This window comes from Pezoporus occidentalis, unplaced genomic scaffold, assembly GCF_034315485.1.
Source record: "Pezoporus occidentalis ecotype Australia unplaced genomic scaffold, CSIRO_AGI_Poc_V1 ctg150, whole genome shotgun sequence".
Classification (NCBI taxonomy): Eukaryota; Metazoa; Chordata; class Aves; order Psittaciformes; family Psittacidae; genus Pezoporus; species Pezoporus occidentalis.
In genome coordinates, this window is record NW_026913317.1 from 701,726 (window position 1) to 1,278,441 (window position 576,716).

Below are 576,716 nucleotides of genomic sequence, written 5' to 3' on the forward strand. Positions count from 1 at the left end.
TCTTTTCCTTTTTCACTTTCAGGGGTTCTTTCTAGGAGTTAAAATGTTCACTAGAAGACCAGCAGGAGAGATCATATACAAAACACAGTCCTGGGATTAACCAGGTCTAAAGCAAGTGACACAAATGAGACATTCATACCAGAAAGCGCTGGATGACAGAAGCTGGATCTTAAGTTAGTTCATGAGAACTGATACGAATAAATTGTTCCCTTATGACTACTTAGTCTTTCAAATATGACTATTCCATTTTGAATTATTATGAGGCACATGCTTTGGTTATCACATGTCCACCCACCCATCTCCTTTGAACATTGGCTGGTGCACCCACCTTAACCGTCTGCAATAGAAACTGAACTAAGTTAGTCTATTGTTATTTTTCAGAATTCACCAAGAGCAGCACTGCAATTTTTTTGCAATTAAAACTATAGAAGGCAGACAGTGCTCAATTGTTCCAGGTAATAAGATCTGCCTAACACTTGCCATATGCACAGTGCTTCTACTACTCCCTATCAAATTACATTTCATATAATAAAATTAAAACAAAATTAAATCAAACTCCTTGTGTCTTTATCTCTATAATGGTTATTCAGATTACTCTGCTCACATGATTACTGGGAAGAAAAACATGTCAGTGCTGAGGACAGAGAGACCCAATAAACAGGGAAATCTGGTAACCAAGCTATGATACCACAAACTTCCACCTGTGAGAAAGATCAGCAAAGTTCCTGTGTTATGCTAGCACGAGGGAGCTAGGGGAAAGATAAAAGTCTTATCACTGAATGTAAGGAAAGAATTATAGACCTGGAAGTGCATTATGGCAGATTAATAAGTAACTCTTCAACTCTCATTAGTGAAAAGCAGTGCTGATACAAACTAGCTCTGAAAGCCAGGAGAAATGAGGCTTCTGTCTAGATTGTTAACAAAGAAAGGTACAAGCAAAGGCTGTGAGTTTATATTTAATGCTTAGTCTGAAAAGGTTTCAGATATCACAGACAAGTGTCCTGCTAGCATACATGTATATGACAGCCTTTTAAAATGTCAATCAATAATGTATCACTTATGGAACATCTCAAGCCTCAGGAATTACACTCATACCATTGATATCTTCAGTTAATGGTAGAAATGGATCCACGTGCTTCAGAAAGACATACAAGGCCAGCACATAGATATTATAGGCAGAAAGCACCAGCAGCAGAATTTATACCTCATCTGCATATTCTGGATAACCAGAAATACAGTCTCAGTATATCTGAAAATATCAAAGATACCATCATAGAACATCTGGTAATATAGTTGTGAGCGACCTTGGGAGGTATGTAGTGAAACTTCCTGTCGAGTGTCAGTGATGAGGTGTGATACCAGGTTGCTTAGGGCTTGATTCAGTTCAGCCTTGAGAATTTCCAGGGGAGGGGACTTCTCTGGGCAAAATCCCATGTCTATACGGGGTTAGCAGAAAAAGGACTATTGCAGCACAAAATGGGATCATATTTTTGTCCTGAACTGAAGGCGCATTTGTCAGCCCCTAGCTTCAAAGGATGTATATATCTTTTGATGTGGTCAAAGGTATACCTTTAACATGGTCTGAAAATTGCTGTCCACTTTCAAGTGAATCACAGCAGTCTTGAGTTTTTGGAGCAAATGCAAAGAAAACACTATTTGAGATGATTGCATCTTCTCCCTCAGAACAGCCCTCTGATTTCAAATGTCTGCTTCCCAAAATGTCAATATTGGGAAATATTTCCCATCAATATTCAATAGAGCTTCATGGTGTTATGTTTTTTTTTCATGATAAATTTGGATTGAAGATAAAAACAAAGCTTAGGTTTTAAGCAGTAGAGTTTTGCATCTGAATTTACCCCTGGATCTGTCAGGATGTGGAAGCTGTGGAAGGTTGGTTTGGATAGGCAGCCATCAGAGTTGCACATTACTGTCCTAAGTTGACACAAGAACACGGTGTTTTCTTTAAATCCCAGCTATGCTTTCTGTCAGCTATTGACCCATGACATGAGAAAATGGAGCAATGAATATTTATCTAGCTCAAATGGCATATAAATTAATTAGTATACATTTACACTGATCTTTTTTTTTCCAAGAGTTGTGACATTAGGCTTTCAAAAACACCTGTGAATAGACTGCGTAACAAGCTAAAGCATAGTTTCTGAGTGACTGCTTTGGGTGGTACAGAATGTACAGAAGACCTCATCTTTCTAAAAGAATACCAGAATAGTTTGGCTAGTACACTCTGAAAATAAGTAATATATAGATAGCAAAAATGATCATAATCACCAGCAGAATTAATATCTCTACTGTGACTTAATATGCACCTGTCTTAAATAACAAAGAATGATAAATAGGGAAGATGCAAAAAAATGAATGTGTAATGATGAGGAAATCTTGTTATTTCTGAATTATTTTTTTATATAGACATGTTTCTATTACTCTTTACAGGCATAAGAGATGACTTGCATCTGAAATTATTATTCATCCTGTCAAACAACGTGCACAGGATGGTAGACAAGTGCTAGAAAAACTAGACAGGGTGATTGACAGGTTATATCTTACTTGCATTGCAATGAAATAGACAAAGTGGCAGAGATAGGAAATTCAGGAGAGATTATTTAAATAAATTTCATCCAAGGCAGCAAAAGACCTCTTTACAAAACAACATATGTCATTTGAGTGTCTCTTTCTGTCATCACAGATTATGAGCAAAACTCTTATTTACCAAGTACCTGAAGTTCATATTGCCTTCAGTAGGGTTACTGAATACACTCCTTAGCACTGATGAAAAATCTATCCATGCATTTGAAGCTGCATCAATATAATTCTAAGGATGCTAGCTTCAGACAGGCACCTGGGTTTGAAAATGTGGCCTATATTGCATGGATTTTATCTGCAGAAACAGCAGATCAGACTCATACACTACCTTTGTGGCAGAAAATGCTTTTTCAGGATATGGGTATCTCTTCAAATGAATTGTACAAACACCAGTTTTTATGATATAATTATCCATGATCTCTGCTATGATATTATGAAAGAAAAGTAGGAATATTGAAAGAGAAATACGCGACCTGGATATTTGCAGATTATTGTTGACAGCAATGTGAACAGCAGCACTGATAATTACAGTGCCAAGAATAATTATTCTATACAATTCTGGACTCTCCAAAATTAAAGAAAAATATTATTGAGAATATTATCAGAGAATAATACTGAAAAATTTAATGCGGAAAAATACAGTTGTAGGGAGAAAATATACATGCCAGGTGGAGAAAGCTTCGCCTACAGAACTGAGTGTTAGAATGTGCTAATAATAAAATTGTTAATGACTAAGTGAGCACAGTGTAGAAACTGCAGTTACCTTATTTAGATGAAGTGGTTGTGTAAAGTATGTTAACAGAATGCAGAAAGAGCAAAGAAGGTATAGAACACCAAAAATGAAAAAGGGTACTCTGCTTGCTGGGGCTTTCTGATTAACATAGAAACACAATGTACTACTACCAAAGGTATATTTAGGACTAGAAAAGAAATATCACCTTCATCAAGCCAGTATGGAGCCATTGGCACTAAAGGTTCATACTATTTTGGTGGGTTTTCTTCTTCTGAGTTAAAAAAGGAATTTATTTGCTCTGCTGTGCTCTGGGACACCATATCCAAATTTATCAAGGTTACTGCTCTCTGATTGAGGTCTACAAGGTCTTTGGGGATATATAACAACCATTCTTAGGAATAGCAGAAACATTGTTCACAGGAAACACTTAAGATGGACTCAATACCTGAAGTTGTATTTAGAGTCAGTGGAAGTTATTCCCACCCCCAAACCATTTGAATTTATGTTTAATTTTGGCTACTAGCATTTACCAAAAGTTAAAATTTCTGGCCAGTTTCATTCTCTTCTCTCATACCCTTTGACCCCAGATTATGAAACTGTCTCTTTGCCTCTCTTCTTCACATTAGAGAGTTGATTTCTGGTCCATTTATATACTTCCATTTACCTGTTCTCTCTCTCCCTCTTTCTCTGAGGCTGAAAAACACAAATAATTATAATCAGTAAGTAAGAGTCAAGAGGGAAGACAGAAAGCTGACATCAATGGGATATGTAGCACAAAGGGTTCAAGGTAGAAGGGAATGAAATTTATCCAAGCTGTAACAGATCAGCCCAAGTAAAGGAAGCAAAACAAGCCTATATTTATCTGTTAAAATATAAAACAGTGCTAAGATAAATTTGTACTCCCTGGAGACTGGTGCCCAAAACAAACCACTTTAGATGCTTCAAAACTGTATTTTGTTGATCTTAAAGTAAACCTGTGGTAGGAAGAAATTTGTATATGATTACTGATTGGAAGGACATCCAATCTGATATTGTCCAAAGGAGAAAAAAGGTTTCACTGCCTCTTGGTCTCTTCTCAGGAAAAATGTCTAACATCAACCAAGCTCCTTCAGAGCAGCTGCTGTCCGTTTGCCCCTACAGCTGTTCAGCAATGTCTCACTGTCAGTTGCTGCAGGGCAGAGGAAAGGAAAAGAGGAGCTCTGGCTACCTACTGCTTGCTAAGCAGCATATGGGAATGCTATCAGAGCAGAAATTCGGCTCCTATGGCCTGATATGAGGAAAAAGGCTGAGGAACAGAAATAAATCCCTCCTTGTGACCTCTCTGAAGTTAACCCCACCAGTAGAAAGGTGTCATGTCTACAGAGCTGGTTGGGAACAGTGATTCCCTTTTGTGAAAGATTTTGATGTGGCACATTGTTATTTATTACCGCTTGAAAAGGAAACTGTTTGAAATTCTCTGTGAAAGGAAATTGTGCCAACAAAGAATGTGGTGGAGCTACACACCCTGAAGGTCCTAGTTCAGGCTAGCTCACCTCATGGCTGTCTCAGAGGATACACAGTCTGGGACCCTGCTTCAATTGAATTAGGTGGAACTTCAGCAAAACCAGAAACCTTACAACCTCAGGAAGCTCTACACCACTGCTCTTTCATTGGCATTAGGATGAGAGGCAGAAATTACCATAAACCTGATTCAAATACAGGATATACTTCATCATTATTGATAAAAACACATGCAGAATGTGAAGGCATAGAAGAAGAAATCCTAACTACACAGTTCACTGAAAGGAGAAGCTAGGAAAATGAGTAACTTCACCTGTCACTTAACGTTTGAATACACTGCGGAGAAGGCAGTGGGACCTCGGGTACAAAGAGAATGTTTTAGAAATACATGGATCTAGTTAAATTAATAACTTACAGACAATAGTTTACTCTTCATACCTTAGCAATGAATTTACTCCTCCCAGCTCACTCCATATTTGCTAGGCATATACTTCTGAAGAGACCAAATTTAAGATTACAGAGAATGCATGTATTTATCTTTAATTACATTTCCTGTCATACAGAATTACTCAGAAGTATATGAAGCAGGGTACTGCTTTTGTATAATATTAAAATTCCTCTGAACATAGTATGAGGAAAAGAATAAATTAATAGAAGTATGCTTCATGCCCTGCCAAATTATGATCAACATTCCTTCTGTGATGACGGCTGCCAGAATGAGAGACAGAGCATTATAATCTAGCTAGAAAAGCTTTAAGAGGCACAGCACATGCTAGGGTCACTTCTGTCACTCTTAATTGGCCAGAGGGGTCAGCACACAGTAGTCTGAGGCACCCATTACTGGCCAAGAACCCAGAGAAACAAGATGTGCATCTAAATAATGTAAATCCCCAAAGCAAGAGCCCAAACTGACACTGTGGCTTAATATGAGGGAATGAAACCCTGTGGTGAGACAGAGAGATACTGAAAGAGTTTCTCAGAGGAAGAAGTGGAAGCCTCATTGCTTGAATTATTTAAATCCTAAATGAATAATACAAATACAAATATCCTGAAGGGCACAATCGCCTGGCAGGTCATTGAGTAGATGGATATATTGATGCTTTTTGTAATTCTGTTTTCATGACCTGTACATACTACTTCCAAAATGATCCTAAGCCATGCAGTTTTGAATCCCTAGGCATTCTAACATAGCAAGCAATAACAACAATGTATACTGTAGGATAACAAACTTAACATTCTATAAACCCTTCCAGAAAAAGTTAACTTGCCTGCTGTCTTACACTTTTGCCATGTGATGTTACCTTGATCAGCCTAGGATATTTAGGTCACAGAAGTTCTGTTATTATAGATTTTTCATAATTCATATACTTGTCATAGAGTTACAGTCCCTCAGAGATAATTACAAGTAAAACATACATTGAATGAAATCCAAAATAAGTCAAATATATTTTTTGTGCTACTGAGGGATTAAACTAGCTGTAAAACTAACTAGAAATTTGTAATCACTTTTTAGAACTTAATTTGGTACAGACACTTCTTTTGTCTTTTTCTGATACTAAAATCTTTATATTCTTTCTCCTATTGAGATATCTGCAGTCCTGAATATTAGTAAGACACAATGAAGTTGTAAATCTTCAGGCCAAATGCCATCATCACCTCTGTGCAAGTTCATTCATGTCAGTGGTCTTGCCAGAAAGGAAATAGAAGCCTTTTTTTTTTTTTTTTTTAAAGAGCAAAACTAAACCACAAAATAACTATAATCAGACCTAATTCAAGGTGAATTTTATAACAACAGTAACGAAGCATTCCCATGTTACTATGTAGGCAGCTGTGTAAAGTGTGTCCCTATAGGATTAGGAAAAACTTATTGGTCCTGGAGCATCAGTGCAGTGCAGGCAAAGATAAGTTACTGCTGGAAGAAGCCAGCTCTGGCAACAGCAACTGCCACCACGGACACCCTATGACTGTCTCAGTAGCATCAGCTGAGATTTGCTGTTTGGCTGTTCATGATGTTGAAACAGCTGATTTCTATCTTCTCCAACAGAGGTAATTTGGCAGTCTGTTGTCCCAGGCAACCGCATACTTTGCCTGTGCCTAAAGCCCAGATAGTCATAATCTAATTGATGATCATCATTATTGTGAAGGATTAAAACAAAATCTAGAGCTATAACTTGAAATTTTGGAAAGATATTAAACACATAAAAGGCAAGGAAGCAACAGTGATAAAAACTAAAAGGTGATGATCAGAGACAGATCTTTCAAGGAACCACAAAGACCATCTTAACACAAAATGGGATTCAAAATAAAGTTTCAGTATTTCATTTGACATCTCTGAAGACACCCCCAGTCTTACTTAAAATTGGAAGGATGAATAAATGACAGGGCACACTGGAGACACATGGTAAAAGCAACACAGATGTCCCATGCTAGGTGGAACAATGGGGATGAGGGGAGAAGAAAAAACCCAAGAACTATCAAGACTTAGGAGTACATTGATTCAGCATATTCAATAAAGCATTTATTCAAGCAGAAATATACTAGAAAACTTCTGTCTGCAGGAAGGCAAACAATAGAATCATGACAATAATGAAATGGAACACATAGGACTTTGAAAAGTAACAACATATGGTTAAAGATTATTTAAGTTGGAAGAGGAAAGCCATTTTTCTTTGGGAGAGTCTCCTAGAGCATTAAAGAGTAAAAGGCACAGTCAAGTATTACAAGAATGCTGGACTAAAACTGGCTGTCTCCTTTATTTATTTATTTTCCACAAAAAATATAATGGGAAATATGATTAGAACTGTTTCTCCAGTTGTCTTTTCCTAACAAGTTTAACTGCTAAATGCTAAGATGAGGAAACAGGTCAAAAACTCATCTTCAGGCACACATTCCTCTAAATTTTCTCAGGGAACTTGAGAAGGAAATGGTCAGAATGTCTGCAAAAACCTTGAAACCACTATTGCAAAATTGAGTGCTATCCTTGAAGCCAGGCAATGCCACACACAATCTGGCTGTGGGAAAGCAATGCTCAGTGGGGAGCTATGACTGCGTTGTGATGAGAGGGTGGTACCATGAGGGAAAATGCCACAAGGGACAGAGAACACAGGATCACCCCTGCTGGATGGATTTTTAGCTCCGGAGACACCCTCCCTTGGTATTTAGGCTTCTCGCCAAGCTGGCAACTGTACAACTTCATAGATAAAACGTGTATCTCCATGGCATTTTCATTTCTTTCATCACACTAAAGAGGCACGCATGATGAATTCCAACTTTCTCACTTGCATGCATATTTTCCCAATCAAATGCAAATTCTTTCACATTATGCCATTTAACACCATCTCTGAGTTAGATGGTAAATTGTCCAGTTTAAATATATTTTCCTCTCGCACTTCTTTCACTGTTGGCTTGCTACAGAAAATTAGAAATCATTATACACAATAGTATTAAGCACTCCAGGAGCAACAGATCATCTACAAGACTGCAGAGGTGTAAATCACAGAGATGAAAGATTTTCTGATGCCACCTATCGCTCATGTAGTTATTACATCCCATCATTCTTGTGAATTTGTCTCCTGCTAAAAACCACATCTCAGATCTTGTCTTTCAGCAGCAGTTATCTTGTTTTCACTGGGGTTTTCTTGATCCAGAAACCTAAACCAGCCAAGATGGAAAAAAAAAAAAAGGAAAGAAAAGAAAAAAAGTGTACTCTAAGTGTACTCTATTTAATGTACATTCACACAGTCAACATTGAACTTCAAACTACCATGAGAATGCAAAACAGAAAAAGTCCTCTGGAGCCACAGAGTTCTGGTCCTTGCTATTTCAGTTTTCAGGCAAGCACAGTGTGCCTATCAAACTTGACAGAATGGAGCTTCAGTGAGATTTGAATACTTAAAATACCTTTTATCTTTCTTTTAATTATTTTTTTCCAGCCAGGCACCTAAAGCACTGAACTCTGGACTCTACTGGCAGATAGTTGATCTGGTTTGCTGATAACTGTTGAACACCGAAAACAAACACTGGTTGCTCAGCACAGGTCACAATTTTACTGGGATTATTTTCTATTGCTGTAATAGAAACATCAAAGAGCCATTTTTAACGTAAAAATGAGAATGAAGTCACTGCTGGCCATTATGACTTGGCTAGATGCTAGGTGTTATACGAAGTGTTAAAATAAATATACTCATCTCACTCTGTGTACACTAATTCTACTGTGGGAACTGAAATATATTTTCAGGGCAATATATGTTCTTGGTCAAGACAAAGAGCAGAAAGAGAAAAATTCAACCTGCAGCCCCATCCACTGTCCAAACTACATGAAAAGTATGTAAAAATATTGTGGTTTAGTGTTGATTAGAGTCACAAAAATGTTATACTTCTGCAAATTTTATGATTACAAAGAATATATGGCTGTTATTCCTTTGATCCATACCTCTGAGGACAGAGATTGAAACATTTGCTTCTCTAAATAAGCCACACTCCCTAAGACTGATTATGTACCTGATTATGTTACACATAACTTACTGTAGCTGAGGCTTTCTAATTAGTATACAGTCAATTGCTATGCAACGTTCTAAATACAATTTAAACATATATAGATGATATTTTCAGACATCTTTTACAGTTGTGTAAATCTGGAATTATTCCACTGAGATTAAATTAAACGTAGCCCAGAAATGTATCCGCATACTCAACAGACTGTGTCCCTCCTCTGATAAATAGAGGACGACACACGGTAGCAGTGAAACAAAAGCCACACCTGAGAAAAGCCCGGGGGAATAAGGAAACACCTGTTTGTGTTGCGGAAGAACAGGTGGGAGGCGGTGGTTTGCCAGCGCAATATCCTGCACTGGCGGTTACAAAGAACGGTGAGCAGGTGCCTCTCTTTTTTTCCCTGTGAGTTTACTAAGAAGCCTCCGCTGCTTTGCGCTACCCTGGAGATGCCTTTCCAGCACCGCATGGCTGCCCCCAGCTCCCTCCACGTATCACCTCACTGTGGTCCCCTGTGTTACCACAAGGCACTGTGGTAGCCCTCCCATGCTGAACGCGCATCGCTCTGCCTGCTAGATAGCGCAGGAAGCCTTAATTACAGCCTGAAAATAATACTTGCTTCCCCTGGGAGCTTCCCTAGTTATTCCTGTGGGATGGCAGAAGCTGAAGAAGCGAAATGGGGGACGACGCAGGCGCTCCCCGCAACCGGCCCCGGGAAGAGGCGCCTCCGCGCGCCCCGGCGGGGCGGCTTCAGCACCACGGCCAGCTCCGCGCGGGCGGTGAGCCCCGGCCCAGCCCCGCGGCGCCGACCCCGACCCCAGCCCCGGCGGGGAGGAGCTCGGCCCCGGGACGCAGCCCCAGCGGCGGGGCGGTCACAGCGCCCGCTCGGTCCCCGCCCTGGGCTGGGCGAGGGCTGCTGCAGGAGCTCTCCCCCTCCGCACCCGCGGGAGCCCGGCGAGCCGTCCGCACCGCCCTGTCGGCCCCTGAGAGGAGGCTCGCACCTGCTCGGCACGCGGGGAGCGGCGCTTGCCGCCGGGGAAAACCCTCTTCCTCGGCAGGAGGGGTGCGTGGAGCGAGGGGAAGTCCTCGTCTGGGTCACGCTGCCGGAGGAGGGGGCGATCCCTTCCATCGGGGCGGGGAAAGAAGCCGAGGGCTCCGGTGGTCCCTTCCCCCCCCCCCCCCAGCCATTGCTCAAAATCGACCCCCACTCGCGCCTCCCCCCCCCCCCCTCCCCGACGGGGCGTGTACAACGCTCTCTCTTGTCCCACATCCCTCCCTCCTTCGGCCCTGGCAGCGCCTGGGGCTCCCCGGCGGGCCACTCTCAGGGGCCACGAAGGCGCTGGTAGTCCCGGGACGACGACGGAGAAGCTGGAGCAGCCGAAGGTGGCGGGGCCCCCCGGCCACTAGCACCCTTGGTCCCCGCTGCACCCCCTGCAACCGCAGCCGTGGGGGATGTGGCATGTCGCGGTGCTGCCGGCGTGTAGCTCATTCCTGATGCCGCTGTTTGTCGCTGAGTTTTGAAGAGATTTATTGGCTGGCTCTTGCTAAGCCATGCTTGAGTAATCCGAGCTGCTGAGCGCCGTGGTGGAGCCCGGAGGGGGGGACGTCACTCCCTCTGGCAGCGGAGCAACATTAGTCTTCCAGCCCTCTAACCATCGCTACAGCGTCGGAAACTGCCGGGTCACGGCCATTTGCTTTGGAAAATTGGCGATGTTTGGTGCTAGAGATCGATTACTCTTGTAATCCAGCCCCCCACCTCCTCCTGCTTACCCCACCCCTACCCGCCCCAGACAATAGCGTCCGACTCCTCCAGGAAAAAATAGAAAAGAAAGCAAGGAAGGAAAAGAAAAAGAAAGAAAGAAAAAAAGAAACTGGGGGATGGATCTGACTCCAATAGGAAAAGCGTGTATCTAGAAGTGGTGCTAATGGGAAGAGATTTCCGAGCTTCAGAGGACGATGATTTGTCACAAAGGGTAGCCGGCTCGGTGCTCTGGGCTGGAGCCGTGTAGGAGATCCTTGGAGAAGTCATTGTGCACAGAAAACCGAAGACCTGTACAAACATGCCTGTTCGCAGAGGTCATGTGGCACCACAAAATACATTTTTGGGTACAATCATACGAAAATTTGAAGGGCAAAGTAAGTTCTCTCTTTCTATTTTGCTACAGTAGTTTGATTCTGCTTGTGACTAAATGGACAGCAGCTCCCGACTATTTTAAGTTTGTAGCTTGGAAAGAAAACCCCAGAGGTAAAGAGGGGATCTCTGGCAGGTGTAACATTGGGTTTGATCTAAAATACAGATTACCGACTTGAATTATTGGGTTTTTCCTTTTTTTTTAACCTCCCCCCACTCCCCCCAGTAATTCAAGGATCTTGACTGTATCCATATTGTATAGCTATAGAAGTTATATCTCTTTGCCTTCTTCTGAACCAGTGAGACGGCTATAAAAGTAGAGTGCTGCCTGTGCAATGTCTATAAAAAAAAAGCTAGATTTATTATCTTTATGATTGTTACCAATTATAATTGTCTTTTCAAAATAAAGCATAACAGACTTTGATTTAGAGGAAACAGATAATATGCAGAGGAGTTATTAAAGAGAAAATACTCTCTTACCTTGTTGTCATGACTGCATTTTAGTATTTTAATATAGCTGTCAAATATTTCCACTTTGTTTATGGAATCATAGAATATCTACCAGACCAGTGCAAATGCATCCTCAGAGCCTGTGAGATCTTTTCCAATGCAGCAGTTTGCTACCTGTCAAGGAGGCTGAAGCTGAAGTGTTTTTCCTGGCCAGAACTCTAGTTCACTGTTACCAATAAGAAGGAACACTTGATGCTTAACATGAATTTCATTTAGAAACAGTAGTTTTGATATATGTACATTTATTTAAATATTTAGCATAATTTTAGTATCAGTCTGGTGCAAACCGTTGCAGCTAATTCCAGTCTATATACTTCTTTATACTTAAGGCCATGATACTGATTTAATATTTATATTACTTGGGAAAAAAAAAAAAAAGAGCATGCTTGTAGTCCCAGTTTCTCTAAATGCTGTCAGTGTCGCTACTCAAAGTTTTCTTGCAGTGAAGTGTGTATATTTTGAAGTGTATAAAGCACTATCTATTAAATAGGCAAGTGATAGTGAAAGTTAAGCATGATGAAAAGACAGTAGAAAAAGTGTGAGTGAAATCTCTTTTTCCCTCCAAGTATTTCATTGTATTCAAAGACAGAATATCTTTAAAATATTGAAAACTCGTACTGCTAACTCGGCATCACATAAAAACACTTCTATGAAGCAAGGGACCTCCTAATGTCATTAAGTAAGCAGAAATTCATGCTATTAACAATAAATGTACCAAAGCTGCACATTTATAATTACAATGACAGCAGCGTGTTATAGTGGTAAACAGAAAGAAATGAAATAATGGTTGAAAACTTTTCAACCTTTCTGTCAGGTGAGGGTTTGGGAAGGGGTGATGTACAGAGGCACAGAACTTGAGCAGACTGTACAAAATGTTTCCAACATCACAATCTTTGGTTTTCATGCACTCTTCATGCTCCTTTTTTTTAACTAAGGAATATTTTCTTTTATAAATGTAACTTCTAAAGCAATCACAGAGGAAAAAAATACTATGATCTTTCTAGATAGTTTTGTTAAAATACTGACTACAAAGTTGCTGCCATTCACCTCAGTGAAAATCCCTGTGTAGTAGAGTGAGCTGGTTGGATTTTATCTGAGGAAGCCCTTCACCTGAATAAAGCCTCCTTCCTGAGGCCCCATGTCCCGTCCAGAAGAAGCTACTAACTTTTCAAGGACTTTCCTGGAGTTATGGCTGGCAGGATGGCACTCATCATCACCTGGGTTTCAGTGAAGCTAAAGAAGACAAAATTTTGTCCTTTTTAGACAAAAGAGTTTTGCAAAAGACTTGCATAAATTGGGTTTATTTCCTTAAAAGACAACTGTCTTAATCTTTGATGTATTTAAATTGGTTGAGGTTTATTTAAAAGCTATGTACCAAACTAGCTGCATTACTTGACTGAAAATCTCTGCATTTTAGGCATCCCAGTGAAAAGAAGGGTTGTTTAGCATCCATCCATGCAATTGACACTTTATGAAATGTTGAAAGAGCACTAAAAAATGCATCACTTTTATTGCAGATAAAAAATTCATCATTGCTAATGCTAGAGTGCAGAATTGTGCTATCATCTACTGCAATGATGCGTTCTGTGAGATGACCGGGTTCTCCAGGCCAGATGTCATGCAGAAACCTTGCACCTGTGATTTTCTTCATGGGCCAGAGACCAAAAGACATCATATTGCCCAAATTGCTCAAGCACTCCTGGGGTCAGAGGAGAGGAAAGTGGAAGTCACCTATTATCACAAAGACGGTAAACCCTGGTTTTATTTTCAAGACTTTTTGTGTGTTTGGTTACCAGTTGATTGGTAAAAGTGTGTTTGATTTGCTGCTCAGATCCTTTGTTGCAGTAGTGTTGTAAATTCCTTGAAAGTCCAGTGAAGCACACTTAGTATACCAGTAAGGGAATGTGCTCTGAAAGTAGTGGGTGTCTGAAGTACGCTGACTGTAGCACTGTGTTTGCAACTGCTGAACAGAAGTTATTCTCTCGGTTTATAGATCTCCTGAAGTAAAGAGCCCTACAATGACCAGATAAACACAAACATAGAGGGGACATACTGTGAATGTTAATTTTTATGAACTCTTTCATCTCACAGGGCATAGGAGTGGTGGATGAGTTTCACAGGGCTTAACTCTGCCCACCTCACACAGTTGGAAGCGAACCTTGATTTAAATTCAGTGTTCTGCTGGGAAAAGTACAACAAAGTTAAGTAGGAAAAATTGGCCTCTTAGGAAGAAAGCATTAGCTTATAAAGAAAGGATCAAGTCTCTGAAAAGAGAGATGAGATAATTGTGATGTTGGAGTACCTGCAACTGAACCACAGAAGTTGTCCTAAATAATGTCAGAGTAAAAATTTTGGAGTGGCTAAACTATGAAGAGTTTCCCTATTAATCAGTGAAGACTCAGTATGAGAAGAATGGCTAAATTTGCTGCACTGGTGCTTTTTCCTGTTAAGAGCCTAGGATGAATATATGACTGTACTTGCAGATTAAAGATGCATATGCATGAAAACTAATTATGAAACATAATAGTTATATGTAGAGGTTTGGGTTGGTTTTTTTCTTGTTTTTTTTTTTTCTTCTAGTTACACGGGGTTATTTACAGAAACATCCATCTTTCAAACAAATCCAAGTAATGGATAAGTGTGGTATACCTTATTATGTCTCTTGCTGTGTACACTCCTGGGAGAAGGAAAAGGAAATTCATATTCAAATGCTGAGCTTAAATTACTTCTGGAGAAATGCCAGCGTGCTGTTTGCATCAATTTTAGAATCACATGCAATGGATACTCTTGCATTTTGAAGTCACGGAGTTAAACCCTCTTCTCAAAAAGTCTGTTGTTATCTTGGAGAGACTTAAATAATATTATTTTTAGCTCAGGCTGGTATAATTCAGATAGGACTCGAGCCAACCATTCTACCCACGCTACCAGTATTTAAGCATATTCTTCTTAGCACATTCTCAGTAGAGTCCTTTATTCTTAGATCTAGTTTGTTGGTCTGGAGCAGATTTTGGTCAAGATTTGCTGTTGTAGCTGTGCTTTCAACACAGGTTTCTCAGGAGACCTGACACCATGTGTCTTTTGCACATCTAGCCTGTGTTTGTGTTAATTTGGCGTGTGTTAAAAATAATAGGAGAATGTCACTGCTAACTTTCACAGCCACCAGCCTGGAGCACTGTTCTGACATCTGGTTGTTTTAGAGTACTTCTGCCTCCCAAGACATGATGAGGGAGGGAAAGTGCTTAGCTAAAGTGCTGCTTATCTGTCAATTACCGTAAATATATATTTTCCTAAAATGCTGAATTCTGGCATTACACAACACACCATAATCTATTTGAGGCAAAACTGAAGTAAAAATATCTATAAAAACTGCCACGTCTTCCAAATAGTTTTGGATTTTGAAGTGTATTATGTACGGGAGTTGGGGATTATTCAGTGTAAACAAACATACATAAGGTTTCTCTGTAATTTCATTTCTGTGGATGGTTTCTTTAAATTACTAGACCATATGTTTAAAGGTTAAGGGATTTCAAAAGCACAGACAACAGTTCTAGACAAATTTGGGTTGAATCCCTCAAAATTTTACTGGTTGGAATGTGAACAGGACTTACCGTGTGCACTATATGAACTGCTAAATTTAAACAAATACAGTTGAATTATTTCAGATTGTAAATATAATTTAAAATACTAATTCACTGATTACAGGCAAAAAACAGCAAAATAGTCTGATACTCAAATGTGTAAATGTCTGACAGCTCAATTTATATATACAGGCTTTTTTGTTTCATTCCACATAATGTTTGATTTCTTTACAAAATGATTAAAAGATCTGAAGTTTTTGTAGTAACATATAATGGAAACTACCTATATGACAGATGTAATGAACATCAGTAAACATACCGTATGATTATTGTAAATCAGTGCATAGATATACCTCACTTTTCAACTTCTTCACATTTTTTAAATTTGCAAATTTGTTTTTGCAATTTAAAAATTATAACATACTCTCTATATTGTAACAATATACTGAATGGGGACAGCTAACAAGGACTTCCTCCAGGATTTAAAGCAAAATGAATTCAAAGAATTTGCTACAAATCTAAAGAGTTTAGTGCTGGGTTAGTGGCTTATTTTGTGCTGTGTGCATTGAGTGAATATAAGAATGTTTTAAGGGGTCCATCACAGCACAATTAGAAATGGAACTTTCTTTGTGTAACCCAAATTATTCCAATGAACTACCTACTGCTTGAAAGTTTGATTCTACATATTTCATAGCCACCCGTTGTATAATATTTAACGTAATACTAAGTATACGGAGGAGGAAGACAGCTCATGAAAGTGTGAATCGCTTGAGGTGCCACTGACTGGAGTTTCTGAATACCGTATTACACAGTCCTGAATAAATGCCCAGCCCGTTACTCCACATCACATTAAAATTTACTGTACATAAGCCACTGATTATATTAAAAAATATTTTAATATTTCAAAGTAAAACAAACATCAGTGGGGTCATATATCCCCTCACTTATAAAGCTGATTCGTCATCAGATGTCCAGCAATGCATATATCAGAATCACTCTACAACTGATGCTTTTTCTTTTTAATTCTAAATACCACCTCACATACTTTTAAAAAGTCACAACTTTAAAGTTCAACTTAAAAGGGTATTCTTGCAATATGTGTTGCATATGTATTGGGAATTGTGATTCTGACATTCTCTACTTGGCTATAACCCACTGTTCTAGATGACAGTGTAAGATTTAGAGTTTTAAACATCTTGATGCAAGACTGAATGCTGCTGTTCACTGTTTTAATCTTTAGGCCAGATCACACGCTTAAAGGGGGACAGAAGGGTGGGAAAACTTTCGTAGCAGACTTATTTTTCAGAAAAGGGCAGTTGCTTGAATTTACACTGCCTTAAACAAAGCTGACAGCAGATAGAGTGGTCAAGGGAGGACGCAAATTTGATGTATCACGGGTTTGTAAACGTGTTACCTAGACTGGCCATGTTTCCCTTTTCACTGTGCAGTGTGGAGTGGGTGCAGAGGAGAAGGAAAGAATACTTGCGGTAGCTTTGTCTAATTGTTTAGATGGCATAGAGGTGGCATGCCAGCATTACTTGCACACTCAGCAGGCACTGTCCTAAGCACTTGGGTGCCCTATCTTCACAGAAGTTTTTTAACGTATGCAGCTAAAAGCCTTACTAGCTCATCTTGCAGAATTTGTATCAGAGTGAGATTGTTACAATAGCCTACATTTGGTTTTAATTTCTCGTCACTCAGGTATTTTCACAATCCAGGCAAAGTTCTAGTCTTCTGTCCTGTTAAGAGTAGTGCCAAAGGAGGTGATTACATAGTTATCAAATGAATTAATTGCTACTGAGAAAATTGGGAACAGATGGATGCCAAAACTAAGGGTCCAAATTTATAAGTGCTCAACATGTAAGAAGCTCCACAAAAGTCACTGGATGTATTCATGGGATTAAAGACTCAGTAAATTTCTTTTTTAATGTAACTATCCCTTTTAAACAAGTACAATAGATAAATACAGACAAATCACAAGAACTATTATTTTGAAACATTTTTTTTTAAAGTCTTGCCCATTAGGTCTGTTTAATTAAAAATTATACTCTGATATAAAAGTAGCAGTATAGTGTATTCCTCAGTATCTCACAACTTCATTTTCACAAATCGTATAGCAACATGATCTGTATATAGTTGAAGGTAATATACTGCTGAATTCTTATTTTAATAAAGTTATTTGTGGGGAAAATGACAGCTCTTCCTTTGAGGATTCCATTTTGCAGTTTAAGTCATGGCATAAATCATACTCGACAGATGTAAAATATTGCTTGAAGTGGTAAAGCTGTAAAGCTTTTGACGTGAAAAGTATAATGGGGATTCAGAATGGATATATGATAATCAGACAGGATTGTAGCACGCTAAATACTTCTTACTCTACGCTTTGTGGACAACAGTGGTATGTCTGAGCTTACAGAGTTTACCTGTTAAAGGAGCTCATTTAAACTTACACTATACACATCAGATACGGGATAAGAAGCACTTCAGAAGAGGATAGGTTTAAGCAAAGATAAGATCAAGCAATTATCTGAAGAGTGTTTACAAACCTCACAAATTACTTGCCACTTAACCAGTTTGAGAAATTAAATTTGCTACAACTGACTGCAAATTAAACATATTTGTATTTTCAGAACACATTAAGATTCCAAAGTAATATTTTTAAGGCCTTTCAAATTCTTCTTTTAGGATAAGAAAAAAAAAAACAACACAACAAAACGTGTTTTGTGTTCTATAAATGCTGTGAACCTACCAGTCATTAAAAATGCAACTTAAAAGAAAGATCCTTGCATGTATGTCAAGTCCCCTAGATTACCTCTAACATGAAGGTCAGCAAGGGCAGTCTTGACTGGAGATTCAGTGCTTGGAGCAGAGCTGATGAGAAGGCTTATTGAATCAAGTAACTGTCGAATACCTTGCTGCTGTAGTTCTTGTTTAAGAAATACTGTTTGTATTTTGATAAAGAAACTGTTGCCCCCAACAAAAAGCTGCCCAATACCCCTGTCTTAATGCAAGTTTTTCTATACATCCTTAAAAAGCCCAGTCAAACATACAACCTTGGATCAAATCCAGAATGTTACTGAAGGTGTTGAACTAGTAGAAGTGGATGACCTTTTCTGATGTCTGTAATGTAATATTTCTACTTCAGGTTTTAATACTTGTCCCAAGAGACAAGTTATGTCCCTTGTCCTGTTCAATATTGGTTTTGCAACAGGGAACACTATCAGCAGAAAGCAAGTACCTCAATGATCAGAGTATCTCTTTTACCTATCCCTTTTCATTATGTGCCTGCTGAGAACTGTGGGTCACTTTTTCACATTTCACATGGGATACCTAATGATTATGATAAAGCAGCTCTCAGATACATGAAGGAGGTTTATTTGTGGGCCAGTTTCAACCTTATTTTTCAATTCCTTGGTGTTTACAATACATCTTTTTTTCTTTTCAGATTAGGATGAATTTATTTCCAGTAAGAAGGGGGATTTTATAGAAAGAATTTTTTTCCCATTCATGTATTCCTGCTAATGAGAGATAGTGTTTGAATAAAAAAAAGAACAATTAAATTGCCTTTCAATTATTATTGTCAGTGTTTAGGGTCATAAAGGTACGATTAGATATATTTAATTTTCTCAAATAATGAAGAATACAACTGCTATTATTATAATTACTGCATCTTTAACAGAAAAAGATATCTTGGGTTAGAAAAATACCTTTTGACAGTTTTAAGTCCCTCCATGGCACAAATAAAAAACCTGCAGGCTAGTGGATCAGAAGTCTTTCATTTCACTAGAGTCCAGAGGGAACTCTTCTGCCACTGGACTTCGGCAGTACAGTTTTACAGCCAGATTCAGAAAGTCACCGGGTCAATTTACACTAATGAAGGGACCCAAATTTCCCTTTCTTGAGCTGCAAAAAATCAATCATTGCTGACTTTCAAAAAGAGAGTCCCACAGTGGTAAGAAAGGTGTCACATTGCAGAGTGAATTGGCCCTAGAAGGTTACAATGTGATATACATACTCAGAGTTTTTCTAAGTTGTTTAGAATGATAATATCCTATGGAGGAGAGTTTAATCTTTTAAGTAGACTTTGCCTAACAAACTTTTTTATCTGCTTTGAATATACTCCTTTCAGTTTTAGTGAATGCTGTTTTGGGTTATAAGACAAAAAAAACAGGAGCTGTCAGTCTTATTTTTTTGTGTGTGGTTTCACATGATTTTATTGTGTCCTCTTTCCATCTTCAGTGTACATCCTTTCTAATGTTACCTTCTGCTGTGAGAGTTATTTCATACCTCTAATTTGCATTATCAATTGGTTCTTTCTTTTCTCCACCCAGTTGGCCCATATATCAGAGACGCAGAGAGCAAATCAGACATCATGCCTTGCAATAGAATGTGGGAAGAGCAATTGCTTGTCTAGTAGCAGCCTTACATATATTTGGTATTATACAAAACTTCAGAACATGGCACTTTGACTAGTACCAGTGTTGACACTGGTACTGTTCTCTCTGGTTTCAAGCATTGGAAAAAGAACAGTGGTGTGGATTAGATTTTATCTTAGTGTTTTCAAGGCCAGTTTTTAAGAGCTTCCTACATATTTGACTTAGTGTATGACTCCGTCTATGTTCTAAATAGACCGTATTCTTTCCAGGTTCTCAGCTAAGTATGGAAAAATACTCTGAATCAAGCAGTATAGGATTCAAAGTAGCAAGACCAAGCTGACTATGGAAATTGCTAACTGACTGGAAACTGCATATCTCAAAAGCAATCAGAACTGTAGCCGTGAAGCTAGATCTAGGCAGAGCCAGATGCATGACAATGACAGTGGGGTACTGTGGCTCTATAGTTACAGCTGGTTTCACACAGCCTGCATCTCTGAAAGTTCACACCTCTGAGGTGAGAAGTATTGGTGTAGCAATTTTGTATAGCTTGAACTTTTTTACTCTAGTATATTGGTTTTGTTTTAAAGGAAATAGACATATTTGAATTATTTCTTAGAAATTAAAATTTAATTTGGAAAGCAGAATTACAGCCATAACTAATCAAAAAATGCCTTTTGACCTCCAGCATTTCCATAGATACCCCATTTTAAGCTCCCTCACTGACTTTCTGGTACAATATAGCCTTTTTGTTTCTATTTTTCTTAATTCTTTAATTCTGTAATCACATTGAAATCTTATCAGTAGAGCTCACCACAAAGGATACCAAAATTCAATCTGGAAAAAAAAATCAAACCATATCTTTATATTGAGGTCCTGTTCTCTGTTTCATTAACCAGACTCTAGTTACAGATCTCATTATACCTAGTTTTGACCATGCCCTCGATGACAGCACTGAAGTGTTAGCCAACAAAGGATGTATTCCAGCTTCATTGTTCGCAGAGAGCCATCATGTCATCAAAACCTAAAGCTGGTGTTTAAATGTCAACATTATTAACTTTCTCATTGCAGCTAGTTGAGTGGGAAAGACCGTAAGAAAGCTTGGGTCAGAAATCACACCTGCCTTCAGTACTTCCCTGCTGCTGACGTTTCTTGCTTTCCTGCCCTTGTTTCTCTACAGTACGACACTCAATAAAAATCCTTTCTTTTATATTTTGCCATGACCTCATTTAAATCCCTGATTTGTCACACGAGACTGCAGTGGAAAGCAGAAAGTCCTGCCTAAATGGTCAGTTCAGAGAAACACAACAAGAATTTACTTCAAATACCAGGAAATTGGGATTTATAACGATACCCAAATACACTGATCCTTGACAGTTTCAACTTATGAAAAGTTGGCCTCTTTAGAGCAAATACATGGGACTCTATAGTAACTGTGCAACCATGCTTTTCACAGAACTAAACTGCAAAGTTTAATTTTTGCAAGACTAAAAAGCCTGATCTTGGTAGTAGAGGACAGTTGGTAGAGGCATTCCACTGCTAACTAGCACTAACTGGATCTGAGCTGCTGCATACAAAGGCAAGAAGTTAGGAAAGAAAAATCCAAAACAGACAAAACATTCCTCCGTTTTAATCCACAAGGCAGAGAGGCAGAGATGACTTCAGAACAAGGATAGATATGATAGATATATACAGGGATTTTTTTTATCTTATACCTAGGCTTCTTGAGAAGCAGTTAATCATCATTTACTAATCATTCATCACTAACACGCATGTTCTAAAGCACTTATTCCCAGCTGTTCTCAGACTTTGGAGTCTGTGCCCTTTTAAGAGTATTTCTTAGAGCGTTCTCTGCTGATTGTCATTCAAATCAATGCAAGTGTATCTCTGAAAATAGCTTGCAAATTTCCTCCTTTCAAAACTCATTTGTGCCAATCTGCTTTACTCCTTCCTCTCTGGAAAAAATGCCAGCTAATCTCATTAGTATTTTGCATGTTTGTGGCTGTTGTACAAGAAAGCATTTCTTTTTATATTTTCAAAAGAATATGAAACTTACTATTCCATAAATCCTTTTGTCATGGTATTCACGGTAAAAACTGTCGCTTGAAAAATGGCTTTCAACTCACAAATGGGAAACAAAGAAAAAAAAAACATAGTCCATGTCATTTTAAATAGTGATAAAAGAAAGGAAAATATGTTTCTCTTTTTTTTCTTTCTGTGCCCAGCATTTATTTTGCATAATAGAATATACCAGGAATTAATGTAAGACCAAAGTCCATCCAACAGAAAAGACACCACTTCCCCAAAAGACTATTTCTGGAGTCACAGACAACATACCTTGTTATATGAGAGAATAACAGCCTTGAAGTACAAAACCAGGTATCTATAGCCTTCTCTGTAAATTAATGGAGCTGCTCATGAACTGCTGTGGAAGACAGTCTATGTCAGTCTTGAGCCAGTGTCTGCTGGTCCACAGTACAGAGCATCCTTAATGCTTCAGTAAGTTACACTGATTGTTTATGGCAACAAGAATGAGTTGGCAAAGAATTGGCTTTAGTGTTTTACAAACAGAGTTCCAAAGAAAAGTTCTGTAAAGGGATAAAGCAGAGTTTGAGTACTGTTTGTGGGTCAACACCACACTGTATTAAGATGCTGTTTCTCTTCACCCTAAAACTTGAAAATTGATTTTCTTGTGTCAGGAATAGAACTGGGGTCTAAGGAGCTGTTCCTGAATGCTTAAAAAGTTAATTAAAAACTACTAACTGCTACTGCAGCTACAAGCAGAATTAGTATCTGATATCTGTAATGTTGGTAGATCACTAGGAAGGGTGGCACTAGGTACGAGTGGCATTCCCTTTCTCTGGTTACTGTTTATTTAAAGCAGGAAAAGAGGAAGGAATACATGATCTGCAGACAACTCTTCTTCTAGCCGACAGGTATACAATTCTATTTTATAAAAGCCACTACGTAAACCAAGAATATTATAGCCAAGGGACCTTTTCAACAGACCATGCAAGTCTTTAAATCCATTTCTGGTTGTCATTTAACCTCATTCATAAAAAAAAACAGATCCTGCAGAAGCAGAATTGCCAATAGCATGACTGTCTCTGAAGAACTCAACCCAGGCAAAATATATTTATTAGCCAGATAAATACATTCTGTGTATGTGCTTGTATTTCAAACATGATTTCTCTCACATTTCAGTGTGCAAGAGCATTTGTTTCTGCTTCATGGGAACTCAGTGAATCGTTTCCCTTTTAAGTAATATTTCAGTCTTTATCCCTTTTGTTTTCACCTTGGGATCATTTTCCTGTAAATAAAAAAGTGGTGAATAAAGCACTTTATTTCCACTTTCTGAGGAACTGAAAAAAATACATTAACTAGTTTTTGAAATGATGGAGAAAGAATTCTGTATGTTTAACCTTGATTGTTAACTGGAAAGTAAATTATCCAAACTTCTTTTTGCCCTTTAGAGGCCACAGGCACTGAAATATCAGACATAACTGAAATACCATAGTTATGAAGATCACACTGAGGTTCAGTTGCTCCAAGGGAAATTACTGACTTGAACTTTTACATGTAAAAACAAATTTATGATTAGATTTTCAATTATATATATTGTGTCATACATACATACATATATATATATATATTGTTAAAGGGCATTTCTCCTTTTCAAGAGGTTTAACAAGCACTTTGAAGAACTGCCAAAGTTACCTCCTACCCAATCGTAGAATACAAACTGATACTCTATAGTTTGCAAGTTTTACTAATAAAGCATTATTCTTATTAAACACATTCAATCACACAAGTCTGAACTGCGCAGCAATTTAAAGTGACTCCTAATGAGCTGATTGACTAATGCAGTCTCTTTGACAGGTTATTCTCAAAAAGCTCACTGTTCCAAACCATCATTCTCTAGTGTAGTTTTCACTATCCTTCTCTCTTTTTTTAAGACAGTACACCAAGGTTGTATCTTAACATTTCCCAGTATAGACAAGAGCATTGTGTGTAATAAATAAATGTCAAAAAAAAAACCAACCCCAAATATGATCAAGTCCAAGAAATGGATACAGACTGAGAATACAAAATTACATTCAACAGGGAATAGTTCTGTAAAACAATCTTTAACAAAAATTGCACTGAATGGGAATTACTCTTAAATGACTGTCTCAGACCTGGGATGATGCAGTTGTGTACATGTCTCTGGTAATAAAGGTTAACTTCTAGAGAAATTACACATTCTGATAGAGAGGATATATAATGTAATGGTCATTAAGTGCTGGAATGAGTTAGAAACAGCTTGTGTAATTCTGAACAGCAGAAGGGCCCAAACTGATTCCTCCTCTTGCCACAGGGTTAAAGAAAGCATAGGTGGAATCCAGTCCTGTTCATCTTTTTCCCATATAAGCCCAGTATCAACTTAAGTCCTTAGATTTTCCAAATTGGATACAGAAAATAGAACTGCCAAATAAACAACAAAGAAATAACATACTTTAAAGGAAAGTAAAACTATATGTTATCTGAGTATTATTTCTCTTCTAACTGGTGCTGAATGTCTCATATAACTAACAAGGCTTATTTCCTTCCCAAACCAAAAAAAACTTCCACTCTCCAAACATTCAAATAACTGACATTTCATCAGACTCTAGCTTAATTCAGCTTTTTAGGTGTGTGTCCTGGAGTCTATCCTCCATGATCCTGAATACTTGTGAGAGTTACATAAACTTACCAATGGGAAAATGGACATTTCTGCAGGATATAGTACATGTGTTCAGACTGAACTAGCTCATTTCTAAACTTGATATATTAACCAGGGTTATTCTCATAATGTAGTTTAGATCATAATTTTTTTCCCCTCTTGGATTTCACCCTTTGTTTGTATCTTGTTTTTTAGAAACTGGCACAATCTGTATAACAAGTAATGCTTTGTTTCACAGGGGAACCTTTAAATAGCAATCACTCAGCCGTGTTTGCTTGCAGAAAGCATTCTGTTAGGATGGCATGTATTCTAACTAATATATAACATTTTACCATTCCAGTAAAGCAAAGAAGTCCTTTTGTTAGACTGGTCTTTTATAGCCATCACCAAGAATAATTTAGGTCGGGAGGAGGCTCAGGAGGTCATCCAGTCCAGCTTCCTGCTGAAAGCAGGAGCAACACAGAATTCAGACTAGGTTGCTTAGGGCTTAGTCCAGTTGGGTGCCAGGATGGAGATAACACAGCCTCCCTGGGCAACATGTTTCAGTGCTCAGTTACCCTCATTTTGAAACTGGTTTGTCCTTATACCATGTCAGGACCTTCTCCATTTTAACTGAAAGCATTGCCTATTATTTTCTTGTTATGCCAGTAGACAATCTGCCTCCATCTCCCACTAATTTCCTCATAGCTACTGAAAGGCTGTTATTACATCCTTGAAAGCTATCCCGCCTGGCCAAGGCCAGTTTCCTCAACCTCTCCTCACAGGTTGCTCTAAGCCCATATCCATCTTGTATATATGCTCACTCAAGTTTATCAACAGCTATTTTGTTGTAGTAAGGGTACACAGCTGGTTACACTGTTCCAGGTGTGACATAATGAACAGTGAGGAAATGAGAAGTGTCACTTTCCTTAATCTACTGGCTACACTTGTGATGATAACCCAGCATGCTTTATCCTGGATGCAGTTGGAGTCAAATTTCTTAAGAGATCACTGACTCAATCCTCTTCCACTACTTTGAACCCTGTCTCAAGATTCAAAGGTCTCCCAGACTGAGGCAGGGAATCTATAGAGTACCTCAGCTTTATCTGCAACAGTTGGCACTAACTCACCCTCCCCACTCAGACACAGGCTCACATTATGCTTGTTTATTCTTTTACTGCTCACATCACTAGCAACAGCTATCTGTTGCCCTTGATATCCCGAGTTTCAAGTCTAGCTCAGCTTTTCCTTTCCAAAGACCATCCCAGCATGCCTGGGCAGTGTTTCTGTATTTCTCCACTGCAGTCTGCCCTTGCTAGCACCACCTTTATATATCTTACATGTCTTTTTCTTACTGGAGCTCAGTCATAAGCTCTCTGCTGAGGCAGCTGGTCTTCTGATACATCTACACGTTCTTTGAGTATCTGGATGAACTGCTGTTGTGCTTGAGGGAGGGTGTTTGTGCTATACCCTCTGGGAAGTCTGAAGACATTAGTTGTAATTTTTTTTTTCTTTTTTTTTTCCTTAATTCAGTAGCACATATGTAGGTGTTTTATACATCTTTTATTATACTAATTGGCGTTCCTCTTACTTCAATGTTCTGTATTAAGTCAAGTCTACTGCATGAAATTTTACATTATTTAGATACACTTTCACATGCATTAGGAAATCCTGTTTACATTGTACGTTAAAAATGGTTGAAGTTGTAACCTAGATATTGTTTGCCAGAAGATCTTTTCCAAATGTCATTTCTGATGTGCTACATGGTATAAATTCCAAGTTGCTACTCATTTTATTATGAGAAACTACATGCTCAGTGGTTTCCTGTATATCAGGTCAATCTGGCTGACCTGTTAGGCATCTGCCGGGTGTGCTTTGGCAGATTTTTTATATAAACATGTTTGAGTTAAGAAGAAAATAGACATTCTATTGCTTATTTTGCTGTGGATTACAGACATCCAAACAGCTTAATGCTAAAGATAATTGTAATGGAGGAGGCCTTGTAAGTTTTAGAGGCAATTAATCAATTACCTTATACTGGGAAGTAAATGCAACTGCCCCTGGCAAATAGCTGGGGCACCCCAGGCATGTGTTATTCAGCACTTCATTCCCATCATTAAAGATGCACAGCAAACAGATCTAGGAGAGGAATATTTCTCACAGCCTGTGGGATTCTTGTAGTGACTTCCAGAGGTGAGGTAACCTCATTGAAACACTCATCTCAGAAGAAAAAGATTTTTGCTAACATTTCCTTATATAGCTCATGGCAGAAAACAGCACTTCCATCTCCATTTTTCTTTTCCATTTACCACCTTTTATTTCATATTTTCTTCAAGAAATGATAGATACAGTGATTTGTCCTATGCTCTGTCTTCCAAGTTAGTGACGGGGAGATAGAAATCTGCTGATTTCTTCAAGAGTTAATACTGCCCTTTTCCTTTAAGCCAGTGCCAACTACTATTCCTCTAGCCTGTCAAATAATACAGTATCAGAGTGTGGTAACCACCTCCCCACAGGAGCTCAGCACATCTGGCTGCCAGCATTGTTGGCACATGACACCCTGCTGGAGCTTGCCCCCAACACACGGTACATAATGTGTCAGCAGCAAAGCATCAGGAATCCTGCAGCTTTTGTGGTACTGCAGTGGTGTTAGATCCATGGTTTTAAGCAGAGCCCCTTCAAATACCCATGATTTAGGGATGTACTTTCAACTGAGGATACTAAAAAAGATAACTGAGACATTATCTCATTGGTTTAAGTCACCCCAGATGGGTGGCCTAACATCCTAATCAGATCTTCAACCCATTCCATGTTTTCTTTCAGTTCTTTATACATAGACAAGGATTGTTAAGCAAACACAATGTGACAAAGCATATTTAATGAATATTATTAATGACGAGTTCAGCTGCTGTTGGAAGGTGTTGATAAGCTTCATTAAATATACTTCCACTGACTAGAACAGAACTGATGATAATTTTATTACAAAAATCATTTTTCTCCCTAGTGAATGCATATTTGACACTTGCAAATCTGCTTGTTTCATGATGGATATAATTTTTAATCATCCTAATGTAATCTTAAAAACTTCATCAATAAAACCTGCACTACTGACTTTCCTAAGGAAACTGTCTTCTCTTTTCCGATGTGACAGATAAAAGCATCTTGGGGGTGTACAGCAGCAATTCCTGGCAGTACACTACCAGTGCCTATTGCACCTACAATCAGTTAATTTGATGATGCAGAAGAGAACATGTCAAGCACATGCATTACAACCCAGTATTTTGTAAGGATTTCTGATTCGTTTGGGTTTTTTTTTTGTGTTTTTTATTTCAACTCAGCCGCAGAGCCATTTCTACTTCTGTACTAGTTGATAGGAGGTTCACACATTGACAGTATACTTGCAGTCATTTCTGCATGTAACATGTATAGTGTAGTATTCAGGGTAGCTACTTGTATGGGCTTCATTTCTGCACAGGGTTAATTCAATGTGCATAGCACTGTGACATCTTATTTTTAATTTACAGGAATGAGAATATACAAATAATTTCTCATTCTCAGACTGGACCAAATTGCCATTAATAGCCAATTGCCAATTAATAGCCAGTTGCAAATGTTGACCTTTTTTTGTCAGTGAGAAAGTTAAATATAATTGGTCCTACAAAGGTTAGGTAAAATCAGAGTGTGACCAAGAGCCAAAAGGAAGGCTTGTTTCTGATACTGTGCCTTGCAGAGGAATACAGTTATCTTTACAAACAGGTATTACAAAACAACTTACCCTTGTGACTAACGTAACTTCAGAAATGCTGTTTACTTCCCACGTATTTGTGGACTTTATCTAAAACAAAAGAAATGCAAACCCAACCTCTCAAACCAAATCAGTTTAATTTCTAAGAAGGCTTTTGAATAACTGAAAAGCTTGTGGTTTTTATTTGAATTTGAAAATATCTGATAGTTACATGTTTGATATTTAGATATTTAATAAAAGCTTTACAGGTAAATGCTTTATTGACATCTTGTTGAACAAATCACCTACTGATCAGTGAGTCATTCCTTTTTAGACACACAATATACTGTGTACATTTTGCAAGCAGTTATGAAACCAAAATAACTTAGAGATATTTTAAACCTGAAGTAATTTCATACTAACTACAGGTCTAACCTGTAGGGTTATGGCATTTTTATAATTCTTTTATATTTTTATAGTCTTCTTAAAATTACCATTTTCTCCCTGGAGCCCAAGATAATCAAAGTGAATATGATAGGAAATTTTAGAGATCAGGGCAGTGAGTTCAACCGTGAAACTGCCCAGGTGTGTTGGCTGGAATAAATAAGTGTATTATTTTAAAGTGAAAATGCTAAATATAAACCTTTTTTTGAGTACAGGATTGACAATTTCATTAAGCCTACCCAAACAGCCTTTCTGAAGTGCAGCAAAAAGGGTAATAAGCAAAGCATCTGGCTAAAGGCTACTGTGCATCATCCCAAACTGCTCTTCCCAAAGCCTGCAATGGTAAATTCAGCTATTCTTTCAATATTTTACTCAGTATAGAAGCCTTTATGCATACCTGTGTTGGAGGTTGATAGCGTCTGACATTTTATGGGAATAAAATACCAGAACTGTGATGCCGAACTCAGATCAGGATCAAAGTTAACCTGCTCCCTGAGATATTATCTGCAAAGGAAGCTTTCTAAAGGGGATTAAAGAATTATAAAGAAAGTTTTTTATTACCTGCCATAAACATATCATCCATATATTCTAGAAGAAAAACATTACTAAGGAAAAATTAACAGAATAAAGGGGTTTTGAGTCCGTCCTCTTCTGCTGTGCTATGAATACTGAGCAAACTGACAGTGTTGTTATGCAACAGCAGTGCATGAAGGAAAAAGTAGGATTGAATCAAGTTGAAATCCATTTTAGTTGTTCAAAGCGTATCAGTCAAATTAATTATACTGTGAGAAATTTTAGGGTCTCAGGGCTGCAGTCTTAGATTTATTGAGAAGTTTATGTGTTTAAGCAAGTGGGAGAAAAGCATGCAAAAAACTGCGGGAGAAGTTCCTACGTAGCTCCATGCATAAAGCTCATTTCACCTTTCATATTATTGCAGCTTTCAGTGGGGAAAGGAAGGGGAATGGGGATTCTCAAGCATACATAGAATTACTTTTTTTCTTCTGTTGAAATTCTTTCAACTTAACACAAGTAAAGCAGCTGGTATGGTCATATGCTGAACATAAATCAGCTGAGCACACCTGGCAAGTAGCTGTAGTTTGTTGGTTAACAGGAATCATACTGTCCTTCTTTACAAAGGTGCCCACAGTTTTAACCCTGTAATTCTTTTCAAATTATGAGGTATGTTCAATCTTTCCTTCAGTCAAGGCATTACAATGCATGGCCAGATTTTCAAGAAAAGCTTACTGAATTAGAATACTCAGCTCTTTGGTTCTGTGAGTATTTTGATTTTGGTTGTTTATGAGGTTTGAAAATGGCCTGCATTGTGTGCCTAAACGAGAGCTGATCTTTCCTGAAAATCTAGCCTGAGTTGCAAACTTAGGGAAGTTGTAAATATGATTTCATGAATGGTTCGCTGTTGGTTTTCTCTATTATATGATACAGGAACAATCTTGTGTAATTTTAAAACTCAGTAATAAAATGCTGCATCCAGTATAAAATACTGCAGTGATAAAATACTGCATCTACAAAGTACAATGTAGTATTAATGTCTTTTTCATTGCTGCTGCTTATTTGAGCATTTTTTTCATGTTATCTCTAAAATAAATATCATAGGTATGGTAGAACACAGAAGGGACAAATTACAAATTCGGTACTAATCTACAAATTATTTCTTCTGAGCAACTGGCACTCTCCAGCAGTGAACACTTACTGGTTTTGGTACCAATGTTGATTTTTAGCTTTAATACGGTTTATGGGAAATATAGTTAATAGTGTCAGATATATTTACTATGGTGGTTTTAATTACTCATGTAATTATAATTAAATTGGATGCCTAACACTGTTTATCAAACAAGCATACAGTCAGTATTACCATATGAAATTGGCTTGGCTCTGTATTAATTTAAAGTGCAAAAGTCAAACGGAGATCTTTATGTAGCTTATAAATTGGAGCCCCATTCAGACTCAGAAGAGTAAGGATCCTCTGGAGAAGCTGTATATTACAGACCATTCCAAAAGGAAAGAAAGCAAATATAAGCAGTGTAAGAAGTGTATAAGCACCATAAGAAAGCATGTGCATAAATGACTGTATGAGATTGCATGAAATATTTTAGTCCTTGGCAGAACTGTGGGATAGCAACAACAAAAATACTTCCTTTCAGGCTCCACCCTACTAACTTTTCATGTCATGTTTCAACTGAGTCATTTCTGCAAATGCTGGATTTCTCTGTACCCAGATTTAAAATAGCTGAATTCAGAAACAGGAAGACTGGCATGGACATTTTTACTCTACGATGAGAAATTTAAATCTGATGTCTGCTGGGAATTCAGATAACTAACATCTTCAAAATTAAACTTTCTGGATTAGCTTGGACTTGTGCCAGTAAACAGCATGTTCATTATAATGATTATTGCAAACATACAGGGTTTATAACCTACTTACAAAGCAGGCAGAAAGCTACAAAAAGGCCACACAAGCAAATCATGTATCCACCAGGTGGGAAGCGAGCATGAACAGTAAAATTATCACATTGATTCCATGGGAATTGCTGCAAATGCTGTAATTCAGGTTGGGGCTGTTTTAGTCTTTTATCTAGGCTTACAAGAAGAGTAGGAAGGTGAGCTAACACCCCTTTCTCTCTACAGTAACTGAAACAGAGCAGAGGACTGAAAGTCAAGGCTCCCTCTTGGAAGTGTTTTAAACTGTTTCTCTTGAACTTTGATAAAAGCACAGCTATTTATAGGATAGGAAAATGTCAGGTTAATGATTTTTTTCTGTGGCAAAGTAAAGATATAAGATGTAAAGCAGTATGGTAAGAAGATGCTGTATATAGATTATTTGAATGCTAGGTTTTCTTAATGTGTTTCTGCTTCATTATATTTAATCTGTTTCCTAAAGTAATCAATTGAGAAAAAAAAAGTGATTAAAATAACTGGAGAGAAAGTATCCAGGACTTTCTGATGCTGCCTAAGTAGATATTTCTGAAGACCTGACGTACAGTGCAGAGATACGGTAATTTGGGCAAAGGCTCTTATTTACTCAGTTTCTTACATTACACTATATTGACAGGTCTGTACAGTTTTTGTTGAATGCTCAGGTGTCTCTTTCTGCATGAAAAGATCACATAACAATAACAAAGACTTCTGTGGGAAGCCAGGAAGCTGTTCAGAAACATCTCTGAGGACAAGCATCTTCTCCAAGTCATGAGAAGCAATCACCAAACAAGGTCCCAGATTTTAAGGACCAAGAATGAAAGGCAGGGGAATGAGTAATGCCTGAAAATTCAGGTTAATTCAGAGGACAGTTCTTCATCTTCTTTCCTGCTTTTTCTTCATCATGAGCAGGACACCATTCATCATCTTTGGTGCGGGACAGGGACTTTCAGGAAAGGCTAAAAGCAAGGTGTGCTGGGGAGCATACTAACAGCTGGTTTGGGAATCAGCTGTAAATTTCACAGCTGGTTTTTGGGAACCAGCCTGAACTACTTTGAATGGTGCCTCCGGCTGTGCAGCTGTGTCCACAGGACACAGGTGCTAATACAACCCAGATCCCCAGCACAGGTTCATGCATGCAGATATGAATGTGAAGGACAATATCTGAATTAACATGGTTGTCAGTAAACTTAACTCCTAAGAGCTAACCTTACTATTTAGAAAATTAGAGTTCCAGTGTGCGGCAATGGAAAGAGAAACTTGCAGCAGCGTGAGCCCAAGAAAACTCAGAGATTTCAAGAGTCTCAAACTGAGTGTTAAGCCTCAGGTCTTGAAGACACTCACAGCCTGCTCTTAGGAGAAGAAGCAATCTTGCTTCACTACTTCTGTCAGCACAACCTGAGAATAAGTCCGTGGAAAAACTCCAAAAGAGTTTCTTACGCTTCTCACCAAACCCATCAGGGCTATTTTGTTAGGAAAGGTCTTTCACTGAAAGACAACTTTATTTCTTCATATTAAAAACAAACTATATTTTCCTATCATTCCTCTGATGCATCCAAATAATAAAATTGTCCATTTGATGTAAATTGAAAAGCATTGCTTCCTTTGGATTGCTCCCAAGTGCAAAGTAGCTACTCCTAAGAGCACCAACATAAGCAAATTATTTCCAGATACTTGTTAAAATGAAGTTTTGACTGTTGCCATTTAGAGGACTCATCTCTGCCTGTTTGTTAACAGTACAGCTTCACTAGCCATATTTTATTTACAAACTTCCTTCAAATACAGGTATTACCTAATTGAGGTGCATAATTCCATAGTGTACCTAAGGCAGGTTCTGCAAAGAGAACTATAGGGATGCACATGTCCTGCAGCGAGAATGCAGTAAAATCAGCAGGACTTCACCTGCCTAGGTATAAATTGAAGACCCACTCCCACTGAGCTGCTACAAAAGCACTGAAAGCAAAATATGGCCCTCAGTGAAAATACTTCTGAAGACAGCAAAAAGGCCTGAAAAAAAACCAAAAAACAGGAGCCAAAATGAAGGCTTGGAAAAGAGTAAGCATTATTTCTGTACACAGAGAAGGCAGCTGTATCTACCAAGCCAAAATGTTTGGCTTCAAACTGCCAAAACAAGAATTGAATATGACTAAAATATTAAAAAATTAGAATGAAAGTGACCTAGGATAAGTTTTTACTTAAAAATGTTTGATCTAGGGGAAAAAAAAACAACAGTGAAACAATGGAAAAATTGTTTGTGTGTATATATATATATATATATATATATATAAATAAAATACTACTTGAATTGTATTAATTCTTATGGAAAAAATGACTAGTCACATTGTAAAATTCTCATTAATGTCACTAATTAATAAGGCTTTATGAAATGTGCAAAGAGAAGCATAAATATACTTAACTCAAATACCAATCCGAAACATCCTGTAATCACGAAAAATATGGGCGTAGAGTTTCTTTAAGAAAACCCTCTTAAAAATTCTCAAGGGTTATGATAGTTTTGAAACCTGAAATGTTGTTAAAAGTGAGTTCACCCATAGAGCTGCATTACATTCTTACAATGTTCACTCTGAACCAGTTGGAGCATTTTTTAGTGCCAAACAGGTAAAAAAAGCTTTCGACCTTCTGATATGCCGAACCTCTGAAATTCTCTGCAGTTCAGTAATTGTAACAGCTCATATAAAATTAAAGGAGAGACAAAATTTGCAATTTCTGCCTTTATTTTATTATGCCTGATATATTCATATGATTTTTAATACATCTTATGAGGAATATTAGAAATACTTGTAAGATAAAAATAAGTCTATGATGTACTTACTATGTGCTCCCATACTATCCTTTGTATTAAATAAAAATCAAGAAAAAAAACCTACAGTGCTTTCATTTAATACATTTATTTATAAAACAGATGGCCAACTAAAAATTGAAGATTTGCCCATCATTATTTTATGGTTTAATTCTAAAATTTTTATAGTTATTTTTATGAAATTTTAGAAAACATAAATGGCTGCCTGGCTTCCCCAGAGACACCGTTCTGGTTTTTTAACTGCTCAGGGTCTAGGCTGCATTTTTTAATTTCTGTTTATCTAAGTGAAGATCCTGATACTTGCAGTTTCTAAAGGCATTGTTCGTGCTGCAAACAGGAGACCAATTTCTGACTTCTTCTAGTTTCCTCTGCTCTGTTTATCACTCCAGCCTTTTATTCTTGTTATTTGTTTAGTTGTGTTTGATTTTAATCCTGGCCTGAAACACCAGCATTTTTCTAACTGCAGAGCCACATAGGTTAAAGCAGGACAAATGTTGGACATTTGATAGTTTCGTGGAAAACTGGATCACAATTCCCATTGTAAAAGTATTTTTTTATTCCTTTAAGCACTGTTCTTCTGTCACTGCCCCTCAACTGTATGCTCCCAGGCATATATAAATTAGTCTATCACGGAAGGAGAAGCCCAGGACAAATCTCTGACTTTATATTTAATACTGAAGATATCAACTGGTCCTTGCACAGCTTTTGAGTATGAGCTGCGAGACCAACCATTGAGTCATGATCAGCTGTGGTATTCTTTTCAAGGTTATATACAGAAACCGAAGACTGAACACAAATTCTGATGGAGAAGCTTTTCATCAGAACTTAAAAGAACAGTCTTTTTTTAAAAAACAAAACAAAAAACAACAACAAAACCCCAATGTTTGCATTACAAAATTAGAAAATTTCAGATGCAATTTTTCACTAACAACTGAAAAGAGGTAAATTGTAGTTCCAAACACGGTTTCCTTAGAACCTGACGTACTCATGGAGAACTAAATTATTTCACTAAATAAAAATGTTTCATGTTGTACTTAAGCAAACAAGCAGGTGTTGGAAGTTGAACAGACAGCAGATTAAGAAACAAGGTCCCTAATGAAGTGTCCAGATACTGCAGGGGTCAGGGTGAAATCTAACTAGGTACCTATAGACACGTTAATTGCTTTTCCAGTCTTCCACTCCTGTAAAATGAGTAGATGGAAAATTCAAGAATCTTTATCCTTTGCAGCTTTATGCAAAGAGTTGCTGAACGGTAATACAAGCTTGCCTATTTATCAGCAGTGTTACATGTTGTACCCATTTTAAAGACGGCAGGACTTTAACTGCAGTGCCCCAGATCACTGGAACAGTCACTTCAGTGCACATTTTTTTTCGTAAAAACTCTACAGCCCAAAGAGAGTGTTAGAAGTGCAAAACTAGAATGTGACCCGATACATTCATGCTCATCTCTAAGTACTTCCCAAAATAGTGACATACCTATCAGATGTGTAAAAGAACAACTACTGTGTGCTCACTAACAGCTTGTAAGAGAATTTTTAAATATTGAGTAGGAGAAACGACAGCTGACCAGGAATCCGAGTTACTATACGTGCTTTTTAAAAAGCATCATTTTTGAACCACTTTGACAAAAGCACTACTCAAGGTTAATGAAGCAAATGCAAGCTTAACATTTTACCCTAAAGAATGAACACCAAATGCAGTATTATCTGTAATGCTGCATTGCGGTATCTCTTCTGGGTTTCTGTCCAAGTCTTGGTGTGGGACTTGAACTCGTGGCTTTCTGGCCAGCTTAGAAACTGACTATGGACTCAACCATAAAGACATTCACTGTGCTTTGAATTATGCAGCAAAATACACATTGTTATAACACAAATAATAGGAACGTTATACAAATAATCAAGGTCCTGAATAGTACAGAAAGCCAATTTAAAGACTAAGATATCCTGCATAAAGTATTCTTACTTATCTGAAAAATATTTGTGGTATTGCTGCACCAATACAAACAGATACTAAGTTACAGTGGACCAGATTCTCATTTATCCTGGTTTTACATCAAGATAACACTTAGTTTCTTCCAGCCTATTGCAGAAAAGGAACTAGATCCATTAAGCTTAAGAGTTACTAATCATGTTATTGAAATTTTATTACTAATATTAAATTTAATGCTTCTTTTAAACTGTAGCAGCCCTCCTTTGAGAACTAAATATTTGTGTGGATGCATAACTAATGTGTTACCCTAGGACTTCAATTGTAGCATGTGGCTAATAGTGTTTTATTTCTAGTAAAGGTGACTATTTTGAATTCTATAGAGATTGTTATGACTACTAACAGCCACTTAAATCTAAAGGTATAATTTGGCTCTGCATCCCAGCTTCCAAGTGAAAATTACAGATAAATCTAAGGAAAGCAATTTTTACAAAGGCTACAGAGATCATAGTAGTTTATTTGGCCATGGTCTCAGAACATATATACAGGCCCAGAGTAGCTGATAAAGAGCACACAAATTAATGCTGGTTTAGTGTGCCCTTTCTCACAACAGCTAGCATTGGCAGTTCTCATCTTTAGTCATTTTTAAAGGCTGCCCCAGAAGTGGAAGCCACAACCACACAGCGCTATTAAGAGAAAGACACCCTGCTTCCACTGGATACCAGTGAAGTGCCAACCACTCAAAAAAATTGAAGTATAGGAGCTAGGTAGGCATGGTAGCAGCAGCAGCAATGGGTTGATAATCAGTTGCTAAACTGGTAAAAAGAGAGCTTGGGCAGTTTTTCTCTTGAAACCTTCTTTGCTCTTCCTAAGTATTCTCAGGTAGAAGGAGATGGTGTCGTTTGCTTTCATTTGCATTCCTGCCTGCTTTTCAGAGGCATACAAGAATGGAAAGCGTTTGGGGAGCACTCAAGGGAGTCAAGCACTTGCTTTGTTCTTGGCTTTTATTACAAGTAAGTGTGAAGAATGGTGTGAACCACTGTTTGGTGGTTCTTCTGCTTGGGGGACTGAAAACGAGAGAAAAAAAAAGGTGCTCTGAGTCAAACCAAAACATGAATGTTGGGCCTCAGGGGAGAGGTTCAGTAAAGTGAATGAGCCAAAAAATAATCCAAAGGTACTGCTCCAAGGTGGGAAGGTTGAAAAGTTTTTTGGTTTTGTTTGGGGGGTGGGGGTTGTCTTGTTGTTGGAAATGTTAAATCTTTTCCGCAACAAAATACTTCATGGGTCATGCAGTTCACAGTTCCACACCATGAACCTTTCTAAATAAAATGTACTAACCTTTGAAAATTAACATCCACTGTCTTTGACTGACAATTTCCCAAAATCAGTCCAAAGATGTAAGTGGTTTCTGGTTTGCTTTTGCTTTTACTGCAAATATACAATATTTTAAAAAAAAAATTAATACATTTCTCAAATTTAATTTAAAAGCTTCTTACAGTGATCCTTAGAAATATCTTTGGCTTAAGTGCTACATATAATCACTGTTTGTAATTTTACACACACACACATATATATAAAAATATTATAATACAGCCTGATAGTCTTTCTGCTTTTGAAAGTGTAGATGTAACAAAAACGAATGCAGTAGCCCTATCCTCCAGTGTATCTGGCAAAAATTGAACTTACAAAGCCAGTTGCAGTGCTGTTAAAATTGACAGAAACCCTTAGAACAAGACAGTTGGCCAGATTCTTTGTAAGTACCTTCTATTGTGCATGGAGAAAGTGCTGGCCAAAAAAAGGGAGGTGGAAAGAATTTGTACAGCTGAATACCAGGTTTCTGGCAGCGCTGAGAGTCAGAGCAGTCCCTGCTATAACCCTGATTAAAGCAGCTCTGGAGAAATCTATAGGGATAATGCATTTGTACACATGCACAAATTCACATAGTTGAATTCCTGATTTAACTATCTTTGTTTTCTTGCTAATCCCAGCCAGTACTTTTCAAGGTCTTTAGCTATGAGGATTGTAAATGCAAAGTTTTTGCATTTAGGGATGTTATGCCAGCAGGCAGCCATGAAGATCAGAGGAGTAACAGTAAAACCACTTTCATGTAGAAGTTTGGTTCCTGACTTATTAACTACAGCTGTGATTAAAATTACTTCTCTTGAACAAATCTTTTAACGTTTCTTATTTCAGATTTCCTAGAAAATCTGTTTCATAACAGACTTTGTTGCATGAAGAGACACACACAACTAGAGTCTAATTGCTAAATTGACAAAAGCATTAGTCTTATCCAACAGAGATTTAAATGATTTAGGTGAGAAGCCTTTCACTAAGACAGGATAAAATCAGAATAAAATTTATAACACCTTTCAAGCTTTGCAGGAAGAACTCAAAAGTACTTTCTGTCAATTCCAATCGAGCATGTAAAGTTCTGATTTTTTTACTGCAAATGATGGAATGTATTTTAAAATAGTTTTCTCTGATCTAACCCTAAAGCTATCCCACTGTAGGCCTATTTCAGTCAGCATTTCTGATTTGAATGTACCTTTGCAGTAGCTCCACTAAAATTGTTCCAGATGTTTGCATCAGTTTAATTGGAATTAGAACTTCAGCTAAAACTGCATACAAGTGCATTTTAAATTAACCAAGATTGTTAATCATAAATAAGAAAGATGGGTCAGAAAAGGGCCACAACTGAGACTGACACCTTTCTTCTTTATTATATTAGAAAAATAAAGGAGATGCTTTTGTTTGGAATTGCCATATTTGCTTTCTCTTATTAATGAGGCAAAGTGTCACTGATTAATATGTAATTGAACTCTTACAATATCTAAGCTTCTTTGGTTTGCTGATGTTGCCAGTTAATTTTAAACTAGTTATTGTATCTTTCTGTAAGTTTATGGTATAATGCACTGCTGAGGTATTTTCCTTGTATTCTGATTTTCACAGTAATTCTGGTTTACTTTGCAGTGAAGGATTTGGGGGGCAATGAAAAGAAACTGTCATAGTAATCTTTAAGCATCGAAAAATATGAAACATGCTGGTGGAGCTATTCAAAACAGCTTCAATTCAAGGAAATTGTGGCAAGAAATTCACATCATGCCTTCTCTTTTAATGGTACTGGTTCCTAGTTGTATCATCTGTAATAGATTCTTGTGCTGTTATAATAAGCCTAGTTGGATGTTTTCATTTATTTATGTTGCTCGGTTACAGAAAAATTACCTTTTTTTTTAACTGCAGCATAATTGTATTGCCTAATGAATAAATTATATAACACATTTAATCCTGATTGATATTGCAGTAAAGCACAAATTATTCCTGCTACTAATTAATGAGCACTTCTGTATCTACAAAAGATGATTTAACTAATCCAATGTATAGATTTTCTTGAGGCTAATTGTTCAGTTTAATGAAGCAGATATCTCCCACTGAAGCAAGTGTCATGTGCCCTTACACCAAGCAGCTAAAAGAGTTGTAAATCCCCTTGCACAATAACTAGTTATGAGTAAAAGCCTGTTCTGAAGCGTCTTCTGCTTGTTCAGTCTCCTTGACTTTAATGGGAATGTGCATGCAGGATAGAGCAGTTTTCTACTACGGTTTTGACTTGACATTTGATTTTTCTTTATTTGCGTTTGTTCAACTTTATGTCACATTAAGTACCAAAAGTAAAATAAATAGAATGAGGAAGCTCAGCAATGAAATAGAGTCTATCTGGAAAAACAAAACCAAAACAAAACTACAACAAAAAACCCAACAGATAGGAAGGCACTTAGGAGGGTCTGTTACAGGGAACACATGCATTATCAGCTAGCAAAACTAATCACAATAAAATCCTGTTGTATACACAATATCCGTGGCTCTGTCACATTTACAGCTACCAACAAATTTAGGAGGAAAGAAATCCATTAGTAAAACAAAATATAGCAGAGCAATTGAATACAAACAACTAAGTCGCAGACAGACCTGATATCAGGTCTATTGATGTGTGGGATAGGATAAGTTAAAGACAGCTGATAATGAATTGTAAGGACATGGTAGATTGGGGTAGATGCATTCATCCATGAACAGCAGGGCAAACATGAGATGAAAAGAGCAGTTACATGCTTCGTCACTTTTTGCTTCTTGTCGCCTACTGGAGTGCCAGATCATCCCCATCCAAATGTTGCTTATGACATTCAGTTTTTTTTCTAGATCTTAGTCCAAATCCCAGATACTGGGAAAATAAAAAACAAACCCACAAAAATAAACTGCAACCCTTCTTGTCCCCCCCCCCCCAAAAAAATAAAACAAAACACCCAAAACAAGTAAGCAGACTAGCAGACTAATTTGAAATAGGGCATCATGCCTGGAAAAGTGGCAAGTTAGAAATTTGATGTTACCAAATTAGTGATAAATCATAACAGTTATGTTTGGAGGATTCCCTGTTGTATCTTTGCCTCTCATCTCATAAAGATATTGCCACATAACTTCTCATCTGTGGCACCATCATTAGCAACAGCATTAATAAGAAGGGAATATATTGAAACCCATGGATTTTTCCTCTTACATCAGATTCATGATTCAGGGCATTTATACTTTCTAAATCATAATTTTCTGTTGGATGCATTTTTATTTAGATTCATTACTCCTAATCTTTTTAAAGCATTCCCAGGTACGTTTGAAAGACATTTCTGTAACTATGAAATGTAACACTGGCTAAAAACTTGCCGTGTACTGCAGTATGAAACTCTCTATCAAAACCTGCCCCTCTAGGACTTTTTTTTTTATTATTATGTTTTATTATTTACCATGAACTCACTCAAACTGGACTGAGTAATGGGGGTGAACCTTTCCTGTTAGATTTTAATAGCAGCTTCTGTTTCTCCCTATCTTCACAAGTCCATTTAGAAGGGATTGAACTGAATTCAGGAATAAGAAGAGTATTCTTTAAATGAAAAACAAAAATTTTATTCCTCTAACTCTCAAGCAGTATTTCCTGAGTTAAACCAGAAAAGGTATTTATTTAGCCAACTTATATGTGAGACCTCATATTTGAAACTTATACTTGCCAACACAGAGACACAATCTCATTCTCAATCCCTTTTTGAGGTCTAGTGCACTGAAACATTATTATTATATACCTTAACCTTGTCCGTATCTCTGATCTTTTCTATTTTCCCTTTCACATTACGCAACATCAAGGTAAACAAACACCAAATATTCTGTGACAGCCAGAGGATTAATGTTTCCATGTCACATGAAAAATTACATAAAAAGCAAGCAGATTACCACCCAATTGTATGTTTCATAATATGGCAACATTGCCAATATTTTTGTGCCTGGGTTATGTATGAGGCGTCTGATTCTCACAAGTTATTTCTATGTCTATGCCAAGGAACACATCCACACTAGAGGAAAGTTTTTCTAAGTTTTTGCTTCAGTGTGTGGATGGGCATAGCCAAGCATGAGGAGCATGAAGGAACTAGAAATAAAGCACATGTGTATTTTCCTGATATTTTGGGAGGCTGGCTCATAATATCAAAGAATGAAGCACTAGTTTTGCAAGTGGGATACACTGGTATGTTATTTGGCTCATCAGCCCTCTATGCTATGGTGAAGTTCCGTATACAGAATTGGAGGGAGAACTCTGACAGCTTTCAGCGCATTTAAACTAACATGGAAAGGGCTTCAGGACCAACTCTTCATAAAAGCAACCAGAAGCATAAAGAGGAGGAACTGTAGCACATCCTCTACTATAGTTTGCTTGGTACCTCCTGCCACCCAAGAATCTCTGCCAATTTTTTGCATATTACGCTGGCTTATCTGACTCCTCTCAACCAGATGGAAAAAAATGGCAGAAATATTCTCCCCAGATGTTAATGATATTCCCTGGTTATCCAGCAGTAGCTTTCAAGACGTACAATCCTTGTCTTTCTCTCAAGTGTAAAGTCAAGATCTTTCTTAAATTTGTGTGCTTCCATTAATGGATTCTCTCTTTTTTCTTCTCTCTCCCCTTTTGATTATAGATCATTAATAAATGATTAAAACTAGATAAAGAGTTTGACATTAAACAACTAGAGCAGTTGAAGGCATTTTTAATAAACAGCCATGACAGATTTTCTCTTTCAACACCTTAGAAGACCTTGGAAAGTAAGCCACAAACGTGTGGCAACCTAAGCACAATTAAACTCAGAAATGCAAAATCTAACTTTATTTCCAAAAGCTTTTACTTAGTGGAAAGTTAACCTAATGCATTTTCTCAATAACAGCTGATGAATTTTGATAATCACATACTGCATCTGTAGTGCTTTCCCTCTCATCTGTGCATTGTTACATGAGATAGTTTGCTTTTGCTATAATATATAGCTTAGCCCTGACAAATCTGTGTACCTTCCTCATCCTGAGTAACAGCACTCTTGCATCATAGTTCAGCTTCCCCCAAAACTTGGCATATGATACAGTAAACTGAGATACCACAGTGTTAATGAAAGATTTGAGCTGTGCCAGCCCTGATGGTTACAACTGACTTAGTAGAACAACACAGGTCAGTAGGCTGGATCCTTTGCAGAGTTTAGACTATTTTCATTCAATTCAGAAAGCCATTTTCACCTACGAGAGCTAAAGAGCTGACCCTTTTCTATTTAGATGTACTATTAACAGATTTTCAATGCAACCTGGCAATGTCACTTTTCTGTAGAAAAATACACATTTCCCATGTCCTCTGTTACATTCAAATAACCATATTGCAGTGGGTGAATTGCTTGTAAATAGCACTTTAGGGTGGGCGTGAGAAAATGGGTTCCAGGCTGTTGTGCCATACTGTTTCCTTGAAAACAGCTTTTCAGTATCCATGGGTAGCAAACTTCACCTTTCAGATCCCAATGGCTTCACAGCCAGTGACTTTTCATAAAAGAAGTGGCAGGAGAGTTATTCCTATGGTTCACTCCCTGTCATTGCTTTCCTTACAATTATGCATACATTGCACTTTGGAACTGTGCTGCTTTTCCTACAACTTCTCCTATATGTTTGCTGCTCCCATATTACTTTCTTTTCTGTATATCACCCATTTTCCCTTAGCAGGACCACAGGTATTCCTCCTATGGCCTCAATATTATCTTCGCTAAATTATAAAATTTAAATTCTTGGCCAATCACATAATGCTTAAATTACCTAACAAGGGTCATCTGGGAGACATTCAGAAATGTTTTGAATATTTACTTATCCCCAAGTTCAGCATTAGTGGACATTACTTTCAGTCACAAAAGTTGTTTGCCCTTCCCTTCTCCCATCTATTCTTCCCTGAACCTGCAGTAATAGTGTCAGCAGTTTCCGTGCTTTAGCTCAGTTTTCATTATATTTGATTTTTGAGACAAGTGGAAAACAGGAGAGTAGAAAGAGTTTTATTTAAAATATGTAAGACATGATCTTTTCAGTGAGCCACTAGTTTCTTTTACAGCTACTGCCGTGAAGTATACTTCTATGCATAAAAATAAATTTAATACAGAGAATTACTGCAGCACTTATAAATGTTTAATGAAACTCTAGAAACCTCTTTCCTCTTTTATGTATTTGAGCTCATGTTTGATGAAGTACAAAACTAGAGTTCTTTCAGTGATCTTGTCACACTCTAACTAGGATTAGGTATAAAAACACAGCAAATTTTCAAGTAAAAAACCCATCTGTTTCTGGGAAATGTCAGGGGCAGGAAAGGAATGTTACAGTTTTGTTTTGAAGTATTCTCTTCTCTACAGCTTCAGTGCCTTAAAACATAGTGACACAAAAGATAAGATCAGTCTTGGTACCTCCCCCAGATTTTTTTCATGCATTTCCTTATTTACCCTGGGAACAGCTTTTCAGACAGAGGTTGTTCTGCGGGCAGAATTGGGGGGGGGGGGGGGGAGAAGAAAGAAAGTGTTTTGACAGGTTATCAAAGGGTGATATATTTGGCATTCTTAACTGAAGTCTTCACTTTGAAGAAAGGCAGCATGAGCAGGTGGGGTTTCCCGCACTGCTTCAAACACAAGGGATACAAATTAAAATAGGTCAAAATACGTATGCTACTCACATCTGCATATGCTAGAAGTTTGTTTTTTCAAGTGAACATCTAGTCTCCATCCTCCACTGCCCTTTCTTAAGGATTACTAGGACGACAACCTAGTTACAGCCAGCTGAGTAAAACAAGCTCTGTTCTGCCTATGCTAAGTGTTACCTAAGATATTGTTCTCTGTGGGTGGAAATAACAGCTGTATTTTCTGGGAACTGTACAGCAAATTACGTACAGATGAAAGTGTTTGGGTCCCTAGCTGTGTCAAGACCCAAATCAATTAGTGATTGTGTCATCCACATGCTTAAAATGAATGTTGGGCAGAAAATTGAGAAATCACCGATGCAACTTTTCTTTGCTATCTATGGTGACACACTAGCTGATTTTTCCATTCAGGCATTAATTAGCATTACCTTAGCACATAAAGTAAGGAGATAAAGGCAAGAGAAATAACAAGAGTCCCGATGTTCCTTCAGGATAAGAAATTCAACCTTTTAACCAATGAAATATGTATAAAAGTCTTTGAACATTGTAACCTTCCCCTTGTGACATGATCACAACTGCATTTGATCCTTTGCTGCTTTTTCCAGTCATCAAACCATTCAGAAAATTAGTCAGAACTAATCTCATTTAGCAGTGGGGAAGCTAAGTGGATTTCTAGAAGGTCACAGTACCCAGCACTGCCCCCTCGTCATCCTACATCAGAACTGCAAAACTCAAAACATCTTCACAACAGAGGCATAACCCAACATCCTATTTCAAGCATGTGCGCATTGTGCAGCGCACCAGGGAAATTCTATGCTTTACACGTCTTCATTATCTATTTTTGGATCTTTGTATGATTACTGCAAAGACCTCACTGTTTTTCCTTGTTAAATATTTGTTTATGCAACCTTCCCCCTGCAGGCAACTGGATTCACGTGATCCTTACTTTATAAGGAATTTCAGTCCCATATGTTGCCCCCGGCACTTTTTGCTGCTCTACTGGCACCTCTGCTGCTTGCTTATTAACTGAAGTGACAATTAAATCATAGAAAAACAAGTCTTAAACTGTAATAGAAATCTCTCTGAGCCTGAGGCTAAAGCAACCACGACCCCTTGTAGGCTGTATTTAAAAGTTAGACTGCATCTGACTACATATTGACAATGATAATATAAATTCCTAAATTTCATCAGAATTTCAAGACTGACTTCCCACAACTCAAGAGAAGCGGGTTTTGCATCAAAGAATTGCTTTGATGTTAACAGAAGTGCAAAACCTTCAAGATTAATTAGAGCTCAAAGTATAAATGCAACAACGGGAATTCCCTTCCCTTCTGTTCTTTCCCAGTGGAGAGGGGGAATTCCCTTCTCCGTCTGTCTTCTCTCTGTGCAGGGAGGGAATCCCTTTGCTATTCTTACTCATGATGACGGTTCTTTTCTCTTCCCTAAGAGCAAGGGGAAGCTCTTTTTTTCCACTTGTTTCCCCTTTTCCCATAAGAGGGTTGAGGACTCCCCTTTCTTCCCATCATCTCTCTCCCAGAGGTGAAGAGGGGTTCCTTTGCCTGCTAGTTTCTGCAGACACTCACTTTACCAGTTTTCTGCTTTAATATTCAGGATAGGAAATGCTTTTTTTACCTCCCACTTTTTTATTTTTTTTTAACCTCTCTGAGTACAGGATTTTATCCTACAAAAAATGAAACCAGACACCCACTGCCAATTTGGTTACTGGCAACTGTGATCTAAATATAACTGCATCCACTTAGTACTGCGCTCTCTACTTTTAAGTGCTAATTAATAATTAATACCGGGAATGGGACTTAAAAACAAAGCAGAAAAACAGAATCCATATTTCATTAAAGGGATTTCTCTTTAGTCTAAAGAAGACCCTCTATAGCTTTTAGGGCAAGAATTTAGCTTTATGCTCTAGAACTGACTGAGATACTCAGCCCCTCTCCAGAATTACTGAATACTGTGAACTAGCAAATTACTTCGAGCTCACTTGAACGGAGGGCGATGGCACAAAGAAACCACCACTAATGTACAGATCATATATTATTATATTTATTATATTATATCACAATTAATTGCATAAAATGGTATAAAATTATATAACAAATATCCATTTCAGTTGTGCGCCACTGAAGCAAGCTTTGTGTTTCCTTCACAGGGTGATGAGTTTCACCTGTGTGATTAAAAACAAAGAATAATGGACAGAGATGTGAACTTGGATCATTTACTATAGTACTTGTTGTTGGGTTTTAATAATTTAGAATATTGCAGATCATAGAGGTAACTGTTCTGTGATACCTTTAGTAAAAAATAATGAGGTATTATTAATGTGAAACCTGATTGTAATGTATGTCCTGGGCTAATCTCTCTTTGTTAGGCTGCATCCAGTAGATTCTCCCTGTTCTCCTTGCCAAAATTTAAGTGAGCTGCTAAAAAACTGGTAAACTTGCAATGTAGAGTGCATTTTCTCTGGTTTTAAATTAAAAGCTTTTGTGTGTGTGTGTGTATGTGTTCTTTTGGCTGATTTTTGATATCAAGGGCACAGTCAACAAATTTTAAAGGGGGATTTCTAAAAACTGTATTAATAATTAACAGTAAAAGAAGTAATTAAGGAAACTAATTTAAAACCCACAGAACACCAGCAGTAAAACCAAGCCTTTTCTCCTCAAAGCTTTCTTTCCCTGATTCACTGTTTCTGTAGCCATGGAAAAGACTGTGACACTAATGAAAATATCATTAGTATTTTACTCTAAATTTTATGGGAAAAGATAGTCTCTTAGGAGCAAATCCCTGTTTAAATAAAATTAGAAAGCTCTTGATTCCATCCACTTTCTGCCCAGATTAGTTGATTAGGGTTTCTGGTCTCACAGATGGAAGCACCACTAGTGTCACAAACCCCTGGCTATACAGTCCTTATCCTTTTAAGAACTTTTAACAGAAACAAACAAAAGTTTGTTTGTAACAATGCCATCTTCAGATATGATGACATCAGCAACTCATTGGTCTTATCTTTAGGACGGTGTACGAGATTTATCACAAATAAGGTAAGAGCAGGTTGATGAAACAGGTAGAGTGAGTGTAATCAGGCTATTTTTAGCATTCTCATACACCATGTTTTAATTATATTTTGTGAATGTAAATAGAAACAAATCTTGCACTGTCAAAACCCAGCATCCTCTATGCAAACAAAAGATCGGTCAGTCAGCCAGGTTCAGGGAAACCGGTAATCTTAATCTCAAACCTTGACAGCAAGCACCACCAAAGAACTGAGAATAAGAAAGGAGCCAGGTATGTCTGAGTGGTACCTTTTCCTCTGGCAGCTTACTAATTTTGACTTTCACAGCCTCAATTCCGCCACTTGAGACAGAATTTAATATGAGATCTCCAATATGTTTTTAGCAACTGTGTCAACTGCTCTCAGCTGAAGTTAAGGCTCAAATTATTTCATTTGAGTAGGGTAGCCATCTGAGTCAATGTGTTACAAGTTAGGATTTTGCAGTGAAAAAAATGGACAATTATCTTTCACTGTGCTGTTACCTTCACATTTGTGAGATCTCAAGCACTTTCGTAGTTGGAACAGTATCACTTAAGTGGTACGCTATCCTTCTCTACCATAAGTGATTATAATGAAATCATACTACTGAGCATTTAATGTAATAATTTTAATTTGGCTTAGTAGTTCTATTTTTGAAAATTAGAAGAATCCCAAAAGTTATTTGTTTGGGCATTCCATTTACTGCTAAGATGGCTTTGAAAGGCTTTTATTTAAAGGAACATTCATATTTCTTTTGGTGTTAAACCCTCTTTTCAACTGCTGCCTCCAGCTCTCAAAACTGAGCAAAATCAACAATCGTTCTTTTTTTTCTGGTGCTTCATACAGTGAAGGAAGGGTGAAAATAAGTGAAGGTCACATGGATGTTACGATACTAGGGAAACTCTGGTTATACTTGTGCAAATATTGTACATGCAAATATTGTACATGCAAATATGCCATAAATTTTCAGGTTGGTTGTTTAGCAAAGTCAGTATCGTCGCCAGCTCTCTAAGGGCTGCTGAACTACCCCTACTGCTTTGATTTATTAACAAATATTGTTAATGAAAAAGGCAGTCTCAGCTACAAACTAATTTGCTATGCATGAGTTTGCTCCTTAAAATCATAGAATCAACTAGATTGGAAAAGACCTTTAAGATCATGAAGTGCAACTGTTACCCTAGGTCTGCCAAGTCCAGCACCTAAAGGCCTCATCTGCATGAACACTTAAAGTGACAATGACTCCACCACTTCCCTGCGCAGCCTGTTCCAATGCCTGATCATCCTTTTGGCGAACAAATTTTTTCCCCAATATCCAGTGTAAACCTCCACTGGCACAGCTTAAGGCTGTTACCTCTTGTCCTATCACTTGTTACCTGGGAGAAGAGATTGGCCCCCACCTTGCTCTATCCACCTTTCAGGCAGTTGTAAAGAACAATAAGGTCCTCCTGAGCCTTCTCTTCTCCAGACTAAATAACCCCAGTGCCCTCAGCCATTCCTCATAAGACTTGTGCTCCAGACCCTTCAGCAGCTTTGTCACACCAGTATTCAAGGTGCGGCTTCACCAGTGTCAAGTACAGGGGGATGATCACTTCCCTGGCCCTGCTGGCCAGACTATTTCTGATAGAAGTCGGGACGCTACTGGCCTTATTGGCTACCTGTGCACACTGCTGGCCCATGCTCAGCTGGCTGTCAGTTAGCACCCCCAGGTCCTTTTCCACCAGGCAGCTAATCATATCCTTCTAATCATATGTTTATCTATTCAAATTTTCTTACAAAAAAACATTTTGGTAACTGATATAGGTACATACGACAGGGCATTTAACTCTCTGATGACCATCCTCAACTCTGCCTTAGAGAACAGCTCTACGAGGCCTGTATCAATGTAAATTAGCAGAATATTAATATTTTATAAAAAATATTATTTTTTTTTAATTACTAGTCAACTGTTCTTAAATTACTTGAATAATATGTTAAGAAGGGCTGAATTAAAGGTACAGTATCTTCAGAGATTGTAGAACCTTTGGGTTGGAAGGGACCTTAAGATCATTTAGTTCCAACCCCCCCCTGCCATGCACACCTTCCACTAGACCAGGTTGCTCAATGCTCCATCGAGCCTGGCCTTGAACACTGCCAGGGATGAGGCAGCCACAGCTTCTCAGGAAAACCTGTTCCGGTGCCTCACCACCTCCAAAATAAAGGATTTCTTCCTTATGCAATAGGTGTATCAGATGAATGTAAGATGTAAACATCTGAGATTACAGAATGAGGGAATTCCACATTATATTCTTGCTGTTAAGACCAGAAGGTAAGCTGCACCTGTATTAATACATGAGGAGTGAATGCTCCTCACTCATAAGTTCTAGTTACACTCTTCTGCCTTGAAGATCAGCTACTAACCCCAATTTTCTGGTACGCAAAAATACAAACCCAGAAGGAGAGCTACTTTTAGGCTGCATTCTGTTTCTACAGTTAGGACTTTGCTACCTCCAAAGTATCATGCATACCCTAAGGAACTAATCTCCTGGTCCAGAAATCACATGCTAACACAAAAACTGGCCAGGAGAAGGGAGCAAAGGGAAGAGAAACCACAGCAGGTGTGCAGACCACACTGGCTTCAGGCGAGGTTCCAGAGCTGCAGGAGCCGGCACTCTCACTACAGACTAACAGAAGCCCTGGTTTCCGTGGCAACACTGCCCTCCAGGACTCCTTGCACGCCTCATTCCCTTCTGGACAGTGTATCTCAAGATCTGTACCGATATAGGCAGCTGAGGTGCACAGCGGAGGACACGTTTCAGATAAATGTGTACAGCTCTGCAGGTGTGTAACTGGCTAAACTGAGCTTCTCATCTTACCTTGGAAGCTGTATAAAATAGGTAGCAATGGAGTTGAGAAGTATGGGTATAAACTTAGATGTATTTGTGTCCTGACTTCATGCTTAACCCTATTTATTGCTGAGTACTCTAAAAAGCTTGTGTTCTGAAACCTCTTTTTACATGTTCTCCATCAGGGACTGTAGCAATAAGACAAGTGTTAATGGGTTTAAACTTACACAGGCGAAGTTCAGGTTAGATATGAGGAAGAAGTTCTTTACTGTGAGGGTGGTGAGGCACTGGAACAGGTTGCTGTTGTGGTTTAAACCCTAGCCAGACAGCTTGTTCACTCACTCCCAGTGAGTGGTGCTGGGCTGAGAGCAATCGAGGCCCCCCTACCCCCCCGGGGCTCTCCCCTTCCCCGCTTCCATGAGGGATGGGGAGGAGGATCGAAAGAGTGCAACTCCCACAGGTTGAGACAAGAACAGTCCAGCAGCCAATGTACAACACAAATCACCACCGCTACCACCAACGACAACAATGGTAAGAGAAAATAACAAGGGAAGAGAACACAATACCACCGGCCAAGAAACCACCCAGAAGCCCGTGTCCTTCCGGGTAACTCCCAGTTACCCCCACCCTGGGCATGACGTGCTGTGGTATGGAATACCTCTTTGGCTAGCCTGGGTCAGGCGCCCTGTCTCTGCTTCCTCCTGGCTTCCCCTCCTCCCTGGCAGAGCATGAGGCTCACAAAGTCCTTGGTCAGGGTAAACATCACTTAGCAACAACCAAAAACATCGGTATCACCAGCACAGTTCCCAGGCTGGAAGTCAAAACACAGCACTGCACCAGCTACCACAAAGGAGAAAAATGACTGCTACTGCTGAACCCAGGACAGTTGCCCAAAGTGGTAAATGTTCCACCCTGTCAGTGTTCAAGGCCAGGTTGGACAGAGCCTTGGGCGATGTGGTTTAGAGTGAGGCATCCCTGCCCATGGCAGGGCGGTTGGAACTGAATGATCTTAAGGTCCTTTCAAACCCAAGCCATTCTGTGAATGTGCTTAAATATGTCTATCTGCATGTACATTAGCAAGGTAAATAGTAATTTACTTGGTGATACAGAATTTAAAAAAGAAAGCTAAATACCCTTTGAAAAGGGAGATGGACTGCAGGCAACAGCATGCTGTGAATTTTTATCTCCACACACACACACACTTTCTGTTTTTAAATCCAGTGTCTGCAAATTATGTTTTATGCACAGTCTTGTTTCTTTGCTTACTGAGTGCAGATACATGATAAATACAGCATTCCTGGATCCACAATAGCTAATATATGTGTAAGGTTTTACTGTCAAGAAGCCAGAGAAAAACATTTCATTTATTATCTTTGACAATATATAGGACCAATAAAAACACTCCTCTCGCACCCAATTGCCAATAATTTTTTTCATTAGAGTTGTTATAATCACATTACTCAGATTATAATTAGCATTACTTATTTCACATATAAAATGTATGTTTGAATGAGTTATGTTAAACAGAAGAATGTGCTTCATTTTGATGAACTTGGAAGATAGTGAGTGAGATGATCAAGACAGATTTCATGTGCTCAATTGGATTCTCACAGCTAAGTGAAAATCCCACATTATACTCTTGATTCATTGTGAACAGATAATCTTTCCATATCTCTGACAAGGAGTATTTTAATTCATTGCCTCCTTTCAATTGATGGTTCCTATCTGTGACAAACTCATGTAAAAATATTCAGAATGTTATGTATGTTACTACATTATACTACATTTACATGGGAGGAATTGTAGCTTTTACTGAACAATTTTTTTTCACAACATAGAGGCAGAAACATTACACTGGCTAAAAAAAGAGAAAGGTTGTAACACTTTTGCTGATATTTAAAAGTTTGTCCAGCCTATCATGAAAGATTTATTAATAGGAGGAGTGATAATACCATGTCAAAACTTTGCACATAGGAAAATTCTCTAGGCAATGTATGTATTTTTGTTATACTTCTTTGTACTGGTCTCTGATGGTTGGCTCTGCTTATCAAGAGGCACCAAAACAAAAACGGGTATTATCAGCACAGCATTAGTGAGCCCAGTGTACCAACATTATTCAAGAATTTCTCATGTACTCCATCATGGTATTTCTTTAGACATTCATTGTGTCTGATATCTTGAGCTAGAAATTAGATGCCTAATCTCTAATGAAAGGTAATAGTCTATGGATGCCGTAGATTTTAAGTACCAGCCTTTGCTGGTACTTACACATACTGGAATGTAGTTAATTGTAACTTGATTAAATAGTAATAAGTTCAAAAGCAAGAGCTTCCGCAGTTAGATTTTTAACCTGGCTTACCCATCCAAATTTCCTTCAACCCTTTGATATTTCTTAACACTCAGTAAGATAAAATTTAGATAATCAAGTATCCTTACCATCAGTATCAGTTTCAGCAATTTCAGCTGCTGTAACCAAAATGTTCTCAAATTGTGTAGCCAACAATATCCTAGCCTGTCTCCCTGTACCACTAGAAAGTATTCAGCTCTACTAATACCTGATGTCAAAGAGGAGTTTGTTCTTAAAAATCAAGATATAAAACACATAGCCTGACTGCCCAATAAAATAAGAAGCACCATAAAAGCTTCATTTTATTATGCATCATTTAATCTAAGGAGTCATGGGCCTATTTCCTTTAAAAATAAATAACAGTGCTTATGGATAATGACACTGAGTTCAAGCCACTGCGTTTGAAAATCTGGATGAAATGGATCTGCAGGAACAGAGAAATCTTTAACTTATGTTGCACAGGCCATCAAGTAATCACCAGATTGTAAGAAAAATGTGCTACTACGATCCTGACCAGATGTAAAGCAATGAGCTAGAAGCAAATGCTCCAATTTTCCATGACTATTCTCCTAAGCTAGATGACCACCCAGTTAGTCTATAAAACTATTAAGGATCTGACAAAATTAATTCTTATGCTTTCCAACAGTCCTGTCCCTAAGAAACCTTTGTAGGCTGAAAAACTCTTCTAAAATTTCACTTAGACTAGGGTTCAATGGCAGAGTAGAATTGGAGCTAGTGTTTCGCATTCAACTTTCAGCTGCCACTCTTAAAATTTTCTTGGATAGTTTTATCTCTGATACAGCCAAACACTACCAAGAACAGCTTCACCTAGAAATAAAGTGATAAATATTGTCTCTGTACGTAGGTATGCCTCATATGTAAATAACATATACACCTATATATAAAAAACAAAAGAGGCTGTGATTTTAATAACCTTATTAATTAGAGAATATTACCTTCTCTATCACAATCTTGAATTCAGAACAGATCTGGGTCATGGAAGTTAAAGAGAGAACACTAAGGTTAGGGAGAGTACTGAAGTTATGCAGCCTCCTGAGCCTCATACCTCAAAAACAGTTATGAGATTCATATGTGTGGCTTCAGCTTTGTGATCTGTGAATGCACATCCACCAGTCACCCCTTCTGACCATGAAATCAGTGATGGCATCTTTAGCTAGATATCAAAGCTTGCTTTTCAGTGAGATGCATTTCTCACTTTAGACTCTATATCAGCAAGTTCTGTAAAAATGACATATTTCAAACATAAGCAGAACAAATACAGAAATATAGTGCATTTAGAGAAACGGCATCAGCATAAAGGAAAAAACCTTGAACTTTGTGTCACTACTTTGTGTGCTGTAAACTGTACCCAATTTAGGGGTCTATAGCCCTTGAATTGCACTTCCCCCCAAACAGACCATTAAGTCATTTATTCTTATTTATTATTCTAATACCTTCTTGCCCAGACTTCCTACAATGAAGCCTACAGTGGATAGGGGACCACAGTCTCCCGCTCATGCTCTGTAACTGGCCAACCATACATGTCACAGATGCTTTGATGATGCTTTGGCTGGATCAGGAAGTTTGACCGCGGACAAGGATTTACTAAAAGTCAAGTATAAAAGAGTAATGTATGTTGACCCAGACCAGTAAGAGATGAGTATTATCCAAAACTGGAAAGCAGCAGACAGTCTCATAATCAGATAGATTAACTGAGCTTCAGTAGAGCTTCCTAACATTTGTGCTGTCATACTGTAGCTGACTACAGTACCAAGGAAACATTTATTTTTAAAATTAAATGATCTAGTACTTTTTACAGTTTACTTTCACATATTTTACATCTCTGATAAGTACCATGAAGTATCACCTCAGCTGAAAAGACAGAATGTCCCCTTGATACGCTGATAGACAGAACAGGTTACTTTGCATTCACTCCTATTGGCTCCTGGGAATATTACTCACAAGTGTGCCTCATTACATTAGGAAGAGCCTCATACATTTCTAGTTTTAAAGCATATTACTATGAAGAGATCAGGAGCCACATTCTGCTCTTATTTATACTCTGCAGTTCCTTTTGGTGCTAAGTTCCTATCAGAGTCAGAGTGAGCTCCATTTCTCTTGTTAAGGTAAATCAAACATTTTTAGCGAGTTTCATAATGACACATGCTAATCCCTCTGTGGAAGCTTTTCTCTCTGGAAAGATTTTAAGTGTGTTTATTAGAAAGACCATATTTATATCTTCAGGGAAGCCTGTATATAAAAGGGAAAAACCTTGTAGGGCAGATGTTGTAATCGGCTAAAAGATAGAAACTGTGCTTTGTTTTATGCAAACTAGAGCGTGAATATTTATCACATAACTAGGATTTAAAGGAGCAGGATGAAAGAATAAAAGGGTAAAATCTGTACACCTCTTTATGCCCCAGTACTACATTATGAAAGCATTGAGAATGTATGAACTCACTATTCCCCCAGTAAATTTTATTCCTGCTGGTCAATGATAGCTTTTAAGAGTTTATCCAGAAGCTGGTTCAGCAAGCAATATTTAAACTTATTATTCAATAGCACATACCAACATTTCACGTATGTTAAACGTCGTGAAACTGTACTTTGTCTGGTATAACTAATTAATCACATTCATTCAGGTAGCATGGCCTGCAGGAAAGCAGCAGCTCTGCTGTTGGAACATCAGGCATACATAGATAAAATGCAAAATTCTAGCATGTCACTAATGTGTTCTCCAAATAACCTAGTGTTGCATCTCTTGCTGTTGGAACCTTCACTCTTGGAAACAGTAATGACCTATCAAACCCCAAAGCCCTGGAAATTTAATTCCTTGTTATAATTTAACTTAATAGGACACCCAAGGTAACTTTCTGAATTTCATCTATCATTTTCCAGATATGCTAGACATGCCTATTTGTAATGGCTAGAAACAGACAGCTTTCCTACATTTGTGGTCTGGAGTCTCCAAATGGCCTGTCACAGCATGTTTAGGCTCAAGTTCTGAGATCTTATGTTATCTTCTAGAGGCTATTTTGGGATGGGGGAAGACTGGAGACAAAGCAAAGTGAAAAGTATTTGCCACAAAATCAGCCCATAGACATCAACACGGTTTTGCAGAATTGAAGCCACCTTTCACTTCAATGAAAAAAAAAGTGAAATATGGGGCTCTCAGAGTCTGCATGATCTGAGACACTAAGGCCCACACAGCCACCACTAGCACAAGGCGAATTTCATGTTTAGCCAGTTAAACTTTAACACCAATCAGCATAATATATTGATCACTGTAAACTATATACAGCTCTGTAGCTTCGTATCTAGGTCAGAAATGCCCCTCTCAAACTTCATATCGCTATTCCAGGTTTTTTCTTCATCAGTGAGACAGAGGGAAAGGAGATTGGGTTTATTATTGTCACCATTCATCATACCCTAGCTGTGTAGGCAGTTGATGCTTTTATTTCTCTAGTAATGTAAGCAAAGAAAAAAACTGTGTTTCTGCTTTTGATTTGCCCACAGGTAAAATACAAAGGGCCAAACTGACACTCAACATTTAAGTCATAGTTGTATTCAAAGAGAGCTTACAGTGGCAATGACAGCACTCAAAATCACAGCACTCATGATAACTGAATAAGCAGTTTTGGGAGCACTAGGTTATCCAAATGTCATTATTTGGTATATCAATGTATCTCATTATCTCTCATGTACTACTTCAGTTAGACACAAAACAACTGCAGAACATGTAGTTTTAATACATGAACAGTGCAAACAGTTCATGTAATGGGCACACTATTCCTTATTTCAGAAAGTTTAAACTCTTCTATCAAAATGTCTTACTGATTTTTCAGTATGGAAGTCTCTTCTGATATTGTTATGATATAGCATGCAACATAAGATTCCCTGCTGCCTCCCCTCACCCCAAATGTCAATGCTAAGGAAATTAAGTTTGCTATCAGTATGCTTTAGCATGATGCTGACTAATGGTTTGGTTTTGTTGGGTGGCATATAGCTAAAATTTTTCACAGAACTACTTGTTCAGGAGCCAAGTATGCGACACTGACAAAAACTGAAATGATAGCATTAAGTTTAGCAGTCAGGAATATCTCAGTAAATGAAAAGAATATTGATGATATATATTCACTATGTTATATTTTACAATGTGCTAAATAGAGATTAATGGGTGGAGACCAACATTCTCAGTATTTATATTTCAATAAAAACATCATAAAGTCATTTTGGTTTCTAATCAAAAATCATAAATAGTAGAGTAGTAACATAGATTACAGCAAAATAACATTTAGTGGCCTGCAAGGTTATGTTGACAGTGGGCATTCAAGTCAGCAATATACACATCAGCGCATGTATCATAGTAGCATGGTTGTTGACGATTTTTAATCATACACCAAGCAGTGAAATGGGTATTATGGATAAACAGAGCAGGACCAAGTTATACAACATTTGTATGCAAGTCTATACTGCAGCTATTTACATTAGAATTCTTCTACAGAGGGTCAAGGCTTCCAAGCTCCACCAGTTCAGCAGGTACCACTCAGAAGCAAATAAAAAGAAACAAAGATGCAATAAGAAAGAACTATATGAAACAGGACAAGTAATGCACTGATTTCCAAGTTTCTTGGTTTTTCAAAATGTCAAACAAAAGATCTTTCATTTAGTCCAATTTCTGTTCTGTGATTATCAGCTTTAGTCCCATCATTATGAATATCTTGCAGAAAATTTCAGAATACCTGATAAGCATCACAGAAATTAGATTATTCTGTCAGTGTACATTAGAAATAGGTCTTCAAGCAGACAAAGCCTTTGGGGAAAAAAAGGAATATATACCACTGATTGTAAACTACTTTGGCCTTTGACATATTTTAATTAACTGAGTTGGACAGATGAGGGAGCTGTATTCCATAATTTAAAGCTGGACAGTGCTTTCAACATAGAGTATATTTATAGAAGAAGTGCGAAGGACCATTACTCCATAGGAATTGGATACATTAGAGAGAAGTAGATTGTTCTTTCCAATTTCAGCAACATATGTTTATTTCTAACATCACCCTTCAGTTCTGTGAGCCTGGGCAAGAACAGAAAAGGGTAGATTTCTGCCAGTTGGCCACTATTCCTTGACTTGTTTCTGAAAGGACACTATGGCCTGTCACATTGGGAAGAAAATGCGCAGAACAGGAAGAAGACATACTCATACTCCATAGGACACTAATCTAGAACTTAAAGCCAAACTGTAGTTATCTATGGAATGACCACTACAAAGCGTGTTATGAGCTCACCTTTGCTTGAGGTAATGGATGCCCTCTAGATTATCTTCTCACAGGTATACATTTGCATTTTTTACTTGCCCCCAAACCCTATGGATACCTAAAATTATTCATTTGTAGGTTCTAAAATAAATAACTGAAGTTGCATTCATTAAAACAGATTATTATTTCTCACCTGCTCAAATACTAATTTCTCTTTGTAAACAACAAAATGGAAGTATTTGCTAGATTTCCAATGAAAGTTCCATAAAAGCTTACTTAATACTATAATAGAAAGGGGATTTTGGGCGATTATAGGTTCACACCACACACTCCATTTTGAACAGATAACCATGTGCCATATACCTCATATCAGATGCTATTTTCAGTCCAAGTCAGTCTGCTCTTACCCTTCTGTTTACTCAGGGAGTAGCAGCTAAGCTATTCCATCAATAAAAGCTGCAGCTACTTAGCCAAAATACTCATCTTGAACTGCCCATAGTAGATATATATATATACACACACACATATATATGACTCAATATTGCAGACTGCCTATTCTTTTCTGACATTGTTCCTCTTCTATTATGCCCTCAAGACCCACAGTCCTACACAGCTAAGAAGTTTGATCCTCTTTTCCTTACACTCAGTGAACCTACCAGTTTGGGATTTTGTTTTAAGACATCTGAAGAGAAAAAGGACAATCTCTTGAGCATGTATGAAACCCAGTTGGCATCCATAATACTCAGAACATGCATTGATTTTTTTTCCCCCCTCTCCAAGTAAAAAAAAAAAAAAAACACAGAAAAAAATTGTTAATAGTCTAGCTAGGTGACAAATGCAATTTTTTGTGTCTTTTTCCCTTTGTGTTTGCTACCTGAGTACTCAGGTCATATTGCAGACCATTACTGAGGGAAAAACTTCAAAGTGAAAATCAGGTGCTTACATCATTGTGAGTTAGCACAATCCATACATTTTTTTATCTCAAATATTTTTCTTCTTCAAACTGATTTTTTCCATTGTATTTAAAAATATCAGCTTTTGAAATGCTGTCTCAAGGGAGCCTTAACCCTTGAATCACAGCCTTTAAGCTTACCCAATTTAAAAAAAAAAAATCTCAGTGCACACAAGGGGAAAATTAAATAACTCAGAACATTTGATATAATACAAAAATTCTCATAATACAGAAGTCAAACAGCACCTAGGTGCCTTATACCGACACTCAAACATGTAGGAATGCTATTCTGCCTGTAACTATCTGGACCCATGCATAGTCAAAGTGTCCTAAAGGATTCCTTCAAAAATCATAGTCTTGGGTCACTGAAAGGTTTCTATTTCTTCTCATTCGCAGCCTATACACATCCCTGAGTTCAAGTAAAAATCTTAACAATTACAGCAGATGCCATCTGAACTCCCTTACCCTCTTGTTAATAGTCAGTCTTTATTCTAGCATTCAGTTCTGTATCTACATAGTACAGACAAACCTGAGAAGTTACACAGCAAACCACAAACCCGATTTTAAAGTGGCCTCAGGCTGCATTTTCCATCTTATTTACCTTTCTTTGAATCATTTCAATAATCCAATATGATTCCAAGTAGATGTTTTCTGCATTTATGCTTTATTTTCATTATTATTTCACTTGCCTTTTAAATGTGAATAAATACAACAGAATGCGATTCAGAGAAAAAATAGCGATCTCATGAGTTCCCTCTGCTGTCTTTCCCTCATATAGTTATGTTCATCTTTAAAAACTTTTCCCAAAACAAAGCTAAATCTTCCAAACTGCAGATTCTATCTATTAATTCTTGTCTTTTTGGACATAAGGACCAGTTTATTCCTTTTTGTTGTTTCATCATAGTTCACATATGTAAACAATTAATTAGTTCTCTACATTAACAAACTCCATTCGCTATTTCTTCAGAAGTCATACTTGTCCACGCTAATTATCTTTAACCTGTCTCAACTCAGCTATCTTCAGCTGATCCATATCTTTCTTGAAGTACCTGAATTTGAACACTGCTTCCCACAGCAGATGCACAACATTGCAAGAGACACCCTAAAAGCCCTTCACAGGGTAGTCAGATCTCCACGTTTTACAATGATGCTCCTGCTTACTGTGCAATGCTCAGTAGTCACTCTTTCAACAGCTGCTCAACCCTACTTGGGTATAGGTCTCTGCACTTGTCTCTGCTGAACTGCACCTTATTTTGTCAGACCATTTTACCTAATTTTGACAGGTTATTTTTCAGTTCTAATCCTGGCATTCTGCAACCCCTACCAGCCTGGTACCATCTGCAAATTGAAGTGGACCTTTCAAATCATTAATGACTAAAGTTGGATTATTCATGTATTATTAACCATAAGGCATTTTAACTTCTACTCTGACTAGTTAAGGGAACTTTATGCATATAATCAAACTTCTCCCCTGTAATTAATTTGAAAATTAGTGTCATTTTCAATGGCTTTGAGGTTGTGTGAATTCTAATGTTCTATTGCAGATAAAAAAGCTTCATGTGGACAGAATCTATCATAATGAGGTCTTATTTCCCCTTCTTCAGCCTTTGGATGCTAGGATCAAATGACAGCTTAGCCAAGTTTCCACTTAATTGGACATTAATCAGAATTTGTGAGATTTGGTAATTTTCCTATGTACTTATACATGCACCTCTTGAGTTTCCAAATGATTTGCATACATACTTCCCTCCCTAAGACAATAAATGTGTTTTCTAGAATAAACTCCCAATGACAAGTGATTTCACAAGTTTTAGGCATTTTTTTCTATGTGCATTTTATTTTATTTAAATGTTTCTTGTTTATATATGAATTTCAGTTGGTTTTCATTATTTATTATTCAGCCTTGATGTAAATGGTCAGTCTCTTAAATGGCATAGCTCTTAGCTGTGTGACTTAATGGCTGCAACTTTGAAAACAGGCAAGTAATGAATAACCAGTAGTGAATGTTGATGAATGGAAACCTGCTGAATCATTGCATAAATATTCCACATTTGAGACATATGTGGGAATTCCTAAGGGCTAGCTATTCTTGGAGCATTGCTACACACAAATGTATTTTAGTTAACAACTGAAAAAACTCAAACCCAGAGGTACAGTATGATGACTGAGCCGTCCAATTCAGGTTTTGAATTCATACTTGCAAATAGGAACCTTCTGTCAGCTTCTCCTAGCTCTAAAACATGTCACCTGTGCTATTAACATTAAAAAACTTAATATACAAGTATTGTACCTGCTTTAGTAAAGGAACAAGTAGTTAAGAAAAACTGAATAATTTAGAAAGATTCATCAATGTGTCATTTATCTGAAGCATACTACTTCCAGCCTTCATTTCTTATGGAAGTTAAAATACCTCTAGATAGCAGAATCAAAATCTGGTCCATTAAGTCAGACAATTCAAAGATTAACATGGTTATTTACTACTTAGTTATCCACATGGCACCTTATTAGGAACAAGTGGCCAGTGTGAAAAAAAGAAACCAATATAAAGTGCCCCAGTAAGAAGGCCTAAATTTTAAATGTACTTTTCCCATTACTCATAGGAGATAATTTTAAAATGAATATTCATAGAATCATAGAAACATATTTTCGCGTTCCAGATATAATAATGAATGTCACATCTTTTTTTTTCTCCTACACCTTAGCTTACAACTGCACACTTCAGTGAGAGCGACAAAACCCTTGTTAACTTTTACAGGTACAGGAACAGACCCACTTTTAGTTTTTTGCAAATGTCAGGCCAACTAGAGGAAAAAAAAAAAAAAATCCCACAAAACAGCTACCTCAGAGTATTCTTGGGCATGTATAAAATAAATACCAGAAGAAGTGATTTTTGAATGGGGATTAAGTTGTAATTTTTGTTGCATGATAAACTTATTTAATGTCCTGTACAATACAGCTGAGCTAAATATTTTGTATTTCAATCTTTTCTGATAGACAGATAAGTGACATCTAAGGACAGATGTTTACTGAGCAAAACATCAAAGCTGTTTTGAAAAATAGCGAGGCTTACCTCCTAGTTTCATACCCAGAAAAAAAAAATAGAACAGATATAACAGAAAAGTGAACTCTTCCTCTTTTCTACAACCCTGCTCCAGTGGCTCAGTCATTCAAAAATTAACCAAATAAAAAGTCACAGTTTGAAAGGATTTTCAAAGTTCTCAAGTCCAGACCTTGCTGATGTGGGTGTCACTCCACACACTTACTGGCTGTTTGCTTTATCTTGGTTTAGATTTCTTAAGTAATGGGAAATTCATTCCAAAAGCTGTTAATTCTGTGATCTAGCAGGTGTCAAAGAACACTTCTAGGTATGGGCCCTGCTGAAATAAAGTGGTGGGAAAGGAACATCCTAGAGCATGAGGGTTGTGAAAAGCAATTAGAATAAAAAGTGAAAAAATATACTGGATGTTGGAAACAGAAAGTTATACCAGAAAGAATTAAGACTAATGAAATATTCTCATAAACAAACATGATCTGTATAAACTGTAAAATCCCCTAAGGGAGCATCTACACATTGGAAATAAGAAAGCTGTTATCTATGAAATCTTTGTTAAATATGAAATTCAGCAGAAAGTTTCAGGTATTCAGGAATACTAAAGCATATAACCTATAGCCACATTTCTTGTCTATTGGAACAGAAACTTTATGGAGGGCTGCAGGCAGGATGGTGGAGGGGAGGAAGGGGTTAAATTCAGTTGGCCTGATTTCTCTTTGATCCAGGGATGAGCAGTTATCATTGTCCTGTTATGCAACTTCAGTCTTACAAATGAAGAGATGACCCAAAGCAAAGTAGGAATTGTTATTTTTCAGCAAATAGTACTTTGAGTTTCCTTATTATGAGGTTGATTAATTGAGAAAGTGTTCAAAGTTTTGCTCGATAAAAAAAAAACTACCTCCACAGTTGAGTACTTCTTGATATTCAATGCAAATTAGTATGTTTTTTTCTTAAAACTTAAAATTTCAGTGATGTGTGAAATCTTGTTTTAAATAAAAAACAGACTTTATGACTACATTTTCTCATCAAATACAACAGGAATGCAACTGTATGCCAGCATGTTATTTTTACAGTATATATGTTTGGCTCCATTGAAACCAGATCTAAATGTACAATATGGCTCTAAGAGGTAGCAGAGAGATATAAATGTTAATTGAAAAGCAACAAATACATGTATTAAGATTACATAATAAATTTGCATGGATAATATATTTCATTATTGTAGTAATATCTGCCAAAATACTGCTTTCACTGCACATTATATTAGTTATTCTAGAGATAAAGGCATCCTTAAGCAATTTTAAAAGGGCTTTGTTGGAAAATTCCAAGTAGGATTATGTGAGCATCATGGGGCAGAGGGAAGACTGGCTCAAAGATTAGTTGTTAGTTCAAGTGGCTTTTGGGAAGCTGGTGATGAAAAGGATGTGCTTGTCTAACAGTCTAGATCATTCAGCTTGTTAACGTGACAATTATCCAATGAACAGCAATCCCCAGGGAAAACAAAATAAACTGTATTGTGTCTGTAGTAAGTATTTGGAGCTTGTCTCAGAACAAGGACAAAAGATCAGTGAGGATTATGAACCCTCCCTGGCCCTTAAAATTGTATGACAGTTAAAGAAAGGTGATCTGCTACTCTTAGGTACATAGCACTAGTGCATTGCTTAATCTTCTTAACATAGAATGACTTTGTTCCTGCAGTACTGGACAGCTCTAATTCTACATCTGTACCAGCCCCTGGAGGGAAGATCACTATTGTTCTCAGAGGAAAGAAAGTAAAATCTAAAATATTACAAAATAACACTGACATTTTTACAAATTAAGGGATACTTTCCTTCTTTCTTTTGTTTATTTTCCTGTACTGGTTTCAGCTGTAAGTTAATTTTTCTCCTTCCTAGTAGCTGGTGCAGTGCTGTGTTTTCAACTTTAGTCTGAACAATGCTGATAACACACCAATGTTTTAGTTGTTGCTATGTAATGCTTACCCTGATCAAAGACTTTTCACTCTCATGCTCTGCCAGTGAGGAGGGGCACAAGAAGCCAGGAGGAAGCAGAGACAGGACACCTCACCCAAACTAGCCAAAGGGGTATTCCATACCACAGTACATCATGCCCAGTATATAAACTGGGGAGAGTTACCCAGAAGGGCAGATCACTGCTCGGATTGGACTGGGCATCAGTCAGCAGGTGGTGAGCTCAGAAATAGATTGCATTGTGCATCACTTATTGTGAGCTCAGAAATACGATTGTATTGTGCATCACTTATATTTTCTGAGCTTTCATTTTTTTCTCTTATTGTTTCCTATTATAATTATTGGTATTCTTTCTACTATCACTATATTTTACTCTGTTTTAGTTACTGGACTGTTCTTATCTCAACCAATGGGATTTACATTCTTTCAATTCTCTCCACCCAGAGGAGGGGAGGGAGGGTGTGAGCAAGCGGCTGCATGGTGCTGAGTTACCAGCTGGGTCTAAACCACATTTCCCTTCCCTTTTCTCTATTAGAGAAATAGAGAAACTTGGATTTTTTTATATTTTTTAAGAGGCTTTTTATCTATACTTTGAAATGGAGAGAGTGTTTTCACATTAAACACTTTGCTAGGAAAAAAAGGGGAACAAATGCTGATAACTTTAAACTGGTGTAATTTAGTTTAACTTGGAGGCTGAGGTAGAGCCAGTTCTCATCAGTTGCCTTCGTGATGTGTGCTTCAGAAAAATCTTGATTTCTGGCATGTACTCGAGCTATAGTTTGTCTAGAATTAGGATGTATCGCAACATCGAACATTGCAGAATAAGCTTCAGTAATTTATTATATCCTTAGCACAGTTTCCCATTGATCTTGGAGTGAGCAAAATACATTTAGTGAGACACAGAAGGCACTGAAAACAACTACTGCTAACTAAATGTACTGCAATTGCATGTGTAAGTTTATAGCACATGTTCAAACTCATTCTTAAGAGCCTAATTTCAGTACTGTAAAGGCCTGTGTTAACATTTCCATCCAATAATAGCACAGTATTTTGTATTTAAAGCACATGACACTACTTACCCACTGGTAGCATTTTTTAAAATAAAATTGAATAGGAACACAGACATGTTTCAAAGGCATAAAAATCACTATCTGCAAGACAGCTTGAAACAATGAAATGCTGTTCAGATGCTAGGACAAATGAGTACACAGTCAGGCTAGGAAAGGTCAGATGTAGTTAGAATACAGTCCACAAATCATAGTTTGTTTCTGCAAGGTCTGATGTGTTTGACTCAAATATTTGACTGGATTGTTAGCATTACTGCAAATGCAGGAACATACCATTGTTTAAATAACCAAGGAAGATGAACAGCCTATTTTCTCATATATTTTCCTGATTTATGTTATTATCCTAGACTTTCTGGTGCATTTTCTTAACAGCGCAATTTTTTCAGATCTCAAATCTAAAAACATATTCAAAGCACTTGAGCACATAATTTTTTTCCTTACATAAGGCAGCAATATTGTTCCAGTGAAAGCATATATTCTTGCATCCTTGTATGTTTAAAGAATGGAGTGACTTTCTACCCTGTTTGACCTACAGTTTTTTACCTAGTTTATACAGAAATGTGAAATAGCAAACTTTTAAATCAAGCAAAGAAACCCCCAAGAAAAAAGTATATAAGAAATGTCAAAGGCAAGTCTATTGACAGTTATATTACAGAAGGCTGAAGTTTTCCACTGGGGGCTTCAAGTACAAATACCAGTGACATGAACACAGTTTCTTACTCTATTTTTGAGAACTTATTTTCTATCATAAAAAGGAATAGTTTGACCATCTTTGCAGCAAGTCTGATACAGCGTAATTGTGAACTTGAGGTTGTCATATGTTACACTCCAGTTCTCCTATTGAAGGTGTAATCCTTTTAAGAGAATTACCATGATATTCCATAATTCAGTGAATTAAAAATCCATGGTATATTTTAGAAAACTTAACTCTTAAGGGTGATGGCTTCACAAGTACAGAAAGGAGTTCACTTTGTAACTCCTGTAAAGGTTAGGAAATATGTGACTTTTTTTACTGAACAGAAAGTTATTTGTGGTAAACTTTGAGTGAAATGCAGAAGGAAAAGTTTAACTTTAATAAAGATATATTCAATTTAAAACCACAAAACCAATTCACAAACAAGACAAGTATTCTACAGAAATTATCTCAAATCTGCTTGTAAAGTTACTACAACGGAAACAAACTCAATAACCCATTTATAACATCTAACTTGTTGCTCTTCCTGCAATTTCTATAAACCTACAAGACCACAGTTGGAAGCTCATATTCTCCTTGATTTGTATAATCCTACCGATTCCTCCACAATTAATTGCTATTTTACATGAGTAAAGCAAAAGAATTAATCAGAAGAATCAAGGTCTTCACTGTTCATATAACAAAGACCATTTTTGACCATTAGATCCTTTAGGGATCTGAAAGGGATTATTTTCAGCTTCCCCTTGCTCCCAGTACCTGTTCCCACATTAGTGAAAATACTCACTTTACAGACGGGAAACCAAGGTTCCCGATTTCTGCCTTGCCTAACCGAAAGAAAGCCCTGTATATGGTATTCAGTGCTCGTGAATATCTTAACTCCTGTTACTAGTTGTTCTGCAATGATTTTGTCTTGCTTCATTTTTCATCTTGCTCAAAACCTTCACCCACATTTTCTTTCAGAAGCACCAACAGCTTTCCATCTCTTACTCTACATAAAAGAGCCCTCCACAGGGATCTTCCTGATATAAGAACCTTGCAGGATACCTACGCTATTTTCTTCACTAACTGAACTACATTTTTCCCAAGAACACCTCCATTGGATTTTTGTTTTCCTCCTGATAATACAGTCTTACATTGTAGCAGCTTTACTGAGTCTAGATTTTTGGCAGCTTGACCTTTCCTGCTTACTGAGCCCAACTGTTTTTGTTATAAATCACTTGGCTTTTCAACAGCTTCCATACTTCCAAGGCCTTTTTGCTGGCTTTATTAAAAGTTGCAGAAGGTCAGCCTGAGCCATAGGTTCTCAATACTAAATCGCAATGTTAAAAAAAAGCCAAAACCAAACCAAAACAAAAACTAAACTCAAATGTTTTCCAGTCAGCATTTGTAAGAAAAAAGCTTACTACAAGTTTAGGTTTGTTTTTCAAAATTCCATTTAACTGCAAGGAAAAACAAAATTTAAGTTATAAAAGTTAGTGGTAGCATTGGTAAAAATCAAGTTTTGCCAGCCTCAATGAAGTAGTCTCTAAATCCTTTGTAATCTTATCACCATATACCTGCTGATATCAAGTCCTTTGGGTTCTTACCACCATATGTATGTAAACATATTACCAATGAACAAAGCTAGTGATAAGCAGATTATCTCAGTTTGAAGCTCTTGCACAGTTACTGAGTCACTGTGGATTTACTGACGTGACTTCATCTTTGATGTATTCACACTACTTCCAACAGTATTCCAGCTTGTGATGCACCTGCTTGTGCAGCACATCTTTTCTACTTTAGGTACTATACTAGAGAACCCTGCTCCACAGCAGAATATATTTGCAAGCATAGTTTAGATCCTGAAGTGCAGATACCCTTTCCCCTGGCATAAAGGGTTTCCCTCAAGTTGTTTTAACCAGTGCCACAAGTAAGTAAGTTATCACAGCAAAGCTCTTTTCAGCTCCTGTAGGTACAGCTATATCAGGCCTTCTGCCAGTACACAATTATGTAATCAAAAGCCTAGCCTGAAATTCTCCTGGCAAAAATTTAACACAGGTTTGACTTAAGAAAAGCATCAAGTTCCTGTTCTCAAGAACAGAAGGCACAATGCTTTAAAGTTTCTATGAAAAAGAAAATCAGATTCTAGTCAAGGGAGTCCCAGAATCTCAACCAAGAGAGCTGGCACAAAAGGCCAGATAAGGGAAAAACATTCTTCACCAAACTCATATATACATAACACAGTCATCAGAAGGGTATATTAAAGTATATTCTCCCAAACATGCATGAGATTAAGAGACCAATCAGCACAAGCTTGGACCACTTAGCTGTGTTCTAGAACGGTTAAAGCAAGCCTTGCACTGCCTTCCCACCACTGGTTTTGCCAGATCTTGGCATACAAGGGGAGAAATGACCAGATGATGCTTATTTCTAGCTGAGTCCTTAGGGGTACAATTAGTAAGGAAATTCCAGGACAAGCAAGACAGAACAGATTTGGCCATATAGGCTCAGAAACACACAAGACTGACAATTTTCACCTAGTCAATCTTCACTTAGCTGGGCACTTGACTTTGCTACTGGGTTAGGCTGCTTTATCAGCTCCTGTCTGCTGGTTTATGAGTGACAGTTTAATAAATATACATTGCCAACGTAAGATTAGTATCCACAAGCCTCAGATTTATTTCAAGTTATTTAGATTAACATCTATGTGTCCTAGATTTAGGATTTCAGGATGGCAATCTGATCTAAACCAGATTTCTCCCTGCCCCCTGAATGTAAAATGTAAATCTGTCAAAAGATGAAGATTAAAAAAAAATAATTTGCAGGTCAGTGCAGAGTGCTAGTATATTAAGAAGCCTGAAATAATGTAAAATGCATACATTTCCCTAAGGGAAGTACAGAATTAAGAAATAGAGAAAGCCAATAAAAGCCACTGAAGCTAAGAATAAAATTCAGATGTACTGAAGCTATATTGCACGCCCCCAAAAATAAATCAGTTGATTGAAAAGAAAGTCTGAAGACTTGTGTTTTCAGTGCTTACAATATAGCATATAAATACTAAAACCATCAGTGGGAGTTGAAACAGCAAAAATTCTTAGACCCAAATGCATGCTAGGTGTAGAAGGAAGACTTGTCAAAAAGAGACAAGTTAATTAACATGTTGTGAAATTCAGAATAACTGCTTCATAAGGGAGCTCTGCTGACCTAGGTACAGCTTAATTACAAAGTACAGGAAAACTAAGACAACAAGACACCACACACCCCCATGGAAATAGAGAAAGCAGAGTTGTTTCCTACAGCTCTAATGCGACAGCTGTTCTCTGTTGGATCTTTCGCCTAACCCATTTTAGAGGTACACTATTTATTTACTCTCCAAAGAATATTGTCTGCAAACAAAGGCAACATAAATCCCAAGCAGTTAGTGTTTTGAGACAATGCTTTATATACTGAAATGGATCCAAAATGTAATACAAATGTCAGTGTTAACACCCAGTCCATGTGTGTTCAAATCAATTTTGAGGACTTGCAGAACATGGGTATCTGGGGGTCCTGTCCTATTGTGTTGCCAGAGATGCAGGCTGCATGCATTTAAAATGGTTATTTACATCTTTTCAAAAACCAAAAACATTGCAACATGCCCTACAGTATTCTATTACTGTCAAAAACATGGTAGGATACATGAAATCAGATTTATACACAAAGAATGACAAATGTAGTATTTAAGATAGGTGCCACGTAATGGAGTCAGCAGCATTCCATTAACTTTCCAACTAGAAGTGTGTCTATAAAGCCAGTTGTAAAACTTTCACAAATCAGCTGTACTTAATATTTTTGGATCACAAGATCACTCTTGAACATTTAGCCCTAAGTTGTACCACCTCCTCCTCCTCCCCATCCTCATTTCAAGATTTAAGTTATATCTTGATAGAAAGACCATATCATCACAAAAAAAAACCAAACATTAAACAGTATACATTAGTAGAAGACATATAAAATCCGTCACAAATGTTAGAGTTCAAGAGAAGTAAATATTTAACTGAACAGGCAGACAGTTCCATGAGAACAACCACTCTGCAGATGGCTGGCCATCTGCAGGTCTATTTAATTCATGGCATACAGATGTTTAATTACACATTTGTTATGTAGGAGACCATTGTACAGCCAAGTGTTCACAAGGTCACGTAATCAAGCATTGTTTGATTATGAAGAATTCATAAAGTGCTATAATCACAGTGCTAAAGCAACTACCCTTATTCTTCCTTCTATTTCTCTAACTCCAATTTGAACTCGTTTTCCTCAAATTGCCATCATCACTATCAAAATTCTCTTGAAACATTGTGACACAGGCATATTTCTACCCTACATTCTTAACACACAGTATTTGTAGTCACTTTAGTGAAGACAGAAAATGAGAGTTTAGTAACATTACATAGGTTATTTTGCTCCTGATCAGTTGAGAACTGGAAGGTCACCTTGGTGGAGGTTTTTCCTTAAGTTATCTAATTCTGCAGGGACAACATATGTAATTGCATCTCACCTCACATCTCAGATTTCCCATGTAAAAGCCAATTGATGAATCAGGGAACAAGCTAAGGCCCTTGCAGTATTTATGGTTTGAGTTTTCCCCTCTCTTTCAACATTTAATCTTTCAGTCTTGATTGAAAGAGACAAGTATGAGCCCAGGGCACAAAGAAAGACATTTTCTGGAGATTTACAAAAGCATATGAAAACCTGCCACCCTAAGATTTCAGTATTGAGCTACAAATAAAGTATGCTTAGTGATAGGTAGCTATAGAAATCTCACACAGCAGACATAATGCTGCCTTATGACTAGGCATTGTACAACTACCGCAGTGACAACACTGGTCCAAAGATATATCAACATTTCAACTGACCTTGCTCTTCTTAGGATTTATCCTTCTGCAAGAGGTTTGTGGATGCTATCTCAAGCAACAGCATTCAGGGCTTCCTCCACAGCAAAACTGAAAACCAAACCAATCCATCCCATAAACATTGTTGAACCCTAACATTAATATTCTCATTTTTGCCCCTATTCAAGATTCTATATTCCCTTGAAATCTCTCACAATCCACTGAGGCCTAAAACCACCTGCCAAGGGATCTTCCAGTGTTAAGAAACCAAAGAAATTGCTATAAACTCACAGATTTTGAGCCTCCTGCTGATCTGATTTTTCATCGTGAGCCTGTTTCCCAGACTGGCTGATTCTCTCAGCAAGAGCACCAATGCTCAGTTGCTTGCCTTACATACCATCCTTTACAGGAAGGTGTCACTAACCATACCCAGCCCTAGAAAACAAAGGCTACCCTTTTCTGGCTTTTTAAACAAAAGCCTGATGTTTTTCCAGGTGGTCCTGATGACCAAATATACTGTCACAGTTCCAGGTGCACCTGTTGGGACTTACTAACCCTTTTGGTTCCTTGTAATCCCTCTTTTTAGGTGGAGATTTATTCATCTCACTACTGAACTCACTACTCACTATTGGCTCTCTAAGAATGAGAGACAGGAAAGAATTAGAAAATAATAAAGGAGCAAATAAAGATGTAAAAATTAGTGATCTATACTTAGCTAAACTTGTAGGCTTACACATAATGCATGGAATAATTTTTTATTATTTTTTTTTTAATTAGGCCATAATGTCAGGACAATTACTGTGTTTTCATAAAAATATTTATAAACCGTTAGACATCATGGAATACTATGTCCAGTTCCTGGCTCCTGAATACAGGAAAGACACAGGCATATTTGAGTGTGTCCAGAGAAGGGCCACAAAGATGGGTAAGGATTGAAGCATCTTACATATAAAGAGAGGCCGAGACCACTTAGCCTGAAGAAAAGGCTTATCAAATACCTAGCAGCTAAAGAAGAGTTAGCCAGGCTTTTCTCAGGGGTGTCCAGTGATAAGACAAGAGGCAGCAGGTGCAAATTCAAGCACGTTACATCCCATCTGAACAGAAGAAAAAGATTTTTACCAGGAGGGTGATCAAGCAGAGGAACAGGTAGCCCAGAGAAGCTGTGGAGTTTCCTTCATTTTTTGGAGTTAATAAAATCCAGCTGGGAAATATTCTGAGCAACCTGCTATTGTTGACCCTGCTCAATCAGAGGAGCTCAACTAGATGATATTGTGTGCTCCTTTCCAAACTTAACTATCCTGTGATTCTGTGGTTTTCTCTTTCTCTGATCATGCACCACCAAACGCTGAGAGGCTGTGAAGAGATTTCCGCAGAATCAGCACTTACTTAGTTATAGAATCATAGACATCTAGAATACCAGTTTGGCAGGGACCTCAAGAATCATCTGGTCCAACCTTTCTTGGCAAAGCTTAACCTAGACTAGATGTCCTAGCATCCTGTTCAGCTGAATCTTAAAAGTATCCAGTGCTGGGGAGCCCAGTGCTTCCATGGGGAGATTATTCCAATGGCCCATTGTTCTCACTGTGAAAACTTTTCCTCTTGTGTCTGGTCAGAATCTGCCCAGGAATTACCTGTGCCCATTATCCCCTGTCTTTTTCCCCATGACTCCTTGTAAAATGGGAGTCTCCATCTTCTTTCTAGCCACCCATTAAAGACTGGGACAAGTCCTTCCAAGCCCTTCATCTAAGTATACACATTTTTCACACAGTGACTGTCTAGTTTCCACAGTGACTATTTATGCTGACATTTCAAGTCATGCTACAGGTCCACTGTAACCAGAGACTCTGGTGTGTAAGATCAGCTTGAGTGTTGATGTGCTTATAACAATGAGAATAGTGAGCTACTGGAAATTCATGTTAATACATTTATTCCATTGTCTTTGCCTTTCTTCTTGTATCTATGAACATACGTGAAATCTAAGTTAAAGAACCATGTCCTACAAAATAAATAATGTTCATATCCATAGCATAACATTTACTAAACATAAACTTCTATCATGCGACTCAAATGAGATGCAATTTCAAGAACAAAGTACCTGTTGTCTTAAGGATTCAAAGGCTTTTTGGTAATCCAGTTTCAACCAAACTTTTTATTTCCCTGTTCTTACTGAAAAAAGTCACTGATCCAAAGGCTACAGAAATCTCTATCTTTTGATTTGACTCCTGCAAGTTTTGAAGAAATTAGAAAGATCTTTTAAACCAACTAGCATTAAAATAACTACTATAGATGGCCACAGTGTTAAGTACATATTAAAAATAAAAAATGAGAAACGAGAAATTCTGCAAACTCTTTGCAAGGCAGTATTCATAATCATGGCATTACTTCTGTTTCAAGGGTTGCTCTGCGACATGTGTAAGACACAATTATGAAAGTAATTAAAATGCTCTCAAGTAGGTACGAATTAGGTATGCGAGGTAGAAAAACCTAGTATAAAATAGTAATGAAAGTAATGAAAATGCTCTCAAGTAGGTACAAATTAGGTATGCGAGGTAGAAAAACCTAGTATAAAATAGAACCATCAAAAAGATCAGATTCTGTCACCCTAGAAGTCTCTGTCATTTCTTATGACATCTGAATACTTTAGTCATGCACTGACTTGCTGATCTTATAGCCTGTTGGTTCCCATCACCTCTGGAATCACGAAGGCGGGAGATAAGAGCTAAAAGAAGTTGCCTAACAGGAAGACATAAAGCCTATAGGTAGAGTGTGTGTTATCAGTTGTCTGATGTAGGGATGCTCAGTTCACATCCTAAACTTATTGAGTAAGTAACCTAACTAACTTAGTAACTAAAACTGAATACAACTCTCAAAGCCAATGAAGTGCTAAAGGTTGGATTAAGAATCTCATGAGATGGGGCATTCTAAGAAAATCCTGATTCTTCTGATTTCACTAAGAAAATGAACTTGAAAGACAATTTTTTCTTGACAGAACTGGTTTGCAGTATTTTGTCAGTGTACAGGTCAAAATTAGAAGTGGAAATGAATTTACCAGATAGAAGGAGCATCAAAAGGTTTGCTGTCCAGGTGTTCTAAGGAAATTTAAAAAGGTGATTCTTGGGACCCTCAAGGAGCAGTACGTCATAGTATTCTCTTTTCCAGTGTCTCTAGTTCTAGTTTTGTACTAGAATGCATTTTTGCCATGAAGATTAGAGGGCATGTGCTTTCAGATCTCTTTAACTTTGCATAATTTAGTCATGCTTAGCTAATGACAAGTAACTAGTTAACTGATCTGAAGTGAGATAATTGAAGCCAGGCATTTCACGTATTTTTTACATGAAAGCCTACTGCTTTCATGTAGTTTCCATACATTCTCAATGTGCAATAAAGCTTGTCTGAAAATATCAGCTTTAAGGTACTTACAAGAAGAGCTTTTGTCCGCATGTCAAGATTAGTGAAATGCCAGTAGGGAGTGAATGACTCAGTTTTGTGACCAAATTACTTGGTCATTTCTATCTAAGGTCTATCTAAGGTCTGTCGGTCTATTGGTCTGCCAAAGTAAAATTGGCACGACTTTGCTGAAATTTGAGCCATTCACAGTTTATCATTCCAAAAGAGCAATTCTGTCCATCACAGAGAATTACCAATATACAGCTCACTATTTCAATCACATCTTATGAACTAGAACAAGAAACAATTATTAAAATTTCCTTCCAATCTATAAGGTTGAAATTTAAGCTCTAGGTCTGTTTTGTTATGTTCTATTTGCCAGGATACAATCTGCCTCCTGTTACAATAAACTACTAATAGCCTTGAAATCAGCGAAATATCACCTGCACACCGCTCCTTTTAGGTTATATGCTGCCATGGACACTAGAGAAACTTTCTGCTTCTGAAGGAACTCTTAAGCAGAACTGGGCTCCATGGGGAAACACTGAAGACAGAATGGGATATTCTGTTATATCACTTCAAAAATGAGCAGCATATGCCTCTGGCAAGCTTGTGCTGCCAGTTGTGGGAGTGGATAAATCTCATGGCCGAGAAAGCTGCTGAGTGTTTGGTTTTATTTTTGAACACTGAAGAACGTCTTCCCTACAAGACAAAGAGACATATTCTATACAGGCATAGCTCTTGAGTAAGCAATATCTTCAATTTCTCTAGGCTAGATATGATTTTAATTTGAAGTTGGGATAAGCACAAAACTGGGCAGGATAATCTCTTCCAGTTTTCGGACCAGTGCCTATGAACACGCTTTTATTGATATCATTATTGATCCCCTTTTCTAATATCAGCAGTACTATTTCTAGAGAAGTTATCTGTCCACTGTTCTGCAGTTTTGTTATATTTGGATAAGTGTAAGGAAAAAATTCATATTCTGACTTATAAGTTTTTCTGAAAAGCCTAAATGTTATGATTAGTGCAAAAGTGCTTTGAATGATGGATCTCTGTTCTTTTGCCCTTTTTTATGCAAGTAATCTAAACTACATGACAACCCTCCTGGTAGTTGTCAAGAGTAGCAGTGAGGCCCTGTCAATCAGTGCATGACTTGTGACTGTTTCCTAAACAGCAACAGACAAAGCAAACCCCACAGTGACAGTATTTTCTGCTTACTTATCTTGGCAGTAGCCATCAGCTCTTAGTATTTAAAACATGACTAAAAATATCCACCAATTCAGAGAATGATATAAATCACCTTGCAATGTACCACATAAGCCAACATTACTTATCACCAAAAAGTACAGAGAGGGAGAAGCATTAAGAGCAAATTCTGGTAGAATTAGCTGCACACTAAGTTATCAATAAGCAAATAATTAAAATTAGTAGATTGCCTTAATGTTTTGTTATTGACTAACCTACAGCTTCCTATTTAAAAATAAACCCTGCAAACGTTTGGTTAATGGCTGTTCTCTGGACAACTCTGCTTGTATCTTTCAGGGGTATGCTGATTCTCAATATAATTGACATGAAAGATTTATTCTAAAACCCTTCCTTACACTTTTATGGTCGCTAAATTAGAGAGAATTTATTCTTTGGTATAAATCAGAAAGGAAGCATAATCATATTCACCTCATTTGAAGATTTTATAAGGAAACAGGAAAAAGTTCCACAGTACCCATGATGATTTTCATACCGCAGTTAACATTTTGCGTCCTGAAACAAGTCTTAGATTACAATATCTCATTCATAAGCAGATCCCCAGGAGCTTGCAATTAGGGCAAGGAATATACATGTTTAATTTATATTCCTGAAAATGTGCTGCTTAAGAAGACTAAAATAACAGTATACTGTTATTTATATACTATATATTATATACTGCAGTATATAATGCAATCACGAATAAACAGTGTAAGATTCATCCCTGGTATTGGAATTGTGAAGGTATGTGAGAATATGGGAGAAAAGGTCAATAAAAACCTCTTTTTGCTACAGAGTCTCAGAAAAGGCAAACAGTAAAGGCGGTTAACTCCGAAAATTTCTTGTGAAGCGAAAGTAGGAATAAAGAAAAAATATGAAGAAAAAGTGCTGTTTTTTTTATTATTATTAATTTATTCTCCACATGCATAGCTTTTTAACAGACCTTTACCCCCAGAACAGTTAAGTCAAATCACTTCGTGATCACACCTTTCATACTGTATGCAGACACATTCAATATCACCCCCATTTTAGAGGTGGAGAAATGAGACAAAAGAGTAAATATGGACGTCCTTTTTTTGAAGACCTGATTTTTAAAAAAAGACTAGCGCTGTGTCTCATTATCATCAGTTATTACATTGCTTCATACAAATCTCACTCTCTGACTCTTGAACTGCTCGGAAAATCTAGCTCTTGTCAGGTGATAAGAGAAGAATTCTTTAAAAAGCCTGGCTTCACTCTGAACACTGTTCAGGACACTGCAGAAGGCTTGATTTCAAACAACTGATCCAATCTCAGACAAGAAACCTACTGCAGTGATAGAAAGCTTCCATCACTGATCACCAAAATGTAATCGGTCAGCTGCTGAGGTGAGTAGCTCGAGGGAGGACGCCTTCAACACCGGAGCGGGGGGGAGCTCAGCGTCCAGGAGCCTCAACTCAGAGCGACGGGAGCCACCGAGGGAGCCTCGAGTCCTCGACAGGAGCTGCCCGGGAGCCGGCAGCTCAGCTGAGGAGAGCGAGCAGCTGACTCACACGGGGCGGAGCCTGAAGCAGCGGCGGTTAAAAACCTGCCCCAGGGAGTGCGAGGGACCGGGAGGGTAGCTGTCGCGGGCAGGCGGGCGGGATGGTGAGCACCCGTCGTGTGTGCAGGGCCCGGTCCGGGAGCTCTGCTCTGGCTGCCCGGCAGTGGCCAGCGTAGGCACCCAGACAGAGCCGGTGAGAGGGGAGGCTGCAGGGCAGAGCTCGGGGTGCAGAGAGTGCCTGCACTGGTCTGGTGAGGGGAGGGCCCACAATGGGCAGGGCTGCACTCGGTGCTCCCTGGTGGAGGTCCTCCTGCAGCAGGGGCTGAGCTGCGGGATGCTGTTAATAGACTGCGAGATGTCAGGGAAGCTGAGAGGAAGCAGGAATGCTTGCTCCCCGCCCAAACTGTGCAGGGGCCTCGAGCTTCACCTCTACCTCATGAAGGAAAGAAGGAGGCCGTTAACCCGGGAAGCTGGGAATTAGTGACAAAAAAAAAAAAACAACAAAAAAAAAGGAGGAAAAGGACAACCAAAAGCGAGGGGCTTCCCCCTAAATCCCCTGTCCCCACGCAGAACCGCTTTGCTGTCCTGCAGGGGGCTAATGAGGAAACGCACTCAAGCCAGAAACAGCCGGCTGGTGCCCTGCTAAAGAAGATCTCTACTGGTGCTGCCAGGAAAAAGTGTCAGGTCGTAGTAGTAGGGGACTCTACACTGAAAGGGACAGAAGCACTCGTCTGCCGGCCAGACCCCGTCCCAGGGGAGGTGTGTTGCCTACCGGGGGCACGGATCAGGGATGTGGCAGAGAGGCTGCCTGCTTTAGTAAGTCCCACGGACTATTACCCACTCCTGGTGATACATGTGGGTGCTACGGATATAGACAGTAGTAGCCTGGGGAACATAAGGACTACAGAGCCCTGGGGGAGGTGATTAGGGGCTCTGGAGCTCAGGTGGTCTTTTCATCAATTCTCCAGGGTACAGGGGAGGACCTAAAAAAAGCTAGGAGGATTGGCCAGGTTAATAACTGGTTAAAAGGGTGGTGTCATAGTCAGGGGTTTGGGTTCCTTGAACATGGGACCCAAGCTTGTAGGCCAGGTCTAGTGGGGGCTGGTGGAGCTGGTCTAAGGGAAAGAGCAGTTTTGGTAGGAGGCTTGCCAGGCTGGTCAAGGAGGCTTTAAACTAGATGTGTTGGGGGAGGGGGGCATCATTCCATCCCAACAAACCCAGTCAGTTGCCAGCACCTACAATAAATGCTCAGAGCAATGTAGAGATATCCCAGCTGCTCCAGCCAATGAGCCGGCTTCAGTTGGAGCTCGGCTCAGATGCCTCTCTACAAATGCCTGTAGCATGGGGAACAAACAAGAGGAATTAGAAATGGGTGCACATCTATGGGGGTATGATATAATAGGCATCACAGAAACATGGTGGGATGGCTCCTATGACTGGAGTGTTGGAATGGAAGGTTACAGGCTCTTTAGAAAAGACAGGCCTGGCAGGCAGGGAGGGGGAGTTGCCCTTTATGTTAGGGATAGGCTGGAGAGTATGGAACTCTGTCTGGGGACAGGTGAGCAGTCCACAGAGAGTTTGTGGGTCAGGGTTAAAGGGAATATAGCTATGGGAGACATTACTGTGGGGATCTGTTACAGACCGCCTGATCAAGGAGAACCTGCGGATGAAGCACTCCACAGACAGATAGGGAAAGCCTCACGCTCGCAGGCCCTTGTTCTCATGGGTGACTTCAACCACCCTGACATCTGTTGGAAGGACGGTACGTCCCGGCACAAGCAATCCAGGAGGTTCCTCGATTGTGTGGAAAACAACTTCCTTCTGCAAGTAATAGAGGAGCCGACAAGGAGAGGTCCCGTGCTTGACCTTGTGCTCACCAACAGGGAGGGTCTGGTGGGGAATGTGACTCTCCAGGGCAGCCTTGGATGCAGCAGTCATGAGATGCTCGAATTTGAGATCCTCAGGACAGTGAGAAGAGCGTGCAGCAAGCTCACTGCCCTGGACTTCAAAAGAGCAGACTTTGGCCTCTTCAGGAACCTGCTTAGGAAGGTTCCATGGCATACAGCCCTAGAGGGCAGAGGGGCCCAAGACTGTTGGTCGATATTCAAGGATCACCTGCTACAGGCTCAGGAGTGTCGCATCCCAACCAGAAGGAAGTGCAGCAGGAGGGCCAGGAGACCTCCTTGGATGGGTAAGGAGCTGCTGAGGAAAATTCAATTGAAAAAAGAGGCTTATAACAAGTGGAAGCAAGGACAGGTGGCCTGGGAAGAGTACGGGGATGTTCGGGAAGCTAGGGACCAGGTTAGGAAAGCTAAGGCCCAGTTAGAATTAAACTTAGCTAGAGGTATTAAAGATAACAGGAAGGGATTCTACAAGTACATAGCAAATAAAAAACAGACTAGGGAGAATGTAGGGCCTCTTAGGAAGCTCTCAGGAGAACTGGCTATGTAGGATTTGGAGAAGGCTGAGGTTCTGAATGACTTCTTTGCCTCGGTCTTCACTGGCAAAGGCTCTGACCAAACCACCCAAGTCTTGGAAGGCAGATGCAGGGACTGTGAGAATGAAGACCTTGCGCCCACTGTAGGAGAGGAACTGGTTCAAGACCATCTTAAAAATCTGAATGTGCACAAGTCCATGGGTCCTGATGAGATCCATCCGCGGGTCCTGAAGGAGCTGGTGAATGAAGTTGCTAAGCCGCTGGCCATCCTATTTGAGAAATCATGGCAGTCAGGTGAAGTTCCCGATGACTGGAAAAAGGGAAATATAACCCCCATTTTCAAGAAGGGGAAAATGGATGACCCCGGGAATTACAGACCAGTCAGCCTCACCTCTGTGCCTGGCAAAATCTTGGAGCAGATTCTCCTGGAAGGCATGCTAAGGCACACGAAAATCAACAAGGTGCTTGGTGACAGCCAGCATGACTTCACTAAGGGGAAATCCTGCCTGACCAATTTGGTGGCCTTCTATGTTGGGGCTACAGAAATGATGGACGGGGGTAGAGTAGTTGATGTCATCTACCTGGACTTGTGCAAAGTGTTCGACACTGTCCCACACGACATCCTTGTCTCTAAATTGGAGAGACATCAATTTGATGGATGGACCACTCGGTGGATAAAGAACTGGCTGGACGGCCGCACACAAAGAGTTGTGGTCAATGGCTCAATGTCCAGCTGGAGACCAGTAACGAGTGGTGTCCCTCAGGGATCGGTGTTGGGACCGGTCTTGTTTAACATCTTCGTTGCTGACATGGACAGTGGGATCGAGTGCGCCCTCAGCAAGTTTGCCGATGACACCAAGCTGTGTGATTCAGTTGATACCCTGGAGGGAGAGAATGCCATCCAGAGGGACCTCGACACACTTGTGAGGTGGGCTGATGCCAACCTCATGAAGTTTAACCATGCCAAGTGGAAGATCCTACACCCAGGCACAGCTACAGGTTGGGCAGAGAAGAGATTCAGAGCAGCCCTGCAGAGAAGGACTTGGGGGTGTTGGTTGATGAGAAAATGAACATGGGCAGGCTTCAGTGTGCACTCGCAGCCCAGAAAGCCAACTGTATCCTGGGCTGCATCAAAAGGAGCGTGACCAGCAGGTCAAAGGAGGTGATCCTGCCCCTCTGCTCTGCTCTTGTGAGACCTCACCTGGAGTATTGTGTGCAGTTCTGGTGTCCTCAACATAAAAAGGACACGGAACTGTTGGAACAAGTCCAGAGGAGGGCTACGAGGATGGTCAGGGGATGGAGCACTTCCCGTATGAAGACAGGCTGAGAAAGTTGGTGCTGTTCAGCCTGGAGAAGAGAAGGCTGCGTGAAGACCTCATAGCAGCCTTCCAGTATCTGAAGGGGGCCTATAGGGATGCTGGGGTGGGACTCTTCATTAGGGACTGAAGTGATAGGACAAGGGGTAACGGGTTAAAAACTTAAACAGGGGAAGTTTAGATTGGCTATAAGGAGGAAATTCTTTCCTGTTAGGGTGGTGAGGCACTGGAATGGGTTGCCCAGGGAGGTTGTGAATGCTCCATCCCTGGCAGTGTTCAAGACCAGGTTGGATGAGGCCTTGGGTGATATGATTTAGCATAAGGTGTTGTCCTGGGTTCAGCAGTAGCAGTCATTTTTCCCCTTCTTGGTAGCTGGTGCAGTGCAGTGTTTTGACCTTCAGCTCGGGAACAGAGCTGATAACAAGCGATGTTTTGGTTTGGCCAAGGACTTTGTGAGCCTCATGCTCTGCCAGGGAGGAGGGGAAGCCAGGAGGAAGCAGAGACAGGACACCTGACCCAAACTGACCAAAGAGGTATTCCATACCACAGCACGTCATGCCCAGGGGGTAACTGGGAGTTAGGCGGAAGGGCTGGGAGACGGCAGGGTTGGAGGAGGTATCAGTCGGAGCTTGGTCGGGCTTGGGGGGCGAGTTATCGGTCGGCTGGTGGTGAGATGATGTATTCTCTTCCCTTGTTATTTCCTTTATCATTATTATCACTGGTGGTAGCAGTAGTGATTTGTGTTATACCTTAGTTACTAAACTGTTCTTATCTCAACCCGTGGGAGTTGCATTCTTTTCGATTCTCCTCTCCGTCCCTCCGGGAGCAGGGGGAGGGCAAGAAAGGGGGGGGGAAGTGAGCGAACGAATTACCTGACTGGGTTTAAACCACGACAGTTCTTTTTGGCGCCCAACGTGGGGCACGAAGGGTTGAGATAACAACAGATCTGACCGGATTAATAGTCACTCGTCACAATGCTGATTTATTGGGTCTCAGAGTTGTTTTGCTTGATCTCACAGCTTCAGAATGTTGTAACTTACGTAGAGCCGGTATTTGCTGTGTTAGTGTTTATCAAGTATGGGGCCTGGGCTAAGGTTCTAGTCTCACTGTGCTTTATGGCAATGGCTTGTAATACGGGCGGGCTCCAGCAGCAGGGCGGGACGGACGTGGCCGTGGACTTGTACCTGGCCGTCCGGCTGCTCTTCACCGTCCTGGCCCTCACCCTACTCTCCATCCTCGTGAGGCTGCGGGGAGCTGAGGGGGAGCGGCCCCGGGAGCCGGCGGCAGCCGAACCGGTCCGGGAGAGCGGCCCCGGGGCCCAAGCGGCGGCGGGAGCGGGGCCGGAGGCCGCGAGGGGACGGCTGCCGGTGGAGGAGGTCGGGGCGGTCGAGGAGCAGGAGGAAGCGGCTGCCGAGCAGCGGGAGAAGGCGGCGGAGGAGCCGAGCCCCGCGGAAGAGCCGAGCCCCGCGGAGGAGCCGAGCCCCGCGGAAGAGCCGAGCCCCGCGGAGGAGCCGAGCCCCGCGGCCGAGCCCAGCCCCGCGGCCGAGCCGAGCCCCGCGACGGCCGAGAGCGTTTCCCGGAAGCCGCCTGCCGAGCCCCAGGAGGATGCAGGAGACCACGCAGCATTTCCCAGCAAGGCAGAGGAGGAAGAGCTGGACTCAGGAAAAGAGAAGCTGGCGGTGGGAGAGCCGGCAAGCACAGCAGCTACACCAGCCCCAGTGACAGGGACAGCAGCATCAACTGAGAGTTCTGAAGGTTTTGAATGGCCTTTGGGTGTCCTTGGGACCTGCCTGCTGATTGTGATGGGGATCAGCATGTTGGCACACACACAGACTGTGTTCTACCCACAACCATTTTGTCTGATCTCAAAAGTTAAGCAGAGTCAGGTTTGGGTCTTGTCTGGGGTTAGACAACGATGCAGGGTGACCAAGAGATTTTCCCCAAGGCTGGACAGTCATGAGTGGCAGGGTGTGTGGGACAGTATGGGCAACTATGTAGTCCACTGGGCCCCTCCAGTGCTTTGGAAGCGTCGGAGATGGAAGGCAGCTGTATGGAGTCCCCAGCAACAAGCTGCAGAAACTGCTGAAGGGGACAGTGAATTATTTTAAGCCTGGTGGGCCCATGGCACTTCAGGCCATCAGAGCAGAGATGCAACATAGAGATGAACTCATGATCGAGGGGTGGACTTAGCAATGGACACTATTGCCCAGGTTATTCACGAGTGTGAACACTGCACACAGTCTCTCCTGCTCTGGAAGACTGTTACAAGAGATGGAGCCTGACATGGACCAGATGGACGCAGCAGCTTTATAGGGACTGGTCCATGCACTAAGTTAAGAGTGCACCGAGATAAGAGTGATGGTATATTGAAAATGTGGGATCTGAGCATGACGTGAATGGTATGGAATAAGGGGTGGATAATGTCCTGGGTTCAGCAGTAGCAGTCATTTTTCCCCTTCTTGGTAGCTGGTGCAGTGCAGTGTTTTGACCTTCAGCTCGGGAACAGAGCTGATAACAAGCGATGTTTTGGTTTGGCCAAGGACTTTGTGAGCCTCATGCTCTGCCAGGGAGGAGGGGAAGCCAGGAGGAAGCAGAGACAGGACACCTGACCCAAACTGACCAAAGAGGTATTCCATACCACAGCACGTCATGCCCAGGGTGTAACTGGGAGTTAGGCGGAAGGGCTGGGAGACGGCAGGGTTGGAAGAGGTATCAGTCGGAGCTTGGTCGGGCTTGGGGGGCGAGTTATCGGTCGGCTGGTGGTGAGATGATGTATTCTCTTCCCTTGTTATTTCCTTTATCATTATTATCACTGGTGGTAGCAGTAGTGATTTGTGTTATACCTTAGTTACTAAACTGTTCTTATCTCAACCCGTGGGAGTTGCATTCTTTTCGATTCTCCTCTCCGTCCCTCCGGGAGCAGGGGGAGGGCAAGAAAGGGGGGGGGAAGTGAGCGAACGAATTACCTGACTGGGTTTAAACCACGACAGGTGTCCCTGCCCACGGCAGGGGGGGTGGAACTAGATGATCTTCAGGTCCTTTTCAACCCTAATTATTCTATGATTCTAATCTCATCTGCCTTTTTTTCTGTAATAATTTACCAGGGAGAAACCAAATTATTTTCCTGCTGTCAGTATGGCTTACACAATAAGATACTGGCTATTCTCAGCTTCACCTAAAAAACTTACTAGGAGCAAATCAGAGCTGTAACACACATAAATTTGTAATGCTATAAAATATCACTTTTGCAAAGCAAAATGAAGCATGGTAGAAAAGGTCTGTTTATTGATCATCATGCACATTCTTATTATTATTATGGCTGTTATTATCACTGTTCAGGGTAAGAGAGAACTCTATCCTCCATCATTTTACAATACTCCCATATTCAGGTTACTGCTTCGATTCAACCAGATTTTGATTCTGGCTAAGCAATTTCATGCCAGTCATCAATAAAATTATTTATCTTATATCAAGAAAGATTAAAATTACAGGAAAAGTATAAACCAGAAATATTTTAATGATACTGTACTGAATACAGGTTTACAGTCTAAGAAGTTATAAGAGGAACACAGCATTATTTTAATACTGGCAATATCACTACTTCATACAGTCAAGCTCACAATGAAAATGTTTGCTTTTCTTGTTGAATAAACTATATATCTGTCAGTATTGCTGTTGCTGTATTTTATGTCACCCTTTAGCCTTCAGAATTTGTTTTGAAGCAGCAAAAATTAGTATTTTTATTCCATACTTATTTAATTATTTTGCATCAATAGGTATCACTAATTTTAGTTCTTTTTCTTAATATGTATATTAGTTACATGCTTACTGTCTTCTTTCAAACTGAAAACTCAGAATTGATGTTTTAGGATAAAGAGCCAAGTCAGAATCTCACAGTAATCTGCCAGTTTTAATCTCCAGTCCCAGACCCAAATCAAAATCTTGCTAGAGACTTCGTTAGCTTTTTCTTCAAACTCATTTTCAGTTTGTATGCTCAGGAAATTAGGATAATGAGATGCATGTCTCCTGTGTATTTTCACTTTATGCAGACTCTGTTTTTATAACAATATAAGCTCACGGTTGTCTTCCCTGCCTAGGCTAACTGAAAAACACAAAACTCTTTAAACCCTTGAAAACTAAGGCTACCTTCAGTTTTTCTGGTACACTTTGCAAATAGAGTATGACAGGACTGTCTGAATCTCCTTCCATTGGTCTCCCATACTAGCGTTTAAATTTGATCTCCCATATTTAGAGTTTCATGGAATTTTTAGCTCTTCCATTCTTTCTTTCATGTTCTTCGCCCTGGTTTTATTCCTGGTACTATGTGCTATTCAGTTACCAGTTTGCACCGAAGAGTATGAAAGACTGAAGCAGCTCTAATTGCTTCACCTTTCTGTGGTCTCTCCAGTGTTCTCCCTGTGTCTGCCTGGATGTTAAACCACCTGCAGGTTCAGATCCAGCACCCTGGAATCACTCTCACCATGACACTTGCCTGATTATATCCCTACCTACTTCAGCATTGCTAAGCTCACTAGAAAAGTTAAACTTGTGGAGCTGCACTCCGTGACTTGAACGAGACTCAGTCAGACTGTAAGTGGATTCACAGGGCATGTTGTCTGTGTTTCCTTTGTAGGGCTACAGAAGGGGAAGTTCTTATTTGCAGGATACAGCAAAGCTGCTGACTAAGTCAGCAAAAATGGACTTAGGCAACAACCTGCTACTTTTAAGTAATATGAATGCTCAAAAGCATCCTGCTGAGTTTCCCTCAGGGAATCATATCCTGAGGAGTCAGTGTGCTATTAGATACATTGTGATTTGCAATATTAATTAGAAAAACTACAAATGAGAAAATCCCAGGCTCAGTATAAGGTTTGAGAAACTGAGCTGAGAACATGTCTTTCTTCAAGGCTGAAGGACAGCAAGAAAGGACAGCGTTAAGAACTCATTTTGCATTTGAGCACTGTCTCAGGGTGTGAAGTGAATCATGCACCCAACCTGTCTACCTATCACAAGCTAACAAATAGGGCATCACAGAATCAGGCTAGTGTTGTATGTTATTCTTGTTCTCAAATACAAAAGCTAAGTCAATAATTACTCTGCCTCTATGTGTGTTTTTTTTTCTTTCACAGCAGACTGAATCCATGTAGCTGCATTGATGTCAATCCCACTGCTAAACTCTTAATCTCTGTATACTCACTTTATTTCATGCAGTGCCAAAGAGATCAACCCTGGAACCAGTTCTGAGGTGTAGAGGTGGTACAAACTTCTGCTTAGGACCTGGCTGTGGCCTTGGCCCTTCCCTGTCTTTCTGACAGAGCTGTACTCATTTGACAGCTGTCACAGTCAGCAGCAGTCACAGCCAAAAAAGCTGGGTTGGCACTTTTCAAGATACTCAGGCTCTCTCTAAGGAATATTTGCAGGCCAGAAAGTAAAAGTTGCTTCTTTATTTCTTTTTTATTTCTTTTTTTTTTTCCTTCCCAGCAGGGACTGTCTTACAAGTGGAAGGTATTGTTATCTCAAAAATTCTCATTTTCTTTTTCTAAAAGCAGCTGTGTTATAAGTCAACATCAGTCTCTATTCGGCATGTACTCAGAGTCAGAGTCTTGCAGACACCAAGGAAATTTGCAAAGGGAGAATGAAGCGGCAAAAGAATAATCTCCTCCCCTTGTGTTTTTCAGAAGTTTGAACATGTACCAAAGTGGACAAAAGTGCCATGGTGCTTAGAGAATATTCCATTTGATCTGTAGGAAGGTTTTATTGAAAGACATTTTGTCTTTGTCAACTTTCTGTATATACTAGAAATGTTTTGGACAAAACCTTTGTCCAGTTCTATCAGGAATATGTGATCTGTTCCTGCCCTTAGAACAGTAAGCATGCCACAAAGCACCTGGGGAGATATAAACCTGTTAAACTTTTTCAAGTAGTCGTTTCAATTCCATTTTCTGATAGAGATTTAAAGAAATTATGTTTATATCCATGCATGTAATATGCATTCTGAAATAGGTAATGATGCAATTAAAGGAAGTCTTTAGAAATATAGATTCATGTAGAAATGAGACTAAATTAAGAGTGGTGAAGAACTCAATTTCACAACAGAAATGAAAGTCTTTATAATTGTTTTCTTTTCAATGTTTTGTTTAATCTATTTTTTTTAGAACTGCAGGATTGTTGCCTAAGAAACCTTCCTTGGCAGATTATTTTACTCTAATTGTTCTACATGTCTTTTCTCATATTCCTGCTTTACATGTATATGACTGTTTGTAGTTTAATGACCTTTGTTAATCTGGAATTATTCACCTCTCAATTCTATTATTGCCTCCTAGTGTTTAATTTCTGACCTGTCTTTAATATCTGTGAGTACCAAGATCATAATTTTCTAACCAAAGTCCATTACCACATCATTTGTCTGTTTTAAGGAAATTGCATTCATTTATTAGATACAGCAGCAAAACCTTACAGATTCACAGATTCATCTAGGTTCTGTAAGCAGTAACCTGGATCTTTATGCAAAATTTAAAATGATCATTGAAATTTGTATCTTGTTTCTATTTTTCTTATCATTTGGCCCCAAACCCATCTTTGGTACTTCAGAATGTGATTCTCTTCCTTCTATGAAAAGAATGACCTCTCCTTCCCTGACATTTGCCTTGCATTGGATATCTTTCAGCTACTGTTAGATGTGTAGACAAGATGTTTAAAGGAATGATAAATGAGAGCTTAGAGGCATTCTGGATGTAATGGCAAGTATAAGGAACCTCTGTCCAGAGTTACCATTCCTTGGCATGTGCTTAGAGATCACAGATGTGAAAGAAAGCAAGCCCTATCTATGCAACTGTACGACACAACTTCAGAGGAAGGTAGTGGCAGTACAGGTCACATATAAGTAGAAGAAAATGATACTGACTAGCAGAGTAGAAAATGTAGAGCACGGTTCTGCTTCTGTGTGGAAGGAGCTCCCCTAATGATGGTTCTAACTGCAGAGTATTCATATAGGCTTGATTAAGAACGTCAGAAATTGCAGTGTTTCTTCAACTGAAAGGTATTTTTCCCAACTGGCTTTAAAGTTAGATAAAACAGACTGTACACTAAAATATAAAACTGTTGGTAGCTTTAAACAGAGTTTTCATGTGATAGCTGGAAAGAGAACTGTGCTGATCTTTCTGAAGCTTTCAAGACAGGCCAGAGGTGGAAATGATTGCAACTAGTGTTCTCTGTTCAGCACCTTCTGTCTTTCAGTTCTCCCTCACTAAGCCATAAATAAGACCTCTTCCTGAGTATTATGAGAATTTGACAATACAGAATAAGGAGATAGGAATTAGAAATATGAAGGTTCTATTTTTCTTTTACTTTTCATATTAAAAATATTTTTCATAAAAGTCACAGAGTCTGATACTATGCAGGAGCAGCACAATATACTTTCTTGAACCGCATTTTTTTTTTACCATTTGTATCATTGTGAACAGGGATTTTTTTCATCTAGCTCTGGGGTTTTGTGGCTTTTTTAAGAGCTCCTTTAGTCCAGTTCCTCCAGAAGTGAGCCCCCATGTGTTTAAAGAACCACAACAATGTTGCATGAACAGATAAGGGAAAAGATAAAGTGAGGGAGAGTCTTCAAGATGGGTTCATATTTTTTCTTAACAGAAGTGGCAGAGGTTACAGCCATGGCAGCGGTATGCTAACAGGATACTTGTTCAGGAATGGTAAAACTTTCCTGTCAAGATAGTAGTGCTTGAAGCTACAAAACAAAGTGCAGACTAGAATGTTTCCAAGCTCAGAAACCATCTCAGACTTACAGTGGAGAAATTCTAGTAGTTACAAGAAAATAGTGAACCATTGCAAGTCAAGAATCAGCGCAGTGTCCTGAAGAATGAGGTACCATAGAAAAAAACATCTTTTCTTAATGAGCACAATGAATGGAAATATATTGTCATGAGCTTTAGCAAAACAGGTGAGAAATGCACAGGAAAAGTAGATACTTAATTAAGTTTGAAGACATATAATTAGTGGTCCAGAAAATGCCATTTGAGATCAACTTCAAAAGACGGGATTGCCTTAAAGTAAAATAGTAGAAACAGTGGTTCACTGTAGTCTAACTTCTCTGTATACACTGACCCTGTCAAGCATGCCACGGGAATTATTTTGTGTCAAGTTATTCTGGAGATACAAGTCCTCCACACTGCTATTGTGCTAGGGTTCTATTTTGAATATTCCCTCAAAGATTCTTATTAATGGTTACGTTAAGTCATTTAATTTGCAGATGCATTTTTTCTTATCTCAGCTGTCCGATATGTCAGTAAATTCAGATTCTCTGTTGGTGATGCATAGTCTGTAAACAGAGTAAATGTTCTTTTTAAAGTAGTCCTGGGCAAATAGTATGTAAATAATTCATTATTCCATAATCTCAGTGCAAGACCAGTGTATGATGCTTTGGGAGATTCTAAGACAAGCTTCAGAATCATCTTTTGATATGAAGATTTCTTACCAATGACAATTGCCTTTACTCAGAACCTCAGAGCCACCAGAGACTATATAATTTGAAAGTGTTTTAATATGACTTTTTTTTGTTTTTTAAATTGCAGTGTAGATCATGTAGCACAGGTGGACACTGCAGCAAATATTTGTGACAGAATATTTTTCCAGAATTGCTAGGAAACACCCTAATACAATCTCAAGATTCAGAACTATTTAAGCCTTAAAACTCTCCATAAATATTATCCTTAAAATTTTTATGAAAACCTTGGCTGAGCAGGACTACAGTTATTCTATTCTGAGTTTAAAAATAAAATTTCCTCAAGTCAACTGTCAGACGTTGGTTCCAGCTGGAGCATTCATGATGTGATAAAATTAGAATGCTAAGAAAACACACTCAACACAAAAATTGGATTTATGTAAAAGTCAGGCTTCACATTTCTGCATCTCTGGTGATACCAGCTGTGCTTCTCTATGTGACATCTGCATGTAGCAGAGTACGCTTCTAATAGTGAAACTGTGTACCAAGCAGAAAACCTTTCTGTGGAGCAGGACAGGCCCAGGGACATATGCCTGGATGTGAGTAGTCTGGTGTTTCCTTAAGCTCTTTCAGCATTCACCAAGTTCGCACTAGGCTACAGGACCTTGAACAAATGTCAGTGTTGAAGCTCCAATGAAGGAAACAATGAAAGCAGAAAGAAAAAAAACCACTGAAATTAAAACATTATAACAATTTGATGCCATCCTTTAGAAGGAGGTTAGATTTTTAAAAGAATCTAGTATATTTCTTCTAGTACTGCAGGAATAGGATACTGCAGATTTAGTCTCATGGGCAGCCCTAAAAAGTGTTTATCTGAGACTACATATTTGAATTTCCTCTGTCCTGGGCTTTTGCCCTAATCACTTGCTCATTATCATATAAAACTTTGAAATAATACTGAAGGAATAACCAAACCCCTTTATTAGAGTGTTTGTAAAAATATTTGTCACCTGGCTAGTACAATATTAAGAAAGAAATCCAGTCTTGAAGAGGTGTCTGGGGCAATGACACCCTGCTCCATGGCTAAGTTCCCTATTACACAGCTTCTTGAGTACAGCACTGTGAAAATGCTCAGTCACTTCAATATGTGGCTTCTTAAATCCTTCTTAAGTCCACTTCTCATTTAATATCAGTGTTCTTCGGAACAAGAAAACTCTGCTCCAGGTAACAGACACAGCAGGCAGTAAGAAGGAATGAGCTCATACACTATGGTCTTCACCCCTCCTAGACCCCATTTTTAGTTCTGTCTCAGGAAGAAATGGGAGAGAGGGTCATTCAGTCACCTGTCTGGAAGTTAAGGATTCTTGTATAATAACTTGTTCTGACTCCTGAAATGAGCATCCTTAGCTAAGTGAGACAATCCTCACCAAGCGTATTCTGAAATAACGTGTTTTAACCATCCAGTCTAGGTTTCCCTGGTTCATCACATACACACACACACACATAGGAGAGTCAAGTGCCCGATTCAAGACATTTTAAAATAGAATAGAAATTAGAAACAAAGCGGAAAAAAAGTAGTTGTCACTTGAAGTGTATGTGTTTGGCAACCAGTCTTTGACGTGGTTTTCATATGTATGTATTTGGTTTTGCCTTATATCCCAATTATCTTCAAGGGTCTTCTCCCAGTACAAGATTTTTTTGATAAATTCAGCTGGTAACTTTGCGCAACTTATTCTTTACAAAGAGAGGAATTTTGAGCCTGAAAAAATTACCATGGGCACTAGCCAGTAAAGTTAATATTTTTATAGATGCTTTAATATGAATACATGAAATAGATATTATTAAGAGGTTTCTGCTTACTAAAGAGAAGTCTATATACCTGTTAAACATCACTTTATGGCACTTAATAATCTAGCGCAGTAGGATTAATATAGAACGTGCTTTTATCGTACAAATGCACTGCATGATTTGTACTTTAAAAATTAATTTTGTTCAAACTCTGAATGTACATCTGTGATGATCAGAGATACACATATTTTATAAGATTTTTGTATGAATTGTCTTACAGTGATTTTGTCTGATGAAGGAAGCTGTAATGCTTAGAACCCAAAGTCATGTAGCTTAGAAAAAATATAGGTACTAATAGAGGATCACAGAGAGGTTTTAATCTTTAAAGCAGTTCTCTCAGTGAGCTTAAAGAGAGGAACAGATCTTTGAGCATTTTGACAAGAAAACCCACCATCCAGAGAGGAACAGATTTGTTTGAATATATACAACCCATAAAAAATGAAACCTGCTTAGATGAGCAAGAGTTTAATTTTGTTTTTTTTCCCCCCAAAGTCTTTGACAGAGTCAAAAATGAAACAGACTTTCAAATGCTAGGGAAAAAAAATGAGAGCAACAGTTTTCTTTTTTATGTTTAAATACTTCAGATACAACCACCAGGAAACAGATTTTGTTAGCTTAACAAGAGAAGCTGGAAAGGTTTGTTTTCTCTCTCACACAGACGCACAACTATACACCAACAATCAAAAGAGCCAGAGTTTGTGCTTAAGTTCTCCAACTTCTTTTATTTCTTAATCCTGCCACAACTAAATCCTCCCTGACCTTCTGAAGTAGAAAGTGACACTGGATCTGGACTAGACTGACATCATTCAGAGCCAGAGGCACAAGTGCATTCTCCATTTCATGCATCCTCTTTTTTATCTGCTCAGTACTCACAACCATGCTGCAAAACCAGGAATAGTTACTGTAATGTAAGAGTCCCATTGTGTCTCAACCATACAACCTTGACTAAAGATGTTCAGCAGCCAACTACCTCTTCAATTTCCCAGTGAAGTGACTCTATAACTTTCTTCTTAAAATATTCTGTGCTCCCCACTGTGTTTAGGCAACTCCAAAAGCTTCAGAGAGGAGCAAGGCTAGGGGTCTAGTTTCTTAAACAGTCATTTTAGAAAATGCCAAACTCAGTCCAAGAGGAAAAGTAAACTTCAATCTCTCTGGCTAATGGAGGAGAATTCTCTGGCTGTGAGTTTATTTTTATTCATATAATTTTCTGGTGCACTTACACAAGAACCAGTCATTTTAAGAACTTAAGGTAGGTTACCCTGATTTGACTGTTGGCAAAGCTCTCAGATATAGTAAGCTTGAAAGCGCAGCCCACTCAAACATGCTATTATTAGAACCAGGTGGGAAAAATTTCCCCAATTTAGGAACACTTTTGAAATTATGAAAAAAGAGAAACTCTTTCCACTATAAATTGGGACAAAAAGTCAAAATTTCCACAAAACCTGAAAATTGTAAAACTTGGGAAATCAGTGGAAATAGATACTTTTGATCTGCTTTGCTTATCCTCTGGGTTTTTATTTGCATATTCTTCATTACAATTCATTAAAATTTTCAGGTGAAAAGTCATTCTGAAATAATAGAAGTAACTCTCAATTTAGAAAATGTTGAAATGAGAAAATTTTTAGTGAATAGTTTAGCAAAATATACCTCATTGCAATTGAAAAAAAAATTCTATTCCAATTAAGAACTATTTCAATAGAAAAGTTTTGCATCTGTAAATTCCATACAGCTGTAGTTACTATTGTTATATTCTGTTGAGGATGCAATGCCAAAACAACAGGGCACACTGAAGTGATCAAGTTAGGAAAAAAGGATTCAGAAAATGGAGATGTGGTAGAAAACACACTGTAAAAGGCTTTGGTGAAACCATTCTCCTTATAATGATACAAATTAATAATAATTATTCCTAAGGATAAATAAATACATTGGTGAAAATCTGCTATATTTCTTAAAGCATCAGACTCATAGAGTTCTAATTTTCTTTTTCCTTTAACATTCATATACTTGCTCACAGAAATTGGCTGCAAGGATGATAATATTTCTAACATGGTGTAGATTCAATTTTAGAAATAACAAAAGCAGAATCTCCAGCCTTTCAGACTGAAATTGTTTCATAAAGCCCTGAATAAAAAGGTTGAAACAGTACAGGTTCATGTGCCTATTTTTCAGTTTCAAAAAGAAGTACAGTATACCACGAAGCATACGAGAGACTGTGGAAATAAATGTCACCTTTGAAATGTGTCTGTAGGTACATGAATGTGAAGGAGAATTTCAGTCCAGAATATCGGATAACTTGTTAGTTCCATACTCCTGGGGAATTTGGACAGGAGCTTTCCCTTTCACTTTCTGTGCTAGGCAACTTGACAAAATTGAGTAAAGAACGATACAAATAAAACAACTTCCATCAAAAGCAATTTTTGAAAGTTGTCTAGCAAAAAAACAATGTGGCTGTATGTATGATTATTTGTTTGGCTGCACAATGTCATATACTGAATACACGGTCAAATTCACCTGTGACATGGGAGGAAAAGTTTGACTGAGATTAATAGGTAATGATCATCTATGCTTGTGTTTAAACTATAATCCCAGCTCATGCATTTTCTTATTACAGAAAAAATACAGACATAGTAAAAATCAAGGTTTGTAACTTCTCCAGTTTTTATGTTGTTCTTCTTTAACACTCCACAGATATTTATGAAATGTAGATTTAAGAATAGTATATTTAAGTAAGCAATGAAATTCTGTTGCTGAGAAAGAATGGCCTTATGGCAGAAACTGTAAAGTTTTCAAGTCTGGTGGTGTGGTTTTTTTCACTTCCATGAAAAAAATCCAACATTTTTCTAGTTCTTAGTAACACCTCTACAAGAGCAGCAGAGCAGGATACCCTAAATATCTGCTCTGCTGCTCTTGTACTCAACTTTCAGTGATACTGGGATAGAATAGATACATACTCTAGTATTAAACTGACTTTTGCCCCAGGATATGGTTATGATGTCAAAAATAGAGCTAGAATAAACAAGTTGGAATCAATAGCATAATTACCCCCATGATTGCAAAGGTAGGTATCAGCTAAAGCAGCTGAAGTTAACCATGCTGTCTGATTTTTAGTGCTATTTCTTTTTTTCATGTTAAGGGAAAAAAAAACACAGAAAGGTTTAGTAGAATATCAGGTTAAGGAACCTGGCTTTTAAAAATAATTTTCTGAACATTTTGCCATCAGAGATTTCTAAGGTGACAAAAGGTTTCACAACAGCAGATGATAAATAACAGAGGAGATAGTCTTCAGCATACGTATTTGAAAAACTGACTGCTGTAAACATGTCTAAAAAAAGACAAATGAATCTGATATGCCATAAGAAATATCACCATTTCTTTACTTACATTTTAAAATATTTTGTAGTCAGCCACCTCAGTGTTTTGGAAAGTCTACATACTTTTAAGCAACAAAAGATACTGGTTTTATATGCAGTAACTCTAACATGCTTCTTTACTGTTATTCTGCTAACCTCCTGATTTTTATACGCTGCAATAATCAATCATTCCCTGCTAGAAAGAAACGTGCTATTCCTAACGTTTTATTTTTAACAGCATGTTTCATAATAGATCACATTCAATTCCATTTGTGAGCTCCCCAAAGCCCAAAATAGCTGTTAAAGATGGACAGCTTCTGGGTAGGAAAAATACTTTGCCTGAGCATGTTTACAACTTGGAAATATTTAATCCTTAATAAAATAAAGGCTAACTGCTGTGAAACTGATAATTACAGCTCAGAAATACTGAGGCTGCCTGCCTGAAATACAGGTCCAGAAGTTCTGTCTATTTTTTTATAAATCTTATTAAATTCTGCAAATGATGATTTGAACCAAGAGGCTAGGGCTGAAAGCATGAAAAGCTATTCTTAGCTCTCATTCCCTGGGAGAGGATCAGAGCAGGGGCTACAAGACCCCAGTAATGGCGCCTTATAAAAAATTAGGATGGGGATAGATGTGAAAGCCAGAAGTACATATATAGCATGGAAACCTCTGCTCAGTAGACCCATGGTTCTTAAATTGTCCTAAGTAGCTTGGATAACTACTGCAATATGCTAAATTACACTAAATGTATTGTGAGAATGAGCAAAGAGAATATACTACTATTTGAGATTTCTGAATGTTCAGCAACAGGACAGGCCATATTCCTATTTTACATGTGTTTAATAATACCATAGAGATGACTCAATATACCTTGGCTATCTAGGATTCAATGGCCCTTTGATTTGTACGGTCATCCTGTGTTTCAGTATATTTCATGAAAAAATACAGGCAAAGGAACAAGTTACTACTAGAACTTTAGAGTCATTTTCAAGTCTTTATACTTGGGCACATAAATCAGGTTTTCAAAAAGGCTCACTCTGTCTGGGAGCTCTATACTTCTGAATTCTGATCAGTTAATCTGATGGTAAAAGTGAGCTGAGCTGAATTTTATTGATAAATTATGACCTACTTATTAGGGATTGAATCAGAAAAAGAAAAATGAAAGCATATATGAAAAACTATACCCAAGTACTGGTAGTCTAAGGTCTGAAGTGTCCAAAGTAATGTGGCCTTACACTAGAACTTATTATAATTAAACAAAAGGTGGTTAATCATATAGAAATGATGAAATTAATATACTGACCCAAAATAGTAGTTATTGGGAATAATAAAAAAGAGGATGGCAACTTTAACCCTCTTAGAACTGTAGAATGCAATTTGAACCCTGTATGAACTTTTAAAAACTGAAATAAGCATGTGTCTGATAGAAGCAGGTAGAGTTTGTATCCCCATACTGTATCCCCATCACGTAACAAAAGAAAATTGTACTGCATCCAGGATTAAACAGGAGAAAAAGTCATTTTAAATATACTTGCAGTGGGTAATTAAATAATGATTTATTTTTCACCTTTTAGCAATGCTTTCTAAAGGATGCTTGATAGTGATTGGCTTTATTTTCATTGGCTAGTCCATAGGTATCTGTAACAAAGTCTGTGAAGTACATTTGAAAATCCCATCTGCTAGATTTATAGTCATGGAGGTAAATTTTCCGTAGATACTCAACATTCACAGTGTTAAAATGCTTTATTTCTATTTTTCAAATTTTTTTTTAGAAGTGATGAAAGAAATTCTTTCCTTCGTGCCTTACTACTCCACTCTCTTACCTCTTACTTGCAGCTGTTCTAAACATCTATTTGGGCATATGTTTTTGTGGAGTGTCAGGGTTTAAACCCAGACAGACAGCTCGTTCACTCACTCCCCCCATTCTTGCCTTCATAGAATAATAGGTTGGAAGGGACCTCAAGGATCATCTGGTCTAAACCAGTTATACTCACCGTGAAGAATTTTCCCCTTGTGTCCAATAGGAATCTCTCCAGAAGCACCTTTAGGTACACATTACCCCTTGCCTTTTCCACGCGATTCCTTGTAAAAAGGGAGTCTCCAGTTGCATTGTAGCCAACCTTTAAATACTAGAACATGGTGATAAGGTCTCCCCTGAGCCTTCTTTTCTCAAGGCTGAACAAACTCACTTCTCTCAGCCTTTCCTCATACAGCTTCCCAGTCCTTTGATCATTTTTGGAAGTTTTTTGGACTCTCTCCAGCCTGTCCTCATCTTCTTTTGTATGGTAGGGACCAAAACTGAATACAGTATTTCAGGTGTGGCCTGACAAGTGCTAAATAGGGTAGAGAATTATCTCTGCTGGTGATGCCTTTGATGTAACCCATCATCCTGTTGGCTTTTATGTGCCAAAGCAAAAAAATACTGCTTAACACCGCTGTGATGTCTTTTTGCTTGGTAGAGTGATCAGATATTTTATAAAAGTACTTAGCAGAGTAAAGCAAATTATCTTCCCTAGCACTGTCTGCTGGACTTGTCAATGGCAAAGTGTCATGTTGTTAGAGATTTCTTCCATGTGATTGGAACAGCTCTAAAACATTTAACAAGCCACTGTCTCCATTTACTAATGAAGCCCTTAACAGAATCTCTTAGATGTGTGCATGTGCTTGGTAAAGGTTTTGGACGTTTACAGCAGTCTTAAAAGTGCTTCTGTGTTTTTATGTGACTTTAAACATCTAGAGAATCCTCCTGGAAAAGTCAGATTTGAGCACTTAACAAAACAGAAAAACTGGACTTTATATTTTCCCCCGATATAAAGAAGAAAAATAAATACATGTCTCCCTGTTTTATTATGAAATGACATAATAAGTTGTATATCTCAAACCAGCAGAGGCTGACAGAGCAGAGAGTGGGTTTATGCATGCTATATGAGAGTTGTGGGATGTAATGAGAAGCCAAAAGCTTAGTGTATTCTGAAAACCAGAAAATTTCAGTTAGAGTTTAGAGAAATTAGTCTTGAATGCAGACTACTACCTATTTCTTTCTCCTGTGATAGTAAGTGATGTTAAAGCTTTTCTAGAAAGGACTTAGAATATGTCTGCTCTTTTTTGCCCCTCTGACCATTGTTGCAGATAGGTTTAGGCAGGAGTTTGTCTCATTTTACCAGTGATGCAAATGAAATTATACATTCAATATATGATCTGGTTGGAAGTCCCTACACTGTGTTTTACAGATGTCAAATATATCACTCCACTGCAGGATCACACATGTCCATTTGAAAGTCAATTTTTTTATACATTTGGTAGAGTTCAGGTGTGAATGGTATGAATTCTTGTGGCACATTTTCCTTGCAGCAAAACAAACTTGGCTCTTCTGAGAGGTACCTGACTCACAACTCCTAATTCCAATATTTTGACAATAGCGGCCATACAGTCTGTGTGGTCTCCTCATAATGATTCTATACATTTTCTTTACATTTTCATGCATCCCTAATGCCTATTTCATGATTTCTCTTAGGCTTGCTTCACTTAATCTAATGAACTTTTATTTTGATTTTTTGCCCATATTTTCTTTCCAGTGACCAAGCTCCTTCTAAGGCTGCAAAATAATATAAATCACTAGGGAACTTTTTTATCATTCCAAAATTTTGTTTTGTATTTACATGGGTGTAATGTAAAAGTTATGTATAAATAATATGTGTATATAATAGAAATTTAACACATGATATTTCATAGGTTCCATAAGCATTCTTAATATCGCAGCATTTCTGGAGGCAGGATATTATCATTTGATCTGTTTTACCTTTGAATTGATAACCTTGGCTATGGGAAGTTAATTGAATGGAGCTACTTCTGTAAGGAATACAGGACTCCACATAATGCCAGGATTGCAGACCTCTTTTCCAGTGAGTTCTCTCCAGCTTCCTGGTGTTAGTGTGTGATATCTGTTAACATATCAATAGTTTTAGATCTAAAAAAATCTTGGTACTGACTTCCTCATTCTGGACCATCTGTTGTCCTCAAATCACATATGCAATTTACTTTTCCCTCCAGCTCTACATTTGTTTCCGCAGTCAACTTGAGCACCAAATTCAGAAGCGATAGGATATAGGAACCAAAGTATTTGACTTCTGTTGAATTAATTATATGATTGTATTTTGCCAATGATACAGATTTCTGTTAGAATGGAAATTGTATTTTAATGCCCTTGACCAGTGCCAGTTTCAAATACAGCACACTGTTGCAATATTACTTTTCTTTTTTTTTAATGCTATTAACACAAACCTAAGGAAAATATTTTAAGCTCTTTAAAGATAAATTATGAAATCATGCATCAGAATTATGCTCATACTCCTACAACATTGCAATCTCTATACACACAACAGCAGTGCGTAGGTAAAAGCACAGTCATTATACGCTTTGCAACCTTTTCTCAGTTTAGAAAATACAGATTAGCAAGTAAGGAAAAGAGCAAGCACAGCAGTTTCCTCTTCTGTTGATTCACTGTCATTACCGTGTCAGGTTCTTTGTTTTTCAAGACTGGCCTTTTCCAGCAAAGTGAAATGCCAAATTGATCAAATCATGAGAAATAATCAGAAAGGACTACATTAATTTTAGAGCACTGAGTCAATTTGTAGTGGAAAGTGAGAAAAAAGGGCAGTGTCTCCCCTCTCCAACATAAATGATGTGACTGATTTTTGTCTCAATTATTTTGCTAAGAGAAAGGGTAAATTCTGCTGGAGTCTTCCACACCATCAGTATTGTGTTACTTTCTTGGAGCTGAGAGGACAAAATGCAAACACATTTTACTCTTGTGTTAATCAAAAAGTTGTCTTCATGATTTGGTATGTAGCAATAATCAAAAAATAAGACTATCTTTATTGCTACCAAAGTTTCTATAAAAGAAATGTCTTAATGTTCTTTTATATAGCAAGCAGTTAGGTACCCACAGTGGATGCAGATGACACATCATATACAGTATTACTAGTAAGAAGTTCTATTACTCAGCTTCACTTTGAAAATGACAAGAGAAGTTCAACACTCTACCAGTATTTTATTTTTTTTTCAGGTTAGTTCATCCATACTGTTAAAATAAACTGGCTAGAAGAAGGAGGTTATGGGGAACCTAGAATATCATTCTCCACCAAGTGAAGGGAAAAAATACTTGCATAAGAAATTCTTCCTCATTATATAAGCAACGATAGTGACCACACGGACATTATGTCTGACTTAAAGAATGTGAAACTAGTTCTAACCAAGATTTTAGGATAAAAACTTTCTTCTATCAGTTGTCCTATCTCCAGAAAAAGAAAACAAACAAACAAAAGTAAACAAAAAATAGAACCAAGCAAAAACCAAAACCAACCCAAAGCAAAATAACAAAACCAACAAAAACAACCAAAGACAAAAAAGCTCAAATCCCCAGTCCTTAATTTAAGACTCTTGTAGCAGAAAAACAGCACTGGTTTAAAAGGCAGGACAGAGAAATCCTCTTTCTGAGAAGACTGCATTAAAGCATTACACTAAAAACTCACCTACCACCCTTTCTCAAATTTTTTTTCACAACAACCTTAATTTTTTTGCTGGTAGGGTGCCTTTAAAGGCAAGCAGTATTTTTTCTTCTAACGCCTGCTTCATAAGACAAATCACTAAGTGAACTTCTGCTCTGCCTATAGCTCACAAATCAAAGGTTCCCAGCAGAGAAACTGAGCTTCTGCAAAGTAGAAATTGAACATGAATCTACAAAGTGGCAGAGCAGAGTGCTCAAAATTAAAGTTGCCTCTTTTTTTTTTAACTCCATTCTAGCAAATTTGCTAGTTTAAATCATTCTGATTAAATGCGAAATGTATCTATGACTCAGATGAACATAATCTATGGAACATTGTCCGGAATGCTCACATGGTTAATTTTGCAGCTAAAATATGAGCTGCAAAAATTTGACAAATTCAAACCTTTGCTAAATCTATATGGCTTTTAATGCCAATGAAGACTGTAGCTTTCTAATTTCTGTAAAGTGTCTCTGTGATCTCGTGAGTATACATCGATTAACCATAAGGATATAATTCAGAATAAAATCTGATTGAAATGAGTGTAATCCTGCCTAATATCAATTCTCTTAATTAAAGCTATTTCCCACTTGCCACTGTGCAAACATCTTAATCAATACCACAAAAAATCTTACACAGAGAGGTTAACGGGTCACAGAGAAAACACAGACTAATTAGTGCTGCAAACACTTTTCCTTTAAATGGTTTATTTCCATTCAACCTTGAAAAGAATCTTATCCAAAATTGAGGTTAATTTAGATAAACACCACCAAAATTTTACATCACCAAGTCATTATTACTGGTTTGGAAATTAGAAGAAAGAAATTAAAAGTTTAGATGCTTGTGGAAGTGAAATTTCCTCCCCTTTAGATCAAGATGAAATTCAAGAAGAGCTGTAAGTGAAATGCCATATCCCTGCTCTGTGATTCTCCTTCACTCACAATATTCAGGCTGCTGATTTCACCATACAACATAAAATGTTTATTTTTTAAAATGCTAATTAAATTAGGAGCTAAAATTTTAAAGCATTATAGATAGTATTCATGGTCTAATGTTTGTATTACATAGTGGTGAGATTAATTCTGAGGTTTTCAAACATATACTTTTTGGCTTGTATGTCCACAAAATTTCAAGGTATAGTGTGAATGATGAAGCACTGGAGCAGGCTGCCCGGAGAAGTAGTGAATGCTCCATCCCTGGCAGTGTTCAAAACCAGGTTAAACAGAGTCTTGGGTGACATGCTCTAGAATGAGGCTATGATTCCATAAGTGCTTCTTCCAACCTGCCTAGCAGTTTCTCAGGTGGCCTGTTTTGCTCTCTAGTAGTAAAGGGATGGAACATCAGTCTCAAGATATAGCAGATAGTCTGCTTAATGTATTCTATGTGCACTGTTGTAGTTGGTGAATAGGTGAGCAAATAGGTGCCTTCCTGAGTAATCAGGTTCAATAATGGTGTCGTGTTTGGTGTTAGATCCAAAAGACTAAGCCAAAACAGCAGAACTTTTTTTTTTTTTTTTTTTAAATCTAATTATATAACCATTACTTTCATCTTTCATAAAGGAAAAAAATCAATTCTTGAATTGCCCATAAATCTCCAGAGAATAAATATGCAAGTATTTCACGGCTATATTCTGCCCTCAGAGTACGTGGGCAGCTCTATTCAATTACAAAGGATACAGATGAAGGGTATGATGTGTCCTGAAGTGATGACAATTTGATGCTTATTGTGTTTGAGTTGTAACTCTACCCTTATCATTGAACTTATATTTCTTTTATAAAGCCTGTTTTAATGTGGTTACAGAAAACTTTGTCTCATTTCACCCAAGGCAGAAAATAGCATGTAAGCCTAAAAGCAATATTTTTCTTTCTTCTGACAAAATTAGAGACAGACCATAAGAAAAAAACAGACTTGTCTACAATCTGTCCTCCATTTTCTATTAAGTCCTTGTATACTGAGATGTTCAGATTGCAGTTTAGTAGATCAGGAATTAAATATCCTGATGTGATCCTTTTAAACCTGGAAAAATACTTCATGAAGGTAGATTGTTTTTCACATAAATGTATTGCTATGAGGGAATGATTTGTATCAATTTGCAAAACTCTGTTCATTTGAGGAAGGATAGAAACATCCTTCCCTTTCCCTCCAAATCGGAAAGTTGTTTTCAGCTTTGATGGCAAATATTTGGTTCCTCCAGTTCAAAAGGGCATTTTATTTCAAATTTTTAATTGAGTTAATACCTGAAATAGCAACAAAATATTTCCTGAGGATGAACCAAAAAAATTACTTCAGTATTAGACACAGTCTTTCTTTCTCTTTCTGACATTTTAGAATTGCTAGTGATTGGATGCCCCCCAGCCAGAGAACCACACAGCAAAAAATGTGACTTGTCAGTGAAATGTGACTGTCTCTGATCAGTGATGCTGATTTTCAATTTAATACATACTTTCTAAGCATAAAAAGAAGAACTTCATTGTTCTCATTATGCATGGAAAATCAGTGTTTTAACTGCAGCAACCATAAGTATCCATGTCATATGAAACAACGATTTCTTTCTGAATATTTTAATAGTTTTTAGCAAAATTTCTGCATCACACCAAACAAAAAGTTGACAATTCCCATCAAAATAAAATGTAATTTAAGCTAAATCAGGAATCAGAAAAAAATCTGATTTCCTGGCATGAACAGACTGGCATCAAAGTGTTATTTAAAAATAAATTAATTTTTTTTTTTTAAAAAGAACCGCAATAAATGCATAAAACAAAGTAGTTGTAAAATTCAGTCTTATCAGAACTGACTTATAAAATTAATTTCTTTCATTAAATTATGAGATAAATTTTGTAAAACTGACCTTTGGGAGCTTTATCCAGAAAAGCATTGCAGTAACAATAGAACAGCTAGACATTAAACAGGAAAATATTCATGTATTACATTTCATTCAGAAACTTAAATGAGATGTACATGACTGAAAAGAAAGTGCTGTTAGGCTATGTACAAGAAAAAATTCTAGTCTTGCTGCAAGTTTCTTTCCAGAACCCTATGATTCTATGATTCTATATACATCCTTGGTTTACAAAAACCCTCTAATTTCATTACCAACTTTGAGACTTTTCTTTGTATGATGCTTAGTCTCATTACAATATGCAAGACATATTTTTAGATGTACACAAACATAACAAATAAAATGAGCAGACTACAATTTAAGCAATGCTTGCTAAACTTTAATATAAATTTACTGATCCTATCAAACTCAGCAAATTTGACACAGATTTGAAGTCTAAAAAAATTCAGCTTTCTTTGGGTAACAAGTAGCTTTCAGAGGTAATTAAAGCTTTTTAATAGAATTCACCATTCAAGCAGTGGTTTACCAGGAGAAGTACATAAAATAGTAAACCTCTCTGGGCATATGTAGGAAGTGTTGAAGGGAAGACCCTCTCCTTCACATATTTACAAACTCGAGGCCAAGAACTTGCAGTTAGGAATATGTTTTTGAAAGGAACTTGCAGTTAGCAATATGTTTTCTAAAGGAACTTGCAGTTTGGGATTCTTCCATTTTTTCAATGTTCAATTTTAGAAACTTAAAGGCTCATTCAATCCCACAAAGTAGTAAATACTAGTCTGGTGAAAATCCTTCCCTGAGATAGATACTCAAAATTTCATGTGCTTGTGAGATTTAGTTCATCTATAAATTTTAAGTGATAAATTACAGGACATTCCTCAGTTAACATCAGATGTCTTGGATATGAATGCTCATTTTTTCTTCTCGAATCATACTCCTTGTTAAGCAGGCATATACAAATCATTATCCAGTGATGATTAAAATACATTAAGAACGTAAATAAAAAGGAATTATAAATTACAAATGACATAGTAATGGGGATGACTGGCCCTCTTTTATGTACCCACTTAACTTCAGAAGCAGGACAATTCTTTGTTTTTTTCAGGTCTTTCAGTTTCTCTAGTCTTTACTTCCTATATGTCTTCACATAATCATAGGAAAATTTCCAAACGTTTCACAGGATTACTTGCAGAGAAGAATTTTTTTTGCATTTTGTTTTGCTTTTATATTTCCTTGAGCATTCATTTGACATCATTTTATTTTCCCTGTAATCTATTCTGATTTTCTTTAACATAGATAATGTTTCTGTTGCTGGATGATTTGCTTTGTTCAGTAGCTTCTTTAATAGATAATGTTCATTTGCTTCAATTTTTTATTTTGGCAATTGGTCTCTTAATAGTCTTGAAGATTTTCCAAGTTGTGCAAATAATTTGTCACTTAACACTGGAAGTGCAGCATTTTACTTTTCTTCATTTTCCTAAAGAACAAAGGAATCCCTCTCTCTAGTCAAAACTGCCTTTCAGTTATTAGAAACTGAAGCTGTGATTTGCCCTCAGAAAGATTAGGGTAAAAAATTGTAGAATAAAATGAGAGTTAAATTCCAGTTTAATGAATCATTTAGAAACAATATATCTTTCCCAAATAATCAGCAATCTTCAATGTCAAAACATAACTTTGCCAGGCTTTTAATTTGACATGCTGTTTAAAAGAGACAAAAATGGTATCGTCTCATTTTCTGGTTCTTTTGAAAACTCTTCATTTTGAAGAGAAAAAATAAGTAATTCATACTTTTCTCATCCATAAATGAATGAGAAGTAAAAATGAAAGCAGAACTGGGTATGTTGCTTGGTTATCACCATCACCATGCTTTGCTCAGTGGCTATGTAGCCAGTCTCCTATTTTCACTTGGAATGTGCAGATTTTGGTATAACAGAGACCATTTCTGTGGTCATTTTCTTTATTAATTGAAGCAAATTGCATTAAAAGTATAATGAACAGTGTCCCTTACTTTCTCCAACAGGAATTGTAGCCTGTCAAGACAAGTTCAGAATTCAGCTTTTCTTCAGAAGCAGTTAACCAAGGGGCCACAGATCATAGAATCATAGAATAGTTAGGGTTGGAAAGGACCTTAAGATCATCAAGTTCCAACCCTGCTGCCATGAGCAGGGACACCTCACACTAGACCATGTTGCTCAAGGTTCAGTCCAACCTGCCCTTAAACCCTGCCAGGGATGGAGCATTCACTTCTTTGGGCAACTTGTTCCAGTGCCTCACCACCCTCACAGTAAAAAGCTTCTTCCTTTTATCTATCGTGAATTTCCCCTGTTGACGTTTAAACCCACTGCCCAGTACTAATGCTACAGTCCCTGATGAAGAGTCCCAGCATCCCTGTAGATAACAAAGGTTATTATTTTCTGTCAAAACTTTGTGAACTATATTCTACAGAGTATTAAAAAAAGTACAAATTACTTCAATGATAACTAATTTTCCTTGAGCAGGTTCTCTTACTCTGCTTTCCTTTATGTGAGTGCTCTGTTTATTTGAGAGTGCTGCTATCTTTCTCATACAGTAGCTAGAGAGCCCTGCTCTCCTCACTTCCCTTCAATGAAACCACAGACAAGAACCAATGCAGGTTTCTCCCAAGACAGATTCTACACAAAGAAGGCTGGATGGAGGATTAAATTTAGAAGAAGACAAAAGATTTAACAGATGACAATCACAGTTTGCCGAGGTGAGCAGCTCCATAGATGAGCCTTCAACCCTGGAGCAAGAGGAAACACCGTGTCCACCAGCCTCAGTTCTGAGCCACTGAGAGAGCCTCAAACTCTCGCCAGGCCTTGCCTAGCAGCCAGCAGCTCCGCTGAGGCAAGCAGGGACTCACAGGGGACGGTGCCAGGAGGGACAACACCACCCTGAGTGGGAAAAACACACCCCAGCCCAGGGAGCATGGGGAGAGGGTTAGTCAGGGTGCGGGTTAACACCCTCCTCTTTTTCCGTCTGCACTATGGTGGATGCTTGTGGGCCCTGCACAGTTTGGGCCTGGAGCAAGCAGCCCAGCTCCCTCTCAGCTTCCCTGACCCCTTTCAGCCACTGACAGCGTCCCGCAGCTCAACCTACTGCAGCAGGACCTCCACCAGCACACGCCAAGCGCAGCCCGGCCCATTGCGCACCCTCACCTTAAGAGAGGGTGCACAGGCACTTTCTGCACCCCAAGCTCTGTGCTGCAGCCTCCCCTCTCATCAGCTCTGTCTGGTGCCGATGCTGCCACTGATGGGGCAGCAGGAGCAGAGCGACCAGACTGGGCCTGGCCCTGAGGGAAGCTTTCACCACCCCGGCCGCTGCCCTCTCGCGCTGCGGCACTACCTGCCTCAACATGTGCTGTTTCAGCACTCCCTGGGGCAGGTTGTACCCACTGAGGTCAGTGCTGTCCCTCCTGGCAGAGCTGTCAGCACCTGGGCAAGGCCTTGCAAGGGCTCAAGGCTCCCTTGGTGGCTCTTGCTTCTTAGAACTGAGGCCTGGATGTGGGGTTTCCCCACACACTGCCATTGAAGGTTCCTCTCTCAAGTCAAACGCTTTGTACAAATCCAGGTACATGACGTCCACTGCTTTACCCCTGTCCCTCAGTTCCGTAGCCCCATCATAGAAGGCCACCAAATTGGTCAGACAGGATTTCCCCTTAGTGAAGCCATGCTGGCTGTCACCAAGCACCTTCTTGTTTTTCATGTGCGTTAGCATGCCTTCCAGGAGAATCTGCTCCAAGATTTTGCCAGGCACAGAGGTGAGACTGACTGGTCTGTAATTCCCCGGGTCATCCATTTTCCCCTTCTTGAAAATGGGGATTATATTTCCCTTGTTCCAGACGTCGGGAACTTCACCTGACTACCATGATTTTTCAAATATGATGGACGTTGGCTAAGCAACTTCATTCACCAGCTCCTTTAGGTCCCACAGGTGGATTTCATCAGGTCCCATGGACTTGGGCACGTTCAGTTTCTTAAGATGGTCTCAAACCTGATCCAGTGGGTCCAAGGTCTTTATTCTCACAGAGCCTGCATCTGCCTTCCAAGACTTGGGGGGTCTGACTGGAGCCTTTGCCAGTGAAGACTGAGACAAAGAAGTCATTGAGAACCTCAGCCTTCTCCAAATCCAGGGTAGCCAGTTCTCCTGAGAGCTTCTGGAGGGGGCCTACGTTGTCCCTAGTCTTATTCGCGTCGTACCTATATACCTGTTATCTTTCAAATCCCTAGGCGAGTTTAATTCTAACTGGGCCTTAGCTTTCCTAACCTGGTCCCTAGCTTCCCAGACAGAATCTCCGTACTCTTCCCAGGCAGGCTGTCCTTGCTTCCACCTTTTATAAGCTTCCTTTTAACCCCTCCAATTTTCCTCAGCAGTTCCCTACCCATCCATGGAGGCCTCTTGGCCCTCCTGCTGCATTTCCTCCTAGTTGGCATGTAACACTCCTGAGCTTGTAGCAGGACATCGAGCAACAGTTTTGGGGCCCCCTTCCCTCTAGGGCTATATCCCATGGAACCTTCCTAAGCAGGCTCCTGAAGAGGACAAAGTCTGCTCTTTTGAAGTCCAGGGCAGTGAGCTTGCTGCACACTCTTCTCACTGTCCTGAGGATCTCAAATTCGAGCATCTCATGACCGCTGCATCCAAGGCTGCCCTGGAGAGTCACATTCCCCACCAGAGCCTCCCTGTTGGTGAGCACAAGGTCAAGCACAGGACCTCTCCTTGTCGGCTCCTCTATTACTTGCAGAAGGAAGTTGTCTTCCACACAGTTGAGGAACCTCCTGGGTTGCTTGTGCCGGGCTGTACCGTCCTTCCAACAGATGTCAGGCTGGTTGAAGTCACCCATGAGAACAAGGGTCTGTGAGCGTGAGGCTTTCCCTATCTGTCTGTGGAGTGCTTCATCCGCAGGTTCTCCTTGATCAGGCGGTCTGTAACAGATCCCCACAGTAATGTCTCCCATAGCTATATTCCCTTTAACCCTGACCCACAAACTCTCTGTGGACTGCTCACCTGTCCCCAGACAGAGTTCCATACTCTCCAGCCTATCCCTAACATAAAGGGCAACTCCCCCTCCCTGCCTGCCAGGCCTGTCTTTTCTAAAGAGCCTGTAACCTTCCATTCCAACACTCCAGTCATAGGAGCCATCCCACCATGTTTCTGTGATGCCTATTATATCATACCCCCATAGATGTGCACCCATTTCTAATTCCTCTTGTTTGTTCCCCATGCTACGGGCATTTGTAGAGAAGCATCTGAGCCGAGCTCCAACTGAAGCCGGCTCATTGGCTGGAGCAGCTGGGATATCTCTACATTGCTCTGAGCATTTATTGTAGGTGCTGGCAACTGTGCCGGGCTGTACTGTCCCTCCAACGGATATCAGGGAGGTTGAAGTACCCCATGAGAACAAGGGCCTGCGAGCGTGAGGCTGCTCCTATCTGTCTACAGAGAGCTTCATCCACAGAGTCCTCCTGATCAGGTGATCTATAACAGATCCCCACAGTAATATTCCCCATTGCAGTTCTCGCTTTGTCGCTGACCCACAAGCTCTCTGTTGACTCATCACCTGTCCCCGTACAGAGCTCCATACTCCAGATTATCACTGACATAAATAGCAACTCCCCCCCACCCCCGTCTGCCAGGCCTGTCTTTTCTAAAGAGCCTGTAACCCTCCATTCCAATGCTCCAGTCATAGGAGCCATCCCACCATGTTTCTGTGCTGTCAATGATATATCGCTGTAGCCATGCACACATGTCTAATTCCTCTTGTTTATTCCCCATACTCCAGGCGTTTATAGAGGCGTTTGAGCCGAGCTCCAAATGAAGCCGACTCATTGGCTGGAGCAGCTGAAATACCTCTGCATTACTCCAAGTATTTATTACAGGTGCTGGCAACTGACTGGGAGTGTTGTGATGGATCAATGCCCCTCTCCCCCAGCACATCTAGTTCAAAGCTGGCAAGTCTCCTGCCAAAGCAGTTCTTCCCCTTCGTCAGACTAGCTTTCAGAGGTAACTATGGTCATGAAATGTCTGGTGCTTGTCATATTCCATTCAATGGAAGACAGGTGATATAAAGACATAAACTTCAGATGGTTTTAAATCCATTCCACCATAATCTGGCACCCCAATAATGGGTGCCAGGAAATTTAACTGTGTCTTTATAAAGAGACTGATGAAAGCTATCAGTAATGCTACTACTACTAAATGGAATGCTTTACCCCCTTAGAAAACAGGGATTTGAGTTTTGAGGCTGAAGATATGAAAACACAGATCTCTGCTACGTTAATTAATCACAACTCAAGGATCACTTGCAGCTATTCATTATAGTGCCCATACATCAGAAAATTTCAATGTGTTCCCAGATTTTTTCACATTAAAATTGAAAACTGTCTGTAGATTGCACTGGAATTCTTCAAAAATAGTGTCATGGTTTAATCCCAGCCAACAACTATCACCACACAGCCACTCGCTCATTCATGCCACAGCAGGATGAGGAGAAGAGAACTCAAAGGATTAATGAGAAAATTCATGGGTCAACATAAGAACAGCTTAATAATGAAAATAAAATATAATAATGACGATAATAATACTAATGTAATTAAAAGAAAAATAACAAAAAGGAATCAGTAAAACCCAAGAAAGACAAGTGATGCAAATGAAAACAATTGCTCACTACCAGCTAACAGATGCCCAGCCAGTCCCTGAGCAGTGGCCCACTGGCCACTTGTCTCAGAGTTGTGTTGCTGGTCATGATATGCTGCTCATGGTAGTGGGGTTGGAACTTGATGATCTTAAGGTCTTTTCCAACCCTAACTATTCTATGATTCTATGATTCTATAATATCATATGCTATGAGATATCCCTTTGCTCAGGTGGGGTTAGCTGTCCCTGTTGTGTCTCCATCCAACTTTTTGCGTGCCTCCAGCCTACTTGCTGGTGAGGCAGTATGAGGAGTAGACAAGGCCTGAACTCTGTGTAAGCACTGATTGGCAGTAACTAAAACATCCCTGCATTATCAACGCTGTTTCTAGCACAAATCCAAAACATAGCCCTATAATAGCTACTATGAAGAGATTGAACTCTACCCCAGTTAAAACCCAGCACACACAGGTACTGTAGTGCCTACATATCAGTCTAGACAGTTCAGATGGAAATACTTGATTAATGTTAAAATGGAGAGCAGTCCTCAAATGGAAGTCCCATCCATGTTGCTTTCAGCTGAAAAGATCCTCAGTGTGGCTGGTGAACTTTTGCAAATGTAGCTCTGTGTTTATTGCCGGAAGCTTTTTTTGTATCTGCACAGATAGCTCAAAATGTTCTGCAGTCGCAGGATTTCCCAGTACCTATTATGGGATCTTTTCATCCTTTAGTCCAGCGCGTCAGAACAAAGTGAAGTCCTGCAGGACAAGAGTAAAGGTTTGAGCGGAACAGTGTTCAGTTTGTCATCTCACATCAAGCTATGCCTAGCTCTGGTCACTGTAGTCAGCACCACTGGTTTATATCAGTGTCAGCCAATTTAAGAAAAGAAAGAGAGGAAAGAAAGACCACCAATGAAAAGTATGTATTGACATAAGCATGTGTACAGTATTGTCAGAGAAGGAGCAGGAAACTTGACAATTTCCCCATCTATAGCTATTTCTCTGGATTGTCTCTTAAAACTCCATTCCCAAATAGCAACAGTCTCAGTAGTATTAGTGACTTTTGGCAACAGCATTTCTGTCTTTTGGGACTACATCGATTTTCTCTGGCTTCCGTGTAGCAATTTGGCATCTTATTGACCCAGAGGCACAAAGCGGGCAGTATCACTGTCAGCAGGGGACCTTGAGAGACTTTTTTAGGACAACAAACTAGAACATGAGCTGTTGCAGGCTGCAGTGAAAAAAAACATTCATGCTACTCTCTCAATTCAGGAAGTTCTGGTGGACTGACAGCCATGTTTGGCAGATGGTAGCATTGGGTGGTTTGTCTCAAGATTATTTTGTTAGCCACAGACGGTACTTGGCTTGCTTGTCTTGAACTGTGTGTCCAGGCTCTAAGGGCTTTTGTTTCACTTTGCAAAAATCCAAATGAGTAAATGCTTGTAGAGTTTTTAGAACGTATTAACATAATAACACATAAGAGCACAGAAAGTATGAACACCCTCTCAACTTTGCTTGTTTTCTAGTAACTAGTGAAACATATCAGGCAGTTCCTAGGGATCTCTTCTATACCTGGACCATGTAATTCTGTACAATTTGTTGGGTTTTTTTTTAAATAAAAATAAATACATACTCCTTTTCCCTGTGCAATGCAATAATTCTGACACCTGTACATGTCTGGAATCCTTGCATGGATTTTCTCTCACAGTGAAATTCTCTTGTGTGCCTGTTTTAAACTGTATGATGCGCCACCTTGCTAAAGTCTTGAAATAGATTGCTTTGAATTACATCTTGTGGAAGAGAGTTTATAGCCATTTAGCCTGATGCCTCAGCCTGGATGATTTTAATCCTGCTGATCTCTATTACTCAGTAATTAAGCTGGTCTAAAACTAAACAGTTTTACAGCCTTTAGAAGACCTACCCCGATGCTTCCCAGGAGCATATTGTTCTCTAAGTACTCTCTGAAAGTTCACTTATTATTATATTAAAGGAAGCCAAAGCTGATTTGTAGTCTATTTGTGGGAAAACTGTTAACTGTTTACCTTTGTAGTGTTGCAAAGAACAGTATGAGTCATGAACAAATCACAGCCTTGAGATAACTCCCCTAGATTCTTACCATCACAGCAGGCAATGGGTTCAGTCCTAGCGTAACCTTTCTTTCTTTCACAGCTGTTTTTTAACAGTTATATTATCTATACAGCTGTATTAGCTGACAGCATTAAAAGTTTTAGCTCAGCATAATATTCAAACTGTACTAAAAAAAGGAAAAAAAGGACAAAAAAAAAAAAACAAAAAACCAAAATTAAGAAAGATAATTACGAGGCTCAGTGAGAAAATAACACAGAACGTGAGCTCTCTTTCAAAATAATTACTTATTCTGACCAAGAAATGTCTAGGTATGTATATTTCAGTTGAGGGTAAATATTTGTTGAGAACTTGACTTATTATGTAAGTCTTATTTCTGAAGTATTTGTGTATGGACCCAGCTAAAGGAACACAGAAAAGGATTACACAGAAAGCATCTAAAGTTTCATTTTGGTGTTAATATTCTTCTTTCAGTAAGGCAGCAAAATTGCTGGAACCCCACTATTAGAGACTGCTGTATTTTTAAATGCCCAATTTCATAATCTACTCAGTTGCACTTCTCTCAAATCTCTGCCTGAGGGTTTAAGAATTAGCTACTCCCTGCTACCCATTTTGCAGCTCTTCTTTAGATGTTTAATGCAGTTTTGCACTCCTTTGACATCAGTTTATTCCTGAAAAGCACAAACAAGCATCTGACACAGAATTCAAGTGAGGCACTCCAGGAAATCCTCAGAGCATGAAACGGATATAATGCCTCATATTTCCAAATCTGCTCATGTATAACAAGGGTTAGGTCACACTTCCTCAGAGTATATTTGTCTTCCATAAGGCAAGAAAGGAAAAGACTCCAGTGAATTTATTTAATAACTGATAGTGGAAATAGACTCTAATGAAATTTCCATCATCCAGAAACATGAACTCTACTTTCGTCTGCTAATAGCTGACTTGGCAGCTTCCTTGAATTCCCTACTTGGACACAAACAGCCAATCCACTCCTGTGATAAAGCTCTGCAAATCCCAAGGAAACCAGAAAGGCACTAGGGCTGTATGCATTGAGGCTCCACAGCAGCACAAAGAAGCAGGTGCTAGGGAAGCCCCATTAGAGATGAACCCTGCTGTGGAAAAAAACCCAGAATGTTTCAGAGTGTATTTATCATTTTCTGTGTAAATTCTTTATGGGCAGGAGTTAGCAGAGGGCTTGGAAAACCTCCATACAAGCTCAGAACCCAGGTCTTTCTTCTGTCCAAGCACTTTTACTACCTACCATTTACACCTAGAAGATTTGTGGGCTGGAAGGAATTCCCAAAATACAATGTCAAACTGATTTCTCCGTAGTACCTATTCTGTATTCTTTCTGTATCAAGTGGGAAGTCTCCTGCAGCTGTTGTGTTTTCCTAAGGCACTGACAGGCACTGTGTAACTACTAAGCACTATGTTTTCATATAGCTTGTATGTTTATATAATTTACCTTGAGTAAAAGTGCATAGATATTGTACATGCTGTGAGAAAGAGGAAGAACATGTTTCTGACTGCAAGCAATCAAATGTTTGGAGATAATGATAATAACTGCTTAATTAAATATATTTTACAAGAATCACTACCCTTTCATCTCCTATTTGACCATGTATAAAATTGTAAGAATTCCACTGCTTCTGTCACAGAATCAGAGAACTATACACAAGCAACACTTCATTAAAATAAAAATGTATTTTTATTGCCACTGTAATATTTTTATTTCTGAAGCAGATATTTCCTATCTCTACATTCCACTAGTGTCCCATCTTTCCAGAAGTAAGTTAAGTGAGAAGAACAAAGGAGAAAAAAAACTACTTGTTTCCTAAAAAAAACTACTTGTTTCCTAATAAAGTATTTGTCATCTAATTTGAGGTCTCAAATGTGACATCATCCTAATACCTTTACAGAATTTCTCGTTGATTTTAGGAGGATTAATATTATCCAGGTGTCTCCAGAGCTAGGATCTTTTAAAGCAGTCACATCAAATACTTTCAGAAGACTTTGTTTAATGATAACTTCTCTATCAGCTTTGTCATGCAAAAAGTAATTTTATGTGGTTTACAACAGTGCAGCTGTGTCTACAGATACCCAATTTATAGTGAATATTTTATTCTCTACCAGCAGGTGTTCAGTTCAAACTTTATACACCTCCTTAGCCAGAGAGATCTCAGGGCTCAATTTAATTTTCTGTGACAGCTCTGCTCTTCCATGGCTGACTGCACAAGGTTGCTATTGACATAATTCTTCACCTGCTACCCCCAGTAATCAATAGTCTACTGTAATATTTATACTAAGTGAAACACATCAGCTACTTACTGTAGCTTTTATATTACCTGCATGTCAACAACATGTATATATGCATGTATAAATGTCATAAAAATAATGCTTTTTATAGTCTCTGATCATTTGACCCATTTAAATAATTTCTATGTCAAAATAGGAGTTTGTTTCCCTCTCTCATACTGCTTTTGAAGCACTTGTAAGAGCTCCTAAGATCCGAAGACACTGGGGGATTATAAACATTTCTTAAACTAGAATTAGGAACTCTAGAGGAGCATTCTGTGTGGAAAAATACACCGTACAACACTTGCATCTATTGCAGTACTGTAATGCAACACGTTCCTATCTATCTGGTTGGTAGCAAGCATCTTCGAGATCAGAAGCAAAGTGAGCAAATTGAAAATGTGAGCATTATGAACACACAAGAAAAGTAAAAACTTTAGTAATGCTTCAAAGAAACAGAACCACAGCCAAAACCAAAGGAACTCAATAGCCTCCACTGGTTAGATTGTCTTCCCATTTTGTTTTTTTTTCCCTTAAAGTGAGTAAAAGCTACTAAGTCCAGTTCCTTTAGGTACAGGGCCACCAAAGTAAATTTAAAATACCATTTCATATACAATTGTAACATAAATAAAAGTATTTTTCCTCCTTGAACAATGTACTAAATAAAACGCAATAGCTAGTAAATGCTATAGAAGCAGTCACACTGCTATCCTTATCCAGCATCATACTCTGGCAAAGAAATAGGTGGTCTAAATTGTTAATTGAAATGATAAATCAAATATGGTAAGTACATCAGATACACTATTATCAGTAGGTGAAATTGCTAGTCAACTGCTGACTTTATAAACGGGGTGATAATGTCATTTTTGTTGAGAGACACTCAATGTAATCATATAGTTTAAATATTTTCATCAATATTAAAAAAAAACCCAAACACTTGACTGCAATTTATCATTTCAAGCCCTTAAGGAAAGCTTTAATTATTAAAAAATGTTACGGATGAAAGCAGAAATACTTTGGTAGCGATTCTTTTCTATTTCCTGCATTCCAAATCATTAATAAATATCATCAGTTTAGGGTAGATAAGAGACCTTACTTTTATGTATACTTGAGAATGATGTTTCTTTGTGCCTAAGGATGGGCTTTACATGACCTTGTTGAAGTCCTTATGATTTGAGGATTAGTTGAAGAAGTAGAATTTGAGGTAGCTAGTTTTGGCTAACTTTCTTAGTCAAAAAGGGTGAACGTTTAAAAGGACAATTTTGTGGGCAAATGATGAGATTACAAAATTGCAGAATAACCAAACATCAATTTTTTGATGCATAGGCAGAATTATTTTTTTTTTCCTTTGAGAAAGATAAGTAATCAATAGGGAAATATGGCGCAAACCAACAATTTGGAATTTGAAGAAAACCAAAAATCCTCTGAAGTAATGTTTTAACAGAACAAGAACATTATGATATGACCATAGCGCATATCAACACTGAATGAATTTATTTCAGAATAAACTTCTAATTTGCCATGTTTATTGACATGTTTATACACCGATAACCATTCTGGTTACAGCTGAATTTTTACATTGCCCTTTGCAATGTGATCTGATAAATATATATGGAGAACTGGTAGGATACCTCACAGCAAAAGCAAGCTCATGCCAAAAACAGGGGGAAACGACCTTTATTTGTTTAGGTTTCACGTACAGGGCCCATAGTACTGATTTTTCCTTGCACATACAAACCTTAAATAATTTGAAACAAAATGTGAACAAAAGTTCTAATCTACAAGAAAAAAATATTCTATTTTCATTTAATGCACAGAGTAAAGGTGGGAGAAGACACGAAAAAGCAAGCACTTGGCTAACAGTATTATGCTTTTCCTCTAGTGAAAAGAGAAATCCTGCCCTGCAGATATTTTTTCTCTTGTCATCAATGTGGTAGTATCCTAGATATCTAGATTGCTACAATCATTTATCATATATGCAACAGCTGTGAAACAGTTTAGCAATCATCAAAAGATTTAGCATTTAAATATGATACTGAAAGGTCAGGATGTGCACAAATCAAGCATGGAAGAGCTGTAAGCATGAAAGTGGAATGTAAGATTCGGCAAAGTCTGGTATCATGAAGATTAGGAAAAGTAACTGATGTCTGACAGAGAAGACATCAGCCTTTAACATATGAATGGTTTTGGAAGTGACAGACACTTAGCAACAGATGCAACAGATCCTACAAGCAGGCAGTATTATACAGGTCAAATTATCAGCACTGCAATGGAACAATTAATTCAGCCAATGCTCTCAGCAAAGCAGCAGGAGAAAATCAGAAGAGAAATAAAATATAGGAAACTAAGCACAAATAGAAGTGTTTACCAATTTATTTTCAGTGAATATTTCAGAATTATCCTGTAGCTAGTGGAAAGTAATCTTCGGAATGCACAGCATAAACATTTTATTTTGACACTAGATAAAGACATTTTGGAGTCACTGGATCTTTGCTGTGTAACTAAGAGGAAGGAGGATGCCAGCCACAGTCCCTTTCCAGCACTGCAAAATGGAAAACATTGTCTAATCTGGAACTCCTCTCATATAAACTAGACTATCTCCATTGATACTAATGGCATTATAATGATTCACTCATCAACAGATTGATGCATCGAATATTTGAAGATGCTAGACAAAGGATCTCTTTTCCTAAGAATAAGCATGACTGGGTAGTTTTTGTGCTTCCAGATCCCACAGATGAAACTTACCTACGTGTCTGCAGAAGCTGTAACAGGAGTAAGGAATTAAACACGGCGTAGAACATGGTGTCTGTGGTTGCATATCTCTGATTGGTGTATATCCATTTTCAGGACTGCATTTCTTTCTCTCTTCAAATCAACCCAATCAACTGACGAGCCAGCTATCTGTCAAGAGTACTACAGCAAATGGTGAACACTGTGACATGCTCTTATGGAAAGAAGATTAAGTTTCCAAATAGTCTGTAAAACACACTCATTGTGCCTGCTTCCTACTAGGAAAGCACCCTGGGGTTTGCCAGCCACGGCTTTTCCCTTGCCATTGACTGCCTCTGTGTAGCTGGCTTCTGTCTCATAGCACAACAGCTGAGCTCTGAATGTTACTGAGTGGAGGGGCACTGTTGCAGACCCTTTCCTTCTGATGGTAAATTCACAGAAGTCTCTAGACTTCCGAAATTCTTTAGAACAGAACGGGCTCTTCAGTTTGGGGACAAGGTAGAACATGCAATAAAACTGGAGCAGGCCAGATACATTTGTCAATATATATAGAGGTTAAAGGCCTGAGAGGATGAATAGGAAAGACTTCCCCCCAAAAAAGGAAAAGAGAAGTGGGTACGCTTTCCTCAAATGAAAAATGAATTTTATACACTTACAAGAGAAACAGAAGAGACCTAGGGATAATTCACAATTCTCTCTGAGGGTGTCATGACAAAGAAAACTGCAGAGCAAGGAACCCATTCAGGAGCTATTCAGTTTCATTTTGTTAGATCAGGAAAGGTGACGCTATAAGTAAATCCTCAGATGGATATATGTGTATCATGTTACCTAAAAAGTGTGACTCACATTCAGCTACTTGACGGGGCTGGTAGAAATTGGAAACTGTTTCTGAGCTACATGTTCAGGACTAACTGAAAGTCTAAATGTGACAGGAGAATCTACAGAGATTTGGGGTATCCAGGAAAGGAAATATAGTTCTATGCATAGCACAGAGTTTAATCCTGCCATTAAAACCAATGCGTTGTGTGACTTTGGAAATGGCTCAGACTAGAATTATTAAAGAAATAATTAGAATTTAGGAGATCAGTTTTTCACCTGATTTCAACATAATTGTATTGTCTAATTCCTTTAAACATCAGGAAAAAAATGCCTAAAAAAATCCTAAATTGAAAAGTTGGTATAATGATGTTAAAGCAGAGATGATTTTTTCAGTTATTAAATATTCCGACTGCTTTTGTTTGTTTGTTTGTGGTATTGTTCTGATGAATGGTGAAGAAGAAGACTGTCAATGCTTGGCATTATTATTATTATACAGCAAGAGAAGAAAAACAGCAACTGCCAGACTCATATTTGCTATTGTTCCAAATATAATTTGAAGTTATCACAGAAGTTATATTTGTCTTTAAATAGGAAGAGAATATGGCATTATTTCCATAGTATAGTCTAATGATCTGACAACCAAGCTAAAGGTGTTAGGGCTATAGATATTCTGACTTATATTTCTGTTTAAAAGTAGATTAATTCTATTGACATTTTCAGGTATGATAAGAGATGACACTAAAAAAATCTGAAGTATCAAGAGGGTTCAAAGAAAAGCAAGGCAGTATTTGGGCAGAAATTAAATTAGACCAACCTAGCTTTGATCTAACAGACTGTTGTGAGTGGTTAATGACTTAAGGGGAAAAAAACATAGTCTAGTTTGTGCATTCAAAACAGTGAGTTAACAAAATCAGACTTTCTAGATAGAAAACACAATTTACAATTGAACACAGCAAAAATAATTGTGTAAAGATATTTCCATACTCTTGAAACAAGGTACGTTCAGCTTAACTTTGGTTCAGCTGTTATGTTACTATAGAACGAAGCAAAAAATATTAATTTGTCATTCTATAAAGCCATGAACAAATTGAGATCACATCCCAGTCCTGGGATGATGGACTCTAAACAAAGCAAAACCACTTCTGTTGTGAATGTAACTGGAAGCAAGTCTGCGTCTCCTAGGGTGAATTTCATCAGAAAGAGTAAGATCCATTGGTTAGTGCACAGTAACATGGAGCAAGTTCAGTCTTAAAGGTTCTAATGTTGTTTATCGTTGTACCACAATTTCGGACCTAGGGCTTTTCATATTTTATTTTCAGCTAAGAATGCTATTAGAAACACTATGAAGATTAAACTTAAATAATGATCTACCATTTTATGTTATTATTATAAAAGATAATGGTAGATAAAAATCTACCATTTTATGTTATTATTATAGAAGATGCAACAGTGGAAAATCTTACTAAAAATAGTTAAAATCAAATTATTGAACCAACTTTTTGTATTTAGCCTTTTTTTCTAAAAAAAAAGAAAGAGTTAAATAGATAAAAACTACTAATAGCTTCAGTTACATGTGTTTATTTTTAATAAATCACATTCAGATCAATCATACATTCCTAAACCTAACCCTCTGTTCATATCCTGAAAAAGGATAATTTCCTTATCTGGGACTGTGTTGAACAAACACTAGTTTCACCACCAAAATGAAGCGTTTCCTAGCACTTCTTACAGAGAGGTGTATTAGAGCAAACATGGCCAGCCCTTTTTAAAAAGCTGGTCTTTCAACAATATGACCATTAACATAGGTTTACATTCAAAGCAATTCATTAGTTTAGCCTCTAACACTCTAACACTAACACATAGTCATGCATGACCATATTTACACTTAGAAATACCCAATTTTCATTAAAATAAGGTAACATGTAATTTGTACCAAAACAATTAATGTCATGTTCCTTTTTTACTTTTAATGCTGATTTTAATGTTTTTTTTTTGCATATTCTTGAAGACATTTTTAATAGTAGTAGTTCAACGGGGAAACACTAGCATAACATGTATCAATTTCTATAGTCCTGCATTCTTATTTTTATCTTATAAACCATATGGGCATATGTTATGCATAAGGTACAAATTTCTCCTACATAGCATTCAGTAATCTTTCAGTATTGTCCTCTATAAACTCAAGAGGAATGATGCAAATTTCAGCAGCCCTTGCACCTCAACAGTCTCCCCAGCCACACACAGTAAAGCAGATGGTTAAAACAGTTCCCTTATAATAATATTTTTCTCAGTGCTACGTAAACATCACGTTAGTAATACAGAATAATTTCAGACAGTAAGTATTTGACTTGCATTTTATAAACTTTTGGAAAATAATGCCTAGGCTTATTACCAAACAGCTGGTATAAAAATATCTTTACACAGTAATTTGAAATGTGCTCACAAAAAAATGCTGTCTATCTTTAAGATGTCCCATTTGAAGTCTACATGCCAAACCAGATTTTTAATAGCAAATCACACCAAATGCGTTGCCAATTTAGCTCTCATATCAAACTAAGGAAGCTGGAATTACTCATCTTCCAGAAACTGGTCAATAGTTAACCGTTTTATGCTTCCTATAAGGGTTGGCATTTCTGTTTTATAATTAAATCAAAAGACAGTGACATAGTATTGTTTACCTGTACTTAATAACTAAATAACTGACTCACCCCTGTCATTCATGGAACTTGACTTACTGCATTAAGCATGTGTCCACGGTGCAACATTTCATCAGAAGCAGGACAAGTGTTTGCAGTGAGTTGAAACAAGGCCCAGATTTGTAGGATTAGAAATGTCACTGAAAAAAAGAAGCATAATTATTGTGTGTTAATAGCTGCCTCTGAAAGAGCTGGGTAGTTTATCATGTAGATAGCTATTTCTGAAAGATCAAAGATCTAAAAGCTAACTTCCAACAAAAAGGAAGAGACTTTTGCTTTATATACTATCTCTGCATACAGCCTAATGGCAATAAAAGATTGATTTTAATTGTAAATTTTATTTAACTGCGAATTAGTTAATTGTAAATTTTATTTGACACTGATTATGGTTATAAATTGAAATTAAAATGTGAATTATGAATTCCTGTAGCAGGAAGGAATGGAGGCAAAATTAGAAAACATATGATGGAAATCTTTAAGTTCCTCAGTGGAAATAACATTATGAGAAATGTCTTTATTATTGCTCTAACCAAATTCTGTGTCATTTCAAAATATGACATTTTATATGGAAATTAAGTAAAAGCTTCTGTAGTTCAAAAAACTAAAATTAAAAATTCCAGACTGGCATGTAAAAGGTATTATAAAAGTATATTTAAAGTACTCATAATGGAAACTATGAGGGAATCAACCCAAAATTTACTTTTTTTGTCACTGAAAATCTTGAAAATTAGTTTGAAAGTAATTTGTCAGTTTATTTCCCTTACTCTTTTAAATAGTATGGCAGAGTGGGTATATTTATCATACTACATGATTCAGCAATGTTTATTATTATTTGCAAAGAAGTAATATCTGGCCAAGTAGTTAAGCACCTTAAATACTTCTGTGTTTATGATTTATTTATTTATTATAATAGTTGAAGGATGATCATGAATTTCAGATTTCATAATCAGCCTTCAAAGAGAGTGGTTAAGCATTCGAGCATACATGGAATCACAACAGTAGGTTTCTTATTTCCTAACAATAAGCAAACTGGCTTTATTCACAACTAAAGTTTGGAAAATTTATGTTCTTCCACAAATAATTTTATCCACATAATCCAGTATTGATATTTGGTATCAAATAAGAGTATTTATTATTCATTGTTCATGACTTCTTGTTTATAATTCATTATTCTGTAGAGCTATCTGAGCAGGAAGGGAAAAAAAGTGATACCATTCAACATTATTCACTCATAAGAAATAAGAATTACTCAAAAGATTAAACAAGCAGTCCATCATCTATTAATTTATAGGTAATCTACTTGTCAATAATGAAGCATCACAGATACATCTTCCAAAAAATAAAAATGAAATTAAAATCAGAAATTTGTGTACTGAAAAAAAAGGGGTGTTGATTTTTTTTGCCTAGAGCTGCAGTGGTATCAACTGAGATGGCAAGCTGAGAAATAGGTTTCTATTTCACTCCCAAAATCTAGGTAGTAGAAGTATAAAATGGAAGCATTAAAAAATCTCTTTTTTTGTGGCAGGAATAACATTGGGGGAGGAGCAGGAAGTTCCCCAACTTTTTTTAAATTTTGTTTTGAATAACTGGATCAGAATTTCTCTCAGTATTTTAAAAATCAGTTAGTTTAAACTCCATTTCAAATGGTATAAAAAAAAACCCAACCAACACACAAAAAAGCTTATTTAATTTTATGGCTTCTATTCTAGAAGCCATTTAACATTGAAATGTTAATTTGAAAGTATTTAAAATAGAATTATATTTATAAAGCCTGCTTTATCTGCCCAACAAGCCTTTTATAGTTGACACATACATTTGTGCATACCAAGTCATTTTCAGCAAATCAGAATGTAAGCCAATGCACTGGGAAGAAAGAAAGTCAAATAATAAATTGTCTACTGAAAACTTTTCTGACCCGTGCTAGTCCACTCCTACTAGATATTTTTATCTTAGTTTCCCTAATATTCATGTGCCACTCAGGCTGGCTTCTATGGGCATTTTGAATTTGAATTAACAGCAGAGACATCTTGTGTGGAGACATGACTGATTGTACATAATAACTCCATAAGCAGTGGTAAATTAGACAACTGCATCAGTTTGCTTTTGTGATGCTCCATCTGTTCAGTTCTGTTTATTTTGCAAAAAGCAAAAAGCAATTTCCACCAGCAAAAGTGCTGTAACATTGAAAAACAAATTAAAAGACCACAGTGGTAGGCAGAAGCAGTACATTTAACTGTCTCTGCAAGACACATGCCCAGACACCATATTAATCAGCTCGTAAGCTTCTGCTGTAGAAACACAATCTCTCATTGTTGGAATGTAAATATTTTTTTCCTGTGAGCTATAGATCCTTAGTAAAAAAATAGCTTTTCTTCAGCATTTCAACATGACTAAAGAGACTTTTGCACACCCTCCCTTTCACATATATTTCCCTCCTGGAGAAAAGGTCTTCCTGAATGCTAATGAGAATTACATTTCAGACTTTGTCCATGTCATTTTCCATTATTTAGGATAACTCTGGACAATGAAAAGTCTTCTTAGTGGTTCCCATGACAACAAGCTTTCAGTTACTAATCCTGAACATATGGTTGGAGTAAAAGGATGTTTCAGGGAGGTGCAGCACTAGTTACTAACCTTGGGGATGGCCTTATAAAACTCTGACCAGAGAAATGCCCCTCAGGCTGGGGGTGCTTCGGGACTATTAATTAGTGCAGAAAATTCACCCATTTTGTCTAGTTGACAGATTATTCCAAAACTACTTTCTACATGCAAGAAATTTATGTTACTTCAGTTGTCTTCCAGAATAAGTACAGCAACAAGTTCGGTGCTAGAAATTTTTGACAGGAGGTTGGCCGCAAAATGTTTCAGGAATGACCAGTACACTTGTTGTCACAGATAACTTCATCTAAAGATACAAGCAAATCATGGTTTTCATAGAAAGAAGATACCATGTATTAAACCAACTATTATAGCTGGAAAAAAGAGGGATGACTTTGGTGCACAAAATCTTTTAGAAGACAAAACTGAGTGCGTCCTAAGTATGCAACAGGTGTCTTGGCCCTGTGATTCACTGAACTATAAGCTTATGATGCTGCAGTTTGTCTGCCTTAAGAAAATGCTGCATAAAATTATACCTTTCTCATCGTAAGTGTGGCAACTGTCACCTGGACCGCAAGGCTGAACAAAGCATTTATTAAATTACAAAGTCTTAAGCTTGAAATAAGAAATCATAGTTCTTAGCAAAATTTGTAGCAGACCAGTATCCTCAGTGATTCAGACATCTAATGCTGATCAGCTAGTTACATAAGCTTATCTCTAGCTAGAGGATTTGATGATTTAATGTGTGGGTAAAAGGGAAGCTGAAGCTGAATTTTCCCCAGAATACAGTACTCTTAAGAAAATGTTGTATCCAATCCTTAAATGTGTATGAAAGTGAATATAATTGACCTCACCCCCATTACTGTCAGATTATCTTCTAATTGATGATCAGCACTTGTAAGTCACAGTGAGATCACTGTCAATAAAGATGTTTAGCATCTCAGAACTTGGCTCTGAAGTAGTGGAAGCTCTAAAATGTTACCGAATTACATGATTGTCCTGGATTTCTCATGATCATCTGAACTTCCATTGTGATGGTATACCTGAATACATAGCATATTCCTGCAATCAGCATTGCATTAAATCTTTCAATTAGCAGGCACAAAATAATTGCATATAGAAAACTTTTGCTGAGAATACAATCGTTTCAGTTACTTCATGATTTTATAGTTGGGTTTGTTTGGGGTTTTTTTTCAGTGTAAGGGGGAGCATACATAAAACACAATATTCTTGCTCTATATTTTTTGTTGCAGAAATAAAACTGCAAGGCAATTTTCTGAAAAAAGTTTGGAACCCCAGTTGCAAAGGTGAACATAAGCAATGAAAAGAATCATAGCACGACTGCCTGAAAAGCCAGAGTAGCCATGATGATGCAAGATGTCTTTCCAGATGTCTTTTAAATATATTTATCCTAACTGAAACATCTTAATTACATGAAAGTACCTCTATTTCACTAAAAATAGGAAATAATAAGTAGTTACCTACATTAGCGCATTTACTTCTTTGCACATATAAAATGTAAAATGCTTTATCCAGTTGCCTTAATTTTCACTTTACTTGAAGAAAATGGAAGCATCTTTTATCATCGTTGAATGTGGTATACTCAGTGTCCTGGGTTCAGCATTAGCAGTCATTCTTTTCCTTCTTAGTAGCTGGTGCAGTGCTGTGTTTTTGACTTTCCGCCTGGGAGCAACGCTGATAACACCAATGTTTTATTTGTTGATAAGTAATGATTACTCCGATCAAGGACTTTCTGAGACTCATGCTCTTCCAGGGAGGAGGGGAAGCCAGGAGGAAGCAGAGACAGAACATTTGACCCCAACTAGCCAAAAAGGTATTCCATACCACAGCACGTCATGCCCAGTATATAAAGTGGAGGCAGTTACCTGGAAGGGGTAGATCACTGCTCAGGTCAGGGTGGGTATCGGTCAGTGGGTGGTGAGTGATTGTATTCTCTTTCTTTGTTGTTTCCCTTATCATTATTATTACTGGTGGTAGCAGCAGTGGGTTTGTGTTATACCTTGGTTACTGGAGTGTTCTTATCTCAACCCATGGGAGTTACATTCTTTCTATTCTCCTCCCCATCCCTGCAGGAGCGGGAGGAGAAACAAAGGGGGGAGTGAGCGAGAGGCTGCATGGTTCTGAGTTGCCGGCTGGTCTTAAACCATGACACTGAGTCTCTAAGTATAAAGACCTAGAGTCAATATTACAGAACTAATAAAGGTCCCTGTTAATTTACATTGCTGACTGCAGATTGTTGTCATGTTGAATTTCTATGTAATCTATTCTGATGTTTTTATTTAACCATCTCCAGCTACAGACAGGTTAGGTTTATGGACGATCCTTACGTCTTAGGTAAAACAGAACCAAAGGTACAAGATCTCTGTTAGTATCCAAAGCTAGCATATGTATGTGCATTTCTCTATCGGTTGCGTACGCCTAACTTTTAACACAAACGTGTTTAGTTGAACTCTGACAATATATTTTATACAAATACAGTTGAATGGATCCCTTATTTACAAAGCACTCATAGGATGAGATAAACAGAAACATAACTAATTTCTATATGAGCCCTTTGAACTTAATTTGTCTACAAGAAAATTGGGAAAACTTCTTCCTGTCACTGTCAATTCCATTGCAATGTCAGTGTCAAAGTCTGAAGAACAGAGGACTATACAGCTCAGTTGGATTGAAAAGAATGGTCCTTCCTTTGCTTCCCAGACTCACAAAATTCTTTTTTGCCCAAAGAATAACTACTCTCATTTACTTCAACAGGTTACTGACATAGAGGTCAGTGAGGATAATTTAAATGTTGTTCATTCAAATACATACTGCAAAAAAGAAAATTCTTGCAGAGAACTGCAGTAGGCAACTACTCAAAAACTTAAGATCATCCTAGATTAAAACACAAAGAGCATGAGATTTGTCAGCCTGAATATTGATTAATCTTATTCATCACATTAAGCTAACTGAGAGAGCTATGACTGAAAAATACATCCAACTGTCAACAAAAGAATACAGACAAGTCAATTGTGAGCCTTAATTCTGAGTAGCTTTTTAATATCAGCTAACACATCACACAGGCAGGAAAAGAACATAATGGGTCTGTTTTCCTGAAGGAGAAAGCAAATGGCCAGATATGGAAAAAATACTGCTGAATAAAAATGAACTAATAAAATGTGGTATTTGTTACTTGTATTTGCCTTTCATAGAGTAGGTTTTTCACATTCCAGAGTAAAAATTTGAAGAATTTTCACCATGTTCCTTTGGGCAATAGTGCCAAAATGGGTTTGCATTCAAGTTATCACAAAGTGCATACAGAGACAAGATTTGTCAAAACATTTTGAAATGTGTGAATGATGTCTTTAATGCATGTCAAAGAGGTATTGAACTATGAAAAAGTTAAAAAACATGAGCTCTGTTTGATATGCAAAAATGTTGCATACATATCTAAATGGATCTTTCTGTTAAGCTAGTATTCGGCATGACTTCCAGAACCAAACATAATGTAAATAGCAGCTATTAAAAAAATCTTTCAAGATTTCTTAATAATAAGATCAGAATACTGGGATTTAAAAGCATCTTGTCCTTTTCACTGGTCACAAAAAATTGCCCATTTACAACATTTAAAGTGAATAAAAACTGTAGTTTGCAGAGTTAATTTAGAAACTGATGGCATCATCTTTGTCATTTATTTAACATTTCCCTACTCATAACGGTGTCTTTTTAAGGTGACAAGATACGGTAATAGTATCTGAATGCTTTGTCATTTATTTCTAGTCTTGAGATTACAAATAATATTTGTCTATTTTAAAAGTGTGGTTTTGTCATGTTTGACTAATCCTTTTCTTTCTCCTTTCTGGTCAGAAAGGTCACCACTGCGTAATTGTATCTTTTTTCTGCCATCAAGAAAGAAAGCAGTTGGAAGAGCTATAATTTTATATTTTTCTTCAGGGAATAAAAAAAAATACATCTAGCTGAAAATTAGTTCTTTCTATGGTGCAGAATTTAGACCATTTACTACATACAAACAGTAAACCAAGATTATTAACGTATGACCTATGAAAGAAAAGTTGATACTCTGTGTAATACTTGCAAGAAAATTAAAATCCTATAGAGAATCAGAGCTCTTGAGGATATAATTCTAATTTTTCAATGGAGAAAGCAGAAAAATAAAATTTGACTCAAGACAAACCTGTATGTGAATACTAATGGTCAGGGTAGGAATACATTTCTAAAAGAAATTTAGAAAAATAAATTTGAAATGAGTGTTGAATGCCTACCCTACAAGAACATACTGAGCTGACATTCCTAAAGGAACTTATTCCTTTACCTAAATTCCTAAACCGCCCAGCTGGCAACCCAGAACCACGCAGCCACTCACTCACTCCCCCCCACTTCCTCCCCCTGAAGGGATGGGGAGGAGAATCGAAAGAATGTAACTCCCACGGGTTGAGATAAGAGCAGCCCAGTAACTAAGGTATAACACAAATCACTGCTGCTACCACCAATAATAATGATAAGGGAAATAACAAGGAAAGAGAATACACCTGCTCACCACCTGCCAACCGATACTCAGTCCAACCCAAGCAGTGATCCCACCCTTCCGGGTAACTGCCTCCACTTTATATACTGGGCATGACGTGCTGTGGTATGGAATACCTCTTTGGCTACCTTGGGTCAGGTGTCCTGTCTCCACTTCCTCCTGGCTTCCCCTCCTCCCTGACAGAGCATGAGGCTTACAAAGTCCTTGGTCAGAGTAAGCATTACTGAGCAACAACTAAAAACATCGGTGTTATCAGCGTTGTTCTCTGGCTGAGAGTCGAAGCACTGCACTGCACAGCATTGCACCAGCTACTAAGAAGGAGAAAAATGACTGCTACTGCTGAACCCAGGACAGGCACCCTCTAGGACGAATGGTACCTATGAAATCTTAGTGTTGGTCTCAGGGAGAGAAGGGACCTTTTTGCTCTGTCCCAACATGATAAACACATGATATAAACTATTATTTTCCTGAAAATAATGACTTTTGCTGTGGATATACTGGTCTAGATTGAACTGTGGTCTGACATTTTCTGACTATTTCATACTACTTTCCTTATGTTCTCTATTTCTGCATCTCTCTTGCATGCACCCTGGCATAATGTTGCATCATGAATTCTTGGGGGCAGATCCTCAGCCACATAATGTCTTTTTTATGCTCTTGTAGCTAGCAAGAAGTAATTCACACTAGCAGAGAAGTTATAGCTTCCTCTTGTACAAGAAATTCTTGAAGTAGCAGAAAACCCAGGCAAGCACCCATCCTACATGAATTCAAAAAAAAATACATGAACATATCATTCCAAAAGCAAATTAAACTTATTGCACTTGCCAACGAAAGTGTATGTTTGAATTAGAACACAGCTCTTTTTCCATACTACTTTGTGCACGGAGGCTCAGTATAAAAATTAGGTCTGTATAACTTATTACAGACATGATCAACTGAACCCAGATTAGAAACTATGTTTTCAAGTCAAAAGTAAAAATTTGTTTCCAAATGTATGATTCTTTCTGGGATGTCATTGATACATATACACTGCACTGAATTTCTGGTATCAATAGTATGAAGTTGTAGTTCATTTTTAGTCACTTCCTTGAAGCAGGATTTCATATTATAATAGACACAAGTCTTTCTTCTGAACTGAAATACTTCACTTGAGCATGAAAATTTATCATTGAAGAAAACCTGAATTCAAATTTTCTTTTTTTTGACTTTTCATTCAACTTTATTCACATTTCATTTTACATCATAGGTGACATTTCATTGTCACCTACAATGTCCCTGAATTTTTCTTTCATATATACCCATCAGTTTTTCAAAGACTGCTAGTTAGAAGGCATTCGATACTAGATCATTTTTAATTCTGCTACTTCAGCTAAAACAGAAAAGGGTAATATCAGAGGCCAAGATGAAAGTGAATTTAAAAAAAAAAAACACAAAAATCCAACAGAACTGCAAAAGGAATGATGCCACTGAGAAAAGTATCAAAGTGTCTACTTACCTGAATGAAGCCAGAATTTCATATTGTCTATCTTGCATACTCTGTTTTTGATAACTGTTGGCTAAACACATAGAAAGCATATCTGGTTCTCTATTAATATCTTATCAAGACATGAATGGAAATGTGACAGAAAATAGAAATATATTTTAAATTCAGGAAAGATAAAGCAGCATATTCCTTAATGAACAAGGTTTACTGTACATTTTGAGGATAGGAATTCCATCAGTCATTTGGGTTGATTTTGAATTAAGTGAATCAGAGTTATGTATAAACTGGGCAGTTATTTCCTCAAGCTTTACTAAAGTATTGCTGGAGAACCTGTAATTAAAATAGGGAAGTCTCCTGTTAAGTCCCTGCTGTAACTTCTAAGAATACTGGAAATTTAAAGATGAAATTTGCATTCAAGTCAATGCAAATTTCATTTTAAAAATAAGATTCTTTAGGACAGGGTGTTAACTGAATATTCCTATTGCCAATTAGAAAAGTAGTCAGACTTATCTCTAAAGTTGGCATGGATCTTCAGGAAACAGGCATTTCTGATTAAGATATCACTGTCTCTTGGAGTAGCTGAAGCAAAAGATATTGCCCCATAGCACATTTCTATATTAGTCCAGTTGTTTATATAGTGCTTTCATTAATATTAAACTGCCATGAAATCTTCAAGATGATCAGACAGGAATTTCTCTGAACACAAAGCTGATTTGGTTAGATCATGAAAAAGTTTAATCTCCTTTAAGTGTTTTCATTTCAAATTGCACTAGAATCTGGCCATAACTGTTCTATGATTATCCTTAAGGTATGACTGCAACTTTGTACTGAAGCTGTCTGAAACCATTTGAGAACCACTGTAAATTATTAATGAAAGAGGGAGCTGCCAAAGAACATACAAGCCAGGTTGGCCAGAGAGGTAAATCCTCAGACTTTGAAGATGGCTATGCTTGTCAGCTGAGTCCAATGAGTTACATATTTTTAATGGGAATGCAAAATTCCTTTGTGTACAGGGTCAGGAAAGTGCAGTGTCTACCCATCTTATTTACAAGGAACATCTTCTGCAATAAAAGATTTTGCTTTGATGAGAGATTCTCTGAAGATAGAACAAATCTTTTTAGTAGGCAAGTGTATTTTCTGTTTCCTTATCTTTCCCACATGTAAACATGTGAGCAACTGTTCTGCACACTGTAAATACATTTTTATTCTTATAAAATATACAAGCACAGAATAATTCAGATTTGGAATTGGCTTTCAAACTTTTGAAGCTCTTTCTAATTTATAGTTAATTAAATAATTCTATCTTATAATTTATTTTGTCTAAATTTCTAAACTCTGGATCCAGAATCTGGCTCAGGACTATCCTCTGTTTCTTGCCTGTCACCAATTCCAGTCAAAATGCTACACTTGACACAGAGAATGATATGAGATGGGTGATTTTACTCAGAAAATAATTTCAATGTTTTTAAAACAAGTTTATTCTGTATTGACTCACCATTAAAAGTTTTAGATTGACACAAAATTATAACCATGTGATGAAGTTGCTGATAGACAAGGAGTATTCTTGAAAATTTGTACTCCACTCTAGCACTGAGCTTTGTTCCTATTTCCTCTAAAGTTTTAAACAGTTATGGAGATATGACGCATTTACAGCAAGCAAGCTTAGCACATAGGTCAAGTCAGCCCTGCAGGAAAGTACATGCTGCTGTTTATGATGCATTAAATCTAAGGAAAAGAACATGTTTGGAGCTCATTTAATGATTAATGATCCTTGGTCATTTGATGATCATTTTGATGATTAATGATCCTTTCTCAATTAGAACAATGCTATGTAGATGAAGGAAAGTGGTAAATTTTATTTTCTCACATCCATCCAGTAAGTACAAAGTATGTCCTTTTCAGAAGAGGAGGAGACAAGGAGCAGTGGCAGAAATACAGCCATGTGCAATCTGCAAATGTTTCATTTACTGTAGACAGAATATGCAAAATGTGTACACCCAAACAAGCATATGCCATTTTAAAAGAACAAGCAAAATAGGATGTCTTCTCCCTAAATACAGGAAATGTATGGAGTATGAGATGAGGAGTGAATGCCTTTTAGAATAACATTACCACATCTACTTGCAACCAAAGTATGCTTTCCCATGGTGGAAACCTTTACTTCAGTGAGCAGAATGGAGAAACCAAGGACCTGGAGTTCTTTTATGAAGGCCTGTCCAGTAAAACACTATATATAGGTCTCATTATTGAAGATTAAAGGTCAGGTTTTGAACTACCTTTTGGCTTTTCTTGCGAAGCTAAAGATACAACCTACCCCAAGTGACAGAAAACATTTTCCATCATGAGACTCATTTATTTCTTCTAAGAATGTGGTATTTTCTTCAGATCAATAAATCTATATTTAGTATCCTAAAAGGAGAGAATAGAAAGTGTATTTACTAGAAAATAGTTGCATTTGAATGCCTAACTAAAAGTGGCGATCAGATACATTCAAACAAGCATAAAGATACTATGTATACAGTGGCATGAGCCTATTTCTGTGCAGAATGACCTTCCTAGCTTCACTTATCATTAAAGGTATTCAGAATATGACACTATGACTCTAATGACACATAGGTACTCTTACAGTTCTTGACAAATTTCCAATATATGAGGTAACTAATAGTTAATGACTCTCAATCCCTTGCCCAGTACAACTGCTGCTAGCAAATATTCTTAGTGTACAACGTAAAATGCAAAGGAAACTTTATTTAGTTTAGCAGTACTGTTTCTGACAGATTTGTTAATAAATTAGACTGCATCAGCTCTCAAGCTCAACAAGTTCAGAGGAGGGCTATGATGATGATCAGGGGACTGGAGCACCTCCCGTATGAAGATAGGCTGAGAAAGTTGGGACTGTTGAGCCTGGAGAAGAGAAGGCTGTGTGGAGACCTCATAGCAGCCTTCCAGTATCTGAGGGGGGCTATAGGGATGCTAGGGAGGGACTCTTCACTAGGGACTGAAGTGATAGGACAAGGGGTAATGGGTTAAAACTTAAACAGGGGAAGTTTAGATTGGATATAAGGAAGAAATTCTTTACTGTAAGGGTGGTGAGGCACTGGAATGGGTTGCCCAGGGAGGCTGTGAATGCTCCATCCCTGGCAGTGTTCAAGTCCAGGTTGGACAGAGCCTTGGGTGACATGCTTTAGTGTGAGGTGTCCATGCCCCTGGCAGGAGGGTTGGAACTAGATGATCTTAAGGTCCTTTCCAACCCTAACTATTCTATGGTTCTAAGTACTGTAGTACCCACTTGTTCACAGAATACTTTTTAAAATATCTACATATTCCATAAGAATGGTTATCTGACTGAGAAATCATTTATGAACTGAAAAGAATAATTTAAAAAATCATAAATTCACACTAGCAGTTTAAAATACAGTGTTCTGAGGAAAAAGAAATCTAAAAAATCTACAATTTTCCATATTCCAAAATTCCTAAGCATACCCACTTTTGAGATCCTGCAGTTCAGGAGCTTCATACCATGGTATCTTACGTTTCCACAGATTGAGAGTTCACTCTAAGCTTCGAGAAGGAAATGTAAAACTCCTTGTTCTTTATCAGCTCATTTCTGTTAATTCCATTCTAAATGGTGCCATACCTTTGGCTGCTTTTATGCCTTGATATGTAGAAATGGAAGCTGTGGACTTAAGAGAGGCTGCCCTTCATATAAATACATATAACCTTTACCTTCTAAATAACATCAGATTTTCCATGACACTCCCAAAGGTGGTAGATGTGAAATCTTCTCAATTTTGCAATTCTTTTCATTTTTCTAGTCAAATTATTTGCAACAGAAAAGAATGGTCGTGTCTGAACAGCAGTGATACTGTGTAATGAAATGCAGATACACTTAATCATCATTGACACACTGATGAGGATAAAGATGGAAATAACCATTGACTTGCTATTAATACCATACCAAGGGATAAAAATAACCTATTGAGTTTATAAAGAGCATGGAAGGGATGGGAAAGGTGCCTGAAAAGCAGATTTTAGAAGGTAATTCAGTTGCAACAGGAATGTTAAAGTTGAAAGAACTTTGATGCCATCAAGTCCCATCTGCTTCTATTGCAGAGAATCACTCTAAATAATCTGTTTACTAAACTTACTAAGTTCCAATTTAAACACAATTAGCGGGGTTGGACCTACTGCTTGAAAGGCTGTTTCAGAACTTGATTATTTCCATGATCATGTACCTTTATCTAATTTCCAGCTAGGGTGTGTACCCGAGCCATTAGTAACCATTCTTCTGCTGTTGGTGTTGACTTTGGCTCAAATATTTCTTAGCTCATCACCTTGTGTTTCCACACAGGATTTATCTGCCTTTTTAACCTTCACTTTGTAAGGATACAAATCAGTTTTTCTTAGCAAGATAAGCTGTCATTCTCTTGGCTACCCTTCTTTGCACCTTGAACTTGAGTGCCCAGGTTAGTATGCAACATTTCAGATGAAGTGTCAACAAGGTCTTGTGACATTCATATGGTACCTTATGAAATGCATTTTAGGACCTCATATGCCTTTTACATAGTTTGTTTCCTAATTAGCCACTAGATTAGAGTATCACTGTTGTTGGTGTATGCTGAAAGATATTTGTTCAGAGGACCTGAGTAAAACTACTTTATATATCTGAAAGCTGTTCCAAGACCATAAAATCCACTTCCAAACACCATTCATTCCATAGGTTAGTAGTACACCAGTATACATTTGTGACTAGTTCTCCAGGTCCATTTAGATACCTATTTAACTCACACTTTAGTGATCATACCACTGCTCTTTCCACTCTCTTACCTACTTCATTGATCAATGAAGGAAGCTTCATAAATGTAGATAAGGTATTTTCCAGACATTTTGTAATTAGCATTGCAAGATGAGCTATCATGATTGCTTGCCTGCCAGTACTTTCTCATAATTTATAATGTCTTGATATATAATGCATATCCTGTAATGCATTTCAACCAATCTGTAACTATCGCAGTCAATCATCTTGGAACAGTGTCACAGTATGAGCTGCTTTTAAGTCTACAGTAAGTGTCCTGTTTCAAAATTTTGTTATATTACAATAGGTAGCATTGTTTTACAGCCAGGCCAGCATGAACCCTGCAAGATTTCACTGAATAACTTGTCTCTCCCTGCCAGGTTTCAGTCCTTAAGGGCTAAGCATCAATGAAAGCAATCAAAGAGTAATTCAAAATATACATTTTTCTCCTGTTAGTGGAACATGACTGATGTCAACAACTTTGTTATAAAATGAAAGTTTTATGCTTGCCTAGAAAGCAGTTGAGTTCAGGTTTTTAGCTGAAACTTTCTGACATCTGTTAATATCATCATTTAAGGAATAATCAGCACTGCCTTGGCCAACATATACATAATCATATTGTAGGCACAATACATACACACAGCTGAGGCAAAATTTAAGCTGGAGTATTTTGTTGCTTGATACTGCCAAAAAAATGCCTGGTGCTGGCAAAAGAACTGACCCTGTATAATCTATTTAATAAGGTAATTAGGACTAACTTTCTGAAAATGATTCTGTAATCATAAACAGCTTGTCATTGATACTGACATTGATAAGTCTTGTTCTCAGTCTGGTTCAAGTGCTTATTCTTGACCCCGTGTTATCCCCTTACACAATGGGATGTATGTCTCTCTAGTGATCTGGAATAGGGAGAACTGAGTTAATATTAGCCAGCCAACAAGCAATTTAAATTTAGTTCACTGTGGTTTCGCACAGTCACACAGTCATTTGTACTTGTGCAAAGGAAGGGGCTGCATTGAGTGTAAATTAGCTGTCCAAGACAGGCCAGGACTGCTTCTGTTTGCAGAAATACTGGCTTATGCTGATGTAAAGCTGCTGCAGAATTTAGCCTTTAGCTGCAGTACTTCAAACTGCTATTCATGTAGATAGTGACTGCTCTTTGAAATTGTTAACACTGTCAAGTAGATAAAAAAATATTTATGGAAAATCTTTCAGTAATGAAGATACTTCTGGAGGTGAGAAACTGTGCTGACTACTAGCAGTTCCTAAGCAAATACATAATTATAATGACCATAATTATAGTATTTAAAACTTTAGTAGCTTTTTACATATTATTTACAAAAAACTCACAAATGTGCAGAAGTTACACATCGCACCAAATGTAATTCCTGTCAGATATTGTTTAAATATGACATAAAAAATTCTCTTGCACAAACCACCAGAAAGAGCGTATGATACACATTTTTTCACAGCAAGAATAACTTATGTTCCTAAAAGCAGCAGCCTCAGTAGAAGACTCAGTTCTACCTACTCAGTAGAACTGAGTACCTACACTACTAGCCCAAAGAAAACACAGTCAAATACTCTCATGCTGCATCTCCCTGGAAGACATATACAACCTTTCTCTCATTACTAAAACTTCTGGGGACAGAAATTCCATTCCAGTTAGGACTGTGAAAGTTTGGAATGTAGCTTTATTCAGGAAACAAAAATGAAGCTGGAAAACTTAGACTTTCTGGGAAGAAACGTCTCCCTCAAAATTTTCAGCAGTCTATCCAAAAGTCTTTCCTTGCAGTTTAATTTTTATTTATTTATTTTTTAATAGTGCATTCTATTCTATATTGTCAATGCCTCTCTTCCTTCTGAGCAGAACTCTTATCATGGACTTATCCACCTTTCCCCAGAGAAGAAAACCAGCTTTATGACATGATCTAGAAGGGATCTAGAAAGGATAATTCCTTCACTGAAACTGATGGGCCCAGGGTGTTCTAGAGTTGTAACTCTAAACAGTTACAGTGAATCTTAGATGCCTAATTACCTAATACTCTTTGAATCTGAGCTTTGAGAAGAATAGCTACAACTGTTGTGACCTGTTTCTCTGAAATCGTATTCTTCTCTCTCTATCCTACACAATTCAACCTACTTTCATTTGTTAACACCTTTTCAAAGTGAAAACACACTTGGAAAATAATATAGGTTTGATCAAATTTTCAAATATTTGCTGCTATCTTTTAACATCTCTCAAACTTGCACTGAAACTAAATAAAACTGGACATCTTTTACATTAAGTCATAAATTATTTCATCCCAAGATGCCCCTGTTTCACATACAGGCTTATGCATTTGAAGAGCAAATTTGTTAACTGGGTATTCCTCTGCTTTGTCAGTATATATTAATAGCTTGTGCATACAGGCAGCCTGAAGTTTCTCTCCTTCTTCTTTCACAGTCACCAGCCTGCTCCTATGTGGCTGCAATTTGTACTGGCTGACCCTCGGTACTGGTTTCATCCGTCAGTATCTAGAATCCTTACTCTACTTTCAAATGTGATAAAAACAAACAGCATATGTAAGAGTGGCCCAGGAGTTTTGCACTACAAAATTGAAGCAAAAATATATTTTAAAGAAAGCAAAAATGACACTGGATGGAAAAAATGCAAATCTAGACTAAGGTGTGGTGGATATCTCATGAGTTAAAACTATTGGCTATGGGATAAATAATCTTTTCAGTTTCAATGACTTTCAGTGAGTATATTCTTTCTTGCAAAATATCCAATATGCAACATTCTTTCTTGCAAAATATCTAGTATCCAATATTCTTTCTTGCACAACAGCCTGTACTTATTTTGAAATAAAAATTAATATATTTTTGTTGGCTAGTTATTTTTCATTATTCTTCATTTGACAAGAAAATAAATGTTCTTACCCTGGTTTTGTACAACACTGAAATAAAGACCATTTACATTAATTTTCCTGTGGCAAACTACTGTTCATTTCTTCAGTGTTGTGCTTCATTTTGTAAGCCTCCTTCCCCCACGCATCTCTGTAATTGCTTGCTGTTTATTCTTAGGGGTTTTGAGGATGTTCTAGCCAATAGCCTGTATATTGAATTAAGTAACCTTATGGTTAATAAAACCTTATTATGATAGCCTTTTTAACATAAGTATGTAGGACAGGAAGTCTGGTTAAAATGTAGCATTTAATTTGTTATCATGATTGAGTTTGTGTTTTCACTGAAGCAGTATACTATCAGGCAGGAGCAGCTGTAAATACATAGTAGTTTGGTGTCTAATTTTCTTCAACTTCCATAGAAAAATAATTGAGAATCAAACACCTAATTGCTATTTCCGTCATTTAATTCCTCTTCCAGTATGACTTTGGGGTCATATTTAGATACCAGGGTACCAAGGTGGACAGAAACAGGCAGATGTTAAATGGGATTTTCTTCTGTCAGCACCAATGCTTTCTGAATAGTTATATGGATAGCCTAAAAGGATTATAAATTCAGTTTAATTTACTAACACTACTAGAGTGGAAATTTAAAATTCTTCCAGTGTTGTTCTCTTTCTGAACAGGCTTTTGCACTTAATATCCATGTAAACCAAGTCAGATATATTTTATAAAAAGTACAAGGTATTTCTAAAAGGCAACATCTAGCAAATACAAACAGCTAATCATGCTGGTATTAAAAATCTTTCCTGTTGAGAAAAAAAAAAAATTGCTATCTGGCTATACTTCATCCATGATCAGTACTTTAAGGGCTAAAGGTGATTACTTTGATAAAAGCTTTTTGTATATTTTAATCATATTACAAAACTAATATTTATTAATTACTTATTACTCAAATATTGTAAACAAAACCAGCTAATGCAAACATTAGTTACAGAAAAACATAGATTGGAAAGTATTTCCTGTATGTACAAACTGAACCGAAAAGATCACTGCATATGCCATAAAGTCATTGAGCAATGCATGTCTTCCATTGAGTTACCACAAGTCTGAGCCTTTGCATTTGTAGACAGGTTAACCGACAGTGAATCTTTTTCCACATAAAACTACATTTAGTCTCTATTCTTGCTACATTTAAATGCTATTTAAATTCAGGCCCTGCTCAGCTTCTTTCTTGGTCTGTGGAAGCCATAGAATTGGTAAGGAGGTAGGACAGGTTGCATGTATGGGTCTCTTCCCAAAGTACAGGAGTAGGCTGCAGTCAAGATAAGTATCTGCCTAGGAAGGCAGTGGTAATACCAAATACATTTCAGAAATGTTTTCAAGCCAAATTCTGATATGGCCTAAATGGCTAGAGTTCAAGGAAAGAAGCCAAATTGCACATTGTAGTTAGTTATTTGCATGAGAAGAGCTGCTGTAGAGCACCTCAACCACCAAAGCACCACAAGACTGGCAGTCAATTCCTCTTCCATGCCTGTATCTTTGGAGGAAATCTGGTCAGCTGCAAGCTTCCCGAGAGAGGCAGAAAACAGGTGCATATATACTCAGACTCCTGTTGCTAAGCACTCAGCAGAGCTCATATAAGTCCTGTCTGTTTCTGACATTTTGAATAATTACTTGAGACATGAAGCAATGTCAAAACCATCCAGCATAAGTATTTTCATACGAGTGTAGAGCACTTTCATAATTCTAAGTAAAATAACTTAGCATGAAAAGAATTCGCTAGTTTACCAAGAGCCAGAACAGTAGACTTTCTTGCTATTGCATAAAACAGAAAGAGAAAATAAGAACAGAGTAAAGTGGGACAGAATCCTGAAATTTAATAAAATTGTGGTTGGTAGCTGTGGCTGGAAGCGCTGTCTCACAAATGATGTGTTGTGACTGTCTGTCTGCTGTTAAACATGGAGGAGCTGCAAGCGGGTGGAAACAAACAGTTTGTCATATCCACTGACCAGCCAAGTAGATTATTCTTAGCTATCTAACTAATATAAAAAAAAAAAACAAACCAATCACTAGTGTAATCAGGAAAAAAATACGCATCACAGTCTGAATTCCTTACTATTTCCAAACAATACTGTTAAATGGCAAAGGCAAAGAGCTGCTGAAGGGTTAAACAGAACTAAAGGATGGCAACACACAGTCGCATATGCTTATGTATATTCAGCTCAAACCATCTGCTATTCATATGTGGAAGCTGCTAAATATGATATGGCCTCATAGCAGAAATTCTGGGGGGCAGGATATTGACTTCAAGACTAACCCAGTAGAAGAGGGTCAAGCTGTATAACAAATAAGGAAAAAAAATCCACAGCATATTTAAGAATTTAAGACACAGAAGGATAAAACCATTGAGATGATTTTACCAGTTAACTACCACTCACTGAACTGTCATTACTCAGTTTTCATGAGATGTTCAGACAAATTCTCCTTAGCTATCTACATACTGTAACAACATACTACGAACCCTTTCTACTGAGGTCATATTTTTAAAAATTATCTCTACAGATAGCAGGGATGTAATTTTAAAACTTTTGCTAGTACCTTGTACATTTTACAGGTATATAGAGGATTTTGAGAGGCTAAGTGCTGTTATTAGTTCTATTAATCTTTTATTTCCTAACACACCTCCACTTTTCTGGGAGAAGGACCAGTATATACTTTTGTTCTAAAATTCTTCCTCCAGTCAAGATTTAGGACTTAGTCTCACAGCTGGAAAACTACTGAGGAAGTTGTTTCTAACTCCATCTCATCTAGCAGGTGATAAAATTTATTAGTCTGACTTGCAAAATAATTTTTATTTCTTTGTTCAGCAGCAGGGAAAAGATTGGAGGGCAAGGTAGGTTGCTGGTGCTGCCATTGTTGCTTTTCAATAGCATGACCAGTTTTCTCACACTGGCAGAAAGCACAGGTGTTACGTGGTCTCTTAGGGGATATTCTGTCCATTTAAGAGGCAAAATTTCAATGTATCTTGACTGTGTAGAAGAGCCTGCTTGTGTTTCCTGAGGGTGTGAATAAAGCTGAACATTTCTGGCAGATGAGAGTTGCAAAGGAAAAAAATAAAGAATAATGATATACTAAATAGTGCTAGACAAAATGAAACAGCCCTGTGTGATTCAGAAAAGGAATGTAGACAGTTATTAATATTTTGTATTTTACTGAATGACAATTATAGATATGCAGTATTCAGCTGTAATGCAGGCACGAAATTATGAAGAGCTCAGGACTAGAAGTAATTATACATAACTGGATACTATGTATAATAGTATAAATTTATTTTCCCTGCTTTAAGTACCCTGCCAGATCTCAGAAAATCAGGTATCTGCCTAAGCCATTTAAAGGGTACATTTTAGTTTCACACCTACAGAGTTCTAATAAACTAGAAAGAGCTCTGCCACCGCCATGTGAAAAGAAATATGCATCAGATAATAGAAGTCCAAAGGAGACTGGAACGAGCCATACACTGGACTGGAGCTCTGACAGTAATACTTTATTTATAACCAAAAAACCAGTGATACTGGCTCTTCTTTTGGGTGGGAAATATAGGCAACAACAAAACAGAAAGAAGTAACTTACGAATTTTGCTCTAGGGAATAGGATAGGATTAGTGAGATGGATAGAGTGCCAAAGCCATTTAGTGAAGTGCTGCATTCCTATGTTCCTTTCTCCACATTCTAGAGTGTTGCATCAAGATATAACCCATGTGGTACTTCTGCAGAAACAGGTCTAGAAGATCACAGTCTAGCAAAAAATTAGTCCTCAAGTGTTGCATGCCATTCTCAGCGTTTCTGAACAGCAATAACACTGTATGTCAGAGTTATAGGGCTCCTATATCAGATGTGGATCTATATAAATGTTTTATCAAATAATACAATATTAATTGAATACACAATTATACTAATAAATTATTGCCAGAGATGCTAAAGAATGATGTGCATGTGACCTCCATTATGGAGTTTATTCCACTTCATGAATATTTAATTATAAAATAATCTGTAATGTACTAAAATAATCAATTATGTATATGAATATCACTGATAGTAACATAAATTATTAGGAAAAGAAATTTCTATTATATTTTATAAGTTATTTACAAATATTCCCTTTAGTTTTTTAATAGATTTGCAAAATTTGCATGTCATGTAGACAGGTAAAAAGAATGAAGCTTTCTTGTATTTGCAGGCTTATGCTACCCAAGAGCTTGCATCGTTCTGCTACTCAAGGCCTCCTGGCTTAGGAAGGCATTACATGCAGCATTCAACTGTAGTTCCACATCTGTAATATCAATTATAGGATTTTACACTTTCTCAAAGTTTGGCATAAACTAGCACTTCACATATCACTTGTGGTTGTAATAAATTAAAACAAGATGCATATTTTATATTGTAACAAAACTTAGAGAGTAACATGAACTGAGCTTTGAATGCTATCAATGTCACCAACTAAAATTTTTCATATGATGGCAAAATCTGGAAATTTAATTTTATCAAATAGTTGAATCACTGAAGACTCAGCCAATCAATACAGCTTCAAGTCCTTTAAACAAGCAAAATCTTGATGTTTCAGATCACTACCACAAAGATTAGTGGGAAGCAGAAAAATGGACATATCACTAGCATTAATGACAAGGAAAACATCTTTCTTTCTGCCAGGGCTTAAGTAGCAGTTTTCATCCCTTTTCTTGATGAGCAGTCTTTGTAAAGTGCTAGTTGCTCAACCTACCACACTGCACTTCCTGAAACAGGAAGGTGTGCTCTGCAAAGGATACTTTACTGAACATTATGACATGATTTAGTTAAAGACATTTTTCCCTGCAGAGTCTTACATTTTGTATATAATTCTTGAGTCCTACAAGACTTTATAAATGTCTCACAGAGAAATAAAAAAGGTTGGTTTCCATGACTTGAGTAAGACTTAGTTTTCACCTCGAAAATCTAAGCAGCTTATGGACACTTTGGTAAACATGGCCCTTACTAAGCCCGGTTGCTAAAGTGACCTTCATATTCTTCTGAAGTGCATCACTACCTGGTGTGGTAACACTGAAGTGGGAGAAGCAGACCCATTCAGATGGGACTTCACTAGGCTTGTGTAATAGTGTCTTAGGGCCCATCCACACAATCATTATAGTTTCAATGTTAGAAATTTACCTTCATTTTGCCTTCTGTGTGTATGAAATTCATCCTTTTCTAACTGTTCCAAGCACAGACCTCTCATGCTAGGTATCCGTACAGCTAGGAATTTCACTTACGATTTCTGCTGTTATGGTTCAGAGAAGAATTTCCCTCTATCTAATAGTGGCTCCTGACAGACAATTAAAGACCTGTACTATAAACCATTAGAACAGAACAACTATATAGCATAGTTCTAGTGTGCTGATGATTAATAACGTGACATTAAACAAGGAAAATATTATTCTAAAATACAAATTAACAAGTGAATGCCAGCAAGTGCCTAAGTAAGGATTTTACTACAGGCTTTCTAACATCTTAAAGGAAGACTCATGGGCAAGTAATATCCTTTCCAGATTCTTTAGGGAGGAATAACCATGAAGGCATTGCTATGGTCTATTTCACCACCCCTCAAATACTTCTCTAATTGAAAAGTATAAAGAAGAGAAAAAAAAAAAAAAAAGTTACAAAATGCTTCATTAAATAACATTAATTTGCAATAGCAAATTTCAGCAAAGCACAGTAATTGAGAGTTGGGCATGCTAACATGTCTCATGGATGTGTTAGAATATATTCCTAGCTGGATCTGAACTGACTTTTTTTTTCAGATATACTTTAATCCTAATTAATGCTTACCTTGTTTTAGGCAATAGGCTTGATCAGGGAAGAGAGAGGAATTTCTTTTCTTTGCCACTGACTCTTACAGACATCTCAATCTGGAATGCTTGCTAGACTTGTCTTTGAGCCTGAAAACTGCTGGCTTTCAGGACAGGTAGTATTCCTACTCTTTTTTTTTCATGTGAATAATTTCTGCTTCTGTCCATCTCTTAGTTCCCTTGCCAGTTATGGTTTAGTATGGTTAGCCTTTCTGGTTTTCTCAGATGTCAAATGGAACCACAGAGTTGGGAGAGAGTTTCAGAAGTCCACTGCAGTAATAGCAGAGGATTAGCCAGAACACACAACAAACCTAAACACAGGAACAGTAATATTGCACAACTTCAAAAGTATATGGACAAAGTACATTCTTTGAAGTGAAAATAATTTGTTCCTTCCAAGGGGTATATATATTCATTCCAGAGTCATACTGCAGTTGAGTCTTTCTGACTTCAGAGTTGCCTAAGCAAAGGGAACAGCCTGAGAGTAAAACAGCAGGGAGAGAATTTTCAACCCCCCCCCAAAAAAGGTTTCCTTAATTGAGGGATGTGAGTTTGGACATGTTATTTAAAACTCCACAGCACAGGTACAGTATATTAGAAACAGTATCTGCAGCTAGTCTCGGATATGCAAAGTTAAAAAACTTGATGGAAGCCCCAAAGCACAGTGCAACTCCAAAATGTATTAAATCTAAAATAATCTAATTTAGAGCTTTTTGGAGAGGAGAAGATTAATGATAAAATTTGTTAATAAAGAAATTACAAACCGATATTTTCCAAATGAGAAGAAATTAAGTCTTTAGATTTACATTGAATCAATGTAGATGGGATTATTTTAGTTTTCTATTCGAAGTTTTGTTGGTTTGGGTTTTCTTTGTAACATTTCTACAGCACTTTGCCTATTTTAAAAGTTACTCGTTCATAATATATCATGGGAGACATAGCATGGCCAAAGAAGCCAGCAAAACAAGGAGGGTATACTATAAATGAACTACAACTTACACCTGGCACTGTAGCAGTTTGGTACTTCCCATTTGGAAGATAAAACTTTCACAAAAAACTTTATACTTCTTACTTTCATTTGGTTCTTTTTCCAAGAAAAAGTCAAAATTTTTCCCCAGATAACTTAAAAAAAAAAATCTAAATTAGTCAAAACTCTCACAGGAAAGCATTTCTGTAACAGTTTTTCAACCAGTCGTTAGCGCAATTTGGAGTCTCAAAATTGAGATACAAAGCAATTGTGAAATTGATTGAAAATGCACAGCATGGTTAGGAAATCCTCTCTGACGTTTTCACAGATCAAGAGGAACTCATTCAAGATCTATGTTAGTGGAGAAAGATAAAGCTCATCCTTTGGATACTGAAATTAATTTCAAAAGACCTTGATCTTAATTAAATTTTCTGCCTCATGGATAGAAGTAGAGTTCATTTGATGTCTCTTTGCTCAGGGGCACAAAGCTTGATTTGCTTCTGAGCTAAAAGAGCACTGTGGTTTCCTTATGCCCAAATTTATAGGGATGTATGGAATGTCCTGTAAACATAAGCAAAACTGACCAGCGTAAGCACACAGAGCTGTAAGCTGGAATACAGATATTCTGCTGATCAACGAGACACAATGATGTTCAGGGTGAGATAGTCATGATGCTCACTCAGTAAGTGTGCTTCACAGGGCTGTGGTGCTGCAACAAAAAGTTAGAGATGTTTGCTTCCTCTCCCAGAATCAATACCTGATGTAAGCACAAGTGAAATATGAGGAGAAGAGTCCTAACAAGAAGATTTTTAAAAGTAGAAAAAAGCCAAGGCAGGAGTTCAGGATTTTTTTCCTAAATATATTTTTCAAGATTTAGTTAATTTCTCTTCCACACAAGTCTTACTAAATATGTGAGTTCTACTGTTATTTCAGATTTCCACAAAGAATAAGATTTTAACTGTAATGTCTAAGCAGTATAAAGTAATAAACAAATTACACATTACTGACAATATTCAGCGCGACAATTAAGTCAGTGGGACTTCTCACAAGCTAAAAATTATCATCTACTTAATTGTCTAGTTGAATCCCAGCCAATGGGCCTCATTATACTCTTTATAGGTTTTATCATTTTGACCTTTACTGCACATTAAATTTTGCCCTTCTTGTGGTATTTATAACATGTTCTATGCCGTACTTGCAAAGGAGATTACCACAGATTTATCCACTACAGTTACAAAAAGATGAGATTTCAGTGGACTGTAGTGATTGCACTCTACATAAAAGTGCATATTGTGTATGTTAAAAATTATTATCTTTAGACTTTTAAAAATTGTGATATTGTCAGAAATTACATAAGTAGAATTACATTTACACATTTTAATTTCCTGAAATAAAGGTGATTCAATCAGCACATAAAATCTGTAAGAATCATAAGTCTTTCACAAAAATAATATCATCTCGGACATTTAAGAAAATAAAAATGGAGGTTTAGGTCTGATCATTCATTTTCCCATGTAGCAAACTTTAACATTACGATGAAGTTACAGTTTTGAATATCATTTTCTCCATTCATGTTTCTCATTCTTATTTTACTATTCTTCATTTTTTTCAACTACTCAGTCCTGCATGTCATGAATGAATTATTCAAGAAACCATATAGGGCATTTAACTATTGCCTTTAGGACCAGTTTCCCTAAGATGAATCTGTAGCCTGTAAAAGAAGATAACTCATAAGACCTGAAGTTGCAAAATTCCTATAAAGTTACAGCTTTGGAGGAAAACAGCCAATATAAAAATTCAAACTGAACAATTCAGCTGTATACAGTAGTTTTACATTAAAAGGTGCCAAACTATTTTGACCATTGATGATCAGAGGGCTGGAGCACCTCTCCTATGAAGACAGGGTGAGAGAGTTGGGATTGTTCAGCCTGGAGGAGGCTCCAAGGAGACCTGATAGCAGCCTTCCATTACCTAAATGGGGATACAAGAAAGCTGGAGAGAGTTTTTTTACAAGGGCATATAGTGATATAACAAGGGGTAATGCCTTTAAACTTAAAGAGGCTAAATTTAGATTAGACATTAGAAAGAGAGGGTTTGAGACACTGAAACAGGTTGCCCAGAGAAGTCATGGATGCCTGCTCCCTCTCAGTGTTCAAGACCATGTTGGATGGGGCTTTGAGCAACCTGGTCTAGTGCAAGGTGTTCCTACCCATGGCAGGCGGGTTAAAACTAGATGATTTTTAAGATCTCTTACAACCCAACCCATTCTATGATTCTAAGATACTAGTAAGATATATTTTACTCAGTTGCTGAGGGTCATCAGTTTAGCAAGTAGAAAGATAATCAATGCCTCAAGTTATTAAACTTCAAAATCAAGAAGGACTGAATTCAGCAAATAGACTATATGAGCAAAATGGTTTTTGACTTATATTTGACAGAGTTCTGCTAAAGGATATTTTCAAGACTGGATACATGATGACTTAGCATCAGCCCATTTTATTCTTGACTATTAGCCAGAATTTTGTTGCAATTCAGCCCATACAAATGAGCAAAATTATAAGCAGACTTTATTTCCTATATAGATAATTAAATAAATTATGAAAGTTGTCTTAAGAATCAGCACATGGAAGACACCTTTTGACAGAGTGGACTGTGGATGTGAGCACTGTATTATTTTTTTATTATAAATTCTATTTTGTACCATGCCTGAAGCAGGTTATGGCTCAAACACGTTACTGTAATGCATTAGAAACAGATGTCCAAGGAAGGCTGATAGGCTATTACAGAAAATTGAAAGCCAGGATGTCAAATAAAAGGCCTTAAACACAGAGCCCCATTCACTAGTTTTTTTACAAAAATGTTCACAGCTGGGGTGAATGTGCCAGAGCCTCCCAGAGGAGCCTGTGAGCCAGAGCAGTCTTTCTTTAGACAGCAACCAAATTTTCATCTTCCAGAAAAAGTTAGAAAACAGATCTCAGGAACAACTTTATCCATTTGCGAAGCATTTGTTTTTGAAGTGATTTTGTGTTGAAAATTCCTCTACTCCATCTTTGTTTCTTACTTTCCTGTGTTGTCCCCAAGGAGCAAGTCAGAAGCCAAGAGTGTGTCTGTATACTGTACAGTAATGTTTGCCAAGAGATACTAAGGGATCTACAGCCTAATAGGAGCTCTGAGGAAGCATTCATAAGTGATAGGAAGGAGAAGCAGCCGGCAGAGCATCTCATGTGAGAGAGCCTGAGTCAGTAGCTGTAGGGTCTGTAGTGACAGGACTTTGGACTCACCCATTTTGATGAAGTGGGTTAAGCTTGGATGTGTGCTGTGAACTAGATGCCACACAGAAGCAGTTGATAAGCACAGTTTTATTTAGCTATTTAGTCAACAATTGTGTTCAACTTGAAGAAACAAGCTGGAAAAATGAAATCGTGGTAAGGCAGCTGTATCACTATGTGAAGACCACCAAAAATCCACCCCTCCAGGAAGGATACATTTCCAATCCTCTCAATCCTCTTCCATTTAGCACATGAAAATTTAATTCTGGGGTCTGTCAATGGTCTCTCTCATTAATATTATTCATCATTGACCTTTTTTTTTGTTTTTTGGTACATTTTTCACTTCATCCTAACAAAAAGCAATGTTTTGCTATTAAACTCTTTAGATGTAGATATTCACCTTAGAAAATCCAATTCACTCCATGGAATTACTGTTTTTCTAGGAAAAGAAAAAAAAAACAAACAACACCCTAAAGATGTTCTTGATTGCACTGACTATTTCGCCTGAAGGTAATTAGGCAAATATTTTCCATCCATTTTAAAAAGGGGAGTTACAGAACACACATGCATACATCCACAGAGACAAGAAGTCACATGAAGTATTAAGTAAGCATTCAGTCCTCAGCCATGTCCTAGGGCAAGAGTCCAATAACTTGTGGGAGGGCACCATGCCAGCCTGACAGATGGACATACATATGGGCAGTCAGGACATCATGTGAAGCCATCAAGTATGGGTACTAAGGGCATGATTCCAACCTAAGAACATGAGCTTTCTGTGAAGGTTAAGGGGATGTCAAGCTGGATTTACTTTAAAAAATAAAGAATAAATTCCACTGCCATGTCCATCAACAGTTACGCTCTTATTTAACCTAGTGAAGTTGCTGGTAGCTAAAAAGAGCAAAATTATTACGAGGTAAAGTTTTAACTCACAAGGGAGATTTCATGCTGACAAATAAATGTGTTATTTGGGGGGAGATGTAGCTAATGATTTTGCATTGGCAGTGCTTTCACCCTGCGTCACCATCTGGCCTGTGCCTTTCCCCTAATGGAGACAGGAAACAACTATTTGAACAGCAAATGCAGCCCAGACAGCCAAATGCATCCTCCAGCAATCATTACTGGGAGGGTCAGAGTTGGGAACTGCTGCCCTTTCCTGATGAGTAGAGAATGAGAAGAACAGAGGCACAACAACTCCACACACATTGCCCTGGAGAGTACTGAGCTAGCAGTTCTGATGCATCTGAGTGAAAAAACAGGCATGTGCATCCCACAGCCATCTGATGCTATGTCCATTAGAGAAAGACGTTAGGAGTCACACTTTGTGAATTTAATTCACTGCTTCAGCGCCATAACCCAAAGATTGGCCAAAGTGTACAGCCACATGTGATCCCACTTCTTACTACGGTCAGAACATCAAAATTTGACTAGATCATGAAAGAGCTGTTTGGAATTTTACCTACTGACTAAGCGTAGCGCATGAAATTTTATTCCCGAATACAGGAAGGAGGCAGCATCTCAGTTTATGGAGCACTGTGTATTCACAGCAAAGTTGGACCAGGAAGCACTGAATTCCTCTTTCAATTGAAATGAGGTACACAGAAGAAACATTAGAGCTTTATGAAGATGAATCATACATAGGTTTTGTTGATTAAAAGGACTTGTCTGTTTCTTCCAGTTTTGATCTAAAAACATAAAGAAAGGGAGAACTACTACTTCCTCTGATGGTTCATTCCAGAGGATACAGCTTGAATTATCTGCTTTCAGCTTCTAGACATTTAAGTTTTTTCTACTAGACTCAACAGCTAGACATTTAAGTTTTTTCTACTAGACTCAACAGCTCCTTACTATTCAGCACTTTCCATGAAGTTACTGATTGCTGTGCAAGTCACTTCTCAAACTACTTTTCACTAAATAACGAAGACTGACATCTTTCAGATTCACACCAAAGGAATTTTCTGAAGAATGCTATTCCTTTGCTCTTTTTTTGTGCCCTCTCCAATTTTTCAATGTCCTTTAAGAATTCAGATGCCAGAAAATACATGCAGTAATCCAGTTTTAGTCTCAGCAGTGCTATATATACATAGGGAAAGGCTGACTTCTTATTCTACCTATTTATGGAGGCTTTGCTTGCCATTCTTACATATTACCCTATTATTTCTTTTGTGGTAATGATTTTGTGAGACAGAGACAGTATTCCACGATATAACTACCATTTTTTTAGTTTCGGCCTGTGTGCCCTGGTTCTATAACTGTATGATAAAATTTACCATTTCAGAATGTGGGGGTTTTTTTTCATTTAATTTCCCACTTACAGAAGAATCCAAATTCTTCTATTTTGACTCATTACCATGTCATTAGCCATTCACAAGCTTTTGAAGCATCCGTACATAGAAGTTATTTTATATTTTCTCCAGACCTTTTCAAAACAAATTAATGCTATTCTGGTCATTTCTGTGGACTTACACTAGCAACTGGCATTGAATTGGGATCCTCCATTAATGACATTTTAGAAACTCTTGGTTTGTAAACTGTGTAATTAGCTTTTCATAAATACAGTGCTATTACTTTACTAGAATATTGTATAACAATCAGTAGAACACCTTGCAAAAGCATGTGTCTATAATGGCTACTTAGTTGGTTTTTATACAAAGTATATAATAAATCAGATTTCTTTTCCATTAATAATGTCTACTGAGTGACATTAATTATATTCCTGTCAGGTATTCTTTATTAAATTAATCTAACATTATAAGTTTCATTCTTTTGCTTAGAACTGATATCAGACTCACTGCCATACAGTCATTTCAACCACTATTATCCCTTTTATGAATGCTTGCACGATATTAGCTTTGTTCCAGCCTTCTGGGACTTTCCCCAGCAAGATTTGTTCAGAGGTTACATCAGAGCTGTAGACTGCTGAGTTGTAGGCTGAGACCTTTGGTTACAATTTTTCTAAGTTTACTGATATTTTAGATCTAGCAAAGACTTACCACATTTTAGAAATATTTCTTAAAGGATCTATCTGGTTGTTGCATAATCATTATCACATACTTATTAACAAAAAGAACTTTTGTTATTGGGATTTTTATGGACTTTTATTATCATTGGAATTATTTTTTGCTTAATGTAGTTACATACCTACTTACCCTCCTTGCTCTTGCCCTGGTGTTGTCACATTCTTCTGTTAACTTCTTGTATCTCACATCTCTCAGTTTCCACAAATGCGTATTTACATTCTCCTTTCTCCGTTCACTATAGGTCTGTTAATTCCTATTTGTTACCTTTACTTTTGCACTCAGTGCAGATGGACTTGCAGCTAAGATTTCCAGCATCTTTGAATCATTACTTTTTTTATTAGCCAACATTTCAAGAATTCAGATATTTCATTCATATATTTGTCAGATTTTTCCTCCCAATTATTTCCACTTCCATTTTTCTCAACCATAGAAAATTATCCATTTAGAAGAATCAACATTTTACTGCTGGGGAATGTGCTTTGCTTTTCTACACTGACTGCAATTAGGTCACAAAAATCACCCATAGGGCAGTCATGAAAATCGCTCCTAGGGCAGTGAAATCACTCCTAGTGATTCTATTCCAGGAAGTTATTCATATTTATCAATTCTAATGATATCTTAAATTAAAAATACATCATGTTGGGCATGGAAACTTTCCATTAGAAACCTTTTTTTTTACAAAAATTTTGTCTTTTACCAGTGAGTTTGACAAAACTCCAGCACATAGACCTCCCACCGCATTTGTTAATATGCATTCAAAATCCCACAATTTTGTGTTATCAAGAACTCCAGAATGCCATGTCTCTTTTAACTACTTTGTTTGTCCTGGGAGGTTTCATCCATTTGTTTTATGAGCCCAGTAGCTTGACTACTCCCATAAGCTTTCAGGATTGGCTTTCTGACTGATGAGGGTTTCGGATCACCATTTTTGTTAACAAGACCTCACAACAGCTATTGCATGCAACAAGAATCTCTCATTTTCTGTCTGTTCTCTCCCTTCACATACACTTTGCTAGATTACAATTAAGTACTATAATGCACACATTATGACTTTCTCACATTGTATGTGCTTACTTATTTTTTTTTTCTACAAGTTTGGGTTTTATGCATTTCTAACTGCTCATGATCAATTCTTTTATAAACCATCAGGAAGAACATGTTTCTATGAGTTTCAAGGGTGTGATTTCCATGAGAAAGGAATCGATATTTAGAAAATGGTACTCTTTCCACTTGGCCAGTGGAGTAGGATGAACATCGCACTTGTGAAAGTTTGCAGCAATGACAGCATTTCTCTTTTGCCTCAGGGGACTTGCTGTTGATCTGTTTTTCTATATCACCCTTCATACTGTATGGTCATTTAATGCCTTCTTCTTTTTGATATCTATTAAAAACTGTATCACCAAAAGAACTTACTGTCCTTAAAACTACACAGTTTGAGTGAGAACAGAATCTGGATCATTCTTTTCCTTCATAGTACATACTGGACAAATACCTTGGACAAATGAAACAAATTACTGAAATGGAGTTCTGGCTTTTTTTTTTCCTTTTTTTTTTTTCCCCTCCCATTCTGCTTTGTAAAGTTATTCAATTAGTTCTTACAATAGTTTATGTAGTTTAATATTGAGAAATAATTGAGGTTACTTCCACAAAACCATCTTAATCTGCATTTTTTCTGCAAGATGGACAATCTGCAACAAACCTGAGATGCCTCTTCTCATGAACATATTAAGACACTTCTCGGTTTAATGCTCAGAGGTGCATAGCTTCTAATGAGGGTTTAGAAAAGAATAGCTCGGGGGGGGGGGGGGCGGTTGGAAGGGAAAAAAAAAAGAGAGAAAAAAAGAGGAAAAAATAAAGAAAAAAGGCACCTTCAATTTTAGCACATACGGCATACGGTTAAATGCATGCTAACTCTTAGCCAGCTAGCTGAAATAGAAGTAAGTAGAACCATTATTTGTCAGCTAGTTGTTTTCTGTAAAGATTTATCTTTAAGGTATAATTAACCTTAACTAAAATCATCACATACTTTTTGTAAACAGACACCAAAGCTCTGTACTTTATTTTTCTGTTAAAAAAATGTTCAAGAATGTTTCTTACCATTGTTTCTCACCTTGAGCTACACGTTATTTGCTGATGCTACACTATAGATAAGTTTAATGAAAAAAGTCAAAGCATTTTCACAACGAAATCCAGTTGTTTTCAAAACTATTCAAATTACATGTAATTCCACTGAATTAATGTAAACTCTACTGCTATGACCTTTCCTAATTAAAAATCTTCTGTCTTGACACAGGCTGAAAAATAAATTAAAATTACTTAAACTAATATGTAAAGCTCTTTTGATAAAACTGAAAACATACTATAACAAACTCATTTTCACAGTGCTTCATTATTATTACTTGGACTAAGTTATTTCATTTGTTTTGACCTACCTCTTCAACTTAAGAGAAACATCTGATATTTCATAACTGATCTTTCTCAGGTGGTACTGATCGTTGTCCAATGACACTGGACAATGACATTGGACATGAGTAATTTTTTATTGTCTACTGTCGAATATTGAGATGTTCTGTGGTTTATGGCATTACATTCTGATTTCTCCTTTGTTAACGGACATAAACTAGTCAAATATATCTGCATTTTAGTACTTAACAAAAAGCTGTTATTTTAATATGTCCTCAGCTCAAGTATATCATGCAGCTGAACAATGAATTTTCTATTCACTGCTAATCATGAAAATTATTTTTATATATATATATATATACAGTGAAATAAACATTTCAAAATATTAATTTTGACACACAAGATCACAGGAATAACTTGTGCTTTGTAGAAAAATCACTTTTTCTAGAAACTCTTGATCCTAGTTTCACAATTGTATTAGTAGATAAGTCACACATTTTTAAAACGTGTCTAGTATCCACACAGAACATTGCACAATTCTTTTTATCTTTTTCCTATGTCTTCTGAGCCATGTCTGTATGTCACCATTTTCAAATTCCATCTGACTGAAAATGAGCTACTTTGTGTGGTAAGAATGGGGAATTCACAAGCTTCCCATTAAACAGACTGAACATATATCAGTATGACTGTCTCTTTTAAAAGATTCATTGCAGAGAACAACCAAAAATAGATGGCAGGTTGAAATGTATTATATCCCTTTTCAATTGAATAGCTATCTTTAAGGGGGAGGGGTAGAGACAAGAATATATTTGGCTGATATTTATTAGGGAGCTTACAGTGATTAATGGGACCTGTTCCCTTTGACATTTCACTCCACCCTTCATTTCAAATAGATATTCATTCTGTCACTAGAATTGTTGCTGATACTAAGATATGCTTATAAGACTGATGTACGTATTGTAAGGTATTAAATTACAATGTTTAGAGATGAGGAAAAGAACTCTAGTATGAAGTCAACCTGTTGTGTATGCAGCTACATAACAAACAGGGAACGGAGGAAAGCAACATCCAAGAATAATTCTTTCCTTTAGAGCCAAAGTTCTGACAAAATTTGAATAGAATCATAGAATCATAGAATAGTTAAGGTTGGAAAGGACCTTAAGATCATCCAGTTCCAACTCTCCTCCCATGGGCAGGGACACCTCACACTAAACCCTGTCACCCAAGGCTCTATCCAACCTGGACTTGCGCATCGCCAGGGATGGAGCATTCACAACTTCCTTGGGTAACCCATTCCAGTGCCTCACCACCCTCACAGTAAAGAACTTCTCCCTTATATCCAATCTAAACTTCCCCTGTTTAAGTTTTAACCCATTACCCCTTGTCCTATCACTTCAGTCCCTAATGAAAGGTCCCTCTCCGGCATCCATATAGGCCTCCTTCAGATACTGGAAGGCTGCTATGAGGTCTCCACATGGAGCTGCTGGAGCAAGTCCACAGGAGGGCCACGGGGATGATCGGGGGCTGGAGTATCTACCATATGAAGACCAACTGAGAAATTTGTCTTCAAATTGGGAGGGACTCTTCATTAGGGAAGCATCCTGTTGATATTGGAAGGCTATGAGGTCTCCACCCAGTCTTCTCTTCTCCAGGCTGAACAGCCCCAACTTTCTCAGCCTGTCCTCATATGGGAAGTTCTCCAGCCCTCTCATCATCCTCGTGGTGCTCCTCTGGACTTGTTCCAGCAGCTCCATGTCTTTTTTATGTTGAGGACACCAGAATTGTACACAATACTCCAAATGAGGTCTCACGAGAGAATAGGGTCTTTACAGGTCAGATATCTCCGCAGAGCTGAACGACATTGAGTGCAAAGATACAAACAGATGCAGATAAAACCAGACAAAAATATTTGTCTGATATTTCTTTCGTAGGGTTGTTACTGAATTGAGCAAGTAGCTAGGTGGTATCTGTCACCAGTGATCTGATTCTACATCACTAAGGCTGGGAAATTTTCTCAGGGTAGATTAAGTCACTCTTCCACTCATTTTTATTATATAAATAGGCAAGCTAAGTTGTGAAAATCTGTTAGTAAAGTTTTAATTGATACAGAAATGGTCTTGCAAAGGCATTTGGAGCCCTTCAACATCATATGAAATTCTTCAGGATTTTTGCATGACTATTCTCAACCTAACACTACAGGAATACAGTTCTTAGTATGATTTGAGAAAGAAAGCGAACGTTTCTAGTAAGTCCACTGTAAATAAGATTCCTTGTGACATGCTGCATTGTTCCTGGCTTGTTCTTGAATAGAAATATAAATGAATAGATTTTCAGCCCTTGATTACTCATGTTGAATCCCCACATCATGATACACATCATTCCTCAACATTTGACAAACTGGCTTTTGCTTGAATATTCAATACACATCCCCAGTGCAACTGTCCCTAAATGTCAACAAAAGCTCAAGCAAGTACCCTGTTTGCTTAGAGTGGACCTCAAACCAGAGGTAAATAGGCTTCTGCATTTTAAGCATAAAACGACTTTCTTCAGTGATAAGTCACAGAAATCCACAAGGCAGAGCAAATATTCACTGGTTACTGCTTTTCTTCTAATTTCATTTTCTTTGTTTATAACCCTTCAAGGGTACAAGATGCTTTGCTTTTACCGGTCTCATTAGTAAGTTACAACTAGTTGTTTTCTGGTGTCATTCTTCTGCACCATTCAGTTGATGAGAGCACTTGCTTGCTAAAACAATTTTTTAACACATTTGTTACCAGACCCTTGACAACATGTAGACAAAAAGTTTCAACTTGCTTCCATTTGTTTTCTTAAAGTTCGGCTGAAAGTAGATTTGGAGCAACGGGGAATAAGGTCACAATTTCAGAAGATCACACATGAAGCTGCTTCAAGTAAGAGTATTCTGCTTTTCTTTAGGGCATATCAAGAACCCAGAAGTCTTAGCAGTGTGCCAGACAGAGCATTATTTCACAAGATTTTGTATCCCACTTCCCATCTTGCTTTCTACTCAATTCATCTACCACACAGTCCCTGTGACACTAATACATAGGTCCATATGAGGAGCATGTCTATGTCCTTTATCTGCTGGCATTTGGTAACAAAATAGATTATAAACAGTAATTTGACCAGGAAACAAGATTTATCAGCATTTCATGTGCTTGTAAGGGGCTTGTTACTACTTGTATTTGCAACACTAAGCATGGTGGGCAAAACCCACAGCCTCACCTTTTCTGAATGTCTGACAAGCAGGACAGTCTTTCTTTTCCCAAGACCAGAGCATACCTTGAATTTCATTAAATTCCCTTTACTTTCTTCCTGGACAAGAATTGCCCTGTACCTGAATAAACAGAGTAACCTGCCCCAGTCTGGAAGTAGTATAGAGAGATGCCTTTTTTGTCCATTAGGGAGAAATACTGAATTTGGGGAGTTAAGGAGATAGTAGAAAGCCATGCCTTCGCTTTTCATCCCAAACACAAAGACTCCATGAAGAATGGGCAAAGTCAGAGAAGGTCTTCTGACCTTCTACATTAATTCTCCCTCAGATTATCTCTCTTTGCTTTTGCCAAAGAATTTCTTATTAACATTGGGAAATCCCCTTGAGCCGTGCTGTGATGTAAGGACAAATAAAGCTGTAAATATGAACACAAGATAGTAACAAAATTCCATTGGTTACATTTTATTACATGGTGTTCTTTGTATTTATGGAAGTCAGCTCTTTCTTAACGGAGAAATGTTAAGTTTCTACTTAGTATAACTGATCAGGCTGTAATAATGTCAGAGTAACTAAACAAAAATTAATCTATGAAAACAATGCATATTTCGCATTACTAAAAATATGTAAACTATGCAGACTTCTCTGTGCTCCTTTTCAGTAAAATACTGATAGAATACTAAGCTTAGTACACAATTTAATATGAAGTGCATTTAGTTGCATTTCTAATATAATTGGTAGTTTAAGATTTTAATTTAAAATGTAAGGTATAAACTCTGTGTTTGTGATTAATATCTTCTAAGTCTATGCCTCTGAGAGAGGGGATTTTGAGCATTCATTTTGATGGCAAAATGTGAATTATATTAGGGGAAGTGGAGGGTAATTATTTCCAGAATAAACATGCTGATTTTTTAATAAAAGTACAAAGAACACCCAGCTTCCTTCTCTTGTCCCTGTATTATCGTAAAGTTGTCATATTGCAAAAGTGTCTCATTCAGATCTGAATTTAGACAGAGAACAGTACTGCTTGGCTCTGGAAACAGGTACAGCACCTCTGTCTCTAATTTTTAACTGTCTTTGATCTTGTTGTAGTAGGCAAGCTGTTGTTGGCCCTTCTTTTTGTTCTGTTTTGGTTTATTCCTTCTCACCCTCAATCTTATACAAGCAAAAGTGCCTATGGATTGTAAAGATACCTACACTGTTCTATTTGTAGGCTGCAGCAGTAAAAAAGTATCATAATCCTAGAAACTCTAGCATAAAGTCAGCCTGTCCAGAAATTTATATATGCACACAGAGGACATACTCATCGTCTTTCTTTATATAGCCTTAGTCAGTTGTCCACAGCAGCTCTGGTAACAAAAAGTAGCTGAGAATTCATAAATGCTTTGGTGCAGGGAGCCAAGATTGGCTCCAAAATATGTTGGAACCAGTCTCAGTCCCAGTGAAGGCAGTCCTTAAATTTGGACTAAGGTAGGGAAGTCTGAATCTTTTAATTGTGAAATGCAGATAGCAACTGTCAGACTCATTCAGGGCAACAGGGCTGCAGAGCCATCCTGTAGAACCATGGTGGATTTTCAAGGATCTCTATTTGTGAAATGTGGGGCTTCTGCATAATTAGGACAATTGCCTAAATGCCACACTGTCTCATTTTCAGAGATCCTTTGAGCTTGGCATATGTAATGGCCTGCGAAAATTTTGTTCCCAGGAACGCTGAATCAAAATAGTTGCTTGGGATGTGTCATTTCTCAAAGTTTTCTTGTCAGAATTTTTTATACAGGAATGGAGGATCCTTAATTTGGAATGCCTCTACTGTTGTATTAATTGTATTGCCCTCTCCCAATTGCTTATAAAGGAAGCTATTGCAATTCAAATAAATTACTAAAGTTGTATCTAGAAGATACAGCCTGATAAAAATCTTTCCTAAAATCTTCTATAGAAAATCACTGGAAAGGTGAGTAGAATCAGAAAGAACCAGACTGATTGGGTTTGATGTGCCTACTTTGTACTGCTTTCATGAAGCAAGTCAACTTTAAATACTATGCAGCCAGATATTTAAATAGGCTTTCCTTCACCAGAATTGCCAAATGATGCAATATATCCTTATATAACACTAACATATCTTAAATCTTTATTTCTTAAATATTTATTGACACTTATGTATGCATTTTGGTGGTTATTTGTTAAACACCAGCCTGTCTGGTCTTGTGAAAATCACACTGTTGAATGCATAGCTATAGAATCATACATCATGACTGCACAGCGTTTAGGGAACCAGAATCTTTTCTTCACATATGGATGTTTTGCCACTTATTTAACTAGATGGAATAGTAGGCTTTAAAATGGCAGAGACAAAAGAAAACAATCCCTTATAACCATGGAATTCAAGCTGAGAAGAAAATATCCAGCTTTTCTCTTTATCTCCAATGATGATAACAAGAGAGCACAACAGGTATATTTCAATATTATTTCTCAATGGCAGTCTTTAGAAAATCCAGATATATTCCTGGATATTGAATCTTTTAATTATAAAGGTATACTTATTCTGTTTATATCATCCACTTGCCCTGTTCCATTACATGAGAAATGCAGATTCCAGAAACCTCATTACAATTTTCATTGCTCATCAGAAGCATTCCTTACTCTTGAAATGCTCAGTGTAGAGACAGAACAGGGAAAACCATGCTGTGTGCAATGAAGAGCAGTGGAATGCCAGAGTGTAAATACCAGATAAGATTATTTATAGACTACCTACTTGTTAATATTTCTTTACTGCCATCAACTACAACTCTGAGCATATCTTTTGAATTTGCTAGTATTCTTTCTTTGTATCCAAATCTTATTTTTCTGTCAACGTAAGATCTTCCTGGTTATTTTGTATTTTGTGTTTCTTTATTGCCATTTCTATAGAGATAGATACTGATAAATGGATAGCAGATAACAGTTTCTGCACTGAAGACAAACACCAACAGTGACTACAACAGGCATTGTATTTTGGTTAATTGTGGAATTCCAATTCCAGTAATTCGCACAACGGAAATATTCTGTGCCTCTTAGAAAGTCTAGATGTCTTGGAAAAATTTAAGGTTAATGAACTACTGGACTCATTCATTTGCATGCTGGTGTAATTGGTCTTCAAAGGAACTCTGCTGAATTATACCAGATATGAATCTTTCCCATTTTTTGTTCCCAAAATATTTCTATATCCAGCTCAAATTTTTAACCCTGTGCTATTTTTTGCCCTGTTCTTAAGCTATAGACTGACAAACAGCTTCTGCATCTCCCCAGAGATGTGAATCCGTAGCTCCAGTACAAAAGAGGTTTGTAAATACTTGAGGGCAGAATGTTCTACATAAATGGGAGATAGTGTCATTACTTAGCACTGTGGGAAGCATTTCAAAAGCTGCAAAAAGCAGGAAAGTTTTTAACAAAGCCCTTGTCATCCTCATTTGCAAAACAAATAAATATTTGATCTGCTTGAGTCCAGTGTTCTTCAAGGCAAGGTGTGCCTCAGCCTAGCTCCACTTCCAGTCCTTTGTGTTTGAGGGATATCTCCTCAACCTATAAATCTGCATTTCAAAACATAGCCTATATCGTAAAATAGTGTTTCCTTCCAAACAAATCAATAAATATAATTTTGACTGTTTAAACTCAAAATGTATTTTTATAAGTTAGCTAAAACCACAAAGATTATTTCTAAATTCTTTTCAGACCCTCAGTTTAAGCAGTCTATGTTGCAATGCTTGGCCTGCAGCACTTCTATTTTTAGCTCTAATGGAACAGTCTTAAATTGCTTATTTTCTGTTTACTAAAGTCATTGAGCTTGTAACCATGGCAACTGTGGCAAGTGCCACAGCTTAACTGTTTTATTAAATGGATTGAAGGTACAGCTGCAAAACTTGAAAGGCTAGCATGTCAATTTTATACATAGCTCAAAGTGGCATATATACTACATTATAGCAAGCACTGTATTAAATATGAGGAGCCAGAATCCGACCTTGGTTATAATGATATAAATCTTTACTATCTCTCTCCTCAACAGGAAAAAAAAAAGGGAAAAAAAAAAAGAAATTATTCTTGTGTAACCCAGATCAGTATCTGTTTTTGTCAGATTGCACAGCCTGTCAAGTTTCAGTGATTACTGCATTTGAATGCATAAATTGCAGATGATGCACATTAAACCAGTCCCTAGTTATCATGGAAATGCATTATCTCACAGTTGTGCTTGCATGAAGCTTTTAGCACATTATTTGTATTGCTTACAGCATTCACATTATTTTTGGAACCACTATGTTCTGTTAGGTTAATAGAAAGAATTAAATCAAACTAATGACTCTGTCAAATTAAACTTCTTAAGAGTTATACTGGAAGAATTAACACAAAGAATTGTTTAAATCTCTAATTAGACATTTGAACGAGAACACCCTGAGTACAGAGGTGTTGAGAAATTGGACTTTCTGTTCATTTCAGTGTAACTTGGATATGCTCCATATATATGAAAACTAGGGTACCTTTAAATTCATACTTCAAATTGTGTATGGCAGTTAAGTCAAATACTTCTGAAGATTATTGAAAATTGTTACCACGGGGTAGAAGTCTTTTGTGAGAACATAAAAGCCCATGGGATCAGATAAGAAATATAACTTTTAACAAAAACTGAAACAACATTATACAGACCCTGAAAGAGAATAAAGAGTGTTGAGGGTTAAAATAAGGATAGTGATATATTTACACCCATAAATATTTAATGCATGATTCATCCTGTTGTAATAGAATAAAAAGCTCGAAGAATGTGTGACATTTAGAAGAATGGGGTTCTGCTTTCTTCACTAGTGTTGTGTTTGGAACAGTGTTTGCATTGCTACTTCTGGTGCTAAATGTCTCAGATCACAAGTGTGTCTATCTATCTAGATACTCCCAGTGAATAAAAAACAAAAGGTAAAATTGACATTTTAAAGGAGAAATCTTTTAGAAGAGCTAATAATCTAATAAATTATCAAAAAATGTATTTCTTTCTATGAAAATATTCCTGTTTAAGTATAATGTGCATCATGTTCAATTAATAAATTTAAAGAAATATTCTTCACTATCGATGTAACTGGAATTACTGGAGTGAAAAAAAAAAGTGAAGTTTTCTTTCATTTATGTATTTTTTTTCTCCATTTGCAGGATCTACTTTCATTTGCAACACCCACATAATTCCAGTGAAAAATCAAGAGGGAGTAGCAATGATGTTTATTATTAACTTTGAGTATGTTACAGATGAAGAGAATGTGGTATCTCCTGAGAAGTGCAAGCCAATATTGCCATCCAAACTTGTAAATCGTAAGTTTTTAAAAGTTGTCAGTTCTCTGCTTACCTCTGCTTTTAGCTGGGACAGTAATTAACCTGGGCAATAATAATACCAGAGAAATTATGCAGTTCACATTGCTTGATTCATTTAAGATAAAATTCAAAAGAATGATGAGTTATATATAGCAAACCTGATGTAATGTTGGCAAGATAATCTATCAAATCTTTGGTAGCACTAACGGCACAGATCTTGTGAGTACTACTAGGAAATGTAAAATCATTAAAACATTTCAGAGAAATACATTGCCCTTGACAAAAATTATTATGAATGGAAAATTGAAAAAAATAAATCATTATGATACTGCCCAAATATTTCATCTTAGCTTATTCAGAATTGAATATTTCTATCTTCCTTTCTGATTAAAAATAGTTGGTGGAGTGTGTGATAAAAAGGACTAGAAAATATAAATCACAGAATCATAGAATCATAGAATAATTAGTGTTGGAAAGGACCTTAAGATCATCTCGTTCCAACCCCCCCGCCATGGGCAGGGACACCTTACGCTAAATCATATCACCCAAGGCCTCATCCAACCTGGTCTTGAACACTGCCAGGGATTCACAACCTCCCTGGGCAACCTATTCCAGTGCCTCACCACCCTAACAGGAAAGAATTTCTCCTTATATCCAATCTATACTTCCCCTGTTTAAGTTTTAACCCGTTATCCCGTGTCCTATCACTACAGTCTCTAATGAGGAGTCCCTCCCCAGCAATGTGGAAAACCAAGTTAAAACATAATTAAACATTCTGATTTTACCAAATTGAAGTATTTAAATTGGCTTGAAGGATGTGGGTGTTTTCGGTTATACAGAAAAGGCTTTTGTTTCAGTTTTACTCTGGAACATTAAGTATTGTCAAAATCAGAAAACTCTGCACAAAACAAAGTTGACTTCTTACACAGATACACTGTGCAGCTTTCTGTCATACTATCTGCAGAACGTGTGCTCTTTTCCTGACCTTCACTTTGCGCAGAAACAGCACATGATCCTTCTGCTTTGCATCTGCACTCACATAATTGCTCCCACTACAAGATTTCCCAGGACATGTCCCCATTTGTACAAGCTCTTAGTAAAGCACAGCATGCTCTTATGGTGAGCATTAACACTCTCCCCTGGCTGGCTCAGCAGCTGTTGGAAAACACCTTTTCACAATGTAATAATCTTTAATGTTAGTACGATAAAGGGACCTGGAATCTAACTTGCTGATTGTTATATCAACACTTAGCTTTCTCTAGATAGGAGACAAAGACCAGTATGATCTTCACTGCAAGAATCAAGGGGAGAATTTTCCCAATGTAAGCGCTGTGCTACCTGAAGTGATGACATGCTATATTATTTTTCCTGCTAGTTACGTTGAGAAGACTATAAGGAGGAAGCCTGTAGCTGTGCATGTAACACCACTACCAGGTTCCTTCTGATGAAAGCAGTCTTTGCCGTTCTTCATAATCTGGATATTCTGCACTATATCTTCTGGACAAAATGCAGGATCTCACTCAAAGCTCTGTAACTTCTGAAAAAAAATACATAAAGTCCCCCCATCATTCACATTTTTAAAAAGTTACAATTTATTTCTATGACTAATTGAGATACTAAGAAATATTGTTTTCAGTAAGCATGGAGAGAGAGTTCTGACTGAATCACTCCAGATGGGCCAAAGTCCTTCCACTTATGTCTGTATAAACCTACAATGGCAGTCAATGCAAGACTGGGGAAAAGAAAATTCCCATTACTGGAAACTAGCAGTCTGCAGATAATTATTGTTCACCAAATATCACATGATTTCAAAGAGCCTTTGCAAATATTCTTTACAATACGTATTTAAAATCTCGTGCTTTTATGCTTCATTTTCTTATTCTGTTTTGCAGGGGGGGGTTGTTGGTTTGTTTGTTTGTTTTTTATTGGTTTTTTTTAATAACCAATACAGCAGTATTTTTAATTTTTCTTGCGATATAAAGAACACAGTTTTATTTTTCTAGTAAAGTTATTGGAAAAAATTCCACTAAGGATTATCAGAAAAATAATAAAATTGCATCAGAAAAAAAATTATAAAAAATGTATCAAGTAAACCCCACTCATACTCTCTTTATTTCAGGATGCCATGATTTTGTGAATTTTGAACATTTTACTTCCTAGTTTAAAAAAAAAAATAAAAATTGCTGAGCTGTTCCATGCTTAATATGGTTTATTTTATTATGAAAAGTAGAAAGTAAAATACCAATTGGGGGGAGAAGAGCTTTGTGTCCTGAAAAAGAGCTGCTATATGTGAAACATCACTGTACATTTTCAAGTGTTGTCACTTGCTGCATTTTAAAGTGAAAAGCCACTAGAGAGGACATCTGCAAAAAAAAGCAGTCAGAACATCCTCTCTTGGTTTACGGTATTTACGCCTGACATAGACAGAGGATTTCCTTGCTGAGAGTTCTTGAAAAATGAATAGCTGGGGCTCCAAGTTCAGTGCATAATAGAGAAGGATCAAGGTGCAAAAGGAGGCAAAGAGAGGTGACTTGAACCATTTTCGTGCTAGTGGGTACAGCCAGATGCCAGAAACTGGCAGAAACTAGAGCAGGCAAATGGCTGCTCTTACTCCTACCTAGTTGCTTGTGGTTTCAGAGCAGACTGTTGTGTGGGCAGGATGGGAAGAATGGTGATACAAAATATGCTACAAAGCCCAGAATCCTTCTTGGCAGAGAGAATTCTCAAGAAAGAGGACAACCTGTGCAAAAAATGCAGAAATAACTGCAAGATATTGCGCACAGTCCAATGGGAGATTTGAATTACAAAAACAACCCAAACAAACAAACAAAAGCCTTGAAATTTAGAAAAGACAGAAAGTGACCAATAAGCAACAAAAGTCACAGAAAAGATATATTGTTTACCAGCAAAACCATGTTTTTTAAATCATGTTCTCACCACAAGGCAATAGCAGATCATCTAGGAGGAAGTCAGTTTTTCATCATCTTACTTCTATTTGGAACATACATCAGCAGTTAAAGCAGGTGATCTTTTCTCATTGGCTCACACACAAAATGGACAGTGATGGGAATTGGTTCATCAGAGAAGTTGGGGAGAAGCAAAGTAACAAAATCTCTTCAAATCCAGCACCAATTTAGCGGATAAAAATAGAGAACCAGCCATATAGCAAATGCAATACATCTCTGATAAACAACCAAGCAATAGCTAATGACAAAAGACAAAAGATTTCAGATTGCATTACCATCTACTACCCCAAAGTACACAGATAAAGAGAAATTTCTTCCAGAGCTCCTCAGATGGAGTTTTCTCATATTAAAGTGTGTTTTCAACATGAGAGCAAATAAAAATGACTGAGTCAGGTTGCAGAAGAGAAGACCAAAAAGTGAATACGAAACAGATTATAGTTATTTTCCTGACCCTAGAAAATAACACTTCCATTGTGTCATTCTTCCTCTAATTGATTTATTAAGAGCTGACATCAAATTTATCGAGTGTAACTTTGAAAAAAAACTTTCCTTTTTATAAAAGCATCTATACTGCTAGTTGTAGCAAACAGTTTTGAATAAGATTGCTTACCACAGTGCTTCTCACGACTGAAATCTAACACAGTGTAAGAAAAGAAGCATTTCATGCTGTCCGTAACATTCTAAGCAGACAAGAGGGATTCCAAACTGTAAAAGGTCTGAGGGCCCTCTGAAGAAATTAAATACCTACAGAAAGCAACTGAAATTTGCTAAGTTATGCTCAGAGACTACATTTAGTTCTGGATAGGCAGAAAATGAAAAGTTACCAGCTGAATACTGACAGATCTTTAAACAGTGTTTGTAAGCTCTTTAGGACAGGAAGCCTGTCTTCTTTTTATGTGCCATTATGATGGCTAACACAGCTAGGTTTTGATTCTGCATTGCACTTGGCAGATTATGATAATAATAGGTTATTAAAAAAAAAAAATCAACAGTACACTGCCAGGAGTTTAATGACCACATTTGAGTATAAATACAGTTCTTTCTAGTCTGATGCTTAAGAGCTCCTATCTTATACACACCAAAAAGATGAATAGGAAGTAATGTGAAAAGTGAAGATACTGGCTTCACAATAGCAGTGTAAAAATCCATTCAGTTGATCCTTTTGTACCATTTATTCTTCCCTGAAAGAATTTATCATCAGTTCTCTATGGCAGTCTGACTAGTTTGACTATAATCAAATAGCTAAATTTTGGAAAATCCTAGCATGCACCAAATCTGTAAAGAAATACTAAGTCACAGCCAACTGATTTTTCACTCTTTTCTGTTTCACTGCTTTTGTGATTTGCCACAATTCTATTTTTTAATGTATGCCATTTTACTAGTAAAACAAAGGAAGCATTTGTTCAAATATAACTCTTTTGGGGAAAAAAAATCCCCAGACATTTGTAGTATCTTTTCATTTAAACTTCTAACTAAATCTATTTAATATTATGCCTCTTCCATCTTTATTCGGAGAGATGAGGAAATGTCTTCTGTAAGCACTTACTCCATGGCTGGGTAACATCATCTTCTCCAATGAGGACGTGTTTGTACAATGTGCAGTTAAAGTGAGATTTATAGAAAGTAATTTCTGCTACAGGTGTCCATCATCCAATCACTCTTATTCAGTCTTATTTTAAGTCTTTTCTAATAAATTTACTTTTTACACTGCCTTTTCTCAGATTATGTAAATGTTTTATAATTCCAGAAATTAACTTCTGTACTCAAAGATGAAAACACTTAATAACTTTACCCCACCTCACTTCATCTGTGAAATGCTTAAAGAGAGAAATACTGGTTTTTCAAGGGGAACAATTTTTGTTTAGCATATTAAAGTGTTTAAATGAAAAGCTTTAACCTAAATAAGCCCTAAAAATGGATTTTACTCATATTGTAGCAGTTCTTATGGACTGTTCTCTACCACATCTGATAAGGTACTAACATTTGCTTGATTGTCACTATGATGATAAAAAATTATTCCCAAAATTGTTGTTCATAAATTTTCATGAATCTAATAGTTTGTCAAAGTTGTATAAAATGTTTAACTCCAACTGAAATAATACATAAATAATATATATCTAGCAAGACAAAAAGAGAACTCCTTTCTGTTAGACTCAGTGCAAAATACTAAATTAAGAACAGATGTGATTTTATACTGGCTTAGCAAAAAACTATGTGAACACTACTGAATTATAATTTAAATTTGTATATAGTAACAGTTGCCAACAAAAATAAGATAAAATTCCTATACAATGTGTTGTACAGACTGCATTAAACTCTTTATTATAAAATGTTAAGCTACTATAACTTCTGCATATAAATATGGTTTTTAAATTATCTATTGAGGAAAGGGAACGTAAGTGTCCAGTTTTATTCCCAAATATGTCAAGCATTCTAATCTGACATGTTCATCTACTCCACTAATTTGATGAGGAATTTTTACATAAATTTACAGAATGAGTGGTATGAATTAATACCTGATTCTCTTCTTCAGACCTGTCAAATACTTTGTGCTTGTAAAGCTAGTAACTGTAAAATATCAACATTAATCATAACACAGAATGAACACAGAGAAAATAAACAGCCATTTTACACTGACAGAAAGTCATAGATTTGAGGATACTGACTTCAATATGAAGAACGTAACTGCAAATTTTCTAGTCAAAGTAGACCATTTGTAGGGTTCTAATGTACACATACAGAAGATGAGAAGAATCTCTCAGAGCTTTAATTCTGATTTGCCTTCAAAGACTGCTGTATTTTACTGACCTATAAGTGCTTTTTCTAGCATTTACTCTAGTCCTGTCTGAAGCAAAACTCCTATTAATATATAGGCTAAAATAGTTAAAGTCAGATGAGCCAACTTTATCAAAGGTTTTATTGAATTAACTTCAAAACATTATGACTAGCTAGAAGTACTAACCTATAAGCTAATACTGGTTCCAAAACTCTGTGTTCATTATCTCATGGGAGGAAGCCCAAAAGTTATTTGATTAATCATATAAGTACATTCTGCCAGAGAGGGATATTTGAGGATTGTCTTATCATTTTCTCACTTCAAAAATCTATGAGACTATTAAAGACACCCTGGAATAATTTCTCAGGTCTTTTCCTCTAAAGGAAATGAAAGGATGTTATACATCCAATAAACATGTACTTTTTGGTTAAGGTTCAAACAAAATGAGCAGGATAATAATATTCTTAAAATAGCTAAATACCTTCCAAGCAGTAACATTTTTTAAGGTGCTTACACTTTAACAAGTTTGCCTCTCTCCTGATCCTAGAAATGGAGTTATATTTCAGGATTAAAGATCACTGAATCCACTGAAGTTACAAATAAAACAAGTACATCTGAAATGAAAATCAGGCCTTTAATTCAAAGAGCTAACTCAATAAATAGTATTTGTTTTCCTCTGTGCAGAGCATTTTGCCATATAAGTAAGCATAGCACTTTAGTGAGAGGCAAGCATATATTGTTTTCTAAACATATCTGGAAAACAATGTTGTCATGAAATATTGTATATCGTTTGAGGCATACAAGTTTGCCACATAGAACATGGCATGTATAAGCAATAGTAATCCCCTGACTTTGCCCAAAATGTAATGAGGAATTTGTTCAAAGTCTTATTTTTAGCTGCACCACAGGGAGCAAATTTATCATAAGTGAGGGCTAGTCAAGAAAAATTGTGTCCAGGAGGACAAAGGTTTCTATCTAGCCAACCAGCAAAATAGTTCTGACAGCCCCAGTGTCAATATGTATATTTGTCTGCAAGGTAAATTACTGTGAATGCTAGGTAAACTGAGACTGCGTTGAACTCTTAGCAAAGAAATATAGCCAAAAAGCAATTACCCGTAAAAGACAGAAGAACTTCTAACAGAAGAACAAATACCTAACAGCCTAATTAACAGAATAGCCATTAAGATAAATGAATTCTATTAGTCCTATTTTACAGACAGGAATACAAGTGGCTATATTTCTGTTTCCTCATGATGGTTACTGTTGGGGCTTAGATTAGAAAGGAAGCCTCCCTGAATTTTGTTCAACCACTGTAATTAGCTGTTTGCATTACAGCCTCTACCAGCCAGGATCACACAGCTACTGTGCTATATCTTGTACAAACATTCAGTAAAAAAGGCAATCTATGCTTAAAGAGATTACAAACCCAAAAGAGGAATTGACCAAGCTTTCAGTCACATTCAGTGGAGCTGACTTGTGCACATTGAGCAGGATAAGGAACACAAACTGACAATACTCTGGCTATGCGGAGACCCTGCAAATTTTCCTTTTCCTGTTTAAATAAATACATGGCAAGTATGAAAAGTGAGTATGATAAAGAGCCTTAGATTGAACTAGATACAGAAGATTTCTTCCAGTCCTATATTTTTATTCATTTCTAAGAGGTCTCTTATCCACCTGTTCTTTTCAGGACATTTAAAACAGGTGCGTTCTGTGAGGTAGCTTGAAGGCTAGGATAGTGATTTTGAAAAGTCATCCCACATTATAATACATGCCCTCGGGAAAGTATAAAGGCAATGAGTTTTACATCATTCTCTGACAGATGAGAGAGTCATCTGTCTCTATTATTCATAATAAGGACTAGCACAGAGAACTTAACATATTTGTGCACTTCTGAAATTGAGTTAGAGATTTTAACCTTGAAGAGGGAGAAATCAAAACAATCAAGCTATCTCAAGCTTAGACAAAGAGGACTCTAATAGGAAGCAGAAAAAAAAATAATTAAATGGATTTAAGCAGCTTTCAGATGGACACTGGTCATAAGGAGTTCATTTTGTTATTTTTATTACTGAACAGGGAGTAGACATTATTTTAAGGCAAGCAAACAAAATAGATCTATAGATAAAAATAAGGGGATTTACTACCACTGTATCTCATTTCTTAGGCATAGATTCCTACCATTATTACTTGATTATATTAAAAAGCATAACACCCAGGCAACGAAAGCAATCGGCAGAGATGTATAGTCTGACTTCTTCCCATAAGGTCATGAAATAAGTGAGCCTTATCAAGATCATGGAACTTCTCTAATGTCATGCTCTGAACAAGTGTCAGTGAATAGTCTGTTCTTCTTAAGGAGATTATGAATTCTTCAACTTTTCAATAAGTTTCTTCCAAACAAAATTGGCATTTCCTAGCAAAGAAATTATCACTAAGAAATTGGAAGAGGTTCCATTTCATGAGAAATAGCATGTTAGTCTGGATACACCTTCTTTAGTTTTCTGCCAACTTTAAAACTCGGTAATTGGAAATATATATTGATCTATGCAACAAACTTAGTAATTATAAAAGTGCTTCCTAATGGAATAGTTATTACATTTGCCAAATAAAAAGGCAATGTACTTTTAGAACAATCCTTCTGCAGATCACATACATTGTATATGAATTCAAGCTACCTGAATTTGCTTCTAAAATGTGTGGAAATTTTATATTCTACCAACTTTTCTTAATAGTCTGTTTATTTTTTGAATCTGTGTCTTTTTAAGCTAAAGCTTTTTGTAAATCTAGTTTAATTGTGTTTCAGATGGTAACAACCTTTCGAGTGGCTCTTCTTCAGGTAAATCTATCTTCTAAAATTCTGTCTAATAAAGTCTTTTTATTGCTTTGTTCTGGTTCTATTATTTCAAGATCTCATTACATTTTATATAACTCTAGAAGACTGCAAGTCAAAATATGGCTCTTGCTCCCACTCTCTAAATACTTATTTCTGCAAAACTATGGATATAACAGCAAAACTATTAAATCTAGTATAATTATATGACATATAAAATCCAAATGTAGTGTTGCTTTTCAGCTTATTATCACTGAAAGTTCTTGTATGCAGAGCATAAAAAAAATTCAATCAATACGAGACAAAACGTGCTGCAGAATTTGGTACTGTTATACAAATTCAGTGTTAAAAAATAAAGATAACTTCTCGAGGCTTCATGTCTCAGACAAAGGCAATATTTTTTTTATTCTATGAAGCCTGGCAACCAAGGTGATGAAGGGTTGAGAATTTCTTGAGAACTTGGTTTAATAGATGAAATGAATTCTTCTTTTAGAGCTATCAAAAAACCCACCATATTCTCAGCAAGACTAAAATACTGAGATACCCAATTTTTTTGCATATAATATTTGTTGTAATGCTTGCTATTTTATTACAGTTATTTACCTTTTTCTTCTTTTCCACTTCTGATTATGTCTAAGAAATAAAAATGCAAGAAGTCTCTTTTTTTAAAGGGACCAAATATTATTTTTCTTATGGCTTTTTCACAAAAAAAAACTGTAACTCCTATAATCTTAACATAACAAACAAGATTCAATGTAGCAATATCTCTATCAACAAATGGGAAGAAAACCAGACAGGTAAATGTACAGGGTCATATTAACATCCAAGGATATAACCATTCTGTCTTTTGAGGGAGACCTTGAGAATGTTGTTCAGACTAAATTCACTGGTCAACCACACACAGCATAGCCCTACCTTTAGCCCTAGGCTTCATTCCCTTCCTTTCATGTTTTGACAGGCTGCCTCAGAGGCCTATGTGTAGAGAGGAGGATCTGGAACCATATTGTTCTCTTAGCTGTTCTCCTCTTAGGAGAAGCATAGCCTGAAGACAAAAATGTGCCATCATTGGCACAGAGATAAAACCACTTTCTCACTTAGAATGTAAAGAAGATTGCTGTTACTGATAAAACTCAAGTGCAACCTTAAATTTCAGAGAAAACTAAAAGAACTGAAGTGCCAAAATTAAACCATACCAGAAGATTCAGAAAAAAGTGTGTATGCAGTATCTGAGAATTACAAATTTGAACATATAAAGTTAATAATTGGATATACCTTCCCTTTCCTGTCTGAAAAGAAATGAAGATTATTTCATAGCCACATCATAATTTTCATAATCTTGCAAATCAAGAAAATGACCCACTTATATATGCTTCTCTGCATTTGGGGGGAAAGAACTGAAAAAAAAAACCCAGCAATTGGCCCTTCCTGTAATACAGTAATGCATACAGTACATGCAAGTATTTGCTGCTATTTTAGACTGTCAGCGTTTAGGGATTCCGTTTCTCAAAAGCAATTGTTTCCTTCACTCTATTGCATGAGCTCTTAAATGGTATTTCCAAGTCTTTGAGCAGCAATTTAGTAATTGCCTGTGTCTATATTTCTGATAAACTAGATCCTGAAATTCCTTGACAGTAGACATTCAGTTGTCAGAAAACCTTTCAGCAAAGAGCGGACTCATGCCTCCTTTGTGAATGTAATTTTGCTCATTGTTTGGGGAAGTTTCAGAACAAAAGTATTGCTGAATTAGCCCATGCTTTGGAGGATAGTCTGCCCTAATCAACCTTCTTTACATGCCTTTGTCAAGGAAATCTGTCTCTGTCTAGAATAAGTTGATCTTTGTGAATATATGTGTTGTATTCTTTAATCTTATAGAGTAAAAAAGTAACATTTTGTACTAAAAAATTAGTAGTGTTTCATATTATAACCAAACCCGTCATCCACTGTGATAAAACTATCCAAGACTTGACTTCTTCAACATTCTACCATAGTTAATAGGTTATACTGGCACATGGGCTGCTCAGAGTTTGGGTTAATTTTCAGCCTAGAGCAGGTGGCATGTCGTACCACAGGAAACAGTTATGACAGTTTCTACATTTCACTTAATTTATCTTTTGCAAACTTTTTGTGCATTTGAGTGCATTTGATTCTTGAAATTCTAAATCTAGAGAAGCTTGAGAGTTTACTAGACGACTTATCTGAAAGCAGCTTCAGATACTGGTTTCTGGGTACTTACTTCTCTGCATCATCATGAAAGTAACAATGCTACTAGAGATGCTACAAAAAAAGACTGAGCAATTCTTTGAGGAGCCATCATGACTTCCCAGCTGCTGTCTCTTAGGGCTACCTTTCTGCAGTGGTCAGGATAGGAAATCAGGAATCCCATATACATTGACATGGCTGAAACAGAATTTGGGATAGCACATAGCATCTACCAGTAGTCCTAAAAATACTAAAGAAAATGTAGTGAAAGTACAGCTGTCTTGGTTGTAGGCGTTTCTCCGAATTTGCCACTGTGTCTAGTATGTAAGTATCCATTTTTCATCACTAGAAGTTTGAGCAGTACCTTCACTGTAGCAAGGCAATATTCAGACCAAATATCATTTCCCTTCCTTGTTACAGAATGCTTGCACAGAACAGACAGTGGATTAACTTGCCATGCAAATGTATTAGGCTACTAAAAATATCTTCTTATATGTTTTTACTGGAATACGCCACTTTCAAAATGAAATTTGTGTTGATGTGGCAGGAAATTTGCAAACGTGATCATAACTGTTGATAAGGTCTTTGAACTGTCCTGGGTTCAACTGTCATTTTTTCACTCCTGCAGAATTCTATATGATGGTATATAGTGTTTAAGAATTGCAATTTTCCATCAATGTTAACATTTCCCATTTCAATACTTACAGAAAAGCAAGACTATTATTTTTTCTTATAAAGATGGGGGTTTTCCTACACTTTTTCACAAAACCATTAAACAAAACATTTTATTAATATAAATATCTTCTCCTTTGATCTCCCCAGAAATTAAATAGAAATAAAATATAAACTCTTTCGGGAGGCAAGAAAAGTCAATTTGAACTTGGGACTTTGGAGATAACTATGTCTGCAAACAGTTTAGAAGTGTCCTTTCTTATCTGCAGTATATTTTTGGACTGAGTTCTAGTATTTAGAAACTCTAAGGGTTAGCTGAGCTAGCACAAGGAATAAATGCAGCTAACAGATTATCTCATTTGCATATTGCTTATTCAGAGAAGCAAGGTTTGAAAGGAGGAGGTGGAACATAAGCCTGGAATTGTGACTCAGATTCAACTACTTTCTTCAGTTGCTCTTAGCAAGCCGCTATTATACAAATTTCTGACTCGGCACTAAGAAGAACTTGGCAATCTAGTCTCCAACTTCAGTACAATATAAGGATTTTAATGTAACATTATCTGTATATTTATGGCAAATAGCTAGTTGCATCTCAAAAACGTTTTAGTATCGTAAGCCAAGATAAATCTGCTCTGATATCATAGCTACACAAAGCAGGAGTTGTCCACTTTCAAACAAAAGATTTTCACCCATACTCAGTATGCCAGGAAAGCTTCCACTTACTTTTCTAGTATGCACTGGGACAGTGGGCCTAAGGCCATGGATTTTCTTCTTGACAAATTGTAATATTACTGTACTGAGTAAGGAAGTGTAACATAGACCAGACAAATTCTGAATGGGCCTCCTGGTAACTTTAGCTGCAGTACTGCAGGAGAGAACTGGATTTCCAACGTCATGTAGCTCATTATCTATGCACTGAAGAAGAGTAACAGTACTCCTCCTCTAAAGCATATTCAAATTAAAAAATAGAAATAGGGATTTTAACTTTGAGACCATTTATTACAGTTAAAGAAGAACAGCTCATTTAAGCTTTCTATTTTGTGCCCAAGAGTCTTAGCAAGAAGCAAAATTCTCGCTGAGTATTCTTTCCAGCTGAACTGCAGTTAGACAGCTAAATCAGTAATGCAGTACAACATGGTCATATTAACTTGGTGAAGCAGAAAAGACCATCTGCATCACCATGAATATGACTAAAACAGAGTGCCAGCAAAAAGCCTTTAATTGTGTCTAATGCCAGAAAACCTTATGAATGGTATTTTTAAGTTCAATGTAATTGATGAAAAAATAATTATAGTATTTGTTTCACTTCTGATGCAATAAGCTTTCAAAATTGATTTATAAACTGCTTTATAACTCAATTCTGCATGCATTTTAAAATAATATTTTTTTATATACTTTACTAATTTCAATTGTAAGCAATTTGCTAAAGTATACTTAGTAAGTAAAAGAAATACACATGTTCCCAAAGTGCACTCTGCTGATTATCACTATGCAGACTGAAAATTGGCACCTCTAGCTGCTGTTTAAAACATGCATGACTCTGGTTTTATGTCACAGAGATTTTTGCTTGCTGTACTGTTTGCATGTATATGCATTGGTGTAATAGATTCAATGCTAAACACTGGAATTTAACAAGCTTTTTCAGAAGCTGTCAGGAAAAAAAAAAAAGAAAAATTGCTACATGGATTTATACTTTAAAGTAGGGGAGGAAAGGGTGGAAATAAATGCCTGGATTTCTAAATACTGAGATGTTACAGGTAGACTCTCCCTGGTTCTTTATTATTTAACACATTTTTAATTACTTGGATAAAAAATATGCAAGCAGTGAGGGAAGAATGTTTGCAGATATCACAAAATTATTCAGAATATGATATGAGATTTACAGACATATCCTATGATACTGAGCGGCCGAGTGTTAAAACAGGGAACAAAATTTTTTACAGACTAATAATAGACTAATACAGACTAATAATACAGACTAAATTATCTGTTACCAATCAAGAAAGAAATCTCTCAGTTTTTGTGAAAGTATCTAAAATCAGCACAGGCTAGGAAGGTAACTCAAAAAGGCAATCAAATATTAGGAATTACAAGGAAAGGAACTAAGATCAAATCAAAAGCCATTATGTCACTACACTGATCCCAACTCTGGAATTACCTCAGGTCACTGTCAAAATTGCATGCATTAGAAATGAAAAGGAAGTAAGAAGAGTGCAAAGGATGATCAGAAGTACACAATACAGTTACAGTAGCATTCTTCTGCTTGGAAAGGAGGTATACAAAGAGGAATGCAATAGGTGTATAAAAAGCTATAAACACTACTGAGACTATAAAAAGGGAGCAATTAATAGCTATTTTTCTTATCATAAGAACCACCAAAGCAACAGGTTTATAGCAAGCAAGGGGAAGTACTTATTCACAAAGGAATGCCAAAAATTATGGAACTGTTTCCCATAGGATCCTTTACAGGTAAAGTACAACTGTGTTTCAAAAACATTGAAACAAAATCATGTAAGGTACACCAAACATTCAGTTCCAACACAATAAAAGTTTCTAACTGCAGATAGACAGAAACTGAGTAAGTTTACTGGGAGAAATAACACAGTGTGGTAGCTCTTAAACAATGTACTAGATGGACCTGTGGAGTCAGGTAGTATAGCAACTTTAGCTCTTACGCAGGTTTTCCTTTAACAAGTGCAGGGCATTCTCACTTTCATTCACTTAGAATTTAAAATAAATTAAATACTAAATATATAGGACATTCATTTTAAAATATTAAATGATTCAACTGTGTCATCAGTTGCACTACACTTACTGTTGGGCATAGGCACCAACGAAAGACTTTCAAAACATTTCATTATGGGAAGATAAGTTTTAGTGCTAAATATTAATGAACATTAGCAAGTTACGAATGCTGGTGGTTAAAACTGACTGAAAAAAAAATTAAATGTTATCCAAAACAGAAGTTCTTATCCTAGTAAGGGGGAAAACCAAGACATTTCAAAATGTCCTCTGAAAAATAATGTTGCTGTTGATTCACTGTGGAAAACACTCATGTAGCAGTGTTGAGCAACAAGAAGTTATTATATAAGTCAGACTTGTTTATGCAATGGCATCTGGTAATTTCAATTATTTTATTTTTTTTGTTCTTAAAATATTTCTTTCTCTAAATTATTTACTATGCTTTCTGTACATCAGAAGTCCCTGTGCCTCCATCTGCGAGTTGTGTTACACTATACCTTAAAATATTTGCTATCTGGGTTTATGTTTTTTATGAGAGATAGTCTGTAGATTTTACAGTTCTTTCCTTATATTTTCTTTATTTGCACTATATTTTACACCTCCTCTCAGCTATTGACATTTCTTACCACTACCTCCCCACAGCAGGGCAATTGGATCTAAATGATCTTTAAGGTCACTTCCAACCCAAACCATTCTATGATTACACAAAGTTGTTTGTTAGTTTTCCACACATTCAGAATAGCCTACCCTGCTATTCAATATACCAAGCCCGACTAAGTCCACTCTCATGCAAAGTACAAAAGATAATTGCATTATACAGGTGCAATTGAGGCTTGAGAGCTGTGTCACGGTTTTTTTCTTCCTGCATGTTCCTTTTCATTTTAAACTCATTCAAAGTACACATTTCATTCAACTGTAAGATGCAAGTATTGGAAAGGATTACAATAAAACTGTTACACAACTTATTTTTCTTCCCTGAAGGATTAACACAAGTATCTTCCTGATTAATTTGTAGCAAATACATCAGCAGTTCACTTTTAAGCACACAGAGTTCCACTAATAACAGAGTCCACAAATACCTATTACAGGACAACAGCTACCAAGCAAAGTAGTTTGATGTGTTCTAGCAGCCTTTTATAGATTTATAGATTTTTAATTTAGAAAGGACTATCAGAAATGATACCTTCTCTCTTTTAAAAAGAGGGCTGCAGAATAAATGCTGCTAACCTTATCCTGAGTTCAGTAACTTGGGTCTGACTGAAATATTACATCCTTTAAAACCATGACTGTAACAAACTTACAGCTAAATAATATTTCCATATTTACACATCCCATTGCTAAACATTGTAATTTATTAGGAATAGGTCAATTATTTATCGCTATAATTATGCGTGTTGACTGTGTTTGAAAAAAAGGCAATTTTCATGACAAGAAAATAATGTAATATTTTCTTCTTTTTTATGTATTGACATGTAGGCAGACTTCTTGGGTTCCGGTTACCTGGATTGAGACTTTTAACATACAGAAAGCAGTCTTTACCACAGGAAGACCCCGATGCAGTGATAGTCGATTCATCTAAGCACAGTGACGACTCAGTGGCAATGAAGCACTTTAAATCACCTACAAAAGAAAGCTGTAGTCCTTCAGAAGTGGATGATACAAAAGCACTAATTCAACCCAGTAAATGTTCACCTTTGGTTAATATATCAGGACCTCTTGACCATTCATCACCTAAACAGCAATGGGACAGACTTTACCCTGATATGATACAGACAAGCAATCCGCTAACCCATTCCAGATCAAAGGAAAGCATTTGTAGCATACGGCGAGCGTCTTCAGTACATGACATAGAAGGCTTTAACGTCCATCCCAAGAACATTTTTAGGGACCGTCATGCAAGTGAAGGTATGGTAGAAAGTCAATCTAGTATTCCCTGAGTACTAAGAAAATAATTATCATTACTTTGTAAGCAAAACTAAATATAATCACCTGTAACATTCTAAGCCACACTAAAAATATTAAGGTCCCAAATATACCAGGTTTATTTACACCAAATACTGCTTTTCATGTCTACACAGACTAGTGAAATCAAGGGGCTACTCACAGTACCATCTGCCTTCTCTATGCAATATAGCAAAATAGGGCCCAACCTTCCTAAAGCTAATATTGGTATTGGGGAGGGGGAAGGGAGGAAGTCAGGTTATCAAGTTAAAATTGTTTGCATAGTTCTGTCCCATAATCTCATATATTAGATTATCTTTGATGAAACACTACTTCAGAGATTGAACAGTGTTTTTTTCTTAAATCTCTAATGTGTTCCTTTTTATATTCACCAATCCAACACTTAGATGTGATTTTCTCTCATACTGGACAAAATATCTTTAGCAACTCCACTGAAATACTTTGTGTAATACTTAGTGAAATACTCAATGAAATGGCAAAATACTTAGCGTAAAAGTCACGTTAAGTGTGATTTTCTCTTTGTGTTAGTACGCTCTTACAACCAGCAAAATTTACAATGATGTATTCTCTGTCTTCTTTTTCTACTGTCTCTCCTAATTATACAAACTCATGGAGTGTGGTCCATGATTTCTTGTTAGAGATGGGGAGTTTGAGAAACCTGGAAAAACAGCTTAGCAGAGGTTTGAAAGCCTTGTGAATGGAGAGGCACCTCTGAAACTAGCTTTTGCAAAAAAAGTGCCACATATACAATACTTTAGCAGCTACTGATGGTCTAATGACTCAAATTGTGTAATTTTTATTCAAGCCAGATGACAAGAAATATATGGGGAGTATTTTAAGATTTCAAACACATATGTCGTGGAAGACTGTGTGCAGATACACAAATAAGCAAGAAAATGAATTTTCACTTTCAGTGATTGCCTGTTTTTCTCCTATACATTGACTGCAAATATAAAATTCCTTTAAGTTCTCCTGCTTTCCAGAAGATCTGCATCAAGTGCTCTTTGCTTCTGTACATCTCTTAAAATATAAGTCCGAATGCTTCCCTGCCACCCAGATTAACTCCTAGAATAGCAGAACTAATTATTCCATCCAGTTACTCTTCCTGTATTAAATATAATGGTTAAATACATCTTTTCTAATTTCTGTTTCTTTTGGATGCTGATTTTTGTCAATTCAAATGAACCCCAAAATTAAATTAAATCCATCCCAAACCATACCATTTTGCTATGTTTCATGTTCACATTCAAGCCAAGATTTCGAAATCAGGATGTGGAGAGTTGAACCTTGGCCTGTCTTTTGGACCACTGCGTAAGCTTTATCTTGGGTTCAATTGACACAGATATATAAAAAAAAAAAACAACATTCAAATAAAACATATTTAAAGATATCTGTTTTGTCAATTTTTATTTTCAGAACTTATTTTCATTACAGCACTGCTCAATTGTTCAATCTTCATATAGTTCTATGACAAAAAAGTGTAAAAATAAGTTTCTTTGGTTATGGTGGTACAAACCTCATGCAAAAATAACCACATAATTTAATGCTAGCTGCATTGAGAAGCAAAAATTTCTAGCTTTATTTCACTGAGTAATGTTTTTTCAAATGCTAAAAACTAAGTAAAATAAATTTTACTATGAGGAGTAAATAATTCATTTGAATTCCTATGGTCTCTCATGTAATGTGATAATTTACAGTGTAAATTGATAAAGCACTGCCACTCTGACTTCACTCTTCATAAGCTACAAAATAGTATAGAATTTGGCCCTAATTTTTGGTCATACATGCATATTCTAAGACAGTACAGCAGGACAGAGTATGGCTGTCAGAGTTGCATTAGAATTAGTAACCATACTTGTTGCCATCTGCTTCCAAGCATATTAGAATTTGGCACCTTATGCTGAAAAGATGTTTAAATTTAGCCAGCAAGTCCTGCTTGCCTTACTCAACAGTGAGCCATAAACCCCTATTGTTGCTAAAAAAATTATCCATGTAAGTTAGGCAACCAAGATTCAGCCTAAGTCATCTTCTCTGGACTCAAAGATTCTGAGCAGAAGTTGAAGATACTGCGCTGGAGGATGTAAAGACCAAAGCAAAAGTAAAATACAAAAAGCAAAAGTAAACTACAGTCCCAGTGAGCTAAATTACTACACAAGGAAGCATAAAGTTTAATATATTTTCCATTCCATTTTTATTTTGTTTACTGATCCTAACAACGGTGATTTTTCCTGAGTCCACTGAAAACTACTATTCTGTCTGAAAACGCAGTTCAGGACTGCATTTAATTTTTTTTCCACTTCTTCCAGTTCAAGTAATATTAGTTGAACCAGTATAATAGAATTCTGACAGAACAGCATTATTTAGCTCAATATTAACTACAGTAATTCACCCATGGTCAAATTTTTTTCTTGCAAGATAACGCAATTGAGAATACAAATTATTTCATGTGTTAAATTAATTTGTGTAGCCTAGTCGCCTATCACTGTAAAATTATCATAGCTGTGGCACTTATATGCTGAAAGGTATTACAGTAAAAATGACAATTTAGGATTTTAAATTCATTTGAGTGTATTCAATTGAATTCCATTCTAAATTTGCCTATTTACAGCAAAAGAAGCAGGGCAGGAACTGTGTCTCCCACCTACCACCCAAACTCCAAGCAAGCCCTTCTCACCTGAAATGCCAGCAATCCAGATGTTGCAGGCTTGTACCTGTTCACAGGACTCTTCAGAAAGTTTGTTCTCTTCAGAAAGCTCCCTCAGCAACATCCCTGCAGTCTTAAAAGAAAAAGGAGGGGGGGACACCAAGCTTTTGAGCCTAACTCAGCCTACAAAATCTGCATTACAGCTCAGTGTCCCAAACTCCCTGGTCCATGGGAAGCTGAGGAAAACCAGAGAGGCAGCAGGTGTGACATAACACCACAGACAAGGCCCAGATTCATCCCAGTTCCCCTCACAAGCAAAGGCCATAGCCTTTCTCCAGAGTGGGGCTGAGGCTAGACCTCTGCAGGGACAAGCCTGCTGCTGGGGTGGACAGGGGCACAGTCACCTCAGCCCTCAGCGGTGGCCTACCAGCGGGGCAAAACTGCAGGTGAATGTCAGTTCGAGCCCAGTGCACCTTTGAAAGCCGGCAACCTGTTCACAGTGGCCAGCGGCACAGAGGGGCAGGGCCATGTCCTGCGACTGGCCTCGGCTCCTTCGCTACCTCACCCAGCATTATATCCATTCTGAGCTGCAGGAGCCAGGTAGGGGGGGCCTGTGGGCCACCTTGTACACCCGTGAATAGTGGTGGTGCTTACCTATCCACACGTGTAGCTTCTTTACAAAAATATTAAATAATAACAACAAGAACAATAATATTCTCCCCAAAGAGGGTTGATGTCATGAGAGGATTCAGGGGTGGGTGTGCCTGTGAGGACAGAGAGCTTTCCCACTGCTACCTTGCAGAAAGGCACCTAAGAGCTGAAGAAGCTTTTAAGATACATCTTTCTCCTCAGTGTTGCCCAGAAAGGTGCTGCTCAGCTTGCTGCTGTGTTAAAAACCTTTCTTCCTGCAGGTCATGAGCATGCATGGGGCCTGTGTAGGGCCACCTGCACAGCCCCACACCCATTCAGTCATCCAGTTTGCACTGCCACCTGCAGCTGGGGTGCCTCAGCCAGTCCTACTACCTGCTGATCTACAACAAACAGTTCTACAGATTATCTCTCAGCTGTCAAAGTGATTTCATTTTAACTAAAAGTCTACATACATATTTTGAAGCAATATTTTCTGCTTTTTCTGATGTAGATTTTAGTTGTCTTTTTTTTCTCTCTTTTTCTTCACTTTTATTATGCTGAAACCCAGATAATGGTCGCAATGTCAAAGGTAAAGTATACATCTAGACTGTACCTTCCAGTGTTTCAGACAGCCACACTTTATGGCATGTTACTTTGCCTGCTGTATGAAATGTTCAAATGCAACATTCTCATTCTGATTTCTCTAGGGCCAAGCGCATCATTTAAATTATGTTTGTTAAACATGTAGTTATTCCCTTAACTATCCTTTGAAAGCACTAACTACCAATCCCTGGAAAAAGTGAAGGCATAGCTCTTAAATGGCCATCTGACTTAATTATCAGTTCATTCCAAAAAAAGGAAGGGAGAGAGATAGAACATATCATAGTTCTTTACCTCAGTTATTTAACTCAGGTAAAACTTCTATTGAAGCTACTAGGAGTTTTCCTGTCAAAGTTGGGCGGGAGCCACTAACAATCTGTTGGTTTAAGGTGCTTAGTTTTCAGTTAATTATCTCAAAAATGAAGTAGTTGGTAATCAGAAGCCTTGTGGAAGTATCTTCACTTATTCCTCCTTTCTCTCCTTAAAACTAGTTTCACGTTCTTGGATGGCAGGGGGTATGGTTTCAAGCTTCATGTAGTATTAAAATGTGCATGCATGAACTTCATTGCCAATTTCATGTATAAATAATATTTAGTGCAGTTTTTCCTATTCACCAGCACTGAGCTACGTCTTTTGAACATATTTTTAAGTGATTTCCTCCATTTCTAGAAAGCAATTCAGAACAAAAGTATTCAGTTTAATTGCAATGTTTGTAGCTATGTCTGAAAACTGGTTTGTGACTTCATGCATGATGCAAAAAGTGTGTGTACCTAGTAAAGTCTTCTCTCTATAAACTGCATGCAGTGCATGACCTAGATTCTGTAAAGCAATTTGTGGACTACAAAATCATTGCATTTGCTTCATGTGTATGTTGGCAAAATGTTGTGGGGAAAAAAAAATACAGTCTCTGTAATCTAAAACAACTTTTATAAATGTCTTTACTGATGGTGGAAGATGATGGATTGACAGCTCAGGAGAGTGAAATCAATTCTCAATGCATTGTGAACGCAGGGACAATGGAATCCTACTGTAAAAACTTAAGTTCAAACTTAACCTTAAAGAATCTCCTTTGTAGGGTAGGCAGAAACATGCCATTCTTCCTGCTCATTCAATTTTTGGCCACTCTGCTGAAACTGTCAATCAGGATGCCAATTAGTGTCAACTGTAATTGTGATTTGTTATTGCCCTCTTTTTCTGCTTCTGCTATGAGAGAGACTAGCAAAGGCCCACTACCTGTCAAGTACCAGCTCAATAGCTGCCAGCCTGGGCTCTACTTAAGCTAGTAATGTCTTTCAATTAATTACCATTATCAATGAGATACATACATACCTATCACCACTTTCTAAATCAAAAGAAGGTGGAAAAAAAACCCAAGGTTTTATTCCCATGTGCAGTTAACTTAAGTCTAATGTCACAGGCTAGAGCATGAGTTTTAGGTAGCAAAGGAGAGAATAATTCCCTTTGGAATAGAAGCAATAAAAAATTTAAATCCCAGAAAAGAAAGCTTCAATACCATTTAAACATCTATAAAGTTACTATTAAAAAAATAAATCTTCTACTAATTATGGATTTGCCTAAGCTCCCTTAGCTTCCTCTTACCTTTGAGTTCCCTAAGTATCAAGAATTTTGTTCACCTAACAAACGGCCCCAAAATGAGACCAAGCTCATGTCTAAACCTACTCAATATTCAAAAATTTTTAATTGCTATAACTATGTAGGGAAGTAGAGTTGAAAAGCTGCAATCTGACCCTACATGCATAACACACACCAGCCAGATTAGCCACTTCACTAATTTGTGAGGAGACAGCCCTGATTTATTTTGAAACCCACTTTTGTACAGACTTATGTAGATGACGTAAAAGATAAATTCAAGTTCTACCTGGGCCAAAAGATGTCCAAGCACAATATTCCAATTCCTTGGCACTGTCCTCAGTACCAGGCTTTTTAGGATTGCTTGTGGAAGAAAAGTAGTGCTTTCTTCCTTTTTCCAGTGAAACTGCTCCAAAAATAATATACTAGGTTCATTGGCCTAAGGAGGAAAAGAAGAACTGATTTTGTAGTTTAGTGGTTAGAGCACTTACCCACAACTTTTTGTCTATCTCACATCAGATGATCCTTGGACAAAATAAAGGAAGTCTTGAGAACGGAACCACTGGATTGCTCTCTCCCAGGAGAGTACTCAAATCGTTATCATGCTACCCTTGTTATCTCGAATTCCTTTCTGCACAGTGGCTAAATTGAAAATGGAGTAGTAGCAGATTTCTATCGCTAGCCCAGATTAACATAAAATTAACATGAATTTAAGAGGTAGAAAACATGTGTATAAATCCTTCTAAGCTAAGAAAGCAAATAAAAAGAAGAAAAAAGAAAAAAAAAGATGTAAAATTCAGCACTGCCTGATATATTTCCCTCCAGCTATCTGCAGGCAGCTGGTTGCTTTGAATTTCACTTGTTCACACATTACAAACACAATGCAGCTGTTCTGCTGTTGACTCTGCAGTTTACCCCAAAGGCCAAATCCTGTCCCACTGGCTATTCCTTAATCATAGCAGCCATTCTTGTTTCCCTCTAGGCAGACCAAAAAAAGCCCCCTCAAAACACTCAAAAGGAAAAGCATCACATTTTTGCCTGTAATAGTAGTAGGATGCAGTAAGATTCTCGTGTGGATCTGAGAAGTACTGTTGGATCCCAGACACAGACACATTGTAACTGACTCCAACACCTGGATTTTTTCTTAAATACGTAACAGGATCCAGTTCTCACTGCCTAAACTTCTTCATAGTTCTTCTGTTACCAGTATTACTCTCAAAAGAAAATCTTTCTTGCTGTGAGTACCTTTGGCTTCTGGACCAAAATTATGAAGAAAGTACAAAACAAGTATTCTAATCTGTTGTATTGTTTTCTTGTTGCACAAAGAACTCTGTCCAATATTGAGAAGAATAATTATAGTGGATATGTACCTCATAAAGTATACAAACTCTGCATTTTTTATCTATCACGAGGCACTAAAGTAGTATGTTTAAGTGTATATTAAATACTCCAGTAATATTCTACATAAGGGTATCCCTATTGTTTTCAACATTTTGCTGGCAATGACAATTGAAGAAATAAATTTTGTGAGTTTGTGACATGCCAAAACTAAAGGCTTTTAGGACAATGCGAGGTTAATATTTTTATTGGTTAAGTATGGAGTTACTTGATGAGTCAACAGGGGTAGAGCAGAGGTCTACTCAATTTTCCAGTTTACCGAAAGGTGTTTCTAACTATCATGTAAGCATGAGCAACAGTACAGATGTGATAATAGAGCCCTTGCTCAGTCCAGACATATTTATATAACTGTATCTCGTTTCCACTTTTATAAAGAAATGAGAATATAGCCTTTATGTTCAGCCAGCATTACAATGGAGCATACCAGCATATCCAGTAGTATAAAAACAAGTAAGGCTGGATGCATTGCGTACTTTGTAATCCACTGACTTTTTAAAAAATATTGAGGGCTCTATGTAAAGGATTTTTTATATTTACATCCAATACTAGATTTGATTCTCATTAGCAACAGAGTTATTTTTAAAATGTAGATAATTTGTAAAATTATTTATTAACAACTATCTATCCCTTGTCATTTTGACATATTCCACTTAAACATTAATGATAATTTATTTCTCTGGATTTGTCAGATACTGAGTGTATGTTCTTATTTTTTAGGGCCTTTTAATCATATCAAGTCAAGTCTATTGGGATCCACATCGGATTCAAATCTCAACAAATACAGTACAATCAACAAAATTCCTCAACTCACACTGAACTTTTCAGATATCAAAAGTGAAAAAAAATCTTCATCTCCTCCTTCTTCGGAGAAAGCGATTATTGCACCTAAGGTGAAAGACCGAACGCACAATGTAACAGAGAAGGTTACCCAGGTAAGGTAATACCCATTATTTTAGTCCCTTTTCAGTTTTGTGGAGGCAATTAGCAGTGTATTTAGTAGATTGATACTTTTTTTCATGAATGATTTGCATATTTAAAAGACAATTTGGAGGGCTTAAGTCATTACTTATTTTACCTCCAATTCAGTCACACATGAAATAGTTCATGTTACATGATACTGCTAACAAACTTCATTTTTTTCGTCTGTTTTTCAATGATAAAAGCTGCACAAAGTGCTCCAAATAAGTCCACTAATGTCAGTGATTCCTGTCGTTCATAAATGTTAGTTTCATTCTTTTTTCTTTTTCTCAGCTTTACGAATTACTGACTAGTGCAAAGCACATCAGGATAATACATGTCAGTGATTGTGCCACTATTATGAGGATCGCAATTACGTCTTGTAATTTCTGTCCCATTTCTTTGGCTTCTCATAATGCTCTTTCCTGTGCATCCCTTCTACATGTGTATATCAAAAAGGCTGTTAAAATGGAAAGCAGATACCTGAATGGACTGAATATATGATATATTCTGTCATACTTGGCAATGAGGCATACAATTGAAACAAAACTGAAAACAATTCAAGATAGCATATTTCTTCACTCTAAAACAGATACAATGCCCTCTGAAGGAAATAGAAATATTCAGCTCTATTCAGTGTCATTATTACATTTGTGTTGTAATGTATGTGGAGATTGGCTAGGACAGGTTACCGAAGTACAGCATACTGAAAAAAAATATTAAGACATGACAGTATCATAGAATCATAGAATAGTTAGGGTTGGAAAGAACCTTAAGATCATCTAGCTCCAATTATAGCCTTAGTAAGCAGAGTGTCGGCCCTGGAAATCATCCACTGACAGGCGGAAAGAAGTTAGTAGCGCTTTGTATTAGAATGAAGATAGAGATTGTATAAGGAAGATCTTGTCAAGAGCAGCTTTTGACTTACTGCTGATCTGCCTTCAGAACAGGCTGCAGCTTCTCTGCAGTGGTACTAGGCCAGATGTTGTCCATGCTCTTAGTCCTTTGATGGGTATAACAAGGAATGTATTGTACACCCTCCTAGAGAAATAGAGATAAAAGTTCTACCAGTTCTATTTCAAGATCAGTTACTACCTAAAAAGTAATTGGATTTTTATCTTTTATATATTTTGTCTTTGATACATAACTTGAATCTGCAACCATTGTGCTTTTTTCCCTGGACAGTTGTGAGAGATTTGATCACTTCTGGATCCATTTTGATATGTTTTAAATTATTTATCGTAGTCATACATAAAAATCTTTTCACAGATACTATGGCAAAAAGTCAAGCTTGGTTAAAAAAAATAATTTTTCTAAGTAAGCATAAGCCAAGCTTGATTTATTAGTTAGCTGTTTTTTTTTTTCTTTTCAAAATTCTAACTGGATATTTAGTGCCAGAGTGCCAAGTTTCTATGTACTAATGAAGCTGTTATGGATAAAATTAAGTAAATGAATGAATGAATGAATAACTAACAAGTATATTTATTCTCCAAACAACTTAGGTGTTATCAAAAGTTCCAATATAAATGGCTTGGATCAGCTAAACTTTCCAGAAACATTGATGCTAACAAAATTTAATAATTATAAAGAATTTCTCACAGCTGTTCCTTTTTTCTTTTATTATATTCAGTTATCAATGGTTCTAGTTGCAACTGCAGCCTAAACTCTAGGATTAGGGAAGAACTCCTAGAAGATATAAATAAATTTAGGTCTACTGAATTTGATAATCAAAGATCTAGTTATCTAGTTATTAATGAAATAGATTAGAAATAGACATTTAGAAGATGAAAGTGGTTTATTTTAGTCCTGTTTATGAGTCCTGTTTATGCTTCTAATCCCCAGTGATTTCAATATGTTTTATCAGAGTCAGGCTCTGATAAACTTTGAAGGCTTCACTGCATGTCTGCCTGTAAATCTCTTCATAAAACTCTTCATAGGCCCATAGATCCATTTTGTATCTGCAGAATAACGCAAAAGTGGTTTTGGAAGGTTCTAGCACGGTGTTTAAAACAGAATATGGCAGAAATGTCAGATGAGATAATTAAAATATGTTCACGCTGACATAGTCCACGTAAATCTTTGAAACAGCATCAAAAATGTACAGAGGGCAATATGATTATAGAGTGGCCATGGTAAGTTAAAAGATCACCCGTAATCAGAGTAGTGACATTCTGAAGTAGTCTTCTAATAAAAGAAATTAGTGCAGGAATTCCAAATGTTGTCAGAGCCTGAGAAATATAATGAAGGGATAGATAACATGATGTGCTTCTCTGGTATTGCAGGACTTAGTGACATGGAAGGTCACTTCCAGTCACATATTGCACCATTCAAATATCCATCCATCTCTCTTTCTGTACTCATTTTTTGGTATTTCTCACCTTTTTATTTTCTCATCTTTGCTGAGTAACTTGGTATTTCTGCTATAACCTGATATTTCCACTACTGCAGCTCCTCTCACTGTGCAACTGTAAATACCAAGACATGGACTCTGGTATGCACCACACTAAGGTATCAGTGATCCTTGCATCTGTATCACTGCACTCTGGATTCTCTCTTATGCATCAATAATATCACAAACTAAGCATCAGCAGCACAGAAAGAAGTTTTTCTTTCCAGGGATGACAGACAGCTACCATGCACTGTGTGGAGAATTCAGGTAGTGAAACAGTGAAAAAGGAGGGGATGGCATATAGCTACCTTCAGAAGGTAGAGGAAGAATAATGAATAAAGTAAATAAAAAAGACATAGCCACTGTGTTTAAAGCAAGTGATACAGATTCAGAAAGCAGTTAAAAAGAAGTGAAATGCTTCAGCAGTAAGATTGTAGTGAAGTAAATTAGGAGCAAACTGGAGAGTAAAGTTTAGAAAATAATTTTGGAAGGAACAGATGATGTTGTGGGCCAGTGACTGATAGTTTCAGTGACAAATATGAACTTTGAAATGCAGGTGGAGATAACAAGATTTCACTACACAATTTAATAAATAATTAGATAGAATCTTCAGCATCTTACCTTTTAAATAATACAAAAAAAAAATGAATCTCTTCAAAAAGAGCTAGGTTATAAATTCTAATGCAAAGACCCTCCCAGTATTGTCATACTACTTAGCAGGAATGTTTAGGACATTATAAAAAGAAGAAAATTGCCTTAAGATATAGCCTGCAGGGAAGTTCTGCACATGGGATGGTCCTGAATAAGTAGATACCTCAATTACTTGGCCTTTCACCTCGGTCTTTGCTGATCAAAACAAGTAGCATAACATCTTCTGGATGCCCATTTCAGTATAACAATGACTTTTCCTCAGAAGACTAGCCCAGTAATAGCTGCCATATAAGACCTATTGAAAAATTGGCATTGTCGTATCTCAATGTAGACATATGTCACTAAAGTAAAATTTAAGTTTCAAATCTGCTTTACTAAAAGCTTTTTCTTTTAATGTTTCACATTATAATTTCCAGAGGTGCTAAGCTAGACTCTCTTCTAAAAGAGTCTCAACTTACTTTTTAAATTTTTTTTTATTATTATTACTTTATGTTATTTTTTTATTATACAGTCTGTTCAGGGCGCAGTACAATTTCTGCACTCTTCTGCACTGACAGGTTCATTTGGGGTCCTGACACTGATTGTTAGAAAGAGACACGTCTTTCCTGAAGTATAAAAAGTAGACTTTTATTAAACAAAGCAGTGGGACAAAAATTTGCCATCTGAACCGTAACATTTTTGATGAATTCATAAAGAAGACTCCTCACCTTCCAATTACAGTGTGTATATGTGCAAGAGTAAGCAGTTTTATACTCTGTTTAATACTGATCTATTTTAAATGTTCTTACACATGCAGTTCATGCTGATTTATGACTCCAAAGCTGTGAATGCTATTGTGGACAGACTCAGAGCATCATGAAGATTACATATGTAGTACATAGATAAGCAGTACGTTTGCTTATATTCAAAGAAAAGAGAGAATTCCTGCATACCCATAGATTAACACTGGCAACAAACTATAGCTGGACTAGTTAATAAGCTTATAAATTATCTCTTTGTTGTGTAGTTTAAGAAAAACTGTTTTGTGGGCCCTGATCATTAACGTTCAGAGATTATTGATCTCTTTGAAATTTATCACTGTTGAGATATAACATGTGGTTGAAAGACCTAGTGTGTGTCTGTTGTTTATGATTTGTCTCAATAACTGACTTACAGGGATGTAAAACTCTATGATCCTTAATCATCTTGTAAATAATACTTTTAAAATCGGTTTCATCATCCACCACCTATAGGAAATATATACCGAAACTGGTTATATGGCAGAACTATAAATATATACCTTAATGGACTACACTGATGATTTGAGAATGTAATCTGATTTGCAGGCACGCTGAACACCCACAGCTCTTCTGTCCTCTCAGTGAAGGTTGAAGTTACGTATGAAGTAACAGACATTGTAGTTTCACTGCATGTTTTTGTAATCTGGCCAGACTCTATTCTGCTCCCCAAAAGATTAAGAAATAAGTAAAAATATCCCCCTAGGCCAGTCTCAGCTATCGATATAAAAAGAACTATTATGTGATCATGACTTCAAACTGACCTTCAGGTTTTCAGTCTAAAAGAAGACTAGCAGGATCTAGGACAGAGAGGAGCAATATAAGACCTAAATATAAATCAAATTATTGATCTATACTTTTTCAGCAGTCTGATTCAGCTGACACACTACGCTGTTTACAACATCATGCAGTAGCTCACACAAACAACATTTCAAGACTGTTCATTTTGGAATGCAAGCTGACCTGAAGAAGAAAATCCTGAATTAAGGGAAAACAATTTTGATATGTCTTCCAACTACAGAGCCAGGCACATATATAATAATGAAATCGAAGGGTAAGCAGAGCCAAAATTCCCTAGATACTGTATGGAAAGTTTATATTACTGTTTCCTAATGAAGTGAGAATTTTATTTTTTCTATTATTTACTCTTCCTGTTCTCAATCATCAGTTGACATAGCTTATGCAGGAATTATTCCCTTTGTTTACAATCACACTTAGCACCCTCATGCAATAAAATTCCATCTTTTATTGTCATTATAGAATTAATATTTGTAATTACTACAGGTGTATTTATAGAAATAGTTTATATGTGTGTAATTTCATTACCATTCAGGAGGTGTGACACACTGTATGTGAAAAGAAGTAGAGAACATCATGGTGATGGCAAAACTAATAAAAATACCCCAGTCTTGGGGTAGTTACTTATACCTGTGGAAAGATGTCACCAAAACTGGAGAACAGGTTCTTTTCAGCAGAGCAAGTAGCCATGCAAAGTACAAGGAAGCAGAAAATAAAGCCCAGTGTTTTGATTAGTTTCAGAAGAAAACGTGGCATTTTCATTGGAGTTACTTGCAATTGCATCAAGTAATAAAATGGCCACTATAGTTACATATTCACAGAAACTGGGAAAGACAAAATATTCCTTCCTTCCAATAGAACCTCTTCTTGTTGTGACAGCTGAATAGACTAAGGCATCTGAACTGCTGCAGTGTTTTGAGAAGATTTCACAACATATGGTAGAAATGGAGCAGTCGGAAAGCCCAGCTGCTTTGAAGCACGTAACCTGGGTGCATCCTTAATTAGTCCATGTCCTTCCCCCAAGATCTACCCTTCTGAAAAAGGGATTGCCTGACTGTGCTGACTTGGGAAAAAGTATCCAGTAACTCCTATGAATTATACTTTTGCGTAATCAGTGTTTTGTGTGATCTCTTTTTTGTTACTACCTTGAACCAAATACTCAGTGATCTGTTCTGTGATGCTAACATGGAATGGAATATATGATTTCTTTTATTATTATTATTAATGCTAGTCCATTTTCCAAAGCAACATTCTTCTTTTGTGTTAAGCGAGGGAGAAGGGGGGGAGGGGGAATAGGCAGACACAGACCATCAGACTGCATTGTAGTTCATTGTAGTTTGCACATAATTAATCTTCTGAGTATGTTGACAGTGTAAGAAATAATGCCCTACAACATAAGCAATACTGATAAAAATAAAGGTGTAGGCAGCACTTAGGCAAACCTGATTTCTCTAGACTAGAGTTCTAAAGTCCAGAACTCCCACTTCATGGTGGATTGACTTCGGAAGTTTCTACACTTGGTAGGTTACTGTGTTGAAACCATAGGTTTGACACCCAACAGAACTGTCCCACCAAGAACTGCAATAAGTTAAGCCCCTGTTTAGCCCTTGTCAAGCCCCAGTGAGATCCACAGAACTGGCAGAATCCTCTGATCCACTTGGCATTCACATCCTGAAATAATATCTTTCACACATGTGGTTAAAGTTGCCTTATAACAGCCATGAAATGAGTCACAATCTCTTTCACTTAACCTTAGAATGATACAAAAATGTAGTGTGGAAGAGACCTCTAGAGGCCATCTAGCCCAACCTCCTACTCAAACCAGCATAACTTCAAAGTTTATATCAAAGTCAGGAGGCTACCGTGTTAACTCAGGAAACAGTTTCTATGTTTATGTCTGTATAAGCATACATTTTCCTAGAGAAAAACACCCAGTGATAGACAGCAATAGCAGCTGGTGTGCAGAAAGAGGGAGGGAAGAAGGTAGAAGGCTGGGGATCTCATGGGCTGGAGGGAGCTGGCGTTTTGCAAGGAATATTGATGGTATAGCTAACATTTAGGGTGCTTACTTAAAAAGAGGCAGTCCCAGAGTATTTTGCCTATTACTTATCTTACATAAATGACCATCTGTTAAAAAATCCACAGAAATAACCTTGGGTACCAGGCACTCAGGCTCCAGACTCTTTCTTCCCTGTCTGTCATTGCCCTTCAAACAGTCTGTGTTCTGAATTCCATTCTAGTGCCAGCCACCTCACATGTACCCACTGTAGTATCAGTGCTGGATCTAGCCACAAAATGCCACAACCTGGACTGGCAATATTTATCATATACCTGAAATTACATATTCACCCCTCTTAAAAGTCATTTTCATCAGACAAAAAAAGCAGATATGTTCTGCTAAGAATTTAATATTCATTCCTTGCAAGTCACACATTTTCCCTTAAATGTAATACTATCTAAAATGCAAAGTGAAAAAATGGTGGGTAATTTGAAAGATTAAGTTTTTCAAGGAAATAATTAGGTTCCTACACATCACTAATGAGAGAAATGAGGAATAAACTAAATATGAGAGCAGAAAGTTGCTGCAATTTGCAGCTAGTAAGGTGATAATTATAAAGCAGTTATCTTCTACTGCTGATTAGAAACCAGGTGGCTTTAAGAGTATAAAGGAGAAACAGCAGCATAACTATTATTTGTTTAGCTTGGAACGGGGACAGGGAAGAAGCATGTGGATTGGTTGGGTTTGATGTATTGGCATCTGACGAAAATAATTTTTGGTTAGGGTTTATTACAGCTTGGGATTTATTTCATAGGATTAGAAACAGTAAGAAAAAGAAAAGACCATTAAAGCCAAGTCAGCCCAGGATGTTTTTTGATGAATTCTGAGTGCCCCTAAAATTAATAATGTAATTAATAATGTAGCTGGTAATAGAACAGTAGAAAAGTGTGTACTCAGAATAGTTCAGAGACAATACTTTTCAGAAAAATAAAAAAAAAAAGGAGGAAAATTCTTTAAATTATTGTGAGAAATCAATAAAATCACAATAAGAGAAAAACTTGGAACCATCTGTATGAATCAAAAATCAAAGGGTCATTCAATCCCAAATATTGTTTTCATGCAATAGCTTGCTAATCACTGTGATAACATGTAGTTATGAAGCATTTTTTGAGTGTTATGGGTGGTATAGTTGTGTTACTTAGCACAAAATTAATGAGCATTGCACAACAAAAATCTCTAGAAAATATTTACTGAAAGTGGCTAGTTCAAGCCATCTAGAGTATAGGAATATACAATAAAATTCAGATCTATCTGAAATAAAATACCTGAATTGCATGAATATTTATTTGGTATTCACAGTACATGGAGAACTCAAAGAATTTTTTCCTAATATCAGGGTGGCCTTCTATTAGATTTATCTTTGATAAGTCTTTTTTTCTTCAACAGTTGAACAAATATGTCATTCTGCGCATGGTGGAATTGTCTTTAAGGTACTTCAGGTGTATTTTCAAGCATAAGTTTACTATTCAAAGGATCGCTAATTTTACATTAAGACAGCATCTTTTTAAATATGAAAATTGCAATAACTACTTTTCATCTTGAAAGCTGGCATGAGAAGATATGTTCAGCTCCAGGCAGCATGTTCAGACTTCTACTAATAAATGAGAAACATTCATTAAATGAGAAGAAAAGTTCATTTCACAGCTTTTCTTTTTTCTTTTTTTTTTTTTAGTCTAAGTAGCCATCTTCTTTGAAAATTCTATAATTCTATTAATTATGAAGAAACCTACTCTCTTTTGAAACAAAAGAACTGCTGTGTGGAATGGTCTCTCATCTGTACCAATCTGTTCTGTTCACAGAAGCATAGTTCATAGGGTTTGTAGGTGGGTTAACAATAGAAAACTATAATCAAAGGAGAGCCTTTTGCTGCAGCTTAGTCTCTAATGATGTTTGGAAGTGAGCAAGAAATCAGTGCCTGTGGTTCATGGTCATCCTATAGAACTTGTTAGAGGCCAGCTAATTTATTTTGATTAATTTTGTTAGGATAGCACGCAGACTGTAGCCTCCTTTTAGGCTTTCAAACAAAGCTTGAAAAATAAGTTCTGTATAGGATAGTAATTTCCAAATATGCTACGCTGTCTACTTTTTGTCTTTACACCTACAATATCAAGTAAGCTAAGGAAACTCAATAGTGAATGACCCATTCTGTAGCTTACACAATGATGTGATAAATTAATCAGTCTAGAAAGCAAAGAATATTAAAGCTTACAGTCAGGCTTCTGTCCTAGGCAATTTTCCACTGGATTGAGCTTTTGATGCCTGCAATCACACATGTGACCAGCCATAGTACTGAAAAGATTCCCATATCTGCCTGGTTAAATCCATAAATAAAAGGTCCTGTTCTTTCCTGAACATGAACTTCATTTAGCATAACACAGGTGAGACAGAGCTTCTCAGGGGGTTATTTTTGGTTCATTGGTGCTGTGCTGACACATTTTGGTTAGAGTACCACAGTAGCTAGTGAGGAATCATCATGAATGTCCTACCTTGTCTTACCACAATTCTCAAAACCAAAAACCAAAATATGTTTTTACATTGAAAAAAAAAAAGAAAAAACAAAAAAAATTCTAATGTAAGATCAAGCTAGAGGCTGAGGAAAGGCAAGTTTGTCTGCCAGTCTATGGCTACAACTACACCTTTTTGTCTGCCTAACTGGTATGAATTGAATGGGTAGTTCTAGGATTCTGGATCATGCTTTTATAGGTTGGTTTTGCTAGTGAATGTGATTTGTATCATCACGTTGTGTTTACATGTGTATGCAATCTGTTCCATCTCCCCTTGCCAAATGTCTTTTTGATTAGAATGTTACTGACCAAATTTGGTAGAAGTTTGGGTAATACACTAAGCATTCCTACAAGCAGAGTGAAGAGAGGAACCTGAGCAGAATGCTAAGACTAAATGTCTCCTTTAAGTGAATCAGGTTAGCATATGTTCATTAGGCATAAACACTGAAGAGCTACAGGGAAGATGGTCATTTCTAAATTAAGCTTTTCCCCAGCTAATAAAGAAGTTTCAACTGCAGTTCACACCTTTTTAAACACTAAGGTGTCTAATAACAAAATGCAGATTTTCTAGAAACTAAAGTTTGATTATTTTGCTGATTATGGAAAAAGTATTTATTATGAGACTGAAGGTTAAACTTAAATCTGAATGTATTCATATGGATCTTTTCTCCCTTTCTCCTTTACTCCTGACAATCACATCAGTATGTACTATAGACGTAAAACCAAACTATGGATGTAGCTGCTTCATTTTCACTTCATGCAATTCAGCTATTCTTACCGCCTTTATGTTCTACATCAAAATGTTTGGCAGCTACCAAACCAGTCTAAATGGAAAATGAAAGATATGTTTTTCATATATATTGTGAGGAAGATGTGATAACACCACTGAGCACAAAATCCTTTTGCTTTTTGGCTATATGATGAACAAGAGAGAGAAAATATCCTTTAAGTGACTAAAAACCATTGCAATAATTTAAGCCCTTATTACAAATGTGTCCCTTGATGTTTTGTTGTCAGATACATGAATGTTTGTTAACAGGTTAGTGTTGCCAAAAGAACAACAAATAACTCACAAACTCTTTAGTATTTTGAATGATGGCATTTTCTGTCTTCTGAAATAACACCTTATAGTGAATTTTAAAGAAGACGGTTACACAACTTTTAATACATATTCTGGCATTAACATTTGCTAAAAATAGCCAGTTGTTAATACCTCCTTCTTTGATAATCTGTATATCGCTAATTTAAGACTTAAAGTTCAGTAAAGTGCACTCAGTAAATTTGTATGCTTCTAAGTATTTCTCTGATGATGTATTACCCATTAACATGAAAGTAATTACATACTGACTGGCAGGAAGAGGCTCCTGAGGTTTAAGATCTATAAGCCATTTCTTAATTTTGACATGGAAAATAATGGATTGACAATGAACCATAAAAATACTTCCTCTCTTTTAATATATATCTTCATATATCATATGAAAAAATAAGTGATAGGTTAGAGATATGGAGTTTTCTAAATTATTACATGTATTCAAGTTTGGTGAAGCACTTTTGCTTGACAGTAATAACCACATAAATATTATTCTATAAAACTTGCACAACTGTACTGAACAAGCATGAGAAGTCTTCTACTGCTTTAATATAATAGCCTGCATAATTTTCCTTGACAAGTTGAAGGTTTTGGGTTACTATGTATTTAAATACATTGAATAGATTTACCTTGATAATCTTTAGAAAATGTGACACTTCATGCCCTCAGTGCCTGTAAGGCACTCCGCACTCCCAAGAAGTCCCAGTGCTCTCAGATCCGAGTCAGATTTGGAATTTTTTGTCATCACCAAGGAAGGGTGCTACCCTGTAAAATAGACTAATTGAATGAGGAATCTTTGTAAATATTTAAGCCCATGAATAGTTTTGTAATTTGCTTCACATGGAAGGTCAAACTTGATAATGAGGCCTGACTCTTTGCTTGGTAGTGCGGTATTGGTTTTGTTCTCTGGTGTACTATTTAATTTCTGGAGATTTCAGTGTTCATGGATATAATTACTTTTATATGGTGCAAGCACTAGTGAGACTCCAATAACTGTTCAGTACAGCTGCTACAATTTCAGGGCAATCACTGTATGCAGATAGATCATGTCACTGATGAATAGATGTACTGTGTGAGTGTGTGCCTCAGCCATAGGATCAGATCTTAAATTTGTTCTCCATTTCATCATATATTTTAGATGACAGGGTGTAAAGTATTATCATGAATATGATGAAATGTATTTTAAAGGCATTCCTAAACAGAAAATATGGAGACCAGAGGAGAAACATATACAGGGGGATCATTTTTAGTTCTAAAAATATTAGAATACAAATATATGATACACAGAAGTAGAACCATAAAGGTATTCTGATGTTCAGGCTGATCCTTATATAACTACCCCATTTTACAACCATACACTCTAATTCACATATTTATAGTGGGGTTTTTAATGTGTCTTTTAAAAGACCCTCTATTTCCAGGTCAAAAGCAACTTTCTATTACAGTACTATAACATTGAAGCTACAGGAGACAAAAATTAAAACTTCAGCCAACAGGGACAGCAAAGAGCCATGTTACGCCCTGTTGGCAACATATTATTTGCACAATGCTGTTTTCCACAAGCCTCCCCAGCTGGAACACATTTCTCTTCTTTCTTGGAGGAAACAAGTGATTATGAACCAGTTGTTTTGAAGTAGGCTTGAGATGACAGACTTTCAGTCTGAAAAGGCATGCAGCTTCAGCTACACAAAAATTGCACATATTACAATGCAGGAGATAATTAAAGAGAAATCAGAACACCAGAAAGCAGCCATGCAGGAAGCAAAATATTTACCTGTACAAGCGAATCCATATCAAAAGCGTAAAAGATGGAATTGTAACTAAACTACCTAAGGCAGAGACAGAGCAATTCAACCAGTGTAACTTGAACAGTCACAGCAGCATTGATTGATATACTCATACACGACCAAGACCTTTTTAAATCAGTGTCAGTCTATTCTTTGTGGATTTACCAATATCAAATTATCATGTTTTATGGCAATACATGAAGACTTTAGGTCTCAGAATTTGAGGTTTTTTTTTTAAATCTTAACGCCATCAAACATGAATAGCATTCAACTTCACTGAGATTTTTTTGATATTTATTATAAAAATTACTTAACACTAAATCAAATAGGGTTTTCATTGCCTGCCAAATCACAGGTCCTTCAAAACACTAATTGACTGAATATCCCAAACCCTTTCCAGTGGTTCTGCTTATCAGTTAGGTTGAGAATGCCACAGTCTCTCTTTAATGTATTCAATAAAGGTTTATTTATTTGGAGATTGACTTCTGGAACAAAAAAAATATTAAAATACCCTCAACTAAGCTTTGAGTTTTCAGCTTCAGCCAATAATAATAAAACTGCTGTTTCAATACCTACCTCAAATTACATTTGGTGAATATTTGGGCATAGTCCAAAAAAGAAACCAAACTACTGTGTTATTAGTGACCCCACAAACAAAATAATATCTAGCCCATTGTTTAAATAAGAAAGGTTTATATCCTCTTGGATCTGAAGTCCCAAACGGGAAGCATACAGAACAGGCATGGACAAGTCATATTTTCATAAATTAAATTAAATTAATAAGATATGCATAAATGAAAAAGATATGGAAGACATTAAGACACCTGTGTTGCAAGACCTCATGATTATACTTCAAACTGCCTGATAGACTAAGTATCGGCATTATAGGCAAATAATCAACTACATAATTTTAAAATATTTATTACAGACAAAAAAGTAAAACAAGACAAGTATGAACATTCCCCAGCAATAGTAATTCTTGGTTTAGATGTTGTTAAGTGGCTATCCTTTGAAAAACATGTCAAAGTATCTTTTATATGTAAAAATGCATTTCCTTGCTAATATGTGAAAGCAGCATGTAATGCTGTGTACACAGGGTGCACTGAATCAAAAGCACTTCAGCTTTTTTTTAGCACTGGTGTAATCTTATCAGTTTTTCATGTCAGCATCAAGGAAGATGATTATCAAGATTACTGAAATATTAAAGAACATTACAGACTTCTGGGGAATTAGGTAATGCCTGCCACCGGAGAACAAATGTTGATTTAATTTCCATTTGCTCACTAGTACTTGTGTAATATTTATATTTTAGTCTTACTATATTCAGAGATCTCTTTAACAGGTCCAGTTTGTAGGGGTCTCATGGTGATGGTGTGAACAGAGAAGATAGGTGAAGAGATGTCATTGCTAGTTATAGCTTTGTAGCTTTGGTAGAGCTAATACACAGGAGAAAAGAGAGACAGGAAAGGTTATATCAAGAGTAGTTCCGCAAACCTAATAAAATCTCAAATGCAAAATCATATCCTCTTTTAAAGCTGAAGTAATACTGCTTCAATATTTGAACTGTGCTATCGTTCAGATGTAAGGTCTATGATCATTATAAATAGGGGTAATTATTAGAGAAATATGGATTTAGCTTCTGTTTCTCCTTCATGTTTCTTGGGTTTTTCGTGGTGTTTTTTTTTTATTTCCAAGTTTTCCTGTTCAGTACTGTTATTGGCCTTGCTAATAAAGATCTAGAAATGAGTTTAAAACTTCCTGTTAAAAGGAAGATATTTTACTCAAGGTTTAAGGGGGGTTGGATAATATTGGCAGTGGTCATTCTGCACCATTAACTGCATCAGAGAACAACAGGAATAGTAATTTAGCTTTACTCGAATTTAGCAGATGCTACCTTGATTTTTCAGTCAATCCCAATAAACTTGCACAGAGTTAAAAATACTGCCGGGTAAAAAAAAAAAAAAAAAAAAAGAAAGAAAAAAAAAGAAAAAAGTCCAAATAGCTGTTAATTTTTGGAGGAAATTACTTAAAGGTAATTGAGATTCATTTAGAATAATAATCTATGGAAATTTCCTATAAAAATGAGAAGGATATGAATGTTCTCATATCACTTCTTGCCTATGTTCATTGAGAAAATAGAACCTACTTTAATATAGTCACCTTCCACTGTTATATTCAGATAGCAAGTATGGATAATTTTTGCTTTCTGATTCAACTTTGAGGTACATTTGAATTAGAAGGTCTGAAAAGTCGAAAGATGTTCTGAATTCCGTCTCTTATTTTTACGAGCCACAATAATGCCTCTACTAGAACTATCCTGATTCCATTATCATCTTGTTTACATTATCATGTAAATCTCATAACTTCTCTGCTGAATACACTTTATAAAATGAGACATTTTAAAGTTTCTTCAATACCTACTTAAAGATATTCAAGTCTCTCGACATACAAGAAGCTGACATGTTTCTTGATTTGCTACAGTTTCCCTGACTTAAAGATGAAGGAGTGATCATCCATTCATCTGTCAGGACTGTGCACCTAACGTTGGACTGAGCCCAGCAAGATATTGGCAAAATAATATTTTTTCATGTCACACAGTACTTCCTAGATATAAATCTTTTTAACACTGTATTCCAATGAGTGCACTGGTAGCATCTTACATAGTTTTATGCAAGATGTTTTGTGGTTGAGATAAATGTTTATTTTAAATTCCCCAAGTAATTTGGTACTATATTTATAGTTCGAGTTTTATTATATATTTACAAAATTCTCTTAAAATGAAAGTTGCTATGCAAGAGCTAACCTTGTTAATGAAAGCTTTAATTTATCTGTAACTAAAGCAGAAGTGACAAAACAGTATTTAGTACTGTTTATAACTACATCATTTATATAGTTCATAGGAAACACACTTTGTCATGAGACATAGGAAAGTACCTTTCTGAAAAGCTAATTTATTAAGCATTGCACCCATCAAACTTCCGCATCCATCTTTTTCATAGATATACTCAGTATCCATCTGCCTTACAAACGCTGGGTTTCCCTCCACTCCATATACCTCTCATTTTGTCACCTCTAAACATTGCTCTTTCTTCAAATTTTCCAAATGTGCATTAGCTCTGCTGCTGATAAAAGGTCTTACCTACATGGTAAAAATGCTACATATCATTTGTGTGAGCATACATTAACCATGTATCTGCTGTCTGTTTGGAAATGCACAGGACAAAAATATTGTGAATACCTAGTGAAAGTGCAAAAGCTCCAATGCTTTCTGAATAATTTGCTTATAGCGTGTAGTCCATGCAGTCACAATATCCTCACAGAATAATTTCAGTACATCTTGAAAGCATCAGGCATGCTTTCTTGGTTGTTCTCCATGTTCATGTGCTTTGCATAGCTCTACAGTTGCTTCAAGAGCCATGGTACATCATACAATAACCCTAACCCCACACTTGGCTCTCATGCAGTGCTAGGAAATAGTAATAGCTAGGAAACCATCATGTAAATCCTTGCAGTGGTTTGACAGAAGTATGTCTTTAACAGTTTGTGGTGATATTCATAACAGATGGCTTATAATTTATTTCATTTATGATTTATTAATGCACTATTATGTTTCTTTGGTTTTAGTTCTTTGGTTTTTACTGTATGCATTTGCATTCCTTAACAAATTTAAATTGAAAATGCCTCAGAACAAAACTTATGAATATGCAAGTGATGGATATCAGTATGGGTCTCAGAGTCTCTTGAAACTGTACAGTTTGCATAATAGATAATGAAAACAAAGTGTTTTCATGCAGGAAATAAAAATAAACTGGAAATAAAATAAACCTGGTGTCCCCATTAGGTTAAAAATTCAAAATTAAATGCTAAGAGGACAAACACTTGTGTGAATTAATCTTAGAAATAAAAATAATCAACTAAGTTTAGAGGAGTAAGAATGTTGATAATTTATGGTAACTGTTGTATAATGGCTTCTATTGATGCTTTCCATTCATTATTCTTTGGAAGATGCTTTCAGTTTAGTAAGTAAATATTATCCTTGCCAGAATTTAGAGGTTAAATGTCACCTTGCCTAAGATCACTAAGAAATTCAGCGTCAGAGACCAGATCACCCAACATCTTGCCTTGCGTTTTGCCTACATATTCTGTTTTACAAAAGAAATTGTACAGGGAAGAAGTATCTTTGAGAAACTAAGAGCTACCAAATACTTCAGAAAGATAAATCTGCCTAAAACTGTGAGAATCTGTCACATTTACTTTGATCTCACTGCATATTTTTCTATGTATCTGGTTGCAGCCCTTCTATAATAAATACTACCTTGAACTTGTGATCTTAGAAAGTGCACACATGAACCTAGAAAGAGCAAAAGATGTTCACCAGCCCTCTCTGAGTGAAGCACCTAAAGCAAGACTTCTAGCAAAAAGGGGTTTGAATGAAAAGTCTTCTAACTTGCAGCAGTAATACAGTGAATGGGATAACAGGAACACACAGGAAAAGTTGAATTTTAGATCTTTACTCAAAGGCAAAACACACGCAGTTTCTTTAACTTTGAATTTTTCTCACTATAAATAGAATAAATCTTATCACCTAATACTGCTTGTAAAACACACCAGTTATAAATACTTTCCGGATCTCACCAGCAAAACCAATGTGAGATAGTATTTTGTGAAGGTGGAATACCCCTCAACTTTTTTTAAGAGAAAACCCATTGGAGCTAGTATGGTTTTTGCCACTTCTCATTATAGTCTTCTCTTTAGTAAAATAAAAGGAAGTTTGGCTTTCTTATCATATCATGTACCAAGGTTCAGAGACGTTTTAATATTGCAATACTTTAGTCGTCATGTGTCTTACAATCCAAACTATAAGGAAAATTTCACTGTCCAGAAGGGATAAGTTAATAAAATGTCACTAGCAGTAAGTTTGTCAACATTTATTTTAGGCAAGTGGCAATGGTAAAGGTCTTTTGACTAGACCACTAAGTACACTTGAAGTCTTCCATCTAGCCATGGTGGCCAAGAGTAGCCAACATCAGTACCCGAGCCTTGCAAGTACGTTACACAAAGCAAAAGGATAGATTCCATGAACACTGAAACCTCATATTCAATAAGTTTTCATTGAAACTGCCAACATGAAAACCAATAATGTGTTTTCGCATTTTTATGGATGTGCAACTGTGATTTTTATTCAAGAAACAAAGTCTCATATTCTTTCTCTTGATCTAGCAAATAAAAATAGTTACATAATGAGCGTTCATTTTCACTTCTCACTGCATGGGAGCAAACAATGCAAAATGTAAAGTTCTATATCACATTATAAATATAAAACTCACAGCCATCAGTCAGCCTCTGCTTTTGTGTATATCTAAAAAGATAGCATGGAAAAGTTAGATCCATTTCTGCTATTACAACTTTTATGCTGCTGTTCCCAAATTTTGCCCTATTGGTTTGTTTTGTTGTTTTGTTTTGCTCTTCAGTTTCACCTAGCTCAGCCTAAACCAACCTAAGAATAGATGTGACTAAAATGAGAAAAGGAGCCATATTTCAGGGGAATAAGTCTAATTTACATTAAGTGTTGCTCTGAAGTGAAGTATACTGGCTGAAATTTTCAAGCAAATGCAAGAAATGTGAAGTAAGCCTTATTGTTCTTGTTGTCTAATCCATTTCTTCATTGTCTGAAAATCCTGAAAGAGAACACTGCTATAAATTTTATAAATGGCAGTTCCCTTGCCATATATATTCACACTGCTCTCAAATACTAGGAAAACATTCTTGTGAACTCACCAGGTGCGGATCTAAAAGTATTAAGACTGCTTAAAAGACTAAGCAATGCCTATGCTTCAGCTTGCTCTCAGCTAGTGTGTTTAATGCACAGAAAAATAGCTAGCACCGTTAGTGAAGTGCTACTCGTAGTTACAATATAAAAAATAGATGAACAGCCTCTGTCATCACCTCATCATGGTGCTTAATGGCTGCTTGAAGGTACCATAAAATCTTTTGGATGGCTTAATAGTTCTTTTCTTCACAGTTCAAAAGAGAAGAGTGGTTATTAACCCTGGTGTTCTCACAACATTTTAAGAGTAGAACTTCACTGAATAAGAAGTGCCATTTAGATTATTAAGGATAGAATCTAAGGTTTATACAACACTTGCTTTTGGAAAGGTAAACAGAAAGGAGTGTGCTGACCCTTATAATCTTATACAGTTATGTTTGAGGAGTATGAAATTCCTCAATCTTGAACAAACTGAAATCTCAAATCCCAAACTATTTACTGATAAACAAAAAGCAAATAAAAGCAGGCAATGTTGCTGACAACATATTTGTTCTTCCAGTCATCATTTCATTTCAGTATAATAATTCTTTGTAATTACTTTGTTTTTAATTAGCAGGGGGATAAGGAGTAAACAGAAGTAACGGTGGAAAATGGGTATAAGATTTCTTGAATATATCACTTGCCCAAATAGCTAGTAACTGAAGGTAGTCACCATGTGATGTTCATTGGTCTGTATAAAATGAAGTGGTAATCTGGGTCCCATAGGATCTGGAGAGCACTTGCAGCGCAGAAAGCAGTAATTAACATCAGTCCTGACAGTCTCTATAACTACACCAAGCATTGAATAAGGACAAAAACTTAGTTTACCTTCTTATCTTTAAAGGTTTTGTTCCTTCATGTCAGAGTTCAGTTAGACTGGAAGAGCAGCCAAAAGAAATTTGTTTTATCTGGCGCCCACACTATACTTGTTCTTTGCAACAAAGCAAACATGTCAGTTTCTAGAGCCAGCAAATCGAGCAGTGCTTACAAATGTAATCCCTTCCAAATAAAATTGAAATCCAACTTAGATAATGCCAACAGGTAACAAATCCATACTTTTAAAGGAATGATAACCAGCTTTAGGCACTGACAAAAGTAGAAGTGAAGCAAAATGGCAATAACTCTGTGCAAGACTTCGTCACACTTTAGCTGTATTCAAACTATAGCCTCAGTGAAATTTATCTGTGTGTAAAAGTTTCAAACTCAAAGTGGAGATGGCTGGCAAGGACACCCACAGAGCTTTCTTTCACTCTTTCATTTCTGGCTGCGTGAACATCGTCTGGTGAGAGTAGACTTGTAACAAATTTAAGCCTATGATAATAGATTCGCTTTGGAGAAAAACCACTACATCACTGCAAGAAAAGTCATTCACTGGCTATGAACAGGCTGGCAAGGTTGCCATGTGGTGGATAAATGAATTTGATTACATGCTTAATTATGCAGATTTTATGGACCAGACATGCAACTTATTGGTAGGGAACAAGAATCAACCTACTGTGTAAAATTGTTGATGAATTTATTGAACCTGGCAGAGATCATGAATTTCACAGAAGTTTAGTTTACCAAAACACAACGTAATTGAAGCTTAATCCACAAACCAACAATATATGTTTAAAGTTTGTTCTGTATTTGCTAAGTTTACAGAAAGTAGAAATAGAAACACTGTGTGATTATTGACATAGTATGTTTCTCATTCTAGGTTCTATCCTTAGGGGCTGATGTTCTACCAGAATATAAACTCCAGACACCTCGCATCAATAAGTTTACTATATTGCACTATAGTCCTTTCAAAGCCGTCTGGGACTGGCTCATTCTGTTGCTGGTAATATACACCGCCATATTCACCCCTTACTCTGCTGCCTTCCTTCTGAATGATAGTGAGGAAAGGAAGAGGAGAGAGTGTGGATATTCTTGCAGCCCACTGAATGTTGTAGACTTAATTGTGGATATTATGTTTATCATTGACATTCTGATAAACTTCAGAACAACATATGTGAATCAGAATGAAGAAGTGGTAAGTGACCCAGCAAAAATAGCAATTCACTACTTCAAAGGCTGGTTCCTAATTGACATGGTTGCTGCAATACCTTTTGACCTGCTGATTTTTGGCTCTGGCTCTGAAGAGGTAAGCTTAAATGAATACGAAATCTTAAATCTTAGATCCTAAATTTTTACTTTACTACTATAATCTGTATTTCCTAATATACTTTTTGCTTGCCAGTTAATATCTGTTTAGTAGTTTTGCCCCATCTTTTAAAACAAATTAAACCTTCCTTAATAGAATAATGTAGAATGTTAGCTTTCAGTGGCAGGAGAGCAAGTTGAATGATTCAGCTAGTATTTTTCAGTTACACCGCATTTGACACTGATTTTACAAATAATGAAATAAATATATCATTTATGAAGGATTTGTTCAAATGCTTTTATTTAAGAACTGCTTCTTGTATTTGCTGCTTGCTTTTTTAAAATGGTGCATAATGCATAGAAGTGTTTTGTTGTCATTAAACAAATATATTTTTCTCTGTTCAAACTCTTTAGGTCAGATGCTTACTCAGTGTGAAACAGAGGAGTTGTAGTGTAAACTATACTAGTTAACAAAAAGCTTTGTCTGTTGTCTATTTTATCAAGAATTTGGACTACCAAAAGAAAGAAAAAAGATTATATTGGGTTAACCTTGCCAGACATGACAGATGTCCTCACCCTTTCTGTATGACAGGTTAAAAAAGTACTCAAAATATGCATCCAAAACTTGCCCAAAGATATATAAAGCATACACTATATTCTGGATGTCTGACCCAGTTCTGCCTCCTTCCAAAGGACTTTATTTAATTTAAGAAGGACTAAAGTTATAACATATTTTTTGATGAAAAGTGAACTGACAAGTAGAGAATTAGGGGGTTTTGTGAGGCTTACAATACAGCAGTTAAAAAAAAAAAAAAAGCAGCAAACCAAGAAAAATATGAACCATTCACTTTTCAAAGGACACAAATCCATTTCTTCAAAATAATGTTTTGTACATATTGACATAAGGGAAACAGACAGTTCTGTTGACAGTATGTGCATCTCATTAAATGAGAAGAGAAAGGCAAAAAGCTACAAATTAATCAGTAGTTGAGGATTTAGCATGAAAATTTACTGATCTTATTGTAAGCCTCCATGTCACGATACAGAAATATAAAAATGTTTTCATTTTAAAATTAATTCATTTTTATTGAAGTCATTTGCTGTGACAGCAAATATTTTTATGTCCACCCCAAAAGCCTGATCTGAATTCTGAGCATACTCTAGCTACCCTCATAGATTACATTTAAACTTCATTAAGTATGCCTTTGTATGTCAGCATAAAACAACTGGCACATACCTACATGCACCTTGACAGTCTTTTGAGTATATTTAGCCTTAAAAATTTCAGAATTAGGATGAACATCAGTCATGCTTTTCTTAAAACCGTTTTCCTAAATTTTATATAATGAGAATGTTTTCCTGTCTCCTGCACTTCTGAAGAATCATTATAATAATGTGGTCTAATTTGGCAGTCATAGTAACATTCCTAATGAACTCACAATGTAAATGAGGAATCTGGAGAAACATGTAGGTAATAAAATGCAGTAGAAATAAATTTTGTTAAGGAAATGCAATAAGAAGAGAGACAGTAACATTAAGGACAGAGGAAACATTAACAGTCTCCCAAAAGAGAACTTTTCTAGTCAGAAGATGACTAAAAAGCTTAGAGATTCAAGGGAAATTTGATCACCTTTGCATTCATTATCTGTAGTAGGTCTCAGTCTTTCTGCAGATTTTTTTCTGTGGTTTTGATATCACAGACACATGAAAGACAAACATTTTGACAATTACACTGCTTCTAACTTGGACCACATCATTCATCCTTAGGTGTGGTCTGCATCCCTTTCTGATCACTGAGCACTCATCACTGCCAAAAATTACATTCAGTGATTGGAAGTGTGGAAAATCAAGAATTACAACAGGGGCCAATTCCAGAGTTAATTGAAGGAATGCTCTTTTGATTTGACCCTGAACATCATTCTTTTGCACCTCCCCTTGTTACAGATGTTAAGAGTAAAGTGCCAGGTGTTAAATGCTGTTAAAGGGATAACTTTAACATAAGATAATGTTACAGATTAGTAGTAAACAAGTACATTCTGACAGGTGAGTGCACAAATACAGAAACATGAAACTTGTAACAGCAATTATTGGACCATGAAATTACTTTTTCAATATTGAAGGTGCAAGTAAATTAATGCTTTATTCCCTCTAAACCTAGCAATTGAACAGTTTCACTATCTGGAAAACTATTTTGTTTACCGAAGCAGCAATAAAACTATACAGATTATGACCAGTTCACCGTGTCATCATGACTTCTCCCTCTCATTCAGGGTGTTGAATATGTCAATCACTTTTTCTAAGCTGCTACTTACTACAGTTTTGTTTCTGACATTACTAACTATAATATTTCCCTTATGATCCCTTTTTGATAATTTAGCACGAAGAAGCAAACATAAAACTATTACAATGGAGCATTTTTCATTTAATAGAATTTTTTCAGTCATAAGGTTATCTTTTTTATGAAACAGGTCTGTTTTGTTATCTGGAGATTCTTCAAATAAGATCCCCTATGAACAATTGTACTGAATAGTCTTTTTATTAAGCAACATAAGCTCCAAAGAGAGCTGCATGTGTGCTCACCCAACTTTAAAACACCTTGATACCAAACCGAGTCTGGAAAGGGCAGGAGATAATAATCCAAATACCACATGCAGCCCTATCTGAATGCTTCTATTTCAGCCATACTTTATCAGCCAAAGGAAAATAACAGAGTAAGACATTTAACTTTCCAGTTTCTAAAATAAGGAATTAATATAATTTTACATTTTTTTTTTTTACTTTAAGTAGACTCAACACAAAATTATCATGGCTGGTAGTAAGCCATTCTCTTTTTTTGTGCGTGCATTGTAAACGTTAAGTGGCATCCCTGATACTTGGGTAGACTTTTTACTTTCTGCTCTTTTTGTAGTTTATTTTTAATGATTCTGCTCAGCTGAGGAGCTTAGGTTAGGTTTTAAATTATAGTTTCAGTGGCTCATATCCTTTAAGCACACACTTAGATGAGATGCATGTACAAGTGGAATGCCGCTGAAGTTTACTAGATATTTTTAGATATATGCATTTAAAATAATGTGCTTTTTAATGTATTGATCAGCTTTTCATTTCAAAGACAAGTACACTGAAGGTAAAAATCGGATATATAGATAACCAGAGTTTCTTACCTTTCATCTAGAACCTACTGCAATAAAACATACAAATAAGTGATGGTAATAGCTTCAGCAAGAAAAAAATCATATTTATAGATCTATTAAATTGAGGTCAGAGAGAACATTGTGCTAAAATATGCTGAAAAGCGTATTCCTTTTTCTGTTTTTACAAATAATAGCGATCAAAGCATTTTTACAGAGCTAAAAAGCCTACCAACAGGAAAAGTGATGCCTTAGAAAACAAAAAGAAATACATCATGATGTATCTATCCAGCACAGTAACAAAATTTAAAAGTGAATGTGTCTTCTATTCATAGGAATAAATCAAGAAAATAAATGGGATTTGGCTAAAATGAAGACATATAAATCAAAGTACTCCTCTTTGTTCTGATATCTTCACTCCATTACGCAGTACATCTGTTAAAGCAAACTAAAAAGAGCCCCTCATTTCTAGAATTGGGGATTGAACCTCATAGTCCTGACTGCATCTTCACTGATAGAATCAGTACACTATCCCCTTTGAAATTAAAATATATTTGAAAATCAAGCTCAGAAAACATCTCAGGAAGAGATTAATATAGTTTCCTGCGCTCAGTTTAGCAATTCACTGGATGGTGCAGCATTAGGGAAATTATTTCAGTGGCTGGAAATTATTTCAGTGGCTGGCTAATATCAGAAAAGCATTTAGTATCAACTTTTTCTTCCCTTGTTTTTCAAGATGAAGCAAAGAGGAACACCAGTGCAACTTGAGCAGGCAGTTATTTGTAGACCATTTGGAAGTCCTTTATCAATATCAGCTGAAGTACCAGTACCCTGCTGTAAATAAGAAGTTTTGGTTAGTTGTAATATTTTTGTTTAATTGCTGTTTGTACTAACACTTTCAAAATCATGATCCATACATCATAAAGATCTTCAACAATGACACAGTGCTCAGAAGAGGCTATTTAGGTAATGGATCATAGACCGAAAGACCAAATTCTGGCATGTATTACAGATTGCTCCAAGACAGAGAAAAGAGTTAACTATGGTTGATGCTATAGTGCTCATGCTTAATAGGTTTATTTACAAGCTGTAAAAAATGTAGATGGTTGACGATGGTTTTAACATAAAATATAGGCAATAGGAAATTGTTGAGAAACTGAGGACCTTACAATACCCAGAAACTGGAGATGAAATACTGTGTAAGCAAATACACATTAATGCACAGTGGAAGAGACAGTTTGAGCTACACATACACATCAGGGGGCTATTTGGTTTAAAAAAAGAGACAAAACCAAGATGACACTATAGATTTATACATTAGCAAAAATGGATATCATGAAGAAAGAAATTAAGAAAAAAACCCTAAAGGAAACCTAAGGGTTTGGCCATCAGTGAGTATGTCATGAGTCATAAATGGCTTTTTGCTCAGGCAGAATAATATTTATGCAGATAATTAACTAAGTGATACCAGATCCCTCTCCCAGTCTGATACAATAATAACTTCTGAATTACACTCTGCAATCAAATAGGCTGATGACCTCTTCTTTCAAATCATGATGTAATCAATTGCTGTCCACCAAAATAGGCCGCTGCTGTGGTCATTTCAGCATCAGGGCTTGAGAAATTGAGGGTATAAAATAATCTCACTATTAAAAAAAGAAGTCTAATCAGATAATAGGTGATTAAGAATACCTCCTTGTAATATATAAGGAATTTGTAAAATATATGTTAGTATATATATTTCCACATATATATACTTAGAAAATGTATTATCCATGAACTCCCATTTTTAGAAAGTAATTTGTTTCCATGGAAGAGAAAATAATTGACAAACTGTAACCTTTCTCAAGCTTCTAATTAGTAGAACTGAATAATTATTCTAAAACAACTAAAGATGTGGTTCTATCCCTCAGCTTGCAGTACTGACTGATATGGGTCAGGCAAAGAATAAAGTCAAAGCCCTGAATTTTAGGAAAGCAAACTTCCAGCTCTTGAAGGAGTAATTAGGACCCCATAGGAAACTACCCTCAGAGACCAGGGACAAGGCAGCAGAACAGAGCTGGCAGATCTTTAAGGATTATTCTCATAGAGCACAAGAGCTTCCAATCCCCAGGTGTAAGGAATCAGGAAAGGAAAACAACAGACTGGCATGAATCAGTTGAGACCAAACTAAAGGGGCCTAAAAAAACCCAATACACTTCTTAATCAGGACTCCCTCCAGTACTATAGCTAGAAAAAAAACAAAAGGTATTGAATGAACAAAGAGCAACTAGACAAACTCAAACACAAAAAGGAAGCCTACAGAGGGTGTAGGAAGCAAGGTCAGGTGGCCTGGGAAGTATACAGAGAGATTGCCCAAGCAGCCAGGGATCAGGTTAAGAAAGCTAAAGCCCTGATAAAACTAAATATGCCCAGGGACATCAAAGGCAACAAAAAAAGCTTCTATCCATACATCAGAGATAAAAAGAAGACTTAGGAAAAATGCAGGCCCCCTCTGGAAAGAAATGGGTGACCTGGTTACCCAGGACATGGAGAAGGCTCAGCCTTCCCTGGCAAAAGCTCCAGCCACACTGCACAAGCCACAGAAGGGAAGGACAGGGACTGAGAGAATGAAGAACTGCCCACTGTAGGAGATGATCAGGTTTGAGAACATGTAAGGAACCTGAAGGTACACAAGTCCATGGAGCCCCATGAGATGCATCTGCAGATTCTGAGGGAATTTGTGGATGAAGTGACTAAGCCACTCTCCATCACATTTGAGAAGTCATGGAAGTCCTGTGAAATTCCCTCTAACTGGAAAAGGGGGAAATATAACACCTATTTTTAGAAAGGGAAAAAAGGAAGACTCAGGGAACTACAGGCTGGTTAGTCTCACCATGGTGCCTGGCAAGATCGTGGAGCACATCGTCCTGGAAGCTATGCTAAGTCACATGGAAAATAAGGAGTTGATCGGTGACAGCCAGCATGGCTTCAGTAAGGGCAAATCATGACTGACAAGTTTGGTGGCCTTCTATGATAGGATTACAGCACTGGTAGATAAAGGAAGAGTAACTAACATTATCTACCTGGATTTGTGCAAGGCATTTGACAGAATGGATTGAGAGCAGTCCTGAGAAGGACTTTGGGGTGCTGGCTGACAAGTAGCTCAACATGTGTGCGTGCCACCCAGAAAGCCAACCGTATCCTGGGATGCATCAAAAGAAGTGTGACCAGCTCGTCAAGGGAGGTGATTCTCCTCCTCTACCCTGCTCTCATGAGACCCCACCTAGAGTACTGTGTTCAGCTCTGAGGTCCCCAGTATATGAAGGACATGGACCTGTTGAAGGTGATCTTAAAGGGGGCATAAAAGAAAGCTGGATGGGGGCTTTTTATAAGGGCATGCAGTGATATAACAAGTGGGAATGGCTTTAAACTGAAAGGGTAGTTTCAGAGTAGGTATTGGGAAGAAATTCTTTACTACAAGGGTGGTGAGGCACTGAACAGCCTCACAGCCCAGAAAGACTGTGGATGCCCCATCCCTGGAAGTGTTCAAGGCCAGTTTGGATGGGACTTTGAGCAACCTGGTCTTGTGAAAGGTGCCTGCCTCTGCTGCCAGCTGTATTTTAGAGTCAAAGCTTCCCCACTGTGTTAAAGAAAATTCAAACTCAGGATGAGTTACTTGATGCTTTAAAGCATATCTACTCCCAGTCATACTGATTTCACCAAGGAGAAATGGAGTTTGCTTAGATTATACACCTCCTGCATACCCCAGAGCTCAAACTGATACAGTATCTAAGCATGGGATTGACAGTGAGGATGCATAATATTAGCAAGTCTTACCTTACGAATGGGGTGGAACAATTTTGACATATTTTGGATTCACAGTCTACCTTCTGATCTGTTTAAGGGGCACTGTAAAAATGTTGCCACTTTCATGCTGTAGAGAAATGACTACACCTGTGATAGAATGATTCCAACACCCCAATAACAAAAAATGCTAGATTTTCTTACAATCACTTTCGTCTTTAAGGGATCATAAATATTTAAGCCTGATCTGGCTTACAAAAAGAAAAACCCATACCTAATGGCAATATTCACATGCTGAAGTTCAGCCTAGGCATAGAGTTTTGAACAATATTGTCTTTCACACAGTTGAGTTCACAATCAGTGAAACAACCGCCTTTATTTGGCGATGAGAAATTCACACTGAAATTACTTTCTGTGTCGTTAAGTTGAACCAAGGAGTGTTACACAGTGTTACCCTACGTTACCTTCCCGCGCATTTACTCAGAAAATATGACTATATTGAGCTATTCACTGACAAATGAAAACAGGAAAACCTCTTTTTTGTTCCAAAGGCTTTTGGATATTACTCAGAAAAATGGTAAAAGCAAGGATCAAATAAAACATAAAAACTACTCTAATAGTCACTTCAAAAAAGCTTTAACATGACACATACTGCCATCAGAGTGGTTTGTAAGGCTTGAAAATTTTTCCAGTTGTGTTATGTAGTATACAGGTATGTTAAAAAAAGGAAGAAAAGAAATATATTGAAAACTTATTCAGTCTTGACATTTACTGAATACTTTAACATATGTTCAGATTTAATGGAGATAAAAAGGTGTCTGAGTTCTTTCTAAAGTCAGGTAGTATTTACAGTGCTTTCCCTCTCTTTTACAAGGAATTCACAACTACAAGTCACTGAATGAAAATCGTAAATTTACATTAAAAACTTCAAAAATATCAGAGCCTCAAAGAAGCTGCAATGAATCATAGTATGGTCTGCACTAAAAATCTTGTAATACATTCCTGGTTTATAACTGACCTGTAGTTTTTTAATGGTTTAATATTTTTATCATTGGCTTCTACTACTACATCTGCAAGCTCCAGGATGAAAGATGCAAAAAGCAAATTAATCTGAGGTCTGGCAACAGTAACTTTTCCATGATTTTCAGTTCACAGTGGTTCATCTTCTTTTACCTGTATAGAGTGTTCGGACCATTGCAAACAGGAAGAATATTTACAGAATAAGATACTTTTTGAGACATTTCTGCTATATTGATTCTCTTTTATGACATTTGTGCCAGAGTATCACAAGGAGTCTGTAAGTTAAGATCGAATATAGGCACAGAATCATAGAATCAAAGAATCATAGAATAGTTTAGGTTGGAAAGGACCTTAAGATCACCTAGTTCCAAGCCCCCTGCCATGGTCAGGGATGCCTCACACTAGACTATGTCACCCAAGGCTCTGTCCAGCCTGGCCTTGAACACTGCCAGGGATGGAGCGTTTACCACTTCACATAGCTTTGCTGAAGCATCATAAATACTTTTTACCTACAAGGCCAGTCACATGATTATGAGTAGTTCCAATAACTTACTGACTCCATCATGCCAAAACATCATGAATCCAATGAATCATTCAAGTCCATTAGAGTGGATCCAAGAGTCCAGATGAAGTATAATGTTGAAAATGAAAGATTATTGAGCAGATAATGACAGCTTTAATATATCTTAATTTAAAATGTGTGTTTCTTATTTTCTTCACTGTTTTTATACTGAAATTGATAGTTTAAAGAAAATCCAATGAAGATTACATTTAAATGGGTTAATCTACTGGTTTTGCTGATTCCCCAAAATAGTTTATTCATGCTGACTACTAATGTGCTACAGATAATTTGCTAACAGATAAAATCAATTTCTATTTTATTTTTACAGACAACAACTTTAATAGGTCTTCTGAAGACAGCTAGACTGCTGCGTTTGGTGAGGGTAGCAAGGAAATTGGACAGATATTCAGAATATGGTGCTGCAGTTCTGATGCTTCTTATGTGCATATTTGCATTAATTGCACACTGGCTTGCTTGCATTTGGTATGCCATTGGAAATGTAGAAAGACCTTACCTGGCTCACAAGATTGGCTGGTTGGATTCTTTAGGAGAACAATTAGGAAAACATTACAATAAGAGTGATGCAAGCTCTGGACCATCCATTAAGGACAAATATGTTACAGCACTTTATTTTACCTTCAGCAGTCTGACAAGTGTAGGATTTGGAAATGTGTCTCCAAACACCAACTCAGAGAAAATCTTTTCCATCTGTGTCATGTTGATTGGCTGTAAGTAGTTTTATTTTATTAATTTTTATGTTTTTTTTCCTCAGTGTTTGAGAAAATGACTTAATAGTCTAATAAGATTATAAAAATGCAGCCAGAAGGGCAAATTCCCAGGGAAAGCCATGTTATATGCAAAATATGTTGTGACTCATGCAGTGTCAGGAAGTAGTCAAGTTGCTTGACTACTCAAAATCTGTTACCCAAACTGTCAGAAGTTTTGCATTGTGTATCTGTCTGTAAGCAAATCTTATAGAGGGTAGGAAGCAGAGTTTTGAGTGGATTTAGCAAAGTATAGCCCAACAGTTTTTGGATAATCAAATTACATTTTATTTGTCAATTTAAACTCTGATCCTATATATGTGTGTTTAGCTTCTTAACCCTGCTTTTTGTTCTTAACTTGTAGTGAATCTTAGTTCCTAGTTCTTAGTTCTACTGAAGTCCATAAAATGAGATTAACCTAATTTACAACATTAAATTGAGGACTACAAATCTCCAAAGAGAAATATTACCAACCTGATTATGATATAGTATTTAAGCTTCATCTGCTGAGTTAGTGCTAATACAATCAAGTCAATAGAAAACCTCAGTTAAATCAATTCCACATCTCTGAAAATATTAATAGTCTTATCTAAGATGTTTTACATACAAAGTACATTAAAAGAATCGTTGCATTATCTGCAAAACCCAACGATAAGTCTTAAGTAACATATGTTTCTCTTTAATCCAGCTCTAATGTATGCTAGCATTTTTGGAAATGTATCTGCAATAATCCAGAGACTCTACTCAGGAACTGCACGCTATCACATGCAGATGCTGCGAGTAAAGGAGTTTATACGCTTTCATCAAATCCCCAACCCTCTGCGGCAGCGACTTGAGGAATACTTCCAGCATGCATGGACATACACCAATGGCATTGACATGAACATGGTATGTTGTTCTGTTTTTCAGGCGCAGATAATGAGGAATAGATAAATGCATCAGAATTTAGAAAGATATTGCAAATCTCCATTATTTATGAGCTGTAAAAGTGCAAGCATAAAAAGGTGGATATTAGCAATTATTGGAAATCAAGCCATTACAAGTTTGGCATCCAAATAATTAACTGCCTAGATTATTACAAACTGTATCAGAAATCTGAACTTGCACTGTGTGTAGGACAGCTTGAGAACTGCATCTGACTATTATAAGCTTAAGACAAGAAAAAAACATTATAGGTTTCATATTTCAGACATAGCTGTTCCAGAAATTTGCTTGTTCTTTGGCCTGATTTTCCACTTCCAGTATCAAACAACAGTACCTTTGTTGCTGTCTACAGAGTTACTCTTCTGTATATCCTGCGCAGATCTTTTTCAAAACACTATTGTATAACTTAGAAGAGGTATATTGGGGAGGGGTGGAAGACAGGAGCAAGCATATGGATTACCTGCTCTTTTCAGAGTGAAATAGTCTAACCATATGATAGTCTGGACAGAAGTTTGCTTGCATTCATAACCACGTAATTCTGCACTTAAAGTCAACACAGTACCATTTAGCAATCCGCAGTTCTCATTTCTAGGAAGTGGCAACAACCCTCATATTTTCTGTTCTTGATAAAAAAAACTGTAAACACTTCTTATATAAAAATATATTATGTGGCCAGCTAAAAAAGAATAACAATCTGCTAATGAGCAAAAATAAGCATCTCTATTTCTGGATGATTTTCTGAGGACAGCAACATTTTTTCTGAAAAGTTGACATCGGTTTGAAGACACTGAGAGCATTGTGCATCTTAAGGATCTGTGAATCTGTGTCTCTAGTGGGATGCTTTCCAGAGCTATTCTCAGTTATAGAGACTTTGCAGAGCTCTCCATAAAGCTGGCAAGAACAAGAAAATGTATACATTTTTGTAATAATTTAACTAGAAATCAACCTCAAAAATTTTGACATAAATTGAGACATCTTCCATGTGGTATCTATACATATATTTGTGAATGACTGTCAGAGTGGTACGCTTTCATGCAGTGAGCAGAAACAATGGCCTTGATTAAAAGCTTTTATAAAGCTGAATCACTGACAGCCTGACTGTTAATGGTTACCATTAAGTAAAGCAGATCTTAAAACTAAGACAGGAAATTAAATATATTGGGCTTCACATCTCACTTCCGTGAGTGTCCCCTCCAGAGGGATATTATGCCCAGTGCATGACAAGGATACTTGCACAGACCTCTGCTGGGGATTACTGCAGTGGAAGGCAGCATCAGTAGCTTCATCTTGTGTGGCACTGAATGGGCCTAATTTCCTGTGATGGCAATGGGATTGTGGGGTACTCAGCACTTTGCAGGATCAGGCCCTTAAGCTGCGGGGTGGGTGCAGCCTAAGCCTAAAGTAGCTCATGGAATTATTTCTGAAGATATTACAGAATCATTTACGCCATGACTAATTCATTACCACTAATGGATGTACTAAGAACACCTGTTTCATATGAACTACTAACTAAAACTTGATGTTGTCAGGTTAAATTTTGTGTAATGAAGGAATTGGTGTACTGGAAGTAGTCTTGGACTTGTAATAAATGTGAAATACTAACTAAATGGATTAAACAGCTCACATTCTGCAATCTGATTGTGAGGAAGTACAGAGGCTTTGTTTTAAATAAAATGTGAAAAAATCTAGTATCTTGCTTTGTTATATTTTATTTCTTATTCTTTTCACAATTCTATCCCTCAATTTTATGGCAGTCAATTTTCTTTAAAAGTGAGTTGAATATATTACATCTAGTGCAAGGATAATATAAGAATTATGTGATATATGTTGTACTTATGAAAGATTTATCTCTTTCCTGTCTGCTTCATACCTAAATACATGGAATAACACCACCCACTGGTAAGAGCAGGAGGTATTTATATCAAATTTAATTCCAGTATAAAGTGTGGAGTATATCCATGTTATCTGTCGGGTTTAGAGCTTGTTCAATGCTTTTCTAGTTTCAACTGTAACTTTTTGCATGATGAAGGGGTAGATAGCAAAGGGAAATATTCCAAGTAGAATCAGATGTGGGGCAAAATGGTCACTAAAAATTAGGCATTAAGAAATGCTAATCTAACCACATTTATTAATCACTGTTTTACCCCACAACTCAAATCATGCTTCTCTGCCCAAAGAAGGTCATGTGCATATTGGTTTGCGTCAGTTAGTTGCTCTGTAGGAATGCCACTCTGACAAAGTTGCCATGCTGATCATTCTGCATTTTCCTTTGCGTGAATGCTTTTACTTCAAAGCATATATGCATGTTAGCACAAGCAGCAATGAAGTTTTCTTGGCTATAAGCCATGTGCATATGAAATGGACTTGCATGTGGTGTTAACTTAATTTTGCATGAAATATTTGCATTTACACACCAAAGGGCTAATACTGTCCTCAGACAAATGTTTGACTCCTATCGATATTTACTGGGAGTTTTCTCAAATATCTGAAGGCAGAATTTGATCCAGTGTCTTTCTTTTTCATTTCATGACTAAAATCCAAATAAAAATCAGAAACTCAATCCTCTTTCTCCTTTGAAATATGAAATGCACAGATAATTTACATTTTATATATATATGTACATACAATGTATAACACACACATATATATATGATATTAGCAAATACATTTCAAAAGATGCTTTTAATTATCATTAGTAATCTAAGAATTCAGGATAAGTGGAAAAAAATGAACAAAATCAACCAAACAAAACCAAACAACCACACCAGCCCCCCAAACAAAAAAAAACAAACAAACACAAAAACAACCAAACAACAACAACAACAAAAAAACCACACTACTAAAAAGAAAACCCAAAACCCTTTTGACCTCAGGAATTATACTGCACTAAGACTAAATAAACTTGATTTCCTAAACAAAGTCCTACACTTTCTATGGAAAAACAGAAAATAATAATTTGTGCTTGTTTGAAATGGCTGAACTTCAAATTAGCTTTAAAGATCTTCAGGTGAAATATGCCTAGAACTTGTTTATTTTTTCGTTTGTTCCACTCTGCTTCATTTCTACATCTCTTTGATCACGTTTCATTGCAGAAAGCATTTTGATAAAAACAGTTCCATACGATTATTCATGGACTGGATAAACAGGATTTGGGATTTATTTTAATCCGGATAAAAATCTTGAGTCTATAGAATAAGCATTATTTAAATAATATCCCTGTGGTACACACTGGCAAAGTTAAATTAAAAAAAAATATCTACAGTGTATATTGTTTTGTGAAGGATGTCACCAGTCCCAAAGATTCAAAGACATTACTTTTATTTTTAAACTATCCTGTTCTGTTTTTCCTAAACTCTCTCTGCCTCTTTCCCCCATTCATTCCCATGTTATCAGTCCAGCACTGATAATAGCATGCCTGTGATGCTTACCCTAAAAAGATTACATCTTTCAGTGTTTGAGGTAATTTTTTAAGTTATGCATGTATTTTTACATTCCTCCCCCCTTTTTTCCATGGATCTTCTATTCATCTGGATAGCTTTATTAGTTTATTTTACCTTTAAAAAGAGTTCAAAGAAGTAAATAAGTGGGACAAGCTTTGGAAAGTGTTTAGCCAAATGTACATGTAATTAAAATTTTGGATGTAGGACAGATGCCTTTTTATTTTGGGCTTTACCTAGTGCCATGCAAAAAGAGAGCAATTCAGAATTTTTATGTTTAAATTTATGGAACCTTCTCCTGCAAGCATCCAAGCAAAGTGTATGTGACCATCCAAGTGCAAGTGACCCTGCACTTGGTCACAGTGATCATACAAGTACAGCAGAGCACATACCTGTCTTGAAGCTTCAGAGCCAGCAATGCTACTGTATCAAATAAAGGGCAGGCTCACCATTGCTTTGGTAAGGCTTCTTTTGTGAGAAACTGGCCACTGGTCACTGATGACACCACTACCTTTGTTATTCTTGCTTTTCCTCCCACTGTGACTGCTTCTTATGATGAAAACAGTTCCACCAATAGAACTATCACCAGTAATAGCTTTGAACCAGAGAATTAAGAAACTACATTAACATTTCAAAAAGAAATAGCAAGACGAAGTTCCTTATACCATCAGAAGGGTAATCCAAATTAGAAGTGTTTGGAACAAAAGCAGTAGTAATTTATTAAACAGAGGGAACATGAAATCATGGTGGAAAGTGGTACTGCTATTTGTTTATATGTCATAGTGGAAATCCTAAAACATACAAGATTATCAGAAAGTACCTCAGATATGGTTAGTGGTAAAGTCGTTCTTTCATTTTCAATTACAAAACCACTTATAAAACATGGATGCCTACATTTAATCAATTTACAGAAAAGAAGACCTCAGGAAAAAAAAACCAAATTTCAACAATGTCAATCTGTCTGCAAAGTGATTACCATTACCAGTTACTCACTGCACTGTATTTTGTGGTCTAACATCTCAAAACCAAGAGCAAATTAACAATTTTCCAACTATCATTGGAAAGGCGTGGGTCCGGTCAACTTCTAGAGACATTGAACTTTTCTGTTGATGAGGGACTAAACAGTCAAAGAAACTGAAATAATTTTCTGTCCTCCTCACCCAGCAATATATCATATCTCAGAGATCACCTTTCAGATGTAAAAGAAATTGTATTACTCAGAAACTGTAATGAGATTGTAGATGAAGAATGATCCACTGCAGCTCCAGTAATTTCAACATAAAAATGTCACAGAAATCAGTGTCATGGCAATGACTGAAAGCAAGAGATCCTAATTCTTGGTAAGGTTGCCAGGCTTCAAATGTCATTAAAAGGTGAATTAGCTCATCATCACACACTGCTTCTCTCTCAGCTGTTGTAAGGACCTCCTTCATATTCTGAAAAATAAAAAAATGAAAAAAAAAACAAAAATCTGCAATATTCTTGTGTATGAAGAAAAGGAATCATCAGAAATAACTCTTATTCTGTGCTAAGCCCAAGAGCTGCTGGAGCAGAATTATTATCACTTGTGACTTTCTCCATTCTTTTCAAAATGGTGAAAGCCCTCAGAAATATTTTGGCCCTCTGCTTATAGCAGTAGTTCATTTCTGTAACTAACTACCATAGAAATAGTAAATTCTAAATTCTTTCTAGAAATGGAACTATGTCGAATTACAGAAATTTTTAGTCCAGGTGAAGATGTTATTAAAATCTGAGAGACAATTTTTTGTAACAGAACTAATTCTTGCATTATTCTTTCCATCGGAGGGCACAGCTACTGGGGGACAGAGATCCTAATTCAAAATCTATATGGTGCAATTTGTGCAGCTCATCTCAGATTGTTGCAAAAATTAGGTGGTAGAAAGATGAAAGTAAAAGACATGAGTTATTTGACCAAATACATGAATTACTATGAATTAATTTCACTCACCCTTACAGAACTAAGACAAACAAAATTGTTAATTTTTAATATAAATCCCACTAAAGTGAATGATCCATGGTGTTTGCTCTCAGAAATTAGTTTAAAAATTATGCTCAGATTGTTTGAGAACTTTATTCAGTGTTTAGTGATGTGAATTTCAACATATCCTGAGATCTATATTATGCAGATGAGATCCAAATAGAGTTCAAGTATGTGTCTATGAGAGAAAGTATATTTATTCCTGACTCTGTACCTTCAGCTGCTCACTATATTTTTGCCGGGTTAGTTTTTGCATGGAACAATTTCTCAAACCATTTCATGAGGAGAGATCAAAACAAGGCAGGAACAAGCAGATAAGGTAGGGAAGGACTAGAACTTCTTTTTCAGTTTATGCCATCTTAAATTGTCAGATTAATTTGAGAGTCTGTCTTTCCCTCTATATGCTGGATACTTGCCACTCATGTATCAGTAAGTCTTACTGATTTAGGACAAGAAAATCTTAGTCAAAATGAGTTTCAACACACCCCAAACAGACCCACAATACACAAGAGCCCTCTTGTGATCTCCTCAAAAATGTCTTGGCTTTTAATGTTTGGCCCACTATATTTCAATAGAGAAAAATATTATGTGCAGAATTAAAAGATCTTTGACTGCCAGACTGCAAGGACTGAAGTATCTCTCCTACTATGAAAGCCTGAGAGAGGCAGGACTGTTCAGCTTGAAGAAATGAAGGCTCACAGGGGATCTCATCAACACAAATACCTGAAGGGAGGGTGTAAAGAAGATGGAGCCAGGTTTTTGTTCAGTGGTACCTGGTGACAGGACCAGAGTCAATGGGCATAAGCTTTAACAGGAGGTTCCATACAAACATCAGGGAACACTTTTTTACTGTGGGGACAACAGCATTGGCACAGGTTGCCTAGAGAGGGTGTGGAGTCTCTGCCCTTGGAGATTTTCAAAGGCCATCTGGACATTGTCCTGGTATACCTGCTTTAGGTAGCCCTGCTTGAGCAGGAGTTATAAGGATAAGATGACCTCCAGAGGTCCCTTCCAACCTCAACCATTCTGTGATTTTGTTGGTATAGAACATGGTATTTCCATTGTTGCTAATATCCTGCTTTGCTTTAGCTTGGATACTTTCTAAATACCTTCTATGGGACAGATGTCAATACCTGTTCCAGAACAGAGGATAGAAGAACCTAAAAATTGTCATGAAACTTGCAATTTACCCAAACAAAAAAAAAATAATCATTGCCCGAACATTTGATAGTTGTCCGAGGTTAGGATACATAGATGTCTCCAACTGACTTGTCGCAAAGGTGTCTAATACATGTGAGTGAAACCTTGTCACCCTGAAAAGGAGAAGTTAATGAAGCTGAACTCCCTCTCCTCTTGTGAAAGACCACATTCTTCAAGGCAATGTGAATTGTGTCCCTATTATCCTCACTAAACTTCAATCACTTATTCCACCTAAAATGTTTTTCTGCTCTCTGGCACCTTCCTCCTCTCATGAAAAGTAGATAAACCAACGTTATTTGACAGGGAAAAGTTTTATTCCAGACAGGAGGACAACTGAACTTGGACTTCATAACTACCAGTGAGAAACAACTGGAGTTTATGGTCACAGAATCATAACTGAGTTTCCTTTTCTGTTGTTTTTCTTTTGGTTTGGGGTGGTTGTTTTTTGTTTGTTTTGTTTTGTTGTGGGTTTTTTTGGGGGCGGGGAGGGAGGATGAGGGTGAAGCTGATTTTATATTTTGTAACCTGTGTATTTTAGCAAATCTCTGTCTCTTGAATTATGCATAAATTCTGATTCTAAAGATGAATCTAACCATGATAATCCAAGATGTTACTCACCAGGGACCAGTGGAATCGCTAATAAGGATATACTGTGTGTAACAATAGAAGCATGTTGGGAAAGAACAGAGCAATTGAAACCCAACCTGTATTCAAATGATTTATTAATTTTGTATTTCTTATTGACAATAATGTTATTAGAAGAGCAATTCTAGCTTTATAATTTTCAAAACCTTATTGTAATTTTTTTTTTTTTTTGCATTACCTAGCGCTGTAATTTCAAGATTATGCTGACTTTTAGTTGTTTAGAAAAGCGTATTTTAATTTTTTTCTTATCACGTTAGAATGGGACTTAAATGTCTCTAAATACTCAGAAATCTCACAACAACTAAAAATAAATGAAATGTAATATTTAGAATTTTATTGCTTTAAAGATAATATGATTTTGTATATTGGATGATTTTCTAATATTTAGCATTGTCAGTATGTGTTTACAGAATATATTGATGCTGACTGCCACATTGTAAGAACTTTTTTTTCAATACAATTGCTCCTTCTCTACACAATCAAAGATACCTGTGGGAATCAGATACTTGTTTATTAATGCATGCTAAAAACTGATGAGTAAAAAATATTTTCTCAAAGTAATTAAAATCTGAATATTGGGAATGTACTTTGGAGGCTTGGGTTGACAAGAGATTGTCTGTACTGCACAACACGTAACTTAGTTTGGAAAAATCAAATACTGTATAATGTCAGCAGCTGGACCTGGATTAAATACCTAACTACAAATAATGTGCACAATATGTTAAGCTTCTTTTAGTAATGTTGTCTACAGGAATGTTTTAACAAATTTATCTTCAAATCAGATTCTTGCTTGCATTTCTAAACTTGCATTAGTGGAGTAATCTCCAAAACTCCATTGGAAATCAATGTTATTTGGGCACCTGTCTTCCTTCTAGCCATTTGACAATTGTGGTATTCAAGAGTAAATGTTCTTCCTGTCTGATGTATAACATCTGTTTTAGAGTGTAAGCTCCATGGGGCAGGGACATTTTAATCACAGATACTTGAACAGAAGCTAGTGCCTTTCAGATGTTATTGGCGTATAAATAGCTATTAACTAATATGCAATGACTTTAGAAAAGTTTCATGTTAAGTATAAATTAATTATCAAACTACTTATTTCTTTAAAGAAATACCCAAAGTATCTTCAGAAATATAAATTAACACACGGTCTGCATGGTTTTTGCTTAATGGTAAAATACAATCCCTTCATAAATATGATAAACTGAAGTTGATGTGAAAAAATAATACAATTTATACTAAGGCTGTGCTCTTGTCTTTCTAACAATTCAAATACCTTTTCCTGTATGTACCTCTGAATTGAAAATGTATTTCCTGTTTTGCATTCTATAAAAATGGAGCTCTTCTAAATCATATTCAGATAGATGTATAACAAAAGAAGTAATTCAAAATAGGTCTTTTTTACTCACATGACAATAGAACAATTTTAAAATAAATACCTGCAATTTTTTCCACCCATATCATTGACCAAATGTATTTGGTCATCAAGTTTCTCAGTATCACTCAGTAAATAAGTTGTTACAACCCACAATACTTTTATTTCAATATAATGGCATTAAAATAAAAAAGTAATTGCATAATAAACTATTTCTAGTGGTGTGATAGATATTGTAAACAGAGCAGCACCACAGATGCTTTTCATTTACCATATTTTCCTTTGCTTATTGTTGTTGAATGCTGGCTTTTTCTGAGGATGTGTAAATTTCATTTGGTAATGCCCTATAGCTCATAAAGATTTTGTATTATATGTGTGTTAAAACATTCTGTTTGTTATTTCACAGCACTGATTTCCATTAGCAATCATAGAAACATTTCAACTCAGTTAAAGGTATTGATATTTCATTTGTAAACCATAGCTTGGCTTGTTTGGACAGAAGCCTCATACCAAAAATGTGTTCATCTTCTCTGTTAGCAGGGGATGAGTTGTGAATATCTTTATGCAATCAGAGTGAGTGCACAGAGCTTTATTGTGCTGAAGTAAGAATTAATATAGCAAAAAGTGAATGGATTTTATTTTTCTGTGCAGTAATATTTAGGTGTTTATAGAAAAACAGGGCAGAGGATAAACAGGAATGAATTCATAGGCTACTCTAATAACAAAAAGACACATTCTGTTCACACATTTGTAAGACTGGTAGCATCAGTTCATGTTTTGTCCTTCAAAATATGCAACAGATGTAGCAGGTCCCAGGGAAAGCATATGACCCATTAATATAATTGACAGCAGATAACAGGATTTAACTGCAAGAAAGGGTGGTACGTAATAATGTCAGGCCCATTCCTTAACACAGTGGGCAGTCACAAGGTGAGCAGAACTCCCATAGAAGTCAGTAGCCGAAAAGTTTATTGATTCTAAAAGAATCAGAGGTAATATGATCCTAGACAATTTAGTTCACACATAATGACCATGTTGTAAGTAGCACAATTCTTTCTTCTAAACAAAATTAACATGTTACCATGGTACCCAGGAGGAATCCCATGGTTCTACTGCAGGCAAACTCCCATTGTTCTGAGTAAGGGATGAGCGAGGACCATAGCAACTAGCCCCGTGGTTTGCTGAACTAATCATCTGCCTGTGTAAATCTGCATAACACCATTGTTTCAGTGGTATGTGTTGCATTTTCTGATAAAAATCTAAATTCTAAACTTGCAAGCAGAATATATTTAACAGAAAAATCCCATTAAAATGCTGTCTTTCTGAAAAAATATTTGATCTTGTTCACAGAGCTCTCATTTAACAGATGTCATGATTACTTCAGCAAAAAAAAACTTCCTTATTAAATGTAGTACTTTCATAATTGATATAAAGGAAATAGACATATTAGTCCAAACAGGTGAATTCAGTAAAGAGTCTTCCATTAGTTGTCTTATTTGTTATTTAACGGCAGTATATACATTCATATACCTTAGTACCATTTCTTGTAATGGGAGAAATCTTAATAATGAATTTTGTAACCACTACATCCACTAGTATGTACATTAGTATTCACACTGTATAAACTTTGCAATATAGATTACATTATGCACTTGTTGAATTGTAAGCCTCTGACAGCTCTTAGGGCCACCTCTATTTGTATGTTACTTCTTTCTGTCCAGGAAGAAAACAAAAATTATATAAAGCAACTTTCATATTATTCACATGAAATCCTTATGCTTATATTTCCAGGTCCTGAAGGGCTTTCCAGAATGCTTACAAGCTGACATTTGTCTGCACCTCAACCAAAATTTACTTCAGAATTGTAAAGCTTTCAGGGGGGCCAGTAAAGGCTGTCTTCGAGCTTTGGCTATGAAATTTAAAACAACACATGCACCTCCTGGAGACACTTTAGTGCACTGTGGAGATGTTCTCACTGCTCTTTACTTTGTGTCAAGAGGCTCCATTGAAATCCTTAAGAGTGACATTGTTGTAGCCATTCTTGGTAAGTACCTTGCTACAAGGCATGTTGAAAGAATCAGGGGATTGAAAACAAATATCCGTTGTTGTTTCTGGTGAAGGAAAATTGTAAACTTTTTACTCACTGTTATTTAAAATCAAGAAGAGAAATAATTTAAGGAGCAAAGTCTACATTACTGCAACAATTCATGTGCACCAAAGAGCCCATGTCTTTGGATATAAGAGCAGGAATGAGCCAGATTTATCCCTAGTTAAGTGGTAAGCTGCAAGTTGAATAAAGAAGATATCAAATTACTCCGGTTCTGATTATACTGTAAGAACCAAAGTCAAGGACACCCTTTTCTTGAGCAGTGTATGAGGGTTCTGAGGCACACAGACCCCTTATATGCTAGCTGGAGAAAAATATGTATCTACTTCAGGCGTTCAAAATGTCTTCTAGAGGTTTTCAGAAATGTCTATTTCTGCCCACTGAGCATATAGAAAAGGAAAGGAATAACAGAGTAATCTGATCTAGATTGATACTTAAGTGAAATAACATGTTTCCCCTATGTTTCTGATTAACACGTTCTTGTTTGTGTAGCATAGGGAGTGTCTTGTTATCTTTCCCAATGACGATGTCTCAGAGCAGTGTTCAGTACAGCTGGGAGTTCACCTGCTCACCTGGTGGTGGCTGTTATATGAAATCACTAGCCACAGCATTTCAAAAGTAAAATAACTAAAACACTACCTAAACAAGCCTACTAATTTGTTTCTCCAATTTAATATCAGGTAATAAGAACACAAAGAATAATTGAGTAGATGAGGAAGGATTTTCCTGTACAGAAACCTACATCAGCTGCATCATCATGCGTATGTTCTCCTTTTCGTTTATCATCCACTGTAGGAGCTTGAAACCAGAAAAACAGCTGAAACAAAATCTGGATTGGTAGCAGTATGTTGCTATTAATCCACTTGTGACTGAATATTCTGATAGTACTTTGCAGGGTGGATGCAAGAACAGAAATACACAGGTGTGCCTACAGCGATCCTTCCCTAGGTTTAGATGGTGTTATCAAGGTAATTCGCTATCTCAAGCTGTTGCATTTCATCAGCTGTACCAACTTCAGGCACAAGCAAAGAGATGATCATGCAAGTATAATACTGTGAGGTTTTTACTTACTTGTGCGTTTTCCATTGATTATGAACAGTGTGGTTCATTGAGGATTTCATCTTTTATATCAAAAAACAGGCAAATTTCTATAGCATTCACAATCAAGAATAAATGACAAGTTTATGAACTCATCAATTTCTTCCTGGACCAAAGATGCAGTCTGTTCAATTTTTGCATGTTAGGCACATCAGATCCGTGTGCTCTCGCACTGCAGCAATGCCATTATGTCTCTTCCAGGCTACAGCTCTTCACACTAGGTGCTGCACTTTGGAGCCTAACTGCCAGGGAATGGTGGGTCAGACAGAAAGCAAGACAACTGTGCACAACTGCACCCAAAAGGAACTGCTCTGTGGGCCCACATGTTGCAGGATCCATGAGGCAAGAGCCTGCCTGATAGCTGACTCCAGTCAATAAATCTGTGGTATCTTGAAGAAATCTACTACAAAAGAATACAACATAATACAAACAAAAATTACTTTGCAATTGAAATGACACAGAATCCTAACAAAGATTATCAATACTTAGCAAAATATTTGTAGTTAATTCCTCTTTCTGAAAAACGTACACATAGAAATGGACATAGAAAACATTCAATGTTTTATCCTCTGGGGTTGAAAAGACTTCAGTCCAACAGAGGTAGCATGGATAAAGTTTTCATACTTAACAAGTATTGCAACTTCATCACAGAAATCAGAGCTCTGAGAAATGTTTCTTTTGTTCCCAAGTTTTCCTCAATTTGTTGGCACTGTCTAATGCTGCTGAGTAAGGTCTCATCAGTACTGACTTATGCAGTCTAATGCAATTCTGTGCCAAATCCTTAGAAAACACAATAGCTGTGGACCCTACAGAATCTATCATCTCTTTTAGTTTGCAGACAAGATATAAAAATACTGTGATCATTCAATAATCATATTGCAGAGAAGGCATTATATACCTTGAATAAGAACCTCTGCATTCATAAACATTAAGATCAGGACTGTTAGACTATATTGGCTAACCTTTGTTATATCTCTGACTCCTGTTATATTTCATATCTTTAACTATCCATTGTGTCTAATGAACTGTGCTTGATGAAACAAAAGTAAAAGGTTTTGATCTGAAGACATAATGGGATGAAAAAGTGATCACTTTTCTTGGCAGTTTATTTCCATAGTTAATCATTTTTATTGTTAAAAATGTGTGCTTTATTTCCAGTATAAAATAATCTGCTTCAATTCCTTTAATTCCTTTCCATTAGTTCTTGTTATGCATTCGTTATCATATTCTAGAGGCATTTAGTTCCAAGTATTTTTTCCTCTCTATAAGGTCATATGCAGTATAATCAGTTACCTCTTAATCTCCCTGTTGATAAGCTAAACTGACTGTGCTCTTTAAGATGTTCACTGAAATCAGCCCTTAAATTATTTTTTTGCAGCTTTTAACTGCTTGCTCACTGAGTTTTCAGCTTCCCTTATAGAAAATGGAGAAACCAGAACTACTTTTAGTAAGCTTATGTAAAAGCCACAAATGCTTAACAGAAAGGCAAAGTTGCCTGTGTATTTCTTTACTAGTCTCCTGTTACTCAGTTGCTATGACCACTATTCTATTCCACAAGTGTTTTTCTAGTTCCCTTCCAAACGTTATTTTGCAGGTAAGCCCTGCAGCCCTTAGTTTAGAGCATGTTTTCACTGGTCTATGGCTGCAACTGCTCTGTGTTGATGAAGGTTAGGTGCAAATCTGGGGTAAATGAGCAATCAGAGAGGGCGATTTTAGCAAACAGGTACTGGAAATGTGTCAACACTGACAGAAAGAATTTTAATAATTTCAAAACAGAGGCAGCTATGTTTAAAGAGGCTCTTCAGAGCAATTTCTGCATCATGGAAGTTTTGCATTCCCTCTGAATAACATAAGAACTAAGCTATTTTCTACTTAAATATATTTGAAGTTTCTTCATGTATTTCCTTGAACACTGCCAGGGATGGAGCATTTACCACTACTTTGGGCAACCTTTTTCAGTGCCTCACCATCCTCACAGTAAAGAACTTCTTCCTTCTATCTAATCTGAACTTCCCCTATTGAAGTTTAAATGCTTTTCCCCTTGTCCTATTGCTACAGTCCCTGAATAAGAGTCCCTTTCCAGTATCCTGTTGATATTGGAAGGCTTTGAGGTCTCCACGCAGCCTTCTCTTCTCCAGGCTGAACAGCCCCAACTTTGTTTGACTTCATATGGTAGATACTCCAGCCCCCTGATCATCCCCGTGGCCCTCCTGTGGACTTGCTCCAACAGCTCCATGTGGAGACCTCACAGCAGCCTTCCAGTATCTGAAGGAGGCCTCTAAGGATTCTGGAGAGGGACTCTTCATTAGGGACTGAAGTGATAGGACAAGGGGTAATGGGTTAAAACTTAAACAGGGGAAGTTTAGATTGGATATGAGGGAGAAGTTCTTTACTATGAGGGTGGTGAGGCACTGGAATGGGTTGCCCAAGGAAGTTGTGAATGCTCCATTCCTGGCAGTGTTCAAGGCCAGGTTGGATAGAGCCTTGGGTGACATGGTTTAGTGTGACATGTCCCTGCCCATGGCAGGGGGGTTGGAACTAGATGATCTTAAGGTCCTTTCCAACCCTAACTATTCTATGATTCTATGGTTCTGTGCTTCTTATGCTGAGGACAACAGAACTGTACACAAAACTCCAAGTGGGGTCTCATGAGAGCAGAGGGGCAGGATCACCTTCTTCAACCTGCTGGTCATGGTCCTTTTGATGCAGCCCAGTATACTGTTTAAAATAATAATCTCCATTGAATTCTCTTTCTGCAGGGAAAAATGATATTTTTGGAGAGATGGTACATCTTTATGCAAAACCAGGAAAGTCAAATGCAGATGTGAGAGCTTTAACTTACTGTGACTTACATAAGATCCAGCGAGAAGATCTACTAGAAGTTTTGGATATGTACCCTGAATTTTCTGATCTCTTCCTCACCAATCTAGAGCTGACTTTTAATCTGAGAGATGAAACTGCAAAGGTACATACAATAAGTTATTTGTTTTTTTCTTAACACTGGGCTGAATTTGTCCCACAGTAACAAAACTTGAAAACAGCAATTGAAAAAAAAAAAAAAAAGGTTAGCAAAATTAAAAGCTAAAAGCTAAGGCCAAATCCTATTTAAAAAAAAATACACTCACCTTATTGCTTCTTCTGAGGTCAGTTAAGCTCAGCAGAAGTCAATGAAATTATTCAGATTATGTTAATCTAACAGGATTTTGTGCTATATTTAAATGTTGGATGTTTTGTGAAAGCCATGGAAAATATGTTTTTTTCAGATGACTATAGCCTGGGTCACCACAAGGGGAACTTTTGACACTAAATATAATTGTACAGCCATAAAATAGAGATAAATCAGATTATCCACATTCATTTTGTGTCTAACAATAGAAAATATTTAATTGCCTTTCAAACATGAATTGTTAATTCTCTTATCTTGGAGTGCACCCTACCACCTAGGAGACTAAAAGCATACAAGGGATTTTTCAGATTTCACTCAGTCTTCAGATTTGCAGGGATTTCATGGTCTCTTTTCCCACAGTGATAGTCCTAAGTGTCCCCGTTTGCACAGATCGTATCTTCAGGGAAGTAGAAAAATTACCCAGTTTTCCTTTTTTTAGACTGCCAGGATCAGTCTGAATTGGGAAAGAGAGGAGAAGTTTGGCCAGGAAGGGAGAGGGAAAGAGCTGTTGGCCAGCTCATGCTACTACTGAGGCTAAAGCTTTCTCTAGAATGTTGCGGGTTACACCAGCACTGGCCATGAACATGGACTATACTGCTCACAGAACAATCAGTTTATATTTCATTCTTTATGAGATACTGCTGTTTTGTGTTTTCTGACTATACTTTTAAGGAAAAAAGGTTCAGTGAGAAGGAGCTGTCGTAATTTGGCCTCAAAGGCCTTCTGCAAAACAAGGAGGAAAGAATACTAAGGTTTGGGCTGCAAATGATAGGGAAATCTTTGCTAATCATATGTGGATCTTTAGTTTAAAAATCTAAAATAAATGTAACTTCTGACAAGAAATGTCACTTCTTATAATGCTGAGTCTTTTTTATAATATCATTCTGAAAATAGAAGATATTCTATTTTTTGTTTTAAAAGTAATCTATTTTGTGTTTATTTAAAGGGCCATCATTATTAATTGCATGTGAAATACAACAAAATGAATTCCTAGTCTAGTGATAAATTTAAGTTAAAACTGAAACTTCACATATTTGAAAAATTCCTTGAAGTTCCCATTAACGATTCTAGCCTGAGCAATTATTTCCTGCAATTACATTGTCATCAATATTTTACCATTATTTTTTCCTTAGATCTGAGATAATTGAAAGAAAACTCCATCCTCTGTGTTGTGGTGTAAAATACACAAAGAAAGGCCTCACTGCTCATGTTTCCTAGAAAATTTTCAGTTGTTATTTTTTACTGCTGTACCAGGCACTACAAAAAAATCACTAGACTTCATAGAGAAAAGGAAGGGAGGACAGGCTCACCGATGACTCTGAGCTTGCAGCCAATTTTCTCTAGCAGTTCCACTTGCTTTCCACTGTTTATTACAATCCAGAAAATCATCCCCCAAAAGAAGTGGTGAGCACATTCTGAACTTCAAAACATCACTCAGATTCAGATTTATTATAAGAATGATAGATGCTTCTGCCTCGACTTCTGCTCTTGTCCTCCTATTTATGTAAAAGTGCCTTTTTCCTCCTGCAGTTTTTCTACCAGTGGGCCACCACTGAAGAACCTTACCCACCAGGTTTACAGTGAAGGAAATAGAGAAAGATGTAAACACTGCCCACTTCTTTCCCTCTGCCCTTCTCCCATACGCAAATCTGCTTACTTAAGTGGTATGGGAAACCTCACTAGCACAAGGAAGTAGGCTGAAGCCAATGCCATGCGCATGTACACAAAGAGCATAAGTGGTGTTATATTTGCTTGTTTGTAAATTCCACGGTTTTAAATAAGTAGAAAAAGACTTAAATGTATCTTGCATTTATCATGGGAAAACAAAATCATTTTCTATAAGAAGGATAAATAAAGCCAACATAGTATTCTGCTTTGAAAATAAGTATCTGAATTAAGTGGATCTGATTGAGAGGAAGAGAGGGTCTGGAAAGATGAAATAATGAGGAGTTTGCCAGCCTTACTGTTGTAAAATGTAACCTTTATAATCATTACGGGATAGTTAAATATAAATCTAATTGCAATCAGTTACCACATTACTTCTTGCAATAGTATACAGTCTTTGTTAGAGGTTAATTTCTTTTTCTTTAATTTCTCTAAGATTACTCAAACCACATCTGTGCAGTTTCAGAAAACTGGTAACACATAAACTCATGTCTTTCCATGTAAACTTATTATCAGAATACTTTCGTTTCACCATCAGGTGGTGACGTTGATGGTTTTGATAGATCAGCATGAACTTTTTGACATTAGCATTGAGCAATGCCATTAGCTGGGGATGAAGAGGTTGATGAATTCTGATTTGTGTAATATTACCTTTCTTAAAGCTTGAATATGATTAACAGTCAATCACCAATTGAAAACCTATTCTATTTAGATGGGACTAATCTCTCATTGTGTTTCATATTTCATTAATCAAGTCTGACCTCGTAATAAGATCACAAACTACTAATGATATGGATGGAGATAACTGCAAACTACGAAGACGGAAATTGTCCTTTCAAAGTGAAATAGAGGAAGGTAATTAACTTAATTTCTTACATTAGACAGCACTGCTTCATTATTCATTGGTATTTTACTTGGTAATGCTGGGTACAGGAGGGTCCCATGTTGGCTGTTACTATAGTAGCTCTTGAGAATCCAGCTGAGAAACAAACACACTCTCCTCAAATACTAAGCTATCTTATTGGCTTGGAGATGTACAAACATATATGTATATTATGTCTTAATATATATTTTCTGAAACACCATGATTAAAACTGTTTTGAGAAACTAATCTATTGGATTATTGATTAGCAGCACTGATTTTATTCTCTTAGCAAAGGGCTTTGTTGAACTTGATGCTAGGTAGTGTTTCTCCCTAGAATTAAAATATTTTGTTTTCAGGACACTTTAGGTTCACCATGGTCAGATTTTGATTCATGTGGTAATGTGTAAATGGTTGTCCTGGTAAGAGTTCAGATAACATCTTCTGTGCTTACATGCGTCTTAGAGGCTTTTGGGAGTAATCCTAATGAAAGAAAATTCAGTGAAATATTAAACTATGTCACCAGTAGTCAATCCTGTAAATACCAGGAACTGTAGATAGTTGCTGTGGTCAGACAGCAGCAGTCATGAAGACAGCTAAACTGATACTCACAGGATTTTCATGTTCATGGTACGGAAAGCACAATTCCTTCAATAAGATTACGCTTTCACGGTCCAGTGGTTTGTCTGAAAATTACTGTTTCTGATATGTCTGCCTTTCACACTCCACAGTTAAACCCCAATTCTAAATGCAGCATAATACCATTTTATATAGTTTCAGAGTAGCTGATAATAAATGGGAACATTTTAAACATACATAGCAGGTATAATGAAGGAAGACTAATCCAGACTGTGGCTACTCAGAACAATGACATTGCCATTCAATCAAAAAAGCGTCTTTAGGGCAGTAAGCCAAGGCTGACAACAAATCTGTCAGGAAAATGTCCCTATGAAACGTTCAATCTGCTCTTCACGAAGAATCTGTTGACAGAGGCGCTTTGCCTGAATAACCTTCACGTTTCTTATCAGAAAACATATGCTGCCACCTAGTCAAGATAGGAGTGATCCTTCGTGTTGTGCCTGCTGCAGAATTACAAATAGGCCTTCTCAGGTGTCAGCCTGGTACCAAGACCCCTATGCTTTTATGGTTCTTGCCCAGTAGATCGCACTGAACATCCTCTCAGAGATATTTATTTGAATTACTTTTGAAATAATGTAATTTCCCACAGTTTTATCTTTGAAAAAAAAATACAAAACCCAAACTTGCACCACTGGGGAAGAAGAGACAAGGCTGGCAACAAGTTCCTTAGTCCTGGTAATGACTGTAAAGTATCTGGTAATGTCCGAGTTAGACACAAGTGTGGTACATTGAAAGTCTGTCTGGTCAGATTCAAGCATAAAAGTCCTTTGCTGAGAATTGTGTAAACCACACTAGCTTACTGCCCCTCTCTGGTACCTTTTCAGATTCTCTGTATGTTGCCATAGCCACAGCAGGCACCTTGTAGTCATAGATCTTCAGTGTCACTTTTCTGTGGCTCATCCAACATCCTGTATGAGGCTGCAGAGTATACTACACGTTACTACTGGCCTGTAAAATAATATTCTATTGATTTCATCCCTTTAGATATAGAAGGAAGTGGCATCATATTTTGATCCACCATAACTGGTCTATAATGATATATATTTAGGGATGATCCTCCAGAGTGCCTCAGAAGAACTGGAGTAGATAAAATAGAGTTCCTGAACACATATCTGGCAAATTCATTTCTGGTCACAGTATTCCTACAGTAAAAAAAAATGTGTTGTATAATGAATTTTAACAATCATCTTTTGATTTCCGTAGAATCGTAGAATGATAGAAAGGTCTGGGTTGGAAGGGACATTAAAGATCATCTAGTTCCGTCCCCTGTGCCATGGCCACAAATGCCTTCCACTAGACCAGGTTTCTCAAAGCTACATCCAACCTGTCCTTCAGCAATTCCAGGGATGGGGCACCCACAGCTTCCTTGGGCAGCCTGTTCCAGTGTCTCACCGGCCTCGCAGTAAATAATTTCTTCCTTATATCTAATCTAAATCTACCCTTTTTCAGTTTAAAACTATTCCCCTTTTTCCTATTACTATCTTCTCTTATAAAACTTTAGAACTATACTTCAAACAGGATAGAGACACCCAGCATTCTGATTTTGTTATTTTGATATTTTACACCTCGCTAAATTCATCTTGATTTGTAATTTTTTTTTGGAGGGGAGGGTTGTTCTCAATGAAATGGTCTTCTTGTGGGCATTCTTAACTTTCAGCTGATGACCTACTAGTATATTACGCAGCTCGAAATTATATTGTTTCTGTCTTTACTGTGATTGTTAGTGATTTTCTCCCTTTTAGAGTGCTAAAAATGGGATTGTGTTATCTCAGCCCTTAGTTCATGCTAGCCTGATTTGGACCTTGTTGCCATGGTAACTCTTTCTGCATGAGTTTTATCAGGGGTTAAACAAAATCAACGCAGCTCTCTGTTATACATCTTCAGTTAGCACCATAACTTTTCCAATTCCATGCAAGACCTTCTCACTCCACCTACACATATTTCCACCATTTTTACCTGTATCAACAAAATCTGATCGCTAATACATTGCGCTCTGCCATAATGTGATTCTAAAGGGTGTAAAGCTACTTGAGGGACCAGTTTGTTCTCTGGTTTCCAGAAAGGACTGCAATACCACAAGAGATCCCCTGCAAAATTTAACACATACTACATATCAGCTTGTTCTTGCTCTCACACAAAAGAAATTCACTGCAGGTCTTTCAGCATAATGGGTAATATTCCTTGCACAGGTGCAGGTTCCGCCTTAGCCAGTTGCCATAGGTGCTCGACAGTCAGCCAAGAAACTCTCTCATGACTGCTTAAAATGAGCAGGATTCCTGCCTGGCAGTTCCAAACAAAGCTCTCAATTGGATTGGCAAGTTAGTCTCCTGCTGAAAACTAAGGGACAACAGGCTGCTTCATCTATATTGCTGTCTCTTTCAGCAGTGCACAGTGTGATTCTTTCTTGCCCATTTCTAATTTTCCTCTAGTAGTTCTATGGGAGTTAGCCAATTTCAAGGGAAATACATAGGGGCAAGAAGTTTCTTTTGCTCTGCTGTTTCTGAGCATGGATCTGTTATCACATGCTGAACAGCACACAACTATAATTGGTTAGATCAATATGAAATTCAAACATACAGATGAGAGATGCAAAAGTTACAAAAGAGTGTACAATCAGTGAGAGCTTGAAAAAAAATGAAGCTTTGAAAAGATTTTTCTGGGGTTCAAGCATTACTAATCTTGCTAGCAGTTTCTGTAACTTTTTTTAATGTTCGCTCTAATTAATTAAAATACTGGCTAAATAAGCCAGTGGGGACTTACTAACTGGGAATGTAATGATGACCTCAGTGAAATAAATCCTTATTCTGAGTTTTTCGTTGCGATCCATAAAAAAGAAGATCATTCCATGGACTCTAGCTGAAAGGACTAAACGACTAACCAGAGATATAGGTAGCTAGCAATACTTTAACTTTTGTCAGCTCACCAAGGGACCTCATTATAGGGAACTTTTGTTTTCATGGATGTGTTTTTAAAAGATCAGAAAAGAAAGTTCTTCTGAAATCTTATTACACAATTGTTTCATGTTGACACATACTGTAACAATCAAGTGGGATATAAAATGCATTTTACAGAGTTTCATTTTTAGCATATTGTTAGCTAAATAAACTTATATAGTACTTAATTGTGTTTGAAGAGTTGTGCTCTTTGACCTGACTTTTTACCTACTGATCTATTCTCAAAGTAGGCACAGAAGCCAGAGCTCTAATAAACTTCTAACTCAATCTTGATCACTACAGCTATCTTAAGTGTGCAGTGCTTGTAGGTACTATCTAGGCTAAGAAGCTAAACCATATTAACATAGCTTTATTACAAAAGTTAGCCAGAGGCCATGGCTGGCAATGTAGAAGACAAGGAAATCTTTCGGGGACTGATTCCCCTGCCTGAAAGTATGAGGTGAAGCAGTACTGACAGAATGGGAAAACAACCCCCTCCTCCCATGTCCCTGCTCTATCCCATTCTTGTCCACTTCCACCAGCTGATTTATTTAAATGGCTACTTTATGAATAGATGACTTACCCAAGCAGTGTGCTGTGTCCCCAGCAAGAAAGTAGGATAAGAATCCAGACAAAAATTGAAGCTCTTACATAACTTTGTTAAACTGTTAGTATTATGCTGATGCATTTTCTTTGGACTTAATTAGAAAAGACCTTCTACAATTGCTACAGTGTCGAGCAATTAAATAACCGGGAAGCACCTAGTATCTTGGCAGGCAGCATATGCTTGAAACAAGACCTCATGTCCCCAGAATCTTATCTTCAGCATGAAACCCCTAAAAAAAAGTACATACATGGTCATCAGAGAGCCCATCACTGCAGTGTCCCATCTGCTCCTATTATTGTTATTGTTATTGCTGTTATCACAGTGCCGAGGAGCCACCTCGGGGATCTTCCACAGAAGAGTCTTGTTTCCAGGAGTTGCTCCCAAAGAGGCTGTTTCCAGAGGCCAAATCTGATCGAAACTGTGTATGCAGTCACACATATCCATATCCATCCTTTGAAAAAAGAAAAGGTAATAATAGTACTACAGTGAAAGCTGAATTCCTTGTAAAAAAGAAGAGAATTCTAAACTTGATAGGAGAATAGCTCTGGCCTTTGCCCTGAATCCCTTCTGAGGTGCATGTTTATAATTCTTTGTTTCTGATTTTTAAGTACAGTATTATTTCCTGAAGTATAAAGCAAGAACTGTCCTTCCATTATTGCCTGTTTAACATTAAAGTCAATATCAAAGCCAGACAGAGAAAATTCAGAGATAAGGTTGTCACTCCATTCATATCTCATCTCATTGTACTAAAAATGGCAAAAAAGAATAAATGAAGGATTGCATACTTTAACTGTGAAATTCTTGGCTTTTTAAATGTGTCTCAGTTATTCAAATGTAGCTCCTTTCTTAGTCCATTTAAAAAAAAAACAAAACAAAAGGAACATGGATCCTTACGGGAAAGTTAGCCAGTGTTTAGTTCAGGATAATCAGGGGAGGTTTCTGCTTTTCCCTATTTCCAGAATCATCCAACATAGCTCAGAGAGGAAACACAACAAAGGACACATTAATTTACTCTCACAGGCAGCACTGAGACCAAATAGTCATTCAAACAGTTCTTTCCAGAACAGTTAATTTTCTCCACCATCACTATCCAACCCACTGGAATCTTTCAGCAAAATTGACAGCACTGTCTATAACAGAGGAATTTCACTATTTCGTTTCTTTAGGTCCCCCAGTGAAGACTTAGGGCATCACAAATAATGAATGAACTTTGAATTAAAGGAATCTACTGTCACTAAAAACAATCACAGAAGAACAAAAACTTTAAACCTTTTTTACTACCAGGAGGATAAAATGTTTAACTTTCCTAAAATACCACAAGTAACCTACTTATCCTAGTAATAGGAATATTCCTGTATCAATTTCTAGGCAGACATTTTTTTCTTGCTGTTAGTCAAATACCACACACACGTGGCAGTACATTCTGTAAGTAGGGGTTCCTAAAGATAGATGGGAAATTTGAAGGGAAGCATAATAAGTGAAAGTGAGGAAGAAGGAGGAAAACAAACATGCACTGAAGAATATAAGGATTTCCACACCCCAGGTTCTAGGAACCATTGTAAGTCTTTGGCATTGTTTCAGATTTTAAGGTCTGATGGGTCTACAGACATCTGCTTTACCAAGGTGCTGAACAAGGACTTACACAAATCCCTGTACCTGGTGGAACTTTAGATAAAACCTTTCTACCAGTTTAAGAAATGTCTCAAAGAAATGTGTGTGCACCTTTAAGAACTTGTCTCTGCCATGTTCTGAAAATGGCCAAGCTTTAATATAACGGTATGCGTTTCAAAATATTATTTTTATGCCCAAAAATCTCTGATGGAAAGAATCTATTTTCACTTGTTCTTTATTTCACCTAAGTTCTGCTGGATATTATGCTGTAGAAGGACGTAACTATATATGATGTTCACAGAAGGAAAAATAGTAGCAATGTAGCCAGTCTTCATCTTACCATAAAAATCTGGCACTGTTGTTAAATTAAATTGCTAATGAATATGTGATTTCTTCAGGATTCATCATATTGGTTTTTTGTTTCTAAAATTTATAATCCTGTGTTCCTCAAACATGAAGAAATGTCTTTATCACTGAGTAGGCACCGTGTGCTTTACTACTTCCTCTAATTATAACTAAAAAGCTGCAAATGTAACTTTCTACTTTTAAAAGTGAATTCTAGTGCAACTAACCATCAGAATACTATGTGATTATTTAGATTAACAAAATCAAACAAAGTGTATATGAAAGTCAGCCTTCATGTTAATTCTCACTGTACTAAACATTATTACCATATTATATGTTATATATAAATAATTTCCTTCTTCAGAGACCCTTGCTGTAAAAAGTGCTCTGAAGATTTTAACAGCACAGTGTGTTTTCAGATCTTTAGGACCCAGTGCTTCTCCTGAGCATAGCAATTTCTACCTTTTTCAGATTGTTTGGAAATATTTAGATCTGAAGTTTTCAGGCTATCCAATGGACATTTTACAAAGCTTTCAAACTACTTTGTTTTTTTTCATGCACACTAAATTTGTGATTTTTCCATAGAGTTTTTGGGCATGAAAACCCATCCAAAAAGTAGGTAATTTTTCTAGTATTAAGAATTAGATATTCTGTGTACTTGAACAGTGTTATAATAATCAATGATGTTTCACCAATAAGCAAGAAAAGCCTCTAGAGATACTAATTTATGCTATCTTATCACTTTGAGTTGTTTGTTATAAGGATGTTTTGACTAAACATTCCTTAAAAGTTTTTGCTATTTACTGTACTATTTTGTCCTCATGGATGTCTTGGTAATGTGCAGGTGTTGGCGCAAGCTATGCTTTCAGCAGACATTCAAAAATGTCTATGCATGTAGCACTTCTTATTTTCCCTAACCATCAGTCATGAACTGAGCTGATCATGACACAACAGAAGCCTGTCCTGACAACAGGCAAATTTCTCTTCAGCTGAAAAATGGTAGAGTGCTTTGTTCAAGTTGTTCATCTTCTGGAATGGACTTTCAGATGTCTCCTTTCCTGGTACATGTTCCTTGTCAGAACATGAGTTAAGGCTGGTTTTGACAAACATCCCAATGTCATGATATACATCAGGACTCTGAGGCTGAGCATAGGCCAAGTTGATTCTGAGAGACAGGAGCTCAATCACAAAAATTCAAGATTTCTAAATGTCAGGTTTGTTTACGTGAATTCAGGGTAAGTTATAGTACCTTATGATGTTTGAGAAGGGTTAAATATCTTTATAGACAGGGCCAAAATTAATCGTTAGACAAAGTTTCTGGTAGCAAAAGTAGAGTAGCTGTCATCTCAAATGTTACATACAACTACAGAGTCCAAAATTTTTCAGTTGCTTGTCATGCATTTTTAAAGATTGGGCAGTTCATATCCTTCTCCCATAGGAAAACAGATCCACTAAAATTCTTCATACTGTTTCCCAAAAGACTTTGCAAATCAGTGTAGTTTTGTCTCTGAAGATTTTAAATTCACCAAAATTAAGCAATAAAGAGTTCACAAAATTTATGAATTAAAAATCCATTCTGAAGTCTGCCATTGGAAGGTTCTTCATGAAGATAATTTTCAAGTAAAAATGTTAATTGCAGATTCAGTTAAGAGACCCAATTAGAAAGACCCAATTCAAAGAAAGGATGGCAACAGGAACAAAAGTGTCAGACATGATGCCTGTGCATTGCATTGCTATAATATAATGCAAATTAACTTTTTTCTTTTATTCATCAATATATAAAAAACATGGCAAAAAGATCTATCTTCACCATAGCATCAGTTATCTATTGAATGGTCAGCCACTGGGTTGCTTTTCATTTTCATGTTTACAAGCAGTCATCCTCCTTCTTTTTGATATTTTTCCATTACCTAGTCTATCAGAAGGCACTCAGTTATATTTAGTGATGTAATCCATACCACTCATATTCAACTAAGTATGAAGCAAACAGCAAGGAAAAATAATTAGGAGCATCTTAATTGGCAGTTTAATAATCCTAAAGTCCCTGATTGGCATTCTATAGAGTAGTTGAACCTGTATAAAACTTGAGTAGACTTCTCTGGAATCACCCCTTATTATATATTGGTCTTGCTCCACAGTACCAGTAACTTTTGACATAACATAAATACCGTGTGTTGATTATATTGTTTTTACACCACTTAGTGAAGAGCAGTGATTTCAAAAATAAGGATTATCATTTTTCCTGATTGATTTTATGCCTCTCCCCATCTGAATGATGAAAAACATAGGCATGGGCTGAATATCAGTGTTGAAGTTGTGCATCAACTTCTTTTGATTTTTTGAGATTTTTGAGATTTTGCACTTTTTCAACCCTGTTTGTGGTATTGTATTTAACATACTACCCAAAATGCTTGGTTACTCACTTTTAATTCCAAATATTTGCTGCCCTGTGATGCACGGGTGGACACATAAGGCATTTCCCTGTTCTCTGACAAGGTAACTGGCATTTAAAAATTAAAGAACAGATTACAAATAGTCATGATGACCAGCAAATATTTTATTCATATGTAGGAAAGGCAGCTTGAGCACCACAGGAATATTTGTGAATATCACATAAGAAAGAACTAATAGCAGTTGAACCAAATTACATGCTGGTAATCTGAGTCTGAAGACCTGCAGACCTTTAGAGCATTCAACCCTCCCTCCTTCCAGGTCACAGTCTGCATTCATCTTACCAAGGGATGTACTTGGTGTCATGTAAAATAATACAGTAGCTTTTTTGGAAGGAAAGAGAAGATGTCATATCTGCTGAACAGATTTATATTTATGCAGATCATGTTAATGATAAGGATTATCTTTCATGGTTTATTATGGTAATCCATAATAAGGATTATGTTTCATGGTTTGGGATATATTTTTTTTTCTGCAGGGGCGAGGAAGTCATTCACCTCATTTCCTGCACAAAATTGAATTTGTCTAGGCGTATTATGGGACTTTTTATTGGATGGCTGAAAAAGGGAGTAAAAATTCACCACCTCCTGAACACTAGGCTATATAACTAGTCAGATTAATGATATTAGTAATATTAGACAATGCTGCTCCAAATGTAATACATTACTGATACTTTCACCAATATTGTTTTGCAGCAGACTAATAGGTTAAGAGGAAAAAGGCCATGCAGACTGACACTGTCTGAATAATACAAAAATAATACTAAAGGCTGACCATGACATACAAAAGAAATTTGTTTGATCTCTGGTAACCATCCCACCAACCTGGATTTTATGCCAGCATTTTTGTGAGTCTATGTCATAGCTATATCTCATTGCCATCATGACAACCCCATTTCTTCCCTTCCTTTGCCAGTGCAAGTGTGAAAAGCAGAGCACAAACCTTCTGATAATTACTATGAAGATTTTGGAATTTGCAGACAGCAAATAACAGAAGACATTGCCCGTAAACTTGGCAGGCGCCCAAAACACATATCAGGCTAAAATAAGTCACATAAAAAATGTAAATGATGTTTGTACATGTTTGGTAAAGCAGGAAGTTACAAAATAATCATCTTCAGCGAAACATAGTTTCTAGCAATCAGAGTCAGAGGCCAGAAACCTGGAAGTCTCTGTAGTAGATAGTAAACTTATCCATGCATACACAGATAGAAAACACTTCTTTTCTGGAAAATTCATTCCAAACCAGTGACTGGATTTCATTATAAGAAGAAGGAGAAACTTGAGAAATTCACACTCTGAATTAAGCACTAGGTGGATATTATTTGTAACATATACCCACTGAGCTACAGAGGCACTGCTAAGCTGTCAAGCTGAGGTACAGATCTTGCACCATCATCAGGTACCGAAGAGCCAAATAAAAAATGCATTTTCTATTTTAATTCTTACTCTAGGTGCAGAGTGTCACAGGATTATTCTCCAGACAGAGGAATCATTAGCATTAAATAAGAGTCTTTTAAAAGGAAAACAACTTGACTCTCTGAATGTAGCCAGATGGCTAACAGATAAAGCAACGGCAGTAAAGCCAAAGATGTATATTTTTAAATCGATCAGCTGATGAGCAAATCTTCTCTGATTTCAATAGGCAAAACCCTACATTCAACAGATCTCTGCTTTCCTTCTGTTGTCAGTGAGTTCTTTATACTTCGACAGCATTTGGAAAAGAATATGTTCCTTTGTTCTGTTATAGATGGAGATTAAATGCAGAGGTATCGATTTAATTATGTTGATTTTACAGCAATATTATTGTTAGCAGAATCTGGCTTCTGGTTTCTAGATATTTTAGTATTCTATGAATATGACAGATAAGGCAGTCTGCTATACTTCAGCTGCTACGTAATTTTTTTCATTAGAGTCTCAATGACTTCCTCTTAAAATTGGTCCACTGATTGATTTGTATTCCACAGGGCACTCATTACAGCTTCTGTTAGTGCACAAAATCCCATGAATATAAAAAATTACCCTAAAAATGGAAAATTCAAGCTTTCATTAAAAGGTCTTTTTCACAGGTTGAAGTCAGTCAAGCAGTAAGTAATTAAGACAATTTACTGTAGCATGAGTGTATGTATTTGACCATATATTCCCAAAGGAAAAGCCATGGGAGAGAGCTACATTAAAATTTTCTTATGAAGCTTTCTTTTGGTTTTGTACTTTTTTGGAGATGGGATTGCAGAGAACATGGCATGATTCTATGATTCTACGGTACTTGACTCTGCAGTCAGAGCATAACCCAAGAGCTGTGTTGATGCCTTCACAGTATCAGAGTACCACCAGTATCACTTATAGCTAGTAATCCTGCTTAACAGAAGCCAAATAAAGTCACTTCGTGCCAGTGCTATGTTAATTACTCTCAGAGACTCTAGATGGTACAATTACAGGAGGTCTGCTTTGGTATTGGTTTAATTTTGTTCCTCATTACCTGCCCTCACTGTTCACAGATATCTGGACTCCTGCAGAGTGCTCTCTACAGACACTGCATTCTTTTTATGTGCAGATAAAGAGGGCTATATGAGGCCACAGTTTTATTTCCCTATAGTGACCAGAAAACAGAGAAGAAACCTAGGGAATACACTAGTTGTTGTATTAACCACTGCTGTAGGCTTCAAAGACTACAGACATTCTAGAGCTGTGTTGATTAGTAATTAGCACAAAGCAGATGGGAAATCATGCTGTCTCCCCAGGAAGTTAAGGCAAACTAGTTACAGTATTTATATGTTGTTGAGACTACCCTGCTGAAATGTGTTTTAAATAAATAGCAGAACTGGAATTATCTTGACATTTCAGTTAAAAGTAGGTAAAACCAAATATTGAATTGGAAATTAGCTTCAAGTTTAGTCTGAAAAGAGATTAGGAGCTCTTCATATTCATAAATGATCATTCTTGGTTTAAAGTTATATTTAATTTTTACAATATGCTTTTAAAGGCATCTACTTTAAACTTAGTTTTATTTGCCAGTTCTTAAGAGGACTGAATTTGCCTTTCCTCATTACAGATCTTGCATGTGATCAATGAAAGATTAATTCTGAACTTGATTGGTACTCTGCCTCCATATGTATCACAGCATGTTATGTACTTATTCAAAAGTTTGGATGTTCAGAGAATTGCAATTAATTCTAAAGGCTAAGGAATTTGGCCTACTTTGGAAAGTTGTTTTGAGACTATCCCACAAACACAGACAAGAAACCCCCTTCTTCTTGTACCAATAGGATTTCCTTCTACCACATCAATCCTAAATATCGGTTTGACAGTAATGAGCATGGAGAAATATGTTCTCTATTTAGGTGGGCCCAAACATTTTGAGGTTGAGTGGTTGATTAATACATTTGCCTTTTCTGGGAAAAGAATCATCAGCAAAGATGCTCTTATGTGGGCATAATTTAAATGAGTAGTTCTGATACTGAGTCTGACATCCATGATTGTTAGCCTGTCAAGACTATGAGAAATGCCCAAGAATGTGAGAAATTGGAAGAGGGAATGAAATAATAAATTATTTTTAAAAAATTTGGAATATAAAGCTTTCTCAAATCTCATACTCATCTGGAAAAAGCAGTGAGTAAACAGGAGGATTGTGATGGATAAAACCTTTGCTGTTTTAATATAAGTGACTTTTTGCATGAGTTATGGGTTAGGGACTATGAATCCTTACAATATAGATGCAAATGTCTTCTAGGAATTCAAAAGAAAGACAAATCTCCTCTGATACAGGAATCAAAAAAGTTGTTAAATTATTCTAATAGATGGTGAACTTCATAACTGATATAATAATCATCTCTAACCTCAGGCCAGAATAAACTAGAACTGCATTAACTGCATACTACTGTACACAATTATTTCTGTTTAACAGATTATTTCAAAGAGAATGATCAGAGTGATCCTGAACCCTCAGGGGACACCACCAGATACTATCAATCTGTTAAGAAACACTTTGAGGAGAAAAAAAGTGGGTCATCATCTTTTGTATCATCCATTGAAGATGAGCAAAAGCCCCTGTTCTCTGGGACAGCTGATTACCCATCTGTAACAGAGAAAACCACAGAGGTGGACTTTGAAGAAATGGTTCATGCCCCAGAAGAAATTCTTATTGACAAAAGAAGCAATTCTTGCAAAGGTAATCTAGCCATTGCTATTTTGTAAAGTTTGAGTAGGCATCTCTTTCAGTCTGATTATCAAAAATATTTTTCTGAATGTTACTGTTGAGTCTTTACATAATATTTACTTCTGTGTTTCCTGAAAGTTTAACAAGACAAAATCTTTTAGATCAAAAATTACTATTTCTTAAGAGGATTAATGTAGTTTAACATACTGGCTGTGGGACTGGATGACAGAATCTCCAAAAGATTATTCCAGGCTCTGTTAATAAATCATCTTGTAACTGAACTATCTAAGGAAATTCCTTTAAACAAACTCTTTAAAATTGTTATCTGGCTCTGGACTTCGTTCAGTGCCCATGGATAAAAAGTGCAATCAAAGCAGTAAAGAATCCCTCAAAGGCTGTTTGATGTCCCACGGTTGGGTGACAGCAAAAATCCAGCTAATGACAGCTAGATAAACCTTTTGATAGCTGCATATGCACAAAAAAAAAAACATATTTTCGGGTAGCTACTTTAATTCTTTGTATTGACAAGGCAGAACAAAATATGTGAAAGTGGAAAAAATTTCATAATAGCTTAAAAGGATGTTATCCCATGTTGCTGCACTTGTTGGTTAAAAGGAGTGCCATTTCATTGCACAGAACAAATCCTGACTTCCATAAGTAAAACACAGGAACAAAGATTTGAGCTTTTGTATATGACAAATGATCAGAAATTATTACATTGAGTTAAATCACATAATTAAAATTACATCTAATATACTAAAATATTTATTTGCTCAGTAATGTGAAGGGAAATTAATGAAAAGCCCCAGATTAATATATGATTTAAATACTGCTGAAAGTTCATTTGTAATTGTTTCAGTCTGAAGGGAAGAATTACATATTTTCTGCTTAATGCTGTTTTCCCAAGAAGTTTCCATTGAGGCAATTTAACCATTTAACCATCATTCAATAACATTTAGGCATTTAGGCCATAGTTTTAAATTAACTTAATGATTAATCAGGCAAAATAATATCTTTTTTTATATCTCAAAGGTATGAATTTCTAAAGTCTGCTCTCCTCAGGTTAAGGCTATATAAATCTGCACCACCTAAACTTGTTGCATACGTACTGCAATTTGAAAGCTTACCTTTCCCCTACCAATAGCCAGAAATGTGTCCTTGCAGCTATAGCAACGTTTTCCAAGGCAACCTATTGCAGATTTTGTTTGAGCTAAATTTAGCATGTCTAAAGGTTACGTATTTTGATTAAGACCACATTCTTCTTTCATGTTTGTGATCTAGCACTATTGGTAATATGTATGAAAGCTCTTTACCTTTCTTGCAACTTCCATAAAAACTTGAATAGCAATCAAATAAGATCAGCTTTGACTGATATATGTTTTAAACTAAATTCTTACTCCTGCTGTTAATTAGAGATTGATTTTAACTTACCATAAAGGCAGTTATAAATATAATGCAATTTTGAAATAAACTATGCTTGTATGTATGTTTATAATCCTCATATAGTATGGTACCATATAAATCTTGAATGCAAATGCACTTATATAAAGCTACCACTGTGACATACATATTTAATTATCTTTAGTTTTGTTTTAAGCTTCAGTCATTACTGTTGATGACTGGAAAGATTATTAATAATGTATTGTATAATGTGGACAGAAACTGCATAAACCTCTCTTTCACAATCCTAAAATGCAACTTTTAACATTAAAAAAGTATGTCTTTTTTGAGAAGACCTGATAATTTTTCTGGAGTTGGTAATCTATATGTTGCAGAAAAATGCTGTTTTCCATTTTCACTTGGTCATTATTTGGTCATAATCAGTTCACTGATTCTTGAATTGTGAACCTACTTATGCATTTATGAACTAGTTCTTAGTCTATGATTCTTCAAGACCTGCAAAAATAGTTGGTTATAAACTTGAAACTGCTATTGGGCTTTTCTGGGGCTACTCAGGTATGTGGAGGTACCTGAAAAGATGCTTAGAACACTTACGATACTGTTATTTATTGCATGTTAACTTGCTTGAACTTATTTTACAATTTCAGTGCCTATCGTTTTGTCGCATATCAAATGTTTACTGTAATAGTCTACAAATACATATTCTTGGACAAAATCCAGCTGTGATTTCCTCTGGGATAATCCACAGCATTGAAAAATATGTTATTTTATTATTTATTGTGTAAAATAACCAAAAACTTGGGTTTTACAGGACAGTAAAAAGCAGTGAAATGTATAGCCTATATTTTTGGTTTCTAATTAATCCTGAAATTCACTGCTTAAATATAAGTCCACTGGATTTACAACATCATTGCACCCACACCCATAGTTTAAAATTTTACCTCTGAATTTGTCACAGTGTGTTCCTTCCACTTTGCCAACAGCTTTCCAGCTTCCTTGGACACTGCAAATTGCGCCATGTGTACCTGCTAAAACCGTATTACATGCTTTTGTGACGCCGTTTGTCTCTGTTGGCTTAAGTGGCTGACAAGCTGAACAGGTTTCTGTGCAGCCAAGGTGAAATCTCTTTCCCCTTTCTTCTGCCCAGTGCATGAAATCAGTTATAGGTCATGTCACATGAAATCCAAACACCCTTTACAACGTCAGGAAACCTTCTACACCTGCTTACCAAAGAATAGTTAATGTAGTAAGTACCATTCTCCAGCAAGAAAAAGAGAAGTCTGCTCCTCCAGTTGGAGTCATGTAGTGAGAGCTCCCCTTCCTGGCTAAACCTACTTGAAATATTAAATCTGAGCAGGACTTATTCTTTCCAGTTTTATTTTTTTTTTTAATTTCTTTACTTAGAGCAACACTGCTCAGAGATATGTTCAAAAAGGAGCCGCTAATGGCATTTGGACAAACCTCTCGCATGTCACCTGCGCTGTGGGTTTTATTCTTTCCTTTGAAACATGGCTCTGGCTGCTATGGTTGCTTAGAAAAATTTCACAAGTGTGAAATGAATGTAACCTATGCTGAGTTATCAGTACACAGTGCCAAGTGTTAGAAGAAGCACTGAGCAAACCAATCAGGGACTACTTGGGGCTGTGGGATTCAAATCCAATGGCTTATACAACAGAGGCTGACACTTTATCGGCAGTCAAGGATTTTCTCCAGCTGTATCCTGAAGCAGCAGCCTGAGGGAAGTAAGGACTTTTAACACATTCTGCAATTTTGTGTAGTTAAATAATTACAAATACATCTGTAATGGGATTTGTATTGAGCAGGTGTTAAAAGCTTTAACAACCTCTTTTATCACAGCAGAGGAGAATCTGAGTGGCACTAAGCAATTTTTGACTGCATGACAAGAGGCTGACTCAAAGGAACAAAGGCTTAGGGCAGGGGTATTTGTAGAAAAAGCACTGTTCAACTTGTGTGTTACCTGTAGGCTCTGCAAAACTCACAGCAAGATCTTCATTCTGTGTCTGATAGGGATATGTACAACTAGTATATCCCATGATAAATGATTTGTAACCTTTCCAGCTTGGTGAAGAGGAGAAACAGCCTAGAGCCAAGAATGTAAACTGATTAAAATTCCAGAGGTGTGTATTAAGCAAATTGAAACAGGAAGGAGAAATAGCTCAAGCCAGAAATCCAGGCAAAAGCAAGGAGTGTCCCCAAGTTCTGTTTGGGTGGTAAGGTGCAGTGTTTTATCACAGAGAACCAAGAACTGGGAGGGACAAGAGGCATGGAATTTGGGCAAAGAGGTACAGGGTGAGACCTGGAGTAGTCATCATTATTGTTTTACAAATGGCTGGAAATATAGAAATAAATATAAATGACTTCTATAAAGAGTAATTTTAAATGCTGTATATATTATATAGACAACATGTAAGGATTAGAAAGGTAACTAAATTCAGCAAGATAGCTGAAACTCTGCAGTAAGGTCCTAATAATGTAACTGGGCTATTTTTAGCTTGAAACATTTTTGTTTTTTTTTTACTTCATCTTAATCCAAAATTTTATATGCAGTTCAATCAGAAAATAAAAGAAAAAAGAAAAAAAAAGAATTATTATTTACCATGAAGCTTCATTTAATATCAAAGTGATCTCTGACAGACCCAGCAATGATGACTATTTCATTCTTTTAGGAGTCACAATTTCTTAAACAAAATTAACTGTCACCTTTCACCCCACAGTACTGTAAGAGTCTCTGAGACATGCTTTACACAATGATGCAAGGGCTGGCTTGGAGACTAGTAATGCTAAATGAAAATCAGTTTCCTTTTTGAAAATACTAATTGGTATCCTCTTGCAAGCATCATGAGCTGCACTAGTTGGCCCCTGTCTCAGAGAAAATGTACTACACTTCACCAACCTTAGGACAAGCAGTGTTACAGTTATTGGTAAGAAAGGCAGCTAGCTGAGGTCTGGCAAATTTCTCTAGAGGAGGCATTTCATTGCACTATAATGCATGCCCAGTGTTGTAAATGCAATGCAGCAAGTCCCCCTTTTACACCAAAAAGCTAAAGTAAATATATTTCAGTAGCATATTATAGTCTTAGCCAGGCATCTGAAACACACAATCAAAGACATTCAAGTACATTATTTAACGGATTTAGGTTAGAACAAATATTTCTAATCTCAATGACTAATGTATTGCTAAAAACACCTTGAGAAAATTGGAGATTCATTAGTAAAATCATAGAAAACTAAAGAAATAGGAACCCTTCTTTGGCAAAACTCTGATGCTGACTAGACAAAGCTGTTACCTGCAGCTTTAAAATGTTATCATAGATGTGACCACATTTGTCTTTCTTTAAAAACAGTAAGGAACAGAGAAAGCTTTTCAGGAAGCTTGCCAATGTACCAATTTGACTTCCAAGGTTTTGAGAAACATGAGTAAGTGGGATGCTTGTGGGATGCCAACCCCTCTCTAACAGCATGTATATAAACATGTATGGTTTTTTTTTCATCAGATATCACTGATAAAAGAACCTGGGAGCAAGAGAACATCCAGGAGTACCAGGACTCTCCAGTTCAGTCAGCATTACCCCATGTTACATGGGGGATCTGTGAAACTGAAAGTGACTTCATATATGGGGAAGTGGAGAATCGATTAGATTTACTTCAAGAGCAACTCAACAGGTAAAACCAGAGATATGACCAGAAAAAGAAACCCATATGTGTGAGAGTATGTAATGCAACTGATATTAATGACACTGCAGGATGAATGAATTTGCACATGAATGAATGAAGTTTCCAAAAGCATTCAGATCTTCAGAAGCTCAAAAGTACAAAAATTGACTCATGGGAATATCACTTTGTTATCTATATTCTGAGAAACCTAAGTTCAGGCTTCCAGATTCTTGGAAAACCTATTCTGGGAATGCTGGATACAAAATTTTTAATTCATTGCCAGAATATTCTTGTCACCTCTATATACTCACAATGTCTACCTTGAATTGCCTTGCAGAAGAGCCTTTCTCCTTGACTGACTGTTTTCTGGGAGACCAGCTTTTTATCCAAGAAGCTTTCTGAGGCACCTAGTCTTGTTAAATTTAAATTTTACTTCACCCAGAATGCTGTTTCTAGATATTTACATGTCCACAAAATGACAATTTTCAGTATTCTTCAATATCTGAGGTACTTTTTCTTCCCTGGATACCCAAAGTAAAACAGCTGTCTTCCTTTAAAAAAGTATTACAGACAAATTCTCTTTTTGGTGCATGAACTTATTTTGCAACTGTCTCTATCATAAGTAAGGTACAGGAGTATATGAAGGCAAAATACACACTTATACAACAGAACACAGATGCTTTCTGTGTCAGAATCCATTATTATCCTTGCTTAGTATAATGCCTCTTCCTTCTCTCTTTAGAACATATCAGTATATGTTCATATCAGTACATGTTCTCTGATTGATATACTACTGTTCCCTGGCAGCTAAGCAGCATAGCTTACAGCATCTTAAAAACATGGTTACAGAATTCTGACCCATCCTACAAGATAAATTACTATGTAATTTCACTTAATTTTAAATTGCCCTATGCTCAGGTCTGTAGCTTTTTTATTTTAACCCTGCAATTCCATTACTTTCAGTATTTTGCCATGACAAATACTGTGATATGCACTCAACCCTAATTATAGTGTAGTAGCTCTTCATTGGCATTTTGCTATATATTTTAGCAGTTTAAAGCCAGGTTAACTGCATATTGCTTCCTTCATCTACTATAATAAATCAAACCATAGTAATTTTCACTTCTGAGTACTATATAGTACATTAAAAAAAAAACATTTTTAACATGCAAGCCTAAATTGATATAATTTCTAATTGCAGTAAAGTCAAGTAATCTAAGTAAATGTAAAAGTCACATAAACAGATGCATGTTCCCCACCAACAGTGTGTAGTCTTTTAGTGACATTTCTCAGAAATCTTAAGCTCCTGAAACTGAAGTTTTATCTCAAATTTACTCATAGTTTTATCAAATTCTCATTCAAGTTCTCAGTATTTTCTTGAGTGAGAAAATACCACAGTTACTGGAAACTAAAATTTGAATTGTTATTGATTTTATTAAATCATTTTATTCTCTGCCTCTGTTTTTTAAAACTTTTCATGCTTTCAGGATTTGGGGCCTTGCTGGGTCTCTTATGAATGTAGCAGACAACTATTTCCTGTTTATGTCAGACCTGACCTGATGGACTAAAAAACATGATCACTTCTTCCTAAAATTTTCCATGCCAATTTAGAGGCTTGGCATAACATTCAAACTGTTAAATGGATATAGATGGCTGGAAAGCCATTGTATAAGGAATATGTCACTAGAGCTCTCTCTGTTTCTCCCCTTTAAGCAATCAGAATTTCATGGGAGACTGTGAGCCAATCATCTAAGGTTCTCCTGTTTGTTCATCGTTGGGTAGCATGACATGAGCTTGTTTTAAGTCTTTGAGAAAGGGAGTTCTGTATGCAATGATGATAAATAAAGACCACCAGAGGTATTCTTTGATTTAAACTACCGAGTGCTAACAAAATAGGAAGGGAGCAACTTTAGAGTTATTTCAAAGCCAATCATTGATGCAAGTCCTCCAATGCTAAATCCCTTTTACTCATTCAGATATTAAGGCCCAGGTTTAACAGGTGATGGATGGTGGCATGCTGCTGCTGCTGCAGTATTTTCTTCTGTGGCATCAGCATCATGCTTGTGTGAGGCCAGCGTATTTGCAAGCAGCAAAGAAACCAGGGGCACTGAACAAGAGGGCAAGTAGGGCATGATTGACTGTAACATCTGGATTTGGACTTCTCTTTATGGGAGCTGGTGCCACAAAACCAGCTTCTCACAATAAAGGAAGTAACAGCATTCTACTATCCTTTGGGCATAGCTTTCAGAGATGCTTTTATAAATAAATGACAGATGCAATGGGCAACTGCAACATGATAAAAAAATATCAGTGAAGCACCTGGTAAAAACAACTATCTGTCAGCATGGGATCAATTCTACTGCTGGTAGGGAGCCCAAGCAGTAACACTCACATTAAAGACTGCTGACAAAGATTTGTTTACTCTGCCAGAAGATGAGTTGCAGTACAGGGGCTGCATATCTCTATTACAGTCTGTCATAGCATGTTCTGTAGCCTTCCAGCAGCCGGGAGGCACAATAGGCATTACCTATTTCTGAGTTTGTCACAGATCTTGGCAAGACCATTTGGAAATCATTTCAGTGCTATGGAATTGCAGGTACGAACATACAACAATTGTAAGTATGAGCAGCTCAAGTGATTCAGAAGCCATACATATATTTATGAAAAGGGAGGAAAAGAGGAAAAAGCTACTAAATGTGAACATCAGAAATGTTGATGTTAATTCTGAGGACTGAATAAGTCTGAATTAATTTTCACAGTAAGGAGACTTGGGCTGTTGTTTCTTTTAATGATCTTGAAAGCATCTTTCATTTTCTAACTGTGGAAAAACACAAATGTAGTTTTCTGCTTATTTTGGTGCATTGTATTAGCATTGGGAATGTCAGAACTGTCAGATGCATCACAAATAGTGTCCCATCCTCAGCCAGTACAAATCAAGTTATTTACAATGAAGAAGGTACATTTCTTTCAACCAAAGCCCTGGTGCCCAGTGTTACTTTTTGTTGCAAACATAAGGGACAGTAATGAACTCATTCTTGATGTAGCAAAAAGATCAGAGACAAGCATGCAGCTACATTCTGCAAAGGAAAGGGAAACAGAAAGCTTTGGAAGGGCTCAATACTCCCCCTTCTGTTCTTTCCTATTTAAGACATGGTCATGTCATCACAGCGATAGTTTGCTTAATAAACTGCAGGTCTCTCTTGAATGCATCTGTAATCAGCATTTTTAAATATACCTACTCCTCACCATGAGTTAACTGACTTTGTAATACTTCTCTAGGCTTGAATCCCAAATGACTGCCGATATCCAAACCATCCTGCAGCTTCTGCAAAGGCAGACAACACTCATTCCACCTGCCTATAGCATGGTGACTGCAGGTGCAGAGTACCAACAGCCAGCAATCCGGGTAATACAAAAGCTTCAGCCTGCAGCATCAATTAAAACAGACAGGAGTTTCAGACCTTCATCTCAGGTACGTACATAGCCAATAAAATTAAAACAGGTTTGCTGATCTTTTTAGCTTATGATGGAAGAAATGTGTGCCAATCTAGGTGCTTGTTCACTAGTTTAAATGAACTAGTACAATAGCAATATGAAATTAATATTTTGATCTAGCATCTCCACAATGGACTTAGAGACACAGTTTCAGAGGCCACATTTTCTATGAGGGTTATAGAGATCATACAATGATCTTATAATCAGTCTGATTTACTTTATTTTCCTGCTCTTCACAAAAGTTAGCAGAAACAATAAATACTAGACACAGCTGTGAAGCACAGACATTTTCCAAGTATCAGCCTGCCTGCAATGGTGCATCTGCTATAGGTCCCATTCATGAAGTCTTGGGAAGCACCACAACTATGTTTTCCTCAAGGTACAGGCCAGACAAGTCCAGCTGATGCAGCACAATGGTTACATACATACGGAAGCGTGAGGGGCTAAAACCATTCTTATGTCCAGTCCCTTGATACTGCTGGAAATATGAACATACAGAGCTATTGCATACCTGTGCTTCCCATTACATGTTTTCCACCCCAGTTCTGTACAGGCAAAACATTTGGATTTTCCAGATTTGTTTGGGATTGCTGAAGTTCAACAGCTTGGGCAGAGATGTGGCATATTATTTCCAAACAGGTTGCTCTATGTCTAGGAATCCCAAATCAGTCATGTAGCATACAATCAGTAAATCCATTGTGCTTAGCTGTGTCAGATTCCTCATGCATATGCTGGGACACACGTGGGCACTGTAAGCCCAACACATCCAGAAGGCAACAGTTCACACGCATAAAGATTATACAGCAGATGTATAGAAATAGTTTTCAGGTAAGTGCACTCTGCACATACCTGCACAAACATATACATGTATCTCTGAACAGAAATATGGCCACCCTCTGCAAACATCAGCAGGCACAGTGCACACTTCACACAAGTTCCAAATTTGAGAGTGAAGAATTACCAGCTGCTGAGACTGGAATCCAAATGGTTATCATGTTCAGAATGATGCAATTCCAGAGTTATGTTCTGAAACAAAACAGCATATTCATAAATGTTGAAATCCATAGTCTTAGATCAGGTATCAAGAATATTCAGTCCATCAGAAAGCGGAGTTCATTTGTGTATCTTGATGTGCATCTTGAAGTCTGAGGAGGGGACAATATATCCAGGCTTCTACAATTAATCAACAGAATTGCACTCAATTACATTAAATCAAATGCAGTACGACATAAAAATAGTTCAGTACATTGCTTAATGTTCAAACACAATTTTCCAGCAACCATCTGAATGTGCTAATTTTGAGCAGAACAAGAGCCTTGAAGAGACCGATTTAATTATTACCATCTTGTTTCTTCTCCCTTCCAGTGTCCTGAATTTCTAGACCTTGAAAAAACAAAACTTAAATCCAAAGAATCCCTCTCAAGTGGAGTGCATCTTAACACAGCCTCAGAAGACAACCTGGCTTCTCTTTTAGACCAAGAACGTGACCAGTCTGTAGAGTGTCCCCCACAGCACTGTAAAACTTATCTCCAGCCAATTAGGCATCCTTCCTTGCCAGAATCTTCACTAACCACTGTAGGAATTTTGAGTCTTCATAGGCATGTTTCTGATCCTGGTCTTCCTGGGAAATAATACTTTTGTACTATTAGTTCACATAAAAATGTAAGTGCTTTTAATGGCTGGTTTTCCTTTTTTTTTTTTTTTTTGTATTTAAATCCTCTATACTTGACTCAGGGGCTACAAGGAATATACCATTATATGCAAAAGTACTGTATATTTTCCTAAATCTGAAGCTTGTAAGGTAAAGTTGAGCAGTTCTGATGTAAATATATATATATACACACACACACACTAAGTGTATGTTCCAAATGTAAAACTGCCAGCATTCTCAAGGCACCTTATTTTTTTTTTTTAATAACATGCATGTTCTGAAATTACAGGTTACGTTGCATGGATATTACCATTTACTGCTGTCATGGAAATAGTATTATATTGTGGATATGTGTTCAGAGCAAATAGGAGACCAATAACAATAATTCACATAGAAAAATTCCTTCCTGACCAAGCTAAAATTCAAGCAAAATCTTCTTCTAGCTCAGTTCTGAAAATCAATTTATCTTTCTTGTAGTGAGCTTTTTACAGTCAATCACAATGATTCTGAACCTAGAGAAAAAAGAAGGTAACCCAGTCTTCTAGGTTTAAAACAATTAGGACAGAGAAACCAGCCTGCTTCCAAATCAGTTGAAGTAGAGCAGCACTTTAAAAGACAGGAAAACTCTGCCACATGCTCGAAAGAATCACTGTAGATCACATCCACAAAACTGCAGGAATTGAATAATTTGTTTCCCTTTTTTTATTATTTATTTATTTTTAATTGCATCACAGAAGTTAGCTGCCATAAACAGGCAGGAACTCTTCATCTGTCACACAAACATAATCAAATGCAATAAATGTCATTTCTGTATAATGCAGAAGACTGTGTTCCTTTTGTTTCATACAAATTATTAACAGTCTGTTGAATTAAAAAATACTTTACACATTTTTGATTTCTAATTATGAGGGTGGCTGTTTGCAGTTACCTGTTTTTACTGACTGGCCCCTCCACAATGATCCTAGATAGAGTATATAGGTATGTGGATACACATACACCACACACACATTCCTGTATGTGTGCATGTGTGTATTTTATATATGTACATATGTGTGTATGTATGTGCGTATATATTTATACACACGTGTGTATATGTGTATACGTTACTCTATATACACACATACACACAAGTGTGTGCTTATACCTACACTTATATGTAGGAGTATAGATATATAGAGATATATATATGTATATATGTAAAATCACTTTCAGGAACAACTGTAAACTTTCTTATTACAAAATGAGTAAGCTTAGCTTGTGTCCAAAGCTGACTACATTAGAATAAAATGATTTAAGGTCCATAGGCTTTGAATACAGTATGTACCGTATGTGCATAATGCTTTGTGAATACTTAAGATTTAATTTTATTAAAATATTATTCTGCTTCAGATGTTGTGTTTATTTTAGAAGGAATTGAACTTTCTATTACTGTTTTCAAATATTTGAAAATGTTCACACGATTTTCTATTCCTAAAGCTTTAATGTGAAATTCCTCTAGGAAAAGAACTGGTTTCAGAAAAGCATGTTAGTGGGGGAGCAGTGAAATTTTAGCTAAAAATTAAACTCTGTTCTAAACCAGTGCTACAGAGTAATGCAATAGTAGTTGACCCTCACGTTAATAGATACGTATATTGCATGTTGGGGTCAGAATGATACATAACACTTTCAGTCATACACAGCCAGTAGATAAACGCAAGGTAGCTGAGCCTTCTGTCATTTAAAATCAGCGTGAGTGTTGAGCTACTAAGGAAGGCTCTGCTTTACCTTTCATATAAATATACAAAAATGAATTAACTGAATACCTTTGTAAGCGAAAAGAGAAACCAATCCTTCCCATACAAGATCAAATTTTCTATTGCCTCATACTACTGTTGATTGTTGAAAGTTCCAAATGCTGCAGTGGGCTGATGGCTCTTACTTCTACCATGATGACTGGAGGTCTGCACTGCTTAGTGTTTTGCAGGATGAGATCCTAGGTGACAGCGACATTGGGCCAGTCAGAATCTGTCTGCATAGACTCCATTGAAACAGGAGTGCTGCATAACACAGTGAAATAGTTTCTGCTTTTATTTTATTTTTTTAAATAGCAAGCATTAAGAACTTCTGCTTTATCTCAGTCTAGTAACTAATATTAATGGCTGTTACAAAGAATAAGCTAGCACATTTTTTCTAGAAAAATATTTGTGGTTATGCTACATTTTAAAAAGCCTGGTATAAATTAAAAATAAAATTCATTAAAAAGTATAATGCATGAGCATTGCTTTACAAAATGCCTTTTGTACAGTTTTGTCACTTGGTCATTAATCCAAAGAGACTGAGCAAAACAGGTGGACTGGGAAAGGAGTGCTGGGAAAGAGGAAAAAGCATCAACTATTTCTATTACTCCGAGTGAAGGAAAAGCTCCATCCCTTACTCCTTTTCTTGGCTCAGAGAGACTTTGTTCCTTCACTTCTCTTTGTCTGTATTTATCAAGAAGAAAAATCTCAGATGGGGGCAACTAAGGGAGACTTTGCAAATTTACAGAGATTCTAAGTTCCCCAGACATCTGCCAATGAATGAAGAAACAAAACATGAAAGATGACAACTTGGTTGGCTGCCTTGGTTGGCTGGCTGTCCCTACCCTACCAAAGAAACATCTTCTCAGATACCTTCTTTTCTTGTTGAGATACAGTGAAGCACATGAAGACCCACTGCTTAAAAGTTTATTTTTTTCTAGAGACAGGTACAAACAATTGTTTTTTAAAAAGTGTTAATTTCCTAAACAGTAAAAATTGTCTCTAATTTTTGGTTTGTTCTTTTGGAAGAAGGCAAAGAGAAGAAGAGGGCAGAGCTCCCTTTAAGCCCAGTCTGTTTCTGACTTGATAGAAACAGGTCTGTGTTAACCAAATCAGGCTGGGAATGGTAAAAGTGCTACATACCCACACACCATAATACACTGCTATAGACGCTTGCAGGACTGTAGGAGATACGTTTTGGTCTTACCTGAGCTTAGGAACACCCATCTTGGCTATTTACATTTAAAACCTGTGGCTAAAAATATATATAAATTATAAGCTCTTGATACAGAGAACTATCCTGGAAATTCAAGAATAGCTAATGTAGCTGAAGAATCAAAACAATTGGGACAATCACTTCAAATGTGAGAGGGGAGATTGTGCAAATCAGCAGAGGTCTTCATGAAATTCATCATCTTCCACCAGCAATGGGTCTAGTTCAGCATTTAAAGCAAATGATAGATTGTCATGCTTTTCAATATTTAAACTGTGCAGCAAGCTACACCATGCACATGTTCATCCACATGCACAAATTTATGCTAATACGTGTAAGACCTGTGTCTTGACCTGCATAACACTGTTGTTTCCAGGAAGTCCTTGATCAAGCATGTCTTTCCTGTCACACTCCCACTCTGCTCAGTGAACATATTTTCTGGTCTCCCATTAAACAGCTGCTGCCCATGGATGAACCTGTTTTCCCTTTTCCTGCTGCAGATTGTGTCCTAGCAATCTCTGTGGTGAGCACAGGTCACTCATCAGAGTCTCTGTTTGACTCAATACAAATAACATACAAAAAACTGGTAAGAACTGCTTTGCATGGCCTTGGGCTGTCTGCTTAGGCGAAGCAACCTGAGTTTTGCCCACAGAGGAACTGTGTGTCCTCCTGTTTGAGAGCTGCTGAGCTAGCCTGGTCATAAACAGGACAATGGAAAACTGGAATAGCGGCACAGCAGAAGGCATGATTCTTCTAATGACCGTTGTATGTAACGCCACTGTCCTGGGTTTACTGCTACTGCTAAACCCAGGACAGCCACACCTGCAGATTAGAAGCTTTGATGTTTCTATTCTCTTCTATTAAATATTCTTACACAGTGAATAGATGTTTATGCAAGTATTTAAGGTTAGTCCCTTCATATGTTGGCTTAAATCAGAAATAATTAATTCCAATGGAGCCAAGAGTTAGATGTTCTCACATTTTTAATCAGATTGGGAACTGGGTCCGGTGGCCACTTCCTCTCCATTCACCTACAGGCTCTCTCTGTATTTATACATAGAACTTTTGTGCCATCAGCAGTGCAGTGACATTTTCACTACTGCTGAAGAATTAAAAATGTTATTTTATTAATGAAAAACTAAGAATCTTTCTCCAAAAAAACAAATGCACAGACTCCACAAATGCACCACTTAAGTGCAGTATATTTTGATCTAGTTGTACCAGGAAATTACACCTAGCAGTTTGTAATTCATTGCTACCTTGACAACTTTACATACTTGTCATTAAATAATTTTTACATTTTGGGGCACTATTATAGACATTATTTTCCTTCCTCTTACGAGTCTCAAATTGATGTTATTTGTCACAGCAAAAAATAAAAAAGGCTACAATTCCTAGAGTTCTTGGTTCCTGTAGGGCAATATAATCATCTTCAGTCACCTAGAATTGACTAAAATCAAGTAAAATTTTGACAATGAGAGAAATGATGGAACTGAACAGATGATGTATTTTAAAAAGCGTTAATTATGCTGACATTGTACGCAATGTTAGCATCTTCTGATTGTTACAGGTACGTTCTGCTGTGTTTTGTTAATTAAGACATTAGGCACAATCAGTTTCTAGCTAGCAAAACTTAACTGATCAAAACCCAAAAAACTGTTAAAGCTGCTGCTTCCAACAAATCTCACTGTTTCTAGTAAGTTATTGTAAGACAGTCTCCTTTGGAAAAGATGTTAGATTAATTTCATCTGTGGACACTCCAAGCACAACTCACACTTCCGACTTATGTAAGGTTAAAAAAATCCCTGCATATTTAAACTGACATCAAATGTGATGCATGGAGCAGAAAAATCTGTTCTGCTCAACACAAACAGTTTTTTCTGGTTTTTGTTCAGACAGGCTTTTAGATTAATCCTTTTAGCATTCTTTGAGCCTGCATGAAACCAAACCATTACAATATAGGACACCCACAAAAGCTCAAGGACAAGCCTCATAGCCAGAAATAAACAGTAGATATCAAAATTTAGTATCTTTTAACATCCTAATCCTTCACAGAGGTTAGTGAAGACATGAGGCAAGCCTAATGGAAGATAACTGCATTTCAAACATTGCCATTTACTCCCCATTTAGAGCCACTAGTTGCCAGCTATTTCCAAGAATGAGAAAGTGGTGGCCCAGCAGATGAGACAGCAGAACTCACACAGCAGGTTTTATATTCAAGGAGGCAATTTTAAGCAACCAACCACCCCTCTTCAGTTTTGATTCTCAGTTTGATCTTCTCTTTGACCAATGCTGACATTTCTGAGGCCCAGCACCCCTAGCACCAAGCTCTTCCAAGAAGGAAGCAAAGCTTGTCACTGAGCCCTCTTAGTATTCAGGCTATATGTTCACTGCACTACATCTGTTGCAGAATAATGAACTTTCCTTGTAGGAAATTTCTGCCAAATTAATCTTGTGCTGTCATTGGTAGAGCCCAGGTTAATTCAGGTAGCCTTCCCTCCACTTTTGACAAAGAGCAGTACCGGATTCAGTAGGAGTTAACAGCAGTGTACTAAAAGCATTACAACGACCAACAAACATTGAGCTGGTGCTTATGTTCACCAACAGAAACAACCACAAAGTAAATTGAAATGGGTCTGATAAGCAAGGTCCATGTGCTGAGGCTACTGGTTTGTGGGTTCAGGTTTTTCTGCTTTCTGGCTGTGTTGGGTTTTTTTATTATTTTGGATTGTTCTGAAACTTATTAAATTATTCAAAGTTATTAATTTTTCAATTTTTTATTATTATTAAACTTATTAATTATTCAAATATTCGAATTATTCAATAATTATTCAATTATTCAAACCCATATCATTACTTGCAGCTACTCCAAACTGTTGCAATCATGCATTTAATAAGTTTCCAGAGTTGAGTGAAGGTATCTTACTCTCCTTATTTGCACATAAGCAGAAAATCAACCTCAATGCTCCCTATTAGTTTACTCTTACCTTATTATCACAAATGCAAACCTCACTAAAATACAGGGGGATGCACTTGTTTGATCTGTAGTAGCTAGCAGCAGTGCACAAACAGCAAGGGACCTAATCTCATTTTTAAATTTAACACCATTTTTTTAATGAAAATTGTAAAATTGATTCAGAATGGAGACAGATTTGTTGTGCAGCCATTGGTGTCTTTTCAACGGATGCTCAGACAGAACTAATTTTTAAGTAGCTTCTTACTCAGAATAAAAAAAGAGCATGCAAAAAGTTTTTTAACGTGATTACTCTGAACCTAGTTTCCTTCAGTTTTCTTAGGAAAGATATGTACTTATACAGCTGTCCCAGTGTCACTTATACACTACATCTACTCAATACACCACTTTTTGAAAATACACTCTTAAAAAAGAGTGTATTAGAAGTTGAACAGCAAATAGCTTAATGGGAGAAAAGCAAACAAGATCCACAGAGTAGATCACGTATGAAAATCAAGACAACACTGAGTTTTATGAATGATATTAAAGGAGCATGTTCAAGAGTTTGTACCTGCCTGCAGCTTCCCTTCTCTCCTTCTGCCTCTGCATACGAGTAGTAGATAGAACTGCATTATTAATAAAGAAACATTTTTCTTCATTTAGCTTTTTGGGTGTGTTTTTTTTAATGCCCATGTGGGACATTCTTTGATTACTAATGAATGCAGAATATGGCTATTCTCTTTGGAATGCAAATTAGATGGACCAAATTAAAGCCTCCCACAGGAAGCAGTTTATGCATTATTTATATTTCCTATACTGAAACTTTATGATATTGTAAAGCTGGAAATACAAAGAAAGTTTTGAAAACTTAGTTCATCATAAATACTCCAATACTATGAATTGTAGCAAATCCTGTTTGAAGAACGCAGTTAAAGTTATTATTTTGCTTTCAGAAAAGATCCCCTGGAAAACTGTTTACTGTACAAATGAAAGCGCTTGTACACTGTACATATATTTTGTATTTTATGTCACCACGAAAACTTACTTGCAAGAAATCTAAATATGCACAAATAAATGCAATGCAATCATTTCCACCCTAAGCAACAAATGTGAACATTTAATTTGTGACCTACTTGAATTTAGTTATTATGATGCAAACATCACTAACAGGGATTCAAAGAGGCTGAACATAAATCTCTAGCAAAAACAGTGAGAAAAAAAAAAATATTTAGTATACTCATAACATCATGGGAATAAACACACAGGATTACATAGGACACCACGCACTGGCCTGAAGCATGCAGGCTAGAGACACTAAACTAGACCTTTACAGAAAATCCTATGCACACAGCAATCTCCAGGTATCACATTGATCTCCACCCCTCAAGCAGAACTGGAAGTTATATCCATGTCTATTCCCTCTACCTTCACGGACTGAGGAATTCAAAAATCTAAGATAGCTTCTATTTACAAAATCTGAGTATTAAAGCTAATAATTGCTTCCATTGAAGCCCAAATTTTCCCAAAATATTTTGATCAAAGCTGCTGTCTAAATATCTGTCTTCAAGCCAGACAAATCCATTGCTTGAATCATTTTCTTTTAAAGAATTTAGAGTGAATCATACAACAGGTTTACCAAACAAGACCTACTCAGCAAGGGATTCTACTGATCCAGATGAATAGTCATTGAAAGGTTTTGAGACAAGATGAGCTCCCTGGGGAAAAGATTTAGGTGGGATTAAACAAACACAAGCAGTTGAAGGCCATTCCACCTGTATTCAAATAGTATTATCTGAGATTGCCTCACCAAAAAAGGCATGACCTATTATGTATGACCATAAGCTTTCACTTTTCATCAAGCTCTTAACACAGAAATTTACTTGTCTGGAATTGTACAGATGAAAAAAAAAAAAAAGCTATCTTCTAAATATAGGAAACTGCAAAAAATGTTTATTGCTTTGAATCATGCACTTAAAAACAAAAGCATTCAACATGCTCTGTCTTATCGAGCAGGAAGTTTAACAATTCTATAACAGCTTCCATTCACAGCAGTTCTTCCAAGCATGAACTCTTCACAGGTTGGTGATCCTCTTTTTCTCCAGCAGTTCAGCATTCATAATGCCATGGTGCACTGCAAGAACTAGAAGAGGCAGTAACAGGCAAGTCAGTGTTTGGGGATTTTGGAAGTATGACAAATACTATTACACTAACCGTCCATGAGATTCAAAAGAAATGGCCCACTTCCATGCTGACAGATGGAGGGACCCACAAGTTTAAATATTAGATGCTTCTGCTTCTGGATTTTTAGCAAGAAAACTGATGCCTCAATCTCATAGTATTAGAGCATGTCCAAAAATTATTTAGTCAACTGATCAGTTCACATCTTGCTACCTATATTCTACCAATAACTCCCACAGTCTACTGTGGTGATCCAGCAACAACTTCCATAATAATAAAGTAACAACACTACTAACAAGCAGGACTACACACAGTGATAATCTGCAATGGAATAGAACAACAGTGATTATCAACTGAAGAATTATGCTTTCAATATTGAGACGCAAATTGAATTATATGTTAATACTAAGGTAAATTATTTCTATAGATGTTTTGACAATTTCATCACAGTTGCATGCGTTAAGCTAAACCCACCTTCAGGAATGATAAGCATCCCTTTATGTTCATATTCCTTTTGAGAAACTACTGAAATTTAATGGAAGCTCCAATTACTAATGCTCATACTGCTGGTGGTCAGCTTAACATGAATGAGACCACTCTGTAAAATTACAAAGTGCAAGACATGCAAATCAAATAAAGCAGTTATACGGATAATACATCTCCATAACCAGTATCTACACCTCGTTATAAATGCTCAAACAGAACTAGTATCAAAAGTTACCAGTTTAAGAGAATTTAAAATTCAAGTTTCCCGTAATTATCAACAGGTTCAAAGCGATACCAAGATTACACTGAAGTCCTAGTAAGTACAAGGATACGTGTTACATGGATATCATCAGTCTGCAACTTTTCAATCTGAATGTTGAAAGGGTAATTAATAAAACAATCAGAAGTTTGTAACTGATAGGATTTTTAATAGTTTCAGCAATGACAGCAATCAATTGTCTTAAAAGAAAGCAAAAACATTCAAGTAGCCTGATATTAAACACACATCCCCCCCTTTTTTCTTATTTAAATCTGCCTACTACAGAACCAACATGTACATTACACTAACTTGCTATCTTGGAGTAGCCTCCTTAACATCATAATTTAATTTTAAAGGGTGTCAGAGTTAGATTAGGGATAAAAGCCTAGTCCTTTCCTCTTTGCACTTCAACTCTTACATACCTTATAACAGTCTTCTAATACCTAAAGGTGGCCTACAACAAATCTGGAGATGGACTTTTTACAAGGGCATGTGATGACAAGACAAGGGGGAATGGGTTTAATGTGACAGAGATATTTAGGTCAGATATAAGGAAGAAATTCTTTGCGTGAGGGTGGTGAGGCACTGAATAGGTTGCCCTGAGAAGCTGTCGCTGCCCCATCACTGGCAGTGTTCAAGGCCAGGTTGGACGGGGGGGCTTGGAGCAACCTGGTCTGGTGGAAGATGCCCCTGCCCATGGGAGGGGGTTGAAACTAGATAACCTTTGCCATCCCTGCCATCCCACACCATTCAATGATTCTACGATTCTCCCTTTGAGTTGTATTTTTAAGTGCTTTCACATTTGCTGATGACTCCTACTAGTGTTTCTAGATGTACTGTCAGTCTGTCCTAGAATACTACTTTTACAAAAGATAGTGCAGTGTACATAAGCATTGTAGTCCCGACCCTGGGCACAAGAAACACCAAATACGATACAACATTTTACCATCAGGGCAATGACCACGTTACCGGATGCAGGCAGTCCATAAGCAGTGACCCCACTGCTGCCGCTCTGGGTTTATTCATCACAGGACCCCCGCTCTGCCCACTGGCACAGGGCCCACAGACACCACCGGTCGTTCGGCTGCCATAGTGCAGCCGCTCGCCCCTCCTCGCAGGCCTCCTCCGGCACTGCTCCGCCGGGTAAGCAGCCCGGTTCCGCAGCTGGCGCCGGGAGGAACCCCGCCCCTCCGTCATCCGTAACGGGTGCGCGGCGGAGAGCCGGGACGGAGCTGGGATGAGCGGGCCCGGCTTCACCGGAACCGCACCGCGAGGGCGGCGCTGCCGAGCCCGGGGGCAAGTCTCCGAAGAGGGAGGTGACACCCGCCCCTTCTGCGCCGGGCCGGCAGCAACCGCAGCGGCGCCGTCTCCAAGGCAACGCCGCGCCGTCCCCGCGCCTGCTATTGACACAGGCGAAACCGCACCCACCGGCGGCTCCCGCGAGCCCAGAGAGCCCTTTGGGCTGCCTCAGCCGGCCAGCACGTAACCGCGGTGTGTGTGGCGGTTACTGCGTTACCCGGGCGTGCGCTCCAGCCGCCGCGTCCGAGCAGTGCGCCCGGCTGCACGCCCGGACTGCTACCGTGCGGGGACGGGAGCTGGCGCCGCGCCTCTGCACAGCCACGGCCGCCCGGTGGGGCAGGCCTGGTGCTCCTCCCGGCCCCTGAACCCGGGGGCTAACCTCGGCCTTACCTGAAAGGGACAAAGGCCTCAGAAATCAGTGGGTTTATGGGGGTTTGTATCCAGCGAAAGCACGGCCATAGTCGGGATATGTGAGTGATAGGACAAACGGTTTTACACTAAAAGAGGTGAGATTCAGGCTGGACATGAGGAAAAAGTTCTTCACGATGAGGGTGGTAAAGCACTGGCACAGGTTGCCCAGGGAGGTGGTGGATGTGCCATCCCTGGAGACACTCAAGGCCAGGCTGGATGTGTTTCTGGGCAACCTGATCTAGTTGAAGATGTCCCTGCTCATTGCAGGGGGATTGGACCTGATGAGCTTTGAAAGTCCCTTCCAACCCAGGCTGTACTATGATATTTGTGTCAACAGTGCACAGAGCAGGAGCTCAGCCATCTGTGCAACCTAGCAGCAGCTGGAATAAGTACTGATTTTTTTTTCCCCCACTATAAGTCACAAGTGTCCTTTTACTGTCTACAAACGCATAGAACCTGAAAAGGGTTGTTGGGGTATAAATAACACTGGGCCTGATTTACCACTGCTACATACATAACTTGGCAAATGAAGCAAACAACCAACCTATCTACACACACTACACCCAAGTAACCCATGCAGGCTCCTGAGGCCTGACTAGAAAGACTGACATGTCATCCAAATTAAGTGCTGAAGACAGATGGAGGGGGTGAGGTGGAAAGTAGTGAGACTTTCTTTAGAAAGCTTTCAAAGGAAAGTTGCATAAAGCAGTATGATGAAATGAGAGTGAAACTAATAAGAAGAAAGCACAACAATGAAGTGAAAGTAAAACAAATTAAGTTCTTTTACAAGAGAAGCTTCTAACTGAAGCAAGCTCCACCGAGAGCACAATGCTGTAGCACGACAAGCAGCTGAGGGCATGATTTGAGTTACAGGAAATGTTAGGCTGGGAAAGGACCTCTGGAGATACCTGGCTTCCTTCTAAAAGCATGGCATTAAATCAAGGCCCCTGTCAAGTTCTGAATATTTTTTTGAGGAAACTCCCAATACTGCTCTGGCCAATATATTCCAGTGTCTAATTGTTTTCACAGTTGAGAATATTTTCTCTTTTACCTGGATAGAATTTCCCCAGAAGAAACTTAATCCAGTTGCCGCTTGTGCCATGTATCCCTGTGAAGAGGGATGCAACTTTTAGGAGTCCGAATGGACCTCCCAAGACTTCTTTTCTCTAGGCTGAATAAACCCAGTTTCTTCAAATACATGTAAGCATTGTGCTGGCCCTTCTCTGGGTCCTTTTCAGTTTTTTACTCTCTCTCTCTCTTGAGCTGTCCAGGTCTGAAACTGAAGACAGTAATCCTGGCGTTCTCTGTTTATCATCATGCTACAAACCATGAAATTGAGTTACCTCGGACTCACACTGAAGTGCCCTAAAAGCTCACAATATAAACCAAGCCTGCTTCTGAAACTCAGTGACATCTACCATATGGGGGAAACCACATCTCAATGGGAGACTGTTCCAACAATCTCAGACTATCCAACAAACTCCTCTAGGAAGTTTATCATGTGCCTCCTGCTTTGTATGCAAGGTGAAATCCTTCAAACAAACAAACAAAAAAAAAGGCACAAAAATGTAAAAATCTCTTTAAGACATGCCCGAAGTAAACCATTAGCGCATACAAGTAAGCTTTACTTCCTTGATGGCTTCTTGTGGGTGTGTATTCTGCAAAAAGGCTTAACCTGCAAACGATCGCAGACACTCCTGCACCCAAGCGCCTCATTTCCCTGTGGGTGCATACCTGGAGAGGCACCCTGCGGGTACCCTGACATGCCAGTGACCGGCCTGAGAAACTCATGAGTGATGGTACTCTTGGTTTATGTTTGGTTGTTTTGTTTACCACTGCTACACACACGATTTGACAAATGAAGCAAACATACAAACAACCTGTCTACACACACTGCACCCAAGTAACCTACGCAGGCTTCTGAGGCCTGACAAGAAAAACTGATGTATCGTCCAAATAGGTTAGCTTATGTTTGGTTGATTTGGTTTTAAACTCGCGGCTTCTGTTAAAAGGTTTCCAGGTAAACGCTCAGCAGTAGCAGCACTGCGATGTGCCCGGCCCTGCAGCTGCCGGGCGAGGCAGGCCGGTGCCGTCACATGCCGAACTGGCAAGCGAAACCGAAAGCGGCGCCGGGGTTGGGATAAACCGGGGGTGGCCAGGTGGCAGCCTGAGGAGCCGTGGAACGAAACGGGGCCGCGCTCCTCGCTCACGCCGAGCCGGACCGCCGCCTCCAAAGACCCGTGTCGGAGCAGCAGCAGGCACCTCCCCGCCCCTCCGTCCCCGGTGTCCTGTAGCAGCGTCCCTGGGCGCCGCCAGCGCGGCGATGGCAGCGGAATTGCCAGACGAGCGTTTCCTCTACATGATCTCGTGCTTCAGGCCGTGGCTGAAGCAGTTCATCCGGGTGCAGCCGGTGCTGGACCGGCTCCCTTCGCTTAGCGCGGAGGACAGGGAGAAGGTGCGCGCTGCTGCGCTGCTAGGCTGCAGCGGGACGAGGTGGAAGGGGCGGAGGAGCTGCTGCGGGCCGTGGAGCGGAGACCGCGCGGGTGTGGCTGGTTCCACGAGTTCTTGCAGGCGCTTGAGCATGGCGGCTGCAGCATGGCCGCCTGCTACGTGAACCCCAGCCTCAGCCAGCTGCCCTCGCCGGCCGAGGAGGCCGACCACGACCTCTGCGTGCAATTGGTGCAGCTGCTTCACAGCACTGTCGTGGATAGTATGCGGACCGTGCAGGTGGCCGAGAAGTGCCTGCAGATGGGCATCTTCCAGGATGAGGACCTGGATGGGGTAAGTGGCCTGCCCACCAGGCCAGGTACCAAACAGTGCCACAGACACAGGCAGCTCCCAGGAGCTGTGAGGCAGATAAGAAGCCACAACTAGAAATGGCCTTGCAAGTGTAAAAAGAAAAGGGGAGTGCCCAAACTTGAGGTAAAAGATGGTGCTCCAGGTAAGCCAGTGAAGACTTGTGAGCAGCAAGTAGGATGCCAGGTAAGAGCCAGGCCACTGTCAAAGGAATATGGCTGGCTTTGCTGTTATTTACCATTTTCCACAGACTATGGGCTCAAAATATCAGTATCTTCCAGCCCCTGAACCATACCAGAAGTAGTGATGGCCTGTAAAGTCATACAGACTGCTTGAGTTAACGCAAGAGTTTCCCTTCCCTTTTTCTGCCATAGTTTCATTAAGGAGTATCATACTAGACACTGAAGCTGAGCAGAAATACCAGTTTGACAAGAAAGCAAAACCATAATGAAAACATTTGCTGGTGTTTACCCCATTTGGCTAAGAATGACTGTCCTGGACTAGTGTGAAACTTAAAAAATGATACCCCAGAAAACTAATACCATGAAACAGAGCTAGAAAAAGAAATTAAAGTAATACTTGCTGTAGCAATAAGGGAGAAACTAGCAGACTAAGCGTGGACTACATCATATTTGCACTGAGCTTTTGCATCCGCTTTTTAGGTAGTTCAGTGCTCCATGTCAGTTAAATAACAGTCATATACATAACTGGCTGGTGACTGCCGGGTAGCAGCAAGGGCCGGCTGCACCCTAGTGGATGAGGAGCCAAGCATGGTAATGTAGCAGGCAGAGGTAAGGTCCTTTTTGGAGGTTACTGGCTCCATTCCCTGGTAGTGGGTTCACCTGTTCCCTCCAGGGTTGTAATTTTTCTGCTGCTGTTTCCATTAAGCCCTTTACAATCCTGCTGGTTTCAACAACAGTGGCACCTAGGCCTTCTTAATATGCTTCTATATTCCTTTTTGTTTACTTCTCCCTGCTCCCAATTCCCATGCACTTTCTCATAGTATTCAGTCTCAGTCAGGGCTTCTCACTGCTGTGCCTGCCTGTTGTCTTGATAATCAGGATGGGTGATTCTTAAGCCTCAAGAAAATTGCCCTTGAGGACTGAACACCTCTCTCAGGCTGCTTTGTTTTTGGGGTGGTCATTTTGTTCCTCATGTGATCACATGTCAATTCCTGCTCATGACAACCTTGGAACACTTTTCCATAGCTTCTTTGAAGGTAATAGCCGCTTTCTAGAGGCTTACCTGTTGTACCTTTAAGTGGGAATTGAGGTGATAAAGTCAGTTTAAGAAGGAAAATGTTCCATCTTATGTTTGAGGTCGTGTTAGCAGATTAAGTCTGAGCACTGCTAAGATATGCAACATCATTTCTCCTTAATCAGGATTGTCTATTCCTTAAACCAATGTGAACACCAATTATTATTCCATATTAATAATTATTATGTAATAGTTATTTTTATAACAATTGTCCAAAACTGTCAGTCTCTCCAGTTACATTTCAGCTCTAATAAGTTTTATATTTCCTATCTGAAACCATATGGGATAAATACAAGGTTGGACAAAACTGTAGTATCTCTCTTCTGATAAATGGCAAGCCCACTTTATACCTTTATTAAGTATGTGTTGTAGTTTAACCCCAGTTGGCAACTAAGCACCACACAGCCACTCGCTCACTCCCCCCTCAAGGGATGTGGGAGAGATCTGGAAGAGTGAAAGTGAGAAAACTTGTGGATTAAGATAAAGACAGTTTAATAGGTAAAGCAAAAGCTGCACTGTAAGCAAAGTAAAACAAGGGATTCAGTCACCACTTCCCTTGGGCATGCAGGTGTTCATCCATTTCTAGGAAAGCAGGGCTCCATCACATGTAATGGTTACTTGGGAAGACAAATGCTGTAACTGTCAGTGTCCCCCAGCCTTCCTCCAGTTTTATATGCTGAGCGGGGTGCCATATGGTATGGGATATCCCTTTAGTCAGTTGGGCTCAGTTGTCCCAGCAGTGTCCCCTCCAAACTTCTTGTGCACCCCCAGCCTGCTTGCTGGTGGGGTGGGGTGAGGAGCAGACAAGGCCTGGACTCTGTGGAAGCCCAACTCAGTAGTAACTAAAACATTCCTGCATTATCAATGCTGTTTTCAAAACAAATCCAAAACATAGCCCCATAATGGCTACTATGAAGAGAATTAACTCCACCCCAGCCTAAACCAGCACAGTATGTTTTAATGATGAGAGGGAAACGCATTTGTACCTCTACAATTCTTACTAACTTCTCTAAACCATTTCCAAAGTCTGTCTCAGGATTGTGTTTGGTTTTTTATTTTTACCACATCCATACTGTTACTGACAGTCGTGGGAACAGAGAAGGTGCAAGGGAGCTATTGAGCAGATTAGTGCAGAAGAAAGATTGGTTCTCTCGTTTTTTGATTGCTCTGCATGAAACCCAACATGGAGGACTTGCAGATGATTCAAGTGGAAATATAGGAGGTAATAATCTTATTTCACTAGCACTAATCTGTGGGTTTTTTTAATACCTCCTTTCTGTTACTCGGGAAACAATGCAGGATTCTCTCTGCATTGAATTCACTATGACATTGAGACTAATGCTTTCACTTGTCTGGGGATTTCAAGATCAAGTTATTTAGCAGCTTATTTGATAGATTCTTAAACACTTAAAATCCTTATAATATCAGAATTACAAGAGTAGGCATGTAGTTGTAATTAAACTGAATCCTTACCTTTTATAACCTATTGGTTTTCAATGTGATGTTTTTATAATAATGAAAAATATCCTGAAGATTAATTTGAACAAACAAACCTTTTCTATATTTCTCCGTCAACAAAAGGATTAGTGTTTTCCTTTCAGAATGGTTTACAAATATATGCAAGATTTTAAAGTACGCTGCATTATGTCTCCTTGGGGATAAGACAAGTAAGTCTCAAGACATTCTATGAAATTTACTATGAATAACAGAATAATTTAGTAAAGAGATTATTAGCATAAACCTAAAAGAGCTACGACTTTTAATTCTTGTACAGTAATTATGATATTGTAAAATGATCCCAGTGCTCCTCTGGATTTTAAAGTATGAAAAAGGAACCAGCCCCCAAATACTCTATCCCTCATTTTTTTATAGGGCTTCACGTATGTTTTATAAGATTTTTGAGACTAAAGTTTAACAGATTTCCCATTTAGCAGCTTCAGCCTTCTCAAGTTCACCAGAACTATGTACTTTTATTTGCTGTATATGGGACAATGCAATAAGATTGGGATAAAGAGGGGTGTGAAGGTTCCAGCTGAGGACAGGAATCAACCTGTCTTCTGCCAGATACAAATAAGCAGATAAGATTGAGTTCAGTTGTTCAATGCAATATGTAAATGAATGCATTTATTCCACAGTTTCTCAGTAATCTTGGGCAATGCAGGCCCCAAGATAGTTAATTGCAGATTATTATGTAAAGCATAAATTGTGTTACTCTTACCAGAGGATAAGAAAGTTTCCATGTACACAGTCGTATATGTGTGCAGATATGTAAATTGTTTGATTGCTGTAGCATCCACTGATACAAGGTCATGGAAGGGAACCACTAAGAAAGGTTCATTGGGTACCTTGGAAGGGGAAGAGTGGTGCTACATTTTATCACTCCAGGTTGATTTGTTACAGTGCTGTTAGCAGGCACCTACATATAGATATAAATTAACTCTATTAAATTCTTTGCACTTAATTTTTAATTGCAGAGTAATTGAATTCCAAATCTGGCAAACCCTGGAATGCAGTCTTAACGCAGTTTGATTTGGTGTTTTTTTTAAAGTTTATGATTTTTTGAACAATTTTTTTTGCCCTTGGAGGATGCCTGGTTCTGCACGAGCCTAGTAAAAATAAAAGAACAGAGAAGTCAAAGGGAAATTATTCCGTAAAAGATAAAAGAAGTGGAAGGAGGCAAAACATTTTGTGAAAGCTTTCTCAGGTATTCTGTTGTGTGGGTAAGTTTTGATGTCCTCTGTAAGATACATCTGTTTGTGAACTTACAAGACCAATGGAATTGAGAAGGTAGCAAACACAGTCTAGTCCACAAATTCAGTTTTCAGATCTTTATCATGACCACAGATATTTGAGATTTATGATCAACAACTTTATTAATAAATATTTATAAAAATATCAAACTTCCAAACTGTCAGTGGAGGTGTTTGAGACCAGGTTGTGTGAGGCTTTGAGCAACCTGATCTAGTGAAAGATGTAGCTGCCCATGGCAGGGGCTTTGGGACTAGTTAATAGTTGAAGGTCCCTTCCTATTCAAACTAGTCTGTGATTCTGTGATGTGTAAATCAAGACTAAGACCACATGTTATGCTATTATGTGTGTGAGGTTTGTTCTATGTTTTCTATGCTCCACACTAAAAGAAATTAGATGGTTTATAGTGCCTTGAAATTTATTTTCTAGGAACAAAGGATAAACAAAATGGGATGAAGAACAGTACAAACGAAGAAACAGAAGTTACAAGCCAACCAGGTTATGCCATAGTGGAGGATTTAAAGCAGCAGGAAAATCTGAATGATAGTTTCAGCAGTGAGAACAATTTATTGGAAACATCTATTGGAAAGAATTCTGTAGTTTCAGGTATGTTTACTTGTGCTGTACCAGTTAAACTTTAGCAACTGAGAGAACGTTCTTGATGCATCAGGAACATATGGTACTGTCAAGGGGAAAAGAATGAATGAAAAAGTAAATCTTGATTTTTTTGGAAGCAGAAAATGCCATATCTTCCTATGAATTAACAGCAGTAGCAATTTCAAGGGCCGGATCTACAAATTTCTTCAGTTCAAAGAGCTGCTGTAGAACAACTATATGTTGTCATACTTGAACTAATTAATCTGAAAAGTAAGAGCTGGTTCAGAAATCAATTTGCTAGCACGGTACTGAATGGCTTAGGAGGACATGGCCCAGAAATCTGAGCATGCTATGTACAGCCTTCACGTAGATGTTTTCTGTATCCTGGTTGTAGTGATGACATTTTATATGCTATGGGCTGATTGATTTTCTTAAAATTGACCAACATCAGTGATCCTTCCTTTCCTCTTAAATAGCACTTTTAACAACTTTGTATTCTTTTTTTTATTTACTGTGTGAAGAAATTAGTAATTTTCAAACATTTAATGTTTTAAATTTAAACTATTTGTATTTTTAAATTCATATTTATATCAAATTATATGAATATATTAAATTAATATCTTATGTCAGATCTATTCATGGTAGGTTTATACTATCCAGTGAAAACATTAGGTTTACATTGACAACTTCCAGTGTAAATCAAGAGGAATGTTTCTGGACCAGTATAACTGCAGCTGCATTGTCATTCATTCTAGAAGTCTTATAATTCTATACTGGAAAACATTTTTGGTTTTGGTCCAACAAGCAATTTTTGTGTTTATTTTAAGTTTTTATATTTACAGAGCATCCAACAACCTTTGTCATTTACATCACATGCTCAGAAGTACATTTTCTAGTACAAATTTTTAGAAATTGTTATGGCCTGTTGTTCATATGGACCCACTTTTAAAAACGTGCCTTGGGAGTTGATTGCGAGCAACAGCAATTATCGGCAACAATTCCCAGACATAGCTGGGAACCAATGTTTCAAACATATGCTGCATGATTAAGGAACCATTCATATGTGTTACAAGTTCAAATGGAGCTCAGACAATAGTTACAACTGAGATAAATCCTGCCTGAAATGATTTTAGTGGGCTTACTCAGCCAAAAGAGTAAGACAGCTAAGGCTGCTCTTTTTTTATCAAACATGAATAAATAAGAAAAAAAAAAATTGGCTCTAAAAACTGCAGCCTTTCAGTGTGCAACAGTAGTAGCCTATTTCTCATTTAGCATGATATTAACAGCATATCACAATGTTTTGTAGCAAGTAGTGAATTATTAACTACAGCAAAAATATCTTGGTTTTCCTGGATTAGAACATAATTTGGCAGTATAAAGAAGAGGTGCCAAATATTTAATGATGATATAGAATGGATCAGACTTTTATCCTCACTCTTTCAATCCTTTCAGGGCAAGGGTAAGGCTCTTAATTACAGCCTCACTGAAAGCATGTTGCTGTTAGCCTGACCTTTCACCTGACTCTTGTCAGGTTGAGGGTTACAGATAGCCAGATCTATTCAATATTAACTAACCTGCCACAGGCTAATTCTAGCCTGAAAACTAAGGTCTGCTCAACACTGAACTGTGCTTAAATTTAAAAGACAGTGGGTATTAGCAGTTTGTGCAGTTGAGTGGTCAGAGAAATGGTGTTAAGGGCGTACATAGTATGTGAATTCTAGCAGTTTGGTTCAGGTTGACTTCAGTCTGGTGTGGATTGTATGCCTGCAGGTGGCTGGAACACACCTAATTTCATTTCAGCTGGTAGGAGTTCATTTCTTCTGGTCCAAACCAGCTTTGTGATATGAACCAGAGTACTATTAGTGGGAACAATTGATAGGTTCACTGTAAGCATGTGCTTTGAAGTCACACTAAGCTGTCAGAATAGATGCAATGTACCAAGGCTGCCAGGAGACAGTGCTGCATGAAGATGGCTGTAGAGGGACTGGCTCACATTGAGCCATCCTGAAGTGCAGTAAGCTTTGATCTCTATGCACTCGTACACACAGACTTAACTGCACTCAAATCCTTTTTCCATTTCCATCCTTTCTGGTGATCTCATAAGATTGTATTTTTAGACCAGGCAGCTGAAAATACAACTGGAGCCCAGATTCTACTTCCAAGTAGGCTGGGAACCCACTTAATTTGCAATTTAATGCTGTCAAGTGTTGCCAGTTTTGCAGCACACTCCCACCATTCCTTCATGTATGGAGAAGGACAATTTTCAAGGAGGGCATATTTCAGGGAGAAATTTTTTCAAGCCACTTGGAATTACTGCTGTGTGCATTGTATCTAGTGTCCTCTTACTGGAGTAGCTTAGGCAGAGGGAGTGTGAAGGTATGAGGGCATTGGGGTCATAAAGATGAAACAGAAATAGATTGCTTAACCTAAGTCAAAAATAGAGACATATTGTGCATGCAAAAGCACAGATAAGAAATTGCACACACAGAAACCAACACAAAAGCAGTAGGTTTGCAGGGTCAGAAGTGAAACACTTGAGTTAAAGCCACAGTTACCTGTATAAACAACAATTTAAATAAACAGCAGGTCTGTTTTTCAAGGCCTGATTCATAAAAAAAGTTGACTGGAACAAATAATTACATTGTAAATAAGACTGGAGATTTCAGTAATGTCTCATGAAATGTCTCTTAATTTTTCAGATAGAAAAACTGCCCATTGAATTGAAAGTAGGACAAATTTTAATAGCCTCTTTATATTTTAGTCCTTCATTTATATTTTCCAGTGTCTGACACTTATTCTGTGACATAATGTAGCACAGGACAGGAAAGAAAGACTTCTTTAATCTTGTAGAGATCCTTTTTTTTTCCCCCCACTGCATTCCCTTGTCTATTCTTACTTAGTGTAAAGTGACTGAAAATCTTCCTGTGGAATATGCTGCGTTACAATGTGTAAGTAGCACTGTAAGGGAAGACTAGTGAAAGTGGTGAAAACAGCTGTTGGAATAATAACTCTTTCATCTTCATTGCTTTAGAAAGGGTTACTGTTGTATTTATTTATTTATTATAAAAAGAATGTTGCCATAGTTTACAATGACAACATTATTCTATTCACCTTTCGTTTGGAAGATGAGTATTTTATGTTGTACTTCACCACTAACATTTTCTGTTGAGATATTATTTTATAGTTGTCCTAGGTTCAGCAGTAGCAGTTATTTTTTCTCCTTCTTAGTAGCTGGTGAAGTGCTCTGTTTTTGACTGTATCAGCCTGGGAACAGCGCTGATAACACCAATGTTTTTAGTTGCTCCTCAGTCATGTTTACTTTGACCAAGGACTTTCTGAGTCTCATGCTCTGCCAGGGAGCAGGGGAAGCCGGGAGGAAGCAGAGACAGGACACCTGACCCAAGGTAGCCAAAGAGGTATTCCATACCACAGCACATCATGCCCAGTATGTAAACTGGGGGCAGTTACCCGGAAGGGTGGGATCACTGCTCAGGTCAGGCTGGGTATCGGTTGGCAGGTGGTGAGCACTTGTATTGTCTTCCCTTGTTATTTCCCTTATCATTATTATTATTATTGGCAGCAGCAGTGGGTTTATGTTATACCTTAGTTACTGGAGTGTTCTTATCCTGTGGGAGTTACATTTTGATTCTCCTCCCCATCCCTCCAGTAGCGGGGAGGGGGAGCGGGGGTAGGAAGCGAGTGGCTGCGTGGTTCTGAGCTACTGGCTGGGCTTAAACCACGACAGTAGTGCATGCTGAACATTGTAATTCAGATAATTATGTAAAAAACACTTTGTAAATGCATAGCATCTGCTGCACATACATCTTTCAATGTGTCATTTTAGATGGGAGACCACATGGAGTAGATACATAAAATTTTAATGAAGTCCTCTCTTTCCTATCCACATGGATTCCTAGAAAGTGAAACAAGAGATTGCAGTTCTTCATAGTTTGAATTCCCACTACTGCTATTTAGTAGCTTGTCGCAGGTCTTTCAACATAGATTATAGCCGGTGAAGTTTTCTTCATTTTTCCAGGACAATGCTGTCTTTTAATGTGATATTAAATGCATAAGAGGGAAATCTTGTATCATGATTCTGCTGAGAATATATTTTGATTGCATTGATTTCTAGGAGACAAGGGTTTTAATTTAGGTAGAACTTATCTCTAACTTGAACTTCCCCCGTTTGAGTTTAAACCCATTCCCCCATGTCCTGTCGCTACAGTCCTTGATGAAGAGTCCCTCCCCAGCATCCCTATAGCCCCCCTTCAGATACTGGAAGGCTGCTATGAGGTCTCTACACAGCCTTCTCTTCTCCAGGCTGAACAGCCCCAACTTTCTCAGCCTGTCTTCATACAGGAGGTACTCCAGCCCCCTGATCATCCTCTTGGCCCTCCTCTGGACTTGTTCCAACAGCTCCATGTCCTTCTTATGTTGAAGACACTAGAAATGCACACAGTACTCCAAGTAGGCTCTCTCAAGGGGAGAGTAGAGGGGCAAGATCACCTCCTTCGACCTGCTGGTCACGCTGCTTTTGATGCAGCCCCATATACAACTTTCTATATGCACTATAAGCTCAGTTGCAGCTGCTGCATGTAAGCTGACAGTGTAGGATGAGGCAGATTTTTCCAGAAGAACTGTGTATCTCTTTAGATACTAAAAGGACTAAGTTTTGGAAAATCCACCTATGCAAGTTACACTTGATACTGAAAAAAGTCAGTGTAATATATTGATTGTCCAGCAGAGGGAGATCTTAACATTAGAATGTGTACAGTAAACCTGCCAGATTTTGTGTGAAAGTGTCCCAGTATTCTCTTGGGTGTAATGGGATTGTCAGTCTCTGATTTTACTTGTAAACACTTTGGAAAATTTACTAATTCCCTTCTGCTTTTATTTACTGGGAACTGTATTTTACTCTTTTCATGTTACATGAAGAAACCCTTTAAAAAAAAAATCACAGTTATTATTTTGAATTTTCTTTGACTACAGATGTAACTCACTTGGCTTGCAGGGAGCAGAAGACAATGTCTTCAGTTTTCCAGCAGCTCAGTGTATCTGGTAGGCTAACATGTTTTTCCTTTTTTTTTTTTTTTTATTTTTGTTTTTTTTGGGGTGTGAGGGTGTTGGTTCTTCACTCCTCTGAAAAGTTACAGTAAAACAGGACTAGAGGGGATCATGCAGTTGGTCATGTATGGACCCTTGCTTTCAAGCAAACAGAACATAGATGCCTGAAAAAAAATCAACCATGACCCACATTGCCTTACCTCTTCTATGTTTTGTTTTTTCATCTTCCCATCCATATTTTCTTCTATAAGAAGAAATTCATCATATTGTTCCAGATTTTTTCTTTAACTGAGATAAAGTTTAATAAAGGTAGTTATAGTTCAGACATCTTTGCGAGACATTTGTATAGCTTATTTTAACAACTTGGGGAGAAAGCAAACAATATGCTTTTGCTGTTTGTATTTGTGTAACACATTACTACATTTTTTGTGCTTTTCTTTTAGAGTCAGATGTCTCTATAGGAGCTGGAAGTGTCAGTTACTTGAAGGAAAACCTGGGATGGAACTTTACAAGCAGTGATTCAGGTATGTTTCCCTTTTGTTATTTAGTAATTGCAAAAGGAATTTAGAACAAAAATCAAAAGAAGGCTTTCACTGAACTCTAATTCACAGTACGTAGACGCCAGACTTCCTCTTATTTTGTTGGGAAATAGATGCCATTTTTATGGGTCTGGACTTAAGTCCCAGCCCCAAAAGAGCTAATTTACTGAGATCGTCTGAATAAGCCTCTAGGCATCATCATCGCAGAAAATGGTCAGTGATGCAGAATGATAGAAACATATAGACTATAAGGGACTTTCTGAAGTCATCCAGTGCAGTCGGCTGTACAGATACCGATAATGCTGCCACATATATATGCTTCTTTTGCTCTCAGAGAGGAGCTAGATTGTGCCTGGCACCCACATAGGGTGGGAGGAAATAGGACAATGCTTTAGGGGCATCTAAGAGTGAGGAGATGCATTTCCATTGTACTTTCAGAACAGCAATGAAAGTCCACTTTGGACCCAAGTAGTTTAGTAGCCATGTTTGTAAAAGCAACCTAATCAGTGGAGGTTAGTATCTGAAGACATTTGCAAATCTCTCATTTAAACATATTGTGCAAGTTCTCAATATAGTTTGAAACTAAATGTTGGGCTGTGTTTACATAATACTGTGCATACAGTTATGAATTTGCTATAAATGTATATATGCACACCCTGAGCCCAATTAAACACTGCTGCTGTAAAACACATCCCAATTTTAGTTCTTTTTTTTCAGTCTTAGACCTCAGGCAGGCAGAACAAGATTTACAGCTGTCCACTGTGGTGAACAGCCTGAGCATGCCTACGCAGAATTCAAGAGGAACCGCTTACCTTTTGGAGCTTAGCCTTTATAAAGTTTGTGCTGGGACTGTCTTGTACAAGAGCTAGAAACAATCTGGGTATCTTTCAGGCCATCTTTGCCTAATAATGCTAGTATTAGATCAGCGAAGTCAACACAAATATTATATATCATAATGCCTGCAAAATGTTTATTGTTAATGGTTTTAAAATAGTTTCAAGCTTTTAAAATATTAAAATCCACGTATTTTTTTAAATACACAGAAAATTCAAGATACGTGAAACCTAAACTGCAACCCTCTAGCTAAGATTTTAGCCTATCTATTGCTAACTCTGAAGAATATACCTTGTACTTCTGCATCAACTGGTGACTCATCAGTCACATTGTATTTATTTCCTTACTGTGTCATATGAAATGTCTGAGCACAGAAGTTTCTGTTCTGTGGACAGTCACACTATATTGGTCAGGCTGACACAGGCTACTGGTATGGGGCAGCACATAAGTATGTATGGCTTGATCCTTTAAGATTCCTGCAAAAACTCAGTAAACTGGGCATTGCCTATGTCCAGTAGTCCAGCCGTCCAGCAGAAAAAAAAAAACCTCACTACATTTATGTGAAGAAAGTAGAATAGATTCCCCCCCCCCCCCCATGTTTACTCACTATCTGTTCTGTTGCTTACATGTGGGCTTTAAAAATAACTAGTGAAAAAAATCATGCTTTTTAATCATGCCTGGTAAACTCAGTGAGAGCAACTATGAGAAAAAAGCTAAGGAGATACAGATGGACTTTGTGATATTTATGGATTTTATAATTTAAAATTTTGCAGTAAGGCTGTTCTGTTAACAGAAATGTTTGGATAGTGTCTTAATGCACTGACATGATTTGGATTTTAATGCAAAAAATCGTGGATTTAGTTGGAGTCTTCTGTGCAAGGATTATTTTACAGAAAAGAAAAATGGTGGAATTAGGACAATAGAAGAATAATTATCATGCTTCTTTTGTCCCAGAGAGGCAATTCATTTGAGCCTTGTACAAAGGCAGATAACTTCCCTAAAGTTATACTGTGCACAATGAAAGTTCTTTAATGGAATCATATCCTGTGAAAAGATTCCTGTATTAGCCTTTCCCTCAACAGTGGCTGAGGAAGCTAGGAGAGAGCTAAGTTAAATATTCTTTAGGCCTGGACAGTTAATTGAGGATGTTAAGGAGCTGAAATTTAACCAAACAGATGGGTGATAAAGTGCTAGTTTCAGTATGATTGAACTATTGAATTTAGCCAACCAGAAAGCAAACAACCTTCTTCTTCAAAAGAGAGTACTAGAAGTCAGATAAGTAACATCAAGTACTCTCTGGTGTGAATTTCCATGTGTTCCAGGTAGTAGTGCACTCACACTAAAAGGCAAAACAAGCAAAAAACACTTAAGAGTGGCATTCAGATGTTTCCATCAGCAGTATTTTATCAAGCTTCATTACTTTTTGTTAGTTTAATTTTATTTAATGGAATCAGGGACACTAGAAAGATACACTTGCTTTGTGTGTAATGTATCAGTGATAATAAAATCCTCATGATCCTTCACTTAAGGATATCATCAGGAAATGAAACTATAGGGTTTTCCCCCTCATTTTTAGTCTCGTAGAATGAATTGTGCCTTTTCTTCACTGAGGACAGTTAATCCTCGGAGGGTGATGTAAACATATCTGCAGGAGAAAAAAAGCCCCAGGCTCCTTTAAAATAAATCCTTCTGATATTCATATATACAACTTCTGACTTCCTAAATATTTGTAAACTCGTGAGATCTTTTTACAGCCTGAAATAATGCAACAGCATTTTCTACTTTTAACTTTTGAACATTGTTTGTTTCACCTGTGAGCCACAGATTTGAACTCTCTGCCACTACATTTTATATGATAGATGGAAGGTTTGGGCCTTCATGTGACACATGTATATGGCTTTTTAGCGAACAGCTCAATCGCATTATCTGTGAGTCAGTCTGGAAGCAGCGCAATTTACCATGAATAGGTGTGATACATTCTGCAGTTAGCTCTATCTTGTATGGGCAATTGAATTTTCTTATCTGTTTGATCTTTATATTTTATAACTCCCTTCATCATTTTTTAAGTGGTCCCTATCTCTCTTTCTTTCTGTGACTCCATCCTTTCTTTCATCCTCTGGGAAGTATTTAAAAAGGTGGCTCACAATCAAATAAATTTCAGTACTGATGAAAGAGAACGTCACATAAGATTGGCTGGTTTATAAATGCTGCAGCTCTGAACACAACCTTTGTTGGTCCCAGTGCTACTGAACTGTGTCATTTGAATTCATACATGATAATAGTTGTGTCAACAGAGATGGCTGAAGACGTACAGTGGCTTATGCTGCCTACCCTGGTTGGTGACTGAATGTAAGCAGTTCTGATTCAGAATTGCACAGGTCCACAGAGCAGCATTGCCTATGCTAATATGCACTATTTATTCAGAAGATGTTTCTGATAGGAAATTAATAATTTTCCCTTTGACATTTGTTGAATAATCTGATAAATGTTCTATGCCTCTTGTTTGATACTTACATTTCTTTGTACCCTCAGATGAAGAGGAGAGCAGAGCTTCACCTGAGCCAGATCTGGTCCTGAGAGATTACCAGGTGGAAGTTGCAAAGCCAGCACTGAATGGGGAGAATATTATAATATGTCTCCCTACAGGCAGTGGTAAAACCAGAGTGGCTGTTTACATTACCAAAGATCATTTGGATAAAAAGAAAAGAGCATCAGAGCCTGGAAAAGTTATAGTCCTTGTTAATAAGGTATGTTTGTCCATTTTTTAAAAAATAGTATTTTTTTTAAACCTCATGCACTATTAATACAGAACTTGTAAAATTAATATAAACGCATAACTTGGCTTCTCCAGATCTGGCTATGTTCAAAGGCATACAGCTCTAGGCTGTCATCTCCATTGCACCGTCATCATGCTGCAAGCACAATTGGTTTTAGTTTACCCCAGTGCAAATGCAAATCTAGATTTTCCCTAATAACCACATTATTGGAAAAAGTACAATTTCATTTTAAAATGAATAGAACTGAAATAATCTTTTAAAAAATAAAAATATTTTTCACGTTCTGTGTTTGGATTTGGTAGTGAAGGCCACCTAATGAGTCTCACAGTAGTTAGGAATATTCTATCAGATTTTCTGCTAATTACTGTAATTTTTACAGTTAAATTTAGTGCATATAATAGAAAGTAATATTCTGTTGTAATACTGAAATATGGAAATATATTTATTTTAAAATTTTATAAAACCAATAAAAGGTATGGATATCCTTTTGTAAGAATAAAATTGATACCATGTTGTAAATTTGGCTTAAGAGCCAGAGCATTCGTGATTTGTTTGTTCTTTCTAAGGCACAGTTACGCCAAAGCTCTTGGACAAAAAGGTTTTGTAGGAGCAGTTGGAGGGGAGGGATTGCTTTGAAAATTTTTAATGCTTGGTTTTGGTTTTCTGTGTTTGCAGTTTTTTTTAATCCTACCCTGCAGAGAATAAAGGGGATGTTTGCTCTTTTAGCAAGGTATATTTTGTGCAAAGTGTGTGTGTTCACCTAACAGCATGTCTGGCAAACAGGCATTTAGTTTTTAATCCTATATATGTTCTGATTTAAATTCTTTGGAAACTTTTATTCAGGTACCATTGGTAGAACAGCATTTACGAAAGGAGTTTAGTCCATTCCTGAAGCGCTGGTATCATGTTATTGGTTTAAGTGGTGATTCTCAGCTGAAAATCTCATTTCCTGAAGTTGTCAAAAAAAATAATGTCATCATCTGTACAGCACAGATCCTTGAGAATTCACTGCTAAATGTAGGCAAAGAAGATGAAGAAGGTGTCCACTTATCAGGCAAGCTTTTAATTCTAAAATACTTACAGAAGGGCTAAAAGTATGTCTCTATTCTAGAAAATATTAGATTTGCAAAAGAAGTACTTGCCTGGGTGTTACAAAAAGCAGCAGAGAAACCTGAGGGATCAGTCTGTGTCAGTGCCTAGAGCTGACTGGAGTATTGCTTGATCCAAACTAACTACTACATACAGAGCTGCTTGGGTACCCCAGAATTGCCTCCCCTTCTTCAGATTGCTTTTTTATTATTCTAGGCAGAGCACCAGAGATTTTCTTATACTTCCTTTCCACTGCACCTAAGTTAATAAACCTACCCAAATCTGAATCATTTGGGAATGCTGTATAGAGGCACCTGAACAGGAACTGCTGACCTGATCACAATTGGGCTGAGTCCCAGCCAGCTTGTGTTATGAAGTGGCTTTTTGAATGGGTTTCACACCTTGATGTTCCCTTCATAAGGAGCTATATTTTCTCCAAACTGAGATGGCCCTGCAAACAGGGCCATGTTTCCTTGCTGTTACACCTATGCTAGAAAGTTCAGCTGGACTAAAGCCAAGCAAGCCTGAACAGAGGCAGCCCCATTATGATGGCTATGATTTTGTTAACTTACAGCCTATATAAACCATCCTAATTAGTTATAAAGTTTTTATTCCTAATTTCTGTTCATGCTTTTTTCATCTGTTTTTACAGAGGTCTGCATATATATAACATGAAATTCCAGCCTCAGTGAAATGGAGGAGGCTCTCTTAGTTGTGTTTTACCAAATGTTTAACCTTTTCACTAAGGGCTGAAGTCACTGTGTGGACTTTCCAAAAGCTGTGTATAATTTCTTAGTAGAAGCGCATCTCTCGGTGGGTTAGGTTCTTCCTGAGTAATAATAGGAATATGCATTGCAAAGATAATGGTCAAGATCAGAGGGAGTAATTTCATGTTGGCAAAATAACTGAGTAACTGCCAGCACTGCTTCTGAAGTCTTGTAAAAGTAGAAATCTTAGAAATAAATAGAAATTTGGATTTGTAACCACATCACTGCAGTCCAACTGCCTTCCTGAACCACCTGTGCAAAGAAAATCAGATTTCCCCAGTGACATGGCTCACTAGTTTGTTTTCCTACTTATAGTTGTTGGTTTAGCCTTTAAATAAAATTTCCATTGTTCAGTCTCCACCTTTCTGTAGGTTCTTCAGAGGTGAAGTTACATGATATTTTCTCCAGCAGAAACATGAACTGGGAATGTTCTAGCTCTACATTAATTTCCAACATCTGCTTCCAGTTTTTACAAACCCATTGGTAGTGATACAATTTGAGCACACTAATGTGTAAACAAGACCATGGAAATTATGAGGATTAAAAAAGAAAATAGGGAAAAAAAAAAAAAAGAAAAGAGAGTTTAACCCTGATCATTGCAGTGATCTGCTTTACAGTCATTTCTGCAAACATTTGTTGAATTGTAGGAAACAGCATCAAATTAGTTACTAGCCAGATATGGGAAGAGTGGGAGCTCTATAAACCAGTTTTGCTGTTCAAGAAACAGAGAAATATTCATAAGTCTGTCAGATCAGAACCTTAAAATACATGTCACTGGCTGCATATGCAGGTAGATTAAAAAAAAAGTTTTCTATATTTGTAAGAAATTGAAAACAAATGAAAAATAATCTTAATTTTCCTTTTCATATAGTACTTTATTTGTTGCATGTAAATATGATCTGTCTAAAGGCACATAATACCTGGCTGAATCTTCATCAGTTTGCTCCACTACAAAAGAAAGATGATTGGTAGTACTCCCACCATCTGTTTTGTTCTTTCCAGTGACACATCCATAAAGCAATATAAATCTTTTAATTGAACAGGAATATGGACGAAATCTCTGTGTTGCTGTAAAATAGAAGCATATTTTGATCAGAACAGGTCTTTCTAGAATGTCTAAAAGATTGTAACATATTAGGTATCTTCTCATAAACAAACAGTATGTAGTTTGTCAGATGCAGTTGTGGATATAAAAGATAGGATTGAGTTAAACTGTAATGTGTTCTTACCACTGTTTACTAAAAATATCTCTCTGAAATTCTTTTTACCATCAGTTTTTTTTTTTGCAAAAATAGAAAAGCTTTTTGCTCTTCATGAAATGTGAAACTACTTGACGTATCAGCACTGCAGCAAAACGTCCAAAATCTGTTAAATATATACAACCTCCATCCATGCCTTCCTCCAGCACTACAAATTTCCTAGTAAGTTAGGGCTCAAACAAACCAATGGGTTATCTTCAACAGTCTCCTTACCTGTAACCTGATTTAGTTACACAAATTCTACATTTGAAAGAAAATTAATAATTTGGGGCTCATTTTTTGGAGTTTTGTTTTGTTGTTTTTTTTTCCAGATTTTTCACTCATCATTATTGATGAGTGTCATCACACTCAAAAGGAAGGTGTCTACAACAACATAATGCGACGTTACTTAAAAAAAAAAAGAACAGGAAGTTGGCAAAAGAAAACAAACCACTGATCCCACAGCCTCAGATTCTGGGACTTACAGCCTCACCTGATGTAGGAGGTACAACATCCTATTCCAAAGCTGAAGAACATATTCTGAAAGTAAATAGCCCTCACACTTACAAACCATGAAAGAGATTGTCTGGTTCAAGTAAAACTTTCAAAGTCAGTGTTAGTCTCCAAATATATAAACTGATTTATCTTTTTCATGTGTATATGGGAGTTCAGCTCACACTATACAACAAATTGACCCACTACAAAGTAATGAAAATCCATGTGCAAATAAAGATTACTTTACAGGGAAGTAGGATTATTGGAAAGGAAAGTGAAAAGATTGTCTGACTTGAAACAATATTCTCAAGATCAGAGGTAAGAAATGGAAAAAATTGCGAGGCTTTAGTTAATAAAATATTATTTTTCCACTGATGGATTAGGATTTGCTGTGTATTCCTAAATCCTAGAGAGAACACACTGTTTTATATCTGTATATCTAGCGTGACTAAACTGGGCTTTGGCTGCAAGAAAGTGAAAAATAAATTTGAATACTTAAGCAGAAACCACTTGTGAGATACAGGTAGTATACAAATGTGTTTCTTTACAGCAGTTAGTTGCTCACTGAGAGGGGAGTATTGTGTACTTTCATAAATACCTGACTGAAGATAATTGGTTATATTCTATACTTAAACTATTTTACTTGAAATTCAATGGATTTATGTTAGTAATACAAAAGTAGAGTTTAGCTCAGTACTTCTGTGAAAACTCCTGACTAGCAGATTGCACAAGAACAGAATGTGATATTGAATAGGTAGGTGTGTAAGAAGCTTTTAGGTTCTATGGGTGTAGATAGAATTGTAAGGTATTTTGAGACAAAAACTTTCTGGCAATGGAAAAAGCAGAATTGTAAGGTATTTTGAGACAAAAACTTTCTGGCAATGGAAAAAGCAGAATTCCTTTTCATCATCTCTGAAATCTCAATGATAGGATATTGGGGTTTATATTGAAAGAAATTTAATTTGAATACGCAAACTCAAATAGATAACTACTGCTGAAGACATTAAAAGGTTGCCTTCCAGACTTCCTTTTCTGTTTTCTCTGCTCATAACAATTTTAAGGTTTGCCATTATTGCTTTAGACTTAGTGACAGAAATGTATGTATTTACTTCTTGGAAGAGATCAAAAGCAAGAGAAGTCCAGTTTAGTTGTGCAGTTAGCAAAAACATTTCCTCCATCTTTTCCAAGAAGTATAATTCAAAATTATTTTCTACTCTCCTGACCAGCTTTGACTTTTACGATTACTCACTAGCAACATTTTTTTTTCTATTTCATTATTGATTTTGTTTGGTTTGTACTCCAAAATCTACTCTTCCAAAGTATTGATGGCATGTTTTCTTTTTAAAAAATACCTGGCTTGTACCCTGATCTACAAGCTTTTTTCCTGTGTGCAAGGATCACTTATGGCCTAAAAAGTGACTTGTTCAGCTTATCTCAAATGCTTTTCAAAGACTTGGCCTTTCTTATGATGGTAGGGTCTGAATCCAATTTTTGTAGGAAGAAAATAAAGTTATATAAACCCCAATATTTAAATGAGAAGCTCTGCTGCATTAATTCATTAGATGTTTCAGTAGTTTTCATTAAATGTTAAATAACATTGTGTTTTCTCTCAGATCTGTGCCAATCTTGATGCATGTAGAATCATGACTGTTGAGGAGCATGCCTCCCAACTGAAGAATCAGGTGAAGGAACCTTTTAAGAAGACTGTGATTGCAGATGACAAAAAAAGGGTATGTTTTTTTTTCAAATAAATCACTGTTCTGTTGCCCTTTAAAAGTGTGTCGTACAGTATTGAAAACTTTTGGCTAATGCTCTTTTTCTATAGATTTATGGTGCTAAAAGTGCTGATTTTAATATGTGTGTATTTATCTGCTGCTTTCCTCTGTATGGCAAAGTATAGTCAAATAGAACTAATTTTTTGCTTGTTTGAGTTATATTTTTAAGATATCTGGTCAAAAGACTTTCTGAACCCTAGTTGAAATGCTTGCACTGGAGTAATATTACATTCACACACCAAAAAAAAGTTGTTTCACAGTATCATCTTTGTAATATTCTGAACTATTTATTTCCATAACTCTAAGTGCACACAGCAACCTTAGGTTTAACATTTTAAAAAATTACTCTGTGTGGTACGAACGAGTGTTTTTGTTGCCAGAAGATGCTTACTTACTCTAGTAATCAATGTATTTCTAGGATCCATTTAGAGAGAGAATAACTGAGATCATGACAGAGATTCAAAACTATTGCCAGCTTCATCCAAAATCTGAGTTTGGAACTCAGCCATATGAACAGTGGGTGATTAGAGAAGAGAAAAAAGGTAACTGCATAGCAAAAATACCCCAGCTTTGGATTTCTTTGGGCCATCCTATACACAGGCATGTTTTTGCATTTTTTGTTCACTTTTAGCTGCAAAAGAAGAAAAACGCAAGGAACGTGTCTGTGCAGAGCACCTGAAGAAATATAATGATGCTCTCCAGATTAATGATACCATCCGAATGGTAGATGCGTACAATCACCTGAATAACTTTTATAAGGATGAGAAAAGTAAGAAGACAGTAAGGAGTGATGATGATGATGATGCACCAGCAGTATCAAAACAGGATGAAACAGATTTATTTCTGATAGGTTTATTTCACGGTAAGTTAGACATACATTGTGATATTTAATATTTGAAATCCATAGATTATGCATTAACATGATTTTCATGGGCCCATTAATTATTACATCCTAGAGGTTGCCATGTTGTTTATTATGACAGTATCTGATGTTCCAGTTCATACAGTGTGGAGTACGTTAAACAATATAGTGTGATCATATCCCAACATGTAGTATTCTTCAGCTTTGGCCCAAGGGCACTTTATTTTTGCTGAAAGAGTATTTGCTGATCATAAGTAAAAACTATTCTCTGCTTTTTTTCCAGTAAAGTGTCCCTGAGGACACTCTGATAGATACTTCGAACATGTAATCCAGTAGACACTCTAGAGGGGCAAAATGTTGAGTAAATGGAATATAAAAGTAATGAAATGACACCTTTTATCCAGTCCTTTCTGCCAAGCTTTGTTTGTCTATATACTAAGAGATGAGAGTGATGGTCCTGTGTAAGTTTCAGGTAAACAGCAATTAGTGAGAGAATTAAACAGAGGATTAAATTGCAAAGACCAAAATTAGTTGCTCTTTGTTCATACCATTCAGACCACTGAACTAGGATTCATTTATTCCTTCACACAGTAATCTTTTTTTGCCTCTATTTTGCCCTTTACTGCATTTTCAAGGAGGAAGAAGTAGACAAGTTTGCTCCCCTTCCCTACAGCTCCTGGGCAGTACAAAAGAAAATAGATTTTACTATAGCATGTACCCTAGCTTCATGTATCCTATGAACTACAAATTCAGAATCCCATTGTTAAAAAATTCAGGAAATGTTAAAAAAAATCTTTCTGAAAAATAGATTAGATTAAATAATGTCATCGTGGTTTTTAATGACTCTTCATACCCATCTCAAGCTAGAAAATTAACTGTATCCCAGCTGAAACCAGGGCATTAGATTGATTTAATTTCTGCAGGTAAATGAAATTCAAGGAACCTGATACTGAAATTTATTTTTTTTATTTTTATTTTTTTTATTTTACCACTGAAGGTGCCAGGAGTAGCTTTTTAGAATATCTAAAACTTCTCTTTCCAGCTTTAGAGTGGATTTAATCTTTGGGTGATAAACTCACTGCAGCCCTTGGTATGTTTAGCTAAGGGGGCATCATGGGAATTTGTTATATCTACCTACTTTTTGTATGTATTTGTATGTGTGATTACATTCTAAAATATGATAAGAATATAGTTAGAAAGCCACTGCCTAAGTGGCGTAGTAGTTTGTGATACATTGACTACCACTGCATTGGTACTACTACACCTTCCACTAGACCAGGTTGCTCAAAGCTCCATCCAACCTGGCGTTAAACACTTCAGATGATGAGGCATCCAACAGTTTCTCTGGGCAGCCTGTTCCAGTAACTCACCACCCTCACAATAAAGAATGTCTTCATAATATCTAACCTAAATCTACCCTCCTTCAGTTTGAAGCCATCATTCATTTAACATTTCACTGAGCATATTGAAATGCCTTTAAAAAGTACAGTACCAGTACCAGTGTGCCCATCCTGGTGTCTATTACATTGCATGCTTCTAGTGAGGATTCCCACTTCAGTGAATGTCCCAAGGAGAATTTATGTCTAAATTTATAAAAACATTATCAGCTCTGAGGGCTGTGCATATTAATCTGTTTCCCCTTGAAAAACTTCCTGTTATTTTAAAACTGCTTTGCAGAAATTGTAAGGTGTGATTTAGCTCTTTAATACAGTACACATAACTCTGTGCCACTTCTGATGTGTAGATAGTGTTTTTTTCTTTTGCTTATTTTTACCATGAAATATAGATCAAGTGTATGTTTAAAAGTTAATGATGATTTATTTTGATTGATTAGTGTATTTTTAATAAATGTAAACGTACTTGGAAAAATAATTGGTGTGCCACTGCTCTTCAAACTGGTTGCGAATTAGCCATGCTGGGAGTTGTATAGAAAGCTGGCCTTTCCCTTGTTGTTCTTTTTTTTTTTTTCTAGAGCTGTTATTTTACATGGTTACTTTTCCTTAATTTATGTCTGCTATTTTTAAAGCAAAAAAGAAACAGCTGAAAGAGTTGGCTAGAATGCCAGAATATGAAAATGAGAAGCTAACACAGTTGTGAAACACTTTAATGGAGGAGTTCACGAAGACTGAGGCACCTAGAGGAATTATTTTCACAAAGGCCCGGCTAAGTGCCTTTGCTCTATTCCAGTGGATTAAGGATAACCCAAAATTTGAAGAAGTGGGAATTAAGGCCCATTATCTTATTGGTGCTGGACATAACAGTGAAATGAAACCCATGACTCAGGTACAGAACTATGCACTACAGCATTAAAATCTTGTACATGATTTGAGAAAAGAGCTTAGTTTAGTACTAGAAAGCAGACTGAGGTTTGGAACCCTGGATAGCTCTGGTTTCATACCTGCCAGCAACTTACTTTCATAATCTTCAGGATAGATCAATAACTGTCAGAACAATTCTCTTTCTACAACAAACAAGTTTTTTGGTTTTGGATTCTGTGGCAATAGGAGTAACAGCCAGCCATTTCCTAGAGGAGTATGTAGTCAAAAAGGACAGGAGTTGTCATGAGGCATGGGAAGAAGTGAACAAAATTACAGTAGCAAAAATGCAATAGCTAAATGAAATTATATTTACCGGGACAACAGTAATTCAAATTATATTTAGTCCCTACATTGAAAAAAATTACAATGTTGATTATGCCTGTCTTTTTCTGATACCATCCCTTAATCAACTTACACAGGTTTATATGCATGCTTTACACTGACACATAACCATTGAAAGAGTATTTGCTAAAATTTTCCATTGAAATATCCCAATTGATCACTCAACAGTCCATCTAGTACCATTGTGTTGACTTCATATACAATATCTCTGTGATGATTTATACCTCCAGATTAAACATTTCCAAAACAAAATATGTCAGTATCCTAAAACCTCTTTACTGTTCTGCTTTTTACTGCACATAAAATTGCAACCTCAGCATTTAAAAAAAAATGGTGTGGTTTACTGCTGGTCCATTTCCTTCAGCTGTTCTCAGTTTAAAAAAAGAGTTAAGAATTGTTCTCTCAAAGTTTCTTGTTTTCTACTAAAATTTTATATTTAATTTGTGCACCACATTGCACAAACAAAGCCATAGCCTGTACATTTTGAAACTGAATATAGCAGACAGGAAGTTCCTGTCCTATGCTCAAGCTTCTTTGAAATACCCAACTAATTCAGAAGTCTGTGTTTTGGATGCTTTATTTTTGAAGTGTATAATTTTCTGTGCTTTTTGTGCTGCCCAGATCACCCAAATTTCAGTCCCCATTTATTACCAGGAATTTTAAGTACTTTGGAACTTGACTTGAAAATGCTGAAGTCTGTACGTCAAACTGAAATTACCGAAGTGTTAGAAATCCAGAACCTGTGAATAAGTACCTAAAGAATTCAAAAATGATAGAGCAACTACATTATCAAAACTCCTAGTGCCTATGAAATAGGATACAAATCTCCAAGTTTGGTTACCTTAGAAAGTTTGACGTCTGCTCCCTTATCCCTCAAAAAAGGAACTGAACACCTAGTATATTCATAAGAACTCTGTTTGTGATCTTGAAAGATGCTTAAATGCAGCTGTTGAAGCCACTTGATGTCTGGCACTCCACTCTGAAATGATTGAACTATATTTCTTAAACCTCTTAATTAGAATAAACTGATGACAGAAACTAAAACTGAAAGTTAATGTACTGAGTTTTAGTTTGTTTTTTCATGTACAGAATGAGCAAAGGGAAGTTATTGATAAATTCCGAGGTGGAAATTTGAACTTACTTATTGCTACTACTGTAGCTGAGGAAGGCCTAGACATCAAAGAATGTAACATTGTTATTCGCTACGGCCTCGTCACCAATGAAATTGCTATGGTGCAGGTATGAGTTTACAGATAACTTCTTTTTTTGAAGTGCTTTTCTGCTTGGAATATGCAAGTGGTAAATCATATACCTGGGGTTTGGAGATAACTTGGAAACACTTCCATGCTAAAAGAGAAAATGTTCTTGCAACAAGGTTCATTTCCAGTTGTTATCCTCAGTTTGTATGGAGTATAATATTTGCCTCCACGTGTAAAGGTATAACATCCATTTAAAGCTGTCTCTTAATAGAAAAGCTATGAAAATATGATCAGGAGACTGGTTGATGTAAAAGAAATTTATACCACCAACAGCAAAAGGAAGTAGTTGCATGTCAGAATACCATTTTTTCCATGTTCTCACTAAATTTGTGAACACAAATATTTATATATTTAATATTTAAGTGTATGTTTACTTTTTGGTGAAAAATAGTTTCTGCTTTGCAAAATGCTATGCTAATTACAAACCTCCTGAGTATTATTTTCACAGATATCTTTGATAATGCAGAAACAGTATGTGTTATTCACTGATTCTTTACCTGTCTGAGTGAAGTGGAAGAAAGTCCTCTGTGGGGACACTGCCTAAGGAACAGTACATGTCTTGCCTTACAAAACTAGGAAGACATGTTGTGTGGTGGTGGTGTGCTTTTTATGTTGCGTTCCTTGCAAAATTGCAGGCTCGTGGTCGAGCTCGAGCTGATGAGAGCACCTATGCACTTGTGGCTTCCAGTGGCTCAGGAGCTATTGAACGTGAAGATGTTAATATTTTCCGTGAGAAAATGATGTATAAAGCCATTCAGAATGTCCAGAAGATGCCCCAGGAAGAGTATTTAAAGAAGGTATTTACTGCAAGTCTGCACTTTCCCTTTAAAGAAGAGAAAGAAATACTTTCTATTTGAAATCTATTTAGGGGAGGAAAACTTAATATTAGTTACTACATATTGCCTTGAATTCTTTGCCAGTACTTGTTTTATAATTTATGTTTTCTGGGCCTTTAGAAAAGTATGCTTTTCCATTGGTAAAGGTGGAAACACGTAAGTCAGAAAAACAGACTAGAAGCCATATTGTTAATGAACTGGGTAAAATAACTGAAAAAGAAAACTGTTACTATTGTTCCACCAGAATATTACAGTGCTCTCACTGATGTTTCTAGATTCAGAATTTCCAGTGTCAAAGTATAGTGGAAAAAGAAATGAAGGCAACAAGACATCAGCACAAGACATACAAGAAAAATCCTTCACAAATAACATTCGTATGCAAAAATTGCCACAAGCTGGTATGTTCTGGGGAAGACATACGAGTTATTGAAAACATGCATCATGTCAGTGTGAAAAGAGATTTCCAGTGAGTGTTTATGAACTACTTCATCTCTTTCCAACAGAAACAGATTTTTCTTTTCAGCAGGGTTGCACAGGGCCTGTAACCCTCTAGGCCCTGTGAGGGAAAAAAAAGATTATTCCCATATTGTCAAGTCCTATGCTCTGTGGAGTTTAAAGTTAATGAGTTTGAAGGAAATGTTCATTCTTACCCCTGATTTCAAGGTTCTCCTGGTTTTGGTTGGGATAGCGTTAATTTTTTTCTTAGGTGGTGCAATGCGGTGTTTTGGATTTAGTATGAGAATAATGCTGACAATGCACTGCTGTTTTAGTTGTTACCAAGTAGTGCTTACTCTGAAGTCAAGGACTTCTCAGTTTCCCGTGCTCTGCCAGTGAGGAGGGGCACAAGAAGCCAGGAGGGAGCACAGCCTTACCTGAACTAACCAAAGGGGTATTACATGCCTTAGAGCATCTTGCTCAGCATATAAACTGGGGGAGTTGGCCAAAAGGGGCAGATCACTGCTTGGGGATGGGCTGGGTATTGGTCAGTGGGTAGTGAACAATTGTATTGTGCACCGCTTGCGTTTCTTAGGGTTTATTCCTGCTCTTTTTTCTTATAATAATTGACTTTATTTCAATTATTAAACTGTTCTTGTCTCAACCCGTAAGGTTTGCCTTTTTCCAACTCCCCTCCCCAGCCCACCCGGCACTGGTGGGGCAGTGAGCAAGGGCTGCATGGTACTTAGTTGCCAGCTGGGGTTAAACCACAACAGGTGAGCAGAGTTTGAAACTTTGGAAAACGATACAGGGTCTGTGGTAATATTAAGTAGGTCACTTATTATATAATATAGTATGTATTCCACAGTGTAACTAACCAAAGATGAGCACCAGTTAACCACACACTTACACCAGTAACAGGCCCACGATAAGTGTTTGACTATGACCCGTGACTCAAGCAACATATTGGCCACAAGCTGTGCATTGACAGTTGTATTTTTAGAGGATGTGCATACTGGTGACATACCTCTTTTAGTTCTTCCAGTGTTCTTGCTTCTTAGCTCCACTGCAAGAAATGCAGTCTAGTTTGGTAGACATTTGTGCTAAACTGTTTAACTTTTCCGTGCCATGATGGCAGGAGGTGACTTTTCTCTTACCACTTATAATGGACATTTAGAGTCCAAGAAAATGTTTTAATTCAACTTCAATTGCATTTGCATACTGTGGGAAATTTGTAATGGGTAGTGTACATTACAGATCACTCATGCTTAATTGTCTAACAGACATTATCCTACCAAGTTACTGCCTCTAAAGTTTTAGTTTCTTTGAGATATAACTGATCTTTTACAAAAAATTGTAGGTTTTCTGTCTTTGTGAAGAGTTAGGAGAAATTAGTACCCATATGTTGAAAAAAAATAAAGTTGAGCTGCAGCCCTAAACATAAAACTTTTACCAGGTTTTACCATGAAATTGTCTTGCCAGCTTAATGTTGCCCTTCAAAATACAGGGTAATAATTCTTAAAGTCTCTCTGCACAGGCTAGTAGTAACTAATTGATGTAAGAATGTGCTAGATCTATCCCTGATTATAACAGCCTGCTGCTCCTATTTGAAGGTGTTTAAGGATGGGTGCAGCTCCTGAAATGCTACGAAAGGAGGCATGGAAGACACCTGTATTTCACTATTACATAGAAGCATGAAAGGACCTTGCATTTTCTCCATCTCCTGAATGTTCACAGCAGTCACAGTTTATGACCTTTTACATTTCAGATCTGACTTCAGCAATTGTAGTCACTGTTTAAGTCTATATGTAGCAGCGTATCTGATGCACGCTGTCTGGCTGTTTTTCAGAAGTCTTTACCATACAAGAGAAAATAAGATGCTGCAAGATAAGAATGCTGATTACCAGACAAATGGAGAAGTTATATGTAAAGATAGTGGACAAGTGAGGGAAAACTTATTTTCATACTTTTATGGTGGTGGTGGTGTCTGTATTTATTTTTGCCTAGTGATCTTGTCTATTTTATCTGAAATGTAATTTTCATATACTTGTAGGCTTGGGGAAATATGATGGTTCACCAAGGTCTTGACCTGCCTTGTCTAAAGATTATAAATTTTGTGATTGTGTTTGAAGCTAAGACAAGAAAAGACATTTTTAAGAGATGGAGAGAGCTGCCCATTGAGTTCCCTGGTTTTGATTATGCAGCTCATTGTCCTTCAAGTAATGAAGATTAAGGACTTAAAATGAAAATTAAAAGCCTTTCATCAGCTTTTCTCTTCCTGCTGATTAGAAGCTCCTTTGTCCCATAAGAAGTGCTGCATCACATACTGTAAAAGCCCCTGGGCCTGAGGAAACTGTCTTGAAGAGGGAAGAGAAAAAAAAAAAACGGAAGGAGAAGGATGAAGTCACAGGGCTGCTGTTTGCACTCGGATTTGCTCTGGTACTCCATGGAACAAATTCCCATTTCTACTCACTACAGTCCATCAAGGGGTGACAACACTGTCAGAAGTGTGTTAGGTGACCTGTTGTCAAGCATAGACCATAGGACAGATATCTTGAGATGTGCCATGGTGGTCATTTTCTGTTTTTCTTCCTGCTATAACCCTTTTGGAGATAAAATGTTTCAAAAGAGAAGCTGTGTTAAAAGATTAGCTGGGTGTTATTTCTGCATCAGTGTTGCTTCATCAGCATTTTCATGACTGAGTTCTTCCCCTCTTATCTTTAGCCGTAAACTCATAGGTTTTGACAGACTAAAACTAAGTTTCTGTTAAAAGATATTTCAAAAAATCAAGCCCTTAACCTGACTTGAAATTATTTTACTGTCCAAGAAGCACAATGCCAAGTGACTTTGGGTGTTACTTTAATTGGATTGTTAAACTATAATGAGGTATGTACTTTTTTCAATAAATTACTATAATGATTAACTTTTGCCAACTGTGATACTATTTATTCTCTTTCACTGTAAGTATTTTGACAATAATACTACTACAGTTTCACCCTAGAAATTTAAAGGATAGTGGTATTCCAAATGTAAAAATAGCATAATGTATCTCCATATTTATTTCATTGACAGATTTCCCTTTCCCCCTATTTGCAAGTAAGATATTGGAGAGTGGAAAGAGGGTCTGTTTGTTGTTGTAACAGTCAGCTTTGCAAATTCAGGATAAAATGGTATGTTTACGAGCATGGACATGTAAATACTTCAGTAGCCCCAGGTAAAATTTCTAAGTTACAACATAGCTGAAAAGTATATCCCAGCAAAAAAGAATCTTATTATGGCTAGATTTGTAATCACTGTACATTTTTAAAAGGAATAATACTGTGTACGCTTTCTTAAAGTCAGATTTCATTTCATGTTTGCAACAGGACCAGATTTTGGGGGTGTGTGGGATTTTCTTTATATTTTTGGCTTTGTTTCGGGGGGGGTCTAATTTCTGACTGCAATTCAAAGAGCAGCACATTGCGGATATCACCAATTTGATACAGGCCATTTTGGGATTAGAGACTTATAAATGAATTACAACATTATGAAATGAAATAAATATGCATGCTGATGAGTTTTCACTCTAGCAGTCTTGTAGATTAGAAGTCACTTAAATTACAGAAATGGTGGCTGGTTTATAGGTTGAAATTATTCCACAACAGTGATTTATACCAATAATTACCTTTGGACTGTAAAAAGAAATCAGGTGTGTTGAGAGTTAAGAGATTATATATGCAAAGATGTTTCAAGACACAGCAATTTCACAGATATTTTTGAACAATACAACTAATTCACAAAGGCCACTGGGAGACAAGGAGTGTAAGCAGTTTGTAATGTATGTGTTTTGTATTTGTGTATATCTTTTTATAATGATCTTCTTACCTTTATGTATTGTGCAGGGCAGAACAAATATGAAATTGTCACCAATTTATTTATTCAGCATTAGATACTTAGGTAAAAAAACCAAAACATTCCCCTCATCTATTTTTCTTAGAAACTAAGTTATTCTCTCTTGTATTGTAACACTTTTGCTTAATACTGGAGCTTTTGGCTCCTTCTGGAATCTGATGATTTTGCATTAAGTTCTGGGCAAATTTTACACCTTTTACACACTGATCTAAGAATCTATTTTAAAATGTCGGAGATCACATATGATTGTTATTCAAGATGTAATTTGCTCATGTGCATAGTCCTATCAAATATACTACAAATTCATTATTAGAATAGTCTCTCTTGGTAAATTATCATCATCCAGATCATCTCTGGATTTCTGTATTAATTAGTTGCTATAGTTATGTAACTTGATCACTGTACATAGCATTTTCAGGAGTCTGAAGTAATTTCTTCAGCACTTTTAAAGAAGCATAAAACCCTGGTTGAAAGATTCTGTTGTTACATAGGTTTCTGCTGGGTCCTCAATCAAATAATTTTCCATGAGGAGTAGATTTTCTGATATCTGAGCTTTTGACACTTCCCTTTATTTGAAGGAACAAGAGCATATGCAGCTGGATTTCTTCTATATTTAAGTGCAACAGGGTTGTATCGCAAATATGCCTAGTCTTCTTGTAGTTCACCAGTGTGCTGCTGGTACACTCCCAGTTCCTAGCGTGACTCAGCCACATTATCACCAAAGCTTAAAGAGTGTTTGCACAATCTCACTTCAGCATAACGCATTATGAACCTCAGATGAATCCTTCTGGTGTGTAGGATAAGGAATTTCCACTTCGAGTTATTGTCTCTGAATGGGGTTGTAAAGCATGCCTATATTGTTCATGCAGGAAGTATGAAGTTGTAAAATACAAGCTAAATTGCCATATTTTATCTGCTAGTTACTTTTGCATTTATTGCATTTATGGACCCAAAGTCCTCCAGGGAGTGTGACAAAACCTGATTGTATTTTCTACTTACAGCTTTTATTTGTTCACAAATGCGGAAAGAAGAAAAACTATTACTTGCTGGGAATTTGTCTAGCTATGTGTATGGCTACTTAAGAACTAGTTAAGCTTTAGTTACATTTTCATTATTTCATCAACTTTTGTTCTGATGTCATGCACAACTTATATCTGTAAATCTTCATGTCCTCATCTATGAAATGTAAATACTGAGCAACCTTAGAGTAGTTGCATAACTGGTTGGATAGCTGCTGTACAAACTGAGTATGTTTATCTGTTAATGTATGTGTTATCTGTTCCATAATTTTTCCATTTCTCCAACTGATTCACCCTTTTTCTAACTTTGTTACACTTTTATTTCTATCTTACATTATGGAGTTCTAATGTTGCAGGAGTTAGGAAAAGCTTTGGCTGTTGAAAGAATTGCTGTTTGCTTACTCACTGGTGCTAGCATAAGCAGTTCAGAGAAGGGAGTTCAGGTGTTAAGAGCAACAGATACACAGAATTTGCCAGGTAAATTTTGATTTGCTTCTAATGCTGCGACCTTTGTGAATCTTACTACAGCACATGCCCAAATAATTAGACTTCCAAATTAGAAACAACAAAACAAAACAAAAACCAAAACCCACAAACCATAGTATGCAGCATATAGTAAGTAAAGTCTTTTAGATCATGTGAGTTTGAAGCATTTCCTTTGAGGCATTCTTTAAGTATGCATTCATTAGAGGAAGCTGCAGATTTGGAAGTGAAAAAAAGCCTGATCAAAACCTCCGTTTGCAATTTTGTGATGTTCTGGTTGTCAGAAATAACCAATGGTGGTAGGAAAAAAATCTATTTCTCTGAACTGTGTTATTGAAAATACACATGGCAGCACAGAATGCTAGGAAATAAGTAACTGTTTGGAAATATGAATAAGAAGCACGAGTTACATGGGGAAAAATAATTTGTCACAATCCTTTTCTGTTTTGGGAATTTTGACTAGCTGTGGTTTATCTTGTTAGGAACCTATTGTTTTTGAGCTCAGTTCTGCTCTTCATATACAGTGTATCAGTAACAATGTATTTTAGCCTTTTCAGCTCTTTTTCCTTGTATGGCTTATGTCAACAGAATGGATCTTACTCAGAAGCTTCATCTGGTATAATTCGTACTTTGTTGTTGTGACAAGAACTAGGGAGAGCAGCAAACAGGGTTTATGGGAAAACAAGACATGTTTCATATCACTTTTTCAGACAGTTGATTTTACTATCTTTTCAAAAATCCCCCCACCAAGCCTAATATAACATAAGGAATGTTGCCAAAACACTGCCCAGATGAGCTGCTGCCTAACCAAGGCTGGTGTAATGGTTAGGGTTCAAATTCCAGCCCATACTGCTAGGCTAAGGTGGTAACTTCACCATCTTTGTTGGTAATACACTGAGATTTATTTCTCTGGAAAACATTAGTCAAACTTCTGCTGGACAGTTTCATGTGACAGGGAACCTATTTAATCTCATTTTTGATTTTCAAAGAAGCCAGAGGGGTCTACTGAATTTCAGTCAGATATGGGTACTTGGTTCCTTGTTAACCTCCTCTGAAAAATCATAGTCCCCGTGTCTGACTTCACACAGAGGCACCACCATTTTGCACTTCCTTCCTCACCCTCTTATTTTTCCCTTTTTGGTGGTAAGCACAGAAGAGAAATATGAAACTAATGCAGGGAGAAAGGTGAGGTCGTTCAGCAGACTCCACATGCAAAATCAAGAATGCTGAAGCCCAACCTGCGACTTCCAATAAGTGGTCTTTAAGTCTCATGTCAAATCTAGTGACTGTTCTGTTGGTTTATGGCAGCCTTTGATGATTGACATTTGCCACGTAGGCTGAGGCAGCAGCAAGAAGGAAGCTGAGCCTGGCCTGGGGGTGCGGTTGGGACTGGCTGCCTGGAGCAGTCTGTGGAGGCCAAGCAGAGGAAGGCCCACCGCCAGGCACTGTCTCTCCTCTGGCATGGGCACCATGTGTAATGGCTGGGAAGCTACAGGCAATAAGTGGACAACAGGCTTTGTGCTGTAGCTTAGTTCAGCTGCTGCCATACCTGATGCCCTTCTGTACATAACACAAAGCCTGAACCCATGGCTGTGGGGCAGAAGACCCTGCACAGGTCCTTGGTTGGTTGGTTGGTTTGTTTGCTGGTCCTTGGTTTCCTGCCAGCACATTGTAAGAATGAATACTTTGAAGAGTATGATACTGCCTCCCTTTTGGTTTGGGGGGTTTTGTTTGCTTGTTTGGGGTTTTTTATTGGTAGTTGGTTGGTTGGTTGGTTGTTTTTTTTTCTAATACATCTGAAATGCGTGGCCTAGACTCATCCTCAGGTTAAGTATCTGAAAGAATGATACTGGCTCTGCGGTAGGAGGACTGGAAGGATTTCCTTTTTGAGACCATCCTTCTGAGACCTGGACATCGGTAATAAGCTATTGTGGATTTCAGGGCATTTGCAGATGTGCTAAACAGCATCCAACCTCGCAGAGCAACGCCAGCAAGCCTGAAAGCATGGGCGGTGCTGGGGAAGAGCAACGAGTGGTGAAGGAAGGAGCCGACAGCGCAGAGCGCTCCTGAGGGACCCGGCTACCTGCGGGATAAGGGGCTGTGCGGAGCAGGCTCAGCGCCGCCAGTACCCGAAGACATGGTGCCTCCTTTTAGCCGTTTCTGTCTCCTTTCATCCCGGATTGAGCCGCTACGGTGCGCACTGCCGCTAGGGGGCAGCGTGCCTGCTTCCCGCAGACCGTTAGTCCCCCCTCCCCGCCCGACCGTTGCTGCCCCCTCACAAGCCCCGCGGCCCCGGCTGGGCGGGAGCGGTCTCCCCTTGGCCATCGCTCCCCGGAGCGGCTCTAAGTCACACCGGGAGTAAGGAAACGTGGATAAAGTCACCCTAACGAGCACGGCATGCTGCTGCTTCCCTTCTGGAGCGATTCTTCTCGCTGCAGAAGTATCTCTTATGTAACTTGACACTGCGGTCACGAGAAGTTTCCCGTTTTCAGTTGATCTCATTTCAGTGAGCTAAATAAAATACGTGCAGTTGGTGGTTGAAGCACTGTTTCAGAATTTGCACTAGGCCTGTGGATATTTACTTCTCTGCGTTCTCCTTACATGGCCTAAATAAGTGTATCGTTTTCTGAGAAAAAACGTAATTCTCCTCACATGTGGAAGACATTAAATTATATGTTTCTGCTTCTTGTTTTGCATTCTTACGCCATCATTTATTATTTCAGAAAGTAAATATACATGAATTATATCTAAACAATAAAGCTGTGGGGTTTTCTTTGAACTTTGCTGTAGAGAGCAGAAATAAGGTCATGATTATGTCCTGAGAATGTGAGGATTGCCAAAATACACAGTAGATACTTTTCAGAGAAAAACAGTGCATATCAAGTAACTGTTGAGTCATAAAACCCTCAAGTTAGTGTAAGCAGATGTTGGTTATAGCTCACATTGGTGGGAAGTATATAATCACCACCCATATAGCCACCCACTGTCCATTTCTGGTCCTAAAACTTCCCCAAAAGCGTGTTTCTAATTTTATGGAAACCTTTTGAAAATTGGCATAGTTTTCAAAAGTATGTAGGGGGGGGGAAAAAAAAAAAAAAAGGAAAAAGTCTGCCAGAGGTTTAGCCTCCCAACTGTGAAAACCGACACTGCCTTTTCAAACTCCTCTCCTAGATCCACTGACCAACACCCAGAAGAGAAAATTTACATTCTTTTAGAATACAGCAGGAAAATGAAGGTCTGTATGCTGCCGTATTCTGCGTTTGGTAACATTTATATCTGTTGTTCAACTGTCAGCTCTGTCACATCAGGCCAGGCTCTGATGTGAAAGTATTTGTTTTAAAGAAAAAGGAAACGAAAGTACTCTCAATGTTTTGCAGGGACGTTTTTGCTTGTTGCTTGTACGAATTGCAGCGGTTTGAGAGAGTGGAAGGATTTAATTATCTAGAAGCCATAGAAGCGTGCTTCAGACGATATTAGAAATGTAATTACTGTTTGTTTCTGTCCTACAGACCCGGCTAAAAATAATTTTTGGCATGGTTATATGCCTTTTGCTTTCCTTATTACTGATGTGTATTATACTGCTTCCATCAAGAGGTAAGGCATTTGTAATGTTATGTAGTGCAAAACACAGTATTTTTAGCTATTATGGTTTCTAAAGTTCACAAAAGTTTGTTAAGTCTTCTGTAGGGTTGTCCTGTCTTTTCAGACTTGTTATGGCTTTATCACTTTACAAAAATGTACTGACAGCTGAATATCCTGAAGGTAGGATTGAAATGCCAGCAGATGCTGAAACAAGGAACTCCTTGTAGTGAAAAGCATCTGAATTAACTTTCTTGTGCATGATATATAATATTCTTGGACAGGACTGCAAAAATAATTCTGAGATCTCATATTTTATTATTTTTTGTGTTAGAGGTGAAGAGACTCTCCCAAACTGTTAGTAATTTCCTGTAGCTTGGTGAACTTGTATTTGGTTTTAAATTGTTGTGTAATAATTACAGAAGTTCTCTATCCAGTTACAAGTTGAACATTTTGTTGCAGGTAGGGTATGATTGTGAATATACGTAATATTGCATTTAAAAAATAAAGTCAGTGTTGTATAAAATAGGGATGCGTAGTTTGCTCTGTTTATTATTGTTATATACTGTTTTATATATATTTGCTCTAGTATTATTATGCCAGCTGTAGGAAAATTAGTCCTCTACAAAAGTCTGAAGTGCATGTGGTTTGGAATTTAGGGGTTGAGTGGCACTCTTTATGGTAATATTTTCTATGAGAGATGTATTAAGGGCAATATAATTATTTATGTGACCCTTTCACTGTAGCAGATTAATTGAATGCCTAAAATAATTAAAATAATAACAAAAAGCCTTCATTCCACTAACAGTATCTATTTAAGGGGTTTTATTTTTTTAATTATTATTCTTTGTTCACATGTTGTCAGTGTGACCAAGATTAAGAAGTCAGTTTTGCATTTAGAACTAAGTGGTGCAAAATCAGTTATCTACTTGTCTTATGCAAGTTAGATACTGTAGGTAATATGCAGGGTTTGTGAAAGGTGAAATCTCTTTACTACTTTGTATTTCTGTGGAATATAGTCATCATGGGTTGTTTTGTTGAGAGAAGAGATGGAGGTTTCTGAAGCAGTTATGGTTGATCCTGTTATGCAGCATGTGAATATGAAGATAGATCATATCAAGGATAGATCATGGAAGGTACTGTAGGAGGAAGTGAATGTGTTTTTCCCTTCTGAGGTTATCACATACCAGCTCACTAGTCTTATTCTGAGCCTCTTTGGTACCTGGGCCATTACAAAGAACTCATTTCGTCTGTACAGTTTCTTGGAATGGTGACTTTGTGTCATATCAGACATCACGTTTAGATTCAGTAAGATGATAAAGGATTTATCTTTCCTTACTGAATGCTTTTGAAAAAGTATTTTAGACAATTGTGGATTAAACAACAGATGATCTTAAGGTCCTTTTCAACCTTTTCTATGATTCTATGTTGAACACAATTATATCGAACGCATCTGATTATGTCCTTATTCACAGGTGGAACTGCAAGTGATGCAGTTACCTGTTAGAATGCCTTTTGAATTCTTTGTAGTGTACTGATCAGTTGTTAATGGAAAAATATGAATTCATTTTGCAGTTATAAATTTTGCAAGTCCAAGACAGGAAATGGCTACAGAAATGGAATTTTGTTTGCACATTCCACCTTTGCTGCTGTTTAACTGAAAGGACGTGGCAATCTAGCAAGACAATTAATTGCATATGACGAATGTATAGACACAGACCAACTAAACTTCTGCATAAGAAATCAGCAAAGAAACATGTCATATGTAATTCTGAAAGAACTGGAAGAAACATCTAGTTCTGGTTTTGTCTGCTGAGTTTCTAGTAACTTCATATTGCTCAAACATCTCAAGATGTGATAGCTGGTTTTGGTTTACACATGGAAGGGTATAAAACCGTGAAAACTTCTCAAAAGTTGTAGTGGAAAACAATTATCTGTTTGGAGATGACAGTCAGGGGGAAATACTTAGTTACAGTTATACACAGTTTCTGTGGGGCTCAGAAAAGCAAGATGGGCAATCTCAATATAGAGAGTGGCATCTATGCCTAAGAAATTAATGATGGGGTTTTGACATTTCTTTGAGCTAGGGATGTGCTGAGTGGTTTACCTAACTATGATAACCCAGCTCTAAACTGTTCAGAAAGGTTCTTTTCACTTACACGCTGCCATATCTAGGCCAGTTCTGCAGCATAAACAAGAAAAAAAAAAATTGCCTGCAGCTGAAAAGCAATAGCAAAACCATAGGCAGTTACAATTAACTGAATGTATTTCTCAGGCACCAAATTAATCTTTTCTTGTGCTATTTTTAATGAATATTCAGAATCAGAGCTGTCATGGTTTAAGCCTAGCTGACAACTGCGTACCACATAGCCACTTGCTCACTCCCCACACCGAAACCCAAGTGGGATGGGGAGGAGAATCAAGAAAAAAAAAGGCAAAATCCTTTGGTTGAGGTAAGAACAGTTTAATAATTGAAATAAAGTGAAATACAATAATAATAATAGGAAATAAAGAGGGAGAGAACAAACAAAAAAATCATAAAAAACAAGCAAGTGGTGCAAGATACAATTGCTCACCACCTTCTGACCAGTGCCCAGCCTGGCCCCGAGCGGCTATCAGTCCCTTCCTGCCCACTGCCCCCAGTTCATACACTGAGCATGTTGTTCTGTGGTATGGAATGCCTCTTTGGCTAGTTCAGGTCAGGTGCCCTGGCTATGCTCCCTCCTGGCTTTTTGTACCCCTCACTGGCAGAGAGCATGAGGCTGGAAAGTCCTTAACTTGGGTAAGCGCTACTTAATAACAACTAAAACATCAGTGTGTTATCAACATTATTCTTAACTAAAGCCAAAAGAGCACTATACCAGCTACTAGGAAGAAAATTAACTCTATCCCAACCAAAACCAGGATAGTACATGTCAATGTTTCTGTCTCCATTGTACACCTAGACCTGAGACCAAGCCCCTTCCTCTGATGTTGCAGATCAGATCAGAGGCCATACTTCTTAGTCAGGAAGTGGAGCAGCCAGTTTCTTAGGAACAGGTGGTGTTCTTTGCTACACACCAGCCAAATCCATTTTCAGTAAATTCTTCCCTGTGTTCTGTTGCAAAGTCAAGCAGGATTGCTTCCATCATTGTGGAGTGGAAGAAAAATGCTTCCAGTCAGGAATTTGGTTCCTGGCATTAAAGTCAGCTAGAGACAATGCTCTTTGTTCCTGTTTTCTAATTTAAATGGGTGTCAGATATTTAACTTAAAACAGAAATAAAGAGAAATTCTCATCTTCTTGGACATCTATCAAAATTGGCAAGTGACAATTAGAGATTATAAAGTCTCCACTGTTGCTGAAGTTTCTTGTAACTGAAAATCTGTAGATTACTGTGACAGTGTGCTTCCACAAAGATCTGCTCGTTCAGTTTTAGCTACAAGTTCAGGCTCAGATCTAAGTAAGCCTAGCTGCAGTGATCTGTATGCTGGTGGCAGGGAGCTAGCATAAGGTTGTTAGAACAAAGTAATAAAAAACAATATTAAGATGGATTAAACTAATTCATACCTCTTCTGTTTGGTACTTCAGACTGCATTAAAAAAAAAAGTAGGAATTCATGCTAAAATCTTTCTTGATAAACCCTATATTCTCCATTAGTTTATATTCCCTTAAGAGGGTTCAGTCTGCTATGCTTGTACAGCAGCAGTCTGTGACAATACTCCTAGGACTATGAGGTTGGGTGGGCCTTTTCTTTCCAAATCTGACTAGTGGTTTGAAGAAACTCTTTGTCGCTTAGATTCTTAAATTGGCATGAAGTGCCAAAACTGCCAAAACAGACTCTATTAATTTTCTGTGCATTAATTTTCACATGCTGGTGGCAGAATAAATACTCTGATTTAGGACTATTTTAAAGAGGTTACTAAAACAATCTTTCTAAGTCTATGCTTAGAAATGCAGTATGATGGCTATGATCCAAGATTAAATTTTTATACTAGCTTTTCTTTATATTTTCTGAAAACATTATTTTCAATAACTGAAAGGGATTATAGTGATTCTTTCTTAGTCTATCATTAGAGAGGAGAGCTTTTTCCCTTTCCTAGACCCTTAGCAGTAGAGAGTTAGAGTCTGTAGTAAACTAAACCATTCTCATTCTAGCATGCTTTAGCTTTCTGTACACACTTTCTGTTCCTAACAAGAGCTGTATCATACTGAGGAACATGACTTGTTCAGACTTCATCTTTTCTTCTCATTCCAAAGGGTGTTTTTGAAGTAGCTTTCACTGGGAAACCAGTGTTACACCTCACAAAAAAAATGACTGAATGTGATGTGGGTATAGAAATGCAGACTGAGCTGATGTGGAGCTGAGTGTGATCAGAAGTTCTGGAGCAGGATCAGGAGTGTTGGAATTAATTTCTGATGCTGAACTGAGCTGTGGTCTCCTCAAGTGGAAGGCTGTTTTCCTGTGCATGTTGAAGGAACTTGTGCTTTAGATATTCAGTATCAAACAGCAGATATGAGAATGGACAGTCTAATCCAGAAGCAGAATATAATACTGTGATAACCAGTTTGCATTTGCAAGGCATCTTGCCATGTAGCAGTGGATGCTAAATAAAATACATGTAAAAATACATATATATTAATTGCTTACAAATACATATAAAATACCTATATACAATTACATATATAAAAATAAAAAATACAGAAAACTGAATACTTATTATTATGTATACTTTCTTTAATTTGGCAGCAGTAGACACTATTTATATGGATGCACATTAGACCACATTGTAGAATAAGTCAACAGGGCTTTGAAATCTAATGCAAGGGTTGTATTGGTCTAGTGGTCTTTGAAAGAGAATAATCCTGATAATACAAACAGAATTTCATAGTGATGGATTGCTGTGCATAAAGTTAATCTGAGCTTAATATAACTGAAAGTTCATCCTTTTGTGTTTTATTAAGCTCTCTCACAACAGTGAACTGAACAGTAAAGGAGAAGGTGTCTGTCTAAAGCCAGTAACATTTAGTAGATGCTTACAGGCTTTTATCACCATGATTCACATGTATGTCGAATACACTCAAATGCACAAGTGAATAATTATGATCATGGAATATATAAAGCAAGTTAACTGATTTGGTGCCGAAAGAAATAAGAACTACATGCTGTAAATGGATGCAAATGGACCACAAAGGATTAAAACTGAGACAGTGGGGTGGTGAAGGGAAAAGAGCAAAGCTGAAATTTGGTAAATTTTCATTTCTTTGGTTTGCTCAGCTATTTGCTTCCTTGTCCCTTGGCATCTTTTTTCATCTTTATTTCATAGAGAAACAAAACACAACAAAAGACTTTACCAGGCTCACTAACAGCCATCCAAATCAGTGTCTGTATAGTGCTACAGACATGTAAAGTAATCTTCATGTTAGGGTTTATTCTGTGAGCAGTGATTTTGAATACTATTATTGAGCCAGTCTTTAGTTTTAGAAGAAAGAATCAGCAACAACTATAGAAAACTATTAAAAATGGTGCCTTTAATTAAAGCATTTAAAACATTTAAAGATAGCTTCTGTTGCCTAGAAACAAGCATTCAAAATTACAAGTAATCAAGTAAGAAATAGTTGTGTTCACATTTTTTGCAGTCCACTGGTAGAAATTCAGATAGGAGTGGACACATTTTGAAAATCATTAGCAGTCATAATAAATTATCACAGAATATTAAGTATGTATGTGAGATGACTAACAGAGTAAAAGTTTAAATTAGAGCTGTGAAAATTAGACCAGAGAAGAGACATTTGTGATATTGCTTGTCTTTTTAGTAAAAAAATCATCTTAATCTGAGGGAAGGAACCAGGAAATTTTACCAAATTAAGGTATCAAAAAGGACTGCAAATATAAGCCTCCTATACACACAGCCATAGAAATAGATCTTAACGGTGGATTTCTTTTGCAAATAGGCATATTTACATGGGGAATTTAAACTGGAAGCTAGTAATAAGTAATAATCAGTATAAATAAAAGTGAATTCTTGTTTGGAATTATTTTCTATGCATTTTTTTAAGAGCTTGACATCTATGCTTATCATTAACATATCAAAGATCTCTAATATACAGTCACAGCATTAGCTAGAAGAATTAACTTCTTATTGAACTGCTTGAGATATTTTCTGGACATACTGCTAGCTCAGAGTCTATACCAATAGGTTTTTGCCTGTGGATTGGCATTCAGTTTTATTTCTCATGACAGCTTTCTTCTGCATTAGTGCAGATAAGGCTAGTGTCAACAGTCAACCTGACATGTGTATTCTACAGTAAGTAATAGTCACTTACCAGAAGAAAACATGTATTATCATTATAAAGTACTATGGAAGAGAATATGAAGAAACATTTCCCAGGAAGTCACTGTGATCTTAACAGAGGGGGCAGCTGTAATGAGGAAGTGATGGAGCATATGAAACCTGAGGGCAACGAGTCATCTTGATTATCTGGCTGTCACCTCATTGCTCTGAAGGAACAGGGGAAGTGGCAGAGATCTACTCAGCTGCAGTGTGACATCACTATCTCTGAAGACTATGGCAAAAGTCCCCTTGATTTTAAAGGAGGAAAGAATAGAATCCAGAATGCCTAGACTTAAAAGCTGCAATTATTGTGCTACTGAACGTTAAAAAATGGCCTTTATCAGAAATGTTCCTATGTCTTTCGAGGATTAAATATTTTGAGCGCTCTTTCTCTTGTGAGCTGCATAGGTGTTTTTTTTTTTTTTACATTTTTGCAAAGGAATTTTTTCACTTTCATGCACTTAGCAAACCAGCATTTTTAACATTACCCAATTCCCATATAAGTGTTTGACCTTAAACTTGTTTTTTAAATTCTGCCCTAGCTTATGGTGTTTAGCACTGGGAGGAAATATAGTCAAACAAAGGCCACAAAACCAGACACAATTTTATTCCTTATTTTTATGCAGCTATCCAATATGCTTACAAACAAAAGCCACAAAACCAGACACAATTTTATTCCTTATTTTTATGCAGCTGTCCAATATGCTTACAAATCTAATATCAGAGTACCTTTCTTCTCTCCAGAATCATTGCCAATTTTCTTTTGCAGCATGAAATTAAAAGTTGAAGTTCAGGTTCATTCATTCCTTTTCAGCTTTATCAGCATACCTTCATTTATTATTTTTTCATGTAGCTACGAAGAAAAATATGTGACTGGTGATCATTTTGGAAGCCTTATCTCCATCTTCTAACTCTGGTTGATGAGGTATTTATGAAATTTGACAGTAGGGGTTTATAAGTACATCCTGCTGTTTGAGTCTGCTGAATATGTGCAAATTCCTATTAAAATAGTTGTCTCTACATACCACACAAGTTCATGAAACCGTGCTTTAAAAAAAAACTTTGATTTGTCTTCTGTGTGGAAAAGGCTCTTCTGGGACTCACAGGGTCTACAAGTAAATATATCTGAGTGAAAAAAATGACTGGGTGAACTAAATTAGTTTGTGATTTTGTGTGGACCTTACCAGAACAGTAACAGAAAACTTTCTGCTGTGCCTACTTTCTGTGTACTTGCAGGATTATGCTATCCTCACTATTCTCTGGTGCTAAATAGAAAAAAAAAACCACTTCACACCGTTGTATTAACAGAAACTTTCTATTGTCTTAGTTGTCAACACAGATGATGGACCCAGAGCCCTTACACTGGAGGATTACCTGAGTGGAAACTTCCAATATAAAACATTTTTTCCATATTGGGTGTCAGGTAAATAAAACCTTTCCTCAAAAGTACATAAGCCTTTTTAATATGTATTTCCAAACTGGTTTACACAGACGCAGAAATGTATTTTTCCTTCCAGCTTTACTGTGAATGAATGCTAACTATAAAATTAAACAATCTGCTAGTCAAAACTTATGGTTGAAATTTACTATTCTGTCAGTCATTCTAGAAATTCCAGGTATTTGATGTTTCAACAGACATGTTTGAGTCAAGTATAATTTTGCAGAGGCTTTCAGTGTTTTATTTCTTTACTGTCATATTCATTGCAGTAAGTGAAATATATCAATGTGTCAGAAATCTTCTTCTTTGTGTTTGTCGCAGCCCTTTTTAACTTATCATTTGTAATAATTGAGGTAGCCTATCTTACAGGCCCCATTCTCCTTTGTTTTCATGAGTACTTAGCTCTGCAATGAGCCCAGCTGATTTTGTCTCATCTAACAAAATGCTGATACTGCCGAAATTCCAGAGTTCCAAAGCGTTGCATAGAAAATAAAGTTGAGTTTCTGAGTGAGTGTCTTAAGGTAGAAGATAAAGACATGAAGTTAATTGCTGCTGAGATACATGTCTGTGCATGGAAAGCACCCAAAGGCTTGAGCTAGATTGGGTTACATTCTACTACACACACTACCACTCCATCTATGCGCTGCTTCAAGCAATTGTTCCTGACTCAAGACAAGAAACATAGTGCCCATTCAGATGCAGTCTTACCAAGTTAGTTTTTACCCACAATTTTTTAACTTAGCTGAAGCTTTCCAGGGCATTGCTTGCAGCAGTTCAAATTTTACAATTAATAATTTGAAGCATATTGACATCACTTGTATGATATAAAAATTAGGTCACCATTTGTTAGAATTCTGTCTGAATGTTTGAAGTATGTAGGCAGCATATCACCTAAACCTAATATTTTCCTTCCCTCTTTATATCCTTCACACTTAGACTTATCTTTCCTCTTAACAGTCACAAAGCTCACACAAAAGTCATGCCATAGATTCCATAGATAGTCATGCCTACAGCATTCCATATGTCTATTTTTCTTCTGAAGCAAGGAGTTAAAATTGACTATCTCTTCCTAAGAGTGCCTGAGATCACCAAAAATGCTGTTAACACAAATCACAGAAGTGAGCTCAAAAGATCCAAGGGTGATCCAATTTCCTAAAAATGAACACCTTATACAATGTTTCAGGCTGCCTGTTAAAGTCTCTCTTTCTTTAGCTACACCATGTAATTCCTTCTCTCTGTTTCTAGCAGCAAAAATAATAATGTGAAATTAAAATTCTGATCTTCATTTTCTATCAAACCATGGCTCAGGTCTTGAGCACAGGTTGGGTTCAATTCCATTTGCTTTGAAGGTCACTCATCCTCACTGTGTAAGGGGAGTATCATAGTGTCAGTTACATGATACTGCTGTTATCCGTGGAATCTGTAGAAATGCAAATGTTCTGGTTTTCTTGAAAACAGCTACATTATGGTACTGACCTTCTAATGGGTCTGTCAGTGGTATTCTTGATCAATTACTAAAATGTGGCATGTAATCATAAAGTTAACTAGCTGATTCTTTGTTCAGTGTGTCATATTGACAACATACTCAGGAACCCTGAAAGCAGTTTGTTGACAACTCTGTACTTTGGCATCAATAGGAAAAAAAAAATTATGTAGATGCCAAAAGAGTTTGCTCAAAGCCTATTCATTGACAGGAGTGTGAATACTTTGATAAATGGATCTTTTCTGTAGTATCTTCTGTGCAAGGTAACAGCCCTTTTATCTTGTTTATAAAGACAATGAATATCTTCATCAATCTGCAGAAGATGACATTATACTCTACAATGTTGAAATGAACTACCCAACTACCATCATGACTAACAGCACAATGGTACGTACCATTCCAATTAATAAAAAGGCAGCAAAATGCAGTTGCATTTCAAGTACCAATTTAAAAGTGAGCGGATTAAAACTCATCAAATCCTTTTTTTTTTTACTAGAATCTAATCTACTTCTGAATCTTTCAGAAACAAGTGAATGCTTCAAATTATGTGTTGTCATCTGACAAATATTTCATAGCTCTGGAAAGCAATTATTCAAAGGTAATTAATATACCACTTCATGAAATGTTTGGTTTCATTTAGTATTTTGTTTGTTGTGGCTGCTACAGATAAACCTTTCTTAGTACTTTCTCAAGAAATGATCAGGCTATGAAAAGACAGCTGATTACTTTTAGAGTATCTTGTCCAAGTCAATAATATTATTTTCCTGCTTAATTTTCACAGCTGTGGAGATACTCCTATACAGCATCATACCACATTTATGATCTCATATATGGGTAAGGCCACATATCTCTTACAGGGAACTATGGTGAATACCTTGTAGTGATGTGCTTGCATTTCCACTGAAAAACTCCACAGTAATGTGACTACCACCTTGCTTTGCTTTTACCTGAATCTATCAGGTTGCTTGCTTGACAAAAATGGCCTTTAAGAAAATCATACAGTCCTTTCATCTACTCATCTAGGTATCTAGATTGATTTATATTTCATGCCCTAAAACTTTCACTGCTTAAGATTCTCATACATTTTTCTTCTTTGCATAATTTTCTCCCACCCTATCTTGGATGATTGAGTCTACTTCAGCTTCACACCTGATGTCTCCATGTCATTCTGTTGTCTAATTCATCCTTTTTATGGTTGATCCAATCTTTAGCTTTCCTAGAACTCTCACATTTCCTTTAGTGCTGCAGTGATCTTGTAACAGTCAGTCCTGGGTTCCCCAAAACTTTACAGCTTCTCCCATGGTATTTGGTCTCTTTCCCAAGATCTTCCTCAAGCCACTACTCTTTCCACCCAAGTTTGAAGGAGGCCACCTGTCTCCCCAGTGACCTTTTATACCTTAAGTAGTAACGTGACCAAATGCTTCTCAGTTCTGAGCAAAAGGGGCTGCACTGAGCCGCTCCACTCATGCGAAACTGTTGGTTCAAGGTGACAGGAAAAGATTGCTGCAAGCTAATGTGAGTAGAGAGGTGCTGCATGTGGGTCCTGATCTTTAACAAATGTTGCAACTGCTGCTGTTATGGTTGCCTTAGCATGCAATATCCTGAAAGCACATTTCTCAGTAACTTGCTGAGGCTGCAGATGGAGCAAATTACTGTAGATGGTTATGCAGTATTTAGAAAGAGATGAGGCTGGCTTATTCTGCAGTTGAATGTTTTCAAAAGGTTGAGTTGGAAGGCTTTACCAGCACTGGTGCACACCGTCACATTACTGCATGTCTCACTGCCTGCCTTGATTTTGCATGGCTCAAAAAACAATCAGCTGTTAGAAAACATAGCCCTCCATGAATTTTATATGAATGTACAGTATAATGATCCATTTGCACTGTGTACAAAAAGCCATCTCAAATTCTTTCTTTTTTTAGTGGTTTTGTAACAGAAAATCAGCTTCCACATAAGATTCAGTATATATCCTGGTCACCCGTTGGACACAAATTGGTCAGTAAAGATAACAAAGCACAAAAAATATTTTGCTTTGTGTGGCTAAAAAACATTTGTTTGCCTTTGGTTATTATTTTATTAGGCTATATTTTTGACAGGACTGTGTAATAACTTTGGTTGTAAGCAAGACTGACAAATAAAACAGTTTTAGCTTGTTAAAATTTAGCTTGTCCGTGTCTTGATAGAAGGACTGTGTTCTCAGCTACATTGTGTGTTTCAGTATGCTGGCCAATCTCCTATCAAGAATTGACCAACATAATTGTATATCAGCTTAAATGTAGTTTCAGGGACCTGAAAACCAAGGTGTTTTCCTTTGACACTGTGTAATACATGTGTTTACTATGAAGATTTAAAGGAGCACTGTTTAAAATCTTTTCTAAAATTTTCATCCTAGAAAATGGCTGTCAGGTTCTTATTACAAAGAATGTTATTTTCTTTTCTTTTTAACAGCTACTTGATATCTCAGTAATGATAAAAGACCTATTGCATAGTAATGAGTTCATAAGCTGTTTTTATTCTTGGGTCCAAAAGATCAGCCCAATAACAATTAGTGTTTTTTAACTATTTACCCAGATTGAAAAATATTTGCGCAAAAAAAAAAAAAATTAAATATCAAACTCATTTCAGAAAATACCCAGGAGTGTGTTACATATGAATGGACAATTTGTTAGGAATATTTCTCCATGTTCTAGGAGAGTATTAATTCTCCCAATTTAGTTAAATATTGTCATTTTGTTATCAAGAATTCTGAAGGCAGTTTCCTATCTTCCTGGTACGAGTAGTCAGTGATGCTTTTATATCCTTGTATCAGATCTGAGAGTTTTAGGAGTTGCTTTTAAATGAAAACATTTAAAGCACAAAGTAGTTAAATGTTACACTGATGTTGCTAACAAATGCTAATAGCTTCAGAAGGCATGATTTTCTATGAAAGTGAATTTTCTGTTGCTGGTTTCTTAACTACATGTCCATTCATTTGATTGATTGAAATTTAGAGATATACAAGTCCTGCAAGCATTTCTTGCAAGAACTGTCTTTTAATAACTAGTTTATTAGACAAGAACAAAATAACCCAGAGGGAGTAAAACCTTTTTTTGTCTCATCTCACATCAGCTAGGCTTTTTGACAGATTTTTAAAAGTCCAATTATATTCATTTTAGTCATTGTGGTTTGGTGGGTTTTTTTATCTTCTAGTTTTGGTGGAAGCAGATAGAGAAGTCACAAAACACTTTGTCTGGGGGTCATTTATAAAACAAAGCAATTTGAATGAGTTTTTGATTGTTTTTTTTTCCTCATTTTCCAAACCAAAACTTGCCACAAAATCCCCTGAAGTTATTAAATTCAAAGGAGCTGCTAAGGATTTATTCTGACATGGGTGAACATAGAATTTGGCCTGTAATGTATCATTTATTTACTGAGGTACCTACTCTTGCAGAATTTGCAACAGCTTATAGTGTAGCATTTATTTCCCAAAGATCTTACTCTAACCTCTCTTACTGGTGCCTATATTCATAAGAAATACTTTCTTGTCTTTAGGTATATGTATATCAGAATAATATCTATTTGAAACGAAGTCCAAGAGAGGCACCAATTAAAATAACTACTGATGGAAAGCAGAATGAAATATTTAATGGGATTCCTGACTGGGTCTATGAAGGTAAGTAAATATTGAAGAACATCAACATGTTAAATGCTTTGTTTAGATTACCTGGTTCTCAAAAAACCCAGTCTAAAATACGTGTGATGATACACTATTTTTGGAGCCCTAAAGATTACTGCATTTCCATATTTTATTTTCCATACAATGACTGCATTTTGTATTCGTAGTGTGTAACCATACTCCTAGGTCTTTTGTTACTGGAACTATATCAGACCTTATATACTGGGCTTCCTTCTGCTGCACAGGTAGTAGTTACGCATTCAGCTTTAATGGAATTTTTAATTTTGGTGAAAATTTGGCATTTCAGCGCATAAAAAAATAATTTAAGAAACCCCACATACATACAGGAAAAAAAAACCAACAAGCAAGTTAAATGAGATCTCTGTGCCTTTTTGAGAGTTCTTAAAACCTTTCAGAATTGAGATGTATTGCAATATGTTAAGTGTTATTTATTTAGTATAACTCACTTTTATATATCTAAGTGCTAAATGCTAAAATAGATTGGAATGAGAAACAATGACAAACTATTATGATTTGGGTTTTTTTCCTCAGAGGAAATGCTAGCAGCAAAATATGCATTGTGGTGGTCTCCAAGTGGAAAGTATTTAGCATATGTACAGTTTAATGATACTGACATACCAGTTATTGAATATTCATATTTTGGTGAGGACCAGTATCCTAGAAAAATAATTATCCCCTACCCAAAGGTATGTTTATCGTTCTTTTGACTTTCTGTTGATAAATGAGTTATGGGTCATTTGATAAAATTAACTGTGCTTTAAAAATGGTAATATTACAGTGGTTAAATCCATTATGTCTAAATTTATTCGGGGGGGGGGGGGGAGGAGCACAAGGAAAAAATCAAAAAAACTTAGGCCACTTCTGAAAAGCTATAGGTACATTCAAAACTGTAGATATTTAATATCAGTGAAATAAATGAAATTACTCATGTAAGTAAAGAGCATGTGCAAGTGTATGCTTGCATGGTCAAGTCTTGTTTTTTCAATTCAGTTTACTTATTGTGATCTGTTAACTATGCTGTTGTTATTTTTCATTACAGTAAATTTTGAAAAATAAAGGCTATAACAGCTTCAGTTTATTTGCACACTTCATAGTGCTTTTTGATCTCAAGGGGATTTGGATTTTAACTGCTTTCAAGTGCCAGATCTAAGGCAAGAAGGTTTTGGTTTGGCGTTTCTTCAGCATGTTATTAGCTCTCCTGACTCTTGTCATGCTTATATGATTGCAACTGATCATGTTAATACATCTTAAGAAGTTACTCAACTGTCAGCTGGGTTGCAGTTCTAAAGTAAATCTGGATGTTTTAAACCACACATGGAGGAGAATTAAAAAACTAATAATGTATGCAATGAATAAGCAAGCATGAAATCAGTTTAAGCTAAACCATTTTATTCCACAGCTGGAATGTCAAAGAGCAATTGCAGTCATATGAATATACTCCTAGAGTTTTATACCAAAGTAAGCATGTGTGCTGCATAGATCCATAATGGAAATTCAGTGGTGGTTCCCATCAAGTACATTTTCTGTAAGGAAAGGCACTAAATTTGACTGTTTAAAAGGTTTTTGTCTTTGCGTATGAAATGATGCGAAGTACCATAAAACCGTTTTAGTGACACTGTGAGATCTTATAAAACCATATTTGCCCTGTTATACACAATTGAATATGTATTTTGCACCTTGCCTCCTTTCCTGCAAAAAGTGTTGTTATTTTCCTCATTCTGAATTGTTCAGAGCCTGATTTGAATAACCTGATACATTCTCTTTGAAGGCTGGGGCTAAAAATCCTACTGTTAAAGTGTTTATTGTAGACACTATTAATGCTGAAGCATTTGGTCCTAAGAAGGTGCCAGTTCCTGCAGTCATAGCATCAAGGTAGTGTGCCCTCAAATATGTCTTTTCTTTAAAAAAAAAAAAAATCTATTTGTTTTAAATGTTTGAACTTCTGAGTTGTCTTCTGTTTCTAACAGTGGAGTGCCATATTCATCTCCTAGATGGATCAGAAGCTAACTAGAAATGCATTTTGATTCTCTGTCCAGATGATTCATTGTTGCAAAGGACAAAAAAAAAAAAAAAATGCCTAAGACACTGGAAGCTTTCCTGTTGAATCCACAGAACACTATGGGGGATACAATCTGTAGCAGTGCTTCTATATTTTTGTTCTTTAATAACCACTTTTTCTTTCTTTTTTTTACTATTTTTTAGTGATCACTATTTTACTTGGCTTACTTGGGTAACAGATAGTCGAGTCTGTGTGCAATGGCTAAAGAGAATCCAGAATTTTTCAGTCTTAGCTGTTTGTGACTTCAAAGAGAATTCAAATACATGGGACTGTCCAGAGGTAATATAGTTAGAAATATAAGTTTAACATTGCTGAAATTAGCATTTGATTAGGTGGCTTAGCTGTCTATACCTGTATGTAAATCATTACAGATCTCATGTACAGAAGCCTTTCTGAAAAAGCATTTCTTTTAAAGACGTTGTAAAGCCTGGAGACTGTAGACACTGATAAATCCATATAGAACCTGAAGGAAAGAATAACTCTGAATTTCAGTAACTAATACAGAAGTCTCATTTATAGTCTTTTAGTATTGATGGTGTTTGCATATCTTGGTTTTAGAGTTTATGGCATAGAACACTTATAAAAACTAGCATTAGGGTGAAACCTGGAACTAATGAGAAGTAAAAGGCAAGAATACTTATAAAAGTGTTCTGTATGATTGATAAATTGTAAATTTAGAGTTTGTTGACACAAACTTTCCAAGCTGAAAATAATTTTTATTCCTCTATGATATGACAGTTGTTGCAAATTAAAAAAGAAAAAAACAAAAAAACAAACACCCCCCCCCCCAAAAAAGGGGGATTTTTTTTTCTAGGATTCTACCACAATCCACCAAAGAACCTTAAAACAAGCTTAACTTTAAGCTTGTAAGCAGTTTTATTTATTTCAGTATGTCTATTTATGTGTTTAAGATTAAGCATGTGCTTAATTGCTTTTCTGGAACCAGACCAGAACAATTAACATCTTGCAGGACTGTGTTATTATCCTTGTTTAATTGCATTTCTCCATGAAACCTTATTTATGGAGTCACTACTGACGTTTCTATAACTCCATATTTATACAGTGATACAATGCTTTTATCACATTAAAGTTTGCACAAATGGCCAATTGAAGGAGTGTGAACAGATGGGAGTGCTGCATTAGCTCTATTTGCTGTTAGAAAGTATATCTCTGTGTGTTTCCATTGGCAAAAACAGTTCTCTTGTTGATTTCAGATTAAATTGAGACTAATGTACAATAAATGTGCTAGGCTTTATGTGCTTGAAAATAATAACAAAATGTAATCTACAAGATATTCCTAAAGTGTCGATTCATCAAAAATGTTCACGTTTGAGTCTTGCTCATGTGAATAGACCATCAAAACCAATATGACTTCAGTGGAACTATTCATGTGAGCAAAAGCTAGGCATGTGTTTGTGAAATTGGGATTTCCTATGGAAATGCCAGTTCTCTAATTAAATTCTGTAAATACTTTAATAGACAGAAAAATCCCATAGAGGTCAATTGGACTACTCAAACGAGGGAAGTTAAATATATCCTTAATGGACTATGTCATCAATATCAGAGCCTTAATTTAAAGAAAGGAAAATAAATTTAGGATGCAGATATAAAACAACACATCCTATTTTTCTTATCTTATAAAAGAAATAAAGTCCATCTTCTGAGTTAATAGCTCAGTGGAGCCACTGTGAAGTACTAAGCAGCCCTCTAAGGAGCAAGTACCTGCAACTTTTTCTCAGATAAATCACTTTGCAGGGACTAAGTTTAAAGGGAGAAAGCATGATTCTGAATGTTAATGAGATTACACTGCGAATAATAAACACAAACCATAGTATTTAGAAAGCAAATTTGTTGAGTTTATTTCAGACAGTGAAGAAATACTGTATTCAATGAACAGCCTAAAGAAAAGTTTGTAAGATAAAAAAAGAAATACATTGACTGCAGAATTGTTAAATATTAAATCACTCCATCCAACAAACAAGATATTGTACTCTTCAATGAAAAAGTCTTAGGAAAGTATTGAAAATGCACTAGAAACTTTAGAAGTAAAGCATAAATAAAAATGTACCTTCAGCTGCAGGAGGTTCTGATCCATTTATGCTCAGCAGAAGTCTTTTTTAAAATCAGCTTTAAGAATGTTACAAAAACTTGAGACCTGCTAAACTTATATTCATAGTCACAGGGTATGATAACCTGGTTGATTTTTGCTGCCTAACCCTTAATTCATTTTCTAAATACTTTATTTCTGAGATTTTTTTAAACTGTTGAAAATCAGCTCCTTTAATATCTCTAATCTGAGCACCAGGTACAGAGACCCTTGATTTCTATTTACTTAGATAAAGTCTTTGGTTTGTGGTTTTAAGGTTTGTTTAAAAGATGTACCTATGAGTCACATTATCTGTGTTATAAATCAACATCACAGCTTTGAAATGAAAGGAAATATGTCAAATTAACTAGCTGAGAATCTAACACAGATTTTTAATATTATCATTCCTGAAATTATTTTACTCAGGCTTTTTTTCTGAAAAATTCATGAGATTAAGTAGTTGTTAATTCTTGCTTTCAGTGAAAATGTTGCATAAGGTTAAAAAAAATTACTTCAGCTTTTATTTAGTTCTGATGACAGCTGTTAAAAAAGAAAATTTTAACATAATGGTATTAATACAGTAATATTATTTACCTCAGGCAATCCTCAAGTCCCTGAACATTCATAGCAAGTGTCCTAAAATACATTTTTACAGGTGGCTGTTGATTTTTTATTTTAAGATTTTGAATCTCCATAAACTCATTCTTGAATTTCTTAAAAGATTGTATATTTGGTTTTGTTTTTCAGAATCAACAGCACATAGAAGAGAGTCAAACGGGATGGGCAGGCGGGGTATGTTTTCTTGTTGTATTCCATTTTGATTTAATGAAAAGCTACAGCTTTCTGCATATTCACAGCAGTGAGTTGAAACATGAAGTACCAGTCTGAGTCATACAACACTACTGCTTAAACTTCTTGTACTGTAGGATTGAGACTTTATTGCTGTGCTAGGCCTAATATCTGGCTACCTCCTTTCTGAGTTTAAAAACTTTTTCTGTCCCCTTTTGCAAATTTTAGACCAACTGATTAGACACTATACTGAAGGGAGGCAAGTAATGACAAGAGGTAAATTCATACTGCAGTGTAATTCTTAGAAGCATCCTGGAGACAAAAATAGATGTAGAATTTCTCTGATGTCATCCAAGAGGGGTCAGACATACCATAGCATTTTAAGAATAAAACCTGTCCGTTCAGAACACAGTTTCAGTGCCAAGTGCTGCACAACCTCAGCTAAAGAAGAGCCTTCGAGATAAAATATCCCACTTAAAATGGTAGTTGACAGTTCTCTGCAGTTGCAGTTTAAGAAGACTGACATGACAGGTTAGAAGTTGTAGTATGTACTGAGTCCAAGATTGAATATCATAGGTAAACACTTGTGCAAAGTACTTTGTCCTGTCTGATTGAATAGTCTTGTTACTTTTAGCATATGTACTATAATCTGCTGATCAGCTTGGACAGTCTTACTTACATTTCATTTACCATTTTCCCTCTATTGTTTCAGTTCTTTGTTTCTGCACCACATTTTACATCAGACAGCAGTTCATATTACAAAATTTTTAGTGACAAAAATGGTTATAAGCATATTCATTACATCAATGGCTCTGTGGTAAGTCAAGCAAAGTGTTCTATATTGATCTACTGTAAATTCCTGAAATAATTCTACAATATTCAGTAGCTTGTATGTCTTGCTTCACAGGAGAATGCAATCCAAATTACAAGTGGAGAATGGGAAGCAATATACATTTTCAGAGTAACAAATGATGCAATGTAAGTAGCATGAAGAAGAGAATATGTTGTGAGTGTTGTCAGTAAAAGCAACACTTAATCATTTGAACACCATTCGTTAACTCATGAAGTTTTACCTAGGTATAATTTGTTTCTTATCTGAATGTATCCACAACAAATTTGTATGCAGGCAATGCACAGGTTTGCAAACTTTACTTATGTGATAGTCTTTGTAAATTTTCTTCATTTTTCTATTTTCAATCACCAATCTTAGAGGTACTTTTTTAGAAATACTTAAATTTAATCATGTGGTGAACCCTTAGACACTGTGCTTTTACTTCTCTTTTTATGGTCTCTCAGCTTACTGTACAAGTAGATATAGCTTACATAATTACATAATTGGAGAGATTAGCTTGCGAGAATTAAAATAGAATACCTATATATATGGTTTATTTGTCATCTAATCAGAGTTTGAGCAAGATGTAAGGTATATAAGCTTAACTTACTCTTCCACCACATGCAGAAATCTCAAAAAGTCTAAGTTAACTTCCAAAACGGCTTTCTATCTTGATGCTGGTTCATCAGTCATCACTTTACGGATTGTTTACTAACATAAATGAATTTACAGTTTCTATTCAAGCAATGAATTTGAAGGCTATCCAGGAAGAAGGAATATTTACAAGTAAGTGTTATCAACATTATCTTAATGATACTAAGTTCATAGAAGATAGCTCTGGATTTGTTAATAATTTAGTTTCAAAATGTTTAAAGTACAATTTCATAGGCTACTTTAACTAAATCTTGACCTCAGATTATATCTGAAAATTTAGGACAAATAGCATCTAAAGTTTAAATATACTCTTGGGGAAAAAAAAAAAAAAGAAAGGATAAAAGGTAAAACATTTATTTTTAAATTGAACTGTTCTGAAAATACAGTGCCTTTGTTCTAGAATGCAAGGCAGGCACATGTGACTTTAGTTGTGGCAAAATAAATATTGTTTTTTTTTTCCTAGAATCAGTATTGGAAGTAGACCTATCAGAAAACAATGCATTACTTGCAATTTAAGGAAAGAGAGATGCCAGTATTATACAGCAAGGTTCAGTGAACATTCTAAGTATTACGCCTTGATCTGTTACGGTATGTATAGTATGGGAGCAAACATATAATCAGCTGTTCTTTCTATTTTGTCAGAGTTGTAGATAATACTGATTAACCCAAATGGTGTCACAAATTTCACAATAACCAGAAAGAAAGTTTTCCATGTCCGAAACCCTTGCGAAGATGTTTCAGAACACTGAAATATTTTCACTTTTTTTTTTTTTTAACAAAAATACTGGGATTTTTGGAATTAAAAACAGATTTTTGAAAGTCCTTCATGGCCCAAAACAGATTTTAATGTGTCTCATCAAAATCATGTTTTTCTTGCAGCAACTAGAGCAGGATTTAGAAACACACATATTTCCAATTTATGTGATCAAAGTTAGCAATTAGAGACTATTACAATATGTTTCCCAACTGAAATTATTAAATTTGTGTCAGCCACAAAATGTTGGATATTTACCTGGGAACATTCTTAAGAGCTGAACTAAGAAAAATTCAGCTCATTAAGATGCATGATCATTGAAACTACTTGTAAGTATTAAATGAAGTCTTAACTCTTTTGAAATAAGTTAGGTGATTTCAGTGGTTCAACATTTTATCCATTACAGTAATCAAATAACAGTGAAGTCTGAAGTCACAATTCAAGAAAAGGAAAGAAAAATATCCATGGTTTTCCTTTTGCATACTTCATCTAAAGTTTACTGTTCTTCTGATTTTTTTATTGACTGATCATCTGTAGAGTTCCCAAGAACTTCCACTGAGCAGAGAAGCAAATGTAGCAAATAATAACACCTTTCAATCATTCTTGCACAGAGTACTCAGTGAGGTCATCACCATATGAAAGCCACTCACCTTCACAAATATGATGTGGCGTGTTCTCAGAAGAATGTTTCACATTGTTAATTCTGCATGCACCTTATATAATCACATCTCAGGTATTAACTAGATGTCAGTTCATTTGTAGAGAGGAAGAGTTTGTTAGTAAATTTAAAGTTGCTTTGATTATGCTTGATAAGCAGCTGTATGTATACCTTATTTATTTCATGTAGCAGGGACTAGTGTGTTTGTGTATCAGTTCTGAGCTCTTTAACACCTTTCAGTTACCAATCTTAACACAATATGAACGCCATCATAAAATTCCAGCTTCAAACTATAAACTGCGTTCTTATCATTCTGTGACAGGTCCTGGGATTCCCATTTCTACTCTTTTTGAGAACAACGGTAATAGAGGTACTGCAAATATCTTGCTTATTTCTAAGCAATTTTTTTTCCCATTGATCTTCACTATGCAGATCCTCTAATCAATATTTGGATTGTGATCAAGAAGTCTTTCATCTTGTTATCAAAATATCTAGTGTCTTTTTAGATTTCTAATTAGTGAAAGCTAAATATTAGTGAACTCACTAATCCAGCACTTTTATAGCATTCTGATGTTTTTCCTGTTTCTATCCTATGGATGCACCATCATGAACATCAGCAGCTCTTTGTCTCCTAAATATTGAGTCAAACTTTGTAGAAAAGATCGTTTTGATTTCCTAACTATTTCTTTTGACATTTGGATGAACACAAGACTTTCTGAGAGGTTTTTTTCATGAAGCAAACCTACCCTGTACAAAATGCAGCAGTGTACTATTTAGAGTTTGCAGTTTGAGCTATTGTGCTGTACTAATTAGAATTTGGATCAGTGACTTGCTCTTCAGCCATCAGCAGAGATGTCAGGGAAGAGCAAATGCTCTTTCAGATGATCGGTTTAAATAACTGCTTCAGACAGGGTGAATTATTGATAAAAGATGGGAACTCCAGCAAGAAACATTCAGAACCCTCATTTTTTAAGTAGCCTTTTAGTGAGGACTGCTTGCAACCGACCAAGCAGAAACTTGCTAACCATGAAAATATTAATTACTGTACAGTGACTTTTCTCTCTCTGTCCTTTGTTTTTCCCTAAAAAAAAATCTCCAACTTACTCAGTCCTGAAGTGTTATGAAAACTAGCATGGTCCTGTAAAACACCTCAGTGATTTGGCATTCCTCCTTTCTTGCCCAGTAACCAGTAGAAATGCACTGACATTTCTACTTCCAGGGTCTTTACTGCCAGGTCAGCAAGTATTGATAACCCACTGTTCTCAGTGTTGTCTGACCAGAAGACACATGAGGAAGACAAATGCTGCATTACTGTTAAGCTAAATTAATCAGTGGTGATTCATGTAGAAGTCAGTGAATTGCAATGTAAGATTATTTTGACTACAATAGGAGTTGCTACATCTTCGTTTTTAACCAAACTGTTAAATGTTTGCAGATGGAAAAGATTGGTCAACATGTCTGTTGCAATTGTGCTATAAAAACACTATGTTATTCTGGCATTTCTTTTGCAGAAGTTTTAAATAGGTTTAACCATTTAGATACAGCTAATGCATGGATTTTTTTTCAGATTTAATCCATTGCCATAGCTCACTGTTTTCTATGATTCATTATGACCTTGTGTATCAAGGGCCCCCACTACTTCCTTATCATGGAGTGCAGCGAAGTGCCCAACTACAGATACCTCTGTTTCTTAACCTCTGTGCAAAAGAGAACAGTTTCATTAATGGATCTTCACCACTGGTTTCATGATGCCTCACTCTGCTGTGCTATTATTCTTCAGGAATAAAAGCAAATTCAGGCTTCTCTTTGACTTTTTTCATGACCTTTTTTGGTTTAATTTTCTTTAAGTCCCTTGCTTTCCTAATCTCTTATGTGATGCAAAACTATTTTTGGTAGATCCATTCTCATTGCAGTTGGCAGCATTTTGAAAAGATATGAATTTTAGTAGGCATGCAGTTAAACTAACATACACTTGTTTGGGAGCTGCTTCTAACATGCCTGCAATTTGTGGCAGTGCACAAGTTTCAGGAGTTTTGAGGGGAAGTATTGAAAGGGTTCAGCTGAGTCTGGGTGAGTTTCAAGTGCTAGGATGATTTTTCAGCCATAAAACCCCACTTGAATCTGCAAAACTTGTCAAGATTGAAAGAACAAACTCCAGTGTTGTATTTTTGGCATATTCTGTATACTATCTAGCTCAAGAAGTGCTAAGAGAAGTACTTTGAGGGTTTGGGTTTTTTTTCTGCTTTTCCAGAAGCAGGAAGTGGTTGCTATTGAAAAAAAAAAAAAAAATTTAGAAAAAGAGGCAAACTAACCAAGAAGGATTTCCATCAGTTCTAAAAGGTTCTTTCATTTTTAAATTGAAGTTGAAAGTCACTGATTTCCATTATGTACAATATTCTTCATCCATCACTACTTATGGGAAAGCACATAAACAAACAATACCCAGTAGACTCGTAATACATAATTCTGCAGTCTATGCTGGAAATTATGTAAATTTTAAATAGTAATTTGTAAATCATGTCACTGTAAAATGGGTTTAAAGCAAGTAAAACAAAAATTTTAAATATTTTTTAGATTTTAAAGTAGAAACAACAAACAAAATAATACCCAATAAAACAACAACAGAAGAGGTTCACTAAGTGTGCAGTAATATGAACAGTTTTACATTAAGTTTTGTGTACTGTACAATGGTTAATCAAGGGTTTGCCACAACCCCTTAAGAAACTGAATTTCCTGCATTAGCACAGAAACAAGATATTCCCAAACATCTGTGCACTTCACCATACTGCCCAAGTCTCAGAGGTTAAACTGGTGTTACTGTGGTAAGCAAGGAAGGAAATACAGAACTGTGTTTTACAAGATGGGACAGGTTTTGCATTTACAGCTCCATATTACAAAACTGGGATGAAGGATCTGCAGGAGAAAGGAGTTTATTCATAACATCCAGGACTCTTAACACACAGAGGGACCATGTGAAATGATTTGCATTGCAAAATGTACATCCTATTGAAATCTAATGAATATTTGTGTTCTATACATGTGCCTTGCTTTTATTTACCTATGTGGTCAAGCCCAATTAGAAATGTCTGAGTTGATTTCATTACACTGCTTGTAAAACGCACATATTTCCTTTCTGCTCTAATAACACAAAAAAAAAGGAATCTTAAATAATGAAGAGGAATTAATAAATTAGTTAATAATTCAGTCATCTCTTCTACTTAGAGCTCAGAGTATTGGAAGACAATTGGGAATTGCAGTCTGCTTTGCAAAATATCCAACTGCCAAAAGAAGAAATTAATAAACTTGAAGTGGATGGTATAAGTAAGAATTATATATCATTATTATACTTTTTATTCATACCATTTTAATATTTTGCATTCATTTTGCTATAGTATCATTTTTCTGTAGAACATTCTTGTTAGCCTGTCAGACTGGGAAGAGGAGGGCTGGTTCTGCCCTGTTTGACAACACCCAATTTGTCTGTGCCTCAGGGCATCTCTCAGTAAAACAGTAGTTAAAATACATCTCTGCTTCACAATGCTTTTCTTAAAAAAAAAAGATATCTTTAATACTATTGGAAATATTGTGTAAAATCATTATAGGATGGTGATAATAAAATGTGAAATGTAAACTACTGTCATGTGTTATACATTATATTGACTTGCATACACTGTTGTTTCCATAGTGACTTTATAAACAATATTCCATGGTAATGAGTCAGTATAAAGTTTCCAAAACTCATTTCTGATAATCTTCATAACAGTTACATTCCTAGTTGTGTTTTTCTAGGCCCCTGGAAAACTGTGAACCTAGAGTTATGTGAAATAATAATTTTATGCATAGCTAAATTAAAATAAAAGTTGGCACTTTATTTCTTCAAAATTGTTCTTCAACAACTCAATACAGTTATTTGCATCAGTTCTGTGATTCACAGTTCACGTGTTTTGTAGTTAGTGCTGATTCATTTTCATATACTATTACACCAAACTCTGGATTATGCTTGGATGAATCATTTTAACCATTAACAATATAATTTTAATATGTCTTTTCTAGCTTTGTGGTACAAAATGCTTCTACCCCCCCAGTTTGATAGATCCAAGAAGTACCCTCTGCTTATTCAGGTGTATGTACCATTTCCTTTGATCGTTGCTGTTTTGTTAGAAAACATACTTCTTATAATAAAAAAACAAAACCTAAGACTTTTGCCATATTTAACAGAACAAAAGAAAAAAACACTAAGTTCTGTTTTGTTTATTGTGATGGGTTTTTTAATATATTTCTGGAACAGTAATTCAATTAATGGAAATCAATAACATTTTTAATGTTAATCTTAGCAGGGCAAGGATTAGTTCCTCAGAGTCAGGAAAAGGATAAAAACATGCAGGGTACTGCTTGGAGTGCTTGGTTCTCTTGCTGTTTCTGTTTACCATGAGGCAGGCTGACATTATTGATTTCAGCTTTGCTAATGCGGAAAATGCGAAAGCCTGCTTCATTTATTAAGAAGAAAAAAAATATCAAACACCCCCTAAACAGTGCAGACTGGCTTCTTTGGTCAGATGTTCTTTCTAAAGAACATTTGACACAGATTTAATTTATTGCAGGCAGGAAAGGTAACAAAGATTGCAGTGGTGCTAAAAATTGAGAGCTGAGTGGGCATCATTTTTTATTAATCAGTGATGATCCAAAAGTCCAAGAATGCCAAGTATTTTTGACTTAAGTTTAGAATAGACAATTAAGTCAGTTGTGTCCTTGAGGTCAAACATATCATTTGCATTAGGCCATTCTCATGAGGAATGTCTCTCTATTGCTCAGCTATGTGGGGTGTGTTCGACTGCAGCTCCAACAGCACATGATACACTCTATTGAAACAAGGGTGGGGATGTCCAGAAAGTGTAAGGAGCTGTACTTTATTCTTCTCTTTCCTCTGGCATTGCTGAGTGCATGCAGGGGTCAAATAGAGAAAAGCAGTGAAAACTGGGGTTATACCTAAGGAATTTGAAAAGAAGAAAAAGGCATGACTATTCCCAGGATTACCCTTGTGACAAGCACCTGATGCTGCACCCCTTGGTCTGAGCTAAAACTAACAATTTGACTTAGGCATAAGACCTAAAGGATTTTAATAGATTTTAGATAGCAAAATCTCATAAATATATGAAAATGGTAGTTGAACTGCTTGTCTACTGAGCTCTCTGAGCCACAGCCATATAACAAAATACTTGTGGAGAAAATGTAAGAAGTAAGAAGTACCTATAGTTATAGTCCAGTATCCAGTAATCATATATAAATTTAATAATATGAGTTGAAAATATGAATTTTCATCCTCAGGTATGGAGGACCCTGCAGTCAGAATGTAAAGGAAACATTTAGCATTAGCTGGATAACGTATCTTGCAAGCAAAGAGGGAATTATTGTTATTCTAGTGGATGGCAGAGGGACAGCTTATCAAGGTGACAAGATTTTGCATGCAGTATATCGAAGACTTGGAGTCTATGAAGTTGAGGACCAAATCTCAGCAGTGAAGTAAGTAGAATATCTCCCTGTATAACTGTTGTATTTGCATACCTACAAGGAGTAATGTGAAAAAAAAAACAACTGAATATGCTACTCAGCCTTTCTTCTGGAGAGCTGAGGTCTCCAGGAAATAAGAAAAGAAAACTTGTAGAAATAAAATATCATTGAGGTGCTTGATGTCAGTGAGATTTTGTGTGGTATATTAAAGTCATATACTACTAAGTCCACATTTAGACCTCACCACTTCCATTTTATAAAAGCATCATCAGAGGCTTCAATCCTAAGCCTACAGAAATAAAAGTGTCAGTGGTGAGAGGTAAGCCTACATTTTGTCCATTATTCTTGAGTTCTCCCTGTAGAAGAAACCTACCTCAGTGACAACACTTATTAGCCAAAGATCCATAGTGATGTACCACAGTGATTAGCTAAAGGTCAAATGTGAACTTTGGAGAAAAAAAACTGAATCCTGAAGCAAGCTTCCTGAATGTTGGTTGGTCATACAAACTTGCCTTCCGTGCTATTTTAGGATAGTTATGAATAACAGAAAGTGTCTGAGGTCCTCTGATAGTTGTTCCCCAACATTGCTCCTTTTCATAAAAGTGCTTAAAGTTTTCCAAGAAAAAATAATTCCCTAAGCAGAAGTTTTGGGAGGCAGTGAAAGCTGAGGTTTTGTAAAGAAAGGCTGCCTGAGAAGCTTACAGATGCAGTAACACTGCTGAAGTGAGCATTTAAAGAAGTTTGAACTCCAGAGATGAACGCAAAGCAGGAATAAGAAATTTAGTCTAGCCTATGGTCTGGAATTTGGCCAATCAGAGCATGGTTAGATTTCCAGGTGCAACAGTAAATACACTCTTTCCTTCAATATTAGACCTGACTCTGAGTAGCTTAGCTAGAAATGGGATCTAACAGCAGAGGTTCCCTCAGTTTTCTCTACTTGTTTGAGAACACAGCCTGTATTTACAAGTGTGTGTGAGAAAGGTGTCTATTCCTTCCTTTTTCTGCTTTGTGATAATATTTCCTCCTCAGTTATATGAACACACCATTTTCCTTTTCTGTGATAAATGAAACGGAATTGCTGTCATGTCAGGTTTTTCTATTCATCTATTATTTGATTTTCTTTTTTAAAACTCTTAGCAGAAATGGCATATTTTAAAATATCACCAGAGAGATAATTTTTTTTATTACTCTGAATTGTCACTCAGACATAAAATGTCAGAGACAGAGGGAACCTAAGCTGATTCTGCATTTGTAAAATCTGCTGAGACAGGCTGTGAAAAAATTACCTCAGAGTTCACACTTCCCAGTTTTCTGTCAGCACCTAGACTAAGTTTTTATTCAGTTAAATGTACTGCATTCCATCTTCCTGATGTAATTCATGGTTTAAGATGTATGATTTTTAGAGAGCATACTATAGTAAGTTCTTGGAGGGACTTTTGCTGTAGGAGGAACCCCAGGGATTAAGACAGCAATATAACAAACCTGAATCATTTTTTGGCTGTTTGAACTTTGTCCCACCCAGATAGTATCCCATATTTTGGGTGTTGTCAGTTGTTCATGCTTCTTATAGTAAAATAAGACTAATATGTGTCCTGGCATGTACCCGAACCTATTTTATCTGTCACTCTCAAACCTTTGCGTTTTGCCTTATCCTCTTTTCTTTGCTGTTGCTAATACAGCTCTGGAAATACAGTCTTCAGACTCTGATGTGGGATTTTTGTAGGACACCAAATATTTATGATTCTCTTTGCACAGTTTGACTACTGACTGGATAAGGTGCATCTTTCATCTGTTTAAAGCTTATTACCTACTTGGATCATTAGAAGATGCCTTACTCATTATTATTTTATATTATAATAGCAGTATGTGCTCTTCACTTTTCAGGCACATAAAAAGAAAGCTTATTTATTGCTCCAGGGAATCCCTAATCTCAGAGGTTGATATTGTGCCTCTTGAGGGATCAGAGTATCAACCTATAAAGTAACTATGTTGAGCATCTTGCAGGATAAAGTCTGAACATTAATGGCAATCAGCACCATTGGCATTAAAACAATGAAAATTATAATAGCCTGAGAGTATGTAGAGCTACAGGAAATGAAATGTGGTTATTAGTAGAAATACACAGTTTGAACTCTTTTTTTCTGCACGTGTGTGAGTGTATGCCCATACATGTGCATATACACATACATATGCGCATGTACAACGTGAGTAGAATGTGTGATGTTTAACATGAGTATCATGTATGGTGTTCAATCTAGTCTGGACTAAATATCCAGATGGCTTCTAAGGATAAAAAAATAGAACTTTTTTGCCAAAAAGCCAGTTGGTCAGAGTCCTTATCCACTGGAACAAAAATTATTATGAAGAAAGCATTAATTTCAGCATTTTTATTCTTTCAAGAAATATTCTTCCTTTGTCTCTGAAATATCTATTAATAGAATAACTCATGCTTTGTAGAAATCAGACATGCTATGCTAATTGTCAATTTGCTTAACTTAGTCTAATATTTGGAAAAAAGTGAAAGAGAACTATTTTTTTACTATTTTGTAATAGCATTATCAATCCTTTGTAATAATGCATTTGTTTCTGTGATTTTCTTTTTCATAGGAAATTTATAGAAATGGGTTTTATTGATGAGAAACGAATAGCAATATGGGGCTGGGTAAGTGGTTGGGTTTTTTCTATCTTTAAATAATTCTGCAATATTTTTTTTTATTATTCCTTATTCTGCCCTAGATCCACATAAAGTTTCTTCTGCCAGTGTCTGATGATATTGCCAAAGGGGATAATTCCTGTTGGTGACTATATCATGCAATTGAAACCGTGCAAGCTTCCAAAAAGGGATCTTTGACAGCTCAAGAGGGCATACTGAGAAGTCTAATACATTGTTTGGACTTAAAGTTAAGGAAAATTGAGATGGTTTAATTACCTTTACTTTTAACTTGGGGACTTGCTAGCATGGTGTCAAAGTTCAAGTATGCTCTTTCTGATCTGAGATTAAACTATTCAGAAAATGAGCGCTTGCATTTGTCTGAATCACTGTATACTTGGCTGGCTTTGAAATAGTCAGTATGGATGAATGTGGGTCTTAGGGGTGTACAACATTGACAGCTTCACCAAGAAGTAGAAAAAATGAGTCTGTATAGGAGTCATTCAAAATAATCAGCCGATCTATTTATCATCACTGATTTTTTCACACACTTTTCTTTGTAACACACCCAGAACCTTGTATAGCCAGATGCATTGCAAGTATTTCTTATTAAATGACCACATTCATGTACCCTAAGGCACTGAGAAATAGAGTAGCATAGCTCAACTACATATTTTAGTATAGCACTGCATTCTAATGGAGAAAAATAAAGTTTTGGAATAGTTGGTTTTTTTTTTCCTGTGTTATCGACTTCAAGGTAGGACTATTCATAGAAATGGGATGCAGACATACTAGTGGTGTTATGGGAGAGCTGAAGTCAAAATAACTTAATGACTAGATCAGTTCAGGTTTTGAACTCTCTGTTACAGTGCATAGATTTATCTGCCTGATCCTAATCCTTTACTGTTTAGCCTTGTGGACTGATTTTTAAAATATCAAATAAGCCAATCAAATGAACTGGAAAATATTATTGCTTCCATTAGCATATTCCTCACTGTCATTTCAAGCTGGAATGTCAAGAGGAAGGAGGGACTAACTTATTTTTCTACACAAAAATGCTTAATAGTCTTTCATGTGCTACTGAAGATGTTGATGATCTGCAGACTTCTTCATGAAACACCCCATATTTTTATCCTTCCATCCATTCCAAAGTAAACAGTAACCCATTATTTTTCAAAGACCTTATACAAGTATTCCCCAACCCCAGTTCCACATCCTATGGTCAGCCAAACAAAATGATTTTTATTTACAGAATTTCCCTGTCTCAGCAACTAGCCCCACACAGTTGCACAAATCTCTTCTCATGTCCAGGTGTACTTACTACTTTCCCTGACTTCCAGCTATGAACTTACTCTTCCTTGCTGGGTCCCAGTTTGAGGAATCAGGGCAGAAAATAACAGGATCAGTGGCAGACAGTAGGGAGGAATTGCTTCAATCTCAAGTTCCCAAGTAGCTAGCTGAGCCTATTAGTACTGATGATGGGGTTGGTTCAATATGCCAGTGATTAGCAAAAGCTAGGGAGTTTGTTAAGGGAGGAAAGAACTTGTAAATCTTCTTGGGCTGCATACTGAAAGGATGGAAGACAATGAAAACAAGTTGCCACAAGGCAAGTTTTCTTTCAGTTTTAGGAAAAAGAAATTGAGAGTGATCAGTGTTGAAACAGATCTGGTAGAACGACTGTGTAATGTGGATGTGACTCTGATGAACCTCATTTAAATCTGGTTAGCCCTGTTTTGAGATAGAGGTTGCAGTGATTACCTCAAAGGACCCTACCAACTTAAATTTTTCTATGATTCTAAGCAGTAATGTGAGGAGTATCCTGCATTAAGCATTGAAGAAGTAATAAAAGAGAAGGGATTCAACGAAATTGTCTAATCTGTCTCACAGGAAATAATATCAGATCCATTTGATGTAAATAAATGAAAGAAATAAAAAGCTTTTGTTGCTTTGTCTTCCATGTGTTCAAAGCAAAATATTTACTTTGGAATTGATTTGTGTAAGTTCAATTCAGAAAAAAAAAAGACCAAATCTTTACCAACTCTTTTAAACTGTGATTTCTCCCTAGTCCTATGGTGGGTACGTGACTTCTTTGGCACTTGGATCTGGCAGTGGAGTATTTAAATGCGGAATGGCTGTGGCTCCTGTTTCCAGCTGGGAATATTACGGTATGGAAACTTGTCATAAATACTGACTTGGAAAGCAAGATGTAGCATTTAATGACTTTCTAAATTAAATCATTGCAGGAGACTGGCAATATGAAACTTAAAGCACATTGCAATTACCTAGACATAAAACTCTTAGGACCTTAAGTTTAATGTTTTCCTTGCTGAAAATAACTGACTGCAACTGGCAGTTTGGAACAGACTTTGTCACATAGAAGGTATGCCCAGATAATTCCATATGCACATCTGAAACCCAAAGTGTGTAAAGCCCTCTTGATAAACTGCTATACTCAGGAGTGCTCTCCCTAAAAATCCTGTTAAAACAGTAGTACTGAATTCAGAAACAGCTGAAATGATTTTTCTGCCAGTAATGGAATCACAGTGCACTTCAGCTTCATATACTGCAAATTAGCTCTGTCAGGAATCAGTATCTCTGATGATTGAAAAGTTATTTCCCAAAAGCAGTGGAAAAGAAAGGGACTCAGTTGTATCTGATGTAATTTTTTTTTTTTTATTCAATATTTTCCCCTTAGATGTTTCTCAGCCACACTTCCAGTGTTGTTGTGTTATGAAACATATTTTTATTTATGTTTATTGACTTAGGCTCCAAACTGTTCAGAGGAAACAACTCTGGGAGTATACTCCCAGGGCCTTACTGTGTGAATAAAGAAGGCACACACTCATGCTTACTTACAGACCTGTTAAGCTTTTGGCATGGTGTAAAGGAACCTTAGTGTAAAAAAGAATCATGGCATGCATGTTTTCAATGAGCAAAATGTAGCACTTTGAACACATTTACTTAGCATATGGTCGTTTGCTAAGAAGTCTTGGTTATGAGAAAAAAATTTGGTTAAATGGGAAAGATTCCTTCCCTGACTGCTAGCACAGACATTCCTTGTATTTATGGTGTTTTGCAAACAAAGGGGAAAACATTTGTATGACACAGGAAGCATAGTCTTCATGTTTTCACTGGCATCAAGATTTTTTTAAGACATTTTTGCTCATGATCGCAAAATTATTTCCAGAATGCAGGCATAAAGCACTATTTTTGCAGAAGTCCTTCAATAAAAGATTTGTAAACATTTGTCTGCCTCAGAAAATATATGGACTCAATCAGGGATCAATATGATCAGATAAAAACCGTTTATTACAAAGCCTTAACCCCTTAAATACTGTTTCTTACATGCACTTACAGTGATTTGGCATATTATGATTGGATACATGTCTTGAAGACCCTTTGCAACTAACATATAATAGGTTAAGCACAGGTGTGGGAACTTGACCTCGAAAGCTTGTCAACAGTCTACAGTTCTCATTAACTCGGTGAAATCCAGCTTCTTCTTGTCTTGCTTGTTTAGGCTTCCTCGGGCCTCTCATGGCCTTGCTGTATCTTTCAGGATTTTCAGAGTTTATGTACCAATTATCCATTCTCCTGTGAGAACACTGCCTCCACATTTGTCCAAGCCTTAAAAATTGAATTAATTTTTTAGTTAAGGTAAAACTTAATTGTACACCATTGCAATCCTTACTTTAGATGAATTTTCATGAAGGAGTTAAAGAATCTTGCTAAAAACACATTGTCAAATCCAAACAGGCAAATGTACCTCCACTAAGGAAGGAAGGAAACAGAAGGAAGTTGTGAGTCATAAGTTTTGGCAAACAAATCATGTTAACATTAGGGTGAACGGCGTTAGGGGCAAAACCACAGGATGCTACATATTTGAGTCTCTAAGTAGTCAGAGGATGTACTGGCCCCTAGAGCTTCTAAATTCTCTCCCACCCTCTTTTAGATGCACAGATCGGAGTCTGGGCCATAATCTCTTCTCTGAAACCCTCCCACTCACCTCCATTTTGTGTCAGAGTTAATAACAGCTGAACAGTTACAAGATGGCAAGGGAAATTGTGCTGGGGGACAATGTATAGTTAAAAGCATTAGATCTGTGACTGTTTTATTAAAATTTGCAATTTATCTCCTTTTTCTTCCTCAGTAATTGACAAGCCAAATCTTCCACTCAGTCATTATAATGCAATTCTGCTGACCTCTGTGGACTTGTTGTAGCTATACTGGTAGAAGAGTGGAGAATTTGGCTCAGAATACTGTTGAAATGCCAGCCATTCAAAAAGAGTCTTTTTATTGAAGACTTAAGCCCAATATGGTTGTTTGACACTGTGTTGACAACAGATATTGCACATTTTCTGTTTTCATTGAATGATAAAGGATTTTCATAAAATATAGGCTACTTGGATTTTTTTTGGTACTTAGCTTATTACAAATTATCTTCAGGAGCCTTAGTTCACTAATCTGGGAGACACAGTACACATTGTTAGCACTCAGTAGTAACATATGTAAAGGATACATAATAAACCATGGGAACATGAGTATATTGAGTCATTTTCCATTCCTGGGAGGATTCTCATTTCTACTTTTTAATAAAATTATTCTAATGCAGTGTACCAAACTGGACAATAAGATACACAATTACATTCCTTATGGATTTCAATGGCCATCACTTCTCTAATGGGAGGAAAATATTCCAGCTCTTGTCAGAAATCCTGACTCTGTTAAATAAATAAAATTCTTGCTATACTGTAGCTTGACTGCTCAATATGTGTCAGTTGCTCTTTCAAGGCAAGGTCATAAGGAAACTAATGTTCTGGTAGTGACAGCTGCTGCATCAGTTTTCCACAAATTTTCATAATGGCTCTTAGATAAATTACAAATACCCAGACAGCTCATAGATAGCTGTTCCTACTGATTTCTTGGTGATACTGCTCAGTTATTCACATTTGTTTTGTCAAATCTGTTAACAGTCTTTGTCATAATTAAAAAAAGGAACTGAACAGAGACCTGAACAGCAATTGCACCACTTTTTTAGTGCAAGCCTGTATCATTTCCTGCTCCTCCTAATTCCTGCATGTATTCATTCAGTAGGAAATGGACAACATATATATCCATGTTTACTGTAGTTACACATACACATCCAGGCTGGAATTCTGCTCTGCTAAATTCTTTTCAAGGTGGCAAAAAATAGGCTGTATCATCTTTTCATCATGCTCCTTTATTGGCTTCTTGGCTCATTCGACTGACCTGGAGTTCAACCCAATAGCATAAAGCAATATCAGATAATTACTTTTATCCACAAAACATTGTGTTGGTTCCACAGATGAGTATCAAACCACTATTTCTGCAAGGACATTTTGGAGGATATTTATTAATTAACCTTCATAGTTTATATTTTAAAATGTGTTTACATTTGGTGTATTATGGGGAAACCAAGCAGAACAGATAGAGTTAAACAATATTTCATTTGCTACATGTCACTGAAGGCACAAAAATATCTGTACATTCTCTGCCTATAGCTTTTTTCTCCTTTACTATCACAGCATCTATCTACACAGAACGATTTATGGGTCTGCCTGTAGAGTCCGATAATCTTGAGCACTACAAGGTGAGAATTTTCTCTCTGTGTTGATCTGCCTTAAACTTAAATCAGACTTCCATGGACAAGTAGTACTGTGAAGAAAGAAAATGACCTGCCAGGTCTCATGGCGGCAGTCCTGTAGCAGCTAAGCTACAGGAAATTCGTATCTCCATAGTTACTTGCAGTTTTGTATTTATAAATCCTAAATTGAAGGATCCTTATTTTTGCACTTGGACAAGTCAGGCAGTTCTGCCAATGCAAACCATTAGACTAGAGAAGAATTTGTGAGAGAGGTTAAAATGTTGATAAGGCTTTGGTTGGTACTGTTAGCTGTGGTATGCAAACTGCTTCATGTAAATGTAACTCTCTGACAATAATATCATAAGCATACTAAATGGTCAGAACAGCTTCCCCTATGTGGCACAGGTTGCCTTTCTTCTTTTTTTCACATTGATAGGCAGTCTATAGCTTCCTCCAGCAGTGCACATACCAGCTCTGCATACAGAGAGGACTGAATTAATGCCCAAAGAAGTTAATGGACAGACACCTATTAAAAATTTTGGATCCTGTTCTCAGTTCCTATTCTTCATCCCAACTCAGAAATGCTCAAACTGCCTGGTAGATCTGGTAGATCTGCCTGTGAATTATAACATTCAGGGAATGACACAATGGCTAATGCTGTGCTTTTCATGAACTGGCTCTTAGAAAAGGCACTAAATACATATGGTTTCTATTATAATCTCAGGTTGATATGAAGTCACTGCTGTCATTATTATGCCAGTTCAACTGTTTGATTGTTGTTCTACTAGGTAACGAAAGCCTTTCAGCTCTGTGGTTGAGGGGTTTAAATTGAAGCTGCTGAACTGTTCGTTTTTCCTCTCAACAGAATTCAACTGTGATGGCAAGAGCAAAGAATTTCCAAAATGTAGAGTATCTTCTCATCCATGGAACAGCAGATGGTGAGGTTTGCAAATGCAGTACAAATACAGAGCCACTTTGAATCACTTTGTTTGAAAAACATGAAGCATCTTTCTATGCCTTTGATTAGGGTCAGTACTTAGATCTTTGGTAGATTTCCATATGATATAAGATGCTGACTCATTCTTAGTAATGTCAACTGTATCACTTGATAATTAGTGGACACAACTTAATGCACTATAACTTTATGCTTTGCAGTATTTACACGTTTCAACAGCCAATTCCTTTTCCTTTTTCAGATAACGTACATTTTCAGAACTCAGCACAAATTGCAAAAGCTCTGGTTAATGCACAGGTGGATTTCCAGGCAATGGTAAATAACAGACTTTTTCATTTTGAACAGTTTTTTATAGCTTTATCAATAAACTTATCTGATATTTGGCAATGTTCTTAAGAACCCAGTTCTACTGAACATGCACCAAAACCTGTCAATTGCTAGTGCTTCTGTTACTCTTCATAAACAATTTCTTGCTCTAAGGATTTGCCTGCTTTCTCGCCCGCCCCCCCCCCGCCACCTCACCCCACTGCACCCCCATGCTTTTCTTCTTGCCATTTGGGTGCTAGCAGGATTTCTCTGTTGTCAAGAATAATGTTGAGGCTTTTAAAATGAGCCAGGGAGAAGAATGATAATCCAGCCTCCTTATGAAAGCTGTGATAGCTAGTAAAAGAGAGAAAGATGAAGGAGCTGGCTTCTGGGGGCAAAATCATAACTGCTCTGATGGATTCTATCTTTTACTGGACATACCTACCACAGGCACAAGGCGAAACGCACAAAAAGGGTAGAAGGTATCCAAGTAGTATATCCAGCATCAGAAAATACACAAGTTGTCCACAAAACTTGCTTGCAGTGCAGGCAAACACATAAGCAAGAGGTTATAGGATATAAATGCTGAATTTCACGTGAAGCTCTGCTTCTGCACCTTTTTTCTCATAGCTAATGACCAAAGTGTTTGCCTGCTATCAAATGTACTGGCCTTCTGCCTGAGTCTACTTTCCCAGGACCATGAACCTCCCAAAAAGGGATCACACAGGGATCCCTCTGTACTTGGGGTTTGTAGGCCGTTTTGTGTATTCCACATTCTCTGCCTCCTTCACTGATATTTAGCAAACCATTGTTATTTCTCAAGTATCTGGAATACTGTATAGAGTTATAGTCATTCCAGTTAAGCTATAGAGGAATGGCAGTTATTTCTAAGAGTCAACAAAATTCATATGTATTTTATTTGCAGTACACGATTCATAATGTTCATGGCCCTGATGTAATGCAGGGTGTTTCGAACAGAAACCCACAACATCTAGCCGAAAGCTTGTTGCTTAGAGCCCAGTATTGCAAAGCAAGACTGTGACCCTAACTGCCAAGGCCATGCAGCAGGTCAAGGCCATTTCATCCCTAAGGGAATCTCAAAGCTTTTTTGGCTGACTTGATACAACTGACTCGTCAGTACTGAGGCAGTAATGATTACTCCTACATTACAGAAGGTTTAGAAACTTTTTTTCAGCAATATGAGCATACTGGAAAGTGCTGAAAAGAAAGAAGAGTAGCAAGTCCCTCAGTTTTCTTGAGACATCCACTTCTATATGGTAATAAAGTTCTTGTATTGATTAACTATTCCAGAATTGAAAACATAACATAGGAGGTTTATGGCTTTTCTTTTTTTTTTCCAGTGGTATACTGACCAGAACCATGGAATTCCAGGCCTTTCCAGCAAACATCTCTACACACATATGACCCACTTCCTCAAACGATGTTTTTCTTTGTCAGAATGAGTAGATTATTCAGAACATGCCAAGGTATCTAATACATCTCTGGGAGTATGCAATGATAACTGCCCAGGTTATATAGTTTTCAGGTGAATTGATGACAGGAACTTTGAAGCTTTAAATTGATGTTTACGTCTACTTTTGATATTGTATATTAGCACATGTTATGCTAATACATGTTTTGGTACATTTAACACCTGCTTGATAGAAAAAATAAAATCAGAATGTAAAACGCCATGTGCATTTCTTGCCATCTTGCTTAAACTTACGGTCTGTAATCCAAAGATAGGTGGTCTATCGCAAAGGCACACTGCCAGATGAATATGCTTGCATTTGTTAACTACAACTGTAAAATGGGAAAGGGCAAAGAAATCAGTGCAAGTACCTAATTAGCATCCTAACAACTGGTTTCACAAAGTTTATTTCCAATTTCTTGGAAAGAATCCAAGCAGGGATAGGAACACACAATATTTAAAGATAAAGTTTGGATAATTATTGAATGCTGTGTTCAAATTTTATCCAACTCTTATTTGAAATCTTGCTTCTGCAAAACTCAGTGTTCAGATTTAAACATGAAAGGAGGACATTCAGGATAGCTATTTCATCTCAGTATTTTTCTCCCTGTATTCAGAATATGTGAACCATATTAGCCTGTTTTTAATCATCACCTTGGCATTCAAATTAATCTCAGTGTCATTCATCCCAACTGGAGGGGAAGGATCAAAGGATTACACAGGCTTTCTTTGCTTTGTTTTCCAGTGAAACTATTTTAGGGAGTCTTTTAAAAATGCTAGAGGCTAATAGTGATTGGAATACTTGTATTCTTTAGATTAGTAATCAACTCAGTCATGTCACAATATACAAATATGAACAAAATAATTAGCAACAGATCCATTGTAAATGAAATTATTCCCTGGTCACATGTTTAAAAAATTCTGCGTTAACCTGCTGCATAAGAACCGTGGTCTGTTTAAGACAGTAACTGATCTCTGCTATTAGCTGGTGAGAGTACAGAATAACCTGAAAAAGATTGTGGAGCAGCCTTCTCACAAAGCAAGCTGCTTCCTAACTGTCAGCCAGAGACTGGGTGCTGCTGCTTTGTGGAAAAGCAAGGGGTTTCATTTGACCCTCTTGACAAAAACATGGGGTTTAGCCAAAATCATTAAAATGTGGAAGTGATTTGCTATGTAACAGCTTCCTTCATTTTGTTAATGGCAATATCAAATCTAATTTTCCACACATGAGAACATTCCTCAGACACATCTTTATGTAAATGTAGTTGCCAAGCTGTTTGTAATGGTTAAATTATACTTTGATGGGAAGTCTTCAGAAAATACTCAATTAGTTCAGTTTTTTTTGGAAATGCTGCCAATTACGTGATGTTAATGAGTTTTTTGTTGGTAATGTAATTAAAATTCAACTGCTATAACGGTTAAAGGAAAAATATAGCTCTAACAAACTTAACATTAAGCAAATATAACATGAAGTGGGGCTAATTAGATGTTGATTATATGGTCCTACATGCATTTGCTGCACACAACAGTAGTCTCAGTAATGTGGTTATTTGACAGTTAAAATTACTGAGATTTAACTCTCTATTTCTTAAAATACCACAAAACCATTGCAAAAATGCAATAAAAGAGAGAAAATTCAAGCTCTTATCACAAATGCCTAAGTTTAGATACCTGAATATGTCTAAAATTGGAGTCTCAAGCAATTTTCAAAAACATATGATATCAGCCTCCCAAAAATTTCAATATATTAATTTCTCTTTAAATTTTTGCAGCTTCATTTCTATTTATACTTTTGAAAATCCTATAAATTCTGGAAATTTGGCTAGATAAATTGGCCCTTTGTGGATACTATAACTAATAGAATTATGCAATGTTTTTTTCACACCATGCCCACAGGTCTGTAGTCAGAAGCTTCTGGAAGTATTTGGAATGAGGCACATTTCAGGAAAATGTGTCAAATAAAATAACAGAAGGTACCTCTTTCCCAAGGGATGCATTAGCTGTTTCATTATTAATCTGCCCTTATGTCTGTTTGTTTCCTAAGGCAATCAGAGTACACATCTTCCAAACTGTGCAGCATTTACCTTGGCTTTGAGGAAGCAGTTGTGAAGATAAAGCATGAAAAAAATAAATACATCATGCTGCTGTCAGTTTTGCTTCATTTTTTTAATGTTTTTAATTTATTTGCCTTACACGGTGCTCTTGCCAAAGAATGGGAATACTTCTTCAGCAGAGTGTGACATTTACACTGACTTGCTGGAGCAACCTGTCTAACCTGAAAGCTTTATGATTGAGCAATCATGTATTTTGATGACCTGCAGGAAAATGTCCTAAGATACAGTGAGTGTCAAAAAAAAACAACCCTGTAACAGGTAATGTTGCAGTCATTCATTAGAAATGGTGCAGAGCACTTCAAACATACCACTGCAGTATTGTAGAATCACAGAATGGTTAGGGCTGGAAGGGAACTTTGGAGGTCATTCCATCTCCCTGCTCAAGCAGGGCCACCTACAGCCAGTAGCCTGGGACTATGTCCAGATGGTTTTTGGATATCTAAAAGGTTGGAAACTCCACAACCTCTCTGGGCCACCTCTGCCAGTGCTTGGTCACCCTCATAGTAAAAAAGTGCTTCCTCATGTTAGGACAGAACCTTCTGTGTTTCAGTTTGTGCCTGTTGCCTCTTGTTCTGTCTCTGGCACCACTGAAAAGAGTCTGGCTCCATCTTCTTTACACTGTCCCTTCAGATATTTACATTCAGTGATAAGATCCTCTCGAGCCTTTTCTTATCTAGAAAGAAAACTTTCTGTTCTGCACTGCTGTCTACAATCACCACCCATGTTATAAGCATCACCATCAACTTTCACTGGACAGTTATTTGCCCCATTCCTTTTTAACCTAGCCTACTATATGGGCTCTTCTGTAACAGAGCTTAAACACAGTTCAAGGTGAAAAGGCTTGTCTTAAGAAAACAAGTTGAAGCTGACAAAAATATGTTTAAGGTTTAGCCTTACAGATGAATAAAATGTATATATATCTATACTGCAGACATAGAATATGGCATGTAAGAGTCAACAGTGGGACACAACTTATTATGAAACTAAGAAATTATAGCCTTCATGACAAGATTTTCTAAGCTGATGAATGAATATCCTCAAATTTTGCTTCCTACTGTCAAATATTTTAGAGGATCTGGTTTCAGAAAATGCTGAGCACTTTCTGCTCCTATTTTCTCTTTCAAATGAGACTCTCACACTTCAGGTACCCCAAAGACAATGAAACTTAAGTCTTCAAATATCTGCTGCATAAATAAGGTATACAAAGTTCTTAAAACAGGACATTGTTGTTCTGAGTTTAGTAGACAGGCCCTAGATAAATAGCCACAGATCGAGTTCTTTACAAATTTCTTTCCACTATGAATCCTATTTAGCTTTTATAAAATAAAGCTAGAACTGCAAGGCAAAAACTGCTTTATTCCAGGAACCGAAGTGTACATAAATAGTAGAAAACCAGTGGTTCAACTCCAAACCATTCATTCCCAAACACCTATTTTCATCATCTACCTCAGTCATGCTGTGCAAGTTGTGCGTATCAGTGAACATGCAATCCTCATACCACAAACATGAAGCTACATGTTTTGCTTCACTCAGGATTACTGCAGCTGCAAAGAAAAAAAGCCCTGAAAACAACATCAGTAGAAAACCAAGTATAAGCACAGCCAGGCCCAAGAATATGTTTAGTGTTATACTTATTTTACTCAGATATCAAGTCAAATTCAGACTACATTCAATACTTTGCAGTTTGCCAGTCAGTTCCAATTACAAGGCACAGCTGTTTAGAGCATTTTATAGAGTCATTTGAAGGCTCTATATTTAATCTGAATAATTCATACTATTTGCTAGAGCATTTGGTATTACTTTCAATTATGAACATTGTCTTCTCAGAATGTAAGTAACTAGTACAGACTTGGCCAGCTCTTCTGCTTGCGCAAATTGATGCAGCTCCATTGACTTCAAATGGAGCAATTCCAATTTAGTGAGGAGACAGCGTGGGCTACAGCATAGTTACAATAGCTGTCTTTCCTGAGGTACAAACCCATCTGAATCCACGGCAGTAAGCATGGAGCTGCATGCTGTCGTAAGGCTTAGAGACCAGACCTAACCCTCCATTTCAGAAAGCCATTCTTGCTCTCCAAAGTGTATCCATGGAGTTGTATACATAAATATGCACACATTTGTGTGTGTAATGTATACTCACACATGTATGTATCTAACATGATGCGTGTTTTATATATGTATGTGCTTACACATATTGTCTTCTTATATATGTTCTCAGAAGGAGAATGCAGGACTCTCTTGATTATCATGTAACAAGGATAGGAAAATAAAACGGGCTACACAGCCCCTGAACTTAATGGTTGACAAGGTAAGGGAGAGAATACTTTCTGTGCAGTGTAATAAAGGAAAGGGTGTGGGCCTGTAGTCATACCCCAATTTACATCCTTCTCCTTCACATGTTCTTTAGATATGCAATTTATAATAGCATAATACTATAATAATAACAAATATGAAATGAAGAAATACACAGAAAAATGTGGAGGATTACCTTTTTGAAAGCATTTGCTGGGATTTTTTTTTACTTTTTTACTTTCAAAAGTCAGCAACTTCCTAATTCATTAAACTGTTCAAATCTTGACAATTTAAACTTTTAAAATTATTTTTTTCTTGTACCAATAGTAAAAGAGTTGAGAGAAACATCCCAGAAAATTATGATATTTGGAGCAGCTAGCCAGTTATTGCTAACACATTGGTCCTATTTTTCTGAAAGGCCATGCCAGAACTGTTACTGCTAAAGCATCAGGTTCAGTGTGCAACTGGTAAGAATTCTGCCCCTCGTTGTACCTCTTCTGTAACTTTTCCCACAGGTCTTTTGTCCAGTGAGTGCAGTACACTGTCCTTAATAGCAGCCTTTACCTGGTACTGAGACCATGGTGCAGGAAACTTTGATCAACTCCAAATACAGTGAACTCAAAATAAAGATCTTTTAATGACTCCAAGTGAATCATGAAAAACATTACGATGATACTTTCCTGAAGGCAGATCAACTTTCAGGTTGTGTCTCTAATCTGACTCAGTTTAAGTACTGTCTCATATGTGAATTATAATACAGAGGAGAGTGAGGTTGCCTTTAAATTTTGTCAAAAGGTGCCATCTACCTATTTTATTTTACAATCTGAGAAAAAAAATAGTACGTATTCATATTTCATACACTAGTTACTATTTGCTACTTCTGTTTGGTAGCTTTTGCTTGCTGTGTTCTGGAATGTACTGCTATATATTCGGTTATGGCAACTGAAGGTTGCATTGTTCTTGATGGCAATTCAGTTTTTTCATGTACTTTTTATTGTCCGTGTATCACTTGCAAAACAAGTAATCAGTCTCCTAGATTCTAGATGACCTGCTAGATGATACAGCCTGTTTGACAGGTGCACTAAGCTGCTATGTCTCATATACTTTTTTCTGAAATCAAGAAGATAAAACAGAGCTAAACAAAAAGAAGTGCCTTTTCCTGGAGGGGATGATACTGTCTTACAGCCCATGTTGCCTGTTTCAAAGCTACGTATCTTTAACTCAACAAGCAGAGAGATGATTGTAGCAATCCATTTCAAGAAGTGTCTGTGAGCCATCCTGGTCTAAAACAAGGTCTACACGGCCCTTTGATCACCATCTGCTGTCCCGTCGGGGTACTGCAGGGCTGGGCAGCCTGCCTTCTCCCGCAGAGCCGCAAAGCTCACCAACTTCACGGAGACAGTGCCTTCAAATACTTGGTGCTGCGCTTACATTTAAACCGTGATTTTGCATCCCTTATATATCGCTCATAAAATTTAAATAGAAAGTAGATTAAAAAGTAATTCTGAGGCAAAAAACTGCAAAGTATCTCAGTGAAATTGGCATCTCATGAAAATAAGCAGATTTGGGGTATAAGGTTGTTTCCAGGCTTACTTTGCCTCCTTTGGCACCATCTCTTACAAGTTACACAGTTGTCTGCCTAGGGAAGGTTGGTATATGGAGATGGTAATTCTGGTCATTTCAGAGAAAAAAAAATCTGAAAAGCCAAGTTTGATAAATACCCATAGAAGTTTGTTTAGCCTATGTCAATCAATGACTGGGAACCCATTACTTTGAACAGATGTGAAAAATACAATTAAGAGCAGGAAGAAAGAGGACATAGGGATCAGACCATGTGGAAAAGAAGCAGTAACTAAAAAGTAATAAAAAGGCAAAAGAAGGCTCTCAGAAGTGACTGAAGGTACAAACAGAAGTCAATGTTGAGAGGAACAGAAACTGTGCTCTTATGTTTTCAGCAGCAGCATTAGTAGACACTTGCATTATAGATAGAAATGACAAAAATGCACCATGAATCTCAGTAGATGGATCCAAGAGCAGAAAAAAAAATTATTACACTAACACAAGAGAAAAAAATATTTAAAAATTATTTTTTGGACTGTGCAGTGAGACAGTGTTTCCTTAAACAAATATTGTATTACTACAGCGAGGAATTTAGGATAGAGCTATAGGAAGGATCCACTAAATTTTGTTTGCCACTCTACTACTAGCATTATTACATGTACAAGCTGCCTCAATTGCATCATATGCGCTATGCCAATCAGGCTGTGGTAAGCCAGCAGAAAATTCCCTGACTGAATATTCTTTGCTGGCTTCATGGAGCAGTGTTAGGGGAAATAAAAGGGTTTGTTGTAATATGCATGCTTTTTGCCACAACTTAGGCCACACCAGACTGGAGCACAGGCTGTCATTAACATTCAGGGAGATGTTCACTGTGATTCCAGACCCTTTCCTCTACTGAGCAGGACTGAGGATGGAGTCCTTCATATTTTATCTGTCTCCTGGACTGCCTTACATATGTAATAATAATATTTCAGGGTTTGTGCCCTTTTGCATTTTAAATGTATGAAAAAGTCTGTAAAGGAAAACCTCTCCAGGAATTTCTTGAAGGGGGGTATCTCACTTATTGCTTCATACACAGGATAAAAGACCCGTATTTCTGACTGGCAGATTTTTTCATCTGCCAGGACCATTGACAAATTTTGTGTCAATCTCTCCTCCCTGTGGTCACCACATGACTGAACAGTGCTGCCCCATCACAGCTATGAAATTGCCCCTATGACTGAATGGTTTAGGACCCTGACAATAGTTGCATAGAACCTACACAGCCACAAAGCTCAAATCTGTTTTGGTTTTTAGATATTTTTGTCCTTGTAGAGAATGGAGACTAGAGCAAAAGGCTTGTCTTGCATAAATCTGTAGTATGAAACTCAATTTATAATGAATGTTTGGCATATAATTCTCAAGCGGACATTAATTTTTATACAGTAGAATTTGCGAAATCGGAATTTTACATCTAAGGGTAATCAGACATTTTTGTTAGATTTGACCTGTGCCAGGCTTTGCATAGTGGGTAGCCATCACTGCAGTACTTCACATCTCTTCATGTTCGTTATATTTGTATGAGATTACTTGAAGAATCATTCAAGGGCTTTGGGGGAGTTATGTTGGTTATTGTTAACTGTGCATTAAATTTATAAACCTTGATTTAAAATTGATTTAAAAGTTGATGCTATTGATATCAACAGGACTGGGATTCTAAATGTTAAATGTGTCAAATCAGAATTTGGAGAAATTGCTGCCTTAATTCCAGGCACCTTAAGCCTACTGTTTGTCATCCTAATGCCCTTCTGTTTGATATTTATTTCTTTGGACATAGCTACCTCACTCCTTTTGCAAATCCATGTTAGCATTGATGTCATAAAGTAAGCAGAATGAATGTGTGAAATTGCTTGTAAAATTATCAAACGAAATGAATAGCAAATATGATGACTTTTTATTTAAAGTTGAACAAGGAAACTGTCAGCAATGATGCACTCTCATAATGCTTACTAGAGCTGAACAGTATATATATAAGTCTGTGCAAAAGAGGCAGCTAGGCAGATCTCAGGATCCTCAAGGCTTGTCATAGTTCCAGAAGAGAGAGTAGCAGCTCTTTCTGCAACTGCTACATATCACTTCAAAGTACAAAAGGTAAGATTGATAAGAACTACCAGTACAATCTGTTTGAGCAGGCTAAGTGCATTATCTGAATTGTATTGCCCAAAGTTTGCAACAGAGGTGCAGGATCTTTCAGCAAACTGGTGTTTTCTTCTTTGGTTATCCTCACTGATGTTTGGAGTTAATGACATCATCATTTTAATCTTTTAATGTATTCAATTAGTTCAACAGAGACTGATCCAAAAAAGAGAAATCTACTGTTTGGGTTGCTGAAGCAATTGAAGAAAGGAAGATTAACCATAAGAATATGAAAGACATGCATTGTAGTAAGATTTTAAATTGTGAGATATATAAATTATTGAGTTCTGTATTTTTATCTCCTTTAGCATCTTCTCTAGAAATGTTTAATGAACATGAGTTTAAAAATATTCACTCCTTATATATACTGCCTAAATATGAATCAACAGGGATTAAATTGGCAGAATGCAAACAAACTAAGTGGGTTTGTATAGTCACTGATTTAAAACTGTCCAAGATAGATTGTCACTCCATCACCCTACAGAATGCCACTCCACTGCCCTACTTTTAGATAAGTTTGTCTCAAAGCAACTATTATTTTCTTAGCACTAAAATCTGAAAGGAAAATTTTATAACACAAAAGTAAAAATTAAAGCCTTTCAGTAGTTGCTGTGATTACTTTACAAAGTTTAATTAAGTCTTCCATCTTACTATGGAACTCCTTAGACTGGAAGCATTATATTATATAGAAGCTTCCATGAGGCATTATAGCATGCTTAGGTAAGTTAGATCTAAAATACATCTACCTGAAAAAAGTGATTTCTTTACAATTAGAAATAACTTGCAGTTTCATGTTGATAGAAATTTACTTTATTAGCAGTATCTACTGGTGACCTGAATAATGTAGAGCAAATAAGATCTTTCTTCTGATCAGGAAGTGACTGATTAGCTAAAATAAACTAAGCATATATTATTTTGCTGATTGTCTTTTTCTCTACAAAACATGTTTGTGTTCCTCAGAATAAAATAACAATTTCTTCTTTAAATACTGTAGTTTCTTTAACTTGTCAAAAAAATGCTGATACTGGTTTGGTTTACCAATAGCAAGTACTAAACACTGAAGAAAATAAACTGATTCTTAATTTTTAAAAGAACATATTTGACAGAAGTTTAATACCTTTTGAAAATGCTTATTTTATTAATAAGGATTCTCTTTCTTGAAATAGTATTGCTTTCAAAAAAAATGTATTTATACATCTTTCTTTTTAGTAATCTCCCCAGATTTTGATTTTAAAAAAATTACAAAGAAGCTGAACATGCACTTAATTTTAAACATATTTTTAAATCATAGAGTAGCCAGTGGAATTGTTCACACCTGAAAGCTGTATGGGCCTGAGGCATAAGAGTTAGATCCATGATATATTGAAATCACTAAAGATCTGTTTACTGATTACAGTGGGCTTTGAATTTGGTTTATTATAAATTTCTCACAAAATAATAGCTTTGGTATCTGGTATTACTATAAGGAGGCTGGATTAATGACTAGACTTTTCCTTTCATTCCCCCTCAATGACTTAGGTTTATGTCTAACCTGTATCATGGTTTACCAAAGCTACAGGCAGCTGTAAACTGTTTTTATTTAGTGTTTTAGGTTAAGTAAATTAGACCAAATTGCTAACATACTGTTAATCAGGGCAAATTCACTTATTTATGGTGCAAAAACCAAACCTTATTTGGTGTCTGAATTAATTCATTGGCAGCCATATCAGCTAGCATGGGGGTCACTACATTACAATCAAACCATTTTATAATCACAGCTGTGTCATCACCCAAAGAACAGAGAGAGCTTTTGTTCCATTGTTGGAAGCCTATGAAATGTGAAATTATGCATTCTTTGGGATAGACATTGGATGTCAGTGTTGCACCACCAAATTAGAGCTCCAAATGAAACAGTGTTTGGTACTACAGTTAGGGATATAATAGGACTAACTATATGGCCACTACAGTATTTTTTGGTACTACAGCAAGATATGCGCAAGTGTAGGAATACAATTTCATATATCAAGACATTACAGAAGGCAGAAAAGAGTCTCCATGCACACTGATGAAAAAACGAGCAACATTGGCAGTGGCTGCTGGTGGAGAGAGGGAAATTGATTCCATTGCTTAATAGTACAATAAACAACAACAAAAAATATATTCAATTATTTATTTTCCTTGTTTTAAGATTTGATTAATATGTTTTGATTGCTTTAAGTATTTTGATACTGCCACTGAGTTATTCTAGTAAAACATATATTATTCATTAAGATTTCTTTAAAAGTTAGGCCTACCAGAGTACCAGAAGCAATGCACTCTTCCTAACCATTGGTAAAATATCTGCCAACAGTCAAGCTTCGCAGCTCCAACTCTAAGTTATTTTTAAATAGACAGAAGAAACAGATTTCTTGAAAACCTGCTCTGAAGCTGGACAGACTACCAGGGCAGTAAGGTTTTTGATGTAGAAGTTTATTTTTCCAGTGATGCTCATCTACGGCCACCTCTACCCTAAACACCCCCCCCACATACACACACACACACTTTCACTGCTCAGTGCAGAGACAACTCTAAATCTCAAGACAAAGTAATCTGCACCTTCCCTACACATCATTCCTTCATAACTTTCTTATAGTTTCCTCCAGGCCACAGTGTATTTAAATTCAGCCTATTGTGACAACACGTTAAAATAGAGAACCGGTATGTTTTTACTCAGACTGCCTTACTTTATACATCATTGAATTTCAGTCAATAACTCCTCCAGTGGAGCTGGAGGGGTTCAGCAGAGATTACATTAAGTGGGGAGGGTGCTTTTTGATTGGGTCTTACTTTGCCATCTACTGCTTTACTTCAATGCACTCATGTTTTCTATCTCCCTTTGTTTTTCAGACTGTACTATAAAATTCCATAGGAAAGTGTCATGGATGGCAGAAGGGCTTTTTCAAATACACAAGTATCAGGCCAAGTACATGATGAAATTATTTCTAGTGACATTTTGCTGATGTGAACTCATTGCAACTTCTGTTGCTTTACAGCTTATTAATATTGTGATCCATACTGCTTTTATAGTTAGAATGAATATTTACTATTCATCACTCAATGAATGTGCATTTGCCATTGAATGAATGGCATATTCAACCTCTTTGTCAAGGTCAAAAGTACCTACCCAAATTTTAAATTCACTTCCTTTTCTGTACATCCATTCCATAAACGTAAGTGATCCAAAATAATTTAACAACCTATGCATTTTGTAAGTAGATTTCCTCTCATTTCCTGTTTATTTAAAATATTTTTGAGTATATCAGTCATTAGCTGCTCATAGTCCCTTTTGCACAGGGTTTCTTGACCCTAAAATGAATAGCATTTCTTTTTTCAACAGTTTTTCGTATAGGGCATTATGTGCGAACAGACTAATAATACTACATTAAATAATGAAAATGGTAGCACACATAATTAGGGGATTAGACAATGCCTTATTGGTGACTATTCACTAAAATCTGTAACCATACTACTTGCACGAATAAACGAATCGCTAATGCAAGTAAGGGGTAACAGCTTGGCTGTGGATCACAAAAGCATTTGTACAGACTGTAATACTCTAGTTTATTCTGAATAATCTCACATTAAAGTCAGTGAAACTACTCAAGTTATTACAGTGCACATGTTGAAAACACATATAATAAGGTAGCCATTTTTCTTACATGGTCGAAGCCAATAGAATGACCTGAAACAGTAAGAATTGCATCTGGGATACAATATTTTCTGGTACGATTTATGACCATTAATACGATGTATACACCCCATATCTTTTATATCCTATGCAGCTCCATAATGGAAGCCCTTAGGCTGAAATAAAAGTATTATGTCAATAGTGCAAGAAGCAAAACGACATAGCACTGAACACAAGCCAGTGAGTGGCTTGGTAGTTTGTTTTTTAATAAGAAATCAAACTTATCAATAAGTCATTATTAAGTCTAGAGGCCTAGCACTGCAATTTTTGTTATTTCAAAACAAACTTTTAAAAGGAGAGTGGAGGGCCAGAAGACTGCAGAGCAGCTAATGTGACAGTATTCTTGACAAAGACTTGCTTTGTTTTTTCTCTAGTGAATGAGCTGGAAAAAAAATAAAACTAATGCAAATGCCCTAGTTTTGAAAAAAAAAAAAAACAATATTATTGAAAGAGATTTAATGTTTGCAATCAGCAGAACACAGAGCAAAGGGGATACAGACCTTTATCCTCATATTGCAAAAGTGAGGATACAATTGCTCTAAGCTCACCTTGCAGTCTAGAATACAGGCCAGAACAGAGACTGTATCTTTTGAATGCCTACCCAAGGCACTGCAGTCTCCATCCGCTGGACATAGGCCCCATCCTCACAGGGTCTCAATATCTGTAAGTTTAGATCAGCATTAAAGATGTCTCTTTTCAATGTAATTTATTCAGACAGATGTAAAGATGATTACATTTTTCTTTGTTGCCTTATTTCTGTTTTGACAGGCAATGAAAATGAAAAGCATTTATTTTGTTGCTGGGCTCCTTTTAATGATAGTTCAAGGCAGCTGGCAAAATCCTCTTCAGGATACAGAGGAGAAATCAAGGTAAATTCTTTAGATCAAACTCCTAGAAACACTTGGCCTGAACTTTGTTTTCTTATAGTTTTAAGCAAAATATACTATGACTTAAAGATTTTTTTTATACTATTACACAATATTTAAACTACCAGTTTTTAATATTGTGAAGTATAGCACAGAAGTTTACAAACAGGTATTACAAACAATAGCTGCCTTAGTTATCCAAGATGATCTTTTCATTGCGCAGTATCAAATCTGCTATCTTAATTCATTTTACTAGCCAGCTAGTGATTAGTATGTCACTTGCTTTCACTTTGTGAGAGTTTAAAATAGAATTTTTAAGAGAAGTCAACGCACCTGTAGAATGTACTATAACCATTGACAACTAACAATTACTAAACTTTTCACAGATCACTCAAAGCTTCCCAGTCTGAACCATTAGATGAATCGAGACAGCCGAATGAAGTGAAACGTCACTCACAAGGCACATTCACCAGTGATTACAGCAAGTACTTGGACACTAGACGAGCTCAGGACTTTGTGCAATGGTTAATGAGCACTAAAAGAAATGGGTAAGCATTTTGGTCACATTGCTGTAAAAGTCCATATACAGACACAGCTAAAAATCTAGCTGAATTCAATTTCTTGATTTTAACTTCCTATCACAGACCACGTGTAATCCTCAAATAAGTACTTAAGGAAAATTTATATATAATTTTAACATTATGTGCAAAATCATCAAAAGGATTTGGATAAACTGAGTGAATTTTACCTGTGAATTTACACCATCTAAAAAGACTATCTCAGCCTATTCAGGACAGATTGTTCCAGTGACTTAAGTTCATTAGGAATAAGATATGTAAATATCATGTAAAGGTCTGGGCCATTAGGCCTTAATAAAACTTTCCTATCTATGGATTCTCTAATCCTGGAGTTTCACTGTGAAGAGGAAACTGAGGTTTAGGTTTAAGTTGACCACTGGATATTTTACCATTGCCACAAGTATACTCCTAAGGCATGAGTTAGCATGTTTTTAAAATACTCTTTGATTAAACACAAGCTACCAAACTGATAGCAAGAATAATGTAAAAAGATGTAAGTCTATGCACTCTGTTCTAGAGATCTGCCCACAGAATTAACAAATCTATGACATTAATGCTTTTAAATCTCTGAGGGAGTCTTTAAAGTATAAAGTAACAATTTCTAGGTATTGTACTAATTTAAACTCATAAGCCTGAAATTATTTATAATTTTCCTCTATCAGTCATGGTCATTTATCATAATATTTAAATAATAACCAATAAAATCTCATCAGCTTATGCATGTTCTGCAATGTATTGGTAACAATGATCTAATGATTGTGGAATTCCACTACAGGCAACAAGGACAGGAGGCCAAAGAAAATGACAAATTCCCGGACCAACTCTCAAGGTATTCTAGTTGCCACAACTTGTTACACAAATAGATTCTGAGATAATTTTCTGTTAAACAAGAAAGAAAACAACTAGTATTATTTACAGTGTTACCGCAATCTAAGAAATACCTATCAAAGACATCATCTGACACCTGGTTTTTAAAAGGAAAGAGGAAATGTCTCTTTGTTATTTATTCCTGTACCTGTGTTCTATAGTTATGTGCAGTGGCTTCAAGGAATACAACACAATGAGAACAGATTTCAGAAAAGGACATTTCAAGTAATAAAAGTGATTTGAGAATAACCTAAAGAGAAAAACTTGGTACAGGAAAGGCTGAAGGAAAAAGAAAAAAATAAAAATCTGTTGAGGAAAAGAAAGCATGTGAGAAGATTAATGAAAGGAAAATGGCCAGGCACCAATTTGCTGGAGCTGATAAAACATGCTGAGCCCTAAGCATTCAGTCCCATGTTGCATAAACTGCTTATTACATGAAAGGAGAATGCAAGACCTGCTGGAGGCCATAATTTTGTTTCTTGACAATGTTTTTGGGAGAAGGTTGTGGGAATTGGAAATTTGAAACAAATAAGGCAGAAACCCCACATTTTTGCTAACCAGATTGAAAAGCCTGTATTAATTCTTCCTTTTGTCAGAAATTCCAGAGACCATAGTCTGGATCACAAAGATCATTCCGTTCAAAACACTGTCAATATCAGTAACAAATCTGTAATAATGTTTCAGCTTCAATTGAACAACATATCTCAACAAAATTAATGTTTCATTTAAAATGTTCCAAACAACTCTAGTTAACATGCTGATAAAAAGTGCAGATGGTACTAAATTAGGAGGAATGGTGAAATCCCAAGAAGAAAAATAATAGATCTAGAGCCCCTGAAAAGTGGATAGAAATCAGCAAATTCTGAAATAGAAATGTTACTTCTGGAAAATATTCCATTATATATCTACTTCTAAGTGGAGCTTGTTTTCCTAAGGGCCAGTGTGACATAATTTGCGCTATGCCAGAGGAAGAAGCACAATGAGGTGTAGGAAAGGCAAAACCAATCATCTTTCTCTATTATGCTGAAGGTGAATAGGCTTGACATTGTTCCAAGATTACCACTTGGCCGGATTGATGATTAAAAGGGTTTTCACAAAACATTCAAAATGTAAATTCGATAGGAATTATGTCTCAACAGACTGGCTAAGAAATAATGAAGATGAAGGTAGGAGTGGCTTAATGCAAATTTTTAGGTTAACACAAGAGATAACAAAAAGTATGTCTGTATAATACAATACAGATTGTTGATCATAGCTAATTAATCTAGCAGATGATCATTACAATGCAGCTATAATTGCTTTCAGTACCTGATTTGATTTGTTCAGAACTAGTTCAGGCATCTCTGCACAAAACTATTGTACAGCACAGGCAATGCCCTCAGAACTGTAATATTACCAAGAAAAAAATAATAAGTAATTTGAGAAGCGAAAAAAAACCCTCTCACTAATAAGAAAGACTAGTCTGGTGGGTGAGAAATATAACTCAATAAAGGTTAAAAGAAAAATTAAGTCCTCATGCAGCCTGCTCCTACAGTATTGCTCTTCTTTCAGCAATGCAATCTCCAAGCGTCATGCTGAATACGAGAGACATGCTGAAGGCACCTATACCAGTGATATCACCTCTTATTTGGAAGGTCAAGCTGCCAAAGAGTTCATTGCTTGGTTAGTGAATGGACGAGGAAGAAGAGAGTAAGAATCCATTCCTATTACTAAATTTTGCTTTGCTTTTGGGGTTAGAAATCAAGTCTGATGAAACCTTGATGTATTTTTGATCATTCTTGCTGTACTTCATGTTCTTTTTTTGTAAAAGAAGATATTCTGTGGGTGTTAGGCTTCCACTTTACATTAAGTTTCAGTACCGATTAAAACAACCTGTTCATTATGCTGTTACAGTCTAAAAGGTAAAGTTATAAATGTCAACATATCTAAAACTAAATCTCTAACATCCTCTACCTACCACCTTTGCCCCTTCACATAAGGTTGCTTAGAGTCTTCATCTATCACTGAGTTGATTCAAGTCAGCATCATCTTAAATTACTTTCTCTTCTTTTCCCTTTCACAGTCCATCTTTTCCCCTGTAGTATTTCCAAGATGAAATTTTTACAATGTCATCAGCTATAGTCCATACGCTGCTGATCATTCCCAGCAGTGACTGATGACTTTTTCCCTCTCCCCATGCCCCACAAAGTGTCCCCAAGTTGCTGCTGTGAAAATAACTACAACTTCCTACAACTATGAATTATTTTCTTTTTTAAGACACCTCTACTTCTTCTGCTATAGTTCAGAGCTTCCTGGGTGCAGTGCTCCACAGTTTTGACCTACCCGTGTCTCTGGTTTCTTTCATTAATATCTTATTCTTCCCATACTCATTGCAGATTGCTCAAGCCTATTCGCTTCATGTACTCATGGCTTTACACCTTTTTTCATGATAGTCTTACACTTAAAATGTCATCGCCTTCAATCTCATCTGTCTCCAACTCTGCATTTTGGAAGCTACACCATGCACATGACACTCCTCACTTTTTACCTGGTCCATACTTATTTGTGCCTTTAGACTGTAAGCTCTTCGGGGCAAGGATTTCAGTTCATCCTCTGATCATATATTCTACCAGCTGTAAAGTACTATGTAAGTCTCTTGCATTATATAAAAATAATAATAATAACAACAATAAAATACAACCTGTAAGACAAGATTGTGTGTTGTAGTCAAGGAAAACTAAATAGGTAGAAGTAACTTTTGTGAATAATGATGATTTCCTGAAAACACAGAGTTAAATAAATGAGGTCAGCTGTCAGCTATATATAGAGAGAACAGAAAGGCTGGTGCCACTTCATAGTGATGTTGAGATTTGCAGTTCTTTTTCTGTCATGTTTTATTTTCATAAGCAGAAATAGGGTATTTCAGTATCCATAAGACAGAAATACAACCTAGCTGTGATGAACTGCACTCAGAAACCTAGACAATTAAATGTAGATCATCCTTCTGCTTTCCAATACTTAGTATTTTTTGTGGTCAAACTTGTATATAGCCTTCCCTGAAATTATTGCAGGAAAAGAACCAGTTTGCCTGTCATTGGTTCCAGAGCACAGTGTGCTTCAGCATCAGCACACCTTAATGGAACCCATTAAAATATTTGTATCTTTAATGAGATGAAACAAGAGAGAAATGTTTCTGAATCAGGTTCTTGGCATAATGGTTTTCCAGTGGTCAAAAAAAGGATAGAGCAAGAATAAGGATCTGATTCCAAATATAAAATGCTTTTGTACAGCATATAGATTTTATACTGGTGTTGTAACTGGGTTATTTTACCCCCCCAAAAAAGTTGCTGTTCTTAATATCTAAACACTTACGCAGTATAATTTTAAGTATATAACTAGGACTAGAGTACAATTAAAACAGAAAAAAAATGGAAAAAAGTCTGAAAATGACTATAATGCTTTAATAGTGATATTTCTTAAATAATGATTCTTAGTAAATATACTCTGAATTTTATTGATGCTTAGTCTGCTTGGCACAGGCATTTAAGACACATACATTTTTGCATTGGCATAGGCATTTCAGACACATATATTTTTGCATGTATGGCTTTTTCAGAAATGCAAGAGAGGAATTTAGACTCACCTGAAGTCCTCATACAGTAAAGGGAGACTTCCATGCTTTATTCTATTATGAAAATAATGCCTCAAAAGATGTTCTAATATACATCATTCTACACTGAGCCATAACATCAGGCTCAACCCTTAACTCCTTAAAATCAGTGGAAATGTGCAGTGTATTAGAATCCTGTCATAAGGTCCTTTTAAACAGTTTCTTTATTTCGATATGCAAATTGTTTGATAATTTCTTCCCTTTGAAGTTTCCCAGAAAAAGCTCTTGTGGCTGAAGAAATGGGCCGAAGACATGCAGACGGCACTTTCACAAGTGATATCAACAAAGTCCTTGATGACATGGCTGCCAAAGAATTCCTAAAATGGCTGATTAATGCAAAAGTTACCCAAAGGTACCTAAATTTTGATTGTCATTCATAATATATTGTGGGTTTAAATGTATTTGTCACACATAGAGAAAGTACTGCTAATTTTTCTCTAAACTATTGACATAGTATCTAACTGTGTTACAAACTTTATTACAGACAGTGCTTAACAAGGATAAGACACAGAACTCATTCCAAATATAACTTGCGTTTTCCATCAGTGGTGAACCTATATAATAATTTCCTGTGTAACTTCAGGAGAGGTTTGCCACTGAATATTACCAGAAGTAAGGTCATATTAAATTACTGAAAAATAAAACTCTCCTTTGCATGGGCATTATGAAATCAAGGAATATTTATGGGTAAAATTACACCAAATTGATTATTTTTTAAAGACTTTGATATAAAACATTGGCTTAAATTGTGGATTGTCAATGGGGTACTGTAACCTGAGTTCCTGAAAGATAACTAATTAAGAACTCTGCTTTAGTGTGCCTGTGTATAGGCAAAAGCTCTTAGCAAAGCAACATTTTCTATGTGAGGTCTGTGAACAGTTTAATATTTAAGAATTGTTAACATTAACAAAGCATTTCAATGCCAACTTAAGGCACATGTGAGTGCCCAGATCTTTTAAAATGTTGGATATCCACTCTGTAAAAATTAATTACTTTTCATATTTGGACTACTACTGAAGCACCCAAAACAATTAGTTGATCTTGGAAATCTGAAACAACTAATATTGTCTCAAAAAGAAAACCTTTAGAAACTATAGTTAAAATACAGGTTTTATTAATATTTTAATACTTTTTTGTGTGTGTTAATAGATCATCATTGAAATAAACTACAAAAAAAAAATATATTAGAAACTATCCAAAAGCTTTTCCTTTAGGAATTTTTTTTCAGTCTGTTATTATAGAGAGGCATTGAGGGGTCTGTGCAACTAACATCTGCTAACTCTTAAACAGAAAAAATATGTTCCACACATATTTCATAAATCTTTGGTTGTTTATAATATGCCCTAATTGCTGCTGCTTTTTTTTTCCAGGGACCTTTTGGGAGAATACCAGTAAAAACGCAGAATAAAAATGGGACAAATGAAGATCTTCATTGCATCAACTGCCAGTTATTAGGAGATTCTGAAATCTGTATTCTGTCATTTGCATTTGGTGTAACAAAACTATGTCACCTTGCATGCCAGGAAATAATTGTACTATAGTTTAGTGTTGCCAAAGGTTTATATATGGAAAACCTACTGTCTAAGGAATGAGTATCTTAACAACTTTAAATGAAAGTTCCATATCTTTGTATTTTCCATTTATTAGGACTGAAGTAACTCCATTTATATTTAATGATAAAATTATTTTTCTAAAAAGTGGACTTCTACACACAAAGGATTCAATCATAAACTGTATGTGTTATTTGTAAGGGGCTGGCAGTTACAAATGCCTGAGAAGTGAATATCCCTCTTAAAACCTTTGTTATAAAAAGGCTAAGCTTTAAGGATATTAAATGATAGCCTTAAATAAATTTTTTCAAGCTTCTTGTCTGTTGACTTTTCATGCGTATATTCCTTGTGCCTCTTTGCACTCCGTTTCATTTTACTCTAATATTTTAGTGTTGCTGAGATCTTGGAAGTGGTTTGTTTGGTATGATAAAACAAACTCAACATTTTGTTTTGTCACATTTTCTCTATAATGATTCCCAGAAAAGAGCTGTGTGAACCTGGAATTATCTTTAGCTAAAAAAGAAATCATATAAGATGAAGCTAGAGGGGGGAAACAAGTCTGCCCAGACAAGTACTCTTCACTAGCATAAATTCTGGTTTCTCAGCAAAATGAGGAGGACAGCCTTGACTTTGATAGTAGTAGAAACTGCCATGTAATTTCTTCAAATTTCATAAGATTGCCAAGTAATGCCAACTCAAATGGCTCTGGGGTCACTTTAACCTGTACTGTATTCTTTTCTTCCTTCTTCCTCTCGGAACTGCTTTGTTCACCATGTATTGTGTTCAGCAACATTGTACAGTAACTTATAAGCACAACATTCCTGTAGCCTGAGCCTTATTATGGTGACAGAACATTTGGCTTGCATCTTAAGTGTTTCCAGCAATCCAAACTATTATACTCCCAGCTGGCCAGGGCATGTTTTTGCAGGTGTATGACAGTAGCTACAGCTCCCAAATAGCCATGGGTGCTGTTACACACCTTTTCCTTCTGATAACGACCCAAACATCCTTTTCTCCCCTTGCTAGAATAGCATTATGCCAGGTGTGTATATTAAAAGGTCCTAAAGAGCAAGTGGTTTAAGTGAAAGCAATGGGTTTAGCAAGTACCTAGTAGAAGTTGCTGTGAAGCAGGAGTGCTGTTGAATAAGAACTAGCACCTCTGTCCATTTGTGTTTTAAAGGCATCTGAAACTTTCACTGAGGTCTAGAATTTCTGGACAAATAAGATTAGATTCTTCTCCCAAAGTGCTACAAGAACCAATATTCTGATTTCAGATCAGGGCTGATCATATCCAACTTGGCATCTAGAACAGCTTCTCCACAGCAACAGAAAGCTGTTCTAACATCCCAACTTGAAACAATTAAAACTCAATAGAACCTTGCACTAAAAAAGAACAAAACCAAATATAGCATCCAAAATACCACTGGAAATTAAAAAGGGGGAGAGAAAAATGTACACATATCTGTTATTTATTTAGTCCCACTTTTACTCAGTGGTTTCATTCCAAGTGCTTCTAGAATGGAAAAAAAACTTCAGTTACACAAAGTTGGGTCCACATGGTCAAGGCTCAAATGGCACAGTTAACTCTTCTATTTCCACAGATTTGAGCAACTGTCTTTAAAATGTCTTATTCCATTATGTCCAGAATATTTAATGCTATGAAGGACAGGCTTCCTGCGTTACAAATCCATTTACTTGTGATGTCTGTCATCAGTGCCTTTGAGCACCTCCTAAAGATGGCTTTGTCAGCTATGAAAATACTGGTTTCCCACATTTTTACAAATTACATGCTTTTAGGAAGAGAAGAGTATAAATTACTTTCTCAAAGTTATGCAGCTTTTCTGGAACACGGCAAAAATATTTAACCTCTAATTTTCTAAGTCCCAATCTAGATCACGAATTAAAAGACACCCTTTCTTCACAAATGATATGAAGTTGAGCATGTTCCAGAAGTTCCAAACATGTTTTAGCTCAACAGGACTAGGACTTACACATCCTGAAATCACAGAAAAAGTCCATTTGGGATCAAAAACAAGGTATGTGCTGGATATTTCTTATACGTGCTACATGAAATTCAGTTAATGTTACAAACATAGGGAAAAAAAAAGTACCAGTCACTTCTTTAAAAAGTGTCTTTACTGGACAATAGCTACCCATGTCTGCAGGCTGAGAGCAGAATAGCTGCACCATTCAAGCCTCTAGAGAATTGCTATTTTATGTCTTAGTTTTAATTTTGTGGTCTGGTAAGGGAGAGATATAATTCTAGGCCTTACATCCATGAATGGTACATTGGTAGAGAAATTCACGAAAAGTGGCCTGAAGATTCCTTTTAAATAATACATGGTTTTCAAAGTCCTCAGGCAATGGAGCAACAGCTGTCAGTTATCATGTTGATTGCATTGCCTGTGGTGCTGCTGCTTGAATAAGGGGGCTTGAATTTGATTTTGGCAAATAAAGGCAAGCAAGTAGCACTGCTTAAGGGAATCATGTTTCAGGAGCATGTTTCAGTATTACCTATGGGGCTATGGTCTCATCCACCGTCAGAAACATTGAACTTTCTTCCAGTCAAGGACCCAAACTTGGTATAACTTTTTAACCTCAAATGCCCTAGTGTGTATGAGGGGTCTTGACTGGAATGCTATAAAAAATGGTACTGCTGCGATGCCCCTCTGCACCTGATGCGAGTTTTACATCTAGAAAAGAGTTAGGTTATGGGTTCCATCTTATTTTAAACATATTGTAAATGTATCATACATGCAGTTTATGGTTCATAAAGAGACAATCTGTCAGAGTACCACAAGCACAACCATTGAAGTCATTTTGGAGACCATGGGTATTTTGATCAGACAGGAGGAACTTGAGATTTTTTTTCAAGATGTAGAGAATTACTGCCAGGAACTATTGCAACTAAATAGAAAACATACTCTGCTAAACTGACTCCTACTGGATCACCCAGGTGGTTCTGAGTACAGAATTAGGTCCCATAAGCCTCTCTGGCACGACCAGAGTCAGAAGAACTGTAGATTATTAGACATTCTGATCTAGGCGCAGGAACTCAGATTTCCAAAAGTACCAAAAACTGTTTGCCCACTGAAACTAGCAGAAGTCAAGCATATGATTTGGCAGTGTAGGTTTCTTTTTTATTATTTCTTAGAATTAACCACTGAGAAGGATTAAAACCTTGCATACAATCTCTCAAAACATCAATTATCAAGTAACCTGGCTATGAAAAGCTTGGGAACTTTCAGGTACGTTTTATCATTCCATTTATCACAAGACTGAGATTATAACTTGACTGGTTTATACTTCGAGATGCAGGGATGATCACTACTTAGGTATTTAGAAAATAAAGCAGAGATTGGCTGAATTATGTTGCAATTCCCACTCACTGGGAAAAGGAAAATTCACCCCAAGGCATGGGGAGGTGTTTTTTTTATTGTTGGTAAAATGAGTGAGTGCACAGACTAACAGATATTTAAGAGGGGCTATAAAACAATCTGAAATTCTGGTCATGCATCTCACAGCATATATGGCATACTAGTTTGAAAACTAATGTTGAAGACTTCTATTTCACAGTGATTTTACTTTATAAAAGTGGATTTAACAGTACACAGAAATTACCATTAAGCTAGCTGTGAATTTACACGATGTTACATCTGCCACTGTAAACATACAGAGCTGTATGGAACCACTATCAGGGCAAATTAATGGTATTTCTACGGTAAATCGCTATAGCTAGCACCATATAAATTTAAAAGTAGTACTAACCACTACCTTCAAGCTGAATGGTACACAATAGTGAGCTGAGCATAACACTACTTAGCGATGCTCAGCTTTTTAAACAAATGCTTTACAGTTTCGATCTCCAGGTTATATTCAGTCTTTCCCACTAATTAGTCCTAATACCTCAACACATACTCAAAATTCTCCTTGGAGATGGAATTGGCTGATGTGATAAACCAGGGTCATCTTCAGAGCTAGATTTAAACTTTTATCCTGCGCTTCCGTTTTTCTGGGCATTTAAAATTCCATTTTGCAGACTTACACATCCACCTCTCTCGTATGCCAACAACCAGTGCCAAATAAATAAATACCAGCCCTTCCTGAAATTTTATTAGTCTTTCCATAACTTGCTTGCCAGAGAAAGTTCAAAGAGCAGAAACTTTACAAGAAATGCTGGTGTTATCAGAGCATTAGGAGCTTTGCCGTTAGCGTTCGAAGGCATTTCACTTCTGGGATCTGTGTGTGGCCGTTATCTGATTTCCTACAGAAATCTTTTCAGTGTCAAAGGTCCCTCCCTTCTACCGTGCAGCCGTGTCACCGCGCTCCAAGGGTCTGAACCGAAGGAGAAAAAGTGGCTCGCAGAACAACACACGAGGCTGCAAAGCCAGCAGGAAAGCCGAGATCTCGCATAAGCCCCCGGCTTCTGGCGGTACTTCCTTCCTGCCAGCGGCTGCCGTCTCCAGCCCCCCCGCAGAAAAGCCCCGAGGGCAGCAGCAGAAGCACAAAGGCGTAAGGGTGTGCGATCTCTATACGCACCATGCAGGTGGGTGAGAGGGGAGGGGGTCAGCGGACGGGGTGGTGCTGGGGGTCCTGCGCAGCCGCAGCTGCCGCCTGATGGGACTTCTCCTTGCAGACCTTCCTGAAGTGGTTGCTGGGGATCCTGGGGTTTGCTGTCATCGTCACGGCCATAGCCGTGCCCCTCGCCTTGCTCACCGGCAGTAAGTCAGTCCGCGGCCGGGGAGGGCGGTAGGGCTGGGGGGCGCTCCCTGTGGCTGCCGCGCTCTGGGGATCCGCAGCCGCGACACCCATGCGGTGGGGGCTTTTGCGGAAAGTTTGTGCCGTAGGCGACGGGGCTGATGGAGCTGGAGCTCTAGAGTCCTTGGTCTGGAGCTTGGGTACTTGTTCGAGAAGGTGTCTCACCTGAGGGGGGTGTGTGTGTGTGTGTGTGTGTGTGTGTGTGTGTGTGTGTCACTTGATTTCTGTGTAAGTTGGGAAAATACTAGTTTTGAGCATTAAGGTTTTCAGTATTTTTCTTGACTGTTGCAGCTGGAGGCTGTAGAACCAGCAGTAAAATCCCAGTTAGTCAATTTCCTAGGGTGTATTGAAGAGATAAGGTTATATTCCCTCTAATTTGCTTTGTTTGCACAACTTTTTTTAAACGTTGTTGAGTGAAATTATATATACAGCACAGTTCCAGAGGTCAGAAAAGTAGGAAAGATTTGGAATGCATTATTGGACTCTGATCCCTTTACACTTCACAGGTTATGCTTGTAACTCTAGATGTTAATGTGAAACATTGCTCATTAAGCAATGCATTGCTTTCAGCTGGCAGGACAGAGCGCCAGGTTAATGTCTCTTGTTGTGTCCTGGTGAACAGCTGAGCAGCTGCAATATGTAGAATTGAGTACTGCAAACTTATGGAAGCAGCGTTTTCTAGACTAGAGCTTTGCTTGTCTTCTGCTTGTGAGGTGCACCCCAAGAAATGTGAAGGTGTGTGTCTTAATCTTGGCAGGGTGTTCAAATGCGGACACAGCAATTGTTTATGTGCACAGAAAGTGCCTCTACATAGCTTCTGGGCTAATACTTGCATCAGTAGATGCTGACTCCTTTCTGCTATTTTGGGGCAGCTTTTTTCATTTACCTCAATAAAGCAAATTTTTGAGGTAATAGAAGATAGTTTCATAAGGTGGGAGAGAAAGAGAAGAGGTCTTGATAATTTACCAGATGTATTTGTGCAGCCTAGTGAAGGTGCGTGTGTTTCACCTAGTGAAAGAATTCGGTATTGCAGGCCTGAACTCTGCTGGAGCTGATGCTTGTCTGCCTTAACACCAATGCCATGTTGTACTGAAAATCACATGTTTTTTCTTCTTTCGTAAGTTGTAGCATAGGAATCTTTTTGCAGTAGAAGTGTCTGCAATTCAGAATCAGTCACTGAGTTATATAGTAAATATATTTTAATTTAACAAAACACTTCTTTTGGATGGCATGCAGAATATCACCATGCTGTCAGCCTTGGCTTGCATATTTTTGCTTGTAAAAGAGTAGGGTACTGTGTCAGCCTCTTTATTGATGTGAAATTAATGCATGGGAAATTACCTGTCACACCCAAGTAGTTTACTAGGTCCCTCTGGATAAAATAAGGATTGAGATGGAGAGGTCCCAGTTAGGAAACTTGAATTCCAGTCTTTTCCCAAATCAGGCCACCAGTAACACCTGGATAACAAATGTGACCATTACAGTTCAGGAACCCCAGGGTGCTTTCGAATTTTTGGCTGAAAAATGCTAAACAAATGGGATTTATTATTAGCAGATGAGAGTATGCAGGTGCTGCACTTACAATTACTCCTTTATATGTCAGAGCACTTAGTCATTAACAAGTTGATTATATGGCTTTTATGAACTCCCTCAGGGTGTGTGAGTCAGCTGAAGATGCCTCCTGTGTCTACAGGTGCTGGCCTGAGTACAGAATGAAAGGTAGCAAAACTGGGGGGCTTTGGGGAGGAGGAGCACCTCATGTGACTGTGCGAAATCGAGGTCTGCTCTGATAAATGTCACTGTCATTGCAGTCAAGTCTGTTTCATCCGGATGAGTCAAGTATTGTGCAGGGAGTAAAAATAATGCCTATTGATATACACAGGTAACTTTGAGTTGAGATTCTTACTTTTGGCCTGCTTAAGGCTCTTACTTAAGCCCTGCCATGCTTCGCAGTGTACTTAGATTTCATAAGCTTAGACTAATGCATCACAGAATTAGCTTGATAAATGGACTCCGGTGCTGTGAAAGATTGAGATTTTGCCACTCCAGAGGAGTTCTGGTTTGTTGGCTGAACTGTAGGCCTGGCACATGGAACTTCTGCTTCTTGTCTTGCAGTATTTAGGGTGGACAAATACTGTAGACTTAAATTTGCAAAGTTTTGGGTGCAGCCCTTCACTAACTACCTTGAGGGTCTTCAGCCAGAACTGTGTAGAAAATTCTATGTTTTTGTTTATACCTACTGCCTATTGTGCCACCTTATTTTGTATTTAATAACCACATGGAGCTAGTTGCATCAAATAGTTTAATCTCAAAATAGCCTTGGGGTTGTATTTAAAGTCTGATGAAAGCATTGTTATGCTTTGAGGAGCTATGCAAGTGTTTACCCTTAATGCATGAATATTTTCTAAAAACCTGTGGTCTGTCTGATCTTGATTCCATTTATCCCTTTACTTATGTGTCTCCTGTATTTTTTCTTTTTCTCCTGTAAGTTTCCATGCAAAAAGCAGATCAAAATGTACAGTGGCCATACATCTTTATCTCTTGTGTAACAACAGTTCTTGTTCCAGCCAGCTGGGCAGGAAGGCCCAGGGTGAGAGGAAGAGTAGCTAATGCTGACAGCAGGAAGAAGATGGTGCGCTATGCAGTATCATCATGAGAAAGTCATCAACAGCCTCATAGTGGGAGGTCCTTTACAGTGGTCTGATCACAAAACTGGTTCCTGCATCCACAGGTCTAATTCTCCAAGGGTGAGGTATTCACTAAATGAGAAGGATCATCACTGTCATAATTAGGTGATACAATGCTTGGGTTTCTGTGGTGTGAAGAGGTTGGAAAAGCACAGCAGGTGCTGGGGAACTTACTGATGGTAAGGTGTCTGAGGTTACTTTGTAAATCTGATGCCTAATTGATGCATTGTATATTACTAGCAGCTGGTAGAAAGCCACCCTAGAGAGAGGTGTTACTGGCAGCAGAAGACCAGTAAGTTCATGTTGTCATCCTGGACTTGCAGATGAAGAATGTTGGAAGTGCTGAGATGGTTTTGTGCTTCAAGGACTCGGTCAGGCATGTAAGCCTGCTGATTTCCTCACAGTTGTGTTAATGTATAACTGAAAAGAAAAAGAAAGAAAATCTTTAGCTAGCTCTCGTCATTGTTCTGTTGAGGATGGTCATATCTACAGGCTTCCCTGGCTTACCCTATCTGCATTCTGTCTTGAACTAAGCAAATTTGTGACTGGGTAGTGTGGAGGAGTATTTCTTGCCAATGTCAACATGCTGCTTGCAACTGAACAGTGTGTTTAAAATAGAGAGAGGCTTCTGGTTGATGCACAATCCTTGTGTTTGGAGACTTATGCCACAAGATGAATGAATCTGGCAGCTGTGATCTGTCACAGTTTTCTTGGGAATAAAGGGGTCCTGTATTATTCCAGTTCCTTTAAGTCATTAGGTTTAAAGGTGTTTTAAGCTAGAAAATCTGTAAGGGAATTTAAATCTGTGGATCATAAATTGGTCTTTGAAGTAGAATCTCTTTGGCTCTAGGTTCAGTAAGTAAGGTTTACATAATCTTGAGTTTGTGTGGGATTTTAGGGTTTGGTTTTCTTTCCCTTTTTTTTTCCTTTTTTTTTTTTTTTTTGTAAGAGAACTGTTACATGACGAGTAAGCAGTAGTTAATTCCATTCAGCTAGCTTCAAAGGATTTTAATCAAAATTATGGCTGAAATTCTCCCCAAAGTTGAATGGGGGATGTAGCAGATTAATTGCCTTGTTGTGAGTATGCCATAGATTTGTCTGACCAAACAGTCTTTTGGCTTGAATTTAACTGTTCTAACTCTTCTCTTTTCCCTATGTATTCATGTACCTTGCTCTGCATTACAGGTTTCTTGTAGTCCTCATGTTATGTGGAGGTATATCACTTTTCTAGTTAGTGAAGGAAAAGACAGGGAATGGAAATATTTTCCTGCAGTATGTCCTTGTGTTCTGTAACTGTCATTTAATTCTGATATGTATCTTATTTCCAATGTTGAGTAATGTAGTATAAAAAACAAATATCAGCAGTGGATTGCTATCTGTAGGACACTTCTGCTATTTTTATTTGCTTGCTTTGCATGAGGTGGGGCAAATTTGAGAAGGATTCCAGAGCTATTGATTTCAAAGTTAATGATTACCTCCCTCTGGGGAAGGCTTTGCAGCCCCAGAGTGTGACATCTGTGTGAACTGCCCCAGGAGGGGTCATGGCACTCACCTGTTACAGTGTCTTCTGGGTGTCCAGTGTCAGCTACTGGGTATAGGTGGGATTCTGGGATAAGTGAACCTTGGGAGAGTCATTGTTGCTTTCTTTGTGGGAATTCCATTTCTGTGCTGTCACTAACCTTAGGCAGTAACTGGGGGCTTGAGTGTAAGGGGGAGGGGGTTTGAGTGCTTTCTTACACACATTGGAAGAGAAACAGGGAAGAAGGGAGGTTTGTAAAAAATAGCCTGAAATGGCACTTACTTTTCTGACTAACTACTGAATCAGTCAGGTTTCCCTTCTTGCATCTCTCACGCTGCTCCTGAATTACATTCTTACATAGCAGATTATTCTTGGTCATGTTCTGCTGTCACTTTAAAACAGCAGTACTAGTTCACCTTTTCTGATTTTTATAATTTCTCTGGCCCTTTCTTTCTTATTGTTGCTGAGCATCATGCCTGTACTTGTCTTTTCTGTGTGGTTCATCTAGACTTTCTTGGTAGCAGTGACCATATAATAAAGCTTTTGTTATTACTGGGTTTATATTTTTTTTCCCTTTTAAGTTGGTTATGTAATTTCTTGCCCTTTTTTTATTATATATGGAAATTAGTAAAATATGCCTTGATACTGGGGATTAAGCAATACGTATACCAGAAATAATTTGTCAAGAACTTTAGATTTTGGTATGGTGATATGTCATATAATTAACATTACACAGTAGTTAACATCTTGCTTGCTTTACACCTTCAGAAACCGACTCAATTTTTCCCTTGAAAAAGGGTGACATTTTAAAAAAGAAATAATCCAAAATGGAAACTAAATTGTTTATCAACCTTAAATGTGTACTGTTTACATAAAAGGCTAAGAGCCTTCTTCCCAGAAGGACTTAGGTTTTGCTTCTCTAACAGAGGTGTTAGGACTTAAATATCTCCAGTATATCATTATGACATCGGAAATATGAATGAGCTGCTGGGGTAGAGATGAGGAGCTAGTTGTTTGAAATTTAGAAAAATAAGTCTGTTTCTGGAATAGTGAAAATAGCAAGAAAATTCAGCCTTCGCAGCCTTTCTGAAGAACCTAAGAGTGAAAGAAGCTGTTTTGCTAAAATATGAACACACATTGACCTGTATCCAATATTCAAAGCCAATAAAATGCTCTTGAATGTCAACAACTACTTTATTTTGTCAAAATAAACCTGTTTGACGCTTTTTTTCAAATGGAATCTGAACAAGAAGTAGCAAAATGCAGAATTCGATGTATGCTGAATATCTTCAGTGGGTAGCATAATGTGGTTAAGTAAGAATATACTGGTAATGGCCGATCTTGCAAATGAAGAAAAGATTTCAACTAGAACTTTTATGAGTATACCCTTGCAGCTTGGCGTATGTTTTCATATTCAGTTACTATGTGGAAGGTGTTGACAGAAAATGAAATTTTAATTTTATACACAGCCAACAAATCTTAATAGTGTCCTGATTTTTAGTAATGAGACCTCAGCAAAATATGTATGTCACCAAGGGGAAAAACATTCATCAGTTTGGAAAAATCCCTAAACCTGTTCATCAGCCACCTGTCTTAAATGGCTCCTCCTTTTCCAAGAGAGAATTTTGTTGCTTTCAGAAGCCCCTCTAATTGTAAATGACACTCAATTAAGAAGGAGAGAAGTGATATTCCCAACTAGACAACTGTGCATGAATATCAAATGCACACTTGTTCAAATCCATCAAATTAAGTATTCAGTTAATATAGAATAATTAACCTGAGGAATTAATATTCTCACAGAAATTTCAGGAGCATGAAATCTAAACTAGTAAATTTTTAGAGCAGTCAAATTTCAGATTGAATTGAGCAAGCAATTCTTTAAAGCTTTGCTGAGCATCTTAGACTAAAATAATTGTTTGTTATGGCTCTTCTATTGCAGCAATGGCTGTACAGTCTGCACTGTACAAGGTGCTTATTATTTGGAAATAAGAGTAGAACTGCAAAAGCTAATATAAGTATCTTCCTGCTGTGTTCCAGATGTCACATGTACTTCACCTGCATGGAAAGAACCTGTAAATGTTACTGTAAAATGCTTTTCTGTGTGTGCATCCCCAAGGACTTTGCAGCAGTTTTCTTTCTTATCATAATGAAAGAAGAGGTTATCTGTTTAAAAGTATCTGAAAGACTGGGGCTCTTAGAACTGATAGGAGCAGGTTATTATCTTGGTTGATCAGTCGCCACATCTATACCTGAGTGTTTTTATCAGTTGGTTTTGCCCTAAGTCTTTTGGATTATACTGGCAGTAACAAAAAAGGAATGGTTTAGCTGGTTGAAATAAAAATTGCTTCCCTTCTGCACTGTGTAGACTTTTGTGAGGGTAGTTTTTAGGTTTCTATTTAAAAAAGGGCAGGGGAGATATAGGGAGAGAACTGCACACCTGAATTTAAAAATTGTATTCTTTGTTTTCAGAAAAAAAATCACAAAGACTCAAAGACCTATTATTATTATTACTATTATTATTATTATACTTTGGAAAGAACAGCTTGTGCACTGCAGCTAGTAAGAAAGAAATATTTTTCATAGAAGTTGACTGCAGTGTGCTGGAGCCGATTACCAAACTCATTAACTGGGTTCAAAGTTTCACTTAATCTTTTCATAGTAACCCAGTTAACTTGGCTTTAATTTTGCAGTCAAAATAGTAATGTTTCAGTAAACATTAAGATACCTTGGTGAAGAACATAGAAAGGGATATATATTTAACTAGTTATTTCATCATAAGCTTATCAGTAGGAGTTTGTGAGTTTGTGGTTTAATTTTTATTTTTTTTTTTTAAATTAGATCTTCCCTGAAAATTTTACTGCTCCTCAGATTTTTTTACTTGAGGCATTCCTGAAATTTGAATTTAATGATAAGCAGATGATTCACAGCTGAGAGGTTCATGAGCAGGAACAACAGTATTACAGAATATGTGATAAAAATACATCAGCTGCTTTAATTTTAGGATATCTTTTGAGGTCTGTACATGTACTTGTGGATGACCCATTTCATTCACCTGGACAACCTTGCCCATCTACCACTCCAACATGAGCATGTACGTCTCTGCTTTGTGTGACTCACCCTGCAATTGATGTCTAATGCAGATATTAGCAGTCAGGGCTCTGTAGCAAAGTTCTCAGTGTGAGCATAGAAGGGAAAGACACTAAGGTCACTTCTTTTCAATTTTTGAGCTTTATGTGTTTCCTGAGATACGAGGGCCAGAGGTCATCTGTTTATTTTTGTCACTGTCTAAAAGGTATTTTCATCTTCACAAAGAGTTTGTTGAGGGATCTCACTGATAGTTCTTTATTTTATGCTTGCTGAATTTATCTTGCAGAAAAGCCTTAGTGCCTTCTCACTGCTAATACTTTAGAGGTGGTTAGCTAAAACACATCAATAACCAGCAACGAAAACCCACTTATTTTACTAGTCAGGTTGAGAAGCTGGGGTGGAACAAGTTGCAGCAACACTGAAATTCCTTCTGTCTCTTTCTTTCAGAAAGTACCACTGAGCCTGATTCACGAAGAACCTACACTCTGCGTAATTACTTGAACAATGACTATAACTACAGAACGTATGATTTGCAGTGGGTTTCAGGTAACTCATTTCTACATAGAGTATAAATATCTAGGAAATCTACTGCCTTCAGTAAACATATATCTTCATGCTGAGGTAACTGCCGTATCCCGAAAAGATAAGGTATAGTATTTTATGGTGCTGTTACAGAATGGTGCATATCTCAAAGGTTTGTGATTTTTTTTTTTATTTTTTTTTTTGTCAACTTAGACGTTTGTGTTCATGTCAAGCTATGTTCTCCTACTAATAAAAGAGCATACTTACATCTATGTGTTTTCATGGAAGCATGTTATCTTCTGAAGTATGTCAGCTTCCTGTGCATCAGACTCTTAGGCAACAGAAGGATACAGGGTGCTTTTCCTTTTGAATATGCTTCGTGCTCCAAGGAGAAGAGGTGCCAGTAAGCAGAGGCTGTGAGTCCCAGGACTACACTCTGAACATTCTTGTACTATAAGCATCCTTTCGTTACAAAAGTGGGAAACGGCTTTGACGAATTTTTTTTTATTTCCCACTAAAAAATGTAAGGGAAAGAGGGAAATAACTGATCAGCATTTTACTTACTGTTTATTAGCAACTTTCTTGTTCTTCTAGGAAATCAGTATCTTCACAAAGCATCTAATGGGGACATCCTACTTATCAATGCTGACACTGGAACATCCTCGGTAATCTTGGCGAATACAACATTAGTACGTTGACTTATATATAATATATATGCAGATACTGGGAAAGGTATTGAGTTTAATATTTTGTTCTGTGCTTTTCTTTGGGATCAATGCTTAATGTGTTCCTTTTGCTCTTTGTTGACAGGATAAATACAAGGCAACCACAGTTATATTGTCGCCTGACCAAAAGTTTGCTCTTCTGCAGTATAGCTCTACAAAGGTATGAGGGCATTTCTGAGGATGATACTGGGAAATAAAGGTTTGGGAGCAACTGAGAGGCTTGAAAGAATACAAGGGAAATACAGGGGATGGATGAATGAGATGGATGTCTGCAGAGGAACAGTGAAGTTGAGCAGGCAGAAGGAGGGAAGAGAGACTGCTGTTGTCTGTGAGCTTGGCAGAAGAGTTGACTACTGAAGAAAGTAAGATGGGTAAAAAGTGGATGGTGAAATATCACAAGGAGAGTGAGGCTGAGTGATTCATCTGGGAAGACAGGCTGGAAGAGTAGATGGGCATCACTGTCCAAGGAGTTCTGTGAGTAAGGAGAAGCGATGATTAAATATGTACAACCGCGGTTGTACATATATGCTATATATATATATATATATGCTTATTATGCTGAGATGTTAGGACATAACTTAAAACTGATGTGAATGAAAAGCAGCATGTGCTTACAAGAAAAGATTGTCCTCTTCTGCTTGGAATGGACTTGGGTATCCTTGATGCCTACTGTCAGCAAGCACGTGAAAAAACTGCAGCATAATGCCTCATCCAGGCATGGTGGTTAACTGTTCAACAAAGGTCAACCTATGGTTTAGGCCAGGTGGCATGAAAACCTAGTTCTTCATGCCACATGAGGACAGTTACAGAAAATTAATGGAGACATTACAGTGTGTGCACTGAGAAGCCAGTAACTTTGTTTTCTTTTTTTTAATAGCTGCCTGTTTTGTTTGCAAAAAGTTCAGTGCTGACTTACGCAGTGTACAAATACTCAAGCACTGTGCCACTGAGCTCTATCTACATGTTCTAGCTTTGCAGTCCAGGAATGTCTCTCTCACTGTGCCAGCCAGAATCCGTGCACTCAGCCATCACTTTTTCAGTTTTAGCTTCCTTGCTAGGTAATATTAAGCCAGTTACCTTTTGTCTATCCAAATTGTTAATAATTGTCTGGCTTTTCATTGTGTCATTAGTGGCCACAAAATGTTTTGCTTATTTCCAGCCACCCTAGACATTCCCTCTACTCATGATGTATTGCTTTATAGTATTTTATCTGTTGCAGTCATAAGAGTTAATTTTATTTTAATGCTGAAGCAAGATCTTTTAACCTTTATGTAATAGTGTGATTGAAAGTTATTAATCTTTACTGCAAGAAAACGGTAACAAAATGAATCATGAGGATGTAGACACTTCTTATGTAATAGCCATCTGGTTGTGTAGTACTAAGTTATTGGTTTATATCTTCATACAAATCTTCCAGAACCATCGTAGAAGGGTAGCATTATTGTAACACGTCAACACCATGGGCTAAATCAAATGTCTTCAGCCCCACATAGTGAGCACATTTAAACATCTGCAGTATCATCATCATCTTTTCTCTGTAAGTGCCTACAGAGTGTTAAGACATTGAAAGGCAGGTTTTTGAAAGAACAGGTTTATTTCTGTGGCAATATGAATGGGAATACGTCACTCTTGAACTGGAGAAACTGCTAGAGAAATATTGCTGGGACTTGTGAGGACTACTGAGTAATAAGATGCCAAGTTAAATAAAACAGCATGGAAAATGAGAAATGAAAACAGCGAGTGCACCAGTAAGGCAGAAGGAGGAGGATTAACTGTGCATAGCTACAATAGTCTGCCATGTAGGTACAAGGATTTCTAAAAATCTGCATCATCTCTGGCCTCTGTCTCTGTCCTTAGGCAATGGCCTCTGTCATAGTATTTAAGTGATGACCCCAGGGGGGTGGCAATTATTTAGTCTCTTCTTAAACCTTGCAGGGATTTGTTACCCTTTTACATTCATTGTGGTTTGTCTGTCTGTCTTAAGCAAAAGCATGAGGAGAGTTTCAGAGGTAATTCAAACCGTAAGGGGTGTGAATCTGGTGAAATTTAGTTTCTTAATTTTCATTTTTTTTCTTTGCAGTTGTGGAGGCATTCCTATACAGCTTCATATCACATCTATGATTTCAGTAGCAGGTCAGTAATTTTTGCACAAGATGTAGTTTTACCAACATTTTCCGATGAAATGACATTTCACTGATTTCTCTTTGCTGCATTTTGGTTTTGTTTTTCCAGTTCAATCTTAGATGATGGACTACTACCTAATGATACACAATATATATCCTGGTCACCTGCTGGTCACAAACTGGTTAGTAAAGATAAGTGGAACTTATATAAACAGCAGTTTTTGTACACTCACATGGAAGCTCACATTTGTCTGCACCCTTGAGGTTTTGGGAATTTCCTACTGCTGGATAAAGTAGCTGAACTAGTTCCCAAATTGACTGCTGTTGCTGGAAAAACTCCAAAATCCCTGTGTTTTTTGTTTCTTTAATGAAACTGCATTCCTGAAATTAGTAGTGGCCCCAGTAGTCATGAAATGCACAAATGCCCAGGAACTTAGTGTTTTCACAATTGCAGACAGTAGCTCATCCGTTTCAGAGGAGCCGCATTACAATTGTTTCACTCATCCACTGTGATTTTTATCTCTTAATGACATCACAATCAATAAAGTTTTACTTGATGGATGCATGTAACAGGGATTAGAATATCAAAATCTCTCTTGAACTTTTTCCCACTGTGCTTTGTATTTTCCTCCTCTCCATCCCAGTCCATGGTGATGGTGATAGCCACTGTGTTTGCAGGGTTATGGTGAGCATTGGGTCTGACTAAAAAGTTGTCACAGGAGCATGTGGCAATTATTTATTCTTACTGCTTGTAGTACAGGAATTACAGAGCTCAACCACATAAGCAAAGGATGTTGAAAAGAGCTTTTTCTGTCTGGGGGCGAAGCTCCGGAACAAAACTGTGCCGTTGTTGGAGAGGATGAAATCGGGATGATGAGAGAGGCCAGCAGGTTCTAAAAACTAGAATTCTAAGTGGTAGTGAGGAAATGCACTATCTTTGCAAAGTTTTACCAAAGTACTGATAGTTTTCTTTGAAAGACAAATGAGTGAAAAACATCTCCTAATAAGGGAAAATAAGCTTGTACCTCAGCAGAAAAGGAGTAGCAAAAAAAACCTTTCCAAACTTGATGTGGTAATCATGTCATTTATCATAGTTGTTTGGTTTTTGCTCCTAGGCTTGAAGTTAGGTTGCTACACATGATTTGTATTAGTAATTCAAGATTGTTACGCGTCAGTGATGTTCAGTGAAACACAGCTTTCAGACAGTCTTTCTCATCTCTTGTAGATTTCCCAGTAGATGAAGCAAAGGAAGGAAGTAGGGTTTACTCTAATAGTAATTGTAAACACAATGATGTTTTGCAGGCATATGTTTGGAATAATAATGTTTATATAAAACCTTCACCAACAGCAGACTCTGTGCAAATCACTCAAAATGGAGAAGAAAATAAAATTTTCAATGGCATACCAGACTGGGTTTACGAAGGTAACTATGTCAAGCATATTTTACTTTGCATAAAACTTTGTTTATTGTAATTATTTTAACTTATTTCTTATAATTGAAAAGTTCAAAAAATGTTCATAAAAGTTCTTATCATTGAAAAGTTCAAAATAATCTGATAATCAACATAATCTAGTCTCTGTTTTAACAGAAGCAGGCATCCTTATCTGAGCTTAATACCTAGCTAGTGTGAGGATCTGAGAATAGAAATGAGTTCACCTAACTTGCAGTACATCACTGTAAGTCAGCTTGTGAATTAACTTCATATGATAGACCTGTAAGCATTGATCTAATGCTGTCAAACAGTCTTCACTTTGGTACCTGAGCTTCAATTGAAAAAATCCTATTAAAAACTGATGAGAACAGTACTTAGGACAAGAGCCAGATTATCAATTATAACTTAAATGCATTTCCATCTCTTTCAGAGGAAATGTTTGGCACCCATTCTGCTCTGTGGTGGTCTCCAAATGGCAATTTTGTGGCATATGCAGCATTTAATGATTCAGAAGTTCCTGTTATAGAGTATTCCTTTTATTCTGAGGACACCTTGCAGTATCCAAAGACCATTAGAATCCCATATCCCAAGGTCTGTGTTATTTATTAAACATGGTTGTTCTGCAGTTTCATTAAGAGAGTAGTCTCATTTAATCAGTTTCTGCTAATGAAAATATTGTCTGTCTCTCCTCAGCAGCTTGCTGTGATTACTCTTTCTGAAGTCAACAGCATCTGGCAATGTTAAAAGTATTTTATCTCCAGGGGAAAGCAAAAAGGAAAAAAAGTATGATTTAAGGTTTTGTTGTTTCACCAGACAATTTTGAGGAAGCAAGTAGATGTTGAGAGAGAAAAAAAGTCTTCGGAAGTTGAAATTGGTACAGAGCATTTGGCAGATGTACATGGTGTTAGGGTTTTGCATGGTATTACTAGTAGAAACTTCTCAGCTTCAGTGTAGCGTTTTTAGTTGCTGGATGCTTCTTGTATTGGGGTGAAGCAGAGGAATCTGCTGATGGAGTTTCCTTGTCTAAACATAAAGCTCTTTTAGTCTTAGCTGTTAGAGGGAAGCCTTTAGTGTATGCAGCTGCTTCCCTCTCCCTTCCTCTCCACATGAATTTGTGCCCACTGCTTGTGGCACAGTTGGCACTGGACTAAATAGTGTGAGAGAGTCCAATATGTTCCAGACAGATTCCCTCAGTTACTTCATAAGTGGAGGGTTTCATGTTTAATACAAGATTTACCTGTATGAAGTTTCTTGAATTTATATGGGATTTTGATTTAGTAGGTGCATCATTGCACTTAAAAGACACAAGTACAAAGTACAACAATTGCACTATACTGCTAAATCGTGACATAAACATGGTTCTCACTGGGGGTTTCCATAACACGCTCACTGCCGCAGTGCTGGGTGTTCCCCTTGCTGGGAAGGAGTTACATGGGTTGAAACCGTTTCAAGCCCATCACTTTCTTCAGTTCCTTTTGTTCATTGTTTGGTTTTTATAGTCTGTGTTGTGCTGAGGCACCTGTGTATGCTCCCACATGCTGGTCTGGCCAGCTCAGGAAGATAGTCTCATTCTTTTGATTAACTGGGGCAGAACAGCTGATACAGTCGACTGATGGCTCAGCTGTTTCAGCTGTTTGTAAAAAGCTGCCCTCTGGTCCTCTTTGTGCCCAGGGTCAGCTTTCTGCGCAGCAGTCGTGGTCAGTCACTTCCTAACTTCCCCAAAACTTCAGGAACGCATGGCTTTCAGCTGTCCCCTTGGAGCTTCCCCCAGAGAGGTCACCGTTGCTCACAGTGAGGCACTGGGCTTGTGGACTGCTGCAGGTGCTCTGCCCTGAGCGTGCTGCCTGTGAACAGACAGAGATGCGGAATGAGCTGCCAATTTAAATTGCACCTTTGATTATTATAAAACCCCTTGTGTTTGGAATATTGCTTGACTTCTGTAGGGGGATCAACTACAGCTGTTTAACTGTTATGATGAGGACTTGACTGGTTAAATTCTAGAGAATCCCTTCTTGACACAGTTACATTACTGTCAGTAATACTACATTAAAAATAATGGGATATGTGCTGCAGTCACAGCTTTGATTGTGATATAGGCAGCTATTACGTGAACACTTAATGTAGGGTTTCCATGAAGAAGTTTTCTATCTGTTAGCAGTGGGTTTGATTCACCATTAGGTACTGTGTGTGGCATGTGGGATGAAATATTGCCCAAAACTGCTTTGGGTACAGCAAGCCCTATGTAGTTACTGGTGTTTCTAAATGTAGTAGTCTTTCTTATCTAGAGATGCATAACTAACACTTCCATATAAAAAAAAAACCCACAAAGGATAATTTATGTGCTGATCTTAAGAACTGCATTAGGAACTTGTCTTTTCAAATGTTTGAAGTTGGCTGGTTCTACCTCACTCTAGTAATTTCTTTGGCTATCGTTTCATACACTTAATTCACAAAGAATATTCTCTCTTCAAAAGTACAATGAAAAATTTTATTTTTAGGCAGGAGCTACAAATCCAACTGTGCAATTCTTTATTGTGGATACCAGATCGCTTCCTGCTTTCCACCCTGTTGAAATTTCTCCACCTGCAGAAATAATATCAGGGTAAGAAATTTTGGTTCAATGTTTGCTTGTTTCTTCTGGTGGGAGAGGAGGAGCTTTGATGTGTGACCACCTTGTATTCAGTTTACATGGCAGTTTTTCCCAGTCCTGGGGCTCCGGTAGCAACAAGATTTACCAGCGAAAATCTGCTCAGAGATTATCCTCCTAGTGATTATATATAGATGGCATATTCCATGTATGTTATATTCAGAATTTGACAAGTTCTTGGCTCATCACATTCAGTGGAGTCTAACTATGGTGAAGTCATTTCACAGTACAACTTTAATATGAGCAAGTTTTGGTATAATCAAATTATAATATATGTATTCCAATTCACTCGGGGGGGGGGGGGAACAAAACAAAACCTTAATGGTAAGTGGAGATTTGATTTTGTTGGAAGCAGACTCCTTGCTAAGGCAAGGTATGATGACTGATCTTCAAACTTATACTCAAAATGTTTGTTTTCTTTGGAAACATGGTGAAAACCAGCACCTCTCACAGTAAATGGAAAATTGTATTTCTCAAAATGCCACTGGAAATGCACAACATGATATAAATGTATTTGTAAAGAGCAGCTAAATTGATTTAAAATGCATGCACACAGAATTTGGTATCCCAGATCCTGGATTTTGTTGTTTCTTTTTAACAGCATTGTAGAAATTTTTTAGAGCTTTGCACTTACAAACATGGGTATGGAAGCATAGGTTACAGCGATAAACTTCAGGGAAAAACAAGAGAGGTCTGTTAACTAGTGCATAAAACCAGCATTTTGAACATAGTGGCCAAAAAATTGTAACTGGAATTTCAGTGCTATTCCGTTTCAGTCCTCACCATGGTGTAACTAACATCTCTGCATTAAGCAAGATTTTATGAATGTTATTCTTTATCCTTCATGTACAGTAACGCTGCAATAGCAAGGTGTTACGTAGCTTTTGTATGCTTCAGGATTTCAGTGCCCCAGAAGTAAAAGCCCTGTATGGTTTGCTCAATTCTGGTTTAGGTTCTTGCTGTCTTAGAGTCACGTTTTATCTTTTGTTCACACCTAATGAAAGCTGAAAAATGCTGCTGTGTGACCTGGGGAGAGTAATCATCATCTCCTTTCCAGCCTTGTATCTATTTGGCTAACATATAGCCCTGAGATTTATATGGAGTTAATCAATGTTTAAATTAATGTAACAGTGTAAACAAGTCTTGAATGATGAGTGCAAGGAATGAAATTTCATCTTTCTCACAACGGCTGCTCCAGGTAATGGTTAAGTCTCACATGTGTCCTACAAATGTTGAGGTGGCCAGAACAAGTCTTGAGGAATTTTGCAAGAGCAAAAGTACACGAGTAGGAAAAAGCAAGTGATGTGCAATGTTGCTGTTGGGTAGGTTTGCTCCTGGAAGTGCAAAGTAATGGATATTTGCATGGCATGTATATTTATACCGCTGTTTGACAGGAAAGGTTACTTTTTTGTGATAGAAAATTCTATTTTTACTCTCTTGGAGCCAGATTCTGAGTAAAACTAAGTTTGAATTGGTGGCATACCTGACCTGCCTGGGTGGGGATTTCGAGGGGCAATGCCCCAGCAAATGGTTGCCTGTTGCAGCGCTATCCAGAGCTTGTATGCACAGCAGTTGCACCTCCACATTTGAAGGGGGCACAGCACACTTCTGTTTCAGAGGAGAAGTTTTGTCAAGAAAAGCTGCCAAAATCTGGAATGGCAGTGCCACACATCATGGTGGATAAAACCTGATATTTTTTGCGCAAATGACCAGCATGAAATCCATGCAGTGTATAAACACCACTTTTAGAATCATGGGTGCAGGGGACTCCTGTTGGCTAATAGGAGGATGAGGGCAGTGGATGCTTCTTGTCTGAAGTGATCTGTCCTAAAATCGGGTCCTCTGAGTAGAGAGCTCCAGACAATTATTGCAGGAACATCCTTTCTCAGCAGCAGATGAGTAAGGGCAATGCAGAACTACTGTATGCTATACTTCATTTCAGCTTAGTTAACATTTGATGGGCTGTTGAAAACTGAAGGTGCACTCCAAGTCTCTATAATAACCTGAAAATATTTAGTATGTTATAATAACAGTATAATAAATAGTAATTTTGTTGGGGGGGTTTACCTTGACAGTCCATCTTGTCTGATAGAGGATTTACAGTCTCCAGAATTAACTTCTCTTACTTTGAGGGAACAAAAACTGTGGGGCTAATTCCCTTTCTTTTAAAGAAAGGGGAACTGGGTGTTACAGGTACATGAGGAGCACAAGGTTTGGGTTTGTTGGGTGAGTTTGTTGTTTTTTTTTTTTTGGGGGGGGGGCGGAATCCATCAAACAAGCTCCTGCAGAGTGCTTTTACAGTATTATTTTGTCTAAAATACACTGTTTGAAGCAGTGACAATAACAATTAAATGACCTACTAACTTCCCAGTCAAATATAAATGCAAAAATAGACCTTTTTCAAATGTGATTTCAAAGCCGCAGTTTAGAAATAAACCTGAAAGTGGTCACCAACCAGTTGGCATATATTTTTAATCCATCCACTCTAATTGTAGTATTTTCTTTTTTATTTTTTCTCCACTTCCCCACCCCCCAGTGATCATGAATATACTCACTCCATCACAAAACTTCCCACACATTTTTGTTAACTAACGGGGGGGGGGGAGAACATGAACTTGGAACTAAGTCAAATGTGCAAATTCCAGTTAAAAATGTATACTTGCCTTGGAGGGGAGGTTTGTTTTATTTTTAGTTCATAAGTCTTCTAGGAGATAGAGATCTGAAATAAGAAAAGATGAGTACATCTAACAGATCATAATGGTAAACAAAACCACTAAATTTTATGTGGTGCCTTTTTGAAATAATATATAGGAATATTCATGAAAATTACAGGGTTTTGGGGTGTTTGTTTTTTTTTTTAGATACTCCAGTACTTATGTCAACTAGTTGGTATTCTAAAGATGAAAGTAAAATATTCAAATAGTAATAGTTGTTCTGGTATGATCTCTCCCTCCATTCTAAATCATGGAAATAAGTATTAAATTGAGCAAAGATACATATCACTCAGGAAGTCCTTACAAGCAACCAACTTCATGCAGCTAAAGATAAAATTCCAAAGTCTAGGGCCCGTGTAACTCAATATTCAGAAGAATTTCCTCTAGGTGCACACAGTACAAGATTTATGAATAGTCTGGAGTAGCTATTTTATGCATTAGATGGTAGTGATCTGGCTGTTAGAATTTAATTTCAGTCTTTCTGAAAGGGGTTATGTACAAAACATCTAATTCTTTATTGTGTTAATGAAAATAACCGAAACATCTACTAGTGACAAAAACAATTGATAAGAAAATGCCTCAATTAGGTTTGCATCATTGTTTATTGTGGAAGAGTAGATAGAACTGAAAATAGCCAGATGAGTCTCATTCAGTAAATTGCTGAATGCTATTGCGTAGTATGCTATGACAGAGAGGATTTTAAGTATCTAATGCTATTGCCGTTTTCAGGGATCATTATTTGAGTGTTGTAACATGGGTGACGGATGAAAGGATTTGTCTGCAGTGGCTCAGAAGAATTCAGAATTTTTCAGTCCTCACAGTCTGTGACTTCGAAAGTGCTACTGGAAATTGGTTGTGTCCACAGGTAAGAAAAAGGAGGTGAGAGAGTCACAACGCTTGATAAATGAAATTAGAAAGGAGCAGAATATCCCTGTATAATTGTAGAAACATAGCCTGATGTAAAATAAACATAATTGTTGTGGGATTGTTTTTTCTTTCTTAGGAAAGACAGCATACAGAAGAAAGTACAACTGGCTGGATTGGCAGAGTAAGTGTTCAATTTCTAAAACTGCTACGTGCTAAGTAACACTGATAATTAAGAAAATTTCACGCGAGCTTCGCCATTTGCAGTGCCTCTTGTGTGTAGGTCTCATCCATTCACTTGTTGCATTTTACATGTAAAGGAAAAAATGGTCTCAAATGGAGCTGCTACAACACCCTGCTCCCGTTTTTAAGATTTTGTGGGTCTGGAGTTTCTGAACTCCCAGGCTGGGCTGACAGTGCAGCATGGGCTGGAGCTGTAACTGTGTCCTCTATGACCTGTGCATCATGTTCAGCTTGCCAAAAAGCAGAGTGCTCCTTCCAGACTCCTTTTTAATTCTGAGCTACCATTTTGGTAGCAGTAGGTAGGGGAGTGAGGGAGGCAGAATCAGAATTCCCTCTGTTCTGGGGGAGTTGTCAGCTATGCTGGTTTGGCGGCTCTCCAGTCTTCCCGCCACCTCTAGAATGATCTAGGGGATAAAATGTATAGAGAAGTTTATCCTATAACCTTTGAATTCTATTGGAGGAAGTGCATAGAAGACAAAAGTAATTTTTAGCATTTCAGGTTGCAACAAACCATTCTACATTGTCTTTGGGGCTTTTTATTTATTTATTGCTCCCCCCACCTGAAATACCCATTGAATAGAATGGGGGATGATGCAAATAACTGGACAGATTAAAATCTTCACCAACTTCTGCTAAACCAATTGCTACTGTCTGGATGATGCTTTCAAAGCTGCCTCACAGTCCTTTTGTACATGGTAGAGAGTAGGCACCTAATGAACTACACAGAAGATCTGGGGGAAGTGAAGCAGAGATGCAAAAGTTCAGACTTGGAGGGAGAAATGAGTTTCAGAGTTTTTGATGAGAACACAGAGTACACTTTCCACTCCCGCATTTTCCACACACTGATTATGCTTTAGTCACTAATTCACTTTTGAAGTCAAAAATGAAAGTTTAAAGAAATGCAAAGAGGGAGGCAACAGCAGGGATGAAATCATCCGCAGTATGAAGATGAGAGATCAACCCACCTGCTGTCAAATTTGATATGGAAAGGAAGGCCTTAACGCTGACACATTTTGCTTCTCTGCAGCAAAGGCTTCACAATTAGACAATGTGATGATCAAGCTGCAGACTTTGTAAACAGTTGTGCAAAATGAGAGGGCAAAATGCAAGTCTGTGCCATTAAACTAGGTTGTTGGTTTTTTGTTTCTTTTAAAGAGACAACCCACATCTTAGGAGCTGTTGGAAGAAAAAATAATCTCACTATATGATTCTTGGATTTCAGAAGGGAGTGGAAAGTAGGATTAAAGAGGGGGTAGGAAAGGTATTTATTTTTTTATTGTTACCTACGGATGATAAAATGACATTTGATAAGGGAGATTATATATATACATGTGTGTGTGTATGTATATGCACACATACATATGCATACAATTCATATAAGTGTATATGCAAACTTAAGTAAATAGGTGTGTAAAATATAGATCTGTAGTTCTCTCTTTGTGTATATATATAGTGGTTTTTTTTTCTTTTACGCCTTCTTTCTTTTATTTTTTTTTTCCCCTTTCCAAAGTAGAGATGAATTTATGCTTAATCTAAGAATGCTCAGAACAGCCTGTGTTACTGCATAAGGCTTCCAGGTCATGAGTTAAGTTAAAGCTTGCCAGTTGAGTTGAAGGAAAGTCACACTTTGAAAAAGCAAGACTGTGATAAGGGAGAAGCTAGCAAAATATTTGCCAAGTTATTTTTTGCAAAAAATACTGCTAGGGATGAAGGAGAGATGATCTGGATCACTTGGGTTAGGAAGACACAAGTTGTCATTGCTTACATTGAGTGACCAGAGGCAAGTCCCTTCATCTTTCTATTTCAACCTCCATTTAAAAAATGGGTATACTGTCTCAGAGGTAATTGCATTGTGTCAGTTGCCTAATTAACATTTAGCTGGTTTGGGCATTTATCACAAAAGTAACTTGTATTTCATTCGACTCAGTTTCATTCCTCTTGTTTTTCTCTTTACCATATGGAGCACATCCAAATGACAGTCAGTAGAAAGAATCCATTCATTTCTGTCACTCCCAATTGATAAGTGGATAGTCCTTTCATGAAAATATCATTCCAGTTTGGGTTCTCTGGCATTCTGTAATCAGTTGGTTTTTTTTTCTACTTAGTAGCAAAATTTCCTCTTGGAAAGCAGCTTGAGCCCTTTAAATAAGGGGGATATTTTTCATTTTCAGGCTAAAAAAAAAAAAAGAAGAAAAAAATTTCAAAGAATTTGTTCACAAGCACATTTTAAAATGGGAAATTTAAGGAAAATGTATTTGCAGCATTGACATTGCTATAGGTTACAGCTGCATGTTGTCATTGGGCAGAATAAAACAGTGACTTTATAGATGCACATATCGTGTCCTAAAATGGAAGGAAACTAGGAACAATTGTAGGACTTCAAATTCAAGGAAGGTAGGAGGGGACTTCGATCATTACCAGGACTAATACTCAGGAAATTCTGCTATTGAAGGGAGCAAGAAAATATTTCAAGTGTTTATTTTTAGGGTAGTGGCTACGGGTTCTACCTGTTAAGTAGGCAAAAAAAAAAAAAATCCCAGTATATTCAGTGATATGTTGTTTTAAGTATTGAAACTCCTGTTTAGCAAAATCAAAACTAAATTTATCATTTTGGAGTTTTGTTGTTTGCTTTAATAGGCATCTCTCTTTTGTTCAAGTTTCAGCCATCTGTCCCTCACTTTGCACCCAACAACCTTACCTACTACAGAGTCTTCAGCAATACAGTAGGTTACAAGCACATCCATTACATAAATGGCTCACAGGTAGGTAATAAGGTGTAGGACAGCCGCTGCTGACCTGTGTTTCTCCTGGTGATTGAGGAGCTTCACTTTCTACTTTCTGCCTTGCCTTCCCCACCTCTGCAGGCTCCAGTGCCTATTACTGCAGGAAAATGGGAAGTAATCAGCATAGCAGCTGTAACCAGTAACTTTTTGTAAGTATTGTAATTAAGCTATTGATTCTTATCAGGAGGGCTTTTAACAAGGGTCTAAGCAAGCTGGGAGGGAGAACAGGCAGAAGATGTCATTTAACTCATTGAAAATCTGATCTAAACTTGTAAGATAAATCTTTAAATATTGTAATGTACTGTAAATATTTTATCAAACCCAGTATGTTTTGCTTTTATAGGTACTACATTAGTAATGAAAACGGAATGCCAGGAGGAAGAAATCTTTATAAGTAAGACTTTTTTTCTGCAGTACGAGTAAAATATTTGTTAATGAAAAAGAAACTTTAAGAAAAAGCATTGTGAAATGAAAGATTAGGATGTTCACAATCTAATACGGGATCCTTTATAGGATGTTAAATGGAAATTAGTGTAGGAGTATAAACTGGAAAAATAACTACAATATTTTTCTATAAATGTAGTTAATATAAGGACAATTGTGAAAAGAATTAGCAACAAATCCCTAAAGAAAACCTCTTATGCTTTTTTTGCTATGACTATAATTCCAGTATTAATTGAACTTAAAAAATTAAAGTCTGTTTTTTCTAATTTTTAAATTGGTAATAACTTTACTCCTGAATTTTAACACACACACACACACACACACACACACACACAGAGTATCACAGTATGCTAGAGATTGGAAGGGACCTCAAAAGATCATCTAGTCCAATCCCCCTGCCAGAGCAGGAACACCTACATAATGTATTTCAAAATCATACCTTAGTTTAGCATATCTTAAAAAAAAAAAAAAATACACCAAAAAAAAACCAACTTCATCTCTGAAATGAAGCTTGTCTATTTTGCAGAGTGCTCTTGGAAAACAGTCCAAACTCTACTAAATGTGTTAGCTGTGATCTGAATCAAGAAAGGTGCCAGTATTATTCTGTGTCCTTCAGCAGAGATGCACAGTACTATCAACTAAATTGTCATGGTGAGTATATCTCCAATTAACTGACATAAACATGACTCACTGATTAGTTGGGTGGGGAAGTTCACTTCATCAGGATCTTCATATGCACTGTGGAACAATGATATGTGTTGGTATCATTGGATAAATTCATTGGCAGCAGAAAAACATACTCCTTCCTAGGTTCAAAAGCACCTTGTCAAAAATTACAGGGACAGATCTATCAAATCTTATCAGTGGTCCTGAAATAGGTGCAAAAGACTCCTGTTCTCTGTGTAGCTCCTCAAGAGCTGCATGGGGAGCTTGTGTCTGTAGAAGGAATTCCCTGTAGAAGGCTCGGGGAACAAGGCAAGCAACAGGCTGGGTGAAGAGAAGTGCTTTATGCATGGCAGTAAAATTGAGATAGATGGTCCTGTTCATAAAAATCCAGTGAACATAGTCATAAGTTAACGCAATGGGACTGTAGTCTGTCTCTGACCTTTAAGTGCTTGTACTAGATACTACAGGGGAAAAATTAATCAAAGGATGGGAAAAATAAAATCTTCTTTGAAATTTCCCTTAAATTGAATTGTATGTTGTTTTTTAAGATGCCAAGGCCTTCCTTGACCTATGGGCTAGAAGGACAGCCAGCCAGCAGGGAGGGAATTGTTCTGCCAAGTTGTAACAATTGGTTGGTTGAAGAAGGCTGCTGTGGTCTCCGTGACAAGGCTTACTGTTTCCAAACTGTGGTCCACAACCAATGGGTAGACTTTGTTCAAGAGTGGAAATTTAATTCTTCACAACCCTGTGGTTCACCTGCAAGACACTTTGCATATTTTACAGGATCCTGTGACTTGAGTTTGGGCCCAACTAAAAATCCAGCTTGTGCAGACTGGAGGGGAACAAAATCTGAGCTTTTATGATTCACCCACTTCCAGTTACTTTGAGGGCTGTATTTTGAGACATCATGCAAACATGAAGGTTTCGTGCTCTGTTAACAGGTCCCGGCCTGCCTATATCTACTCTGCACAGAAGTAGTAATGATCAAGGTATGGGATTGTCTTAAAATATAATTTGCATTGACTCAGAAAATTGCACTGTAAATTGCTTAGTATAGTAATTAAAATGTCAGTTATAAAGGGTAAATTTAATTTCAGATGATTAGTATAGTTAACCAGAAGAATAGATTACATAGCTTGGCATACATTTAGTCATAGTTTATTTAATAGTATTTTACATTGTGCTAGAAAACAGTGAGTAATGTATGACTTATTTACTGGATAATTGTTCAGTTTTTCTGAAATTGCACTTAGATGAAAAACAGGGAAACCAGCTTTCTGGTTACTAAATTACTGAAGGAAAACTATATTGTAAACATTGAATCTGAGAGGAAAAACAAAAACTGCAGTAAGCTAAAACTGCAGTGTAGGCTGCCATCATCTCAAATTGAATATTTAAAGTTGTTCACAACTAAAGAGCTATGCATTTGAAAATAATGTTTAATCTTTTATGAACTGTGTTGTTTAGTCCTCAGATACTTGGAAAACAACACTGAACTGGAAAGTTTGTTGGAAGATATTCAGATGCCTTCAAAAAAATTTGGCTCCATTCTTATAGGTGGATACAGTAAGTTCAAAACCATATGCCTTTCTTTCTCCCTTTCACCAAGTGCTTCAAGGTCTCCTGATGAAAACAATTACAGAAGAGGTGGGTGTAGTGGGGATTACTGTGGTTATTCAGAACTTAAAGGCGAGATAAATTTAGGACTTTTTTCTTCTTTTTCTTTTTTTTTTTTTTTGACATCTCCAAACAGTCTGGGTTGTTTGTTTTATTTTTCCAGAAATCCCAAAATATTCTTAACTAAAATATACTTTTGTCCTCCTGTGATACCTTGACGTACCTTAACTGAAAAACAGAAGTCCCTAGCACCACATTCAGTAAATTACAGGAGTGGGGGTGGGGCACAAAGCTCATAAGCATCGTTGAATTTAAATTAAATTATAAATTCAGTTAAATCTTACTTTACAGGTACAAGTCCCTTTGGTTTGTGTTAGCAGGCTGGCAAGTGGAGAAGTTCAGTTAGTAACAAAAAAATGTATGCAGAAACTAAATGGAAAAGCTGACAAAATCCTTTAAGCTACATTTCCACTAGATGACCTTTGACATTGTGTAGGGGAGTATTTGGATTGAACAGTCATGTTCCTAAAAGCGCGTTCATGCTGTAAGACTACATAAACCTTTGAATACAGACTATAATGAAATGGTAAAAAATGCAACTGAGGTGCCCCTCAGAATTTGCACATCTGGGTACAGCAGCTTTCTTGGTATACTTCTAGGCTGAGAAGCCAGCCGTGATAGACAGGCAGTGGGAGGCCTGGTACCTGCCTAATCTGTTCTTGCTGCAGCCTTTACTACCAGCTTTTATCTTTGTGACAAACTTCCTCTTGATAAAAAGAATGAATATTAATAGAATTATATTTTATGAACTGTACTTAGTTCTGTCAGTCATTATTAACTGCTCTTTTTGATGCTTCCCTCCTTCCATTGTTACCTATCTATATAATAACTTTCTTTATCTTTGTGTTTTCTGTCTTTCTGTCACATTTTTACTAGGGCTAAAGATGAAATCTTCCAGGCAAGATGGAGGTTTAAAGATGTTCTTCATGCTATCAGTTGTATATTCTTTCTTTTTTCTTATTCCTATTTGTTCTTACTAATTCATCAGGGTAAAAGCTTTTGGGTAAGGGGAATCTCTTTTTTGGTGTCACAAATAGAAGTAAATCCATTTATGTAGTCCTACTTCAGGTTCTGCTCACTAATCCATGTATGTAATCAAAGAAGAAATCTGCTCCTGTGACTATAGAGTATGCAAAAGTAAAACTAGTATTTTCATATGTTCAGTTTAGGTTGTTAATTTTTGGGTGGTTTAATATCTTACAGAAATTTGTCCAGATATGAATATGCAAGACTTGCACGCTGGCTATTACTGCAGTGCAGTCCACTGCCATTGCTTCCTTTGCAGCACCAGTTCTTTTAGAATTCATGCATGAACAGCCAAGCCAATCATTTTGCAAAACTTACATGGTTTGCATTTAAAATATTCAGCTAACTCTCAGCCAGCTTGGGCGGAAAGAGTAACACGGATGGAACTGGAATCAATGTTTCTTGAGAAATAATAGCTATTTGGATATGTTTCTGGGATGCTTTACAAACTGTCATGCAAATCCTATCTGGCAGGTTCAAAATATTTAAAATTTCTTCTTTGTGTTGGGAGAGGAATTTGAGTAGAGAAACATTTCTGAGCTAGTGTCAGATGTACCAGTGTGGAGGCCTACGAAGTTTTACATGTAAGCTTATAATGTAGAATAATGTTACAGGGCAGCATGGTGAGTCCCCTACATTACTGTAGAAACTCCAGTCCCAGACTTTCTGATAGCATAGCTATAAAACATTTTAAAAAAAAAATAATTATAAGCCTTAGATTACTAGGAACATTTACCTGTAGGTGTTAGGAGAGTTCAGATGAAATTACTCTTAAGGGAGTGACTCAGATGTGCTCTTGTATGAATTGCACTGCATGCCAAATTATTTTGCTGGAGAACTGACCTAAGTCAAACTTCTTTCCCTTTCAGACCTGTGGTATCAAATGATATTGCCTCCCCATTTCGATTCATCAAAGAAGTACCCTCTGCTCCTTGATGTGTAAGTCTTCAAGTTACATGGCAATGTTGTGTTAATAATCACTTTCATCTACTTCAAATGCTCTTAATAAGATCAGGAAACACAAAACTGGCATGTTTTCTAATTACTTCTTGAAGTAGTTTTAAGAGGGAATGAAAAAAATGAAGTGTATCACAATTTGTGATAGATTCCTGTACCCCAAGATGATGTAATGCTTAAGAAGCGCCTATTTTGCTGGTGGCAGAGGCGCAGATGCGTTCTGTGTCTGAATAAAAAGCCAGGATGTTAGTATTACCTCCTTCTCTGCTCTTACAGTTCCTTAGATAAAACACTAAATGAAATTATGTTCCAGAATGAAACCCTGGATAATCTGTGTATCCGAAAACTGAAGCAGTGAGTGTGACATTGCATTTTCTCTGATATTTGACTGCCAGCTGTTGTTGGCAAATGGCATGCTGTGGTCAGGATTGCATTTGTTGGGTTTTTTCATAAATTCAAGACCATTAGCATGTGCTGTTTGGTCCATTCCTCCTTAGCACTTCTGTTCATGACGGTATGTTTCCTTCTAACTGGAGATTACTGAAATTTAGCTGTGCATTAAAATAGTAATGTTAATATTTTCCTTTTTCTATGAAAGGCTGAATCCACAAAAACACTCCTGTTAATTGTTAGATACATCTTTATATAATGTGATTTGGTAGCACTGTAATACTTTTGATATGCCTGTTGAACTTCTTAATGAGGAGTCAGTGCTCTTTGCTTCTTAGGAATTACTTTGTTTTTCTTTTTTTATTGACTTACCTGGGCCTTTGTCAGGATCACCTCAGCTTCATGGTGATCAGATATGAATCGGAAATCACTTCAGAAGTGTCAGGATGCATAGTGTGTAAAAACAAAGCTTGATACAGAGAATTACCAGTTTTTTCTTTGCTTTTAATACTGAGAAAAATGCTTTGTTTTCTTTCTTTTCCTCAGCCTGCATAAGAACGTTTAGACTGTAGGGAACACTGATAAGGCACTAAAAATGCAGAAAAAGGTCTCTTTCATTTTCCCAAATGAAGGCTATTTCTTGATTTCAGACTTTAACCAAATAAATGATGGGTAACTGGAACAGAAATAGTTGAAGAGTATTGCTTTGAAGCTCAGGTGACTAGATATGCCAACACAAAAAACAATTTGATTTGCACTTCTGACAACCTGCTTAAAAACAAAATAATAAAAGTTTCTTATTGGAGCAAAAAGCGGTAACACAAAATCCAGTCTGTTTTCTTGATTAACAGTTGACGTTTTAAAAAAGCGTATTGCTTTTAGTGTGCAGACAAAGCAGCAGTTTGGAGTCGGTGAGTGATGCTTTTCTTGTTTGCTCAGTTTAATTTGTCAGATAATAATCATCATTACTGGCTGAAAATTGTCAGCAATAATTGTATTTCAAAGGCTTGATACGAGAATATGTGGAGAATTAATGCCTGAATTCTGTGGCATTTTTTTCCCAGGTATGCAGGACCCTGTAGTCAGAAAGTGGATTATGTCTTCCGGATCAGCTGGGCTACTTACCTTGCAAGCACCGAGCAGATCATTGTGGCCAGCTTTGATGGCAGAGGAAGTGGATACCAAGGGGATGAAATTATGCATGCAGTAAACCGAAGGCTGGGAACATATGAAGTGGAAGATCAGATAGCAGCAGCGAGGTGAGCTACAGTGAAATGGTCAGCATCTGCTCCTTCTTTTCTGTGCTTACTGGGGGGGGGGGGCAAAGGTGAAGGTTTTGAACGGTCATCTTGGAATCACTGTCAAAAGCATAACTAAACCCTGCATTAATTCTTTATGCTGAAGTGTGTCATTTGTGGGCAAATCATTGTTTTACACTCAAAAAAGAAGGAAGACTTAATGCTGTAATACAAATTTATTATGTCTCTGATTTTATAGAGAAGATACCTGTCACATCAGTAAAAGAGCATGCTACCAAGGAACTTAGAGCTGGAAGTATTACTCTAAGCTTTTTAAAGATTTCTGTTGTGAAGCATTTATTTGTATGAGCTACTCACCCTTTGTATCATAGTTCATGTTCATCACTTGGTTTATGCTTGTAGAACCTCACTAACTGAATGATGTCAGCATGAAAATCTCAGTATCACAAAGAAGTATTCTTACAGGGTTTGCTTTTGGGGATTATAAAATGTTAAGGAGTCTATAAACAAATAGCATTTCAGAATCTTATTTTATTTTAAACCCTGGCTGGATCTACAGGTGTTGGCCTGTCCCTTACAGCTGCAATTTGGGTGTTGCTCCTCTTTTTAAAAAAATAGTAACAAAAAAAAGGCAAGGCAGGTGGTGCAACTTAACCTAATACAATACAAATGTCAATGAGCGTAGTTTGAGGGCTTGTACATAGTGTCCAGGGGTTTATTTTCACAAGCACAGATGTTTTCCTGACTTTTTTAAAGATACACGTGCCTGAATTATTTTATGTTTTCCTATGCAGTCACTCTGAAGTAGAAAATTACTATTTCTACAATAGGAAGAGGCAGACATGATGGAAAACAGGCATGTCTGTATAATGGCAGATACTTGCAGTTTGTTAAGTATTTAATTATTCTGTTTGGTTTTAGAAAATTTTCTGAAATGAGCTTTGTTGATAAGGACAGAATAGCTATTTGGGGTTGGGTAAGTACTCCAATAAGTTTGGTACTTTTTTTTTTTTACTTAATGGTAACAGCTGTTTGTTGTGGTGGTGTGTGTGTGTGAGGGTGCTGGAGCACTTAAGTGTGAGGCATCTCTGGGGTCATGGCACAGGACAGTACATGAACTGATGAAGTGCAGTGCCTGTATACATTGTCCCTTTGCAAGCATTAAGGAGGTTTTGAAACAGAAATTAGGATTACTAGAGGGATTAAAAACAAAGGGATACTGCCAAGTTCCTGTGTACAAGATGAACCAATATTTTTTTAAAAATGACCCAAGTATGTATTCATCAGTGTCACTCTGGATTAGTTGAATTATTCTAATTCCTTTTTTTTTTAAGAAGGTGTAAATTTACATGTGAAGCAGCTGCATGCCATGGTTGTCTTTTTTACTAGCAGCCTGAAAATACCAAAATCTGCTATGTTGTTGTGCTTGGCTATATTTTATTTCAGCACTATATTCAAGCAGAGACCAGGTTTCTCTGACTTAATGCGTCTTTAAAACTTGTCACAGTAGAGGGGGAGTGTTTAATAGAGTGTACACACCCCTCAGCTGCAAGGCTAAGTGCATATCCAGTGTTAGTGACATCTCTTTGATTCAAACTCTGAACATTTCTGTCCCAGGTTGCTGTTTCAGTGTTTTTTCTGGTCATGGGGAGTATTCTTGCATGTTCTGTTTAAGCATAGTATGCTTAAGTAAATGCGGATCTTGCATTAAATTGCTAGCTGGAATTTGGTCACTGCTGGTGACAAGCACCAGTGAGTAAATTGCTTGACGGCAGGATGATGATGATACCTTTACTAGCTTTTCTTGTTTGGGTCAACATGTGTGTGCTGCATGAAGTCAAGTGTAGTAGTATTAACTTTAGTGGGAGGGAAAATTTTTCTGCAGAAATGGAGACTAAATGCATTACCATCTTATTCCTTAAGAACCCTGGGATGAATAGTGGAATCCTCTTTGGAGCCATGTTGGATTTATGCATCTTGGATGCTGAACCTGTTAGCAAACAGATTTTCTTTATCTCTTGAGTTTTCAGATTCTCAGGCTGTCATTAGGTACATTAATTTTGTTTGCCGTAATCTCAATAATATCTTAGCAATAATATCTTTACTGTGGCTAGGTTAGGTAACGTATGTATATGTGGTTTTAATTACTATGAAGGTGAACTACTTTGCTTATCTCATTGGGAGGACTTCAGTGTGAAATTGGGGCGAACATTTAAGGGCTTTGAACAGTTCCATTTGCTGTCATCTGGTTTCAAGACAGGAGTGAGATCCAAAAATTGCTCTTCTTTTTGATGTGGGTGGGCACATTTTCCTCAATAACCCCTTCAGACTATAGTAAGGGCAGTCATTTGGGTGGTCAGTGACATTGTTTAGATATCTTGCTGTCTGGATGCTCAAGTGTGTGTCAGATATTTACTCATCTGTGTATCAAGCTAGCCTATGAGTGATTTTTTTCTGTGCATAGCAAGGAGTGTGTTGGTGCACAGTTCCTCCCACAGACTCTGCAGAAGATCCTTCACTCCCCAGTCACAGTCTTGCTCTCAACGCTTTGGAGGAGAGTTAGCAAGTGAGCTGCCGTAGGCCTGCTCTGAGGGAGTTGTAAATCTTCAGTTGCCCTAGTGCAACTACTCATTGGGCATGTTGTGGGCCTGAGCTCTGCTTCCACCCACTCCCCCAGCACGGAAAGGGACACAGCAGTTCAGCAGTGTCTTGTTTCCTGTTTTTCGCTGCTACCTACGGTGCTACCAAACACTGTCATCCTTAGCTGAGTCACAGTTCAGCAGCGTTTGCACCCTTTTTCCCCAGCAAGTTCTCATTCATCAGCGCCACAGCTGCCATGCACTGTTTGATGCCTTTTTCCCCAACTGAGCAGGTTGGGTGAGATCTGACCCAAATTCAGAATGGAGTTCATTAATATGAAAAACACTGAGCCTATAAATGTCTGATGAACTGTTTAGCAGATGGGCCCCATCCTTTTCTTTCCTACTAAAATAACAGCAATGTTTTCTTCTCAGTCTTATGGGGGATATGTGACCTCCATGGTGCTTGGCTCTGGAAGCGGCGTGTTCAAGTGTGGAATAGCGGTTGCCCCTGTGTCAAGTTGGCAGTATTATGGTATGTGATGGCTTCCTTGTTACAAGGATTCCCATATGTCTTGCAGTGCACATGCTGCAAAGTGTTGATTCATAGCACAGAACTTTGATTAGCTAGTAGATGCCATGTAAATGCCACTTGATCTGTTTTTATGAACTCATGGGTACTGCATTTTGAAATTAAACCACCAATTCCCTAAATCTTATTTTCCATTTTAAAAGTCAGATCCACAGTCCCAGGTAATGTCTTTAACCTCTAATGAAGCAAAAATTATTGTAATTTTGTAGGATTACTGTAATGTGTCTGTGTTTGCTTTCTGAAGCTGCCACATGTTCTGAGACCAGTATTGTCTGTCAGAAATCCATGGCTATTAGACTTACCTTCTTCAAAATGCTACTTCACTTAGAAGAATGAACTGTGAAGCTTTATATCAAACTTGCATTCTAACTTACTCACTCAAAGTAACAGAATAGGATTTGAATTGTCTTTAGGTTTGTTCCTTTTAGAGTGTAAAATTTAGATTTTTATAAAATTAATCTTATGAATAGCTTGATTTGAGGAAAACCTGAACAAGTGGGCAAGTCTGTATGTGCTTCAAGCTTACAGTCTATAAGGCTGTAGTTGCATGAGGCTGTGAATACAGTTATAGGGACTCTCCTCCCAGATTAAAAGAATTATGTACAGTTAAAAATATAATACCCGCTGGTACAATATGATCACATTTTTACATCTTTTCTGGTTTTGATTTGTCCAAAAATGTTCAAAGAAAAGCTTTTCCTGGCAAACCTCTGCTAAACGAGGCATAATTTATCACTCTGCAGCTAGCACAGAGTCTGTGTAATAGCATATGATATGCTCTGGCTAATTCCACAGATCAAATCGTACTGCCAGGTATTAGCAGTAGTCCACTGAGGCTCTAAGGAAGATTTCATAATGTTTTGGTGTTGGACATGAATATTACAGCATGGCAGGAATTTTGTGGTGGGTTGTTTTTGGTTTTTTGTTTTTTTTTTTTATTTAACAAAGATCAGGATCTATAAATTCCACTTTTAGTTGATCAGATAAAGGAAAGGGTTATGGAGGCAAGCATATTCAGCATCAAAAAAAAATCAGCCAGTGCAACAACACTGACACTGATGAGAAGTTAAATGGACATTAGATTATGACAACAGAGCATTGATTTGTATGGCTAAAAATAAAGCAGCAAATCTGCAAAAAAGGGAAATAGACCATGCTGAAGAATCTGGAAAATCAGAGATGCATACTATTTACTGTATATAACATAGAGCTAAGGTGATTCCTAATCTACTGCTACATTTTCATTTTACAGATTTTTAGTAGAAAAATCTAGATAAAATGTGTGTTTTGTCCAATGCTAGTCATTTACTGCAAGATTTTCAGTAATTTTGTTAGGGTTACTGAAAGAATAACAATAAGGTAACACTGACACAAAGTACTTTATTAATATTCAGCATTCAGGTGTCCATGGCAACAAGAAGATTAAATATTCTGAATAATGATGGTTACCTACAAGCCTCATTGTGGAAAACCTGTTTTTATCTTTTTTTCTTCCATTTTTTTTGTATGCATTCTTACTTCTTGTATCAGTGGGTAGACTGGTAGACAGACTGACTGAAAATCAAATCGCAGATTCTGGTTTTGATTTGGTTTTTTGTTGTTTTTTTTTTTTATTACAGATTCAATATACACGGAGCGATACATGGGTCTTCCTATAGCAAGTGATAACCTGAACAACTATAATGTAAGAAATACATTACTTTGTTTCTATGAAGTGGTGTTTATATTCTAAACCACTCTGGTTTTCTTTATAGAGCCTAGTTCCTTCCCTGTGGGAAGAAGTTTTTCTTCTTCCAGCTCTGTTGCATTGTGCTTTTAGAGGCTGTAGTCTCATGTGTTTGGATTTGCATGTGGTAGTTACTCCTTGCTGTATGGTGTGGGTTTTCTGTTGTTTGTTTGGTGTGTTAGGTTTTGGTTTCTTTTACATTCAGCTCCATTTGGCTACTTTGCAGACTGTAAAACAAGCTGTAAAATCTGTTTTATTTTAATCACCAAGAAACAAATTTGTTTTAAAATTTAATATGCTCGTGGGCAAACTATGCTTTATCTTAAACAGCATTTCCACCAAAACAAATGTACTCTGGTTCTTTTTGAAATGCAACTTTTAAAAGATGCGTATGGTGTGAACTTTCTTGTTTTGGGAATCTGTGAGCTTCTTTCAGGGAAAACAAAATCTCCTAAAGACTAGGGAAATTTGACAGGTAGGCAAGACTGTACTGCAATCATAGCAAGCGAATTGCAGACTAAGTTGGAGGTGGAATTTTAGCCCCATCTCTATGAACACAGGGTTTTCAAGGTTTGGTCTAATGTTTGCTCAGAAGTGAAAGAATTTCCAGGTCTTCTAATGGTTGAACAATACCTGTGGATTGTTTGTCCTTGCTATGACATGATGAATTGTTTGACTTACTGTTCCTTGTGCCAGCTCGTGTTGTTGCATCAGAGGTTTTCTGAAGTAGCTGAGTAATAGCTGGGCATAGGGCAGAGCAGCCCAAGCTTTCTGTAAGGTTTTGTTAAATTTCAGGTCTAGGTGGAAATACAGTGGCTGTTGAAGTGTGATGGATCTGGGGGGTTCTTTGTGCCCTGGTCTTTGGGATGTTTTACAGAGGTGTTCAGCCATGGTGATGCCGGAACCAAAGATGGGTGATGGAGGCAAAGAGGTGAGGCATTCTCAGTGTTTAGGTTGGTAAACAGGCTTAGAAAACAATTTAGCACTTGTGTCTTGATGCTTTGAAAAAGTAATTGTCATGGGAAAGTGGGGGAAAGAGTGAGGGTTGTTGCATTGATTTAAAAGTATGGTAAAACATACAAATACATACAGATATGGACTGAAACATCTGTTTTGTCATATCGCTACAGCCATCTAGTTTTGTCAGCTGCTATATCAGATACTCCAGTCAAAATTGAGGTCAATACTAGTGACTGCTGGAAGACTTAGAGCTGTGTCCATCTCTAACCAGCGAGCTACTCAGGCTCACCAGAGACTGACCAGCAGCCCACAGCCACCTGCCTGCCTTTTCCCAAATTTGTTTCTTTAAGGCAGTGGGAACAGTAGGAGGTCTGCGAGGTAGCAATGTAAATAGAAGTTACTGTCGTCGTGCAGAACGAACGTTAACGCTCTGGGTGCACAAAGTCATTCACCAGCTTCACAGCACAGATGGCAACAGAGGACTGTTTAATCCTTTCAAGCCAGGAGTCGGATTTTCTTGGCATAGTATCCATTGCTGGCAATGGCCACGTTGAAACTGCCAGTACCAAAGAGCTAAAGGTTTCAAATGTGTTACTCAGAGGACTAATTGGGAAGAATGGTGGCTGGATGGAGGAGGGGTAATTGCACAGATCAGATTGTCACACTTCACTGCTGCTTCTAGAGATAGGAAAATGCAACCGAAGCCCTCATTAATTGTTAGAAGCCCCAAATAACATACTACTTGGAATTTACTTTTCCATTTGAACCTGGAGGGATGGAGTAGCTCGAGCAGTAAGTTTGTTGCTTTTCATGTAGCATCAGTGGAAGGGCTGTGGGATTGCATAGATGCTGAGGACCTTACTGCCTTCAGCCCAGCATGTTCCTGGCTTACAGCCCCTTTGTTCAATGTCCCAGTCCCAACAGCCAGCCTCCTGGCCCCCTGTCTCTGATGAGAGCTGTTTTCTGAACTGAATGTTTTTTAGCAAGTAAATGCAAAAACATGTACTGAAAGCTCTCCTAGCTGAAGCTGTTAGAGCCTTTCTGAACTGTTAACTGTACTGTCAGGTTTGTGCACTGCATCAGATATTCTCTGTCCTACTGCACAAGCTCTCTTGAGAAGTGAAAGGTTGCATAAACTCTGTAGGGTGTATGCCCTAACTGAAAAGAAATGAGACTGTCTACAGACCTGCTTAAAGAAGACGCATGCTGCTAGGTGCCTTCCTAATGCACAGAGTATAATTAATGAGTGAATATTTAGTCTGAAGAAACTAGTTATGGTGAGAGGGGTACACGGTACCTTTGTATTACTGGGACACAGAGCTTCACATTTACTCAAGGAAGAGAATCTGACATGTTAAATGCTCTTTGTCAAGAGACAAGTCTGAGGGATGACTCCCACTCCTTTAAGTTAGCCAATTAGATGTGATTGATTGTGCCTTTTAGGGTAGTTGTGAACTATTAAAAATTAGAGATTTGTGAAAGAAAGGAATAAGCATGGGTGGAGCTCCAAATGGAATTGTGCAGGGATCCTAGGCTGAATGGAGCAGAGGCTGTCTGCCTGGGAGGAAACATCCCTGATGTAAAGACTAAATCATCAGGGCAGAGCTCCGGAGGTCAGATGCAGTAGCCATGTAAAGCATACCAAAGAGACTGTTCAACTTGTGAGAAGATTATTTTGCAGTTCACTCTGAATTTGATATGCTTCTGGCAAGTGTTTGAAACAGTCATAGATTTGGCAATCTTTTTCTAGCAGATTTGAAATGTTCAGTCCTTAAGAACTGCTGCATCATTAGGTTATGCAAAACAGGGTACAATTTTGTAAATATGCCATCTTGTACTGATTTGACATTTGTTCTATTATCTGAGAATATGCTAAAGGGAGAGAGACCTTCAGTTTCAGCCAAACCTTAACTTGTTTGTGGAGTGCTGATAAAATGTTGACTGCTGGGTGATCTTTAGAAGAGGCAGTTACACTCAGCAGGGCCCGATTCTCAGCACTTGTACACATTACCTTTTCAGATCCTTTGTCCCAGCAGTATAATTATGGATAGGGTAAATTTTTATTTGCTGTCCACTTCAGGTTTGTTTAGCTGATGGAGTTGTTCCTTTGTGCTGTAACTGTGCCTACCTTGAGATTGATCCCAATCTTGCAACCTTTTCTTTTGGCAGTACTCTATCTGTAAAGCATGTTTTATGGGAAGGGACTCTTACTGTTGAATATGGGTACAGCAAGTGAGACATCACTTGTTAAGTGACAAAAAAACTTAGAAGGTATCTCCTTTGTGTGTTCCTTCTTTCTGAAGTATTTAGCAAATAAATAGTTTTATTTTGTTTACAGCTTGGAGAGGAAAAATAATGACATCCTTTCTCAAACTGCTTTTGGGAAGTTGAGTTCGCAGAAGCATAGCTCAAGTCAGGCTCCCACTCACAGAAGGCTGGCTGTCCCTTTAACCAGCACTGATTTGCTGGAAGAAAGCTTGTAAAGGCAACCTATCAAGTTTCCCTCTGCACATGTAGAAAATGATTCACTCAAAGGATACCACTTAGTTTTTCCTGATTTCTTTTGTTTTGTTGTTGGGGTTTTTTGTTTGCTTACTTGCTTGTTTATATCACTGGGCCATTACTTTCTGAGTCATTCTTTTTGTTTGGCTGCTGTACCAATGCTCACTGAATCAAAGGCCTCTCTCCAAATTTTGGCACTCTCATAACTATATCTGTTCTTACTCCATGATACCAAGTCATTGCAGTGGATGTCATCCTTCCAGTGTGTGTGGATTACCACCATACATTAGCTGGGATTTCTGGTGCTCTGCAGCCTTTCGCTATTAAAAGAGGGCAATTGCAGTGTTAGGGATTGGAGGGTGCTGTTTTTTTCCCCTCTGTATTGAACTTGTTTTTTAAATTTGGTTGAATTAAGGGAAATCAGATCTTTGCAGTGATGAGAGGGTTATGGTAAATCATTCTGCCATTTAATTAATATTCATGCTTGCTTTAAAGATTCATGAGTATACGAGAGACATAAAGAAATTAGAACACTTCTGTGTCTTGGTAATACAATGTTTTGGGGGTACTAAATGAAAATCCACATGCAAGGATACAGCCTTAGTACATGGTGCAGAAGAAATTAAAAAAAACTAAACCACAACCAAACCAAAATTATTCTTTTTTTTCCTTGCCATAGTAGCTTTTAAGGTCTTGTAATATAGAGAAAAGTCCACAGGGATTCAGTTATTTTCATCAGAGAATCCTTATAATGCTGCTAATAGAAAGAAATGTAAATCAGTGTATTTTTGCCCCATTATACTGATTGCCTTGTCAAACCCAATACCGTCTCTTGTCCCTTGTCGTCTTCCCATTCTCATGGCAGAGCACTATCCCATTCCCTTTCCTTTCCCAAATTAAAGATCTTACTTGCAATCCTTACTTTCCTCATTCTTTAGTACCTAGTCACATTATGATCAGGTGGTTATTATGTTTTAGGGAGTATGTTGTTACTGTGTTTTAAGTTTCTTGATTAGTTGCCTTTTTTTTTTTTCATCACCGTATTGTCTTTCAGTTCCCAAAATGGAGCTTCACATCTATTTATAGATGTCATCTAGTGTCTCTTCCTTCAGGCATTTCTCTACTGTATTGGGGGAGAGCATTGTTTTAAACTTTGACACCCATTTTTACTTGAGACTGGTGGAATATTAGCTCTGTTGACTTACCTACATGTGAACTAGTGTATGTTTTGGTGGGGAAGATAACACATGTAGGCTCTGCAAGATTTCCTCCTTGCTATCATAGGGTGCACTGTTGCCATGGCAACATTCTTTAACTTGTCTGCAGTCGCACAGGAAACCTATGGCAAGTGGTGTGCTGCAGGCTAACAACATGTTAGCAATGCATTAAATGTGTATCTCACTCGCAAAACTCTTCCCCTCTGGAATTGCCTGTTACTTTGCAGACATAACCCTTGGTAATAATGGCAGATCAGTGCAGAATGGTTTGAGTGCGAGCACAGTGCTGCTGGATATGTGAACATGCTACTTCAGGGTGTGGAGGGGGGAGCAGGGGTGGCTGTTTTTATGTGAAGGACCCCAGACTATGTCAACAGGAATCAAAGTCAGTTGGTAGCAAATCATCTTCTAATAAGTAGCACCTTTTTTCTTCCCCCCTCCTTCCACCCCCCTTTTCTGTAATTTCAGAGTTCAACAGTAATGGCCAGAGCTGAAAAATTCAAGGAAGTTGAATATCTCCTTATTCATGGAACAGCAGATGGTGAGTTGCAGTTAATTAGACATTTTAGTATTACAGACAGGTTCGCAATTCTACTACTGACAAAACAAAACCATGAAGGGGCAAGGCTGTTAAATTTACGTCAATAAAATAATACTGCTTTCTGCAACTGATTTGTGTTTCACTCAGCAGTGCTGGGGAGTTTGCTGTGTTCGTTGCTTTGCTTTTCCCCTAGAGTAATACAGAAGCTATTTTTTGTTTACCTTTTTCTTCTTTCTCTTCCACTTTTCAGATAATGTTCACTTTCAGCAAGCAGCACAGATTTCCAAAGCTCTTGTTGATGCTGAAGTGGATTTTCAGGCAATGGTATGGTTGTTTTGTTTATAATCATAAAAATGGGTTTGTACTATGAGAATAGTAAAAGCTCTCTGTTGTAAGGTTTAAATTAACTGCAGTCTTAAAGTTCACATACTCGTATTTCATTTTCAGTGACTGAAATTTTAACATAACCCATCCATGTATCTTCTGTACAAGACAAAATGTAAAGCAGCAAATTGTATTTGACCCAGCTTACCTATCTTTCACCTTGTTATTTTTGTGCTCTCAGACAAACAGACAAAACCAATCTTTGCATATACCCGAAGTCCAGTGAATAGTATTTTAGAGATAGATAGCTGAAGTTAAGCCTTCCTTATATCCTAAAGTCCAAGATAATCTGTCCAGGTTATCTTCCTATCCAGAGGTAATGTTTGGTGTTTCTCTGTTGAACTGGTAAGACAAGTAGTTATTTGCCCCTTCTTACGCTGTACATGAAAACTCACAGACTAAGCTGCAAGCTCTTCCTTTCCTCCCTTCTCCCAGCTCATGGGGAGCAGTGCTGAAAACTATGAAATACAGAAGGAAGTGCACCAGTGCGTGGTTGTCATTCAGACAAATACACGGGCCTTACAGGCTCAAGAGATGAGGTGCTGTTCTAAACTGTAGAGCTGCATCTACCCTCCCTTTGGACAAGCCACATATTCATTTCGTACTTTTAGTACAACTAGATGGGGCATCCCACACGCAAAGCGGGGATTGAAGTATCATGCCTCCATGCTGGGCTAATTTTAAAGGGCTGCACATGTTTTTATGTCTCTCTATCTTGTTTGATTTAGATGTAGCTAGAACTAACATTCTCTGTATTTTTCTTTCCCGCAGTGGTACACCGACAAAGACCATGCCATCAGTGGTCAAGCACATAAGCATATTTATACCCACATGAGCCACTTCATAAAGCAGTGTTTCTCACTGCCCTAGCACCAGCAAGTGATGGTACTTCCCTAGAATACTCTCTAGCTAATGTACACTGAGCCAGTATGAATTGAGATAAGGATCAGCTCTTGGGATACCTGTGTACACAACAAAATCCTAATCTTTATAATGATTGATTGCTTTTGTCACGCAGCTACTGCATTTTTATCCATTATGTTTAATTAGGTCTTGTCACCAGAACGTAGGTATGTTGCAGACTTCTGGAAAGCACGGTACTTGCTTGAATCAGTACCTTCTGCTATTTCAGCATAAAACAGAAACAGTCCAGTTTCTATAGTAGGGTAATGAATAATGAAAATGTCACAGAGGAATCAACATGGAGATCAGTTGAAGAACAAATATAATAATGTTTCCCACAAAAAATAAAATTAACCCTGTCATCATTTCTGTGAAAGTACTGATAAAATTTTAACCAGATTTTGCAGAAATTACCTAATGTTTGATCAATTATTATTTTGGAAATAGTACCAGGAATACTGCAATGTTAATATGCATTCATATGTTAATATTCTCTATGCAGAATGAAACACTTAGCAGAAAAATACTGACTTGCTTACTGCAGTTCCTTAAGTAAATAATCTCATGTACAATTGTAGAAGCCTTGCAAGGAAGGCATGTAAGCAGCCTTCACCAAAGTTTTTGAATGATACCTGTTCAAACCAGTGGCACTGGATTTCTTTGTTTCCTATCATAGTACTGTGAGTTTTGCTTACTTTATAGTCAGAAAGGCTGCTACTGTGGAAATCTGCACTGGTAAACTCTTATCTGGGAACCCTAGGACCCCACCATTGTTTCTCTATGGGACAGAAAATCAGTTGGTTGGTTGGTTGGTTTTTTTTTTCAAGTTTCCCATTTACTGATGAAAGGATACATTCCTTGCACTCAAAACAGAAAACATTACAATAAAAAGTAGCAGTCACTTCAGGCAAAGGCTGGACTTTCATGTAACTGACTCTCATGTGAACATGCTGCTTAGCAAACTTTCTTTTCTTTGTAGCCTGCCAGTAACCATCTGCTTTATCTTTAGCATTCCAGGTAGACTTCTTCAGCTGATGATTAGTTTTCTTAATTTCATATAGAAAAGATACAACCCACATGTACTACAAACTGTGCTGCTTTTAAATAAAAAAAGATACTAAGTTATGAATAGGCGGTGTAGTCTGTATCATTGAAAATGCTGCTCAAGAAATGAACTCTTAGAATTTAAAAAAAATCACTGTTAACTTTGAGAGAATAACAGTGAAACTTCTGCTTTTGTTTAATAGTATCATGTAATGGAGGGTGACATGATTATCTGACATTAAACTTCTTGTTATTAGATGCCAGCATGCAGTCAGGTATGTATTGAGGGTTACTGGGGACACTAGGTTTGGATGTAAAAGTACACGGATAAATGTAAATGCACACAGATAAAGCACAAGGGAGGTGGGGAAGAACATCAAGACAAGTTCATGCAGCTTGTCCTTAAATGAGAAAAAAGAAGGGGTTCATAAACAAACCAAAACCTCCTTGACTCACAAAATAAAGAAGTTTTTCGGGGAAAACAAACTGGAGATGAGAATTACAAACATAAGCTTGGGCTCACACTACTAGTCATTCTAATGCAGACTGGCATCACTGTTAAAGCAAGCTCTAGAGGTAGGATGAAGGCTGTCAGTTGTCTCCAAGAGGTTATAACAACCTCATCTCTGATTCTTTTAACTGAAGGGAAAGAAACATAGATCAGTTTGAAGATAGATCACAGCAATGCAGACAGGCTATAAAAAAGATGATCATTATGAACTTCTGGATCACTTGCGAAGCAAGGGGCAATAGTGTCATATAGACCAAAAATAGTATTTCTGTAATCCGACAACTACATTAACTAGGCTCTCGTACTTAAAGAACTACATGTGTTCCCTTACTGTAACCTCTATCAACTACGCACAGCAAGCCACCGCTGTTGGCTTGTTTCATGTTTCAGTGACATTTCACTGAGCAGAACTGCGCTCTACAGTGAAGCATATTCAAGTGTCAGGTAGACATTTAAAATACTGTACCATATTACATAGTTTTTCTGGGGTTTGCGGTGTGAAAATAAAATTGAAAATTAGTTAGGATAAATATTTATTTTCACATAACATGTCTTGTGAAAAACACAACAGTCTATTCACATGTACACATAAACTTCTGTAATAAATTACATCCAAGAAATTGAGTAATTTTGACCAGGAATATTAAATTAGAAGTAAATATAGCACTACATTTGCTTTATATTGTGTGTGATTTCAGAACGTTAAGATTAACATTGGAATAGCATTTAAATTCACACAAGAACAGAGTGCTTTAAAATAAAACCACTCTGAAATACTGAACAGAAATACAGAATGCCATTGAATATACTGATTTCTTAATATTCTAAGAGTTGGTCAAGTGAAACTAATACATTTTGATTGTATATGTTATCTGTAACAAAGTCAGCAACATATTAAAACACCACCAGGCTGCTCTCGGGACAAACCAGTATTGAACTTCTATACTAATCTTAAAACAGTTGGAATCTTACAGTTTATCAAGTACACAAAACAAAGCATTTTAGCTTAATGCATCAGCTTTTTTTTTTTTTCCTAAATTTACAAATACAAACATTGAGTTAAATGTAAATCCTTCTTGTGTCCATTATATTTTTTTTCCTCCATAAAAATGGCTTTTAATGGGCTTTGATAATGCAAAGTCAAATTCAAAACAGCAACCCTATTAGTTTGCAGCAAAATGCAGTTATCATTTATGGCTACAGTAGTAAAACATCACACACTCTCACACACACAGAAACATTAAAAGGAATAATTAAAATGTGATGCATCTGAAATGTTGTTTGCATGAAATCTGTGGAAAGATTATCATATTTTAGAAAGCTGGGGAATGCTAGATTCCTGTAGATGAATTATTACAAAGATTACAAGACTAACTCGTATTGGTAGGATTCAAGGTAATAGCATAATAACGAGAGTTATCTTTCATTTAGTAATTTAAAAACTTACCTTAAAAAAATTTAAAAATCAGTGAATTCCAAATTACTCAATAAAACTGTTTCTCCACATCTCTATGAATTCAATACCTAATCTCACAGTCCTTGTTTTACACAAAAGAATGGTATGAAGGATCAGGCAGTAACAAAATCCATTCTGAAAAACATCTTTGCAATAACTTTAAAGCCACATTTTACTTTGTAAAGTTGTTTTTATCTTTTAATCAATGTACTTGGTGGAATAGTGAAGAATTGTAACAAAATCAACATCAGCATATTAAGTATTATACACTTAATCTCCGAAATTAAGAGGTTTACAGTTGTTGGTAGAGAGGCCAATATAAATATGCCCTTTATGTGGCTGTATTTTAGGCAATGAAGAAGAAAAACATTGGGCAGGTGATATAACTGCATGTGGGATATAGCCTGTATCTACAAATTTTTCTTTATTATAAAATAATAGATTGATTATTGACATAATGTAGTTGTTTGGCCAACCACAGCAACAGTCATACAATACAAGATAAGATACTGTAATCACAGATTGAATATTAAGAAATACTGTACCCATGTTTCACATCAAAGGATGTGGTGGAGTTTTTCAACTAAGGTAAGGGAATGTTCTGGTACATATTTTTAAATATATATGACTATGTTCCAGCTACATACAAATTTGAATATTAAATACACTGTATTAAATCAAGGAAAACTTCACAAATACAGAATCTAACCCTGCAATCCTCATCGCAAGAGTAATCCATGACTTCAGAAGGACAGCTTGAGGAGGAAAGGATTATCCTTGTTAGTTTGTTCACAGGGTCAGATCAGTTGTTACTTTAAAAACTTCTTTAATGTTTGCTGTCAGTTTGGCTTTCCTGAAATCATTTACGTGAGTTAGGTGGTTTTTAATCTTGAATAAAGATTAGTAAGTATTCTCACACAGAAAAAAGTAGTAAAATACAGTACAAACCTATTACCACTAAAGTTGAATTTGAAAGAAAATTTGCTTGTTAGATTTATGGTACAAACACTGATAAATGGCCAGTATCAGCAAAGAACATAAAGACTTTTTGCATTGGCTACTGCAGACATTTACACAGATACTAGATGATACAGACATGTAGACAAGGTGAAATGAAACAAATATTGCACTACATTACCTGTGCTAGTCTGAGATGAAAGACAAAAGTTACACGGTAAATCATATATATTTAGTGGTTGTGGCACTCCTTTCATTCATTTGTAAAAAAATTAGTTGAAGAACAAGTCATAGACAAGTCTCCCGGTCAACACCTTTCCCTGAGTCAGCTTTCTTCTCTTTTCTGATTTCAGCACTAGGAAAAGAAGGGGGAAAAAAAGAGTTACAGTAGCACTACTGTGTATATTAATGATGTACCTGAAAACCAACACTGCACTGATACTTTAATTTTTCTTTCATGCTGCATAGCACAAACTGGGAAGCAAGTGAAAGTTTGTGCCGAACGGTGCAGAAGACATCAGCCAGCATTTTAGTGATGAGATAGAGAACTTAAGATGTACAAACAGACGTCAGCCAGCATGCAAGCAAAGGCAGACACTTTCTTCTTTTTCTTTTTTTTTTTGGCAAATACAACTGTTAATTGATTAGATGATGGCAGTGGTACAGTTCTCAGACAATACTGGCATTTTCTTAAATGGCACAAACAAGAGGTCACAAGTACTTCTTGTCTTTAAAATGTATTCTGTTGCTCAATGTAAATTTAGAAGGAATGTCTCTGAACTATAGCGGTGCAAGCCAATTTTCAGCTGTAGTATTTGGCAGGAAAAAGCATGGGGGCTGGGGAGTGACAATATTCCCCATTTTGACCCGTAAAGCCTGAAAGATCTTACAGAAGCCATATCAATAAGAACTCTGAAGCAGAGTTCAGATTTGGATTCAGCTTCCTTCCAGTTATGACACTGTTGATTTGCCTAGAGAAAGCAATATATGTGCAAAGCAGATGATTTATTTTTTTGGTGAAGAGTGTCCTAATTTAAAACAGCATAAATAAATAAAAAATCACGTTCTCGCAATGAGTTCAGTCACACTAGGAAAATGCAAAGAGGCTTCCATGACATGGGCACATCAAGCCTTTAACAAAAGAGTGGCAGGGTATCTAAAAAAAAATAAAGATGGTTCTGAGAACAAACCTGTATCAAGCACATAACCTACCAGGTTTCATGGGAATAATTCCTTAACTAGAATGAATGAGAAATAGGCTGTTACACAAGGTTTAAAAAAAGCAAGATCAATTCTCAAATTCTTAAGGTGATTCATGCACAATTTTACAATCATCTGACATTTTTCTTCACATAAAAATTGCTTTAAGGATACAATTCAGTTCAGCCAAAGCTTACTTCTATGCCTGTGGCAGCTTCCAGAGGTGTTAATGGAAATAGCTAAAGAATACCAACTTCTGCCACTTCAACTGCCAAATCTATCACCTTCTGTAGAACAGTGATAGAATTGGGTATGTTACACTTTCTGCACACAAAGGGTATGCAAACAAATTCCTGGGGGGTGAATTTAAAGTGCAGCAGTACAGCAGGCTGAGAGTTACCTGTGCTTAGTAAAAGCAAACAGTGAAGATGCGTTGTTGCCTTACAGTCTTAAAATATTCCCATGGTTTAGGGGCCTCCATGATACCAAGAAAGTCTTCCATCTATTTAGGAAGAGTCACATCCCTGAGCATCACCTGCAGATGTGGGCTTCAGTGTCATGAGAAATTGGAAACTAAGAAAGGACAAGTCCAATATTTTACCAGTAAAACAGATTACTGCTGGATCTGTAAGAGACTTGGCACTCTACTCCTCCCTACCGAGGGAGTAGTCTATCAAGCCTGAGATGGAAGGTTTGGGAAGAGGGATTTGCATCCTGCATCTTTTGTATCATCTCTATCTTCAGGTAGGGAAGGGGACTCACACAGTTTACAAAGTGATAGATTTCTCCAGTACCCTTCCTTCTATACATGGTCAAATCTTCTGCATGTATTTTGACACTGCTGTCTGAAGGGCTTAATATTATAAGCAAAGACAGAGGAATAATTAATTGTATGGACCAAAGAGGGCTATGTTTCAGATAGGTGCCTAGGTGTTCAGTTTTACCAAGACATGCTCAAAAGGAGAGACCTGTAGGGCCCTAGGAGTTATAATAGTGAAAAATTAAGTTTGGAAAATCGTAAACTATGGTTAAACAACTGTTGATTACAATTGACAAATGCTGCTGTGAGTCTGGGATGTAACTGTCACACAACTGTACTGCTACACAGATGGTATGATAGGTATTATCCATGCATCAGGCTGAGAAATCTGTGTAGACCCTTCGTGCTTGAAATCTCTTTGAAGATGATCTTAGTTTATTATTGGCCAGTTTTTCATTAGCTTTGTCAACTGAATATTTAATTAGTACCAAGAATTTCCAGATTTTACAAATTCCAGAAATCACCCTATGTTGTTAACTGATCAGTGCCTTACATAAAAGCATAGTACAGAATCATAATTTAATTGTCCCCATTTAGTAGTATGTTGGGATATTAGTATAAGAAAGCAGACCTGACAAGAGGAAAAAGAGTATTAAACACTGCTGTAGCTGAACTTCAAAAGGCATCAGCAAAATTAGTCAGAAAACAACACAATTTTTTTGCACCTATGGTAAGATACCCTTCACTGAAGGGAATTGTGTAATGTAATATTGGTCAGTTTGATCATTTGCAAAAATTATCCTTACAACTGCCACCATTCCAAGCTTTCTTTTTCTCAGTACTTAACCTAGGATTGAATTATATCTTCATGTAGTGATACATTCATTTAGGAATATAATGTTTCTTTAGCTCTGTCTCTAGTAAGATTTAAGATTAATGTGTTACGGTTTTGCCTATCAGAGGTTTAAAGTTCTTTGAATCTACTTTTGTCTGGGAATCTGAGACAAGCTAGAGCACGTGAAAAAGCAGGTTTCAGATTCTTTAAGAGGTTGTTCCTTTACAACAGGACACTCATACCTAAAATCACCAAACTGTTCCTTTCCACCTGAGTCTTTGTTTTCACAACCAAAGATAAAAGATTGAAAATGAGCTCATTAGAAAATTAGTTACTATTTTACTGCAGTGGAAAGGCCAAATTTTTTTTGCCAATACTGTCTCAGCCACAGTCTTACGTAGATGCTCTTTGCTCAAAGGATCTTTGAAAATTTCAGCTAAAACCAGTACATGTTTACGTAATCTATTACACCATCAAAGAAAGCAATATGCACTAGAGAAAAACAGAACTACTGCATACCCAGTGGCTGTGAATATACCACATCAGTTTCTTCTCTTTCTCCAGGCTTTCACAGCCTGGACAGAGAGGCATATAATGTAAGAAGACCCTACTGTACATTCTTCTCCCATGCACCACATGGATTTCACTGTGACATGGTCTTTTCAGCTGAGAGTGGAAAGCAAATCAGAACTACAGTGCTATTTTGGCTGTCAGTGAAACAGCATTAAAATGATCACATTAATCAGCTGCTCCATGGGTGTCTGAAATGATTTATCTGGTCATCAGCTGATCATTTTGTTTATGCTATTTACGGGTAGGAACAACACTGAAAGGCAGCATGCCATTTTGGGTTAATAACATTTTAAACAATTTATTTTCCTACAGGATTTTTTCTCTTACTGCATGTTTTCACCACAGATCAGTGAGAAGCTGTTTCAAACATGGTGCTTGTTTTGAAAACTAGATATAGAAACGGGCAGAAGATAACTTTATATTTTGAAATATTTGATTAAGAGTTCTAAGAATAAATTCCATTTAATATTTAAATATACTACATATACAGCTTCTATTTTTAATACAAAATAAATTTTAGATTGTAATATTAAGGACTTTAATGAATATATTTTACATTCCTATTCCAAATTTTTCATTCTCTCTCCCCAAAAACTACAGAAAGTCAAGTCATTTGGGTTCCTAGGTGAAGTTTGAATTCAAAGATACAATCAAGGAAAAGATTGGGAGATAGGGTCTTACCTTTGGGGAATCAGCTTCTAGAGTAATTAGGAAGGGGAGCTTATGACAAAATGTGATATGAAACAATTAAGTAGAAACAGATAAATTTAAAATCTATGAAGAGGAAAATTTACCTTATGATCCTACTGTGCTTGTGCTTACTATTATTCACATAATAACTATAGCACAGACAGAACATCAGTGCTTCATTTTACATTTGTCTCGACTAAAATTTAAACGTATTTAACTGTTTTGAGTACAAGGCAAGAAGGCAAAAGAAATGAAAGGAAGTAATGCAATCTTGAAAGTATTTTCACTGCAAATATTAGTCGATTGCATTCAGAGTACTGGGTCCTTCATATAAATATTTCCAGGGCAGTGATGACCACTTATTTTTCAAGAGGAAAGAACAAAAGCAAGCAGAACACACAACAGCTGTTGTGCAATATCCAGGTGTAGGCTGGTGGTCCATCACACAAGCATCACTCATGCTCAACTTCATTTTTCACTGTAGCATAACTAAGTAGCATGCAAATACTTGTGGTTTGTTGTTTTGTTTTTTTTTTAATAAATAGTGCATTTGTGGGTTTTTGAGCTCAGAATATTATGACTGGATGTAAATAAAAAGAAACCTCAAGAAATAAAACTGCAAGATGCTAGAAATCTTGCTAATCCCTAGCACAGTATTCACAATATTCTGATATTGGTTTGACACCAATACATAAAGTACAATGAAGTAAAAAAATGTTAAAACCTTTTAGAAGGAAAGCTTGACTCCTTATCTTTTGCATTCTCTGAGGATATCAACAATGTCTTCCACACAGCAGTTTTTGCCATTTCATCCGAAATGTTTATCACAGATGGGTCATCTCTAGGCAAGAATAAAAATAAATACACAATAAAACAATGAGCAATCAGTCTTTGTTACTTATAAACTATAAAAGTCCTTGAAAATTGATAGTGATGACAGTAAGCACAATGTAAGTTAAGAAATTATGTTTAACTTAAAAAATCCTGAACAATGACTTAAATATTCTCTTAAATCTTAAAACACCTTCGCACTTTTTAGTATTTTCTTCCTCCAACAGCAGTTAATCACAGTAATGTCAATAAAATACGTTGTGTAACTTCCAACTAACAGAGAAAAATGAAGAACTGTGAAATTAAATATTGCCCAACATATCTCAGCATGCCAGTGGCATAGATGGATTAAACAAGAATCCTAAGAGCTCCTATAACAGTTCACAAAGTACTTATGCTCTGAAACTCCATCTGCTTTTAAAACAATTTTAAAAGCAATCAAAAATCTTGACTGCTCCAAATACATATTTATACACTTAAGAATAATAGTCTCTTAAATGTTTAGAGGGCCTACTTGTCTTGACTTATATATATATGGACATTCAGTAAGCCCTCAGTAAACTTGTTTGCATAGTGTTTTGGGGAACCACTTTATTAACCGGTATCTTGACTTCTTTTTAGCTGTAGGACTGTGACCCTGACAGTAGAGAAAGTCAGGTACTATCCAGGCAACTCTATCAAAAGAAACTACAGATCAATATAGATCACACCTCAAAATAAATTAAGCTAACCATTGCTAATATAAAGTAGAACACAAAGGTATGGACAAAAGAAGAAAGAAACAGACCATTTAGGGTGGTGTGATGCATCAAAAGTAAGAAATAGACTGGGATTTTTCAGAGACACAGACTGCTATTTGCCTTAGGAGACATTAGGGTAACTTTGTGTTAAAATATTACAGAGAAAGCCACTCTGAGATCGTGTTTCTATAAACTGTCATTAATGCAGAGGTTACTATCGCCAGATATTTCAAATCTTTATTAAGAGCTTTCTGAAAACTGAAAACGAGAGTAAGTCCTTATGGGCTGGCCATGTGTATTATTACTAGCTATAACATGGGTGCTCGTGGTTTTTAAGTTGTGTCAACCCCGCATTATGCTTTATCTACCCTGGACAGCTCTTGATTCATTTATTATCTCAAATGGATAGGGTCTTAATTAGAATGTTTTATAATGTAATACTGTAAGAACCTAGCTTTTCTGGGGTGTGTTCAAAACCTTTCCTGGCTCCCTGCTAGCATCAGAGTGAATGGTTTGACCTCCTCTACATCTTCTTTCCCTGCCATGCATGTCAGAAAGCTCGTTATGAATGGCCTGATCCTGCAGTCCTGTCCAAGGGAAAACTTCACCCAATGTGGTATTTTCTTAGGGACCATGAGATCATGTGGAAAGACTAGAAAAGGGTTGAGATCGTTGAATGCTGCAGTATATGGTTCAGTTCACCCAACTGTACTCTACTACCAAACACCCTAACATTTAGTAAGCATTAAGAATAAATATTGTGGCATGTTTATTTGATTTGTTTAATTGTAACTCACCTAAAAGAGGAAAGGTATATTTTACCTGTAATGTCCTTCCAGTGGTAACTGAACAGTTCCTTCCTCTTCCATTGCTAGCATACTTTGCTCTTCCTAAAAGGAAAAAATTTAGATATGAGACACGATACGATGCTGTGAAATTTATGTACTTTAATCCTCTTTCCGTTTTTCTTTAAGTATTTATTTGAACTTCTTAAAATAACATACTTTTCAACTTTCTTAATGTACATACTTGACATTTAAAACCTCTTCTATTTTAAAGTATGTGTCTTCACCTAATGTTATTTTCCACTGCCAAACAGAGGAGACACTTTTGTAACAAGAAAGAGAAAACTTAGCAACACTAAGTGAGCAACAGTATGGCAAATTTTAAATACCATGCATAACAGGATATATGCATTGTAATGCTAACATGCAAAAAAACAGGCAAGTCAAAATTAAGGCTGCACACACAGTTTTAATACTGATGAAGTTTTATTGCAGTGAAAGGTAGTGAAACAAGACACCAAAATCAGTTTTCATATGAAGGGAGGAAACTTCTCTGAGTAACAGGAAATTAAGACCCCTCTACCAACAATCCTTTTGTGAAATAATTACAAATTTAGAAAATCTGTCTTAGGAGGAGAACAAAGCAACACCCCTCAAACACCACGTCCTGACTGCAAGAATACAGGAAAAGAGTCTGTCTCTCTGACATCAGCACAAAGCTCCACGGGAGGATTCTCAAGGTTCACACCTCTGTTAGGTCAGGAAAACCACAGCCAAGAGCCTTCACATGAATGTAATGGTCAAATCCTGCCCTAAACTTGCACTGTGTATGTGTATGTACGCACTATGAGCATAACAAGACGCCCAGAGACCTCCACATCTTTTTTTCCCTTTATAGGGCTTTGTAACAGTTTACCCTGGTGCCTGTCTGAAAGTGTGAGTAGGCTCTCCCAAAAAGAGAGCTTACCATTTCCTGGCAGACCACCCGAAACCCCACATGCATCACACACACTGAAAAGTTGGTATTAGCTGGAAGAGCCAGTCATCCAAAATAGTAGAATTTAAGTCCTCTATGCACAGATTATTTTTCCCTTCTATGTTTTACTACTACAGCTATTTTATAAATCACAACGTTCTTTTTCTCCAAATGGGAGAAGCCGCTTTGTTCATTCCTAGCTTGAAAAGACTTAATTGGTTAACATCAAAGTGGCTTCCAAAGGAGGTCTGTGAGGAGAAGGCATGTATAATTTCCACTATAAATCTAAAGCCTTGAAAAAACATGGCCTAAAAATACAAAAACAACTTAAGTGATGAAATGAGGATCCAATCAAATAAGTTTCAGATCTTGTCAACTATATTTCTGAATATTCTTGTGGGTAGAATACTTCTATTTTTAAAAGCCGTGTGATAGCAACTCTCCAATTAATTCCTTAGGCTACATGTCAGAAGTTTTATTACTAGTTAATTTTGTCATTTCCAGGCTTCACAGCTTCCTAAGTTTTTGACAGTTGAACAGTTTTAATAATAGCTCCAAATATTTAGAAATGCCAAAATATGTAAAAATAACCTCTCAAAATAGACAGTGAATGAAATAAAGTAACACCAGTATATTTTCCCAGGTTTGTTTTCTGATGCCATCCTATCAAGCATGGGAAGAAAAGTGACATATAACCAAAACGTAAGGATAACAAGGAATTAGTTCCAGTAACTAGAGCCACAAGAAAAGAGCTACTACCTAGGTTACTTCTGGTTACTCTGAATTGTGATGACAACAGATACTGTGATGAAACAACTCTCTTCAATTCAAGGGGGAACACAATGACTCACATATTTTAATTGCAGATGGTAGTTTTACAGGCACATACTAAATAGTAAATAGTCATCATGATGTTTATCACCTTGGTAAAACGTTTACCCCAAAACGTACTCTATGAAACTAGAAAGTTTAATGTGTCAAGAAAAGCAAAGTTATTGTTCTCCAGCTTAAAGATAAGGCAGTGAATTATCAAAGGTCACAGAAGAATCCTAGAGGCAGAGAAATCTAGTTTTCATAGTTACTTGTTCAAATTATTAGTTCATGTCCTATTTCTGCAAATAGACTTACCAGTGGGAAGCTTTACACACACCAATTCACTAGTCTTGGATCATATCTCAGGGTATCCCTAAGGATAAATTGCTGATCTAGCCATTCACATTGTCTAGTTTTTGTGGTATCATTGTACCACCAAAAGATTAAGCCTCACAGGTCTTTAGGGAAACTTAGAGGTCATGTGCACAACTGTCCCCAGAGCAGTCCCACCTAGAAGTGACCACAGCCTGCCAACACCACATGCCATTATCTACACCTTCAATTCCCACTGCCACCTCAGCCTCACACCATGCTACCATTTAAAAGTGCTGATGCAGAATACACGACTCCCATTTAAAATAGCCTAGCACCAACGTATTCTACCTACTGCTCCTGCACTTAGTGATTGGACCCTCATTTATTTGGGCCCAATACTGATGTTCCCTAACCGTTGACACTGAACAGGTGGCTGATAACCAGGGACAAAGGATGAAGACCTCCATCCTTTGCAAATAAAGTTACTTAGTATTCCCACAGTTTCATGAGATATTCAAACAAGCTGCACAAAGCAGCAACTAGATGAAAATACTATCAAACTGATGAAAAACTGGTTAGAAGACTACAGTCAGAAAAATCAGTGTTTCACTGTCAAAACACAGGAAATTTCTCAGTAGAAATGTGTAAGAATCTGTCCTGTATCAAGTTTATAAGAAATGATTTTAAATGCATATTCTTTGAAAGAAGACAAGGAGTACAGATCTGAAACAGTCAGCAGTGCCTCAGGCATCTGAGGACTTTCCTACAAGTTCATCCCTGCACTTCATCTGAGCAGATCTCAGACGCAATCCCCAGGAACACTGTAGATACTATCTTATATGATAGTATGGTAGCATAAGAATCTACACCTGATTAGACCTATTCTAATTAGATTTGCAACCTTAAAAGGACTTCTGTAAAATAGCACAATATTACACTTTGGATAACATTAACAAGTCTGCCTGCTGCATGGAATATGCCTTATTTACAGAATTTTCCCTAAATTTCTTTTTAATGAAGGAGAAACACCAAAAAAAACCCTGAAACCATGACTCACCTCTTTCTCAGCATCTTCCAGTTTCTTTTTCTTGCTCTCAGGCATCAAATCATCTAACCAGCTGAGCTCCCGCTTAGTAAAAAAGAAATCCATGAGTTTTCTGACAAACACCAAAGCTAGGACCTGTAAAGATATTAATTCAAACTATTAAGAAATTAAGCAAGTAAAACTGACAAATATGCTTGTAGAGAAATACTTTCAAAAGTGACCATAGTTTACAGGTAGAATTTCACCCTTTAATTTGGACAGGCCAACAGCTGGTCGTCCTTTGTTCAGAGGAAGTCTGACTTGAAATATTTAACAATCACTGAGGTCAGAGATACTTCTTGTTTTGAATTAGTGAGATAATCAGAGAGATCTATTAATCAGCAGAACAGATTTTTATTGCAAGCAAGACACAGAACTATCAGTAAAGTTCCTCAGTGCAATGAACAACGTCCTTAATGGGTGAATGTTCCTTTTGTAAAAGGATTAAGCACTACAGCTTGAATAAAAACATCTTTTTTTTTTCCAAGAGAATTCTCCCTAAGAGAATACACACTTGGGCTATCCCCACACATAAACAGAGTGCAACCCAGACTCAAACAAGAGGTGATGTGTAAAATGTCTCCTTAATACAGCATGAACTGTTCTTGAACACTGAGTGGAAGCAATTTTGTAATTATCTGCCCACAATTAATGTTTTTCTTCAATAATAAATATCCACAAGTAAAATAAAAGTCATTTTTAGAAGAATTAAAAGACATTTCATACCATCATAGGAAAGACAATGGCAGCTCTTGAAACCTTTATAATCCACAGAAGCACAAGACAACTCAGCTGAATTATGGTGAAGAGATGGACCTTTCTAAGAGGAACATGCCTCAGATAAATAAAATCTGGCTGGTGCTTTGCAGGCATCCAGAACAACTTTATCCTGTCAAAAAGCTGAAAGATAAAGTTTTTAAAGTTTGCATCTAAATGAGCTGTAGGATCACCTATGCTGACATTCACACACTGACTGAATATCCTTCATTTCTGGCTCACACTAAAGGCAAAAACTGTGCGGAAGTTTAGGAGCACATGAGTCATGAATCTATACTAGTCCAAAATATATAGTAGTAAAGGACTCATCTTCTTTCCAGCTGAGCCGAAAGAGTAACAATTTAGTCAGTCATACTTCTTAAGTTCCTTTCAATTTTAATACACATTTGCTTCCTTACATATTTCTATGTGCTTAGATACTGGATTCCACTGCATAGTCATATGCCAAGAAACATCCTGCTCATAACTATATAATATGTTATACATAAAGAAAACAGTTACTTTAAAATAATACCGCTAAGATTTCAAGTCAAGAATTCTTAAAGTTAGGCAAAGCCAGACTTCAGAGTAGACATGAATCAATTATGATTCAAACTGAATGGAAGCTCATTGATCCTGCTGGGCAAACCCACTATTACACCATCTTTCTAATACATTCTAAACTTTGTATTTTCAACAACTAAGCTCTGTTTTCTTTAGCACACAAAAAGCTGATCATGGAGGGATCTCTTCAGTCTTCTAGCTCCTGTGTGTACTTCAGCAGACACTTTATCCCAGGCTGTTCCCTGTTATACTTTGTTCATAAAACCAGGAACAAAACAAAAATACCCAAACAAACCAACCAACCAAAGGAATGCCAGACAGCCGACTGTCATGCTGTTAGGAATGTACATGAGAGGTTATTGTTTTTCAGACCTATTTGGTTCCGCACTGATCCAAGATTTCGTGTCACGTGCTATGGCACAGTGAAGATAGTAATGCACCATTTCTCCTTGCATGGATGAGCTATGCTATATTCAAACAGCCTTCAGGAATTTCAGGCTTCAGGAATTTTTACTGAGCATGTGCAAAATGCGTTTTTTTAAAGGCAGATAATTTGGCCAGATTTGAGCAGATTTCTTTTTCACAGAAATGGCAAAAAGCACATCCTCCCACAAAATACATCTTATCAAATCTCCACTCCTTGTCCCAGCTTGGGGGAGAGAGGAAGGAAGGGGGATGCTATCACTTTTCCAAGTAAAGGCAGCCAGATTTTAGCATGCCTTAAAACGACTCCTCAATGGAGTACTTTCTCATACCCTTGTTCTGAGAAACAGCTGAACCACATTAAGCTTAAATTATCTAAACCTTAGTAAAAACCAAACTACACTCCTTAGAATATCAACCCAAACGGCAAGAGCTAGGAAAAGTTATAAAAAAAGTCCCTGAACAGAATAACACTAACCAAAAACTAAGAGATGTTCCCAGCTTTGCCTATAAATAATAGGTAAAAAAAGGCAAGACATTTTTAACTCTCAGCAAAGAATTTAAATATAATGAAAGAAACAATCATTTTGTTTGCTCTTTGTATTTGACAGCCTCTTGTACAGTACAATTCATGTTTCCATCATGTGATTGTTCTTTCTCCATTGTCTTGGAAAATGTACACTTCCTCAACTTTCAACAAAAACACAATTGAAAATTTGAGTGTGTCAGGCTAAAAGATTTGACAACCATGCCATTTAACACTGCAGTCATCCAGGAGAAATGGTACACAGGACACCATGACCAAACCTGACCTGAATGCTGGAGTACCTGGTTTTGGTCAGGGACTCCTTAAGGCCACTGCAGGAATGCTGCCCTTCCACTAGACTTGTCCTTCATCCCTGAAGCCAGAAATTAAGTATCACAGAACTTGCAAGAGTTCCACTTACCATGGAACTTGCAACAGTTCCATTTTCCTGCCCATGGCCTTTATTTGCACAGGAAATACCTTCAAAATGTTAGCTGTGTTAGTTTGAGGGCAACTCAGCCAAAAGCCTCCTAAAGGCAAAGTTCAAGATCAAGTGTACCACTACAAAGACACCACCCTGGAAACTGAAAAGGCAGCAGGCAAGAGTGAACAGGGAGGCAGGGGAGAGGTAAGAGCCCCTGATAGTTATCAGTTTTTAGGCTCAGCCAAATACCCTTGATAACAAAGGAGAACAGAAAAATCAGCACCTAAGAAATAAAAAATTGGAGCACATTGCCTAAAGGGAATACTCTATTTAGAGAGAATCCATTTTCTTTTTTAAGTGAGCCACTTTCAAGAATTTAAGGTTGGCAATATTCCTTTAAGAGAATACCCAAAAGACAATAAAATAATGCAATAACTACACATTTTATAGAAAGCATCATCAGTAACACACTCTTCATAAATCCATTTTACCTGAATTCCCTTTAGAGATGAAGCACCCATGTAAAGAAATACTCCATAAAGTACCGGCATAGGAATAAACTGCACAAACAAGCAGAGAAAAGGAAGAGCATATTAAATACCATTTATCAATTTGAAATGCTTCTAGAAAGACATTCTAAACAGTTGAAATTCAAAGTGCCATATGCCTGCATTAATCAGACAAGTTGTAAATTCAGAGTCACTCAATTACAAATTAATAATGTTTCTCAGAATAAAGCAAAAGAAGAATCTGGCTCTATAGTTTTGTTTTCCCTTCATAGCCAATTATTACAAAATACTTTATTCACTATTAGAAAAATTAACAGAACTCTGGGTAAAAAATAAAGGGTTTGATAGATAAATTCCTTACTTAAAAGACTGCTCAGGAGAGTATCTGAATAAAAAGTAAAACTATAATCCTCAGAAAAATCTTCAAGACATACACAAAATACTTCATACTGCTAAAAGAAATGTTCTGTACTGTAAGCATTTAAATATGGGTAAATTACTTAAGGAATGGTTTTGTAAAAGGCTGTTTTAAATGTTGAGCCTCCTAGTGCAGAGTGTGTAGGTAAAGGAATATTTCCACAGATAAGTATCTGTTTTAAATACTAAATACATCAAATGCATGTTTCATGTGTTTTCAAAGTGAAGATTTATGATATACTTAGTAAAATACTACTGAGAAGTACAAGTTCTAAGGGCTTATTGCCTTCACTGTGACAGCATGCAAGGCTAAAGTCTGGCCTTACTGAAGCCAGTGGCCAGATAATTCTTAAAAAACAGTATTATGAATATAGCTGCCATTACATAGACATATAAGTAGACACCCAGTTTCAGGACACTGGTGAGCTGTGTTGTGTATGCAGGCAGCATGAGCAGATTTCCATGTTCGTTTCCAAGAAAGGAGCCACAAAACTTCTCTTGCAACTGTGAAAATATTTTTAAATTATCTAGAAATCACAAAATGTTTTTAAATTTTCTAAATAAATTTACTTCTTGGTACAATTTAGGCAAAACCATTTCATGATAATTTGCCATGGGCCCAAAGTATAAAAAAAGGGCGAATCTCTATATAGTGCAGGTCAATGGCAGAATTCCTTTTGACTTCAGTCAGGCCAGATTTTCATTATAAGGTTTTTGTTTTAAGAATGTTAGATGACCCTGACCATTTTATTATGCAAAATTATAATTCACTTTAGATTATCATTGTGTAACATGCACTTGTGAGTTACATGCCTGGAGAGGACACTCATTAAAGAATACAGTAATGCCAGTGAAATGTTCAGTGCAGTGCAGTATTCTTTAGCTTTTCCTTACTTCCCCAAATTACCTTCAGGATACTTGTCAAAAAGACAGATGAGCCCATAAGGATAAAAATCATGAGCCCTGTGACTCTTTGCTCACGGATTCCAAGAAATTTTGGCTGCTCCCCTGGAGCAGAGCACTCTGATTCCAGTTTTAAGCTATTCACATGGGAAATAGAGAGGACAGTAGCTGCAACAAACCACGGCAATCCCATAATAGAGCACACTCCAAGCATGACTGCCACCATGAGTAGGTCGAGATGGTATCCACAGCCTTTCTGTTAAGAAAAGTAATGACAACAAGAAGATATAAAATGGTATCTGAATAGAGGAGAACACTCCTCGCTGGCATTCCTAATGAACAGTTAGAGACAATTAAAAGATTTGTGACTTGTAGCAAAAAATAGCTTTACGTGTTATCCAGGTTGGGGCAGTAGTGATGGCAAACTGGTTATCTAAGGGGAATTACTGCTAGCTCACAAGAAATGCTTTATGTTATTAGACTCATTCCAGTTACAAGTTAAGGGCATATATTATAACTCCACTTTACAATGGGTACCAAATACCTTTCCTGCGTATAAAAGAGATACTAGGAAGACAATGGAAAAGATATATATTTTCTGTTTTAACTCAATCTCTTTTGTGGATAACAGTAAGCAGAACATTCAGCCACACTGCCAACTTGTCACTGCACTAATCTTAATAGAAACTCCATCCCTCATCACACAGGAGCTCAAAACAATATGTATTTTGATTCTTTTCTACACAAAAATTCTTTAGTTAATGTTTGCAAAGTCAGTTTATTCTATAAAGAGCCATAAAACCACATAAATTCTTTTAAAGTTTTTATACATGGTAAGCACATGTATAGCACTTGTATAGCATGGTAAGCACATGTATAGCACATGTATAGCATGGTAAGCACTAATGCACTTTCATCTTCTCTAAGAGCAGATAGCTATAAATTAAAAGAAATTAAACTATAATTAAGCTATACATTAAACAACAAATTAATATTCATCCTCAGGCACTGTTTTACTAGTTTCTCTATTCAATACTTACAAGTTGTATCAAACGTTCACATGAGAAGTCAGCACAAAACCTTTGGGTTTGGATCATCTCTGTAGTAGTCAAATACTCTATAAATTTACCAACAGGATGATGTTGCTTTGCTTTTATAGTAGGGGATAAAACCCTTTGGTAAAATCTTAAGATACATTTATAAACCTGCAAGTACAACCTGCGCTTGAAAATGACCAATGATATGCATCAAGCCTGGTTGTACAGATACCTGTTACCATAGCTGAGAGGGATATTTCTTTTCAATTTTAGGAAGCATCCAGGACCCACACAGCTGCAAGCAGGCACTCAAGCTATCTTCCTTTAAAAAGTCAGGTAGGCAGTTATCTCCACCAAATTTCACAATATGGCAACAAATCCAGTGTCATGGTCTGATGAAACAGTGATGTTCATGCAAACAATGTGAGCATGTTGAACCATAATTCTGCCTGTAAACCCATGCAAATGCCTTTTGACATAAAAAAAGTAACTAAACTAAACTTGGAAGGGTTTGCTACAGAGACTGCCAAAAGCTGAAATGTGCACTATTCAGAATTTGCTATGGGAAGTATAAAAAAAGAGGGGAAAACGAGTTGGAAGCAAACAAATCATTTCTTTCTGAAGACAACTTTTACTTCTAAAATGGGAAGCGTCTGGGTTTATGAAAATGTAAGCCACATATCAAAATGAAAATGCCATCTTATTTGCTTACATTACTTAAAAAGGGGAATTCATGTAAAGAAAACGAAAAGAATCAACTCCAGCAACCTTCCCTCACTCCCGAAAGTGCTTTTGAGTCTTATCTCCATGACACATCCTGACAAACTCTGTGATGTGTCAAACACAGATATTAGTTACATGCACAATGCACTCAAAGAAAGAGTTTAATTCTAAATCCTAACAGAGACACCTTTTTTTACCTTCTGACACATTTATGAGGAATGTATCTGCTAATGCATACAGAATCCGAGAGCATTTCCTCACATTCATACATGATCTGAGGAACCTGACATATGGGAAGAAAAGGAAGCATAGCAACAGGTGATGCTACACCAGACCCCAGCAAAACTAAAACGCAGCAAGACAAGGGGGCAGCCAGGAGGACCATCTGACTCCCAGATGCCAGTGCTGAAAAAACGCATTCCAAAGCTTGGCAGCAAATTCCTGCATCTGTCAAGTTAACCACATGCAATGCTATGGATTGACATGAAGAGCCAGGCTGACAAAGAGGGCAAAAAAAGAACATATCAAATGTCACAATCATCCAAGAAGAGGCAGTGCAAAGTGAAGGTTGCAAATGCATTTGCTTAAAGCAACTTGGGATTGGATTGCTCCTTATTAAAAGTATGTCAAAAAAAGCCTAAGCTCACTGCATATACATGTACAGAAACCTGCTGCTAGATTTTGCCCAACAGTTTTTCAGAGGGGTGATGTCCCTTTTTCTCTCTCCATCTGTAGGCAACTAAAGTGTTAGAGAACAGAGCAGGAAGTTGTCCTATGCTTTAAGAACCCATTGTGCCTCTAAAGCTCACTTTTATTATTCTCCCTTTTTTAACATAGGAAGGGCATAGAAGAAATTGGACTGGTAGAAACACAGAGAAGGACAAAGAGAGGAGAGAAGATAATTTTATATCACAACATAACCCCTGAATAGTTTTTCAAAATACAATCCAGTGGAACAAGTCAATACCTGAAAAGGCAATTAATATTATGGCACATAAGGAAATTATTAACTTCCAGATTCTTTCAATCTAGGTGAACGGGTATCATACTCTATTAAAGCATAAAGGATAGCACTTTCTTGATTGAGAATCTCTGTTCTAAATTACATTCATAGGGACTTCTGTAAGGCAGCAAATCACTGACACAGGGCACAGGTACTACATGCACCAACAGAGAAAAAGCACAATTTAAAAAGGTACTATATAGCATAAATAAACCAGCATATTCAAGTAGATGAAGGCACATTACATAACCTGGAGCAGAAAGCAACAGCAAAAATACAACTTTTGACTGAATACCTTCAGTTTGTGTTCTTTTCTATTGATAATGACAGCTGTGATCTGCTGGTCCATAAAGATAAGGATAGTGCAAAGTAGGGCTGGAATTACAGCAGCTATCACTGTCCACCAAGGATTAGGCCCCAAAGGAGTAATAAACCAGCCACGATCATCTCTGGTGGGCTATAAAAACAGTCATGCATGACCAGTCAGAACTCTCAGAATTATTTGCATTCAAACTTCACAAGAATACACACAAGAACATTATTAGGATATGACTTCCTTTAAAATCGATCTATGTAAGAGCACAGAAAAATGCTAAACTTTCTATGATACCAAACAAAGAAGTTATACAATAAAGTCAAAACAGATTTGGTTGGTTTTGACACAATAAGCCCAGAATTTGGAAGGAGATCTAGAACATTACAGCAGTTTACAATTTGGGTAATTTGAGCCATGTTGGTCCTCACATAGAAGACACCAAGAAGCACGAAAGGGCCTGATGGGAGACACTCACTTACGTGGGCCTCTAAACAGAAAGGTTGTGTAGTACTTGGTGAACATGAAAAATTCAGAATAGTATCACTACTCCCTGATGATAAAAAAAAACTAATAAACCCACTATAGCCCAGTACTTTGTCAACATAACAATTCTTTTATCGTTTATCAATTACCTTAAAAGCATTCGGAACTTGAAGTTTTGGTGATGGAATCCCAATGGCATAGTCAATTAAAACCATGGACAAAATAGTCAGAAAAACAGCAAAATCGCTGACAACAGATCGTACCTATGGTTATTGAGAGAAACAGCAATTTTAACTAAAACATTCATATGTGATTTAGGATTTCTTTTTCTTCATTACCTTAAGCTATTTTGTGCTTACAGCTAAAACCATGCTTATTCTGATACAATTTCTAACAGTAAAAGATGTGGTGTGCACTTCACCAGCAGTTAACTGAATTTGCAATGCATATGGAATTAATGCTTACACACGACTAACAACAACTTTGGAATCCAAAAAAATGGCACACACCTTTGTTGGGAAGTATCGGCTAGTTTTGAACTGCTTCAGTGTGGATGACAGCGTTACTGTAGAAAAGAATAAGATGACAGACCAGAAGAGGACATCTGGAACATAAGGGCCATGATGTCCACAGGCTCGTCCAACAAACTCTCCATGAAACTTTTTACATTCCTATCAGAGAGAGCAAAGTAGTATTGTTCTGAAAAACACCCATGCTTACACTGATAGTTTCTTTCCTATTACACACCTAAATTGCAGGCAGATTTTATTACTAGGAATATTATTTTAGATATTTATTGTTTTAAAAATTAAAACTCCTAATGCTTGTATCTACTCTGCATGGAAAACTCTCAAACCCTCAAAAGAATCTCTTTTTTAACCAGTATTAAATGATGAACTCACTAAGACATATCATAATGTCATTAAAAACCAAATATAAGAATGTAAAACCAGATTTATTTCAGACACACAAATTTATTTGCTGATTGCAAGGACAGATTTGCACTTCTACAATTCTTTCTAAAAAAGGAAAGCAAAGCTCAAAAGCTACCAAGAGGGAGGCTGTTCTTGGTGCATTCTCAAGAACTGATTTTTAGTTTTAACTTCACAGGCCAAGCAATTAAAGAAAAAGGTTTTTAGAATGTACAGTATTAGGCTACAAGACGACCAATCCATTTAATACCACACGGGGGCAGCACATTCCACAAATTATCGTTTTCTTTAAAAGCAGCATTCTGGTAAATGCAGCAAAACCCAAAATGTGTAAGATTCATTCTATCCAATATGCTATCAAATACACAGGTACAGTAGAGAACATGCCTACAAAAACTCCAATACCATCCTTAGTTGTCTAAAGTCATACCTGCTCCAAGTTAACAAGCAGAAGAATTAAGAGTGGCTCTAAAAATGTGAGCTACAAGCTCTGGATTTGCAATCCTTCCCAAATCCTTCCATACCTATTATTAAGCAAAAAGAAATGCAGCAGCCAGAACTAGAGATTCCAGGCAGCAATCTCCTGCCAGATAAGGATCTTTTAGTGACAAATAAACTAGGTCATTGGCTCATCATACTCATGTCACAATACTGTGGCTTGACATGTTATGAGAAACCTGGGCTTTGAACAAAGGCTGGCTTGAAAACAACAGTTAATAGATTTGATGACTGTGAAACAAAGGAGTGCAAAACTTTTTATACTGGTATAGCAATAAACCTGGGATAAACATGATGCACTTCTGATTGATGAAATAAAGGTTTCAGGTGGGGAAACATTTTTCAGGAAATCCAGAAGAAATTCTCAAGATTCTGGGACATCAAATAGAAAACTTGTCCTGGCCTGAGCTAGACCCTGATGCTGGCACAGCACAGAAATGAGAGGATTTTGCAACCATCGGTATAAAGACTGCCCGCACTCATTTTGTCCTACAGAGGGAAAAAAAACCTGTTGATGCTACTGTTCTTTTTAAGAGAGAGTGCCAATCTGTATCTTCAAAAGCTTGAAACTTAAATCTGACACAAGAGGAAGAAATGAGTAGTAAAAAAGACAATGGGGGAAAACTGACCAAATATTTACAGACAAGTAGGTCTAATCTTTAACTACAATTCTCCAGAACAGGAGAATTGAAGTTTCCTGATGATGCTTACAAGAAATAAATACACGAAAGTGCGAAAAATTTCAGTTCTTTCTTTAACAACCATAGGGACTCATGGGAAAAGCTAGTCAGTTATACTGCTACACGTGTAAACTGAAGTTTCAGTAATAAGCTTTTACAGAAGTTTTACAGGGTTTTATATAATGCAGCCGGTCTTTTACATTTATAGTTAAAACAAAATCTGTTATTTTAGATTTCCTCAGATGCAAATGTACTCTGAAAAACACTGTCAGAGATCTGAGAAAGTGAGAGGAGGAGTCTGCCCCTGCACAGATGCTCTTAGAGTGTGCTGCAATTTTGAGAATATTCATTCTGGACTGCTGGAATCTCTCAGGCCAGCAGTTCTCAACTTCCTCTCTGCTGTTGCCACACCAACAGAGTTGAGGAGCAGTCCTTGCTATCAACACAGGGCAGCCACGGAAGGCTCCTCTTGCTTAACTCCCAATTGGAGGACACCAGTTCTGCATTCCTACCTTTGCAAGAAAAAAAAAAAAAGCACGTGATGGAGATAGTCCACCGGACTGGCTTTAAGTGTTTCATTTGGTTATGCCTACAATGAGGTTAATACAGATATATTTTTGCAAGAAGACTTCAATTTGGTGTCTTTTGCACTCAATTCCCTTTGGCTGTGTAATGAAATAATGTATCTGTGAGGGAAAGAATCAATGCAGTATTTTAATCAAGTTGCATATATTGCTTTAAGGAAGGCAAACCTGAAGTAATAAATCTTTTAAACCTAGAATGCACCATTTTGAAACAGGCTGCATATCCATGCAAGCCCCCCAAACTGTCTGTAGCTTGGCTATTCCCCACAAAAAAAAAAACATGACACAACTGACACAGCTAACACTTAAGGTCTATTTAAGAGATAAATTTGTTCACTTAACAGAAATCGTGACAAAATTTCTTCTCCTACTCTCCTTTATAGCCCATCCCACTGTAAGAATGTTTTAGAGGAAGTAAATGCATCTGAATATTTCTACTCAAAGGGGCTTTGGTTTTGTCATCTGGCAGAATTTAGGACAAATCTATTGTCATTTGACATGTTTAGACTTCACCCTAGTCAAACTCTTGTGCTAGTGTGTCAAGAAGTTTCCAAAGCAGGGCACAAAATGCACAATACTTGCTCTAATGTGTACCATCAAGGGCTGCAAAATGGTGACAATGAGGTCAAGCTACAAACTGTTAATCTTTGTTTAATTAAATATATTTTATGTTTCAATTGAACAAATATGATCAGAAAAAGTTTGGTTTTTTTTTCAATATATTTGCTGCTGTAGGAGAGACAAAATTATTTATGCTTATGCCTTTAATTATTAAGTCTCAATATTTCACTTACTGACACAGTTAGGTTCCCCCATGGCACATCAGATGCAGATATATTGTAGTCCTGCCAGTATCGTAAGGTTTTATTGCTAGGATGTTCTGGTTCCACACAATTGCATCTGAAAAGACAAAGTAATATTTTTTCCTTAGTAATAAAAAAAATCTATCAGCTCTTAATCCAAATTATCAACTTTATGACATATTGAAATTGTGCTCTGCTTTGCCAGGTAATTTTAGTTCAAAAGAATTCAGGAAACGCATGCTTTGAAGCAGTTTGTAGCTCAGTAGCTGTGCTATTACTAGAGTATAATTTGCCGTGAGGTGCATATGCATATATAGTACGTAACGTGACATATTTAAACCACTGTCCACAGCAAGTTTTTCTACATATTTTCCTCCTGTTCTATTGACACCTCCAGGCACAGTTTGTAATACTGAGAAAGTGCCAGTCCTGTTCCACCCCCTTATACCTAACACTCCTCTACTACATGGGATATATTTCTCAAAGGCAAACTGTCCGTATCCTCTTTCTCTTTAGCAGAGCACCTTTGCATGCAAAACTGTCAAACTGCCCAGTCAACCATCTCTGCAAGATCACCAGCACCAAAGGTGCTGTGAACTTCTGTGTCCATTGTTTTTTCTTCCCCCACAGCTTTTCATTCTATATTGCGTATTTTAGCACACACAACGTGATGAGGCAGCGTGGGAGGACAATACTGCAAATAGGCAATCTGAAATCAAAATTAAGTCTTTAAAGCCTCTGAAGCAACTGTGGGAAGTTTTTTGCTTAACAAAGCCTTTAAAATATGCAGGATACTCAATAGGTTCCAACATGTCAAGTGTGTTTTGCAGTTCTCTTTAATACCACTTTAAAAATTTATAGTACTATCTATCCTGCCAGCATTTTAATGTGCTTATGATAGCTGTAAATAAACTCTGTACTCTGATAAACTCTTCAGGAATAGCTGGGGACAGGACAACATCTGACTATGAAGCGGAGATCCAGTAAGCATGTATTTGCATTCCAGTTCTAGAAGGCTATCAGTTTATTCACTTACCCGTGCCATCTATTTTCTACATGGCTGTTTATATTTCCACAAAAGGACAATTCTCATCTGATTTGTAGTATTTTTGATGTAAGGAATTCTACCATCTACATTATGAGTACAGAATAGTGCCACTGTATTTTGATTACAATACTATACATGTGACAACAGCTGCATTTATTATATACATAGAGAGAGATGCAGGTTGTCTTTGTGCAGCTCCTTGCTTTTGTTTCAAATGCAGCTATTTACAAAAGAAAGAAAAAACCCTTACAGCCCATCAGCAAAAGCAATTAAAAAAATAAACTAAAATGAAGCAACAGCATTCACAGAAACAGCGGGCCTGAGCCAAAAGTCCTTAAAGAGGACTGATCTTTCAAACGTATTTAATGTTTTGGATCAGGCCCCAGGTGCAGAACGGATGTGTGTTCAATGCATAGTTTAAAATATTACAGAATGGGTCAAATGAAGCACGTCACAACCAGTGAGCTACAGTTAACGTAATAAAGTCAACAGTATGTCTATGTCATTGCAAGGGAGTATTTGATGTTCATGCAACAATACAGAGGTGGCTGTTTCAGGTTACTACTGTTTCCTGTGAGCACAGGAGCTCCCTGCCCCCTGATGTCCATCGCTGATCGCAGACTGGCCAGATGCTAGGCGATGGCCCACTGGGGTTTGATTACAGTAGGCCAAGGTGACGTGGGCTGTTCAATCACAGTCACTTTCTCACTAGAAGGGAAGACTGTGCATGTCACCAAGACTACATGGTACAGCTACACTTACTGCAAATTGCAAAGCTACATTTAAATGTTAAAGGAGTCAAATTTTCTATTACCTTAGTCAGAAACCTGACAATTGAAGCTATAGCTTAATACAGCTCAAGTAATTTACCTGCAAATGAGATCATCACCCTGTTTATTTCTGTATCAATACCACTTTCCTCCTTCACAGCATTCCAGTCTAGACTTTAACAAATTTCGCAGGCTTACCAATGGCAGATTGCTCATCAGCAATAAGTGACTTGTGCAAACTCCAATCATGCAAGCCAAAATCACCCACACCCAAGCACAGAATTAGGCCCTAACTGTAAAAATCAGATCCTGCCTTCTACTGAGAAGATAATTCAAACAATGACCTCAGTGGTTTTAAACATATACACAAAAATATATATATATAAAAATTACATAGTTTTCAATATTATGCATCCTTTGGCAATACTGACCTTTTGATGTGAGATAGCACCATGGTATAACTGTCTTCTAGCATCACACTAAACGTTTAACTTTACAGAAAAGTGAGATAGTAAGAAATTCCCTATCAAGCCCAAAACCAGCACAATTGGAGGTACCATATGGTGCCAGAACGTAAAAGATTATCTACCAAAATGTGACATTTCATAACAGATGTAACTGCTTTAATGATGGCTATTTCCCAACACAACTGACCTGTAAGGAGAAACTAACATTAGTGAAATAAACTTTCTACTTTAATCTTTTAAAACTTTGATTCTCTTTCATTGTCATTTTTTACTCTGAGAGGTCAGCTCTCAGGAGAAAAGGTAAGCTAGGCTGAACTGTTAACCACTAACACATCTTTCTACTTACTTGACAAAATATTACTCAGAAGGCTGGAAAGAAAAAAACAGATTGCCTCTTGGAGGTTCAAATGCTCTTAAGTTCTTGTAAAGTTGTTTAAAAGTGCCGAGCACTTGCCCTCTACAAGATACATGTGGAGTTTATGCTATTATCAATGAGTAAATATATACCTGTAAGTATATTTTCTAAGCAACAAATTCAGCTCCAAATACAGTACCAACTATTCTAGAGTGAAAAAAAGTCTCTGCTGCCAATCTCGCAATACACTCATTTTATCACACTGATGACAGAACAATTCTTTTTGCATCTTTACATTCTTGGCTGCTGTAAGACATTCTGATCTCCTGCGAGCAATTCAGATATCTGAACATGGGCACCTACATACCCCATGGTATCTGTGACATCTATGATCAGCTGGCACATATGTGAAAGAGTCTATGGTGATTCACGCTTTTGCTTTCAAGCAGATGAAGGCTGAAATGTAAAATGGCACTAGTTACCCAGACACAGGTCACTCTCTACTGCATTTTAAATGTCCATATTCTGTAACCAGGCAGAAATCAGTGGAGCTTGATTTCTTCTAGGGTGTTTAAATATCTAATACAGCCTATTACAAAGTAACTTATATATCTGAGGTATGAACCAATTCACACAAGACATACTTCAGGAAACTGCAGGAGAAATGCCACAAGATCAGAACTGACAAAAGGAGAAAGTAAGAAAAATAATGGCCTGAACCTGATAGCTAGAAAAGTAACTACAGCAAGGAGTCTTTATTGCCATTACATCTTCCAAGATGCTCAAGAAGTCTCTGGCAAATCAAGATGGGGTACAAAGGTAGATTAGAAATAATACACTTCAGGACTGGCTGACAATCTGGTACTATATAGAGTCTGTACCACTCTCCCTTTTACAGGAGGATGATGACTGGAGCTAAATCTTCAGCACCAATCCAACTGTAACAATGTAGGCAGTACAGGTCACTGATGGCACACCCCTTCCCTTCTTAGTCCTTTCGACCTCCCCAAGTTTTTCCTAGCTCTTTTTGCTTTTGTTTCGTAAGTCTTAATTTGATAAATTTCATTAACTTGAGGCAGCTATCGTAACTTCAGTGTGCACCATCTCCTACAACTTGTCCTGTTTTCAAAGAACAGAGCTAGGATCTGACAAGAACAACTTTGGGACATCTCACACAACCAGCAGTGTTCTTTGTTCTGCAAAAGGAATAGATATTGCTGTCCTTAATGGCACTAAAAAGACGGTATGATCCTTCTTTCTATGGACAATCACAGAATCGTAGAATCAACTAGGTTGGAGAAGACCTTTAAGATCACCAAGTCCAACCATTAAATGGGAAAGGGAATATGGGTTAGTAAAATAGGAACCTTTTAGATGTAAAGCCAGTGAGTATTTCCCTCCTCCTTCATAGATTAGCAATAAAAGATAAACATCACTGTTGCACAGCTAGTCAGGTGAAAGGTTCTGCAATAAAAACACTTTCAACCTGACTGCAACTTTCTGTTTACTATAAAAGAAGAAACTTATTCCCTATACCTATTTGTTCAACTGAATTTAATCTGAGTCTGCTGGGGGAATCCCTCAGATTTCCACATCTTACTCCTAGTTCTTCAGGCATGTTCTTCGCCATTTTCTCTCTTCAACCTGTCACGTGCACTCTCCTCCCCATACAGACCTTAAACATGCAGCATGGTGCTAGTCCATTCTGCTGCCATTACAGCCAGTGAAAGAGTTTTGAACAAGAACCTTGTACATTGTTTTTGTGAGTAAATAAAACACACATAAATGGCGCAGCTTCTCCAAAAGCCTCATGGCCATTCATCCTTAGGCTCTTGCTATTTTTCAATGTGCTGTTTTCAAGACCAGAAGGCACTTACTATTGATGATTTTTATTCAATTCATAAGGCACTGCTTTGGAGCTCCTATTTTTCCAGCATGTACATACTTCAAGCCACACCTATTTATACTAACTAAGGATCAGATCTATAAAAGATGCAACTGCAGCTTCTTCATCATTAGCCAACATACCATTTAGCCTCCCTAGAAGAGCAAAATCTCTTTCTGGCTTACTTAAGGTAGAGAATGAGATTTGCTCAATATGAATATCTATCTTATTAAAAAAAAAAAAAAAACAATAGGCAAGTATGACAAATAAGGTACAAAACGTGCTTGTTTAAACAATGTCTTGCTGAATACCAAAGCACATATTTGTCACTATGTGTGCCAAAGGACACAGGGTATGCTCTACAAGTGTTCTATGCACTGATTACATAACAGACAGAATAATAAGATGGTATGAAATGGAAGGCAGCATCACTAATTTTGTTTTAAGGTATAAGAATATATGCATAAGTATTCTTATAACTGCCTTTATAGGGTTGAAGGAAAGTACATCAATAGCAGAATGCTATGCATGCTTCAACTGTCTCCAAATACATCATCTTCATGTGAATTATGGACACTCACAGAGTCCTTCTATTTGTCCAACTACTGCTATGGAAAGGAAACAACGATATCACTGAGGATGACTTTTCTCTGTTATCCCTTACCTACAAAAAAAACAAACAAAAAAAAAAAAACAAAAAAAACACCCAAACCTGTATATCCCTAGCATTAAATTTACCATATTCCTTCTCATGTCAGAATTCATAGCGACAATCAAAGTCTCAGTGGAGAAGAGACTGGAAGCAAAATAATTAATACTGATGGGAAATGGACTTGTCAGTTAAATTCTATTCTCAGTATCAAAAAACCCTTTCAAAGTACAGCTGTCATGGCAAGACAAGATTTTTTCTTCATTTATTCATGAGATCTGCCATCCTGAATTAGACCACTGAGTCATTAAGTAGCCCATTTCTGACAATCACGAACATCAGAAGGCTCCATGTACACTATTCTCTGAAGTTGGAAGTATATATAGTTTTGTTAGTGAAGTTCAGGAGGAAGACAGAAAATTCTGTAAAAGTACCTAGACAATGAACTCAGAAGCACAACAATTTCACACATAGAGATAAATCTGAGGGGGTGAAACTCATGTTAGAGTGAGGAAACCTCAAAGAGTCAGATTTCTTTGGATAGCACATCAGAAGGAGACTGCTGTTCTGTCAAGGGGAAAGTTCAGAAAACAGATTTTTAATCACACTGGAGCTCTGTTAACCTTGACTTTCACTCATAAATGTTGGCCTTTATTAGCTACCTGGTGCAGTATGCAGTCCGTGCATTCTTAGCAGTACTATGATACGTAACTAACATACACAGACGTTGATGTGCAGAACAGTGTAACTGTGTGATACTGACAATCCATGTAAAACCTTTCACTGAGAAACAGTTCTAGGATGTTGCTTCACCATGTTTCCAAAGTTCAAAGATTCATAACCCAAGGAGAAGAGATTTAGTACAATGCTGGTTCAGAAATAATATAAGGGAACGGAAAAGGAAAATCTATACTCATATTTGAGTTCAAAGAAATCCTTACAGGAACTGGAATTCAATTACATGCCTGGTATCCTAATGAGAAATTCTGTGCTTATCATCACCAACTCTTCTCATTCCACCAGCAGCAGCTTAAGGAATACAGGGTATAAAACAACACAATTTGCATCCGATAATAACGTATTTAGATTAAGTTATTCAGAAAAGAATGATTTAAAACTTGCCTGTGCAAACAGTAGTATGCACAAAATTAAATCTTTGCAATGCCTTCTAGAAGCAATGGTTTCCATAGCCTGCAAAAGATACCAAGATTGACATGATCTTGGCTCCTTAATTACATCAGAGTGGGATTTTCTACTCCTAATGCTTAAGTGCATGTCAATACCAAGACAGATTGCAATATGCATATTACTATGCCAAGAAATCACTTTAAAATTATTCAATGTAATCTGTTAATAATTGAGTAACTTCTGGTAAAGAATTATTAAAAACAACACAAATTCATCAGTCTGAAAAAAAAAGAATTAATAAAAACCAAACGGTATATGGAGTCCCAAGATCTAAGCAACCTCACACTGAGAAATAACTATCTTCTGTATTCTGAGAGAACTATCTTAAAATGCTTGTATTTTTAAAATACTGGATTGCTATCTAAATCATGTTGCTTTCATTCCATTCCATTCATTCAATGCTTACTTTGTTCTCCTTTTGAGAACCTCTGGTTTTAATCCACCCAGTTGTAGGGTTCTCCTTTCCTAGCAAAAGTGATATCCTAATATTTAAAATTAAAAATCCTAATACTTAAAATTAAGTGAATCCTAAGTGATAGCCTAATATTTAAAATTAAAAGTGATGTGCATCAGTGTTCCAGACAGGATTCACTAACTGGAGATATATTTGCTACAGAGGTAGGAAAAAGCAGGAGGAGGAGAGTGCAGAAATAAGAGTTGCTATGCCAACCCACAAATGCTAATGGCATGAAAAATACAAAAAGGTCACAGAAAAAAAGAAAGCGAAAGAAAAGCCCAGATCAGAGTGTATGTGTATTTCATTTACTAAACAACACAGCCACTGTATTTAAAATCCTTCAAAACAATATAATTTGAAAAGAAATTGCAGCACAGTAGCACATTGAAAATCAGGTTGTCTTTGTCCCTTCTTCTGATCTAACTCTTAAATGCTTTATTCTTTAGAGTCCTTATCATTAAAATGGTGTTTTAAGGAAAAGTTACATATGAATTAATGGATTGGCCTGCAGGAACACCACCTAATGATTAGGGCAAATATTTCAACACAGAATAGCAAACAAGCATAATAAAGAAAATGAGTTAAAAGTGCATTAGGATTAGTTCTACATTAATTAGATCATGCATAAAGATATTTTTTGTTTTTTCGAGACAGAATTCTGTAACAAACTCAGACTCGTATCTCCCACCTAAATGGTAAAATGATAAATACAAATTTTTGAGAAATCTTTTATGAGGACTTTCAGCTGATTTTCAAATATTTGGGTCTGCTTCATTAAAAACAAACAAACAAAAAAAAAAAAAAAACAAAAAAACACACCAAACAAACAACTGTTCTGACTGTTTTTTCTATACTCTTCTAAGATTTGTTATGGCAGATCCTAGTAGTAACTCCTATACTCAAATATAATTCAAGGAGATGCATGCAGTACAGTCTTTTACATGAAACTCCTGCAACAGAGACTGTTTATGACAGAATTCAAACCCACCCAAAATACAGAATGGGTTTTCTTTCTCACTTGAAATATGGTTCCAATCTGGTTGAAATACCGACCATTTTAAATTACAATTTTCTTTGTTTTTCTAGTACTCTAGTACTAACAGCATGCCAATGACTTTTACCGGGTCAAACTCATGCCTTCTCCAGGGCAAAGGCAACAGTACTGGGATGTAGAAGGACTACCTGAGGACATCATCAGAGTATCCTCAGAAAGCCCATGGGGGAAGAGAGGAGGGCTGGGCCACAGCATACACTTAATGTTTTTGATGTGTACAGTGTCCTGACCTATTTATTATCAACTTTTTGAGTGGGCAGCAGGCAGAACATGGAAAATACAGAAATTCTACAGTATAACCTGAGTTTTCTAGCATAGAGTTGCAGATCCAAGATAAAGTTTTACGTAAGCTTTGGCTGAGCATTCAAAGAGAAATAAGTCGCACAACCTTTTGAAGTTCACTCATCGCTAATTAAAGAACTGCCAAGGCTTTACTAACAATTAAAAACTTGTCTTTAAAATCCCCAAAGAGGAAAATGCAAACAGCTGTTTTAATTAGCAAAACAGCAGATACTAATTAGCTTCTGTAACAGAGTATGCTGGTCCTTTAAGGAAAGGACCAGTTTCAGCCCAAGTTTGTTAGCAATTTAAACTGCAAATAGGACTGGAGTCAGATGCTGCAGAAAAAGCTTCTAATTCCTTGTGAAAGCAATTTCAAGTACACAAAAATGAGATTTTTATTTCAAGTAAGCTTTTATTCCTATTGTTCTTCTCGTGTCTGATCTTTATGGAACTGGGGCGTGTACAGACATTTAAACAGGGATTAAGGGTTATTTGAAATGTCTTTTCTTGTGATGATCCTGTAGGGATGATAATTGTAATACCTTCTGGGCAAATGGCCACTGTGTCTGGACACAGTAATATGTGTGTATCTGCACAGGAAACCCATCCAGTTCAGCAAGCCTGCTGTGAAAATACGGGTCATTTGGGCAGCCGATGCAGAATTCCTCCAAAAGAGCACATCTTTCTGTTCTCCCAACCTGTCTGGGATGGTTCTGAACAACTAAGAAAAACTCAGATGAAGGAGAAGGGAGGGAAGATAAAAGAGGCTGGAATTATCACCGTGCTGTGTTCAGAGTACAGATCCTTGGAATCAGCACATGTGCTCTTACAAGGTAACTGATGGCATTTCCATCAATTTTAAGGTTAAAAAAAGATAAGCCACATCCCATGAGTTATGCTGCCTATACCTATGTTTAGAGATAAACATTTTGGTATTAGTGGGGTCAGTTGCCATGGACATGATATCAATAATAAAGAGGATATTGCTGCAAGTAGAAGATACAACATAAATGCCAAAAGAGAAATGCAATACAAGAGTTTTAAAGTCAATTTATTTGTACTATCTACATGGAGTGAAAGAATATTTGACACAATAGGTATGAAATGATGGCCTCAAATAACTACAAAATTATTATATCAAATAATTTTGATAGCCATATATGTGTTTGAAACTACCAGGCAGTGGTCAAATCTTTCTTCCAAACATCTGAAAGACACTTCTCCTTCGAGAATGGTGTTTGGAAAAATCTAAAACTGTTGTGCTGGTGTTCCTACACTGTAGGACATGACAGGTCAACAGCTGTAACTGGAGGAAGAGAATTGCTGCTCTTTTACCATTCTGCATGCTTTGCAGATTCTACATTCAATAAGGAGTTACCAAGGTCAGATGGGAAATAAACGCCACTCTTCAAAAATTAATATGGGATTTTGATTAATGAATGGAATTTTAAATAAAACCAAAACCATTTCTTTGTAAACATAAGGATTGTGATGATAAAATACTTTCGTAAGATATAGAGAAATATATGAATGTACCCCCATACAAGCAAGACTGTTAATCTTATTTCTCTGGAATCTCAAGCAGTGTCACAGGATTCAGCTATCCACAAATAAAGCTACATACCCAGGAATCAGTATTGCTATTTGTGTTTATGCTTTCATGACATATTTTAACATCTCAGCTCTGCCTCCTAAATGGTTTCTGAATAATTTTATGTCTTTGTATAGTATTTCAACACCTGTCTTTCAAAACCATATGAGAACATCTTATTTTCTTTCCCTTTGAGACAACTACTTTTAAGTAGTTAGGAAAAGAAAACTTAATCCAGAAACACTGTGCTATATGAGGCTCTTCAGAGTAAAATACCAACTTCACAGGATTTAAGTGAAATTAAATGAGACCAGGATATAACCTCACCTGCATACATGGTCTGTTCTTGATGTTTACTGCTTTCTCTTCAAATTAGTATTCCTTTGTCTACTGATTAAACTTTCAGAGACAAGTAAGTTTTTCAGCAGGATGAGAGAGTATGTCACAGCAGAACTACAATTTCTGTAATTTAACTTGTTCTGCGTATTAAGGTATATAATGTGCATTCAGAATCAGGATTTTCTAACTATTTTTCTAGTGATAACATATACAAAGCTCAAATGTTTTCTCCGTCACTATGTTTTGTTTTTCCCAGCTTAAAATGCAAATGAGACATTTGGTTGAGACACTCCTGTTTTTCCAGTGAACAGAAGATGTGGCACTGTTCAAGCATTGTTCCTTTTGGGCCCCACCCTGCTCATGAAGAGGGTTCAAATGAGTTCAGTGAAATAACAAAGACATTTCTAGAGGGGAATCTTCTCTGGAAATACTTTTTAATGACATTCTAGTTGCTGAGGTGACCAGGCTTATTTGGCCTCAGGACAGATGAGGATCTTGTCCTTTACTAGAAGGACATTTTTGTTCTCGTATTACAAAAACAAGAGGGTTTACATCTAAATGAAACTGTATTGATTAAAACCATTCACTTTTTTATTCCCCAGGTAGAATAATACCTGTCAAAACTCCACAAATACACTAAAGCTGCTTAAATGGACTTTTATTAAAAATCTTGTTATTAACAACAAACTGATTATGACAAAATCAATCACTGCTGAGAAGCACCTAAGAATTCCAAATCCACTTCAGTTATAGAAGCTTGATCCTTAACTGTGAGAGAGGTTAAAACACAGGAGGAGGAGTTAAAATACATCAAATTATATCCTTTTTAGTTAGATCAATACTTCAGTTTGGGAGTACAACTAAAAAACAGATAAATATTACATTAAAATGTTGACGACCCAATAAAATATTATAAATAATCAGTACATGGTTATAGTAACAGATCATTGAACTACACCTCCTTAAGCAAAAATGTGAATAAGGACCTACTCTTTCAATCTGTCTTCCCAGTTGCATGTGTGTAAGCTTTTCCAAACTTCAAGTCAAAATATTTTTCACTTATCTTAAGTAAATGCTTACTTCTTGTAAACATACCTCTAAAAATTACTGCTTCCACATGCCAGCATCATGCCTAACTCAAGAGGTTCCACATGTTAAGTTTACAAGTACTGCAAACCTTTCCTGCTGCGCACTGGTTTGCTTTCCTCATAGAGAAAACACAACATATGAAAAAACAAAAACAAAACAGTGTTAACAGAAAAAAGAAAAAAAATCTTACTTACGAGTACTTTGTCAGCAGATCCAAATTATTATGCATGTTGATTGGATATGTCTCACTGAGATGAAATAGCTTCTCTAAGGCCTCATAAATGAAAATGATGCAGATAAGAGAAGCAAAAGCTTCTTCAGTAAACCGGGTAATGTAGCAGACTAGGGAGCTTGCATCAGTTGCAACAAGGATGATGCACAGGATTGCAGTCCACAGTCCAATGCTAGCTCTCAGAGAAAGGTATGACAATCCGTACTCTCTAAAAATAAAAACAAAACCCAAACAAAAAAAAACAACCCCACACAAAAAAAACGTTAAACACAGTTTATGTTCTGTTTTGTCCAGCCATAGTAATGCAAAAGAGATGCCTCCAAAATTTCCTTTGCCTAGGGATGGATGTGTGATTCTGGGGGCAGTCTGAAATGGAAATTATTTGCCTATTGTGAACTGAAGACACTGTCAAGTCAGCTCTTGACCTGAGCTGTCCTCCAAGTTAATGGGACACAAGAGAGCTCTATCTCTACTACAATAAGCGAACAGCTTTGAGAGTAGTCACACTCATGAGGTACGTGAGGTCCACCCACTTTTATCCCATATTCTGGCTTGTGCACAGTCAGCACCTGCCAATTTCTTCTTAAGCTGCAAGAGTAGCTATAATAACAACTTTCATCAAAATCTTGTATGATTATTGAATCTGACAGTAGAGACTCTGTGTTGCATGACACTATCACAGAGAACTGAAAGGTCTACCTGAAGGTGAGAAAAAAGCTTTTTGGGGTGGTAAGCAGGGTCTCCTACTGTACGTTGCTCAGGAGATTTTGATGAAGAAGTCTCCGTCACAGCAATGAGGCAGAAAAGCAAATACGACTGCAGAGAAGCATGATGGTTGCGGAGATTCAGACATAATTTTTACCCACTCTGTGGCAGAGGTATGTCATGTATAGCACATTAACGTAAACATGGGGATATGCTGCTCTGGTATGATGCTTCACCCCTTCTTTGTTTAGGTGGAGGAAGGGCATAATTAGTGATTATTGAAAGACGGCACCACTGCCACTGCACTTAATTCCTGGGTGAGAGGTAAAACCTTTTCCATGAGTTAGGGATGAGAAAAACCACAGATTAAAATGTATTGTCTCAGAGTAGAAAATGATACAATAATAAAAAAACAACCAAACAACAACAACAAATCAACCTTTTTGCATTAACACCAATTCACTTCTCTCAATTCCTGTGTATTTTTCAGACTTTGAAAGCCTAAGCAGTGCACTCAAAAAAAAACTGTTGATCTCATTCTGCAGATGCTGGAACTTTGGGATCAGTGTCTCTACCTAACAACACCCAAGGGATGATGCGTACCAATCTTCACTTACTTGCAAAATTTGAATAAGATCTTCTCGAACACTAAAACTGGTCCTGTGCTTCCAAGTATAGTGAGAGGCTGCCCGCCAAAGAGGGAGTATGCAATTCCAGTCATGGATGCTCCAAACAGTGATTCTATTGCACTCTGAATATGATACAGAAAGAAGTGTCCATACATTTTTAAACAGATTCTTTTTGCAATATCTTACTCTGTAGCCTTCTAAACATTGAATATAAACCAATATTTAAAGGTGATTCATGCAACAGTAAGCAAATACTAACCACAAACCTAGGAAAATTTGTTTTAAAAGTTCAGATTTAACACATACTATACGACCTTCAGTTGCTTCTCCCAGCAGACCACCAAATGTGATGACAGGAGACATGCAAGCACAGTAGAGAAATAAAAATGATGCCAGACACTGCAGACTGAGAGCATCCCTGAAGTCACTCCAGAAGAAGGGAGCTTTCCTTTTTATATCTAAAATCAATCCTCCAAAAAATCTAAAAAAAATTAGAAGAGGTCAAATTAATGAAAAAGGCATCTCAAACTTTCTTCCATAGTATTGCTTTAAATAAATTGAAGTTATTGTTCCTTGATCAAATGATACATACTCTTACAATTCATCTTCCCAGAAAAAAAGCTTCTGGGAACCCTGTCTTGATAACTTTAATCAGGAAATGGCATTTTTAAAACAAACTGATTTGCTTATTTCTCTCATAAAATCTTCATCTGATCATCCAGATGCAAAGTTTCTGAACAGTTGTTAGCTCCCACACATAAAACCTTATTTATTATGTGGAATAATTCTTTCCATTTGTTTAATCAGCCACCACAGTGCCCGTTTGCCTACATGTCTACATATAGAGTTTCACATTATTTACGAACCTGTTCCTCAATACACTTGATGATAGAATTGAATGTAGGCCACAATTTTCCAAGGACAAGAACTGACATCTTTTGTCATTTACACTATGCTAAATATAATCACATATTTAGGAACAGATGCTCCCTTACAATATAGTTAAAGTAAATATCCCCACAATGCTCTTTTTCTCACAGGCACCCGAAGTATCAGATGTTGCTGGGTTAAAGAGGAAGATAAAGTGCTACCATCTCCCTAAATATCAGAACAATCCTTCAAGCCATCAATTACCAGGTTTATTGGTAAGAGAACAGCTTACAGGCCATCATCTCCTTTGCCTCACTGTGCACACCAAAACTGCAGCTGAATCTTTTAGCCTTATGCAGGCAGGAATTGGCAGCAAGGTAAAAGAAAAGCCTATAGCACAACTAGACTGCACTATGGTCCCCACTAACAGCTGATGCGTGTACACCACAAGATATTAGATGAGAGAACTTAAGTATTCCTTGGGGCAAGTTCTTGCTTCTGATGTGTGTATATTGCAGCCACTGTGGTAATCATAGCCTCATGTACCAGGACGTATCATGGCTTACTGAGGTAAAAAACAAATGCTAGAGCAGTACAACCCAGAAACTTCAACTACAAAATAATTGTAAGCATTCGTAACGCATGGCACAAGAATATTCCCGACTTTTCCTTTGTGCTGTACAACAGTAAGAAATATTAATAAGGTTTAAGAAAGATCTGAACTTTATAAATAATAGAGAAAGCAGCCTGCAATAAATACAATGTGAAAACTCAAATCCTTTTGTCCTCTCTCTCTCTCTGCAAATTAGCATGTAGTGTCATTTTCAACCATGTGGTTCATGAATCAGGAAAAAATGCCCAAATAAAAATCATATGCCAAGCCAGTCACTTGAGCGAGAACCAGACCATTATGATTCATTTGAAGTGCATCACTTAAAACACCTAAACTCTTGCATATGCTTTCACTAACTTTCCAGTGCGTTGCAGTTCTGGTCCAGAGTGTCCTCCAGGTTGCTCTGCTTCCCCATGGGCTGCAGTTCCATTTGGCACGCCTGGGATCTTGCGCTTCTCCTACCAGAAGGAAAAGATATTTTGCATGGGTCTTAGCAACCAAAACATAATTTTAGCAAAGGAAACAGGCTTTGAGAGTTGAAAGACTAAACATGCAAATTTTATTCTAAGAGAAGTTCTTTAACCAGAACAGAAGGAATTGTGGTCTAAGAAATTTAAAGATCACAGAAAATTTTGTATCAGAAAACACTGTAAAGAGTAGCAAGTCAGGCAGCTTTGATCAATTCTTGCAATAAGCTTAGAAGAAAAGTAAACCATGCCTGATCAACATAATCAAAGATCCTTATGACCAATTACCCTTGAATCTTTAGATACAACTATCTGTCTTCATTCAGGAGCGAATTAATATTGATCTACACAAAATGTCATTGCTATACCATATGCTTGCAAGACAAGGGTTCTTTTAAAGCAAATTAAACAAAAGAGCACACAAAATGTCTATACAGTGACTCTGATAAATGCTAAACTCATGAGACTTAGTTCTACCTAGTAAAAATTCATCACAACGTTTAAAAGTGTCTGAATTTTACAGGGTACAAACCTGAGAGGGAACATTTTTTGGTGGTTCTATTCGAATTGTTGGGTCCCACTCTCCAGGAGGGAGAACAGTAACCTGATCAAGAAACTCATCAATTCCAGACACCAAGTCATTGCGGTCTTTTGCTTTGTAAGCAACATCATGGAACACCTGTGAAAAATGGGAGACAAATATGCAGGAGGAAAAGAGATGGAGAAAGAATACTCTCATAACCTTTTTCACAATGGCCCCTTTTCTCTGGAACAGAAAGCACTTCATACAGTTCCTACCAAACAATCTCGGCTTCAACTGACTATAGAGTTTCTATTAAATAGTTTTCATAGCAGCTCCAGCTGCTATGGAAAAGCATCCTTATGGGTGCTAAATGTTATAGAGGTTCTACAGTTTAAACACAATTCAACCAGAAAGTAACTGTGTAAAATGGAATCTTCTCTTTAAGGATAATTTTGCTTATGAACATTGTTTCTCTTTTTGTTATCTCCTTATGGCAGCATAATCTGGGCTGTTACAGAATCATGAAATGAAGTAGAATGCTATTCTGTGCCTCATTAGAATGATTAGCTACATTTCATTCGGACAATTCCACACTGGAGATTCCATATCAAACCTCCTCAGCCAGTACAAAATGACTAAAACCAAGCCATGAATAAAAATACCTCATCTGTCATTAGTGTTGCAATTGATCTTCCAATCTCATGGTACTGTTGCCCTTTACCCAGTGGTCCAAGAAGAATAAACAAAAATCTGGAAATAAAAGGGAAATTGCAATATTTCAAAGGATAGATGATTGAAAGTAACTATATACACTGCAGAAAAACTTAAAAACTGGACTAGAAGAACTTCTAAGACAAATATTATATATAATCTCCTTCAAGATCCTCACACATGCATTTAAACATGAAGCTCTAGTTAGAAAAAAATATGAAAATAACTTCCAAAAATATACCATAAGCTTCACAGTCAGACTTGACTGAGACTATCAAAGCCTCCTTACATAACCTCATCTTACATAATAAATACATGCAATTATAGTCTATGTACAGAACATATTAATTTATTTAATTCTATTAACTCAATAGAATCAACTATTTTCTGATAGGGCTACTTTAGTGCAATATTGGGGAAGTTAAATTACCCTGAATAAAATGAATTTTTAAATAATTCTTACTCCCATTAGGGCTCTGGATAGCATCTACTCTAGGCCTGGGGCTAGTGAGGTTCGATAAAATGTGGAGGATAGGTCCACATGAAATAACTGAAGTTCTCAGATGTGTCTAATAAGTGTCTTTGTTAAAGAAAGAACTGAATTCGCAACTCAGTAACTGACAAAAGCTGAAGGTCACATCACCCTGCCTCCACAAACTGAGAAAAACACGAAGAGAAATAAAAACAACTGTACCTCGTTGGAATCGGAACTTCTGCTACTCCTGTAAGCAGCACTGCAGGGGATAACCTAACAAAAGCAACAACCGCACGGTCCAGGAACTCCAGTTCACCAACTAAGATGTTTGATGCTTCAGCTCCAGGCGGTATCTTTTTCATAAAGTGTAGGTCAACCTGGGAAAAGTATATTAAATTATAACCCAAAAGCTATTAACAGGTATTTTTTCCACTATTTGTTGATAGAGACTCTCTGGTCACTGCACTATGATCTTAGACATTTCAATTATACAGTTTCTACTCTTCTTGTCTGTTGAGTATTTTTTTTAAGTAAAAATGTGTCTCAAAACCAAGCAACTGGTCTTTCATCATTTGACTGATTTTTTTCTTGGAAACACAGTTTACATATAGTAGAATTAATTTATAAAGACAAAAAAACACATTTGAAATTTTGTTAGGAATACAATATTAATTTCCTAGTACTACTTTTTATCAATAACCGTAACAGCATCAGTAATTCGTAACAGAATCGCTAAGTCATAACAGCAGAAGAAATGAAGACACCTAATTTGTCTATAATTAAAAATTCTGGAAATCATGAATTCATACTTCACAGTTCCCACACTATGATCTCAGTGAGAACAAAACCAGGTTCCACTACACGTAATTTTCCTTCTACTACTCTGACTGAGATGTATTTTTGTTTTGGGATTTAATGAAAGATGGTTGCCCTTCTGCTGAAAATAACTGAAAATAAGCTATGACCATGACTGTCTCAGGAGTAAATTGAAAGAACAAAGCAGAATAAAAGCTTTGGAGATTTAAGGCAGTGATGTTGACTTTCATGGGGACAGCAGAAAATCAGGAAAAGACAAACAGCTTCACCACGATGTCGCTACATAAACTCAAAGTATTTGCCTAGGAATGTGTTCATTTGTATTTATTTCCTTAGTATTAGTCCAGAGTTTACTCTGTAACAAAGTTCAACATGCAGTAATAGCATATATAATGTATGTTTGATTTCATTATGCACCAGTATTGTCTACATTTCAAAATGCATGAATTTTGTCATTTGCTTTCCTTTTATTAATCTAAACACAACAACAGCAACCAAATCCAATATAAACTGTTAAAGTGGACCATTTTAATGTCTATCTTACAGCCATCTGTCAGTACTAGTTTGCATAGTTTTTGGTAATATTTAGAAAATTGTTTTCTTGCAAATGGCTCTGGCACTAAATCAGAATTCAGATATAACACAGTTGCCTGTGTAATGAAATCTTATTTTTCTGAAATCACAGAGAGATGTCTAATGCCTTCCAAAAGTAACCTAGAACCATGATCAAACGCCTCATAAAGCTAAACAAGCAACAAATCAACCTAGAAGGTTGGAGACCAAGTACTTTTTCCAGGTAAAGTATCAGTGAGCTAAATTCTATTTCCCACTGAAATCACAAAATAAGTCTTCAGGGTTAAATACAAAACCAACACAGATTCCCTCTGCACCTAATTTTGGTGTCATAGATCATTTATAGCTGAGAGAAAGGAAGCAGTCTTTCAGGTCTATAGCAATGTGCATTCAGTACAAATTTTACCTTGTGAACAGTTTTAACACTTAATAACCAATGTCTTATGTACAACATGTTACAGTTGTCACCTTAAGGTCCCACTAACATACAGATCACACAATCAAGATTCAGACCTGAAGGAAAACATTCAGTCTTCTATCTACCAGAAAGTATTTCCAGTTATGTTTCCTGTACTATTTATCATCTTGAGAATCCACAATATTCTAGGTAGTAAAGGGAGCCCCAGTTAAAAGGAAAGTAGCTGGCAGAGTAGAATCAAACTGGGAAAATACACCTGAAACCCGGGTGTTACTTCCACTACACAACAAGAGCGGAGGTGGCCCTCACGTGAATTTAGGGCAAAGGCAGAATCTGCATCTTTCAAAGGCTTCATCTAACTTATCCATTATACATCCCTTATCACAAGCAGTCTTAAACTGTAGAGACCTCACGTGGATCTTCATCTGCACCCTAACCTAAGCCACATTTCATGACCTGGCACTAAATAGTCCCAGTAAGCTCCAAATAAACATGGAACTAAACAACTGATGTGGAGGCCATTCCACTCCAGGGCAACTCAAGGACTGAAAATGGTGGTGGAGGCCTTCCCCAGAACCAAACATAAATTGACATGAAGACAAACAGAAAATACCCAACATCACTTCTTAGGAAAGCCATGACACATACTAACCAGACTCATTTATAGGCAAGGCCGACCAGTATTCAAAGCAAGTCAATTATTTCACATGGTGTCGGAAAAAAGCAAACTGTCAGTATGGGATCAGGGTTTAATTCAGAAATAATGTCTCCATGTGGAGCATAGGAATGTTGCCATGAGAAGGGACGAGACTACGGACTCTTCATATATTTTGTATTTAAGGACAAATAGGGTTCCCTTCAGACTCTGGTATAAGAGGCAGAGACCAGCCAGATGCAGTTGTTAAACTGCCATCCCTATCTTGCTCAGATACAGGATCAAGTGGTGCTGTGACAGATCACCTCCTTATCACCCCCAAAATACAAAGTCCTAGTGGTGTCCCAAGAGGGAGAGGAGTGACACATTTACAAGTTCAAACACCAGAAACTATGTCTCCCTCTCTGTGCTGCTAAAGTAACATTCAAGACAGCATTTAGTGCCATGCCTTCCATTATTCATAAATAGATGCCAATATAATCAACACAGTCTCAGTGCTGTATTCAGATTAAGTCAGCTTTTTGAATCCACTCCAAAATTTGGAATATTTGAAGTAGCCCAAGGGAGAAAGATTAGCAAGGAGAGAATATGTGAGGTAGTCAAGGGTGCTTTTTTGTAGAAGATAAATGAAATTAATATGTGGAACAAAATTAGAGCAAGAAATCACAATACTCAAGAGAAAATTAGTGTACCGCTCTACTTTCCTCTCAATCTGTGCATATAATTCCAATTATAACCATTGGGAGCTATTGCAATAGCACATTTCAAGGGGAAATTGTACTTATGCATCTTCAAAAGGATAAATGGATCTATTTAAAGGCAGTAAAAAAAGATACTTAGATTACAATCCTTTACTGTTATTTTATTCCTGCAAACAAAAGCTGTTCCTTTCATATTCCTCACTTCCTTGTGGGTATCCAATAATGCCAAAGCTAGTAAAAAAAATTACATGTCGATCTCTTCTCAGGCCAGTTTAAATAGGAAGAGTTCTTTTGATCAGAAAAGATGCAGTACTACTAAAGGATGCAGCTTCCAATCCTACTTGATACAAACATCATGCAGCTAGATAACTGACTGGGATTTTGACCCCACAACACTGAAAGCAACTGGGGAAACATGCAAGAAAAGCACTACTGAAAGTCATGTTGTTCCCGTTCGGTTGTTATGAGCCTCACCTCTGCACAGCTTAATTTTGAACAGACAGCTTTATTTATATCCTTCACAAAATTTTGTATCTTGATATTCGAAATCTTGCCAAAACAATTAGCTTTATTTAACACTTTAGATATAAACATTGGGAAAACAAAATCATACCTGACTTTTTAAAGCATCATAATCTTAGTTTTAAATAATTTTAAAGTATTAGCATTACATTTTTAACAACTTGCTGCTGTTTATAGATCTCCCTGCTACCTCTGTAGAAATGTGGTCCATATCCACATCCCCAGCCCGTTTCTTCTGTCTTTGACAAAAAGATCTGTTTCTCATCTTTATTTTAGCCATATACCATTCCTAGTCTGGCATGTTCAGTCAAGAATTCGAATGGTGCAAATAGCTACTGCTGCTAGGAAATAAGTCTGGCACCAGATGGAGCAATCACATAACTCTACTTTTAGCACAGTTGCACTAACATTAAGATTCAACAAAGTGTTGTTCTTCAGAATTTTGGTTTAAATCACCTTTCTTCACTTCCTCAACCTTTGTTGTATTAATGTGTCAGCTGAAGTCATCTACCCCTGTCAGGTCTGTCATCTGTACCTAATGTGACAGTTTGTTTTAGGTACATAGAGACTTCTTAAACAAATTAGGATTCTCCTCTACATTAAAACCTAGAAGCTGTTTGCTTTTCTTTGCTATCTAGCATTGAACTGTCATTGCAATCTCCACTACTGCACAGTTAACATCTTTTGTGAAGCGTACTGAAATATCTTGGCTTGCCAGAAGAATTAAGTTATAGGTTTACAGAAACACATTCTGTTTGAGACATCTGGAATCCACGAGTTCAGGTTATAAAAAGCATAGTTTGCATTCAGGCATTACTTCTAAAACAGTAAAAACTTGAGAGGTAAATCTGAATTAAAAGAATTCCGAATTACTTTCCTACTTAGGTAATTCTGTTAATTTGTAAAAAATCCCCCTACAAATTGCACACCTATGATATTGTCATGCAATAAATTTATCCACACTTCTAAACTGTGATTTCCTGTTAACAGTAATTTATCAAGAAAATGAAAACTTCTTTTTTGTTGTATACAACTGTGTTGCCATGCACACAAAACTAATGTTGGAGGAAAATTTGCACTTCATAGCTTTTGCCAATTCACATGGATTCATGTGATTTAATTTAAAAGATCTATTTGGTAGTCAGAAAGCTCTTTTCACTGTCAGCAAACACTCACCTTGCTAAAGTCAACAGTGCTGTTTTCTCTGCTCACATCATTTTTGTTTTCAATACAGGCTGGAGCAGACTGTGGGGAAACAATCTGACCTGCTAAAAAAAGTACCATTATTACAGACTACTAACAATTACTTCAATAAATAAAGCAACATCCAACTTGTTAAAGACCTACATACATTTCATATCACATGTATATGAAGCATCCAAACATGGCATTTTAATTAAATACTTATTGAGAACAGCACATTCTCAAAATACAGAACATTCATCATGTGCAGTTGTCATTTTAAAAATGTGAAAGATACTCTTTAATATATTGGAAGACAAGCTTTCTATGCCAATTAAAGGTCATGATTTTTAAGATACTACATTTGATGAAAGTCCCGCTATTCACATGGGTTTCTTAGCAATTTCAGGAGCTGCCAATTTTGGATAATATCTGTCTACAAAAATACTCCTCACTGAATAAAACAGGATTATTAGTTTTCATAAATTCACTCATAATAATGCCCTGTTTATACCAACAGCTACAAAACCCAGCATAAAAATGGGCTGCTATAAAAACAGATGTATTGAAAACGCAGTATTGAACAATGTGATTATTGTCTTGTGTAAAACAAATGTTTCAGCAAATACATTTTCAAAAAATTCCAGTGAGGCTTTAGTACTTTGTAGAAGTTTTAAAAATATCTCAAGATGAGAAGCGGTTAAACATGCCTCAATCTCATAAGCAAACGGTAAAGCCTTTTGACCAATATATTCTCCCAGCAAAAGCTCAAAAACAGGATTAAGCCACAAGTATATGTCACACAAAGCATATTTTTACTTCATGCCAACATTGCCCCCGTCCGCAGCCACAGGCCACCATCCACACACTAAGGGCACACAAACCCCGCAGGTGGACCATTCCCTGCTTGCCTGCACTCTTCCTCCCTCCCTGGCACGGCAGGAACCGTGCACAGCTCTGAACACCACAACAAAGTACAGGAAAAAGTACTAAATATGTGAGCCAACTATCTCTTACTGCCCTAACACATACCCAGGAATAACTACAGAGTCCAACTGGCCCAGAGTCAGGATCTCGTGCCCAGCATATATTTGTTTCCATAGCAAATAAAGTCTCTCATATGACTGAGAAATGATGATGTGAAAACATTGGTTCTGGTGAAAATCAACCTAAACTTGCACAGTAACTAAGACCATATGTTCACGATACTTGAAGACAGTCAGAAAGTCCTCAGCTAGGCATGTCGTCTGGGCAACTCAAAAAGCCATGGTGGGTCCCCTTACACCACTGCAAACACATGCTTTCAGTTCAAGCATGTCCTCAGCCACAAACAGGAAACAGAGCACTTCACTGGATCCAGTCTAAACAGGACCAGAAACTTGCAAGAGGCTCTCAGCCACTGCTAAATTCCTTAACTATCCAGCTTCTGTCACAGCTGAGCACTACGGTATCCTTGTTTAAGCTGGTCATGAATTCCCAGTTGTAACACTTGCTCAGGGAAAAGGTTGGTTTTCATGAAAATCAACATCTCGTTTTCCACTATGCAAATCTCCCATAACACAAAACAGTTTTCAGACCCTTGTGCTGCATCTTGGTAGCATAGCCAGAGATATTTCACTTTGATTAAGAAGTACAGGAAAAAAATGTTTTCAAATGTATTGCTAGGAATCTTATTTTTAAATGTATCAATCTTAAAAATGTAAATAGTCCAATTTCTGATTCAGGACAAAGACAGATCACAGCAGGAACAGAAATTACGGCTTTTGTTCAGCACTACAGTGAAATAAACAGAGAATGGTAAAAAAAAGCAGACATGACAAGCATGTTAAACTAACCAAGTAGACAAAAATATGTCAGGATTAGAATTTACATATGGCAAGAACAAAGGACTGATTTCAGAAAGCACCATATTAATGTAACTTAAAGGAGTTCACATTAAAAGACTTAATTCCTTAATGTCACAAGATACAACTTTTGTAAATCTGAAGCTAGAAATTATTAAATATGCAAGATGCCTATAAATGGTCATTCAATTTGCCTTTTAATTAGAACGTAAAGAAAAACACTGAGCTCTATCACTGTTACACCATCACCTTTACATTATGGATCTCCATACACTAATTCACACTGTAATTTTTTCTGTATTGTTTATTTAGCAGATTTAGGATTACTTTTACAGAAATCATCCTGTATAACTATTAAAAATAATTAACACAAAAATTTTATTTCAGTACCACTCTGAAGATTTAAAGAATATTAAAAAAAAACCACCAAACTTTCCACTAATTCTAAAAGAGAAGTCTTTAAAATGCTCAGGGAAAATTTCTCCCTTATCTTACTCCCAGAAAACTGTAAATGTAGTAATACTAGTCCTTCCTAACTCTTAATTTCTTCCTTTTACACACTCCTCCATATTTTAGGATCTATATAAAGAGAAATACTTGTAATAATTACTAATACTAATGTACATACTATATTATAAAGATGTTACAAGAAAGCAACAGAAATAGTAGTTCATTATCTTTCTGCTGCTAATTAGAGATTTACATTTATACTTCTTTTTTCTGGAACCAAAATCTCAAGAAAATGAGAGCAGGGATATCTGCCAGGGAGATAAAAATATTGACCAACAAAGGAGTCAGAGCATGGACCACCTGTTACGAATACTGAAACTTTAACATCATAATTGGAGGTGTCAAAAGCCTCTAAGCAATTAGCATAACAGTCCAAAGGCTAGCTTTTAAACATTGTGTCCACTTTTCTTTTAGGAGAAAAACATGTAAAAATATACATGGTAGGAAATAAAAGCCACAACCAGTAAGTATGTGAAGTTTATAAGAATAGCATATGTTCTTATTCTGTGCCAACAGAAGACCTCAAACTTTGATTTACCCATATGCTGGAGTAATCCGAAAGAACATGAGTTTTACCTTGAGGCAGTAAGAGACGTTTAAATAGCTCTGGATCTTGAGACAGCTTTCTGAATCTTGGAACAAGAAGTTTGGGGGTTTTACTGTATTGAATATCAAACAAAATACACGGTAGAGAAGACAGGTAATTTTACTTTTCACATGACAGACATGGAGACAGTTTTTTAAAGAGCATCTTAAACTGCAGGAATGTGTTTCTTGTGCAACAGTAAAGTCAGTAAAATATGAATCTGGAACTAGGTCTCTGCATGGCCCTTCAACAGAAAAGTTAACACTAAAAGTACTGGTTTTTTGAGACAGTTTTGCTCCTATACACACATAGTTTACTAAATGTCTATATATTTTGCACTACGTAGTAGGTAAATGCTATGGTGACCCACTTCCTAGCAGCAGGACTGCAATGCTACATAGTTGGTTTTATATTGGGTAGCTTCCTCTACTTCTGATTAATGAAGTCATAAAAATTCATATTTAATTTTATGTATAATTTCATACTGACTTAAAGGAGGTATCTTTGGGGTGAATACTGTGAAGCACATGAGTAACTTTCAATGGGTTAGGACCAGAATCACACTGATGACAACCTAGTGAACACTGGCACCACCATGCTAGACTGGCTTTCCAAAGTCATTAAAAACACTCAGTTTGCTAAAGTATGTTGGTAATTATAGATGCGCTTTATTTTCAAGCCCCTTTTAATTTCAGGAACTGATTTTTTTTTTCCTCTGAATTAAGGACACAGTTTTTGGCACCACGACGGTCCCAAGAAGAAACAATCAATTCAAGATATATGTGAATGGAGAGCTATCACATCATATATAGACTACAACAAACCAACCTACTAACCAAACCAAACAACAAAAAACATTTCTTCTCTGATTTCCACCAAAATGTCAGCAGTCACCGCAGCATCAAACTGTCTCTGGAATACAGGTACACTGAATCCATGTTTTCTCCAAATTTAACCTTTATGATATAGGAGCTTTCAAAGCACTACGTGCAAAAAAAAATTATTAAACAAACAAAAAAAAACCCCACCACCAAACCCTAGCTAGGCTTGAAATACCTGCTCTGAAAAAAAATACTTACAATGGTTTCTTACTTCTTTGAGTCATCAATATAGGGTTTAAGCTGGTAAGAATGGTGAAGGCATAAACTATCAAACTCTAAGAGTAAATAAGAGCAACAACAGCCTTGCCACTTATTAAGCTCTTCCATGCCCTGTCTCTGCTAGTTCTATTCCATCTCTATTGAACAAAATTTATTTACGCATTGTAGGGGGTAAATACAGTATTTAAGAGTGCAATGTAGTACTTTGAGTCCTTATAAATCTGAAGTTTAAAAACCTTGATTTATCCTGCAGTCCATATAGATAACGCATCTGAAGAGCTGCGTTCTTTGAGAATCCATCAAAGAGCCACAGAGTTTTGAAAGTATCAGTCAAACAAATGAACAATGCGGTGCCATTGAAATATTCAGCTGCTAAACAAAGGAACTTAATACCTAACAGAAAACCACACCAAAATGGGTGCTAAAGCTTATGTATGTATTAAAAGGCCAGTATCAGAACAGTTTTTAAAATTATATTTTCAACTGTATACATAAAAAAGAGTGGTTGTTGGGTTTTTTTTTTCAGATAATGAGGAATCACCAGAGCTTTGACTAGAGCAAGAATTCACATAAAAATATTATATCCTGCAAAGCCAAGCCACTTAAAAATTGCAATCCATCAAAATAAGGTTAATATTTGTTACACTAATAGAAGTTTGCATTTGATGACAGGTACCACATTTTGAGACTATGAGTCCAGCTGAAAAAAAAACCAGAAAATTAATCTCAGCAAATCAATGTCACATGCAACATACTATTAGCTCCCTAAAACTTAAAGCTCAAGACACTCAACTATGTCTACTGTATTTATTAATCAAAACCCAAGAGGCATCTAGAATGCCAATGACAGACAACAAGAACAATTTATTCAGATACAAATCAAGGTTAACAGGAACAAACTGGCTGCAACTGACACACCAAAGGAAACTGAATCAGAAAATAAGCTGCTTATTTTTCTAGACCATATGGATTCCTTTCCATTTAGAAAAAAAAAAATCTTATTTGCAAGTCAGCTATTACAATCTTCAGTCCAGCGCAGGGCAACTAAGATGATTAAGGGAGTGGAGCATCTCCCTTATGAGGAAAGACTGAGGGAGCTGGGTCTCTAGAGAAGAGGAGACTGAGGGGTGACCTTATTAGTGCATATAAATCTATAAAGGGGGAGTGTCATGAGGATGGAGCCAGGCTCTACTCAGTGGCAAACAATGATAGGACAAGGGGTAATGGGTATAAACTGGAACACAAGAGGTTCCACTTAAACTTGAGAAGAAACTTCTCAGTGAGGGTGACGGAACACTGGAACAGGCTGCCCAGGGAGGTTGTGGAGTCTCCTTCCCTGGAGACATTCAAAACCCGCTTGGACACATTCCTGTGTAACATTATCTAGGTGTTCCTGCTCCGGCAGGGGGATTGGACCAGATGACCTTTTGAGGTCCCTTCCAATCTCTAGCATACTGTGATACTGTGTGATACTTACTAATGATACATAATTTAAGAGATTTTTACAAGAGAAGTTTTACAAATTGATGCAAAAAAATGAATTTACAAAGAAATGGCATTTTTTCCCCTAAACTCATCACTCCACAAAAGCTTCTCTTAAGCATGCTACAGCTGCTGACAAAGGCCTGAGGTATTTTTTCACTATTTATCACTAGACCAAGAAGTTGCATGCTCAAGAAACTGCAATGAAAACATGGGTGTAACATCTGAAATAACCTGAAGCCCAGGCAAGAATAGGTATTTATACTACCTCTGAACCTTCAGGGAGTTTAGAGAACCCAAAGGATAGGAGATAAAGGAGATACAGAGATGAGCCTGTTAGAGACAGACACAATAAAGACGGCAAAATAAAGAAATGCAAAGGTGAACGATACTGGTTTATATGTACACATTTTATCATGGGTACAAGGAAATGTGGAGAAAGAAATAATAAATATCCAATGAAAATGTCTGTAAATATAAGTTACATATTTTAGTACCAAAACCTGTGGATAAGACAAGTTGATTAACTTATATACATTTGAGAATAATATAAAAGAAGAAATAGATCATTAGCCAATTTAAGCTAGAATTAACTATCTTTGAGTTTGCCTTGTCTTCAAGGAAATCTCTTCAAGCAATCCACCTGATCCAGATCCAATATTGCCAGAAAACTTGGGTACATATATGACATTTGTTGTGACTTATTTCCAAAAAAAGGAAAACTGTCACGAACCTAGCAATGCCTCCCCCTACCCTTTTCATATGGCTCCAAGTAATGTCCATCTGTCTCCACATGGTACTACTGACATCAGAGTTTTACATGCTGTAAACTAGCTCTGAGCTGTGGCATAAATGCTTGAACTGTATTTTACTAGAGATCATAAAACTGAGGAAAGTAACAAACACCATCACATAACTGGTAATACAGATTTATTGAGATACTAATGTGTACTGTCCAAAATTAGCCACTGAAGCTTAGTCTTAAACACCTCCATGTGTGCTCATACTGCCATAAAACAACGAAGAAGCCCAGACCAGCCCATCATGCTAACTGAAACAACTGGGAAAAGGCTTGAAAAAGAGCATCTCTAAATGAACTGCCCCTGCCGCCCATGGTGTTAACTCTGAAATCACAAATTTAATATACCATTGCTTTCTTCAAGCAATTTGGTGTATCAATAAACCCTGGAATTTCAGAATTTCTCAAAATCAGACATCATGTGTGGCATAATGTAATTTTTACACTAATAATGCGTCTGCTCTGACACCAAAGGAGAAAACACAGTTATAAACAGCATATGTACGGAACAGAAAACAGGCACATGCTCGTATTATAGATACAGAGCACTTCAGCAAGGTTCATGGACATACAATTTACAAGTCACTTATCCTGCCGTGCTCCTCTCCCCTGGTTACGTCCTCTTTGATTTTAATTATCAAAAAGTCTGTTAGAATTCCTCCCTTACATATATATACATACACACATACTCTGAAGTCTAGACTAAAAGTGAAACAGCCAATCAAAACCGCTAAAATATTTACATGATGCAAACTTCTTTTTCTAACTACATTTTCATCAAATCAGCTACTTTTTGATGCCACACGCACTTATAAAAGGGGAAAGGCTTATGAAATCATTTTAGCACTCTTCCAACAACAGAAAGTTGTAATTTGCAATTGTCTTTGGCTTTTTAGACCATCTTGTGAGAATTTAGACACAGCTCTCAGGTTTCACAGTAAAAAAAACTATTGATCTCAATTTAAATTGCTTTACAAACCAAACTTTTCAAAGTTTACTAATGACAAATATTCATATTTTACCTGCTTTTTACAGTATTTATGCTAAAATTACTTGTCACCCTCTATTTTGGGTATTTGGTGTCAAATGAGACTTAAAAAAAAAAATTTTGCTGCTTTTATGCCAAATTTGACTGTCGGTTTTTACTGGAACATCAAAAGCAGGCTTTTAATTCTCACAGTTTTGATGCTTAATGAAAAGTGAAAGTTAAACACAGCATGGCAGCATTAAAAATGCATGGTAAATCCATAGCACCCTGACATCTTAGCCCTGCAGAGGATGTGAAGAAAAGCCATTGTAAACAAAAGATAATACTACTAAATACAAAGCAAATTAATTAGATGGTCTGACACACTCTTAAACAAAGAAAAGATGGAGGGAGAACATATGTACAACTATCTTCCAGCAAAGATATCACAGTGGTCTGTCAGCAGCACAACCATATATTGAATTCAAGTTTACGTGTTTGTTTTCAGGCCTTGCTCCGGACTATCTGAAGATTGATACATTGATTAGCTGCTATAGTCCAGAACTTGGACAAAGAAGGGGTTTTGCATCCTCAGCTGTACCATACAAAGCAGATGGCAAAGACTTTTGGCTCTGAATCACCTATTGTACACACTGCAGACTGCTAAAGATGGTTATTAGTTAAACTCTGAACACTAAACCCGAATTTAACCCAACTCAGTTCCAGAAATAATGTCCAAGTTCCCCTGCCTAATTTCAACAGGGACAAGCAACTGGCCCACCTAAAGCTCCTGGCATTTGCCATTTCTGAGAACTCTGATCTCCGATAGCGGTGAACTGAGCTGTAAGCTCATCAGTAGTACCTGAGATGATCTGGTTTTCTCTCTGCAGTCTTCTAGGTATTAAGCTTCTCATTCAGAAAATAGGAGCAATACAATATTTTACTATTTTAATGCATTTTTATATTAAAATGAGAGAACAATATTGCCACTGTTTGCAATATATGGAACATTTTACATTCATACATTCTACATAATGTTTGTGCACAAATGGGAGTAAGCAGACTAAAATTATGCCTTCATTGCATTTTACCAGTTTGTCCTTAGGTAACAAAGATGTGAGTCTCAGCTCACTCTTGACAATACAATGTGTTTATATCCTTTTGCTTTGCTTTCTTTTATGCATATTTAGCTGATTTTTCTTTTGCTTTCACCTGATCCAAAGTTATATTTTAACAAATCTTATATGTATTATTATGAGAGGCTTGTACAGGCATCCCATAGCAATCTAAAGAGAAATATATAGCTGCAGTGAGCGTAACACTGCAGCTGAACTCTTAGCATTTGGGTCATGAGGCAATGGCAGAAGATCAGAAACCTCGCAGCTACCTCTGGTCAAGTTTCTAAGAACAGCAGAGTTCCTGAAAACTGAGCATTTCAACATAGAATCATGCATAATTTATATAACATGTACTACAGCAAGTTACTCAGGGTAAAGAAAGAAGTTAGAATATGCCAGAAAAGGTAGCACTCAGTGTGCCTGAAATTAAGCAGCTCTCCAGATCCATCCCTTTCCCCACTCCTTTAACCCTGGTTTAGCGAGGCAATAGTTGCTACTCCATCCCATGCCCTGCTTGTTTGCTGCTGTACTGAAGAGAAAAAATTGCGATTCCTTTTAAGAACAAAAACTTGGACTGAATATTCCTCTTCTAAACCTAATGCTAATTTTAGTACAATTCAGGCAAATAAAATAAGAATCAGAATTTTAATGTAACAGGGTAATGAATGGCAAAAGAGAAGCTTAAAATAATCCAACCCCTCTTTGCTTTATTACAGGGCCATCACCTGTTTTGAAAAGGCCAATGCAGAAGATTGCCAAACATGCATTAGCACTTAAAGGATGCAAGCAGAAGAGGAATGCTTTAAACTGATTAAAAAACATCCGTGTCCAAAAAGACTGGGTTTGGAACTGTTCACAGTATTTTAGATAAAATGCTGATTCACCTTTATATAAATTTTCCTAAAAAAAATTAGATTTGTATTGTTTAAGGTGCATTTAATTTAAACTAACATAGTGAAAGTGACCAAGTGATTCTTTTATCATGGGGTTTGAGTGCTCCTACGTATCTCTACATATGCATGTGAACTAGAATTCAGTGATTTTTCATCTTGCACAATAAGCACAGACAAACAAAAACCAGTAAGAATGTGCCTCCTTACCTACAGAATCACTTAACCACTGAACATATAAAATTAGTGTGCTTAATATGGACTTAGCTGTTGTCCAGAATCTACTCCGGGTGGAATCAGATACAAGATTTAAAGGTTCCCTGAAGAAACTTACGCTAAAGGAAACATTTCTGTAGAGAATTGCTGCATCAGCTCCACTAACAGTCAGAAAAAACTGAGCTTATGATACTTGCTTGCCCTAAGGGGTCTTTTTAAGGAGATCTGCTGCTTATTTGTTATATAAGATCTAGTGCAAAAAGCTTATGGAATGCAAGTTTCCATCTTGAATTTTGTGCAAACTGAGAAATAGGAATATTATAGCACTTTAAATTTCTCCTGAATATTTGTTTAAAGTCATCATTCATTCGCAACAATTGCACAAATCAACAGGAAAGTTGCCTTTAAAATGATGGATGTTCATCCTACTTGCTTTTACCCTTGTGCATCAATATACATGATCACACACATCCTAATAAATCATAAAATGATTTGGGTTGAAAAGGACCCTTTAAAGATCATCTAGTTCTAACGCCCTGCCATTGGGCAGGGACACCTTCCACTAGACCAGGTTGCTCAAAACTCCATTCAACCTGACCTTGAGCACTTCCAGGGATGGGGCATCCACAACTTCTGTGGATAATCTGTTCCAATAAATAGTATTTTTTCTTTACTGTTAAAATGATATTTTGGCATAACCAATATGTTTCTATTTAACATCCTCTTCAGGTGAAATTATATGTTGCCCTTAGGTCTGAAAGTCTTCCCCTGGGAAGCAGCTATATTCATAAGTACCTATTAAAACTTCACATGGCAATGACTGAAACAAACGGTCCTTCCTTGAAACCAAGATTAACTTTTATACCAACAGCCCCATCTTTCTACATCAGCTGCACTACTCTTTTCCCTTCCACCCCACACCTGACAGCACACAGCTGACTCTTGCACCCAGCACCTTTCCTCTGCTATGGTTCCTTCCTCACTCCCCACTTCCCAGGATAACAGCAGAGCTCAGTAGGGCCCTAAAGCAGAAAGACAGCAGAAGGGACTGAGATTTTGGTATAGCTAAGGTGATTTCTGGAATAAGAGTCACTATAGTCCAATGGTTTTCAGACAAAAGTGTTGTGGGTATTGTAATGATACTAGATACAGAGGCTCAGTAACACTGCAATGTGTAATTCCACTGAATTAATTGTAAATACTTGCAAAATTTGGCTGAAATTTTCGTAACACAGGCCCATGTTTATGAAAATAAGGAAGAAGCAATCAGAAATGATTTTTTATTATGATTAAACTATAGCAACAATACAGCTTATAAAGGCTTCTGTAAAAGCAAGAAATAAAAAGGTTAAGCCAATATTTTACTGCAGAACAACTCCACAAATGTGCTCTCTCATGTCCATGCACTTGATTTTTCAAAAACTGGTTTTCTGGAAGAATAAGGTATAGTTCTTACAGCATCTCACCAAAACTGTCATCTTGAAAACGTTCTTCTTATTTTCCAACCCCTCAAACTCAACTATGAAATCTGAAGCACCAGTTGAACACTAGGCTAATGCAGACACTGTCACAGAAACTATTCCAACAATCCATTCCATTTTAACTAAATAGGTTCAGATAGTCAACAGAAGTAAAAAACAGTCATATCCCATTTCTGGCACTAATGGAACATGTCCACATGTCCAGAGCAACACTGAGCAAAGATACTCAAGCTCAATCTGAAGGATCAGAGAGTTACTAGAGCACCACAAGTGCCCCTGAGCTCTGCTGCACCACAAGTAATGTGCCATGCCAATTATCCAGGAGAGAACGGCACACTAACAGAGCTACCTGCTTCCAACACCTGAGCTAGATCCCTTGAATATCTCTGCACAGCCCTGAATTGTGCAGGATACCTGAATTTCTAATTTAAACAGGTGTGTTACTTAATGCATTAGAGTAACAAGTCTCATGTAGCAGGTACCACTTTCACACAGTAGCTTTTCAGAGCAGAATCACGCCAAGTTCAAGCTTTGGGTAGGAAGCACATGCAATACTCAACAGGTAGATATTACTGAAAGTCCAAAACACAAACTAAAGCAACGCATTACCATTTTTATCCATGGAATGAGGCTCCGATTGCTTCTTTCCAATATCAGCAAAGGATCTCACAATTGGGATCCTGTTACTCAGCTTCTTCTGGTTTTGATGGTGATGCTGTTTCAGTAATGCCTCGTGCACTCTGTGACGAACATCCTCGCTGAGCTGCCCAGAACCCACCTGCTGGTCCAGAATCATATCTGAAAACATACATAAACATGATAAAAGAGGGGAAAGTGGAAACATTTTAATTTTTCAATTACAATAATAAGAATTAGTCCTTTAACAAGACAAATTAAATGTTAAGTTTTATCTAGAAGTGTTGCACTCTCAGTAAAAACAAATAAATAAATAAATAGATAAATAAATAAGGTTACTATCAATGGAAAAAAGTCAAGCCCTCAAAAGATATGTAGTTCCCAAATTAAGGTCACCTATGTAGCTTTGAAGTCAGTCCCCAAGCGCTCTTTTTCCTTCTTTCCCCCGCCCCAAAAATAAATGCTACCCTATTTGCTGCAAAGGACTTGTACGCTGTCAGGAAACAACAGGAAACAACTTTTTTGTTCCCTTATACTTATCACAGCACATCACACTCTAGCTCTTTATTTCTTGTAACTATAATTACAATACTTTCAGTACAGTATAAAGAAATTTCAGATAATACATGAAATTTTGCTGCATCATTTGCAAATACTTAATAGGATCTCATTCTACTGCCAGATGTACATGTTCTTGCAAGAGAATCATTACATAGAGGTGTGAGTGAAACAGATCCCCCTGCTAAGAAATTACAACCATTTTTGCAGTCCACCAGCAGAAAATATTCTTACTTATTCATATTCAAAACTACTGGTAAATATTTACGTTATAATATTTCAAATGGGAAAGAACCACTGAGAATTTTTCTGTGAATTATTATTTTGGGAAATCCTGCTAGCAACAGTAATAACGCTTAAGAGAAAAAGTAAGAAAAAAAAAATCTGTACCAAAGCAAGTAAAACAGCAGCTAAGTACACACTGTCCTTGTACATCAATTTGAAGAAATGCACTGCACAAAAATAGTGATATAATAAGCTGAGTCAAAAACTCCTTGTACTGAAAATTCAGACAGATCATGATTGTGTGCTGCAGTCAGATTCTTATCTACCAGTAAACTCTGTGGGAAAGCAAGCAGAGCAGGGAGAAAAAAAAAGAAAAAGCAGATGCATCATCAGTAGAGACATAATTTGTCAGGTATTTGATAGTTGCCAAGAGCAAGGGAAAGGAAGAGAGATAATAAAAGGCACCCAACAATTATGCTGGTTAAAAGCAGAGTTTAATTGCTAACAGTCAACTGTGCCCTGTGCATACATTTAAAAAACACAGCAGTTTTGCTGAATTCTCAATATCCACGTAACAAGCCAATATATCATATACATAGGCTGCTTTAAGAGCCAAACAACAAATTACCTTCATGTTTCACTTGCTATGTAGAGGCCACCAACAAATCTTACCTCTATGATCACACACACACACACACACACACACACACACACACAAAAAGAGAACATTAGGACCACAGATAAATTCAGCTGTCGGCAGATGCAAACATGAGAGATGTATGCACATCTCACAATGAACAGTAATGCAAAGGTTTTTGACACTGCCTTTGACTGTCTCCAGCAATTACATTCTGTGCAGTAGACAGAGCTGACCAAACAGCTAATACCGAAGAGTAGTACTTCCTTGTGGTACGCCTAAAGGAGTAAAACCTGTCTTCAGGGCGCTTCACCTGACTCTGAATGGAACTTTTATCTCCAGGGTCAACTCACCAGCAGGTCAATTACCTCTACACTGGCAGCCTAGACAAACACTGTTATGTTTCCATGACACTTGACTCTAATGGAAGAGATAGAGAGGCATAAAAGCAAGATGAGTGACAGAAAGGCAAAAAAGAAGGTAACACAAGTTTAAGAGAAAGTCTTCAGCAGATTTTTTTGTCAGGAGGAGCCAAGAATTTGCAAAACATGAGAAAAAGAAAAGAAAGCTCCAGCTCCAAGAAAAATGTTCATTTTCCTGCTCAACTCTACTGCCTCTTCAGGAACTGCCTTTGCCCTGAGGATAAGCCCATCTTCCCTTTAGACAGCCTTACTACATGAATTTTCATGTCACAGTTCCCAAAACAGGCCAGTACTTTCTGTAACATGAAAGGTGATCTCTAGAAGATAAAAATAAATAATACATACATAACTTAGGGCATATGCGCTAAAGCACAATTGAATTGATCCTCTCCCCACTCCTTTTAAATTCTGCTCACCAAAAGAAAAATTGTAGAAGATGCAAAACCAAAGATTACCTTCTCTGAGTCGCTCTAAGACAGAAATCAAAAGGAAGAGCTGAAAAAAACGACTCTAGAGCAGCCAAATTTAAAGTTGCAGTCATCAATTTGCTTACAGATCAATGTAACTCTACTAATATGGTGTCATTCCTGGAATTACATTTTCCATAGTAAATATTAAAACATATTAACTGCTGAGGATGATGTCAATATTTAAGATGATTCACTTGAGGAGACACAAAAGCCAGGAAAATCATATCCTTATCCTCTTTCTTGCCTAGATGCTCTGCTAGGCTCGTTAACAGTCACACAAGCCATGGAGCTAAGTGCCGGTGTGACTAACAATTTTTGTTTCCTGCAAAACTGAGAAGAAAGTGGCTTACCTTAAGTTTTCTCTTTTTTAAAAAAAAAACTTCCCCTCTACTTTAGCATCTCTGCCACATGTAAAAAGAGAAGATGCATTCAGATTTGGAAAGAGTGAAGACGTGTTTTCTTGCCTTGATACTCCCCTTCAGTTGTCATTCCTTTAATACAGACCCACTTGCAGTAGCAGCTGTAGGAGTTTAAATGCAGTCAAATTACTGCCAGATTGCTGTATTTTGACCATTTTTTCAAGACGTGAACAGATGTGAATAATAATAAGAAAGACTGTCTCCTTCAGCACCTGTCATTATGGGATTCCACTTCAGTTTCTTCTCAAGTTTCTCAACATATCTTTTATAAGCCCAAGCACCTGCAATGTAGTGATAACACTCTTGATTGCAAAGATAAGCTTCAAAACAAGAGCAACACAGTTAAAGCCCAAAAGTAAATGGCAAACAGGAGCATTTTAAACATCTCCTTTTCAAAACAAACTCTATTTCCTTAATCATGTGAGAAGATTCTACATGGTCCCACCAGTTGAAGCTGTATGTTCTTTTCAAAGCCCTGTTTTTGTGTTTTTGTGTCTAGAGCACATGGCCATTTCTCCAAATTCCATGTGACAAAAAGACAGTAAAGAATACAGATCTGAAACTTTACAGCACTGTATCTCAGCTACATTCCTGTGTAGCAACAGAGACTCTCCAGAGTTCCTGTGCTCAGCAACAAAGGTTTAGGGATTGTTTGTTTTAAAGATTTTTCCTCTTGAATGACCTTTTAAATTCCGCAGAGCCAGAGACACAGCTTACCATAAGATTTTTCAAGGATGTTTCACAACCATATGGAGCTTTCAGCAAGATGCAATGTGTGGAATACCCCTCAGCATAGTGTTACCCATTCTACTAATTGCTCACACCTTACCATTTCTGCTGACATCACAAACACTGAAGTAGGATGCTTTTTCCTTAAGGAATCTTGATTCATGCCAGAACCATGAAATCAATTTTTTCTGCAGTTAAGGACAGACATTCCTGCTGCCCTCGTTGTTTGAAAAGATTTAAAGAAACTTGCGGTTTTATATCATTTCAAGAATGTTTTCTTGTTACAGTTACAATACATCATTTACATATAATTGGTTTTGTGAGCACACGCAGGCAATGTGAGAACTTAAAACTACTGTAGGAACTCAAATGTAAACCCTCATCACCTTTGAACAATTTACCTAGGATGTGAATTAGACCAGGCAAGAGACACTTCACATCAGTTCAGTACTGCAGCTCATGTGTTGCCCCTCACAGAAAAATGTATCTGTCCCACCTCAAGAGCCAGCAAAGATGCAAAAGCAGGTTGGCCACTTCCACGCACTCTGGAGATGCCTATCACACACTGCAGTTTTGTAGACAGACATGCAGCCATACCCACATGGAGGCATCCCAGGCCGAAGCAAACAAGCAATATGGAGACACTCAACTGTGGACACAGGTCACAGGTTCACAGTGTGCCCATCACCTTACATACACAAAACTCCCATATAAAACAGAATAAATATATAGAAGGTAGCCTGTGCTGTCTGAAAAGAAATTACTAATAGGTAAACAGGCTAAACTGGGCCTGACTTTTGCAGTGGTGAGTAAAGGAACAAGATCTAGAGATGGGTTTTTTGGGTTCGGTTTGCTTTTTTTTTTTTTGAGCTGTGTACCAGAAGGAATACAAGGTCTTAATTGCTGGGCTCATATTCTCCTGATAAAGGCTGGCACTGACAGTTTACAGCAGAAGAAACTGAACCCAATATATACTGGCAAAATTGCCAGTATTTACACCTTTCAATCTTCCAAATTTTGTAACTGTGCAACTGCAAGACAAAATGAGAGATTAATGACAAAAAATAGAACACATGGGTTTTTGTGTGCGTCATGACTGCCTTGACAGCTGACTACAAAACCTAATTTAAACGCCAAGGATTGTTCGGTTTTGTGGTTGTTTTCTCTCCCTTAAAGATAGGGGAGAAGAAAACACAAGTAAACCTAAGACAGTGCTTTACAGAAGACATTCAGCTGAAATGTTGTCCTTTATTTTAAGCTGTCTCTTATATCAAATATATACTTCCCTAGTGAGTTAGACACCAGAAGCAAAACTAATTATTAGAATTCTTGGGCTGCACTTGTGAACCAAGACCCATTTACAGTGTTTACAATGGTGACTATAAACAAGGTATCTAAGCCAGTGGATTTAGCCCACTCATCCAAGGAGGCAGAACAGGCACCGACAGACATATTCTATTTCCAGCTCTACCTGAAATTACTTTGTTCAACCTCTCCACTGAATTACTTGAAAGACAAGAAAGTGAAAAATCTTTTTTTTCTTTTTAAATTATTAGCAAAGCAATTTTACTGAAGAACAAGAGCAAGTATTTCATAAAATCATAAAATGTAGAGATGAGGCTAAAATTCCCAGCTTGCATATCAGAGAGCAAGCACAGTTCTAAGTCAGAGGTATTCTAACATGCCACAGTGGATGCTATCAAAGGAAGAATGGAGACCTTATAGAACAATATACTTTGCATCTCTAAACAGAGCAAGAGCCATGAGTGATACTGATTAATGTCTCTACACACAAGACGAAAGCTGAGATTGACCTGTGCAATCTAAGAAATTCCCAGGTTTCTGGTTATCATAGGAAAACACTAAACCAAAACACTAGAATACAATTCACCCATAGGCAAAGGAACAAAACCTGACAGGGGTTCCTTTGTAGAGATAATCACTGAATTATAAGCTATAAATAAAGCAAACAAATGGCGAAAACCTGGGTAACTGAGAAGGTGAAAGTTGAACGAAAGACAGGTGTAGGGTCAAACAGAGAAGCAGACTGCTCACAGCCAATTCCATACTTTGTTACAGTGTTGAAGTTAAAGTTACCATAAAAGCACTGACAGAAATATAACACAAGTGTTGCAACTGAAACAAAAGGCTCCAAGTGAAATAAAATCTAAGCGGAAGCCAGTTTAAATATATCATTAATAGCACTTAATATAGCCTAAAGCAAACAGAGGCAAAAGAAGACTTGTTCAGACTGAAAGCTTAACATGATATCACTGAATTCAATAAAACTGCACACTTGGGATGTAATACCCTGAGTTGTTGAGCACAGAGTCGAGTGACCTCAATCACAAGATTAAGCTGTTACACAGACTGAAAATTCGATTGTGAGAAACATACAAAAGACTGAGAAAGGAAAAAAAGATCTCTGGACTGGAAAGCATGGAAATATTTAGAATTTAATTTAAAAAAGAAACCATTTTTACATTTAATCTATTTAAAATAAGTGGGACTATATAATATTTGAAACATGCACAAGTCCCCAAAGCACTGCTGTGCAACGCTGAGGCCGCAGTTTGTATTTGACAAGGTTTGACATTTGTTCACAGTACACTCTGCACAGCTACCAAGAAAACGCAAGATCTGTGATTCATATTGTAAAGAAAGTATTGCCATTAAAGGCTGGACCGAACAGTTTTTGAACCAAACAGCAGAAAATGGCATCATATGTTAAGTAGAAGAACCTTTTGGGTTCATTCAGTGGTTACAATCAAAAAACAGATGGTAATCTGAGAATCTACATGGTTTCAAAGGAATTAAATGAAAATATCAAAAGAGAACATTTTAATCTGCCAACTTGAACAACACTGTGAAGCTGCTCTCTAATGGTGCAGCCAGACACTGGCAAATACCTCCTCAAGAGACAAGTTCCAAAATAAATTGTTTTGATTACATAGATTTTTCAGACTTCCTTTTAGCATATGTTCTATACAGAAGTGATCGATAAAATATTACTACATCAAATGTTCAAAGGAATTCCTTGTGCATGGAGTGCTAGCTTACTGATATAGGAGCCACTGCAAAGACATATGAAAAAAAAAGAATGTCACATATTAAAAATAGTAACAAAAAACTCTAAAATATGTTTAATAAAAAGCGCATGTTAAAACAGGAAAAATTCAACACAGGAATTGAGCTCTTTTCAAGGAAAAAGTATAATCCATCTTAAAAATATTTAAGAAACTTCAAGAATAAATATGCTGGTTTGCTGCACGATGACAATGTTGGAAATATATCTCAGAAGTCTCTATTACATTGTGAGTGTGAATTCAGCATCATAGGTACAAATAAGTTCTTTATTGACAAAGAAAATTGGGTGACTGCCCAAAGAAATTTAGATACTTGTAGACCAAGTCATTTTCAATAACACAGTTGGAATGAAAAAGAATCTAATAAAGAATGGACATGCTGGAAGACAAGATGATTTAAAAATTCTCACCACATCACTGGTGCCAAAATATTCTTATGCAGAGCCATCAGAGTTTCCAGGGATGAAATACAAAATGTTCTGGGAGCCATGCAAACAGTATAAAAGACATTTTTCATCTGTAGATTTTGCCACAAGCCCATTAAGGTCTTAAAACATTGGCTTTAATAAAAGAAATTTTCAAGGGCTAAGTGCTGAGAGTTTAATGCCTTAGCGAGTAAGTGTTTACAGATTAAAAGCCTTGACTAAAACAAATAGGAATTCTTTGTCTCAATTTAGCAAGGAAGATTAAGTACACCTCTTTCAAGGATACAAAGACTGGCACTACATTTGCAGAAATGTACTTTGATATTGGAACATAGCCCAGATAGCAAGACATTATCAACAAATACACAACACGCATTTTTCTTCCTAACAAAGTGTTAAGTGTAAAGAAAGTACATGTGCAAAATTATTTATTTGTTCTCAAAAGATATGATGCACTAGATAATGCAGTAAAACTGTCAATAGATTGCATTAAAAAACAAAACCCATAATAATAAACTACAAACCAGAAGTATAAGAACCGAAGTTAATTTAGGAGTAACACTTAAAACCGCATGGTATCATCTCTTCTGGCAAATTCTTCTACATGCGGTATACATAGTAGCATTGAAAAGAACAACCAAAAATGACCTTCAGTATCACTGAACTAGCAACCGTGAGAATGGCTAGCAAGCAAAACGAGGAGAGAGGTAGAAAAAAAAAACAATTAAGCCAACAGGTGAGATCAACCATTTCTTTACATTCTAAAGTGCTGAGACTGTCAGATACAAACTGTAATACACAGCAACACCAGAAAACAATTTTGTACTGTGAAGCACACAATAAGTAGGCCTGTAACTACTGGCAGTGAATAGCAACTGAGTAGAACAGACAAGAAAGGCTTTCCTGAGAAATACAAGTTCTGTCTAATCTTTAGGTCCAGTAGTCCTTTATAAGGAAAAAGAGCAGCCTGTCATATTATTTGGAATAACCAAATTTCTAACATACCTAGCACATGTATCTTGGTGGCATACAGTCACCACTCGTATTAGTCTCCGTCTCCCAGCACTGCTTAATGAATGCTACACTCTTTGTAACATTTTGTAAGCACTGGAGAGAACGAACTACATATGTAGTGTTAGACTAACAAGTTACAAAAGAACTTGATTGAGGAAGAGGAAAACAGCATTAGAAGACAAATAAAAATAATAGAGAAAAGCAAATGGAACAGCAACCTTATTTCACAGGGTCAGAGGGAGAAATCTGTTCAAAAAAACCTAACACAGAACGTCGGCAATTTACAGATTGATTCACTTGCCAGAAGAACCTGCTGCAAAATAATTACATCATTCCATATTGAACTGGGGGGCGGGAGAGGAGAGGAGAGTAGTGGAAATCCTCTGTCACAGACAAAGCAAGACCCATGCAAATTTATTGTATGTCAGATCACCTTCTCAGAAAGGCATGCCTACCAGTTCAAATAAGGCAACAAACAAAATATACCCAAATCTGACAAAACAACGGGTACTTTTAAAGTGAAAATAGCACATGCCCATTCATGAAAGTCATCCTAAAGCCTCTTCTCAGGACACATTTTCCTAATCAACAAATCAAGATACTGTTGTGAATGCTCAAATATTTGGCCATGTTAACTAAACAAACAAACAAAATTACTATAGCTAATAACTGGGGATTAAGAGATTATAAACATGAATGCATTGTGGTCTTACTATACAGTATCTTCCAAAACCAGGAAAAAAACAGAAGTTTGTTGAGGTTATTTTTATTGCATTAATCCTTACTTTTTTATCTACTTAATTTTGGAAGGGATCTCTTAGTTGACTACATAAGAAGTTGCAATTTCTAGATTAAAAATGTAAAGCTTGAACTTGAAAATTCTAATGTGCTATTTTAGCAAAAAAAAAAAAATATATCAAGCAGCTGACCTAAGTAATTCTTGATTGTTAAAAATATTAATAAAGCAGCATACTGGGACCAACCATTCTATGACTCTATACTGATAAACTTTTGTTCTTTCGAATCATCTGCTTTTTATTCTTCATGTTTATCTTTTATCATTATAAAGACAAATTTTCAAGCTCTGATTCAGACCATGATTCATGGGAGAATGGGCTCTCAACACAGAACAGAAACCCACACAAGTTTCTGCAGATTTGGATTAATAATATCTTGCGTCAGTTTGACATAACCGATTTGGGAAAGGTAAAGGCAAAAAGCAGCTACCACTACTTGAGCCAATTTTAACTCCACTGTTAAATATAGCCCATTGAACAATATCCCCCTTACCTGATAATAACTAAATAACTAAAATTTTACCTGGCCCTTACATAGACATATATCACCCACAAAGCAGTTTTCCTGATAACTTTAGAATTTTTTCTTGATATCTTTTTTACCTCTACCTAAACAAAAATCCAGTATTTTTATTTGTGTATTTTACACTCTCTGTTAACATGCTACTTTGCACTTGTGACAAGGCAACAAAAAGGCCCCAACAGCCACTCATGCACCATTTCTCTGTGCAGGTGCTCCTTCCCAAATTTACACCTGTTTAGTCAAGTTTGATCTAGAAAAGTTTGCAGTACGGAGCATACCATAAATCTAATACTGTATTTATATTAGATAACGAGATTCATGTAATTTGTATGAAGTGTCAAATGTATGATTTACAGATACAGCATCATTTTCAGAAATGTTGTGAAATAGAGTAAGGTAGAAGTAAGGAAAAACATTCAAGTAGATGTAAGATATGTAAGGAAACCAGTCCAGTAACCATCATGAGTGTGAGACTAGCTCATACTAAAGGAAGATAAAGAGAAAATTAGAGACCACAGATTACAAAGCAGTACTGGTCTTTGCTCTATGTCTTCTCTGCAGGGAGGGACAGAGATTTTTAAATAACAGGACCAAGGACACAGCACTAGAAACCCTCTAGGGAACATGAACCCTTGGACAGGGTGTTAACATTTTAATGACGAGTTTTAAAGTCTAATGCAAATATGTTTATAATACATATATTATCCTTGTCTTGACAGACTACAGAAACCTACATTATGTTCAGTTCTTGTCTACTAACAAATTTATTTGTAAATTATCTAAATCTAATTAGCTGCTGTATTTAGGAAGGGAAATTAATATACCAGACTATAGCAATGATCCTAACACAGCTACACAACCTTTGCAGTTTTAGGACTCCCTAAGATCATCTATTACAGGTCTGCACTATACAGCCCATAACAATCTGTTCCATTACAGTAACTAATGCACTGCCATGAAAAAAGGCCCCTGAAGTTAACTAGTTATAAGCTTTATGGGAAACACCAGGAACGCAGAAAATGGCATTCAGTCTCAATCTCACTCATACTCTTAGAAGAATCATCCATTATGTTCTCTCTTGCTTTCTGCTTTTAGGGTTCTCAAAAGCTCTAGAATTGCAACTGCCAAATACATCTTTACTGGAAAAAACACACTAAACTTTAGTTAAAGAAATTAACATACCTGAAAATTGTTTTAAAAGTTACACTTCATATTATTGTTCTTGGTTTTATTCTCAACTCAGAGACATGGTTTTTAAACTGTGTTACATAATTATGATGCACACTTCCCTATATATATATATATATATACACATATTTTTTAAGATAGAATGTCTGCAATTAGCATAGCAATAGATTAAGTCTGTGGAAGCTAGCACACACATCATTCACAATGTGAGGTGTCACAGCAAAAGCAGAGAACATGCCAGAGAAATATAGAAATAAATCTCAACTGTCCACTCTGCTTCATTTTAATGTTCCCCTTTACATAAGAATTGATTGTGTAAATAGCGAAGTTTATACAAAAAATATAAATATTTACTAGTTGTGTCAGATATTAGATCTTTTCTAATATATTTTCTAATATATGAGTAAAATATTTCCTAGGATTGATCATTATGCAATAGTTATCTTGTAAGCATTTTATTTTTATTATTTTCATAACTAATAAATGCAGCATCAGTACTTACCTGCAATTTCTTCTATGGAATTAGCTCTCATGTCCAAAAGGACTGTGCCATTCAGGATACAGCTCCTCAGCTCAAACAAGCTATGAAGTGACAGCGTGGCAACATAGGGCTTGCTCCACCTCTCTCCACCATCCTCTACATCTTCTTCAAACTTCAACCACCTGTACAAACAACCAATTTTATAACTCCATTGCTCATAAGAAATTAAGTATCAATTACTTCTATGGATATTGAAAGATCACTGTTAAATGTGTTTGAATTTCACTTTATTCTTCCTTTGTAGGAAATACTAGAATCTTCCCTTGTCTGGTTCTTCCTATATAATGCTGTATTATACCATTTTTGAAGATAAATTCTGATCACACAGATTAAAAGAGAAGCATATTAAGTAATCATTACTGTATTTTACAGAAAATTTGAGCAAATCTTTGGCGTACAATGATATTTCTATAATAGAACAAGTAGTATGAAAAAAATTGAGAATTTCTGGTAGAGAAAAAGAAAAGCTATACATCATCAGAACACAGGACAGAACTTTCTCCAGTTAGTCTTCATTTTGGACTAAACATAACAAAGAGACATATTTCATTTAAAGTAAACATACTGACATATTCACACTTCACAGAATTGCATCCAGTACCATCACCACAAAAGCCTATTATGAACTTGGTTTAAGTTGTTAGTTACTTACCTGCACTAAGCTAATCATAAAGGGAGTTTAAACATGCAAAATTTAGGCTACTTTTCGTGTAAAAGCCAATTAAAATGAAAAACCTCACAGGCACATACACAAGCAATGTGTAAACACTTGTGAAGTCTTTCAAGCCCAAATTAAGGCCTTATTAAGGTAAAACAGTCACATGAATGGCATGAAATATCACTTCAGACACCAATAATATCATATCTCACTATTCTGAGTCTCATTCTCCTGTTCTCAGGTTCCATGTAAATCTGCAGAGACAACATGAAACTGGCATGAGAGGATCAAGTCTTTTTTTACTAGCCAGCTGGATGAATTTCTTGTATGACTTTTTAATTTTTTACTGATTGAAATTACACTAAAATGATAAAAGAATACTAAAAAAAAACAAAAAAAAAAGAAAGAAGAAAAGTCTGTTAACGTATGCAAAAATGTTTTAAATTAAAGTTATTAAGTCTTTCAAGCATACACAGATGTTGCTGTGTGAAGCCATACAGCCTGCCAGCTTGGCAAGGTCTGAACAGCTACAGCCACAGCACAAGTCACTTGACACAATAGCACGCAGCTATTTCATATGGACCAGGCAGCAGAGGAGTCAAGCTGAGCCTCACACCTTGACAGCACCTTCACACTTACTTCCAGACAGCAGGGAAGTACAGAGCCTTAGGACCTCTGAAGCTAAGCAATTTCCAGTTTTACCAAGCAGCCCAGTAACACACCAAACACAACTGGCCTCTTCTGTTCCCAGCCCACCCGCCTATCTCTGCTCCTACTTGTTAAATATGCCCGTGTACATGTACTCTAGACAATTCTCTCCTTTCAGTCCCTGTGTATCAGACTCTTCCCCTCCTGAGGCCACCCTGCGAGCAACCAATACTTCAGTGACCCCACTCATCATCAGCATATAGGCTCCATTCCTGATGCATTCCATTTCTTCTAACTGTACAGAACATGAAGTTGGAGACTTTAACATGATCTATTTTATAGTCTTTTCTGTCTGCAGCAAAGAGCTGGAGTATACATTCAAAACCCGCTCAAGAGTCAACGTATAAATGTAATCTTACAATCTCCACATGAGTTTTGCCTTCCTATCCCAATTTGAAAATAAACAAGCACATCAGAGACAAAACAGAAGTGACAAACCTAAGTTTTTTGTGACTTAATGCCTTTGAAGAAAGTTCTGATCCAGTGAAGATGCATTTTCACTTCGTAGTTTTTCCCTAGTACATCCATTTATTCTCACTATTAATAATTTACTTTCTAACTATTGACAGAGGTTTATTTTCATTAAAACTCAAGCCTAAACACTTTCCTGTTGGTTCCAAAGTGTCTTTCTATTTTCCTTCCTACAATACATTCTTTTCTTTTCCAGAAACATAGTGATATTCTCCCCAAAATTTTCATTTTATATTAGCAGATGAGTCTTAACAGTTTGGGTAAAACTTGCCACAAACCAGGCACTATTTTCCAGCCACGATCACAAGAGGTTATTAGGATAGATTTTAACATGAACTTCTTTCCTAACAGCTGCAATCTGCAACTATACTATTGTGTGTATAAAGTACAACTGGTTTGCGTCAATGTGCTGCTCTACAAGCTTACTGGAGATATTTTTTTCAGAACAGAAACATCATGCATTCTCCACACAAAAAATATTAAAACTGATTTTTATTGATTTTAAAAGAATGTTTCTTCTGGTTTGAAATCAATTAATGGGGGAAAAAATAGTAAATTTTATCACTGTGTCCACATAACTACGTCATTCCATGGATAGGAAAGCCTAAAACAGATCCTGGAATGGAACAGGCTGCAACAGCAGGGCACTTTTTCTTGTTCTTACTAATTAATCTGCAGGAATGCTTTTGCTCATGAGAGATGTTGAGGGTTAGGGGGGGAAACCACCAAGCTTCGGTTAAATCCTATCCATGGTTCCCTTTGATATGTTACTATTTTGATCAAATTAAGAACAAAACATCCCAAGTATCTTGAGCAAACAGCATAAAACCATTTTTTAAAAATTGTAAACCTGAACTGTTTGTGCACTTTCAATCAAACAGAAAGTATGAAGATGCGGATTTACTGCATCAGAGTGAACCCACCCCTTCAGTCCATGCAGAGCTTGGTGAAATGAATACAGAATTACTTAGTGCCATCATTCTCATTAAAGACAATTAATGACCTCTATCCTTTGAATTTTAATTCATCTACATGGCATTATGTCCAATGCTAGACAATAAGATTTACAAATACTGCTAGTGGCATTTTTCGCACAGGTGGAAAACATGTAATAAGGCTGGAAGAGCAACAAAGGGTGCATCCTTTCCATGCCATGCTTTTAATCAAATTAGTACCTTAGAAATCCTGAATAAACCACTGAAATTGAAAGGGATCCAGTGTATTAGTTTCTAAGTATATGATCTTGCATATTGAACACTGTCCCATTTCTATTACTCAAGTCTCTTTGCTCTTTGTGTACGATATCCTTATTTATTTCTAGAGTAACAATACCTCCCGATTTCTTATCATCGGCAAGTTTCATTACTACAGTCCTAGTTTTGTCATTCAAGAATAAAGCTATTTATAAAGACTAATTCTTCAGAAGTTAGTTGTCACTACCTTCCACACCAATAGTTTTTAATCTTTCAGCATGACCTACTGCACCTGTTCAGTTAGTTCCTTACCCACTAATACAATTTTACACTAGAACAGTTTAAGTAATAAATTCCCACTGCTGTATCATATCAAATACTTCACTAAAATAAAGATCCACTGTTTCTTTGTCAGAAAAACAAAAATCAATTATCTGATTAAACAGCATTATTGTTAGTCTGACATGATACACCACTGTACTGCATTTGATCCAATTTTCCACTTAGCTACAAGTCTACAATTATTCTTTCCTTCACATATTGCTCTAAGCCCTGCATAGCTCCAAAATCTGTTCATCCCAACCAATTTTATCTTTTTTTGAACAGTGCTGCTGCATTTGCTATAGTACAACAATGCACCCGAGAGATTCACAGGAAGACAGGATTTACCATATCCATGAAATACATGTTCTTTCATCTCTCTATGATGGAAATTATTGCACCCTCTTATTTGCACAGATAAAGCACTTTGACTCTTGTTTCAATTTTGAATTTGGTCATTTCACCGCCATCTCTTCCTGTTCTAACAGCCAGCCACCCCACGTCAAATGCTGTCTGCAATTTTTGGATCCAAAGTGAAGATCATTTATCAGTTTCTTCTGCATGGCAACCAAACTCTTTATTTTCATCTTATTTCTAAAGTTAAAGAAATTTTTAGTATTAGCTATTATACTTCACTTTTGTATTTTCTGAATATAGTTTTCTTGGCTGTGCTTTGATGTCCTTTTTCAACAATCTCATCTTGCTCCTGTTAAACATTTTTGATTCTTTAGTTCCCAAACAACAACTGGAAAGGCTGTACACAGAGACAGATCAACCCCTTTATATAGACAGAAAACCCTTTATTTCACCTATTCCTTTCAAATTCTATCTTATTTATGTTAATAAAAATTGTTCTCATTTTTCAGAAACACAATTCTGCAAAGGACCTTTTTTTTTTTAGTTGAACTAAAGAAGCTTTTTCCCTACCTAAAACTAACCTAAGCCATGGTGATTTTTATTTTTAATCACAGTAGAAGCTGATACCCTTCTTGGAAGGTTCTATATATTCTTAATCAGTATGAGAACACTGCAGATGATTAACTTGAATAGATTTACTCTCTCTGAATATTAATAAGATTAGTTAGGAACATTACTACATTAATTTTGCAGCACAACCCCCATATGAGAATTTTGTACATGTTAAGATCTATATTTAGCATCTGTCTATGCCTCTTATAGACAGATAAGGAAAGTGAAGGTCATAGAAAATTCTGTGTCCCTCTGGGAAACCTGGAATTTGCAGTAAAACTAAAGGGAAGCTAACAGCCATATTCATTCTAAGCAGCCCACATATGTAGCTCCTCACAAAATCAAGAAAAGGGGGAGGGGAGAGGAAATAAAAACCTCATACAACCAGAAGAAAAAAAAAAAAAAAAAAAAAAAAATAACCCAACATTGAATACTCAAAGTCCCAAAATCAACTGTTCATTGATAGCTAGAATATGTAAAAGTTTTATTGCTCCAAAGTAATCTCATTCCTCACTTCAATCTTTTTATAATGGTAACTTTATCTGTTTCTTCAGGATTCAAATAGAATACAAAGTTTGAAAGTTTCTCAAAATGATGAGCTAAAATATTAATAAAATCACTAATTTTTAATTTATATAGAGAGATGATATGTTTACTTTGATATTTTTTTCCCTTGATATTCACTCTGACCTATATTTCATAAATCCAGATCAAAACATTTGGCTCTGGGAAACAACAAATACTGTTGTACTACTAGCAGTCCAAGGATTAAAATTATGGTTTTATTTAAGCTTTATACCCAAAATCTGTTCCTGATCTCACCACAGCTTTCAAATCACTCTTCAATATGCCAGCAACCAATAGCTACAGATAATTTTTAAAAACTCATGAAAACACTCACCTTGCTGTCTCCCTCCACTCCGCATCCTCTCCTTCACGCCAACAAATTTCATCAAGCTCAGTAAAAAGATCATGAGGAATGTGTTCCTCATCATCGTCTTCTGTACCCAGAATAAACTGCACCCTTTGTGATGGGGTATCTGGGGAAAAATAAAAATATAAACTCCAGAACACCATTTTTATTTTTCCAAGCAAGCAAATATTTAAAATTTCATGAGATTATCAAGACTCTTCCACCCCTATCACTTAGTGCCACACAGAAAATATGATTATAGTTATACTGTAAAAATATTCATATACAAACACCTTCAGACTGAGGCCTCTTTATTTATCATAGTTGTCTAGTCTGCTAATTAAACAATCTCATCTAAAGATAGAATGTGATGTACAGAAATAGTGATTATTGGAAGCTGAAATGTTATCTCACAGAAAATAGCACAGACAGCAGCATAGATATTGCTGATAAAACTCTTTTAGTCCAGTGTTACAACTACTCTGCCACATCTTAAGTCTAAATCTACAGATCCAGCTCAGCTCACAAAGCTGGTATACTAAATGTACATTCTTTGTTTTACCTTTTCTGCAGAAAGAAACCGGAAAAAAGCTCTATAATGTCAATATACACTGGGAAGTTCAACAAGAATACATCACCATCTACACACCTACCACTCCCTGCCCTTTTGTAAACTGTTTCTACATGGTTAGGCTGTTACAAATGAAGAAGTAGTTTATCTGTCCCAATTTCTCTATTTTACTCTTCCTATCTCAGTCTTCTCTTTGCTAGTTATTTTTCTTCATAACCTTTCAGTGCAAAACACTAAATGCATTTTAGAGAAATACGATTTGTTTTTCACATCACTCAGAAAATTTCCAGAACTCAAAAGGTACCTTAACATACACGTATATTCAGTGTTCATAGCTCAAATTTTGTAAGGCTCTTTAAAAAAAATAAATCCTATTTGTTTATTTAGATGTAAATCTCAAATGAACAAGCTCTGGAGGAAATCCAGTCTCTCTAAAAATACACAGTTCTTTTTTCTGCTAATGTATTTTATATATCTAAGAGGAACCAAAAGCCCTTTGTAAGAGCTGATAGGGTCCAGGCTGCCAGTCAACCAAAAAATTGATTATCCAGCAGAACAGCTCAGCGATTCCTTGAACACTCTCTAAATGAAGTTCTGTTCTACAACTGTATTTGTAAGACAACCTACAGTATTTTCCATATAGGATCCTCAAGCTCACTGAATTTTGGAAAAACTGAGATAATAGACTCACCAAATGCTAGCTGAAGGGCAAATACAGCTGTAATCAAAAATAATTAAATGGGCAACCGATTCAGAAGATTAAATTCAGCAGTACAGATACCTTTTTTGGTAGCAGTAAATTTGCTATAGCAAAAAAATACAAACAGTACCTGACAGTTTTCACGTAAGGTCTATTTGCTTAAGCAGAGTGTAAAGATATGGTATGGTCTAGGCTACTTACTCCTTCACAAAGCAAGGAAATGAAACCCAGGAAGAAATACTGGAGAGAAAGGAGAGAAAGACAGGCTCAGATACTACTGAGCTTTAGGGGATGGAACTGCAGGAGGACAGGCAAGGGGACAGAAATTACTAGTGGTGAATCATTGAAGAATACCCTTTCTTTTGTTACTCTCTCTCTTACTCTTCAGTCCTCTTTTTTCTTTAAGGCCATTTCAACCTCTATTCTAGACCCCCTCCAGCCTCTCTTTACGTATTTCTGTTTACTTGGGGATTTTTTTAATTCTTTATGTTCTTGATATCCACATGTTGGTATGTTCTAGAGAAGGATAACGTAAACACAACATCAAGATTTAATCCGAGACTAGATAGCATATTCTGGTCAAGAAGGGTGCAACTTGTTAAGATTATTTCCCAAAAGGAAAAAATTCAGTGACATACAAACTTGCAAAGGGCAAGTGCACATGACAAGTAACAGAACATGGAGAACAAGCTGCTTTGGTAGAGAGCTGGACTGCAGTGAGAATCTGAGAATAAGCATTGCCAGGAACATCCTGTACTCTTGATAAAATCAGCACTAGAACTGATTTAGAGCAACAGCTACTATTAAGTAATAAATGAGTAGTGCTATACAGCAGAGCTGCAGTTTTATGAAAGTTATGATACTCATACAAATGCACACTTTCAGCGTGGCAAGGAAAGCAGAGGATCAGAAATCTCTTGAAGTCAGGTGAGCAGTAACAAGGAAACATGTTACTGCTGTGACCTGTTCTTACCAGTTCTGTGTAACACAGCTACTTCACTGACAACAGTGAAGAATCTACATATATGTTAAAATATGCACTAAATTATTTTCATCCTCTCTAAAACAAGAGTAAAACTAGGTTGTAGATTCTGGCTAACTTTCTTTGCTGCTGTAATTTGTACTGGTGTCTGAAACCTGTAAACCATAGGTGGAGTTTCAGATGCCAAGCTGGGGGGGGGGGGGAAGAAGCTATTGTTTGCTTCATAGTACAATAATTTTATTTCAAGGGCAAACCCCTAAGAAAATTAAACAATAGGAAAACAGTAAAACTAAAAAAGAAAATCTGTTGGTTCCACTTGTAAAACTGAGTTAACAGGATTACTCACGTGAGCAATGGCAGATGGATTTGGCTCTTATTCATCAGAGTAATAAATACCAAATATGTCATTAATGTATTATATGGAAAATGAGTAATCTATGATTCAAAAACAGAATGAAAGAATACTTCAATTGCTGACTGTCAAACTGTGATAACTTAATCCACAATCTAGAAGCATAATATCTGCAATTTAGGACACTCAATGTTTTTGAAGTCTGGGAAAACAGAAATCAGCCTGAATACTACCTGTGTCTATCCCTATTTCAAGTAGTACAGCCAACATTAAAAAAATCCTTTATATTATTATTGCTATTTCTAAAAAACAATGAAAGTAATCTAGATTAAGCTAAAAAAAAAAAAATAAAATAAATGGTACTCATTTGTTACATTAGTATTTCTATAACTGCAGTTATTTTATATCAGAGCACAGATGTATTAGAAGCAATTAGAACTCGAGTTCCACAGAAAGCAGCTGCTGATTCTCCCAAGTAAATGGCCCATCACCAGCTCAGGAAATCCTCCAGGATCAGCTGGGACTGGGCACAAAGTCTGGTACATGACAGGAGCAGGAGTACCACCAACAACAACCAATGCTTGGCTAATGAGCAATCTCAGTAAGGAAAAGCCAAAGCAGCTTCTGTTTCCTGTGGCTCCACAATGGGAGCCTCCTGCCAGACTTCGTGTTCCTCTGGGCTTGCACCCACATCGTATGTGTAGCACTCACACAGATAACAAAACTACCTCCGATACATCAATTTCATTGCCTGCATAGAAAACCTGAATATTTTAGTTTTAAAAATCTGTATAACTACTGCATTGTCAAAAGGGTAAAAATTAAGGCCTGGTGCATAAGCTCTTGTCAAAAGCACAAATTCACACTGGAGTTCAGAGCCGCAGAAAAGTGACTCTGCAGCAACCTGACATACTGCTCACTACAAAGGCTCTTTGTAAAGTCATTAGCAACTCTAAAACGAAAGCAAGATATGGGCACAGACATACCAAAACAGCTGAACTGAAAGCCAGAAATGCTAGTAAGCTGACTCCCAGAGGGCAATACAATCAGCTGCTCCCTGGAACAGCGCTGCATGCAGGTAGCGGGAACAGTGGCCTATATCACCATCACACCTTGCAGAAGACAGGTAGGAAAGAACCATAACTGCCCTTTTCTCCTTTAACATATCCCCAAGTGCAACCACAATTCTGGGTCAGGACTGCTCCCTCTTGCCCAACAGAACAAGGTTTCTCAGATAAGACAGTAGGATCATTCTCTGCCCCTCCACATAAATGCATCCCAGCAAACAACCTACTCCATTGCACCAGAGTGAGCCACATCTCCTCCTCAGCGAACACCAGGATTTCCCATGAGACAAACCACCCTGCCATCAGTCAGAACTGCACACAATCTGTCCAAGCCATACCACAATAAGAAACACATGGAAAATGTATTGAATTTATATTACAGAAGTTCACACAAGGTAGCAAACATCATAGATAAAATGGAAGGAAGTATTCCCTTGCTTCCTCCTCTGCGACTTCAGCCCTATATGTATAATCTTGTTTCAGGAAGCTCTCTCTGCATTTTCTTCCCATTAATTGTTTCCATCACATCAAGGCTACGACAAATAATCTTATATTTTGGATCTGACAATACCGGCAGTTCCCAAGCTTCAATTATCATCTGAAGCATAACTGAAGTTATGGTACTTTATATTAATCCAGATTTCCTGTAATCTGTTCCACAGTTGCCCAGAGATTCAAATTTCTAATTCCATTGTTCAGCAGACAAAGCCTATATAGTTAAGGTTAGGAGTTTCTCTTAACAGCCCTATTCTTTACAAATAATTCAATTTGCACCATTAATACCCCTTCAACATTTGAGGTTAGGTACCAAATTGCCAGCGGAGTCCTTTTATTACGCTTTCTTCAAGCCCCTCTAGTAACCAAGAGAAGTTCCCCTTTGCAATTCATTTTTATTTGCATTACCTTCAAAGAGCCTTTTCTGAACCGTCTGTGCAGTCGTCTGTTAGCATCACCTCCAGGGCTGCTCAGCTTCCCTTGCCACATCCAATAGCATGAATTACAAATTTAAGCCTATTTAAAACTAGAGATTATTAAAGCCAGATTTCTTAACAGAACAAACCAAACCTTGCAGAAGCCCCAACAGTATCTAGTCCTAGAAAACACCACAGGAGAATGAAATCAAACCCCAGTATCCACAGCTGTGTTCACTTCACTCTTACAAAACCTGTCCTTAAAGACACCCTGCTGAGAGCTAAAGTCTTCCTTTTCCAGCCCATTTTAAAACAGAAACATATCTTTAACTCATGAGCCGAAGTACATGAGCAGTTTCACTGATTACAGGCAAAATAACCAGACATCAAGAAAATACAGAATATTGCCACTAAAATCCACACGCATACTGAGCAAGTGCAACCTAACCAGCCAAAGGGAAATCTATTGCAGAATTTCAGCACCGCCATGACCCACAGCACTGAGAGAGCAGTCCCAGGCAGCTCGTGGCCATGCAGCCCACCAGGGCTGGCACGCATTGCCCTTCCAACAAGATGCACAAGGAGCTACTCTAGGCTAGAAACAGCTTCTTTTTTTTTTTTTTGCCAAACTACTTTTAATTTATATCAACTCCCTAATTCACAGAGCAGTTGAAACACTTGAGTCATGCAAAAAGCTGTGGAGGAGGGGAGCTTAAAGAGGCCATGAATCTGGGTCTTTAATTTCAACAGCAGCATTTCAGCTGGAAACAGTAAACCTCTTCAATAAAGCAAACAGTGTTACTGCATTTTTAACCAGAGTGGTAATTTCACTGGATTTCTCTTTTTCTTCAAAAAAATTGTAAGGCAAGTTGGTGGAAATCCAGAATAATGAAATCACTTCGCTTTCAATTTTTACTCCCCAAAAAAGCCTCTCCATGAGCAAGCCATGTAATCTGCAAATCACGTGATTCAAAGACACATCGTTATGGCAAAATGGAAACACCTTGCACAACCTCATCTCATCAGGAGGCAACAGACAGACAACAAGAATCAGGTGTGGTGGAAACAGAAATAAAACTTGAGTAACTGATCTGTGCCCCCAAAGGGCACATCACCTATATATTCTTTGTATTATTTGTCTACAAGCTCTGAATCTAAGAGAACACTGAGAATACTCAGGGTACCTTTCAAAAGTGACAGTAGGAGATCAAGAAAAAGCTTATGAGCTGCTGTCAGAATGTTCTAAAAAATCTGTTCTCTGCAAACACTTTATCTCAGGAAGTAGCTGGTACAGCTTTTCCAGACAGGACTCAAAGAAAGTGACACGAAGCTTCCAGCTGTGGGCATTACAGTGAATACAGGGGTTTTCTAGCCATGCTGATGCAAAGAAAACTGTTTAAGAAATTGTTTTTCACTGGATAGGAACCTGGTGGCACTTGTCCACTGAGTGGGGCCTGCACAGTCTCACAGCACTATGTACTGCACAGCTAACTGAAGCAATAACAGCAGAGCAAGATCTGCACCTAATGGTACTTCACAGATGAAGTTATAACTTACAAAGTTATAGATTATGACAAAAAATAATGCTTCACCCCATGCTTGCTTAACTGAGCAGTCTGGAGCACTTCATGTCTGAATATTTCAGGCCTTTACTTGTTCCAGCATCTCTATTATTCAGTTGGTGCATCGTTTATTATAGCTCCTTTCATACTTCACTGCTTCAAAACACTGCTAATTTATTCTCTTGTACGTAGAAATCCAATTTATTTTTCTGACTTATCTCAAGCACGGCTTTCTATCAGCTGTGCTCACAATGCTTATTTTCTCTGTCTTTATTCTTGTACCTGCTCATTGAAATATTTTCTTTCCCTTCCTCCCTCTCAGTTCTCAAGAATACAGCCTCCTACCATTCAACAGAAGTATCTTAAAAGGCGTCTAGAGAAGAGGCAGCTAAGCATTTCTGCATGTTCAATTAAATCAGAATGATTCACAAATTAAGGGAATATTTTGGATCCGATCTCTTAGGTAGCAGTACCTCACAGTAAGTTATGCATCAAGAGTAAGAAGTGCATTTGTCTTCCTTGCAATTTCCTTCAGCCTCTGGATACTGATATAACCTTGTGGTCACTGGGAGATGAGAGCTAAGAAGCATTACTGAGGTTTAGTGGATTCAGATTTAGCGTGAGAAGTATCTGTTGCTCCCTCTGAGTAAATAAAAGCATAGAAAAACTATGTTTATATTCTCTTGAAAGGAAGTGCTTTTCCCCAGGCAGCACAACCACCTGTTTGAAACTCCTGTAAGGAAAATCCACTGTAAAATCAAGGATGTGGATATAGACTATGATTAATCCCTGTATAATTTTGTCTGTCTGTTTGCTCTGTGTTCAACCCCTCCATCACTGTATAACTGTCAGATTTACCTTCATAAGACAAATCCCTTCCACTGTTGTCTATGCGATGCCACATTTCTGCCTGGCTGGACAGAAGTCAACACTCAAAGTCTGGTTCTCTGGCCAGTCAGCCAAAGGAAAAAACCCTCAAATTTCTCTAAATAGATATTATTTCAGGGTGGAAAAATTGGATACTCCCAGGCTTTTCTGAATGTTTGGTAGTTCTGTATTTGGCTTGTTATCACCCAAGTATTTTGCAGAGTATCTTCAGCATTCTGGATCCAGAGATTACTTCTATATCTTATGTGTCCTGGGCTTTTTTAGAAAAATAATGATTTATGTTACCTACACACCGCTTAATTCATAGCTGTAATACCTTTACAAGTGAAAATGTGACTTGCAAAAGTGCAGTCCTGTTACTTCAAACAAGTACGGCTGTAGAAAAGTGATGTGAACAACATTTTACAAATGCACTTCAAAATGCACTTGCATTTTGCTCACAAATGCTCATTGGAGCATTCTTGAACATAGGTTGATTTTAACAACACAGAGCTGCGTTGACTGGTGCATTTTATTGCACAACTGCCAAAAGACTATTAAGGACAGATTCAATCAGGTTTGGGGTTTCGGGCATTTTTGGGTTGCTTTTTTTTTTTGCCTTGGGCCTTTTTTTTTTCATTTTGACATTAGGAAGGACACAAGCCTAGGTCTCCAGAAGTAGAAAGAACAGAGCTAAGTTCTCAGCCAAAATGTGTCACATACTGGCACTTAAATAAAACCAGATGACTTAACATAAGACATTGCTTCATAGTTTAAGATATCTCACTTCTTGTCTAATGTAACTTTCAATTGTTTCTTTTCAATCTGACATTATATGTATATATGCATATTCTTTTTGAAAACTATTTTAATAATTTATGAACTTTGCTGGTTTACAAGAAACTGGATTCAGTACACTATTGGGTCTTTGTAAATTCGAAATACATTCCAGACAGAAACACCACAGCCAATATCTACTGAGCCTGAAAAAGGCTTGACTTTGTTTCATTCTCTGTAACCATCAGCACTTATAATCTACTTGCTCCAGATCTTTCTACATACATAATACAAATTTCAGATTAAAATGAAGTCTTATCATTACTATTCTGTAACTTGACATTATATTGGCACATTTCCCTAATGATTTAAAAACATTCTTCTGTTGTACACTGACAAATTGTTTTCTATATAGGTTTCTACTATACTTTCAACAGTTACCGGATATTTCAGCACATGGGCTTTTTATTTTTGAACAGCAAATAATATTCGCACATGTTTTGAAACAAAGCTTGACTAATTTATTCATTACTACCTTTTTCTGTTCTCTGTAATGTTTTTTAATTTAAAATTTTGAGAATTTTAGGAGTTTTGTATGAGGTTTGTTAATGGAAAAGTTTTTTTTCCTGTTTGCTCTCAAGTCCTCAGCAGACTCATCTCACAATGGCACATTATGGTGTCATGTAAGGAAAAGGCAAACACAATCTGGATCATAGTTCACATCTGATAAAACACTGCAGCTTCAGTAACATGGACATTATTACAAAACTAAGTCTAAAGAACCACCACTCCAGCATCCAGCACATCATGGTTTTAGAGGCAAATACTCCAGAGCCTTCACTGAGGGCAGCTGGTGCCATAAAGTGCTCAGTCCTTCTCAATGGTGGTGGAAGTCTACCTTTATGAGAACACTTATGGACTGTCTCCTGCAGTCATAGAAATTACTGAGATTTCTCATGTACTGACTGTCACTGTCTGCTGTTCTTCATGAGAGGAATAAATCTTGGCTCTCCAACAGAGACCGGAGAGGCTCTGGTGGGTTCTCCAAAACCCCACTGCTAATGGTACTCAAGATGTAACAGGGTAAAGTATGCATAATCGATACTGATGTTTATTATTAAAAGATCTATGCAAAGATAAAATTTATCTTACCAAACGGAGGAGACTCTCTCCCATCTTCTAATCCTGAATCTCGCTCTCTGTCTCTCTTTCTGTGTTTATGCCCACGGTGCCTATGGCGTCGGTGACTTTTTCTTCCACCCAGTGGCACATGAACTCCAATGAACAATGTTCGATGGCCTATGGGGAAAATAAAATTACGTTTTAAAAAGTGGCTGTGGCAACATAATAACAATATTAATAACCATAATAGCATTAGTGGTATAATAATCATTAGAGCTGTTTAATCATATAATATTGATTATTCTAATGTCATAGTCATAACGTTATTGACTACAGTAATGATGATGCAGTGGCACATGTATACAATCCCTTGATAGAGGTCATGCTTGATACAATCCTTATGATGCAGTGTCAGATTTTTAAAGTTTTTTCTTCAAATTTGCATTTCTGTGTGTGAACTTTCATTAAAGCTAGACAGGTGTTCTGTAAAATGTCTTCCAAAACAGTAACATGAAGAGACACATGGATCTCTCTGCGTTGAACATTTGGTGAAGTTGCTGTTTGCTTTGTGTGTACAGGAACTTTACAAAACTCACTGCTATTTATGAGCCAAACCTTGACAGAATTCTTGTGGGAAATTAACCGAAGGGAAAAGAAAAAAGAAAAAAAAAAGAACAGAAAAAAAAAAAGATTACTTAAAAAAAACAATAAAACACTCTGAAAGCTAGACTGCAAAATCCCTATACAATTTTATGTGCTCACTTAACAAATACACTGCTGGTAGCTTAGGGTGCTTTCGTTTCTTTTATTTCTTAAGATACATAAGAAGGTATATTGCCATGCCTACCACCATCTTTGAGCCTGAGGAATTTTATGTTGCTGATCAAGCCCAAAAGATTTAGCTCTTAGCTATATGGGATAACAGGATCAGAGCACAGTAAATCATTTAGGAGGGGGAGAGCAGAAGGGAAGCAACCACAGAGTACCACAAAACAGAACAAATGGGAAAGGAATCATGACTCAACACAGGCAAGTCTCCTACAGTTACTCAGCAGAAAGACACAGTCCACATTACTCATCTCAAATAACATTTATTTCCTCCTTGAAATAAGCATAACACAGCTAGTGGATAATTGCTGCTTTGCTGTAATCATTCAGCAGTGTCAATCATCTGAGAAAGGTCAAGAACATTAAGCTAAGGTAGCATGTGATCTCTAATCCCATGGAGACTCCAGCAGGGACAGAAAACAGAGCAAGGCAGCATTTGTCACAATACATCAAAGAAATACAAAGCTCATAGGAATTATCTGCAAAGGTGGAGCCAAAACAAGCTGGAGAAAAGGCCTGGACACCCCACCAGTTACCTCCTCAACTATGATGCATGCAGAGGACACTAGAAAGCAGAGGCATCAATTTTTAGGAAACTATTCTTGTAGAGTCAGGAGAGTTTTCAGAAGCAAAGACCATGAACTGAAATTGTTGAGGATTTTTTAATACTTATTTATTAGACTCCTCTTTCTTCATGTTTATTACATTTAACTCAAGAAATGGTTTAACAAGAACTGATGGCTTTGGTATATTTCAAATATATTGCAAGGAAATATGTATTCCATAAAAAGAATACATTAAAAAGATACCAAAGGACAGTAATGTAGTATTCAACACTTCTTTGTCCCCTTCCTTGGGGAGAAAAGAAACCCAAAATATTTTGAAAGGAATCGGGTTATCTTCCCTAAGATTTAATAATTTCCCGAGGTGCAGATAGATTGCTTTTTTAATTCAGTAATTTAATAAGTTCCTGCTGCTTTGTGATAGAAATGGGCATGATGATCCTTCAATTCATGATTGAAGTTCTGTGCCACTTCAATGCTCAGGCTGTACCTGCATCAGGAAATGCAGGTTCAAGTTCACACGCATTAATTTCCAGGGCTGAATCCAGGACCCGAGTCCAGACTGTTCTTTATTCAGTGAACTAGAAAACAGGCCCTAAAATTCCAGAACATTCATCTATGTCTGAATACCACAACAATTTTCCCTATGCAGAAAGAATTGGTTCACACTGAACACAAAAACAGGAACCTGGAAACCGAAATGGATAACCAAGAAATTGCAGAATGGATCTTCTTCCTTCTGTGTGAACCTACTGAGGCCAACAGAGTACCATCAAGGTATAATCTGAATAAACAGAGAGAAGAATCTAGACTCTTGCAACAAGGTTCAGTGAAGCACTACAACAGGTTGACTTTTTACAAGGGCATGTACTGACAGGACAACAGCAAATACTTTTAAACTGAAAGACAGTAGATTTAGATTAGACACATGGAAGAAATTCTCTACTATGGTGTTGGTGAGACAATGGAACAGGTTGCCCAGAGAAGCTGTGGCTGCCTCATCCCCGGAACTGCTCAAGGCCAGGCTGGACGGGGCTTTGAGCACTCTGGTTTGGCGGAAGGTGTCCCTGCCTGTGTCAGGTGGGTTAGATATCAGTGAGCCATAGGATTTTATCCTACGGTCTTCCTGAGCTTTTTCAACTAACCTTACCTCAACATCAATAGAGTTTTATCATGGAAAGACTATGATCTTGTTCCTGCAAAAATGCACTCTGAACTAAAATACTGATTTATTCCAGATGTGCCTCTAGGAAAGCCAAGCATAAACAAGCCAAGCTTAAGTATTTTAAGTATTAGGATTTAGGAGCTAATAATTTTTTAAAACTGAACCTCTGAGAAAATAAATTATTCTAAAATATTATCTACAGTCTGAAAGCTTATTAATGAAATGCAATACACGGAATTGATCTGCTCTGCAATGTCCCCTTTATACAATCTTACCTGTCCTCTGTTAAACTGCATAAATATTGCTTTTTAAAAAAGACTGTTTTTAACCAAATTGCACATAGCTGGGGAACAAAAGCCAGAATATAAAGTTAGTTCAAATCCATGCATTTATAGCATAAGAGGCTTTGACCCCTTGTGATTTACCTTCAAAGCATCAAAACACTCCTTAGGTAAAAATCTTTTAAGGATTTAAGGCATAATGACCATTTTTATATAGTGTTCTTTCTAATTTTTATAGAATTATATTAACAAACAAATTATATTATAAAATGTTTAAAAGGAATCATGTTAATTACATTTAATTTTCATACAGATGAAAGTATATAATAGCATATGTAAAAATCAGGATTTCCCCTAAACTTTTGAAGAAAAAGCGTACTGTGCTATAAATATCTCCACTTTGCGGAGGTAAGAATTCTATGCCCTAGAGAAGACAGATATGAAATATGCATTATTAATATGAATACATCTTTTAGAGACATTTCTCAGAATAAAATCTAAGTAGAAGGGTTGTTTGGGGTTACTGTATTCCAAAGAAGAAATTTTTACTTACACCTAAATTTTATTTTAAGGTCCCAATATTAAATTAACAATCTAAAAAGGCAACCTCGGAAAATAAGATACTTTCGGCACAGCCCTTGAAAATTACAGATGTAACATCTAAAACTGATTTTCAGAACCTGGCATTCTGGGTCATTAAAACAGAAGCTTGCCCTAGCCACTTATCTTACTCATTAAGTAAATGGGAAGGAAAGGAAATGTAGTGGGATTTCTAAAGCCCTGAAAACATGCACCCATTATAATTTATGGTGCTTGATGACTTCACTTAGGAACTTCTGGAAATCTCATTAGAATTGTTTGAATGAATGTGACATTGCAACAGAAAATGGAGATTGAGAGAAAGGGATTCTAAATGTTTCCCTTAATTTAGAGGAATTAAGATCTTTTTAATGGAACGCTAAAAGTACACATATTTTTGCCCCAGTGCCTACCATTCTTCTTCCAAGCACAAATTTAACACAGAAAAAACACAGCCATCTGGTAAGAAAAAAACCATACAATCTACATTCACCTCCCTGCTTCCCCACCAGTAAAGGTTCCACAGGCCTCCATGCTACACCATTCATGTGGGACTCAAGCAAGTACTTTAATTGCTCCATAGTGAAGGTGATAACTACTGCATAAAAAAGTGACTGCCCTGGATGTGAATGTTTGCGAGTGCCAGGCGCACATGGTACATCTGCCTGCGCTGCCTTCAACCTGGAAGGTTCTGAATCTGTGTTAGGCACCTACTGAGACCAAGCCTTTCAGATCCCTGCTCACAGGCATGACATGAAGGGGCAGATAATGGAACAGATGGGTCTTGAAACACCTCCAGAAGGAGGAAAGGCAGACTTCTGTGACCTACTAAGGAAACACACTGCAAAGTCAAGATGCCTTGAGAGAGAATACTTTGCCAGTGGTTTGAGCCAAGTCTCAAATCACTGCTGACCTCAGCAGGACTAGAGGGCTTTCTTCCTCCTCTGGAAAGAGTGCTTTGAAGCCTCTTTTATGTATTGCCAGCTACAGCTAAAGCTAACGCAATTTTCCATCCTCTCAAAAATCAACAGTGAGTAGAGACAGAAATCCAGCAGTCCTTCCTTATAGAAGAAAAAGTGATTATAGTGAATTGTGTAGGAGTAGACAATACATGACTCATGATTCGTTACTGTAGTGTAGCAGGGAGGCAGAGCTAAAGCGAAAGCAGAAAGAACAAAAACAATACTTCCTAAACCAGCAGTTACATTGCTGTTTGTGGTTATGGTCTGCTCAGGGGTCATTTTTTACCTTTTTGCCATGCTGGGAGGAACTGCCAAGAAAGCCTTCACAAAATTTTTACATCATGCATGCAACTTATGTTTTAGGTTAAATTACAGCAGAAATTATATAGAAAAAAAGAATAAACAACATCCCTGGCTCAAGAAAGCATTAAGGACATACTGAATATGGAGGATAAGCGCATCTCATTGAAGTCATTAAAGTTAAGGACCTTTTAAAGAGCCCTCATCAATCATTGCCATCCAGACAAATCTCTCCTTTTAACGAAACATTTTTCCAGTTTGTGGCTGGGTTAAAAAGTCTTTTTAACTGTACTTATGTTCATTCCTGATTTCCTCATGTTGCTCCAGAGCAGTTCAGGTGTGCACAGTCCTATCATGAGATCAGGTCTCAGACCTTGCCAAAAACCTCAGCAGACACAGAATGTGAACACGTCCTGCAGAGTTATTCATGAATCCTCAAGGCGAACCATCTTCCCACAAACAAGGGATAAGAGACCCAAGTGAAGCGACAATATGAAAACAGGCTAAGAAAACTGGGGCTGTTCAGCCTAGAGAAGGAAAGCTGTGTGTGGACCTCCAGCAGTCCTCCAGTATCTGAAGGGGACCTACAAGGATGCCAGAGAGGGATTCTTCATCAGGAACTGTAGTGACAGGACAAGGGGTAATAGATTCAAACTGAAACAGGGGAGATTTAGGTTGGATATAAGGAATAAATTCTTTACTGTGAGGATGGTGAGGCACTGGAAAAGGCTGCTCAAGGCCTGGAGCAACCTGGCCTAGTGGGTGGTGCCCTGGCCCATGACAGGGAGGTTGGAACTAGATGATCTTAAGGTCTTTTCCAACCCTGACTATTCTATGATTCTATGATTTCAGGTGATTGCCAGGGCAAGAGTGCAAGCATAGCTCAGGAGAACGCGAGATCTTGACAAATATTGAGAGACACAGCAAAAAGGAGTCAAAAATAGAGAAAGATGTGCCTTAGAAATCACAAATGGAACAAACTAGAGCATGTAATACCTCACAGGCAACAAAATGAAAGAATTTCATGCTTATAAAGCTGACATTACAGGCATAGACTAACCTGAATCTTTCTCCAACTCTTTACTTCCACACTTTATATTCTACCCCTCTAAATCTAACAAACATTGATACAAGGAGCACAGGTAGGTGCGCGTGCACATTAGGATGAATGGGGCATCCAAGGGAAGCAGAGGCAAGGAAGCTTGGAGAGGGGATCTGTACTGATGGGGTAAAAAATTATTCACAATAAGCTATACCAAGCTGTTAGTAAAAGGGAGGGGAGATCTTGGTCAGTGTTCCTGCCTAGCCTAGAAGAACTAGTAACTGACTTGCTTCTACATGGGAGCAAAGCAGAATCAAAGCCGGCAGGTTAATAAGATTTATCTCCTCTCAGTCCTGTGAGCTGCTATTAACTCTCAGGTAAATAATGTTAGTGGCAGACAGGTCCACTGTCATGTTATTTCTATTAAAAATGTCCAGTCTCTGAGAATAAAAGGCTACTTCAGTATCTGGAGCCATTCAGATTTTCACTAAATAATAATATATGGAGATTAGAATTCAATCACAATGACTTTTACATATATTGACCCTAACTGTGTATAGTGAAATTGTCATCAAAATGATTTTTTTAATTACTGTCACAAATTGGAAGAAATCTAGAAAGTAATAATAACTAAAATAGCCATTTTTAAAAGAGAATAATTAAATACTCCAGGATTTCTCTTTTTTTGGTCAGCAGAACAAAATCTACTACCTAAATCAATCTTCATGTAGGCTGTTAAATACAAAGTATCACTACAAGCATGCTTAACATTTTGAATTAATTTCTCATTTATTAAGTTTAAATCCTCAGCTTTTGCATCCTATTCAGGGTTGTTTATTTCCTAATTTAGCTTGAAGTCTTTTGTGACTTTCAGTAATCAGTTCACATAATCTAAATTTTGTCAAAAGTTTCAGAATGAATAATCTGATGTACAGCGATTTATATACTGGATACGGCGTGTTATGTATTCTGAGAGACATGAAAGATGACAAACTTGATTTCCCATGAGACAAATTTTTCCCACACCACTTAGACAGATAAAATGTATGAAACATAAAAAAGCTTAAGCAAAATCTTGACTTCTCTGAATCAAGGATCATTTTGTGATTTCCTCCAACAGAGCCAGAATTCATCCCTGAACCTCCACATAATAATGCTGTCTTCAGTCATCTCTCTATTGAAGCTTCTTCTCCAACCACAGCAGTTCTGAAATCCTGCCACAAAAATCCAGGATCTGCAGCTGAACACCACTAACAAGGACAGCCATGGAACAGTCACTTTCGTTCTCAGGCAATATGGTGGCTGTAAGCAAAATCCTTCAGTGAGAGTGCACTTAGTGCCAATCCTTTTGCGCACCTATATAGTCCAAAAGTTGCAACACACAGAGATCGATCCAAACATTATTAATCTATGAGAGAAAAAGTAGGTATATACATTTTGTCAGAAAACTGTTACTACTGAACATCCACTGAAGCAATGGCAGACAGCCAGAGATGACAACAGGGAGTAAGCTGAGTGCAACTGTGCACATCTGTTTATGAAAACTTGCCTACCTGCTCCCAGTTCAGGTACATGTACAACCTGTCCTTTTGCAATTAAGTACTTTACTATCCAGAATCAATGCCCAATTCTCATTTAGGAATTTCACCACTGATCTGCGCACATACTGAAAGATAACATGCAAAGTATGTGATTAAAACCAGGAGAGACAGGCTTCTTGGTTTGCTTTTAGAAATGCCTTCTCTGTCCTTTCACTAATGCAACAGTCAGACAAATGATCTCTTTGGTATTAGTGACCGATCTTGACCTTACAATTCAGCACAAAAATATAGAATCACAGAACAGTTAGGGTTGGAAAGGACCTTAAGATCATCTAGTTCCAACCCCCCCTGCCATGGGCAGGGACAGCTCCCACTAAACCATGAGCAAAAAAATGAATTACATGATAAAAATCATCCATGCTGAAAATCTGAATGCCAAAGTTCTGCAAACAGTCTACTTCTGAAGCACTTAAATAAAATGATACAATTCAAAGTATATACTGCAAGCATCATTACTGGCATTAAGACAAGCACCACACCTCTTCTGTTCCTGTAAGTACTGCAGTTCCTGTCCTGTCTCCCCAGATTTTCATTATACTGCTCAGGGAAGATAAAAACACTGATCAAAAGAGACCAAGGCAAAATTCTGATCTTGTGGATGTTCTTCTAGGCAGCATTAATCACCAGGATATCATGCTTTCAGCAAGATTTATACTTATATTTCCTCAGTGGCTGTCCCAAAATACAAATATTTGCTGGGCCAAGAAATTTCAGATAGAAATTTCAGTACACATTTAAATCAGTATTTCTGACATTTGAATGATGATAGTATAAAATAAAAATATAGAAAAATACTTAACATTTTAAAATTTCATCAGAAGAAATAGAATAATGATTTTCAGATTTAAAGAACCTTTAGTTCTTCATATGAATTGCAGGTTTGAGGTGTTGTTGATATAAACTTAAACCCTGTCAGAACTAGTCTTTGCTAGAATATTCAGTAACTAGCTATTTATATTTTTAAAACATAAAACCAATTAAGTATCTGTCAAAGAACTAATTAGACAATACATATTAATTACCTAATTATATGATTTTTTACTAAGCTATGCAATTAGCACCTGATTATATAATTTCATATTTTATATCTTTTATGTCATTATGAAAAAGGTAAGCTTTCAGCAGAACCCAACACAATGTACACTGGATAAAAATAAGAAAGTGACATTTCTGAGTCAGATCCACTGCTTCCAGATGGAAAAGTGCCTCGTTGTCCTGCAAAACAAATGGACATGCTATTAACAGCAACCGAATATTAAAATTTACAATCTCTTATGATCTTTTTATTTCACTTGGTATTTCTGGATGCAGTTATATATTTATACACACACTGATCTGATCTTAGATTGGACATGAAATTTATCTGAAAAAGCTAACTGCATTATGAAGGATTCTATACTGATTGATTGTTAGAACATTAGGGAGCAGTGTGATTTTATTTTAAAGGAAAGCAGACTCACTGGCTAGCTACAGAATGTTTCAGTATTCTAAACAATTTAAACTTATGGAAAGATTGGGGGGGGGTCACTGTCACGTTCTGATTTCTATTGATAATACCCTCGGAGCAGATTTTTGAAAGAATATTTCACTGGTATTTCACAGGAGCAACTCCATATATATATATACAAGATGGTGGTGAAAAATAGTAATTACTTAGTTTTTTGTCCTGGGTTCAGCTGTAACAGTTATATTTCTATGTGCATAGTGCTGTGTTTCAGCTTTAGCCTGAGAACAATGCTGATAACACACCAATGTTTTAGTTGTTACTAAGTAATGCTTACCCCAATCAAGCACTTTCCAGTCTCTCATGCTCTGCCAGTGAAGAGAGGCACAAGAAGCTGGGAAGAAGCAGAGACAGGACACCTGACCCAAACTAGCCAAGGGAGTATTCCATTCCACAGCATGTCATGCCCAATATATAAACTGGGAGGAGTCACCTGGAAGGCCCAGATTGCTGCTCAGGTCAGGCTGGGCATCAGTCAGTGGGTGCTGAGCAATTGTATTGTCCATCACTTGTGTTTATTCCCCAGGGAGGTTGTGAATGCTCCATCCCTGGCAGTGTTCAAGACCAGGTTGGAGGAGGCATTAGGTGATATTGTTTAGTGTGAGGTGTCCCTGCCCACGGCAGGGGGGTTGGAACTAGATGATCTTAAGGTCCTTTCCAACCCTAACTATTCTGTGATTCTATGATTATTGGTGGTAGCAGCAGCAGTTCTGTGTTATACCTTAGTTACTGGACTGTTCTTATCTCAGCCCGTGCGGTTTACACTCTTTTGATTCTCCTCCCCATCCCACCAGGAGCCAGAGAGGAAGAAAGGGGAAAGTGAGCGAGCGGCTGCTTGGTTCTGAGTTATCAGCTGGGCTTAAACCACAACATTTTTAAACTACATACTTGTTCAAATTTTGAGATGAAGCTTTAGGTTCCATGCAATCACATGTGGAACATCACAGTCATCCTGATTTCCTTAACACCTGAGTCTACCCAGGTGACTGACTTAAAGATGTCATTCTCTAGAAAATTGTACATCTCTATAATGCCACCTTACCATCAACTGTAAAATGACTCAGCAAAAGGAATTTTGGGGGGTAGGATAACCCAACAGAAAATTCTGTGAATCAGCATTATGGAGATGGAGAATGCAGGGAGCCTGCACTCTCTAAGGACACCAGATACAATAGTTTCACTCTGTCCAAAGACATGATCAAGGGACTGAATACTAAAGACTAAGAGTTGAGATTCAAAAAAAGGGGTTGTGCTCTTAAGTTCAAAATTGTCATAGCCAGCCTGATCCACTGGTAGCCATTTACCCCATGAAGACACAGAAAAACCCTAAATGCCACTTTGGAAACATGCTACCCGAGATCTACCCTTGCATGTATACAGACTTGCCACAGACTGAGCAGAGAGCTGCCTATCTTGTACATACTACACTGAGCAGCACATCCTTCTGTAAGAGATTACCTCATACAGACTAACACATCCAGGCCCCTTTCAAAATGCTTTTTGAGGCACTGCTGAGGGAAGCAAAACAGGGAGTTGTTGTGCATCATGTTGATATTCACATGAAATCAATACAGCCACCACGTAGCAAAGAACACGAAATTCATACAGCCAGAGTGAAAGGAGAAGAAAAAAAATGCGATAAAGTAATCAAGGGCAGGCATTTAGAAAGCTCAAGTTCATGCACAGATAGAGAGAACTCTCTTTAGACATGAGGCAGATAACTTTTCAGATGTAGGAAGTTCAAATACACTCCAGATCCTCGTATTTCACTTTGGCTAGTTCTTGTGGCTGTGTATGACAAACACAAGAACCTTCTACATCCCACCACAAGAAGCTAACAAATAAAATCAGTAAGTTCCAGTCTCTGGGATGGGATATTATACATGCAACAGAAATTCAGTTTCATCCAGTAGTTATGATCTGGGGGAGGGAGGGGTGTTACACAACTTCATACAACAGTGTAAGTAAAGAAAAAGTTTGGGATCCACTAAACAGAGTGAAATGCAACTCTGAGACTATCTGAATTATTAGGCCAATATAATAAGATAGTTCTCACAACGTCTCACTTTCTTCTACATGACGTTAGGTGGTTTCTGGAGTGTGTATTACCAGGTATGTGTACAATCTGTGTCACTTCAGAATATTTTTGTTCAGCTGAAGATGTGGCAAGGCAACTAGATGGGGACGGTAAAGCAAGTGTAGAAGCCATTATACGCCCTAAATCATCAATCCTGTTTGCATTTACATATTTCGAAACTTAAAGGTAGAAAGACTTATCTAAAGTCATACACACATGCTGACAGGATTTGATTATAGATTACTGAGAACCAGCCAGCTCTTTCCACCATCATCTCTACCTGAGCACCAGTGTGAGAAGAGAGTAGTATTTCTCTTTTTAAAATGAATCGTAGGATTCTACTCTCTTGTTCACTCTTTCTGTACCCATGCTCAAAGTAAGTATACACACTGAAACTGCATTTCAGTACCTTCAGAAAAAAAGAGACAATGTAATGCACAGGAAAACTCTCTCTCACCTTCTAGATCTTCCTTTTCAAAATGTGTCTTGAGAATGGAGCGAGTTCCACCTCTATCCACAACAGCCTCTTCATCATTCCTCTGTAAAACACAAAAAAGGACAGGTAAGCTGCTGCTCATTTGGAAAATTTGCAAGCTTGTATAGTATTATGAAACAAAAATGCTTTTAATATTTAATTTTTCCTACTCAGGAAAAAAAAAGGTTTTAAGAATATAATTTTTCTTATTAAAATCTATTCTTCATGCCTCAGTTTTTACTGAAGTAAGATTATACCTAACTGACATGTGAAGAAATGTTAAAACCTGCAAAATGATGAATAAACACTGGTTACTGGGAACTAAGAAAAAGATGAGTCAATAGGAAAACAAAAGAGATGAGGGAAGAAATGTCTGGTAGAGGCAGCTTTATTCTTGTACTCTTGAAGAAAGGGACTGTACATGTATTTTTGTCTTTTGACCAGGATCCTGAGCTACATACAGAATTTCCAAATCATTAACACAAACACTCCCTATACTTTGGCAAAGCTAGAGAATGATACTCATTGACAACATGGTAAGAAAGAATACTTTAATACCATGAAAACAACTGACTTTGCTTACTGGTGAATTGCAAAGGTTTTGCTTTTCTTTACAAACACCAACTGTAATTACAATTAAGGAAGAGAGAAAAAGTAATAGTAGAAAAGAGAGAAGCTGTTCTTCCTTAAGAACATATATTTCTTGTTTAATTTTATACTGTGATCATACATGCATTTTAGCTATTCTCTACTGCACTGTAAAAGTACCACGTGATGAATTAGTGTATCATGTTTAGTCTAAAAAAGCTGCAGAAATTAGTTATTATGGTCACTTCTGACATGAAGAAGGGAAGGGGTGGAAATCACATTTCCCTAAGTAGAGAAATCTTTCGGGATTTCAGTAACAGGGTTAAAACAAATACTGGCTTTACTATGAGCTTGACATCACCAATTGTAAAAATACAGTTACTAAGCACAGCCTATATTTCACAACATGATTTAGTGTTGGTTTCCAGTAAGTTATGATGAAGACAAAAAGATTAATTATACAAAAACATGAACTAATGTATCATGAATACATATTTACTTGTCTTTAGTGAAAGGGTTTTAGTAAGCAATATTAGAACTAGAACTGCTTGATTCCAGTATATAAAATTCGTACTTTAATAGAAGTCTGAAGCAAGGGAATTTGAATATCAATGTTACATGCTAAATATCTGTATCTATATATAGAATGAAACCAAATATAACAAGAAATTAACTACATAAGCATCTCTCCTTAAAGAGCAGATGCCCCAGGCAAAAAGATTCACATCTAGAGCTGGATATCATGCATTCCGGATATAAGTTTTTGTTTCAGGCTCCTCTCTTTTTTAAAAATAGCTATCATGCTGTATCCATGTTATACAGAAAAATCCTGGGAATGTGTCAGCTCCAAGCATCTGGGCTGTTAAAGAAAGAAAGAGAGACTTAGAGTGTTACAGTATCTTTACTAGAGCTTTCCCACAGATAATAGTATGTAACTACAATCTGGCAATGAGAAGAGGCCTTCTATTGAAACTGGTTTGTCTTTTAATAATTTAGAACCTAATAATCTATTAAGGTGTACCAGGGCAGTATAATACACACAAACCATTTTATCATCTTAGGTAAAAATGAATCCATTATTTTAAGCAGTTTAGACACAACTGGGCGTTCGTTACGTTGGCATGATGCCATGCCCTGGGTGAATGGTTAGGCAGGATGCCAAAGTCCATATTTGTACTGCAGCCGTATCAGAAATAGTGTTATTCTAGTATAAGACAGCCATCAGTATTTTACTGATACCGAAAAGGCCTCATGGAAACAATGTTAGGAGAAATTTACAGTGGGGAACACATTAAATCGCTGGACAGTTTAAAGCCTTTACAGATTATCTAAGTAAATTAAATACAAATTAATTCATTAATATTTATCAAAATATGCTCATACACTTTGACTTCTCCTTTCCCATGTGTTCAATTTTCAGCTTCTGGCAATCTTTTTCTTCCCTGCCTCCTCTTCCTGTAATGTCACAGCAAATCTCAGTCTCGCCTCATTCTCAGAAGTGGGTTTATTCCATTAATATTATAGGGAAAAACAGCTTAATTGGGAGTATTGTGTTGTTGCCAATTCACTTGTCAAAGTCTGAGCAAAGACCAATTAAACAGGCCTTGCACTGTACACTCTCACTTCCAGGGAGCAGTATGAAAGCCACCTTGCATTTACCAGTACAGAAGTAATTTCTGTTACCCCTGTACTACCTCCTTGGAGGAGGGGAGACAGGAGGGAAGGGCTCACTATTAGCTGAGTGCAATTAGGTCTTAATCTTAGTTGGAGGTAAACACTACAAGTAAAAATAGAGGCAGATTCACTCCACTCACCCATGATGTCTAGAGACTAGAAACCTAATTTCAGTTGATAATCTGCTTTTTATTACCTTTTCAGAAAAACTATAAAATTGATATATTTAAGTGTTGCAATAAATGAGAGTTTCAAACTGAAAATGTAGGCAAGACTAACTATAGTCATGGAAGATAGAATTCAGGCTCTGGATGACTTTTAATGTACCAAGCAGCCAACCAACCTCTACACTAACAAAGCCATGAATCCACTGCAGTTTTGCCCATTAGTTTCAGCAGGATCAGAAGTAAGCATGAAAACTCAATGCTTTTCACAGCCATGCAATGCTTATTTCAGAATTCTAACACTTCTCCTTTCACCTATTTGAAGATGATGAAGGTCAGAAATTTTACACAGTGCACAAATCTGCTAGAACTGGGGTATTCAAATTATACTGACTTATTGCAGGAGTCTGCAAAAAAATGTATGGACACACTGACCAGGTACGAGTCCTTGGAACTGTCCATTATTGCAATGAGTTGCTTGCTGAGTCCAGTGAACACTGTGGTCTACTGCTTAAAGCATGGGAGAGGGATCCAGGAAGTCCCCGAGCGCTAATCCTGGATCTGCCACTGACTTGCTGTGTGGCCTTGGGAAAGTCACTTAATCTCTGTGCCTCAGCTTCCCCATCTGTAAAATAGGGATAATAATACTTACTTACCTACCTTCCTGACCAGGCTGCTCTGTGCTACAATATATTCACACAGCATTTCAGAACTGTAAAGCACCACAGAAGTGGAAAATCATTCAATTTAGGAAACTCTACCCACGTGAAGATACGATGATAGGAAACCACAGACTGATAAAAATCAACATTTAGGCATAAAGTGTTTTGGGTTTTTTCATCAAACCAATGTATATTAATACCTTCTAATACTGCTAAGGTGCACAGCTTTAACAACTTAACTGGACAAAGTTCACACAAAAATAAGCATACTGGGCTTGCATTCTATTAGCCTAATTCAAAAGCAATCTGCAGAAGAATTATATTTATGTGAAGCTGTAATCAGAGCACAATAAACATGGCATATATTTATAAACAACCTAACACTTCTCTCTCTTTTTAATTGTATTTGTAAATATTTTATTGTTTTATATAGTTATCACACCATGGTTTATTTAAATGTAGGTACAAACCTTTTATTTCCCTAAAGCAATAAAATATCAGCAAACACATAGTAAAAGAAATAATGTATCTAGGATAAAAGAGTAAGTAAAAGCTGAGGCTTTCACGTGGAAACCACAAGCTCCTTGGAAACCAGGGCTCAGCAACTCTACTCAGTCCATGATTTCACCTCTTACATTTTCCAAATGAATGCTGAAATGACCTTCACCACATAGCAGCATCTGCTGCACATATTTCACAGAGAAACCTAACTTAATGAGTCTTACAGACATAGTTGTTACTATTTTTGTCTCCTTACACTAGAAATTTAAATACAGTGGTGAGTATAGAAAAGCAGACAGTAGAGTCATCCTCTGAATCCTTCACAGTGCCACCACACACTGTAACACTGAAACATGTATTTGAACAAAATTAAAAGGCAATCAACAACCTTCAAAGACATCTGATTTCCACTTTTTGGTATTCAGTCATGAAGGAAGAAGGTCACCATGAGTGGTAGGAGTACTGCTTTTCAACCTTAGATCAGCAACCTGCTTATCAGAGTACAAAGTGAGGCTGCAGCTGTTGCCAGGAATTTTAAGTCAGAAGGAATAGAAAGGCCCATGGTTTAGAAACTTAAATGTCTAAAGTGCCCTTTCTATTAATGTATTGACAAAGATCACTACCCAGGATATTTCAAAGCTGTATAAATGACCTCCTGGAAAGCTTCCCAAAGCTTCCTCTTTAGCTATGATACAGCCCTAACTGTAATTCATCTTGTGTTGCAAAGAGGCTGATCCTTAAACCTGTCACCTCCCAGAACCATGCACTGCCCTTCTACACCTCAGACCACTTAAATTAATGGAGAAACCACATATTTAGAAAAGCTGAGAAGCATCATTGTATGACAGATGCTTTGGGGCATTTTTAGTTATAGCTCTTAGAAATGTTGGTGCTTTCATCATGTGGTAGATGAATGGAAGGAGGAAAGTACCTCTTTTCAAAGATGGATCCACACTAAAGCATTAAATATCAATGTGCTAATGTAGACACACTTGTAGAAGTTTAGGATATTTCTGGATGATGGAATTAGGACATATTCCACATATTCTAAATGACAAGAAGGTAGATTAAAGTGTAGGTGACAATACATAATTTTTATTATATGTATTTTTATGTGTATTTACTAAAAAAGCAAAACCAATGCATGATCTTAAAAGACACTATTGCTTGTATCATAAAAGCTACCTGAACATTACACAAACATTTACTGAAGATCATCTGTGCTGATCACCACCATAAATATAAATGAATAAATGAACAACAATAAATACACATTAGGAAACAGGAAATTGTTTGGACAATAGAAAATTAAATTATTAAAGTTGCAATAAATATGTCTCGCTGACCTTCCCTTAGTAGGTACTCTGCTCCACCAGTATGGTATTTGGTGCCAATATTTTGAACAATGGATAGCACTAAAATTTTCATTTTACATGGAAAACCAGAAATTACTCCTTTTCTTAATCCTTCTTTCTACCTAATTTTCTTCATACCTGGCTGCTTTTATTTTCTGTCTCTGATATTTGGTCAGTGTTTTCAATAAACTGGATGATTGATTTACTCTGAAACACAACACAAAAAACAGCTCCAGAGAGTATTAATATTACAGAAAAATTTTCAGCATTTTTATACCTTCAGGTAAAATCCTTTTCCTTTTTAATTACATTCTTAATACACCCACAGCACAAATAAAAACGTAACCAAAAAGAATCCTTTTTGGTATACTTTTATACAGCAGAACAGAAGCCATTTTGATCTTTTCCTCAGTAGAAATTATGTATGACACACCTGATGACTCATAAGAAAAATAATCATGGTATTAATTACTTCTCCATATAAGCCACTTACTGATGATTAGACAACCTACATAATTCTCCAATGCCATCTGGAACTCAGGAACACCTGTCAGCATAAAATATTAAATATTGCATTCCTATGAACAATAGAAAGCTATAATATAAAATTATTCTAGTTATTTCGTATTATCAATAAACACAAATTAAAAGATGGAACTCCGTAATATATTATAAAATACATAATCTGAAATAAATAAAGTCAGTGGTGTAAACCTTGTGTATTCAGCTTTCAAATGGTCTGTAATGAAATTCTAAACACTTATCCAGAGATCACATACACACCGTGATTGCCTTCCCAGTCTGAAGATATTCCAGCATTATTGTTTCGTATTGTATTTATTTTGCAGACCCATGACACAATATTTCTATTTTTAAGATCCTTTTGTCAAGTTCAGCTTGACATTTCAGAAAAAAAATGCCATTATTAAAAACATAGAAAAGTGAGTTATTGAACTCAGGATCTGCCAAGAGCCTTTTGGAATTATCTTGTAAAGATAATTAAACTAAATGGCTAAAAAGCTGTTTATATGTAGATGGATGCTTCCCTGTTGTAGGATGCAAATCACTGGTGACTGCCATGTTCAGCCTTGTCCTTTAAACTGCCCTTGAACACACACAGCCACACAAAACTAGTTCAGTGTACAATATGTACGCCCACAACTTAGATGCTACAATTCTCTTCACTTTCTGAAGACAAGCACAGGGAAGAAAAAAAAACACCCTAACATCCAAACTTTTTTAATAGAATTGCATTTAATTATTTATATTACATATAATCGTATTTAGAAATCTTTCGAGGTATGAAGTACAGTGAATTTTATCTTCCTGATTAAATATAATTGCTTTTCCGTTCCACTAGCTTCACTATTATCACCCTTTTCCCCCTCTATCCACCTATCAAGGAAGACCCATCAAAGCACATTTATAATTCAATAAGGTCTGGGTTTGTGGCAGCTTTCTGCAGTAATCACTACTAGTTACCATAAAGCACATACTCCTTTTGGTCAGCCCTACTCCACATAGCCCAGGCTATGCAACAAAATAGAAAGCAATTAGTTTTCATTCCAGATTTGCATCTTCCCCAAGGCTGCATTTCATATGCATAGAAGCATCCTTCTCTGCCTCTTTTTCCCTTTTCTCTTTACAGCAAAAGCCAAGATATTGTTTAGCATGGCTCAGTAAAGAAACACCATCTTCTTCAATCCTGCTAAAAATTGCACTAATCAGCACTAGCTCCAAAGAACTCATTTGCTACTGACCTGAGACTAAGCACACATTTAATGTAATAATGCAATTCCCATAACATGTAAACATAGATAATCACTGTAGACATTAAATCTAAGCACATACTATTGTTATAAAATTAATGATATGAAACGCACGCAGAAAATGCACACACAAATAACACAAAGCAGTTCTACAGACTAGTAAATGCTCACAAATATATGCAATCCCTGTGTTTATCTACTTTGAATCATCCTGTGCTAGTTTTTACCATTATACGCAATACAGCCAATAAGAATCGATGCATAAATGGATGCATAATCACTAAAATATTTCCCTATCATTTGATATGGAATCTTCTTTCTTAGAAAGCCATGTTAGGTAGAAACAATATTTTGTACATTTGCAAGGCAAATATGTTACGTTATCTATTCTTCATACACCTATTGTACTGATAACCGCAGCAACAAAAGGAGGGGAGGGGATCACAAACACACAATGTTCCCACTAAGGCTCGACAAACCTGTTGGAGCATTGGATATTATAAGGAAATAATGAACTTTTAAATTCTTTCTGGATTCCAGTACCTGTTTGAAGCATGTGCATTTAATTGCAGCTGTGCTTGTCATCTTTTGTATGCCTCAGAGTAAAATTATCAGGTATGCCTAAATGATGTGAGCGCCTTACAAAACCTGAAGAAGGCACCTAGCTTATGGTGTTTTTATGAACGCTTGCAGTCACGTTAAGATTCCCGTAACTTCTCCCCTTCCTTCCTACTATATTGTATCTGCTGGTTTTGTAAACTAATCTTTCTTCAGTTGCTAGTCTCAGCTAGACCTCCAAATAAAGAAAATAAAGTGTTCCTTGCTGCTAGTTAAGCTGGGTCACATCTGCATGACTGAGATTTTATTCCCTTTGCTTCATATTTTTCTTTACTACACTGTCAAATACTTACAAATTATGAAGGCGAGAACAGCACAGAATTCAACCTGAGGCATGGCTATTTTTTATCTCTGTGATTACTATTCAAATGTCTTACGTCATCCCAGTGAGTCCCATTAGCTGAAATCCTCTTTTCTCATTCACAGCAATGGCTCTCTCAGCTACTACAGAGAAGTCCAACAGCATGAAGATGGATGCGAGGACTTTATCCAAAGCCCAAATGAGATTTACTTTTAGCATGTCTAGGCTCTCTCTTGGCCCAATGCCAGGTGAGGACAGATCCAAAATAACAGCATTATTTCCATGTAGTTAAACATGCTGAGTTTAGCCCACTATGCAACAGGATATTAGATGCTGGGCAGCAAATAGAAAACCGTAAGTTATGTTAATTGCTAGTTTCTTAATCAGCATTAAGATAAATTGGTTTTAAGTTAGATGCATTTCCCACCTCCTAAGATCTGCCTTCAGCCTCAGAAAAGTTGATGTGTTTTGAGACTTCTTTACCTAGAACTAGGGTCAGAGAAAAGAATCATAGAAGGCAGTCTTCTTGCAGCAGCTACTCATGTGGAAGTAGCAAGTGCAATGAAGAAAAGAGGTCATGACCAACTTATCAGAATCTGTCTTAGCAGCTAGAACACAGGAGAGAGGTCTTTCTTTACAGCCACAAAAGTAATGTAGTCTGGAGTCTGCATCTTTTACATACAAATGTATGCCAACTACAGTTCAACACATCACTTTTTTTTCGAGATTGCAAGCCCAAATATATATTAACTCCTTCTCTCAGAAACACCAGTATAATATTCAGTGATTCTTCTGTTTCTCAGACCTATCAACAATTTTCAGTTGACAAACACACTTGACAAGCACAATACAAGGATTAATTCCATAAAACTTTTGGTAGCTAACTGAAGTTGCCTTAACCAGAGATGACATCACCATCCACGTTTTCAATAATCAATGCAAAGAGATGGGTGCTTCCACCGGATACACAAGATCTTAGGTAGACTGACTGTCACTGAAGATCGGCTGGAAACTGTTGAGACTTAGAACAGTCAAATTACGACTCTCTGGAGAGACAGGGTAGTAAACTAGATGGACTGTTAGTCTGATCAAGTGTGACAATTCATATGTAGCCAAACTCATCACTAACCTTCCAAATAAGTTTGCCAACACTCATGATACTACTGCTCAACCAGCAGCAAAACCAAACCTGAGGTGTTGAAAAATAATATGGCCCTTTCATCATCCATTGTCAGAAAAAAAAAAAAAAAACAACTCAGACTACCATACAATTTTCTGTTGCATTTCTGAAGATTAAATTAAATTCCTGTAGTCTTTCAGACTTGTCTTCTATATGATCTATTACCCTTCAAAAGAGAAAAGATGATTGTGTTTGGTTAACTTGGGTTTTTTTTAAATTGAAACATGTAAATAACTTCCTTGAAGACAACTGGTAAGTTTTCTTGGCCAAAATGTATAAATTCAAATGGAGGGGTTAGTCTGAAGAATTCCCAAATCACCTATATCATCATGGAGTAACTTCAGCAGAAAATCCAGAACAAATGACCCAGTACTTCTCATCTCCAAAGATTTAGGTTGACCTATGTGATCTTGTTGTCATGAAAGATTTTGTTACCAATGCAACAGTTATTGATGTGATTGGGGGAAAAAAAACAAACAAACAAACAAACAAAAAAAAAACCAGATTTGTATCACCCAGAAATATTTGCTGCATACACACAAACTGTTAACAGAAAAGGAAAGGCCTTTTGCACTGCCTATATAGTCACAGCATAAAACAAGAAAAAACTCTCCATCTCATAATCAGACAATGACATTCTGATTGTCTTTGCTCTCATTATTCATCTCTCTCAGGGCATCAAGAAGCCATGATGACTGGGGAGGGCAATGCCAGAGAAAACAGTCAGAAACCACTCTATTCACAAAGATAAAAAATAATTGTGTCCTCTAAGCCACTGATGATATGATCTGCTACCTGAAAGTTCAGATACTCTAATTAATTCACATAGGAATTATGAAAAGCAGTACACAGTGCAGAAGCAGTGGGGAGAAAAGCAAAAGGCAGAAAAGAAGTGAGATAATGAAATTGATAATGTGTTCTGAGAAGTAACAGGACAAATAAACAGATCTGAGACACCAATTTTGAAGTTACTTGTGCATCACTTCTGCCCAGGAGATGAAATACCGCACTGTAAAGAGAATTTTTATATCAAAGACTCACTGAAAATATATTGGGAAAGTGATCATGACAATGGACTAGACAATGAGGTATCTGTACAGTTTAAAAGTCTGGACAGCACAAGTGCACAAGATACACATTCAGGAATTGAACTGCACTGCCAAAAAATCAAAGGTAAATATGAATTATAAATAGTACTTCAACTGGTCTTCCTAACTCTCAGAGATCTAAGAATTCGACTTGTACCTATTGCATGTCTGCTGCAATCTGGAAGCTTTAAACATCATCACCTCCATGACCTTGTTGTTCTAGACTAGTTAAGATACTTGACAATAAAAACAAGCAATAGAAAGTTAGAAACAACTGATACGGCTTTAACAGTGTGCTTTATATAGAAATTACAGAACATAACTTTTAGAAAGGAAAAAGGACAAGTATTACTATATAGTAGAAAGTAAATGTGAACATGGCATTACCAGCTTATACATGTTTTGTGCTTCTGTATTAAAGGATTTTATTGTTAGAAAAGAGCATCATTTTCATCGTCTATTTTCTCATAATGCTACTCAACCGACAGACTCATAGGCACCTGCAGATAGAGAACAGCAAGGGAAGATAAAACCATCAGAGCTTTGAAAGGTATTAACTAACCTCTAACTACTCTCTTCCTTCAGAATTTGGGAGTCTTTCTGGTGGTGATAGATACAGTATTTTGAATAGAAAGGCTGTTAGGACTGCATTCCCATTTTGGTAATGGTAAGGAAACTTTTCCAAAGCAATTTTTTTTTCAGCCCTTCTCACAGGCATAGTATTTACTTGTTTATGTATTTACTGGATAACTAGTATCCCATTAAATTTCACCTTTCAGACTCCATCTCCCTGATCTAAGTGTCCCCAGTATTTAGTATTTTGAGAAAATGGCAGAAATTACTAGATATCAAGTATTACTGGCACAACACAAGTAATGAGATTTCTGAATTACATATCACTACTTGTATTTCACTATACTACTCTAAAGTGAAAATAGTTAAAAGCACAATGATGAAAAATAATAGTCAGCAGATGCTTTTCATAGCCTTCCTTGCCAAGACAACATCATCTCCTTGTATTAAGGAATTTTTATTCAGTATTTATTTAATTATTATTTCTTTTTATTTAAAGAATTTGTTAAAGGATTTCTCTGTGATAAATACAAAAAAGAAAATTTTTGTCATATAAACATTATGCCACAAGCTACTTGTAATAAATGAAAGACTGAACCAAGTTTATATCAGGCTTAACAGAATAAGCTCCTCCTCTTCTGGCAGGATCTCAACACAGGTACTAAAATAATAATACCTTCTGATCTGTATTTGGCCTTATAAGCATCCCTCCTTATACCTGCAAATTCTGCCTACCTTTTCTTTAACTAGCACTGTTATTAAACACACCATGTGTGGAGAATGAAAAAGTGTCTGTGGGCTCTGTTGCTATATATACTGAAATACATGCATGATGTGATAGTCAATACTTCAAATAAATTACCATATTTATAACTATTTCAATGGTCCTATAATTTAAAAGACACATTATAGCTTCTAGGCATACAAACAAGATATAGCCTTAAGTTAAGAATTCTTGCAACTTAAGTATAACAAGATGCACACAACTAACACCTGCCCAGTCATTAACAGGCTATACTTAACTTTACAGACTACAGAAGGAGTTTTGAGGAGGAGCTTCAACAAAGATTGGGCACATTAAGAGCAAGTATACTAATGACTGTAAAATGAACAGCATTTGGAAATCAAAACCAACACTACCAGCAGAGAAAACACAAAATTCAACTTTGTCATAAAATCTCTCCCTTGGAAGGGAAAGGGGAAGGCAAATTTAATGCTTTTCAAAGAAAGAAGTTTGTATTTCAGAAGATGAGTAAATAGACAAAAAAGCAAGTGATGCAGGCAGAATGGTAAGTGAAGACGATATTAACACCAGTAATTAAGTAAAGCAAAGCTGTAAGTAGTAGCGTCAGACAGGCAGATGAGATCATAACAATCACAGTGTTGAGGCAAGCAAGCCTGCAATCTGATTTATGGCTACGTGGACAAACAGGAACTGACAGACCTTGGAACTGCACAGTGCAAGAAAAGCACATGAGGAAAGTAAAGAAAACTCAATAATTCTTCCTGATATGATTATATTCAGATGACCACCAAAGACCAAGAAAATTCTCTGAGATCCGTATAGCTTAACTGGATTGGAGGAAGACCACTAAAAAGTAAAGCAGGGATGCACAAAGAAGCCATGTTTATGGCTGCATTAGCTGAAGTAAGGTGTGGAGGAGGATGCAAAGACTGAGGATGGATTCTTGAGAGATCTAAACACACACCTACAGACAAAAAGAGGAAGAGGGGCAGAGAAGACCCACCCTATAAGAAACTGAGTCTGAAAAGAAAGAGAATCAACAAGGACAAAATGACAAATGTCGAAGAACAAGAAATGACAAATATCTAAGAACAACAAAATCTAGTGAAGACTACAACATAGCATTGCAGAGAGATGACAGATGGAGTGGAGGAGAATAAAGGACTAGCCTGGAAATCATCCAGGAAGAAGTGGAACATTAGTGAGACAAATTTCTGTGCAAAAGGCAGAAAACAGAAATGAGCAGTTCTAGAAAGACAAGTAATTAAGACAATTGTACAAAGCATAGTCAGGGTATGGCGAGATGAGGGAGGTCTAGGGGTAAAATGCTAATCTGGTGAACAGAACCTTCTGAAATTGAGAGTTGTTCTGTGTTGGGTTTTCTTAACATGAAGAGACTCGGATTTCTTGTGTATGCGAAGCAATTCAAGAAGAGAAACAGAGATTGGAAAAAAAAGAACAGCAGAAGGTCAGAAGGTGAATAGGGATAAGGATGGGTTCATTGGAACAGGTTCAAAGACTACAAAACAAAAATTTAATGTCTGTTTCACTAAATGAAGAGGAAGCTTGAATTTCAACATTGGTTGGTTTTAAGAAGTTCACATGGAGAGAGAGGGGAACAGATAAACTGAACGGAATGTATATGATTAATAAAAAAAATACAGAACTGGCAAAACTGCAAAGAAAGATACTCATAACAGATGATAAAAATCCCAGAGATTAGGAAATGCAGAAAGTCAACAGAATCAAAAGATTTTCACCAGAGATAGTCTGCAGTATCTCTGAAGCATGGCAGATGGCATTAGGAACTGAGAAAGTGGATACTGGGAGTCAGCCAGGACCATGCATTGTCAAAAGGGTTTGGAACTGTATGAGAAGAACAAAAAAATCAGAGCCTGAAGGGAACTGATAAGCTGATAGAGGAAAGTACAGAGGAATAAAGGAAATATGAGCAGAAATGATGTTATTAAGATAGACAAAATGAAAGTTTTGCTAAGTCCCATTTTTGGAGAGAGGCAGAATAAAAATGGTGAAAGCATTTAAACAGTTATCACAGAAAAGGAACTCAGAGAACAAGTGCAGAGAAAAGACCAACTTGAGTGTGTAGCTGATTTGGCACAGTTATACAACTCAAATGAGAAACAACAGCACCAGGGCAGCTATAGAGTTGGATGGACATCCCTAAGGAAACTGAAAAGTGAGAAATTATGAATGAAAGTCAGACAGATGAGAATAGGTAGAGTTGTGTGCATACAGACCATAAAAACAGCAGCAAAACGGACAGAAGGTAATTCAATTGTTAAATAAAGTAAATTAATAAATAAAGCTGGGAGCAGGCAGAGCTTAAGAATAACAGCAGAGAAGTACCAATTTCCCTGACCTAAATTCACAGTAGATATTGTTGAAGGTAACAGTCTCCACAGAAAGGATCACAGATGATGCCGTGTTAATAAACAAGGGAACATACTTCCGTGGGCTGGAGGGAACAGTAGGAGGTAAAAAGACAACCTCCAGGTTCTTTCAGACCAGTAACATTCCAAAACCATCAAGAAAATAGATAGATAATGGAGGAGATGAGGAGCTTTGCATCTGTGGGAAAAAAAGAAGTGACAGGAACACCAGAGAGGAAGCTGAACCAAAGGCAGCTGTAACTCAAGGGAGGAAGGACAGAGAATACCAAAAGAAGTGTAGTCTGGGCACAGGCTGATATAAAAGCAGGAAAAGTATCAGAAAGCATAATCAAGTACCAGTAAAGCAATCAAAAACAACAACAGAAAGGAAACACTACTGTCCTGATTGTTGTTTTCATATACCCTGAAACGTCTATATCTGAAGCTGTTACATATACCCTGACACACATTAGTTGTTTTAACAAATCACATGGTGATTTAAAATTCTAGTTGATAAGGATGATTTGCTATGACATAGTTACACTAGAGGAGTATTTAATCCACTGAAGTTTATATTGCATGCCAAGTCCATATAAGCAGTACCAATTGAGGCATTTTATACTTGTATACTCTATAACTGTATTAGAAATTCATGCCAAACACACACTAATAAATCTTTAGTAATGCACAACTGGACTAATCTGAGCCCTGTTTTCCCAGGAATTTTAATTGTATTTATGGATCGTCTGCCAGAATAGCATACTGATTGCCTAATTCTTCACAAGACATAGTATACAAGAGAGTAAAGAACATCCCTGGTCAAGTGTTATTCTGCAACCTTGGATGATCAGATGTCTGGGTTCTTTGGAAAGGAGTGTTTGTCATTTTTTAGGAAGCTTGTATTGTTACTTGGAGCATACTTATTCTTTTCCAAGCTCAACCTCACAGCTGGCATGTCTGATACTTATCTTTAGTAGAAGATTTCTGAAGTCAAAGGACTGTAAACAGAAGAATGCCAGCTAATGTATTGTAAACCATACCTATCCCAGGAAGTTACACAGGGCTTTCAGTCCCCAAACAAGGGTGCAATCAGGTGTGCTATATATGGGAAACACAGACTGCAGCTAACACTTAAAGTTCTAGGAGCTGATCTGCCTGAGAAGAGGAAAAAAAGGAAAAAAATAAAAGCGTTACTTGAAATTCACTCCTTCCCTGTCACTCTGCTGCATTATTAAAGTCACAGATATGCACACTTAAAAAACAAAGGGGCATCAGCACTTAGGAAAAAATTAAGAGTTATGTGTAATAATTATTTATTTTTTTTTTTTTAAACCTTTATGCTCTGGTATCATTTCACCTCCTGGTGTAAGCCTGGAAGAATTCAAAACTCGAGGAAACAAGTTTGTAATTCACCAAGACTATAAATCCATTTCCAATTGGAATTCTCAGTAGACCAGATCATGACAGGGATGTTAATCCCCATTAGGTATGTGAAATCCTACATTAACTTGTACCTTGCACAACTCCTGTGTGATCAGCAGGAACCCAGCAGGATGGAAGCTAGTTATGATTCCAGATATTTTTTATTTTAAACTGTAATAGTGCAATGGACTGTAACAGAACACTAAAAAGCACACACCATAAGAGCTTTCCTGTACTAAGAAAAAGAATAAGCGTATTTAAAACTGCAATAGTGTAGAAAAATTCAGTAAGAGACTAGAAGCCATAACAGAAAGAACTGAAATGTCCCTTGAACCTTCGAACAGAGACAGGCCCAAAGCTTTTGTAAGACCACTAAAAACTGAAACTACATCTCCCTGTACAGTTTACGTTTAAACTGAAGAATTTTTCATTGGGGGGGGGGAGAGAAACAGAAAAAGCAAATGTCCCCGCTTCTTGTTTTAGCAGTGGATGTAACTTGCACAGGGCAGTCTGGAAACCTGCCCATCCACCTCACAATCACTGGAAGGGGCAGTTTAGCCTAAATATCACACTGTCTATGTCCATTTACTATTCACCTGCTAAAAAATAATAAAGGGTAGGAGTAGCAAGTGACATATTTAATTACTAAGTAAAAGAAGTTTCTCCTTTTCAATATCATAAAGATCAAGTCAACACATCCTGTGCATAGTTCCATTAATAGATACTACTATTATTCCCTTGGAAAATTTATTCATGATTATTCTCATTCTTGTTTATTTTTCATTACCCTGAATCACAAAAATAATGCCTGTGCCAGAGAACAATAAAAGACAGCAAAGGCACGATGGCTTTTTTAATCTGTCCATGAAAAAAACTGAAACTATGTGACATTATTATCTTGCATCTGACTTGTGTTTAAAACACCTTCTGAATGTTTCTGCTTCCTCAATTTTCCTGTTTCTGAAATGCTGCATTACATGGAGATCCAGCCAGCCTAGAAGTAGGCTGGTAATAAATCTGCATATCCTTCCAACAGAACTACTCTCAAGGTATTTTAGTCAACAAAACCAGTTTATAATCCCAAATTCTACAGGTGAGAGACCAAATGTGGCGTGTAACATCCTTCCTTGAAATCACCTCGCATACCTTTGAACTGGATTACTTGAACTCACCTTTGAACTGGAAAACTGCACATATGATGTCAACTACACCAACTACAACAAATCTTCTAAAAAGATTTCTTGTGTTTGTAAACAATCAACCAATAGCCTGTTGCTAGCAATGGGCAGATTCAGAGAAACTGTTATGAAGAATAAAATTGCAGGACATGCAAGTAAGCATGACATACTGGAAAACAATTAATCCAGTGGAATGTTGCAGGGAAACACACATCAACTGACAGATCTGAGGTACATTTGCAGTTCTGCACTGAAATTAATCAAGAGGTCCCCTAACAACAGACCAGGAATCTATAAATAGACATAAATTCAAACTGAGCAGAATTGCACTAGGAACCTGAATAAGCAAAGAAAACCCTGCCTTCGTTAACACAGCCAATCTCCCAAAGTGAGGGTTACTGAGAATGGGGTGCTTCTTGCCTTGGAAATGATGTAACCCCCTGCTGAATTTCAAGAAGGGCAGTTTTGTTTCACAACAGTCCTACATCACTGTCCATCACTATGAATACCCCAGTAAGTAAACTGAAAACCAAGAGAGGAAGATACATGGTGATAAACATGCTGGAAAGCAGAAGCATCCATTATGGAAACAGCATCAGCTTCAGGGCTTAACCAATTTACTTTACAGGATCCCTGCTGCCCAGTTCTCTACAGAAGCAGATGCCAAAAGTGTCCAAAGCCAAAGAGCCTATCTTGTTTGCTATGACTGAATAAACAGTGCAAGAGATTCTTCAGGTCACCTGAAGAAATTTTATACAGTGCACATTGGAAGATAAAAGTGCTATTCTCTATGTTCCTATATTAAATTACAGATTTACAGGTGTGCACAGTATAGCCAATCAAAGATAGGAAAATTAAAAGGAAATTAAACTAGAAATTGATAATGACATTTATATGGACGTAAAAGGAGGCCCATATGGGAAATAAAGTCTAAGCGACTGCCAAGGAAATTTGTTTACAGCTGATGATACAGACATAGCTAAAACCATAAATTTAATCCCTGTCTCAGCAATTGCAAAGGATACTAAAAAGGAAACAACTTTACAGTTCTTATCTGTTGAAGCAGACAAGAAAAGGACCCTGAGCATGCCTCAGATCTGTGGTGAGGTTGTTGCTACTGTAGATGCTCGGGACACAAGGCAGTGCTAGTAACTACATTTGACAGCACAGATTACATCTCTCACTGACACCACAGCAAATATGCAACTTTGCATTAGAAGTTAGATGGCTGAGAAATTTCATCATGTCTGCACCGCACAAAATAGCAAACCATTCCGGAAAGAGGAGGAGGAAAGCAGGAGGCAGACTGGGCAATAACCAAGCCCAGTGAGTCACTGCAAGATGCTCATTAGCAGAAATGAGAAATTCACCCATGACTGCATCCAGAAAGACTGGTGATGGTACACTGAGATCTAGCAGAGGGAAGAAGTCTGGCAAAGGAAACAAGGAAACCAAGTTCCTGAAGAAAGAGGTCATCACTTCCTTCCAGAGCAAAAAAAGAATGCCAGGACAGTTTTTCGTTTCCCCATGTCTCATATTTCATGTAAAGTTAGGTAAAGTTTACCAGCAACATACAGCAACCTCCACTGAATCCTGTGCCCTGGTGATCTAAGGAGTTATATTTTTGACACGTATTAGCACAATTACCACAAATGATACACTAAAGTTCCAGCCACAGTTACCAGACACAGCTTCAAACTTAGTAGCACTCACAAATAGGCCTATACTCGCCATATGAAATCTAAGCACCTAGGAATAATCTTCAGCAGAATATACAATGCCATAAGAAATCACTGCATTCCATTGTTACAAAACTCTCATTTTGTATTTTCCATACATACTAGATTTTCCTAATGTTCATTGAGTGTACACTCCTTCAAAAATGTTACATGGCAGTCAACACGCAGGTAACACCACCCAACCTCCACTTTATCATATACTAAGAGCTGCCTAAGTTTAAATACAAAGTTGTGATATGCACAACTGCTGCTTAAGACACATGTATGTGCACAAAGTCCAAAATTTTATATTCATCAAAATTTATTCATGGTACAGAACTTGAAAAGTTAGGTGAACAACGGGGAGAAGAAAAGGGGAAAGAGCAGTCTGATTCCAACACACATACACACACACACACGCACACACACACACACAGAGGTTTTAAGTATTTCAGATAACCTTAGCAGGAAAACAGAAAATGAAGACTTAAATACCTTGAAAAATTGAACTAAAGAATGACAGTGGATGGTGTAACTGACCTGCATGACTAACTCTCAGACAGAAAGCCCCTAAAGCACAGTTAACCCCCTCACATAATAAGCTTGACATGAGGTCTCTACCATGCAAAATCCCATCTCCAGAGCAACTCCACACCCGAATGCAAGTACTCAATTGCAGCTCCCCTTACAAATGCAAGTACAATGTATTTCTCTGCTTCAGGATTCAAGGATTCAGGTACAAAAAGTGACACTGTTTTTCCTGGAAACTTTTTGTCACAGGATTTGGACCTACTTGTTAGAATAGCTTTAATTGCATTAAATGCGTATGCAAACCTTATGGATATGCTTTCTTACACGTATTTTAACGACTCTGCGTGCCTGCACAAAATCTTTAAAAAAGAGAATTTAAACAAGTGAACCCATTATGTTATCAGTAGAGAAAAGGATGAATCTTGAATCACTGAAGTCTCCTATACATATTTTTAGTTTGTTTAAGCAGCCTGGGGGAAAAGGGGGAAGCTATTACAAAAATGAGCAAATTTTTACAATACCACAACACTCCCTCATGTCACTTAATGCCTGTTTTACATTTTCATTCAATGCACCAAGCTGAATATTTTCTGTCACTTGATGGCTGCTGCATCAGCTGAGCACATTTGAGAGCTCTGTGCATGCTCTAAGTTTCTACTAGAAATTAACAAATCATTTTTGGCAAGTTGACTAAAGCAAAACTTACGAATCCCTGGAGTTCAGGTTCCCCATAGTTTATTTTTTATCACAGCAGCCTTCCAATATCTGAAAGGGGCCTACAAGTAGACAGAGAGGGACTTTTCATCAGGAACTATAGCGACAGGACAAGGGGCAATGGGTTTAAACTTAAACAGGGGAAGTTCAGGTTAGATATAAGGAAGAAGTTCTTTACTGTGAGGGTGGTGAGGCACTGGAACAGGTTGCCCAAAGAAGCGGTAAATGCTCCATCCCTGGCAGTGTTCAAGGCCAGGCTGGACGGAGTCTTGGGCAACATGGTCTAGTGTGAAGAGTCCCTGCCCATGGTAGGGGTTTGGAACTATATGATCTTAAGGCCCTTTCCAAACCCAAACCATTCTATGATTCTTTGATTATCACTGATAGCATACTAGATAATATCTTCTTACTCAGTTACTTTAAAATTTGCTTAGGTCAAAATAGTAAAGCTTAACCTTTCCCCTTAGGCATTAGTCTTTGCTTGTATCAATTCGCACTGGGGGACATAGATTCCACATACAACATTCCAGAACAGAAGGTTTCATCACTAAAAAAACCTGCTATGAATTAAGCGAAGCTATTTCAAAGCTTTTCTTCTCCATAAGATTACCACCAGACAGTATTCATAATTTTCAGTGACTTAAATCCTTATTTTTCAAGGATTCAAGTTTCCTGTATTTCATTGACCAGTTAACAGACAATCCAAATTTCTTTACCAGATAATGTTATTCTGCCTCTCTACTCAGCCCTGCTGAGACATAACTGAGGCATACTGTACAATTCTGGGCTCCCTTCTTGTAAGAAAGACATGGATGTAATGGAGTAAGCCCAGTAAAGGGCCATAAAGGTCACAGAAGAGGAGACCAAGAGCACTGGGACTGTTTCAGCCTAGAGAAGGCTCAGAGGAATCTTATCAGAGCGTATATAAACACAACTGGGGGGGAAGTAGCAAAGGCTTAACCAGACTCTTCTCAGTGGTGCCCAGTGATAGGGCAAGGGGAAATGAGCACAAATTAAATATATGAAGTATCACTTAAGAAAAAAAAAAATGCCCTTAATGAAATGGAAATAGCAGTATTACCCCACCATATTATCAGTCACACCCTGTAACATCTTACTGGTATATACATTTTTTAAATTACTCCAGAAAGTGATGCTCTCCCTTTTAAGGGTCACACTGAAATCAGTATAGCACAATGAAGGCATTAGGTAGCTTACTCTGTAGTTTATGTCGATCTTAACTAGTAAGTGGCCTATTGGAATTTACCAGAATTATGGTCACTTTCCCTACTACTCCCTCTCAGGTGGTCCCAGAATTTGTTGGGACTAATTACGACTATTTAAAATTTAACAGATTACTGTGGTATTATTGTTGTTATTTGTCCACATTTTCATACTGCATCCCAGCAAATCTCCTTTAAAAGGTTTCTATTCAAATGATAAAATAGTGATATTCTTGAAACACTAAATGGAATAGAGCATTCTTGGAATACTAGTCACTTACCTATGTATTTTGTGACCTTACTGTTCACTATTACATATTTACGCTATGTTACTTTATGTTTTAGACCTTTCTGACATGCTGATTCTAAGACCTCTACAATTCAGGTTATGATGCCAAATAACTTGGTATATGAATTAAAGTACTAAACAAGGAGAATTTGACCACAGAATGGGATCATCTCTTGGGACGAAGACTAACGTAGGACAAAAGGACTTGAATTCTTTCAACTCACTCTGAAAGTACTTTTTACTTCTTGTGTTGTTTTGCTAGTTGTGAATGTTTGGCCACAATCCCCTATTAGTCCTAGTACTGCCATTTCCTTAAAAACTGGCACTGTAACATAGGAAAAAAAGTCAGCAGTGTGGATTCAGAACATCAATCAATAATAAATAAAACCACTACACAACTGAGTATTGACATGAGTGTGAGCATTCACATTTTTAGTAAAATACACAGATACTGGGCTTCTTGCCAAACTCACTAGTTAACTTTATCCCTAAAACATCCATACAGAGCTCCCTTTCCTTTAAGACCTTTATAATCAAGTTCTGTAAATTGAAATGTTTAAAGACAGGGAAACACATACTCATGGATGTGTATTCATTACGCATAGTCATAGGGAGAGAATAGTTAGGGTAATCCTTTTTTACATAGTATTCTTCAAACACTGACAATTGCAATCAACTTACTTCGAAGAGATGGTATAGTTAAGAGAAATAAAAGAAACCCTTCTTGTTGATACCAAGACATTGCCACTGGATTCAATTACTTCAAATTTGTACAATATGACCAAATATCAGCAAACATTTTCAAACTGTCATTTTTTTTTTTTTGATGGGGGGGAGGGGGAAGGCACATTTTTAAGCAAGCAAAATAGTTTGTAGTTTTAAGTTTTCAGATCTCCTCAGTCTGATTCCCTGCTCTCATGTGTAAATCTCTACCTTTTAGAAAAGAACCTCACTTCCTTAATACCTTCCTTTGGGGTAATATTCTTTAGTCCACCAAAATTAAGGAGGACCTATAATGGAACTGAATCCTTTAAGTGAAAAAAAAACATATTTAAATTCACTTGCAATAGTCAGTAAAATTATTGTTCAAAAATGGAATGACCTAAACACACACTCCCTCAGGTAAGCATTCTTCACCCATTTTCCTCTGTAAACACAGTTTCTACCCTAACCACGCCGCAATGGATGTTTATCACGCAATTTGGAGATTATTATCAATGATACATTTCAGAAACATGCACAGAACAGTTTGCAGAATTAATATAAATGATGAAATGGAGTCCAGGATAAACACATGACATACTGCTATAGCTTCCAGTTATGCAAAATTCCATAGAGATCTAATTATTTTCAATGAGCAAAGGAGAGTTCGGAAACAACTTCAAAATGCATGTAAGTCAAGATTTTAAATTACACTTGAATAAAGAAAACAAAAAAGCTAGGGGGAAGGTTCGTCCTAATAAAAAGTCCATAAATACCCTGCAAAGCACCAAAATACCACGAAACCAATACTTTCAGGAATTTCATTCCAATGCCAAGGAACAGAATGTACTCATTGTGACTAATACATTAAAATACTGAAAATGAATTCTAACAGATTAAAAAGATCTTGTAGCAAGTGAAAGGTATAGTTAAATCATTCCAAATCTAATCAAGCTTAATAGCAGGGCAGTCTTTCTCCATTATTAATAAGAACGTAAGCTGGATAAGTACACTGGAAAACTATAAATTATGGCTAATAAAAGTAATACAACACTTTTTTACAAATACGTTTTTAATTAAAAATGAAAAGACAGCCTTTTTTACTGAAGCAATTTGTTGCACGCTCTTAAGTTTGATCTTCTGTGGTCTCCCGCACACATATATTTCCAGCAGAATGTTATTAAATGGGGGTGAAACCAGAATACAGTTTTAAATGCAAAATCAAATCCACATTTTACATGTTTACATTTCTGTGTGGAAATAAGAAAATATTTTTAAATCTTGATCACTTAATCCTGTGCTTTGAGGTCAGGAATTATCACTCACCCCTGCCAGTCTGCAGTCCAGTTTTATGTGAAAATTGTTGTTCTACAAGGGTAAAGCAAGTGACAGAAAAATTGCACACTACTTTCAGGCTTCCTTGGAGCTTTTAAAACACATGGCCAAACACGTTGCCATGGTAATGTTCTGCAAATACATCTAGAATTTCTTAAGATGGAGCTGAACATCACTGTTTTAAAATAAACTTCTACAAATTTAAACATAATTGCTCTATGATGTATTCAAGGGAAACAGTGGCTATTATCTAGCATTTGTAACACCTAAAGTTGTAACCGGATGTCCAATTACATTTTGTGCTCCACACATTAAATCAGGCCACTATCTTCCTATGTAAAATACCCACATACCTGGGGTTTTATGTACTCTGACTGTCCTATCCATCACCACAATGCATTCGCACACACTTTTGTATCAGCCATGCAATAAAGTTGGCAACAGTTAAAAACAAAAATGATGAGACATGCTTAAGTAAAATGAATTTGGTTTTAAACAACGTTCTAAATATTTAAGTTACTCACCTTCTCATTTACAACCCATTAACTATTAGTTTGTGTCACTAAGTGTAATAATTAAAAAGAGGCACGTTATCATGCCAAACTTCCACTGTTATGCTCAGTGAGCTATTTTTAAACTGATCTGAAATGAAGCAAAAAAGAAAAAAAAAATCCTACTACTGCAAAATACAAAAAAAAAAAAAAAGCAGCAAGATCTGTGCCTGCAGAATAGCTCAGTCCTGTTACACAATGTGATACGTTGTTTTAAATAACCTGCCACTGTAGGTAAACAGTTGCCTTATACTGCATTACATATCACAAACACACACATTCACTATAGCTTTGTGTGCCATGTACAGATAAAGCAAAGCAAAAATGCAATGCAATCTTGTCATTTTACTTTACAGCAAAGGTATAACCTTTACCCTGAATTAGTTAAAAGAAATCACATTCACAATAAAAACAGGTTGAAAATATATATGGAATAACCTTACATTGTTCAAATAGCAATTAACCACACATTAGATTTCCAAGATATACATTGCTCTGCTTATGTAAACAGTCTACCCGACAAATCCTGTAGCAAATCCAACATGAAACAATTACACAGACAAAGAGATTGTAAACGACCTAAAGCTGTAAAACAAACCCTTGTGTTAAAAATATTAGAATAAACTATAAGGTCATACCTGATGACTTAGAGACTGTAATGTCTCACCGGTTCCAAGCTGCATGACCTTTCTATTTCCAGAGACCCCCAAAAATTGCATTTCCTGTCTTACAGAAGTACATCACAGACCCATCTACCTTTCAAAATCTTCAGGGCTAGTGAAGAAAGCATTAACAGCCATTCTGTCCATCAGTAAGTGCTCGAGTCATTACCCTCAAGATATCAGATCTTAAATATAGTTCCCTCCGTGCGATTACAGACATCCAGTAGTCAAGGAGGCTGACACAGCTATATCACTGATGCTGCTAATGCCATCTGAAAACAGTAAGCTTACTGCTTAAAGCAATCCTGCATCATCCAAACAGAACAAGCCACATCCTTCAACTCCTCACTTGCGTTTTTTATAAAATCTAGCGCTGCCATTATGGATTTTGTTTTCATCTGTGGTCAGCTAAAGGAGAAATTAGATATTATGCAACCAGCTTTGCATTAACAAAAGAAAAACAGCAGATGAAGTGACATATCGAGGTTACCACATTTTGCTTGCATGACCACTCCTCAACAAGCACTATCACTATTCAGAAGCAGCATCACAATCTGATCCAAAGGAAAATTACCAGAAAGAAATTATAAACAATTCAGAGGCAGCAAGGCATTTAAATACCTCTGTGGTACTAAAACAGCTATTTTATGCAGCCTTACGAATCCTAAATTAAAAACATTGCTTGCCTAAGAATTTTTAGTGCTTATTTTCAAATAAATTGCATGATCACTGCATTGTTTCCATTACTCCCTGCTAGCAGCCAGAAAACAGCATGCCTTGAGAACGTGCCAGTATTATGACAGCAAAAATGTGTTTTGATATCAAACAAAACAATCATGCATGGTTCTTTTCTGATACAAGAGACCTTTCAAGCTAACAAATGTATAGTATTCTCCTTAGTCATTTTTAAATTAAGACTACAAAGTAATAACCAGATTTTTATTAAAACACATACTTGATACAAATTAATTATCATAAATCACTATTTATGTTTATTGTTGCTATTATTATGGCAACAAATTTATGCAAACAAAAACTTCACAGAACTAAGACAAAATAGTCCCACCAACAAAACTGAAAAAGTTATCATTTAACAGTTCCTCTGCATTCCAGACCCACAGAAAATTTACTGATGTTCACGCACTGAGAAAGTCCTATTGAGGCACTCAGTCCCTATCCTTAAACACAGAGGAACATCCCCTGAACACATATTGAAATATATTGCTACCAGTCGAATTTTACAGACAAATAAAACTTGGAGGGAAAAAAATCTTCCTAACTACAGCTTGCATGTTATTTAAATGATTCTGGATGCCCTTCTTTACTTTGAAATATAAGCAGAAGCTGAATCTAGAAGTAAATGGTTCTAAATTAATTCACCCAGATCCTATTCTGTTAGTTTAACATTATTATTATATAGTTGTAGAAGCTGGTCTTTTGAGTAACTTAATCAAATTTGGCTTATAGTCATTCACATTATGGCACTGATAAAAGCAAACTGGTCTCATCCATGAATATCACAGATTTTCCCTTTGAGAGAGAAACTGCTTGCCATCAATTTTTAATTGATTCACTTTATAGAGCGTGCAACTGCCTCACCTACAGGGAAAAGGAACTCTCCTACATTCATAGAAGGTCTCCAGTGACATGTCCAGCAGCCCAGCAGAGGCTAGCCACCGAAGCCCAAGGAAGTACAGTAGGGAATCATTATCAAGCCAGACTTAATGCTGCTTTTCATATTTTCCAGAAAGTTAATCCTGAGACCCAACTACCTGATGCTATCCTCTTACATCAGCTGATAACGGCAGTCAGGGTGCCATTTTGTATATAGTGAATGTTCATTGTGAAAGCTGCCACTTTTAAAGGTTTCCCATAAAAACTCATGAATTCACATTCAACCTACAAAACAGTACCAGATCTATGTGCACAGGATATAAACGCATACACACAAGGAGACAAAAGGCCCTTTAAAAATGGAAGAGTGATTTATCAGTAAAAGAAGGAGAAAATATCTTTCCCTACATCAGTATTAAACAAGAGTATCTCCCAGGGTAATATTTTTATTTCCAAAGATAATTTTATAAAAGATAATAAAACACCAGCCTTAAATATTAATTATTCCTATGCAAACATGCAGTTCTGCAATACTATATTCTGATCAGTAGCTACTTACAACTACATAAGGGAGTACAACCTTGTATCTATAAGTTGCTGGTAACCACTTCCAAGTCCCCACAAACCACCCAGCTAGAATACAAAGGCTAGGAAGATGGTAAGAAATGACTACATTAAAAAATGTATTTTGCCAAGACACTTTTCATAAATAATACGCATGCTACCTCTGTGCAAATCTTGAACTATGTATCTCCACCCAAAGAGTGAAAAACACAGAACTAGGAGCTTTAACCACAGCTGCCAGAAACATCACTTATGTCGTTTCTGCCTACAAAGAATGCATAATCTCTGCCCAGCTGGACATCTGAGGAATTTACAGGATCATAGAATACTTAGAGTTGGAAAGGACCTTAAGATCAGTTAAAATCAATTCAAAAGCTAGCAGAAGATAAAAGTCTATTTTCCTGAATTAGGTTCAGATCTCAGTACAGATTGTAAATGCACTCAGAAATATACAGCAGTATGATTTCATTTATATTATCCCAAGTAGGGGAATCTTCTCCCAGAAGTTATACCATGTCTTTCCTCATGTCAATACAATTACTCTTTTGCAAAAGTGAAAATTTTAACATTTCATTAGAAATGTTAAAAGAGATGGTATAAGTACAATACTATTTTATACAGTATAGTTATTTATTCTGAGAGGTGTTCAAAGCAAGAATACGGTAATCCATTCGCTTTAGAATATCAACAGGTACCACTTTATAGCATACAAAAGTATTACTCTCAAATACAGTTCGCTTTTGTTTCATTTTATTTTTCACACACACAGGAAAAAAGGGGAAAAAAAAACAATCTAGAAAGAGAGAAAAAAACAAATTCAGACTTCCTGTGGATTATTTAAGGTGAAATAATGGTCACTTCAAGTCTATTATGAATCAGCTTCACATAAAAAAACTGACCTACGCAATAAGTGAGCTAACAACAGAAGCCTTGTCAATCAATTGCTTAATTTAAAGTCATGTTTGCTGGTGATGGAGAGCACTTGAGATCAGTGAAAGGTATGACAGATTGTAAAAGTAAGGTGAGATGACACAGTGCTGTACCAAAAGAGCTGGAAGAACAATACTAACACATATTCCTTGGCATCATTTGGGGGGATCAATTTTACTACATATTTATTAATGACAAGAGCACAAGTAGTATTAATAATACAAAAAAAATCTTTTTGGGTTCACTCAAAAATTTATGATATGGGAAATTGCTGCTCATATGAGGAACAGAACATCACCAGGAAGACATGGATTACCTTTAGGAAAACTGGGGTAAAATTTAATAATGTGAAATGCAAAGATGTGAACTGATTATTAAGTTTCTGCTAAGAATTGAGAGCTCAGCAGCTGAAGATCACAGTGGATGAAACTGTGGGGACAAAGCTGATCACAGAGTAATTATGAGCTACCAATATGATGTCCCTATGGAAATGGAATGAAATTTTAAAATTATCAGGGAAGATATTTCTAGCAAACAGACATCAGCATTAATGCAATAACACAAAGCTCTATTAAAATCCTACTATTCTTGATTCTCATCATCTACGCCTAGAAAAGGAATTTAAACTGCAAGGGATAAATAAAGGCTTCTACAATGGTCAGGAAAATTTTGAGAGGAAGCTGAAAACATTTGCTTTGTTTAGTTTAATGAAAAAAAGACCAAGGGGAGATCGCTGTAGGTGTCAAGACTGAGATGCCAACGAAAAAGAAATAATATTAATGCAAAAGAAAAATCCTGGAACAAGCACAAATCCATACAAAGCTGTCATTAACGTTTGGTGGTTTTTACACTATAAGAAGTTGAAGGTCTGCAAGAGCAGGAAATCAAACTGAAAGAGCAAAAGCGTGTCTTTCATTCCTATTTCTACTAGAGACGATCATGAAAACACAGACAATTGAAGAAAAAAAGTGGAAATTCAAGGTACAGCAGAACTGGTACCAAGAGCAGGACCTAAGGAAAATGGGGAGACTGCCCTGGTGCTCAACAATGATTGGAAATAAGTTTGTAACTCTGAATACAAAACAAAACAACCAACCAAAAAAAAAAACCCCACAACTTGGTAACAGTTGGTTTCTCCTGTACTAAAAACACTGAGCTTTTGTCTCAATATCTAGAATGGTATTAACAATAGAAATAGCTCAGCAATTTCCTTTAAGCAAGATAGTTCATCAGTTCTTAAATTTCGTCTGACTGCTCAGATCAACACAGATTAAAAAATATCTTTGTACTTGAGTGGAATAAGCTCAAAAGTAACTAATGATAGCCCATTCCCCTTTAATCCTAATGACAGGACTGTTTCTATTACCTCTCTGTAGTCTACCTATGTACCTCTTATTTAATTATCCCATGAAATTATTGAAGTTTTTTTTTTGTTATAAAGTGTAAATACCCCTCTCTAGGCAAACAAGAAAACCATTTAGAACATATAAGCTTAGATTTATTTACTCACTAAAAACTTGCTATGTTTTATGTACATATTTACTACATTCTCACAAATGAGGTACTGTTCCAACACTGTTCTTTTGTGATTAGTTCCACAGGCATTACATAAGTCTAATCAGGTCATCTGTGGATAACCACAACTGTGGTTAAAGGAAACTCAAAACCTTTATAAAACAAAATAGGAAACAAGCAAAGGCAGACCTGAACCACAGCTGCATAGTCAAAACCTGAAATGAACCGCTTGCTTCCAATTCTTCAGTGTCAAAACCTGCTTTTCCAAGTATCCTACTGTCAATAGTGCTGTATCCTAGCATTAGAACTCAAGTTGTATCACAGGTCAAACTCTGATGATCCACATCACTGCATTACATGTTGCCGACAAATTAGAATAAATGTATAATAAGCAGTTTTAAAACAACGAAAAGAAAGAACTATTTCTATCCAGTATTTTACCTTCAAAATCAATTTCAAAATGCCTGGCATACCATTTCCCAGAAGATAATGTAGAAGAAAGCAGACATCTTTTTCTCAGACTGCTGAGAGGCAGTTCTGTACTTAGAGTGTACATAAAAGATGACTGCTTATAGAATCACAGAACAGTCTGGGTTGGAAGGGACCTTCAAAGGTCATCTAGTCCAACCCCCCTGCAATGAGCAGGGACATCTTCAACTAGATCAGGTTGCCCAGAAACACATCCAGCCTGGCCTTGAGTGTCTCCAGGGATGGCACATCCACCACCTCTCTGGGCAACCTGTGCCAGGGCTTTACCAACTTCACTGCAAAAAACTTCTTCCTCACATCCAGCCTGAACCTCCCCTCTTTTAGTTTAAAACCATTACCTCTCGTCCTGTCACAAAAGGACGTGCTAAAAAGTCTCTCCCCTTTAAGAACTGAAATGGCACAACAAGGTGTCCCTGGAGTCTCCTCTTCTCAAGGCTAAATAGCTCCAACTCTCTCAGAATTTCCTTCTAAGAAAGGTGTTCCAGCTCTCTGATTATTTCTGTGGCCCTCTGCTGTTCCCTCTTCAACAAGTCCACGTCTTTCTTTCCTGTTCTGACCACTCCAGAGCTGGATGCAGTACTCCAGGTGGGGGTCTCACCAGAGCAGAGTAGAGGGGCAGAATCACCTCCCTTGACCTTACATTTGCTCTTGGAAAAATACGGAATATAAAGACTAAAAAGTTCGCAGTCACGGATTTATTTTCCTAGCAAAACTATATTTATGTAAATCATGTATTCTAATAAATTATATGTAAAATCAATTGAAATTATAAATTTTATATGTGTCTAGAAGGTAAATGGGTCCTATTTTAAATGACCATGCCTTTATTTTCTGACTTTAAAGAAGGCAAAGCTTTCCACCTTTTTCAGCATCTAAGCAGTACTGTAACACATGCCACAGTCTGGGAAACCCCTTGTCCTTTTACTCACTAAAAATGTGGCTGAGTAAGGGCCTAACCTGCAACCACTGGGGATGCTAGAATTGATTACAGGAAAACATTTTCACCTTCCACCCTGAAGATGGAATTTGGATGTGTTTGTACAGCACAACAGAAATTTATTTTCCTGATAAAGAAATAAAAATCTAACAAAAAAATGCTGGAACCCTTTAGCAAGTGCTTCCACTATTTTTACAGACAGAACAGCAGGACAGGCAATGCTGCTGTGGGTATCTCTCAAATATTACACAATAATGAAATTGCAGCCTAGTTACACTGCACACCTCATAGCTTGCTTTCTTTTGACCCTTTTCATCTCTCTCTTGTCCCTGAAGAGGAATAAAAAAATGCTTAAGAAAATTTTGTCAGTTCACTAATCCTAGCTTCTCATTCGCTTCAGAATAGATCTGACTTTTCTAAATATTTTGCATTAAAAAGTTCTCTTTCAAAGAAGAGAAATGCTAAAATTTGACATATAATTACCATTATCCTCTCTGCTAGCAGAAAATTATGGCAAAATGCCAACTCGCTTGTCTCCTACAGATAAGACATTTCCAAGCTTCCATCCTTCCCTTTAGAGAAAACAGAAGGGGAAGACCAGCCAGGAGAAAGCCTCCCCTGTCAGCTGATCCTGTAAGAAATAAAATTAATATTCTCCTAGCAGAAATCATTTTCCTCTGAGCCTGAGGTAAATGATATGCCTTACCATATGTTATGATGGTCCTTTCAAGAATGACAAATTTGATGAATTTTTCCTGGATGGTCTTTCTCTCATCCAATCTCTTCTCATCACCTCCAGCTTCTGCTGCAGGCAAACTCTCAAGAGGCATAAATCAGCATAGCATCGCCAAATTATATAACTTCTACCCGGTGAGGATTTAGCCACTTCTATTTCAGACTTAGCACCAAAAAAATGCCTGTGCATTCTTCAATAATCTTTTCGATCTGTGTAGAGCTTTAGAGAATTACCCTGACACATTGCTGAGCTTTGACATCGATACGGCCAGTGTGAGCAGAGAACTAAGTCATTTTTCTTAAAGGAACAAGTCTGAGATTATGTCAAATTATATCATATTCAGAACTAGCACTAAAACAGACAAAACTCTGCTGCAGTTCAAACAATGGGGAAAAAGACAAAAGAGAATTTCAGACAAGTTCCTCTACTGTATGTAAAACTATAAGCATATTATACTTTTACACAAGCTCAGCTGTGCCCTCCTCCTCATTAATTTAGCTATACTTCTAAGCAATCAGAATGCATGAATACCTTTACGAATCCCCAGGTACCAGCTTATTTGCGCATCACTTGTGCACCATGGTCCTTTCAAAGTTTTATCAATAAAATATAGACAGGCAACATAGATATAAACACAGATATTTTTAAAATCCATCCATGCATACACTCCTTTGCTATAAAACATACTGATTCTAAATGAGAATGATAATAAATAAAGATTAATTCTAGCCAACATTATTCAGTCAAAGTGCATGCAAAAATAAATTTGCTGGATACATTATTTAGTCCAAAATTTTCCAGGCTGCTTTAAATGCTTATTTCAATCATGCAAAACAAGTGGGTTCATATGCTTAAGTATCAGAGCATAAACCTAACATTGATCCTATGCAAAATACCCTTTGGAGTCTTAGAAGATTGTAATATGGGATGAGAGTTTCAAAGGTTGTGAAGGAAAGCCACTGCTTTGAAGGAAAGCTATGGGCAAAGAGCTGTTACACCAGTATATTTTAGGATTAGGTTAGTTAGCAGTCTTGACAAAAAACATATGACAGGAAGAAAGCAAGACAGTAAAGAGTGCTTTATAAATGCAATTTATCACATAAATATGTAATATATTAGAGAGATTATTACCTAATTTTATCACCCCTACAGCTAAAAAAAATAGTAATAAATAAAATGATCAAGCACTCTATTCCAAAATCAATTCTGAAAAGTGAGCTCTGAAGAAAACATTTGTTTTCTGGCAAGCTTAAAAGGGTGCACACAGACAGCAAACAGACTAAGATTAACTGCACCAGCTCTGCCTTGCTATCCCCTCTCTAGGAGGGGGACACAGAAAAGCTATTGAAGCAGCACACCTCACTAAAAACTAAACATCTTTTTGATGACTTTGCAAGGGCAGGCATCCACAGCCTGAACAGGCACTGGGTTAGAGGCAGCCTCCCTCTGGTTGTTGTAGGAAGAACACAGAAAGGGCTGAAGAAAGAAAAGCCACCCTAAACAAGGAGCAGGCCCCAAAGCTCATGTTGGGATGCTACAGATTAAATTATAAAATTAGGGATACAAACTATAGAAACTAGACAAAATCATATATACTGATGTATAAAACTGGAGAAGGTATCTTTTCCTAGAACAATTCAAAATGCTCTAAAAATCTAATTGCCTGTGTACCTTTCTTTTTTTTTAATATTTAAAACACAATTTTACACTCAATAACACAAGGACATAGATCAAAATGTTTAGATCTCAAAAAAAAAAAAGCCAATGATTGCTTCAAAGATAAAAACTGGGATGAAATACCCAGTGGAACATGCAGAGTCTCCCACAGGAGCTTCAAAAGTCAGACACTGCCAGCTTTTATATTTAAACTGCCTTTCAGCCAAGTACTTCAGTGCAAAGCACTTGTGAAAGAGTAAAAGTGTAAAGGACAAAGAAAGATAAAAGAACACCAAAATGCAGAAAATGTAATAGATGCATTCCAGTAAGGGGACTTCACCAGTTTTGAAGGGAGTTTGGTGATTCCATATATGCTTGCCTTACTGTGGTAAGAAATGGGAAGAAGAAAGGAGAGGGAGAGGAAGGAGGAGAGGAAGGAGGAGAGGAAGGAGGAGAGGAAGGAGGAGAGGAAGGAGGAGAGGAAGGAGGAGAGGAAGGAGGAGAGGAAGGAGGAGAGGAAGGAGGAGAGGAAGGAGGAGAGGAAGGAGGAGAGGAAGGAGGAGAGGAAGGAGGAGAGGAAGGAGGAGAGGAAGGAGGAGAGGAAGGAGGAGAGGAAGGAGGAGAGGAAGGAGGAGAGGAAGGAGGAGAAGGAGAGGTCGCCTATTCTTGTGAATCCTAGTTCTAGTAAACACTGTCTCCCACTGTAAGTAAAGAGAATATTGCAAACACCACAGTGAAATTATAATACCTGAAGTGCAACAGTGCATCTTCTGGAATAGCTCCATTGTAAAGACTCTTAAATAAAAATATTAACTATGGTGCTACGTAGCCATTAACTCTGGGTTGGGTTTTTTGCTTGTTTGGGTTTTTTTTTGCCAAAGCTGCAAAGACTTTTATTTCTGTGATTCTTCATAGTCATTCTCTCTGTGATTCTTCATAGTCATTCTCTCTTAGGTATATATATATACACACACACCATATATACACACATGAGGACAGTGAACCATTTCTCATCCTATACTACTGCATGAACTTGGCTTGCCTGAGAGTAGCTGTTGTTTGACAGTCTAAAACTTAGTGATCAGATCTATCATGGTTAAATATACCCAGGATAATAAACGTCCCCTTTGTCCTGAAAGATATATTCAGCAGCAGCCATCTCCACTTTTTCTTTCTCCTCTCCCGCAGAGAGGGAGAAAACCAGCGATGGGACCATCTCCCCAGAGAGTGACAGCAGACAGACAAAAGATTCCTGAATTAGCCAATTTCTTTCCAACTCTCATCTTCCTCCAGTGATCACCAGCGGAACCACCATACACATCCACCACCAGCACAGCCCTGTTTCAGGCCTTGTAGCAGCTCTCTAAAAGACTTAATGTTTCCTAAGTTGGTGGTAGATAAAACAGGTGAGTTCAGAAGGCTAAGTGAGAAAGAAAAGATGTCAGTCAGTTCTGCAAGAAGCAGTCATTACATACTCTCCACTGCTCAAAACCTTTTTAAAACTTCCTCTCAGGTTACAGCTGTGAGCCAATTTCCATGCAAATTTCAGGGAAAAGGGTAACTATAAAGAAAAACATTCTCACCACAAGACAGTTGTCTGAAGTGAAGCAGAAAATGTGAAAAAACACATGAAGATTTGAGTTAGCTCTAAATAGCTGGAATCCTGATTTCATTAAATACATGTAAGGAATAATATTTTTGTTAGTTCCTCCCAAATCTATTTTTCAAGAACTTCTTGACTGCTTTTCAAGATAATGTACGATGCCACAAATTCCACCTCAGATATATTTCAAGAATTACTGTGTTATTTCAATAGCCTGATTATTCTCAAATCCCTATATACTACTTCTACATAATGATTCTTCATCAAGCCATCAACCCAATTTTTATTTTAAGGATAAGTTCTGCAGTTTAACATGCTCAGTGTTGTGTGCAAACTCAAACAAGAACAATATGGAAAAGGAGAATCATGAAAAGAATCATTCAAATTTGCTATTTAACACACATTTCTAGTAAAAATTTTGAACATTTCACCTATCTACAGCATTTTCCAATTGCTGGTCAGAGACAATGTAAATCTCAATCACAGTCTCTGCCTTAACCTACAAACAAGTGTATTTTGAAAACAAATATATGGCAGCCAGCACCCACTTGGTAGTAAGGTGATGAAGACACTTGTAATGGATGGGTACTTAGCTGAGTGTTGATTCCCACTTGTGACTAAGAGACATACCAAAGTACATTTTTTGTCAAAGTGTATTTGGTAGAGTATATGGCAGGAAAACACAGGCGTGCAGTTGTTCTGACTTTCGTACTTGGCCACACCAGGGTGCCTGGCCAACACTCTCAATGTGGGCAAAAGTGAGATCATGAGAAACTGCACGGCCCAATCACAGAGCTGGCATAAAGCCCGTTGTTATTCTAAGAGTTTAAAAGCAGGACCCTCTTGCAGCCAAATCAAAAGCCTCACCTATGGGTGGAAGCACCATGTAGGCATTTTCTCAACTACCTGAGACTCCTGGTATTGGCTGCAATGGGGTTTCCCAGCCTGAAGTGTGGGCCTGGATGGTGATTAGGTGGTAACTGGTGATGTATTTCTTCTTAAATCTCTGTTCTCCCTATACAGTAACAATTTGATGCACTGCTGATTTTCCTCTGCGCTGTACATATATATCTGATTCACTTTACTGTACTTATTTACTATATGTACATAAAGATATGTACCTGATTCGCATTAGTGTGCTTATTCGCTTTAGAGTGCTTGTTTAAATAAACAGTGCATGTTACACGCTAGTGTGTGGTCATTTTATTAAGTACCCTGCCTGTTTGCAGAACAACACCTGTATTGTTTCATAAATTCTTTCTCATTACTGAAGTTCTTACACAACTCGTACAAAAGCCAGTTTACCATAAATCATTTTAAATACCACAGCTATAAAATGACTATCCCTATAACTAACTCATTCAAGAAAGTAATTAGCAACAAAAGATTACAAAAACTCACTCAATAACAGGAGGAGAAATATTTAGAATAAATGCAACAGAAATAAGTCATGCTAATGTAAAAAAAAGTACTTTGTATTATGAGCCAAGTAAAGCAGTTCAGACTATATCATATAAAGGAAATTCTCATAAATGTTTCATTTTTTTTTAAATTACTTTCTTACTTCACTCAGCCTCCAGCAGTCAATAGACCATAGGCTTATATCCTAAGTCATCCTTGACAAGGAAGAGACAAAAGTAGCTGGGGAAACCAAATCAGCATATGAATTTAAGGTAGTATTCTAAGTGGGTCTGTTGCCTCTTTATCACCTTGAAAACCAAAAAATGCCTTTCATCATTAAGAGAATCAAAATTTGTCTAACTTGAAGAAATGAGTTCTTTAATGAAACAGATGCTCCATACATTCACCTTATTACTGCTCCCAAAAATATAATGCCTAAAAATGCATTTTAAGTAAAAATCTGAAACTCTCATTCCTAGCACCATCATAATCTATTTCAAGAAAAATGCACTGCTCTCCCTTGCTCATGTTCTCAAGCCCCTCTATCAATTTGACATTTCTAAGTCTAAGCCTATTTTCCAAGTCATCACTACGACCTTTGTGCAAAGCCTTACAGCCACTGGTGTTCATAGCTAGATGGCATTATGCCCACACGGAAACCTATACTGTCTATCACTTTTGCTACTAGTAAGGGTCTTTCAAAAAGTTCTAGACAATTTCAAGCTTTCTAGAGACATTTTCATGTGTCTTAATCACACAGGATATTTTGCAGCACTCCACTCAGAGGGTGCACAAGGCAATGCCAAAGAATAACCACCAGCCTCTCACGTTTCTGAAGCCAAAAATTCTCATACACTACCAAGCACAACAGGCCATTTCTGGTCAGAGAAAGCACAAAACACATTGGTATAACAAGAGAAAGGCCTATTTCCACTTAGGTAAACCTTTTTTGCAGTTTTGTAATTTTTCTTGTACATAACTTAACCCAAGATATACTGAAGTTCCAGCATCTGTCAGAAGTATTAAAATAGCACATTCTTTTTAATATTCATTTTCAAGCAGCTTAAAGAATTAGTATTCAGCAGTTATCTTTCTGATTTTCATAGCTCAAGTGCAGGGGTTTGGTTTTTATAAGAAATACCTGTATTGTATTTTATACGAATTATTATTAAGCACTTCTGACTTGAACCAGTGCTACCAGTGAAGCATGAAAGGAGGTATAAGGCACAAAAAGCAGAAGACAGAGCCAAGGACTGCCTTTGCCTCATGACAGCAGGAGAACCTGGACAGATTCAGGAGCACCTGGTGTCAGCAGGGTCCTGATTTCTGTCAAGGTTCATCATTTCTTTCCTCCCCAAGCAGAGACATTAGAGGGTGCTGCTCTTGCTCCTTGCCCAGCAGCTTGCTGCCTGACCCCCCATGTTGAGCACCACCCCACAACACGGTCTGTCAAGCTAGTCCATATACTAAATTAACAAATATACTGTATTAATTATTCATACTGTCCAGTCTGACACATTAGATTGAATGTCATGGTTATCCTGAAGGTAGAATATGTTGAGTTTTACATAACAATCATTAAATGTAGTGAACTAATTAAAGCATGTTAATTAGGTAAGAGACAAAAAGAACTTAGTATTTGGTAGAGACTGGTCACTGTTAATACCTCATGTTGTGTTAATACCTTGGCTGCATTTTTATGCTTAATGAGCAAAAGGAAAAGCTGATTATTCAGAGAGCACAAAAAAGATCACATGTGTTACGTGTTGGAAAAATAGCCTCAGGTGACAGAGGAAATACATACCAAAGGAACTGACACTCTAACAAAGAAAGTATCATTTCAAAGCCCATAAACAATGTGCTGTCACTGGGAATTTTGCATATTCAGACTCTAGGAAGCAATACTTAATTGTTGCTGTTGTTAACAAAATGGCAAAAATCTGATTTGCACAACTTATTTGTTCTCCCTATACTATGTAAAAATTTTTCCCAGGTTTTTACATTTACTTTATGAAAATTGAGACAAAGGCTTTCATAACAAATGTTCTGGTTAGAAAAACAACTGAGAAGCAAGAAATTATTAATTAAATTCCTACTCACATAAATGTTGGTGGGAAATACACATGCATATGCCTGGCACTGGGCCCATGTAATGCTCTACATGCAATTAATACATAATATGGGCTTATGCTGAAACTTTTATTTTTTCATTCCATGTCTTATCCCCCTGCTTTTCACTTGATTTGAAGGGCATGACCACACCTAGAAAGTGTTTTGATGTACGTGTTAGGAGAAATAAAAAGAATCCAATTAGCACTCAATAAAACAAAGGCTTGTACTTCCTTCAGAAGACTACCGGAATACTTACAGTAACAAAGATGACAGGTACTGGCAATAGTCAACTACTTGGGACAAGAGCCTCTCTTTTTTGTATATACATACAAATTTTATTATATATACAGATATATACATTACATATATATGTGTACTTTGTACATATGAATATTACATATATATCTATATAAAGATATATATATTTAGTACACACACACACACACTAAAGTTTCATTTGTGGCTAAGATTCTCCTTGGTCTCAACAAGGCAAAGAAACTTAATGTCTAACCAGAGCCTAAAGCCAGCCAGGGTGCTGTTCTCACATCATATGTGCTCACCCACCTTTCTCAGTTCTTCTCTGAAAAACACATCCAATGACACAATGACAGTACAGAGATGACTACCACTTTGTTTTCTACCAATACTGTAACACCATCCACCCTTGCTTGTTCCACTTTAATATGAGAGATACAGGTCTGCTTCTTCTCTGACTGAAAGAATTCAGTCACCTCTAGGAAACAGCCCCAGTGTAAACTCTCCTGAGTAAACACAGCAGAAGCACAATGTCATGCTGCTGCAGCAAATGTACCTACAGTTCTGGGTTTATTTTTGCCACACAAAGTCAAAAACACAGGAATCATATACGCAAATTTTGCCCTAGTGTGTTTTTCCATAGCGGGATGGTGGCAATCCTTCAGGCAAGGCTTTAAGAGAACTGCTGGAACCAGCTCAAACTCACAACAGGCTGCAAGGTTCACAAACATTATTACGCCCAATGCTCACTGCTTAAGTGTAAGCTTATTAACAACAACTTCTGAGCACTCAGTTGCAAGGTCTTTCACTTCTCCCCAGTTATAACCTTTCTGAGAAAATTCAGTCCCAAGTAAACGTCCTTCAAGAACATACCACGCCACTGCCCAGCACTAATAAATACCTACCCAGAGAGGATAACACAGTAAGTATGCAGGGCAGACCATATTAATGAAAGATACACTCAAATTCACAAGAACCACAACTGCTGTGTAAAGTTTCTTACCCTAAAAATCGACTGAGGTGTCTCAAGAAACAACTTTTTTGCTTATGGTTTGTCCTCCAGAAGAATTTGTGGCATTGGAAGCGCAGAGCTTTTGTCAGGAGAAAGTTGCAATATTTCCTGCAATGCATTTCTGTAATACATGAATAGCATAAACTGCAATTAACTTCTCTACCAGTTCATGTACCTCTACTGGCCGAGTATTTCCCTCAGCACATTCACCCTCTCCACTCCCTTCTCTGCGCTTCACGAAGTTACCTGCAAGGAACAAGGGCACTGATTTAATGAAGCCTTGTAGATACACAAAAATCAGAACCCTGAACCAGCCCAAGGACAGATCATTCCCACTTCCGTTTCTGTTCATGTTTTGCCAATACCCATCCTTTGACAGGTGTCCTAAAAGTATTTTACAAATCTCAATAATTTAGGCTGTAGGCCAGGATTTAATTTCTTGAAATTCATCTTTTGTATTTGACTTAAAGAGCCTAGGCAGGTAGAGAGAGATGTATTCAAATGCTCCTCAAAAGTCTCATTAAATCCAGACAGTTAAGTGGTCAACAAATGAGTTCATTTAAGAAAGAAGCTATGACAAACATAAAGCTTTAGAGTTTAAGAAGAGATGATAACAAAGTACTATTGAAACCAGGAGCTGAAGAGAATGATTTAGGATGGTTTAAGCAAGTATAATTCAAAGCAACATGAATAAGTTTTCCATTGTAAAATTCATGTTAAACTTCAGCACGAACTTTCAAACAAGACTGGTAAACACTGTGGAACTCAACAGATTAAATGAAACTGAAAACCCAACTTTCCAGACACCTAGAAGTGCTAGACTGAACATGGTAACAATAAAAATATATGGTAACAGCTGACTCTTCCCTAGTAGAATTAGTAGAAACCTCTGCATTATCAGAAAGTAAATATCCTCACTCATCCACTTCCCAAATAATGATTTACTGCTATTCAACTTTTAATTGTAAAAGGTAAGAACATTTCTGGCCTAAATGAATCAGGTAAAGAGACTCAATCAAATAACAATTTAGCATTTCAAGCTCTTCATTAGGGACTGTAGCAATAAGACAAGGGGTAACAGGTTAAAACTTAAACCGGGGAAGTTTAGATTGGATGTAAGGAGGAAGTTTTTTTCTCTAAGGGTGGTGAGGCACTGGAATGGGTTGCCCAAAGAAGTTGTGAATGTTCCATCCCTGGCAGCGGTCAAGGCCAGGTTGGACAGGGCCTTGGATGACGTGGTTTAGTGCGAGGTGTCCCTGCCCATGGCAGGGGGGTTGGAACTAGATGATCTTAAGGTTCTTTCCAAAGCTAACTACTCTATGATTCTAAGCAGACACTTCTTTGTTCATTCCTTAGCAGGAGATAACCACATAAGAAAAGAAAAATCTTCCTTGATAGGTGACACAAGTTAGAAAACAAATCTAGTCTTGTCAGCAAGACAAGATGGAAATTGAGAAACACTGCTGCAGGGATTTATATGAGGCTCTACAACTTCAGGAAGAAAATTAAATTTGGAAGTATTTCTGAATGGTCATGAATAACATGTAAAATCAAGGGGATGAAGTTACATATTCAGGAGATTTTCAGATGTCATTAAAAATCAATAAGCATCAAAATCACTTAGGCAACATTAAAAATATCTCCATCTTCATATTTCATCATCTAAATTTTATAACAGGGTGCTGGGAATATGCCAAAATCTCTGTTACCAGTGTATCAGAACAATTACTGCTGTGATTCTTCTACTGAAAAATTACAACTGCGATATTTATAACATGGAGACTAAATATAAGTAAGCCCCCAAGCAAAAATACATTATTCAGATGATGTCTTTCACTGCATTTTTTCTCATTTATTGTAATAACAGTTGCCCTATTTTCAGAAACGTTATATCACTCAGCCTTAACAAGTCTTTTCCAGGGAAAGAAAGACTATTAAATCAATTTTCCAATCATAACAAGTTGGAGAAAATTCTGGCTACTTAAGCAAACATATTCCTTTGATATGTGCTTTTTTTTCTTTCAAAGCCTTGGTATTTATGCTAGGAAAATGACCAAATTTTCCCTATGCAAACAGTAATTAAGCTAATGTTTCATTTCTATTTTGAAACTATAGTCAATAATCTGCTGTCAAATCATGAACAGCAAAAAAAACTGTGTCAGTTCAAAAAATAAACCTATGAACACAATAAGCATGTAAAGAGTATATACTAGTTACTTGAAAATGCTGCCCCTTCCTTCCACTTCAAAATTTGACTATCAGAGTGTTACATTTTCCCTGTCTACCTAGGTTACTGTAGTTTAATGCAACTGATGACGCATGGGTGCAATCCCCCTTTATTGCTAGCTGTCTCAGATTATCCTCATTTAGGCCATCCCTCACCCATGATCAATTTCTTCAAAACATTTACAATCAACTAACTGAAGACTGTGATCCTAACTGAATCAATTATAATGTAGATCAAAGACTGAATGGCTCTGTGAACAGTGTGAAAGCTTCAGCATTCTTTCCTAATGCAGATCACTAAGTGCTTGAGGAAGGAGTGTAAAAATAATTGTAGCTGGAGAGAATCTGATGACAGAATGAACTCCCACAGCAGATCAGCCAAATCACGCACCATTACAAAATTCTGCAGCGTCTTGTTTAACTGAAGCATCTCTACCCTAAAAATCATAGTTACAACACTACACCTCCCTTATGCAATAAAAACCTGCCAACAAGAAACATGCCAAAAAAATAAAATATTATTAAAAAAAAAAAAGCAAACCACGCCACAAAACAACCTCACAGGTTGAAATGTAAGAAAGCACTCAATTATGTTGTCCAATTTCAGTGAAGGAAGATTCTATCAATTACTATAGTAACTGGATGAAGTTCTGTGAATTAAAAATACAGAAACTAATTAAGCAAATTAACACAAAAAGACTCTCAACTCACATTTAATCTATTATGCAACTTTTTCGATGCATTATGCAACAACATGAAACCTCTGCAATGCATTAGTAATCTTCATCTTCTGCATGATACCGTAAAGGTCACTTGCAGATCCAGCTATGATTCACTGGGGTGGATCACTCACTTTGGAAGTGGGAGATATGTGTTCAAGTGCTCTCACAGATGCTGGAGAGAAACTGCAACTAGATCACCCATGCTTTAAGGGATTACTGGGAGGTAAAAAAATAGAGTCCCTCTACTTTTTTTCCTGTTTGTTTTACAAATCCACAAAACATTGTGGAAACACCAGCAGAAATTACAGCAGCAATTCAGGTACTGTATTTCAGAAATATGACCTGAAATTTCCCTACACTCTGTAAAGAATAAGAATTATGAAATATGGATGCTAATTACTTATAATTTTAAGTCTGTCATACTGATATACTCTGGTTATAGTCATCCAGAAGATGTTTTCAAGCCACAAATGGACCATCGAGTGTGCGCTCCTATTTTAGTCTATGCTCACCTTTGCTACCTCTGACTTACACCTCTCAATATACAAAAAAATAAATGAGAGAACAGGGTGGTGTTTTTTCCCCAAATGAAAACCAGTAGCAGAGAGTATACCATTAGAGGGATCACAAAGAAAGTACGGTTTGAAAACAGACTCATCATTGCTGAAGGGGATGAAAGCTAAAGGTACCTAGAGAAACAAGCATCTTTAAGCATTTGACTAACCAAGCGTCCAGCAGACTTTGCCACAGGCATCTTGCCTGCATAACTCTCTCTCCAGGTTCTGCCCTTCTGTACTGTGCCCTAGGCAAAGCAGATCAACTTAAAACTGATATAAACCTTAAATGAGCTTGTAGGTCATTTTACTTAAATAGTCTGTCTTAATCTTGTTTTGCAGTTAGACTTTTAGGTATTTTCAAAAAAAGAGATCTATTTTCATTGGTTAATAAAACACTGGAAATATAGTGAAGCAGAAACCAAGACATATTAAATCTGGTCCATTTTTAAAAGCCAGGAGGATTCAATATACGTTTACATGTTCCTTACGTGACTGCATATTACCATTTGTTCAGTCTTAATTTTGCATTACTTTGTCAGAAAATTATAGCATTTAACTGCTACTTGTTTTTTTGTTGGGGTTGAGTTTGTTTGGGTATTTTTAATCAGATTAGTTGCCCAAGAGTCTCAAGTTCAGCAAAAATACTATGCCAAAAGTAGTTACACCTTTTTTTTGAAATCTCAGTCGGAAATTCCATGTATTTTTGATGTCTAGATGTCTTTGAAATTTGCATATGTAGCCCTTAAAATTTCAGGAGTCATCTTCTCCAACATATTCCATGTACATATGTGGAAAAAAGGCTTTCTTGCTTTCTCAGCTCCCAGCTGGGTTCTCAACTTTGAATAAATCCTGAACTGACCTATCAATCAGCTCTATCACACATCTGCAAGTAATACAGTCTCGGTTTAGCTGGCTGAAAGTGCAGACAGCTGAAGCAGCACAAAACCCAGTGATTAGGATCCCAAGTTTCTAAGTTAATTTCGGGCTGCTGCCATTGTAGCTCTCAGCTGTCAGGATTAGAAAATCAATATTGTACAGAACCATATGCACAATCACCATGAGTGATAATCTACTCCTGATGGTGGGGCACAATGGACAAAGAGAGAATCAAAGAAGAGTAGAAAAACAGAACACAAAATGAAAAGGATAAAGACGTTAGCATATGAAAATGAGATGCTATTACAAGTTTGTGTGAACTGTAAAACTACTACAGAAATACACAGACAGAAATCACATTTTCAGCTTTTTTGTATAAATCTGGGGCATCTCCATTGGTTTCAATCAAGTTACACTGCACTGCACCTTCCCGAACAGTATTTAGACAAGTCTCACCATGCAATAAACAAAAATATGCACGGAAAAACTCTGTATCAGGACATTTCTTTACTATAGATAAGATTCAAACCCAGATACAGAGATACTGGTAAAAATTCTGAGCTTTTTAGGCCCAAACTTTTAAACCTGAGCATTAACCTTTAAAACAGAATTAGAAGTCAAGCTTCGTTTGTCAGCAAAACACAATCCAAAATGGAGAATTTAATTACTTAATCCTGACACAGGGAATATTTTCTTAGATTTCCTTCTTATGAATTCTCCAACAGAGCATCTAGTCTTACCCAGTCCTGCCAGGAAAATGTTTCATAACATCTCTTTTCTACAGATCTTTGCATCTGATTTCTATTTTAGCATCCCTGAACACTGTTTGAAATGTTATTTTTAAATACTTGCAATGGTGTACATTAGAAACCTGGTTTTCTGTCTCTCCTGATAAATCCAAAGATATATGTGAAATAACAACCATGAATTTTGCATGCAGTGGTAATGTCATAACAATCAGAAGAAAAAAAAAAAATTGCTGATTTTCCAACATATTGCGTGTTTATGCACCTGAAAGATAGATCTTACTAAGAGTGTGCATGACTGAAGTGCTTGATACTAGAAACCAGAATTCTCTTATATGAAATTGCAGACTAAATGGACACCAAAAATTTATCTCAATCTCAGTATTCAAAGACTGCAGCACCAAAACTAGGGGGGAACTATGAAACTACCAAATTTTTTAACTCCCAGAAATGCTACAATGATGTTTTCCCATTACAATAGCCATGTGTTTTCATCATCCAGGCAAGCACACAATAAAGATGTGAAGAAAGCATGCAGAGCATCAGCAAAGAGACAAACTAGATGCCATCTAGGGCTCACCAGTTGAATTACTCACAGCTGGTAACCGAATGAATCAACCAAGCAAAATCCAATACAATAGTCTGTCATTAATACAATCAAAGTGAAAGCACTTGGCATCCATCATCAGCTCCTCTGATGATTCCCTGGCTCAGTGGCAGCCTTGTGCCCTCCTTTGTAGTTCATACTTGAATCTGTAAAAGAACACACAACTATTTGCCCATTGTAAAAAGCAAGTATTTGGCATATCCTGCCAAGCTGTACCCTATAAATTGCCAGGCAGCACATTCCAAAAATTCAGCAAACAGGAGGTGCTTTGGGGAAGAAGAACAGCAGTTTGCAAGGTTGTGAAGATCTCCACATACAGATGGCTCATTTGCTCGCAAGAAAATGTGAATGCATGGACAGAGATGAAAGAGGTTCCTCTTCCTTTGCTACTGAAGACAGTAAGAATACAGTGTGACAGACCTCTCAAGGATCATTGCTGCCCACTGCTGAAACAGAAAATATTTCATGAGTGCTACATTTTCCTCTGTTTGGGACTCCTCAATCAGGAACATCTTTCTCCTGAAACACCAAAAAAATCCAACAAAAAATGTCACTGATCAGAAAAAACATAAACTCTTCAGCACAAGAAAATAAAGACAGTGCATGGGAAACCCCAATTCATCTTGGACGAGTTACTATTTTTAAATGATCTCATCTACAGATGAACAAGTTATTGGTAAGACCAAAGAGAATTATTTCTCTTTCCACAAAAATACCCAAGACGGAGCCCACGAAGCTAACAATAACAAACCCTATTTCATGGACCCCAGGAACAAAAGCAAAAGCAGAACTGCAGAACTCTCTTAAAATCCATATCTTATCTCAGGCTGCCCCATTACTTGCCCCTTTTAGTACAAGTTAAAATGGAACTAGCAAATGGTCTTTCCTCTGGTATTCAGTCACAGTTTCTGGTAATCGGCAGTTTAAAGTTTTCCTAAGATGGTGATTGCATTTGCTGAATTAGGATCACCATGCTTAATTACCTAATTCCTTTTTAACCTATTTACACTAATGGCCTCCATAATATCCCACATCACTTTAAGTTTTGTACTTGAACTCTATACTTTGTGGAAAGTGTTTCTCTCTTGTTTTTAACTTAGTGAATGATAATTTTATTGAAATTCACTATTTCTGCTATAATGAAATAGTTCGGATTTATTCTGTATTTACTTTTTCTTTATTTTTCATGGTATCTCATCCTCCATCTCCTGAATTGCCTCATTTCCAGAGCAACTCCTAATCTACATAGCTTTGATTTGAACAGAAACTATTTTCCCAATAGTAATGAAAGGTTGAATGACATTACCTCAAAATATGATCCAGACTTTAGAGTCCTAAAATTGAAAGCTCAGGGAAAGCCCTGTCTCAGGTTAGCAGCACTCAGTACTATCATCAATGGCATCACTAAGCTCAAAAGGAACATGGTCAGCAGGTCAAGGGAGGTGATTCTCCCCCTCTATTCTGCTCTCATGAGATCTCACCTGCATCCAGCTCAGGTCCTCCAACATAAGAGGGACGTGGACCTGTTAGAGCAAATCCAGAGGGCCAGGAAGATGATCAGAGGACTGGAGCACCTCTCCTATGAAGAAAGTCAGAGAGGGTTGGGGTTGTCCAGCTTAGAGAAGTGAAAGCTCTGGCGAGACCTTAGAGCAGCCTGATCTTATACACAGACAGTGCTTTGAAAGGTTTTTTTACATTGTGTCCACATTAGCAGTAACTTGACTGTCACCTCCCCTTAAACACAGGCATGCACTTGTGTGAAGCACAATCCACAGAAGTGCAGGAGTAAACGCCCAAGTAGAGAACAACATCAAAAAGGAGCACAACCTGGACAACAAGCATCCTAGACAGCAGAGAGAAAAGCATCCTAGGGAGAAATGGAATTTGTTACAGGAAAAAAAAAAAGATATTGAAAGCCAGCTAGAGCACCTAAGAAGCAAGAGATTGGCTGAAAAGATGGGATTTAAAAAGAAGCACACAAACAATGATTTCTGGATTACCAAGATTGATGTTTTCACATTTTCCATCTCCACCATGAGGGCTAAAATATTGCCTATTTTATTTTCACCTTTTAATTAAAAATCTAGACTATAGGTGTTTCTTGGTATAAAAACTACAAGATTGCAAGATTATAGCAGAAACATAAAAGTTGACAATAATGATTTGATACTGAATTTTCTTTTAAACTTCTTGCTCTTTTCATTATACTCACAATTCACATGCATGTCTTAGATCACTCATGTTCACATCTGTTATCTTAGCACTTCCAAATGGTAAGACACTTTCCTATCATTTCTATTACTAACCCTACCAATCAAGATACCTTAAATGAAACACTTAAAAATTGAGACTGTGAAGGAAACCCACTGCTAACTGTGAATTGAGTCATCTTCCCATTCCATATAAGAAAAGGAAAGACACTTCTTTTTCTCTTTTTTTTTTTAATACCATACATATTTTTTACACAGTAGAAGATGCTTTAAGGCTTGAAATAGTGTAATAAATCTCAATGTGATTTTAGTGCCCTGAAGAAGTTCGGTCATCACAAAACAAAACCTGGGTTTATGTAATTCAAATGAAGTACGACTAGTACTAAAACACAGTATTAATAACAAAACCAAAGGAAAAATTACCTAATCTTGTATTTCTTGAAAGCTGGTAACATTCAATTGAATTGAATTTTTGCAACCAGGCAGAAATTTTAAAAAATATTCCCATTATAATGAAATATACTTTCATATTTCCATATATATGGCCACAAAAATCCATAATACCCAAGAAAAGCCTGCTGGAAAAATGCTGAATGTTAGTATTAGGAAAATAATCATTTATGGACTAAAGGAAAAAATAAGTCAATCACTCTGTAATTACAAATCAATATTACATTCCTATATAAAAATATAGCAGTAGCAGAAATAAACCTGCTCTTAATAATGAGTTATTAGAAGTTGTACTCTAACTGTAAAGTATTAACAATACTGTATTACAGCTTGCACAGACCATTTATCAATTCTTTTGGTTACACTCAAGACAATCTTGCCAGACATAATTATGTCTTTTGCTTTTTAAAGAATATTCAAAATGGAAATATTATATAAACAGGTATTCCTGCAATCACTGTGAAATAAAAAATTTGAGAATCAAATATCAAAGTATAGCAGAATAACAGTCTCTGGGTTACAGTATTTGAACAAGATTAATCACAATCCTCTAGAATTTTGTAATCTCACATCCATAAACAGCACTTCCCTGAATCCATAAAAGTTACTATTTGTTGTGTAAGAAAATTTAAATTTTTATTGGTTAAAAAAATGTAAATAAAAGCCTAAAATAAGAGGTATTTTTAATTGTCCATTCACCATCTGTAACTATTATCTGCACTCTTAACAGCAAACACTTCATGTGATTACAGCCATAATGGTTATGCTGCAATAGCTCAGTTATTTTCATGAGCAATCCGGAGAGCAACAAACTAAAGAAAAGAAGCAGATTCTATTATTTTTGCATTACCAGAAACTTACTTGCTTAAAATCAAGCCAATAAACAAGTCTGTTATTCACATGTGTACCGGCCTAGCTCCTGAATTAGCCAGTAATGGACCAGAAACCCTTCATGACAGGCCCTGCATCCATCCAGGACAAAAATACAGTTCTCGTCTCAAAAGGTTCACACCTTTTTGCCTAAACAAATAAACAAAAAATACAACCACCTAAACTTGATGTCTCATTTACAGCATCTTATCCATGCTGTAATAAACTGCTGTGTTTATTCTTACATGATGCCAAGCACAAAGCAGATTACCCCAGTTTTATCAAGGGTAAACCTACCTAGTATTTATGTAAAGTCAGCACACGCAACTAAGGAATTAAAAGAGAAGGCTCTGATGCTACCTACCTCACAGCAGGATTTTTTACAGCCACTCTGTATGCAAGCCAAGGGAGACCAGATAGACACAAACAAACATGAAATCATAACTTCTGATGAGTGCCAGAGTTTGCAATTTCAGAAGCCCAAGAGTCACCAAGTACTGGTTTTATAGATATTACCTTTTTATAATATTATCATTGAAACACTGCCCAGAATTTTTATACACCAAGTTGCTCTAAATACCATGGTACTTCTGGAATCACAATTTCTAGACTTTAAGATTAAAAAGAAATGGTTTCAGAATGAGAACACTTCTTTCCTACCGGTCTTTCTCAGACCCTACACTGGATGCTTCACTGAAACCTACATTCTTTGTACTGAACTACCCAAGGCACATAGGTAGTATGAATGTGCGCAAGACTGGATTGTACAGGTCTGAGTCATTCACACAAGAAAAAAAAAAAAAAAGTAAAAAAATATATAGCCAAGGTTTACACATTTACATGCTTTAATAACGACTTTCACTAAACGCCTTCACTTTAAGATTTCTATACTCTTCTTTGACAGCTTCTTTTACAAAACTCTGTCTGGTCCCTTTAACTTAACTTTTTTTCACAGACATACATACACTAACAAGTTTCATACTTATGGAAAAACTGGGGAGGAGGCAGGGCAAAGTAGCTTTGGGATTCTGAGCTTTTTGGCTGTAACTTCTTTGTACTTGCAAGCTATAATCCTGTTACCATGTACGTATCATTGCAACTGTTAATGGGAACACAGTTCCTGTGGCAGAAGCCAGTCCAAGTCAAATCCCTCTTCATGGGTACAGCTGAGATAGCCAGTTCTCAAAACCAACTCTTTTCCTTTGAAACCTGCTTCTGGCAGCTGCATACCTCTTAAGTTTCTCTTCAGAGTGTTTTCTCCACTCCAGAAGTAGCTGCAGCTTTCTGTTGCTCTGGGCAATACTGGTTTGCATTTAGAAACCTCTCATCTACTTTTAATTATGGTCGGGCAAATAGGAAAAAAAAAATGGCATGTTTTGCTGGCCAAAGTACATCAATGCTGATACAGCAACACAGTCACAAACTTTTCGACAAGATGAAGTGACACAAACACAATCAAACTCCACAAATTACAGATCACTGGAAAAAAATTCAATCTCTCCAAAACTGAATGTTTCTTTTTTCTTTAAAAGTTTCTTTAAAAATTTTTAACCTTTTATTCCAATGTTATTTTAGAACAAAGTCCTGTGAAACATGAGGTTTCAGTGAGTACTTCAGAAAAGGGTTTCTCTCAGTCCAGTCCATTACAGGATAAGAACTGGCAGGGGCAGATTCCAGAAGCAAGAGGCACATTTGATGTTAGTGAGGAAAGCCAGCTGTATGGCTACAGAAAAAAAATCCTTTTTATGAAACTGGTGAGAATAAGCATGAAGGCTTATACACTGCACTCAAAATACTAATTTTGAGAGCATATTCACCTATTCTGGATTCATTCAGTTACTTCTCTCAAAAAAAAAAAGATCTAGAATTTACCTATTATTAGAATTTTCACAAGATTCTTGGATGAGTATTAAATACAGCTTTATGAATGCTTTTACAGTTCATTGCCACTTTTAATTTCAAAGCTATTCCAATGTTGCAATAAAAACAAGTGGACATAGTTAAGTATTTCACTACAACACAATCATTAAGAGGAAAAACAGAATAAATTGGAAGCTTTCTAAAAGATAATTATATCATCAGTCAAGTTTTATGTTTGAGCATTTCTATCTTATCTTCAAATAAAGGGAAAGGATGACAGTAATTGAAGGAGATGAGTAATATGGGTTACAATCGAAGTTATGAAATTTTCTGGAAAAAAAAAAAGTAAAGTATGTTAAAGTCTCAGAAGAGAGCAGACTTGGAGAGACTGCATAAACATTTGTATTAGTGATGATACTCATATGAATCTCAAACAAGGCAGCAGTAGCCTCAAAAGAACTGGAAACTAAGTTGTTCCTGAGGACTGCATAGATTTGGGGGTGAGAGGATGGAAGGGAATGCTACTTTTATTCTATAAATTTATTTTAAACACCAGTACATATAATATCCCTTCTGTCAGTGCAGTAATACACTGTTCTGGGACACTCTGGTTCTATTTTGGTACTTACCTAAATAGGTCAAAAAGTGATTAAAAGAAATTCTTAAAGCATGCTGATTTTTCTGAAAAAGGATACAGGTTATCCACATTTTCATGAAAACAAAGCTAGAAGAATGCCTACCATCTTCCACAGGCAATATGAAATTATCATTTTTGTTACATTCTTCAGGTTACAGAGCATACCAGGAGAATACATCCTCTCCCTTATGGATTATCACATCATAAACTTCCAATCTTTTCAATTTTGTATCAATACACTAGAGATGCTTGTAATGCAATCTCACAAAAACACTGTTCTGCATTCTTAGCAGATGATATCCAACTTTATCCATTTCCCACTTGGGCAGAAGAGGTGAGAGGTTTTTTGGTAATAAGGACAACAGTGGTTCAATCACTTCTGTATGATTATTCAGCAGTCCTTGGGAACAGCATACCTATAAGCTCAACCTTGAGTCCCAAGGTAAAGAACAAATCTTCAGAGCAAATGGGCAGCTAATACTTTTCACTCAAACTCTCATCTTCTCGTTATCATCACTTACCTGCAGTTCAAATGAAAAATACCAACTTCTTAGATTCAGCAAAACATATTCATGGATTTAGCAAAAAGCTCAAGATTTGCATTTAGTTTACAGCTGTTGCAATAGGCTTTGACTTGTGAGATAAGCAAATTAAATAATTAAATAAGAATGACATCTTCAATTCTACTGAAGCAGGCCTTGAAAAAAGATGTGTATTTCCAGATCTGCAGTTAAGACTTTATTGATAGTTGCATTGGAATTTTGGCAAATTCTTCAAGATTATTTTAGATTTCATTATGCTGCTTAACTCCAAATACAAAACTTAAATCCTTTTTGGTATATTTCAGTATACATTTCCAAAAAAAATAAAAAAGGTCAATATCTTAATTTAGGAGGAAACAGATCGACATTTTTCTTAGTTGAATTTTAATAATCTGACTGGTAGGGTTCCTGTTTGGCTGTTGGGAAACTGTCAAGGATACAGACAGATGATGGATTTATGGTGAAAGCAAAATTCTTTTTCTAGAAATACACTCAAGCACAAATTTACCAACTGCATCTTTGTTCCAACCAGTTCTAGGAGAGACTTCAGGATCTTATCCTGGAATTATTTTTTTCTGTTTCATCTTACAACAAAAAATATAGCTTTACAGAACAAAACAGATCCATCTTAGTATTCAGAAGCTTGATGTTTCGGTCCAGTAACAAAACTGAAAATTTTACTGTACCTTGCAAATACTTAACACATCAAAATAATGCAGTCGTTTCTTATTTCTAATTTGTTTTCTACAATTATAATTCCAATTATATATTCAAATTTACCACTAAAATTTTCCTGAACACCAAAATTAAAACACTTGAGAAGAAGTTATTTTTATTCCCGTATGGATTCTATTCTTCGATTCTATAAAAAAACAATATGAAAACTACTAGTCAGTACCAACTTGTAATCTGATACACAACCTCCCTGATTGTACCTTTATTTCCTATCAATATTTACAACACTATAAACATCTTTAATTCCAGACAACCAACACAGTGTTTTCAGCATTTTATTGGGAAAGATTTAACATGAAATCACATTCTTTTTATGGCTGCTTTCTTCTAACATAAAACCATGTACACATTCATATACCGGAAAGGAAGTTTACATGTACATATTATCTTCCTCTCCATGGCATTTTGTTACTGAATTTAATGAAATAGTTTGACAGACTAATTACAGTTTAAGTATCTATTTTCTACTTTCACCCAAATCTAACAGCAGGGTTTGGGGTTTTTTTTCCATCCTTACATAGTTTCGGCACTTATGAATATCTAATGCAATTGTTAGTGACTGATACCTGGAACAATCCCTCAGAACAGTGGCTTCAGATCAGTTTTTTCTTAATTTAGATGATTTTGACTACTTTAATACAAGTTTCTATAAAAAGGTGCGAAACCATCCCCATCTCTCTCCAAAATGCAACACGAACATGTAATACTTTCTGGCATTTTTCAGTGCAACAGCTACCAAGTGATTGCTCTCAGTGAAACTGGTCCTGGAACTTCCTGCAGTCCCACTGATGCAGACAGATTTCTATACTCTTTAAAAGCAAACAATGCTTCTTGAAGGCTTAAAAATCTACATCTAAGATTAGCATTTTGCAGATTAGCATTCATAAATAATGTTACATTTTATATTGTTATATGGTTTTAAAACCTGCTTGCAACCACAAAAATCAGATGAATAGTAGGCATCTATCTTTCTAATATAGTCTTTGAATGTGTTCATAGTAAATGTAAATGTTTATAGTAAATTCAAGATTCAGGAGGACGTAACTGAAGTTATCAACATTTATAATCCAGATTTATTCTAAATATGCTACTATGCCTATTTCTTCGTAGCAAGTTCCTGCTCCATTTCATTTAAATCAAGAATTTGCAAACCTTGATGTACCTTCCACATCTCCACAGAATTCCAAATCCTATTTATAATCAACTTCGCAATGTCTCATAAATAGCTAATTAAACAAAGTGAAAAGGGTCCAGCAGGTGGACAGGGAAATCAGAAAAGATACGGAAGAATCCTTTCCTGACCCACCTGTACAAGGGCATGAGCTGGCCTTCCTGCTTCTGGTCCTCTGTGACTTTCCCCGTGCTGTAACCAAATCAGTTTTCCCTGTATGAACCTTAATCAGCTCTCTCTTCTATTTCATACCACAGCCAGATTCAACATCTTTGATTCTCCAAGTTTGCACAAATCTCTCCACACTCAAAACTTTACCCTTATGTCACCCTGCAACTTCTTTTCCCCTGCCCAAGACTCTTTTCCTTCTATTTTTACTAATTGCCTTTATCATGTATTCCAACTTTCACCTTGCCTATCCTAATCAAGAGCCTTGTACAATCATGGTTTATATTAATTATGTTTAAATATGCAAAGCTTATTTTTCATTTCATGAGAATAACTTTTAAACTCCACCAACACTGAAAATTGTGTTGAACACACTAAGTCCTCCACTAAATAACTCCGCCACTAACATAAAAATGGCATTATTATTGCAAAGAGAGTCTTGATGGCATTATTGTTCAAAAGTTTGGGATTTTTACAATGCAGACCCAAATATGTATGTTACAGTGTATTACAGAAATGAAATGAATGTGCTATGCCTATGGCTTTCTCTTCTGATATCAGATACATAACTAATTGCACAAGACAATTTAGAGTGGATTAAGTTTTCCCTCACCTGCTTAAATCCTCTCATCCACTGAGGTTGTAAACATTACTTATTTAAGAAGCATTAAAGGTGTCAGTGGAAGTATTTTGTTTAGAATTGATTCTATTTTTTTTTTCAAAGGAAAAAACAGAAAGGAAAGATACAGTTATTAGCAGAGGAAATTGGAAGTGTGTGTTTAACAAGTAGAAGTTGTGGAAAGAACTCAAACCAGACAGAGACACATTAAAGTAACATGATTTCCACACAGGATTCATACTTTTTTCCTGTTTTTTCACAAATATGTATCAGGCTGCCAATTATCCTTAAACAGTAGCACCACAGTATAACATATGATCCAGAGAAATCTTTTAAATCATGACATTGGCAAATATAAGGGGGAGGGGAGGGGAGGTACTTAAATAAATACGTGCCCTGATTGTTACTTCATTTCATTCTAGCGTTTTCCTGGAAAAAGATTTCTTTTTTCTTTTCACTCAGAACACGGAATCAAGCAGTAAAAAAGGGAAATCCTCCAAGCAGCAATTCAATCTTAGATTTATACTTACAATTAGGTTTTGGGGTTTTATTATCAACAGTGTTATTATCTCAGTACTCCTGTCTTGAAAATGTAATACTGCTTCTGCATTTTTCCAAAAGAAACACAACATTCCTATAGTCTCTATAAACTTGCCTTAACTGCTGCTATAAACCTAAATTTCGATGAACTGAGAATAAGTACTGCTAAGCAAACTGTGGGCTCAGGCTCTGCCATCCATTCTCACAATGAGCAATACATTTCATCTGCAAGTATCGTCGGAGGTCTCACTCAGCATCAACAAAAGCAAGAGAATTTGGCCTGTTAGTGCGAGCAGCTTCCCACACTCACCTGCCACATTAAAAATAGTTACTACCCAAGATCTCGCTATACCATACTCCCACATACGGAGGCCTATGTAGTAGTAACTGCGTGCCACTTGCAGCAGCAACAAGAGTACTCAATTACAAACGGTATCTTACCTATAGCATACATAACATTCCATAGTGTATGCATATACATTACATATATGTACCTGTGGGCGTGCATCATCAATGTCATGCTTTAAGGTCTTGTACCTACCAGAATTTTAAATAAATAAATAAATAAAACAAAACAGCTTGAAGGTGAGAGAAAACTTAGAAAGGAAAAGTCAACTTGGTTTTATATACATGGGTTTTACTGTTAACGTTCAGAAAACACAGGAAAATCACACGCCCAGCACAAACACACTTAAGAAAATACTTGCACTTGATCCGTATATGCTCCTTCTACCTGAAATATCAAGCCTCTGTCTGACAACAACCCTGGTTTAAAAGCAAATTTTGACTTGCATACAAGAGAGACCCAGAAAAGACATAAACAAATACAATACAGAGTAACTTCCGCTGTGAACACACTGCCTTAAGTGACCATTTGCAAAATGATTTACGTGCAAAAAAGTATACATGTATGCAGACAAACTAACCATATCTGGTCCTCTGATTAGAAATCAATAAAGTATCTTTGTGGAGAAGATCTGGAGCTTGTTTCTCCCCTTCTGCAAACACATGATGACTCCTCAGCAATCTTTCAATTACTCACAACTATTTTAAAGCACTCTGAATAATCATACTGAAAAAATATACTTGATGACTGATAAATAAAACATTAGATGATACAGTAAGCATACAAGCCTGCGATTTGTTACCATATTAGTGTATGTATTGAACAACAAAAATAAGACTATATTTGCATTGTCAAAAGCAGTTTAAACAAATTGTTTCCAGGTGAACAATTTCCTTTTACATTTATTTCTACAATATTGCACTTACAGACAATTTGCAATAGAGTTTTAATAATTTTCAGAGGAATTTGGCCACACTGCAAAAAAAATGAGAAGCAGTATCCCAACCGCTAAACAGAGGTGCTGTGGCTGTGTAAATCTCCTTGTTGAAACAGTTCTGTGAAGGGAGACTGGTAAGGAAATCGTTTAACCCCCCCTCCCCTCCCCAAACCACAGTATTTTATCATTTTGCTAGTTGCTAGGGATCCGGGGTTTTAATTAAACGGTTGTATAATAAATCAATAACAACACATGACTAACACTACAGTAAAAATAGATTCCACTTTGTACAAGCTGCGGGATTTTGGTGGGAAATTATATTGAGGCTTCACAATCTCCGAGCACCATTAGAAGATAAAATTAATCAAGGACTACATTTGCTATCTTTTCACTATAAATAACAATTAAACTGCAGCATGTGTCACAGTTTCACAAAAAAAAAAAATAAATAAACACACTTGCCATTAGACTAAGCTCTTGAAGGAAAAGAGCTCAGCTAGGAGCGCTTCTCTTCAGACCCAGAGTCCACCAAACTGGGACAACATTTAGGAACAGAACTGCATTCGTCTTACAGCTCAGACTCCCATTTGTTTGTTTCAAGTAAAGATGAGGATTGATCCCTAAAACAGAAGCACTTTAAAGGTACCGTTATGTCACAGCATTACCTCCCAGGCTAAAAACACTAACATTAGCTCCGATTCCTGCTCCTTAAACTCTGCCGTGACTCCAGGTACAAGACTCTCAACCATGCAAAATCCACTTCTGCCTTCATCACATGCAAGGCTCTAGACACCAGCCAGGCAGAGACTGCCACAGCACATCCACACAATCACTTGACGCAAGAAGAAAATGCCACTAGGACTGCAAAATCTCTAAGACTGAGGGAGCCTATGCCTTCTACCATCACTGTGGCAAGAAAGCAACGTTGCCTTGTTGACCTGCAGAGGCCCTGTCAGAAACCGTGTGAGTAAAGGACAGAGGAAGAGGGCACGCCATGATATATATTACATGGAGTACAGAAGTCTCCCTTTCCTACTTGAAGCAAGCACAATAGCTGCTAAAGTAAATGGAGGTGGGGAACCAGGACACAAACTTAACAAGCAACAGCACTGATGGGGACCTGCGGCTCTGCAGACAGATACTGCATCGGGCAGGGTGCCGCCAGTCAGAGCTGCAAAGGGAACTGACAACAATTCTCCCCTCATCAGCACACAAGAAATCCTATCTTCTCTGGTCCTCTCAACCACAGCAACAGCCTTTTTTCCTGTGCACAGCCCTGGAGAAACAAAACTCCAAACCAGACAGCACAAGGCAATCCTGTACATCGCACCTGCTAAAAGCTAATGCCTCTGACTCCCTGTGCAGCGGCCATTGCACAACCAGAGACAACACATATTGGCAAAGCAAGACCAGCACGTAGGCTGCTAGCAAGGTGTATGAGCAAGAGCGAGGCTGCTACCGACTGCAGGCTACCTCACTGGTGTGAAACACTGAGGACTAAACCTTTCACAAGAATCTGTGATCACAATGGAAACTGGATTTACACCGAATTGTCTCTCTAAGGAAAGGAAGCTCGCAGCCAGTCTGCCAGTGAAAAAGACGGGACCTTCTACTTCAGCACCAGAAAGTGCAAGAGCAGCGAGTAACAGGAATTAGGATTCACAAAAGGTATTGAGAGAGCAACAGGAAAAACTGTCTCTGCCACAAGAAGAAAGGAGATGCCAGGGATAACCTCACACTGTGTAGCAACCTGCCACCTGACTGCAAAATGGACCATGTCAACAGATGATAGGAACAGACTCTACAGAAAACAGGCTTGCCATGAGTGCAGCTCATCAACCTGCAGAGGCTGAGACTTGTCTCATTCAAGCTTTGTCAATGTCGTGCTAACACAGATCCATTGCAGAAGCCAGGGAAGCCTCTGCAGACCTATGCGGTGTGCTCACAGGGATGTGTACGCCTGTCAGACACTAGTGTATGCACATGAAAGGCTTCTCCCTGCTCCAGACACAGTGATTTCCAGTGCAAGGCAGGAACCACCATTCACAAACAGAATCTCAGTAGGCGACGAAGATCGACACCCACCTCACACTTTCTCTATGCCTGCAAACCCTGTGTCTGGCGAAAGCCAGGCAGGAAAGAGGGTCCGCACTGATAGAAGAGGTCCCCCACTAACTGATCCCTTTCCTATTTTCTGGAGAAACGCTGCCCAGCCGTAGCAGTGCAATCACACTGTGCTCAGAGGCAGGGGTGCACCCCGTACCCCCCCCACACCAAACAACAATAACCCCCAGATTACCAACTCCACCACTGAGCACAAGAAACTGCGACACCACGGCACGAAGCGTAGCCGGGAATCCCGGGGGAGAGCTAGACCCCGCGATGCAAGTGCCAGACTTCCGCACATTCCTCTGCGGTCTCCAGGCAAGGGAGGGCCGGGAGCTGCAGGGACAGTCCCAGCCCGGAGCGGGACCCCACGGCGCAGCCCTCAGGTGCCCGCTCCCCAGCGCTGCCCCACCGAGAACGGAGATGTCAGAGACGGGGGGAAGCAGAGAGAGGGGTACCGAGGAGAAGCAGATGTCTGAAGCGGGGGGAGCCGGAGGGCAGGGTGCTCACCCCGGCGGGACACACACATACACACACACACGCACAAACACACCCCGCTTCATCCCCGAGCGCGCTGGCGCCCAGGCAACCCCGCCGCCGCCGCGCCGCCCGGCACCGGAGCGAGCCAACCTGTTTCCACACACACCCGAGAAAACAGCTCCGACCCCCAGCAGAGGCGGGCAGCAAGGCGGCCACCGCGACCCCTCCCCGGCTGCCTCCCTGCGGGGCTCCTCGCACCCCCCTCCCGCAGCCGTGGCCGCGCTGCGGCGGCCGTACCGTGGGCAGCAGCGGCTCCATCTGCGCCCCTTGGTCCTGGGTCTCCATGCGGCGGCGGGGCCGCGGCGGCGGCGGCGCCCTCCCCGCCGCCCGCCCGCCGGGGCGCGCTCCCGGGCGCTGCGGGAGCCGCTGGGCTGCGCTGGGCTCCGCGCGCCGCCGCGCTCCCTCCGCGGATCAGGTGGCGCGGAGGCAGGAAGCGCGCCAGTCACATGGCTCCGCGCCCCGGCGCGGGGGGAGGCACGAGCCGGATCCACCTGCGGGATGCGGCCGGGTCCAGCTGTTGCTGCCGCCCGGGAAGGGCGGCCGGGCCTCGGCCCTGCACGGCCGAGCCTGAGCACCGGGCCCACCGGAGCCGCTAGTGCCTCCACACGGCACCTTTGCTTGGGTCGGGGATGCCGGTCCCTACGGCCGAAAGGGGAGCGGGCTCCCTCACTGAGCCCGAGGGAGCGGAGGGACCGGACCCCCGAATCCCCGCAATAGCAAACCTGATCAGGACACGGCTTCCGAGTTTACCACTTCACATCAGGCTTCAGCCACGGTCTCCCCAGGGCTGTTGCTTAAGTGCACTCATGGACCAAGATTTGTTTCGGTCTAGTCGGCATCCGAAGTACACTGAAAACCAGTGATCTCTGCCTGGACGCTGCCAGGCTTTGGCACTTGAGACGCAGGCGGCATCTTCAAAACAGAGGGGTGTCTGTGATCTGAGCGGTTTTCCACTAAAATAACTCCACCATCCCCTTTTACCTGCAAGTTACAAACGCATACCCGATTACCATTTCCTGCTGGATACAGTTAATTCAATGGGAGTACTACCCCCTTCAACCAATTAAATCATCCAAGCCAGGTACACCTTTAACTTATCCTGGTCTGTCTGGCTCTATAACTCGACAGCTACATTCAGCCATACCAAAATCCCAACAAGCTACATGAACAATTGCCAAAGCCCACATCTGACTATCCAAATGAGCATAAAGATAGTTGAGCCCCCACACTACTTGTACTATTAAAGACAGGTGCAATGGTGCCTACCACAAGACAGCTGAGCTACAGAAGTTCTCATATTCATCACTTCCCAGCACATCTCCCAAAACAACATTCCCATCCACACCTGCGGGCAGAAGAATAAAAATGAGCAGAGACCTGACTAGGAAAACTGAGCTAAAAAGTAAATCTCTGTCTCCCTCTTCGCATTGATGGCCTTGCCAAAGCAGCAGGCCATCCCCTACATTTCTGATAGCCTTTGCGGTCTAAAAGTAGATCAACAAATAGTTTTTTCTAAATCTGATTGAATTTCATCTGCCATGATGCATATTCTTCAAGTCTTCTAAAGATTTTTCAGGTTGATTTATTTGTACATCAGTGTCCTGGGCTCAGCAGTAGCAGTCATTTTTTCTCCTTCTTAGTAGCTGGTGCAGCGCTGTGTTTTTGACTTTCGGCCTGGGAACAGCACTGATAACACTGATGTTTTAGTCTGACCAAGGACTTTCTGAGCCTCATGCTCTGCCAGGGAGGAGGGGAAGCCGGGAAGAAGCAGAGACAGGACACCTGACCCAAACTGACCAAAGAGGTATTCCATACCACAGCACGTCATGCCTGGGATGTAACTAGGAGGTACCCGGAAGGGCACTCACTGCTTGGTTGGGCTCAGTCAGTGGGTGGTATCGTATTCTCTTCCCTTGTTATTTCCCTTATCATTATTGGTGGTAGGGAAGAAGGGGGGGGGGGGGGCAGGGGGGAAATAGACTGAGTGGCTGACTTGCCAACAGGGTTTAAACCACGACAATCAGCCAGAAAGCTGAGGAGGTAGTATAAAGGAAAGAGAATTCAAGCTGGTTCTCACAAAGGAGCAGACTATTTTTCTGAGTCACAACTGAGAATCTGGTCTCAGTACCAAGTAATACATACATGTAACACTGTATAGAAAGACAAACAACACTGTGGTCCAGATTCTGGGGCAGAAGCCAGATGCATATTTTCATAATATGATTACTGACCTATGGTAATTAACATAGGAGGCCATTCAGGTCACTAGAGGTAAGGCTGTGTCAGCATTTATGTAGTAAAACCCTATTTGTAGGAGCTTATAATTAAGCTATAAAAGTCATTATAAAGCTGGGAAAGGAATGTGTTTAAAGAAAAAAAAAGATTTAAAGTGAATACACCACTTGTGAAACCAAAAACCTCCAGTGTACAGGCAGCAATTTCAATGAACATTAATATAAGCATCCTAAGTCTTCTCTGCCTAAATACCTCGAGCTTGTCCAAGAGCATTTTTTAATATCATACTGCAATACATCAAGCTCAATGGCATTTACACATCTTTCACTCCCCAAAAGATTCCCCAAACACCCTCATTCGCACATACACCTCTAAAAGCAAAGCCCAAGGACAAATCATATTTTACAAAGGCTGTGAGGAAGTGTATCAGCTTACTGTGCATGACACTGTTTCCCAACATTTCACAGCGAGAAACAGGATCAAGACCGCAAGCATCATTCACACAAGCTACAAGTGAGGTTATTGAATGGGCCAGCAAAAGAGAGTTAGGATCAGTGATGTGATCGCAAAGGTTCTTCGCCAGAGTGCTTTACAGTCAGGAGTTCACCATTATTGAATAATAGACAAAATATGGAAAAACTCTGTTAAATATTCTGTATTGTCCTGCTCCGCTCACGCAAAAACATCACAGACCTCCATAGCTACAAAGCCACAAATTAATAGCCAAAGTGCAAGCAAGTCATTCTTTTCAACAGCTGTGGCAGTACGAAGATCCGAAATGTTGAATTCAAAAGCTCTAAAGCTAAAGGCTTTCCAAATACAAAAGTGGAAGAACATAAAAGACTGAGCTGAAAGTTCTATTTTCAATCAAACGTGACTAAGCTACCAAATTTTTTTAGTAACTTCCTAGCTGTATATCACACCAAAGAGAGAACAAAGAGAAAGTAATATTTATTCTTCAATTGCTTATAATTGAATTTAAATTTAAAGTTGGCTTCTTTCACTGTTGCATCTGATTTGACCCATACTCCCAGACATGCCCAGTAATTTTCTCTTTTTCAGTATTACTCTATTACAGTAGTAATGCCCCTTCCCATCCCAAAAGAATTAGTTTTAAAACACAGAATCATGGAACGGTTTGGGTTTGATGGGATCTTAAAGATCACCTAGTTCTAATCCCCCTGGCATGGGCAGGGATGCCTTCCACTGTACCAGGTCATGAGCCAGAGCAGGCTTTAGCATCAAGCTGGAACTACACAACTAGATGATATTTTCAAGCTTTTGTACATGAAGATTAAGGAAAAAAAAGTAAGAGGAGTTTCTCAAGTTATCAAGAATTCAAGAAACTTGAAAACAAGAAGAGCGGTTGTTCTGAAATCATGACATGCAGATACACGTAAGTTTTAAGATTTTAAGAATACTTAGGATATGCTATTGGAATAGATACTTTTGTGACATGTTTATGTCAGACTCTAATTTTGTCTTTATATATATCTCTAGTGCATTATATAGCAAGGGCTTCTACATTTAGTTTTACAATAATAAAGCTCATATAGCAAACTTCAGTAGGAAAAAGGGGAAACATTTTTCTCATTCAATAACGTTCTGAATTGAAGTTAGAAACTGACCATATCCCTTTCTGGTGTCATCTTTCAGAAGAAAACAAAGATAGAAAAGTTGACACTTATTCTTCTCCTTCCTAAAACTGCCTCTTATCCCTTTGGCCTGCAGCAAGCCAGTAATGCACGTGTTTTGCAGAATGATGATTAATGCTTTAAACCCACTTAACAGAGGTTTCATTCCTTAAAATGTATTCTCAAAGGGTATGTTTTATATATAAGGAGAAATACATTGAGAAGGCTCAGCGCATTCTCAAAGTAGTTTGGAAGGATATATAGCATAGACTTTGGAGGCATGTGGCATATACCTACCTATCTGGGTTTGACATTAAAGTGGTCAGGGATGTAAATAATTCCCACTGGCTTACACAGCACAGACACAGCTCTGTATATACAAAAATAGACATAAGATACAGCTCCAAAATGAAGACCTAAAAATTACAGCGTTCAAGCTCATGAGAGATCTTGCAATACTTGCCTTATTATGTCTTTGTAATGTAAGTTCTAGTTTCTTACCTAAAGACTTCTCCCTAATTATTAAGAGTGACAGGTAATTCCTCCACCTAAGTTCCAAGAAGGTATTCTGATATAATAAACAATGTTAATTGTATATGTATATTTTAAATATAAATATAAATAAGCTGTCACAGAAGCCTAGGATGACTTATTGACCCAATCCCACTCACATTTTTACTGTCATACCTTTCTGTCAGTTTCCATTTTGTCATCAAAATAAAGCTATGATTTAAAATAAATTTCTCTAAATACAATTTCTCTATTCATGTTCTAGGAAGACATCCTGGGTGTTGGCTGTTCTCCCAGTTTAGCCATAAAATATGTTACTCTACCAGGATGGGAGAGGTGGGGGAGAACTGCTGCTGAACAAGAATGAACTCTTGATTTCCACATAGTAGTCAGTTCACAAAACTGATCACGAGAACCACTTACTTTAAAATGTCCCCATAATAGAAGTATGCTTGAAACCTACTTCACTCATTTACATCTATGTCCAATTCTCTTACCATGTTCTTAATTCCAAAAAGAACCTGCACTCTGTCAGACTTAACAAGGTTGCCAGCAGATTTTAGAAGCACAGTGAATAATTTCACACAGTTTTCAAAATCAGAAAGGACTAGGGTGAGATCAGTTTGCCCTCTCTTGATTCTTGCCTAAGGTCGAGCCTCAAATACACTGGTAAATAAAATACATGCACAATACACATTAATTTGAATGCTCATATTGTGCATGTTTATCATAGAAAATATTTCTTTAATGTAGGGAAATCTTTTTTTGAAAACTGCAGGTTATTTTTAGCTTGTTACAGGTATTTCTCTTTCAAGTAAAATTGCAAATTAATTTCTAAGCTTTAGAGGGAAAAGAAATCACCAAGCAGCCACAATCCTTTTCATTTATGGTACAAGAATGAAATAGTAATGGGTGGCCCTCTCAAACTGCATTTTATATTAATAGAAGTGAACTACCTCGATATCAAAAGAAACATCCCATCAATATAACCTATTCCAAAGAATTTTTTTTCCTGGCATTAGAAAAACTGTTCTGACAAGAAGGTAACAAAGCAGAGTGGGAAGCAGCAGAAATTCTGGCAGCAGTTTTTCCTCTCTCCATTCTTCCCCCTGTCTGAAAATAAATAACCGTCTGGATCATTGTGTTGCCTTTGTGACAGGTGGTACTCAGTTATGTTTCTCATTTCATTGGAAAGCAGTAATGGCTCTTTCTTATGCTAATATACTCTGTCTGAAATTATTTGACTCTAAGTTAATTCATTTGAAATCTGATCCAAAAAGGTTCAGGATATATGCTTTGATTGTGACATAATCTCTTTTTTAATACTGGCATCAGAAGGAAAAAAAAAAGTATTCTAATAATTGTCTCACTAATATAACCTCTCACATTCTTCAGCCAAAGAAAGTAATGCCAATGAAATATGTCTGAGTCCACAAGCCCAATCCTACAACTCCTGTAACAGACAATCTGTGTTGCTAAAGAGCACCAAATATTCAGTTGTTTCCTTAATTTTCCCCACAAGGTATCACCTACCAAAGGCTATGAATTTTATGGTATTCTTATTCTAAGATGGGCCTTTGAATTTTGCTACTTGCTAAGTTAATATTAGAAAATACTATTTTAAAATCTAAATAATTAAGAGTTGTTAAAGACTCTAACTAATAAAATAATACAATACATAAAATGAATCAATACATTAGCCGGCTAATTACTAAGATAGCTACCCTTTCTAGGCTTGTTTTTCAGGTGAAAGAAATTCCTCAAACATGTCGATTTAATCCAACTTTCTAAATAAAATACATTGAATCAGGCCCTGATTAGTCACTGACCTAAATAATCCCTGAGAAAGATTAAGATGCCTTAATTTAAAACCTGCAAGGGAAGAATAATACGCTGTTTGCTCAGTTATTCCAGCAGCAAACTATAACTAAATGTGTATCTTGCAGACATAAGACAACATTTGCCTAGACTGAACTTCAGGTCCTTGGATCTTGTTATGTCTCATTTCCAGCCCAAGAAGACCTCTATTTTCTCAATACAGGCAGGTTCTATATTAATACTTCTCTTCCTTTATAGTGCTTTTAATTCCTTACTGCAGAGGAAGACTTTGCACCACTGTCATGGCTCTTCTGACCTATTCCGATTTGCACAGGAGCACCACAATATTCCAAAACTTGGCTTAACAATGTAGCACTCAGGAGACAGGCTATGTGCCTTTGACCTTTGGATCATCTCCTGTTTTCCACATCATGAAACACGATCATTCCCTTAAGCACTGAAGCACAAGGAGAGCTCCTAGCAGGGGAATCTACAGGGTCAGATAATAGTTAGAGGGAAAGATGGATAAGACTGTCTGTGATTTTATTTGTTTGTGATACTTCAAATTTGCAAATACATACTAAAGTCAATATTATGAAGTGCATGTACCTTTTACCTTCTAAATCCTAATCACATCCTCTGTCACTTGCCTTAGACTATAAGCACTTCAGCAGGGGGTCTGTCAGCCTCTATAGCAGACCAAACAAATCATGCGGCCTGTGATCAAGCAAAAGGCACAGAACTTCAGCTTTTCCCAGAGATATTCATGTAACTATAAAAGAACTATTCCTCGAGACATGTACAGTTTACAAACAGTAATATTTTGTACATACATCTAAGACACCAGGGCTATGTATTTTAATCCCAGAAACAGAAGCACTAAGCTGTGAGAACTAGACTGATCTGCACTCAAGCCATGTGGGTCCTTGAAGCAGTGCAGAGTTTGTGTGGTGTTGTGCCTGAGCTGTTAGATTTGGACAGGGAAATTACACAGATCTTTAGCTTTGTCTCACCCGACTAAAAAGTTAAAACTGCATTATCTGGAATACCAGAACAGTATTTAGTTAATGTGGTGTCATAGTCATCACCCCTTCAGGGAGTCTCAAATATGGACTTTTCTTACCCTTCCTAACACATACACTGAGGATTAATTGCTCCCTCCCTTTGACTTAGCATGGTCCCAGGCAGGGTCTCCACTATTAGCTCCAAAATCAGATTAATATGGAATTATCAATGAGAGCCACAACAAAGACACAGTTAGTAACTTCTGTCCACAAGAGTAAACTCCAGATTTCCACACAGCTTCAGTAAAAAATGTACCCTAATTAATGCCTGCAGTTGAGATCCAATTCTCAAAAATTCATCACATGTTCAGAACTAAGCTTTCTTAGTATAAAACTGAAGCAATGCCTACACATTTTAAAGTGTCGCAATAGTAGAAATGTTTGAAGTCTACCTAATTAAATCTTTTACGTCTTTCTTATGCACCCTCCACCTTCATAATTCAAAAACCAAAATGCACTCAGAAGGTTGCCAGCCAATTTTAGTAGCAGAGTGAACAATTTCACAAAATATTCAAAATCAGAAAATGAGAAGGCTAGGATTAGTGCATATTCATCAGAAAAATGTGCCTTTAATAGATGGCTTATTTGCAACCTTTGCAGGTATTTGTATTTCCAGTAAAACAGTAAGTTAATTTCCAAACTTCAGGAATAACAAAACAATGAAAGAAGGCATTTCTGTAAAATGGACTTACATTGATGCAAACCCAGCCAAGCGTAATAATACCAAACAAGAGATGAAGTCTTTGCTGTCAGCTTCTGTGCAGGAAGATTTCACCTCAAAACTTTTACCTTTTTAAGTTTGCACTGATTACCTTTTTCCCGGTACATTTTGAAAAATGCAGTATGAGATGTGCTTTGGTGCAGAAAACAAGTAATGTTTTTTGTTTCTTTGCAATGTTTATGAATGAACTAAACTAATGTTTAATGGAAGGGCTGCTGGCATGAAGCTTTTGTAGGGAAAAATACCCAAACAAACCAACACACAAACAAAAAAAAATCCACACACAAGGTAATTTCTTAATTAAAATTTTTTAAACAAAGCTACTAAGGTTATAAATATTCCAATAACAATCCCACTCTAGGTTGTATGTAACACTGAAGTTCCTCAGTAGTCAAACCATTGCTACAGGTAATTTTGGGTGCCGGCAGTCTAGCTCCCTCTCTACTCTACCCACCTTTGGTAGGAGCCTGACTCTAGTAACATCTTGTAGCAGATGCAATTTTTTTCTCCTTCTCTGCGAGCACACTCAGAGATACCAAATACAAATGAACAAACACTAACTCCTACCACATATTCTAATCATGCATTCCTTCCAGGAATGCTTCAAAATACCACCTTCGTTGGTTTTGCTGCTCTCACCACTACATACAGGACAAACGTTTGCTGTGTGCTGTGCTAGTATTAACCTACTAGTGAAACAGAAGTACACGTTCATCTTATTTTTCCACATGATACGTTTCCAGAAAAAAAATCTCTTACCTGAAATCCAGAATCCAGGATCCTGAGTGTCTTGCAATTTCACGAGACCAGCTGGTATAAACTGGCACAGCTCCAATACAGTCAAATAGGCTTTTGAGATGAAGTGCATTCCTTACTGAAGTAGCCTACTCAAAACAAAAATAGGGATTTGAAAAGAATTTCCACTGAATTGCAATTGCTTCTTTCAAACACAGTGCAATACTTACTACAAGGTAGTAACTTTCTCTTTAAAGATAAACACTTAACTTGAGCTTTTAATTCTGCAAAAAGAACAACTTCATCCATGTTCCCCAATAGGCAGGTAATTAGGACACAGAAAATGAAATCTTTACGGAGTTACTGGCCTCACTGAAGTCAATGATAGCAATTCCATGGTTTTATAATAATTTCACAGCATGAAATTTCCCTTAGGAAGGCTACATAGTATGTGGTAGAGCCCTATTTCATTATGTTTTATAATAGTGACAATAATATAAAAGTATACTGGGGTCCCAATACACAACTGTTAATGACATATATTCTGTAAGCTACAACCATACTTCAAAGCATTTGTCTAGAAGCATTCCATAATGAAATGGCTGTATTTGTGGGCAAGGGAAGGGCAAACACTATCATCCACCCTAACATTAACAAGGCTTTCAATGCAGTGCCCCCATCACACCCTTGCAGGGAAACTGAGGCAGTACTAACTGGATGGGTGAACCACAAAGTCAGTGAGAAGCTGGGCATTTTGGCCCAAAGGCTACTGATTGGTGGTTCAAACTCTAACTGCAGCCAGCTACAAGTGGTGCCCACCTCCAGTCAGTCAGGTTTGGGGCTGATCCTTTCTAACGCCTCAGGTGTTTAACATCAATGACCCACACAATGGGACAGAAAGAGCCCAGCTGGGGCAAGTGGCTGACAGACTATGGAGGACCAGGCAGCCATTTATGAAGATCTCTGCAAATCGAAGGCATGGGCTGACAGAAACCTCATGAAGTTTAACAATAAATGCAGAGTCGTGCATCTGGAATGGGTCAGCTTTATGGGCCAAATAAGTGATACTACAGCAAGCAGGTACAGGTATGTGATTACTCCCCTCTACTTAGTACTCACTAAGTCACATCTGAATAACATGGCCCCGGTGTTTTGCCCCCAGTACACAGAGGAATATCAATAAACTGGGCTGTTCAAATTGTATCTATATATATATTACAGCACTGGCAGCCTAAAATTCGAGGTGCGAGCTAGACTCATTTTATAGTTTATAGAGAGAAAAAGGCATTTCTCAGCTATAGTTCATCTCACCCTAGGGTAAACATTTAAGGTGAATCATGATTTAGGAGTACCTGTTCCTCTCCAGTCACTTCAAAAGGATTTCACACAAGTTGCTTACATACCAATAGACATTCAACACATCTAACTCTGCCATAGTAAACCCCCAAAGAGTCTTGCATTACACCTGAAAAAAAGAGAGATCATTTACAGAGTAAATATCAGCATAAAGTCTGAACTCCACTTTTTATCCAATTTCGACTGAAGTTAAATACACCAACCACAGAACTGAACTCAACACTTTTGCTTGGGAAAAGAAACCATAATTGAGCTCAAATACAATTGTACTTTCCTCCTCAAGATGAGGAAAACAAAAGGTTAAACTTCCAGGTATAAAGAAAAAACTGAGAAGTATTAATATGGCAATATTACAGGGATTATTTTTGTATTATTAAACACATAGATAAAATTATTTGTGCAAACTCTTACCAGAGCAGTAGAAAACTCTGATAAAGAGTTCTCAAAAAATCTTATCTACATGTTTGTGGATCTCTAAGACAGTGAGTGTGGGGCTTCTGTACCTCATCTATTTATAGGGTCTTTAAGCCCATTAAGAGATTTAAAAAAGACAGACAAGCCATTTAGCACATGTAATCTCTTTGCCATTTCTGCAAATACTGCAGTATTTGTAGATTTGTAAGTGTAAGGACACAGGTGTAAATCCACTCCCTAGCCACTGCATTATGCCCAGAAACGCCTGTACTAATGCTCTGGTCTGAGGAATCATTGCCTATTCCTAAAAGTAAGCCAATGTGTTGACACAGGTAAATATGTTACCACCTGCTGGCAGGACCAGAAGCTGCCTAAGCTTCCAGAATCCCACTAATACTGTAACTGCACACAAGAAAACGCATTAGAGTGAAAGTGTGAGGTTATCAGGATCACCTGAAGCTTCAAACATATCACACTGACTGAACTGCGCTCCTGGAAATGTACCTTGGGGCACTGCTGCGTAATTTGATGTTGTGATCAGGTTGCAAGTCTTGAAAACAGTGATGGACTGATTAAAACCTTGACCTAAAGTATACCATAAACTGTGCTCAACATCTCAGTAACTTGGACTGTGGGACACAAATGTCTAAGCTGTCTAAAGGACAGAAAACTGCAGCTCATCTCTGAGTGGTTCCCACTCTGACATGCCCATATCAAAGCAAGACTATTGTACCATTTCTCCCCCAGGGCCCTGGTTCTCACAAAGAGGAAACTATAACATGGGGAAGCTGTAGTGTGCTGCAGCCAAGACATATGGGACACCAAGAGCATAGGACTTACCTCAGGTACTCCATGAAACGCTCAAAACAGAGAGACTGGAGGGTGTGTAGAGGCCAGAGCCTTCTCACAAGAACAAATCACTGCCGTACCCCAAGAAAGTCATCAGGATAACACTACAGGTTCTCAGTTACAAGAAATTCACACCTCAATTATCTGGCATCATACCTGTACCACTTTGTAAAACCTACGTTTTGCTTGAGTTTTGCTACCTCTTGCTAGATCTAGTGAAAAGATTACAAGTTCAGAAGTATATCTGTTCTTTACCACCACACTAAGAGAGGTGTTTCCTCTCCATACACACTTTGGTTTCTCTCACATCCTCAGGCCAAGCTACAGCTACACAACTGGAGTATGTTTAGTCACTTGAATTGTATTCAGGGCTGGCAGGAGGTTAACTTGTTTAGGAAAAAGAGCACCTTTCTGCATGTCAATGCTACTAGCATTGGAGATCATTTATTTTTTACTATATTTCTTGGTGTTATTTCAGATAATGTATTTCTGTTGTTCCAGCACAGACGCTCATATCTGAGCCATGCCTAAATTACTAAGCTAAGATAACACTGGCAGTGGAACTGTGGTAGCACCAAGCATACTTCAAGTTTGTTCAATAGCTGTCCTCCCCTGCAGGAAGTGGTAGTATTGCAAGTCTAATTACCGTAGTCTAACTTCCATTTACCTAGTAATAACTATGAAAGCATAATAGATGTAAAGTATATTGAGCATAACCAAAGAGCATGTCCATATAGGATCTTTCAGGATGCTTTGTGTTTTGAGACCAAACAGAATGAAGATCACGCCAATGCGTTTCCGTATGATTCTGTAGGTCATCTTCAAAGCTTTCAAAAATTACTGAAAGGGGGTTTAACAAATTCAGCACAGAAACTTTGCCGTTTCTCTGTGACAAGAAAAATTGTAAGGATGTGTTGATATGTGATTATTAATATTGTATTTCATTCTAAATTTTAGTAACAAAATTTAAAGATATTTTCTAATAACAAAAATTGGAAAAAACTGTATCTCAAAGGGAAATCTAGCCCAAGATACCCTTGAGCCATTTCTTTTTAGCTCATGAACAAGCCCTCAGGTAAGAAGAGTACATTTTCACCTTAGCTGATTGCTGCTGTTTGTCCAAATCACAAGACTATCATCAATCAGAAAATAATATAAGTTAATACCTAGAGGTAGTAAAAAACAATTTAATGGAAGACATTTTTCTCTTCTTTGTGAAATGTCTGCAATAAATTACCCATTTTCCAGGCAGAACTGTTCAGGAATGACAGTGTGTCACCAGGTTGGCTTAAATATGAGAAAATCATTCACACTGTGGAACAGTAAATACCTGTTTGGGGATACGAAACAGAAGGAAGACAAAGAAGATTCTCCAACTATGAATGAATTTTCAGAATTTGCTGTCAGGAAAGAAAGAATTCTGTATCCAGATTTTGTCTGTAGAAAGAGAATGAAGAACCTCTGACACTTAAGGGGCACTGCCACCATCTATGGTCATTTAAAGCAATTGTGATTATATTACAAGTACAGCTTGTCCACATCTGCAAAACATATTTTGCACAGCTTTTTGTACCTCTGCAAAGCCACAAGCCATACAGTACAGAGCCTTAGAGTCATGAAAAGGCAATTCCACATTTGTCTGACAATCCACACATTGGTGCACTATCTGAAGCATGACACGCAGAGCTACAAAAGTATGCTAGTCGTGTAACTACAGATGGAGGCCTGATGAGTTCATCAGAACACTTGACATAAGGGCCTTTGCAGTAACTCTCATCTGCCACTGCAGAAGAAGCAAATATCAAAAATACTCCCATTTTGAATAGGAACTCAGTAACGTATGAACATATGAACAAGTTTTCCTACCATATATAACTGATCCTGAAACTTGATCTAGAGAGAAACATTACAACAGGAACCTTGTCTGACATCCCCCTAAGACTCAGACCCCCTGTTTAACAGAGACCATTATTTTTATATTTTAAAAGATCATTTTTATATTTATTTTTTTAGATGGACATTTCTCTTTCTCATCCCAGAAAAATGCAACAAAAACATACAATCTTTGCAGTATATGAGTGCAAGGGATCACATTATTAACTGCATGGCACTATTATGGGATGTTTTTGACAGAAAATATATTGGTTGCTGGTTGTGTTTATGATACTTGCTAGCTACTGGTCAGACACTGCAAAGGAGGTGATCAGCTTGCAGAAGACCCTTTCCATACAGCTGAACAAGGTTCAGATATGGGAAACAAGCATGAGTCATTAAAATTCTGAATTCTTGCCTTCCCATATCTCAAATACAGAACCAGTGAGAAAGTTAACGCAAACCACAGAGTTGAAAGACCCTGGTGGTAGATGAAAGTTGATTTACCATTCTCTGGTAAGCTCTGTCCTATGCTCAGGACACAGTAGTCTTCTACAATTACAATTCTGCCTTAAGCTGTGCTTGGACATGAAGTTAAGGTTTTTTCCCCCTCTAAGTTTAGGTAAATCATTATGGAAACTGTCAACTTTTTCAGGTGAAGCCAGATCTTGTCCAGCTGGCTCAGTTTCATTTAACTGGAAAGTCTTACCTGCCTTAAAGTGGTGTGAAGAAACAAGGCAGTGCCACAGCATGCACATGAAAGGTGGCAGAAAGTAATGCTTGCCACTAAACTCCCACACCCATCCTCTTAAAATTCTTCTGTACCTAACAATCATCTGCTAGCTGTGAAGAGAAATAAGGTATTTACTCTGATTAGTAATACAAGTCTGATTAGTGACTAAATAAATAGGGCATTCCACTTGTATACACAATTCAATGTCCTGTCATTGGAATGCTTCACTTTTAAGCACACACTACAACTATACCTCCTGCATTTCAGGTCAGAGCCAAGAGTGCAGTCATGTCCTCAGCACACTGAATGACGGCAATGTGCTAGTCTTGAGCTCCAGTGAAAACTGTCAAGCAGAAAGTGCAGCTGTCTAAGGTCAAGTCCCAGGCGTTTTGTTCAAGTAAAGTACAGATGATCTTGACCTCATAAGAAAACTGTAACATGTAACATCATGTCATGAACCACTCACAACAACAGCGTTCTTTCAATAAAAGCAGGAACTATTTTTTTGAAGGAAAATTAAAAGCCTTTGATCAAACTGTACCTTTTGAATAAGTAGGAGCAGGGTCTCAACTAACTTCAAATTGTACAAAATTTCACCAGAACAATGGAGTATTGCAAAATATGAATTGCTGCCCACAAACAATTTTTAGAAACAACATCAAGGTTGTTCAATAGCACTTACAGCACTGGGGGTTTTCTACACCTTCTCTGAGCTGAACAAACTAAAAAATTTCTTTTTAACTTCACATTTATGTAGGATTTCCAGACGAATGGCTTTGTTTTAATAAACTGAATGTGCCAGAAGCTAAATAGTAAAGTCAATTATTTAAAAAAAAAGAAAGGAAAAAGTCAGTTATTGTGGTCAGAAAAAATCTCCAATGGTTTCAGAATGATCCCTAGCAAAACTTAAGATAAATTTCTCCTCAAAAATAACTGGAGGGGCAACATGTCCACGATATGTAATGCCTGTTACAGGTTTGCATCTACAAAACCTCGCTTCCCAGCCAAACAAAAGCCCTCTCATATATTAGCTAGTTATTCACTTCCTCCTGAGTTGAGAACCGTTTCGGAATGCCTCGTGTTGCCAGTGACATGGGCTTTAGTGCCACTCAGCGTTCAAATGGCACAACTGCAGGGAGCTCGTGTGCCAGAGCAGCCGGCAGCGTGATGCGCAGTGAAACGATACTGTATTGATTCGTAGAAAATAGCTGCATTTTAGAAGAGAGGATGGTGTTGATGCTTCACTTAATCTCATCCTCGGCCTCAACAGTTCTATTTTGGAACAGCGTGAGAGTCACAGTGGGGTTTTCAGAGGAACTGGACGTTCAGTTGAAATGATACATGAACTGGCAAACTGTCATGGCCATAAGAAGAAATCAACAGCAGAGAGGCACAGTGAAAGAAGTCCGCAGGACACAAAAGACAAGACAAAGTCAGAGGGAGCAAGAAGAAACATTCAGTAATTACGTGCAAGTGAGAGAAGGACAAAGTGTGCACAAAGAGAAGGGGACAATGAAACAAGCCCTTAGGAAGTCAGGTGGGCTATCATAGTCTTTTGGCTCACATGGGGAAAAACTTTTCACCAAAATGCAAATCTTGAATTCAGAGGCATTTCAGCCTAAAGGGTGAGAAGCAGTCCCATATACTATGTTCATTATTATCCTTCTTTTTCCTTTACAATTCCCATTAATTAATTTATATATTTTTAGGTGTTTGTTTGTTTGTTTCAGCCTGAACACCCCCTCGGAGAACAGACTTTTGAAACACCTTGCCAATCCAAGGTAAGGGTTCTGCTATCAATATCCTTTGTAAGTGAAAGGCAAACAAACAACTCTCAGAGAGAGAGGAAAAAAAAAAATTACCAGTTCTATCAACAGTAATTCACACAAAGAGAAATATCTTATGAGAACTTCCCATAATATGAATAGAAGTTACAATCAGACCAAGCAAGATATCCTCCCAGGCCAAGAAATGTCAGAAAATTAAAAAAATACAAACAGAAACAAAACCCGAGTAGGAGATACTGCTTATTGTGAAAGAAAATGTTTGCCCAACCAGAATAAGACAAAGCTGAGAAATATACTGAGAATCAAGCGAGCCAAGAAGATCATCCAATACCAGAAACAGAGACCACATTTGTATGAGGATGCTAAGGCTGTCCAGAGTTGGACACTGTCACTCTCTGTCCTGCCAGCCTCACCTGACCTGCTCAAATGCTAGTTCTGATGGGAGGTGAAACACCAAGGGGCTGTATTGTGAAAACTGTTAGTTCTAATGCATCGAGGTATCATTTTCCCACACAACTAACATGCCACATTGCAATAAAGACAATTCCTTCAGCAGATCAAGCCATCCAAAAATTACCGAATCTCAGAAATACAGACAAGCCCAGAGAGTCCCCCTCAGCTGGCCTGAGGACAACGCAATGTCTACCAGAGGAGGCGGGTTGCTGCAGTATGGCATCACAAAAGGGTGCTGAAGGAACACAAACTGTCTGAGGCTTGTATTCTCTTTTCTGCTTGAATTTATGTAAAACCCCTAATGAATAGAAGTTAATTAGCTTCACTTAAGACTGATACACAACTACAGCCATAGGGAATAAACAGGTTCAGCAGCTGCTGTATTACTCCAACTATACTGTAAATTGCTGCATGCTATTAACATGCTCTCCTGGCTTCAATAAAGAAAATCTTATTGAAATCTGTAGCACACATTTCCTATTTCAGTGAGACATTGCAAAATTAAAATGATATGTAGTAAAAACAATATGTGTGAGCCACCTGCTTACTGTATGATAGAATAGATTGGCATAGAATGACAGCTGCTGCACAGCCAACATTTCAGATACTGTACTACCTTGCCAACTGGACTTAAATTCACACATGATTTCCTTGACTAGCACTGAATGAATTTTTGCTGCTATAAATATGCATTGGCAATTGTGATGAATCATCCTGGATACTAAGGGTCACCATTAATTCAGCTACATCAAGAACTGTATCCAGTGCAAAAAGCCACCAGAGCAGATACTGGTGAGTCAGGACTGTTTTGGTGACCTACATGTAAAGAACATGCCTTGACCCACAAAAAAGAGTTGCCAATAATGAAGATAGCCCATACAGAGTTTGCTGGATACTCATAGTACAAAATGCTAGATATTAAAACCAAAGAGCTAATTAATCATTGCATGCCTCGTCACGCTAGCCTGGAGTCCGTAAGAGTTACCATGATGACCTTATGGTCTTATTTAGGCACCTAGAGCCAGATACCCATAGCCTAAATTCCACTAAGTTCTTACACCTATCCTAGGCCTATTCTACATCTGCATTTTGGTTTTAGCAGGATCGAAGCACATGTCACAGCTCTACCCTTCAGCTGGACTTTCTGGGTCCCTCTTCAGGCTCATGTGGTTCTCAGCACTGTGCAGTCACAAGGGTTTAATGAAAGGCAGTCAATATCAAATAGATATTGCCTCTAATTCCCACTGATTTCAATTAGAAGCATGTGTCTAATTACATTTGCAGATCTGCTTTTGCTAGTTTTATACTGAAGAGATGCCTAGAAACAGGAAAGGTTTCTTTTAATCTAACTTTCTATGCTAGCAACTTATGTCTACAGTCACTGTTGACAGGAGCTCTAACAAGGAATCACTGCTTTAGATTTCCCTGGTAATAAAATATTCTTTGCATGTGTAATAATAAATAGTCTGGGTCTGCAATGAGAAATAATTTTATAGGGATGAATGCGATTTACAGTTCTTCCGCAAGCAACAATACCACAGTGTTCATAAAAGGGCAGGTTTGGGGTAAAATCAGTAATCTATTTTAACCAATTCAAATGCCAATATCCCATCTGCTAAGTCTCTTTATTTTATATCAGTCTGCCATTTTCTCTTAGTGGTAGCATCAATAAACATTGTTGGTAATCATCTGCTTGTGCTCTAATGTGGCATATTCAGTTTCACTGAACAAAGCCAGGCTGAAGATCTCCAAAGGAAAAAAAAATAGTAGTGACTTGTTTAGCTGTGATTCAGACCCATGTCTCTCATTTAAGAATGACTCAAAGTTGCATCATCACCAAACCTGAACACAAATAGTTTTTATCATATACAAATCTAAATGCTAATAGCAGCTACCTTTTATTTATTCCAAAGAAATTTTCTACTCCATTTTTTTCCCTTGTTTTGCCAAGTGCAGTGGAATATTTCGAAAAAGAAACATCAATTTGAGGAGTTCACCAAACCCAATATTTGTATCTGATGACATGTAACAGGATTCCAGATGGAGAATACCACTTAGATTTAAGAAAGGGTTTGTTTTGCTATATCTCCTTTCAGATGGTTTAGGAATTCACAGATATGAAAGGCTGGATAACACAGCCTAGATTCAGTCTTCCTTTAGCCGGTATTTGCTAAATTCTCAAATACAACTAGCACCTTCACAGTCTGCAGCCAGAAGCAACCTAAAACACTATTACAAAGGCAGGTTTTGCTTCTCTGGAATTGTAAAACTATAGTTATAATGGTTTAATTATTCACCAGTTACAATAATTTAATTAATCACAGCCATTCATAGATAAACAGGCATGATAATCAGTGGTGGAAGGAATTATAATAGACCACTTACTCTGAAAAACCTGGAGATGATAAGCCCTGGCTTGCATAGCAACTTCAAAGCCTCACAGTTTTTGAGTTCCCATCAGGCTATTTGAGCTTCTGACAGAGGCAAGGCAACAAGAAACTTGCATCCTTCAGCCTTAAGAGGCTTACCAGTAAGACAGGCAGGATCTGAAACTGTGTACTTGTGAGATCAACCCAATACACAGATTGCCAAAAAGGTGGAAACTGGAACCCCAGGCTCGCAAGGAACCCCCTGGAAATTTGCTCTTTCTTGATCTTTCTTGCTTCTTCAAGCAAATTATCTCCATTAGAAATGACATTTCCAAAAAATCTTCATTCTCTGATGTGAAAATGTACCATTACAGATTATTATCATGAGGCAGCTTGTCTCATGGGTCACCAGTCCCTGAACAGCCCCATGCTACTGGAGGGTCTCCACATGCAGAAGTGGGAACACAGAACTCAGCACCGCTGAGGAACAGGAGCTGCAGGGCAGCTGGAGCAGGCTGTAACCTGCCTGCTTGCAGGGCACAACTTAGGCTAGCTCTGCATCAGGACATACCCAGTAAAATATAAGAGTCCCATGCCTGTCAGCTAATATTGTACCCTGCCCTGGCATCATCATGGAAATAGCTACGCTTTCTGAAGGCATCATCTTTGACATGAGACGTAAAACCACACATGTTTGTTGTTTCTATATTTGACATATAGATCTTGAGTCTGGGGAGGAAACAGTAGGTTCTGCTAACTGAGATCAGAAAAGTCTTTTGGGAGGTGGCATGTGTAAAACCACGTCCTCAGAAAATAAGTTTAGCTTTTAGTGAAAACTCTGATGTTAAGAGCACTGCTCCCCCAAGTGATAAGAACCCACTTTTCAAAGGAAAAACTGAAAAAGTACAAATATACTAAGTTTACAAATTGTTCTTGTACATTTGAATCATCTGTATAGACACTGATGACAAAAAATACATGACCTCAGCACAGAACTGCTGTTAAGGTATCAAAATCACCGTAATGATTTGTTACATTTATTTTTCGAATAGAGGTATTTTCTTGAACACATAGAAAAAAAAATATTGGGAAAAAGCAAATTTATTTGAAATTTCTAAGCCAAAATGCTCAAATATTGCTGATATTATGTAATTAATTTTGTAGGAGTGACTTGATGGCATGCAACATAACGGATTATTTGGATCACAGGCACTGGCAGCCTTGCTGTGGTCCCAACTGGCCTGCTGCCTGCAACCTGGGCTATACATTTTTTGTGCAAGAAATAAGTCCTGCTTTAAAATATTACAAGGGTCTGAGATTTACTCTGGCAGAGTCAGCTACATGAGTGTTCATACACAATGAGGTATTCCTACCAAACACAGCAGGAGCTGGAGCACGGTTCAGTGGCCAGCCCCACGAGAGGGCCCACTAGCACCTGAGGAGGCTCCAGGAGCCATGGAGAGGAAGAGCAGTTCATGTCAGAAAAACAGCAGTAGCACATTTTCCCTATCCCCTCCCCAGTGAAACGAATGTATCATTAGAAGCCAAAAAAGAAATCTATATTAAGATACTGCTAATGTTATAACAAAGTGACACAAACAAGCTTTACACCACTAACAACTCACCTTCTTCCTACTGTAGGTATTTATAGCAATCTCTGAGATTTTACTGATATGCCAGAGTCCATTAATCCTGTTGGTCCCTCCCCTCCACCCTCAAAAAAAAAAAAAAAGGTAAACAAAGAACAAAGTGAAATCTTCAAAATAGAATTTCCTCCCCACAGTTTATTTAAGTTAGATATTTAGGACTGAGCTTATCAAGCCAACTGGTAGGCATCCTGCGCATGGCATAGCACCTAGCACCAGCTCTCTGCGTGTGCTGAATCATGGCGACTGATTTTACAGGAGCCAGTGGTATGTTCACATACCACAAAGCAGGAACAAACCTTTCATTATGACAGTCTCTTAAATAGAAAGTTGTTAATAAACAAAGCTAAAACCAAATTGACCAATTATTTAATGATCTTACAATAAAACATGCTGTTACTGTAGTTGAGCTAGCACAGCACAAGTAAATATCTCTAAAAGAAAAAGCAAAGTCTTCTATGACAGAAACCAATTTGATATGGAAATGGGTCAACAGTTGCTTAAGATGTAGCACAGTTTTGATTTGATCTGCTATATTTGGACTCTGTATGAGGCGCTTCCAGTAACATCGGTATTGCTTATACATGAGACTTTTGCATAATCACTGTATGAAGCATTAGAATTCTTTAAACCGAGAATGATTTTTCAAAAAGACTATACATATCTATGTTAATAATGTGGATACAACAGTATTTGCTGAAGGAAAAGAACAACTGTTTTCTAAAACAATTAGGATTCGTGATATATTGCTTGGCAGACTATTGCTCAGAAGCCCACACAGTCTTTATCCAGAAGCCCAAATGCATCCATGGGCAACAAGTTATGCTTAACACTGAGCTCAGAATACATATGGGTCAAACAAGGAATAGTAAAAAAATTATTGGACATACATTTATTTTACAAATTAAATCCTGTATTTGAAGCAAACTGGTTTTTATATTGTTGTTTTTCAGACATGATCACAGTTTGAGTTCTTGTCTGAAGAAAACAACCAGATTCCATTTTAAGATTTTTCTTTTAAGGATATTGTATAACCTTGTACTTCCACACACCTCAGCTGTTAGCTTTCCAGCCCACCTTATTATTCCTATGCAGTCCCTAGTAATCCTTGTACCACCACAGGAATTAAGTTAATTTCACTCCAGAAAACTATAAAAGATCATTTCACCATGCTTACCACATTAGGGAACCTTTCCCAGCCGGCACTGATTTCTCCTTCTTTTTACTTGCTTGACCTCCACTCACATATACTACAGATATAGTCACATTAGTTCTTCTTCACTCTTGTGTTCTGCTGTCTGACCTTGGGAAGAAGAAGACACGTATGTAATAACAATGC

The 576,716-nt window shown here is 37.2% G+C and overlaps 6 protein-coding genes and 2 long non-coding RNA genes across 26 annotated transcripts; 6 read left to right on the forward strand and 2 right to left on the reverse strand.

The window, feature by feature from the left end:
- Positions 1–10,659: 10,659 nt before the first annotated feature.
- On the forward strand, positions 10,660–255,651 carry KCNH7 (potassium voltage-gated channel subfamily H member 7). Of its 4 annotated transcripts, none has more exons than XM_062611040.1 (17): positions 10,660–11,458; positions 13,481–13,711; positions 159,457–159,612; positions 168,158–168,190; positions 175,274–175,702; positions 179,602–179,622; positions 183,339–183,553; positions 203,138–203,563; positions 212,387–212,786; positions 213,511–213,710; positions 224,194–224,446; positions 228,367–228,572; positions 231,194–231,293; positions 243,790–244,053; positions 248,958–249,126; positions 252,397–252,589; positions 253,978–255,651. In XM_062611040.1, exons 1-17 carry the CDS (start codon positions 11,383–11,385, stop codon positions 254,242–254,244), a joined length of 3,639 nt encoding a protein of 1,212 aa, XP_062467024.1. In that variant the 5' UTR covers positions 10,660–11,382; the 3' UTR covers positions 254,245–255,651. The 4 variants fall into 4 exon arrangements, with proteins under 4 accessions (XP_062467024.1, XP_062467025.1, XP_062467026.1 ...); XM_062611041.1 differs by having other exon boundaries at positions 224,203–224,446; XM_062611042.1 differs by lacking the exon at positions 179,602–179,622.
- On the reverse strand, positions 55,710–58,155 carry LOC134159759 (uncharacterized). The gene is made up of 2 exons (XR_009963288.1): positions 58,075–58,155; positions 55,710–56,973 (listed from the first exon to the last, which is right to left on the reverse strand). It is a non-coding gene; the product is annotated as an uncharacterized LOC134159759 (long non-coding RNA).
- On the forward strand, positions 63,359–64,016 carry LOC134159760 (uncharacterized). Its single transcript, XR_009963289.1, has 2 exons — positions 63,359–63,609; positions 63,658–64,016. It is a non-coding gene; the product is annotated as an uncharacterized LOC134159760 (long non-coding RNA).
- Positions 255,652–266,988: 11,337 nt separating the features above from the next.
- IFIH1 (interferon induced with helicase C domain 1) lies at positions 266,989–295,793 on the forward strand. Its single transcript, XM_062611044.1, is given in 19 exon segments — positions 266,989–267,307; positions 267,310–267,618; positions 269,956–270,112; positions 270,492–270,557; positions 272,068–272,244; positions 277,743–277,823; positions 281,205–281,419; positions 282,293–282,503; positions 284,876–284,959; positions 284,962–285,089; positions 286,652–286,768; positions 287,232–287,355; positions 287,445–287,675; positions 289,702–289,958; positions 291,425–291,574; positions 292,230–292,391; positions 292,706–292,896; positions 294,715–294,808; positions 294,919–295,793. Coding segments are annotated over 19 exon segments (3,081 nt in total). The 5' UTR covers positions 266,989–267,160; the 3' UTR covers positions 295,099–295,793.
- Positions 295,794–301,347: 5,554 nt separating this feature from the next.
- On the forward strand, positions 301,348–339,294 carry FAP (fibroblast activation protein alpha). 6 transcript variants are annotated; one of them, XM_062611047.1, is made up of 26 exons: positions 301,351–301,493; positions 301,768–301,852; positions 309,477–309,572; positions 311,363–311,457; positions 311,594–311,668; positions 311,852–311,904; positions 312,993–313,065; positions 314,602–314,722; positions 315,278–315,432; positions 316,515–316,618; positions 316,949–317,084; positions 319,639–319,683; positions 320,393–320,497; positions 320,588–320,658; positions 321,245–321,298; positions 321,630–321,754; positions 322,901–322,948; positions 325,801–325,899; positions 326,632–326,701; positions 327,904–328,098; positions 330,694–330,748; positions 332,802–332,901; positions 336,283–336,347; positions 337,207–337,279; positions 337,538–337,611; positions 337,914–338,187. In XM_062611047.1, exons 1-26 carry the CDS (start codon positions 301,488–301,490, stop codon positions 337,923–337,925), a joined length of 2,190 nt encoding a protein of 729 aa, XP_062467031.1. In that variant the 5' UTR covers positions 301,351–301,487; the 3' UTR covers positions 337,926–338,187. The 6 variants fall into 6 exon arrangements, 4 of the variants coding, with proteins under 4 accessions (XP_062467031.1, XP_062467030.1, XP_062467029.1 ...); XM_062611045.1 differs by lacking the exon at positions 337,914–338,187 and adding an exon at positions 338,964–339,294 and having other exon boundaries at positions 301,356–301,493; XR_009963293.1 differs by lacking the exons at positions 336,283–336,347; positions 337,914–338,187 and adding an exon at positions 338,964–339,028 and having other exon boundaries at positions 301,348–301,493.
- A 7,720-nt stretch (positions 339,295–347,014) lies between these two features.
- GCG (glucagon) lies at positions 347,015–358,746 on the forward strand. 4 transcript variants are annotated; one of them, XM_062611049.1, is made up of 8 exons: positions 347,093–347,168; positions 350,078–350,155; positions 351,689–351,789; positions 352,173–352,334; positions 353,140–353,193; positions 354,783–354,920; positions 357,089–357,232; positions 358,251–358,746. In XM_062611049.1, exons 2-8 carry the CDS (start codon positions 350,111–350,113, stop codon positions 358,273–358,275), a joined length of 669 nt encoding a protein of 222 aa, XP_062467033.1. In that variant the 5' UTR covers positions 347,093–347,168; positions 350,078–350,110; the 3' UTR covers positions 358,276–358,746. The 4 variants fall into 4 exon arrangements, with proteins under 4 accessions (XP_062467034.1, XP_062467036.1, XP_062467033.1 ...); XM_062611050.1 differs by lacking the exon at positions 350,078–350,155 and having other exon boundaries at positions 347,015–347,168; positions 351,687–351,789; XM_062611052.1 differs by lacking the exon at positions 353,140–353,193 and having other exon boundaries at positions 347,061–347,168.
- Positions 358,747–362,639: 3,893 nt separating this feature from the next.
- Positions 362,640–403,487, forward strand: DPP4 (dipeptidyl peptidase 4). The gene is made up of 26 exons (XM_062611060.1): positions 362,640–362,976; positions 363,067–363,151; positions 370,929–371,027; positions 371,598–371,692; positions 371,814–371,888; positions 373,809–373,861; positions 373,961–374,033; positions 375,154–375,274; positions 375,715–375,875; positions 377,783–377,886; positions 381,375–381,510; positions 381,649–381,693; positions 384,410–384,514; positions 384,617–384,684; positions 384,879–384,929; positions 385,506–385,630; positions 386,587–386,634; positions 387,113–387,211; positions 389,218–389,287; positions 390,760–390,954; positions 391,876–391,930; positions 393,969–394,068; positions 395,745–395,809; positions 400,999–401,071; positions 401,322–401,395; positions 402,227–403,487. Exons 1-26 carry the CDS (start codon positions 362,971–362,973, stop codon positions 402,323–402,325), a joined length of 2,280 nt encoding a protein of 759 aa, XP_062467044.1. The 5' UTR covers positions 362,640–362,970; the 3' UTR covers positions 402,326–403,487.
- A 942-nt stretch (positions 403,488–404,429) lies between these two features.
- Positions 404,430–555,577, reverse strand: SLC4A10 (solute carrier family 4 member 10). 8 transcript variants are annotated; one of them, XR_009963295.1, is made up of 27 exons: positions 520,869–521,305; positions 496,942–497,023; positions 485,613–485,759; positions 476,660–476,798; positions 471,400–471,560; positions 460,378–460,566; positions 448,770–448,861; positions 444,128–444,285; positions 443,385–443,472; positions 442,732–442,878; positions 442,090–442,190; positions 440,556–440,730; positions 440,238–440,371; positions 438,878–439,123; positions 427,501–427,606; positions 424,522–424,683; positions 424,162–424,275; positions 423,509–423,670; positions 420,455–420,706; positions 419,113–419,181; positions 416,655–416,828; positions 415,902–416,024; positions 412,778–412,845; positions 411,109–411,225; positions 410,376–410,414; positions 407,539–407,564; positions 404,430–406,681 (listed from the first exon to the last, which is right to left on the reverse strand). XR_009963295.1 is itself a non-coding variant. In XM_062611058.1 (26 exons), exons 2-26 carry the CDS (start codon positions 499,845–499,847, stop codon positions 406,615–406,617), a joined length of 3,300 nt encoding a protein of 1,099 aa, XP_062467042.1. In that variant the 5' UTR covers positions 499,848–500,010; positions 555,419–555,577; the 3' UTR covers positions 404,430–406,614. The 8 variants fall into 8 exon arrangements, 6 of the variants coding, with proteins under 6 accessions (XP_062467042.1, XP_062467041.1, XP_062467043.1 ...); XR_009963294.1 differs by lacking the exons at positions 407,539–407,564; positions 410,376–410,414 and having other exon boundaries at positions 404,430–406,222; positions 406,508–406,681; XM_062611058.1 differs by lacking the exons at positions 407,539–407,564; positions 410,376–410,414; positions 520,869–521,305 and adding exons at positions 499,821–500,010; positions 555,419–555,577.
- Positions 555,578–576,716: the final 21,139 nt, after the last annotated feature.

What these genes read in the sequence shown, in the direction of transcription:
- KCNH7 (XM_062611040.1), top strand. Translation starts at nt 11,383, where the DNA reads ATGCCTGTTCGCAGAGGTCATGTGGCACCACAAAATACATTTTTGGGT. An exon ending in TAACAGAGAAGGTTACCCAG is followed by an intron (nt 183,554 to 203,137) that starts GTAAGGTAATAC and finishes TTCTCATTCTAG; the next exon opens with GTTCTATCCTTAGGGGCTGA. An exon ending in TTGGCTCTGGCTCTGAAGAG is followed by an intron (nt 203,564 to 212,386) that starts GTAAGCTTAAAT and finishes TTATTTTTACAG; the next exon opens with ACAACAACTTTAATAGGTCT.
- FAP (XM_062611045.1), top strand. An exon ending in TAATTATCCCCTACCCAAAG is followed by an intron (nt 315,433 to 316,514) that starts GTATGTTTATCG and finishes TTCTCTTTGAAG; the next exon opens with GCTGGGGCTAAAAATCCTAC. An exon ending in GACCAAATCTCAGCAGTGAA is followed by an intron (nt 328,099 to 330,693) that starts GTAAGTAGAATA and finishes TCTTTTTCATAG; the next exon opens with GAAATTTATAGAAATGGGTT.
- GCG (XM_062611049.1), top strand. Translation starts at nt 350,111, where the DNA reads ATGGATGGCAGAAGGGCTTTTTCAAATACACAAGTATCAGGCCAA. An exon ending in TTCCCGGACCAACTCTCAAG is followed by an intron (nt 353,194 to 354,782) that starts GTATTCTAGTTG and finishes CTCTTCTTTCAG; the next exon opens with CAATGCAATCTCCAAGCGTC. An exon ending in AATGCAAAAGTTACCCAAAG is followed by an intron (nt 357,233 to 358,250) that starts GTACCTAAATTT and finishes TTTTTTTTCCAG; the next exon opens with GGACCTTTTGGGAGAATACC.
- DPP4 (XM_062611060.1), top strand. An exon ending in CCTCGCCTTGCTCACCGGCA is followed by an intron (nt 363,152 to 370,928) that starts GTAAGTCAGTCC and finishes TCTTTCTTTCAG; the next exon opens with AAAGTACCACTGAGCCTGAT. An exon ending in GTCAAGTTGGCAGTATTATG is followed by an intron (nt 394,069 to 395,744) that starts GTATGTGATGGC and finishes TTTTTATTACAG; the next exon opens with ATTCAATATACACGGAGCGA.
- SLC4A10 (XM_062611054.1), bottom strand. Translation starts at nt 520,949, where the DNA reads ATGCAATTTTTGGGGGTCTCTGGAAATAGAAAGGTCATGCAGCTTGGA. An exon ending in TACAGTCTCTAAGTCATCAG is followed by an intron (nt 497,024 to 520,868) that starts GTATGACCTTAT and finishes TGTGTTTTACAG; the next exon opens with AGGAATGATGAAGAGGCTGT. An exon ending in GAACTGCAACGCACTGGAAA is followed by an intron (nt 440,731 to 442,089) that starts GTTAGTGAAAGC and finishes AATTTTTTTTAG; the next exon opens with ATTTTTTGGAGGATTGATTT.